General features: G+C 39.4%; 6 protein-coding genes across 8 annotated transcripts; 3 read left to right on the plus strand and 3 right to left on the minus strand.

The window, feature by feature from the left end:
- The first annotated feature begins 87,872 nt into the window (after positions 1-87,872).
- grik4 (glutamate receptor, ionotropic, kainate 4) lies at positions 87,873-388,856 on the plus strand. The gene is made up of 19 exons (XM_036560909.1): positions 87,873-87,992; positions 163,292-163,456; positions 176,757-176,854; positions 214,245-214,410; positions 236,385-236,563; positions 253,398-253,451; positions 311,950-312,111; positions 318,768-318,920; positions 320,892-320,996; positions 343,082-343,189; positions 356,600-356,803; positions 366,325-366,438; positions 378,045-378,154; positions 379,163-379,336; positions 380,324-380,489; positions 380,965-381,190; positions 382,672-382,800; positions 382,898-383,016; positions 388,449-388,856. Exons 1-19 carry the CDS (start codon positions 87,911-87,913, stop codon positions 388,833-388,835), a joined length of 2,901 nt encoding a protein of 966 aa, XP_036416802.1. The 5' UTR covers positions 87,873-87,910; the 3' UTR covers positions 388,836-388,856.
- A 16,981-nt stretch (positions 388,857-405,837) lies between these two features.
- Positions 405,838-413,355, minus strand: ccdc153 (coiled-coil domain containing 153). The gene is made up of 6 exons (XM_036598681.1): positions 413,259-413,355; positions 412,978-413,043; positions 409,082-409,201; positions 408,822-408,914; positions 406,478-406,608; positions 405,838-406,093 (listed from the first exon to the last, which is right to left on the minus strand). Exons 1-6 carry the CDS (start codon positions 413,317-413,319, stop codon positions 405,965-405,967), a joined length of 600 nt encoding a protein of 199 aa, XP_036454574.1. The 5' UTR covers positions 413,320-413,355; the 3' UTR covers positions 405,838-405,964.
- Positions 413,356-416,014: 2,659 nt separating this feature from the next.
- cbl (Cbl proto-oncogene, E3 ubiquitin protein ligase) lies at positions 416,015-464,549 on the plus strand. Its single transcript, XM_036560910.1, has 16 exons — positions 416,015-416,800; positions 423,040-423,287; positions 446,472-446,618; positions 446,718-446,874; positions 451,324-451,445; positions 452,065-452,202; positions 453,377-453,464; positions 453,557-453,688; positions 453,770-453,991; positions 455,009-455,140; positions 455,437-455,799; positions 455,923-456,014; positions 456,348-456,509; positions 457,182-457,291; positions 457,442-457,633; positions 459,268-464,549. Exons 1-16 carry the CDS (start codon positions 416,654-416,656, stop codon positions 459,537-459,539), a joined length of 2,724 nt encoding a protein of 907 aa, XP_036416803.1. The 5' UTR covers positions 416,015-416,653; the 3' UTR covers positions 459,540-464,549.
- A 1,336-nt stretch (positions 464,550-465,885) lies between these two features.
- Positions 465,886-513,300, minus strand: mcamb (melanoma cell adhesion molecule b). 2 transcript variants are annotated; one of them, XM_036560911.1, is made up of 17 exons: positions 513,150-513,300; positions 486,070-486,194; positions 482,806-483,040; positions 479,754-479,821; positions 478,605-478,692; positions 478,341-478,520; positions 477,310-477,437; positions 475,384-475,513; positions 475,174-475,289; positions 473,882-474,023; positions 473,196-473,320; positions 472,069-472,210; positions 471,744-471,800; positions 468,829-468,867; positions 468,026-468,152; positions 466,726-466,838; positions 465,886-466,527 (listed from the first exon to the last, which is right to left on the minus strand). In XM_036560911.1, exons 1-16 carry the CDS (start codon positions 513,286-513,288, stop codon positions 466,730-466,732), a joined length of 1,950 nt encoding a protein of 649 aa, XP_036416804.1. In that variant the 5' UTR covers positions 513,289-513,300; the 3' UTR covers positions 465,886-466,527; positions 466,726-466,729. The 2 variants fall into 2 exon arrangements, with proteins under 2 accessions (XP_036416804.1, XP_036416805.1); XM_036560912.1 differs by lacking the exon at positions 468,829-468,867.
- Positions 513,301-544,031: 30,731 nt separating this feature from the next.
- On the plus strand, positions 544,032-547,665 carry rnf26 (ring finger protein 26). Its single transcript, XM_036560913.1, has one exon. The coding sequence runs from the start codon at positions 544,704-544,706 to the stop codon at positions 546,018-546,020; it is 1,317 nt and encodes a 438-aa protein (XP_036416806.1). The 5' UTR covers positions 544,032-544,703; the 3' UTR covers positions 546,021-547,665.
- Positions 547,666-555,754: 8,089 nt separating this feature from the next.
- c1qtnf5 (C1q and TNF related 5) lies at positions 555,755-560,925 on the minus strand. Of its 2 annotated transcripts, none has more exons than XM_036560928.1 (3): positions 560,676-560,925; positions 558,006-558,241; positions 555,755-556,691 (listed from the first exon to the last, which is right to left on the minus strand). In XM_036560928.1, exons 2-3 carry the CDS (start codon positions 558,229-558,231, stop codon positions 556,171-556,173), a joined length of 747 nt encoding a protein of 248 aa, XP_036416821.1. In that variant the 5' UTR covers positions 558,232-558,241; positions 560,676-560,925; the 3' UTR covers positions 555,755-556,170. The 2 variants fall into 2 exon arrangements, with proteins under 2 accessions (XP_036416821.1, XP_036416810.1); XM_036560917.1 differs by having other exon boundaries at positions 558,006-558,258.
- Between the last annotated feature and the right edge of the window lie 3,514 nt (positions 560,926-564,439).

Raw genomic sequence — 564,439 nt, forward strand, 5'->3', positions numbered from 1 at the left:
AGCATCTTCTTAGAAAACATAGAACACAAGCTTTGATTTGCCTACTATGCTATTTATCCATGAGCTAATTGATTATCTTTCTTTTTTTTTGGCATGACAGGTTTATTTTAGTTGATGTAATTAATTGATTGGCATCAGTGACTTAGCTCGTAATTGATTACTATAGCACCTCTGTAATGGAGCTTGTAGTTCTTATGTATTCATTTAATATTAAAGTGACATTTGATCTTTCTTTTTCTCATTACAGAAGTTACTTCATTCTTGTGTTCTGAATCTCAGTCACCAGTGGTGTTATTTCTCTCAGGTTTACAGTTATATTGAACGCTTGATAATAGTTTCATTACTGGCTTAATTTAATTGATATAATAAATGATGCCATCAATCAATCTGTATGTCATTTATTGTAATAACATTTGCTGATTGGAGTTTGTTGTCATTACATCTTAATGTGGATTTGTTGTGTCGTCTTATTTCATGCTGTATGAAGTTACATCATTTACAAGTGTTCTGATTCTCACCTACCTATGACTTTGCATTTAATCTTGGTATACACTAGTGGTGTAAGTACGGGGGAGGGCATGGGGGTCCTGGGCAATCTCACTTGGAGGCCAAACCCCCAAGATTGCTGACTGCTTAAAGAAAGCCCTCTGATGCCATTGAAACCATTCACCCCAGACCTCCAGCAATGCTGTAAATGGTAGGACCCTGCTTGATTAGCCTTTACCTGCTCTGATATGCTGTCAGCTCTTACACAGTTAAATGGGAAATCCTGTGTTGAATTTAAAATCTCTGTGTTTTTCCCCATTCTTGTTTTGGTAGCTACAATGAAGTAGGGTAGTTGGCTAGTTGGTGGTTGTCCTCATTGTAGTCTCAGGGACATCTCGAACCTCTAACTAGGCCCCCCCCTAAAGAAATCCTGGCTTTGTCACTGGTGTCCACAATAGGAAGTAAAACTTTGTATTGTCTTATGAGAAGACAGTTTCTAACAGTGCTAGTCTCAGACATGGTAATTGTACCCCACTATCAGGAAAGACGCTGGAGGCAGGATTGACAGTGGCAGCAAGCATTTTCCCTTCATTTTCTCTCACAAAACCCAAACAAAATCACACCAAACCAAAAGCTGGCCACACTGCCGTGGCTCCTACACTACACTTTTCAGTCCTTTTCTCAAAACTGGGCTTTTCAGCTTGTCAGTCGGTTTCATGTTGCTCCTCATCCCTCTCCCTCTCCGTTCCTTGTATGCTCCTTTTAAAAGGTGCCAACCCTGATCAGCATCAGCTGGCTCTCTTGAAGGGCAGCATGAGCTCCTGAGCCGAGAGGAAAAGAGAGCTTGTTGCTCCGCCTCCCCGTCACCACCCCAGCTCCACGGCTCGGCCACCAGGATACCAAGGGTACCCAGGAGGCAGGGTTCAGCACTTGTGTGCCGTCCACCAATCCTTCACGGTTATCATCCTCTATGCTCAGGGTTCAGGTCCCGCATTCCTGCCAGCTCCCGTGGCCATCATCACGGCCCGGGGGATGGACATGTGGCACACTAATTTACAGAGTTGGGCTCTGTAAGCTAAGTTTAATTATTGGAGTGAAAGCTTTGTTCAGATTGGCAGTTCGTGTCTTGTCTTTTAGCGTTTCTGATTTGGGCACGAAAGGTTTTCTGTGGTCTCAATTGCATAAAGTCCCATTGAAATCTAACTGTTTCTGATCAAATTCAAGCCACATTTGTGTGTGGTTTCAAATCCAATTCTACTCAGATGACATGCGCCAGTTTGTCCAGTCCCCTTCGATTTCATGTGTTGTTTTGTCCTCTTAGTATTCTTTCGTTTCGTTTCGTAACATTTCCTTGTTACTGTGACAACCAAGGGGGATATGCAGACTGCAGATTTGTTTCAGTCTCATCATACAAATTGTATTTGGTCACTTGTAATTTGCGATGTGGACGATCCATCAAAACAAAACAAAAAAAAATAATTTAACAGAATGCTTTATTCAAAATGAAAGTGTAACTATCAGTAGATCCGTTGTAAATATGCTTACTCACCCCTTGCAGTGCTGCCACAGTGGCCTCTAAAGAGAGATTTCTTAGTTTAAAACCCCCCTTCTGAGGATGTGTCTTGAAGGTGGATGTAAATTTTGAAAGATTACAACTGCTTTGTGGTGGATACTTGGGGGGCAGGTAAGTCTCTCTACAATGAATCATTTCACACCAAAACAGTCTGAATGACTTGGTTTACATCTTAATTAAATTATGCAGAGCGTTTGAAAAATTGAGAAGCGGGTGGAAATCGGCTTTAAGTTTCAGGAGTGTGGAATGGAAGCCTGGACTCTCTGGTGGCTCCTGGGCATTTAAAGGGTTAATCTTATCACATTAATAAGTGTGACTGATCAAATCACCTTAGAACACAGTGTGGGCATGTTGGTGCAGGGGTGTAGTTGAGTGAGTGGATTGGTCCTAGTTAAAGGGAATGCTTTTACTGAAATTAAGTCTCTTGGGGCAGCAAAGAGGGTCATCCTGTTCATCCTAGTGTGAAGCCAAGCCCTGTATGCATGCCAGCCTGCTTTACTCCAGCACCCTCAACTTGTTCTCATCTGTTAGATGAGTCGTTTTTCTTCAATAGTCCTATTTCTCCTGGGTCTGGGCCTGGAAGACTGCTAGGCCGCCTTTGTCTGCAGCACACTGCCACAACCACAACTCTGCTGCCAAATGGAGATTATGCTTTGCTTCTGGATTGAGAAAGTAGTAGCATAGCCACTGGAGCTGTCAGATGGAATCAGAAATCAAATTTAAATTGTCCCCTGGTTTGATTGTGCAATATTCAAATCTATTCAAATGTATTTAAATTTTTATTAATTTTCACAAAAAAAAATCACACATTATTTTGCAAAGAAAATAAGAAGATATTTAACTGCAGTAAATGTCAGATTTCTAAGTCAGTGTTATTTCTCCTGAATCCACCAGGGGACGCTCAGCAAAAATTACCAAGCGGTCCCAAAAGCACACAATGTTTAAACTAGTGATTCTCGGCCTGGGGGTCGTGACTCGCGAGATGGTCGTTAAAAATGATACACAGACCTAAGCTGATGAAGTTAACTGACGGATTGTAGTGAAAGCCTGTAACTGGAGTGGGCAGCTGCCGTAACTATGTAGCGGCTAAGCCACACAGCTAAACTAGGAACTTCACTACCTTATAAATATTATGTGATTATGAGATTACTGCACTACAACACATCCGCGTTCGTAGGGTTGGTTTTAAAGGAAAGTCAGCCATCTAAAGCAGTTCATTCGGGAACCTTACACAAGAATGTATGTTTGCCCATTAGCATTGTTCAGTTTATATAGTAAATAGAGATGAGCACAGGTACTTGAGTAGTCTGTTAACCATGCGAGGTGCCAGTATTCAAATACTGAAATCACAATTCAAGGTTTAGTTCTGTTTCATCACAAGAAGACAGAGAAACTAACAATTCAATAAAACGCTGATTTTATGTTGTAACACTGCTGTAAATGTTACAGTTTTGCTCATATTTGTGAGTAAGTATGCATCACAATAAATGTGACCATGTTTCCAAGGATGTTTAAGGGTGTGACTAAGAAAGCAGGTGTGGTGTGGCTTTATTGCTAATTAGGCTATGGTAGCTAGGTCTAGAAACAATGGACCTCACAAACTAACGTTAGGTAGTAATTAAAAAAAACATTACTGATTAATATATATATATATATATATATATATATATATATATATATATATATAAAGTAGCACAAAATGCTATTCTGTATTGGGTATTGTCCAGTCTGGCAACACTGAACATGTCGTTGCACTATTTTAATGTGATGAGGTGCAGAAGAGCAGAGCAAACAACGTTTTTTCAGCTGGTGACTTAAAAAATAAAAACAACAGTCTTGGTCATTTTTTCTCAGTGAGCAGCTAAGTGACTATATTTGTACATAATGAAGCTTTATGTGCCACACAAATGCTGCTTTCTACCATGCATGAAACTCAGCATGAAGTTTGACTGAGTTAATATCCTACTGCTCTGGACCGCTCACCAGTGTCCACGCTCTCATCTATTCTTGGAAATAAATGTAGCTGAGAGTGTGCTAACTAGGTAGCATTCTGGGGCAGTAATAAACATGTTTGAACTGCACCTGGCAAGTAATATTTTCACCTCATATTAGAGCTCTCATTTAGGAATTAAGGCCCTATTTCAGTTTATCATCAGAGTATTGTGGGTTTTGTTGCTTAAAACAGATTGTTGTTTTGCTTGAAAGGATCATTGTTTCATGGTATGAAGACAGTCCTGGCAACTGCTTGATACTGGTGACTAGCTAGTCTTTAGCCCCAAACCCTGTGCTACAATGTTTATTTTACAAACCTCAAATTCTGTTTCTAGAATTTCTAAGAAGTTGGGACAGGAGCTTGTTTACTACTTTAAGTTTCACTTTAAGTTTCAGGAGTGTGGAATGTGTTACATCAACTTTCTTTTTAACAACACTTTATAATCATTTAGGGACTGACACACAAACTAATCATGTTTTGAAAGCAGAACTTTCTGTCATTCTTTCATTATACCAGTCTTCAGTTGTGCAACCATCTGTTGCACTAAAATTAGTATGTCTTTCAACATCAGTGGCATTATTATAACCCAGTGCTATGACAGACCCTGGCTTTTGTACTTTGCGCTAAACAATTTGAAAGTTTGATGCATCAGATCATAGAACATGTTTCCACTGTGCATCTGTCCATTTCAGGTGAGCTCAAACCCAGAGAAGTTGGCAGTGTTTCTATATGTTGTAGGCATATGTCTTCCACTGGGTATAATACAGTCTTAACTTGCGTTTGTGGATGTAGTGATGAGCAGTGTTTATTGAAAATGGTTTTCTTGAGCACATGTGGTGAAAGCCTTTACAAAAGGCTGCTGGTTTTTAATGCAGTGCCATCTGAGGAACTGAAGGTCACAAGTTTATTTTCTCCAGATTCCTGGAATCTATTGATGACATTATGCACTATAGAGGGTGAGATACCTAAAATCCTTGCTGTCACTCATTTTTTTAAACTGGGGGATTTTTTACTGATGCATTTTTTGTGAAGATTGACTCATCCTCACTCCTTTTCTAGAAGCTCCTTTTATATTCAAGCATGATTGCCTCACCTGTTTAAGATGTTTTTTTTTTTAAACTTTCACAGTGTTCTCAGTCTTAAATTGCTCCTGTCCAGGCTTCTTTGAAATGTGTTGCAGATATCAATATCAGAATGATTGATATTTAATAAAACAGTCATGTTTATAAGGTAAAACATAACATTTCATACATTGTCTTTGTACTGTTTCCGTTTAAATACAGGCCAATGTGGATTTACCATATACTACTTTCCTTTGCATTGTATTTCACATTCTGTCCCAGCTTTTTTGGAATTGAAATTTGTAGATTATGTGAGTTTCTGATGTTGTCTGTGCTGACTGACAGTCATAGCAGTCAGTAGAGCTCTGTTTAGCAACAAAATATTGGAGCATAAATGTAAAATAATCAATATTATTAATTGTTATGCATTTTTAGCTCCTTAAAATGTGTGTTTGCTATAAAATAGTTTTATAGTTCAGGCTGTAATCTAGAGTGCTTGTTGTTGCCTATACATGCAGCACACTGCACTAAAAGTTAAGTGCTGTGGTGCCGCTTTGAATCGCACCGCCTCTTTCTTAACAAGAATTAATTGGTTTTCGGATCCTGGGGACCCTCTTCCATGCTCAGTTTCATGTTTTCCTCTAGCACACCTGTTTCAACTCATCAGCTAATTACCAGGCCCTTCATGAATTCAGTGAGGTGTGTTAGAGCAGGAAAAACATGAAACAGCACAGGATGGAGGACCTCAGGACAAGACTGACAAAAATCTGCTTTAAACCATTAATTTATGGAAGGTTTGTTTAGACCAGCTCTGCAGCGACTCATCAAAAGCCCATGTTTGACTGGGCCAAGTGCATCAGAATAAAGAGTTAACAATAAAACCGTCATTTGCATTTCTGAGAGCCGGGTCCACGTGTGTAACGTTCAGCAGTTCTGCTTTGCCTTTGATTCTGATCAAAAGATGTGACAAGCAGCAAACCAACTGCAGACAGACTGAAAAATATACAATTATAGCAGTACCATTGGCTGATGACTTTCTGATCTGAGTTGGGCCTTACAAAGCTCAGTGCTAGAGGCTATACTCGTACGAGACCTTAATTGGCTAGCTAGCCATCAGACATTTGTCTGATTATAGCACATCTTTGTTCATAGACCAGTAGCTGTTTGTTTTTTATTACTGAAAGGACTGGCTGATGGAATCCTTAGGCCAGGCAAGACTGCTGTTGGTGTGGTGATAATGGGGGTGGGCGATATGACAAAAATATATCACAGTACTTCAATTTATATTTATATAATATTTATTTATAATAAACATTTCACACACTGAGCTGCACTAATTCCGATTAAACAGGACTAATTATGTTGTCTTTGCAATCGAACATGCAGTTGGGAAGAGTTTTTTAACTACTGACGATATCCATGAAAAGCATACTGTGACGTATTGTGAAGTAATTTATCACAATAAACGATAAATATTATCACATTCCCATAATGTGAACCCAAGCCGGATTCGAAATCCCAATTAGACTGATGCAGGGCTCGTATGTGAACAGAAGCCGATACATTACTGGATAAGAAAGTGAAGTCTTACGACGGCATCATGCGTTCTGTTTTCACAAATGAAAATGTAATAGCATACCATGTGAGAAAAGCAGCAAAAAACTGCTCCTTGTGCTTCTGTGGTTGGTTGCTCCGTGCAAATGCGATGCAGAATATTTCTCTGATGTTTATGTTTTTACAGGTGAGATTTCAGTATTCACCTTGATCAGATAATTGCCGGACTGTATTTTGGGAAAAGTAATCAAAGCACAAAGCCAAACAGGCTACAAAATGAAAGCTTAAATCTTCAGAGCAGAGATGTCAGAAGTTTGTCTTTATAAGCCAGACATGCTCAAATAAAAGGTGCAAAGCTGAAGTAAAAACAGGGCAGCAAACATTTCAGTCAACAGACTGTCATCCGTGCTACACTAAGACAACATCAGAAGCAAATAAACACAAGAATTCTAGGCTTAGTCAGACCCGGATCCAATCACAGAGGTGTGGCCTGTCCTACTAACTACGCTGTTTGGCCCTTAGTTTTAGTGGCTGAGTCTGTTTGTTACTTTTGCCCTGTTGAGTTTTCTGTGACTATTTTATAGATGATTTAGATATAAAAGGGCTGTTAGCCTTTCGTTCTGAGGACATCACATCCTGTTTAACAGAGCTTGCGTCATGGTAAAATAGCATTTAAGGGCAGCAAGTGTGATTGAAAGCCCAAACACTAGTGGTAAAGGTGTGCCAGTAATGCACTGTGTTCTTACTGTGAAAATGCCACATGTCTTGTTTACTATCTTGTCTGGTACTGTGTAAACACAGTAAACACAGGCTTCCAAATCCCTGGAGGAACGTTGTTTAGTTCCACTACACACTTCTTAATGGTTGGGATGACTGAATGTGGGTGTACACTACATATTTGTAAATAGGAGAGCATTGTGCGTTTAACAACAGCCTTTTGCAGAATTTCTTGTTTTTTTGTGCGCACTAGGCAAAGAGAAGGTGTCACACGCAACAAGTTTCCACAAGAAAGCACTCAAAACCTTAAATCTCACTGTTACTGTGTGACACAAATGTGACGCTAAACTGAAACTGACTTGTTTGTGCTGTTGTGCACATACAAGAAGTGTGGCAGAAATGCAAGCTGTGAATGGATACAGGGATGTGGTAAGTGAGGGTGCTGAGGGGGCTGCAGCTTCCCCATATTTCAGAACTGATTAATTGCAGCTGGTAAAAACAATGAAAAACAAAACAAAAGGAGAGAACTTAAAAATATTTTGAGCACAGCAAAGACCCATGTGTGCTTTTTTGTAGGGTACAGTTTGAATTTTTATTTTATTTATATATGTTCCAAATCTGGTGTAGCCACACACTGTTAACTCTGCATTTTAGACTGAAGAGAATCGCTTCCCTTGCCAACTGTTGGCCACTTTGCTTATGTAGCTTAAGCAGGAGTTGTAGGTTAGTTCTGTGCCTCTCTGTTATTTTTTCAAAACTAAAATATTTCAACCGATATAATTGTCTCCCTCTCTCTTCCATTTATTTCAAACATGGAAATAATCTCACTCTAGATGTGCACATGTATCTTGACTATGACTGTGACACGAGCAGTTTCCTGCCTTATATCAACAATCTGATTGGTCAGCGCTCAGGTAATTTGCAAGTTTGTCTAGCATTAGAGAGCAGAGACAGCCCAGTGTGCTTCCGCTGTGGTTGCTATCAGTTATATGTGTATCTTGTTGTATCTCTCCAAACAATTAAAATGAAAAAGAGTAAAAAAGACACTTTATTTAGGATAACATGATGGTGCTCGTCACATATATGCCACTAAAAGTGTCAGCAACCCTAACTTAAAACACCTTCCTGTGTCCATGAATGAATATGTGTTTGCTAAATGTGGTAATTGTGCTATTTTGCAGTGAGAGCTGGAGAAACACTTTACTACAGACTAGCACACTGACTTGACATTGTAAAATCAGTTAGTTACCTTGAAGGGCTGCTGATACAGTATATACACTATAAAGGCACTCACGCATTCGCCAGTTCAACGAGCTGCTCCTCAGTCTACATGGCTGGCTGCATATGCAGTGTGCATACACATCTCTAGGCCTTGTTTTCTCTCTCTTAGCTCTCTGATTGGCTGTTGTCTGAATTACCTTTTCAGTTTCATTACTGACTGTCTCTGAACATTTTCAACCGTGAAAGTCAAACATGAAAACATCGGAAGGTCTCCGATCACTCCGGAGCTAGACCGGAAGGCCAAAGACTGACTGGTATACACTCTGACATTACCAGATCATCCCCCCGTCAAGTGCTTCTGATCGTGGTCCCAGTGTGGAAATTCCGACTGGGAACATTCGCTGGAAGGGGGCCAAATCAGAAAGAAAATCGGGCAAAAAACTGTGTAGTATTCGCCCAGATTAAGTTCTTCTTTATCTCGTCCCTTTACGGGTCCTAACGCTGACATAATTATGCAGTATTATGGCATGCAGATCCTGATATTTATACCTTATATCACCTGATATTTATACCGCAGCTTCTTTAATTACTATTTTACTTTGCTAAAAGTTGTGTTCTGTTTTACAAATAGAAAAGGATTACATGTGAATGATACTTGATAAGGTTTTTGCTGGTGATCCACTTCATGTATAAATGGTTTCAAAGGCAATAAAAAAGTAATGACAATAATTGCTACATAATAGAAACCAAGAAATGGTTTTGCATGCACTGTTAAATGTAAAACTAGTATAATTAAAACTAGTGTAATTATCTATTATTGGCACCCAATATTGGGCCTCTGAATATGTGTAAATGCATTGTTTTTTTTTTTTTTTTTTGACATCATAGAAACTGAAGTGTCATGATATGTTGTGAATCTTTATCAGCATCAAACTCTTTTATTAACATTTTGGAAACTAGAATGGGGCATTTCTTTCCATTCTATGGGCCCTGTAATCATACCAACTTCTGCATATTGTTTTTGTATAGACACTCCAGGTGCTGTTTAGCTACAGATTCTTATAAGTGATGGACTGACTACATGACTCTCATTGTCATATTTAAGCTCAACAGTAGGTAATAAAGGGTAACCCTGTTTAAGTAGGCACAGCAGTCAAACTTACAGTTCTCTAATTTCTCACCTGTTTTGCAGGAATGGTGCAGATCAGAGCTGAAAAACTGCACCAAGGAGGAATGAAAGGAGGTCTTATATGATTTATAATGTATCAGCATAGCAGAAGCACACGCGCTCTCTGCTGGCAGGAGTAGATGTCAGTAACGCTAATCCGGTGTAATAATTTGATGATCCAGGCTGTTATGCCGCTGTCAAAGAAAAAAGGTATTAAGCAGCTTTATTACACTATCATTAGCTGTCGTAATCCTGCCTGTTGGGCTGAAAAGAGACCAAACTGGCACATTTCTCCAGGGTATTACTCACTGACTCACTTTATAGTTATGATCAGCATGGTGGTGGTATACATCTGATTGTGGGGCATTCTTTATATTTCATAATCGCGCACAGTTGATATTTATACATACACACACACACACACACATGCTGAGGGTAAGTTTGATAGTTCAGGCACAATATAAGCCAGTCAGAACAGAGGTCATTTACACATAAAAGTCTTAAAGGAACAATAACAAAAACAGCCCGTTTTATTCTAAGGGATAAAAAGAGGTTAGAAAATTGTGTTATAAACAATTATGACTGATTTTAGTACATAAAACCACACAAACGTTATAAGTGAAAAAAAAAATAAAAATACCAGAAAAATTGCATATGGATTAATATTAACCTACTCTCAAAATACAGGTGCGCTCAGTTCAGTTTTTGGCCACTCGGTGTTGATGAGGATAATGTGTACCATTTAGGAACAAATCAAACAGTGCTTTATCATCTTAATGAGGTATGAGTGAACATGTCTTTGTAGTAGTTATTTATAATCCCTCCTTGAGGAAAATGTGTAAATGGACATCTGTTATAAGCATAAGCGTTAAACCACAGCATGTTTATTTATTAAAAGTATGTAGATGACGAGAGCTCATTAAAACAGCCTTAATCTCTCTATCAGTGTCTCTTCCTCACTGTTTTTACAGCAGACTGATGACGTGAGACCAAGGATGCAGTTTTTATTCAGAAATGTGAAGGTAGTAGTAGGATGACCTGACTGATGTCTGATTTAATAGCATGGTTTCCACAGAGGTTGGATACACGTGGCAGTGAGCTGTGTTTACTTGAAGTTTTCTGATTGATGTGCCATTTCAATTTCTTTGAACTGTGAAGTTATTATTTATTTATGTTTGTGCGTAATGTTATGGTAACTGATATTAAAGATTGGCAAGTGCAGTATAAAGCACTCTTCTGGTGGGCTGCCTCTGAATGTGCTGATATCATAAAAAAGACTTGATAGAAGAGGAAATGCTACAGCTGCATTTTCCCCTTTGAACAGAGTGAGGAAAATATTCAGGGTATCTCTCTCTCTATCTCTCTCTCTCGGATGTCTTTCTTTCTTTCTTTCTTTCTTTCTTTCTTTCTGTCTATCTGCTAGTCTTTATCTTTCTTTCTTTCTTTCTTTCTTTTTTTCTTTCTTTCTTTCTATCTATCTGCTAGTCTTTATCTTTCTTTCTTTCTTTCTTTCTTTCTTTCTTTCTTTCTTTCTTTCTTTCTCAATCTCTCTTTATCTTTCTTTCTATCTTTCTTTCTATCTGCTAGTCTGTTTCTCTCTTTCTTTTTTCTTTCTTTTTCTATCTGCCAGTCTATTCTTTCTTTCTTTCTTTCTCTTTCTTTCTTTCACAGTCTCCTTTTTCTCTTTCTTTCTTTATTTCTTTCTTTGCCTCCTCTCTCTAACTCTCGCTGTCTCTCCCTCTATTTGGCTTTCTCCCTTGTTTTTTAATTCTTTCTTTTTTCTCTCTCCCATTTCTCTCTCCTTCTCGCTCTTTTCTTCTTTCCACATTTACTTTCTCCTTCCCTCTCTCCCTCTGTCTGTCTGTCTTTGCTACTTTCTCTCTCTCTCTCTCTCTCTCTCTCTCTCTCTCTCTCTGATTTTCATATTGACTCAGATGGCACAGATGTTTTTTTTCTCCACATATTCTAATGCCTAAGCTTAAAGATCAGTCCAAACATTGAAGGCTGCCAGACATGTACCCGGTGGGCCAGCAGACCCTCAAATATTGAGCCCCCTCTGAATATCTCACGGTTTCTCAAATGCGCTGAAATGACTCTGAGATTTTGTGCGTGTTCGGCTAAGATTTCCCAATCCGTTCAGTAAATAAGAAGGAAAACAGACAAACAGACTGGAGGAGGCGGGTGTGTTTGGGTACTTTCTCAGTGAGGAATGGAGGCAGACAGGGTCATCTGGGTTGTAGATGTTTCAGGCAGCTTGGTGGAACGGGTGGTCTCTGTTGGAGCAGAGTGTGTGCAGAGTTATGAGGTAATCCCATCTTCAGCACCACAACCGGATCTAACATGACTTCTGGATATGGGCTACTGCATTCCCATCAAAACTGGATGTGTGCTTCTCTGTATGAGACCACCGCCTCCTTTATGCTGCAGAGAGCCCTGCAGTACTGAAGCTGGACTCCTTTTACTCTTAACATCAGACTTAAAAACACCATTTCCAACATTTTTCTTGTATTTTATTTATGTGCTTGATGTGCATTTTTGATTTTGTGTGTGTTTATGTACCAAAAACTCAATTTCTAAATGACCACTTTCCAACCTTTCTTTATCCATTGTTTTTATTCGTTTACAGAAATGTGTTTTCTGTGGATGATGTGTTAACTTATTTTCATGTGGAGTATCTACAGAACATGTCATTTGATCAGGGCCACCCAAACATTTGCATTGACTGTATGTAAATGATCTCTGCTCTGAGTGGCTGCCCTGCATTGTGCCTCTTTAAAAAAAAGCACTCCAGGCTAAAACACTTCTTGTAGCTTCAACATGAATAAACTAATTTAAAACTAAATAGATTACTATATGTAAGTTTGTTGATTTGTGTAACGTCTTTCAAACGGAGTTGTTTTTGCTTGGTTTCCATATACGGACTGTTTTGATTGAGGAGTGATTGCTAAAAAGGTTGTATTTATGTTCTTTCCCTAGTGCGTAGCATTAAGGGGCCTCAAGTACCAATATCTTCCTTAGATTTCCTTAAATGTGTTCTTGAGAAAGGTCCTAAGAAAAAATCTATGTCAGATTCATTCCACTTAAGAATGGTGCTCTACCATCATGTCTGTCACACTTTGCTTGCAGGTGAGGATAGAATATGCTCCTACAAGGTTGTGTGTTATAATAAAGAGCAATAGCAAACCACAGTAGCACATTCAGTGCAAGGGTGTTTATTTGGTGAAAGGTGTGGGAAAAAAACAAAATGTTGAAAAAAAGAAGAAAACAAAACAAAAAAAAAAACTATTTACAGAATATAGTTATGAACTGTAAGAAAGCAGCTTTTTGCCTTAAAATATATTGGCTCGTCAACAAATCAACCATCTCCTCTCTCTCACAGAAATGGGCTGAGCTCTTTAATAGACTGGTCTATCCAATCTAGCACATTCCAGTCCTTCTCCTCTGCAGAGGGACACAATAACGACCACAGACAATAACTGATAAAGTATATATAGACTGCAAGAAAAGTTTGTTCAAAAATGGATTGTTGATATAGCAATGAGAAGTAAACAGCAACGTTAGCTGATAAAATGGTGAGGGAAAGTGTAAAACTACAGCAGGGACAGAACGTGACTGAAATACGGGGCAATATGAAGGGGCATAGGTTTAACTAGGGAAGCTAGTTTGTTTGTTCTGTCACAACGTCCAGTCCTTGGTTACTAAAGTTTAGTCAGTGTTTGGTTGTTTTTTTCTATTCTGTCCATACCTCTATTTCTGTGCTGTCTTCAGAAACTAAGGGAGTCAAACTAAAATCCACCTCGTTTTTCTCATAACCACTGTGTTTTGAGATTATGGCTGAAATATCTGGTTGGAATATTTAATTTTTTTGGCAAAGTAAAAGAAATGTGTTTACTTAAGTTATCGTTTTATATCCCATTAAGTGGCTCTGAGTGCTGTTTGCAGTTGTCACTACAGCAGAGTGAAGCTGAAATATCAGAAAGAACAGGAATCTTATAAGCAAAAAGATTTCAAGAAAGTGCAGTACTTCCTAAGACAATGTAGCTTCATAGTAGCTCCTTGTTATTGTTGAAATCTATGCCCATAAAATCCAACTAGATGACGATTTGCCAGTTAAACATCACTGGTTGCTGCTAACAGACTGTCTGGGTGGCCCTTTTCTTTTTATAACTGGATATATTCTGCCCTCGCTAGAGTAAGCTGAGCAGGCCAGCTGAAAGCTAACAGCCTAATACTCCAATAATCAAATTGCTCCTTAATAGCCAAGCCAAAATTTATCTCACGCTGAGTGTGTTTACATGCACTCAATAATCCGATCATAATCGATTTCTGCAGTTATCTGATTATTCAAATGATCATGTAAACAGCATACTCTGGTTTCTAAGATCAGAGTAAGGTCTAGAAACCCAATTAAGAAATCTGATAAAGAGAGCTGGATTTAAGCCCAGTAATCAGATTTCTCAGCACATGTATACTCTTACTCTGATTTCTTTCAGATTTCTCAGTCTGTGAATGTGCGAAAACAGACAGCGGTACCAGAAATAAGCAAGCAGCATTACAGTGAGATGGCAGCAAAACACTTTTGCATTGACGCTGAAGCCAACTGCATGCTTGATGAAATGAAGGATTTAAATATTCTGCATCTTCTAGATGATGTATGTTCATATTTTCAGATGGCGCAATGTTTAAAAAAAAAAAGCCATGAAGTTTGAGTTTTACGTTCCGTTTGCATCATGTCTTCTTCTGTGAGTTTACTGGCTGTTTGCAAAGCAGACAGATTACTGTCTGACTCATGAAGACCTGTAGTTTCCCCATTATGTGATTACACAAGTGTAAATTTGTTGGTCAGATTACTGACAAAATCTGATTTTCTGCAGTTACCGGATTATTAAGTGCATGTAAACGCACTCACTGTGGTAATGGATAGGCTTCATGACAAAAAATCTACTAGCATATGAAGGAAAGTGTTGAAGACTTTGTTAACACAGTAATTGAGATTTTATTTAATCTGTTTTATGATCTCCAAGTTTTTTTCTCTTCGGAAACTTTTGTGAATCCATCTCCTCATCTGATTTATGTGCACTCTGTATCTCATTGCATACAGGCTCTCAGCTGAAATTAACTTTTTACAAATCACTTCATTTCTTCTGAAATTTGCAAATGATCTCATTTTTCTGCACTCTGTCTTACATAAGGTATCACAGACTCTGCAATAAGAATGCCCACAGTAACCCCCCCCACCCCACCTGTCAGAACTTTAGTCCAGGATTTTTCTTTCACCATCAGAGTGGCAGCTCTTTTCCCCGCTCTTCCCGTTCCCCGCACCCCCTGGAAAAGCCTCTTCATTCTCAGAGACTAAAGGGAGGCCTGCAGGGAGAACAGTGATAAAATCCTAACATTTACTCCGACTCTAGCAGGAGGCCCATCAATCCCCCACCATTCAGACTGCTTCAGATGATGAGCCGTTTGCTATCACTGCGGGTCAGCAGGACCTGCTTTAATAAAGCCGTGGCTCTGTTTGCTCCCTCAATTAAAATACAAAAGCTTTCCATTAAGGGAGTACTATTCTCTCCCGCTCTCTCCTTTTCTGTTCATCTTTAGATCAATAATATTAAAACACCCTCTATTGCCTGTTAAGGCCAGTAGATTAGAGCTGACTGTGCTCATTCACAGAGTCATTCTTTTTGTCATACATGAAAGTCTTATCTTAGCAGCAGACCTGAATGAACACAGCAACACGACTGGCTTTATGAGACTGTGGAAAATTTACCACTGTCCTGTTGTGCTTCTTAGCCATCATAGTCCCTGCTATATATTTAATAAATCACACTTTACTACCCTAGAAGTCACTTGTTAAAATAATACTACAGGCTACAGCTTACCATGCAAAGTTAGCCTGTACGCTACTCTTGTTTTGCTGGCTAGAGCATGGTTTGCAAGCCTAGTGATGTTTTGTTATCCTGTTCTGAAGACAGACAACGTACTGAGGTGGGTGTAGGCTCAAATATCAGGCAGTATCATATTTGCATAGCCAGGGCTGTTTCTGATCATTTGCAAGCCCTAAGCAAAATCCTACTTGCCTGACATTGACCTCAAACTTTGTGTTTTCTATTAAAAAAATCCCCGGCCCTATAACTAGATAGCTAAGCGTTAAGCATTAAGTCTTTGGTTTGCACTGAAGGTCTTTGCTAGTATCCACACTGAATGTTGAAGAAACTGCTGCACAAATTGTCCAAGGAGAACGTTTGAAATAAAAACTTGTTACAGTCAAAGTACAGTCATGTCATCCAAATGAAGAGTAGTTAATGTAGTAGGACTACACAGGACCTCCTGCAGGCTCGGAGGCCCCAAGAAACAGCCCTGCACATAGCCACTGATGTGCAATCTGCCCTCCTCCTTTCTTAGTAAATCACAGCCCTGAAGACAGAAATTCAAACGTAAACATGCAGGGTCTCGTTTGGAAATCAGCAGCTGTGATTAAAAGTACTGAATGCCTTATCAAATAAATACAGCATACCTCTGAAAAGATAACGCTTCACAGCAGCTGTTTGAGGGACGGACTTTCTGGATAGCTGGGACTTCATCCTGGGAGTGGAATCTAATAGCAGCCAATCAGATCCTCTCTATTCCTTTCCGAATGTAAAATTTCCTGGCACTAGACACTCTTGAAGGTGTATAGCTAGGGCTAGTTTAAGGTGTCTGGTTCTGAGACTAGGGCTGGTATAAGACATGGACTACAAAATGAAAACACTGATTATAAGAAGTAGTGGGTGATGGCCAACGACTTATATCATGACAATTTTTGGTGTATAAATATATTCTGCAAAAATATTAAAACCGGAACTAAATAATGTCTGGATTTGCCCCGATATGTGCATCTCATACACTCCTGCTTACATGTTGGTAAATTTTAGTCAGTCATGCTTTCAGTAGCAGATAGGATTAGGCGGCCCTGTCTAAAGCAGCTGAAAGGAAGCAGTGCTGCAGGTGGTGCTAGAGGGAACAGAAGTGTGGTAAGCAGGCTTTTGTTCATGATAGGCTAACCCCAAGAGACTGACCATTCCTTTTATGTGTCTCTTTAATGTCCTCTCCCTCAATAGCAAATTAGTCGAATGTTAACTCAGACTGCAACTGACTAAACAGCAGGAGATGAGCTGAAACATCCCTGACTCAGCCATTTCAGCTAAACAGGCTAGCTTTACCATGCTTTGCACTGTATGTATGTTGTGTTATCTCATGTATGGCATACTGATGCTGAGGTTATGACAAAACCAATACCTTAAGAAGAATTTTGGCCAGTATACTGGATGAACTGACATGTTGCTCACCACTGTTTATGAGACAAATGGTTTACTTTTGTACATACCTCATACTGTGATGATCTAAAGCCTGGATGGACTAAATGACTATTGTAGTTGGCAGCCTGTAAATTTAAGATTGCCTGCCATTAATTTTTCCCATTCCCACCTGTTCCCTAGTTAGAAATTGCTGCAGCTGGCGGGGAAGTCGTTGGTACTTTAATAGCAGAGATCTTTTGGGCTTTGCAGCCATGTACAGTACTTTTGGTCTGATTTTGTTAATAAGCTCTGAGCTAATCTTTGTTCAGCTAGTACTGACTGTAGTAATTGATGAAATTGGAACCAGAGTTAAAACTCCAGTCAAGATGTTTTGATGGTGGGTTCTCTTTTTGGGGTCTCTTCAAATTGCTGTTGATATGATGTTTTTATGTTTCTCAGTGTTTTGGCTTGATATGAAGCTCTGTTCAGTTTGGAGAATATAGATTTGTCTCGGGAGGCCTATTACCCTGATGTAAACTAGCTTTACATATCTTGATTGTGCCTTTAGTCGCCTTTCCAAATACTTTTTCTGCAGGCATGTTAGCACAACACGTTTCTGGATCTGAGCGCTTCTCGGCTAGTCTCTGTTTAAGTTACATAATAAGAAACCTGTTATTGAAACAGCCTTGAAAGCTCTGTATTTGGCATGCGGAACACAAAGCGGCACTGACTTTTTCAGCTTTTAAATTAAATTAAGGAGCTGATTAATATCTGCAGAGTGAAGGTGCTGTTTTTTTACCATTAGATTTTGAGTCAACAGCCAGTTGTGATGCAAACCCAACAGCGCTAACAAACAGTTTCTCTGCTCCTTCGCTGATACAGAATACTTTAAATTCCTCAGATTCATCACTATGCTCAGTGACATGTACACCAAATGCCCTGAAGCTGCTGCTTAAATCTGCTGCAATCAAATTGCATTAAACTTTAAATATTCTTGGATTGCAGTCTAATTAATCACTTGTTTGAGCGCCCTCAGATTGTGACTCATAATGAGGGCTGTTATGAATGAATGTCGATGGAGAATCCTCACACACTCATGGAGGAAAAACAGCTTTGCTACATAATCTCTCTCTCTCTCTCCCTCTCTCTCTCTCTCTCTCTCTCTCTCTCTCTCTCCCTCTCTCTCTCTCTCTCTCTCTCTCTCTCTCCCTCTCTCTCTATCATTCTTTCTCGTTCATTCTCACTCTCTTGATCTTTCACACAATCTATCTGTCGCTCACACTCTCTCTCTTTTCTCTCCTTTTTTCTATCATTTTGCCTCTTTCTTTTGCTCTCTTGCTGTTTTTCTCTCTTTCTCTGTTGCTCGGTCTCTCTCTGTGCTTCCCTTATCTTTATCTTTCTCTCTCTTTGTCTCTATCTCTCCTTCTCATTCTTTCTCACTCTCCCTTCATCTTTCATACACTCTCCTTTGCTCACTCTCTCTCATGCACACTCTGTCTGGCTTTTTCTCTGTCTAATATCCTGTCTTTCTCTCTTTGTCTCTTGCTCTCTCCCTTTCTTTATTTTTCTCAGTTTCTCCTGCTCTTGCACTCTCTTTGTCTCCTCTTTCTCACTTTTACTCACTGGGTCTCTCTATCTGTTCTCTTTTTATATCTCTTTCTTTCATTCCGTTACTCTCTTTTTGTCTCTTTTTCTTTTCCTCTTTCTTGCTTGTCTTTGTCTCTCTCTTTTGCTCAGTCTCTGTCTTTTTCTTGTATCTACCTCTCTTTCTCTTTTGCTCTCTCTCTCTTGTACATGGTGAGAGAATGAATAAACTGCTCGTGTTATGCTAGTCGTGCACTCTCAGTCACAGATGATGCATGAGTGAGAAAATTAAAAACAAGACTATGAGCCTCAGTGTGCAAAACAAGCCCTCTAAACATTCTGAACTGGTTTCTATAGGTTCGTTTGCTTGTCTGTATGTATTTTATCAGATTTAGAAAAAACATCTGAAAGAGCTGGAGCTGAAAGGGCAGTGTGAGTGGGCAGCGCTGAGTGAATAGTGCGTTCTGTTGTAAAAGTGGTGTGACATTACTATGGCGGTGGGGTTCGCTATGCTCTGTTTGCATTGTGTGGGGCCACACACGCAGAGGATCCTGCAGACTGCAAGGGCAGGGAATGACCATAGCCTTCAGCTGCTTGTGTGTGTGTGTGTGTGTGTGTGTGTGTGTGTGTGTGTGTGTGTGTGCGCGCGTGTGCGCACGTTTCATATATTTTCTGGACCATGGGTGCCTGATTTTAAATGAAAGTGGGGGAGCAATTTATTTGGGGGTATGAGGGTCAGTGAGGGTGTGATCTGATTCCAGAATCTGTTGGCTATCAAACACTGATCAGCTACAATCATGTCTACATGCATGTGTTTAATGATTTAGGGTGTAATAAGACCTGTGTTATATTTATTGTTCATAACATTGTGGAAGTGTCCTGTCACAAATAAGACGTTATTTCAATGAGATCAGTTAAGATCTCGAGAAAATAAGATTATTCCAACATAATCAGCCAAAATCAAGAAAAAATAAGACATTATTTTGACAAAATTAGTCAAAATTCTGAGAAAACTAGACATTGTTTCAACATAATCAGTCGACATCTCGAGCAAATATACCATTATTTTGACATAATCGGTCAAAACCTCGAAAGAATAAGACATTATTTTGACGAAATCAGTCAAAATCTTGAGAAAATAAGACATTATTTTGACAAAACCAATCAAAATCTTGAGAAAATATGACCAATAAAATAAATAATAAATGATAAATAAAACCTTGGGTCATAGTTCTGAGGTAAAAAGACAGGCTATATTTTTCTCCTCTTACTGGCAGGAATGGGTTTCCAAATTGTGCCGTGCCTTGTTCCTGCTTAAATATCTCACAGAAATTGATTTTCTCATGTGACAGTTTGTTTTACAGGAGGCAAATAAATAAATAATAAAATTATATGAAAAATAAAAACATGTTCTTCTGCACACGCAGTTTCTTTGATACAAAATCAAATTTTTGTTCTACTAAAGGTGGGAGTGCATGTGCTCCCCTTGTTCCATTGCTCAGGCACCATGTCCTGTACAAGGACCCTAGCCTGAGGTTAAGGTGAGGCTTAAAAATTTAATTACACATAGTAGTTACTCACATCACAGTCATAACAAAATCTCATATCTCCAAGATAATAACTCAGGGGTTCCCAACATTTTTCAACTTGCAGCCCATACAAACAACCACAAAAGCTTCTGTGCCCACTGGAACATTTAACCGACCAGAGATGAGAGTGAGTGAGATGACTGGTTTGTTTGGCAGCTGCTGGATGTCAGGCAGAAGAGAGGAAAGTTGTGAATGGAGTTCTGGCACAATTCAACAAGTTAAGATACATATTCGATATGTTTAGTCTCTGAGTGATGGTGTAAATTGCTGGGTTTCAAAGCTTTTGAAAAGACCTCTGAGCGAACAGCACAGAGTGATAGTTACTTTTTCATTTTTCACACATGTGAAGCCCAGCGCCGGGTTCTTCATGCTGTATTCTCTTTTTCTGTTTGGCTTGTTTTTCTTGGTTTTCTCAGTCTGAGATACGGTGAACGCTTCACTTGTAGGTGGCCCAGCCTCAGTGTCTTTCCTTTGGAAACACCCTTTTACCCATGATGATTGATAACATTATAGTGAAAAATCATATTTATACAATCAACAATGTACCCAATTAGCAAAGAGATGTTTAATGGAGATTAAATGTAGCTTCTTTAGGTTAGCGATGGAGCTGTTAGGCTATACTGCTATCAAACACTAGAAGTGGGGCTGAGTGAAGTTTTGGGGATGGATTTACTGAAAGCATTTAGGTGACTATTGACTTCTAGTGTTTTTCAGCGTTGTTAGGCTTTCAGTTGATCCATTTGTTGTTGAAATGTTCACACAATGTAAAGATCAGCTGGCATTTCCAAATGTGTTAAAAATAAACATGCATATATGTATATTAATTTTGTCAAACTTGTGTATTAACTTATTAACACTACAGTTTTTTACAGCGTTAATGCATGGAAGAATATCTTTCTCTAGGTTCCAATTTGAGCATATGAGGCAAATATGATTAGTTATTTTAATTGATCAACACCCAAATATATAAAGGCCATTCAATAAAATTCACAGTGGGGGAAAAAAAGAGTTTTCAGGCCTTTACAGATATTTACAAGATTGTCATAATTATTCAAACCCAAGGCATTAATAGAGATAGTTACAAGCTAAATAACTGCAAAATCAACCCCTAAATTTCTAATAATAAAATACTACTTACATTTTGTTTGGATTTTTCTCCATGTTGTTTTTTTTCTAAAGATCTTTTAAATGAAAAACCTCCCACACTATCCTACGTTTTCATGTCACTACCGATGCACAAAGACTTTTAGTCCGTAGGCGGAGCCTTTTTTTGCCACACCCCTGCATTTTAGAGCAGGAAAGTGAGAGTGCATCCCTGTCCCTCATGGCCACACGATGAGCAGTTAGATCCCGTTGTTGTGAACTAAATGTGTGTCAAGTCTGAAAATCAGTGTGTAACATTAAGAATTATCACTACAGAAACATGTTTTCTGCATTTAAGTAAACCTTTGTGTGTCTTAATCAATAAAAATGATCCTTTTCTCTGTGAACAACTGTTCAAAGCTGTGTTCACTGGTCATGTACTGGCTAGCATTTTTGAGTTCTGCTGAAAATTAGCTAAAATTGTCACTACTGAAACATTTGGTAACGTTTGTGAGGCATCATTATTGTTTTGGTAGTGAAAAATGGAATTTTCAAACATTTAATGTAATAAATTAAACACAGTCAAGGTGTAGAGTCACTCAAAGCAAAAAGATTTTAATCTAAAGTGCAAATATATGACACCACGTCCTGACAAGGTATAAAAACATACCTGCGTGTGTGTGTGTGTGAGTGTGGCCTTATTTGTCTGAAGACTCTTGGTCTGCAGGGGACAGATCAAAGGCAGAGCAGGGGGCAGTGTGCATCAGCTCCAGCATTTTCTGATGCGCAGCCTCATCCCTCTCTGTGTGCCCATATTGATCTGAATCTATATTACTGCCACAGAGACCCTTCATCATGAAAAAGAGATTTCTTTCTGTCTCTCCCTCTATCTCTCTCTCTCTCTCTCTCTCTCTCTCTCTCTCTCTCTCTCTCTCTCTCTCTCTCTCTCCCTCTCCCCCCTCAGCACTGCTAGAGAAGGTCTAGACTTATTTTCGAGAGCTGCCAAGCATATCTCTGATAATGTGTTTATGAAAATCCATATTAGTATCATGCCCGATCTTGTGTTGGTTCTCCAATGTAATTTGTCAGCTGCCATCGTAGCATGGCCCCTCTGATTTGCTTGGAGATGAAAACATATGACATAATCCAGAACGTCAAAACAAATCCCCCTCCATTCCCCGCCTGCTTTAAAGTGTACATGGCTTTCTCATTAAGCAAAAGTGTGAGTCAATAAAACCGAGGCTGCATCTGAACTCATGTGTGCTTTCTGTAGTTTTTGCTCTAGACCTAAAAGCCAGTGCTGTTAGAAGCCTCCACTTAGTACCATACGGATGGAAATCACAACACTGTTCTCTCCAAAACACACCGCTTTGTAGCACTATTTAAAGATAAATGAGCCGACGGCGGACACAATCAGTTAACAAAATCTTTGGCAGGGAGCTCCAAGAGCCGATTTCCACTCAGCTTGGACACCTCGAACGGAACAGATCGGATAAACGCTAAGAAGACCACAAAGCGCTCTGAGAAGAAAGAGGATCGCTCAGAAAAGCATTTGCTTGAGAAGAACTGTTGAAGCACATTGCTCAAGTAGGTGCTAAAAGAAGGATAAATACAGCAGCAGGACAACAGTTTTTGGCATTTTTGCAGTGTGTCATTCACAGAATTTGGCTGCCTGTCCAATGTTTTGCAGTTCTGAAATGAATAAAGAAAAATCCGGAGATCAGAGCGAGCTGCAGGATAAGACGTATCCGTAACTGCTCACACTTTCTATATGCGATTTCTCGTTGAGGATATGATCTGAGGCAAGTGCATGATGGCTTATACTCCTAATTTGCTTCATGCTTTTGGAAAACGTTTGCTTTTCGCTTCTTATTATTGCCTTAAGCGCAAAGTTCTGATGCAAACCTGCTGAACTGGAGTATGAACCCAAGATCCGTCTCAGTTAATTGAGCAGATTTGGGTTAAATGGAAAATCGAGTAAATTGGATTTTCTTTTTTGCTTCAAAGGATTTCATATACAATTTACAGTTTCGCGTATTTTATGTTTTGTCCCCAGAGGACCACTTAATGAGTTTGTGTGGGTTTATGGACCAAAAACAGACATTCAGTTCATTTCTATATGAACATTTTCCAACCTTTTTTATCCCTTGACATTAAACAGGCTGTTGTTATTACTGTGCCTTTAAGACATATATGTAAATGACCTCTGTTTTGACTGGCAAAAAAGGGCAGCCAGTCAAAACAGAGGTCATTTACATATATGTCCATATGTAAATGACCTCTGTTTTGACTGGCTGCCCTTTTTTGTGCCTCATTCAAAAAGCAGTCCAGGCTGAAACACTCCTTATAACTTTAGCATAAATGGTTGGGGCTTAAACTGTGTAGGCTGAATAGGGCAGACATAATGGATTTTGTGACATCACAAAAGCAGATGGGAATTTTTTGCAGCTTAACTTTCATGTATGGACTTAGTTTCAGGCTTAGTTTTATCAAAAGTTTTTAACATATGCTCTGAAAAGTTCTTCTTCTGATGACTACTGTAAATGACAACTTGGATATGAATATGAGTGTGTGTGTGTGTGTGTGTGTGTGTGTTTGGCATGTATGTGTGTGAAGGCTCTGAAGGGACCAGCAGAAGCATTTGGCCTATTTTCTGTGCATCCACAGCCTTCAAATGCATTCCCATGTCATGTCGTCTGCACATTAGCCAGACAGATGGTGGCAAATATGCCATTTGAAAATGATGGATCCTCTCACTGTTTATCGCTGTGTGTGTGTCCATCGCTTTAATGAGTCTCCCTGCAGTGGGTGGAGCAGCTGGCACTGCGACCTGTCCCTGAGACCCTCCAACTGACCATTACTCAAAAACACAGGATGGAGTGGACTCTAATGGTACAATCACATCTAAGCACTAGGAGCACACCAGTCCTGAATTTGAAATCAGCCAGAGACAGTTATTTTTGGGCCGATTTTTATGACATGAAGTTTTTTCTTAAAACAACACATTTTTGCCCTCACAACAAAACTTGATCGCTATTTTTGTCATTCTCTATTTTTTTTACATAATTTGAAAAAACTTGCTATGTGCAAATTGTGACAATCAAAATAACTGTAAAATCTTATTACATTAACTTGTATTGAGAGTTAAAACTGTTCTGTAAAATTACCTTTTTTGGAGATACGAGGTTTTGTTCTGACAGCAGTGATTATATAAGTAGTGCCAAAATGAATGTGTTAACACATTTTTATATATATATATATATATATATATATATATATATATATATATATATATGTATGTATATATATATATATATGTATGTATATATATATAATGAGATTATGTGATAATGTATTAATGCCACAACTTTTTTGGCAGCAATAACACATTTTCCTAGTTTGGCCCTTCAAAACCATCTGTGTTTTCAGCTTGAAGCCTAGCTGCCCAGTGTTTGGGTAACTTTCTGGTGGGCAGCACTTTGGGCAGTCATCCTTTACATTATCTGGGTTCTCTTTAAGCTTTAAAATCATTCTTCACACTTGCAAATGTTAGTTACATAGAACCATCTTTTGAAAGGTTCTTTAGGGAACCAAATGTGGCTCCTCTGTGACATGATTCCAAAAAACCTTTGATTTTTGTTTTGAAGAGTAGATCTAACACATGTGCAGATACACAGACTTTTCACAGATTTCAGTCTTGACATCCACTTCACACACTTAGCAACAAGATAGCAACATTCAAATGCAGCATACCTGTACAAACAAACCTCAATTCCAAAAAGTTGAGACAGTAAGTGAAATGCAAATAGAAGGCAGTGATTTGTAAATCTGCTTTGCCTGTATTTAAATGGAAACATTACAAAGACACTAAAGGTAATGTTTTACCATATCAGCTTTATTCTAAGACGTTAGGAAAGGGGCAATTTTAGACTTGGAACATTGTGAAATGTTCAAAAAACGTGATAAACAGGAGACGCAATCATGCTTAAGTATAAAATGAGCATCCGGGAAAGGCCTAGTCCTTTATGAGCAAGGATGGGTTGAGACTCACCACTTTGACAAAAATATATCAGCAAATAATACAACAGCTTCAATGAACATTTCCAAGGATTTTAGGAATTGAATCCAGGACAATCTCTGTGCAAGAAGGTCAAGGCCATAAACCTCAGCTGAATACCCATGACCCTCAATCCCTCAGATGGCACTGCACTAAAAACCAACATGCTTCTATATTGGATATCACCACATGGGCTTAGGAATACTTTGACAAACTGTTGTCAATAAACACCATTTATACTGCATCAACAAAAGCAAGTCAAGACTGTACTATGCACACAATTGTCACAACAATGTCCAGAAAGAATGCTCATTTGAAAGTTGCACAGTGGAAATGTGTGATTGCACAATAGTGGATATTGTGTTCTCCAAGCCAGAGAATAAAATGACCATCCAGATTGTTACCAGCATAAAGTTTAAAAATCAGGGTCTGTCATGGTATAGGGGGTGTATTAGTGCCACCTGTGACAGCACCATTAACGTTAAAGATTTACACATTTTGGTGTGACACACGCTGCCTTCTAGACAATTTCATTTTCAGGTAAATCCATGCTTATTTCAAAATGACCCCAGGTGGCTCTGTAATCAGAGAGTGTGAGTGCTGGACTGGCCTGCCTGCTGTACAGAAAATATTTTACTGAAAAAGTGTGATGCTTTATGAAGCACAGCTGAAGACTTGTCTAACAGAAGAATGGGAAAAAATCCACTCTCAAACCTGGATTAGTTGGTCTGATTACTATCATTGTTATCAGTTGGTCTCGTTTGATAAAGTGTTGTTCAAATGAAATGTAATGTAACACAATGGTATTTATGCTCCTGTCCTAGCTCTATTGGAAAGTGTTGCAGGCATCCAGTTTGAAAAAACAATATCAAGTTTATAAGGTAAAACATAAAATACTGTGTTTTTGTTGTCAATATAATGCAGGTCAAACAGAATTTACTAATTACTGCTTTCTGTTTTCTTTTTTTTTTCTTTTTTTTTCCTAGCCTTTTATGTACTGTCCCAACCTTTTTGGAACGTTTTTTTGTAGATTGCTGACTCACATCATTTGCATCATGAACTTGCAACACAGATCAACCAAATAAAAATAACTCGGCATACTGTCGATCACATGTTAGGAGTGAATATCAGCTGATTCCAATCTTGGCCAGTTCCAGTCGTGAACCTTTAGCAAGCACACATGACACAACTGAAATATTTTAAGTATCATGATAGAAGTTTAATGTCATACGTATTCTTCCACCTCTGCTTACAGCAAATGAGTCATTAAATTACCATGATTGTATCTAGAACGTAGGTGTCGAGTGCATTTGCTATTCATTTTAAAAGATTTTGGGCTCCTTTTATGAAAAAAAAGGATAATAGTAGAATAAAATAGATTGATTTAATTCCAGTGCTGAACATAACCTTGCAAAGTCTCTCTGATATTCTCTCTGTGTCCCTGCTGAAGGTTAGCAAAAAATCAGCGGAAAAAGCCAGAAACGCTCAACCACTTACTCAAAAATCCTTACCAAATAATTTATGGTTCTAACGCTGGTTCTCTCTGTTAATGTGCTCACTGTTTATTCTATGACTGATCTTGTCCGGATGAGATATAGACATTCTTACAGTTGCATTTTCATACAGTTGTATGCAAAGGTTTGGGTGCTCTGGTCAAATTCCATGTTGTTTTGATTTTCTAAGTGAAAACAGTTATGCATCCTCTACAGAGAACACACTTCTGCACATTTTAATGCACAATTAATGTTTATTTGCAGAAAATTAACATATTGGAAATAAAATAGAAGGCAAAATGTGACCTGTGCAAAAGTTATGGCATTTTATATTTCACATTATTTTTTCCCAATATGTCAACCTCAAATAGCAAATGGATAGAAATAGTGCACTAAAATTTGCAGAAAAATATTATATTTAAGTTATTAAGTTATATTTAAGTTATATTATATTCCGTAACATTTTACTGTTCATAAGGCTACATAAGCTTGTCATGACACATGACATAACCCAACATAACCCTAGTGCTTATTCCATTAGGCGTCCTTCACTATAAAGATTACATTTGGCAATATTGATCAAAGTTAGCTAAAGTAGCCTTTATGACATATGATGCCTATTGGAAAAAAGCATTTATAAACATTTATGTAAGGTAATGTCAGGTGTCATGACAAGCTTATGTGTCATGTAGCCATTTAAACGGTACCCTACAGTAAAGTGTTACAGTTTGGAATGTGTTAACATATTTTCACGTTGACCAGGGCTGTTGAAACCTTTGCATAGAACTGTATATGTCTGTCCTGCACTAATGACCATTTATATTTCATTCCATACTGGAAGCGAGCGAGTTAGGAGTTGCCAAGCAACAGGTGTTTGTTCCATCATGAAATGACATCTACGCTCCAAGTACTGTAATGACTGGACTTTTCCCTCAGCTTCTGCGTCTGTAGATTTCTTACAGATTCATCTCCAGTGAAATAAATTGTCAGTAGAGCGTTTTTCTGGTGTGGTAGGAATGGACGTGTGAAAACAGAGGAACGGAGATTCCAGTAGAGGAGGTGCAGCAGTCCTGCTGGACAGCAGACAGGCTAGGAGCATGAGACAGAAATGATATTTGAGAACTTGTTTGCAGGACACAGTAGCGTTGGCGGCTCTGTGGAATTACGTCCGGCTGTGATATTTCGGTCCGAATGCTTTCATTACTTCATGCTGAACATGAAGCCAGGGATCAGTGTCTTGTCGGACTATAAAAACATGAGTCACTGTCACTCCCACTCAAAGTTGTATGCTCCTTCTTCTCTTTTTTCTCTACTGCTTATGCTCTGTTATTGGAAGTATACTTAGAGCTTTATAACATACAGTTTTCTCAGGTTGGTGTTTACATTCTAAGGCACTTGTGTGCACAGTGTTATCATGAAGGTATCTAAGCACTAATTTCATTTCATTGTTTTAGTCCTCTGTTCTTTGCCTTATATAGTGTTGTCCCTCTTGCAACTGTATATAATTCCCTCACTTTTTAAGCAAATGAAGAGGTCCATGTAGTATGTAAACACTTTCGAAATCAGTATTTTTGTGGTGTCACAAACACCATCGTATTTCTGTACAGTCGTATGCAAGAATTTAGGTGCCCCTGGACAATGTACTTTTTTTTGGTGATTTTCTAAGTGATTTTAATACACAATTACTGTATGTTTGCTAAATGTAGCATACTATTTTATGTTGTAGCAAGTAAATAAATATTGTGCACTACAATTTGCACAGAAAGGCCATATTTAAGTTTGCTCCCTATATAGGATGTGTTAACTTATTTTCACTTAGAAAATCAATGTTATTTGACCAGAGGTGTTTTTGCACATGACTATAAATCCTCCCATTCATCCTACAGCCGTTTAGCTCCACCTATTCACATTTAAGCTATGAAAGCCTTGACTGCTTTTGAATGAGGCACAATAGAGGGCAGCCAATCAGAAGAGAAGTCATTTACATGTTGCTTTTGGAACAAAACCTTGCATCTCCAAAACGGTATGTTTGCAGGAGAAAGAAAAATGTTCTTAACTTTTAATGAGAGGTTTTTGTCCAAGTTATTTTGGACCATTTCTATTCATTCACTCTTCATTAAATTTTCACACAGTATAAAGGACAGCTGATGCAAGGTTTTGTTCAAGTAGCAACAATGTTTCAGTCAAGGCACAGTAATAGAAACAGCCTATTTAATTCTATGATACAAAAAGAGGCTGTAAAATGGTAAAAATGAATTATTAGTTTTCAGTACATAAACTCCATAAGGGAGTGTAAATAGAAAATAAATAAAATGCATTAAAAATGAAGTAAATGAAGTAACCATAGGTCTCTTTCAAGCTGGGGAGGGTGCAAAGGAAATGAGTGGAAGTGAGTTGTGGCAGGACTGGATCTACTTTGCCATCTTCGTTTTTTCCACCATTGTTTGGGCGAATAGAATGTTTGCCTGTGAGGCAGCCGAACAGTGTGCTATGTAATGAAAGATTTAACCGCATGCTTGCTTACTGTGTTATTCTAATCATGACTGATGCGCCTACTCCTAGTGGAATGTCTATTCATATTGTAGTGTATGCTCACTAAAAGGAGCACAATGACATGTATTTGCCCAAATTCTGTGCTTAAATTGTCACTGCAATGTAAAAAATGTGCTTTGTTAAAGCAATTTAAGCAATAAAGCTTTGTCAGCTGGGCATGAATTTGTCATTTTGAATGCCTTGCATACCTGGTTTTGAAAAAAACAACATTTTGCTTACAATGTGAGGGTTGAAAAATGTTATGTACAGTTTTGAGAAAGAAGCTGGCATTTCAGAGTCTCATAAATGGTATGTAAGCAAATGGGAAATTACATGAGCTGTAAGTAGCATTTACCAATATGGCTGATGAAAAAGCAATCAAAATGAGTGTCGCTTAGTGAAGTAAAGCCATTCAAATTTATTTAACAGATTTAAGTAGTGTGCATCCAGTGTCAAAGCTGATTATTTCTGGTGAATGCCAATTTGAAACCTCATCTTAATTTAAGTGGAGCTGTTTAGCCCTGACTCATAGCCAAATTTTGCATTTTACACCGTCTTGGTTATTTATGTATGTGTCCAATTAAGCTGATCCCACTCAGTGGCTGTGACACAGGATGGTTCATTTTGCATACCAGAATTATAGAAAGGGTAATGCTTTTCTATTCCTGCTGTAATGTGGGCTATTTAAATAAAATGCAAAACATAAGCAAGACTAGCGAGATGGAAACAAACAAAAAACTTTCTTAGGCGACCAGAGACTTATCACTAAAAAGACATAGAAAACCTAAAAGTAAAGCAACAGATACACAACCTGAAACAGACTTGTCCTTTTCCAGGCATACAGTCATCCACACAGGGCTTGAGATTGTGCTGTTTTGCGACAGTTTAAAACATTCATCCCTGTTAGCCCACACTTCACTGTGTGAAGAGTGAGAGATACATAGAAAACAGAAAAACAAGGAATAAGTGTAGCACATCAGCCAATTAACAACACTCTAAAGAAGTGCTGGATTAAACACAACCCAACCACACAGCTGGGTCACTATTGGACAGGACACACGCTGGGTTAATCTGACCCAACAAGATGGGTTTGTCAACTGACAGACTGGATCAACCATTCAACCCATGTTTTGGTTAATGCTGACTAGAATGCTGGGTTAATTTTGCAGCATAAATTTCAATAATCCTTCTTTAAAGTAATTCCTGTAAAGAATCAATTACATGAACTATGAATGATTAGGCTAACAGAAATAACTATGCCTGGTCCTAAATACACTGTATGGCCAAAAGTATGTGAAGGCCCCTCCTAATTTTGGAGTTCAGGTGATTCAGCCACACTCATTGCTAAAAAAAAATCAAACACATAACCATGAAATCTCCTTAGACAAATACTGGCCATGGAGTGGGTTGTACTAAAGAGCCCTGTGACTTTAAAAGTGCTACTGTCATAGGATGCCACCTTTGTCACAAATCAGTTTGTGAAATTTCTGTCCTGCTAGATCAGCCCCGGTCAACTGTAAGTGCTGTTATTGTGAAATGGAAGCATCAACAGCTGAGCCACAAAGTAGTGAACCACACAAACTCACAGAGCGGTCCTGTCATATGCTGAAGCACATAGAGTGTAAAAATTGCGTATCCTCTGTTGCATCACTCCAAACATTTCAAACTGTCTGTATAAGCAATATCAACACAATAACTATGCATCAGGGGACTCATGGATTGGGTTTCTCTGGTCAAGCAGCTGCACACAAGCCTAAAATCATTATAAGCAATAACAAGCATCAGCTGGATTGGTGTAAAGGTCTGTGAGTACAAGGTTTGATGAGTTTGGTATGGAGGGACTTCAGTGGTCTGCACCACTGAAGATAGTCCTTCTCGGCCAACATCAGTGTCTGACCACGCAAATGCTCTTTTGACAAAATGGGCAAATTCCCACAAAACACTGCAAAATCTTGTGGAACACAAAGGAGGGCCAACTCTATATTAATTCCAATGGTTTTGGACTAAGATGTCCAACAAGCACATATAGGCATGATAGTCAGGTGTCCACAAACTTTTAGCCATATAGTGTATATTTAAGAAGTGGCAATGCAAATGAAAAATATATGCAGTAATAAACATATTTAAATACATTTTAGGCAAAACGCTTTACCTCTTTGGTTTTTCATTTGTCAAAAAATTCAGCCTAAAGAATGTGTTCATTAAGCAGTGCTTTCAAACATCTCAAATTCTTTTAGTTCAGATGAGCTTTTCATAATGCACTGCCTTCAGACTGTGTAGTGCTGATACAGCAAGATAAGCTTTCACTTGTTTAATCTTGTGACATATTGAACATACAAAAATATTTTTGACCAAACAAAACATATCCTCCTGGCTGCACTCAACTGTACTCTCCTGAATTCAGTGGGTTATTTTTTATGTTTTTTCACGCATCTATTTGCTCACAAGTGTAGACCTTGATCTTAAATTCTGTCAGGGGAGTGGGTGAATCCAGCACAGTAGATTAAAAATAAATTTAAGATATAGAAAGTAAAAATGAAGTAAGGAGAAGAAGTACAACAGGGAAATGCAGTAAAGTACAGCAGTAAAATTTGAACCCAACCTGAGCTCCACACATATCTGCAAATGATGTCTGATCCCAAGCTGAGCTCGGCGAAGATTTTGCAATTTATGTCTGAATCTGGCCTGAACCCGACAAATATTTGGGAAAATGCATTCAAACATGAACAATATTTGGCAAATGACATCTGAATCTGACCCGAACCTGACAAATAGTTAGGCAGTGATGTACTAACACAACCTGAGCCTGACAAATATTTGGGAAGTGATGTTCTAACTCAGCCCTAACCCAGCAGATATTTGGGAGGTAATGTCAGAACCTGAGCCAAGTCCAGCAAGTGTTTGAGAAATGACATTCAAACTCAACCCGAACTCAATAAAATTCAGGAAATGACGTTTGAACCCAACCTGAGCTCAGCAGGTATTTGTGAAATGATGTCTGAACTCGATTTGAGCTCGGCACATATTTGGAAAATGACGTCTGAACCCAACTCAAGCTTGGCAGATATTTGGGAAATGACGTCTGAACCCAGCTCAAGCTTGGCAGATATTTGGGAAATGACGTCTGAACCCAACTCAAGCTTGGCAGATATTTGGGAAATAGTGTCTGAACCCAACCTGAGCTTGACAGATAATTAGGTAATGATGTCTGAATCCAACCCAGACTTGGCAGATATTTAGGAAATAATATCTGAAGCTGAACCGAACCCAACAAATAGTTGGGAAGTGATGTCCTAACATGACCCAAGCCTGACAAATATTCGGGAAGTGATGTTCTAACTCATCCCCAGCAAATCCCATTTTGGGAAATGACATCTGAACTCAACTCAAACCTGACAAATAGTTGGGAATTGATGTTCTAACACAACCTAAGCCTGACAAATATTTGGGAAGTCATATTCTAACCTGACCTGAACCCAACAAATATTTGGCAAATGATGTTTAAACCCAGAGCAACCTGACTCTCCGTATTGGGTTTGCTATTTAATTTGGACACATAATTCAAGCTCTAGTCTGAGCAAAAAATCTGAATGGAGCATAAGCTCAGCAAAATGTTTTAGCACTGCTTCTTAGGGAAATCCTTATGAAGCAGATGTTACTTTAGATCTAGGTAGCACACAACATATGGCAGAGTGAATCAAGTTAACTCAGAACGAAGTTAACTGAGAATGATCAAAGAAACATGCGACGTTCTTGATGTAATTAGATTTTTATCATCTAAGATCTGTGATAATTCCTCTTTATGTTATGTTTCCTCTCCGATGTGGAAAGCAGATCTTCTGCATCTGCCTCTATTTTCAGCTTCTGACTCGCTGATATCTGGATTTCAGTGCTGCAGCTAGACAGGCCTGCACCTCGTCGCCTAGCTGTGAGGTTGTCATATGGATATTGGCACACGGTTGAGCTTCTTGTTTGTCTGGCAGTGGCTCCAGAGTGACAGTGGTGGAGAGAAGCGGTCGGGTGCAAGTTTTTAATTTCTCCCTGGCACCTGGCCAACCCAAACACGTATTGCTGTTACAGTTTGCCTGCTTGATTTGATCCAAGCTACAGTAATAGTAATTCAATCAGAGAAATTTCCACATAGCTGAGCTGCAAAGTTTTTTTTTTAATCTCACTTCTGCTTATGTGTGTCTGTCTGAGACTGATTCTGACTCATGTTTATTTGCATTCCTGTGATAATGGTATACCTGCTTAAACATAGATAAATGGAACTCATTAAATTTATTTAAAGAAACCCTGAAGCCTTTGAAGAGTTTGGAACTCCTGCTCAAGACTTTTTCCATTTGCATCCATTAACCTCTGCTTGAAGGCAGCTCTACCTGAGAGCAAAGTGCGTCTTGCGTGCCAGACATTTGCAGCACAGCTGGGGCTAATGATGAAGGTCAAGCTGACCTCTCCTGCAAACCCCTTTAAGAAGTCATTGTACAGCAATAAAACTCCACAGGACACCCTTTAGAGCTTTTAGATAGTGACCGTTAGATGTATCTATACATGTTGAAGGCCTTTACATTCCGGAGACTACAGATATTATAAAGGAATTAATTACGACTGGCAATCTACAGTGTTTCATTAACTTTTGATGGCCTGATCTCTGTAAATCCCTCATTGGAATGTACTGCATATCTCGTCTTTACGGCCAGATTCCACTTTTTAACAACTGTTGATGGTGCTTCAATTACGAGCTTCTTTGATTGCTTTCTGATGGAGTCAGCCCTTTGTTACCACATTTATTCACAGCGCATAGCCGACCAAAGGCAAGGATGAAGTAGTCAAGTGCACTGATTTACAGAGATGCTTTTAACCCATTAATATCCAAATCTGAAATTTTCAGTCCATATATTCTCAGAGCTTGCCTAAGCATTAATCTTTTAAATCAAATAAACTATATGGCTAATGTTTTTATTGCTTAATTTATGATATTAAATCTAGCCTTTTGATCACTACTAATTTTAAAAATTAGAAAATGGTAAAAAAATAAATAAATAAATAAGATGCCCTCTTAGTGAATCTAACATTACATGCAGGCAAATTGTGGCTTCATATTGCCGTCTCATCAAGGCACGTTTTGCTATATATATATATATATATAGAGAGAGGGTACATTAGGGCAATTAGGGCTTCCTGAATGAGCAGAAACAGTGTTTCCTGTTAAATAGAACATATATACACCCTATATACACTGACTGGCCACTTCATTAAGTACACCTACCTTGTATGTACACTCATTGTCCATTTTATCAGCTCCACCTACCATATAGGTGCACTTTGTAGTTCCACAATTACAGACCGTAGTCCATCTGTTTCTCTGCATACTTTCTTAGTCCTCTTTCACCCTGTTCTTCAATGGACAGGACTCCCATAATACCACCACATGTGAGGTATATCATTCTCAGCACTGCAGTGGTGTGTCAGTGGATCAGACACTGCAGTGCTACTGGAGTCTTTAAACCCTATGTCCACTCACTGACCACTCTGTTAGACACTGCTATCTTGTTGGTCCACCTTGTAGATGTAAAGTCAGAGACGATTCTGTTGCTGCAGATCTGTTGGTCATCCTCTAGTCCTTCATCAGTGGTCCCAGGACGCTGCTCACAGGACGCTGTCGGTGGACTATTCTCAGTCCAGCAGTGACACTGAGGTGCCAACACAACACACACTAACGCACCACCACCATGTCAGCGTCAATGCAGTGCTGAGAATGATCCACCACTCCACTCTAATAGTACCTGTTCTGTTATGGTCTTGTGAGGGTCCTGACCATTGAAGAACAGGGTGAAAGGGGGTAACAATGTATGCTGAGAAACAGATGAACTACAGTCTGTAATTGTAGAACCACAAAGTGCACCTATATAGTAAGTGGAGCTAATAAAATGGACAATAAATGTAGATACAAGGAGGTGGTCATAATGAAGTGGCAGGTTGATATATTTTTGTAGATGTTTTGTGATACAAATAATACAAACCTACAAAGAGTGTCATATTTTGGTTGTTGATAGAATATTGGTGCCATCAGATGTCCCTCCCGACCATTTCTGCTTCATATATGCTCTGTCAGTGACATCAGCTCCACTGTTTGACATTTTGATTGGTTGGAGGTGTAATGGGTGAATGTTTGGCTTTAATAATCTAGTCATTAAACGGACAGTGACCTATTCTACGTATTATACTTTCAGACAGCTTTTAACGTGATGCAGTTTAATGCTCTGGAACATTCACATCAAGTCCAATGAGCTTTTTTATTAAACACTTGGTGAACGAGGCATAGAGGAAGAAGAAATGGATTCATTGCATAGTAGCAATGACGATAGTTCTGAAGGTATGTTCAGATGGCAGTGGAGGAGTTTGAGGCAGTGCTTCAATTTGGAGCACCAAGCATTAAAAACATGAATAAACTACAGAAATAACCCTGACAACATAACTATGATTGGTCAACCTACTAATTAATGCATCTGCAAAACAGAAAATCCAGCTGACACTGTTTAAAGTCTTAGGTAGTGTGGTGTGCTCATTAGTAAGATGGCATTACTATTTTGAAAAGGCCTTAAACTCACCACACAACTCACATTCTTGCAGTCATACTGACGCATATTCCTCATCATGTGACAGTCCAGCACAAATGCATCAGTGACCCAACTGAGGTCTCGACCCATAGTTTCAGAAACACTGATCTAGACCATCTGAGGCATTTCTTCTTTTCAGACTAAACATAGTTTTTTAGACATGAATGGGTTAAAATATATGAAAACACCAGTTTGGGGGAGATAGTTGCTAAGCCTTTATGCAGCCTTCACCTCAGAGGTCTCAGCTAACAGGGCTGTGCTTCTGGACAAAGTGTCTACTTGCTTATTGTAATGGTATGTTATGTTATCAAGGGCTTCTGGGTATGCTTTTACCATGAGAAAGCTCACGGAGAAACCATCAATTTCCCTGGAGAGTATTCAGCTTCACAGAAAGGCTTTGACCTTTGATAATATACGGCCGTGCTGTACTGTGATACCGAGGGGCAGATGGAGAACTGCAAGCCTGCGTTGTTGAGAAACTCAGACGTATGCAATTAGCGAACAAACAACTGCACATGTGCCACAATAATGCGATATGCCATTTCCATGCTCATTGACATCTTCCGGGATTCCTAACTCTCCAGTCGCTGTCATGTGTAGATCCTTGCTGTTAATGTGGTGAGACAGATTATGTTATGCTCCCTCTCTCCGGTGGTTTAGCAATTAACGTACACAGATTGATGGATTCACATGGCAGCGGTGAAAAAAATGAACCAGAGCTTACTAGAGGTTTAATGATGCACACAGCTCACCCTTCGATTTGATTCACAATACTGGGTTCATGATATAATATTCGCCTGATATCCTGGACAAAATCTTGATGAGAAAAAAATTAAATAATAACTGTATTCATGTTGTTGCACAACCTACTAGTGAGACTGAAGCTTGGAGTGCGACGTTACGTTGAACGTGGTGGTGGAGGTTAAGCTAGAAGCATGGCGAATTAATGTGCTGATGTTAGGGCTGTCACAATTACCCAATTAAAATTGATTCCAACTAAAAAATGAATCAATTAAAATTTATATTTACTTTGCATCGACTTATTGGGTACAATTTGCATGATAAACAGGTATAAATTTGTGTTTGGCAGACTGAAGATTCTCCACAAAGGAGAACTATTTGCACGTAAATTGCTTTTGTTAGCATCTCTGAAAAAGAGGATATCCATTTTGCAGGATCTCATAAATGTATGTATGTTTGTAATTACATAGCTTGTGTATAAAGTGAAATTAAATGTTTGCTCATACAGATTGCATGTATATGAAGTAAGCGTGTTTGAAGTAAAATGTTTTATTTAAGTAGATATGGTTGAACAGTTCAGCAGACAGCGAACAGGCTCCTCCAATAATATTCAGTCAGTCTTTACTGAAACATTCAACAATGCTGAAGCATTCAACATTCACCATGCTAGCGTTAGCTTAATTACACTACAAAAAATAGTACAACCAGTCCATCTTAACATTGTGACTCACACATGCACTACCATTCAAAAGTTTGAAATCATTATTCAGAAGTTTTAAATAGTTTTTTTAAAAAATCCCTTTTGGTTGCAGATACATGTACAAATTGATTCTAATATGCTAATATGCACCTTCATAGGTTTCAGATCATTTGTAGGAAACTCGGAATATGGGGAATAAATTTATGAAGAAATTTTACATTGTTTTTTCTTAAGTAAGACGACTAAGATGACTACTGTATAACATCAAGAATGAAGTTGTAATTAAATTGTGCAGAATGCCTCGTTTCAGAAGTGGTGTCAAATTTTAAGGCCAAAACTTGACAGAAAATTATTCTAAATAAATAATTACATGATAAATTATGACTTTGTAATTTTATCATTGTGTAATTTCATTTACAGACTTTTGAAATTATTTAGCAATTTCTTGTTACTGTAACACTTAAAATACTGACTAAATCATATAAAAAGTACCTTTTGGTGTCGTTCTTTCTTTCTTTCTTTCTTTCTTTCTTTCTTTCTTTGTGACAGTTTTCTCATGAGGTCCAGTCATGTTGGTTGTGTGGTTTTATGCACAAAAAATTGTCACAATTAATTTTTACATGATATGTTCCAAAATCTTTTCATCTCTGACTGACTGTTTTCATTACTGTGACTGAAAGACTGACATGTAAATGAGCTGAGTTTTGATTGGCTTCCCTGTGTTGTGCATTATTCAAAAAGCAGTCCAGGTTGAAACACTGCTTATAACGTCAGTGTGAGTGGGTGGGCTCACACTGCTGGAGGCGGATTTATGTAAATGCTTTTTTTTTCATGACATCACTCAAACAATGAATTCTTATTGGCTGTTTTTGCAGCTTAGTTTCCATACATAGACTGTATGGACTGGAGTGAATGATATATGTTGAAATTTGAACAAAGTTTACATACTATATCAAACTGTTTTATTCCAAAAAGGCAAGGAACAATTTTCTGCATTCAAATCTACATCATCTAAGTTGTTACGAAATATAAAATAAACAGAATGATTAAAACAAAAATGTGACAAATGATTTATATGGTTGTGTATACAAAATAATGATCAGTTTAAATGACTAGTGTGCTCTAAATTGCAGTATGTTGAGAAAAACAGAGTTTGCCAACATTCTGTAAAGCTTCTCCAACCTGGCAACAGTAGTATGAAAGAAGAGATTTGTGGCTGCAGCATGGATAGGTCGGTGTTCCTTTCCTTGGTCTGTGTTGTTTCACCGATAATGTTACAAGTAACATGATATCCCTCATCTCCACAATGCGCAGCTTATTTTGTCGCAGTGTATTGTTCCACCTGTAGCTCTTATCCACAGTCAGTTCATTCCCACTCATTCCTTCTCTTGGTCACAGATGCTGTGGAAAATCCAAGCCACACTCTGCTGGAAACTAGATACTCTTAAGATGTTTTTGTTGTCTTCTTTCCTGTGATCATTCTCAGCTCAGAAGTGCATTGCGATACCATTCTCACTGCACAATGGGTGCCTGATCACTGCTTTCTTTTGTGATAAAGAACCCACTTGTGTCTGGGCAGGTGAGATTGCTTACCATCAGCAGTTGATTCCCTCCCTCTATCCCAGCCGCATGCACTGGTGCAGTAGTGACTGTTAGGCTGGCAACCATAAACATTTTCTCAGGGCCTCTCGGCGCTCATTGGCGTGTATCACAAGCTTCTCTCTGAGATCTATCCAGAGTTTTACTGGAATTATGGGACTGTAGAGTTGTAGGGAGAATGACTGAGCTGTCTTTTTCAAGACATAACAGACAGTAATGCAGTTGTAAGCAAAACTTTGGCTGCTCATGGTCAAATTGTTTGTTTTTGCTGATTTTCTAAGTGAAAATAAGCACAAACTCTAAAGAGAACTATTGCACATTTTAATATATGGTTACTGTTTATTTGTTGAATTTAGCATATTGGGGAAAAATAAAGCATGACCTGTGTAAAAGTCATGGCACATTTAATATTTTAAATGTTTTTCCAATATGTTAAACTCAGCAAATAAATAGAAATTGTGCACTAAAATGTACAGTAAAAGTTTTTAGTTTAGGTTGTTTCCTGTGGTGGATGTAAAAATGTATTTTTGTTTAGAAAAATCAACGAAACATGGAGTTATTCACACTTTTGCATGCGACTGTAAGGGTTTGGCTAAGGCCCTGTTCACACTTGGTATTAACATCCAGCTCAGTTGGTTACGTCATAAGATGTAAAGGCTGTTAGTCCAAGTATATCCTAGCATATATTTTGATTGATGGTCTCCAGTGACTGCATTTGTTCTCAGCACTTACACTACAAATGTAATGGGGTCATGTGCATCTCTGATCCTCTGTGAAGGTGCTTTGAGTGATCAGCTCAAAATTCACAGCATAGCTGGTCCGTATATTTGCTCTAACTCGGCTTCAAACACACTTGAATCAAACCATTAAGAATATTGAAAACCTGGTACAGCTCTTGCAGGCTGGCTTAGAGCAAAATGCATTTTGAGGCAGCTGTTACTGAACTGTTTCTTCTAGATAATTTCAAACAGCATTAGTCATTAATAATTTTAATAAAATATGACTTGTAGTCTTGTTCAGAGCGAAGAGCAGGAAACTGACAGGCATTTTGAACTAAGCCTGTTTCTTTCTAAATTAAATACTAAAATTAATTTTCCATTGTGTTTTCCAACTTTCCAAAAATGACTTTTAGAGAGTACCATAGAACTAAAGTAATGAGTAGTGATGGTACTTTTTCTAGGAAATAATCAGTAAAATATTCCCTGTACAGTTTGAGAGAAGTCATTTGTAATGGGTTACTTTTTTGAGTAACTACCTCAGCATTGTTGGCGGGAGATAATGTTAACAGGAACTTGGCCTTGAGTGCTTCTGTATCTCAGCTGAGGAATGTATGATGCTGAGATGGGAGTGGAAGCAAAGCGATCTTAGAGTTTCTTCATGGAAAAAAAGGTCATGCACAAATGTTTATAGGCTGGTCCTGTTTAGCAACTGATTGGCTTCCAGAAGTATGAAGTGTGTGTTTTCAGCAAACATTGTGATAGACCTGGTTCATCAATAATCGACATCAAATTTTTTTACATGGAAGCGGATCAGTTCTCTTATTTCTCCAATTATTCCTTATTCTCTCGGGTCTTCTGCTTTCTTCTATGTAGGAGAAGAGCAGTAGCAAAGGAGGTGGAGGACAGAAGCAGTAGAATCAGTTTCTGAATGCAGTGCTTGGAACAGGGCCTAAAACTCTGGAGCAACAATATAACAGTTTTCATGCTCAAGCTCCGCCCCTGTCAATGTCAAATACAACCTTCAGAGGTTGTAAGCAGAATGTGATATGCGATTAAAAAAGTGGTTTTGTTGGAGACGCACACACTAAGAACTTACTTTTGTTTTTCTGTTGCCAAAGAAGGTACATTTATTTTACATTAGTGTAGCATAATAAAGAGCATAAGACACATTAGTGGTGTGATATGTTTATTTGGTTAGAAGCATCTCATAGCCTATGCTCATCTCCATTTTTTCATGTGTGGATGAGAGCAAGACATTACAAGAAAATTTTAGCCTGCAGTGCTCATGTTTGCAACTAAAATACACCCAATTATCAGTGGCTATCATTGCTTTTTTGTTGAAATGCCCCAAATATCCGACTTTCCCATTCGTAATTATAACACTGTGGTGCTGTTTGTGCGCACTCCTGTTTGTCTTGTCACCCTAGCTCCACCCCCTACTCTTTGTTCCTAGCTGTTCCTTGTTCCCTGTCAGTGTACATATATAGCCTTTTCCTTGGCCTCTTACCCGGTCATGCATTGCAGTTTGGACATCTGTTCTTGTGGTTTTAGCATTTGTTTAGTCAGTTTTCTCTGTGCCTTTTAATGTCTAGCATTGGTTCTGGTTCTGTGTCTGGGTTTTCAGTTTTATAGACACATTTTTGTCCTCCAGTTCACTGACTCTGTGAACTCAGATTCAAATAGAATATACTCGCATCTGCATCGTGCTTCCTTGCCTGCCGTGTTACAACAACTAACTGCTTCTTAATTTGTTTTGCTCCTGGTGATTATCCAGCTGAGTTTTATTGCAACTTCTGTCATATAAACCTGTTTCTCACATTCAGAAGCTCCTTAAGGCTTGATTTACTTAATCAGGTGTGTTAAATTAGGTGTTTGTAAGGAAGTTACAACAAAAAAGACTCTAAGCTTTTCTCATATAATCATTTAAGAGTATGTTGCTGTAAGAGTACATCAGTGCACACTAATGGAATGTTTTCTTTGTTTGTTACGTCAGTAAACATCTCGCACTTTGTTGTTTATTGGAAAATTGAACTGAAAAACTCTTCTTGTTCAGTTACTAATCTTAAGAATTATCACACCTGTTAGATCATTAATTTTCAGCTGCTGATTAATTATCATCCAGGTAACCAAGATTAATGATTTAATAGTCCTTCTGATCATTTTCTGCCACTTATTGTACCAACATGAAATGATATCCTGCACTCATCTGCATGCAAACACTCACACAGAATTGTGTGGATCAGCAGATCTTTCATTTGGTCTACTGAGAATGTGATTTGGCTGATTAAATTACACACTAAATTGATCTGACATGAAATGATATATTGTGCTGTTCTACACACATTCACACAAATTTGGAACAAAGTGTTAATTGAACATGTTTGTGTGAATGTCTGCATGCAGAACAGCACAATATATCATTTAATGTCAAAACAATGTAGTGTGTTTAAATGTTTGTTTTTTCACAATAGAGGTATCTTTCCACTGAGCACTGGTTTCTAAGTAACTGTGTACTTTAAGTTACAGCTAACCATTACAAAGTGTCTGGGTTAGTACATACACATTGGCAGCTGTGATGACAGAGCTAAACAGAAATAAACAAACTGGAACTGGCCAGATACAATACAATTCTATGATTGCTTTAGAACAAATCCACATTCAGGTTAAATAGGCAAACACTGAAAAACTGAGCTGAACCTGATATTGCAACGGTTGTATGGCTCTATTTGTAACTCATAAGGCTACTACATTTTTTGCAAGAAGGAATTGCATATATTAAGTAGGGCTGGGCAGTATGTTAGTATATATTGTTATGGTGATAAATTATATCACAAAACAATACAGTATGCTTTTGAACATATCATGCAAATCATGATAGTACCTGCAAAACACTCACTAACTTCATGTTTCATTATAAAGAGAGTAAAAGTGGTCCTGTATAACTGGATTTAGTGCCAAATACTGAATAAAAATCATCGTGTTCACAGTTTTTGATAGTATTTTTAATGTAGCAAAACCGGTTGCTGTAGAACACACATGTGGTATGTAATTGTGAATAACATCATAGCTGTGACAATCTGTACTTACTTTCGGGTTGTGCCAGCAACCAAATCACAGCTGTGAAGTTATTTACAATAACTCACTCCCTCTCTTATATATTGTCAAGCAGAGCTTATGTTTTTTTTCCTTTTCTGGCTACTTGCATGAATGCTAATTAGTTAATTAGCTAACGTCAACTTTCCCAGCTCCTCACAGTGTGAGAGTTCTAAAAAGAGCACTCGACTCATCATCGTACAATTCTAGCTTCAGCTGCAGGTATTACCAAAGACAGAGGAGAACTTTGAACAGGCTTTTTTGCTTTCTTTGTTGTTTATTTGTGTTTGTGTAAAGACCCAAAATAAAAAGTGACCGTGAAAAATGTTGAACTGCTTTGTCTCACTTGAATATTTGTACTGCCATATTACAGATTCCCAAAAACGACAAATGTTTTTGTGCAAAAAAACTTTTCTCACGAAAAATCAACAAAACTTGTAATTTGACCAGAGATGTTCAAACTGTCCCACACAACTGTATGTAAAACCATGACAATCCTATTTATTACTCAGTAATTATTGCTATGAATTATTTAGCAACTACTCTGAAACAGGATATATGAGATGACATGAGTCACTGCTTGCTTCAGTGCTTTTGGCCTGTACTGTAGGTGATGCAACACTGAAAAAAATGCAAAGTGCATGAGCTGGAGTGACGGACGCTGTCCCAGTTCTACAGTGAGGAGTGGGTGACGGCAGCTCTTGTCTGTGCTGAGAAGCCATGAGCGAAAGCCCCTGAGGGCTTGTGTGGGGGTGGCTACCGTGGCCTCATTAATGGACAGAAGGCCTGTGCTGCAGCATCTCAGACCCCTTTTCCCCCGTTTCCTCCATAGCTCTCTCTGGTCACCTCACGCTTCACTCTTCTCCACCTGCTTGAAACCACCATTACTCCCTCGCCCTAGGTGAACTCTGACCTCTAGGCTAACTGCCCTGAGGCTGCTGTCTCTGTAAGACATGCTTGGCTTGCTTTATCAACCTTAGCTGTCTGCTCTCCGATTAGAAACAAGGCTCCATCTGCAAAATATTCCATTGGTTTGCAGTGATGTACTCTTACTGTAACGCAGGGGTGTTCAGCCCTGGTCCTGGAGGGCAGTACAGTTTGGTCATTTCCCGTTCAAACACACCCACTAATCCTGCCAATTAACCGAGGAGTTAAATAGAGGTGTGATTGAACTGAAAAGAAATGATTTGACCACTGATTCAGTCTAGTTCATGAAACTTTGGTATGATCTGGAAACAAGTGGAGATTTGAGCACAAATGATGAGTCAGCTTCAGTGTGTGAAATCATTTCCATATCATTTACATTAAGCACGCCTTAATTCATGCAGATGTTTTGTAGGGAGCCAATAAAATGACAGCATCCAGTGGCTCGTGAACCAGTGGCTGTGCTCGTAGGTGGAGTTTGAGGTTGAGTAGTGACTGCACTGCTCACCTTACTGAACAAACTTTATAGTATTAAAATTAAAATGATAATTATTTTTTTCTGAAAGAACAGTTTGTTCATAAGGCTACGTGATACCTACATAAGCTTGTCATAGCAACTGACATTACCCTTCATAAATGTTTATACATGCTTATTTGAATAGGCATCATCTGTTATAAAGGCTACTTTAGCTAATTAATCAAAAAAGCACTTATGAACAGTAATGTGAGGTAGTGTCAGATGTCATGACAAGCTAATGTATGTGTCATTTAGCCATGTGAACAGTACCCTACTGCAGCTTGATGAATAAAGGCCAATATGGAATGTATTAATCAGGGCTGTGAAAAGATTAAAACAATCATGATTTATCACACTTATTTGCATTTGTCTCATTTACCCACATTTTATGTGAATCCCAACATTTTAGGTTCACATAAACCTGAACATAATTGCATATTTTCCATAGAGTGAACAAGGTTCCAGATTTCATCACTGATGTCCAGTGAGAGCAGCAGTGGCTGCATGGTCTATCTTCCCTGTTATTGCAGTTTGTTGCTATCATACTGATACTTTACTGAAACATTAGTTTTTCACTTTGCTGTAGCTCCTGTTAGATTCCTTCTGGTTGATTTATCCCTAGTTGTCCTGTGGGCGTACTCTGCTGAAGGCCTCCACTTTTATCGTTACTGGTATTATTGATATTGCATCAGCATGTTTTGCTTATTTAAGACTCAACGTCCTTCAGTGATAAACAAATTCATGACACCTCACTGAGTCATAACAGTGCAGAAGCAGCTGAGCCTTAAGCTGGAACTACAGATGGTTTGAAAGGTCAAACTGGGAAAATGCTTTAACAGTGTCAATGACTGGCAGTAACACAATCATTTTAAAAACTTTGCACATTAATATATATATATATATATATATGGGGGAAAAATAAAAACATAATGAGGCTTGTGCCAAAATTATGGCACTTTTTTATTTTCTGGGTTTTGCAGAAAATACAGAAAAATATGTATGTGTTCTCTGCAGAAGATGCGTTAACAAAACGCAATCTGAATGGGGATGTTCAAACTTTTGACTGTATGTATGTTGATTATTTATAGTGCCTTTGCTAATCAGATTTTACAGCCAGAACTATCTGGTTTAGAGGTGCATAGAGTAGCTTAAACCAATACACAAGTATTGTTACTTCAGTGAAATAATGTAAAAGAAAAAATACCTTTCAAGAAGTACTGTGTAACTACTAGAAATGCAGTGAAACATTTTATCATATTCAATCCATTAGCATATCGTTCTCGTTTTGATGGACACTTGGTCTAAAAACATGATGAAACATTAAAAAATAAACCTATTAAACCTCTTGTGTATGACAGAGCACATACTGTGTGTTGATAATGTAGAATAGGTATATTACATATATTACATTACTTTTGCTATATAGCATATGTGCCCTGACTGTTATTTCACATTCCGTTTTATACCTGTGCTGACCTGTACGTATGGACTGAACTGGTTGGTTGTTTGTCTGTTGGCCACTTTATTTTGTGTGTTTGCCTGGTGGCTAAATCAAAGCCTAATAAAAAACAAATAAATAATTTTATTTAATAAAAGTAAATATGAAAGGTCTTTTCAATTGCAAAGCACTACAGATTCTATTAAATGATGATATTAAAGCTGCATTTTTTTTGTTAAATAGAAGTAGTTTAGTAATAGTTGTCAGGAAAAAAAAAAACATGCTAAAATATCATATGATAATTCACTTTCATCCTCAGTAGACACGGTCTTCACCAAATTTTGTCTATGTTCTCTCTGGATGCTCTTTCAGCATTCAATCATCAGATTTGTCCACTCGAGGAAGGGGTCTGAAGCACCACCAACATTACAAAATGATCTTGTGTGCAATTACACATTTCTACCAGAGAGGTCTCCAATCCCCAAAATGTCTACATGGTACATGAAGGAATTAGTAAGTGAATGTGAATGAAATGTAAGAAGTAGATTTCTTTTTTCACAAAAAATGAGTAGTAAGTAAATGTAGAATCATTTGAGATGTTCAAATCTATCACAATTTCATGTGCATGTTACTGTGTAAATAGAACAAATTAAATCAGGTTTAAATGATTATGGGTACAATAAAACCATAGAAAACTGCAGAAAGATATGTGTTTTGTCCCAGCATTGTACTTCTCTCTGCGCTCTCTGCTGCAGGAGAGGCCTTATAACCTTGCATAATCAGCGTGCACTGGCCACGAACCCTGACTGAGCCGCCAGTGCGAGGCTGCAGTTCAACAAAGCAGCAACATGAAGGCACTGTTAGTCTAGATCTGTTCTGCTCCGCTTCCAGTCTTTCATGTATTCACCCAGTCAAAGCATGTAAAATAGTCTTTGATATGAAGAAACTTGGGTGTCTCCTTTGGTCAACTGCACAAGAAAGGTGTTTCTTTGATGTCGTATTTACTTTAATGTTTGCAGCCTTTCGCCATGAAATGATTTAGGCGTAGTCTTTTCAAGGTGCAAAGGTGTGTATATCAGGGTTGTTCATAAACCTTTTAGATATTTATTCGTAATTTATTGAATGCAATGCTGATGACCGTAGAAACTGGCAGGACTTCTGATTGAATTCCCAGATTTTGCTTGCTTTAAACATTTGCATTCCAATTACATTCCGTTCTAATTTTTTTCTCTCCTGGAAGCAAGTCACAAAGCCTTCCCTAATCTCACTTTCTCACCTTTGTGCACTTTGCATATATTACCTTTAACACTCGTTGAAGAAGGCAAGGCTCAGCCAGTCTCTGCAGCACCTGTTGGATTTTGATGTGTGATATCTGAAGCCCGCTGTGCTCTTTTAATGTGCGCCACGACACATCAGCCTGGGCCCTAATGATATCACCTCAGACTTGTGTTCCACTTTAATTAGGCTTCAAGCTCCCATCAGCGCCTGTGACATCCAGAGTCAAATCAGGACAGCCTGGCTTCGAGTGGGTGATATGGCAAACATCTAACATCATGATACTTGAAGGCATTTTGACGATACATGATATTTATCACTGTATTTTGTTTTTCTGAGGTTTGCATGTTGTAATTAACAGAATACAACAGTTTAAAACATTTTAAAAAGGCTATGAAAAACCTACCGTGATTAAAGTGATTACAAAGATCCATAAGATTTATCTTTAAAATAAGACATTACATTTATAAATTTATAAATGTACTGTTTGTGCCACAGTCCATACATGGAAATTAACCTGCAAATTAGCCAAAATTGGTGTGGACACCCCTCCTAATTATTGAATTCAGCCACACTCATTGCTAAAAGGTGTATAAAATCAAGTGCATAGCCATGAAATCTCCATGAACTAACACTGGCATTGGAATGGGTTGTACTAAAGAGCTCAGTGACTTTAAACATGGCACTGTCATATATGGCATATTATGACAGTGTTGTAATAATATGGCTTTTCCACAAGTCATTTTGTGAAATTTCTGCACTGCTGGATCTGCCCTGGTCAACTGTAAGTGGAACTAGAGGTGTATAGGAGCAGAGACTACAGAAACTCACAGAGGACTCAGTGGCCTGCACAGAGCCCTGACGTCAACCCCACTTAACACCTTTGGGATGAATTAGAACGTCGGTTGCGAGCCAGGCCTTCTCATCCAACATCAGTGCTCGACTTCACAAGTGCTCTTTTGACTGAATGCACACAAATTCCCACAGACACACTCCAATATTGTGCAAAGCCTTACCAGAAGAGCAGAAACTGTAATATCTGCAAAGGGGGCACCAACTCCATGTTATGTCCATGGTTTTGGAATGGGATGTCTAACAAGCTCATACAGGTATGTTTGTCACGTGTCCACATACTTTTGGCCATATAACGTACTCAGCTACAGCAGTTTAGCCCCGTCCATTCACACTGAAGTTATAAGGAGTGATGCAGCCCAGACTGCCTCATGAATGAGGCACAATACAAGATAGCCAGTCAGAACAGAAGCCATATACATATATCAGTCTTAAGTACTATTTGAATGTTATTAGTTTTACAACTAATAAGTGGGGTAATGTGATTGTTACTAGAGTATCTCCATGATTTCACTGTCATCCAAGTCCATAATGGCAATAATTTGAATGGACCCACCCAAATAGCACTTCAATAGCACAAAGTAACAAACACCGCCTATTTAATTCTAGGGGATAAAGAGAGTCGGAATGGTTATGTAAAAATGAATTATGGCTGTTTTCGTTACATAAACCCACACAAACTTTAAAAGGCCAGAGTCCTACATTTTTGTTGGAATTTATTTTCCCCCCCACAGGTCCACTTATAATGTTTGTGAGGTTTTATGTACCAAAATGGCTGTAATTCATATTTACCTGACCATTTTCCAACCTCTAAATTAAACACAGTGTTTCTGTTACTGTGTCTTTAAGACTAATGTATGTAAACTCTGTTCTTATTGGCTGCCATGTATTGTACATCATTCAAAAGTGAGTATAAGCTAAAACACTCCTTATAACCTCAGTGCAAATGGGCAGAGTTAAACTACTGTAAGCTAAATCGGTGGATATATGTCAATAGGCTGGTTGTCATGACATCATGTGAACAATGAACTCAAAATGGTCTATTTTGCCACATATTTAAATTGCCACATATTTATATTAGGCGTGTGAAGTAGAGTGAACAGTACATTTTGAAACGTTAAAAAATGTTTACATCTACAACACTCTTATTTAAAAAAGAGAGATAAAAAATCATTTTTCTACAATACAGGCCTTTTAAAAGTTGTTACGAAATTACCAGCAGTTTGTGCAGGTGCTATAATCTAGTTGTTGTTTACAGTCATGCTATAACTAATAATTTTTTTTTATCGTTCAGTGTAGTAGACGTACTTTGAATACTCATGATATACGCAAACAATGTATTGTTAAATTCTTTATCATGATAACGATAGCATATCGTCATGTTGTACACCCGTATTGCAACGAATGCGAGGCTGAGATAGAAAGTGGCGTCTGGTCACCGAGGACCAAAAAACAAGCCAAAGCTTTGATGAAAACGCTCCTGGAGACCACTCTAGCTGGTGTGCACATCAGCCGTAAAAACAACAGGAGAAGACGGAGAGTGGTGTCGAGAAAGCTGCTTAAACTCCAGCTCGAGCAGCGGAGGAAGAGTTGTGGCGCGGCGGGTGTGCAATCCATCATGTTCTCAGTCAACTCCCTGGAGTGGTAGGTGGCGCGCTACAGGAGAGCGCTTGGGTCTCATAGGGAAACGACCAGGACTGAGGAGCTTTAAAAGAACAGTTTCTTGAAAAATCAGTTTTACATAGTTGACTTCTTTAGTTTTGCACTGGAGCTACAAGTAATTGAAGCTGACATTGCACCAGTTAGCACTGTGCAAACTGCATGCGTGAATCATCTCATGCTTGCCTCAAACTGTGTCATGTTGTTAATCTTTATAGGTAATTGAAATATTACTTTCATTTTGCTGTTCAAGTTTATTAATATAGTTACATGTTTCATTAGATAGCAGGTAATATAGTGGTTTTGACATTAGCTCATCTGAAGGGGCAGCAGTTTTATCCTCCTCTTTTTTTAGACATTAAAACCTGCTGCTTTATTATCCAGTGGATAAACAATTCCTCTGGTTTGATTAATGCTTACATAGTTTCTAGAATTCTTTTGTTGGTTGAAATGGAAACATTCACATTTCGTCAGTTCCCAAATGTGTATTTGCACCGAACATCTTGTAAAGCCAGATTGTTTTTGAATGAAAACTCTTCAGATGTATTCCTTTGTGTGCTTCTACATTTTCCTTTGTGCTATTGTTCATTTTAGTCTTTTTGCGCAAGTGCTATGACTGCAAAACACATTGGGTAGCTATTTAGTTCTGCCACTGTAAGGGATAGTATTGTCTGTATAAATTGACAAAACAGTGCTGAAAATTCTTTTTTCTACTACTGTTTTCAGTTATGTCCAGTATGTAATACATTCACCATCAATCAGCATAGCAGTTGAAGTCTGATGGGTACTGTTCTTCTCATTTTCATGCATTTCTGATGAAAAATAAATCAAGCACCTTAAGTCAGATGTGACCAGTCACAAAGCAAGTACCATCACCAACATTACATGATATTAAACAGAAAAAAGTGGAAGAAGCAGAACTGATTAATAGATTCATTTCGTCATGAATGTACTTAATTAGAAGTAAAAAATGTAGGAGCATTTAAAAAAACTGAGTACAAATCCATTCATTTTAGTTAAGTACATAATACTGAGTAAATGGAACTGATTCCTGCCCACTTCTAGTGGTAATTATAAAACTAAAAACTTGTAATTATGAAACTCTTAATGTAACACCTGATTTAATTCATCAAGATCTCATGAGCATCTGAATGTAAGAAACCTGTAGATATAATAAAACTGCATATGGAGAAGCTTTATAATTTTGCACAATTAGCATAGGCACTGACCAGTGCTGCTGACTAGGAGAGAGGCGCTTTAGGTTTAGGTTAGCATTAGCTTAGCTGGCATGATAACAGCTCTGCTCACTACAGAACATGTTTGAATCTGGCTAACTAAAACGTCACAACTTTAGATGATAATACTTCAAATCTGAAGGGACAGGAAGGCAACATGAAACCTGTTCTGTGGTGTTTGGTTGGCAAACTTAACATCAGGTTAACAAGCAGGCTACACAAACTGAAGTGCCACACACCACAGTACAGGATTGACTCTGTCTAAGTGGTGTTCTGCTGAAACAAGTGTAGATAATAAGAACTAACGTCTATCAGAGCAAAAGTCGAGTGACTGGTGTTGGAGTGCCGAAGCTGAAATCAAACCTGTTTTGTGGTGTTCAGGACTGTAGCGTTTTGGCTAGGCTAACAATAGCTGAGTTAGCAAGCCAAACTTGCCGTACACCACTGTACAGGCCTGGTTCCAGCTAACTAATGCTAAAATCGCATTTGTTTAGTGGATGTCCAGGAGCGCAAAATGATGTGTTAAAGTAAAAGCTAAACTCAAACATGCTCTGTGGTGTGTGTAGCTCTTAGCCCTTGCTGAGCCACTATTATTGGTTTTTCTAAGGTTTTTCCAGGCTCTGATTTTTGCAATGAATTTCTATCAGCACCACCTATCGATGAGCCCCCATATTACCAATCAGTGAGCCCCTACAAAATATAAATGGGTGGAAGGTGTTTATTTGGCCTCCAGATTTGGAATAGAAATCTGACATGTTGTCATCATCATCATTATCATTTTAAACACTGGCAACAGTTTTTAAATACTGCAGTATTTTTAAACCTTTATTACCTCTGTACCACCCAAACGTAATGCACTATTGGGCTGTGTAAATTAGACTTTTCACCGAAGTATTCGTTCCCAAATGCCTTTGAATGAATTGAAATCCCAAACTTTTTTGTTATTGCATACCAGAAAATAGCAGCTCAGCTAAGGCCAGTGGCTAGGACTCGCATATATGTAGCTAAAATGAGATTATGTGGGGTGTAAACTGACAAAAACCGTCCATGGGCACCCATGTGTCTCTTAATTCCCAGCTGTGCTGCTCTCTTGCCTTAGAAATGTGGCGCATTCCCCTGGCAGTAAATAAAATGGCTGGTTTTCAGCTCCACTGACAGCAGCTTATGCATGGGACAAAGGCCATTAAGCCTTAATCGTACTGCTGCATCTTTAAAATACCACTTTTACATATAAAACCCAGAATATAGGTTGTTCCTGCAACCTTGTGGGCATAAAGTCACTAGGCTGTTATTAAGACCATTTTTCAGGCTCAGGCTGCTGTAAGATATCATCCACAAATACTGTCAAGTTAGAAGCTGTGGCCTGTGAATACTCCCGTGGCTCTTTTATGGATCTGAACCCAACACCTTAAGGAGTAAACTAATTAAAGTGAAAGAAGTTAAGTGAGTAGGCAGTAATACAGCAGGTTAATGAATTGGTGCCGTACTTCTTTTGGAGGTTATTGAAATCAATGCACAGTGTTTCTTCAATATCGTCTTTTCTTTCCATCTGTAGTGTCCCGCTCCCAAGCTGCTCTTGTACCCAGAAATGCTACATGATGGAATGAATTGTAAACGTGTGGAATAATGCATGAAACGCTGAAGCTGGCTTGTAAGCTAATTTCACTGTCTCAGTCACAAAGCTCCAACAGACAGCTGAACCTTTGAACGCGTCACTTCTGTCAGGCTGTCGTACAGCAAGACTGCGACTCATCTCTGGATTAGTGAGAAAGAACAGGCAAACGCACAAAAAGCTGGCACGTTTAATCTCCACGCTCATTTCCTGTATGACGCTGCTGCTTAATTAGTATGCTGAGTAGTCGGCTCGGCGAGCAGCAGCACAATACCTGTAAAATTCAATTTCACTGCAGATGGGGACTTCAGCTTATTTTAGCTTCTTCTTTGTCTCGGTTAGTGTTCTCTGCACTCCTTTCCCTTTGTGTAGACAATTTATGATAATTACTGTACCTTGATGAAGTTGCCACCCCTTTCCAGACCTTTCTGCCATCTTAGGGCATTTTTTAATATATTGTAATGCTGTTTGGTGTATAGAGTGCAGCACTTCTCACAAGCGCCCCCTTTAGAGTGATTTTGCCAGTGAGTTTTGATCCAAGACATTCGCTTTCTTTCTTTCATTCATTCATTCGTTCAATTTCTCCAATTTTAGAGCAAGCAGGTGAGAACCATAGACAGCATGGATGCATCTCAAAGGAAATGTCCCCCTTGCTTGCTTGGAAACAGTCGGGGAAAAGGGAGCCAAAGGCATTTCCCTCCTTTATGTTTCTGGGGCTTTTGGATAAAAGTGAGAAATGACATGACTTGGAATGCCCACTGACTTGCAGTCTCTGGAAGTGGCTATACCTCCTCTAGCTGCATGTGCAGTTATCACTATGGAAACAATATATATTTTCCAGCAGTCCTTAGTGATGAATGAGTGGTTTTGTGCTTGGAAGCCAGCGCTGCCTGCAGGTGGAGAGAATACTTTTGTGTACTGCTTTTGGTTACTTGGTTGTACATTCAGTTGCCTTTGAATTACCGAGTAAAATGATGCATTACATATTTTGCAATTTGAAGTTCAAGAAAGGCTCAGACTTCAGTCTAGGGGGACATTAGAATGCCCTTTATAACTTAGCCAGTAGCCTGTAATTAACTGGCTGATTATTACTACATTATTAAGCATTACCTACATTGAAATAAACAATTTTAAGAGCACGTATAATGCTCTTATTAAGCCATAGAAAGCCAGTAGTTGGTAATTAACAGCCTTCCTTTTACTACAGTAGGAAGCAGTAAATAGGATCAGTTGAACGTTTTCCAAAGCACTTTTGTTTGTGTATTATACATCATAATCTTTTGCACAATGTTTTAGGTGTATTATTATGCCCTTATTACAAGTGCTCTGGAAATGCATTATTCACTCTAGTTACTGCTTAATAATGTAGTAATAAGCAGCTAGTTATTAGCAACTCCTGATTTTTTTTAGGCTTAATAAGTGCAATATTGTTCCATCATAGTGAAGAGTTACCAAAAAAGTCAGAAAACACCATAATAATAAAGTGGCATTTTAAGTGTTTTCAATTATTACTTCTCTAACAATAAAAGAAGGGCTTTACATTTTTTATATGCGATAGATGTTTTTGGTTTGTGCTTCACAACTTGAACAGTTATATAAACAAGAAAATTCTGCAGCATTTCATTTTACAGATCAGCGATAAGTAGGTAATGGTAATACTATTTTAAAAAGTGGTTCTTCCATAAAAATTCCATGCTAATTTTCTAGTTGTTAATAAATAATAAGTTAAGATAAAGAAATATAAACATGCTATATAAAGATATGTGTGATGTGATTTGTGTTTAAACATAACAGGTAACGCAAAAGAAATGTGATGCTGCATTTGCCAGCACTGATTCTGTGTAATATCTGTATATTTACCTAATCTGTTTCTAACATCTCACAGCTCCAATACCATTTAGTTTCACTGTAATTACAGCCTGTAGCTGTCTGTACATCGTACTGCTACCAAAAATAAAGACATAAAAGGTAAAAAAAAGCAAAGTAGAAGCAAGTGAGTTAGTATTTTACAGAACTGATACCACATCAGTTCAGCAGAATTACGCCATTGTTTTGGGGGTGATAACCCTAACGCTGTAATTATTTAAAGAAATTGGAGTGATATGTGTATTTAGCAGATCATATGCTGTAACAGCTGGATACCTTATCCCTGTAAATGAAGAGGAGTATGACCTGGCAATAACATTCATCTTGGGTGATCCAATCATAAGTGGGCAACGCAAAGTAGAAGTGTGAATAGCCTCCAGTTCACCTTGGAGACACATTGTGATCTGATCACTCTCACTACCTGCAGAGGTGGTCAGGGACACATATAACTGCATGACAATTGTAGTGTGAAACAGCAACGAAGCAGCGAAGGACCATGTAATGAACCGCTTCATCAAAATAGAGACAAAAGGAGCTGCATAGTTTCTTTTTTCGTCTCCTCTTCCATTCGCTTAGCAGTTATTCATGAACGTAAACCAACAAAAAAAGCAGACAGATATAGTAAATATGCAGTGCACCCCTCCTCCAGTTACGAAATCTGGAATCTGATAAGCAGTCACTGGAGACACATGGAAACTCTACATTATACATTTCACTGCTCACTTGAGATCAGATCAGTCAAGACGGATGTTAATACCAGGTCTGAACACGGCCTTCCTTTTAGCCAGCAGTGTACGTCAGCAATATGCTTCAAAACAGTGTCTTTTTGGTTTGAGTTTGCATGGTGTGGTGTGTGCTGCTTACTGAACAGGGCTTCCCGAAAGCATCTTAGCAGAAGGATGATTGGTAAATGGTAGAGTGAGTATCACACTGAACTCTTTCTCTACCAGTTAAGATGATCTTAAGACTAAGCCTGTGCACATCTTGCATTAACATCCTTTTTTGGTAATGAGATCATGTTTGGATTTCACTTGACCGCGTGATAAGCAGGTGTAAACACCCCCACGATGCATTGAGATTGGAATACGTGATCATTCAAACCACATTCGGAGGTGGTCAGAGACCGATCTTGACCACATTAAACCCAAGTGTAAACGGAATGCGTTTTCATTTTCTGTATACAATTATGTGAGCGGAAATGCATCTGCTGAGCGCTGACTAGCAGGTGAGAGAATAAACAAGGAATCAAAAGATGGAGAGAACGGGAGGCTGAAGTTAGCCCCAAACCAAGAACCTGCATGCTCTCCAGGCTGTTGAAAATGTCCAGGCCAAGCTTATCCACTCTTAAAATAATGGAAAAAGAGTAAACAGAAGTAAAATGGAAACAACGTATGTGTCGACATGCTTTTTACGCGAGAAAGTAAAATGGCATCTCATCTGAGGGACACATTTTAGTGAAAAATGTAAGTGGAATCTGGCCAAAGACTGTCCATGTATTATCTAGACATGAAACACATGCTAATGCAAGAAAATTCATCTTGCTTTACACTCTGGGATGTGCTCTTTAGAGTGCTGTTTACTTCATCCATGCTAATACGGTGGTCTTCATGTGATCTGTTGTGAAACATCAGGTCTACATTATTAATTTGTGGTCAAGGGCGTTTCTTTGAAAGGTTGTTGCAGTGCATTTGCTAAACGTCATCACACTACTGCGTGGCCTTCTCTTGAGAAAGAAGGGAAAAAAGTCTTTTTTTTCCTTTTCAATGCCTAGCACATTTCCTGCAAGGTCCTGAGGTCAATATGACTTCTTCTGTAGATGCTATCTGCAAATGGCATGTCATTCTCAGTATATAGACAGGCTGTAAGAAGTCATTCGTGTGCTCTATAGGTCCAGTACTTTCATAACCTTTTTACTCTCATAAACCTTTTTTTTTTTTTAAGAAATCGTTGCACCATCTGAAAACATCACCTGTTCTTTACATTGTATGTACAATTCAGTACAAATGGACCAACAAAAATGGTCCAGAATAACTTGAGATAAAATCTTGTTACACTGTTGTATATTATGATAGTTTACATTTAACTGTTTTGCAAAAGAAAATGAAAATCAATCACTTGAGGCCAGGGATAGGGCAGGTAGTGGCCTATTTAATAACGCCTGAAGTCACTAAGTAGTAGCCAAAAATTTATATCATGGTGTTATTTTATTTTTTTTTTGCAAATAATTTCACATGCTTAAGTAAACCTATTTTTGTAGGTTAACGGTGGTTTATTATTCTGGGATGTCCCTTCAAATGTGAATCATAAATATTGTTTCATGCCTTAATTTCTACAAGGCTGAAGATGGCTTCTTATTTGCTAGCTTAGTTCTAATTTTTTGTTCCAGCTTGAAAGGAGCAGCAGTTACATTCTGGTAGCTCTACAGGCACCTAAATGTAATTAATGCACTGCCTAAGGTGGAACAGGAAATTTGAATAAGATGCTAGACTTAAAGAGTACTCAAATTGTGTTGAATTTCTAAGTCATTCGTCTCATAGCGTGCAATCCATATACTTGTGCCTCCGACTGTCAGACACTGCTGTAATTTATAAAATATCACATTAATTGTTGCAATATTACATTATATTGTTGCACACACAAATCCTGAAAATGTTGTTTGATGCAGTTGGTCGAGTCAGGCGGCTTCTCAGCTTGTACGCAAGGAATCAGAAGTGTTCTGGTGTCCGTGTTAGGCTAAGACTAACCCCAAAAGACCAGTCATTCTGTGTGTCCGCTGCCTCATAAACAAAGTTGACTACTTCAGATGCAATGAACTAGACAGTAGGAGGTGGTTTAGGGTCTGCTGCGGTTTCATTTTCATTTGAAACGTGACTGAAACATCCCTGACTCAGCCGCTCAACTAAAGAGGCTAACGTTAGCGTGGTTTGCACTGTTTGTAAGTTGCATTATGTGGACATTTCATCATTTATGGCATGTCAATATAAGGGTTATGACAAAACTCATCCCAGAGGAAGGAATTCAACTGGTATATTGAATGAACTGGTATACTGCCCCCACTTCACTATCGCCCACCGAACCCCTGGTGATGTCAGTCTGGACAGTGTTGATGATTTGCAGTGTCACTATGTTGCTATGTTGGTTATAGTCAGATGGAGCGGAAACACATTTTTTTACATTTGTCGTTTATCAATAAACATCATCTCATCCAAGTGTAAAAGCTTTTTTGCGATTTTTAGGTATTTTTTTGAGTTTCTGGCTTTTCCCTCCAGTATTTTTAACCATATATGAATGGAAAATACTCTGTTGAAGTTCTTTCTGTAAAGTTATTATTATAACTTTATGGGTAAGCGAGGTTAAGACAGCGACAGTTTGCGAGTTAAATAAAACAAGGCATGTTTGGTAAACTCTAAAAATTGCATCCATAGAAATTGCTGCAGGGTTGCATAGTGTCATTTGATCAGTGGCTGATTATACTTTAATGCCCTCCGCTCGCTGCATGTGTGTAGAATGAAAGGCTAATGCCTTCACTGCGGAGGGCCAGAGGAGCAGGGGGCTGCGCCTGTCCGCCAGCGGATATTAATGAGCTCAATTTGGCCGCGTGCAGCACGGGAGAGCGCTGGGTGAAGAAAAGTTGTTTTTATGATGCGGGCTTTTGCTCAGCGCAAGCAAACACCCCAAGGGCCGACAGGCACGGCGCATAATTGCGGCATTAGGAGCCAGTCAGGCCGGCGGCTCATTAGGCCTGCTGTGGAGACAGCAGCGAGGCCTCGAGGAGGGAGAGGGAGCCAGTATGAGCTGTGTGGCAGATGTGAGGAAGACACTGCAGCGTGGGGCTGCACAATTAATCATGTTACAAACGCAACCTTGATTTGCTTATCGATGCAGTTTGAATCACAGTCATTTTAGCACTGCATAAAACCAACTAATCCATTCCCATATTCCTTATTCACTGAGACCAATGACGATACATTGTGTCATTTTGCCTTGAACAGGCTGTGATATGTGTGCATTTGGAGGTCCTGCTAGTGTTGCCACTGTAGTTAACAAGCACTCGCCACATATGTTAAGGTATTTTATCACTCTGGCCTACAAACAGCTTTGTCCTTCACATTTTTCTGTCTGTTTGAAAACAATGTTGTGTCAGATAAAGTCTAAAATTATGTTCAATCCCTTCAAGGAACCATCTAATGAACTTCACCTAATACAGTAATGGAACAGCCCTTAACCGCTTAAAATCCCAGGCTTATTACATCCTGAGAGTTATTATTCAGTAACTACACGGGCTACAACACAAAATATGTTCTTTTTAGGTAGGCGTAAGGAATGGAAACTCAGGTCCTGGCCAGGAGTTAAATGTTGCCAGGAATTTCCAATGGTGAGTGCAGGTTGAAAACAGTATTGAAGTGGAGGCCAAGTTCATACCGGCTTTCATCCTTTTCAATCATGAACAGAAAACCTACCTGAATGCTTTTAGCTCCCTGTTCAGCTCTTCATCCTGCAAAAAATTTAGTACACCACAGTCAAGTGCTAGACTATTTTATTTTTGCTATGTTTCTGTTTGTATTTTATTTTGTTTTTGTTTTTTCATGGTTTTATTGTATTTTTGTTGTACAGAGTTGGTTGCAAAAGTTTGGTTGACCTTGCCAAATTATATTTTGTTGGTTTTTGTAAGTGAATATGAGCTACACATCCTCTCCAGAGAATACACTGCTGCACATTTTCATATGCAATTGCTGTTTATTTGTTGAATTAAACATAATGTGGAAACAGTGTTTCCTCTAGGATTTCAGCAGCGGTGGCAGGCCAGAAGCCCCAAGCCTACCCCCCAAGACTAGGTTGAGACCGCCTGCCCTCCATTCCCCTGCCGCGCCGCTGCAACATATACTGAGAAATACACTGGGAAAGCATTAAACAGAACACAACAGATTTCATATATATATATATATATATATATATATATATATATACACACAATTGAATACATTTGAAAATATGCACTTTTATATATATATGTAATAGTGCATATTTTCAAATGTATTAAATTTAGCAATTAAACAGCAATTGTGCAAAGTTTATTATTTTAGTTGTTTGCACAATTTGTGTATCATCATGAATGAGAATTGTGATCTCAAGTCAAAAAATTTTATTAAAGATCATGAATCACACTGCCGTAGTGCAGTGTGAACAGGACCCTTTTATTTGCTGTTTCTTTGCTCTGTTCTGTCGGAGCATCTCCTCAGCACTCATTACCCACACAGGCTCAGAGGCTCAGGGCTAATGCTAATGCAACCAAACACCATCTACCATCGTCTGCTATCGAAAAGCATTGAAAAGTGATTTACTTTGTCCAGTCACATGAGCCTAGTGCTGTAGAAGCTCTGCATGCAAGTGCTTGTTCTGTGGAGAGTGGTCTGCTCTACTAGCAGAGGCAGTATTTTCTCCGCAGACACAGCTGTATCTGTTCTGAGGTAATTAGGAGTAGTGGGGAATAGCACCATTCCAGTCAGCTGTAGGGGTAATGCAGCTAATGAATCTACATAGGCACCAGAGGCAGTCCTTTTTCTGACAGCTCTGAGCGTTCATCAAGAAGCTGAGAAGCGCACAGTGTTGTGCAATATTAATTGGAGCAGGTGGAATCTTTCCCTACATTACCATCTTCTAGATAATAGGAATACGTTTGAAAAGAATATCATTTAGATGGAGCCACTTGACACAGTCTCCTTTGCACTTGTCTGTTCTGGTTTTCTTCACTTTCCTGAATCGCCACTGATTATTTTGCTGTAGCTGTACCCTGAGCAGCAAAGCATCTCAAAACTACAAACAATATACTAGGAATCAGCCTATATTGAGTTCAATCCCAGTCTTTCATTTGTGTAGATAATGCAGCCTGAAACTAGTAAAAGCAGTACTCTTTATACTATTTATTTATACATATATATATATATATATATATATATATATATATATATACATACATACACACACACACACACACACACACACACACACATATATATATATATATATATATATGTATATACACCGATCAGGCATAACATTATGACCACCTCCTTGTTTCTACGCTCATTGTCCATTTTATCAGCTCCACTTACTATATAGGTGCACTTTGTAGTTCTACAATTACAGACTGTAGTCCATCTGTTTCTCTGCATACTTTGTTAGCCCCCTTTTACCCTGTTCTTCAGTGGTCAGGACCCCCATGGACCCTCACAGAGGAGGTACTGTTTGGGTGGTGGATCATTCTCAGCACTGCAGTAACACTGACGTGGTGGTGGTGTGTTAGTGTGTGTTGTGCTGGTACGAGTGGATCAGACACAGCAATGCTGCTGGAGTTTTTAAACACTGTGTCCACTCACTGTCCACTCTATTAGACACTCCTACCTTGTCAGTCCACCTTGTAGATGTAAAGTCAGAGACGACAGCTCATCTGCCGCTGAACAGTTTGTGTTGGTCATCCTGAGGTCCTTCATCAGTGGTCACAGGACGCTGCCCACAGGACGCTGTTGGCTGGATATTTTATTAACATTGGTTAATGGACTATTCTTAGTCCAGCAGTGACACTGAGGTGTTTAAAAAGTCCAGCAGCACTGCTGTGTCTGATCCACTCAGACCAGTGGAACACACACACATCAGTGTTGCTGCAGAGCTGAGAATGATCCACCACCCAAATAGTACCTGCTCTGTGAGGGTCCATGGGGGTCCTGACCACTGAACATGAAGAGGGTGTATATATATATATACACATACTGCTCAAAAAAATTAAAGGGGGGGGGGGTTGGGGGGGTGCAGTCAGGCAGTCAATGGTATCAATTCCTTCATCCTCTAAGAACTGCCTGCATACTCTCGCCACATGAGGCCGGGCATTGTCGTGCACCAGGAGGAACCCAGGACCCACTGCACAAGCGTAGTGTCTGACAATGGGTCCAAGGATTTCATCCCAATACCTAATAGCAGTCAGGGTGCCATTGTCTAGCCTGTAGAGGTCTGTGCGTCCTTCCAGGGATATGCCTCCCCAGACCGTCACTGACCTACCACCAAACCGGTCATGCTGAATGATGTTGCAGGCGGTATAACATTCTCCATGGTGTCTCCAGACCCTGTCACGTCTGTCACATGTGCTCAGGTGAAACCTGCTCTCATCTGTGAAAAGCGCAGGGCGCCAGTGGCGGATCTGCCAATTCCAGTGTCCTATGGCAAATGCCAATTGAGCTCTACGGTGCTGGGCAGTCAGCACAGGGCCCACTACAGGACGTCGGGCCCTCAGGCCACCCTCATGATGCCTGTTTCTGATTGTTTGGTCAGACACATTCACACCAGTGGCCTGCTGGACTTCATTTTGTAGGGCTCTGGCAGTGCTTTTCCTGTTCCTCCTTGCACAAAGGAGCAGATACCAGTCCTGCTGAGGGGTTAAGGACTTTCTATAGCCTTGTCCAGCTCTCCTAGAGTAACTGCCTGTCTCCTAGAATCTCCTCCATACTCTTAAGACTGTGCTGGGAGACACAGCAAACCTTCTGGCAATGGCATGTATTGATGTGCCATCCTGCAGGAGTTGGACTACAGAGGTTGCACAGGTAGGGTCCAGGTACTGCACCATGGTACTAGTAGTGACGCTGACCCAAGCCAACTGCAAAACTAGTGAAAAATCAGTCAGAAAAGATGAGGAGGGACAAAATGTCTGTGGCCTCCACCTATTAAACCATTCCTGTTTTGGGGGTCGTCTCATTTTTGCTCCTCTAGTGCACCTGTTGAAAATTTCATTAACACCAAAGCCGCTGAAACTGATTAACAACCCCCCCTGCTACTTAACTGACCAGATCAATATCCCAGAAGTTGAATTGAGTTGATGCTATACTCTGATTAAAAAGTGTTCCTGTAATTTTTTTGAGTGTATATACACACATACACACATACATGTACATACACACACACACTGACCAACCACTTAATTAAGTACACATCCTTGTATCCACATTCATTGTCCGTTTTATCAGCTCCACCCCATATAAATGCACTTCTAGTTCTACAATTACAGACTATGGTCCATCTGTTTCTCTGCATACTTTGTTAACCCCCTTTCACCCTGTTTTTCCATGATCAGAACCCCACAGGACCACCACAGAGCAGGTTTTATAAGTTAGAGACAGTAGCTCATCTGTTGCTGCACATCCTCTAGTCCAGGGTTCTCTAGTAGATGGCCCGCGGACCTAATGCGGCCTACATAAGTTAAACCATTGGCTCGCCACCAAGACACAGGCACACATATGTACGTTACTGGCGAGAAAAAGGGCAAAACAAACAAGAACGTCATTGCGATCTGTCGTGCTTGTACAAAAACGATGGCCAGTGCTAAAAACCGAAAGGTTTATAACAAAAATAGACAATTCAGTTCTGTTTGGACCCACAAATTTCATTTTAATTTACTGAACTATACTAATGCTAAGCCAACTTGTTTGCTATGCTTTTAAACTGTAGCCATCTGCATGGTGGCGAATATTAAGTGGCACTTCGAAACACGCCATAGCAGCTTCAGTGATAACTTCCCTGCATCTGAGAGTCGAAAGCAAAAGATTGCAAATTTGATTGCCTCCTGCAATCATTGTTACCACCATCCACAAAACTACATCTGCACAAGAGCATGCAAAGGCAGCATCTCTACGTGTGCAAGTAATATGGTGGGAGAAGTCACAACAAAAAAACAAAGAAAACGGTCATAGACTTGTTAAAGCAAGTGCCACTGCCTGTCTGCTCTGCTCTCTGATTTAAAGAAAGCTGATTTCATGTCACTCACCATTGATACCTTGCAACAAAACTGATATAGAACAGCTATAGAGATTTTTTTAATGGGAGAGCTTTTCTAAGGAAGAACTGCTTTGTTTGTTCCCCATTCAAGGAAGCAGAACCAGCAAAATCATTTTTAATGAACTGACCCAGTTCTTTACAAAAAATGGCTTGAATTTGGACAAAGTCATGTCTGTTGTCACTGATGGCACTTCATCCATGGTTGGGCAGCACAAAGACCTGGTAAGCAGGTTAGCTGCTGTTAACCCTGCACTGGCAACATTTCACTGCACCATTCACAAAACAGTGTTGTGAGCCAAACTGTGTGGGAAAATGAAAGACACCACGGATACAGTGATGAAGCCTGTAAACTTCATACATAAGGGTTCAAGTTTGCTGGATCGCCTTTTCAGAGCTCTGCTGGAGGAAACGTTAGCAGAGCATCATGATCTGTTGCTGCATAACAACGTACGCTGACTTACCAAGGGCTGAGTGTTGGAGAAAGTCACATCATGTCTCACCTTATCAGCTGAATTTGCAATTGCAAGGCAGAAACCTTAACGTTGCAGACAAGTATGAAGCAGTTGAAGTTTGCATTGTTTGAACAAGATGTACAGGGAAGAAAACTGCACTTTGCAAAACTGTGGCAACACTGCGAGAAAAACAAAATGCATGAAGACTCCATGATGTGCACGGTCATGGCGAGACTGCTGGAGAATTTCAAGGAGCGATTTGAGAGCTTCAAGCTCTCAAGTGAAATCCTCCAGTTTTTGCGACTGCCGTTCTCTGTTTCTGCAGATGGCCAGTGGACTGCTGAGGCCAAAAGGCTACTTCCAACTCTGGACGAAGCATCTCTTCAACTGGAGATCTTGGAAATGTCAGAATCAGATTTGCTCAAAGACAAGCATGATCATGTGAGTGAGTTTGGGATTAACATGGTTCCCCAATTCAGACAAGCAAGAATGATTGCAGTGCTGCTTCTTACAGTATTTCCCTCCACCTATATCTGTGAATCATAGTTTTCTTCAATAAACATTATCAAAAGCCGGGACAGGAGCAGACACCCCAGTGCATACCTAGATTATTGTCATCGTATCGCTACAACAGAGCACCGTCCCAACTTCAGGTCTCTTGTTTCAGTCTGTAACGTGACAGAACCAGACACTCGCGGATAAAAAGAACAAGGGCTTTGCTGTTAGAATCGTCATCAAAGTCGACGTCAGGAAACAGGCACAGGTCAAATCCAGAAAGGGCAGCAAGTAGACACACAGACATAACAACAGGCAAAAACAATCCAAAAGGGGTCAGGCAAAAACGGGTGAGTCAAAATACAGAAGATAAGTCAAAACTGGAAAACACAACACAGGAAATAAACGCTCAGTAGCTCAAGAAAGAAGCAATACCTCGCACTGAACTGTTCTAAAAGCCCGGGCTTTATACTACAGGGGTGGTATACTACTAGAGGGGTCAACTGGTGTAACAGATCAGTATTCAGGAGAGAGAGATCTGTGATAGGAGCGTGCTGGAGAGTCAGGAGTCATGTGATCTCCCAGAGGATTCTGGGAGATGGAGTCCAGGGAAACCTCTGAGCCATAGGGATGTGGGACACAACCCTTTATTACAGCTTACGTTTTTTTTGCTTTCAGTTTTCAGTTCAGTTCTTATTCAGTTCTTATTTTTTTTCTTATGTCCTTTTCTCAGTAAGGGCTTCTAAACAGCTATACATCCTTTCATAGTGTTAGACTCATAGACTCATAGTGTTGAGTTGTCTTTTCAAAGTGGAAGGATGAACGTAAACCTGTGGATTTTTTTCATATCTAAAGCAAGAGTGGAGCTTGATTTTTCTCCTCTATCTCAAAGATGAAGTACTGTTTATCTGATGGTGAAAGTTTTGGTGGTCTACCAGGTTTGTTTCACTGATTTTCCTGTGACTTTCCCTTTCTTTATGCAAGTGAATTATTATATATCTAATCTCCTCATAAATATCTCTTAAAAAACAAGTAATTTGTATGTAATGACTGTGTAAATAAGAGAAGGGTGATCTCTGACTTTTGCATGGTACTGTAGTTCTTCCTTTGTTAACTTTGGAAAATGCACTTCACTGCTACAGGTTGTGGAGAACATCTGTTTATGGCACTTCTATGACAGTGATTTAAATAGAGTGCAAAAAATGAAAGCATCAGAACTGATTCCCAGTCATGGCTGATACCCAGTCTATTAAATGATGCCTGGATCAGCTCCAATCTTCATCCTACAGATTGATTTGGAACATCTCTACAATACAACAGAACTTACACAAGCTCATGAATTCATTACCACAGCTGTGAAATCATGCTCTTAACCCAGTGTTCTTTCTGAATGTTGGTTTCTAGTGTGTTAGGACCCACAACAGCACCCAGTTTCTAATGAGCAATCAGAAGAAAACGATAATGGACAATTTACACCCTAACTTCAGTTGAAGTGGAACTTTTTAATGAATTATTGAGGTTGGATTAATTGAGGTCATATTCTCATGTTCTCACTTATTAACTTCATTTGGGCTACATAAAATATGAATTATAGCCACTCTGAAACCAAGAGCAACCATTATAACCCTTTTTTGTGTGTTTTAAGTGTTTTCGAGACCACACATCCCCACACGGATAAAAAGAAAAGTGTTGCTTATGCAGAAAATGCATGGCTGTTTGAAAAACATACAGAAGCAAAAGATTTAATTTTGTTTACTGATGATTTGTGTTATGTATATGTGTAGCCTTATGTGCTTATGGAAGTCATAATAGTAACATTTAGTAAAATGTTATAGCAGTAATAGACTGTTCAATTGAAAATCCCATAGTTATGCATGTGTATGAATTTGTGTTTATAGTTGTGTTTTGTGTATGTCTCTCCTCTTTTCAGTGGATTTTAAGTAATTGGACTAACCTGTTTGTGTTACAAATACACACTAAAAGTCTGGTGCTGTTCAAGGTTATGTTTTTCATCAAACTATAACAGTATTTGATGTAAGTTGTAAGTCAGGATGTAAGGCCACTGCTGTAAAAACAAACAAAAAGTGTGTGTGGTTGTGTGTGTGTGGTTGTGTGTGTGTGTGTGTGTGTGTGTGTGTGTAAAGTAAATGGTCAAGCCATTAAACCAAACTGCATAATGCCCCACTATAAAGAAAAACCTTATTGCAGTGTTTACAGTTCTGTATCTGCATTTGAAACAAATAGGGAACTTGCAGAGAGCACATTTCAGTTATTTTCACCAAACGACAAATAGTGGAATCCAACTTAAATGACTAATAGTTAATGTATTCTTTTTTTCTTGGGTATACAAACAACAATTAGTTAAATGATTAAAAATAAGCCTGATAGATGTAAAAAAATATTTTTTTTACATATTAACATATTCAAATTTAATATGCAACATGTTCAAATTTAAATGTCTAAATTCTCATTAACGCAACATTGTAAGATTACCTCACACCAGTGGCCTGATAAATACTGTATTTTTTTCTTTTCATAATCAAATATTATCATGTGTAAGTGTGAAAATATGTATAGCTTCTTTACTAGCTTATCACACCTTTGTAGAAAGCAATAATTCTTAAAAATATCTGTTGTTACATTAAAATGCCAAAAACTGGAACCATGGCCAATGGGAAAAGCACAAGCTCAGTTTACTGGTGCCAAAGGTTCTGATGCTTCATGTAATTGAAAAAAATAACATGCTTGGTTTGAGCCACAGCGAAATCTATTTAAATGATGCGTAGTGGTGAAATACAATTCATTATTGGGGGGTTCACTGTTAAGCTTAGCTTTGTAGAAATATCTTAAATAAATTGAAAAGTATCAGCTGTTAGTGTTTTAGCTTTGATTTAGATGTATTACTTAATAAGCTGTGTAAGTAAGTGTAAGTAATAATTCAGGATATACAGACTGATTTGTGGAAGTAAATGAGTTCCTTTGACCTGAGTAATATTGAAATACTTGAATTTTGAGCTGTACCCTCAATATAGTGCAGCACACAACTTGTCACCTTCTAAATTTTTAAAGTTTGTGTTGTGCTGTACACCCAGTGTAATTTAACACAGGCTGCATGATTTTACAGTGTAATGAAACATGCAGTGGGACAGAGAGCTTTTATTGTAGTGGTGATCATTAAGTGTGGGGATGTAGTGGAGCTTGGGAAAACCCATAAGACACAGTGCTATAGTTAAGTGCTGTTAAAAAGCCTGTTATTACAGGGTCTGCTCCGGGTCTGGCCAGGTTTAAATCAAAGCTGTGGCCTGCAGAGTAGTGCAGGAGAGCCAGGCAGAGGGGGATGAAACAGAGGGGGCTGTGGTCATGCGTCTCTCCTCGGGGAGATGGCTATCGATTAGCCATTTGTTTCCTGCCGGTGCCTGCTGTCAGTCGCCGCTACTCTCTCAGAAAGGCGGGTAATGGCAAAGCAATGGAGAGGATGAACACAGCCTGCCCTCTGTGATATCGCCTTCATCTGCCTCATTCTCCTCGCTCTCACTCTACCTCTCACTCACACGCTTTACCCACTCACACACTCACTCACTCTAACTCACTTTACCCACTCACTCACTCACTCACTTTACCCACTCACTCACTCTACCCACTCTAACTCACTTTACCCACTCACTCACTCACTCACTCAATTTACCCACTCACTCACTCTACCCACTCTAACTCACTTTACCCACTCACACACTCACTCACACACTCACTCACTCACTCACATTACCCACTCACTCACTCTACCCACTCTAACTCACTTTACCCACTCACTCACTCACTCACTCACTCACTCACTCACTCACTCACACACTCACTCACTCACTCACTTTACCCACCCACTCACTCACTCTACCCATTTTAACACACTTTACCCCCCACTCACTCACTCACATTACATACTCACTCACTCACTCACTCACTTTACCCACTTACTCACTCACTCACTTTACCTACTCACTCACTCACTCACTTTATCCACTCACTCACTCTACTCACTTTAACACACTTTACCCACTCACTCACTCACTCACATTACCTACTCACTCACTCACTCACTCACTTTACCCACTTACTCACTCACTTTACCTACTCACTCACTCATTCACTTACAATAACTAATTTAGCAGATTCACTTACTTAGATTAATGGGGGCTTCTGCACAGACAGAAAATTCTGCTTCCTGCTGCCATAGCCTGTTGGTCTATTACAGCAAAAACACCAGAAAACGACAGTAGACAACGACAGTCTCCTTTCAGTTAATTTATAATAGATATTTCTCATTTTCTGATTGGTGCTGCTTAGTGGTTTTTAAATTCCATGGCTACATTCTTACTGCAGACATATTTATGCTCACCATAGCCATCCTTAAAGCCGTCAATGCCTAACGTTCCTGAGAAAAGGCCCTGTGATTCTCAGAACATGGAGAAAGGACCTTGACTTCAAGTGAAAACTTCCTGCATTGATTCATATATTAATTGAATTCAAGTTTAACTTAATAAGAGCAATAAAAACGTTTAAACTTCTTTGAGCAAAGTTTGCAAAAGAACTTGTTTGTATAATCAAGAGTAAGCTAGTGATTGCTTAAATGTGTACACGTGAAGAACAGTAATGAGTTCCCATACTCAAAGCACACATAAAACATCCATTTAAATTGTCAAAATACATATATTAAAATGCATTGATGCATATTAGCTTAAGTATTGTCTGAAGAGAGTGGTGGAAGGAAGTCTAGACAGGAGATAAAAGAGGCAATAAGAGGGAATAATGACAGATTGAAATTCTTATTGAAAAACATCCACACATAAAAACATTTCACTATCTGTCGTTCACTTTGAAACCACTGCTAAATGTGCTTTTGGTAAATGAGGCTTGTTTTTCCAACCATTCAATTCTGCACTAATTGCTTTTAAATCTTTATAGGCCTGTGATATCAGTGATGGATGCCTTGGTTTTTATTTTAACTCCTGTTAACTGCAGGCTTTTTGTTCAGTAGTCGGGCAAGCCAGACTGCTGCCAGAGAGTGTGGTAGGTTTAGTTGCTAATAGAGGTTGTATAAACTTGTTGACTAGTTTAATAATAAATCCATTAGTTGGCTCTGTGGGCAGCAGTGGCTAGTTGAGGACAGTGTCTGATGTACAGCAGTGGTAAAAGCTGCAGTGAACAGGCTGGAGGAGAGAACAGTCATCTAATAAAAATTACTAGCCATGCAAGCCCTCGCTGATAAGATGGTCAAGAACTGCCTACTTTGAGTGAAAAGACTGAGGGGTAGTCGTGGGCTTGAGGTTAGGGAACCAGCCTTGCTCCTTGTTCGATCCTCTGAGCCAACAGTCTGTGACTGAGGTGCGCATGGCACCTGAGCAAGGCATCTAACCCCCAGCTGCTCCCCGGGCGCTGCGGATAGGGCTGCCCATCGCTCTGGGCAAGTGTGCTCACTGCCCCCTAGTGTGTGTCTTCACTAGTGTGTATGTGGTGTTTCACTGCACGGATGGGTTCGATTGCGGAGGTGAAATTTCCCCACTGTGGGACTAATAAGGGTCACTTAGTTTAATCTTAATATGACTGCATGAAGAATGACCAATCACAGGCTGTTGTTTTTGCATGATATGGGTATTTGTCAAAAAAGTGCTGCAATGAAAACAGGCCAGCATGAAACAAAGTGGTATGCCTGTTAACCAAGATGCAAGGATGTCTCATTTACTAGCTACTTAATGCTTCAAAGAAATCTTTTGAAGTAACTTTTAAAGTGTCGATTGCCCTTATCATCAGGAATCCCTGGCCAGGAGTCCAGCAGAGCATTATTGGTTTAGCTTTTTCTGGGTGAGTAGGATGGCCCTAATTCTTTGCTAGCCATAGGTGTCTGTTAGTAAATATAATAGAATAGACAGTTAGCTGTGTCTTGAGTGTCTTGAGCTGTCCAATGACGTTGCGTTAGCGGCAGTTCACATTTCAGAGGAAGCATGTGCTAGCCTTCACCTTCCCAGCTTGGTAGCATTGTGAAAAGGAGAGACCAAGCTAGTGGGTGCAATTGGTTGTATAGAAACATGAATAAGAACCACCCCTCCCCCCAACAAAATACTGATAAAGGCATAGTATTATGGTGTGCAAAGCAAGAAACTAACTTGCTATCATTTAGCTTGATAAACAAGTTTGTTTCCCATTGAACTGATAAAAAAAATGGACAGAAGTGTAAAAGTGTGGATAATCTATCAGAATGGAACTGACAAACTTCTGATAGTTGTAGCATACAGTATAAAATGAATGTCCCATCTAACTGTATGGGTGGAACAGCTGAGCCCAAAGATTTTCTAGGAACTGCTATACATTATTTGGCAACCAGTAAGAAACTAACATGTAAGTAATGTAGTTGTGAGAGTGGGAAACTAAAGTGTGGGCCCACATACAGTTAATACTTCTGGAGTCACCATGAGTTTTTACCATAAATGGATCTGTGGATCCAATTATACAGAGACCAGAAAGCATCTTTTTGAAAACAACTTCCATTCGCTTACCCTTAAACTGGCCTCTGTAAAATCTAGGACAGCCATTTCTGATTTTGCAGGTTTAGAAAACACTTTCACAGCAGCAGAATGTTAATACAAATGCGCTGGGCTGCAGTAGGGTTTATGTGAGGTTACGGTGGGGCGTCCTCAGCGACTGCAGATAAAGGTTTTCTTTGCTTTGCTTCCTCCAGTGGCTCACTGACTGTGTATCAGGACCATGTTAGCATTCCACTTTGATCAGAGCCCTTTAGAAACCTGGACAGAGAACATTTTTCCGAACGTTCTCAAGAGATCTCTCTTTTGTCATTCTTGTTAGCATTGCTGTCGATTCCTACTTAGCCACTCTGGCGGGAGATATTTGGAAGGTGGTTGTTTTTGCAGTGTCAGCACCAGCAAGTTGCTGCCAGTTCAGCTGAATGTTTCAGCTGCTGCACAGAGCTGTACAGATGCTTTAACGCAGGCAAATCAGCATAACATTCTTTCAGAGATGTAGATGTTAAGAACGCCTTTAGAGCTCCAGCCAGGAATTGGCAGACGATGCTGCAGTCAGCCTGGGATTAAGTCTGAGGTAAAATAAAAGCAGTGTTTAACAATTCGGCTAAGACAAAAGTATCTGCTTGTGTGTTATACATGATCAGAGTCAGCCAAGATCAGAACAGGCCAATAATCACTCCTAATGTGCTCGACAGTCAGCTTCTTTAATTTTGTTTATGCCATTACATGACAATTTCATAACGTAATGTGAGCTAGCCAATTTGAATGCAGTGCTTGTTTAGCCATGCATGTGTTGGCGCTATCCAAGCGGCTATGCTTTTCATATTGGTGCGTTCGTTTAGCCCACACATAAACAACATTATCGTCTTCATTACCTGTTGCTTAAAAAAACATTGTTTAATAAAAATTTACCAAACATTAACAGTCAGAATAGGCCATGAAGACTCATGAGTGATGTGGCTGTATATTAAAAAAAAAAATGTTTTATGTACTTAATTCAGTCGTTCAGTCACACATTTCAATTCAGTCAAATATATATATATATATATATATATATATATATATATATATATATATATTTATTTGAGTTACATAGGAATTGAATTCATTGACATTTCATTTAATTTTTCATGGATTTGCGGTTATTTTATATGATCCAGTTACATAAAGACAACATTTAATTTTAATTTATTTTCTCTTTGTAAATCAACCAACCCTGCTGGTTAATTTTTTCAGTGTAGCATCTGAGACATTTCTCACCACCTTTATTGGCCTAGAAATGGTAGGCTAATTTGCATATCCATTATTGAGTGTGTTTGCGTGAACTTAATGATCCAATAACTGCAGAGAATCTGATTTTGTCAGTAATCCAGTCAATGCATTTACATGCACTTGAGTAATCAGATAATGGGGAAAGTCTGCATGAGTCAGAAAATAATCGGATTTCTGCTTTGCCACCAGCCAATAAACTCACAGAAGACGATGTGACTTAAATGCAACATAAAGCTCAAACTTCATGTTGCAGCTTTTTTTTTTTAACATCACACCACTTCACCTGAAAATATGAAAGCACATCATCTAGAAGATGAAGAATATTTAAATCCTTCATTTCGACAATCATGTATTTGGTTTCAGCCAAAAGTGTTTTGCTGCCGTCTTGCGGCAACACTGCTTGCCTGTTTCCTGTATCTTGGTCTGTTTCGCACATGTACAGACTGAGAAATTGAAAGAAATCCGAGTAAGAGTATACATGCACTGAGAAATCTGTTTACTCTCTGTTTATCAGATTTCTTAGTCTGATTTCTAGACCTTACAAAGATCTAAGAAATTGGAGTATACTGTTCACATGACCATTTGAATAATCCGATAACTGCAGAAATCCGATTATGATCGGATTGTTGAGTGCATGTAAACACACTCATTGTTGAATATTCAGCACTTTAGATCTTATTTTAGATCTAAGCCACGTTAGCCCCACTACCCATAAGCTAACGCACTAGTGGTGATACAGCTATACAATATAATATGACACACTGTGATATAATTTGTTACAGTATATGTTGTATTGTTACATCCCTGTTAGGACTGTAGAGCAAAACGAAAATCATTCCTCTCAGCATCTAAGGGTTAAATTGGTCTCTCACAGGAGCACATACTCTGCTCTCGGTCTGCTTGATTTCTGCTGGTATCTTGTGTTCCAGACTGTGGGAGTGCAGAGGTCAGCTGTGTAGTGTAGAGTAGCCCTGCAGTGTAGTGTAGCTGCTGTACACTCTAGGAAAGAAACACCTAAAACATTTACGCCGGGCTAGCCGAAGGGGTCATCGGAATTTAATATCTCTCCCGTAGAAGGAGGGTTGTCCTACCTTCATCTGTATTTCTCCTTCAGGTGCTGTTTTCTTCTTCTTAATTGCTTTCAAAAAGAATTTTTGATCCTTTCACCATTCAGCTTTCTCTTTGATTGGCAGGAGAGTGAGAGCAACATGCAAATGCCATATTATTCCCTCCTTTCTGTCATTTTTGAAATGAGGGTTTGATGGGCACATCTGAGTATTCTGAAGGAGTGTGAGGATTTCTGATGAATCCTGCCTTTGAGTGACAGCTTTGCTCTTTGCGTTTATTCTACGAGCTGTGATTGGATTCCTTTAGCTGCTGATTTTGACTGGCAGTCTTAATACTAATCATTGTATTGATGAATATTCGTACTGGACATCATACTTTCATCATACCTTTACCTAATTAAGGATGGTCTACATGCCAGATTTAACCATTCCACAGGGTTTCATTGAACCTGATGTAACCTATAAACAGACTAAAGCAAAAATTGTAGTCTTTAAAAGGGTAAATAAATTTACAAGTACACTTTTTGTGATCAGTTTTTATGTTCTGTTATTATGTTTTGTTTACATCTAGAAATGGTTGACAGCCGACAGTCTGGCCAGAAGGGGGTTCGTGATGCACAGATACAGTATATAGATGTATACTGAAGCCTTTTCAGTACTGTGATGTTAGTACAATGATGTTATCCAGGCAAAATCTCCAATTACAGATGTCATTTCAGTCCATTCCAGCCTTGCAGTCATGCCTTCAAGTGTCACAATTCAATTAAGTATCAGAATCCAAAACCTCTGTGTATTAAAATTACACTCTTAAAAAAGTATTTTTTAGGCGTGATACCATAGAAGAACAAAAATATTAAACATTAAAGTCAAAAACACTTTAGAATCCTTTATTTCAAAGAATGTAGACAAAATACATTCAAGGTGTTACGCATTTGGAACTATGGTACAAGTGATCTGCAGTATTTATTTTATTTATCTGGGTTGTTCTCATTGGACCTGGCTTGGTTGACCTTGTTGAAAAGTGCTGTTTAAAGGTTTCTAAACAAATTCTCCACACTGACGAGATGACAGATAAAACCCCAAAGAACCCTGAGGTGTTCATTTTTATTTAAGGCAAGACACTGTAGGTGAAAAAGTTTCTATTTTTATTTATTTATTTTTTTTGAAACAGGTGAAGGTGAAATGCTCTATTCTAGGGAAATATACAGAATTTGATTTCCTTACTGTGGTGGTGAAACGATGGGTTGTGATGTCTACAACACAAATGCAGCCATTTTGTTTACTATCAAAAACCACTTACATGAGTTTTACACGTGTCTTCAGGGTTTTATATGTAATAAGGGTAAAATAGTGGTAAATGTGAAAAAAATAGTTTTCTATGGGAACTAATTTGCCTTACAAGGCCCTGCATTTCCATCATGAATATACAATACAAAACATAAATACATAATAAAACATTAAAAATTCAGATATTCTAGACCAACTTTATCTCAGAGCTATCATAAAACAAAGCCAGAAAACAAAGAGGCATTAAACTTTGGATGTCCGGTTCCCGTCACCACCTCTGTGAACAATTCTGACTTTTTCCAGAATGGAGCATTTCACACCAAACCACTCTGAATGACTTCTTAATGGTTTAATTATGAAGAATTATGGAAAATTGGTGGAATTCACCTTTAATAACACATCAGCAATGTGTCTAAGCAGGAATCAGAAACGGAAAAAACCCAAAAGCTGTGGAATTCGTATTCTTTTTGAATAAGGTTTAATTGCTCCAGCATATAGCTATGAAGTAGATCATAAAAATAAACTGGGGGTTGTTATAATCAAAATAAGTCAAAATGAGATGTTACATGTTGCCGATTATAACTGTTAGATGGGAAATGAGGCTATTCTCCTTATGTGCCCTCTTGAGATGCCTGTTTGCTTACTTTGCTCTGTTTCATTTTTTTCTCTTGTGCACTGCTTCACAGCACTCTCATGGCCAACCGCCAACGCTGATTCAACATGCTCAATCGGCCAAAATAGCGCTGACATGGACCGGCTAGAGCCAACCTAGAACACACAAACTATAAGCGACAGTCTGCCACTGACACTCACCAATGGCCTGGTGCTCACCAACGCCCACTGTGCTCACCAAAGTGAGAGCACCCCGGTTGTAGTGAAAGTAAAAGTCTGTATATGTTATGAGTGGCTTAGCTGCATGCATTCACTCTTATTTGTACCTTGTTCTTTGTTTCCATTTTTCTATTTTGTATGTGCTTTGAAAATGTTTCACTTTCTCAGCCATACAGCTGCTTGAGCTGCATAGAAACCTGTGAAAATTATCATCATGATCATTATTACTATCATTATCTACTGACAGCCTACATGCACTTGGCATAAATAGAAGTGTGCTCTCTTCATTTGATGCCTTCACAGCGGGCGACTGTCTCAAGCCTTGTCCAAGGTTAATTCATGTTTAGACTAAATTATATGATAGTGTCTACAGTAAGTCACTGGGCCTGTCTGCACACTGATGACTTTAATAAAGAGGATTTTTACAGCATTATAGATAAAAAGCTGACCGTTTTGTATGCTCTGCCTCATCCTGAAAGCTAAACTCAAACTTTGTCTACAGAATAAGAGAGAAATAGTGTGGCTGCCATTGAGCAATCACTGGGCTCTTTATTATTAACCCTTAGAAGTCTAGAGTCAGTTTCCTGTGCCATGTAAATGTAATTGTGTAATTTCTCAATAATGACGTTTACATGTTTAAATCTGCACTTTCACCTGTAAGGCCCTGACATAGCAAGCCAATTGTCGGCTGTTGGATGGCTTCAGGCTGTCGATGAGCATCAGGCCATCAGTGAGGTTTAGACCGTCAGTGAGGGTCAGGCTGTTGATAAGCATCAGGTTGTCAGTGAGTGTCAGGCCTTTGGTGATCGCCAGGGCATTGATATGGGCATCAGGTTGTTGGTGAGTTTCAGGCCATTGGTGAGTATCAAGGCGCTGGTAGGGGCATTGGGCAGTCGGTGAGCACCAGGACGTTGGTGAGGGCGTCAGGCTGTCAGTGGGCATCAGGCCTTTGGTGAGCACCAGGGCATTAATGAAGGCATTAGGCTGTCTGTGAGCATCAGGCCTTTAGTCAACACGAGCACTTTGTTGAGAGCTAGGACGTTAGTGAGGGCATCAAGGTGTCTGTGAGCATCAGACCTTTGGTGAGCACCAGGACAGTGGTGAGGGTGTCAGGCTGTTGGTGAGCATCAGGCCTTTGGTCAGTGCCAGGGCGTTGGTGAGAGCTTCAGGCTGTTGGTGAGCATCAGGCCTTTGATGAGCGTCAGGCTATTGTTGAGTGTCAGTGGCTGACTGCCGCTCCTAGTTTGTGCAGTGTGTACGGCACTATTGGCTCTAGCCAGTTCTTGTCGGCGCTGTTTTGGCCGTTCGAGCATGTTGAATCAGTGTTGGCGGTCAGCCATGAAAGAACTGTGAAACAGGGCACAAGAAGAGAAACGAAACAGAGGAACGGCACTCTCAAGAGGACACATAAGGAGAATAGCCTCGTTTTTCAACACCAGTGCAAGTAGTAAAAAGTTATTGCTACCACATAAGCATTTTAACTATTTTTGCCATTCGATTGTCTGAATTTTTAAATAAGCAGTGTTTATATATTATATTGCCAACTACATATTTGATATTGTTATAATAAAACAAGGACACATGAATGCTCTGAATGTCCTCTGATAACACGTTACCATAAAAGAAAGTATGAGATTCTCAGTCTTTTCAAGGACTTTTTAACTTTTGTCACATAATTAAACTGTAAACTGTACAAACATTTAATGTACAAACACTTTTAAGTTGCCTTTTTACCCACCCAGTGCCAAGCTAATGATGGTTTACTTTCACAGTCTAAGTTTATCTTAAACATGGACATTTGAAGCTTGTAAGTAGGGTTCAAAAAAAACAAATTCATGTGAATTAATCGACTCATAATCGATTAATTGGCTTAAAAGTGACCTGTAAATGCAAGATCTGTAACAATGAAATAAATGTCTTTGCAATGATCTGATGAGCTAAGGTACTGTTCACCAACAGCTGAATAAACACCACAGAAAAAATGTGCTTTGTTTATGCCTGCACATAATTTTGAGCTATAGTAAGTAATAAGCCATAGCTAAAATTGATATTACTAAATAGACAAGATGTTTGTGAATAGGTTTCCAGGATGAGTGAATGGCATTTATTTTATGTGAGAACTGTGTTTGCAAAATGAGTTGTATTTTAATCTAATTACTGAGTTGTACCTTGTAAGCTAGCTAATTCTGCGGCAGGACGAGCTGCCGAATGTTCAAACGTTTTGAAGTAGCTGCTAAGTACTTCTATTTATCAGAAACCAATGCAGCTTAGAATATTCCTGTGAGTGTTTTCTTAATGTAACATGAGCTTTAGTGATTTTTATGAGGATAATGTTAGTTCATTTTGGCAAGTTACTTACAGTGAGAACTGCGAGTCTTCAGGGAACAGTTCAGTTTGTCAGAACACCAGCATTGATGGAAAGCTAACAGTTCACTGACTGTTCTGCTTCTTCAGAATCAACACCAGCTTATTTCCTTTTATGGAGTATGAAGGTAACTTTGTGCTTCTGTGGAAAGCTAAGTCAAATGTTCGTATGTTGCATGTGACTACTGTATCCTTCATTTTCAGAAAATGCTCCTAGACTTCTTTCAGCTATGACTGCTCTTTTTCTTTCGCTATCTGCTCATATATGTAAGACACTGCAAGTGAAATGCGGCCCTTTTCAGGTTAAATTGTTCACTCAGTCTAGGTTTTAGATCACTTTGAAAATGTAAACGGAAAATCGGCAAGGCTAACTTGTAAGACATTCAAACAATATATTCTTTACCCTGCTTTTTCTTTCTGCCAAACAAGCTCATACACACAACAGTCATTATTCAAATTCAAATCTTAATGAAGAACTTGCTTCTACTTACAAAGAGAAATTTGGTAGTGATTAAAGTTTAGAATCTTCGGGCTCCCGAGTGGCACAACCGTCTAAGCATTGGCCCTATCGTCAGGAGATCACGAGTTCGATCCCTGGTGATGCTACAGCCATCCGTAGCCAGGAGTCCATGAGAGCACAATTGGCCTCGCTCTCTCCGGGTGGGTGGGATGGCTGCCCTACTCCCCCGATCACTCACTCAGCACGATGCTAGTCAGCGCAGGCGTCTGTTAGCTGATGTAACAGATCTGGCGGTTGGCGCTTTCCTCCGAACGCGTTCAACTGTCCAATGACGTTGCGTGAGCGGCAGTTTCGAAAAGAAGCGGTGGCTGGTTTCACAGATCTCGGAGGAAGCCTGTGTTAGCCTTCACCCTCCTAGCGTTGATGGTATCGTGTGTGATTGGGGGGAGTCCTAACTAGCGGGTGGAATTGGAGACGACTAAATTGGGGAGATAAATCGGGTAAAAATTGAAAATTAGAATCTTCAGTTTCATCAGAATTTTACCACTTTCAAATTACGGCATGCGTTTGTTATTATGTACGAGAACTGAAACCTCAAAGAATTAAAGTGGGTTTACTTTTGCATTTCTCAATCCAGATCCTGACAGTATTATGTGTTTTATTTAAACACACACAGACATAAGGAAAAGTGCTTAGAGAATTCCAGATTGAGACTAAAAAAGAAAAAAGCCATTGCCTCTGCTTACTCAGATAGCAAAATCCATGTCCATTTGTCAAGTATGACACAGTCTGATGATCAGAGTTTTTTTTCCCCCCCCCAAGAACATCTGTGCTCCCCTCTGGCCCTCTGGATGAACATGGGAAAAAGTGTTCTGTGCATGTGTATGAGTTTTCATACTTTTTCGGGATAAAAATGTCCAGCTTTGTACACAATCCAGAGATAACACGGTCAATCTACCATGCTCAAATAAACAAAAGTGGTCCTTATACAGTTATTCTTTTCCATGTGAATATTCTTTTACATATAGTTATGTCTATATATATCACGCTTGTTGCATTATAAGCTTTGCAAGTATTGCAAGTGAAATTGTTAATTGTTGGGTGGAAACAGGCTGACTAAATTCTTGAAACAGCCAAGAGACAATTGTGCAGTCAGGACTTTTTTCGCATCATACCTAGGTAGATACTTACTGTCACACTATTAGACATTCCTACCTTGTCAGTCCACCTTGTAGATGTAAAGTCAGAGACGATAGCTCATCTGCTGCTGCACAGTTTGTGTCGGTCATCCTCTAGTCCTTCATCAGTGGTCACAGGACGCTGTTGGCTGGATGTTTTTGGTTGGTGGACTATTCTCAGTCCAGCAGTGACACTGAGGTGTTTAAAAACTCCAGCAGCACTGCTGTCTGATCCACTCAGACCAGCGCAACACACACTAACACACCAACATCCATCAGTGTCACTGCAGTGCTGAGAAAGATCCACCACCAAAATAATATGTGCTTTGTGGTGGTCCTGTGGGGGTCCTGATTATTGAAGGACAGAGTGAAAGGGGTTTAACAAAATATGCAGAGAAACGAATGGTCTACAGTCTGTAATTGTGGAGCTGCAAGGTGCACCTATATGGTAAGTGGAACTGATAATATGGACAGTGTAGAAACTTGGAGGTGGTTTTAATGAAGCGGCCAGCCGGTGTAGGGTGTGTGTGAGAGAGTGTGTGTGTGTGTGTGTGTGTGTGTGTGTGTGAAAGTGTGAAGAGAAGCTCTGCTGTCTATACAAAACTACATATGTAAATGCCAATATCTAATTAAAGATGAGGAAGCGGAATTGACCTTGAAGTGATAACAATCTAAAAGCAGTTAGTCATATTTTAAGGACATTGCGCACTGATTTCTATGTGTATGCTAGCTGACATCCAGTCATTCTTGTTCCTGCCACTGACAGTTCTTTCACACTCGTGGCTCTGAAGACACAGAGTTTACGGTATGTTTTGACAGAGGCGGAGAGCACAGATGCTCCGCCTTCGTCCCCTTTTCAGAACCATGACATTTTCATAAATGGCAGAGAGAAGAAACAATCCCTTGTCATTCCTCTATTCATAGCCTCCATCAGACGCACTGCATTGTCTGCAGACTCTCTATCGTGATTTTAATTACCTGTCAGCTATTAAATAGAGAACTGCATAAACCCCGCTCAACTGGGAAGCTACGGTTTCAAAGTAAACCTCGATGCATTCTTTAAACAAATCTTATGTCAGACACGGTGTCACAACCTGAAGAATGTTCCAGGCCAGGCCATGAGCTGCTTACAGTTTGGTCTTGATGGTGATGATGGTGGAAAACTAACTGAATTGACAGAGGTAGCTAAGGAAAATATGACCAAGATAGGGCTCATCGAGAACTTCATATAAAACGTTTCTAAACTGGCCCTTGCATTAAAGTGGCTCAATATGGTGCTCAGTTTTGTGTTTAATTATACATCACGTGATGTATAATCTCATACATGTATTTCACAAGATTGGATGTTTTCTGATTTATTCTCATCACCATTGTAGAAAAGCTGCATATGCTATACATATTAGGGGTGGGGGGAAAAATTGATTCTTAGATGCATCGCGATGCGGACGTGAACGATTCTGAATCGATTCACAAATGTCAAAAATCGATTTTCTAAATATTTAATTTATAACGTAATGTTGACGGAACGCAAAAGGCGGAACTTGGAAGTGGATAAGTGCAGCGCCCGGACAGTCTGTGGCGGCACATAACAAAAACACTACTGGAGGAGCGAGAAATTTGACCGGCTCCCTCTGCATTAACAGCTGGGTTAGGTCAGGAGTCACAACCCAAATGTTAAGAATAGACAGTTTGTCCTTTCAACAAAAATCAAACCACCTTGGGAGCCGCAACACTTAATGTCCAATATGTCTCAGTATGTGCTAATGTCATAGTATAGGCTAAAAAATGCAAACAAAAACACAGACTTACTTTGCTCTGCTTTAAGCTTTAGCTATAGCCACTTTCCTCCCATCTTCCTCAAAAGTTGAATAGTTTCTTGTAAAATGTCTCTCGACGTTCGACTGTTTTACGAGGCTGAAGTCGTTTCTTATTCGCCAGCTTCTTGTTCGAATTTTCCCGTTCCACCTTAAATTCTGACTAAGGCACCGAATATAAATGAAACACCATTTAAGGTGGAACGGGAAAATTTTGGAAGAGAAGCGACTTCATCTTCACAACTTTTTAGTGTTTAACAGTCTCTTGTTGCAGATTTAACGTACTAGGAAACCAGCTGCAGTGCTTATAAATGTAAATAGGTCCATTCATCTTAAATCTCTCTTTGAATTTTGTTAGCTACTAGCCTGGCGAGACTGCGTTGCTATGTGACCTGCAGTCTGCACGCCAGTTCTCAGTCGTCGAGAACCAGTGCTTTCGCGCTACGTTGCACACATCCAGTCAGTGAAAGATATTTTACTGACACAGCGACCCCCCAACTCTCTACCACAAGACCAAAACCGAAGTTATAAAATCACTAAAGAAAACGGGTAGGACGGCTGTAACGTGCTGTGTGGACATCCATTGTTACTGGATCTTATTTCACTGTAACTGCACGTTTTATCACAGCCTGCATCTCATGTGCTCCAAACAAGAGCAGTGAATGAGAGCCTTCTAGTTCACTTGCCACATAACTTCTGTTTGTTTTATTAATAAAAGATATTGGAAGTAAATTCATTATGGATCATTACAGATACTTTGCTTTAAAAGTACCAAGTCATCACACAATAAGAAAAAAGAAATCCTGTATAGAAAAAAAAGATGCATCGATAATCATTTTATAATCGCATCACAGCCCTCTAATCGCAATCAGATCGAATTGAATCGTGAGGTGCCTAGAGATTCCCACCCCTAATACATACATGTATAATACATACAGGGTTTGTCCCTCTTTGTTGCAGTAACAGCCTCTGCTCTTCTGGAAAGGCTTTACATTAGATATTGTAAAATTGTTGTGAGGATTTGATTGCGTTCAGACACAAGAGCATTAGTGAGGTTAGGTGCTGATGTTGGATGATGAGTTCTGGATCAGTCCAGTTCATTCCAAAGGTACTGTTTGGAGCTCCTTCATTGTAGAGAACACTGTTCCACTGCTGCACAGCCCAATGCTGAGGGGCTTTATACGCCTCTACTCGACGTTTGGTGTTGGGCATATTGACGCAGCTGATATGCAGCTGCTCCAGAGTGTCACATTCTCTAGAAAGTACTTTTCACTAACATTAACATTTTTGGAATTGATTTTGAAAATGTTATTTTTTTTATGAATAATAATTAGTGGATAAAATAGAATCATTAACAGCATGTTTAAGAGGAGTATTAGAATTTGTGTAGAAACAAAAGCTATCTTTCATAGTAAAGCTGTAACATAATCATAAAACAAGTGTACCAATGATGCAATTTCCTCCTTACAAAACTTACACAAGTCATCTGTGTCTGTAAATTTTGGCAAAAGAGAATTACAGGGTTATATTTTCTGAAGAATCTTGAATTTTGTCTTGTTGGGAATACAAAACTTGTAATTAAGTAGCCAAGACCTTTTCCAATCAATGTCTTAGAATTTCGCTCTTGGGTTAATTTTATGTCTGGACTAAATTAGGATCCTAATTTAATTATTATGTCACATTTAGTCAAAGATGGAGAGTCGTTTAAGGACCCAGGCAGAGTCTTTTATACACTTGTCTGCAAAGCAAAGATAACTTTTTATCAGTAGTAACAAGCCAGTTGTGATTGCTTTGCAGACAGAGCTAAACTCCTTAAAAACGATGGGAAAAGTATATTTTTTTCATAAATTGTTCATAGGAGAGTAAGCTGCTGTCATCATAAAACCAATCCATCATATGAGAAATACCCTTGTCATGCCAGTGTGACAGAAATAATGATTTTCCTTTGATGACAATGTCTTTATTATTCCATAGTAATATTTTATGAGGAGAAAAATTGTGCATGTAGCACAGCTGCCACGTTAACAGAGCCTGCTGGTGAAAATTAGAAAGCTTTATGGGTATTTGAGAGGGTAAATAATTACATCTCAGGACTAGATCTAGACCACCAGTTTTCCTAAAGATATGCTGGGGGATGAAGTTCCACGTAGAATCTGCATTCTCCAAAAAACTTCTCAACCAGTTCAATCAATTCCCTGAAGGAATTATTGAGTCCACGCTTTCCATCCCACCTTCCAGTCTTTTGCAGGATAGTACTGAGCTTTTCAGTTCATGTTGCTTGTTCTTACGTACAACATTTAGAAAGCATCTATTGATTTCTTTACATTTTTTTTCTCAGAAACTCATAGAGCAGATAGACACACTGTGAAAGACCTTCTAGTTTTGACACAAGTATTGTGCCAAAAACTGAACAATCTCTATGAAGCTAGTTGTTAAAAATTGATGTAGTTTCTTCTTAGTCTATAAAAAATTGAGATGCTGCCTGACAATGAGATTCTTGCCAACATGTACACAGTTATTTAAAACGATGCTTAATTTGTACCTTGGAGGTTTTTGTCCTGAGTGTCAAACAAGCTCAAACACTCTCGGTTGTTTAGGTTTAAAGGCAAGCCAGAGGCAGGAGAAAAAAAATGTAATAATCTCGAGAGCAGTTGATATTTAGTCCTTTTTCTAAAATCCAATCTGCGTAGAGATTCTAATTTCCCTTTCAAAATTTGAAATACTTTTCAATAGAGGATGCTTGGGAGCACTCATAGCGAGTAAGTTGACAGCTAAAATGAAGAGAAAACATAAAACTGAAGTTGAAATCTCCTAGAAGTATCCTTATTAATAATTAAAGAGCTATTGTATGTCATTTCATATTATTATTATTATTATGTTTAATTTATCATTGTTTATTAAATATCATTATAAAACATGTTAATGATAGACAGGAAGTTATCACCAAAACCAAATAACAAAGGATGTAAATAAAAAGTCACATTCAGCTGTGTCAAATGACGTACCAAAGTTTAGCAAAACAATGAGAAAGTCTGAATCCATAAAATTTGAGTCATCAACTAAATCAAGTACTAAACGTATATTATTGCTTATATGATGCCCATTGATAAAGCCAGTTTGAGGCTCATGAACAATAATATATAGGCCTTTTTTTTTAAAGTCTGTTAGCGTATGTGTTAGCGAACATGAGTAGCTTGTAATTAATACTTAATTGGTCTCCAGTTATCAGGTCTTGGAATCAAGGAGCTAACGTCCGGCTTAAATCATGTGATTCCTTGCAGGTAGATGAGTGCGTGATGTCACTAACTGTCCCCAGTCTGTCTAAATTGGATGTTTCATATGGCTGTTTGCCTGATGAAGACTGTGTTGCACCAACAAATAATTTGGAAGCTTGAATAATCAAGCTGGGTGGACAGTTCCTGTTGTGTTTAGTTTTTTCAAGTGTATAACTTCAATCAAATTTATGATATGATATAGCAGGGGTCCTGGAGGGTCTTAGTCCAGCACAGTTTGGTTACCCTCCAAAACTACCAGTGCACCCACACATGTCTTCTCAGTTTTTATATGTCATGTTGATGTGAGTTTTTTTTTTTGCTCACAGTGCCCTTCATGTACCTCTTCTCCCTTAATGGCTTTTAAAAACATATTTTGGGCCTCTCAAAAAACATTATAAAAACATAAAATATAATGTGCTGTAACTTTTGCACGGGCCACATCTCATGTTTTTTCCCCCTAACACATTAAATTCAGCAAATAAACAGTAATTGTTCAGTAAAATGTGCAGAAGTGTGTTCTCTGTAGAGGATGTCTATTTATTTTCATTTAGACAGTCAACACAACAAGCAAACAAACAAGCAAACAAAAAAAGACCAGGGGCTTCCAAGCTTTGGCAAAACCTTTTATAGACATTAAACATTTCCGATGTGTGGATATACTGAATTACAGAGTCAGAATAAAAATCTGTCATAAATTGGTGGGATTCCCCTTTAACGTTCAGGTGTGATTGTGTTAAAGCAGGGAACTACAGCCCTGCAGGAGCAGAGTTGAGTACCCTGGTTATAGAGAGTGATAGTGAGGGTCACTAATGTGACCACAGATAGGAAGGTTAAAATATAAAGAGCTTATTTGATGCTTTATTTTATGTACAGCCACCAACTGTGAACGTTCACTGACATCTGTTGGCTGTTGTACAGGACTTGTCAAGTTCAGGCTCGAGTGTCTCAGTATTCCACTGTGCAGCCCACTGAGCACAGACCATGCAGCGATTTGCTATAATTGCATTTGAGTGAATTGAATTGGGCCTGTGTATATTTTTAATTGCCATTTTCCTGCTGTGATAATGTAGCTACAGGTTTGTGGAAGCTCGTCCTGTAATGAATGGCAGCGCGGCCGCGTCTGACTGCTTGATGCTTGACACACATTGTTTTTCACACTTAATGCGATGATATGAAGAGATTAGGTTCAGTGAACAGGAGAGCGTGAATGAGGAGGGGGTGCACATTCAAATGAAATATATGAACGCACTGGATGCTTTGTCTCGCTTAGGTTTAAATTTGACAAACTCTCTGTTTCACTCTTCACTGGCCACTGCATGCTCCGGGGACAAGGTGACATTACTTTAAGGGTTCTGAGTTTAAATCAGTCTCAGGTTAAAACCTAATACCTGTTATTTGAGGGCAGGAGTTAAGATCTTAGACCAGGGCTGCTCAAAGTGGGGCCCGCAGGCCAGAGTTACTCTAACCTCACCCCCTCGCTCAATGAGAGACATAGTATGAGAGTACCAGCTGCCCTTTACATTCAGTCAAAATTTCATGACAAAAGGACCAACAAAAATGGTCCAAAATGACAGAATAAAAATAAAAAAGTGAAAGTTAAGCATAGCATCACCCCATAAACATCAGATTTCAAGGTAACATTCAGTAACAATTTATAATAACAGATCCTAATATAATGGAACCTAATCACCATCTGTTTTTATGTTGACTTTTAATAATTATTTAATTGCTATGTTATGCGTTAACACAATAATGCATTAATACATGATACCATTTGAATTATCAACCATTTACTCTACATGTAATTGATAATATTTGTAAATTACAGAAACCTAAACATTAATAGAAGTCATTATTTTGTTCTCACAACCCAGAGCTAATAAATTATAACTTGATTCTTATCAGTCATACACTTATTCTTGTTTGTGAATAACAAACTAACACCAACATAACACCTTAAAGTAATCATCTACATCCTGTTTTAAATGATGGAGTCGTTATTTGTTATTGTGGTATTTGTGATGCATAAACCTCTCCTTAATGCATAGTTAATCAAAAGTGTTTATACTTTTTAAAACACTAAAAGTCATTGATATAAACCACTATATTCACTATATAAATAATTAAATATATTCACTGAAAAAATGTATATACACTAAAAATTGTGCCTAAGCTTTATAGCATGATTATAAATGTATAATAATATAATTTCATGCATAACACTCATGTTTGTTAACAAACTGTCAGTAATGATTAGACTTCTATGAATAATTAAAGAAGTAATTGGTTAATAACTAAATAGTATGATTTATTAGTGCATATTTTGTTGCTGTCTTGCCAAAAAACTTGTATCTGCATTTTTGAATGTTGTCTGCATAACTTACACTTTGCCTTGTTTCAGGGTGAACATATACGTCACGTGAAGTGTGAAAAAAAGTGTTTTATTCATGTGTAAAATTAATGTGACTTTTCTGTAAGGGGACCAATAGAAATGGGCTAAAATCACATTAACTGGTCCAAAACTACATTAACTTTCGTAAAAGTTAAGAAGGTTTTATTTTTTTCCCTTCTCTGTTAAAGTTACCATTTTAGAGATATGATGTTTTGATCCAACAGTGACAAATGAATTCTAAAACTAATAACAATTATTAATCATGTGTTATCAAATATTCTAATATATGTCAGTATGTCTCATACCAAAAATGTTTTAGCATTTTGCAGTAGAGAAAAAAATTCGGTTATTATAAAAAGTTATTTTTGAGAAAATATTATTATTATTATTATTATTATTATTATTATTATTATAGCATATTATAACACCTTTTTAGAGATATTTATTCCACAGCCATAAGCCTGTCCTTCGTGACTGATATCTGATATGATCTGTTTTACAGTTTAGTTTATGACCTTCCACTATAATACAGCACCAAATACAGTGTCAGTGTCTTAGCAGCCTTCATTCATAGCTAGCCAAAGATTGTAATAGCAAACATAACCACTGCTCTTATATTCACATGGCACATTATATTATCATATTGTCATATTGTCTTTGTCTCAAGAGGCAGGCACACAGAGAAAGTTTAACATGGTATATATTTAGACAAAGACATACACCCACCAGTTTGGCTGGTGTCTGTTTGTTTTAATTAATGCCCTCTAGAAGGCAAGGAGGATATTTCTGTGAACTCTAAACAAAGAAGAGCTAAAAACAAAAGCACTTTCTCTACAAATGACTGCAGCAAACTGTTTTAATTAATATAAAGTAACTGAGACATTATTCCACTTAATTGGAGTGAAATTACACCTCGGAAACTTGTAGGAGGCCAACCTCCTGCTGTAACCATGACAGTGTATATCTGTTAGGGGCACAGGTCAATCTGAAGGGCCTTGGGATGTTAGAATTGATTTGAATCAATTATAATAATATTTAGTAAAGTCTGTGCTCTTTTTTTGGACCAAAATAAAATGTTCAGGCTGTTATTTTCTCAATGTAAAAATTCAATAAATCTATTTTAATGAATATGCTGTGAACATAATGTGTGGTGTTTTTACTGTCTGTAATCATCTATTGTGTGAATAGTTCCACCTGTCTGGGAGGATGTGGGCTGTCCCACTATGCAAATAATCCGGTTGAATCAAATTATAGTGAAATTTGAGATTTTATGAGGCACTGAATCATACATAATTGCTCTGAGATCAGAGACTTGCTCCCCCGTGAAGTGTTATGGTACATTTGTAAGTTGCTGTAATTGATGTGTGTATGTGTGGTTGCAGGTGGCTGTGCGCAGGGGGACCCCCGGGGCAGGACCCATGAGGAGGTATAGAAGATGCTCGCAGCCTGGGCGCCTCTGCTCTTCTTAGCAATGTGGGTGAGAAGCACCGCCAGTGGGCCGCTCTCCTTCAGAATAGGTACGTTTAGTTTCTCTCACGCTACGGCTACGCAGTATATTGTTCACTAATCGTTATTGTGCATCGAATCGTTTGTTGGATCAGTACTTGTTATCAACCGATCATTTTTGAGTTCAGGGATTAGAATCATGTCATCATAGTAAACTATTTTGGTCCTGTAGTCATGAATTTTTATCACTGATTCCGATTCCTTTACAATCAAATTGGATGAATTTTATCAGCCTGTTTAATTTTAATCCTGAAGCTCACACTGTGTGGGCTAAGTGAATACATAGAATACACATGCACAAGCACGTCCTGTTGACATAGTTGCAACATAAATAACATTGTATGCTTTTTAACGGCTGCCAGTTTTACCTTCTTAAAAAAACCCTTTTTAAATAACATAAGATGAAATAAAAGGTACATTAAAAGTAAGAGGCAGCTTATTATTTAGCCCAATGGGTCATGAAGAATTATGCTGCAACATTTTGTTATAGGGATCACTGACAAATACGACTTGCCAATTTTTTTCAATATTTGTGAAAGGGACTTTTGCATTGCACCATGGAGATTGCACTCCCTCATAAAAACATGTCAGAATAAAAGTCCTTTGTTGTTAGTTGTGCCGCATGACATTTGAGAAAATCTGAATTTTAGTTTATTTATGTTTTTTCAGTGAGTGAATGCATGTCAGATATAAAATCACGTCAAACCATTTTGGTTAGAACTTTTAATAGCTTCTAATATATTACTTAATCTGCATATATGGTTGGACGGTCATACCAGATGACATTTTAAGACTTAGGCAGGCATAGATCTCTGCAAGTAACTCTGTTTAGAAGCTGCAAAGTAATGTGAGATGCATACACTGTTATTCAGTTATTTGAATGGAAAAATAATAAAATGCTCCTCATCATTGGCGCATGGGTGTAGCAGCATTTATATACAACATGAGTTTCCTTGCTTACATTAATTTCATCATAAAAGCACAACACAAAATAAATTGCTGATTGTTTGAAGCAAAGATCCAGTGATTCCGATTCTGATGACTTTTTCATATATTTTTTTTCGTTTCACAATTGCAGTTCACAATCACAATACTGGACTTTTGTCCATATCATGCAGCCGTAACTTCTGCATTCAAACAGATGAGGAGGTTGAAATATTTCAGCAGTGAGTGAGTGAGCTTGTGATATAATCTTGTAATTGTTGTTAATGGAATTCATAGGGTTGCACACCAGCCTCGCTGCCTTACGGCATCTTCAGAACCCGCAATTAACTCTCTACATTTCGCTTGTCGGAAAGTGGATGAGAAATGTGCCTTTTCTTTTTTTTGATGTTTCTGTAACTAAACACAAATGAAAGTAATGCATTTAATTAGGCCTAATGCACTGACTCAATTACTGGTCCTCAGTCTCTGCGCAGGTAGTAACACTTTAGTGCATGCACAGAAAAGCTTGATAGCTCAGTAGCCTGCATGTGCATAATTACACTGCTTTTTATGATTCAACACTTTGATTCTATGTTAAATGCACCCCATATGTTAGCTTAGAGTAATTAGACTTTTCAAGACTTTGAGGCTTCATGGTGTCTGATAAGGTCTCATGACTCTGAGTCAGTGTTGTGTGGAGTGAGTTTATTTTTTACAGTAATATGGATGTTAAATGCCCTGTGTGGGTTATGTTTTAATTTACACAGTGGCACACTCTGCTGTACAGTTTCATTACCATGCGAACTGCCAATGCAAGCGCTATTCGTTCCACAAGAGCCCTCGAGTTTCAGCATTAATCCAAAACCACCAACGTCAATTACGTTCTTCCACAGAGCACTAATAACAACAGCCTGAGTGAGTCATGATACTGTAGACACCTTAATTGAATGTTCAGTTCTGAACACTGATACTCTGTTCAAGAATGTGTGTGTGTGTGTGCGTGTATTGCACTCCATACATATTCTTATTAAAGGCATCATTTCAGCCATTTGAACTGACTTCATTACTGTGTGGAACTCAGTGAGAGAGTGAGTGAGTGAGAGAGTGAGTGAGTGACAGAGTGACAAAGACAGAAAGAATATATGAGAGAGAGCAGAGAGAGAGAGAGAGAGAGAGAGAGACCCTGAGAGAGGGGGAGAGTGAGGGAGAGAGAGGAGTGATGGAGAAAGAGTGAGTGAGTGAGGAAGAAAGTGAGAGGGATGGAGTGAAAGAGAGACAGTGAGAGAGAAACTGTGTGAGAGAGAGACATAATATGAGAGAAAGAGAAGGAGAGAGAGAGAGACAGACAGTGAGAGAGTAAGAAAGAGAGAAAAAGTGAGAGAAACAGTGTGTGAGAGAAACAGAGAGTAAGGGAGAGAGAGACAGTGTGAGAATGTGAAGAGTGAGGGAGAGAGAAAGAGAGACAGAAAGTGAGGGAGAAAGTAAGAGAGAGTGAGGGAGAAAATCAGTGAGAGAGAGAGCGAGGGAGAAAGAGAGAGAGTGAGGGAGAAAGTGAGAGGGACAGAGAGAGAGAGTGAGGGAGAAAATGAGAGGGACAGAGTGAGAGAGAGAGTGAGGGAGAAAGTGAGAGGGACAGAGAGAGTGAGGGAGAAAGTGAGAGGGACAGAGAGAGTGAGGAAGAAAGTGAGAGGGTTAGAGTGAGGGAGAAAGTGAGAGAGGCAAAGTGAGAGAGAGTGAGGAAGAAATTGAGAGGGATAAAATGAGTAGGACAGAGTGATAGAGAGAGAGAGTGAGAGAGAAAGTGAGAGGGACAGAGAGAGAGTGAGGGACAGAGAGAGTGAGGGAAAAAGTGAGAGGGACAGAGTGAGAGAGAGAGAGAGTGAGGGAGAAAGTGAGAGGGACAGAGAGGGAGGGAGAAAGAGAGAGAGTGAGGAAGAAAGTGAGAGGGACAGAGAGAGGGAGAGTGAGGGAGAAAGTGAGAGGGACAGAGAGAGAGAGCGAGAGGGAGAAAGTGAGAGGGACAGAGTGAGAGAGAGTGAGGAAGAAAGTGAGAGGGACAGAGAGAGAGAGAGAGGGAGAAAGTGAGAGGGACAGAGAGGGAGGGAGAAAGTGAGAGAGAGTGAGGAAGAAAGTGAGAGGGTCAGAGTGAGGAAAAAAGTGAGAGAGGCAAAATGAGAGAGTGTAAGTGAGGTAGAAAGTGAGAGAGAGTGAGGAAGAAATTGAGAGGGACAGAGTGAGAGAGAGAGTGAGAGTGACAGAGAGAGAGAGTGAGGGAGAAAGTGAGAGGGACAGAGAGAGAGAGGGAGAAAGTGAGAGGGACAGAGTGAGAGAGAGAGTGAGGGAGAAAGTGAGAGGGACAGAGAGAGAGAGTGAGGGAGAAAGTGAGAGGGACAGAGAGGGAGGGAGAAAGTGAGGAAGAAAGTGAGAGGGTCAGAGTGAGGGACAGAGTGAGAGAGAGAGTGAGGGAGAAAGTTAGAGGGACAGAGAGAGAGAGGGAGAAAGTGAGAGGGACAGTGAGAGAGAGAGTGAGGGAGAAAGTGAGAGGAACAGAGTGAGAGAGGGAGAAAATGAGTAGGACAGAGTGAGAGAGAGTGAGGAAGAAAGTGAGAGGGTCAGAGTGAGAGAGAAAGTGAGAGGGACAGAGTGAGAGAGAGAGAGAGAGAGAGAGAGTGACAGAGAGAGAGAGTGAGGGAGAAAGTGAGAGGGACAGAGAGAGTGAGGGAGAAAGTGAGAGGGACAGAGTGAGAGAGAGAGAGTGAGGGAGAGTTCAGTAGTGCTTTATTGGCATGAATGTAATGAAATTCATTATTGATTTTTATAATGATTTATTTATTTATTTATAATTTTATAATTCCTTATCATTCATTACATTCATGCCAATAAAGCACTATTGAACTTGAACTTGAGTGAGGGAGAAAGTGAGAGGGACAGAGAGGGAGGGAGAAAGTGAGAGAAAGTGAGGAAGAAAGTGAGAGGGTCAGAGTGAGGGACAGAGTGAGAGAGAGAGTGAGGGAGAAAGTGAGAGGGACAGAGAGAGAGAGGGAGAAAGTGAGAGGGACAGTGAGAGAGAGAGAGTGAGGGAGAAAGTGAGAGGAACAGAGTGAGAGGAGGGAGAAAGTGAGAGAGAGTGAGGAAGAAAGTGAGAGGGTCAGAGTGAGAGAGAAAGTGAGAGGGACAGAGTGAGAGAGAAAGTGAGAGGGACAGAGTGAGAGAGAAAGTGAGAGGGACAGAGTGAGGGAGAAAGTGAGAGGGACAGTGAGTGAGAGCGAGAGGGAGTGAGGGAGAACATGAGAGGGACAGAGTGAGAGAGAGAAAAAGACAGATAGTGAGAAGGACAGTGTAAGGGAAAGGGAGAGTGAGTGAGTAAGAGAGAAATAGTGTGAGAGAGACAATGAGTGAGTGACTGAGTGACAAACAAAGCAAGTGAGAGTGATAGTGTGATAGAAATAAAGAGGGCGAGAGAGAGAATATAAGTATGAGAGCCATAGTGATAGAGAGTGCAAAAAAGAGAAGAGAGTGAGAAACAGTGTGTTAGAGAGAGGAAAGAAGAGCGTGAGAGAGAGAGAGAGAGCTTGGCTAACTTTGCTGGTTTTTCACAGGCTGGAACTGGAGCTGGAATGACTCTCCCTCTCTAATCTCACACACTGGCACCACAGTGAGCAGTGCAAACTTAGTTCCAGATGATTTAACAGTTGGGGAAGGGGGGGTTATATTTGTGTGTGTGTTTGTGTGTTTGTGTGTGTTTCTGTGGGTGTGTGTGAGGTTACTGTGCTGTTGTGGGGCGCTGGGCTTTGAAACGATTGTGCTCAGATCAGCAGCGGCCATATTGATCGCTTTATTCAGTGGCATATTAGGAAAACAATGCGTTTCTCTGCAGCCGCTCAGAGAGCAGATGAGGCTGCGCGCTCATTTGCACCAAACAAGCTCCTGAGCTCGCAGATCAATTATTAAGCAGCCTCGGCTCTCAGCCATTCCCGCTGCGCCGCTTTCCCCGTCACTCCCCGCGACCGCACACGCGAAACAAACAGCTCCCGAGTCGCCGGTACAGTAGCGGTTAATTAGACCAACATGGTTTTCCTCCACCTCCACCATTCCTCATCCCTTCACCTCGCATCCCTGCAGAAACAGCACCTTCAGAGAGCAAGCCCTGTGTTCAGGCCGCCTTTGTGCACTGGTTTAATTAGGCTAACCATGCTAACAGTGCTAACTATCCTTCGCTGAAGCCTGTCTAGAGGAGGCTTCTGTTAAGCAGTGCAGGTGGTGTGGGCAATATCGCAATTTATTTCCAAATATATCTATATAAAATCTCATTTTTAAATGAAGAAGTTTGATGTAGCGTATAAACACTGTTAAAGTTACTGAACATACTATTAACTCTTGTTTTGAATTCATTATTTTTGTGATTTCACATTTAAACATAAAAGCTTGCAGCAGTTCATTCCCATTCATAGTAAAGCGGAGTGTCTCAGCCCTGACTGCTGTACGAATGTGTACAAAACAGGGCAGCCAATCACAACAGATATCATTTGCATACATCTTTACAATGTCTAAACCCCTTTTCACATTATCCATGAAATGCAGTTTTTCCTTGTGTTGGAAGTCCCGTCAGTTGAACTTTGGATTTTTTCTTCAGTAGAGATGAAATATACAATCATAAGCAAAGGTTTGGGCACCTCTGGTCAAATTACATGTTTTGTTGACTTTCTAAGTGAAAAAGAGTTAACACATCTTTTACAGAGAGCACACTTCTGCACATTTTAAAACCATTTTAATATGCAATCACTGTTTAGTTGCTGAATTTAACATACTGGCGGGCCTGTGCAAATGATATGGCACATTTTATATTTTATGTTTTGTATTTTATACATAAATAGAAACTGTGTGCTAAAATTAGGCTTGTATGTTTAAGTATGTTCTCTGTGGAGTATTTGTTTTTAATTATTTCCACTTAGAAAGACAACAAAACATGCAATTTGACCTGGAGTTCAGATTTTTTTAAATGCATTGTTTTTTTGTTTTTTTTTATTATGACAGTTGTACATGAATTTTTAATATAAAGAAAGCTGCAGTTGTGCTGTCTACGGTTGTCTTTGTGGAAAGGTATGAATTGGTTTCACAACAGGAGGTTCTCACCCCTCCCATTTCACCCATCATTGCTCACCAGCAGCTCAACCCAGAGTTACAACACTTCGCTCGCAGAAAGCCAGCAGTGTCCTAGTTAATCTGATAAGAGTTACAGGGAAAAATATACTTTTTGTTTGCATTAATAGAAAAATGAATAAATAAAACGCTACTAGGGGACCTGCAGAACGAGGCTACACATATATTAGAAAAACAGATTATGTAGTTGTAAGGGATAAAGAAAGGTTTGAAAATAGCCTTGCAAAAAAATATGACTCTCTGGTACATAAACCCACAGAAAAGTGCTGTAAGTGTAAATTAGGGAGAACATAAAATATGAGAAAAATGTTTGGCCACTTTGAGTTTGCATTAATAAAGTTAATGAACCCTTGCTTCCTGAGCACCAAGGACTTTATGCTAAAACATTGTCTTACAGACCTCACAGAGCTTCACAGCACTACCTCATACAATATTGTAAACCTCAGGCAGATCGATGTAGACTTGAAGAACCAAGGGCTTGATCTCTACCAGGCAAGAACATGGAGAAACATTGTCGATCAAGTTCGGAATCCTGCGGCACCCACAGCAGCGTACTGGTTACGAGATCGCCCTCATCCAGACGCTAGTGACTGAGGATGATGATGATGATGATTGTAAACCTTAAACAGATAAAAACAACAGTCTGTAGCATTCAGCTTATGACATGCATTGCAGTTGAATAAGTGATTATGTATCATTACCACTAAAACTAAAACGCAGTATTGTTTTACATTGTGGTGACACCAATCCCAGTGTATTGGTGTAGATGGTGTATCACAGAGCACTAGATCAGGCTGTTATTTCCTCCAGTGTGGCTCTGCAGGAGCTGATATTTAACGTCCTCACCCCTCCAGCCCCGCCACCGCCGGAATGTCACTGTCTGGCCTTCACACGGAATACATCAGGGCCAAAATAGCATCACACTGGCAGGCAAAACGCAGGTGCATTCAGGACCCCCACCCTCCCGCTCCTCTGTTCCTTTTCCCTCAGGAGACGGCTAATAATGCAGGGTTCACAGATAAATCAGAATAAATAAGCATTTGGCTGGGGTTTGTTATGAGAAACGCCCTCAGATTGTTGCCAACTTTTGATGCGTTTTTACTGAGAGGAGCAAAATTTTCCTTTCAAGCTACACTGTGCTTGTACAGACTGTAAGGTTTTAGCATTCAGCTGTAAAACTGTCCAGTTAATGGCTTATGAATTGATTGTAAACTCTGTTGCACTCATTCATTTTACTCATGTTTATTGAATAATTGACAGCATGCCAGCTTACCTTAATGCAATAAAATTAACTCGGAACATTGTGCAGAAATCAGTGCCTTCCTTCACTCCTTCATTTCGAAAGCTAACTGTAAGCAGTACTTATGACAGTAATTTTAGGCCAGATATTGTCTTGTATCACCTCATGTAGGGTTATTACACCGATGACCTGGCGGAGCAGTCTGATAACCTGCTGATGAGTCTGATCACAGAGCACAGTGAACAGAACTGTGCCGTGAATAATTCAATGCTATGTCATAGTCATACACAACATAGAGACAAACACTCAGATGTGCTGGATGGCACTTGCTCATTTGTCTAGAGGGAGTTTGTATACATCTCAGTGGGCTACCTTCAGGGGATTGGGGCCATTCTCTGAAAAGCCTGACGCAAGTCTGAATTTATCATAATCTAATAAGAGACATGCATGGCCTGAGCCAGTGACAGTGGAAATACATCTTAAATATATGAATAGATCATGCCTCCTACCAATGTTCAGAGCCTACAGGGAATTCTGCATGCTTCTGTTTGTGTTTGCTGCTGTTTTTGTTGTTTTACTGTCTTCTTGGGCATCTGTGGCCTTGTCGGGACGGATCCCTATGATGAAAAAAATCAAATAAAACATTTCTTAACCATAAAAATTAAATTATAACTCAACAAAGTCTTTTTAAAGGTACTTAGGTCCTTACAAGTGTGATTTATATTTGTAGTTCAGTTCTCCTGCTCCAGACTAAAGCAGAAAATACAGTGGTAGACTTGGTTCACATAGAGTTCAGACTGACATATTTGACACCGACATCGAAAAGATGGAAAACAGAAGTCATACAGGTAAAAATCTCAACTTGACTGCACATATTTTTATGATGTACTGTACATTTGGTGACAATAACAGGGATAGTATTCACTAAACTTTGTGAACCACGGTTCTCATGGACTAACTGAGCTTGTGGGTTTTATGTATGTCTTGTTTTATTGATGTGATATTCTAAAGTAATCTGCCTCTGCATTACTGTGGTTTTCCTACGATGTGAAGCAAAGTGTCTTACTGCTTTTGTAACATGTCAGAAACTTGGTGCATTAATATATAATGTAATGTGTGTGCATATTGAGTATTTTATAAGGCTTCTAATGTGCCTCAGCCAATTCATTCTATATTTCTGAGCTTTTAATGAGATGATAAAACACATCAGAAACTGGTCCATTACACATACCAGAGAAGTATGCATAGAGGAGTTGATGGTTCATTTTGTATGTGGTAAACGTGGATGTCTTGTATGTTTTGTGTTTAAACAAATCGCACCACGGTCCACTTGGAATGGACGAGACTGACCTCCTCAAGGAGAGTTCAGACCTGTTCTAAAGAACAGCACTAACAAAGGAATCATAGATTTAATTTTATTTTTAAACAAAACCTGCTAACATAATGGTTTAGGAGGGTTACTTTAAGGCTAGTTAGCTATCGAGCTTCAGTTTATTCATACATTTTTGTTACCGAAATTGTTACAATGGTTGTAAAACATATTGTCTCTATCATAACAAAACCTCACATCTTTATAATGGCAATTTTATAAATGAAGGAAAAACATTATATGTTCGTGTAAAGAGACTTATTTTATATGTGTGTGGGTCGGGGGTGGGGGTGGGGGGGTTTAAGCCCTCCCCCAAATTATAGTCGTGGCCAGTTCTCACCATCTATACTGTAAAAATTATCCATCTTTTTATAGCTTGTTCCTCCGTATAATTAAAACTGAGTTCCTTCATTTTTGAAATTTCTCTTCGTATTTCTAATTTTTTCGTATTTCTAAGCACACATTGCATGCTGAGTAGTTTACCTGTCACTGTCCTGCTTACAGCTGCAGCAAGGATACACCATTAAAATAAGGAGGAGAAAACTGCATCTTCATCATAAGAGCGAGTACCTAGCTACTGATTCTCCATGGTGAAAAATTCAAATGTGTTGTTAATAACATTACTATATGATAAAGTAAAGAATAATATTAGCTTAGACATGGTGTTACAGTAACTAGACATGAAAGTTCAAGTGTATGAAAGCCAGCTAGCTACGTTAGCTAATGTTAATTAACAGTGGCTACTTAGCCTAACTGATATAATTATTTCTTGTTAAAAGAGTAGAATGCTTTCTAATACATAACAGATATATAGGGACAAATGCTGAAATGAGAAAATAAAGAAACATTTAATTGTAATGAATTTGTGTAGCTTTCGGTTGTAACAGTGAACATTTTACTTCAAAATCTGTTTTTTATTTTACCACTGAGGGTACTCGTCTTATTTTCTTATTTTTTATTGGTTCTACTCAAAGAAAATGTCTATTGTTACAGCATCCCCATGCTAAAGCATAGATTTGGATACATTTAACATTTTTTGTTTTGTTCATCATGATGTTTTTTTTTGAGATTAACTAGTACAGCTTGTCTTGTTGAGATAAACATACACAAATGGTGACTTTAGCAGTCACTAACTGGGCTTTCAGTAGACCACCTTGTAAGGTTTATCTCTATTTTTAAGATACTATATTTGATATGTTGTCAGGACATGTTTGAATCATGGTGATGCCACAGCCCCAAGAAGTCAATAATTATTGGTACATTATCAACGACTTTATGCCACTAAATCTGTTGGTCATCAATAAAGAGCCATCACATCTTTTCAAACTAATGCAACGTAAATGGACAGCTCAACACACTCGGAGGAGAACACTAACCACCAGTTCTTCTAATAGACACCTGCATTGACTAGCATTGTGCTGAGTGATGGGGGAGGGAGGGCCATCCTACCTACCTAGAGAGATCTTGGATTACCCAGCTGCAGATGGCTGTGGACTCTCCTGATATAGGGCCAACACACAGACATTTGCGTCCTTCAGGAGCCAACATGACACTGTTTTTATTCCAAGTAATTTTAAACCGATTTCTGTCAGCCCAATCATTAAAAGTTCACACAGTGTGAATGCCAGCGTTTTAAATGGTGTAAATAAATAAAACCCCCCAAAAATGAAGTTATGAGGTTTTTATATGACAGCGACAGTACGCTTATGTGTGTGGGCTGGTCTAATTAAAATGATATTAAACTACTGGTCAGTTCCATATGCTTTCCATGTTGTTTTGTAGGAAGAGCCAATGACCCTGCGACATGATTTTCTCTTGCCTCAAATACTCTGCCAAGCCTTCCTACATCTGTTCTGCTTTCTTACTTGTATTATGGATTTTTAGTTCCCTCTTCTTTTCAGCTAGTGAAATGCATGTCTTTTTGGATATAAATTGCTTTGGTCTGTCCAAAAATCATCCACTTTTAGCTTTTGATGAGCTCTTTTCATGACATCCTTACTGAAGAATCCTTTATATCTGGCAACACTTTCCTACAAATTGGCAGCCAGTAATATTCTAATAATGCTGTCAGAAAGGGTTCATTGGAGTGTCGCCAGAGAAGAATGGTTCTACTTTTGGTTCCCTAAAGAACATTTCAGTTCTGTGGTTCTTTGAAGAAGACCAAGTAAGAAAACCTGCATTTTCCTTGCCAGTTCACTTATGCATTACTTGTTACTGTGTATTCTATTCAAGAAACCCTTCACTGGAACTAAAAAGGCTGAGCCCAAACCCTGAAAAACAGCACCATGCCATTATCCTTCCTCCACCAAACTAGTGTTAGCAGTATAAGTTCCGGAAGGTAGTGTTCTCCTGGCATCCACCAAACCCAGATTCCTCTATGAGACTGCCAGATAGTGAAGCATGATTTATCACAGCAGAGAACACTGCTCCAGAATCCAATGCTGGTGTGCTTTACACCACTCCAGCCGACGCCTGGCATGGTGCATGGTGATCTTCAGCTTGTGTGCAGCTGTTCAGCCATTGAAACCCATTTCATTAATCTTTCTATCCACTGTTCTTGTGCTGATGTTTCTTGTAGAGGTAGTATTCAACTTTGTTGCAACAGACGATTTTTACGTGCTTCAGCACTCGACAGCCCCACTCTGTGAGTTTGCGTGATCAACCACTTCATAGCTGAACTGTTGTTGTTCCTATATGCTTCCTTTTTACAGTGATAGCACTTACAGTTGACCAGGGCAGGTCTAGCAGGGTAGAAATGTCACAAACTGGCTTGCGGCAAAGGTGGCATCCAATGACAGTGCCATGTTTAAAGTCACTGAGCTCTTCAGTGCAACCCATTCTACTGCCATTGTGTGGCCAATTGGACATGCTAAAATTGCCCCTAGGTGTGTGTGAGTGTGTATGTCTGTCTGTCTGTCTGCCCTGCGATGGATTGGCGACCTGTCCAGGGTGTATCCTGCCTTCCGCCCAATGACAGCTGGGATAGGGGTGCAGTCATGTCACATCTTCCATTATCATGGGGGAAGTTTGATTTGGTTTTCCCCACACTTTAACATTTCTGAAGATGTTCAGGGCCTCTACAGACTCAATTCTGCAAGTTTTTTTCTTTCTGTAATCTGGCCTTTCTGTTTTTGTTGACGATGAGAGGGTAACATCTTGCATTGTAGCCTTTATAATTCCACTGCTGAAGCCGTCTGTGAACAGTAGGTTGTTTCTTCATTGGGAGGTTGCTGGTGGTTTTAGTGACAGCTGGTGGAGGGTTTTCCTTCACAGATCGCTTGATTTTCTAAACATGACTGCTGTTGTTTTTCTCAACTAACCTGGTGGTTGCCAACTGTTAAGTACACCAGTGACGTTTTTTTTTTTTTCTCCACTGTTTTTTCCTCTGCTGTGGTTCTAATTTGAATTTGTTTCTTTCTGCCCCAAAATTGCTAACTTTATTTGATGGCTTTCAAGTCAGTTTGCTTGTCAAGACAAAGGCCGAAGGCAGAAGGTTGGTGATGTCAGTAAGTTGTAGGCTTGATAGTATTATTCTGCACGGGATCTGAAACTTTTTACTACACTTTAGAGAGCCTATATCTTGCACTTTTCCTTTATTTTTTGCCCTGAGGTCCACATTTATGTGTTTTATGTACCAAAACAGTTGTAGTGTATTTCTTGCTTGGCCTTTTTTCTAACTTTGCTTTTTCCCAAAGAATTAAACAGGTCACTTTCGTTACCGTGCCTTTAATATATGTAAATGACCTCTGGGGCATTCATGGGAACCAGCCTTGTGCCCGGAAGGTTGCCGGTTCGATCCCCTGAGCCGACAGTACGTGACTGAGGTGCCCTTGAGCAAGGCACCTAACCCCCAAATGCTCCCCGGCGCTGTGGATAGGGCTGCCCCCACACTGCCCAGTGTGCTCACTGCCCTCTAGCACGGATGGGTTCGATTGCGGAGGTGAAATTTCCCTGTTGTGGGACTTATAAGGGTCTCTTAATCGTAATCTGTTCTGATTGGAGTTATGGTGGAGTTATTATGGAGTGAAGGGTATGTTTTGAAACTTTGTGTTTAGATACTACAGTGTTAAAAATAAAGGGGGCAAAGGAGGTTCTTTGCATGATGCCATAAAAGAACCACTTTAGGTTCTCTGAACAACCTTTCAGTAGATGATTCTTTAGAGAACCATTTTTGTAAATCAGATGTGTGAGTGTGGACAGGCTTTGTAACACCTTTGAAACTTTGTTCTAGGCAAAACCCTTAATTTGATATAGAACCTTTACATTCAGTGAAGCTTATTTAGACCCCTAAAGAGTCTTCACACTAGTTCACACAAGTGAATACCTCTTATAATAAGGTGGAGTTTGATAGTGTTTTACTCTTACCCTTGTAAGAGGGTGAGCTATGTCAAATCTAGACTTAGTAGCTGTGATGAGTTGTAGTGAAAGAATGAGTTGTAGTGTCTTTTCTTGCCGTCAATGACTAGAAACTCTCAAAGTGGGACTGAACGAGTGAGCTGTGAACACAGGAATTAGTATTTTATTCCGTCTCTGAGGAGCGTTCTTTTCTTCCAGAACATTCTCCTTCCTTCAGCATCCTTTTAGCTTCACGCAGAAAGCCTAAGGGCTTGTATACATCAGCAGATGTTTTCTGGGTCATGCTAGTGCCAGTGTAACTGATCCCTGCTGGAAGTTGTTTAAAGAAATGATGATGGTCTTTGCAGAAGATTGTGGAACTGCAGCATCAGAAGGCTTCCTCCCCCACTTGCTGATTAAAGGCTCGCTGGGCAAGGTGTGGGAGTGAGTTGGCCCGAGCGTTCTGATGCCTGCTGGGATTGCTGCGGTTCTTCTTGTTGGAGGCTGGTGATGAAACCTCCACAGACCTTTGTTATTGAGTTTCATCTGATTGGTGAGATGGAACCAACTCGGAATTAGACAACAATAGCCAAACAGCAGTAAATGAACTGTGACCGAGTTACACTGAGAGTGTCACTCTCTCTTTATTTTACTCTCTTCCTTTTTTGCTGTATGTCAGCCTCCTTTCTCCTTCTTTTCTCTCTCTCTCTCTCTCTCTCTCTCTCTCTCTCTCATATGTGTACTGGCCACTTCATTCATTATTTCTACACACAGATTGTAGTCCATCTGTTTCTCTACATACTTTGTTAGCCCCCTTTAACCCTGTTCTTCAGTGATCAGGACCCCTACAGGTATTATTTGGGTGGTGGGATCATTCTCAGCACTGCAGTGGCACTGACGTGTTGGTCATCCTCTAGTCATCTTCTAGTCCTTCATCAGTGGTCACAGGATGCTACCCACAGGACACTGTTGACTGGATATGTTTGATTGGTGGACTATTCTCAGTCCAGACACTGAGGTGTTTAAAAACTCTAGCAGCACTGATGTGTCTGATCCACTCGTACCAGCGCAACACACACTAACACACCACCACCACCACATCAGTGTTACTGCAGTGCTGAGAATGATCCACCACCCAAATAATACCTGCTCTGTGGGGTCCTGATTATTGAAGAACACGGGTAAAAGGGTTCTAACAAAGTATGCAGAGAAACAGATGGACTACAGTCTGTAACTGTAGAACTACAAAGTGCACCTATATGGTAAGTGGAGCTGATAAAATGGACAGTGATTGTACACGCAAGGAGGTGTGATTCATGAAGTGAATAGTCTGTGTACCTGAGCTCTTCTATATCAAGAGTTTTTAGATGTTATTGTCTTTGTTTATTTTTACAGTATCTGTGGTGAAGGTTAAAGGTTCAGTGCTAATGAGCTGGACTACTGTTAATAGCACTGTTCACTGTTTACATTTATTGCATTTTAGTGGAAGATTTGAAGTGTTTATGCTCTTCTCTACCATAATAATGATCATCAGCGGAGTGCAGCAACTGTGTTTATTGTGTTCTATTTAGCGGCAGAGGAGAATCACTCCTGCAAACGTGATGTTTTATGGGTCTTGTTTGATATAATTAAGCAGTAGAACTTGAGAGGAAGTGCATCACTGTAAGTAACATCATGGCTGTAATTTAGTCACAGGCATGAGCTGAAAACAAGCACAGTAGATGAACACAGCTGTGATGTTATGAAAATACACTTGACTTTGAGTGTTGTGTTGATTTCATACAACAGTTCTGCGAAATACAGAAAAAATCATATCTATCATTGTGATTTAGTACTAGAGGTTTCTTCCACCACAATAAGTAGTATCCTCTTACATTACAGATAGAACTACAACAATGTTGCAATACCCAATTCAGTTTAGCTTTTTCAGTGATTGCCAGATTATCTTGAATGTTGTTTAGTGCCAGCCAGTCTGTAAATTGTTTCACAACACATCTTATTTGCCAAATTGTTTTCAGTTTGTTTCTGGCTAGTTTTAGTTTTTTAGTTTTTCTGCTGTCACAGCTGCCGACCAAAGAGCTTGCTTAGATACAACAAGAAGTTTGAAATTTGGTGTACGATTTTGATAACTGCAGGTCAGATATTGAATTAGAAGTTATCAAATGTATCCTTTTTCTTTTTTGGTACATACTGATACAGAAACTTAAGGTACATTCAACTCGGCTCAAAAGTTGGAAGTTGGAGATTAGAACTATAGCTGCGTTCCAAAGCCTAGGCTGCAGCCTAGGTAGGCTGCATTTCTCGGCTGCTACGTTATAGAAGGCTTTTCTGAAGTAAAGGATCCCTCATATACAGCCTAGAAATGTAGCCTACATTCTGAGTGATTTTGAGGATGCAACCTAAGTATCCTTCCCAGCCTACCCACAGTTCTCTGCGCACAAATGGCGCCAAGGCGTTTCTCGGTGTCCGAATCATGGAAAGGAACTCCAGGGTGATTCTGGGGGCACTGCAATCTCGCACAATGCCCTAGTGATTTATAGCACTGTAGATTACTACATCAGCTGAATGTATACCAAAGTGCATTATGCCTCTCTTGTTACTAAGCAACAGACAGAGGAACGATACATTAACGGTGGCTGCCGAGCCACTGAAAACCAAACTTGTCAGACTCTCTTGACTCCCCAAAGAGTCACTACAAAAACACAGCGGCTCTACACAGTTGAAAGGAGTTCCACTATTTTTTCAGAATTTCCCCATAGTTCAGTGCTTGAAATGTAAATAGTCATTCAGAGTGGTTTGATGTAAAATGCTTTGTCATAGAAAAACTGTCTGTATATGGTGGATGTCTGCAGTGTAAATATAGCCATTTTATTTACTGTCCAAAACCACCAGTGAACCTACACCAGTGAACCTGAGTTTGAATATGCAGTGTTGATGATGATAAAATAGTGTTAGATCTGAAAAAAAAGTAATATTTGTGGACTATTTTGCCTTACATATTCATAATTATTTCATGTAGTATCTTCCTGTGAGGGAGCTTTCAGAGGCAGATGCCTGGTTTCTGTCACCCCCACTGTCAACAGTTATGACTCAATAGGTTTCTCTAGAAAGGGATGTTTTGCATCAAACCACTCTAATGATTGAGTACGGATCCATTTCAGCAGAGACAACCAGTTATTGTGAAACAGTGCTGTTTTCACAAATAACAACAGAGGTAGAACGTTTCTCGACCAATCAGACTGCATCATTGGAACTGTTTTACAATGAGATTCATGTGATATAATGTTGTTTCCTTTAATTCCAGCATTATACAGAACTGTCAGTTGGCAGAGCAGTTCTGAACTGAGCCCAGTGTTGATATGTGTCTTTTGCAGAAAGAGACAGAAAAACACATACACAAACATTATTACCCATTTCTTGACAGTGATGACTAAGAGCTGGAGTCATTGTTTGGATAAATGATGCGTATTCAGGCCATGCAGGTGAAACACCTCAGGTCACCAGGCTGAATAAAACCAGACTTCTGCCACTTTTATAGGGCAAAATGAGGCTTGGCCATGGCAGTGTTCCATAACTTCCTGATTTTATAACTTCTCCCTCAAGAGAGATGCACATAAACAGTCTTCTGTAAGCCAGTTAAGCACTGAATTAACCTCCTGTGCTAAAAAGCTTTAATTTGTGAAATATGGCAGTTGCATTTTAAGGCTCAGGAGCGCTGACTAACTAGTGTAGAGTTCTATGCTGTGAATATAAGAAAAATTAAAGGTAAAAGATAACAGGGTACTGTCTACAGTTGGAGCTTAAGAACATAACACAGTAAAACAGAAGTGTCAGTAGTCAGTTTGCCCACCCTTTGCCTTTATTACAGCTTCTATTCTTTTCAGGAGACTTGCTTAAAGTTTTATTAAGAAATCTGCAGGGATATTTTTCCACACCTCGAAGTTCAGTCTTAGCAATTGGTTGGATTTTCTGCTTGTCACAATCAAAGTAATCACAAACACAGTAATGGCTGTGTTGACAGCCTTTCATAGCTTTGATTTGTCTTCTCACAGTGGAAGGATGGACAGAAGTATCTGAGGATTTTTTCATATCTAAAGCAAGAGGGGAGCTTGATTTTCTCCTCTGTCTCAAAGATGAAAGCTTTAAGCACTATTTATCTGATGATGACAGTTTTGCTGGACTACCAGGTTGTACAGTTGTTAGGAGTCCCGTTTTCTTTACACTGTTTAATACTTTTCCAAAGTTTTGGAAACTCCTGTTTTTTCACTTATTTTTCTTTGACTTCCCTCTTTCTTATGTAAGTGGTTTATCTAATAATATCTAATCTCCTCAGAAATATCAGAAAAATGAATAACTTGTACTTAATACTTAATTTTGCACAGTACTGTACATCTGCTAATTTACACTAAAGATATATAGAGTTTTTCAGCTTAGTTTGCTTTTTGAATGAGGCACAATACAGGGTGGCCAATAACAACAGAGATCATTTACATATGTCGGTCTTAAAGGCACAGTAACAAAAACAGCCTGTTTGTAAGGGATAAGGCGAGGTTGGAAAATAATCATGTGAAAATGAATGACTATTTTTGATACATAAAACCACACAATACCAGAAAATTGTAGGATTTTCTCAGAGACTTGGAAATACTGAGACGATGCCCCTGTTAAGTCATGTAAGTTGTAAGCTTCCCAATATTCCAGCATTGTGACAGTAATACAGTGTCCTCCAAAAGACAATGAAAACAAAATTGGTATTTCTGTTGTATACCCATGCAGTTTCAATAAAAGTCAATAAAACTAATATAAGACAGCAGCACAGACACAGACTGTCACTCTGAGAATATGTGCTCTGTTATTTGGAATAGCAGCACTTTTTGTTTTGTCACTTTTTAGATGATAAATCGAGTTAAATAAAGGTGGTGTACAAGTTACTGCTGATTTCATATCCCTTACACACAGGATCTGCTGCTGCCTGCAACCCACTGGCATCACCAAGCCTCTCTGCCTTTGATATCTATCTTTGGAATCAGTATGCATAAACCATTATGAAGGCTTGAGATCTGTCTGTGAATGAAAAGTAGGCTTTTGGAGGAGAGAATTCAAATCAGATCCGTAATGCAGCCACTGGCCATGGCAGAATTAGCTATTTGGAATTTTATACGAATGCTGACACTGTTAATAATCAGTAGTATTGTTATTAATCAGCAATAATCAATCACCAATGGAAGTTGGAAACACATCTAAAGATAGAACAATTGCCAGGGCTGAAGAGAAGAAGAAAAAATACCCTAAAATAACTTTGATGGGTGTTTGTGCACCTTAATTAATCTGGACATTCTAGATTCCTTTAAAATAGTTGGACAGATATGTGGAGGAGATCACAGAGAATAAGAAGTTAATCCATGGTTGAACATTCATCATAATTGATATTCCTCCATGCAAAGATGAGCTAAGAGTCAGCCAAGTCGCCAAAGGGGATTCAATCACTATGAGAGTGTCACAGAAGTCTGCCTTCCTCATCTCAGAAAATGATGACCTAATTTTCATACTGAGATATGTGAAGCCTTCCTTTGTGGAAATGATAGAAGAGTTTGCATATAAAGTTGTTGTAGCAGCATTAAAAATAGATCCATTCCAATTCATCGTGTTATTAATCTGAACATGCTGAGGACCAGATGTACTAAGGCATTTGCTACAGTTTCAGGCGTAAATAGAATGCGTTCTGCCTAAGGCTGCAACACATACTTGATACATTTGACAATCAAAATGTTCAAAAGTGGAAAAGCCATTCTAATAACTGACATGTTTACCACTTTTATGAACTCAAGCATTTTTGTGTGGAAACAAATGCTTTTCAAGCCAAATACTAGCTTCTCACTTTAAACTCAACGCAGACTCTGTGATTCAGCACGGCTGGCGAGACTCTCACAATCCCAGGCAACACAATCGGTTTTAAATCCAAGTGCTGTATATATTTAGTATCCTACTTATCCAGATTGCTAGCTTGCTAGCAGTCTGTCAAGTCTGTTAATTACTGAGAATACATGAGAGCATGGTAGGTAGCTAGCTGTCCTGAGCTGTAGGAACATCATTCAGACTGCACCAGTCATTAAAGCCAACATGGCTGAGTCTAGTGCTGCAGTATAAAGTGGTTCTGAGCAAGTTAAAAACCTTTAGCACTATGTTTTTAATTTGAAAAATAAAATATGTTATATGTATGTTAACATCACACATTACAGGCTTAAAACTGAGCTCTGGCTTGATGTTCAAGTCTCAAATGCAAATGAACATTATGTTTTGTCTGAGTGCACTTTGACTTCTCTTATAATGCACTATAACCAGATTCATCCACTTGGGGAAGGGGTCTGAAGCACAATTGACGTTACAAAATGTTCTTCCACAAGTTGCATGCAATTACATAGTGCAGTTACACATGTTAGTTGACCTGGGGTGCCCAAACTTTTGCATACAACTGTACATGCAAATCTAAATGCATTTCTCTCATACATATGCATTTGAGGAAGGATTGTGCAATAGTAAGAGGATCATACGAAAAAAGATGAGTAGAGATCAGCTGATTACATATTCTGTTCCACCTCTTAAAACCAGGCAGATACTAGCAGTTGTTTCTCAAATGCAAGTTGTTATGAGACTTATGAGACTATGGCAGCAGCTGTAGAAGTTGACTTAAGGTTATGGTTTGAATGAGATGAGATGCAGGAAGAACACTAAAAGCTACAGTACTGAGGATGTCTGGGATTTGCAGCAGAGATATTTTGGGATGTAATGATAGTTTTAATTAAAGATGGATCAAAGTCAAATCTTTAAGATCAACAATAAAAAACCTTAATCATGACGGAATTATCTCTGGACTCTGCCTGATTAACAATACAGATTCAGCCTTGTACAGTTTATGCCATTAATCTAACATCATTCAATCCAGTTGACGTTAAGGGAACGTCTACGAGGGTAGAGGGCAGGGCAGGAGGTACCATATTTTTAAGAGCCAGTTTTTGCCCTCATTGACATTGTATATGCAAATGAGGATACTTTGTAAAATATACTGAATGACATTTAAACTGAATCACAATAATGTTCATTCATGTTGACCACATTTTTGTTTTCTTATACTGATTTATTACATGTACTGTAATTCATTACTGTAATTCATTACTCATTCCTACAAGTTATTCATTTCTCAGCATCTGGAAAAAAGTAGAAAGCATATTTAACAGACATACACAGAAGTGTAAACAGCTTAGTATGATATGTTTTTCAGTATTTAGTGTGTTCACTCTTTTCCTTTATTACAGCATCCATTCTTTTTGGGAGACTTCTGCAGGGATATTTTTCCACACCTCCAAACTTCAGTTCTAGAAGTTGGTTGTATTTTCTGCTTCCCACAATCCAATAATTCCAAACACTTTCAGTGATGTTGAGGTCTGGACTCTGGGTTGGTCAGTGCGTTGTTCTGAGAACCTGAGCAGCTTCTTGGTTTGATTTGCAAATGTTCTTCTTTTTTGTCTAGAGAGCAAGAGTGGAGCTTGATTTTCTCCTCTCTCTCAAAGATGAAAGCTTTTAGTACTGTTTATTTAATAGCAACAGTTCTGGTGTCTTGTGTGGTTTTTAGAGTCTATATATCTATATCTTTTCATTTTTTGAAAACATATTTTCTTTTGACTTTCCTCTTTCTTTTGCAAGTGAATTATCTAGACTTTTCAGAAATATCTCCTGAAAAATGAATAACTTGTACTTAATGGCCGTTTTGACAAGAAATTTAATAAATGAAGGGTGTTCTCTGATTTTGGACAGTACTGTATATAATATTATTTTGGCAGTATTGGGACAAAAGTTTCATAAAAGACATGAACATGAGGGCAGTTTTACCTTTTGTCTCTGAATATTTCAGACGCTGACTTTTACCCTCAAAGTCTTTGTGAGTAATTTTTCCATCCTTGTACTTTTCAGGATCTCAGTTTCGTGATTGGCAGGTCAGATGTATATGAACTGCAGTAAAATTCTTGTTAATCTCCTTAGGTTCTGTTGTAACACAGCTCCGCTTATCTATAATTACATTAATAGGCAACTCTCACAGTTCTCCCATCTGAAGTTGAGAAGCCTGCTGGGAAGGTCTGCACTGTTGTACTACAGATGTCTTATTTTGTGTAGCTGAAATTTATCTCTGGATGGCGATAAGCCACCATGCTTACTTTAGGCAATGGCTAATTCCTTTGGTTAATATTATTTTTAGCTTATCAGTCACTGAAATCTCTTTTTCTAATTATTCTACAATTTTGCTGCAGGGGGAGTTTAACATAGATATGAAAAAATATACAAATGCTCCAAAGGTAACATTTAATCACATCTCTTAATATCTGAGGATTATCATTCAAATTTAAATTCATAAGTAAAAACTCCACAAATCTTAGCTGAGTTCTAAAACTCTCACTTACCAGTCACCCAGACCCTGAAGCAGCAAAGCACCCCCACACCATCACACTACCAGCACCATGTTTGACTGTCGATATGGTGTTCTTGTTGTCGAATACTGTTACCATTATGCCAGACGTAATGGGATCCCTGTCTTTCAAAAAAGTTGCACTTTGGACTCACCAATCAACAGAACATTATTCCAAAAGGTCATGTAGGTGTTTTTGAAGGAAATATGGTTAACAGTGGTTTTTGCCTTGTGACTCTCCTATGGATACTGTTTTTACCCAGTCTGTTTCAAATGGTGGTATCATGAATGCTGAACATCATGTCTGAGGTGAGCAAGGCCTGGAGTTCCAGATGTTTGTCCAGATTTTTTGGAGACTTCCTGGATTAGTTGATGCTGTGTGCTTATAGAGGAATTTTGGTAGGCTGGTCACTTCTGGGAAGATTAGCCACTGTTTCAGGATGTCTCCATTTGGAGATAATGATCCAGAGCCTCAGAACTGGCTCTGTAATCCTGTCCAGACTGATATATTTCAATAACTTTCTTTCTCATCTCTTCTGGACACAGTGTGCTGCTTGTTGAGCTCTTTTAGCCTGGTTCACATCGCTGGGAAGGTTCTATTTAAGTGATGTTTAGATTCAACAGGGTTGATGGAAATACAGCCTGGGTGGGTCTAGTAAGCAACTACATTTGGTTGATTGGCCAATTGAGAATCTAGGGGGGCGATTGCTTTTTTTCACACAGGGCCAGTTGCAGTTGAATAACTGTTTTTTCCTTCAGTGAATAAAATGATCATTTAAAAAAACTGTAGTGTTTGTTTACTCGGGTTGTCCTTGTCTCATGATTTGTCTTATAAATAATTATGAAATATGCAAAACAATATAAAATCAGGAGCAGCACCTAATTTTACATGGCACTGTATATGTTCTCCTGGATGGACTCATCAACATATATTTCTTTAAGATGCATAATAAGCTAAGCGTTTGCAGCCGTTACTGAGCATCAGCATGTTTGAGATCTTGGAGTAGGTCTGAATCTCTCAGCAGTGAAGTAAATCCAGACGTGGTTAGAAAGTCAATTCTCGCACGTTCCAAGACAAACGCAATATGAATCGAGTTAGCAACCTTGCTTTCTGCTTTCCGTTTCTCCTAGTTAGAAATGCTAAATATTCCCAAGTTCCTCTTGCATCTGTAAGGAAATTTTGTTAGAAAGCAGCTGATATCTAAATGAAAGTGATATGTCATCACTGTCATCACAAAAATGAGAACTCAGCGTGTCGGCTGTCCCGAATGTTAGAACAATCACCATAACAGAAAAAGAGCTAAGTTAACAGCTGGGGAAAGTGCAAGCCACCACTTATCCCCAATTGCTGAATTGCTGATGAGAATACACACATTTTCAGAGTGCTCATGGTGATAAAAACCAAGACATGTGTCCCCTGGAGTACAAGTACAAAAATATTAAAATTAGTCTGTCAGTGCTGTATGTATCCCAAGCCTGCAGCCAAACAATTTGTTGAGAAAAGGGAAAAAAATATCTCGACTAGACTTGTCAAAAGAGCACTAGACTACAAAATGAGGGAACATAACACAACAAAAAAAAACAAACCCAAATGGCCTACATTACCCATCATCACACAAGGCTCTCATTCATAGTGTGAACAAAGACATGCACTTCTACAAAGACATGCTTTCCATCCTTCTGTTATCTTCAGGGTAGTGAGGAAAGGCCTACAATTAGAGATGGAGAATTTGAGGTGTCAGCACATGGATCGGAATGATGTCCATGACTGTGTCATTACCCTGGGGAAATTCTAAAGAATCTGGAGCATGCCTGTAGTGTGGACCAATGGAATTCCAGCCTGCTCCCTGGAGAGCCTGTTTGTTTTGTAGTTCAGAATATAGCAGTCTTTGGCTTCTTATCCTTTGGTCTTCTATCTCATGGGTTCCCAACATTTTTAGCAGTGTGGACCGATGTGCAGCCCACAGCAGTTTTCATGGACCAGTTGAAGAGCAGAAGGAGGGATGAAGTGGTGTCGATGCCATAACACACAAATAATTAGCCTATGCAAGGCCACCAATCATGCCCCACTAAACCCCCTACTCTGATTCTGTGGTGGTATGCAGCATAAAATAAAGTGAAACTGAACTTTGAGCTGCTGCTCCTCAGTAAACCTCGATAAACGTGGAAAGTTTATCTATAAACATTCCCTATAAACATGAATCACTTTTTACTGGCTGCATTTTACGAATCTTGGTATCATTTTTATTTTTTATATTTGATGAGTTTTTCTGTGTTTGCAGCCCAAATAAGATGTTTGTTAACATTGTCAGTTTATTGAGTATTTAATGTGCCCACCTTTGTCAGTTTTTGATTTCACTTACGTTAGCCTTCAGCTGAAAGCTTCCTATAGCTTTCTACACGCATGCAAGGCCATACAGAGATGTGATGTATGATGGTGTGTTTAACATTCTGCAAAATGTACTGCAAAGAATTAAACCTTAAATAAAAGGACTTTTATGATAAGATTAATTACATTAATGATAATGATAAAATAGTATATTAAAGCAGTTAGGCTGCTAATGTCTCTTACTTACTGGTGCTTTTTTGTGGCCCTGAATTAAACACCCCATGGCCCAGTTCCAGTCCACGCTCAGTGGTTGGGAAACGCTGTTGTATCTGACATGCCACATCTCAAAGAGTTAGCCAGCAAATGTTAATAGCTAGTATTCTTAAAATCTGATTTGAGTGTAAATGTAATGTTCTTATGTAATCAACTATGTAATTAATGTTTATTACCATGTAATTAGATTTAAATAGTATAGCAAATTCAGTCACGGTTCAAGACTAGTGTTTCTGTGAGTGTTCTGATGAGTCAAATGCTTATATAATACAACAGAAGAACATCATTTTGGTCAGGACAGTCTTTAAGCATGCAACATTGTTGATTCAATGTACTTTATTATTGATTGCATTTTTAATATATTTCAAGGTGTATTGCAGTTGCAGTATTTAGCAATATGATCTCAACAGTGGTGATTTGTTCATCTAGTGCAGCAACTCCATCAGTTAGAGCAACAGAACAGTTCATCCACTGTATTTCTACAGTGGGCATCCCAGACCTTGGACCTTTTGGATAATTTTTTCATGTTTTTGGATGATTTGAAAATTCTGAAATCTGGTCTTTAAGGTTCCACTTGGATCCCCATATTAATCATCCTACTAGTTCATCCTCCTCAGCACAGTACTTCCATATATTGTCAAGTGGCTTTTTTTTTAAGATGGGAGGTTTTCTTCCCACAGTCACTAAAGTCAAATGCCAAAGTTTGAACACCCTCAGTTAAATGATATGTTTTGTTACAGAGAACACACTTAAATATGGCATTTTTCTGAATACTTAAGTGTGCAGTTTCTATTTATTTGCTGAGTTTAACAAAAAAAGAAGACATCAAAACATTTAATGTACCATAATTTTTGCACAGGCCATTTTTTTTGTATTTTTGCCTATTATGTTAACTACAGCAAATAAAAAGTAATTACGCACTGAAATGTGCAGAAATGTGTTCTTATTTTCTTTAAGAAAATCAATCAGTAAAATGTCCTTGACTGGGGCACACATACTTTTGCCTATGGCTGTGTGTAGTCCTTGTCATTAGGCTGCACTGATCAAGATTAAATTTACATGTGAATTTCATACAAATTAACCTGCATCACTAAAGGTATAGATGGATATAGATTGTTATGAGCACATAACTGTTTTAAATCGCCAAAATTGGAACTGGTGCAGTATCAAGAGTGTATTGCCAATATGATAATGTCTTTATATTCCCAGTGTGTACTGTGTGTACTGATTTTTTGGAGCTATTGCTCTCAAGTACTCTTCTGTCTTCTATTATTGGTTTGTTACTGAGTCTTTTTCAGAAGTCCTGTACCATATAATATTAATATTAGGGGACGGTTAGATTTTGATGAGAAATAGCTGATGAATAGAAAGAAACCATTTTGCTACCATCCTGGTCTTGCAACCACCAGGCGGGCAGGTTTTTTACATTATGGTGAGAAAACGCTAGATGTTTTCTCATGTTTGTCACCACATTTATAATGCATTAAACAAGGCAGTGCAGTTTGCTGTATTTGTATGAGGGAAAATAGTCCACTGGAGAGGTTGATTGAGCACTATGAAGCAGGCCGGCACAGAGGCAGTCAGAAGAGGAAAGAAATGACCTCATAGCCTGGTGTGGTGCACCATTTGACTCTTTTCATCTCCAGCCATTTACCAACCTTTACGTGACAGTTGCAGCTATTCAGCGCTCCATGTAGCTTTGAATGTGATTTCTCTATGAAGGCTGGGAATGGAAAGTGACCCTGACTACTCCTCCATCAGAAACCTTAGCAGAACACCGTGTGCATGTTTCTGCTGCACAACTTCATCATTATTTGAATGATGCTAGGAGAGATGTTGGCTGTTTGATAGTACACACTCTGCTACAAGTAAATGCAGTTGCTAGTGATTCTGTGGTCGAGTTAAAAGGAAAAGCCGAAAATGAGGTATTTTTGTGGTATTCTTAGTGGGGATGAGAAATAATGGTCTTGTGAGGTTGCTAAATCGTAGCATGTGGTGGCAGTGGATGACAGCATAGTGTTGGAGGTGCTGTCACTGTGCTGTGAGGAGGTGGCACATGACTAGCATGGTTTTCATTCTGTTTTCGTGTGTGGGTTTTGGACCCTGTAGTGTCAGTGCTCCTACAAGCCCCGGACAATTGCCTAGTGCTCCCTTTGTGTGATGTGTGCAGGTTGTACAGATTTGTGGTCAGCTGCAGAAGAAAGTTTGAGAAAGCCTCTAGTCCACTGTAAGAAACGTGCCAGATATGACTTTGAGCATTTCAACTGAAACTCTGAAAGTGGCTTTATATGCTGAAGTTGCATGCAACTTAATTTCTGTGCAACTTGCATTTACATGCAATATATTCGTTTACTTCCTTAGTTATCCAAATTAGCAGCTCATATTTTTTTAATGCATATGTGTTATTCTTACTGTATAAAGACATCTGTGATGAGTCACCTGCTTTTGCATATTTGCAGCATTTTTATCATCTTTGGATCATTTTTCTGTCGTTGCTGTTCTTTTTCTAAACTATATATTTGTGTTTTTAATCTGTTCTGTGTATGTTAAGTGTTTGAAAATTAATGTTTAATTAGTCATTACAGTTGTACTTGATGTCTCGCTCATGCTGCTCTAGAAGCACTGCGTATTCATTTGAGGAGCGTGTATCTGTCTCCCCTTCAGGAATAGATTTCTTTCTTTGATTCCCAAAGGAATCTCAGCTCTGTAAAAAATCAGGGGGCATAGAGAGAGAATGAAAAGAATCTAGCTATATAGATCACAATGACAGCAGGCTAAAGAAGAATAAACGCTGCACAAGTATCCGTTTAAACAAAGCTGTTAGCGTTAGCTGGATAATTAATGCAGCTCGTCACAGAAACATTAGGTTTGCGAAACTCACATTTTCTGTCATAACTTAGGAAACCTACAAAATAAAAAAGGACCAACCTTGTGTCAGTCATGGAGGTCTCCTTTTCAACCACCATATAAGCCATTTTCTGTTTTATTTTCTTGCTTACTGATCTGTTGGTTTGAAAGTATGCTGTTTGATATGATCATGTGATGCGTTATTGGTGTTTTGATTGCCTATGCCATGAAATTTGTCCCACAAAGTTTGTTGAAAGTTGCAGTACTTGCAACTGTTGTGGCTGAGTTTCAGATGAGTTGCAGGACACTTTATATAATCCAACCCAAGCACAATACAGTTTCAAGCAACTAAAGTTGCATGGAAGTTTCACAGTGTAAAGATAGCCTGTGTTTATGCAGTGTAGTGTTTTTTTTTTTTCATTTTGTCAGTTATTGAGCCAGAACAACAAACAAACAAGTTTCTCAATGCAAATGTTTCTGTAATCAGCTGTGTTAACTAGCAGGCTAATGCTAACAGCTATTTAAAGGCTGTGCAACAGTTTATTCTTCTTTGTTAACCTGCTGTTATCCTGATCTACATAGCTAGATTGTTCATTTTCTCTTTCTTTTGATGCCCCCTAATTTTACACAGTGCTGCAATTCGCTTAGGATCCAAAGGATGAAAATTATTGCAGAAAGGAAGACCGAGACGCAGCCTGTTATACAATGACATCAAGTAGGATATAACCATAGTAGCTAAATTTTCAAAGGCTGAACATATACACAACAAGCAAAAACCCTCAGATATATAGTAACAACCCTAAATAGATAGATAAATACCACATATGTAGATATTGGAAAAAAAGAACAGCAACGAATACGAAGATGATAAAAAGTGCTGCATGTATGTAAATTACACCTCGTGGATGAAAAAGCCAAGTTAACAACTGGAAAGATTCTAAAACTTTCAGTTGATATCTTGTTTGTGTTTGTAAGTAGAAGAAGAGATTTACTGTGAATTTAATTTGATAAGTTATTATTGTGTGTGCAGTCTAATTTTGCAGAAAGGGGGGATGAATCGTTTCCATGTATCATTTTTTTGTCATCAAAACTAAAGAAAAAAAGTTCAGACTCAAATCAGCTGATACAGAATGTAACTCAAATGTGAATGTAATACTTAATGTAATTAACTATGTAATTAGTGTTAATAATTGTGTAATTACTTTTTAATCGTATACCAAAACAACAGTATTAACTCTTGACTATTGCAAAGAATTCATTTTAGCATCATCACTATTACTACTACTACTATTAATATTAGTAGTATAATAATTTTGTAGGTAGTTTGACCAGAGGAGGATGGGTCCCCCCTTGTGAGCCTTTGGTTCCTCCCAAGGTTTCTTCCTCAGCTCTGAGGGAGTTTTTCCTTGCCACTGTCACCACTGGCTTGCTCACCTGGAGGATTTACATTTCATGTTGAAACTTTGTCCTAAATGGATTTCTGTGAAGCTGCTTTGTGACAACATCAGTTGTAAAAAGCGCTATACAAATAAATTTGACTTGACTTGACTTGACTATTGGTTGAACATTACTAATTAGTGTGTTGCTTTTCAGTTCGAATTACGAATCAGTTATAGTGATTATTTTATTGAAATGTATGCTGAGGACTATGAGAGTGTGGGCGTAAACTATGAAATTATGTTTAAAACTTTGTAATAGAGTGACTCTTTTTAGTGTTTTTTGTTGGATAAATGTTGAAAGAACTACAGTTTGTTCATAGTGTGGAATGTCCACTTCGGTCACTGTTCCCAGGACAGCTTGTTTGTCTTTGTAGTTCAGTGGCTTGAAGGTAACAGTCCTTGGCTTCTTGTCCTTTGTTTTTCTTCCCCGATGCGCCAGAAAGCATTAGCCATTGAACACACGTAGCTAGGCAAGGCAGTCCATGTCCCTAACTTTGTGATAACAAGTGTAAATAATAACTGTTATCTATAATAACTTCTAGTTGTTGGTTCATTTATACAGTTCAGTGCAGTTTTCACCTCCAGTCAAACTGTCTGGGCATCTCATATTCTTTAATGGTGTGAAAATTGCACATGGCTTTATCTGCTCCCATATGCTCCAATTCACAACACTCAGATCATAGATTTCATTAAGCCTGGTCTCCTGCTCTACTTCCATATGCTAACATGATACACTGTAACCTCCTTTATATTAAGCTGCGCTAATCGGGATTCGTAGCTGTTTTAACACTTGTTCTGTTGATGTTGCGAGCAATAATTGAGAGCCACAAACTAGCATATGTCACATTTCTGTTCATTTCACTGTTCATCAACACTTGCTAAAAAGACATAACAGATGAACAGAACATGGATTACCATGTGACCTTGAATCTGACTTCTCTTTGGAGTGCAAAGTAGTTTCAGCAGGTTAGTGTGTTCGTGTGTAAATGTTATTTTTCCCTACATGGAATGAGATGGAATTATATGGAATTGTTTTAATTATTTTTGTTTTGTTGTTGTATATTCTGTATTTTCTATACAGTACTATGCAAAAAGTCTGTGTAACATATTGTGAGCTGGTTACAAGAACACAGGTTTGGTTTCAGATTTCTCTGGGATGCCCCTATTATCTCATGGACCTGTTAAATTCAGCACTCCTGAATTAACTTAAAGAAGGATTGATTAGCGAAACCGTATGTTGGACAAACAAAATCAGAATTTTTTATTACTCAATTCTGATGTGGATGACTGCTCTCCATCAAAACATACTGGAGTATATAAAAGAGAATGTGTGTATGTGTGTCTGTACACTTTTTTTTTGGAATATGTTGTCTCCGAAAAAACAACTAATCTCTTATAGAACATGAACAAAAATGCAAAAATAAACAAACAAACTATATGGTGACATTTCAAAATGAAATCAACTTGGCTGTACAAGTATATTTACAATCTGATCTTGTGTTTCTAAAAATAGTAAGCTCAGTTATTCCCAGCAAACTGTGGAATCCACAACTGAATAGAGGTGGACTCTACAACTGAGTAGAAGGGGCTCCATAACTGAATAGAGCCTCTTGAGTGGAGGGGGACTTCGTATCTGAGTAGAAGTGGACTCTACAATCAAATAGAGGTGGACTCTACAACCGAATAAAGGTGGACTCTGGACAACCCCAATATCCCTACAGAGCAAGCTATTTGTTTAGAATAAGAAGCTGGCTAACTAGCTTCTTGTGTTTTCGTCGCTCCAGCAACTGATGATTTCTTACTGAGAAACCTTGCCATTACAAACAGCTTGGCTAATCAACCATCCAAGGTGTCTGTGTGTATGTGTATATATATATATATATATATATATATATATATATATATATATATATACACATATATATACACATATATAGGTTCATTCATCCTGTAATGTTCACACAGTGTAAAGAGCAGCTTGTGTTTTAAATTTATGTAAAAAAGTAAAAAATAAATGCTAAAATGGAGATACAAGGTTTTGTCCCAACAGCGACATACATACATATTCTATTATTACTGTGTATTTCATCATTATTATTCTCAGCTGGAATCCAAACAGAGCCAAAATGTATTCAATATATCAGCTAAATTTAGAGCAGCTAGTGCAGTTGGAATTCACTGAATGTGTCTTCTTTCTCTGTGGGTGCAAATACATTTACATAATGTTCTTGCTTTTCCATCTCTATTGTGCGTAAGTATTAACACTAGTGTGGTTCTAGGATTAGACTGTATTATACCCATATACATTCGTTAATCCAGGCACTTAGTCACTACAGACTCTGTAGTGAAGCCCAGTGTATTGTACTGGATGACTGTAAGACTCCAGTGTTGAATTGCTGGTGGTTGAGGATTTATGGACTGGCCTTCTCTCAGTGATTGCGGCAGCTGTTGCTCAGCCTGTGGTCTTACTTTTCATCACATCACAGAGCGCTTGGCAGGATTGATACTGACATTGTCAAACAGCCCTGAGTCTGGTCAGTTTTTTTTTATTTTTCTTAAATCAGACCGCAATCTGCCGTTCCCATGGAAGCTCTGGGACGGGCGCTCAATATAGTGTGGAAAGGAGGCAGAGGGCGGTAAATGAGAGATAGAGAGGGAGAAAAAGAGAAGGAGAGAGAGAGAGAGAAAAAGAGAGAGAGAGAGAGACATCTTCTCCTGGCAGAGCAATGATGCAGCCATCCTAGTGTGGACGATGGTGTACCCAGGGAAAAGGCAATCTCTCGGCGGGTGTCATTACCTGTCATTCAGACTAACTATGTCCAGCGGGCGCCCTCAGTCAGGCCTGGTGTAATTGTCTGAGATAGAGAGAATGAGAGAGAAAGGGAGAGTGAAAGGTTGAGGAGATGGGTGGATGACGAGCAGGAAGAAGCAGATAGACATCAGCGAGTCCGGCTGACAAACAACCTCTCGGAGAGCCAGATAGAAAACAGCTCAGTGGCCAGCAAACCAGTGAAACTGCAGAAGGCCAAGAATCAAGAATGTTTAATGTTTGTACATCGTGGTTCATAATGACACCAACTATGCAAAATATAGATTCTGTAGTAAAATCACTTTGATTCTAGCTTAAAGTGATGTGGTACTGTGCAAAAGTCAGAGACTCTCCTTTCTTGAAATATCCAATTAAAACGACCAATAATTAGAAGTTATTCATTTTTCAGGAACTGGGAAAAAGCAAAAAATTTATATATTTCACAGAAAATTATAATAAAGCCTTAACACCTAAATATAATATCAAATACCACTCCTCAAAAGTTCAGTCTTAGAAGTTGGTAGTGATGTTAATCTTTTCTTTTGCCAAGGAAGAGAGCAGGAGATTTTATTTATTGTCCATGTGTGCTGAACATCAGGTCTGAAAACAGTAGCTTAAAACAGAGTCACTGGCCACTCCAACCCCCAGGCCCTAGTTTCAGTCGTAAAAGGCCAAAGACAGTGTTCTCATCCTGTCCCGGATCCTGTTGTAAAACAAACTGAGATGCTTTCTCAAGGACTCAGATACTGTTGGAAATACTTTAGTGTGGCACACTTTGTGTACTGTCCCGGGAAAGCCTAAATCCTGTCCTTAGGTGGGGTCATAAAATGCAATTTGGACTATCATAAATGAATCTTAAGGAAAAGGAGTAACACTTATAACCATAGAAACAACAAAGTAAAACAAAAAATAAAACAAATAAAGAAATTAAAATAAAATCCAACAGTAGCATGTTATACTATCCCAATTACTAGTTTAGACTCATCAGTCGAATATCTTACTTCACGTCTCAGATTTCCAGTTTTGGTGCTCTAGTGCAAATGCTCTTTTTTGTCTATTTCCTTTTCCCAATAAGGGCTTATTGGCAACTACACATCCTTTCACATTCATAGTGTTGAGTTGTCTTTTCAGAGTGGAAGGATGGACAGAAACACCTGTGGATGTTTTCAGATCTGAAGCCAGAGTGCAGCTCGATTTTCTGCTCTCTCTCAAAGATGAAAGTATTGTTTATCTGATAGGGCACAGTTTTGCTGGTCTATGAGGTCTGCAAGGGTGTTAGGAGTCCCTTTTTGTCAGTATCTTTTAATCGTTTTTTGAACATTTTTGGAAGCTGTTTTTTGAACATTTTTGGAAGCTCCTGTTTTTTCACTTGTTTTCCTTTAACTTTCCCCTTCATTATGCAAATGGATTATCTTATATCTAATCACGACCTGAAAAATGAATAACATGTACTTAATAGACATTTTGAGTAGAAACTAAATAAATGAAACGTGGCCTCTGATTTTTGTGCAGTACTGTACATCCAGCACTAAAGTGCATAAGAACTCTACCGTCTTTAAGGCCTTTAAAGCTGGATGATGTTTTAGTGATGTAGAGCCTGTTTCCCTGACCTCTCTTCAGCTTTAGTGGTGTAAGCTGAGAGTTTGGGACTGAGCGATGTCAATCAACCCTGCTCATTAGAATGCAAGGCCACACCCAGATAGTTCGCTGATAAATTGTTTTTAAAAAGCATATATTTTAACGTATTTCTGTCTCATTTTTTCATGCAAACTTTGTTAGATATGTAATATAACACTCAATTTTAGTATCAAACAAGCATTTTTTACACTGTGTTCTCAGGGACCTTAACAACTTGAGTTTGAGGCACAGTTTGAGGCAAGTGTGTTGAGATTTGTGTGCACAATGCTAATTAGTGTACTTAAGCTTCTCTTAATTGTTAGAAACACTGGCTTCATGACTCCAGTGCAGAACCAAAGAAGCAAACTTTAGACGCAAAACATGTCTTAGCTGATCGACTTGATTTGTAAGAAATGTTTTTTCACTTTGAACAGAATTTAGATATGAATATTTAGATATGAGACTGATTCTGAATGAGAATGAGAACATGGCTAGTATGTAAAACCTTATCTGTGGTTTTCAGTTTTCGTTTTTCTGTTTTTTTTGGCTTCCTAGCAAGGAGGACAGAAAAATTCGTACATTATTTTGGGACCAGCTTTTGGGGCGCTTATCTCATTTAATCAAATAGCTTGATTTGTTCACAACTTAAATACAGCGTAGATGTGTGGTTGCCAGCCAGGTCCAGGATATCTACCTTCCTCCAGAGTTCAGTTCCATTCCAAATCTTCTGCACCTAATCCCTCCTATCAGCGTCTGCAGAAGACCTTGAAAACCTGGATCAGGTGTGTTACAATCTGCAGGGAATTATAAATTATGTACTATATTAGAAGCTGGATAGTGCTGAGGTATGGGTTGATATAGATTGATGTCAGGGTTTTTAAAAAGATGTGAACTTTCTATGACATGAGTTGCTTTAAAAAGTGCGCCGCAGCATCAGCAACTCTATCGGTCATGGCTGGACCTTTGATTTCTCCAGACCATAGTATGGATCGGTCTGTGTCGGATCCAGCCCCTTGGCTGCTATCGACTTTGCTGTGATCTGGTAGATCCTACATGTTCTGACATGTATTCCACCTTGTGGTATATTTGTTTTCATTATTCATGAGAACACCTCAGAGCGAAGCGTGCGCTGTGAAGCTTTAATGTGACAGGCCGTGAGCAGCTCTTTTAGTGCATGTGCAGGGTGAGATAATGTCACAGAGGTCCCGCTTTCCTTCGACTCCTTCAGGACAGCTTAGTCCCTGCAGAGCTTTATTAGTCTGCTGTCAATATCAGTCAGTTAGTATTGAGCACTAGTGAAAATGGGGCAGAGTGAGTTGGGGTGTCTAATCTTCCCTCCTATTCTTTCCTGGTGTTCTGTGCTCCAAATATTGATGATTTAAGGCTGATTTAGCTGAATGTACCTGATGACCCAAACTGGTTGTTGGACACTTTTTCAAGTCTAGGCTTATTATTCAGTTATTCCTATTAAAGCTTCTTAAGGTGTTGGTATTGTTGATCTGCAGAAATCCTTTATGTATTTTTTTTTAGATATAGTTCATTAGTTTTGTTTTTATCTTTGTTTTTTTTTTTTACTTCTTTCAGACAGGCGAATAACCAAGCAAAGTGCTAGTAAGCAGAAGACACTTTAGCATCTACATTATTATTGTTTTTCTTACAGTTTCACCAAAATGGACAAGACAAAAAAAACATTAGGATATCAATTAAAAAAAAAAAAATCAGTGTGCAAATGTAACTAGCTAAATGTGTTGGGAAGACAGGTGGTATGTGCGCCCCACCATCGTCTGACCCGCTTCAGTAACTGCAAAGATTGCCAGATGCTTAAATGATCTGAACAGACTTAAATATCTTATAATAAAAATAATAATAATAAATAAAGTGATTATTTTTGAAAAAGTCCAAAAAACTGAAAGTGAAGTGTGTAGAAAGGTTATCTGTAGTAGTTACTGCTGTAGTTGAGATAATATCACAATAATATTATTTCTTATAATTTTTTATGTAAGAGTAACAGTGTCATTTATGTGGCAAAATGTCCATCAGTGTTGAAAGTGTTCATAAATACAATGAGATTTTTTAAAATCTTTTAAATTGTGCCCTGCTCACTCCTGAGAAAGTGATCGAATGCGGTGAAATCTTTAAAGCCCTGCTTTATGACTTATTTGTTCAATCTAAAAGAAGCAGTGGACTTTAAAACACGGTAAAGTAGTTTCTGACAGAGTCTGTGTACACCGTGCATCAACCTGCGTTTCCAGTGATCGGATCCTGTTCGACTTTCACTTGACCACATGGAAAGGTGTAAACAACCTCTCCTTCAATGTTAGCAAAACCAAAGTGTTGATTGTTGACTTCAGGAGAAGCATCGCAGTCTGGTATGGTAGCACCACTGCTGCTGAACATCATGATCAAAACTTCCCAGCACATCACCACAGCTGCCCTCCCAGCCATACAGGTCATCTACAATTAGAGATGTCTGGGGAAAGCCATCAACATCTCATCTGAACCCACACAGCCCAGCAACTCTGTTTGAACCTCTGCCATCCAGGAAGAGATGCCGGAATATCCGAGCCAGTACCACCAGATTCAAGAACAGTTTTTGCCTGTGAGGCTTTAAACTGGTCACACCAGCAACACCAACCAGAACATGAGCACTCACACTACTGTTACCGATCCAAACCCTGATCCCCCCCCAGTTTACTAAGCATAACTACACACTGAGCTCCACTCGCTCATGGGACTGTATGCACATTGCTGTTTTAACTGGAACTCTCTATACTTGAACACTAACTTGCTAATGCTCATTAAACTGCACTGTACACCTTCTGAATAAAACATCTGTGATGCTGTTTACAAACACTTGCTATAATTTGCATACCTGACCTGGTTTAACCTCACCATACTGTACACTTGCAATTAAATAGACAAGATAAATGCCTAAGCTGTAAATAGCTCAAAGACTACATATTTAATATAGTTTATTTATTAAAGTATAGTAACTACAGTTTCCACTTTAAATTACATTATTTAAAGCCGTTTAAGCAAAACCACCAGTAAAAACACAAAAAAGTATTATTTTATTCAATGCAAATAAACACAATACAGTGAAAAGTAACCAAAATTTTCTTGTTAAAAAAAAAGTAATTGATATTTTGTGAGCTACTTTGAAGACTAAAAATTGATTCCAGATTTCTCTTGTCATCACATGTGCAAGCTACATTTCATCACCAGCACACTTGATTTAACATAATCACATGTTGATTAGCCAAACCTGGTCTTGTATGATAACTACAATTAATACTGAGCTTTCTCTAGGAGAGGTTTGAAAATGGTTAAGCAAACACATTGACATTGTAACAGGACAGAACATGCCAGACCCCGCGGTAAAAAAAACAAGAAATGAGTCTTTACTTGTAAAGGGTGTGACAATACTTGTAGGCTGTGGTCAAATCCAAAAAGGCCAAAATACAGAGAATGACGAACATAACAAACAATATCAGGCAACCAGATCCAAAAGGGCAAAGACAAAAAGGCAAAGTCCAAAAACACGGTCAGGAAAACATGAAGGCAATATAACAGAAACACTCAGTACCTCTACAGAGAGAAGAACCTCACAAAGAACCTATTCTAAAGCCTTGGCTTAAATACTAAACTAGATCTAGTCATAAGATGAACATAACAGATTAGTATTCAGGTGAACTGGATTGGTGATTGGTCAATTGTGGAGGTTCATCAGTCATGTGATCTCCCAGAGAAATGAGAAATGGGAATACTTACCAATGTCTGAGCCAGAAGGATGCATGACAGGCACACATAAACTCACTACTTGTTGCATTTATTGTAATATTTGGGTTTTCTGAGCAAATAAATGCTGACTGCCCAATTACTAGCTTCTTAAATGTGATGGAACATTTGCACAGTACTGCAAGTTTGCATTAATGAAGTTAATAAACTCATGAGTACCGTTACTGGAATGTCTTATACTGTAACTTGACACAAAGAGAAACCTTACATACAATTGTATGTAATACCATTGTATCATTCTATCAGATCAGTATAGACCACATATCACTGCCACTAAAATGGTATTTATTCATAGTAACTCACAGTAATTACTATCTGAGGTATGTAGTTACAAGAGTGGAGAATGAACGCCTGGGTGCGACGAGGTCCTTAGAGTGTAAAGGGTTAACAGTGATTCACCGGTGGCCTCTGGAAGATCCGTGTTAGCCTTTTCTCCATTGACATTTCCTCGAACTTGCCCCACCACCATCACCCTCGTGCCTCTCTCCACATGACACATGGAAAATTGCGTGTCAGTCGCCGCTGATGTCCGTCCGCTTGACTGAGTGCGCAGGAGCTTGGGATCCATTCTGCAGGCTTAGCCCATAACCTAACGGTTGAAATGCACATTAGCGTGCTCACTCACAAACACAATAAAAGGAAGGATCGCTCATGAAATATCGACTGTTTTAGCTCAAAGGCAATAGGGCAGGCGAGGACACTCTGCCGCAAAGTCACCGCCCTTGCCACTATCTATCACATGTAGAGACTACGGCAATGCTCCTTTGACATTTCAGGCTCTGCAGAAGAGCTGCTTCTTTTATCATATCCAGTATGATTAAGTACATCTCCTCTAGCTGCTTAAAAGTTGCAGTAATAGAAAATCTCACAGCTGAGCTGCGTTTCGGGGCATCAGATAATACGGTGTTTGACCATTATCTTGTTTGAGACACTGCAAGAAGAGAGGAGGCCAAGCCTTTCAATTCTCAAAGAAGCAAACTGTCTTACAAAGAAGGTTTTCAATAGCGGTTACAGTACAATCATGAGTAATATATTCTGAATCCAGACTATTACTTAATCTTTTTTACCTCCCTGGAGCTGCCTGATTCTCTTTTGCTTTCCATTTAAGTTTCTTCCCTGTGATTATGACAGGACTTTGTTTAAGTTCCTCACAGGGCTTGTCCCATTAGTGAGATATATGATTATCCACCTGAAAATATGGCACTTGTTGTCAAAGCCTCATAAATAAGCTTGCAAATTATGTGTTGCCACCAAATTTTACAAGCTTATTTATGAGGCTTTGACAGACTGGGAGATTAAACATTTTTCTCAGCAATAAACTGTGCCATTAAGGTTAGAGCGGCCAGGAGAGTTTCTTCAGGAAAGGTTTCTGGGAGAATGCCACCAGTATGTTTTAGAGGACTTGCGGTTTGTCACCCTTATTGCCCATCAGCTGTGGAGCCTCTCCTGCAGGAGCTAATGAAGCTCCTGGGATCGGTGAGGGTAGGGGGTGTTGATAGTGAGTCATCCGCAATACCGGTGCACCAGGAGAGCGCCCGTGTGCCTGTGACCGGCGCCTGGCCTGCTGTGCCCTCATTACCAAGCGGATTCGAGAGCATGGGTCTGATCGAGGTGATTGGGCCCAGCAAGCCTGAAGCTGCTCCATTCCCTCCACCTGCCTCTAATGCCGAGTGCACACTACACCATTTAACCCAATTTTCCCGTCATTGTCAGACTTTTGGAACTGCGACAAACCTGCCCACATCAGAGATAAATTGCCTCATTAAGTGTGAGCAGTTCAGAGAGAAAATTTATCCAGTCTTTGATTTACTCAGTCTGCGTGCTGTTTCCAACACCCTGATATTTTACAGTGGGGTTTGAAATTATTGCTGATAAATCTTGTAGTGTGTTCACAGTGGTGGACAACGTGTACTTGAGTGAAAGTACAGATACGCTTTGTAAAATATTACTCGAGTAAAACTAGAAGTGTTTGATCTGTGTATCTGCTTCTGCATAATTCAGTCATTGAGATATAAATGAAGTCATTCAGAGTGGTTTGGTGTGACTTTGTTAATTGTAGAGAAACATACAGACTCCGATTTCTTAGTGGTCTTCATAGGAACCAAGGGGCACTATGATGACTACAGTGCAAATATAGCCATTTTAATTACAATCCTGAATGACCTGTATGTGTCTTAAGAGTTTTTATATGTAATGTTGAAAATGGTAAAACAGTGGTAAAACTGAAAAAACAAGTTTTCTTTTTGGGGACTATTTCCTTCTTCTTCTCCATCATGAATGTATTTAAAATAATATGTTCTAGGCCAAAACTTTATCTTAGAACTATCATAAAACAAGGGGTCAGACATTAGGCAGTGCATTCATTACCGATTTGAGAAATAAGCTGCAGCGAAGTAGCATTTATAGGCATTAAACATCTTATGCCTTTGGTTCCTATCACCACCACTGTGGACAATCCTGACTCAGTAAGTTTCTCTAGAACAGAAAATTTCACACCAAACCTCTCTGAATGACTGAGTTTACATCTTAAGCATTTAACTCTGCAAAAATGTAGAAAATTTGATGGAATTCCCAAGTACATAAGTAATTTAGAGTTTAAAAACAGGCAGACTTCTTTGATCATCAAAAATAGTCATTATTCAGAAAGAGGTTCAAACAAGTTCCATTTGCATATTTCAGAATAACTCAGCACTGCTTCTGTTGCTTTTGCATGTTGAAAAAAAAAATGAATCAGTCAACTGACCCTTCACTAAGTTCTGTCACACCCTTTGTTTACAGTCCGAAGTTGGCCTGTAAAATTCTTACCGCTTTAGATCAGTACATTCAAAATTTCAGAAAGGAGTAGACACAAATATCTCCAGTCTGCATTTGAAGGCTACATACATAACACAATCTCTCAGCAGGCTGAAAGTGCTAAGAATGTTAAGATGCTACACACACAGATCACAGACAAAAGGGAGAAGGACCAGAAATTGGATTCAAGGTCCAGATTTGACCTCTGTCTTGGAATATTGCCGGGTTTCTGATTTACACATAACATTACTGCATATTATTAAATTCTGAAAGATCACAGGTGCTAGGGCTTAGTTACAGTTGCTAAGCTACAGTTGGACAATCAGTATTTAGCAGATGGTATAGCAAGAGGTGCGATGATTGATTTGTTTATGTCAATTTCAAAATACATCTTTTTTGATATTTAAAAAAAATCTGATTTCTCTCACTTCAAACAAAAAAGTCTCAAAAGTGGAATAAAATACACTCAAATGTTCAACATTATAATTAGCAATGTGTTCTGTATTAGAAGTATAATGCTGTGTATGGTTAGTGTTAAGAAAAAGGTACAGTAAAGTACAGTAAAGAAGTGCATATACTAGCTAACCTTTACTAGTCAGACAGCTGAAAGTTGTCTCTTTAGCACCTTGAACACATTTAGCAGCTAAGGTTTAAAATGTTATATTGTGACAACACTTGCAAAGATCACGTTTTAAAGGGCCAGTTAATAAAAATGGGAGAAACACAAAATACCTGCTCTCATTTACTACATTCATACTGGGATTCTTGGAAATTAATGCATATGAAAGAGACCGTTGCAGCTGTAGGGCCTAATATTGATTAAGTGTGGTCATTATTGCTCCTGTGCAAAGCAAAAGATGGGAGTCATTTTTTCTATTGTGAGAGTGTTGTATGTTCTGGTTAACCAGCAAGCCAGAGTCTCCTGCTGCAGTTTTTTTTTTTTCCCACTGAAGTGAACGATCTTGGCAAACACCTTAGTTTCAAGCCTGAAATTCAAAGTTTGGCCCATCCCTGAATTTGTCGTACCCATTCAAAACGATAACCCTGGCACTGTACGACAAAAAGAAAACATTATAACCAAGTTGTAGCTTTGCAGAACTTGCTTTTGTTTCGCTCTGCTGGTGGTCATAAGCTGAGCTACTTTCTCAGTTCAGTGGACAGAATCATTTCAATAGCCAGTTACATGAAAGAAAGTTGTGGGGTGGCACCCAGGGAAGCCAGTCAGATCAGTGCCAAACTGGCCATCCCTCTGGCTTCACTACTGATCACAGAAAGATAGAGGAAGATAAAAGGTGAGATTCATTACCAAATGAGTACAGACACAACTTACTCAGCAGCAAGTTACTCAGGCAAATGATCATATGATACACGTTTATTTTTGTGGGATTTGGGGATTTGTTGGGGATCCCTGCAGGTGTAAGATCTTGTACTTTGTGAGCTTTGTCTAGGCTTGATCCTGTAGTTGTTCACAGGAATTTATTACAGCTCATAAGTGATAAATGTCATGTAGTGTGAGCAGTACAGCAATTTTAGGATTTTGAAGGTTGCAAAGTGTTTGCTTGGCCTTAATAAGCCTGGGTGCCTAGCACAGCAGCACCTGCTTGGCAGTGTAAGATAGTCGCTGGAACATCCAGTCTGACGTGGGAGTATGATGGCAATAGGATGGAGCAGAGGAGCAGACAAAGCTGAAGCACCTGCCCCAGTGTGCTCTCAGCGAGGTTAACGACAACGGTTTCGATTGGACCTCTCTAGAGGGTAGAAAGCTCGTTCCAGGTCACCCGCGGCTGACCTCCCGCTGCTGGTTATTGCAAGGGAATACAGGAAGCAGCTCACCCTGAAGATTTAATTGGACAGCTGTATTCCCCTCGGTGATTGCTTTTGTTACACTGTTAGCATGAGTGCCTGCTCACATACATGAGGGCTTGCTGTGGTCCTGTAGGCTCCCTGGCTTCCTCCAACAGTGAGCTGAGAGCACAAACCAGTGGGACATCACCAACACCAGGGAGGTGCTGACCTTCACATTTGTCTTATAAAGCCAATAAAGTCCTGTCACTGACGTCAGATGTTCAAGGCATTATATGACCAGCATGTGCACTGCCTACGCAAACTGCCACAGTGCTCTGGGTTATGTGATTGAACCCAGTGTTTGTTATGTGCTCAGCAGGTAGAGAAGACCTCTTTCTTCTGGCCAGATCAGCTAATTGGTCTAGGGCTTACAGGAACGTGTGCATATTTCCATGTACATGCAAGGTGAAGACACGACATTCAGGATTTTTTGTCTTTGGGGGGTATGTAAAGGCTCAACCTTGGTGTTCTGTAATTGGGCGGCCTGGCTTTGGCTGTGTAGGCATGATAAGACACACAAGTGCAAGTGTGCTCTTACCTCGCTGGAAGTCATTAACCGCTGGCCTTTCTGCATTCCCTACTGGGTTTAATAGTGCAAAGTAAAATCTCCCTGTCAGAAAAGGGAGAACCCATATCCGATAGATCATCCGGCTTCTCTGACCAACTTAATGTGTGGCGGCAGGTGGCTACACGAGGTGTGAGGTGCCGGCAGAGCCCCAGGCTGGGGATGTCATGACCGGGCACAGCTGGAGGGGGGCTGAGACCTGGAACTCGTACGGCTCTCCACAGGAAGTCATGTCTAATCCCAGATCAAAGAGTCTTCGGAACAAGTGAGGAAGGCAGACATGCACTTCTCCTGTATCTTAAATAGCTGCAGCACAAAGTGACACCTAGGGGCGTGCCTTGCTGTTAACACTTCTTAACTCCTGACCCCAGCATCATGGGGTAATGCTCTGGTACAGCTGCGCCTGACAGCTGCACGGCAACAGGCAGACAACAGTCAAGCAAGATCTAACAAAATTTATCCCTTATTCCAAATGTAGTCAAGAGGTTTGGTGTACAAAATCTACTTTTTTGGTTTTGCACTGGAGCTAAGAGGCTAATTTAGCTAACAAGTAGTAGCTTGTGCACCACCAATTAGCGTAGTGCAAACTCACTCATTACAAGCTTGCCTTAAAACTGTTAGGCTGTTAAGACTTGCTTATGTTATTTCTGATACTGTATGACCAGAGTTCTCATGAGAATTTTTTAGTGCTTTAGACCAAATTCTGGTCAAATATTCCTGCCAACATTGTGTCTTATCACAAGATGCTAATCCAAATTTTACCCACCACATATTCTCTAACAGCCTTAAAGAAAACTCTCAAGAATATTTGTTGGCATGGCTTCTAACAGCTATTATTTCTCAGAGTTTCATGGCTGCTGCTGATATAAATTCCAAAGTGTCTAATGTTTCTCAGCATGTTGAGACTCTTCTCTAGTACTCCCATAGTTGTAAACCAGACGCTGCAGCTCAAATGGGCGCATTTCTGTCTTTTATTGTAATGGATATTAACAAAGTGTGTTATTCACCACCAGATCACTATAAATATGTGTTGCCACTCATAAATGATCAAATAAAGATTTTGAGCAAAGATGTTAATGACTGTTTGACAGGCATTTGTCCATATTCCCTTCTTGTTGGCCCTCCCTGTTTCTTAGCCATATGCTGTTTCTTTTCCTCCTCCTCTCTTGCACCTTTTTGTCGTGCCCCTCACTTGTGTCTTATCTTTTATCCTGCTCTGTAATTATGCTCAGGTGCTGCTTTTCCCTGTATTTATACACCTGGGTTTTGTATTTTGCTTGATGCATCACTACAGGATTTTATTTACATAACATTTTAGATGGATTATAGGTCACTTTGGATTATAGGTCACATTGTGTCCAGGTGTATGATTTACCAGTCTTGTAGAGTTTTTACCCATCAAATGAAAGTCTTTACCAGTTAACAGAAAACCTGTGGTATGTAACTATTAATGTAAAACTTAAACACTGTTACATAAGCAAACAAGAAATAGGTAGACGATTAGAAAAGTGTCATAAGCTTGTTTTGAATTATTGTTATTGGCCTTTTAAGAGCAAGAACCGCCAGAGCCGTTTTATGGCAGCCACTTGTTTGTCCATGTCGTTCGTATCTTTTTCTGCTGAGACATTATGTGATCGACGTTGCAAATTGAAAGTGCCATAAAACCATGAAAAACTATCTTCTTGCCCTCAAGAGGTTTTGTCTATCAGCCTAGTTTGATTATGTACCTAATTGCCTCATAAATCATGCTGCATAAACCTATAAATCAGCATAGTTTGTAAGGGCTGGGAGCAAATGTTGAACATCAAGTTCATATCGGACATCGCCACCTCATGATTTAACACAGAAAATGGATCAGACCCTCACTTTGGGGTCTATGGAAAATTGGAACCCGTCCATTTTCTTGTCCCAGAACGATTGAGGAAAAATGAGCTGCTCATGACTTACTTTTTTCTAATTCCCTATCATCAGTGAAGTCATGCACTTGGTGGCAGATAGCGCTGGCTGCAGGCCCCTTGCTCTGGCCTAGCACACCCACTGTAGCAGATTGGAAGCAGAGAAAATCAGAATCTGTCTCTGGCATTGAGTTTAGGTGACAGGATCTGACATTGAAGATCACATTGTGCTACTTTTCCCTCAAAGAAGAACTCACCTGTCAAAGTCTGCTTTATGTAGAGTAAGACTTGGCAGGCAATAGGAGCAGGAGCTTCCAGCAAATATATATTTCAATGTGAATTTCCTTGATAATATTTGACGCAATAACACACGCTTTGCATTGCTAAGATGCAGGGAATATCTAGATCCAACAAAGTTGTAATGTTAGCGACTGGTTGAGGCTTCCATAAACAATAAATAATCTGCTGAGGGATTGGACTCCAGCTCAGGCTGTGTATATTTTTCATTCTCTGATGGTTTTCACATCATAACACATCAGCAAGCATCTTCTTTTGAAATGGCTTTACAAATATGTAATGTCTTCACAGGAATCTGTTCACTGCATAATGTTTATACCACCTCCTGCAGTCTTCCAGCAATGTGTGAACCCCCCTGATAAATCAGTAACAGTCACACTTCTTATTTCAACTGGGAATATGTTGGAACTGCCAGTGAGAACACATAGTCATGGTCAGTTTGACCAGCGAAGGGTTTCCGGCTGTTTGTTTCCATGCTGTGATAATCACTGGGTACTACTTTACATAAAGTAGAGGCTTTGAATAAATTTAGCATGTATGAACAAAATGAGAGAGAAAATCCTGGACGTCATGTTTGGAATATCATTAGATGCGTTATCCTTAAAGTCTGTACTTCTAAACTGTACTTCCACTTTCCATTACTCGTTCTGCTGTGCTCAGCCTTAAGCTGGCCTTTTCATACAAGCTTCATCTGTTCACGTTAACCAGTATTATATTTCCTTTAGGTGAAAATAATTTCAGCCTAGCCTCTCTTACTGTTCACTGTAACATATAATGCTAAGACTGTGGAGTTGTATGGAAAGTTCCGAGATTGAATGGAGGAGTGCCATTATTCTAAATGTACAGACGGAGTGGAGACCTTTCTCTGGACCCCACCTACAGCACCCCGTGTTTAATCCAAACCCAACCTCGCCCTGCCTCCAACCTCAAGAAGGAGTTCACTAGTTGAAAAATGAATGGGAAAACTTGTAACACTCAGCATGGTATCTGTTTATGGGGAAAGTCCTGCCCTTTAATAAAAAGAACCAGCTGACTTGCTGGTAAAGCTGCAAGCAGGAAAAGCCCTCTCTTGTTTCGGAGATATGTGCATGTGCAGATGCCAGAACAAGCCGACAAACACAATTTCGTGACTTTTTTGAGCCAAACGCTATTAAATATTTATAAGATATTTTTCAGATTTTATGAGTGATTTCAAATCTATTTTTTAAACCTTTATGTGGCTTTCAGTTTCAGGTTTACAGGCCTCTCCCTATTCAAAGAGATCAGAGCCTGGTCTTGTATGAGTGGAAATAACTGCCCAGGGGCTTTGCCAAGATGACTGTAGAGTGGAGAGACTTTACTGTATGGACTTTGGCTCATCTTAAACAGGGTTTCTGACTAAGTTGCTACAAATGGAAATGTAGTTAATTCATTTTGCATAGGTAGTTAATAACTTCCTCTGTTCAGCTAGGTTCAGACCATAGATATACATACCTAAATGCCGCATTGTCTGTTATTCTCTATGTGAGGCGATACGTCTGCACATCCACCAAGTTGGAGCCGTCAAGATCCGCTTGCAAACAAATTCACTTGTATTGAGAGATGATGAGTTCTCAGGATTAAATCAGCCACAACCTCCTTATTTTCACCAAATTTACTTTGTTACAATCCAGAGACTGAGATTAATCTAGTTTGCATGGACTGCTCTTGGTAGCTTTTATTTCTTTAAGAAGTGATTGTGCTAATTAGCCATCCAGACCAGCAGAAAAGTATTCTGTCTGCACCTGATGTTAAAATAGAGTTTAGGCGTAGCTCCGGTAGCAAATCCATCAATTTGTGAATCACTTCTAATATTAATACACATAAAAATAAAATAAACCCCCAAAACACAGTAAGGAAGACGAAGCTAAAGTTGGCTTCCTATTCGCCAGCTTCTTGTTTGAGTTTTCCCGTTCCACCTTAAATAGCGCAGCAGTTACTTTCTGGTGCCTGAAGCTGCACCATTTAAGGTGGAATGGGAAAATTTGAACCAGAAGCTGGCAAATAAGAAGCTAACATAAAGTTTGTGTAAGAAGGTGCTAACGTTAATCTATTATGAATATCTACATGGATTAAGGAATACTAAAACTTACCTAACTACAAAGCATTAACCATTATTGTAAATAAATAACTACTACATAAAGTTAAGATCCCCTGAATAGACTACTGAATGAAATAAGCTTAATATAAAACCAGAGGAAAAACAATCACATCAACAGGTTCTCTGTGCAACACCAGCCACACAACTATATCTACACATAAACATCACACAAACATGAGCGTTGGTCTCTGCGTTCCCTCTGTAATAATATTATCACACTTTCTGAGTACAATACTCTTGAAATAGTATAATTTTAGACAGTATCTTTCTTAAACTGACGCTCTGTAATGGTACTAAATGCAGTCCAGCAGCGATGTTGACTGCCCCAAAATGGCAGTGCCAATGACGTGCCTGGCTGGACCCAAAGCGGCATCTAGGTATGTATATCTATGGTTCAGACTAATCACTGTGTGTGCACATGAAAGTGTGAAATGAGGAGGAGTTGAGCAGCTTCTTTTTAAGATGGAAAAAATTTGTGCAAATATGAACAAAGTAAAATATTTATAACGGTAAAAAGCAGGTTTGTCACCACTGCCACCATGTGTTTATGGAGTAATAATTGCTTTCTGTTCTTGATATCTATGTGGCATGATTTGTTTCCTTCACTTTAAAGCAATATTTTTCACACCGGGATTGACACCACAAACCGGAAAGAAAGAGGCTTGAAAATAATCTGAGCGGTTCACCTCCATCAGTATGCTGTCCCTGATTGGTCCAAGAGCTGTTTATGGTCGGAAATCCCAAACTTGACCGGCCTAGTGGCCTGTCTCACAAAGCAAGTTCAACATAGACAGAGTTCCTGACTAAGTGTCAGCTTCAGAAAACATAACAAATTGAATAATGGTGAAGACTATTAACAACTTTGTCTGTTAATCCAGGTTAATCCAAGACCTGATTGTCATCTTTCATACAATTGGCTGTTTGTTATAAATGTCACGCTTTCATGTGCAGCTTGAGTATGTAAACCTGAGTTAACAGAGAAAGTTGTTAACCGCCTTCATAAAACGAGTTAACCATGGTTCATTTGTAGTGAAGTCAAAACTTAGTGAGGTACACTGGTTAAAATTGAAATTGCTTTATAAGACGGGCTTAGCAAAAAATCCTGTTTTGTGAAAGAAAATGCTGTCTGAGCCCAACCCAAACTGAACCAGCTGCTTTAGTTGTTTTCAGCTTTACACACACTCTGTAAGAGGCTTTTCAGGCTTTTTCCCAAGTACATGTGGGTACACACCACCTACACTATGAGTGAAGTATGTTTTATGTAGAGTAAAGCTTGGCAGGCAATAGAAGCAGGAGCTTCCAGCAAGTATACTTCAACATGAATTTCCTTGATAGTATTTGACACAATAGCACACACTTTGCATTAATAACATGCAGGGAATATCTAAATCCATCGAAGTTGTAAAGTTAGTGACGTGTTGAGGCTTCATAAACAATAAGTAATCTGCTGAGGGATTGGACTTCAGCTCAGGCTGTATATTTTTAATTTTATGCTGATTTTCACATCATAATAGATCTGCGATGTGTGATAAATCAGTCACACTTGTGATTTCAACTCTAAATATGTTGGAACTGTCAGTAAGAACACATAGTCTTGGTCAGTTTGACTAGCAAAGGATTTCTGCCTGTTAGTTTGCATGTCATGACAATGAGCAGGGTACTAATGTTAGACAACTTTGCATATATTTTGTATGTACAGAGAAGGAGAAAATCTAGGGCGTCATGCTTGGAATATCATCAGATGTATTATCCTTGGAGTGTTTAAGGGTTTACACAGCATACTAAAGCAGATTCTCTCTGAAATAGCTGCTCCACTTGAGTGGAAACTTTCATTCTTCGTTCCGCCACTGCCTCGGTGTTCAGTAAGTGTTACGATACACATGTTAATATTCATTTTTTCTATAAGGGGGTTGCAGGAGGATACGCACAGCATGTCAAATACAGTTAGGTTTCATGCTATGAACTGCTATGCAGCATACACAGTCCACCCTTGATATTCCTAAAATGATAACCACAGATGTAAAAAGCTCTTGGAACTGGAGAAAACTGGTTTAGTTAGATTAACATGGATATTTGATTAGCCAAGCTGTTTGAAATGGCAAGCAGAGAGAACATGCTTGAGCTAGAACGAGCAAAATCAATCTCACAATCATCTCCTATCTTGAAAACTCCAGTTTCCTTGTTAAGTACAAAAATGATGAGCAAAGAGTGGTAAACTGAACAGTCACAGTGTGCTGACATTGCTCACTGCAAGGATCATGCTAATTCCTCAGATATCCTAACTCATTTGTAAAGACATCACTCAAATGTGTATGTAACCAGAGGGAGGAGAAAATGCAAAATGAAAGTTAGTCAGCTTCTTGTTCGAATGTTCAGTTCCATCTTAAACAAAGCAGCCTTTACATGTTTACAGCTTCCAATTTGCACCACTACTCAGTTGTAGAGAGTTCTGGGTTCCGCAGTTTGCAAGGAGTGATTGAGACACATTAGAAAATCCTCTCTCACACTCATTTCAGAATTTATTTTCAGAATTACCAATAAATAAATAAGATAATGTATATGTATAATGTATCGTATCATGATACAAAAAAAAACAGGATGTATTGTGACATGAAATGTACGTATCGGTACTCCCCTAGCGCTCAGCCATAAGTTGGCCTTTTCAGACAAGCTGTGCATGTTTGCCTTTACCTGTATTGTTCTCCCTTTAAATGAAAGTACTTTTAGTATCTTTCAAGGCAGTCCAGCAGCTCTTTTATTCACCACATGGTAATTACTGTAATATATAATGCAGAGTGTGGATTTCTGAGATTAAACTCCAGATATTAAATAGGATGTGAGAGAACTTCGCTAGGAGTGGAGGCCTTCATTCATTCAAAAACTATGAACTACAGTTGAATGCACTGTGCTACTCACAGGGGAGACCCACGTTAAAGGACACTGAAAAGCCAGCAAGTGTTTTCATCCTCTTTCGCAGGCGAACACTGGCATTGTTTCAACGTTGAAAAAGCTACACAGATGCTCTCTCTGTCAAAGCCACCTTAAAACACGTCGCTCGCCTGTCGCCTGAGCCATTCAGGGCAGAGGGACGTGAATTTTAAAGAAGGCTGGCAAGATTGTTTAAAAATATCCTCCGCCTGCCTGTGACTTCCCCGAGTCGTCCGCTTTGCTGATTACAAAAAAAAGAAAGGAAAAAAAGAGGTGAGGTGAGAAACACAGAGAAGCAAAGCTATTTTCTTCCTTGTCAAGATGAATGGCCATCCGCAGGGGGCCAGGTGCACCAGCCTAGTAGTCTCTGAAGCAGCTGTTTAAATACAGCTAATCTGGTGCCATCTCCTTCTGTTTATTGTTCATGCGCTGACCCAGTCTGGCAGGTTGGGGGTGCAGGCAGGAGCCAACGTTATCCCAACTCAGCTTGGCTTTCACAGTTTCTCAGCCCTCCACCGTCCCCTTCAGCACCACGGTAATTACCAAACTTCCCAACACTGGAACTGTGCTGAAACCATTAATTACTCATACCTAGGGAAAGTAAGGGGGTGTTTGATTATATTTATTTCTTTCTTTTTTGACTGGACAATATGGACAAAACTTTTATCTCAATATGTTTTTCCATATTACGCAACATTTTTAAATTTTCTTGCCTATTGAGACAAAAATATTCATTCTTCATTCTCAGCCGTACTTTGAACACTCAAGAAAACAAAAGGCATCGGACTGAAAGGCCTATATCTTGGAAAAGCCAAGTTCTCCTCACTATTTTAAACATTGATAAAGCTGCACAATGTAAGATTGTTTTGTTAAAATTGAAAGAATTAGCATTATAGAAAACTTGCTCTGCTGTTAGTCAACCTGTGAATGTAAGGTACTGAATTGAATACCATGTGACTTTTTTGGACCATATAATATGTTTTTATATAGTAACGTCACACGGACAGGCTCAGAAAGTAAGTCTGGCTTGATGTTTATGTCTCAAGTGCAAAATCAACATGATACTGATAAAGATGTGATAACAGTAGTAGATAATTCACTTCCATCCTCAGAAGACACGTCTTTCACTAGGTGAGAGCTCTTTTTGAATGCTCGTTCAACCCTTTTCCACTCATCAGATTCGTCTCCTCGGGGGAGGGGTCCGAAGCAAAATCGAATTTACAAAACATTCTTCTGCACATTGCGTGCAGTTACAGATTTCCATCACAGAGGTCTCCAAATTCCCAAACCTTATATAATACAGCTTCAAAATGGACCATTCACTATCCAGTCCATTCAGTCCACATATGGAAACCAACCTTTTTCGCATTTGCTGTTTTTGTGATTTCACAGGAACCAAGATATTTATATTTATCCACCTATTCAGCCTGCAGCAGGTCAGCCTTGGCTATTCACACTGAAGGTTTAAGGAGAATTTTAGCCTGGACTGCTTTTTGAATAAGGCACACCACAGGACAGTCTGTTGGTCTGAAAGACACAGCAACAAAAACAGCCTTTTTAGTTGTAAGAGACAAAGAGAGGCCAGTAAATGGTTATGCAAAAATTAATTATGCCTGCTTTTGGTACATGAAGCCACACAAACACTTTAAATGTAAATAAAATGCTATGAAGAAGGCAAAAAATATCTTATTTAAGAAAAAAGTTACTTTTGATTTTAACGGACTGAACCAAACTAAACTGAATAACAAACTACAAAGAATGTGTTGCCACAATCTCCCAAGACATTTTCCTCAAACTCATAATCATTTTATGTTGTCCAACACTGAAAATTTTAACAATGAAAATATCTATCTAGCTAACTTTCCTAACTGTCCGGCTGGTTTGTGCTGTCAGAAGTGAATGACTAGACTTGACCCTCCCTGTCTTGTTAAAATAAGATGTACACAGCACCACCCACTCTTTTGGAGGAGCAAAGGTTCAAGCCATGACTGTTCAAGATCATCATCATTTTAGTTAAATTACACTATCAAAAAAATTTAGAATTTAATAGTTATCATTATCATTTTATCCACATATTTGATGTATATGTTTTAGTGTACAGAAAAACATTCTGTTATGTCCACCAGAAACGCTGTGTCTTAGTGGCAAGCCATGTGCACTGGCTAGCCTAGGCCTTCTTGCACTCTTAAAAGGGGTTCTGTGGGAAAAGCCTTTTTAAAGAACCTGTGCTTAATGCAAAGGTGCATACCAGTTACAACCTTATGTGCAAGCCATGAACCATTTTTCCTTTTTTGAACAGTGTATATGCTGGTGCTAAGCACAGAAGTGACATACTGTTAGTACATTCTCATTGTGGTCAGTGTATCTGGACTGCTAACAGTGCACCTCACCAACCTCCAGGTGCTTGGAGCACTGAATGGTAAGGCTTGTATTGCCCCTTTTAATCATTCTGTTGTCTTCAACAGTCGAGGTGAGCATCAATTCCCAAACCACCAACCCACATCTGCAGACCGATTTGAACGCTTACACCGCAAAAGTGCCATCAGTGCAAACATCTGTCTGCTCCTAATGTGCCGTGTGCTCTCACTGGGAGACAGAAAGGTGAGAAGTGGCATATGAAAGCGTTGCGAATGGCTGAGGGTGATGTGGAGTTTACTATTTGTGTGTGCTAAGTGAGTGCATCAGAGAGAGGGCTCTTATGGAGGAAGAGCTCTCGTCTCTTGACTCAGAGGCTGGAGAGGGTGTGGAGGTTTTGGGTTCTTGTAAGGGCTCTAGCACATTACATAGACTGCAGGGCTGGATGATATAAGAATACTGGTCTTACAAGAATATTGTGATGTAGACTAAATATCGATTTCAATAATATGTTGCATCATATTCAGTGGCAATGTTAATCACCCACCGCTGGCCAAAAGCATTAGTTTTTTGACACATTAGAGATAGCTACCTTGACTCCTTAGCTAACTTATCAGAGTGTTTTGTCTTAGCTGAACTTCTTCTATCCCAGCAGCAGCCAAAACAGAAAGAAAATCAAAATTGCATTCTGGCCATTCTGTAGCTAGTATAATATATAAGTACTGAGAATCCCTGTGGTGTTAACCAATTGTGACTGCTAGCCTAGCAACTGATCAATCAGCTAAAAAATCCATGCGAGTTAGTGTTAACTCTTGGTTGTTGATTCTGTCTGTATGCAGCACAAAATGGATGCCAGAGACCTGATCCTTTACCCTTCCAACCAGAAAAAAGGAGCCAAACAGAGTTAGTGAATCTAACGGGTATCTTAAGAGGAAACGCCTTTGACTGGGACCTTGGAAATAACAAATCCATGCCTGACATACTGGTTTATACTCATTATTAGCCAGATCCTCAGGGAAGTGGCAGCAAACTCTCAGTAAATCTTGTCAATAGAATTCTAAGGTATAGTATCCTCATACAGTTCACTTCAAAAAGTTTATAGAATAGCTATAACCCTCTATCTGTTAACCTCTGGCCAGCCACACAGTATCAGCCCTGTGCTTCGTCTTGAGCAGGTGCACCTGAGGCTCTGCTGAAGTCTTGATATGGTTGCGGTATGCGATTGCAATTTGTCTGAAATTAATGTTTGATTTGCTAAGACAGTAGCTAATCAAGCAAACTGCACAATGGACTGCCTACCGATTGTTCTACAGAGGCTTTGTTCTACGCCAGCTCAAAATGTAGAATTTGGAAAACAGTAATGTAAAGTGAATGTCACAGAAGTCACTAGGCAAACTCCAGAGCGCTCAGAGTTGAAATTCTGTGATGATTGCCACCATCGTTAAAGGAAGTCTCCCAATAACATGCCTTCAAGACAGTACAGCTACTTCATACCTGTTTTGGAAGGGGCTGGCAAATCAGTGATGATTGATCCTAGAGCATGATTCAAATGAAGAAACTGAACTTCTTTTCCTGATTGGGACTGTGTGGGCATTCTGGAACACACAGTGATAAACAGTGGCATAACCACAGCAATGTAAACAACCCAAGGGTGATGTTATCTGCCCTAATTCTGATTGGTTCAAGGGATCACTTCACTTCAGTGAAACACTTAAGTATCAAGAGTGTGGTGTGGCCCAGTGCAACTAGACAACAGTACATAACACTGGTAAGAGCATAAACTAAAATGGCTATTGACAAAACTGCGTTGCATAATGTTTATTTATGCATATTGTGCTGAATCAAAGCAAACAGATCACTTGATAATAGTGTGATATATATACAAATTACATTTAGTTGATTTTCTAAGTGAAAATAAGTACACATCCTCTGCAGAGAACACAGTATGTGAAATTTTCTACATTTTCTATTATTATTAGCCTTTTTTACCCTGAGATGCACTTCAGTCCCCAGCATGCACTGCAACATATAGTGTGCATTCTGACCCCCTTCCCCCAACGACAATCTGTGTCCAAGCAGTTACACAAACAGAAAAGATTCCTGGTGTCTAGTTCAAGCAAATAGGCATTTTTTTAAACTACCTAAAACAATTTATTTTTATTTAGAGTAATGTTTTAATATGTATTCAATGCCTATTTTGCTGTTGCAGTTTTGGCATATTTTAAAATAAATGATAGTCCATTCGGGTCATGGCAAAATGTTAAGTAAAAATGCTGAGATTTTTTAATATGGCTCTTTTAGTGGTTGGGTTTGACACCCCTGCTCTAGAGGATGTGTTAACTTACTTTCACTTTGGAAAGTGTGGAGGAAAGCATTAGCAAATGAGTCACGCTACCAATATCTCTGCATGTTTTTTATGCAGACCTTTTAACATTTTGTGAGATCGTCCCTCAAATGCATATGTATGAGCGAGAGATATGCATTTTTGCATGCCGATGCTGTTTATGCGTTTCATACATAACATGCAGGCTTTTTCACCTAGCGCAAAAGCTTTAGTCCATGTGCCCATTGTATCAGCCAGATCATCAGATGAGTGAAGAAACCACTTTCAATAAAGTCTGCATGTACTTCAGTGCAACAGTGTTCTCATAGAGTTAAAAAAGGGTTGTATAATATCTAGGCCGTACAACCCACCCTCTATCAACACCTGGCCAGAATCGTGCGCTATCCTCTCTGCGCTTCGTGCTGAGAAGGTGCACCCGAGGCTCCTGCTGAAGTCTGTTTTCAGCTGCCATTTTGACCGCTGCCTTATTTGCTGTGAACGGCTGATAGGTAATGCACTAGTTCCGTGCTCCTGCTGTTGTTTTATGTTGGGCTTAACGTGCCATGTCTTGTTTGTTCACCGCTGCTCTCCCTTTTCCCTCTATCTCTGTGTGAGATGAAATTTACGCTCCGTGCCTCCACTGTAAATACAGCCACCGGGTAGCAAGGTGCCATTTGTCTGTTGTTTCATACTGATTTGGAATCATCAGCCTGAACCATTGGTGTATAGGGGTGTGCGTATGTAGGGACAGGGAGGGATATTGCACTAAACAGGGCTGTCTTCCTCATAATGATGCAGCACAGGCTTGTTTTCATGGTGCTGCAGTGAGCTCTGTGTGAGGTGGCAGACTGAATAACAAATCCCCAGGTCCAAACTAGACTCAGGGGAGGCCATTACAGCAAGTGGCACTCGGGTGGAAGTGAAACCAATTGAATTTAGTCCACCGCAATTCTCCATCATGGTCCCCACGTGGAAAAAAAAGGATGGGGAGTAAGAAGAAAGACAAAAAAAGGGAGAGATTTGGTGCTTTGCTTTGATAAAGTTAACGCGGGAGGCGCTCTCTGTGCTGTAACAGGGATTTGTGTGCTTAGCTCACTGTTTACTGGAAGCAAGATAAGAAGAGAGAGAGGCAGAGAGAGACAGACTCTCCTGCTGATTTCCATAGACAGTGGCCTCCTTCTGACACATTTGAAACACTTCCTCTGAAAAAGGAAACGTCATGTGTGGAATAGCATAGTAATAAGAAGCTGTGTTTTTCTCTCTGATTCTTTATTCCCTATTCCCCAGGTGCTGCCATTTCCTGTTGGAGGCGAAGCAGCTAAGCGTGTGTGTTCTTATCTGAATGCCTAATAGCCATCAACAACAGCACCTGCATAACTTCAACTGCCTGTTGAACTGACATGGTTAGCATAGCTAGCCGACAGGATTTTTCCTCAACTGTGGTTTGGTAGTTAAAATGATAGTGTAGCGAAAAATCAGATGTACGCTATTTTCACCGTAGCCCAAATTTAATGTGAAGTTTTGCTTGCTTAGGGTTGTGCTGGAGCTGTGAGGCTAAGCTAACTCCAAGAAGCTGTGCAGACTGCATGCCTATATCTTCCCACACTTTCCTCAGACCACATTTAGGCTGGGTCCAAGACTGAAGGCAGCTGTCCTGATGCCTTGCTGTTCATGCTGTCTCATAAGTCAGTGCCTTAAGGCAGCCTTGTGATAAAGTTACCTGCAACCAGATCACATTCGAGACACGCTGTGAAGGCAGTGATTCGTCACAATGTAGCCAAGATAGCTCACTGCTAGATGTTTGGTGTCTAGCTCTGTTAGCAGTAGCGTCTTTTGCACATGAAAAAAGTCTTTTTAGAAGGCTGTGTATACTGAAAATTTATAACTAGGGTGATGTATTTAAATCAATCAGTATTTACCATAATCCAAACATTCGCCTCAGAGAAAGGGGCTCTAATGCTGAAAAAGCACCTAGTTTCACTGGGTTAATGGCTCAGCTGCTTAAGCATTAGCTTACCTTGAACATTTACTTACATTAGCTAAATTAGCAGTGCTGAGAATGATCCACCACCCAAATGATACCTGCTCTGTGGTGGTCCTGTGGGGGTCCTGACCACTGAAGAACAGGGTGAAAGTGGGTTAACAAAGTATGCAGAGAAACAGATGGACTACAGTCTGTAATTGTAGAACTACAAAGCGCATCTGTATGGTAAATGGAGCTGATAAAATGGGCGATGATCATTTACACCAGACAGAATGTTCGTAACGTACCGTAATGAGGCGAGAGACAACAAAATATACATCTTACTGAAACATCACACCGCTCATGCACATCCTCACTCTGCTTCCTCTTATTGTGGATGATCTCTATGCAAATGAACTGAGCAGCGACCAACCAGAATGTTGATATGTGGTGGCAACCGACTGTATCGCTTTAACAGTCTCACAGTGAGATTTAACACTGGAAGGCACACTGAGCTGGAGATATAACGGTTCATGAAAACATCATTACAGTAGATCATTTTTTTTACATTTAAAAACAATACTTAGTACAATATTAGGCTGCTTTGGGGCTCAGAACTGGTCTATAACTGCATATGCTTTCCCTCTTTACATATGCCTGTGATTTAGCGACACGCCCCCAGAGTAGCGAACAGCTGTCAAGGAGAGCAATTCGGCTTGCTGTAATGAAAATACAGCCTTGATTTAAACAGTGTATGGCTACTAAATACAATAAAATGCTCAAATTATTATAAAGCCCAGAACTTTTATTATTATTATCATTATTATTATTATTATTAGCAGTTGTAGCCCTGAAATCTGGAGGTGCACCCCGAATTCCTACATCCCTGCCTGTGTGTGTGAGGTGAAGCAGAGGAAGAATCTGAAGAAGCCCCGCTGTCTCTCCTCCTCTTCCTCCACCTCCCCGCCCCTGCGCTGGTGCACATGTGTGTGTGCCAGGTGATAAAGTGTGCAAAGCAGGGGATTAAAACAGGGAGCTGGAGATGTAAACAATTATCCGCAGCACACACACATCCCAGGGGCTGCACACCAGTGGCAGACTCGATGAGCAATTGCCACCGTTAATGCTATCATTATTCCCCTGCTCCTAATGGCTTCCCTCAGTGTGCCCCCACACACACACTCATACACTCACACACACACCCACTCAGACAGAGTCATCACAACCTTACACACACCCATATACACATATATACACCTCCAGAGTCTCCTCCTCACCCCCACACACACTCACATACACATATGCATGCACAGCACACAAACACATATATCACAGAGTCATGATCAATTGGAGACAAATTCCACTTTTGCTGTCATTTCTTATTTTTTAAAGAAAATCTTTTTTTTCCCCAGGGGTAATCATTCCGCAGCCCTGCTGGGTGCCAAGTGTTACATTTATAGAAGGAAGCAGAAATCCATACATTGCAGATTCACTGGCAGACTGAAGCTTCCGTCTTGTACTGTTTTTTAATCTACCTACAGCAAAAACAGAAAATGTTTTAATCTCTATTTAAAACAGCCGTTAAATACACATTATTCATTTTCAGGAGATTTTTTTGACAAGATTCAGTCATAATAGATAGATATAGATATAAATAATCCACATAGATAATCCACTTACATAAAGAAGGGGAAGTCTATAGAAAATAAGTGAAAAAATAGAAGTTAAAATTAAGTCCCAAGAGTTATTAAAAGACACAGAGAAAATGAGACTCCTAACAACCGTGCAAGACCTGGTAGAGCATCAAAACAAAAAAATCCACAGGTGTTTCTGTCCATCCTTCCACTGTGAGAAGACACCTCAACACTGAGTCTGAAAGGATGTGTAGCTGTCAAGAAGCCCTTACTGAGAAAATCAAATAGAAAGGCAAATTGGATTGTAAGAAGCAGAAAATGCAACCAACTTCTAAGACTGAACTTTGGAGGTGTGGAAAAACATCCTTGCAGATTTCTTTGCAAAACTGAATGCAAGTCTCCCAAGAAGAATGGGAGCTGCAGTAACGAATGAACAAAGTAATGCATGCGAAAAGTTTTTATATTAGATTTAGTTGTGGATATTTCATTGTAATAGATGTTTTCTGCTTTTTTGACCCTGAAAAAACTAACTTTTGTACTTAATGGCCGTTTGACTGGAAATTATGTAAATAAGGGGAGAGGCTCTCACTTTTGCACAGTGCTATATATATATATTTTTAAATTGATGGCATATATCGAGGTGCCTGGATCTCTCATTAATTGTTTTCAAGACTCCTTATTACTCCCTCTTTGCTCATTCAATTAATAACATCTTGCTAGTGTAGTTTCAGATTGTAGCTCATCAACTATCGGGCACAATTTGTCAGCCACCCTCTACTCCATTCATCAAAACTCCAGCAATGCTTCTGGGCTTCTGCCATGTCAGTGTCACTGCTGTGTTGAGAATGATGCACCATTTGGATCAACAGCAGTCCTGTGGTCAGGAACAGACCAATGATGTGGCTAATTGTGCATGACAACGGATGGCCTCCTGTCTGTAATTGTACATCTAAAGTCAGCTCCATCATTATTGGCACCCTTGGTTAAGGTGGGTAAAGATGAAGGTAATAAAAAAAGTCTTGGTAATTAGCTCACACTAGAAATATAATCTAATAAGAAAAATAATCTAGAAAGAAAATCTAACCTTTAATTGAAGTACATTTAGTTCATGTAAGCAAAAACCCACACTCATCCAAATATATATTTTCCTAAGCAAAAATATAGGTGTCATAATTATTGTTATGCCTAGCATTGATCAAAAAGCGAAGCATGTTCTCATTTTAATGTCACTTTTTAAAAGTCCACCTGAGTGTTCAGAAACTCTAAGCAGTCATTACTAGGGAATAAACATGAGGTGATGCTGAGGCCAAATTTTCTTACTCATCAACATTAGGCAAGATTATACAATAAAATAATAAAAATAAAATCAGACTAAAATCTGGACTTTCATAAAACAGGAAAAGCCTATAATGACAGCTAAACGTCAAAAATGTCCACTGTTGGAACAATAATTAAGGAGTTTCAGACAATGCAAGCTATATTGAACCTGCCTGGAGGAGTATGGAAGTGTGAATTGCCCCATGGAACAGTAAGAAAGATTGTTAGAGAGAGAAAAAACTCTTAGAGATCCAGTTAGATATTTACAGACGATGGTAGCATTTGGAGTTACCAGGTCTCCAAACCTACAGTGAGACAGCACCCACATTGTCAACAGACTATTTTTAAGGCATGCTAGAAGAAATCGTTTTCTTGCATCTAACCACAAACTTGAGCACCTTAAATTCGCTAGGCACTACTGGAAATTTGACTCTGACCAGAATTGGTGTCCAAGACAGGCAAAGAGTTTTAAAATTAAACAATGGAACAATCAACGTGAGTTTGATGCAAAAAAGTAGGATGGCTATACATACAATAACCTAATCCCCACTGTTAAGTGTGTTGAAGGGTCTGTGAAGTTTTGGGGCTGTTCTTGCTTGTATGCCACTTACGCATGCATGTTTCAGTAATGGGCATCAGTCAGTCAATTAGTGACTCGGTAAGAGACAGCAACTCTCCTAGATCCTAGAACATTTTCAGTGCTGTAGGCCTCAGACGTCTGAGCTAAATGAGACGTTCCACTACACTGAGGTCTAGTGGCTGAGGTATTGCAGTATAGTTCTTTCATTTGACACCTTTTATACAAGCAGTTCTTTGACTAAACGCCTTCGTACTCACATTCTGTGTACAAGCTCTTTCCGTATGTTCTGTTTATAGCTCTACTCCATTTTCTATGCATGAGTAGGGACACCATCCACCTACATTCTTACAAATAAAGGTGCCAAAAAGGGTTCTTTGGAGTTGTGCTATAGAAGAACTACTTTAGGTTTCCTAAAAACCTGTAACTGAGATGTGTGATTATGAAGAACCTTTTTAAAGTTTAAAGAACTACAGCAAATAATTGTTTTTACTAGAACTTTAAGCATTTATTTTTAAAAATGTAGCATCATTGCTATGAGTGTCAGTTACATCTCCATTCCTTCTTAAGGTCATAGCACTGAGGAGCTGCTCTGTACAGTTCACACTCTGAAGAAGGTTCCTGAAATTACGGCTGCTGTTTTCAGTTCTTTTCGCAAGTGGTTTGGAATTTTCTCCACTGCATATATGCAGTAAATACTCTTCTGTCATCCTGAACACTCTCGGTACAGGAGATAGAGGGAAACAATGTGCTTTGAACCTCCAGAGGGTCGTTGCTGGTGAAATATCATCAAAGATATGTAAACGACACGTTCATTGCATGTTCTCTCCAGCGTGTTGATTTTATCTCCTTTGTGGTGGGAATGGTAAGCGCAGATGTTTTCTATTTACCCTGTTATAGTCCTCACCTTTCTCTTCTGTTGTAATGCATGAGGCTCTACATCAACCAGTGTAGAAAATCATTTTTAACCTTTTTTCACAGTGGCCAAAAATTGCAGTTGTCGCTACTTTTTGGGGTCCCTCATTTGAACTATGTGTTTCTTTAAAGCCGTTGATGAAATATATATTTATGATTTACAAACTATATTTCTTTGTAAGTGAAAATTTCGTTGTGGAAGTTGTGCATGGTGTTCAGTTATCTAAAAAGCTGCAGTTGTACTGTCTGTTTTATCTTCGTTTGTCTTTGTCGAGAGATGTGAATTGTTTTCACAGCAGGGGGTTCTCACGCCTCCACTTTCACCCCTCATTGCTTACTAGCAGCTCAACCCAGAGTCAGAACATTTCGCTCATAGAGAGCCAACAGAGTCCTAGTTAATCTGATAACAGAATTTTGGAGGAATATTTTATTTGATTGTAATGGTTAGAAATATCTGAGTCAATTTCCATTCTGCCTGGCCAGCAGAAAGAGGTCAAAGCACAATATTTGCCCTCACTGACTGGAATTAGGGGCATTTTGTCTAGTACTTCTACAGTTACACTAGTCTTGTTGTTCTGTTATTATTTCTGCTACAACAATATATAAGTATTCTGTGTAATAAACGTGCACATTTAAAAAGCTCATCATATACTATGTAAATATTCACCTGCATTTGTTAACTATAAGGATCAGGTGCACAAGGTGTCCAAAAGTTTGTAGACACCTGCTTATCCAGAATTTCTTCTGAAATCAAGGGTGTTAATAGGGAGTTTATCCGCTCTTTGCTGCAGTAACAGCCTCTACTCTTATTGGAAGCCTTTACGCTACATGTTTGAACAGTGTTGTGAGGATTATGATTGCATTCAGCCACAAGAACATTAGTGAGGTCAGGTACTGATGTTGAAAGAAAGCTATTGGATGGAGCTCCATTACTGCAATAAGCGCAGTTCCACTGCTCCACAGCCCAATGCTGGGGGGCTTTACACCGCTCTATATGGCGCTTGGCATTTGGCATTGTGACCTTAGGCTTATGTGGAGCTGCTCCAGAATGTGCCATTCAATTAGCAATGTTTTTCTGTGGAGATATGGAATTGAAATAACAGAAACAGTTGTTGTTAATTTGAATCAATGAGGATTAAAAAGCTGGCTTGTCGGAGGGAAAAATTGGGGGAAAAAGTCACTAGCATGTTTGAGGCAATATCAGACTTTGTTTGGCTGGCTAGTCATCCTAGCTATCTAGCTAACATTTTAATTAACAATGTTGTTAGCTAGCTAAATTAACCCATCCATAATTAACAGACTAATACTATAAGTATATTTGAGGTATTTTATTCACACCAACGTCAGTGTAATTTCCATTTCTCAGTGGTAGTTAGACTGACTCAGTTAACGTTGGTAATTTTGAGTTGCACTGGTGGTGAATGCTCATAAAAGACAGTTACTGTCTTGTTAAGCAGGGTAAGTTCAGACGGCAAAGAGACGGGAATTAATGATAAATTACGTTTACATTGATTATTTACATTTAAATGTATTTCATGTATATATAACAAAGTTTTTGTGGCCATTTTTCCTTGTAGTTCTTTAAGGGTAAAAGTGACCCCACCTATTCAACACTGTTGCCCTTTGCCCTCTGGCTATTTCTGATGCTGATATTACCTGCACAAAATCTAAAAGGAATCAAGGATGACACTTTTTTCTGCATTTTCCAAAAGGGCTAGATGAGTTGAACAGAACTTCGGTTGTTTGGGGTCTGCATAACGTTGCAGTGAGACCAACAAAGCAAACAGTGCTGCGCTTTGCTCAGTCTCGCTGACCTTCAGCTCTACAATCCGCCTTCAAATGCTTGTCCATGAGCTTTGCTAATTAATGTCATTCTTGGAATTGCACTAGACTTGTATTCCTGTGGTCTTAATAGCAGTTTAATTAAAAGCTGTAATTAAGCAGTTCATTTACAAGGCTAATTATTCCCCTCAAATAAAGATAAGAAATCTGCATTTGAAAAGTACCAAATAGCCATGTGAGCCAAACGAATGTCTAGTTTGACTTTTAGTTGTGCTCTGAGCTTTTGGTTGCTTGCTGTGTGAGTGTTTGTCCTACATATGTCTGAGAATAAGACTTGTCACTAGGCTTTAGATATAGCAAGGAAACAGCAGGTCTTTTAGGTGTAATACACTCCGTTAGACATTATTGCTAACCTTGAAATCACTTTTGGCTCAGCTTGTATTTTACTCAGCTGGTAAAATGAATTTTAATCAGCATTAAAAACATCCTGCTGGCCTTTCTCAAAGAGGCAGGTGAGGAGCAGAATACTAATTAAATAGTCCATTCACGATTGCAACAGAGGTAAAAGATTTAGGCTTTACACAGTCAAGCAAGCTTCAAACGCACTTCAGAACATTTCCAATTCATTATCCCTAAAGCCTGTGTCATTCCCACAGCAGGGCTGTGATTTCAGATGGCTGGATGGGTGTGAGGGGGGGGTCTTTGGAGAAGTCTCTCCAGGCCTTTGGTGAACTAGGCTCAATTAGATCCTCTATTATCCCCTACGGAGTGTAGAAAATTGGAAGTAGCTGAAATCCAACATGTGCATGGCCACTGATCTTTGTGTTATTGAAACACTGAACATCTAACGGTACTATAATAAGAATTATTATTATTATTATTATTATTATTATTATTATTGCACTTGTTGTTTTATTCAGGTCTCAAAACTCAGGTCTCAGATCTATCTCTCTCTCATGAATGCTGTCCAATGTATTCTTACGAATTACTGAAATTGTGTGCGTCAGTGGTGGGTTTTTCTTGGACAGTAAGGGGAAAACACAGTGTTTTGACTTCGTATTTATAACTATGAACAAAAAAGTATGCATTAATACTAACTGTATTAATATAAATGTGTAAATGTTACATAAAAAAAAGTTCTAGATATTAATGCTGAAAAAAAAACTTTATAAAAGATGTTGCGGTTGGTCGAGAAGATTTCATGTAACAAGTAGTGGTCATGGTGAAGGTAAAAGAGCTTCATAAAGTTATCATATAAAATTAAAGTAAAGATGCAGGTGGAAAGTTCATGGGACCATAAATAGTCAGTCCCAGACAGGTGCGCAAGGCATGATTTCACAATGTGCTCACTGACTGATGATACAGAAGGTGAGAAAGAAGCTCACAGTCACTCAAAAAGAGTTGCAGAACAACCTGAAAGCAGCAGGAACAACATTTACACAAAGAACAATAAACAATGAGCTGCACTGCGATCATTTCTGTTCCACCTGAGCATTTAGACAAGTCCGAACTCTTAATTAAATGCTTCATGTTTGGAGAAAAGAAGGGCTGCAAGTGTGATCGCAAGATCACCATACCTACAGTGAAGTATGGAGGTGGGAGTATCATGATATGGGGCTGCAGCTTTGCAAACGTCCTGTGGCATTACACATCTTTGAAACATGAATTGAGCTATGGACCGCGACACATTAGGGGAAAATTTAATGTCATTGGCCAAGAAATGGAATCTGTGGAAGAGATGGATGTTTTAACAAGACAACAACTCCAAACATACTGCCAAAATAACTGCTGTTTTCTTAAAAAGAAGGTGAAAATGTTTGCATGATGGCCAATCTACTAACTTTAATCCCTTTGAAAATGTATGGAGGATTCCAAAATTGTGAGTCCAGCAGTGGGACCCTCATAACCTTAGGTAACTGAAGGTGGTTTGCCAAGAGGAAGAGGTCAAAATGAAACCACAATTCTGCAAAGAAGCTAACAAGTTAACAGTGATAAGCTAGGCTTATATGCAGTAACTGGAAATAAGAGAGCCATCTTTCAAACTTGTCATTTTAAGCTGTATTTGACCAAGACGGTTACAGTTGTGGGGTCATAGCTACACAGCTCGTAAGCAGCTGGGCTTCAGGATGCATCTATGGATGATGCCAAGGGTCAAAGTACAAAAATATGTTAACAGTGCTAAAACATTTGTGGTTTTAATCATTCATTGTGTTAGCATGTTAGTAGTTGTAGTTACATTAGGATAAGCATAGCGAAACAACAGCAAAAACCCTAGAATAGACTTCTTTGGCAATGATTCAGCTCGTCATGTTTGGAGAAAGAAGGCATGTGCGTGTGGTCCTAAGAACAACATACACAGTGAAGTATGGAGGTGGTAGATGGTTCTCTGCAAACAGTACTGGGGCATTGCACATCGTCAAAGGAAACATGAATGGAGCAAAGTGCTGGGCAATATTAAAGGAGAAACTCATCTCATCAGCAAAGAAACTGAATGTGGAGATGATACATGTTTCTACAGGACAGTGACCCCAAACATACAGCCAAAATAACTGGACTGCTTTCTGAAAAAGAAGGTAAGGGGGTGCTTGCATGGCGTAGCCAATCTCCTGACTTGGATCCCATCTAAATTTTACAGAGGATTTTGAAATTGTGAGTCCATCAGCAGAACCCCTCAGGGGCTTCTGCGTGGAACTATGGATGGTTTGAAGGGTCAAACTAGGAAAGTGAGTTAACAGCATACAAAAGCTCTTAAATGGCCAGGGCCCATTGGCAGGCCCAAGGTTTTATCACACACTTCTATAACCTAAGAATAGCTCAGCCAGTTTGCCTTGAAGTCCCTTTAGTTACTGAATAATAAGCCTTGGTATGTAATATGCCTGGGATTTTAAGGGATTAATCATTTTTCATGTTAATGTGTTATTAACAGCAGTTGTAGTTACGTTAAGCAACATTAAATAGCTAGACTTCTGAAGGTTAATGAATGTATTAATTCATTTATTTATTTATTTATTTATTTAAATTGAGTAGTTGCAAAAAAAGATGCACTTTAATCTCTTTTTCAACTAAGCCCTGGCACTAACTATAAAGACAGAAACTCCCTCATGACTGGCAGATGTTTCTCTGCAATGTCCACTGGTGCCTTACCAGCTGTGTGTAGAAAATTTAGGTCAGATAGAATCCGTCCCATTTGCAGTCGAAGGCAAAAGACGCAGCACTGTTTCAGTCTTTACATTAGAAAGTGGAGGTGTTTTCCTCTACTTGTAAAAAATGGGGAATAAACAAAGCAGGCCTGGTGCGTGAAGCCTCTTCACCAGTGTCTCCTGAGCTGCCTGAGGACTGAATTAGGGTTGTTTTATAGTGCGTTGCTTCGAGTGCCCATCGCCAGGCAGAGAGACAAAAACAAGGCATCGCTGAGCTCTTCCCTCCAGCTCTCTGTGCTTCTACCCACTGTTGAATCACTGCGAGGAAAAGGGAACTGCCACAAGTGTCGATGCCTGAGGCCTGTACGTACAGAGCAGCATTGTTTTATGTTAGCAAATACTTGTCTGTGTTTATGAGCAACTAATTAAAGAATAATGTTGCCATAATTGCTCATATTGCCAGGATTGTTTGCCATGTTGTTGTGGCGACCACGTTTGTCCATATCATCACCGACATAATGCCTGTGAGTGTTATGGGACCGCCCCAACTCCCACCTAGAGCTGCTCTCATGCGCTTCATGGTTCATTTACATCTAACAGCCTAAATCACAAAGCATATTATGTTGCAGTTAATGCGGTTATAGGTGGCGAAGTAGTCCATTTGATAAGCATTCATGCACTCAGCTTGATTAAATGTGAGATGGTGCTTAGTTAATAGACAAACAGACCTCTCTCCTGTGAAGCATAAGGCTGCACAATATGGCATAACTGTATTGCAATAATACAATACATATAATACATAGTGCTATACTTGTTATTAGTACATCCCACAGCAGCCATCTTAAAATTTCATTAGTGCCTTCTCACTGTGTTGCATTCACTCTCTTGATGATGGATAGCTGTTTTGTGGAGCATATATAGTGCAGAGGATGTGTAGAATGAACAGCACTGCACAGTGCAAGGCATTTCACAGTTTACTACGTTGTAAACCTACTCCGAATAGGTCACAGAGGAATGCTTTAAACTTCACCTTCAAGTGGATATATTCAAATGGCACCATTAAACTGTATCTTACACTCCGAGGCTTTGGCTTTTGTCTCATTTAAAGGGGTCAGGACCTTCATGTCTCTAATGTTTTTCTTTTAAATTCCACATAAGACGTTTAAGTTTATGGACCAAAAACAGACATAATCAATTTTTGCATGATCATTTTTCATCCTCTCTCCATCTCTTAGACCTAAACGAGCTGTTTTTTTATGTGCCTTTAAGACTGACATGTAAATGACCTCTGTCCTGATTGGCTGCTCTGTATTGTGCCTAATTCAAAAAGCAGTCTGGGCTGAAACACTCCTTATAACTTCAGGGTGAGTGGCTGAAGCTAAACTGCTGTAGGCTGAAAAGGTAGATATACAGTACTATGTAAAAGTTTTAGGTACCTGAGAAATTTAGATATAAAAAGCCACTTATCTGTGCAGTACGTGTTTATTTACTCAGATACAATAAGTAGTGATTTTATTTGTTTGTTTAACCATTTCCAAAGTTCTTCTCCTGGAAGCCCAATATTAGTTACCTGGTTAAGCCCTTGAAATCCCAGGCTTATTACATACTAAGGCTCATTATTCATTAACTACAGGGGACTTAAGTGCCAATTGGTTGAGCTATTCTTAGGTTATAGAAGTGTGTAATAAAACTGGCCATGTAAGGGGTTAATGCCTTTTTTGGTGGGCCCATATCCTGCAGTTTTCTTGTATTTTATTTTTGGCACTGGAGATCCATCCACATTTATGTGGGTTTATGAATAGTCATAAGGGATGCGGGAAAAAATCGATTTTTAGATGCATCTCGATGCAGACGTGAACGATTCTGAATCGATTCACAAATGTCAAAAATCGATTTTCTAAATATTTAATTTATAACGTAATGTTGACGGAACGCAAAAGGCAGAACTTGGAAATGTGGAAGTGCAGCGCCAGGACAGCCTGTGGTGGCACATAACAAAAACACCACTGGCGAGAAATCCGACCGACTCCCTCTGCCTTAAAGCCAGGTCAGGTCAGGAGTCACAACACAGATGTTAACATTTTGTCCTTTCAACAAAAATCAAACCACCTTGGTATCCGCAACATTTAATGTCCCAGTATGTCTCAGTATGTGCTGATGTCCTAGTATAGGCTAAACAATATAAACGAAAACGCAGATATACTTTGCTGTGCTTTAAGCTTTAGCTCAGCTATAGCCGCTTTCCTCCCATCTCCGCCAGAAACCTTTTCCTCAAAAGTAGATCAGTTAAATGTCCCTCAACGTTCGACTGTTTTACAAGGCTGAAGTCGCTTCTTATTCTCCAGCTTCTTGTTCGAATTTACCCGTTCCACCTTAAATTCTAACTGAGGCGCCGAATGTAAATGCGTCACCATTTAAGGTGGAACGGGAGAATTCGAAAGAGAAGCTGACTTCAGCTTCGCCACTTTTTAGTGTTTGACAGTCTCTCGTTGCAGATTTAATGTACCAGGAAACCAACTGCGCTGCTTATAAATGCAAATAACGCATCGCTGCTATGCGACCTGCAGTCTGCACGCCGGTTCTCAGTTGTTGCGAAACAGGGCTTTTGCGCTATGTTGCACACGTCCCATCTCAAAGATACTTTACTGACACAGCGATCCCCCCTGTCTCTACAACGAGACCAAAACCGAAGTTATAAAATCACTAAAGAAAACGGGTAGAATAGCTGTAACATGTGCTGTGTGGACATCCATCACCACTGGATCTTATTTCACCGTAACTGCGCATCCAAACAAGAGCACTGAATGAGAGCCTTCTAGTTCACTTGCCACATCACTTCCATTTGTTTTATTAAAAAAGATATTGGAAGTAAATTCATTATGGATCATTACAAATACTTTGCTTTAAAAGTACCAAGTCACTTTAAATAACAATAACACTGAGTCACTTAGTCACTTTAAAATGTATGTTGTCTCTACATTCTGTATATATTTTGTGTATATTTAATATATTTCAGTTGGTTTTTCTTGTATTTTTTGTTTTACTTATTTACTTTCTGTAGAGTGATTAGCTGAGCCTCACCACAAGCATTTCAATGCATAAATGTCCTGACATGTTGTGCAAATGACAAATAAACTTAAAACTTGAACTCGAAACTTGAGCTCACACAGTGAGAAAATATAAACGCTATATAGAAAAAAAAGATGCATCGATAATTGTTTTATAATCGCATCGCAGCCCTCTGAATCGTAATCGAATCGTGAGGTGCCTAGAGATTCCCACCCCTAATAGTCATAATTTATTTTTACATGACTAGTTTCCAGTCTGTCAGGCTGTTGTTACTACGCCATTAAGACTGTATTTTAATGAGCTATACAGTCTGATTGGCTGCCCTGTATTGTGCTTCATTCAAAAAACAGTCCAGGCTAGAAACAAATTTTATTCCCTTGGTTTTCTCATTTCTATAGGTTTCCTCACTTTGCTTGTCTAAGCTACCAAGTTCATTGGCTCTATGAACCTGGACTTTAATAAAACAATGCCTCCTCTCCTTCTTTGTCACATTAAGAGGATAGTTTGGTAAAAAAAAAAAATTTCCACTCATAGTCGATTAGCCAAGATGTGTTTGTTTTCCAAAATTTGCTTCATTAGTTTAGTGCTGAAGCTACAAGGCTAACATTGCTAACTTCACTCAACCTGCTCAAACTGCATCTAGGTTATCATTAAGGTCCTGCTGTAACGTTAAGGGAGATGAAAAGGTAGGATGCAAGTGCAAGTTCTCAGTTTTATTAAAAATCAATGACAAAAAGGTGTCCCTAAAGGTGACATAACAAAGACAGAACACCACTGAACAAAATACTGAAACAGAAGGGAAGCCAGAGACAGAGAGGCAAATGAGAGATAACCAAAACAGGGCCTGTGAGAACAAAACACCAAGCAAACACAAAGCACACAACCAGGGGTATAAATACAGATAAAACAAACCGGAAACAACTAGGATTCATGCAAGGGCAGGGCTACAGACAACAGACAGGTGAAACAGATGACAAGAAGGCGGGACCGGGGGGAGACAAAGACCAAAGGCCTACGTAAACAAAATCACATGAATCTGACTCCCTTTAATGTTAATGCACGTAACATGGGAATATGGATGCTGGATTAGATTTGCAATTTCTGTCATTTCTATTAATAAACATACATTTAAAATTTAAGATTAACAGTTATTTATAAATAAAAACAACAGAAACTGTGAACATAATCTGTAGTGGCCATATGCCTGCGTGACGTGTATGCGGAGGGCAGTTAGAATTTGGCACATCTGATGTTTACAGTGGCTTCACACTGCGTTGAGCTAAATGGTGAAGTTTTATTCATTGTTATAGTTCATGTTAAGCCATACTGTGCACTCAACAACAGTGACAAGTCTACACAACCTTAAGCTGGATACAGAGCTGGATGCAGTTTGAGCAGGGTGAGAGACGCTTTGGGAATGCATTTATTGAAAAGATTGTTGACTTCTAGTGATTGTCAGCATGGTTAGCCTCAAGCAAAAACTGGTCACCAAAAATGTCTTTACTGATTGACTACTGTGTGTAATTTTTGTCGAAACATTCCTTTAGATAGCAGAAGCAGACAATTTTTGCCTTGGTCTTATTGGTTAATCTTATGGGCTCCATCACTGTGGTTATATTTATGTTAATAATACTAGTGTTCTGCGATGGACTGGCGACCTGTCCAGGGTTTATCCTGCCTTCCGCCCAATGACAGCTGGGATAGGCTCCAGCACCCCACCGCGACCCAGAAGGATAAGCGGTTTAGATGATGTATGTATATGTATGCTAGTGTTTGTTTTATTTTTTGCAGTTTTCTCAAAAACCAACCATCTTATTTTGAGGGAAATTAATAATAATAATAAAAAAGGAAAACAGGAAGTGTACAGAATCAGCCGGTGAAGTGAGGGACCTGTTAACATAAAGAGAAGGGTTAAAGTCAGTGTGTGTTAGCATAAGGACATGTCCTGTAAGCGAGTCCTCCCATGCATGGCTATTACACATTGCGCGTCGCGCCTCGGCACACACCGCTGCTCACTATTGATTCCCCTAAAAGGGTCAGCGGCCGAACCGTGTTAGCAAGATTGAATGCATACCTCCCATACCACCCAGCCAGCTGCAGCATCTTTTAAAAAATGCCTTTGTCTCACAGCATATCCCCCCCCACCCCCTTTAGTAATTCTCTCCAGTCGTGGGATTTTGCTCAGCTCTGGCAATCCCAACGTGTTGGTTTGATGTCTGCATTTGCGCTGCTGGATTGGCGACGGGAGCGCTAGCCCAGGACTCAGCAGAGGGCCAATGTTTCCATTTGGCACTCTTTGTTGAGAACGCTGGGGGGGTGCAGAGGCTGGGAAAATTGCCGAGCTCCAGCATCCCCTCCCATGCTGGAGAAACAGAAAGCAATTTGCCCAGGGCTGCAGGAGAGTGCGGAGGAGGCAGGGAGCTTTTTACCAACAAGCTAAGGTGGACAGACATGTCTGAGCGAGGTGGCCTTACAAGTGCCTTTAGTGGTCAGGCTTATTGCTTCCCTTGTCGCACTTGTTCATTTCAATGCAAATGCTTCAGTGCTGGGGCAATTAAACATCGACCCTGCAAACTATAGCAGGAAAAGTTATTAGTGATGGCGAACTCTTTAATGAATGGGGCACTACTCCAGATATGACTGTACCTTAAGCGATAACACCTCTTTAAAATACTGTTTTAATTATTCCCTGGTGAATTAAGTTCATGGGGGAGACAGAAATCTATGTTTCTCCCACTAAGTGCATTAGCCCTCATTTAACTTCTGTATATTGTAATTTAATTACTTTCTCCCAAAAGCGTATTAAGGATGCTAGATGTGGCTAGCTGCGCTAATTGCTCCGCAAAGATTAAGTGCATTCACCCTGACTTATAGCATTAAGGCAAACTGTAATTTATTATCTTTAAATAAACCTCAGGATACATATGGTCATCGCTAATGGGTCTCAATTTTATCTTTCTCTTTTATTCAGCTCAAAAGTTGTAGCACTGTTTGATTTAAGTCACTTGCCTGGAGGTGTTCTGGAGGTAAGGCTAAGCTGACCCATTTATATAACAGAGTCCTTTTTCTCACTTAGATGATATGCTTCCTTAGTCTTTGTAATCTTTGCTCACGGTAAGTGCAGTTTGTAGTGTGTGAGGTGAGTACTTAACACGGGTCTCATTCGTTCAAGAGTAAAGTCGATCAGCACTGGAACCCCAGAGTTTTAGATGTGGGTTCAGCCACTAGCCAAAACAAGCTTTTGACTGTAATACTGTAACACTTAAGTGTCCTTCTCTTGGTTCCAGGTCCTCAGGGACCCTCAGCCCTCCACATTGCTGAGCCATTCCAGCTTCACACCTGCCTGAGTCAGGTAATCAGGACCTGTGGAGTGCAGATCACTTGGCTCAGGCATTAATGGAGCTGGAACACAACTGGCTGAGGGTGCTTAAGGACTGGATTGGGACACTCTGCTGATGCTTATTTCCAGAGGTACGCTGGACACTTTCCAATGGTTATGGGAACTGTGAAATTTCCAGGCCTGTTTCAACTGAAGCCCCACTCAAGCTTGATTAGTTTGACCTGGAGATGAACCGTGACTATTAAAGCTAGGCCTTCAGTGCAGACCATAAATGTCAAAGCTTGGACAAAATGAGGTAAAAACATCCCAACGAAAGCGTGAGGGTCTGCTGGCATCCCCATGGGATTCTAGAGTTATGTTAGTGCGAAGCCAGTGAACATGTCTGGCCACTCTAGCTTAAATGTGAATGTTTGAAGGAAAAAGTATAGAAGCTTTTTCCTTCAAAAAGCTTTTATTATAAAAAAAGCTTTTATTATAAAAGCTTTTATTATAACATGGCCAAGGACATAAATATCTCTCAATGTGTTTTGGCTGGTGCCTTCATCAGGAAGAGTCACAATACAAACCCTACATAGTGGCTCTAAATACCTTCAGTTGATTAGTCACATGACTTTGGATGTCCAAGTGATTCACAAATATCAAAACAAACCTTAGACCTTAGATCTTACATATAAATTTCATGTTGATATGAGTGGTTGTTTTTGTATAGTTTTGTTTTGTTTTGTTTTTTCTTTTGGTATTTTGTTTGTTGTAATGTTGTATGCAACTTATTGATGTGAATTACTTGGATGTCCAAAGTCAATGAAATAAGTAGTATTACAGTACTTAGAGTTTAAATATAACAAACATGGTGATTCTATGAATTAAAAATGAACTAAATATTCCAAACTTATTTTTTTTATTTCACAATTGCTCCTCACTAAAAGAGCAAAATGGTCACTTTGAGCAGGCCACTATCCATTTGGAAAGGCAAAAGGAGAACAGCGAGTTTTACTCCCTTGTTCAGGAGCTGAAACTGGATATCTGTGACTTTAAGCTTCCCTTGCAGAAGCAGCACCACACATGACTTAGCAGAGGACTAATCCATCAACTTGGTTGTCACCATGCCAACAGCAGTGACAAGTGATTGCTCGAGTGAGTTCGTGTCACGGATGACAGTTTGCAAAATCACACATTTTATGTTGCTTGGCGACCGTACTCCACTGTTAACAACATACATTGCTTGGCAGAAGAATCGTTTACTGCAATTATTACCATTCAGTAATACATTTCTTGAACACTGTTTGATTGCATCATATTGTATTTCCTTACCATTTTATGAAAGCAGTGGGCCTCAAGGCTGTGTTAAAGTGGTTTTACCACGCTTAAGGTGGCTTTAGGCACTTCACTAAGCTGATTAGTTAGTAAGCTGATCACCGTATGCTGTGGTGAATGCATTTACAATTGTAGCATTGAACTCCTTTGGATTATTAGGAGTCTGTATTGCTGGATATTATAAAGTAGCAAGTTTGTATTACACAGAATCTGATCATTTCTTACATTTATGCAGTGTTTCATCTCACACTGAGCACTCAAAACAAAACCAGTACAGGCAGATTTTCTATCCCAATCATATGGCTGCATCCACAACAAAATAATTACAAGCTCTGATGAGCCACAGTTCTTTCTGTAACAATGTTGTCATTCTATAATGTGAATAATGTGCTGTTTGACGGCACGAGAAAGAGTAGCTCGCAGTCGTGCTGCTGGTTTGCCAAACTGTCAAAGAGTAGTCAGCCTGGAACTACATGAGCAAAGCAAATGAAAATGGTTTGTTATTGTCTTGCTGCCTCCAAACAGGCTACATTACTAATGAATTACTCAGAAATGTCATAATGTAACATTGCTGTGGCTGATGTCAATTACTTATGCTTTACATCAAATGATTATGAACAACAGCACTTTTTTAAGCAACAGAGCCACTAGCACACATTGTGCCTGCACATTGATGGATCATACCAAAAACAAACAGTGCCAAGAGCTGGAGTTTGAATGACATATTTCACGTTTAATGGTGCCACAGATTTAGTTTTGGGATAAAACTGCTTGGAATCAAAAGCAGGACTGGGGAAATCGCTCCGTCTAGACATTGTGCTGGATTGTGTCAGCTCTTTATTACATGATGTCAATGTCTCGATATAAAGCTTGCTCTTTCAGAGTGCTATATGAAAGAAAGATTACGTTTCAGCTATTGAAATAAAAACAAAAGCCATCACCCCCGTTCATGTGTAGAATAAACATTTCAGTGATAATTCTGTTTCCCTGCTATGCAATGGAGAGATTTATTATGGCTGAAGGAGATATATGTGTGTGTGTGTGTGTGTATGTGTGTGTGTATGTATATGTATATATGTATATATATATATATATATATATATATATATATATATACACATACACACACAAACACACACACACAGTGTATGTAGTCCATGTTTGGTAATCCTTGTATCAGTTCGCTACAGATGTGTGCTATTAGCTGCTGGAACATTAACCAAACAATACATGAATCATACATGAATAGTAGCAAGAAATGAGGTGCTGTAACAAGAAGACCATGGAATAGTCCCTCAACTATCGCGCACCTTTCACGCAGCCTATAAAAAAAATGTACCCACTAGAGCCTATAGGTCTGTGGCAGGGATTTGTTGTATTGATTGTTGTATATACTAGTATTAAAACATTTAGAATCACTTGTCATATTAATAATTGCTGTTTTTTATTTCACATTCTTTTATACAGTACACATAAAAATACTATAAGCTAAATACCACAAGGTATTTCAAGACTTTTTTTTAATATATTTTAAGCTTTTTGGGAACACCAAAAAGTTTTTAGATGATAGATTATATGCTGTTATTGTTTACTATTAGTAATTTATCAGTAAGTTAAAGAGATTTGATCACCATGCTTTAAATACGAAGTATTGTGGATGTTCATTTTATTATAACTTCGTTCTCAATGTTATCTTGATTATTATCCATGAGGTGCTGTGAGTGTTTGACGGCTAAATCCTTTTCCATTTTCTGCTGTTTAATCTGCTCTTCTAAGGCACTATAAGGCGCTAATAAGGTGCTAATTTATATTACTCATATATCGGACCCATAAAATTGATTCATTTTTTGGCAAATATACAGTAGCATTCAAAAGTTTGCAATCACATTTAAAAAATCCATATGTTCCTGCTAATGAGTTGAAATCTATGAAGGTGTAGAGTAAAGGCACCTTAATAGAATCATTGTATATATATTTATCTGCAATGTGATCCCAAACTTTTGAATGCTACTGTGTATTTGCTGGGATCAATTTTATGGGTCTGGTATTTGAAATATATCTGATTGCAACAGGAACTTAGCACCTTATCAGTGCCTTATTAGCACCTTAGAAGAGCAGATTAAACAGCAGAAAATAGCCACGTTTTTGCAACGGCCTTAAAGGATTGAGCACCTCACGTATAGATAATAGTGTGAATTTGTTTTAAAATACAGAAAATGTTAATTATCCATTATTATCATCAGGATCATGGAGAAGGTCTAAATTATCAGTAATTGTTATCAACGCTTCCTTACATAGTGATTAGGCTTGCGCTGCACTGTCCAAACCCAGCAGTGCATAGACTTTGACAGTGAATGTGTAGAAAGTAGAACCTCTCTCATACTTGCCCATGCCTCTGCACCATGTTAAGATATTTTTATGACTAGTTGAAGGCTGTTTGAGTTTCGGCTGTCGTTATGGCTCTTCTGTCCTGAATATATTTTACAGGAGATGTATGACATATTCCCTCTCTCTCTCCCTCTCTTTCTCTCTCTCTCTCAGCTGCAATCCTCGATGACCCAATGGAGTGCAGCCGGGGGGAGCGCTTAGCCATCACTCTGGCGAAGGACAACATCAACCGCTCCAGCAACCGCTCCACCACAGGCAAGCTGGAGGTGGACATCTTTGAGCTGCTGAGAGACAGTGAATATGAGACAGGAGAGACCAGTAAGTAGCAGCCTGAGGGGTGAGCGAGAGCACTGGGCCTGTACAAATTAGAGTTTGACAGATATGAAAATTTTGCTACCTATACTGATTTTAGCCAAACTTAAACAGACTCCAGTAGTTTTAATTAAACCCTACTTTACTGACTGATATGATTATGAGTTGTTAATTATGATGTCAGTTCTCAGTAGTCAGATAAACAGCAGAAACCTATGATTTACTAAGCGACCTATATACTACATTTTTCTTGTTTATTTTGGTTTATGTACCAAAAACAGCCATATTTCATTTTTGCTTAACCATTTTTCAGACTCTCTTTATTGCTTGGAGTTAAACAGGGTGTTTTTGTTATTGTGCCTTTAAGACTGGTAAATGGAAATGAGCTCTGTTCTGATTGGCTGACCTGTATTGTGCTTTACTCAGTCCAGGCGTGAACATTCCTTATAACTTCAATGTGAATGCAGGCAGAGAACTAAACTGCTGTAGGCTGAATAGGTGGATATATGTAAATGAGATAATTCAGAATACATTTAAGGATCTCATGGACTGAGGAGTGAATGGCACATTTTGTAAGTTTATTTTATGACATTGTCTACATACTATGTTACTTGCATACTATCTTATTTCAGAGAAGTATGAAATTTTCAGTTTTCCAGTATAAAAGACTTTTAACTCTTTTAAATCTGCCCTCAGAGTGTGTCCATTTTGTGCATAATAAAATAAATCAACATGTGGAAGTTTTACAAATTACATCAAAGCAAATAAAAAATATTTGCTTGTATATGATATGGGCCCTTTAAATACTACAAATATAAAACAAGCCACTTATTCACACAGTGAGTAATCAGTGGGCAGCAGTATGTTCAAAATAGCATCATGTTCCTGAACGTGACTCTTTATGTAACCTTTAAAGAGACATTATTGGTGCGACTGGATTAACGCCAATGCTGATAAATGGAACCTTTGTATCAGCTGATTTATTATATAAACAGTATATCTGTCAGGCCCTAATACAAATATAACCCAATAAAATACTTTCACTTAGCACTAAATTAGGTTGCCTTGTGAGTCCTGCCTTATTCCTTTCACACCTTTTTCGTTTTGTGGGGAAGTATGACAGCAGAATTCCAATCAGATCACGGAAAGGGCTCTTACATAATGGCGAATGAATGTGTAGTAAACAGTGAAGTCACGGCAGCTGAGAATAGAAAGCATTACTGTCTTTTGATGTCTCAGGAGTCGGTGTGTATGTGGGCACTGAGTCTCAGGGCCTGTTTTGTTGCCTTGGTTACTGCTGGTCCTTTCTGAGACCGGCTACTTCTGCAGACACGCATTAACACGGTTAAAAGGTGCTTTATTAGTTCCTTGGTCTTAATGAGATGAGCAGAGATTTAATTATATGGTGACATTTGTAGCTAAGAGTCGGCCTGAAATTTTGCATTGTTGTTGGGTTGGATTTAGGCAGATAGTGATCTGTTTTAGCACTCAGCAGAGAAACTACTAATCCTAGCCCTTAGAAATCTAGAGTTACTGTTGTTGTTCTGCAATATAATTTAGATACCGTTACATTATTTCATAATTAAGTACACAGCTCATGACATTTGTGTTCTGTTTACATTCTGTATTGACAGGTTAGCTCGAGACGTAAGTACAGATAAACTCCACTGACAAATTTCAGGTATAATGCATTGGCACTAAACAGGCATAAACAGGCATTTAAAAAAATACTGCACATTTATGCCTGATTTCCAAAGGCATAAGATGTCCACACTGAAATATATAATTAGCCACACTTTCAATATCTCCACCAACTTTTACATGATGCTGCCAACACATTTTGAGTTTGTCTATGCCAGTGGTTCTCAGATCGGTCCTCAGGGACCTCCAGACAGTCCAGATTTTTGCTCCAACCTTGTAACACGTAGGGCTAGAGTAAAAACGTGGACCATTTGCGGGTCCAGGAGGACTGGTTTGAGAACCACTGGTCTATGCACTTGGCCCAAAAACTGTGTATTTAGGCTGATGTGCCAGTTTTGTACATAACAAATGAGTGCAATGCATTACAAACTGGTGCAAAAGGCTTAGTTTGGCTCTGAGTTCACTGCTGTAATAATATGTCATAATATTGAAATTAGCATCTATTAGCTAACTAGCCTGTACGATTTTGTTACATCCATGCTATCATGGCATAGAGTCTAGCATTTATGGCATAGTAACACTGCTAACTCTGCGACATTCTTGCATCCACAGTATGTTTAAGATCTACCCACAAGTTTTCAACTATGTTCAAGTCAAAGTGAGGGCCATTCCGAAACTTCAGCTTGTTTTTCTTGAAGTAGTTCATTGTGGATTTTGAGGGATGTTTTGGATCATTGTCCTGTTGTAGAAGCCAGCTTTAATTCGTTGACTGACTGCGTCACATTTGCTTCCAGAATTTGCTGATATTCGGTGAAATCCATTCTTTCATCTACCCATGCAGTGTTTCCTGTGTCACTGGCTGCAATACAACCCCAATAGCATAATGGATTTACCTCTGTGTTTAACAGTTGGCAAGGTGTTCTTTTCATCACATATTGCTTCTTCTTCTTCTATCCAAAAATGCCATTTGTGACTGTGGCCAGAGATTTCTGTTTGTACTCCATCATCTGATCTAGATTTTGTTTTGCATACTTCAGCTGTTGACTTTCGTGTTGAGATCACAGACATGGTTTCTTCCTGATGACTCTTCCTATGCAGATCATGTTTGTGTAAGCAATGCTGCACAGTAGAATGATGTACCACCACTCCTGTGTCCTCTGTCATATGGGTGTTTTGCTTTGCCTTTTTGGCAGCTTACAAGCAGTTCTAGCTGAGTTTTATTGGTGTTCCAGATCTTGCTTTGAATTTCACCTTTCCCATTTCTTAATGAAATTTCACTGTAAATTGAACAGAATTTCAGTGGAAATTGCAAGCTGGATGCAATTTGGTATCTTTTTATAGCCTTGCCCTTTCTTAGGCACCAATTTGGTTTAATTTTCAGATCCTTAGCCAGTTGCTTAGAGCTAGTGGTTGTGGAGTGTTAGCAAAAGGTGTGAAGAGAATTTTATTGAAGAGAATTCTTGACCTGCCTAATTAGTCCTAATGGGTCAATTTAGGCCTCATATGTTATTTAATTTTTGAGACTTTACAAGAGAAAGGGTGTTCAAACTTTTACACAAACATAAGTTAATCAAATATAAAGTAACTTTAGGCCAGACCCCACAAAAATTGAAATTTCAAATGATGACAGATGTCTTCTGGCTCTGGAGTTCATCTTTATATACAACTTTACAGTATACTTTTTCATTGCTGGCTGTATCTGTGACATCTGAGGGTGAAATGATGTTTCTATGACTTTTTTATCAAAGCCTAACATGTTTTTCACAGCTGCCAGTCAACCTGTTCTATCTCATCCCTCACGTAGTGCCCCTAACAGCCATAATGCTTCTGTATAGATGCGGAAATCAAAGAAAGCAGGGCTAAACAAAGAGGCAGAATGGCTCACTCAGACAGAGAAATCAAACCTGAGTAAAACTCATTGCTGTGAATGAGTGGAGACAGCGGCAGAATCAGGACAAGAATGAGCTCTCATTTACAGCAATCAGAGCTGTTGAGGCTGATGGCGATTTAGAGCCCAGAGCCTCCCCTTCCATTCACTCAGCCATAGAGAGACCAGCCTGTTTACATCATTCCTCTCCTACACTATCTCTCTCTCTTTTCTCTCTCTCTCTCTCTCTCTCTCTCTCTCGTTCTCCTTGTTTACTGCGCAGAAGTCAGTGACCACCCTTTCATTGATGTACTTTCCAGCCATTTAGTACACATTATTCAGCATTTCAGCATCAAGAAATAGCAGATGAAAACACATGTAACAGAAATCACACAAATGCCTCAGCAGCTATATAAAATTGTACTATTTAGTGTGTCCACCTTTTCTTTTTTACAGCTTCCATTCTTTTTGAGAGACTTGCTTTCAGATTCCTTGACGAATTCTACAGGGATATTCTTCAGCATCTCCAAAGTTCAGTCTTAGAAGTTGGTTGCATTTTCTGCTTCTCTCAATCCAAGTAATCCCAAACACATTCAGTGACGTTGAGCTCTGGACTCTGGGGTAGTCAGTCCATTGTTCTGAGAACACCAGCAGCTTCTTTGTTTAATTTGCTCATTTTTTATTTTATTTTTTTGTCTATTTTCTTCTCTCAGTTAGGGCTTTTTGACCGCTACACATCCTTTCAGACTCATAGTGTGGAGTTGTCTTCAGATCTGAATCAAGAGTGGAGCTTGATTTTCTCCTCTCTCTCAAAGATGAAAGCTTTAAGTACTGTTTATCTTTTGGGGATAGTTTTGGTGGTCTACCAGGTCTTGCATGGCTGTTAGGAGTCCCATTTCTGTACATTTTGATAACTTTTAACAACTGCTGTTTTGGCAACTCCTGTTTTTCATGTATTTCCATTTGACCTTCCCCTTATTTATGCAAGTAGATTATCTAATATCAAATTTCCTCATAAATATCTCCTGAGAAATGAATAATTTGTAGTTAATGGCTGTTTTGACTGGAAATTAAATATGTGAAGCACAGTACTATAGGTAGATGGAAAAAATAGTACAAGACTGAAGCTTCAGTGTCCTGTCTGTCTGTCTGTCTGTCTGTCTCTCTCTCTCTCTCTGCACAGTCATGTCTGGTGTAATTCAGAGTTGTAATGGTTTACTGCAGGGAGGAATTGGATTAGAAATGGATCAGTGCCACAGCCAGACAGAGAGAAATACCAGCTACCTGTCCTCTCATACACACTCTGAACCCCCTGCACAGCTGTGTGTGTGTGTGTGTGTGTGAACAAGTCTTTGTTTTGATGCATTCTCAGGGCAAAAATGTTCTGATGAAGAGAAAAACAAGAGAAAAACAGGGTTAGCCAACCTTTTCACCTTTTCAGGACAGGACAACAAAATGGACTTTATTTTGTAAAGGCTGTTTCTGTTTTTACAGAAAGTTACTATGAAGGGTTACTGAGGTCAAGGAAGGTAAGGGTTAGGTTTAGGGTTAGGCTTAAATCATTCTTAGATAATAATCAATTCTGAAATATTCACACAATCTGAAGAGCTGCTGGTGTTTTAAATGGCTTAATGCATTTGGGACATGAGACCTTAAGTCCTCACAAGGTATAAAAACAATTATCCGTGTGAGAGAGAAGCGCTTTCTTTCTTCAGCCTTAGCTGTTGCCTCGCTTGACTGTAAATACTTCTTACATTTTTTCTCAGTACATGTTTTCTTTCTGTCGTATGTTTATTTTCACCCTTTCTTTATTCATCATTTGTGTTCTCTGTGCTTTCTCTTACCGTGGAAATGTTTGTCTATTTTGGTCACGCACGTACTACACAAGTTCTTCTTGAAACATGCAAGATGAAACATTTCTTGGTGGTATTGTTTCATTATCTGGTTTATATGGCTCTGTATACACTTGGCACTAACATAGCTCCAGTAATTATGATGGCACATTTGCATTTGCAAGACATTATATATATAAATCATTACAGTAGATAAAGAGAGCCCAATAAAACAAATAACACACAATTATGTAGTTTTTTGTTAATTTATTGAACAAAGTGAACCAACTGACCAACAGTTTGGTATTGGGGAAGATTAAGGTCAGGAGTTTCAATCAACTGGATGAAGTGTGAGTGTGGGTGACACTGCCCTATTTTTAATATCAGTTTAACACACACTAACACACCTCCACCACGTCAGTGTCACTGCATTGCTGAGAATGATCCACCACCCAAATAATACCTGTGGGGGTCCTGTCCATTGAAGAACAGGGTGAAAGTGGGTAACAAAGTAGGCAGAGAAACAGATGCAGTCTGTAATTGTAGATCTACACAGTGCTCCTATATGGTAAATAGAGGTGATATAATGAACAATGAGTGTACAAACAAGGAAGTGGTTTCACTGAAGTGGCCGGTCAATGTTTAGTACTGTGCAAAAGCCTTATATACCTAAGCACGTTGTTTAAAAACATTTATCATAGCAGTGAGTGTGTGTTTATTTGTAAAGTCCCCAAATGTCTTCAGAATGAATTCAAATAAATATATATACAGTAAAAAGTAACAAGAATTTTCATGTTTTGAAAAGCAGTTAGTTTAAACCTTTTTTTTTTGTTTGTTTGTTTATTCTAATATTAATGTTTCTCTGAGCAAATAAATGCTTACTTACCAGATAATCATCTTAAATCCAATTTTACTTTTGAACAGTACTATATATCAGTCGTAAAGGCACAGTAACAAAAAACAGCCTTGGAAAATTGTTAGCAAAAATGAATTATGATTGGTTTTTGGTTCAGAAAACCACATAAATGTTAACCTCAGCGGGAAAGTGAAATCCAAGATATTTTATGATTTTGTAAAATCCAGGACATTTTACAGAATATTGGCCTTTTTTTTCCAGCATTTGCCAGTTATAACAAGTCAGAAACCATGTTTACATGTGTTTTTATAAAGGAAGGCAAAATCTGGTTACACTGGAAATTAATTTTACTGAAAAATGTAAATGAATTCTGATGTATATCCAGACACAATTCACACCTGAAACACTATGTTAATGCAAGGTGTAAACAAACATTTAGATCAGAAACACAGTTAGGTTTGTCTGTCAAATGCATCCAGATACAGGACAGTGTAAATGATTTACTCGTTGTTTAAACCATGCCAGCTTATTTTATTGTGCCTGCCTGCAGTTTGTTTATGATAAACAAGATGAGTAAGTCTGGCCTGCGTGAAGCCATCACACGAAAAACAAAAGTGACATATCTGTGGGCTTGTTGTGGTAGTATAATTGCAGTGGCATCTGCAGAGTGGAAATGATGTGAGAGGACGTCCTGCTGACTGAACTGCGGTATGCACACCTGTAAGCAGAACCTCTTGCTTGCCAACAAAAAGTGGGTAACCAGTGAAACTTATGGGTTACTGGTTATCCAGTTACTGTAGATCTGCTGCAAATCTGCTGGTGCAACACTCCCTGCATTGTATCCTGATAAGATTTTAACCACTTGCATTTACATTTGGTAATCAAATGTGTCTCTAGTTAGTTGGATTTAGCAGCACTGAAATTTGGTTGGCGTATATTTAGACTCCCCTAAACCAAAAAGGGTATAAATATAAAATGGGCTAAATGGAAACTAATGCACAAGCTCTCCATGCAGGAACCAAAAATACACAATGATTATGTTCCTCATTAATAAAAATAATGTATTAACTACCCAGATAGAGAATGGTGCAATCAAACTTTCCAAGAAGACTGGTGTTCAGCCTAACTTCGGTTTACACCTGGTCACTTCACGTGATTTGGATCTGGATGGTTTCCTTTATAAGATTTTAACTGTTTACATGTATTTACATTAGGAAGTAAAAAGTGCCTCTGGTTAATTGAAATTAAATCTGATTACTGTATAACGTGTAATATACAAATCAACTCATAACACAATAGAATAGTGTAGATTGTTTATTTAAGGTGGAAAAGGCAGGAGCGCTCAGTAATGTTTAATTTTTGTTGTGCACTGCTGAGTTCTTCTGGAGTGCAACAAGGCATGTGGCGTCCATGGCTCCCAAAAAATCAACATCCGGTTTATTCCGCCACTGCAGTTGACTGCAAAAGTTGAGGAAATTGAACTCTTGACGGAGTGTTCTGCTCACCACTGCGGTCTGTGGACCATAGCCAGTAGCAGAGGCAGAACTTTCCAGCTCTATTGAAAACAATGGAATATCTGGTTTGCCATCGTCCATCTGCCGCCAACGTGAATGCAATAAGTTATATCATGAAATTACACATCAGAGGTGTAAAAGGGATTGATTCACTTTGTGAGAAAGTCACATAAAAATGTTCACATGTGAAAAAAAGGAATGTGGGCTCCTGAGTGGTGTGAGTGTCTAAGCGCTGGACCTGGCACAAGTTTGACCTCTGATGATGCCACAACCATCTGTGGTATTCAATACATTTGATAATTAACTCATCTGGAGAGGAAAAGTCATTCAAATAATGACACATTTATCACGTTTATGAACTCATATTTATGTGAGGAAACAGTCGCTTGTTTATTTAGCCTAATAGCTCATCCCAGAGGCAGACAGTTGCCAGCTGTGCACACCAGACTCAGTAGAAATTGTGGTTTTGGAGTCTCCACAGTTTGAAGCAACAGTTTCAGTTTTAATTCTGGGTGCAGTTCAGATACATTTCTTACTGCTCTGGATTGCTAGCTAGCTAGCCTGTTCTCTGTAGCCTATGTTACTAGGACTAAAGGAGAGTGTGCATTCTGTCATTTTGTTTCATATCACATTTCATATTTGAATTGCTGATAAAGGAGAAATGCAAAAAATGGTGATGGAAAATAAGCTATGATATAGCAGGAACTAAAGTCATGTGTTCAGCCCTGAGTCCTATCAGATCAGTTTGCTGTGGTGGTGTTCACTGGAATTCAGTGGGCGATAGAGAAGTGGAGATGACTTCAGCCCTCTTTAAATGAGCCAGTAACCGGCCTGTCCAGCGTTTCTGAACTACAGCCATGTACAGTGAACAGAGGGCTGTAAAAAGAGAGCTGTAATATCAAGGTTTGAATCTGTCCATGTGTGGTGAGCAAGACTCTTGTCTCACTCTGTGCAGCATGAGAATGTGACATCATCTTCAGGTATTTGAGCAGAAAGTAGTTGAGAAAACACTAATTAATTAATTTTCTTTTACTGACTTTTTGGATATTTGCTTAAAATATGCAAAACATTTGAATGGAAACCCAGCTCTCAAAGTATTACATTTTATTAAAAAGATGAATAAATACATATTTATTGTACTAATACATATACAAATAAGAATGCATTCAGTTATTAAAAGGAAACATGTCTTGAGCTTTTTCAAATATTTGAGAGAATTTTCAATGGATTCTTCAAAAACGAAAGTATTTGATAGTTGCAGCCTCACTAATGACATATTTGTTAGAATAGATGGTCTTAGAGGAAGCACGTTCCAGCCTTCACCCTCCAAGGTTAGTACCATTGTCTGGTAAATTGGGTGCAATTGGCCATGACTAAATCGGAGGGACAAATCCCAATGAATGTATTTTAAAAAGTAAGAAAATAAAATGAAAAACTTGTGAACATTTTAAAAATAAAGGTTAAACTGGAAATTTTAGGTAAACCTTTAATTAGTGGAGGTTCTTTAAACTTTAAAAAGGTTCTTCACACTCATTTGTTTCATTTACTAAAATGGTGTATTAAAGAACCATCCATTGAAAGATTCTACAGGGAACCAAAAGTGGTTCTTTTAGTTCCTCACTCCAAAGAACCCTTTTGGTTCCATTGGCGCTTTTATTTTTAACAGTGTCTAAACTGCGTGTGATTAAAGAACGTGATTATTCCGCTGTGGGAGTGATGTGCTGGTTCTGTCAGGGATAGTCAGGATGTGTGAGAGGATCAGGTGTAAACAGGGTTTTAATGGTCTTCTGTAATGCTGGGACTCTGCACTGTGTGGCTCAGTAGAGTGTCGCTCCTGTGGAGTGAGATAAGGGCAGCAGAGTGTGTGCAGAAGCAGGTTACGGCTGAAGCCTCGCTCAGACTGAGGCGCTGTTACACCAGCAGGAGAGACACAGCAAACCACGAACGAATGAACGAATGAATGGACGAACGAGCGCTCTTTCATTGGTGATTAAAGGATTATTTATTAATCATTTGATTCACTGCTCCTCTAATTTCCCGTCTTAGACTGTGTGAATTCCACGCTGTGCTCTGCTGCCTTCACCCTCTTTCAGCTGCTTCTCTCGCTGCTTCTCTCTCTCTTTCACTCCCTCTTTCTCTTTCAGCTGCATCTCTCTCTCTTTCACTCCCTCTCTCTCTTTCAGCTGCTTCTCTCTCTCTTTCAGCTGCTTCTCTCTCTCTCTCTTTCAGCTGCTTTTCTCTCTCTCTCTTTCAGCTGCTTCTCTCTCTCTCTCTTTCAGCTGCTTTTCTCTCTCTCTCTTCCAGCTGCTTCTCTCTCTCTCTCTTTCAGCTGCTTCTCTCTCTCTCTCTTTCAGCTGCTTTTCTCTCTCTCTCTTCCAGCTGCTTCTCTCTCTCTCTCTCTCAGTCTCTTTCAGCTGCTTCTCTCTCTCTCTTCCAGCTGCTTCTCTCTCTCTCGGTCTCTTTCAGCTGCTTCTCTCTCTCTCTCTTTTTGCTGCATCTTTCTCTCTTTCACTCCCTGTCTCTCTCTTTCAGCATCTTCTCTCTCTCTCACTCCCTTTTCCCGCTTCTACTTTCCTCTCACACAATCTCTCACTTCCTCTCTCTTTCAGCTGCTTCTGTCTCTCTCTCTCTCTCTCTCTCTCTCATTTTCACTCCCTCTCTCCATTTCTCTCTCTCTTTTAGCTGCTTCTCTCTCTCTCATTCTCTCACTCCCTCTCCCTCTTTCAGCTGATTCTCTCTTTCTCACTCTCTTTCTGTCTGTTTCTCCCTCTTACTCTCTCTCTCTCTCTCTCTCTCTCTCTCTCTCTCCTTCTCGCCCCTCTCTTACTCTGTCTCTCATTGACCTGCCTTTTCTCTTCCAATCTCTCTCTCTCTGTCTCTCTCTCTCTCTCTCTCTGACTCTGAGGGTCTTTCTACTCTGCCCATACAATCTTAATTAAAATAGGGGGATTATAACCCCACCTGAAATGACATTCTGTTGCAGTGCTAAGGAAGATTAGAGGCAAACTCGTGTGCAGGAAGGAGAAACAAACTGTTTCTGTTTTTGTGCTCTTCCCCTCCTCCTGACTGCCAGAGTAATTTGGGATGCACTTTTTTCCACGGGTCAGTTACTGCTGCAGCACAGCCGTGTGTATGTGTGTGTGTGTGTACTGGGGATGTGTTTGTGTGTGAGAGAGCAGATCAGACTCACACTGATGGGTGGGATGTTGTTATTGGCTGCTATTTGAAACTCACTGCTTCTATATTTGGAATCATTTGGGTTTCATGTGAAATGTTGTGTAATTATGTGTTGTCTTCACTGGTTTTGGCTGATTATTTCTGAGCCTGGACTAATAAGGAGTACAGATAGCAGCATCCCATCTGCAGGGTCTTCTCTAGCCTTGTGGGGGCCTTAACCAGGACCCCCAAACACACACACACACACACACACACACACATCCGCCCAGGCACTCCCTCAGACCTACACATTGTAAATAGTTTAAAAGTAAACAGAGAGAATTATTTTCAAACAGCTATTTTAATGCCAAAATCTTCAATAATAATATAACTCAAATCAATCAATTTATCAAATAAATGATATTGACATATTAAATATAAATAAAAGATAAACCATGAAAAAATCAAATGATAAAAATAATATTCAAATCTTATTATAAATCTAATCAAAAATAATCAGAAATCTAATCAAAATAGCTAGGGCCAAGTAATATCATTATTTAGTAGGATCTAATGCACTGAAGCTGAAGTTCACAAACTTTCTGTGCAGCTCTGTAACCTGATACCATCCTTCCCTCTACCCCCTAGGAGTGCTAATGTGAAATGCTAATAAAAACTTAAAGCAGTGATTAATACATTTTGTTTGACCTGTATTAAATTGACAATGATACAAAAACACAGTATTTAATGATTTACCCTATGAACGTCACTGTTGTATATATAGGCTTATTCCAAATTTGATGTCTACAACAGGTTCCAAAAAATTTGGACGAGATTATGTTTACCACTGTGTTACATCACCTTTCCTCTTAACAACACTTAATAAATGTGTGTTGACTGAAGACACCAACTGAATCAGTTTTGAAAGCATTTTTACTTGCTGTTTTTGTTTTACTATGTTCAGCTGTGCAGCAATCTTGGGCCTTTGTTGTTGTTTTTAGAACTTAATAAGACACACTTTTTCAGTGGAAAGTCTAGACTGCGGGATGGCCAGTCTAGCACCTGCACTCTCTGAGGAACATGAGCCCAGAGAAGTCAGTGGTGTTTCTGAGCACTGGATGCAGCAACAAACAGTCTTTATTTACAGTGGTTTTCAAAGTAGTCCTTCCTTTGTGGTTATATCCGTCACAAAAACATGCTGGTTTTTATTGCTGTGCTCTCTGAGGGGTCAAAGGTCACAGGCATTCATTTGTGGTTTTTCCCTTTTTCTTTATGCACAGAGATTTCTCTGGATGCACTGCATTGCAGTCCCTCACTGAGGAACAGTATTTAAATGTTGGATTTTTTGCTGATGCTTTTTTGGATTAGACTGTACTGGATGCTACATTTATACTTAAACATCACCTGTTTGGAGCATTTCACAACTTTCCTAGTCTTAAATTGGTTCTCTTTCAACTTTTTGGAAACATGTTGCAGACATCAATTTCAGAATGATCATATATTTATAACAAATAATTAATTTAATAAGACATTATAAATCTTGTCCTTGTACTGTTTTTGTTTAAATACACTTCAAAATTTTTAAAACACTACTTCTTTGGAATTAACTTTGTGGAGCCACCTCTGCCTAGCTGATACCCCGTATCAGTATCAGGCTGATAGGAGCTGTATCAGATAAATATCAGAGGAGAAAAAGAACGGTTATATAACACTTGCAGCTGATTTTATTTGATATTTGGGTAATTGTGTAATTTTACTCACATTTGATTTTTATATAAATCCTGCTCTATATTTTGTCCAGTAGGTCAGTAGAGTGGTCGGGCAGTTTTGAGGAGTGCATCTTTTAGATTACTATCTTAAGTGCAGTATTTGAATAAAAATAACTCAGTTTAAAGCTTAATAGTTTAGAATAAAGTATCAGATCTGCAAGGGTGGGCAATATGCCAGAATATAACATGACAATACTTTGTTTGAAAACAAGTTGGAATGGACAAAATGCATCAGCAAAACAGAACTGCACGTTTAAACAGGGCTCTGAAAAACTATGATTAAACTGATGTTTTTTATTTGACATTTTCAGAAGGAAGAACAGGAGGAAAAAACATACAGTTGATAAAGGCGTAATGGATCATGCTACTCGTTGTTGTTGTTGTTTACAGGCTCTCTATAATTACACCAAATCACTTTTAGCTGATATGCTGTTGTTGAGTGTTTTAGTACTGGCAACACCCACAATACATTCAAAAAAAAGTAATATATTGTCACATTACCCATTTTGGTATCGGTATCAGACGATACTGAAAGGTTTGAGTATCAGTATCATAGAAGAAACAGTGGTAACCATATCTACCACTGTGGATCTGAGCTTGTGTTAATGCTGCCAAATTGTGGAGTCTGGCTGAAGTATGTGACTGCTGCTCTTTCTGCTGTTCACTGACAGTGTGCCAGATCATGTCTAAGGGGGTGGTGGCGGTCCTCGGCCCCTCTGCCAGCCCGGCGTCCAACTCTATCATCAGCAATATCTGTGGAGAGAAAGAGGTGAGTGCTGGCTCTCTTCTGCTTCTCTATTGTAGCCCAGATCATATTACCCAACAATCATTCATATCATTACCATCATTACTACAAAACACTGAGCTGTAGCCTGAGGCCTTCCAAACCTGAAAAACTGGGGCAAGCAGGAAAATTGCATGCATAAACTATAATAGCTGCCTGATACATGTAATCAATATGAAAATGACACTTGATATCTGTTCTTTCTGTCTTTTCATGCTTAGATGCCTTCTTTAAGGCCCAAAAGCACATCATCTCGAAATCATCTTCTCCAAATTTGCCTGTTTGATTAATGTCCAGCTTGAATTACCATATAAGTGTAGTTATTACTGTTGTTTTGCATACTATTTAAATGTAATTTCTTATATACCTAATTACATGGTTATTTACGTAATTAATGATATTTTCATTCTATTTACATCCTGTTATCAAGAATAGTCAGAACTTCAGCATTTTTCCATTTGGCCCTCTTTATTTTGTGCATAAACTAGAAAAACCATCTGAGTTTTCTCTAAAACACCTGTGTAATTGCAAAAAAACAGTACATGCATCAATAAAGTAATTACTGCCGATGTATGCGCTCCTACTAGAGGTCTGCACGGGCATGAAATCAAATCTCGAGCCCGACCTGTCTCCACTATCTGACCTGAACCTACCTGCACTTTCTAAACAGATTGATTATCACAGACACTGTTCTACAGTGCTTTGCTACAAAACTCTACGTACTTATTTGAAAAGTGACTGTTTGCTGTAGTTGACACTGAAGGGGAATTCCACTGATTTTTCTACTTAATTCAGTTGTTGAGATGTAATTAATGTAATTCAGAATGGTCTGCGGTGAAACAAAGCATTGTAGAAAAAATTACAGTCTCAAATTTGTTTACAGTGGTGGTGATGGGAACCAGGGGTCACAACGTCTACAAATCAAATATAGCCATTTTATTTACAGTCGGTGAACCCACACGTTTTCTGGGTTTCTTTATGTAATGTTAATAGTGATTAACGCTGAGTAAAAAAGAATGGCTTATAAAAAATATGTCTCACAAAACTACTGTTTGTAGTTTCATATGTCTCAATGTCTCAGACATCAGGCAACATATATATGTATTACCAATATATGTAACAACTTTCTGTGAAGGATGTATTAAAAGTGTTTCTGTCACCACCAGTGTGAACAACTGTGGCTCTGTAAATTTCTCTTGAATGGTGCACATCAAACCACTCTGAATGACTATGAAATTTTAAAATATGTGGTTCCCATGTAGCTGGTGTGAGGAAGGACTCTGACACTGACATCATTTCTGGCTAATAGCTGCTGCAGTACAACAGCATCCACAGTCAATGAGTCGCTGAAGAGATGACGTAACAGTCCGGCTATCATAGTATAAAATACTGTCACAACCTCTACACTGTATGAGACCAGTGTGCTTTTCGTCTGATATAACACCCAGGTCATAATGTTCCTACAGAGACAATGTCCCTGACTCATTTGGAATAACAGTTCCCCTTCAGCAAGCTTTCTTTCTCTTTTGTCCATGGCGAACAGTTAGCAAGACCTTAGCCAGGCTTTGTTCTACACATAAAGTGCTGTGAAAAAGTATTTGCCACTCACCTGATTCTTTCTATTTTTACAAATTTGTCACATTTAAATGCGACTAATTCCAAACAATCCCAATTCCAAAAAAGTAATGATGTGCAAAATGTAAATGAAAACAAAATGCAGTAATGTGCAAATCATTAAAACCCTATATTTATTTGAAAATAGTACAAAGACAACATATCAAATGCTAAAACTAAGAAAATCTATTGTTTTTTGAAAAATATATGCCCATTTTGAATTTGATGGCAGCAACACGTTTCAAAAAAGTTGGGATGGGGCATTTTTACCACTGTGTTTCATCACCTCTTCTTTTAACAAAACTCTGTAAGCATTTGGGAACTGAGGAGACACTGCTGTAGTTTTGAAAGTGAGATGATTTCCCGTTCTTACTTGACACAGAATTTCAGCTCAACAGTTCAGGGTCTCTTTTGTTGTATTTGTTTCATAAAGTGCGACATGTTTTCAGTAGGTTGCTCTTTGCATGATACTGCTTTAACTTGCATTTGTGGATGCAGCGACGAACTGTTTTCACAGATAATGATTTATACCCAGTCATGTGAGTTAGTTGCAAATTGCTCCTCCAGCTATTTTTTATTAATACCACTTACTTTTCAAGCCTTTTGTTGCCCCGTCCCAACTTTCTTGAGATGCGTTGCTGCCATCAAGTTATAAATGAGTTAATGTTTTTCATGAAATGGCAAAATGTCTCACTTTCAACATCTGATATGTGTTGTGTTCTATTGTGAATAAAATATGGGTCTATTCTGTTTTTTATTTACATTCATTTACATTTTACACAATGTCCCAACTTTTTTGGAATTGGGGTTGTAAGATAAAGACAACACCGTTAACACAAAATGCAGCTTTTAAATGATCATTCCATTTATTGCATAGAAAGATTTATTCAAAACCTATATCAGCCATGCAAAAAAATAATCGCCCCCCCTAAACCTAATAACTGGTTGTGCCACCCTTGGCAGTAACAACTGCAATCAAACGTTTGCGATAACTTACCATTAGTCTTTCACATCGCGGTGAAGTTATTTTGTCCCACTCTTCTCTGCAGAATTGTTTAATTTGACTACATTGAAGGGTTTTCAAGCATGAACTGCCTGTTTAAGGTTATGTCACAGCATCTCAGTGGGATTCAGGTCAGGACTTTGGCTACGTTTACACAGCAGGTAAAAGTGGCCCAAATCAGATTTTCTCACCAAATCCGATTTTTTGTTTGGCTGTTCACATTATCTTTTAAATGTGACCTGTATGCGACATCAGTCTGAACAGATCAGCTCCTAAACCGACCTGCATGCGCAAAAGAACAGTGCTTCACGTGGCGGCTCGCCCAGAGGTAAACAGTCATGACGCCCAGTGAACGCCAGTCGCTCCCGCAGCTTTCAGTTTCGTCTTTGCCAGCATCACAGGAGCGATTCTAAAATTCCAGTGGTTGACAGCTGGACTCATCACCCACAATGTGTTCGAGTTTGCTGTAAAAAGAGCTCGTTATTCGTCCACTTCTTTGGTTCGTGTCCTCGGATTCTTTAAACTGTTCTCTGACACTGCAGCCTCGGGCTCCTCCGGCCGTGTTCGGCCGTTCCGTTTGAACACGGAGTGGTTGCGATGAGTCTCTTATAATTTTTTAGTACAGAAACATCAGACTAAATATTTATTATCCAGTCTCAGCAGCGCGAAATTATGATGAATGTCGAGTTGTACTGACGTAAAAGTCGCATGAATTCCGATCTGGCTGTTCAGACTTGACATTTGAGGAAAAAGATCGGATTTGGGCCACTTTTACCTGCTGTGTAAACATAGCCTTTGACTCGGCCACTCCAGAACCTTAATTTTGTTTCTTTTGGGCCTTTCAGATGTGGACTTGCTTGTGTGTGTCATATCCTTGTCCTGCTGCATAACCCAACTGCGCTTGAGCTTTAGGTCACAAACTGATAGGTGGATATTCTCCTTCAGCAATTTCTGATAAAGAGCAGAATTCATGGTTCCATTAATAACAAGAAGTTGTCCAGGTCTTGCAGAAGCAAAGCAGCCCCAGACCATCACACTACCACCACCATGTTTGACTGTCGGTCTTAGAGTGGAATTCTGTGTTAGCTTCAGCCAGATGTTACGAGACTCATGTCTTCTAAAAAGGTCTACCTCTGACACATCAGTCCACAGAATATTACCCTAAAATTCTTGGGGATCATCTAGATGTTTTTGGCAAATGTGAGATGAGCCTTTGTGTTCTTTTTTAGCCGGCAGTAGTTTGAGCCTTGCAACTCTCAAATGGATGCAGTTTTTGCCCAAAGTCTTTCTTGTTGTTCAGTCATGTACTTTGACCTTAAGTGAGGCAAGTGAGGCCTGCAGTTCTTTAGATGTTCGTCTAGGTTATTTTTTGACCTCCTGGATGAGTCATTGTTGTGCTCAGCCACTCCTGGGGAGTTTCACCGCTGTTCCACGTTTTATCCATTTGTGGGTAATGGTTCTCACTGTGGTGCACTGGAGTCACAGAGCATTAGCAATGGCTTTGTAACCCTTTCCAGATGGGCGACTTTGTTTTGCATTTATTTTTAAATCTCTTTAGAATGTGGCATCATGTGCTGCTTTTTAAGACCTTCTAGTCTGCTTCACATTGCCAGACAGGTGCTATTTAAGTGATGTTTAGATTAACCAGGTCTGGCAGTAATCATGCCTGGGTGTGTCTGGTGAAATTGAACCCAGTTGTCAATTGAATTTGGTTAACTGGTTAATTTAGTAGCTGAGGGGGCAGGTAGGGCTGAACAGCATGTTTCCTTCAATAAATGAGATCATCATTTAAAAACAGCATTTTGTGTTTAGTTATCTTTGTATAATATTAAAAGTAGTTTGATGATCTGAAACATTCACGTGTGACAGGTATGCAAAAATATAGAAGTAATTGAGAAGGGCCAAATACTTTTTCACAGCACTGTACATTATGTTTGTAATGGTTCATTGATTTCTTCAAATGAAAACAAATCTAGAACATAAAAAAATCATTCATTAGATAACAAACCCAACCCCAACATTTGCTGTGAAAAATTGTCTCAAACCCAGCTCAAAAGCCGATATTTTGTCAGGCTCTGTTGTGCCTGAGTCAGGTAGCAGGCGTCTAACTGTTACAGATAGATTACAGCAGTGCAACTTCTGTAAACACACTGTCAATTTGAGCGTTCTCAGTATCAAATAATAGAGGCACACAAGGCTATTCTGAGGATGAGGGTCATTACATTTTTATGAGTTGCTGCTTTTTCAATAAGACTTCTCTTTCTGATTATACCAGGGTGTGTAATGACCTACAATATGTGGGCACTTATGCAACTACCCAGGAAATGTCACCGATCCTAACGTTTATCCTCTTGGAGTAGGTGTTTGCACTGTGAACATGGTAGCCTAGCGTCCAGACTTCAAACCAGGCTTTAATTTGACAGCACTTACAGCTACAGCACAGTGCAACAAATGTACGTGTGGTCAAAAGTAACTTTCATGTAATTGCTGTGGAATGTTTTGGGTACTACTTTGACAGGGCCTACATTTTGCGCCGCTGCATATCCAACTAGTATTTTACATTTTTTTATTTAGCCCTCGTTTCATATCACTAACATTAATCAAACGTAGGATTTGATGCACTTTAACCCATTTATGTCAAACAATTAAGTTTATCTGATGCCATAATAGAATAGAAATGTTCATTATTTGTTATGTTTTTATTATATGTTTATTGTTTTCATGCTTTTATTTAGAATCAATTTCTCACTTTTTAGACATATGGTTTGTTTGACTGGTGCTCAGGAAAGTTTACATAACATACAAACCAGGGGTGGAAAACACTTAAGTAATTGTACTTGATTATTTTTCTTAGGTATTATTTTGAAATATTTATACTTTGCTTGAGTATTATAACAATTCAGTACTTGGACTTTTACTCAATTACATTTCCAGGAGAAGAACATGATACTTCTTACATTTTCATTTAGGTCTTCAAGTACAGTGTAAAATGTTCAGTCGCTGTGAGATTTTTTTCTTTTTTTCTTGCCAGTCAGTTGAGTTGCTGCACATTTTAATGTATTGTTTTATTAAAACATCTAACCAAATGCATATCAGTATAACAGCCCACAGCTGCATTAATTCGTCTTTGTACTAGGGCCATTAAAGCACATTAGTCTCCACACCACTGACAAAGAAAACGTCTAATTTATTTATTAAAGCGTTTACTTTTTACATACTTGAATATGTTTAAATGTCAATACTTTTCACTTAAACTCAAGTATATTTTTGGCTCCATACTTCCACGAGAAATACTGCACCCATACGTTCACTCGAGGGTAGTATTTTCTGTGTTTTTTCCATATCTGATGTTTTTTTCCTCTTGCAAAATAAGGCATCTTTTTATCAAATTTAACTTACAAACACAAATGTGTTATATTTGAATCTGCTCTTGCAACTGAATTCCTCTACTGGCTTCAGTGCTCTCAATATCAAATTGCATCATGTCTCTGATATCACCGAGGATAACTGCAACATCTAAGGTCTGTTTCACACTTACTACCTCTGCATAGTGTGAGCGATGTGGAACATCTTCCTTTTTACAGTGTTTACACAGCCTGAGAAGTGCAGCAATGCATCCCAGAAGTGCCTCAGAGGCGGTGTGACACCCAGAATTCCAGCATCAAGCCTGTTTTTTCTGCATACTGCACACAGCACTCAGCAAAATACAGTGAAATCAACCATGAAAATCAATTCAAAGTTTTGTGCTACACATTTTCTGAAATTCAAATTACAACAAACTCAAATTAACTGGGGACCCCTAGCCAAGTGGCTTCTTTTAAAGGGGGGCAGGTGCCATTTTTGATTGAATTTTAACAACATAAAGTTTTTCATCAAATTTAACAAAAATTTGGGGAAAGGTATCATTTTTTCCCAAGTATAAACTTTACCTACAGTACACACACCGATCAGACATAACATTATGACCACCTCCTTGTTTCTACGCTCATTGTCCATTTTATCAGCTCCACTTACTATATAGGTACACTTTGTAGTTCTACAATTACAGACTGTAGTCCATCTGTTTCTCTGCATACTTTGTTAGCCCCCTTTTACCCTGTTCTTCAGTGGTCAGGACCCCCATGGACCCTCACAGAGCAGGTACTATTTGGGTGGTGGATCATTCTCAGCACTGCAGTAACACTGACGTGGTGGTGTGTGTTAGTGTGTGTTGTGCTGGTGTGAGTGGATCAGACACAGCAGTGCTGCTGGAGTTTTTAAACACTGTGTCCACTCACTGTCCACTATTAGACACTCCTACCTTGTCAGTCCACCTTGTAGATGTAAATTCAGAGACGATAGCTCATCTGCTGCACAGTTTGTGTTGGTCATCCTCTCGTCCTTCATCAGTGGTCACAGGACGCTGCCCACAAGACGCTGTTGGCTGGATATTTTTGGTTGGTGGACTGCTCTCAGTCCAGCAGTGACACTGAGATGTATAAAAACTCTGGCAGCACTGCTGTGTCTGGTCCACTCATACCAGCACAACACACACTAACACACCACCACCACGTCAGTGTTGCTGCAGTGCTGAGAATGATCCACCATCCAAATAGTAACCTGCTCTGTAAGGGTCCATGGGGGTCCTGACGACCGAAGAACAGGGTAAAAGGGTTCTAACAAAGTATGCAGAGAAACAGATGGACTACAGTCTGTAACTGTAGAACTACAAAGTGCTCCTATATAGTAAGTGGAGCTGATAAAATGGACAATGAGCATAGAAACAAGGAGGTGGTCATAATGTTATACCTGATCGGTATATACACTCATTTTACACCTTCATTTCTTAATCCTGATAAGCTGTATCTCCCACATGTAATGAATGAATCCATAAAGGCAGATTGATGAGTATAAATTAGCTGTAACTAACTTAGCTATGATTCTAATTCAGACACAGCTAGTTTACAGTCATGCTCGCTCAGTGTGCAGCATTCATACTGGATGAGGCTTTTGTTTGAATGGTTCCTCTTGCATGCAGTTCTTAATTTTTGCTTTTAATAATGATCTTTAATAAAGCATCAGTTTAGGCTGTTTTTAAATAGCTTATGTCAGGTAACCAGCCACAGTATTTGGTGGGTAAAGAAAATGTGCCCATCAGATTTAAATATTTAGCTGCAAAAAGGTGAAAAAAAAAGATTTACGAGCCAGAGTTAAGTAAAAATTAAAAATATGTAATGGGCCATGTGAAGCTGTGGTACTTTGCAACCCCCGGTCTATATACATGAAATGACTGCCCAATCACAAGGCAGAAAACTGCTGTGGATAAACAAATGCAACAACCTTATTTATTAAGCAAAGAAAATATTTGACTATTTATCCAATTGGAAAAAAAGATAATGTAGAACTTTCAGGAGGATCATTTCCAGCACTATTCTATACGTATCAACAACCAATGCATGCAGTCAGGCTGCTAATGTCGCTAATATCAAGCAGAGTAGCACGTGTGAAAACGGCCTAATGGTTAAACTGATTGCACTGGCTGCCTGCATAGTGCTGTGAATCCTGTTTCAGTGCAGTATCTGTCTCTGCACTACTGTATATTTGTGAGGTGTCAATAAACACAGCGCACTCATCCTAATTAGTCTTTAATTATGCATGCGCTCTCTCCTGTGTTCTGCTGTGTGATATCTCGTGCTGGTCCTGCTCTCAAAAACTGAGCTCCACTCTTAGCACTCTGCCCAAGAATACATTACCCAGCTGATGAATAATGCGGCTTCAAACAAGTTTACTCCTCGTGCTCCACTGACAAAGCATCAGTCCTTAATGTCCTCATAATTCATAATCAACTAGCGCTTGCCCCGCAAAGTGGACATTGGGCATAAATATTCATGGCCACGATCTACAAATGACTGCTCGGGTCACGGATCAAGCTGGGACTGATACGAGCGTTAATGTTTACATCAGCTATAACACCCCGTCATGAATATTTATCCAGATGGAGATGTTGTGTTTGTTTTTTCGGAACAGGCTGAACTCGTCCCGCCACTGGCTGAAGGGCTGTAATGGGTGGGGTCGTTAGGCGGAGTGGTATGTGATGGAGGAAGGGCAGGGTGTGTGTTAGCAGGGTGGCATAATGGATGCTCATGTGTCTTTGGGGAAAGGGCACCGCGCTCACCTTCGTTATCCTGAAGGTGGCCCAGAGCACAAAGGGTTCTTGTAGTGTTTTAACACCAGTCAGCCTCATACAATATACACAGCTGTTTTGCTAAGTGGACACATCAGTGGTCAGTCTCAGTAGAGGATACTTTGTGTGAGTGTGTACAGTACTCTGCAAAACTCAGAGACCCTTTGTTTGTTTAATTTTCAGTCAAATAAGTACAATAATTATTTTTTAGCTTTGGGAAAAACAGAAAAAAACATATATTTACCTGTGAATTACACAAAAGCCTCAATAGCTAAATATAAAATCGGATTTTTCAGTATTTACTGTGTCCACTCTTCACCTTTATTACAGCTTCCATTCTTTTTAGGAGGCTTACTTTCAGTTCTTTAAAGAAATCTTGAGATATTTTCCACACTCAAAAAAGTTCAGTCTTAGAAGTTTTTTGCTTCTCACAACTCAAGCGTTCCCAAACGCATTCACTGATGTTGAGGTCCAGGCTTTCGGGTGGTCAGTCCATCAGCAGCATCTTTGTTTAATTAGCAAATTTTCTTCTATTCTATTCTATCTTTTTTTGTTTCTCAGTAAGGGCTTCTTGACGGCTACGCATCCTTTCAGATTCATAGTATTGAGTTGAATTCTCACAGTGGAAGGATGGACAGAAACACCTGGATGTTTTCAGATGTGAAGCAAGAACAGTGGCGTCTCTGCCACAGAAAGCCTGGTGGGGCACAATAAACTGTAGGAGCAGCAGCTGACTTGCAGTGAGACTACACACAAACCTAATCCAAACACAAACGCACTCCATCAGTGAAGTCACAAATTAACATAATGTGGTGCAGGAGTTGGTGGAAGTGGAGACAGGAATTTGAGTGATATGATAACGACATCAGATCTCACAAAACCTTGTTATACAGCATCACATTACAAATTCTAAGTTATCTAGCAGTATACGATCACTGTGGTCTGCAACTACATGTCCAAAGCAACATATCAGAGCAGGGAAACACATTGCTTTATGGGTATTAGGAATAACACACCTTGTAATAATGCAGAATGACTCACCAGTGACAGTCACTGCTCGAAAGGAAAAGATGCACAACGGTCTTTCATCCAATCCATGAATTAATTCAACTGATAGCATAGCAAGGGCAGGCAAGGATAGCAGACAAGTGTATTTAGCTACATTCACAGTTAGCCATGTTTTTCTCTTGAACCTCTTCGGTTTGAAGGAGAAGTTTTTGACCTTTCCAGACTGAATGATGTTGAAATCCTCTGGCTGGTGTGTCCCAAACGTTTAATGTCTAATTTCTGCTCTAATGGCAGGGCACCAAATTTAACTTTTATTATGTTTTTAACTTATTCATCATTATAATGCCTTGCTATTATGAGTGGCTACCACAACTGAAGAGGAACCACGGCTAGCTGCATAGCAACGCCCATACCATCAATGACGTTTACTAAACGTCTGGACGTTTGTAACTTTATTATTTTCTACTGGCTGCTCTCAGCATGGGGCCAATGTTCACCAAACCAAGACTGCTAGGAGAAATAGGTAGCATACTGGCATTTACACAACACGTACAGGAAGATATTTGAAATGTATCAGACAGCCCTATCCTTGTCATATGTAATAAACGCACAACAATGTTAGTTACGAAGGAAATTCTCCCGTTTGCATCAGTGTCAATAAGTGACTAAACATGACTGTATGCACAAGAGCAACTTTTCATTCAAATCATAATGAAATATCTCCTCTTCTCTTTACTAACACAAACGCTGTGTTGATTGACAGTTTAGATCTTTAGAACACGTTTCTACATAATTTCTTTGCTTGAGGTTCGAACAAGAAATAATCGAACAGGAAAGGAAAATTTGTGTTCTGAAGAGTAGAGGTGTGGGAGAGAGAGCAGGGCACAAACTAAATGTAACATTGTTATTTAATGTAGTTGAACAGGGTCAAGTTGAATGTCCTTTTACGCCTGTTCTCATATTCCCATAGCAACGTCTTCTACAGATTTTGAAAGTAATAGTACTCTTTCTTCTTACACTGAAGACTGTTTTTCATCTTAAGTGCTTTATGATTACAGGTCCTATATAATCGTGTCATGTTATTTGCTTGCAAAAATCAAGTGAACGTGTGGTTTTTGCACACTTTAGATGAGAAATATTTTCTGTAAGGCAACATTTATTCATCTATACCTTGTTTTTGATGAACCTGTGTTCACATGTTTTAAAAAATGATCACATGCCATTTCGTGTCACATGTGATTACAAGAAAACACAGGTGAATGACGTGTTATCATGTGAAGTCTGCAAAAACCACGTGTCTATGTGAAATTCCACATGTAAAATCCAAGTGTTTTTCTGTAAGGGCTGATATTTGATATTTGGCTTTAGTTGTAACATTTGTTCATAAATATCTGGGGCTAGAAACAAAGCTTGTGTTTTCTTGTGTAGCAGAGATGTGTAGGTTTATTGTATAAAAATAATAATCTCACTCAAATACATTTAAAATGATTTAAATTCTGGTCTGGTCTCAAGGCCCTAAATTAACAGTCTCTGTCTTATCTTGTTCTCAACATCAGTTGGACGCTCTTGTCTTGCTCTTGGTGTAGGGTGGACTCTTGGACTCTTGGAAATTGTTCTTGAGGGCAGCCGAGTGCAATTCCTCCATCTGATGAAAGTGGAAACTGAACTTTTTTATCATCATTGAATATCAACTAAACCTTCAAACAGAATAAAACAGTCCTTACTCTACATGTTTGAACAAAATCTGTTGGCCGCCGGTTGAGGATCTAATTGATCTTTGCATGATGCTTCACTGAGTATTATTTGTTTTTTGATGTTCATCCAAAATTCAGACCTCCTCTGAGGGCAGATCAGAATGTTATTATTGCTGTGTTTTTATTTCATGATAAAGATGAATGTTGTTTTGTTGTTGTTTGGTTTGTATTCAGTTGATTTTAGGAGGTCATTTTGATTGAGTTTTAGAGAAGAAGGGCCAGAGATTAACCTCACCATCATTTACTTCCAAAAGTTGCAGTGCAAAGTTGGCCTGTAATCTGATATTTTTAGGCTATATATAAATGAATGTGATATTTTACAAAATATATTATGTATATTATACATTATAAATAAATATATTAAATATTATATAATATAATTGTGTTCCTTAATATATGTAATGTATAATAAATTATATCTAGAAACATGTGTTTTCTGAAGAAAATGCAGAGTGATTGCGCAGCTTAAACAGTTGCTAGGTGGTTGCTAGGGTGTTTTAGGTGGTTGCAAAAAGGTTGATAAATGGTTGTGTTAGCCGGACAAAAATCTGGCAGAAAAATAAGGAAAAGAAGAAGAAGAAAAAGAAGAATATACTGATACAGTAGTGTTGTGCAATCGTTAAATAAATAAATAAATGAAATAAATAAATGTACAAGAAAAAACAACAAAAGAATTTCAGTTTTTCCCCTTTTTTCTTTATATCTTTATATGATATATAATATATAACATCATCTGGTCTTGGTCTCGAATAACTCAGCCAGTTTGCATTGAAGTCCCTGTAGTTACTGAATAATAAGCCTTAGTATGTAATAAGCCTGGGATTTTAAGGGGTTAAGCAAGAACCATAATGTGTAAGGTTGTGCCCTGTTCTCCTCTACTGCATGAAGAACATACAAAGTGCATGCTTGTCTGCTTAGTTGTGTGTTTATTACTGTGTGTGCTGTCTTTTCTTCGCCATGTTCTACGTGATTGCGTCCATAACTCTAATCTGTGAGTACCCAGCTGCCCGCTAGCTGACAGTCTGCAGATAGAGGACAATATGAAAATACAGCCCACTATGGCAATAGCAATGATCAAACCATTACCTGGCCTCCATCTATCACCCTGAGTGCTAGTGAAGGCTTTTTCCTCTCCTCTCCACATAATGCAGTGCTGTTTCATCCCATCTGGCCCTGAACAAGAGAAAAAGACAACTCTCAGTGATCAGTGTGTGCCGTTTGAACGCTCTCATTATCGGCCGGAGTGTGTGTTTCCCTTGTCAGCCTGTCTGATTTACTCAGCTCAATGCTTAAGCGGCTATTTTCACTTACAGATAACGTACATTAAGGCAGAATGTTTTCTTTGTTAGAGCTGCCCATGGGTCATCGCTCTGAGTATAGAACATGAAATATTATGTGCCTAATGCAGGAGCTGCTGAGCTCATATATGTAACACCGCTTGTGCTTCTCAGGCTGATTGAAGAAGAGTTCCCTGTTATATTCTTTGTGATAAGTAAGATTACAGCTAATGCTAATTGATTCAGGAGTAGAGCTGTGTTCAAAAAATCAATGTCTCAATATATCATGAATAAAATCTGTGATATGCCAGTCGATATGGCCTGCGTCCTGATCTGAGAGTGCAATGATTATAACGTACAAGCATGAGTTTAACATGTTACTTGTCATGTTACTGCAGTGACCTTTAGGGCAGCGTTGTATCCCTCAGTGTTCTCCGTTTGACGGGATTCATACTTTTCATTTTGTTTCGTTATGATCGTTTCTCGATGTTTTCATTCGTCAGTGTTCATTCACTACAGTACCCAACATGCATTATGCAAATACATTATACAGCCATTGGGAATCTCTGTGGTGTCCACCAGTCTTGACTATTAGCCTAGTCACTCATGTAGGCAAATGAATACAACCAAGATAGCATTAGTGTAACTGTTACCATACAACTGTTGCCACATAAAACAATCCAAACTGAAGTGAAGTGTGTAGATACCCAAGCAGCTGCCTTTCTAACTTTAGCTTTTAGCTTGTTGTTTTATCTGCTGAGGCTTTTTTGTCATTTAGACAAACCATTTTCTTCAGCCCATCCCCTAAAAGCACCCCCAAAGCAGCTGAGGTTTTTCAAAAATTCCCCCAGCTTTCAAGGTACATCATCTTGGGAGGGGGGTGGCACGTCTGTGGGAGGTGAGTAGACATGTTTACAATAGATATAACGATTGCTACATTTTTCATTGTGACTGGATTGACCCCTTTAACATAGTGGAGCAGCTTCCATTGCTACAAAAACCCAGCCCTGTTCTGTAGAGTGAGCTGTGATATGTGAGACCTCCTGGTAGGAACGCTCTAATCGTATAATTTATTACAGTATAAAGATGGAATGGTTGCTTCTCAGTAACATCCATCCATTATGTAGGTTTTATCTCACCGCAGTCCCAGTTGTGTTTCTCGTACTGGATACGGTACTGTGTGTCTTTTCAGGTGTGTCCTTTTGAAAGGCACTGTAAACATGGATATCATTTTGTAGTTAATATATACAGTTAAAACCATCTAATTTATTCTTGACTACCTTGTGCCCAGCTGTAGTTTCCCTGTGTTCCTGTTGACGTCTCAGTGTTGGCCCTCTGTTGGTCACTGACTATAAGAGCTCAACTCACCACAGCAAACTGTACTTGTAGTACAAAAAGTGGAGAAAGAAGGTTTATCTTGTGCTTATTTCTCATAAATATTAATTAGGTTTGAAGTGCAGAGGGGGAGCAGATAAGAGAGGCAGCAGGTTGTGAGGAACAAACATTAACAAACCTACAGCTGATCAGCACTGTGCTCAGGACTGCCCTCTGAACCTGACACACAGAGAGAGAGAGAGAGAGAGAGAGAGAGAGAAATGGAGGGACAAGGGGGACGAAGGGGGAGATAAGAGAGAGGAAGTTAGAATAAAGAAGGAGAGTGAGAGAGAGAAAGAGAGAGAGGGAGGGAAACAGAAGAAGAAATAAAGAAATGAGGGAATGAGAAGCAGAAAAGACAGGAGAGAAAAAAGAGAGTGAGAAAGATGGGGAAAAGAGGGAAAGCGAGAGAGGGAGGGGGAAAGAAAGAGGAAGGTGAGAGATGTAAGAAGAGATGGAGAGAGAAATAAAAAGAGGGACTGAAAGAAGAAGGAAGGAGAGAGACAGATCGAGAGAGATAAAGAGAGAGGGAACGAGGGAGGGAAGGACATGAAAGAAGGAGAGAGTGAGATGGAAGAAAGAGGGGGACAAGAGATGGCAGAGCAAGAGACATGTAGAAAAGAGGGAGAGAGAGAGAAAGAGGTAGAGGTATAAAAGAAGAAGAAAGGAGAGAGACAGATTGGGAGAGATATAGAGAGATAAAAGAGAGGGAGGGAGGGAGGGAGGAGCAAAAGAGATGTAGAAAAGAAGCAAAGACAGAGGGAGGAAGGAAGGAAGGAGTGAAGGAGAAAAGTGGCAGGAGAGGAAGGAGCAAAAGAGAGGGAGGTAGAGGAAGGACTGAGAGGTAGAGGTATAAAGAAAGAGTGGGGAAGGAAAGAGAGAGAGAGAGAGAGAGAGAGAGGGAAAGAGAGATTCTCCTGAGGACACAACACTAGTTAGAACCCTGGAGAGTCATGTGAAAATACAGCAGCTCTCACATAGCCTTGGCTTTCTGCGCATTAATATGAAAATTGCTTGTATTCCAAATGTCATTCATGTGCAGATATTCAAATCTCTCTTCTTTCTCTAAAGCCTCCCTCCCAGGCTTCACTCTCCGCTGTGGTGGCAGTTCGAAAAGGAAAAAAAAAATCTTTTTTTTTCTTGTTTGAATAAAAATAAGTATGATTTTCCCTCTTTGGCGGCTGTTCGAGGTGGGATTTAATCGAATTACGGCATGGAGCCACCCTAATTCACTCACGAGCAGGCCAGGTTATCTATGATATTGCATATTAATTTAGGATTACTCCAGTTGGACAAGCCTGAATAATAAACTGCGTCCAGTAGCCCTGGATGGGGAAATGGATGCGAGCGCTGGCGAATTCTAATAGGCCTCCCCTCACGCAAGGGTTGTTTATATTTATTCAGTGTGAGGGTGATTCAGCTAGCGTTACTGCCAGGGTTTCGTCATCTAAAGACTGACGCGCTCACTCAGAGCAGCTTGGAGCGGCCTGTCCAGCGTGAGGGTGGATGCTGGGTTAGAGCCACTGAACTGTAATTGTAATGGACAGCAGCAGCCCAGCGGGAGCTTTCATTCACTTCTCTCCAAAAGGAGCTGATCCCCCAAACCCCTCCTTTCCTTCTTCTCCACAAGCAAATATCCACTTGCATAACGTCTCTCTTTGAGATGCTAGTAAAAACACCCACTGCTGCTTAGCCTGCGTGGATGTACGACAGCTCCAACACGACCTGTCCAGCACGGACAGGTCAGTCGAGGGGTTGATAGCTGTGTAAACTGAACTGGACAGTAGCAGGAGATGAAAGGACTTTTATCCATGAATACTTCAGACTTTATTCATTTAAGTGATACATAACTAGGGTGGCTCTGAACACAGTGCACGCAGTGCCAAAAACACACTGCTGACCGAGAAGTCTATAAAAAGGAGGCTGTTATGAGAAGATGAAAGTCAAAGGCCTTTGGAGTTTAACACAGTACATTCACTCGTGCTAAAAACATGACAGAATAGCGGTAGCACTCGTTTGAAAATAGTGGTGCCAAAAAGGTTTTTTTGGAGCGATGCCTTAGAAGAGGCACTTTTGGTTCCCTGAAGCAGGGGTTCTCAGACTGCTCCTCAAAGCCCCCGAATGGTCCACATTTTTGCTCCCAGCACATAGAAATAGACATACATGCAAGCTCATCTCATTTTGGTGAAATTTGACATTTTGAATGATGCCATTCACATGAATCTTGTAGATTCTATGACTCTTTAGTTGCCTTCAGTAAAGAATTCTGAATCTCCCCAAACACAGTGCAGCAGGTCGTTTTTTAGCCAACCCGCATATATACACTGTAAAAATGGCTCATCAGTTCAACCTAAAACAAAATACTTCATGTGGTAACAAGTAAATTAACTAGTTTTATTCAACCTAGATAAATTTCAATTCATAATTCTTTTAATCATTTTAATTTTTGAGTTGAATAAAACTAATTCAATTGCTTGTTACGACATTTTTATAGGTTCATCTGATGAGCCATTTTTTTACTGTGTGGTATTTACATTTTATAGGCCAGTCAGAAGTAAGATAGCGGTACAGGAAGATAAACCGAAAGGCACATTTTATGAGCAGATACATTTCATTTTCACATATTCTGATTTCTTTCATTAACAGCTTTGGAACAATGGATGAAAAATGGTTAATTAAATTATCAGTATCTGTGTTTCCATCTACTTCCTGTGCATGTTGTATGTTGCAACTTGCATTGCTATGGCTTCTTATAACTTATTGATTAGGAGAAGAGTTTTGTTGACTTTTTAAAGTGTTTTTGGCAAAAAAAAATACTCTTTGGATAAAAAACATAGCTATTGTTAGCAACCATAACAATCAGCTTCCATTTAGTTTGCGCCTGAAATTGATGTAGAATGTATTTATTTCTGGATGTATTGTAACAGCTATGAGAGCGGCGGTCTACAAGTTGCATTGAAAGTGGCGCTGATCAGGCTATTGGGATGATGTACCTTATGAAGCCAGTAGAACACAAATGATGGGCAGCGTTTCTGGAATAATCTTGCTTTATAGTAGATACGGGGCCCACAAAAGACGAGGTCAAGTCTTGAACATATTGCAATTGTTAGCAAGAAAGTTTTAACAAAAAACTCAAAATACCTAGAAAACAGTACAGTATTTGTATTTGCATAGTTGTTGAACTCCATGAACTAAATCATTATACAGGAATTGTTTCTGTATTTTAGTTTGAGTGCACCAGAATGCACTAGAATTTTCATTTTTAAAACCACTAAAAGCGATGCCAAAGGTTCCCGCTGCAGGGGATTGGTTTCTGAATTTGTCACCTTTTCTCTGCTCATGAGATTTCATGTGTGGATAGAGCAAAGTGTGGGGAGGTGGGGGTTGGGCACTTGGGGTGCTTTTCCAACAGGCTTTTTTTTTTACATTAAAATGTGAACATTACCAAGTATTTGTTTGCTTTTAGCCGCATGAGTGATGTCAGGTACTGTTGTTGGATGATTAACTCTGGACAACAAACAACACTTCATTTAATCCTAAAGGTATTCCATGGAGCTGTGTTACCACAGAGAACATAGTTCCACTGCTCCACAGCCCAATGCTGGGGCACTTTATTCCTCTCTAGTTAACACTTGGCTTTAGGAATAGTGACCTTAGGCTCATGTGCCGCTGCTGTAGAGCATCCCATTTTTTGTAGACAGTAAGTAATAGATTATATCATGAATGAAGACTATCAAATTTAATCTTGACTGGCTCAATTTTAGTTCCTCTGGGATCCTATTACTACCTCAGTATAGGCCCTCTGCTGGCCACTGCAATAAGAACTGCTCATTTCTCATAAATATTAATTACATGTTTGTAGTGCAGAGGAGGAGAAGATGAAAGAGTCAGCAGGTTGTGAGGAGCAAACATTAACAAACCTACAGCTGATTAGCACTGTGCTCAAGACTGCCCTCTGAACCTGACTGAGAGAAAAATGGCAGGAGAAAAAGAGAAAGGGCTGGTTTGAGAACCTCGACCCTGAGAAACCTTTGAACTGTGTGGTTTCAACTGAGTTTCTTTGAAGAACCGTTTATTGAAAGGTTCTTTAATGGAACCAAAAGTGGTTCTTCTGTGGTGTCACTCCAAAAAACACTTCCAAGTATAAATACTATGGGGGATGCTCAGTGTTATAGAGGTGAAGTATGACATTATTAGTCTTCTGACATTATTAGTAGTCTGAAGAGAAAGTTCAGGGCACAGTGCAGGAAGGTGGAGTTGAAAGCTCAGCAGCTTGGTTTGGAAGGAAGCTGCTTGTGGTTTTGAGTCAAGAAGGTTGTTTTGTTGACTGATGTAATCTCGCTGAGGATAATTGATAGAAGACTGATGACTGAGGTTACAGCGAAGGTCTAATTCATGTTAGAAGCATGTAAAAATAAAAATGTCATTCAACAAGCCTTGGTCAGAGTTTAAGAAAGCAAGTCCCTGCATGTTCCTTTCTGGTCTTTCCAGTCAGTGGAGATGTTTTAGAAGTGTTTTACTTGTTGTTAAAGTATTTTTCTACATTTTAGAATAGTATTGATGGCATCGCATCTAAGAACTAACACACATAGAGAAATGCAGTAACCTAAAAGTGTTAGCTGTCTGATATACTTGCACAGTCTTGGCAATTCTCTCAAGCAGCTTCATGAACAGCCACCTGGTATGCTGTTTATACTTGCCTTAGAATCTTCTGTTCGTCAGCCATAAGTTTTCAAACCGAAAATATCTTTAAGCCTGTGGAAAACAAACATTCAGTAAGGTGTGCCCAAACTTTGGGCTGGCACTGTAAGCTCAACAGATGGATTCCAGCAGCTCCACCGGCTTTGACGATTTGGGATTTCTTTTCGTGTGTTGCACCAGGCTGGTGCAACCGAGGCACGGAAGACGGCGAGTTAAAGCTACCGTGCCATTACTTTTTAAACAAACCCTGAGTTTCTCCTGTTGTTGCAGAAACAAAGTGCCTGGCTGAGCCTTTGAAACGGCAGTGTCTCGGGGAGTGTTTTGGAGAGGTGAAGTTGCCTCCGTGTAGCGCAGGTGAGGTTCTTGTTTTTTTCTTGCGGGAAGCGCGTCGGAAGTGGATGCCGGCGTCACAGTACGCCTGCTGTTGTTCATCCGCCTGCATGCAAACAAAACACAGGTGCAGCCTCCTCGTCCGTGTGTTCGTAATTAGAGGCGCACAGCTGTCGCTAGCGCTGCTCCTGACCCCTCCTTTTCACTCTGCAATTGATCTGTTTCTGGATACTCACGCGCCCACGTCTGCACCCACGGGCCCACCATGGCCCTCTTTATCCGATGCAAATGCACAGGTCCGTGAGTGCTCCTCCACTCAAGACCCCATAACACAGGAGAGTCCCTTTCATATGCAATCGGGCTGTTTGTTTTCCACACAATCGAGGCGTAAGAAGCGCAGTCTATATTCCATTTTCTCTCTGTTCCCTGAGTGTCGGCGCCGCAGCGCTGTCCTTTTGTGGAGATGTGTGTATGTGTAGTATATCAGGCCTCGACTCCCTAGCTGAGCCTTGCAGCACCGGAGAGTGGAATTATTCATACGCTTCATCAGGGCTAGCAAACAAACCCCAGGCACAGGCAAACTGCTCCCAGTGTAATGTCTGAATCACACCGTGGAAAGACCTTGTAGATTAAAGTCGATATCCAGGGTAAGTAGGCTGGGCGTTGGCACCCATCCCTAGAACTGGATCCTGATCTCGTGCCTGGTCAGCAGTTCAGCAGTTTTCCAGTTAACGAGTGTAAAGAAGATGGACACAGCAGTAGAAGTATTGGCCCTATCATAGGGAGATTGCGAGTTCACTCCCTGGAAATGCCACAGCCATTCGTGCCCCAGATTTCAAATGAGCATGAGCTTGACCCTGCCCCTCCATTATTCTGCACGATGGTAGCCAATGTAGGCCTTTGTTACCTGAATTGGCAGTTATGGTTTTCTTCAGCCTGTTGAGCTGTCGTCCACTGATGTTGCGTTTGCAGCAGTTCAAGAAGACTTCAGCATCCCAGCTTTGTAGAACTGTGTGAGAGGGAGGCAACTAGCTAACAGCTGGAATTGGTTATGACTAAATTGGGAAAAAATTGGGCAAAAACTGTAACACAAACATGTAAAATGCACTCAAACCTTTAGCATGAGGATGTCATATTTTAAAACTCTTCTACACTGTAAAAGAAACATTTTGTTTCAACTTAAAAAAGTTACTTACTAGGCTGGCATAAAGTGTTGAGTTTATTGAACTTCAAATGGTAAGTCAACACAGCTTATAACAGACTTTGTTTTTCTACATTTTAAGGCAGTCTGTGTATAAAGAGAACTAGCAAAAAAAGACAAAAGAAAGACATCACAAGTTTGATCCTGGTGATGCTACAGCCCCATGGCAGTCCAAGAGAGCACAACTGGCCTTGCTCTCTTGGACTCCTGGCCACAGATGGCTGTTATTACAGTGTATAAAGAGAACTCGTGGAAAAAAAAACAAAAACAAACATGCACACTTGGCCTCGCTCTCTCTGGGTGGGTGGGATGGCTCCCCGTCTCCCCCCATCACTCAGTGATGAAACAGAGCTGGCGCTCAGCTATCCTAAGACGTTGCATTGGCAGCTACCCTGTATATGCACGCACTGGCCATTTTATCAGAAACATATACCCTATAGGTGCACTGTCGGTTTCAGTTACTGATTGTAGCTCATCTTTTGTTGCACAAACATCAAAACATCTTGTCAGATTTTTTTAACTGTCCTGTGACTTTATTAAACACTTTTTTATCCAGTGTATAAAGTTAGATGTAAAGTCAGAGACTACAGCTCATTATTTCCATGCATACCTTGTGTTAGTCATCTTCTTATCCTTCATCAGTGGTCAGTTTTTGACCACAGAACGCTGTTGGCTTTATATTTTTGGTCGTTGGACTATTCTCAATCCACCAGTCACACTGAGTGCTGTAAAAACTCCATGAACACCACTGTCCCGATTCCTAAAAGTGCTGTTACTGTTAGTGCTGCGCTGAGAATGGGGACCACCCAAATAAGTGACAGATGGGGGTAGCATTTCTCCACTTTTTTCGAGTGATGTGTTAAACAATTATAAATAAAAGCAATAAAACAATAAAAGCTTTTATCATCAGTGATAACTGCGACTTCTGAGGCTGAAACAGTCTGAGTCTTGTTTTTTTTGTGTGAGCTGAGGGACTGGAGGAGATCTGTGAAGCAGAAGACAAGACAGAGGAGAACTTATCATTGATCTCTTTCCACAGTCTCAGTGGGATTCACCCCCCGCATCTTTATCAGTTGCTCCCTGCAGCTCACTTAATAGTTTGTATGAGCGTGTCTCTCGCTCGGAAGGCCATAAATGAGGCGGCACATATGTGCACATGTGTGCATTTCCCCTGGCAGCTGATATCTTATGGCTTATTACCCAACATTAGCCTAAAATGTACGTTTAAAAATATAGGTGCCAGAAGGGTTTGTTCAAGTGGAGCCACTTCAGGTTCTTTAAAGAACCTTTCAGTGGATGGTTCTTTAAAGGAATACTTGAGTTTTTTCGGTTGAATCTCTATGTGCTGCATCTGTTGCTGACCACAGGCAATACTTTAGATGTTCTTCCTTGTCTTTAAAAAGAATAAAACTCTACAAAAAAGCATATTTGTAATAGAAGCTAAAGGGCATGGTGTTTTGAGTCAGCGAGTTTTCTGTTTTGATTAGGTTGATAAAAACTCGATTATTTCTTTAAAGCAGGGATTCCCAGCCTTTTTAACAGCGTGGACTGTTTTGCCATTGTCAGGGAACATTTTCTCTCTCAAATGGTGAAGTAACTTAAAGCTTCATAGCCTCATTAGCTGCTACACAGTGTTTTTGAAGCATTAGCATCCCCAGTAGGGATGTTCATCTGACTAATCTTGATATTCGAGTATCTAAGAGTTAATGAACGGCCATCCTCTTAACTGCAGGGAAGGAAAAAACAACAAGAAGAAGAGAAAAGCACAGACTTCAGCCGAAATTAGCGTAGAGCTGTGGTTTACTTTTTAGATGACAGTAGTGGAGTTTAAAAATTGAAAACTTGTTTTATTATTCAAATGGGAAATCATGTTTTCATGTTGGATGAGTAACGGAAGCTGCCTCTTCAGAGGAGCTAATGAGCTGACACTAACTGCTACAGTGTTGGATGATGATGAGGACCTGCGGCCTTCTATGCAAGATATTTACTCCTCATTGGACAAAGTATGAACATGTTAGTTTCTATGAGAAAATATATTGTGACTGTTTGTGGACATAGCTGACATCAGCTAGGGTAGTTAGCCTAGTTTGTGAAAAAAAAAAAACTGTGCTAGAGCATCAGCCATGCTATCACTGCCTTCTCAGTTATGTCCTTAACAACTTGTCCTTGACATCACGCTCATATTCAGCAAACTATAATACACACGTACTCAGAAAACTCACATTTCGCAGTGCTGTTAAAATATAAATTCAGTGTCTCCCTGAATTGTTAGCCTGTTTATTTCCTCTGTCTTCCATTGATGCTACATAACAAACGCCTGAATGGTGATTTCAGTATCCAAATGGTAGTACTCTAGTACCTGAGCACAGTAGTAGTAATGAATCTTTTATGTGTAACTGTCATCGGATTTGATTGAATCATGTCTTTTTTTCTCTGTATGTTCTTGTCTTCACTGGGTTTTTTTTCCTGGATTTACAGCCCCTGTTAATAGTTTGTTGATGTCATCAGATTCTTCTCTGTTTTATGAGCAGTTTTTTCATTTTCAGTACTTTTTTGAAGTGCAAAATAATAGCAGATACAATAGCAGATAGTAATAGTAAGTGGTTTTTCTATGAAATCACTCCAAATAACCTTTTTGGCACCTTTATTTTTAAGAGTGGGGTGCAATAGTGTTCAGAATGCCCTTTACTATAATTGCAGTCTTCTCCAGCAGTGTAATATCCTGTTTATCTAACTCATGGAACTAGTGTTTGTTTGCATCAGTGTACAACAGTAACAATTATAGTGGCCAGCTTGGTCTTCTAGTTTCAGATCAAGGCCCTCTACACTTTTTTCCTCACCTGCCATGAGTGCAAACACAGCCAGCTTTATTCTGCTAGACTGTCCAGCTGCAGCGTTTGACACCGTGGCCTCAGTTAAAGGCAGTGTGATCTTTTATTAAACATGAGTTTTGTTCTTCTGGCACACAAGGTGCAAGTAGCAGATGTAAGATCTCATTATACTCTGCTTTGCCATATGGCCTGAAATTTCCATAGTTCCCCTGGGACGGGGAAAGCTCAGGAATGGGTGTTTGTTCACATCGCAGAACTACAATTGAGTTGGACACTTGTCAGACTCCCACTGGGAGAGCAGGTTTAACCTTCAGACCAAGTGGAGTCCTTATCGGCACCTAGCCAGCACTTTCATGCTTCATTTGTGTTACCTGCCAAGCCAAAAACCAGAGTTTATGCCAAATTGGTCTAAATCTAAATCACTAGGAAATGTTTCACCTTTAAAGTGTGAATAGATCACACTCTTCAGAGTAGAGGTTCCAAAATGGCCCTTGGATGTACAGCTCTAGGAAAAACTTTGCATTGGTATAGAAACTTCTTCACACTCCGGTATCTCATTTACAGAAATAGTTCTTTAAAGAACCATCCTTTGAAAGGTTTTTTTTAGGAAATCAAAGGTGGTTCTTCTATGGCGTCACTCCAAAGAATGTGTTTTGGCTCCTTTAAGAGTGAAGACATTTAATGAGTTAAAACCTTAATTTGCAAGAGCCTGTTTGAGGGGTTATACTTCTATTCCTGTGTCTTATAACTACACACGTACAGTACTGCGCAAAAGTCAGAAACCAGAAATATACGCAATTTCCAGTCAAAACAACCATGAAATACAAGTTATTCATTTTGGAGATATTTCTGAGGAGATTACATATAAGATCTGAAAGGATGTACAGCTGTCAAGAAGCTGATACTGAGAAAAGGAAATATACAATAAAAAAGCAGAAAAATTGCAAATCAAGCAAAGAAGCTGCTCTCAGAACAATGGACTGACCACACCTCCGTCCAGACCTCAACATCACAAAATGTGTTTAGGATTACTTCGATTGTGAGAAGCAAAAAATGCAACCAACTTCTAAGACTGAACATTATTTTGAAATCTGAAATCTCCCGTAATAAAGGTAAAGAGTGGAAACACTAAATGGTGAAAAAAAAATTAATTGTATCTGTTTAGGCTTCTGTTAAATATGTCTTCTGTTTGTTTTTCTTAATGCTGCAAAATGAATTATTCACTAATACACTTAAGGGCCATTTTGATTGGAAATGAAATAAATGAGGGTTGGTCTTGGACCCATGCACAGTACTGTATAAATTTCACATAGTATTTACTGACTATAAAGTCTTAATAGTAAACTAATGTCTTCCACTATGTAGCAGTGAGTTGTAAACTTTATATTTAGGCCATATAAAAAAGTGAATCCAGTATCCGGTAACTCAGGTCTGATCTGGGTGAGTGCCATTCAAAATCATTTATTCTCCATGAATGCAAAAGTGCAAAAGTCCGCAAGTCGACTGAACTGGCTCACACTGAACAGTTCCCAAACCGCGCTGCACAAATCCTTTTAAATAGTGTCGGAAATGTCAGAGATATGTCATGGGAAATGTCATGGGATTTTAGACATCATCATGAGTGTTGCCTCGTGTCTTTTCTCAAAGCTTTTGAACAGTGAGAGTGAATACGCTGCAGTGATGAGGACAGGAGTAATGGTTATGAAAGCACTGGGAGCACCTGGAGCACAGGAGAGAAGCATCGGAGCAAGTGAAGAACTCAAGCTGAAGAATGCTTGGGTTCTGGAATTTAACATCTGAATTTTGAGCTTGTTTAACAGTAATGATTAAACGCTGTCTAAGAAGTCATCAGTGCCAAACGTATGTGCAGTCAGCTCTGTAATTATTGGCACTCTTGGTAAAGATGGGTAAAATTAAGAATCTTGGAAAAATCTATGCCGTTAATTATCACATTTTCATATGAAAATCTAACCTTAAATTAAAGGAAATTTAGTCTAAGTAAACAATACCCCTTATAGAAAATGAACAAAATTATGTGTGTCATAATTTTTGGCACACGTGCATTTAGCCAACATAAAAGCAGTTTTCTCCTACACTCTCAGAAATAAAAGGTACCACATTTTGCAGTGCACGTCTTCAGTACCTTTAGTTAGGGGTCGTGATTCTACTATAAACCATTGCAATTAGAAATATAAAATTTTATTCTAAATTAATTTTATTCCTGTCATGTCTCCAGCCTTTTTATTTAATTGTTGTGTTTTGAAACATTAGGTTATGAAAAGATACAAATACACACCCTCCCCTTAAAACCCTTGTTGTACTTTTGAGGGTGCATTTGCATTTGTACCTTGATGAATGAAACCTGCACAGTACCTTTTTTTCTAACTGTGCCTGATGAGATGAGAATATAGAGCAAGCAATTTCCCTAAGACCATTCCTAAGTAAAGAAACTCTCCAGATCCTCTAGGGTCCTAGATCCTCTCTTTTGGACTCTCTTGTTTAGCTCAGAGGCTGCAGAGGCAGACACAGTTTTCATTTAAATTCTTCTGGTACTTCATGGGGCCCACAATGCTGTGTACTTTAACAAGGTTCCCAGGGTGTTTGGAGGAAAAACAGCCCCAAAACATCACAAATACTCCACCATGCTTAGACAGTGAGGATGGAGTTCTTTTCTGTATTATCATCCTTCTTTTTACACAAACGCTTGAGTGTTTGTAACCCAAAAGCTCTATTTTGTCTCATCTGAACTTAGAACCCGGTTCCAGTCAATTTACCTTTAGTGTCTAGAGAACTCTAGGTGTTGTTGTTTGGGGTAAGATGAAAGAAAAGGCTTGCTTTTGTCATGCCTTCCAAATGAACGTGGCATCTTATTATAGTTTTGGAGATCCCAACACGCTACCACCTTCTATAGACCTCCATTATGATCTTTGAAGGAAGTTTTGTTGCTCTAACCATTTTCCTTACTGTACACAAGCGTAAAATAAACATACGTCCTCTCTCAGGCAGATTCACTACAGCTCTGGTTGTTTTAAACATCTTATGTATTGGCCTAACAGTTATCAACACAAGTTTGTCCTATTTTTTCAGTGTGAGTTAATTACAAAAAGACATTTTTTACCTTTCGCCCCATCTTTTCCAAGGGTGCCAATAATTACAGAAATGGCTATGTCTGAAAGGCCACAGCACAAATTTTCATGCGGTTCCAATATGGGTTCACAATGTGTCTAAAATGACTTCAGTGCACAAAGGCTGTAGCTAGTCACGCAAACTGCCCGGCATGGCATCAGTATTGTTTTTTGATGACGCCACTATAGAAGATAAATATACAGGATTAACAAGATGAGCCTATGAAGACAAGCACTATAGGAGAGTTCAGTAGAATACTGTTAGACACTGTTAGCTACAGTCAAAGAAACCTTGCTAACGTTAGCTTAGTCGATTAATGTTAAGCTATTTGAAGTTAGCTAACGTTAAGCCTCTGGTAGGGAACAAATGGCCGAGCTACCAATGTTAGTTAGATTAATACTTTATTATCTATGACAGAGTATTACTGATAAATCGTTTCATTCATTTGCTTCGAGAAAGCTATAAACCATCTATCTAATGTCGAGGCTACAAGCACACTAGCCGACTCAATACCACAGCCACAAACGTACCTTGACCAATTGGCATAAAGCTGCTTAAGAAAAGACGCCATGATTGGTGCGCTGACAGGAACCGCCCCTCGGCAGCTCTTGATTGGCTGGAGTTTTGGCACAAACGTTCAGACATTTTACAGCGAGCAGATGTGAAAGTTGAGAAAGGAGCTGAGAGCAGAAATGATTTGCGCGCATGTGTGAGTTTTGAAGGTGAAGAGTGATTGAGCAGGTTTTCCAGTTTTGAGTGAAAACCGGAGTGTTTTGTTGAGCAAATCTGAAGGTGTTTATCTGCCGCACTTCGTGCTGACAAGTGCGTTCAAGTTCATTAGCTGCGCGCTCAGAGCGCCGCTGTCCTCTCAAACTGGACCATTCCTCTCTCAAACATCAGAATCTTCTCTCAAACATTTTGGCACAAAACTAACTCCATAGAAGGGCATGCTGAGTGATGAAGAGATAGTAGTGCTATTAAATGCATTTTTCTTACCAAAGCATTCTGCAGGGTGTAATCCTACTCCAGTTAAAAACATCACATTTGAGAAGCAGGACCACAAAGCGAATTCTGTCTGTTTTCTGAGAGTTCTGGGAGTTGAAACATTGTTTTTTTGGTGGTAAATATTCTTTCAGCTCTTCTTTGAGACCTTCACCTCAATCTGGCCACTAGGAGTGCTGCCATTGTTAAAGGAAGTCTGCCAATAACATGCCTCTGAGACACCACTGCTAATTTACACTTAGTTTTAGAGGCAGGTTTCACACAAACTGCCTGCCAAAGCTGAGCTGAGGTAACAGACACTGAGCATTTGTCTGTTTGTCTTAAATAACAAAACACAGACTTGTATGCAAGTGCATACCCTGACACTACACCGCTGGTGGAGATGCAATAGAAATGGATTGAAAAGTTGAAATGTAGACAGAGTAATAGACCGTATATCTTTAACTGTAAGCTGTTGAATGCAATGGAAGAAGCTGAGACTCAGCAGAGAGGCTTACTGTCCGAAGTGGTTGTGCTGGGGTCTCTCCAGGTCCCCCTGGTTCACTGTGTGGCTGCCTGTGTGGCGTCAGTATGCTCCTTTGGCCTTTGCTAAGTCTCTCATTAAAAGGCTGTCAGCGGCGCATCTGCAGTCTCTGACAGCCACTCTGTCACCCCGCAGGAGCAGACACTGCTCAGACAGACAGAAATTACCCTCATACTCAGCTCTCCCTCCGGCCCACCACTCAAATACTGCAGCCAGGATAGCTCAGGCCTTCTGCTCACTCTGTTCACTCTACAGTCCTGCAAGTAGATCTGATGCAAAAAGCGTGTTGCGAGTGTAAGAAAATACAATATATCAATCCCCCCTGCCTTTTGAATGACCTTCTATTTCCCTGGTGTATGAAGATTCAATATGTATTCCAGTGAATGCAGCAGGCGGTTAGAAACAGTACCGGGAATGGAAACCAAAACTGAAAAATAAGGTTTTTCACAGAACATAATTTAAAATAGGAGCAAAACTGTGTGAAAACCTTAGCCATTTTGCATTTAACTGGATAATAACAATATTGCGTTCTAGTTAATTTACTTAGAATCAGGGATTAGGAAGAAAAGATTTTCTGAATATTATTTTGGCTTGATCTGAACTGAAACATTTTTTTTTTTGTTTCTGCACCAGCACCCCACACCTCCTTTCTCATTGGTTGCTGTTTAGAATGCTCTTAAATAATTAACTCTTTAAGGTTGATGCAAAAAGGTGGCTATTTTGCTGTTTAATCTACTCTTCTCTGTTAGTCACAAGACGTCTGTTGTTTCATTTCGATGTGAAAAGAACATGATCTGACGAAGCTGAAAATTCATAGATTCTTATGTAGTCTGTATCACAAACTACTATTTTAAACAAGAAACCACATAAATAGAAATATGAGTCACACATCAGGAGCATTATATCATTATTGTGATCAGACTAAACAATAACAAGCACTTACCGATCCGAATTGTCTAAATGAGCTTGAGCGTTTTTAGAAAAGATCACAGTGCATCCAGTAATAAACGTAGCCTTTATGAAAAGGTAGCAGACAGCAAGCTCCAATGCCACATAGGCTACATTCACACAGCAGGTAAAAGTGGCCCAAATCTGATTTTTTTTGTTTTGCTGTTCACAATATCTTTTAAATGTGACCTGTAGGTGACATCAGTCTGAACAGATCACGCTCCAAAACCGACCCGCATGCGCAAAAGAATGATCACGTGGCGCGCTCGTCCAGAGGTAAACAATCATGACTGCCAACAAACACCACTCGCTCCTGGAGCTTTCAGTTTCATCTTCGCCAGCGTCACAGGAGCGATCAAGAAGCTTTGTTGACTGACAGCTGGGCTCATCACCCAAAATGTGTTCGAGCTTGCTGTAAAAAGGGCGTGGTCACTTCTTTGTGTCCTGGGATTCTTTAAACTTTGCTTTCAGACTTTCAGCTTTTCTTTGACACTGCAGCCTCGCTCTTCTACGGCCGTGTCTGGCCATTTCAAAATCTCTTTGAACAAGGAGGGTTTTGGATAAATCTCTTGTAATGTTTTGGTACAGGAACATCAGCCTAAATGTTTATGAGTCTCAGCAGTGCAAAATTATGACAAATGTCGAGCTGGACTGACGTAAAAGTTGTATGAATTTTGATCCAGCTGTTCACACTGAGACGCATTGCTGCAGATCGGATACACATCGGATTTCAGTACCACGTAAGAAAGCGTCTCAAATTGGAATTGAAAATGTCAGATTCATTGTGTTTTTTGCTGATCACACTGACACACAGACAACACATCTGTGTCACATATGAAGAAAAAGATTGGATTTGGGCCACTTTCACCTGCTGTGTGAACATAGCCAGAGTTATGCATTGTACTATGGTTAATGTAAAATGTGTCAGCATGTAGAATCTGGGCTTTCTATGAACTACTGTGTTCTCTATCACTATATAAAAGATGCCCAAGGCCACTGTAAGATGTAGAGCAGATTACCGCTCACACACAGCACAAGCAAAATGTATTCCTCTCCTTTTGAGGGTGGCTGTTCAAAATGTGGGTGGAGATATATATATATCCAATTTTCTAGATTTTCTGTTTCCTTCAGTAAAGTCTTGGCCGGCAGTTTGTGTGAAACTTGCCTCTGAAACTAAGTGTAAATTAGCAGTGGTGTCTCAGAGGCATATTATTGGCAGACTTTCTTCAACAATGGGAGTACTCATAGTGGCCAGATCGATGTGAAGCCTGTAAAGAAGAGCTGAAAGAATATTTACCACCAACAGAATAATAATATTTCAACTCTCTGAACTCTCAGAAAACAGACAGAATTCACTTTATATTATTGCTTCTCCAGTTTGATGTTTTTAACTGGAGTGGGATTACACGCTGCAGAAAGGAATTTCATTTATTAACACTACTGTGTCTTCATCGCTCAACCTGCTCTTCTCCACTGTTTCCCTGCACCTTTTACATGGTGCACCAATTCTCCAAGCTCCAATTCTACACGCTGATATGCTTCACTGTGGCCAAAGCGGACATGACACTATGTATCTCATGGCTGCCGAGACAACATGGGGGTATCGGGTGGACATTTGACCCACCTCTTTTCAAAGTACTGGGAGGACGAATTTTAAAATAAAAAACAAGACTCTCTGCCTGACCACATGACCTATGGGCATGATCAGATGGACAGTCAAACTCAGTCACAACAACAAAATCTCCTCATATCTCAGTTAAAATCATGAACTAACGCACTAACGAACTAGCGATTATGTATTTGTGTTACAGCATTGGGCCAGACTGTTAGCTGAGCTCTACAGTAACTTGATGAAAATCTAAATTGTTTCCAGTAGATTTTTTTTTATCCATTCAACTATTGTGTGTGATAAACCACGCTAACATATAACAGACACGTCCTTCTCTTATCATTCCACTGATTTTTCACAGTCATCCATCCTGCTTCGTTATGTTTTAACTTGCTAAATAAATGTGTTCATCATGCGGTTAAATCTAAAGCCATTTTAAATATGGAAATAGCTAAGCAATTTCATCCAGTCGTGTAGGTATCTAGCAGTGGCTGTATAGCAAGTCAAGTTTTCGTGAATGAGGTGCCAAAATCAAACTTTCACTCATACAGTAGATCTACATGCAATTTTTTTTCAATATTTTACAGCCATGCATAACTATGATACATTTGCACCCAGTTAGCTATTCATAGATTTTGCAAATTAGCAAGTTAAATCGGTCAGTGATGTTGGGTAGAAATGCAGAGGCTTAGTTTTTTGAGAAGCATGGTTCTGATTGGATGGCACTGAACACCTGGCAGTAATTTCTTTTTTGTATGAACTGTATTGTCTCTACCGCCAGTCTTTTAAAAACAGGAGGCAGCTGCTCCAAATATTCAGTTGAACAGGACAGTGTGGATTTCTGATGTCAAACGGATGGGATCATTGTTTGTAACAGTTTGTTTCACTAGTTTAAAGGCTTTAACGTACCAAAACTGACAAATGGCGAACACTAGAAACAGACAAATAAATTCATTGAATTAATTTAGCCCTTAGCACAGAAAGGCTATTAGTTTTAATATGATATCAGTGCTGAAAACTCAATATAATACTCCATAAACTGGATTATATTGTTCCTACATTGTTAACACTCTGAAAAAATTAGGGCTCCTCCACATCCAAATCCCAAATCCAGTTTAACCCACAGTTTCCACACTGTGAAATTTACTAAATACAGGTGCAATATTACTTAGTTGAATATGATGTTGTTCTGAGATCTCAGCTGGCAATGTTAACTCTCTGAGCACTGCCCAGTGAAGGGTGTGGGGTCAAAACAAACACTGTTCATGAAACATTCATTTGGACGTTGTGTTACTGCCATGACAGACTATATTTAGTGCTGAAAGTTAGCTTGGCCGGCTCACATTGGAGACACCTGCTGTGTCTCCTTTAGTTGCGGTGTTAAGAGTTTTAAGGTGCTATCAGTAATTTCTCAGAAGTGTTTGCTGGCAAGACATTTGGTTCTGTAGTGTTAATTATAAGGTTGAATGAAGTACTTTGGAATTGCAAAAAAGTGTGTTTGTTCTAGTTTTTGAGTACATTCTGTGAAAATAATGTTCATTTTCAGTTTCCACCTGTTTCTAATCCCTACTATGTTGGAGTTGTTTATATTGACAGCGTAGTCTCTCTCTCTCTCTCTCTCTCTCTCTCTCTCTCTCTCTCTCACTATCACAAACCTACAAAGGCATTTGCTGAGAGAAGCCATAATAAGCAAATTAGCTCTTCAAAGCTTGCTTCCTTAAATGAGCTCCTCTTTCCCACTTCCAGCGTAAAAAGACCCTTGACCCAAACATCAACAGGTGCCCCGCACCCTGTCTCTGTGTGGTGTGTGAGAAGTGTCAGCTCGTTAAAGCTCTCCCACGTTCATTACTCTGCGCTGCGCTGTTCTCCAGGAGCCGTGCTGGCCACCGTTTGAACCGTTAATTAGTTCAAGGACTCCAATCACATTCTCTCTGATCTGTGTAAACCTGAAGGAGATTCTTCTCGCGTAGCTATTCATCAGCATGTTTCTCTGCACTCTCAGACCGCCTTCAGCCTCCAGAGACGATCATCCCGAGAGTAATGAGCGTGAGGCGCCTGAGACGGTAAGGGTGAAGTTACTGTCTCTGCGGTTGTAGATGAGAAACAGTGAGTGGATGAGCGCTGGTGTGACACTGACTCGGATGCAGAAAGGAATGACGGGGAGATAGACAGAATGACAAAAAGAAAGAGAAAGAAAGAGTACTACAGGGAAGATGTGTGAAGAGAAAAAAACAGACAAAAGAGAAAGAAAGACACAGATAGACACAGAGAGGAGAGACGAAGACAAAGAAAGAGAGACAGGAAGACGGGAGAGAGAAGGATAGAGAGATACAGAGAATGACAGAGAGACACATGGGGTAAAAGAGAAAGAAAGGGAGAGAGAAAGGGAAACATGGAAAGAGAGAGAGAGAAACGGGGTGGCAAATGTGAAGTTTAAAAACGTATTACTTACTTTTAACACCATATTCATGCATTTAGGTAGAAATTAATGTAAAAAGGAATTTCAGTGTGATGTCACATGTATGTTGCTGCTGTCGACCTCATATCTCCATTTTTGTCGTTTTTCAGGTTTTGACATAATTTGAAGATGCCTCATTTACATTATGGGTGTAGTTTATGATGAATGGACTAAAAGAAACGGCCCAAAATTACTCTGAAAAAATTCTGGTTCCATTGACTTACATTTAAAGTAAAGCAGGTTTTTCCCTTCTCCTGTAAAGTTACCATTTTGGTGATACAAGGTTTTGTTCCGCAATATGTAAATAGTATGTTTGTATGTAATTAGCAAAAATAAATGTTTAATATACATATAAAATATAGGATTTGACATCTACACGTTCAAAAAAAAATTGTCTTTTGCGTAGAAAGAGCTGATGGAGCTTCTACACGACTCCTTGTTCTTCTAACACTGACAGCTGGAAAATGTTGATTTTGAGAAATGCAAATGTGACCTTATCTGACATTGCAGGCATCACACCACTGATGGGGGCGACATCAGCTTCCATAATAATATTAAGTAAATATTATTAAATATATTAAGTTAATATTAAGTTTTGAATGTATTTTGAAAGAGCTGAAAGATTGTGTTTATACTGAAATATCAATTCCGATTGCTAACTGTTACTTTTAGAGGAACCAGGAACCTTAAAGCTCCATCTCCCGCCCTGAGCTCCAATTCCAGAAAAAAAGCACAACCAGACTCCCACGTCTCACTGCCCGCAGGGAATCCCTCTGCCTTTCTGAAGGGCATTCTGATTCTCAAAAGGTCGAAGGAAGTTTCTGCTGGCAGCCCCTCAAATCCTCAGTTTGACTCGAGTCTACAAAACTGTACACCTCAGGCAGTGCCACATCCCAGCATGCCTTTTGATTCTTCATTGCAACTTATGACAAAGGGCTAAAACTTTCTAATTACATATTAGAGAGATGTCAGAAAGCCACTTGTGATTATTTTATCATTATGATCATATGTGTGGTGACTACAGATGATCTGAGTGAACCACCTCATCTCTTAATGTACACATTAACTGTTATATTTACAAACTCTAACTAATGTTAGTTTATCTCACTCTGATAACAGAGCAGTCTGACAGTCATTGTTTGAGGTGGATCATCTGTTCCATTTTTGAATTTACCACACCTAACACTTCCTTCAGCAAGTGAGCACTTAGGTGCCTATGATGCAGATACAGTGTTCTGGAGGGTGGAAGGAAAAGTCAGAGAAAATGTGTTTTTGTATTTTCTAATTTCTTAACAAAAAGTCAAACATAAAACTTGCATGCTTTATAATTTACATATTTCACCTTTTACACTTACATTTAACATTTTCATTGCTTTTTAAACAAATATATTGTTTATTATTATATACAGAATAACAAATGATAAGGAATAAGAAATATGTATGTTCTGTAATTTTCGGTCATGTTTAGCAAAAATTACGTTGAATCTAACTGAAAATTGTTGTCTTACATGAATTTCTGCATAAATGTATAGAAGTGGTTCATGAAGTGTTAAAAATCAGCTACGAAAAGTGATAAACTTTTCACTTTTGATTCCCTTTACAAAGAGACACACATGGAGAGGCAGGGCTACACAATGAAAAAGACAGAACAGGGGTGGCAGACTGTCCAGCACAGTTTGTCTGCTCCTAACCCACCTACTAAACCTGATAATCAGCTTTTGAGTTGATTCAGGTGTGTTTGAGTAGAAAAACCACCAAACTGTGCTGGACTCTGGCCACCAGGACTGGAGTTCACCACCTCTGATTTAGAGAGACACATAAGGACAGAGAGAGAGAGGGAGAGGGAGAGAGAGTGACCGAGAGGGGTGGGAGACTGCAGAGAGTGAGACAATAAGAAAAGACATAGAAAGACACATAAGGAGAGAGAGCGATTAAGAGTAAGTAGAGAGAGAGAGAGAGAGAGAGATAATAACAACCTTTTCTTTTGTTCACTGTTATATACATGTAATATAGGTATCCTTTTTTCCTTTTCTCTTTTCCCTTCTCAATTACATAAATATATTCAATAATTAACTTATTTTCTCTCATTATATGTTGCATACACATCAAATAGGTTTTGTTTTATTATTGTATATACTTTTATATTATTATTTGATAACACTTTCTCTTCTTAATTGTTGTATTATTGTAATTGTATAATAATTTGTCATGTCAATAAAGTAAACTTGAACTGAACTGATCTGAAAGACAAAAGGAGAGAGAGATACAGGAATATTGAGAGAGAGAGAGAGAGAGAGAGAGAATGAGAAAGACATGGAAAGACACAAAAGGAGAGAGAAACAGGGATATTGAGAGAGAGAGAATAAGAAAGATGTAGAAAGACACAAAAGGTGAGAAAGATACAGGGATATTGAGAGAGAGAGAATGAGAAAGATGTAGAAAGACACAAAAGGAGAGAGAGATATAGGGATATTGAGAGAGAGAGAGAGAATGAGAAAGACAGACACATAAGGAGAGAGAGGGATGCAGGGGTATTGAGAGAGAGAGAGAGAGAGAGAGATTTGTAAGATATTTTATTCCCTCTCTAAAATTACAATTCTGCCATTACATTTCTAATTTTGCAGTGTTTAATGTTTTAAGCTCTATGGTTATTTGCATTTGTTAACTGTTCTAAACTCTAATATGTTCATCTTTGTAGAAGTTGGTTTCTGTTTAAAACTCTCAAACTCTGCAAGCCACGCTTTAGCAATACAAATGTAGCATTATTTCTCATGTCAATATAGGACCTTGAATTGAATTGAGAGAGAGATGCAGGGGCAGAAAGAGAGAGAGACATAGGGAGTGAGACACAATGAGAAAGACATAGAAAGACACATAAGGAGGAGAGAGAGAGAGAGAGAGATACAGGGGAGAAGTGAGAGGTAGAGCACAGTGTGGGGCGGCTGGAGGCTGAGTGTGTGTCCCCGGTGTCTGCATGGCCATTACCCGCTCCTCACAGGCCGGTCCTCAGAGTCTCTCAGCGAGCAGGCCAGCGCGCTCCATCCATCCATGCTGCTGGAGACTCCATTACAGCCTGATGGAAAGCGATGGGAAACCAATCGGGGATACAGGGCCCAGCGAGCGCGCCGTACGCTCACACAGGGCTGCGCAGACAGGCAATCTGCCGTGATGAAGAGGCCTGCACTCCTCCTCCTCTCTCTCTCTCTCTCTCTCTGGGCTTCCTGCGTCCTCCAGGATCCCCTTCAAGGCCCGCTGAGCCCTGCTGCACCCACACATCAGCACATATCAAATTAGAGAGCGGCACACAGCACGGCCTCTGGGGAACACAAAGTTGGATGTGTTTCTGATGCAATAGTTTCGTCCCCCAGCGCACTGTGCTGGACTGTAGGAAATTCAGTTCGTGCCACTGACTCCTTCCAGTCAGACTTTAGAGGGGAAAAGCTCTGTGTATGCATGTGTGTGTCTGTGTATATGTGTGTTTTTTTCCTTTGATGGCGTTTTGCCTTTTTCAAAAGTGTTCAGGCTCCAGGGAACATTTTAGAACTCTGCATTTCAGACCTGTGTATCTATGAGTTTTGTATATTACACTGTATTACAGTGTCATGACTTTGAGTCACACAGGAAATGTGCTGCATACTCTTTATTCTTTGATCTCATTGCTTTGTCTCCAGAACAAGCTTGATGTTGTCTGTAAACATTGTATAAGTCTCTAAATGTACCATTCACTCCCCGTATAGTCCACGTATGGAAACTAACGTCTTTGTAAAAAAAAATATGTAAACATGTTGGTTTTTGTGGCATTGCAAAAACAAAACATTTACATATATCTGTGCATTTATCCAACAGCAGTTTAGCTCTGCCCATTACCACTGAAGTGGCCCATTGGAGAGGTTCAGCCTGGACTGCTTTTTGATTGAGGCACAATACAGGACAGCCAATCAGAACAGAGCTTGTTTAAATATATCAGTCTTGTAACACAGTGTCAAAAACAGGCCGTTTAATTATTAGAGATCAAGAGAGGTTGGAAAACGGTCATGTAAAAGTATATTTTTGTTCTCTTTTTGGTCAATAAAATCCATAACATGTCATGTAAGTCAAGCACAGGGAAAAAATAAGAGCAAAGGAGATTGTAGGATATGGGCCTTTTAAGCCAGCTAAAGTTGTGCTTTTAATTTGGACACTATCTGAGAGGGAGTTGTTGAATTATTTAAATGAGTTCTTATTAGTTTTAGTGGTAAAGTGGATATAATTAGCCTGATGAGAATATAATGGTCTGTGCTGTACTTCTGCCATGGAGCTTTTGCATTTTGCAGTGGAGCACGGGCGCAGTAAACAAAGCACAGCGCTCCCTCCCGTAATGAACTTTCATCCAATTTAACTTCAGCAGAGGTTTTAACGAGAACAAGTTTGCCAAGTTGATTTCCTTAACGTGGTGTTTTGTGTCCCTGTGCAGGTGCCGTACGTGAAGGTGGCTCCAGAGGACATCCTGAAGGTGCAGTTCCCCCGCTTCACCACACTGGACCTCAGGCCCACCAACACAGACGTCAGCCTGGCTGTAGCTGGCCTCCTCACCTTCTTCAACAGCACCACGTCCTGCCTCATCTGCGTCCAGGCCAACTGTGAGTAACACAGAAACAGTGTGTATAGATCAGATAGCAGATGTTCCACTTCAATGGCTCTAAACTAGTCTGTGTCTGACATTTTCTTTGGCTAAGACCTTCAGTTTAGGCCATAAATCTCAAAACACCTCTATGATAATGCTTCTTCTGCTAGCACTTCTATGGGATTTTAGTGGTATGTTAGCATTAGTCCAACAGTGATTCATATGAACATTTTTTGGCTGTTTAAAATTAATTGCCAATATTTGGAGCTTATAAAAGATGTCCCATGTTTCATTATAAGCTATTAACAGACATTATGTTTAACATATATTTACCTTCTAGCAGTTGTCCAGAGAGGCCTTCAGTGAACAGCCCTGACAGAGACTTGCCACTGTTTTCTATTTCTGACAACTGACTGAAACATATTGATCAGGCTACCACTCATATTCACAGTCAGTGATGTATCTGATGTAAGACTTCCAGTAGGCCACTCACTGTAAATCGAAATATGATTGTTGATTTCACTGTCAATTCCTAATTCTGTTAGTGGTTAGTCTGACATGTTAGGCCTTCAGTTCAGCTCCTGAACTCCTAACCAGTGGGAGAGCTTACTTGGCCATATCTATCTAGATACTGCAGAGAAAAATATCTCGATTAGACCAGTTTCCTTTGTATGTTTAAAAAATGTAACCCTTTTGTTTCCAAGTAAACTATACAATTTATCTAAATACATTTATAGTGGAGAAGTACATGCAGGGTGTTGTAAGGCAAAATAGCACCCAAAGAAAACTTGTTTATCTCAGATTGGCCACTGTTTTCCCATTATTAACATTACATATAAAAACTCTGAATACATGTATATGTTTACTGATCATGTTGGATATTAAAAAATGGCTATATTTACATTGTAGACCTCTTAACACCTGGTCCCATCACCACTACTATAAAGAAATTCCTCTGTAATTCACCTTCTCATATTACACCTCACTCATTTAATTATACAGGATTCTTTGGAAAAATGGTAGAATTCCTGTTAATTACCTTTTAGCAACAATGACATGCTGTCATCAATAAATGAAAAATAAATAAAAAAAAAAATCATAAATTAACAATTAAAGCCTTCCGACAACAACCCAGACATTTTAGTCCTGATAAACCTCACCTAATAATTCTCATTCTCATTACATTTACATTTAAGATGTGTTTTGTGGCCTTACGGACCTCAGTGCCAACAACATAATTGACTTCAGCAAACCAGATAAAAACAAGTAGGGGGTACGACTTGGGAATACAAATAAGAAGAGGTAGAAAACTAAAGCAGGAGTTAAATGCATGCCACAATCCATCAAAGTTGGGAAAGTGTGAGTGGGGGCTATAAGAAAGCTGAACATGGAATCTAAACCCCAAGTCTGACAAATAGTTGAGAATTGATGTATGAACCTGACATAAATAGCTGGGTCTCATTGGGTTTTAACAAATATTCGAGCTTTGCTGTGTACAGTACATCATTGCTTCTTGAAAATCTTCTGGCACACTTGTATAGCAGTGGGAACTTTGTACACTGCCCTCAGCTCAGAAAGGTTTTAGAATTGCCTGATGAGTTGAATCAGACTGGTTAGACACAGAAATAAGCCTGATGTTGGGACACCATACTGGGAATGAGAAGCACTGATGTATAGTCTGTTGAATTGCTTGTACTGTGCAACTGATAGAGGGTTACATAAACATACAAAGTGTCTTTTAAGAAAGAGTAAACAAAAAGCAGCAAATAAGTAAATAATACAAAATCAAATTAACCAATTACAGACCATATCTGGCAACCCTGTATTACTGTATTGTCTCTTTAGAAAGAGCTAAACCCCACTATGGCATTATAATATTACAAAAGATGCCAATACTGGAGAAAAGGACATAAAGTCTGGAAGATCAAGACTTATTGGGACATGAAAGGTTGATATACTTCATAAAGCATATAGAGATGCCCCATCTTTATAGAACTTGTTGTGGCTAAATAAATCCCTCTGATGTGTGCTGTGCTGCAACAGTCTTGCTGTGTACAAAGACACTACCAAAGTTGCTCAAAGCACATAGTGCTCTTCTGTAGCTCCATACTGTTTTCCTCCACAGTCCTCCACTGTGAGCAAGTACCTTCAAAGACACAGAGACACATGATGATTATTCTATTAGATCCAGTCTGGAATTATAACCTCATACCTCAACACTCATATAATGGTATTGATTACTACACGCCTGTCCCATTATTCATGTTGTGGTAATGTGGGATGGTTTCAGCATGTTCCTGCTCCTGCTATCACTGTCCTTCAGGCTGTCATCACATTTGCTGTCCCACTCGTTTACCATCAAAGCACACCCCCCATTGCTGACAGCAACCTCTCTGCTGACAGAACATCTACACTACCAGGGGTGGAAAGAGTACTGAAAAATGGCAGTTTAAGGAAGAGTACTGTTACTGTACTGATAATTTACTTGAGCACAAATGTAAATGAAGGAAATCACTCAAGAAAGAGTAAATAAGTAGTTTAGTGGAAAACTACGTGAGTAGTCAAGTTATTTTTTATATATATCCGCAATCAGTCTGAAAAAATCATGAGTCGACTTGGCGATATCATTATACATAATCAGTACAAACAAAAAAAAGCCAAACCTGATATTACAGGAGAAAGAGGTTTTGAGTGCTGAGACTGATCACAGTATGCTCTGCTAGTTCATGGTTAGATGATTATATATGGCTTCCTTAATTAAAAGTTTACAATAAAGTAGATTTGAATCCCTGAAAGGCTGTTCAGAGATTCTGTTTAATTAAGTCTATTTTTGATTACCTGTGAAAATAACAGGTGCATTACTCAATTATTAATGTAATTTTTGTGACAGGCATACTGCCCATGAGCTCCCAGAACGTTAGCTTACATTACCTCATAGGTGTCACCCTCTAGAGACAGTATGTATTACACAGGATTCAAACTGTATAAATTCACCGGTACCTGTACATCACATTTTTACCATTAAAATTATTCGCACCGTCTAAGCATTGATCCTATCCTCACAAGATCGCGAGGTCGATCTCTGGTGATGCTACAGCCATTCAGCCAGGCTGTGCTCTCCTAGAGCTGGGGGCATCGTGTAATTAGGGGAGTCCTAACTAGTGGGTGGAATTGGATATGACTAAACTGGGGAGTGCATCTTAGAGAATCAGAAATTTATGTAACTTTATTTGACAGTTAAAGTTAAACAGCTAAAGAGCCTCTCACACAGTTAAAGACAAACACAAAGGCAGAGAGAGAGAGAGAGAGAGAGAGATGATGTGAATATTACAGCACAATGTTGTTTAAACTCTGCTGGAGTGATGCCCTAATGTCTCTAATGGCCCCTTCTTGATGTGAGGAGATGTTTTATCTGTGTTCAGCATGCATGCAAAAGCCCTTCAAACTCCATTGCAGACTGTTCAAATTATAGACGGAATTATTATCCAGAGCTTATGATGTACCTAAGTTAGACTAGATTTCCTGTATCAAACCCTTTTATGGCTGTTTACCTCCAACACTGTGACAGAACCACTTTTTCTGTGGGTAAACTGTATGGGTAGACATCAATGTGAAATAAAGTAGCTAGCTAACGAAACACTTACAATAAAACATACATTACAGGTTATAGGTAAATAGCTGCCATTTTATTCCATAAACAGCAAAGTAAGGAGAAACTCTCTCAGGCTGAAGATGAGTGGAGATCTTGGCAGGTTTCACGAGGAATATTTGGCAACTGATAATAACAGCCTTTTTTATCATTTGGAAATTAGTGAAGATAACTGTTTGGATAGAGTATCTTCCCATGTGTGCTGGTAACATTCTTCTCTTTCTGTCTCCACTAAACTTGACGTCTCTGAACTCATCAGGGCGGAAGTGTTTTTGGGGGCTGCTTTGTTTCCATTGGTTTTAAGTACTTTTTTAAATGTAATCTGGCTTTCTTCTAATTGGCTGATTGCTGATACACTTATAATTTATTTTTACTCTGTAGTGTTATTGAAAGTTAAAATAGCGAAGTTTAAGTACTTTCTTAAAAATGTATTGAGTAGTAAAAGTACTATGATTTAATTCTACTCTGAAAAGCACTGTTACACAGAAAAATACACTGAAGCACTGTAACAAGAGTGAATGCAGTTTGTTACTTTCCACCTCTTTACGCCATTCAAAAGTGTGGAATTATTTATCATATTAATAATTTCTCAGACATACATTGTACAGTGTAGATAAAAAGCATTATAGACTAGACGTTAGAAGGTGTTTTTAGATCTTTTATTCAGTATTTCACATTCTATTGTTATTACATGACAAATAACAAAATAGAAATTTGTTGGTAAGCTATCTGCTTTCAGATTTGACCTCCCTGTTTGAAATGCAGGCCGAGGTAATGTAATAATTTCATTCTCATTCATCTCTCACTCCATTCGTTTTCAGTTTCAGTTCTAGTATCATATTAAAATCAAGTAGTGTCTGTCTGCATGCACTAGTGGCCACCAGCAGAAAGGAAGTTGACTATTTTTCATTAATACCATCAAATACAATATTTTATAATTCTGTTATCAGATTAACTAGGACTCTGCTGGCTCTCTGTGAGTGAAATGCTGTGACTCTGTTTTGAACTGCTAGTGAGCAATGAGGAGTGAAAGTGGAGGAGTGAGAACCCCCTGCTGTGAAAACAATTCACACCTCTGCACAAAAACAGATAAAACAGACAGCACAACTGAGCTTTCTTTATATTAAAAATGATGTACAAATGCCATTTTAAAAAAAGCAAGGAAAAGAATACATTGAAAACATTAAAAACACTTTTATAAATGTTCCCTTGCGTGCTCATGTACAAAGATGGAAATCCAGTTCTCTTCCGGTTTTATAAATCATACACATTTCTGTCATTTAAATATACATATGCAAAAGTTTTTTATTCCACATTTTGTTGATTTTCTAAGCAAAAATAAATTACACATCCTCTGCAAAGAACACACTTCTGCACATTTTAATGCACAGTTACTGCTGAATTTAACATATTGGCAAAATAAAAGATAAAATGTGGCCTGTGCGAAAGTTATGGCACCTTTTTTGTTTTGTGCTTTATGTAGTTTTTCAATATGTTAAACTGGTAAATAGCAAATTCATTGAAACTGTGCCCTGAAATTTGCAAATGCCATATTTATGTTTGTTTCCTGTGGAGGATGTGTTAACACAACATAACATGTAATTTGATTGGGGATGTTCAAACTTTGCATTTGACAATGCATTTTATTTTTTAATTGCCTTTATGTTTTCTGTGAAAAAGGGTTAAATACCCTCACTGTATTAACAACACCTCATATCTTTATAGATAAAGTGACAAAAATTGTCTTCGACTTCTAATTTATGTTGTAACAAGACTTTATTAAGTATTTTGAGAACATTTCTACTGGTCCATTCCTCATGAAGGGCAGGTTTTGATGTGACAGCAACAACATGGTTAATGGTTTTATATCATTAATAACGTTGATTCCAAAGATGTAAGCAGAGATCGCAGTAACCTTTTTATCGGTAATGTACATAAATGCATGAACAGAAGCCTAAAAAGTGAAAGAAATGACAGGTGACAAATAAAGCATTGAAATATCTTCTTATTAGGCACTCATTTATGCACATTTGGTGGTTGATTAATGTCCAGTCCTCTCTCGTCGCTCTCTGAACAGAGCTGCAATTACCAGCACCCCAACAAAGTCACACTGACCCCTCTGGTAGAGGCTACACCCCAACCCACACCCCCTCCCACCGGTTAATCAGCTTAAGGCTTTGAAGTGGAGGGACCACGAATTCCCACAGAGATTTCACAGAGGTGAAGTGAAGTTAGCACAAACCTTCTCCACACTCCAATAAAGACACTCTAGAGGAGAACTGTACTGAGCCACTATATACTCTCATGACAGGAAGGAATTATTTTCTTCAGCCACTGCAGTGTGGACTCTTATTATTATTATTAGCAGTGGAGGAAAAACTGTTCTGTGACTGTGAAAGCCAGGGTGATTGGCATGTCCAGACCTCCGGATCTCCACCAGAAGCTCTTCACCTGATGCTTATCCATCTGATGTGAAAAAGTGGAAACTTGACCTTCATTTCTTTGTAGCTGCTGTGTTGTCTCTCCTACAGTACCTACACTACTTTGGATCAATAGAAGACTAACTTTTGGGTCTCTAAAGACATTCTGGTAGATGATTCTTTAAAAACAACAGATGAGGTGAATGAGTTTCAAGAACCTTGTAAAGCAGGGGTCTTTAATTCAAATTCACTTAGGTCCCGTTAGAGAAAATGTCCTCAAGCAAATGTCCGGAACATCATAATGTCTAACTTGCAACATGATTCAGTGCCATGTACTGTATACTGAAGCAGCCTAGTAGGTATATCAACATCTTATGTAGTCGACAACTGAATGTCAAATCAAATAAAGTACAATTCAGTAATATTTCAACAACATTTATTGTCATTTTTCTCTTTTCAGAGCATGTTATGTGAATTAACTTTCCTCTGGCTCACTTTCTTCTCCGACTGCTGTTTCTCGCCTCGTCCCTCCCCTGTGTGTGCGTCACTCACTTGAGTCTCAGTGCTCATCGTAATGCACAGATCTGATTGGCTGAGTGATATTTACAACACACGTGATTGGTCTGTGAGTTTCCCGGGCCACTAAAGTGGTACCGTAAAGGCTAGAAAAGTTATCCAGATTAAAATAGGATCACCCCATCAAAATTAAATAATTCTCCATAGTTGACCAGTTATAGGTCCAGATCTGCATAGGACAGCATCTGGGTCCGGACTCGGATCGGGGTCCACCTGTTAGTGACCTCTGTTGTAAAGTTTTAAAACCCTTAAAGATTCTGTACCATGGTTTCTTCTAGAACCATACATCCTATCCAAGATCCATCCAGGAACTGCATCATCTAGGAACAGGCAGACCTGGAGGGCACACTTTTTTGGGTATCTTTTTATGTGGATTTGCAGTTTTACTGTTTAAATGTTAACCACGTTTTAGCGCCACGCTTGCACCATTACTCAAACGCTTCCCTACTTATTCTGGGAGTAAGATCCCCAATGTTTTCGCAGAAAAGCTGTTTTATCTGCAGAGAGGCTGGTGCAACACAGATAGCACATTGTTTTTGCATCTTACTCCGTTCACTCCCGACGGAATTCCACAAGGAAATAAAGTGCATTTCCGAGCAGTGCAAGGCAAACCGTCTAACATGTATCAAGGCAAAACTTCCTGCAAACTGCCGAGGCTCCCCAGACATCTCCGTAATGACTTTACACTCAGTACTGTTAGAATGGCAGAACTGGATAAGTCTAGGTATTTTTACGATTCCGTTTACTTCCATTAAACTCTTTGTAAGGTGATCATAGATGCTGTGCTGGGACACATCACAAGCTTCATTTCTCTATCCTGATTTTTTGCTCTTGTTCTGACTTCACAGTTGACATTCTTGTTGCTAATTGACCAATCACTTGTTGTTAGCGTGTGTCACACACCTCAGCCCTGAAAGCACCATGTTTTCCTTTTATTTAAACCTGAAATCAAAATGGATTTTTTACCTTATTAGTTCATGTTCTTGATCACATTAAGCATGATTTATGATATCATATCATTTAGAAGACACAATTTTGTTTTTTTCATCATACATCACTGTCACCAGTGGGTGGGGAAAAATATTAACTAATAATATCAGAACCCCTCCCTAATACCATATTTCAATGGGAAATAAGTCAAATAAGGCATGTTATAAAAGGAAAAGTGATTTCAAATTCACTTTGAGCTAGCAAATTCTGATCTGCCCATTGTCATCATGGTCAAATGGCCACATATCAGTTATGTAGTCACCCATGGACTAAATAGAAATATGGCTCAAAACATCCGATCAGCTCTGAAAAATACTGATTTTTGTCACATTTAGGCAAAAATAAAAATATTATGTCATGTATTTAATACATTTTTATCTCTGTGTTGTGGTTACAATCTCTACTACCTCCTCAGCTGCTACAATAGTCATTCTGAGTTGTACCCTGATTGGCCATTTGTATGACTGGCTATTTGCATCTTTTGGAGCTATACAAAGTTAGATTGAAACACAGTCTGTGCAGCTCTTGGCATTACATTTTTAAACATTATTTAATTATATATTCCAGCATGTTTTCTGACACAATCCAGTTTGTTGTGTTTTGGTTGTAGCTCCGTTTCAAGAATGGCCTGCCCCCTACGAGCCAATCAAAAACAGCGGTCTGTGATTGGCTAATTTGCATCTCAGTCAAAGAGCCATTTCCTATCAATCTCATCTAGGACTACATATGTAAGAGGCTTAAATCTGATTTATTAAGAGGATCAGAAGTTTGAAAAACAAATTTGTGTCACATTTAGACAAAATACATGGCTTAAATCGCATGAAATCTGAATTTTACTGCAGCAAATTTCTTTTAAGCTAGTTTGTTCATTACAACCCTGGTGTTGCATCATGTATGGTTTGTGGATCTGGGACAAAACAATACGTAATGACTGGTGCAGACACTGACCTCAGGCTGGACTTTCATTTCGGCCTTTTGCCTGGTGTAAGGGCTGGTATTCAGTATGACTGAAGGAGGTCAGTGTGACCATTGGGCAGAATTGCAGCGTGGGTGGGGGAGGCTGGTAGGAAATGACACAGGATGCAGTGATTGCAGTGCACCTTCACCCTTTCAGCACTGTGCTGTGGACAGCGCCTGATGGCTCCCTCTGCATGCTCTCTCCCTCTCTCTCTCTGTCCTTCTCTCTCTCTCTCTCTCTCTCTCACTGGGCCCATTAATCACCCTGGCTGGCGACAGCCTAATAGAGCGTGGCCCACTCATGAATATTTCTCCTCTCTGGCCTCTGATGGTGGAGCTGAAATGCAGCTATTCTTCCTGCTGGCCTATAGCACCGCTAGCCTCACAGCCACAGCAGCAATCATACAGTCATGTGTTCAACTCTGTGGACTGTACTAGACTACACTCTTAAAAATAAAGGTACCAGAAAGGGTTATTTTGGACAACGCCATAGAAGAACCACTTTTGCTTCCCTAAAGAACTGAAAGGTTCTTTAGGGAAGCAAAAGTGGTTCTTCTACCACTTTTGAAAATGAGTTGTGTGAATGTAAGAGAACACGTGTAAAGGTTCTATACCATTTGACCTATCCATACTCTGGCCACAGATGCGTGCTTTTGTGGCAGCCATTGCTAAGTTGGTCAAGCTTTGTGGGTGGAGTTTGGATGGGTCATTTAAAGTATTTTTTCCCCCTAGAACTGTATGTCCAAGCCAGGAACCATTTAGGAGTCTTTATTTTTAGGAGTGTGGGCTAGCTGGCCTGCTACCTTTATGGTGGAGCAGGGTCAGCTTTGGCCTTAGCAATAGTGACTCATTAGCATAGGATATTAGCCCTGCTGAGGTCAGCCAGCAGAAGGCCCAGGGGATCACTCGGCCGCACACTTCCACAGGTATTACCCAAACAAGCTTCCAGTGGGTCAGCCAGGTGAGCAGCAAAAATGCTTTCATGTTTGTGCTCTTGAACTCTTAGCGACCCTGCTTTTAATTGAAGCGAACTGAGCTTTGGTTTCCTGTTACAACCCTCTGACACACACATACATACAGATACACAGCAGCGCAAATGTTTCCCGCCAGTCTGGCAAAGCAAGTGACTTTCTTTGGAGAACAATTATAGGAGGTGTTTGCTCGACACTTTCCTTGGTGCTTTGAAATGCCACAACTGATGTGTAATTATGGTTGATCAAGTAAAATACTTCAATCCCACGGCCCCCGGAGAGCAGAGCACAGAGGCACGGGTAGAAACAGCTGCTGTACAGCCTTCTGCCTATGATGTTTCAACTGCAGATATTGACTGCAACATGTACGGAATATAATACAAAAATAATAAAAAAGCTTTTCTTCTACTTAGAATTACAAATGTGGTGTGGGATGAAATTTTATACTGCACACTTTTGACAGTGCTTCTCCACTTCTCCTACTATGAGTTACAAGTGAGGAGTAATAAATTCAGAGATTCTACAAGTCCTTAAAAATCCTAATGATTAATTTTGTTATTGTGCCTTTAAGACATATGAAATATGTTGTCTGTGTTTTTATTGGCTAACCTGCATTATGCCTCATTCAAAAAGCAATCTGAGCTAAAACACTCTTTATAACTTCAGTATGAATGGGCGGGGCTGAACTGCAGTAGGCTGAGTAGATGGCTTTGCTGTATGTACAGTGGTGCTTGAAAGTTTGTGAATCCTTTGCTAAAACTTCACCAGATTTTCACAAGTCCTAATAGTAGATAAAGAGAACCAAATTAGACAAATGAGACAAAAATATTAGAATTGGTCTTAGACTTGGTCCATTTATTTATTGTGGAAAATGATCCAATATTACATATCTGTGAGTGGCTAAAGTATGTGAACCTTTGCTTTCAGTATCTGGTGTGACCCCCTTGTGCAGCCATAACTACAACTAAATGTTTCTAGTAACCATTGATTAGTTGTGCACATCGGCTTGGTGGAATTTTAGCCCGTTCCTCCGTACAAAACAGCTTCAACTCCATTATGCTGATGAGTTTCCACCCACAAACTGCTTGCTTCAGGTCCTTCCACAACCTTTTTAAAGGATTAAGCTCAGGACTGTGACTTGGCCATTCCAGAACATTAACTTTATTCTTCTTTAACCAATATTTGGTAGAATGACTTGTGTGTTCATTGTCTTGCTGCACGACCCACATTCTCTTAAGTTTGGTTTTGTTACATCGCAGAAACAGTGAATTGAAAAAAAGCTGTTTTTGCAACTTACTTTCCATTCATTGACTGACTTTTGAAAGGTTCTTCACACTCTCAAATCTCTTTTTCAAACATGTTTCTTTAGGGAACTAAAAGTGGTCTATGACATATTTCTGAGTGAAACACAGCATCAGAGAGGGTCCCTGAGTGTTTATGTTCAATGACAGTGGGGAGTTGGAGTGGGAGGGGCAAGGGAAACCATATTACTGGTTAATATAATAATAATAATAATAATAATAATAATAATAATAATATTTTTGGCACCTGCTGGTGCATGATGACATAATCAAAATTTAGAAGATGTTTTAGAGATGGGTAAAAGTCATTACAACTAGATGGAAAAACAAGAATTTTGTTGTTTAAATGGTATGATATGATGAATTGTGCTTAATATAAGTAGGGACATAAACTTACAAGATAAATTCCTTTTGAAGTGACATCAAAAAGTCTTCGTTTTAACTTAACAGTTACAACATGCTTTTATTATTTACAGTGATAACTGTGACTTCTAAGGCTCAAAGACAAGGTGAGCATCTATGAAGCAGTGAACCATCAGCTGAAAGTGTTGCTGTTTTTTCATTAATGTTGTTGTTCTGTTGTTCTGCACACTCTTCTCTTATCCTTATCGTGATAGAGAGATCGAATCAGCTCCTGAATCATGATGAAGCATTTCTAGGCCGCCCAGAGCCCTGCTCTCTTTGCTTTAAGAGGAGGCTACGGCACTGAAAGAAGAGACAGTGGGCTTTCTGCTTTGTCTTGCTCTGTTTATTTCTAAAGCTCTCTCTCATTTGACAGCAGGCATTAATTTGACTTGATAAGGGGCGTAATGGGATTTTGACGTGCGCTGTTATTAAGGGCATGAAGACAAAAGGCACCCCCCACTTTTCAGCATACCTTTTTTGCGTGTAATGAGAAGAGAGGGAGTGAGGGATGAAGGAGTGGATGGGGAGAGGAGATGAGTGTGTGTGCCTCTGGCAGATGGAAAGCTGACTGCAGCGGCTTTCATCGGGAGCTGATGTGGAGGCTTCGCTCAGTTCTCCTCAGCGCAGTCCCCAGAGCACTAATGGGCACAAATGAAGTGACCTGCCTGAAACAGAGCACTCATTAACAGAGCACTTTTAAGTCTTTATTTTGATATTACTCTAATGAGGGTACAACTAAAACAGCGTGGGAAAAGGCGGTTTTAACTGCAGGCTCTTTTTTTTTTCAAGATAACTATGAGTATTAGATATGGACTAGTGTTTGGCTTCTTTTTTATTTTTCAGTGCTTTCACTCATTTCATCAGCTTATCTCGGATTGAACCAGTACAGACCGCTGAGGCGTCACCGTGTGTGGGATATGGAGCACTGTGCTGAAAGTTGGAGAACGGTTTTGGAAGGAGTGCTTTCAGCCGCCTGCCGAAAACTTGCATTTGGATGTTAAAAACGATACTTTGGCAAAAAAACTAATTTCCATGATTTTCTCCTTTACCCCAAGTGTAGTCAATCAGCCAAGACATGCTGTCTACAGCTAAGAAGTTCTGAAGGCTTAATCCTAGGCAGTCAGCATTGTGCAGTATTTACACATTGCCTCAAACTGTGTGTTAGGTAAGTAATGTAAATAGACTTGTTTAAATCAGAATCAGAATCTTTATTTGCCAAGCAAAATTAAATCCAATAAAATAAATATAGACCAAGATATACTATATACACATAAAATAGACCATACACAACAATGTATGTAAAGGATGTAAAATGATAAATAAATCCACTTACTGAAGTGTGTGTGTGTGTGTGTGTGTGTATATATATATATATATATATATATATATATATATATATATATATATATACACCGATCAGGCATAACATTGTGACCACCTCCTTGTTTCTACGCTCATTGTCCATTATATCAGCTCCACTTACTGTATAGGTGCACTTTGTAGTTCTACAATTACAGACTGTAGTCCATCTGTTTCTCTGCATACTTTGTTATCCCCCTTTTACCCTGTTCTTCAGTGGTCAGGACCCCCATGGACCCTCACAGAGCAGGTATTATTTGGGTGGTGGATCATTCTCAGCACTGCAGTAACACTGACATGGTGGTGGTGTGTTAGTGTGTGTTGTGCTGGTACGAGTGGATCAGACACAGCAATGCTGCTGGAGTTTTTAAACACTGTGTCCGCTCAATGTCCACTCTATTAGACACTCTTACCTTGTCAGTCCACCTTGTAGATGTAAAGTCAGAGACAATAGCTCATCTGCTGCTGCACAGTTTGTGTTGGTCATCCTCTCGTCCTTCATCAGTGGTCACAGGACGCTGTTGGCTGGATATTTTTGCTTAGTGGACTATTCTCAGTCCAGCAGTGACACTGAGGTATTTAAAAACTCCAGCAGCACTGCTGTGTCTGATCCAAGTAATTCACTACAAATTACTAATTACTTCTCTCAAATGGGGTTGTATTGGGGCCACTTATAACCTCATTAAACTCATTACTTCTAAGTTACTCTCTAAAACTCATACATATCTGTAGTATTTTGAAGCCTCAAGTGAAAACCGTAATAGTCCGTTATTTAGAATGATAAGACCAATCACAGTAAATATCATTTAAAAGGTCCCTATACCTGCATTTACTCTGAACCAGACAGCCATTTATGCTTGGTTAAAATTCTGATTGGATGATTCTCTTTGAGCCAGTACAAACATTTGAAAAAACAGCTGCCTCGTAATGAAATCTATGTGAATAAAATATAAACCTTACAGAACTGTCTGGCCTGTTTAGGTGACTTAGAGGTTCTGCAGTACAGGGAACTTTATCAGTTTCATATTAGCACGATTAGATGCTTTGTGACAATGCCCGTGCTTGCTCTGCGCTGATCATATTCAAAATCAAAGTTTCACAGTCAGCTGTTGAAGGTAGTGAACGTATGCAAGTTGTATAGCACAGACACAGACAATACATAGAAATGAAATATATGTTTTAAATGCATTGTGCAAAATGAATAGTGCAATAACAGTACAAGCACATTTTTCTTATTAAATCACTGTAATGTAATTATAACCGTATTTCCCAAAAAGTTGGGATGCTGTGCAAAATGTGAATTCAAACAGAATGCAATAATGTGGTAATCATTTAACCTTATATTTAATTGAGAATAGTACAAAGACGACATATCAAATGTTGACACTGACAATTTTTTTGTTTTTTGAAAAATATATGCTCATTTTTAATTTGATGCCAGCAGCATGATTCAGAAAATTTGGGACAGGGACATGTTTACCACTGTGTTGCATCACTTCTTTTTCAAGAACACTCTACAAGTGTTTGGGAACTGAGGAGACCAATTGGTGTAGTTTTGAAAGTGAAATGTTTTCCCATTCTTGCTTGATACAGAATTTCAGCTGTTGAACAGTTCAGGGTCTCCTTTTTCGTATTTTCATTTCATAATGCACCAAATCTTTTCAGTGGTGACAGGTCTGGACTGCAGGCAGGCCAGTTTAGCACCCGGACTCTTTTACTGCAGAGCCATGCTGTTGTAATACGTTAAGAATGTGGTTTGACATTGTCTTGCTGAAATAAGCAAGGCCTTCCCTGAAAAAGACGCAGTCTGGATGGCAGCATATGTTGCTCCAAAACCTGTATATATTATACAGCATTTACTAGTGCCTTCAAGTCATCCATGCCATGTGTGCTAATGCACCTCCATACCATCACGGATGCTTACTTTGAACTAACTGTGTGCTGACAACAAGCTGGATGGTCCCTCTCCTCTTTAGTCCAGAGGATGCGATGTCCAAGATTTCCAAAAAGAATTCCAAATTTTGATTTGTCGGACCACAGAACATTTTTATATTTTGCATCAGTCCCTCTTAAATGAACTTGGGCCCAGAGATGATGGCAGTGTTTCTGGATCCTGTTTTTATATGGTTTCTCCTTTGTATGTAGAGTTTTAACTTGCATTTCACTGTTGTCGGAACAAAACCTCATATTTCCAAGATGAGAACTTTACAGGAGAAGGAAAAAACATACTTTACTTTTAATGTAAGTCAATGGAACCAAAATTTTTTCCAAGTTATTTTGGATCATTTCTTTTGGTCCATTCGTCATTAAATTTAAGCAAAGTATGAAGGGCAACAGACATTTTCAATCAATGTCAAAAACTGAAAATGACAAAAATGGAAATATGAGGTTTTGTTAGTACAGCAGCGATTTGTGGATGCACTGATGATCTGTGTTCACAGACAGTGGTTTTCAGAACTGTTCCTGAGCCCATGCAATGATTTCCACTACAGAATCTTGTCTGTTCTTAAAGCAGTGCTTCCTGAGAGCCCGAAGATCCTGGCCATCCAGTATTGGTATTTTGGCCTTGTTCCTTGCATACAGAGATTTCTCCAGATTCTCTGAATCTTTCATTGATATTGTAAACATTGTTCTTGAATTGTTGCACTATTTGCCTGTTAAGTCTTTCACACAGTGATGAACCTCTCCCCAGCTTCTCTTCCGAAAGACTCAGCCTCTCTGTGGTGATCTTTTTTTTATCTTTTTAACCTAATTAGCTGTGCGATAGATAGTAGCTTATTTGCATTATTTAACTTTAGCAGTCTTTTGTTCCAACGTTTTTGCAACGTGTTGCTGGCATCAAATTCAGAATGGGCGTATATCTTTCTTCAGATATTTCAGAATTTTTCAGTTTCAGCATTTAATATTTTGTCTTTGTACTATTGTCAAATAAAAATATAGGGTTTAAATGATTTGCACATGATTGCACTTTGTTTTTATTTACATTTTGCGCAGCATCCCAACTTTTTTTTTTGAAGCAGGGTTATACAAGAATTTATACTGTAATTTGTTACACTATCCCAGTAAATAGCAATTACTCCCCACACTGGGTTCCTGGCACTGTATAACACACTGTTATCTACAACAATTAGTGAAACTTTGTCACCTGCTTAAAAACAATAGTAACAGCCATTTTGAAGACTGCCCATGCTTTGGTCCATTTTTTAGGTTATACATTTAATTGACAATATTTTCCACTATTTGCAAAATGATACAAATTAACAAAAGTTTGTCATATGACTTCTGAGTGGCATGAATTCAGTCATTGGTGATGCTGTAGCCATCCGGGAATCCAAGGCTGTGTTCGGACTGCATGTAAAAGTAGCCCAAATCTGGCATTCACTAACAAAATGCTAATCTTCCTCTGTATTACCTTAAGATTTCACACAACATTAAAATGCACAGTGTAAACTGCTACTTTAAACTTGAAGGACAGACAGTAGGCACTAAAATGATCATGTTTCAAGAAACAGTAAGACATTGTGAATTTCTGTGCTTGTTTTAATTATGTAAGCTGATGAAACGGAGAGAGGAAGCACATTTTTGTTCTGTTTACCTGTAGTGAAGAAGAAAGCTAGCAAATGGATGCCAACTCTGCCAAAATGGCGAAATATACTGGATAAAGACACTTGATTTGTGTGAATCCTCTTTCTTTTTTTTTAATATCCTTGAACAAAAGGTTGAATTTAATTTCTCTTCATAGTAACAGCCGTTTTGATATCATAAGGTGTCTGCTCCTGCATGAAATTCTGATGAGAATTAAGTGGGATGGACATAAAAGACACATGAATTCTGATCTGTAAGCTGATGTAACAGAATTGTCAGTTAGTGTTCTCCTACTAGTGTGATTAACTGTGCAGTGACCAATGCAGTTTGATGTGGTGGAAGCACGTGCGAGCCTTCGCCATCCCAGCTTCATAGCATCATGTGATAAGAGACCGAGCTAGAGGGTAGAATTGGAGATGACTACAGAACTTGGTGTAATTTCCTCTTTTACAGATGCTCCTCTATGGTCTTATTTTGGTCTGGATCGGCAATGTTGGTGTTTTGGATTTTAACCCAATTTAGTCATCGCCAATTCCACCCGCTAGTTAGGACTCCCCCAATCACACGATACTATCAACGCTAGGAGGGTGAAGGCTAACAACGCGCTCGGAGGAAAGCGCCAACTGCCAGACCTGTTACGTCAGCTAACAGACGCCTGCGCTGACTAGCATCGCGTTAAGTGATGGGGGGAGAGGGAGGGGCCATCGTACCCACCCAGAGACTGGGCCAATTGTGCTCTCTTGGACTCCCGGCTACGAACTCGCGATCTCCTGATGATAGGGCCAACACTTAGATGGTTGCGCCACTCTGAAGCCCCTATGTTGGTGTTTTTTCTCCGTCCTCTGAGTAAATTACAGGCTGAACTACCTACTGTTTTTCACCAAACTCTGAGGTCATCTGCTAAATTTATTTCTGTCTAGATACAAATCTGTGATCTGTGAATTTTCCCGGCAGATGTTTTATCACATTGTTGACTGTTGGTACACATGCTGCTACTTCATCCATTTACTTGGTCTGAGTGGTGAAAGTTCGTCTCCATCCTCTCTACCCCAGGAGAGCGTTAGCAGGAGGAGAAACAAAATCAGGATAGAGAAGCGAGATCTCAGCTGATCAAAGGAGTGATGAAAATATCAGCTACATGTTAGATTTACATACAGATGTACAATGTCATCAAAGATTTATATCCACAATATTATCAACCTTTCATGCGAATAGTGTGATATCTCTGACGAGACATGCATTCTTTTACAGACACTCCCCTGATTAACTAATCCAACAGGGCTAAGTTACAGAGAAAATCTGTCTGAAAAAAATGTTTTAGGACATCAGATCCTAAAAACTGTGGTAACAGCCATCTTGGAGGGTGAATTTTGTCTGTTTTTTTGTCAATTTTTATAGATGACAGTAACTGAACAACTTCACACCTCAGGCAGATGTATAAGTTTAATTGTTAGCTCTATTAGCCTTATAATCCCTGTGCAAAACTACAGAAGAAAACCTGTCCTGTAAATATGTTTGGGGAAAAGGGGTATTTTTCACTGAACTATCACTTTAACTCTTTGTCAGTGTTCCTAGGTGTAGATGTGGATGTGCAAGGGGTGTATGTGTACATGTTCCTGTGGGGATGTGAGTGTGTGTGTATATAAATGAGTGCAGTGCTCTATAAAGGCCTATTGTAAGTTTGCAGGCTGTCAGAATAGGGCAGATGACTGGCTGCTGGAGCTGAATAGCGGTGGAGCTTTTATCAGAGTTCCAGTGTGATAGAGGTTTTGTGTGTCTTCCATCTCAATGAGCTCGCTCTCTACATCCAACTCACATCCACCTCGCGCACTTTACTATAACAGGCCCTGTAGCGCACAGCTCTCACTCCTCCAACCACACAGCCTGACTCTCTGCTTTACTGCAGTATGGTCAGGGGTGTCACAGGAGCCCACCTACCAGTCCAGGTAGGAGCAGAGTGCAGCAACTCAAATTATGTAAACATAATAAAAAGATATTATGATACAGAAAATACTGCTACTACTGAAGGTACTACTGATTTTACTTCTTCTACTACTGCTTCTGAACCTACTACTACTATGACTACTTCTACTGCTACTACTAATACTACTACTACTGATACTGCTACTACTGCTGCTACTACTTCTACTACTACTACTGATACTACTACTGCTGATTCTACTTTTTCTATTACTACTGCTGATACTACTACTACTCCTCCTCCTACTACTACTGATACTACTACTACTACTACTACTGATACTACTACTACTACTACTGATACTACTGTTAATACTATTACTACTGATACTATTACTACTACTACTATTACTACCAAAACTACTACTACTACTACTACTACTATTACTATTGATACTACTACTACTATTACTACGGGTACTACTACTGATACTACTGTTAATACTATTACTACTGATACTATTACTACTACTATTACTACTGATACTATTACTATTGATACTACTACTACTTTTAATACTATTACTACTGATACTACTGCTAACATTACTATTGATACTACTATTACTATTGATACTACTACTACTATTATTGCTACTGATATTTCTATGACTACTACTAGAAATAATAATAACAAACAACCATAACAACAAAAGAGAGCAAACTTTCAATAATATTAACAGCAACAACAGTAATAACAATAGTAATAGCAATAATCTACTTTATACATATGAACTTTATTTTTAATCTTTCTTCTTCTTCTTCTTCTTCTTATTATTATTATTATTCGTTGTAATATGAGTAATATTTTTTAAAACCATTCAAATGAAGTAATTATAAAGTGTTATTAATAATATTATTACACATTTGTGAACTTGACCACTCTTCTACTAATCTCTAGTGCATAATTTAACATTTTTCGAAGTGCAACTGGGAAAAAAACCAAGAGATGTTTTCCTGTTTTCCATTCTCATGAGTCCAGGCCAGCCTGGCAGTCTGCCTGCATGCCTTCCTTCATCTGCTTGGCTGGAGAGCAATGAGCGGAGCTGCTCAGGCTAGCAGTATAACCATGTGCTGGCTAATGTAGTGCATGCAATGTGAAATTGCATGTGTTGCCATGCAAGGCATAATAGACAGAGAACTAAAGGAAGTCCAGCCTCATCAAAGATCTGCCAAAGAGCTCGACAAGTGAAATAGATAACAATTTGGAAGCTTTAGCTGTAGCACTGTTGCTGGTGCTGGTACTGTTTGAAATCACTCGCTAAAGCATTAGAATCCATTGAGTCAGAGCACAAAGGACCACAGCAACAGCTGCTACTGGTGCCTCAGCTCGCCAAAAAACACATGCGGGTAATTCCATCCTCTGCAGTAAACAACGCTGCTGTTTTCATATTGCATTTAGTGTGTTTTTTAAGGATTTGATTGCCTTCTGTATTTTTCAGGCGTAATAAATTGAGTAAATTGTGTGCGCATACTGTATCTCCGGCTTTTGCTAAATGTCCACAGTTGCTAAAAATTGTGCATAAATATTGAAATTGATATTTAAATATTCAAAATACTCATGCAAACAAACACAGCATAACACTGGAGCATTCCGCAGAAAGGTATGTAGTGTTCTTTCTCGTCAGTCTTCCATAGCCTGAAAATTCTTTGCAAGCCTTCATGCGCAGTGACCTGCAGTTGACAATTGCCAAAATGTACCATTCAGTTTGTGTTCTCAGTGGATTTGTTTGATGATTCCATTCATTCCTGTATTCTAACACATGTATCTAACGTGTCATGAATGAATCCACGAAGGCCGTTTTAACTAACTGTATAGCTAAGTTGGTTATAGCTAATTTTCAGTCATGTGCAGCATTGCTGCGCCCTGGTTCCTCTCGCATACAGTGCTTTATTTTTGCTTTAACTTTGTTCTTGTTTACAGCTCATGCTGGGTAACCAGCCACAGTGTCTGGTCAGGAAATCAAATCTTTAGATTAAACCCGTCAGATATCTACATAGCTGTAACATTTAACATTGTGGGCCAGACTTAAGAATAAATTAGAAATATGTGAGAGGTCATGTGCCCCCAGGTAGGTATTTTGAGACCCCTGATTTAGACATAACATATTGGATAGCATGTTATACATTGTCACTGTCAGATCAAGCCTTCTAACTCTTGTTTTTGTTCTCATTTTTTACAACATTTGAAAACACCAGCTACTCTTGAACATTACATTTGTATTAATATATGACCTGCAATAAGATCTCATCAAATATATAAATGTACACATTAGTGTTTCCTTCTGCTATTAAAATAAAATGATTATTACCACTTCAGAGATACAAGGTTTACTTTCGACAGTAACAATATGACCTAATTACAATAAGTATTTACAGTACAGTGAATCAAATTATTTCACATCATTGATCAGTATTGGGGCCACACTTTCTTTTCTCTTACTGCATTCCTCTATGAAGGTTTTTGGTCATTTAGGTCATTAACTGTCTAGTAGTAGTAATTATGAGAATATGAAGCACTTCAAACTTGAAGTATTGAAACGTCTTCACAATGTTACCGCAAGTAGAGTCACGTTCACTTACTGTTACTAGACTACTGCAGTTTAGGAGTGCCTATGTGTGTCTGCCCACCACCACTACAGAAATCCTAATTTCAGCTCACATATGGGAGTTGTAATGTTATGTCGAAGTCAATGTAGCAGTAGTACACATGAGCATTTTATGGCAGCTATAAATTAAACACAGAAATTTAAAGCTTGTAATAGACATTAACGTATCTTTGTTCTTGCATGTTGCAGTTTTACAGCATTTTTTTGCAGTAAAGAGCCCTAGTTTAGAGCTGCCTCTTGTATTTCCAGGCAGTTATGTATCTAGGACTTGCAAAAGGCCTAAAATGATGTTCACAAAATTGGAAATCTAAACACCATTTCTTGATTCAACTCTGGACGCAGAGGGTCTTCTGTCCAGCTCCTGAAGGCCTAACCAGTGGGAAAGCTAGCTTGGCTGAATCTTCCTAGACAAAAAAAATCATAATTGGATACTTTTCAAGATTTTATCCGTCATTTCCGAGCATGATGATTCTGTGAAATTAAAAATGAACTAAAATTTACAGACAAGTATTTTTAATTTCCCAGAAATTATTAGGCCTAGAAGGCTCTTAAGGGTTCTCTTCTGCTGAATTCCTCCTACAGTGTTCTCTAAGGCTTTGTGCCTTAGACTACTGTTTTATAAATGCTTTTTTCAAAATTGTGAAGCAATACAAAATGTCCTTCATCTTGGATCTTTTAACCCAAAAGTGGCGCCAGTTGGGAAAAATGACAATGCATTCGTCAAGTCATTGCTAAAAGAAATCATTTTAAGAACTAAAGTAAACCACTGTAAGTGGCAGTCTGGTCTTGGTATAAGAAAAAGTTTTCAAATGACAGCAACCCCTTACACCCCCCCCAAAAAAGTCCAATATGTATGTCTACCATATTTCTCTTTTAGTAAACATGGAGCCAGACCTGGGGTGGCTGTTTCAGCAAATCCTGATAGAGAGACATCAAGCGAATTATCCTGGGACATATTGAACAAAAATGACTTTGGAATTACTGTTTGTTTGGACTATGAATGGCGTGTGAATTACAGCCCATATAATAATGACATTGTAAACCAGAAACACATTTTTAGTCCCCTGAAAGGTGGAAAAAGAGAGAGTTGAGATATTGCTTGTTGTAACAAAAACAGCCTTAAGCTTCACATTTGTTGGTTTACTGTGTGTTTGTGTGTGTGTGTGTGTGTGTGTCCCTGCTCAACAGGCCTATTAAACCTGGAGGTGTTACTGCGACAGTTTCTCATCTCCAAGGAAACCCTCTCGGTTCGCATGCTGGATGACAGCCAAGACCCGACCCCCCTCCTCAAAGAGATCCGAGACGACAAGACCGCCACCATCATCGTCGATGCCAATGCCACCATGTCCCATATCATCCTGGAGAGGGTAAGTAGGAGCTACACAAGGAGTTCTTTTTTAGATTTCGTGTGTTGTGTTTACTTGAATTATATCCATCATTTGTTCCAGAAAGATGCTGGTTCAAAACCAACAAACACACATAAGTCTAACATGCTTGAGTTTGGTGTGAACAGCCCTCTGCACTAGTAACTGCTCTAAAATGCAGATTTTTTTTTCCTTTTCAAAAGTTTGTACAGTCACATATAATGAACTGATGCTCCACTATTAATAGTAATGACATCAATAGGTTAGTAATAATTATAATAATAATAACTAACATAGCCAGAGGATCACGTGTAAGATGGAATTATGTAATAAGACATTTAGTTGAAATAGTGTAAACACTATACAGTATGCAAAAGTTTGGGCACCCCAGTGAGGTTAATGTTTTGTTGATTTTCTAAATATAAAAATCTAACGCATCCTCTGCAGACAATGTATTTACTTATTACTATGTAATATATTGAAAAAAAAAAACATAAAATGTGGCCTATGCAAAAGTTAGAGAACTTTCAGTGTTATGTTTTATTTTTTTAAATATTCTAAATTCAAAAATAAATAGAAATTGTGCACAAAATATCAGAAAAATGCCATATTTGTGTATGTTTAACATAGAGGAATCTTATTTTCACTTAGGAAATTAACAAACCAGGGATGTTCAAACTTTTGTATTCAGTTTTCCATTGCAAGTTATGTTTTCACTAACAATATAAGTGAAAAGTAGAATCTTTGAAATATGGACATCAATTTTAAAATTTCATGTTATTTTTTTTTAGTCGCCTTTTTGCTTTAATGACAGTGTGCACTTGAGCTGGGATGTACTTCATAAGTGTAAAGGCCTCTAATAATAGATCAGATCCACTTGAGAGCCTAAACCTGAGCTTCAATGAAAGGATTAAGACTAACAAGTATCTCTTACAAACAAATTTACTTCCATTTGAATAGTGACAAATTTCATTTTACTTGTCAAAAAATTAAAAAATTCTAAAATCTTTTGTTGTTTTTCCTCATTTAAATGAAAAAAGTCCATATTTTTAAAGTTGTCTCAGACTTTTGAACTCCACTGTATATAAATATATAAACTTAAAAATGCATGCAAAAGAGAAACAACTGGAATGGTCATAGCGACAACATTAAAAGCTGCTTGTGTGATGTGGTATGCTTAACCAATCAGGCTTGTATCTTGAGCAGGTACCAAATACCCAAACCTCTGACACTGGGCCAGTGGCCATTGTAAAAAGCAGAGTTTTCAGGTTTTCAGTGCCAAAAGTTGTGGAACCTTGTTCAGTTGAAAAACAACTGGATCCTACAGGATACAATCCTAAAAATAAAGGTACAAAAAGGGATTCTTCAGAGCAATGCCATAGAAGAAGCCCTTTTGGTTCCCTAAAGAACCAATGAGATGTATGAGGAACCTTTTTAATGGTTAAAAAACTTCCACATAATGTTTACGCTTTTTTTCTAGAGCCAGACAACCATTCAGGAACCTTTATTTTAAAGATTAGGCCTTTCCTTCCAAATTATGGAGGAGGCCTCCCCAAATGTATTGGTTGGGTGTTAAATTTCAGACTCTAATAGAAGGAGATTAGATGTTTGTGTCAGTTGCAGAGATTGTTAAAGGCGTGCAACTGGGCACAGCATGAAGAAAACTGCTGCCAAGGTCTTATCTGGAAGTCATGATTAGAATTCAGACTTGAATGGATGATGAACTAGTTTTGTGTGCAGGTTGAAAAGAATAACAAGCACGGTATGATTGGGAGTCCAAGTGTGCGGAAGTGGCCTGTTGAGATCAGTGCAGATGAGCTTTAGCCTTGGGACAGGTTTCAGATTAGCCATTGTTAAAAGCAACAGTTTGGAGAAGTGAAAAGCTATTTATAGCAGCATTTCTCTCCAGTATAAAGCACCTTTCAAGTTTCAGCTTTCTCTCCCACTGTGAGGTGTTCGGATGCATTTACGGCCATCTTTTTATTCGCCTGGTGCTTTCAGGCTTTCTTCAAGCACCGCCGCCTCTGCAAATCCTCATTAGGAAAGTTCCCTAATAAAGCGTCAGCCGCTGATTGAGGTGATGGGACATGGCTATGGTGATCCGTTTTAAGAAGGGCCGATTAGATTAGAAAGTGACAGAGCTCATACATGCATGGGCTCTCAGCAGCATATGGCTGTATCATAATTAAAACATAGCCCATTATTTCAGGCACAGGCAGATTAATAGCTGCTAGAGGAGAAGCTGAAGGCAGGATCTAGATTAGAAAGAGTCCGTCTGTAGCGTCTCGCTTTTTTTTTTAATCTGTGGCTACTCACCAGGCATCAGCTTCAGTTTCCTGGCCAAAGTATCACAGTAGCACTTTTAGGGAGGGGCACCAGTAGCGCTGAAAAATGAATGATAGTGCTGGGTGATCCTAATAGAATTCAATATCATGATATTTTCCAAATATATCAAGGTATCATAATATCAGATGATATTAAAGTTTGCATTAATAAAGTAAATGAACCCATGCTTCCTGAACACTGCTAGGTTAAAAGAACCTTTAATAAACCTGACCATTTGTTTTAAAGACCTTATTTTAAACCAAAATGTATGCATTATTACACAAAATTATAAACTTTAACCCAACAGAAACTAGATTTATAGAAACTTACCATTTATTTAGTGTTTGTTTATTTGAACTGTTCTTTCAACACAATCTGAAGTATTCCAGAAATAACATACATTTAGGCCTGAGCCAGTGATTCAGTCCTATTTGGATAACGATGTGGACAATAACTGTGATAAACACTTAAGTGGCTTTGAGATGTGGGGGGGATGGTTTTCATTTGCTTAGTATTTTTTAAGGTTTCAGCTCACATACTGATAAGTGTTGTTATTATTATTTTTTGATTGTCTGCTGAGCATTAGCAGCTGTACTTCAAAAATAAAATAATAACAATAATAATAAAACTAGCAACACACTGAACATCAGACATCAGAGCAAACACAGTGATAGCGTGTAAGCTGAAGCTTGTTCTTTGTCAAACAAAAGAACATAATTCCATCATGGTTCAGTAACAGGTGGTCATAGTTTATCATCTTTAATTTGGCCACAAAACTGTAATTAATCTAGCAAGAAACAACAAATTGTGAAGGTCATACAGACTTTAGCTTCCAGTGCCATTGTGTCTATGGCTGATTAGATTGGCCTGGCTGTGCAAGAGCTGAGACATGAGTGTTTTGAATCCTGACGCTGTGGTGTGAGGATGTCTTAAGATGAACATCACACCACAGGCAGCTTTTTGTTGGTGAATAATTCTACTGAATTGGTTCAAAGTCAGAGTTGAAAACACAATTTTGGTGTTTTAGCTAATGTAGAGTTTAGACTAAAATACTTTGACTAATCCTATTTCTTAATTATATTTGTTTAATTTAAAAAAAGAAAAAATCCATTTTAACTCCACCAATACAGTAATTATGCATCCAAAGCTTTTTCACTACTGTTTGGGTAATGACAGTTTTAGCTGATTTTGAGCATTTGAGTGTTTTCACATTGAAATTGCTTTGAAATTAACGAGTGAGGGTTTAGGCTTCTCCCAATGGAAGGTACCCTATAAAGGTTATTTTGTATTTATTTATTTAGCTTATTACTACCTCAATCATGCCTTGGGCTTAAACAGTTTATACTATAGAACCACAGTTCTCATTTGGTAGAATGGTCCAGATGTGATATCAGCCCACAGTATTGAGTGCATTTAACCAGCCCAGCACTGTGTTTCTACAACAATCTCGTCAATTCTGAGAAATCTCATCTATACGAGGTACAGTAAATGTTGTAATATAACAGGAGTTCACATTACCCAACATCCAGTACTGTCTGTCAAAAATATTGATTATGGAAAAAGTTGATATATCAACTCATACTTGCTCTATACAGCTCTATTTGTAAGACACACATGGTCATTCCGACTGATTTCAAGTCTTGGATGGCGGTGCTGTGACAGGGTAAAGTAAGAGGAAACTGCAGAATGCATAGGCTAACAGTAGTTATATTTGGTGGTATGGCTCTGTTCTGGGACCTCTCTGCCCTTCCATGGGCACACATGGATAGTCTAAGGCAGGTAGAGAAGCAGAAGGACCCTCAAAATGACCATACCAGGCAAACCCCCAACCAGCAGGAGATTGCAAAGTGGCTTGCAGGCTAAATAAGCACTGTAGTAAATTTAGCCAATTGTATGCATAGCAGGTGATCAGGTGATCTCAATCAGCTGATGACAGCTGGTGATTTGAGATTGGAGCCTTTGTGATCTGCCTTAACTAATGCTAATGGTCAGTTTGCATAAGCTCAGAAGTATGGAGGCCCTTAAAAGTTATTTCTGTCAGTGGTTCTCAAGCTGGCCATGAAGAACCACAAGGCATTCCACATTTTTGCTCCAGTCCGATTCAGAACACATAGAGCGAAAATGTGGACCGTTTGGAGGACCCTGAGGACCAGTTTGAGAACCACTGGTTTATGTGATTGTCAGAACAGAACAAATGTTGTTTTCCCAAGATACTGAAATCATTTTCTCAAGATAGTGACATAATTAATTTGAGATTTCTAGAAAACAAAACGTTTTCCACAGATGTGAGAACAAACAGAAAGCTTGTTTCACACAAAGCTGGCACATGGCAAACACTGGGCTCAGCTCCTTACTGCACCACCAGTGCTACTGACCAATACAGCCCCTCAAATTAGAGCCTGCAGACAAATAAATGGGCTACACAAAAGCAACCAGTGGCTAAACAGCCCTGAAAGCATGCATTTTCTCCTCAGCTGAGCACTTGTTCAGTCTGATTACTCTGAATAACTCTGAAAAAGCTATAGGGGCAACATAAATGTGTATAGACGTGCAGTAAATGTCACCATTCAGGGCTGTATGAAAGCAGACTGTACACTCATATGCAGATCACAGAAATAATTGATTTCTGATCTTTTGAGATTGTTGTTGAGATTATTGTATGATACATGGTGGCTACCACATGCTCTGTGTTTCAAGAAGGGGCTTTGTAGGCATGGTATGTGGAGCTGCACTGCACCCCCCACCCCCCCTCCAGAAAAAGGAAGTTAAATGTTGTTATTTCATGTTGTTAATGCTGTTGTTCCTTAGTTTTAGTCGGAGCAGGTTAAGTGTCTGCCATGGACTGGAGATACAGGGCTAGAAGTGACCTTAACAAAGTGCTTTGTCACTATACTTAGGTAGAAATGAAGTGTCTGTAATTTACTTGAGTACCTCTGTCACTTTATACCTTTTCTTTTTACTCACTACATTTTAAAACAAAAATCTGTACTTCCTATTTGTTTTCAAACCAGGCTCATTACTGGTTTCATCAGGCACCAATTGAAATCCTACTGGATGTGAAACAAACTCAGGGGGCAGATGAACCCTTGAGATATAAATCTACACTTTTCTACAACCAGCCCTGACTGACTGTTTCCAAAGCTACCAAGAATACAGAAAAAAGGCAAAAACAGGAGCCATGGAATCCAAAGATAGTGATAGTGATGAGCCAGGGCATATTCTGGATGCAAATATGTGCAGAAACATTGGAAATAAATCCCCATTCATGGCTTTACTTACAAGAACTATTTGACCTGTTGGTTCAAAATAGAGTTTTTGCTATACAGAAAATAAAACTAAAAAATAAAAGCTGATATTAAATGCTGTCATTTGTGAGGTTGTGCAGATGATGCGTGCAAATAGCATGATTTTTTTTCACACTCACTGCCTGTTTCAAAAATAGAATTAGGAGGGTGTTTTAAATAAGTACTTTTTTTTCTTTGATGTACAACACGGGTCAAAAGTGACCCAACTGAGGTTTAATTTTTCATATCGTTGGAATAAATTAATTCCATCAATCAGGATTCCACGAATTCCTCAATTAACTTGTTTTTTATCATCATAAATCCTTATTTTGATAAACAAAACAACATTCAGTCATGCATGAAAAAATATAGGAAATGAATGCGGGTCCTTTTTGACCCATGTTGTGTATTATAAGGAGTTTGCAAGGCTTGTGCTTCAAGGGTTAAGTGCACATAGGAGCATGTTCTTTCAAACTTTTACTTTACTAAAAATAAAAGTAACCCATGTATTTTTATCAGAGTGCTTGTACTTTTATTTGAGTAAGGGACCTGTTTGCTTCTGCCATCTCAAGATGTCTGGGTTTTCTCCAGATCTGGGGAAAATTATTCTGTTATCTTGGGAAAATGGCATTTGTCATGTTGTGATAATGACTTAAGTAATAACTTAACTCTTAAGATCTTAAGAAATGAACTCTAATAGGAATATTCTAGGAATAAATAAAGTCTGTGAATCCATGGCCTTTCAGGGCTCCATACTAGAAGCTAGTCATCTTTCTGCATTAAATCATAAGACACAGGGCTGTGCCAAGATGGAATTTACTGCCTTCTTCCTCCTTCATGCCAAATCCACACCTCATTGAGGAACATATGAAGCCTGGGCTTATTTAAGACTACTCTAGTCTTTGTGGAAGAAGGTCCACTGTTGAAATGAATCCCTTGATGACTCCCTTTGCAGATTCCGCATTTTACAGCTACAGAATCTAAGGGCTCCTTCAGCCTCCCTTCTTGGCATTTTAAGGTATGCCGATTACATTTACCGCTCCGCATCTTCTTTCTTTTTTACTCCGTCGGCTCTGTTTTGCCTTAATCAAAGAATCTGACAGCGATTGCAGGTCATTCCTTGGCTTTTCCTGTTGCCATGGTGACGGCAGTTGCTCTGCTGTGCCAGTGAGTTGTGCGGTTCACAGCGGGCGGCTTTGTTAGTCTCTCACCCTCACTGTTACACCACAGCTCCCCACCCCTCCAGGCGGCTTCCCTCGCTCGCTCCCTCTCTCCCTCTTTCTCTCTCTGTGAGGAGTGAACGTGCGGCAGAACAGAGGAAATTTGGCCTGGGTTCAGCCGATGAGGAGCGGGTGTTGGCCAAGCGTGGCGAAGCTGTTTGCCAACCGTTCGCGCCGCCACGCTCGTGCACCAGCTTGAGTCACAGGATTCAATTACATGGTCAATTGCAGGGGCAAATCTTACATTATAAAATACTTACACAAGGACAAAATTATCATAAGTTGGAAAAACACTTGGCTACTGTAGCTAGTTTCCCTGACTCTTGCTTGAGATGAGATAAGGAGCAGATGAGCGGGGGGGGGAAGATGTGGGAACTGAATACACCAGGGAATACACAGACACTCAGTCTGTCCCGCTGCAACCTCGCAATGCAAACGGCACATTTATAAAGGCCCAATCATTCACTTCTGAAATTCTGTCTGTTAATGTAATTGATCATGATAAACAGGGAGAATTTAAAGTCAAGAACCTCATCAAGATGCTCATTGTTAGACTGTGAGATGGTGCCTTTCAAAATGGCAGAGTGGTTGGGCGACAGTACTGTGCAATATTAAAAGGCCACTGTTCGTTTATTTGATTTCCAGTCAAAACTGTCATTAAGTAGAAGTTATTTATTTTACGGAGATTTCTGAGATTAGATACAAAATAATCCACTTGGATTAGGAAGAGGAAACTCAAAGCAAGACGAGTGGGAAAAAAACAGGAGTTTCCAAAACTGGAGTTCGGAAAATGATTAGAAGATCTAATCAGCAAGACCTTTGAGAGAGAGGATAAAATTAAGTTCCACTGTTGCTTTAGATCTGAAAAAAAATCCACAGATGTTGTTGTCCATCCTTCCACTGTGAGAAGACTACGAGTCTGAAGGGATGTGTAGCTGTCAAGAAGCTGTTACTGAGAAAAATAAAAAGGAAAAATAGACAAAAAGGAACATCTGCAAATCAAACAAAGAAGTTGATACTGTTCTCAGAACAATGGCATGACCATCCCAGATCTTAACATCATTGAATGTGTTTGGGATTACTTTGATTGTGAGCATGCAACCAACTACTAAGACTAAACTTTGGAGATGTGGAAAATATAAAAGAAATATGAAAAATAAAAGAATGGAAGGTGTAATAAAGGCAAAGTGTGGACACACTATATACTGAAAATCTAATATTATATTTAGTTGTTGAGGCTTGTGTGTAATATTGTGTTAAATATATGTTTCTGCTTTTGTCCTGATGCTGAAAAATGAGTAACTTGTATTGACTGGCCATTTCGACTAGAAATTAAAAGTGCAGTGTGCAAAATTTAGTGGAATATAGTGGAATATAGTGTACAAAACAATGTTTTCAATAGTGTATAATTACTTGTAACAATGATTTGGTGTGTTTTCATAAACTTAGAATAAGCCTTTCATATATACATAAGGAGCGGGTCCTCACAACAGAGGCTGCCATGTTGCACCACCATGTTTCTACAGTAGTCCAGAATGGACAAACCAAACACTGGCTCTAGAGTGGGCCTTTTCATGTTTTTACATTGAAGCAGCACCTTGAATTTGGTGGCACTGTAGCACCTGTTGGAAGATGCAGAGAGAAGAACAATAGAAATGGAGCATACTTATTATTTAGTATAAGAAAAAGGCACAGGAGGCTGAATCCTCAATAGTCAAAGAAGAAAAACATGAAGAAGCAAAATGAAATCGGGGCAGACGATGGCAGAAAACCTGATGACCACTGTAGGTTCTGCTACATGCTTGGAAAGGGAGGGGTGAGGGAGGGGGACTTCAGTTGGCTGCAATCTGCAACCTCACCACTAGATGCCACTAAATCTTACACACTGCACCTTTAAATGAATGAATAGGTGGTTTCTGACTTTTGCACAGAACTGTAGGTGCTCTCTTTGGTCTAATACATAAAGTATTGATGAGATCAATCTAAAATGAAGCATCTTGCACATAATCAGGTTTTCCTGACTTTTGACTCACCCTGTGTTTTGTATGTTACTCTTTCACTATTAAACAGCACTGGCTACTTCATCAACTTTTTCAATTTGTGCTCAATTTAAATGGCAATTCAAAAGTTACCTTTCAATTCTCTTACTTTATTAAGGATTAACTAGTTTGGGGGTTAACACTGGGGGAGGGGGCTAATATTTCAAAGCTGGATCCTTTTGACTTCTAATCCAATTCCCATTTTTTTAGCAAGCTATACGTAGGCAGAGTGCCCAATCCTCACCTAATTAAGCTTAGTGGGCTTGTTTTTTCTGGCAAAAAACTATTAGTCATTGTCTGATTGCCATGATACTTGGCTCACAGGTCCATTACTCTGAAGCTGAAGCACTTTTGGCTGATTTAGTAGGAGGGCTTTAATGGCTCCAGCTCCTGGGCCTGAGGTTTTCAAACTCTAGCCCTCAGGACATACTGTGCTGCCCAGTTTCATATTTACTCCAGCACAAACACTGATTCATGAAGGGCTTGATAATTAGATGATGGCTTGAATTTGTTCTGATTGCAGGGTGAAGAGTTTCTCAAGTAGTGTTTAAAGCCTATGAGGGCACACAGTGAAGAGAGGCATTCTGGATAGCCATTCTTGCCATGGGATCATAAGAGATGATCTTCATCTTCAGTGAAATGCTGTGTAACTGAAACACATTGTGATTGGACTTTTTGACTTTAGAAGGTTTTTTTGAGTAGCAGTTGTCCTTGTTGGTGTAGCTGCTGTAACTTTAGATATATAACCTCAAATTCTTGGAGTTTATGTATCAAATGTCAGGAAATTGAGATGATGAAGAGTGTGCTTCACGACTGAAATTAGAGCTGTAAATGAACCTGACTAAACTATCCACTTTATTATTAACATCTCCTTCCACTCACTGGCCACATTATTACAACCCCCTACCATTTTTCGTAATATGCCAGTCTTGCAGACCTTTGAATAATTAATACTAAGCTATAAAGCTACAAAAACATTTAGGCATTTTAGATTTGAGTGTCTAGAACGTATAAGATACTCTGATAAAGTTGGATAGGATTGAATTGAATGAAGTTATAATAGATTTATTTTCAGAACGCCTCACTTTGCAAAAGTGATTAATTCTGGACACACATGACTTAAAGATATTATTGTAAATGGATAAGTATATTACTCATAATTTAACCTCTTATCCTAAAGATTATTACTTAGTAATTACAAGGCCACCATGGGTTAATAACATGAAATATTGAATACAACATCTAAAAATACCTTTTAGGGTCTTGTTTGTATATTTAATTCTACAGTGAATAAGTTATTATTATATATAAAATAGAAACAAGTATTAATATGACAAGTGGTTTGAGTGCTTGTGTAGGTGTGCGGTTGCTGACTCTTACAGTTACTGAGCAAATTATCAGCAACACACTACCTCATTCATCACTGGTCAGTTTCTGACCGCAGGACCACTGTTGACCAGATATTAAATTGTGGTGGACCATTCTCAGCGCGGCAGTGACACTGACATGGTGGATAGTGCTGGTACAGGTGTATGAAGCACAGTGGTATTGCAGAGTGGTGCATGTTGCATGTTCAGAGTGGTCTATCACCCAAATGTCCATCCAAAATTGGTCATTTGATCAGAAACTGACCACTGATGAAAGCCTAGAGTACAGCTGACACACTGTAATTGGATAAAGAGGAGCTACAGTCTATTACCGTACACCTAGTTGGACTTTGAAGGTATGTGTTATATTAAATTGGCTAATAAATTGGTCAGTAAGTGTATGATGTGGTGTTTGATAGTTCTATTTAAGACAGATACAAGGTCTCGTTTGCTTTTGAGGCCGAATGAATGGCTCTGCAAGAAAATGTCATAGTATTTTTCAGATTGAGCTATTTTGAAAATGTTTCAGGGGCGACACTGACTGTGAAATCATCCAAAGAAAATGAGATTTTACTGAATCTTGTAAGTTATTCCAAGACCTGAGTGACAGATGGCTGATGATTAAAGGCTGTCCAAGTTTAGTCCTAACCCTGGGAACTAGCACAGCTTAGGCTGTGAGGGGAGGTTGTATGAGTTGTAATTTACTGAAACCAGGGTGGAAAGATAATGAGAGACTTTAGCAGTAATTGCTTTATAAATGAAGATGTACCATCGTGCTAGGCTCAGGGGGGCAGCCTTGCTGCAGATAAAGAGACCATTGATGAGGGAGAGGTTTCAAACCACTTATAAATCTCAGAGCTCCACAATATAATAGGTGTAGGAGCTGTGAGGGGGCCAGGAGCTTTCACACACTGATAACTTCTGCAAAATCAGGAGAGGAAAGCAGCAGGGATAAGCTTCTTCTTAGCATTCCAAAAAAGCATGAGCTGACTCTCAAAGAGAAACAAAACTCACCTGTCTGTTATTTGACCTGGCTATGTGAGTTTTAAAGCTAGAAGCCTTGAGGTCTAAGAATTGAGAATAGGTGTGAAATAAACATGTACTCTTTGTAATGTAAGCAAGGAATGAGGAAGACCAGCAGCAAAATAGAAGCAGAATTGCTTCATTTCTGTATTCTTGCGTTTTTAAAAATAAGAGAATCTTAATGCAACAGGCCATTTCGAGGCAGTGGGCCTCCAGGACCAGGGTTGACAAATACTGCCCTTCTGTGACATTCTTGGTGTTAACCAGGTAATGATGAGGTACAAGCTCCAAAGTACAAGATTTTTGCATAACAAATGTACAGTAATGTATGTTAACAGCCAAAAATTTACTGTAAATTTACATATAACAAATACATTTTAATTGAATGTTAATTTTTAAAAAATACACATTTATTTGATGTTTTGCACTGAAAATGCACAGAATATCTCAGATATGTCTTATTAATATGCAATTTTAATGCCTAAAAAACAGCAGTCTGACAATATCAATAAACAATTTTTTGGTCGTTATCTCAGTGTCCCAGCAGTTAAACAAACCAAAAAAAAAATCCAGCATTAAACTTGTTCATAAAAAGTTGTGATCATCAGAATTACACTTGTTACAATGTTATTTTGAAAATATTTATTGCCTTTTAACTGTCCTATCCCGTAACGAGCGGTACAGCTTAACACCCACTTTACAGTAATTTGCTGTGTTATTACAGAAAATGTCTTAAGATGAGTTGATTTCACAACACAATACTGTGAAAAGTTACTGCTAAGTATTGTGAGAGTCTGGCAAAAATTCACAGTGTATGTCAAGCAGTTATGCCTATAGAACTGAACAGTACAAAATACAAATTTAAACAAACAGGAGAAAGAAAAAAAGTTCTTTACTATAATGTACGTTAATGTAACAAGATTTTATTCCATTCGTGATGAAATATTCACACAAAGAAGCAGCAGCCTTTTAAAGAAAATTTAAAATATAAAAAGAGAAATCCCCTTATATCAGATTATTTCCTCTGGAAGCAGCTGATTGTATGATATCTCAAACACTGTCCTTCTGGGTTAAGTTTTATTTGTGGTGCATGTGGAGAAATATGACTGTTACATGACGCATCAGAGCATGTGAGATGGGGCGTCTTGTTCTCTAAACTGAGCTGAATGAATTCAGCCTTGGCAGCCTTTGGCTGAATCTCTATGTAAAGATGTTGGCTGTTTTTGCAGTGGCACCAGTGCATTATCTGTTCCAATAAGCTACTCCCTCTCTCTCTGTAGTGTAATTGATATGGTTATCGATCGTCATTTTCAGGACTGCAAGATTAATGAACAAGATCCAAGGGAGCATTTCTGAAAAAGAAAATCATTTGTGAAGCCAGTTGAAACCACTGAGTAGACTTTACTTTTGTTTTTGAATATGGGAGAAGCAGTTAAGTTTTCTTATCGACATCCTTTTACTTATGTAATTATACTCAGCTCCGCTGTGGCCACTCACTGAGCTGCATCTTACATGCTGTAGAGGGATGTTATAAACAGCCATAATGATATGCACACTTGGACAGGGGTTCTCGACCTTTTCCACCTCAAGCTCCACCTTTTTATCACTAAAATGCGTGAAGGACCACAGGAAAAAAAACAACTTTGAAATGAATTAAATAAATGAAAGCTTTTACATGCAGCAGTGTTTGGGTGCCACAATATGTGATGTGTATCATTGAACATAAATTACCAATTGATTAGGCCAATATAAGCTTGTTTAATACCTGAAATCAGGCAGAATGCTGGCAAATTAAGTAGAAGTTTTCACTCATGAGTGAATGATTGAAAATTGGAGTAGTGCATTTTTTTTTAGAGACAAGGGGCAAAAAATAAATAAAGCTGCTTTGTGTGCCATTGTTGCATGGCTTGTATTACTGTTATTAGTAGTGTTTACTGTTTGAAAGCATTTAATACTTCTTTCTCTTTATTAAGTAAATTATTCTTTCACAGATTTTTATAACAAAGTGGCATCACTGGCACACTAGACCACTGGCTCCTTTTTAGCATTGGCCCAAGGACCACCAGAGGGTGGTTCATGGCCCACTTTTGGTCCGTGACCCAGTGGTTGAGAAACCCTGCACTAGGACACATTGGCTGATAATACTATCTGATGTAGACGTTCCACTATTTATCAATATGAGCAAAAATCCCACTAATAAAGAAATCCTAATTTGGGGAAAAATGAACCTTTAGCATGAGATTAACACAAAATCTTTCTTTGAAGAGAATTGAGAACTGACTTGGACTTTTGACTAAAGTCCTGTTGCTTTGAGTGTTTGAATTTGAACATTCTATTTTGTGACTCACAAAACCATCATGACTCTACTGAAATTTTATCACGTTTTGGTAGTGACTTTTTCAGCAGGGATGATTGTAGCTAATTTTGCACAGAACTCAAAAACACCAGCCATTACATGTCTGGCAAACATAGCTTTGAACAGTTCACAAATAATAATAATATTTTTATTCAAAAAAAAAGATTATTACTTGATTGCAGAAAATATGTGTTTCTGTAGCGACAATTCTTAATGTTACACACTGATTTTCAGACTTTGGGACACATTTACTTCAAAACAATGGGATCTAACTGCTCACCATGTGGCCACGAGGGACAAGGATGCACTCTCACTTCCTGCTCTAAAATGCTGGGGTGTGGCTAAAATAAGCCTCCGTCTATGACCTAAAACTCTGCGTGTTTCAGTTGTGAGACAGCATATATATATATATATATGTATATATATATATATATATATATATATATATCAATTTTTCACTTCAGAAAGAGAGAAATCAAAAAGATCTTTTAAAAAACAAACATTGAAAACAGTGCAAACAGATGTATTATTTAGGGCTTAGGGTTTGGGACAGCCACCTCCCGATAGAAAGTACACTATAATACTATCTCTGTTGATGCCTTGAATTTAAATAGATCATTAAATGTTTATTGTAAATGTCTAAGGTCTGAATACTTTTTAAATAGTTTTGTTTGTTTTTTTCATGTAGAACCACAGAACCTATTCAATAGAACTGCCCACATAAGACTTTCTTATAAGAGTTTCTGCTGTTTATTGATGTATTAGCAGTTTCACAGTTAAGAACTGACAATCAAATTTGACAATTCTGTCACAGTTTTCATGTCATGGCCGAGCCCTCTCCAGTCTCTAATTTCCAGACTGTCTTTATCTCTCAGAATTAAACAGCCACTGTGCAAGACTGATATGTAAATTAACTCTGTTCTGATTGGCTGCCCTGTCTAGCCCTGGGCAATAGAGTAATGGTCATATATTGTAGATGATTGACGAGTAGCCTGACAATGACGCTTAAAAGATGATAATCACCATGTTGAGAAACTGACAGAGAACTAAAGAGGACTGATTTACCTTTAAAGAGCTTGTTAAATAATATTAAATAATATGTACATATAATGCTTATTTACTTTTACTGCTAAAAGATTGGCTTTTATTATGTGGTGTTTGCAGTAACTGTTAAAGGACAGGTGAAGTAGTTTTCAAAACATGTTGGGTTACTCAGTATTGTATTATTTAGTATGTGATTTTTTATGAAGGATGTTCATTAAAACAGGTAATGTGCAAAAAAGCATATAAACTAAAAACCATGTGGGGTGATCAATTATTGCTATTTTGTTAAATAGAAAATATTGTGCTAATTGTAACTTGTTAGGCCTAATTGTTACTTGTTCAAAAAGTAGTCCATCTGAAACACTCCTTATAAGATCAGTGAGTGGGCGGGGCTAACTGCTGTGGGCTGAGTAGGTGGACATACGTGCATGAGCTGGTTTTCATGACATCACAGAATTAAGGAGTTTAAAAAACGGACTGTTTTGCACCTTAGTTTCATATATAGATTGTATGGACTGGGGAGTGAGTGGAGTGTTTGAAACATTAGCAGTGTTTACAAAGTACAACAAATCAAAAAAAAAAAGTAGTTTTCCATGATATGGATTTTTCACGTTAAATTATATCTGCTAATTTTATCGATTATAGGAATTTTTAGCTCCTTTAAATTGATATCAGTCACAAAATTTTCATATCAGTCGGGCCTTAATGTACACACATGAGCACACTTGTGTGCAAACACACACATTTTCACAGAAGCACACACACACACACACACACACACACACACAGACAGTGCCTACTGTCTGCCTTTCATAGAGTGCCAAGTTTTGAACTGTTTTCACTCCGTGACACTTGATTGAAATGCTTAGTTTTCTGCTGCCGTTTCCTAGGCAACCATAGAGAATTGATGAATAGAGCAGTGCTGATGGATCAGGAGTGGCGTCCTCCTTTTGTCAATTTTGATCTGGGCTCAAAAACCAGTACACCTCACTGTACCTTCTGCACTGCTTCATGTTCTAGTGGAATCAAATGTAGTGCATTAGTACCTTAAAACATCTGTTGTCTTGCTATACATTCAGTTTACACTGCATACTTATTTAATTTTGCCAGCACAATTACACAGTTCTATATAACAACCACATTGTTATATAATTCATTACATTTGATTTACATTGTATATAAACAGATTAAGTGAAATTGGCCCTAAGACATCAGTTCTTATTGTTGATTTGCTGTACATTTGAATAACATTGCATAGTTATTTAAATATAATTAGATAATTGTGTTATGAATGGCATAATTATGTAGCAAATTAATTTACATTCATTGTACATTCTGTACCAACAGATTCAACTCGCAATGACCTACAGTATAAGTGTGAAATAATGGTCTATATCAAGGGTGTCAAACTCAACCCACTAAAAGGGCCATATAAAAAAAGAAACAACAACAAATCTGTGGACCAGAGAACACCTGAATGTTTTTATTTCATTTTTAATTAACATTTCTCTATGATTTGAACTGGCCCTTGTTTATATTGAATATTGTTTATTGTATATAGGCACTTGCATTGCAGGCTGGGGATTGTAATGCAGTGCATTTTTAAATAGGCTAATGTTAATAGAAAATGAAGATCACCAGTCATAATTAGGTACTAGTCATAATTCATTTTTACATCATCATTTCCAGTCTTTCTTTATACTTTCGAATCAGGCTGTTTTTTTTTGCTGTTCCTTTAATACTGATATATGTAAATGAGCTCTGTTCTGATTGGCTATCCTAGATTGTGCCTCATCTGAAAAGCAGCACAGGTCTTAACACTCCTTATAACTTCACTGTGAATGGGCAGATTGCTGTAGGATGAATAAGTGGTAAATGGGTTGGGTTTTGTGACATCACAAAAACAATAAATTAATAATGGACTGTTTTTTAGCTTAATTTCCATATATGAACCGTATGGACTGTAGAGTGAATGGTATGTTTTTAAACTTTAACAGTGTTTACTTGCTACGTCTCTTTTATTTAAAAAAAAGAGGAAAAGACATTTCAAGGCGTTGATGCTATAGAGGACCTAGGAGGGCTAACATTTCATTAGAAGGCCATGTATCAAATAGAACAATGATGAAACAATGTTCAGTGTGCTTCTCTCTCTCTCTCTCTCTCTCTCTCTCTCTCACAGGCATCAGAGTTGGGCATGCTCTCTGTCTACTACACCTACATCTTCACCTCTCTGGTAAGAGCCTTTGGCCTACTGCTTTCTCCTGAGCATTAATGATGTTGTGCAGTGACGCTGATGTGGAGATGATTCATATCTGCCTTTTAGATGCAGCTCATTAATAGGCAGCAGTTTTTTCTGGGAGCATTCTGTTGTTCTGCCCAGTGAAAGTGCATGTATAAGGGCATTATTAAAAGCACTAAAACTCATGCAATAGCTGTTTACATTACCACTCAGCATAGCCATTATGGAAAAACCCCAAAAGTCTGTGCTGAAATATTAAATGCTTTAAAGGGAAGAAATTGAACGTTGAGTGCTTTTATTTAGGAGAATTTTTAGAGAGACGTTCTTTTTGCTTTGGTATATGCTGCCTTTTGATTATTGTGGTATTTGCTAGGCACATCCAGACAAAGTGGCCTTTTTTCCCACCTTGCCTTTCATGCCAATTGAACTCAAAAGCATTCAAAGGGCAGCCACTCAGTGTGGCCTATGAGCTGTAGTTCCATGGTGATGTACTTCTGCCATTTCTCTAGTAACAGTCTCCCTCCATTCACTTAAGACCCTCCTGCTTTCCCTGTTTCAGTTATCTCTCTTCTCTGTATCTTCCTAAAAAACTACAGCAGCGATCCATCCTCCCACCAAAGCACCGGTTTCATTATGCCATTATCAGTACGTGAAAACGGCCTGTCAAAGATGCGCCACGGCCTGCACGTCAGCAGAGGAGGCAGACGGAGCTCCTCTTTATTCCAGCCATGCTGCGGTGTGCGGTAATGAAGCACTTTGTAAGCCAGGTAGCAGCAGTGATTACTAACACATTCATATGGGGAGCTGGAGATCCTCCATTACAGCTGAAGGCCCGTCCAGCCTTGACTAAAGCGCTTTTGGCATGTTATGGACACCAAGACGTCATTACCATACTTTAGTGCAGCATTAGCACCAACGTTGCTCTTCACTTAGTTGGTTCTTTGGAGTGATGTCATAGAAAAACACTTTAGGTTCCCTAAAGAACCTTTGTATGGATGGTTCTTGAAAGACAGTGTGAATTGGAAATCATAAAGCATTTTTCTTCCTTAACGTGACGTATTTCCTTGAGAAACCAGGCAAAAAATAAATGTGAGCAGGACATGATTTTATTCTTTAGGATTTGATTGGATTATGAAAGGCAGAAAAGTTGTAATATTTCAAGAAAAAAGTTGTAATGTTTTGAGAAAATGTCTTACAGTATGATATTTCAAGAATAAAGTCGTAATATTTTGAGAATAAAGTCATAATATTTAGAGAAAAAAGTTGTACTATTTCGAGAAAAAAATCGTAGAATTATGACATTAAAGTGGCATTAATACCAGGAAAGGTTGCAATAAAATGAGGGGCTGTGAGGAGGTGGTGGAGTTACACTTTCATATCGATTTCACCCATAAAGAAATACTCAGTCTCCCTGTCTCTCCTGACACATCAGCACCAGCCTGTTATTAGTATAAGAAACAGCTGAAACGTCTGTGCAGGAAACTGTGTTTATTTAGAATAAAGAACCAGACAGCCTCGCAGGAAACTGTCTGTCTGTTTTGTTGAAGGAGAATTGTGGGCAGGGTTGTCTACACGGTTATCGGGGCTACATCTCCGTGCTGTTCAAAGAGGGCATGAAGTTTCACAGACAATGAGAATGATAATCAAAATGATCGATCCACAAAGAGACAAGAGTGAGTGGAACTCCAGCGCCAGTACAGTAACCGAGACCCCAACGCGTTATGGCAGCCCCCCTATAGTTAGCCTACTTTATCTTCAAAATATTACAACTTTTTTCTCGAAATATTACGACTTTATTCTCAAAGTCTACTGTTTTTTTTTATTAACAGTGGCTCTAAAACGCCGTCGTAGCGGACAGACTCTGATGGTGAGCAGAAATAACATTACTGTTCATATGACAGCTGGGTAGCATGTGTCCATGTTAGCCTCCACTCAGTCAAATATCTACTTAGGCAATGTTAGCCAAGTATATTTTATATTGTTGTGTTTCTGAAAGGAGATAAGCGGTAGCACTGGAAAGTATCTGAAAATAATGGCTAGCTTGATTTATCAAACAATAGAGGACAAACTCTGAAGCAAAACAAGACTGTTAGCGAAGTAGAGAAGAAAGCGAATTACCTAAAATTACAGCTAAAACAACTTCACAATTACAAGTGTACATGGCATTACATTACACACGTAACATTACCATCCACAGCAGTAATAATCTGGCTGGCTATTTTATATATTTTACACTTTCAGGAAAGATGGTTCTTCAAGGGTTCTTTAGTAAAGTAAATGGTTTTATATAGAACCATGAACACTCAAAAAAACCTTTGCATCATGAAAGGGTTCTCCATCAATTTGAAGAACAATTTCATGTTACAAAGAACCTTTAATAATGCAAAGGGGTTTTGGAGTGTTCAGAACCATTTTCCTTACTAAAGAACTCTTGAAGGACCGTCTTTTATAAGAGTGTAGCTAGCAAACAACCAACATAACTTACCTGTCCAGCAAGAAAAAAGCCAATTCAGCTTTCCTTTTGAGTCCTTTCAGGTCACAGAGCCGTCGCCACCTCTGAAAAGCCAAGCCAGTGTTGATTCTGGTCTAAGTTTGAGCTCTGTCATTCTCCCTTTTTAGCTTGCTGGCTTTTAGTTCTATGTTTCTTTGCTTTGACCCTCGGGAGATGCCACAGAGGACAACTGAGTTTGCAATTCCGATATCTCCATATTCATCTCTCTTCTTCCTTTCACTAATTTTCAGCACTGTACAGATCAGCACTGTGAGCAATGCCCCCACCAGCGTTGCTCAGGTAACTAGCTCATATCAAGCTGGACCTTCTTTTTGAGTCTGTGTTTGTGACCTCAATACGTAAAGTCATCTGACGTGCTCTGAAAAACTCCAGCCAAATCCCACCTGATGGCTCTGACTTTTGAATGAATATTTCAGGCTTTACAGAGAGACTCAGTAAAAATACATGCTCTCTTTCAATTTTAACAATCAAATCTTACATAGTGCAGCTTTCATTAACTCATAGACAAGGTTAGTGATGGTTAACAGTAGGGTGACCAGACGTCCCCTTTTCTCAATGACGGTCCAAGTTTTTGGTGGCCTGTCTCAGCCTGGAGCTGTCCCCAGAAATGTCCCCATTTTTAACTTTGAATTAAGAACACACTGGAAAGTCCTAAGAAAGACCTGGCAGCCGAACAGATGGACAGATGTCTCATGTTATGCTCATTTTGGCCAACAGAGGGGGCTGGCTGCTGCTATCTACTGACCACTTCTACCACTCACTCACCTAGCCTTGGAGAATACTGCTGTGTAAAACTCGACTAGAAGCTAGCAAGTGTCAAGTGAGTCCAAAATGTCACCTCAAATGTCTTTTCAGAACACAAGGTGACCCAGGGATTAAAAGCAGGGGTGGGCTACGGGGCTTAAATTGTGCTACCAGGTGATAGACCTGATTCGTATAGACATACAGTCTAATTGAATGCAGGCTACCATGCCATCTACAAATAGTGTGCTGTTTTTTTAAACTGCATGGCACATGTTGTTGGTAGCCGCCTCTGTCTCTGAGCTAGATTAGGGGTGTGTTTAGGGTCTGGCTATTGGGCTGTAGCCACGGGTCTTTACTCTGTAGCCATGGGTCTCTTTTTTACTGCCAAAACATTTAAAATGCACATGAATTATGGGCTCACACAGCCACTGACTCTTTTGTGGTAAACGTATCCCTGCCTCATTCCTTTTTTATCAGTCGGCCTTCATCATAGTTTAATGCAGTACAACAGTTACCATGGTCAAAATACATGAAACTGGAACTGTCTTCTCTTTTTTATTTCATAGATAAAAACATTGGATATTTTAATGATATATTGACTGCTGAACTGGAAATGTCCCCACTTTTAATTTCAGAAATCTGGTCTCCTTAGTTAACGGGCTAGCCTTTTAGCATTGCTTTCTCTTTTCTTGCATTTTCATGGCAAAACAAATGGAAAAAGACTTCAGGAGAAAAAAGTCAAGTTACAGTGTATCCATGTATGAGTTTAAGTACCCAAAGTGTGGGTTGGAGATGGACTGTGTGTGTGTGTATGTGTATGTATGTGTGTATGGGTATCATAAGTGATTATTTTACAAGCAGTCTAAAAACTGAAAGTTAAAGTCGAGAGAGTAAAGTCAGGAGAAGAAAGGAGGCTGCCAACGTTCATGTATGTGCATCTGGGAATGACAGGTGTTCTTGCTCTATAGAGGGTCAGGGTGATGGGAGGGGGAGGGCAAACATACCAAGATTATTATCGAAAAAGTTATTTTTTTTTAATAACCAAACTGACAATTTAGGATGAACAAAAGTCACTACACTTCAAAGACTATATGTAAACCATATTCGTGAATTAACAAGGTGAAAAAGGTCCATTTTGATTTGAGGTTGGCTTACTGGAATACTCCAGCATTTTTCAACCCAGCCTCTAATGTGCTGCGTCTGCACTGTAAGGTTCATTACCACAGACAATGATGTCTACAGAACAGAAAACCTGTTGACTCAAAACACAACAGGGATAGCCAGTGAGCAGTGTGTTTTGAGTCAACAGATTTGTTCTTATGTAAGTGCAGGGAAATGTGTTTTTACAAAGTATTGTCCATGGTAAAAATTTTATTGATACCAGAAATTTTTCAGGAAGTTTCAGGAATTTTTTCTTTTTCAGGACAAATAATGCATTTAAGCATAAGGAGTTATACAAGTTGTGACATATATGACATTAGAGATGGAAACAAAACATTTTCAAACAAAACTTTTGATAAACCAAAAATCATGTTACAACAGGAAATGATCATTTCGTAAATTATTTTTATTGCTAAAAGTCAGTTTGATGGAAACAAACCATATTAAGTAAATTTTTATTTATTATGCAGAAATTCTGACTTATTGTATTGATATTTTGACTTAGCATGCCAAAATGACATATCTCAGAATAATTATACTTTCTCAAAGAGTAATAAGTCTTTTGATATTTTCTAAGTCAACATCTCAAGAAAATGAGTCATTATTTCACCTAAATAAGTTTTGTTGGACTTATGTAGAAAACAAGGCATTATTTTCAGAAAAACATGTTTTGCATAGGTCACAACATGGAAATACTACTGCTAGAAATAGAGAGGGAAAGACCTACCTGGCCAAAACAGGTTTCTATGCGAAAGGACTGAGAATAAAACAGTTGTGTATATTGTGCTGGCCATATGTTAATAACAAAGTAGTGTCTTTGTTTATTTGCATGACATTTCTTGGTAGGTATCCAGTTAAATTGGCCACCCCCCCAGTGCAAAGTGTCGGTAGACACTCCAGATCCTGATACAATGCTGATCACCACCACAATGTGTCACAATTTGATATTCCACAATCCATTACAGTATCACAATTGGATCAGCATGAATGAATGCTCAAAACAAATTCTGAAAAAAATGTGTCTATTAAACTGTAAAAATTTAATTAAATGCACATTAACATCACAGCATGAGCAAGTGACTTGAATATGCAGAACATGAATTTTTAATATTGACTTTTCCAACACAGTTGAGATTATAATGAAACTGTGCCTATTTTCAAATGTTTCCATTATATTTTTCTGTTGTGGCATGGCTTACTGCATTACTCATCCAATTAACCCCTTAAACCCTTTAAATCCCAGGCTTATTTCATCCTAAGGCTGATTATTCATTAACTTCTTGGAAAACAATGAACACTGACTGAGTTATTCATAGGATGTAGATGTATAGAAGTGTGTAATACAAGTTTGGACCAGCTGGCAGGTCCTGGCATTTTAAAGGGTTAATGAATGAATGAATAAATGAAGCTGTAGAAGATGCCTCAGGAGATGTAATGGTTTTTTTGTGGCTATGGCCGTTTGTAGATGTTAAGTAGGTGCTTCATCAACACTGAGTGAATTATAGAAATATGGATGAACTGATAGATAAATGCATAGATAGACAGATATAGTACAGTGAAAAACTATGTACCCCTCCTGATTTCTTCTATATTTATTCTATATTTGTCACAGTTAGTTGATTCAGATCTTAAAAAAACATATATATATATATATTAGAGGTGGGAATCTCTAGGCACCTCATAATTCGATTCGATTACGATTCAGAGGGCTGCGATGCGATTATAAAACGATTATCGATGCATCTCGATGCATCTTTTTTTTCTACTTCTATATAGCATTTATATTTTCTCACTGTGTGAGCTCAAGTTTCGAGTTCAAGTTTCAAGTTTCTTTGTCATTTGCACAACATGTCAGGACATTTATGCACTGAAAGGCTTGTGGTGAGGCTCAGGTACTCACTCTACAGAAAGTAAATAATAAAAATAAAAATACAAGAAAAACCAACGGAAATATATTAAATATACACAAAATATACACAGAATATAGAGACAATATACATTTTAAAGTGACTAAGTGACTCAGTGTTGCTATTTAAAGTGACTTGGTACTTTTAAAGCAAAGTATCTGTAATGATCCATAATGAATTTACTTCCAATATCTTTTATTAATAAATCAAATGGAAGTGATGTGGCAAGTGAACTACAAGGCTCTCATTCAGTGCTCTTGTTTGGAGCACGAGACGCTGCTGCCACTCATCTGTGATAAAAGATCCAGTGGTGATGGATGTCCACGCAGCGCGTTACAGCCGTCCTACCCGTTTTCTTTAGTGATTTTATAACTTTGGTTTGGTCTCGTTGTAGTGACGGGGGGATCGCTGTGTCAGTAAAGTATCTTTGTGATGGGACGTGTGAAACGTAGTGCGAAAGCCCTGTTTCGCAACAACTGAGAACTGGCGTGCAGACTGCAGGTCACATAGCAACGATGCGTTATTCGCATTTATAAGCAGCGCAGTTGGTTTCCTGGTACGTTAAATCTGCAACGAGACTGTGAAACACTAAAAAGTGGCAAAGCTGAAGTCAGCTTCTCTTTCGAATTCTCCCGTTCCACCTTAAACGGTGCCGCATTTACATTCGGCGCCTCAGTTAGAATTTAAGGTGGAACGGGTAAATTCGAACAAGAAGCTGGAGAATAAGAAGCGACTTCAGCCTTGTATAAACAGTCAAACGTTGAGAGACATTTAACTGATCTACTTTTGAGGAAAAGTTTTCTGGCAGAGATGGGAGGAAAGCGGCTATAGGCGAAGCTTAAAGCAGAGCGAAGTAAATCTGCGTTTTCGTTTACATTGTTTAGCCTATACTAGGACGTTATCACATACTGAGACATACTGGACATTAAATGTTGCGTCTCCCAAGGTGGTTTGATTTCTGTTGAAAGGACTACATGTCTCTTCTTAACATTTGTGTTGTGACTCCTCATCTAACCTGGCTTTTAATGCAGAGGAAGCCGGTCGGATTTCTTGCTCTTCCACTTGTGTTTTTGTTATGTGCCGCCACAGACTGTCCGGGCGCTGCACTTCTGCACTTCCAAGTTCCGCCTTTTGCGTTCCGTCAACATTACGTTATAAATTAAATATTTAGAAAATCGATTTTTGACATTGGTGAATCAATTCAGAATCATTCACGTTCCCTGTCGCGTTAATTAATTGTTTCATTTATTAAAAGAATAAAGTTATCCCACACCAGCTGGCCCCATGTGAAAATGTAATTGCACCCTTAGTTATTCACTCAATCAATTAACCTACTTTAGATTGGGATCAATTAAACTAGACACATCCATGCTTGGTTACTGTCAGCCCTGTTGAATTTAAACCACACTTTTTATTCCAGCATGTCAGGCAGGCTAAAACATCTCAACAAGCAGCACACTGTGCCACAATCAAAAGAAACTCTAGAAGAGATGAGAAATAAATATATCAGTGTGGAAAGGGTTACAAAGCCATTTAAGGCTGAGGGACTCCAGTGAACCACAGCAAGAGCTATTTTCTCCAAAAGGAGACATTCTGGAGCAGTGTTAAATCTTCCCAGTAGTGGGAAGATTCAAGTGCATGGTGAGAACTCACCCAGGAAGTCCGAAAAGAACCCAGACGAACGTCTAAAGAACTGCAGGCCACTTGAGTGGCAGGGAAATTTTGAGGGGACTTCATGTTCTTCATCTTAATGTCAGAAGCCTTTGCTCCAAGACTGATGAGATGTGACTTCTTTAGAAGAACAATAAGGCAGCTCTTCCATGTATCGCAGAATCTTGGCTCGATTTGATCAAAGACGCTGAAATATATATTGAGAACTATGTTATTGTGCACATAGACCGAAACCGTAAAGGCTTTGGCTTTAACCAAAAGGAGGATTTAAATCATGATCAAAATGAAGCTGTATGGGTAGTTGTTTTGTTAGTAAAGTGTAAGCCGATTTTAATGGGAACATGCTTTGTTAAAATGGAAGTGATTGTTGTTGGGGATTTTAACTGATTCAACTAACATCAACTGATTAATGCACCAACACAAGTTTGTCTCTATTCTCAGACTATAATTGACCTTGTTTTAGTGTCAGATAACATTATAACTATGAGGTCTTTAAAAAGGTATACGGAGGAAGCATTAGTGGAATGTCTGAGTAAAATGAATTGGTGGGTACAGAGGTGGGTAAAGCCTTGCTAGTTTTTAATAGTATGCTCTTAGAAGTGGTAGATAAGCTGGCTCTGTTAAAAAATGTGAGAATAAAGAACAGAAGTATGGATGAATAGTGAATCTTTGGAAGGAATTAAGAGGAGGAATAGACAGTATTCAGTTTGTATGAAAAACAAGGATGATGAGAGTTGGGCAGACTTTAAAAAATGAAGGACTGAGCTTAGTAGATTAATTAATAGGAATAAAAAGGCTTTTGATTTTAAAGAAAAGATAGCAGAATATAGAAATGACACAGGCAAACTATGGAAGTACCTTTAACAACTTGGTTATAGTAAAAGGCTGAGAAGTGAAAGGAGTAATATTAGTTTACAGGCTGAAAATAAGGTTACATCAGAAAAAAAGAGGTGGCAGAGATGTTACATACATTTTTACATCAGTTGCAAGTAGGCTGGTGGATAAGCTGCCTGGTCAGACTGGGCTTTTTGGGGAGTGATATGTCCATGACTGTTATAAACAAGATGGTGTTACAGCAGATAGCTTCTCTGAGGAAGTGGTGCTTGAGGGACTCAAGAGCATTTATTGTTTTAAAGCATCTGGTCTTGACAAAATTCTAGCTAGATTTTCAGAAGATGCTGCAGAGGTAATTTTTCCATGCGTTATGCATGTTTTAAATTTGTCAGTTCAGCATGGATATTTTTCCAAATAAGTTTAAAGTGGCAAAGGTGATTCCTCTTTATAAGAAAGGTAGTGAATTGAATGAAGGAAACCATAGGTCTGTATCTATTTTGAGTACCTTATCAAAGATAATGTAAAAATAATCTTTGAACAGATTAGTTGTCATTTGACTGACCAAAATCTTAATTATGAATTCCAATCTGGTTTTAGAAAATCTCACTGTACTGATACATGTTGACTTAATTTAACTGCTTTTATTAGGGGTGAAATAGATAAAGGGAATTGTGTGCCATGTTAATGCTGGATCTCCAGAAGGTTTTTCATACTGTTGACCACAATTTTTTTTGACTATGTTAAAAGCTATATGTTTACAAGATATTGCTGTTAACTAGGTTGTCTCATATTAAAAAGGACAGAAACAACAGGTGGATGTAGGAGGTACTCTGTCTTTGCTTAAATGTGTTAGTTGTGGGGTTCCCCAAAGACACACTTTAGGGCCACTGTTTTTTTTTCTTTTATGTATTAATGATTTAAAACCTGTATTTTCATGATTCTGCAATTTTGTTTTTTTCTCAAAAAGACAACTGTATTATAGAACGTACATTGAGTGAAGAACTTTTGAAAGTTAGTTGGTGAATGTCTGAGAATAGGTTGTCATGTCATTTGAGGAGAACAGAATCTATTCTGTTTGGTACAACAAGAAAATTACAAAATTACATCTTTGGGTTTCAAGGTAGTTGTTGGGGAAAACTGTAATAGAAGCTAAGGATTCAGTTAGTTATGTAGGCTGTATGTTGGATAGTTAAATGTCAGGAGAGGGTCAGGCAGATAAGTTTTTGACAAAGGTTAATTAAGGGATTTGTTTTCTTGCAAGAATTTCAAAGTTTTTGATAGACAGTGGTTACCTTAGGGGGGGTTTTGGTTCAAGCTTATTTCGATTATCCTTCTTGTTCATGGTATGATGGTACTTCCAAGTGCACTAAAAATAGGCTTTAAACTTCTCAGAACAAATTAGTTAAGGTTATTTTAAACATTTCTGTGAGAACTCACCTGGAATTGTCTGAGTATGAAATGCTTGAATGGTTAAAATGTCAGGATAGAGTCACCTTGAATGGGTTGTGTAATGCATATAAGACTGTACTTGTGGTTCCTCAGTATCTTAAAAATGATTTTATTCAGGTGAAAGATGTTCAGTGATTCTACTAGAAGATGGTTCACAGATTTGGTTCCTCCTTGTTTTAAAAGTAAAGTGAGTAGGGACACTTTACTGATTACCAGGAAGTGGTAAAATGGTTGACAGCTTGCAAGGGTTTGGACATGCTATTAGGAAATGGTTAAGTAAAGTAAGAAAATTAGGTATTTAATAGTTTTAAAATGTTTAAAGATGTTGTGTATTTTTATCATTCATTTAAAGTGATTGTATTGATATGGATAGTGATTTTGTATTATCGCGCGTTTGCCATGTTACATCTGCCACCTACTTTTGAATTTGTTTAGCTCATGGACCACAACGGAAATAAGGCTTCAGACTTTTTTGCATTATCCCTGCCTGTTTCTGTTTTTATTATATGCATTGACTCTTTTGAAGTGTGGTGAATGCTGTTTATTTTAAAATATGAAATGGTCTAATAAACAATCAATCAGTCAATCAATCAATCAGGCCTTGTTTGGCTTAGATAAGGTCAGCTTTCATAATACCACTAATATGGTGTGGGAATACAGTGCTGCCTAAGGGCTTGGACAAGCAAGACAACAATCCAAAGCACAAGTGCAAGGCCACTTCTGAAGGGCTCAGAAGAAACAAAAAAGTTTTGCCAACTTGAACTCCATCAAGATGCTGTAGCAGGACCTTGAACAAGTAGTTCATGCTTGAAAAGCCCTCCAATGTGGCTGAATCAAAGCAATTCTGCAAAGAAGAATGTGCTGAAATTCCTCCACAGCACTGTGAAAGACTGATCTCCAATTATAGGAAGTGTTTGGTTGCAGTTGTTGCTGATAAATGTGGCACAGCCAGTCAATAAGTTTAAGGAGGCAGTTATTTTCACATGGCTCTTAACGGTGTTGCAAAGTTTTTTTTTTCTTCAATAAATGAAATGGTCATCAATTATCATTTGTGTTTGCTCATATTCTTGTCTTAGATCACATTTATTATGAGGATCCATTTAGTGTGACAAATATGCACAAACAGAGGAAATCAATAGAGTGCAAATACTTTTTCATGGCATTATATATAGACATATAGATAGATAGAGTCCAAAATATTGATTAAAAATCATGAAAAATAGAGTCGTGAATCAGTAATGAGCCATAGTGTTGGCACAGGTCACTTTGAGAAATGAAGTAGCCGTGCCGATCACATGGCCCTGTCGGCAAGCGTGCTGAGGGGACAGGCATTTGTCATGGCTGTCAGATGTGGTGAAAAGACAATTTTTTTTGTTGTTGTTGTCACACCCCTGTGCCTCTGTTTTATAACCCCGTCATCTCACCTGAATCGATCTGGCCGTGGAATTATTCAAATCCCATGCGAGTCTGTCTGAGATATATTGTTTCAGCACATTTAGGCGATTATGGCATTTTTCTCCCATCCGATTTAAGTCAGATTGGTATCAGGGAATCAAAGAAAGCCATGAATCACGCTGGGCCGCTGCTCATGAGCTCTACAAATGAATCAGTAATTCACTTTTATAGTGCCAGCGTGTGAATCAGGCTTGGTTACCTAACACTTTTTCTATTTATAGCTTCCACACACATACACTCACACTATATGAATCCCATGTAGGCTGGTTTCTTTCTGTTGCTCACTTTGCTTTCTCTTTTATTCATTAGTCTTCGCTCATCAGGCACAATCTCACAGTCATTATCAGCGAGGAGAGAGTGCTCCCTCCCCACCTTCCAGGATGGGTTCAATAGGCTAATTGTATTAATGAAAGGAAAGGAACAAAAGCATTTTGCTCTAATTATGGGATATCTTCTCTCTGTGTATGTGGTTGCCATACAGGTGAGCCATAAGGGGATTGCTGCCACTGATTTGTGCAGGCAATAACGGCTCGGTTAGTGAAATAGCATTTTCATTGCTTGTTTGACTGGTGCCGAGGGACTTGGCCTTTACACAGCTTTTACATGGGAAACTGTCTATAGCAGTGGCAAGTGCTGAAGATTACTTACAACGTAGATTATGTTGTAAAAACCAGGAATGTTACTGCATAGAACAGTTTTGCAAAGAAACTGCATTTCTTTCAGGATAGTAATCCCTAAAAGCCCAGTGTTTGAGAACTTCCATAGTGAACTAGCTGCTTTTAGTGCAAGTGTTATGTTCACTATGGGAGGTGAAATAGGATGTAGAGTACTGTTAATATGCAGATAATACACTAGAACTGCCAAAAATGAAGCAGTCACAGTCTTTTATAGACCTCTGTGTCATACTGTAGTTGGCGTCATGTTCAAATACGGAACACCAGGTCTGAGCTCTTTTTCTCAGTGGGGGAAAAATGAATGACATCCTCGCACCTTATGGTAAACAGAAATGTTCCAAAGCTGATACATTTCATTATATGTAAATTTTTCCTTGAATGTCACTGGATCCTTTGAATTAAGAGGCCATTGAGAAGTCAGAATATTGCAGCAGCCCGCTATGGTTCACATTGCCGTGGGCGAATTGGAGGCATGGCCATATAGAGCGGCATGCGAAGAGGCTCATTGGAGGCGCCATGGTCACGATAGGAGAGATGTTCCTTGTAAATAAGCTGTTGTGGTTCAGTTAAAGATGTGCTCATGTGTTGTTTGTGCTATTCTGGGCTGTGGGATAGTTGGTGTCTATTGTCAGGTAACAGTGTATAGCTGGAAGCGACCTACTGGCTATCTCAGCCATGTCAGCTAGCGCTGAGCAGCGGTTCTCCCCTGCTGCTGTGTTCAACAGAAGATCATTTGCTTGAAGCGCTATGTTTCCCGCATCCTATTCTTTGCCAAATCCACAATATGAATAATGCTGTACCCAAGCTAACACTGCTGTGCATTGAGCTGACATCACATGCTTTGTGAAGTGTGGTAGTTAAGCTGTGTTGGCAGTAGTAGAATGCAGTTTGAGTAGCTTGTGTTGTTATATAGTAGTACTAGACTTATTTTCATGCATGTAGCATAGATGCAGCAATTTTGTACACAGGACAAAAGATACTGGGTTTGGATAATCTGTCTTTTCCGCAGGGTGCAATAGTGGTGATTTTCAAAAGCACCGTTCTTTTTTCACATAAAGGAGAAAAAAACTTAGACCTGGAGAAAAAAGAAACAAACAAAAGTTTAAGACTGTAGGTGTTGCTTTTTTATTTTATTCAATTTTAAAAACATATCACTGCTCTCTGAACAAAACCTTGTATCTCCTTTTTTTGTCGTTTGTCGTGAAAGTACATGTTTCCCTTTACATTGTGTGTAAATTTCCTGATGAAGGACCAAAAAGAAACGGCCCAGAATTCCTTGGAAAAATGTCTGCTTCCATTGACTTGCATTCAAAGTAAAGTATGTTTTTTCCTTCTTCTAAAAGGTCATCATTTTAGAGATACGAGGCTTTGTTCCGACAGCAGCGATAAGCTTTTTAGCACTGTTCTGTGCAAATCTCAGATCTCTGTTCAAATCTATCCATGGCCTGCACAAGTGACCTGCTGAATTGTTTGGAATTTGTCATGTTAAGGCAGTACTATTGTTGCTGTTTGTGCATTAGTTAGTTGTTGTTAGATAAGATGTTATGTACAGATTGATGATGCTAATGGAATTAGTAAAATTGTAATTTGACTCAGTTACACATAACCGATTCAACATATCTCTGACTTTTATTGTAATGAAATGCATTTACAGGCTCTGTCTAGAACCAAACACTACCAGGTCCAGCACACGAAAGCAGAGAGACATATAGATCCCAGTGGTTCCTCCACACAAATCATCAAGCTGTTATGGCTGTTTGCTAACCTTTTCATTATCAAGACAAGTGGTATTATTCACTCCTGACAAGACAAGTGCAGTCTGTGTGAGTTAACTGTGCCCTTTGAACTTTGAACCATTAGTACATGTATCCCTCAAGGCTGTGTGAGCTTTATTGACTTGGACTGCAAATGAATGCACCCGCAGAAGCCAGTACAACTGCTTCATTACATTTCCTATTTATAACCTATCCAAGATTGACAGCTGTGTGTAAGGGGGCAGGAAACATTCCGCACTTCTTAGCGTGAAAGAAACTAAAGCAGTGGCGTTCCACCCTGAAGCTATAGGGGTTCATGCATAAGTCGTGATCTATAATGACCACATTACTCTATTCAGTACTTAAGCACAGACATGCTGAGAAAATGCTTAGCTTGACTGATTAGTGCTCCAGTATCCAGTAGTGATTGCAGAGTCTCAATACAGAGACTAGGGCTGAACAGAATTGACCTTTCCAGGCTATACTCACAAATGCATTGTTTCATAGCGGCTATTGCAAAGCTGGACAGGTTTTACAGAACAATGGGGAAAAATCCCTTTCAAACTAAAAAGAAGCGAAATTATGTTTTTTGCAATGTGTGAAAGATCACACTGTTAGCATAGATTGGGTGTTGTGTTGTTTTTGGCATGTAATCAAGCTAATGATTGCAAATATGTCGTTTTCAGTGTACTTAGTTTCAGTAAGACACATACTGCAGCTCAGTAGCATAACATTTTAAACTGGAAACTCACTATGTATGCTGGTTTTGTTGGTCTGTGCTGGTTTTTCTATCAGGGTGCTGAAGGAGGGCAGGAATTTACAGTTGACTATCATAGCATATTGCAGTAATTTCATGAGCTATTGCATTTTTTGTCATATAGGCATCAAAGTATCATAATATATCAGTGTTTTTTGCAGAAATTTTTAAGTTGTCGTTTCTTGTTAATGTACCTCTAACTCTGCAATTTCCTGTGTTAATAGTGTCACATTTGCTTTTCCACACTAGGTTTAATGCTATTTATGCCATATCCAATAAAAATATGCTTATTTGAAGCTTGCAAGACATTAAAATAACAAATTCTTTACTTTGTATGTTGCAGTTTTACAATAAAATATTCAGAAAATATGTAAAATCAAAGCCTAACACCAAATTTGAACAGAGGAGCCTGCAAGCCTGTTAGCTGTCTGCTGAGCTGATCAGCCTACTTCAATACCACTTCAGGCCATTTGCTTCATATGCACACTAATACCTGGTCCCTCCTATCAATATGCTCAGTGGGCCATACCAGAAACATAATGGAATAATAATACAGAATTCAGTTGTTCTGTTGGTTGAGAAGTGTTCTGTCCATGTGTTTTTTACAAAAATATAAGCATCAAATTCTGAACACAGCAACTAAACAAACCAGAAAATAACAGTGTATGATTTAACAATGTAAATGGACTGTAAAATGCTTTACAAACTGACTGGAACAAGATATTCTGGTTAATTCTGCAAATATCGACAAAGCTGAGCTGAAACTGATACTGCAACAGTTTTTTGGCTCTGTCCATAACAAATTATTTTTTGGTGGAGGGCATTGTTAAAGCATTTTGGATACAATGTTCAGGGCTTCTTTGCTTGATTTTCTTTATTTTGCAGAACTGCTGCAAATAACATCATGTCTGTGATGATCTACTGTATTCACCTTCAACTCATGCCTATAAGCCAAATCATTGTTGCTCACTCTCTCATGCTCATTTGCTTAATTATACATCTTCCAATGCAGCTCAGTGTATCAGACTTTAGGACAGGAACTCTTCCTTTTATAATGGGGTTTTTCACTCTTCTGTAAAGCTTGTCCAATCATATTGCAATATTTGCTACAGAGGAACACTTTTGTTGACAGATAGGTCAATCTCACAGGGAATAATGCTCGACTCCTGCCATTCTGTAATTGAGACTGTCAATAGATGAGGCATATCAATGTGCTTTAGTAATTTCTCAGTTTGGCATGGCTCAAAAATCAATCACCTTGTTAAGACAGCTGTGAAGGTTGTGTTAGAGAAGCAAGCGCTCCTGCCTGCAGGCAGTGTTCAAACAATCCATAATTAAAAGGGCTGATGAAATCATAAAAGATTCCTCACACATTCATGAAGGATACCAGCTTCTCTCACCTGAAAGGTGTTCCGGGCTTCCCGAGTTCAGTTTCAGCACATTCAAACAGGCCAGGGAAAGTGGTGGATTCCAGCTAGAGTGAGCTGATAAGTGCTTGTGTCGGTGTTATTGTCTGTTTAATGTGACTTCTGCCACAGCCGTGTTGTGCAGCGTATGTGGTGGATTATGTTCTGTATGTTCATGAAAGGCTTGTATTTGCTGCTTGGGGTTGTGGATAATAGCATCGCCTAGAAAAAAGAAAGCAAAGAAAAGTTGTGGTAAAGAGCCTGAATGAAGGTCATGATGTCTCCAGTGGAAGGAGTAATTAAACAGTTGTGTGTCTAAGTGAACCCAGTGAACCACTTCAGTGTTAGAGGAGCCATGTTAATGAGAGCCAGTAAGACATACGGTACTCAACTTTGGACATCGTCCATGGAGAACATGAGACAGAGATTCAGGAGCACAGTTGCAGGCATTGACTTTAACGTATAGAGTGTGACTCCAGCTTAGACTGCACTGTAAATCTCAAATTGTGGGATTCCATGCAGTGTCCATATAAGCCATTTGAGACTGCACTGTATACACAGTATATACTATGGCTTGTTTGGAATCACTTCATATTAATATAATTTTTGTGTGCAATGTTTGTATATAAAATGTATTTTTTTCATAAAAATATTTGTGCGCCTTACTACCTTTGAAATGCAAGCCATTCATATTAATTTCATTACAACTTCAATTTTTTGATGCCATACAGCTTTCTCAGTCATTTTAGAATCATCTACTGCTATGTTCATCATTCTGAACACATTAAAAGTTTCTTTTTATTTCATTTGAAATCTGTAAGATTAAACAGCGTGTTAGACTAGCGTATTAGAATAATTTTGTACATTTATCCATCAAGCTGCTTTATATTATTGAAAGCATTGATATCAAACTTTTGAACAGCAGTATATTAAATCCAGCAGATTTAATAAAAGCACTGGATGTTTTGCACATTGATTTGTACCCTGTTCTCATCTTTAATATTGAATATTTAAGTTCAATGACAGGCATTACTGAAAGCTGAATTTGTGTTCACTCTGAGGACAAAGATCCCTTGAGGATAGTGCAATATTTTGCCAAGTTACTGTCAAAAATAAATAAATATATATATATATAGTCTTGAAGTCTTGAAGGCCTAGCCTAAAATCTATAAAACCTGTATGCACTACAGAGAAGAACATGTATAGATGTTTGAGTCACTTAAAAGCTTGTATACAGCATGATGACATCACAGGCTTGTTGAAGCAAGATTTCTGGCTTAGCCTGCTGACATAGTTTAGCTTGATTCAGTGGCGTTACAAGAATCTCATTTTAATGGGCAGCTGATTATGGATTGACAAATGACAGGATGACAGCCTCCAACTGGTCTACTGCACTGTAGCTAAACTAATGAAAATGACCCCCTGACAACACAAGATTGCTTACCTTACATTTAAGTGGCTAACTATAGTTACTGTGATAACTGACAACACATCACAGATGAAGCTGAAGTTGGCTTCTTGCCTAAACTTTCCATTCCAGAGGCCTACCTATTACAGCACTGGGAGTCGATGTTTAAAGCTAATAGTTGAAGTTCTTTGCCAGCTCCTATTACTCAGTAGCTAGCTGAATAGCAGATAGCAACTAGGCTGGCTCAGCTAAGCTGCCAATGTCAGGAGAAAAAGTGGAGCAAACTGATAATGCGTTTGCATGTAAAAAAAAATTAACTGTATTATACAGCCATTTAAATGTTGCCATGGTGATAGACTCTGCTGAAAAATTGTGTTTATCTGAGGAGAGATTTATAGATCTCCTTTATTTATTTAGGGAAAAGGCATGAGCTTGCAAGAACTCAGAACTTTTGTCCATGACAGCCTTACATTTTGTAATATTTTCATTGGCATTGGAGAACCTTTTTTAATCTGCGTGACTGGATTCTAAGTAGGGGGCCCAAGCCTTTGCAGGCTCTTATGTACCAATGGCCCAGGTTTGATCTAACCTTGAATTTTCAGTCTCATGATAGTGGTTTACTTGGTAAGACAGGCCCCAGAACCCTGTGTTTTAAATGAGATTCAGAAAACTGTCTTCCTTTCACAGTGTTGTCCTTTCATTGCCTTTCATTCCGTCTGAGAATAGTTTAAAACTGCAGTGTAACTGTAATCAGCAGGTGGACATGACATAAGAGGCTTTCTCGCCTTTTCGTGCAAGTCTCTTCACGGTTTGTAAACAGCAGAGCCCATTAGAGCGAGGCAATTGAAGCTGTAAACAAGCAGGCCAAACAGCGGCTGGTGTTTGGAGGTAAAGCAGGGGACGAGGGGTAATGGGGGGCCGCGGCAGGACTCAGGGGGGACAGGCTGTGATGAGAGTGACGGAGCATTAATGAGGAGAACCAAATACAAGGAGAAAGAAAGAGATTGGGAAGTGAGGGGAGAGAAAAAGGAGAATGAGATACAGATTATGTTTGTGTGAGAGAGTGAGAGCGCGAGAAGCGCGAGAGGTGTGACTGAGGTTAAAGGAATAGTTTGAAAAATCAAATCTGCGCAATTTTCCTTACTTAAACTGCAGTCGCTCAGTCACGACATGCAGTCTGAAGTTTGCCTCTTTGGTTTTGTACCTGCTACAAGGCTATTGTAGCTAACAAATAATGGAAGTCCATATCACCTGAATTAGCACTGTGTAAACTGCATACCTAAATCATCACACACTTGATTTGAACTGTGTTGAGTTATAAAACAATAATAAGTGGTTTGTGACCCTGTATGACATACTGTTATCTGTAACAACAGAAAAATGTAAGTTGCATAGCCGGACATGTGTACAGATAGAACCCAGGAGGCTTTAGCTCCTGACCATGTGTCCTCTTGGTCAGAGTGTTTAACAATTGTATTTTACATGGCTATTATTCAAGATGAGCTGAGCAGGGTGGGATTCAGAGTCACCCCAGAAACAGAGCATGTGTGTCGGCTCGGGTTCGACAAGCTTCATCGTTCTTGAGCACCCCTGTGGTGTACCAGCCATCTATGGAGATTTCTCCTCAGTAACTGCAACCTGTCATAGATGTGCACATCACCACAATCCCACAAATAAAGCATTACCATCTCTTTAAGAAAGTGTCACATCACATTATGAAGTTATTTTAAACAACAAGTAAACACACAATAAGTAGAGGTGCTAATAACTTGCTAAACCAAAAAAGGGGGCTTTATGCCATGCTCTGTGGAGCTCTTAAACAGAGTTGCAACTCCAGAATACATAGCCTTTGGACAGCATAGTGGGTAACTTTACATTCTTACATTCTTATTCTGATGCAAATTGGGCTTCAAATCCCTGCTAAATTTGAAAGCCAAACCCACTCACTCACACTAACAGATGCATTACTGCGCACATGCTTTTACAGTGCTTTTCTTTGTTACCAAGCACTTGAGTTGATTAACAGAAATGAACTATTTAAAACATTTAAAACCTATACTGTTAGAACTAAAGGTTCTGTGCACCACTGCTTTTGTCCATTTTTTGTCCAACTACTACATGGTTTGAGACAAGTATGTGATTTTTCATGCATAGTGTGCACAATGCTAATTGATGTACATAATCCTCTATCACTTATTAAGTACATTAGCCTTGTGACTCCAGTACAACACTGAAGAAGCAAACTTCTGACACCTAAGAGGTCTCAGCTGATTATATTCAAGGTAAATAAATGTTTTTTGATCAAACTGTACATTTAAAGCAGTGGTGGCTGATCCTAACAGCACTGTCCATGTTTTGTCCTACTGTCCTGCTGCTTGTTGCCTCTCCTCCCCCCCTCCCATCTCTCTCCGTGGCTAAAGCCCAGCCTCAGACACTGATGAATGAGCTGCCAGGCCGTTAGCTGAAGTAATTTGTGAATGTAGCAGAGTGCCATTAAATGTGATGTGGTAGTGGTAACCCCGCGCTGAGAAATCTGCATGTTTGTTTTGCTGTGTTTACCGAGCTGTTTGTTTGCTCGGGCTTGTTGTGGTGTAGGATGATGCAGGGATGCACAGGCCAAGTGATTTAGAGGCTTATATGCAGGAAGCGGAAGCCATTTCTCTTATCTTGTCAGAGTAATGCTATTTCAGAGGAGGGCTTCGGAGAGCCTGAGAGTGCTGCTGCTGCTGGTTGAGTGTGTGTGTGTGTGTGTGTGTGTGCACTGGGTGTGCAGGCATGCATGCATGCATGTGTCACATTGCAAGGACACTCACTGCCCACTTTATTAGATGCATCTACCTTGTATTTACACATATCGGTGTACTGTGTTCTACAATCACAGGCTGTAGTCCATCATCTTTCATCATCTTTCATCTTTCTTTACCCCATTCATTAATCGTCAGGACCCCCCACTGGACCACCACTGAGCAGGTATTATTTGGGTGGTCGTTCTCAGCATTGCAGTGACACTGATGTGGTGGTGGTATGTTAATGTGGTAGAAGTGGATCAAACCCAACAGTATTGCTGGCAGTTTTAAACAGCTCAGTAGCTAGGTTTCTATCCACATATATATCTCAAATAAAAAAGACTTAATGAAAATGACAAACATCAGAGAAAATCTCCATAGATGCTGGTCATGCTCACCTGAGGTGGATACATTTTGCCACTAAAAAAAGGAAAAAGGTAATATATTACAATGGAAACATGTTTTCTGGTTAAATAACAAATGCTAAGAGAGTAAAGTCATGTGACTCATCAGGTGGTGCCCAACAGTTGCTAGGAAACATTACAGAAGGCAGGTACTAGTGGACTAATGAAGAAAATAAGGTGATTTTAGACAGTAAACAGATATATGGTGTCTGCAGCTGATCTTGAGCTATATTATTATGTTGCTCTCTCATGATGTGAAGTACAGGCTATAAAGTTAAACGAAACAGCAAAGAGAAGTGGCACAACATTGAAGATTTCTCTGTAAACTCCTGCCGTGCTTCATGTCTTTTACAAATGTGATGTAGGGAGCTGTGTTCTGCTGTGCAGAGCTGATGGAAACTTGCATCATTCACATACATTTTTGCAACATTTCAGTTATTTGCTTGCATTTCATTCGAGAGTTGAATGTAAACTACTGTCACTACTGGACTGAGAGTAGTCCACCAGCGTCCTATGGCCAGAAACTGACCACTGCTGAAGAACTAAAGGATGACTAACACAAACTGTGCAGCAACAGATGAGCTACTGTCTCTGACTTTGCATCTGGACCAACAAGGTAGACGTGTCTAATAGAGTGGATGGTAAGTGTATCTCCCAAATATTACCTGCTCACTGATGGTCCTGTGGGGGTCCTGACCATTGATAAACTAGTGTAAAGGGAGGCTAACGAGTTATGCAGACAAACAGATGGACTACAGTCTGTAAAAATTTTGAACTACAATGTGCACCTGTATGATGAATGCATGTGATTCAGTGAGCAATGAGTGCAGATACCTGTATCTAATATCTAAGATGTATCTAATTAAGTGGCCAGTGTGTGTGAGTCTGTGTGTGTGTGTGCTGCATCACACTAAGTCCTTTTGCTGCTTAAAGGAGCTTTACTGACATCCTGTGTGTTCAGTTCAGAATGCTGAGTGCTGTGTGTGTGTTGGGGCGGGGGGTGAGTGTCACTGTGTGTTTCTGTTGGCATGTCTATGATTATCTATGTCTTGCTATTGCATCACACTAGTGTACTTACTTTACATAAAGCCTTCTCTGCACTCTGTCAATGTAACTACTGTTGTGTGTGTCTGAGCAAATGTACACTCTACAAAATAAAGGTGCCCTAAAGAACCTTTCAGTGGATCACTTTTGGAAAAGAGCCTGAATGTAAAGGTACTATATCAATTAAATGTTTTTCCTAGAACATCTCATCCGAGCCAAGAACCATTTAGGAACCTCTGTTTTGAAGAGTATATGCGTAGTAGGGCTGCACAATATATTAGTTTTGATGATATTGACCTTTGCAATATTGCTATCACGTGGCAGGTGGCAGCATGCAAATGAGTTTTCTTATCAGTCACATCCTGAGCATCCTGACCAATCATGCTTCCAAATTTACACCAAAAGTATATTGTGTGCTTGGTTGAGACAAAATGACAAGATGAACAGTTAAAATGTTACATTCATGCTGATCACCTGACATTATACGAGGACGACTATAATGATTGTGTTCATACTTCAGGGGCAGAGCAAAAATCTGGGATGTCAATGTCCACCTCAGCCCCTGCTGGGTGTTTTGATGCATCACGATATAAATGTAATCCAACAAACGTCATTCATTTTGGTAAGGATGCATGATGATACTGGAATCTTATCAGTATTGACAGATATTTGCTTATAGTATTGGCATTGCACATTAATATTTCATTCCAACATACTCATCTCTTTGTCTACTAGGCGACCGCTCTACAGTTCCTACTGCAAATCAATACATCCATACTACACTCATTGCCATTATCATAGCAAAACCGTTCTCCTGAACTGGAAAACTAGAAAAAATAAGCACGACACAGTAGGACACATTACTCACAGTATACTTCATCTTAGAAAAAAACGTCTGTCTTATCTCACAAACATCACCCGACAGTTTGATCAAATCTGGACCCCATTTATTAATTCACTCTTCCTTCAAATTCAGTTACCATCTCATCGATTTCTTAACCACATACATGTGCATGTGTTTACACTCAATCCAATCGGGATTTCCAGCTTGATCATCTTTCTTTACTCTTCCTTTGTTTTCTCCTTTCTCTATTTGCTGCTCTCTCTATTTTAGACAGAATGTACACAGAATTACTGAACACATGCACACTTCCATTTTGTTTACCCACAGACTGCGAAGTAAGGGAAAAGTGAAAACAATTAGCAATGTGCATACACACATACACACTCTCACAGTCTTGCCCCCTTTTTTCCTCCTCTTTTCTTTTCTTCTTTATATATTAATTTGACACCTATTGTATTATTTTGTCTTTTTTTTGTCTTCACTTCTGTCTCTGTATGGGGTGGACATCTAATACATAGTAGATATCTAGCTCTGAGTTCTAAAAGACTACATATACTAGCTGTATATACATGTGCTGTTGCCTGCAGATGTTTATATATTTAAGCAAATACTGAACTCCCAATTGTTAAAATAATCCCCCAGAGTTGGGGGGGGGTGATTTATTATACTCCAGAAGAGCAGAATGTTCAAGTGACACTGGGCTACTGTGATAAACTGTTTCTATTTTATTCATTTTACTGCATTTATAACACTACAGAAATAAATGTTATGTTTCATTGTAATGTTAATCCTGGTGGATCTAGTTCCAGTTTTCTGTAAATTGATTTTCCTTATTATTGCCCCCCTTTTGGTCAAAGGAATGCTGGACAGTCCTTAACCAGGTCACGTCAAGAGTTCACTAATGTGTTTTCATGTAACACTTTACTCAAACCCTGCTGCGTAATATAAACCAAACCATGTCATAAACATGTCATGCCAGGTGTCATAATATAAGGTAAAGGTAATTAGATAACCAGAGGTTGTTATGACAGATGCCATAATGTTTGATGTCAATACACACATGAACATTTTACTCATTGGCCATCATGACATCAATCTTTATGACAGCTGTCATGACAGTTAACAGTAAAGCTAACAGTAAACATAACACTGTTAATGGACATAATCTGTTGACTCATGACAGCATATGATATCTACCATTACATGCTTATGGCATGGTTATGTCAGTGTTGTATAGCAGTGTTTAAGTTATCTGTTTTTGATACTGTGCTCACAGTTTTAATCAGAATATAGAATTTCATCATGCAGCTCTAATGTGTGTGTTCATACAGCAGCTCTGAGCAGTGTCATGATGATGAGCTGAGTAGAGGTCAGGGTGGATGTACAGCGTCAGTGCGGGGTCAGTTCTCCACCCGTCTACTGATGTGATGGAAATGAAGAAAGGCAGACTCAAATTGAGCAGCAAAGAACAGAGCAACCTTAAACTCACTGCAGGAGAGAGGAGGAGCAGAGACGCAGTTCAATAACCTCACAACGGAAGTCAATCAGCGCTCAATCTCTCGCCCTCCCCTATCTGCCGCTCTCTCTCTTTCTGCACCCCTTTTCTTTTCCCCCAGTGAGCACTGTCAGACTCGCTTCCTCTAATCTCTAATTCTCTAATCTCTAATACTGTAGTTCTAATTCTCTAATCTCTAATACTGTAGTTCACTACCTTGCTCTACTTCTCTTGGTTTAGTATGTAGCCATGTGTGTGTTGAATGGCTGTGTTTGTGTTAGAAGTGAAAAATTAGAAACGAAGGTAAAAATCAGGCAACACGTATGTTCGATTTTGGCCTCTGGTGATTTTGACTACATGCTTTTTCCCCCCATATCAAAGGAAATAATGTCGTTTCAGTGTTAGCAGGCATGGTCTGTCTGGCTGTTGGGATTACTGGTAGACTAAGCACCTCCCCCACTGCCAAAATCCAGTGAGGGGAGAGAAAACTGACCAGAGATAGAGAAAAGGGAACATGTTGTAAATCAGAATGTGGAGGCTGAAAAAAATCATGACAGAAAATTAGACATCTTGAGCATGAGACAGCTAAAATATACTGTTTTAACATCATCAGTGTGAGAGACTTGAGCATCAGAGTGAAGAAAGCACAGCAGCCTGTTTATGATGACCAATGTTAGAATGTTTACTAACTAGCAGCCACATTGATAATATAGACAGCTTAGCAGCTACATTGGCCATCATGAATTCTGCTGATCCACCTTCCTTGCAACCCACTTATCCTAGAATATGTTTGTGGTCCCTACTTAATGCTAAATTGCCCACAGCTTGTTTATATCTCTCCTTTTCCTACAGAGGATGTGTTGTAGGCTTTTAACTGTAAGTGTACTGTAGTCAGTTATGAGCCATGAGTATTAGAGGTAGGCCTTCAGTTTGGGCCATAAATGCCAAAACTCATTCAAAGAAACATCTCTATGGTAATGCTAATCTCTGTTAGCACCTGTACACAATTCACCTCGAGATTTTTTGGCTGTTCTATATCAATCACAAACATTTGATGCTTGACAAAGACATTCCATGCTTCATTTGAAACTTGTAACAGACATATGAGCATATAGTGTACCTGTATTTACAGTTTACAGTGACTCTTTTAGTAAAGAGCCCTGACATAGAGCTGCTGCTGTTTTCCATTTCTGACAACTGGCTGAAACGGTCAGGCTACTACTCGTACTCGCAGTCAGAGACGTGTCTAGGACTTCAAGGCGGTTTAGAGTGACGTTTTTCTCACAAAATTGGTCCCAAAATTAGTTGATTGCACTGTTCCTGATGATGTTAGTGGCTAAACTGACACATTAGGCCTTTAGAAAAAAAAAATATCCTAATTATATAACTTTCTGCTGGGTGTTGTGAGAATTGTAACCCCTTTGTTTCCAATCTAACTTAAACATGAAATAAGAATATCACTACAGTACTTGCAGAGTGTCAATACAACAAGCATAATGATTTTATTTAATTGTGAATGAACTAAAACATGTACATTTCTTTTTTTATTATTTCACAGAAATCATTAGCTCTAGAGGGCCCTAAGGGGTCTCTACTCCTCCATGCCAACCCCCTACCCCATCCTGCACCTGAATAGTTTCTCTCTAAATCACCATTTAGTTTTGAGGGAGATATACTTCTTCTTCAAATTATTCAACTTGCACCTCGTTGAGATCGGAACTTGCAACGACCATTGAGAACATTGAGCACATGCAAAATCTCAGTTCAGATACTGTTTTCTTCACCTTTTTGCACATCATCATCTTCACTATTATCCTTCGTAAATCGAAACAACCACTTGTTATCTTGGATTTTAGTAAATCAGGGCCCCAGTGTACAGTGCACTACTTTATTATATAAGAATTACTCTTTGGGATGTGAGCAAATTAAAAATAAACGAATATTGAAAATCAAATCAAACTGTGACAACACAGTTGAAAGGAAAATCCAGTTGACTTCTTATCATTACACGTGCATACATGTTTTTGCTTCTGTATGTACAGTCATATGCAGCAGTTGTGACGTCCTTGTTAAAATAAATAAAATAATGTTTTATTTATTCTCTAAGTGAAGAAATGTTAACACATCATCTACAGAGATCACACTTCTGCACATTTTCATGCACAATTGCTGTTTATTTGTGGATTTTAAAATATTGGGGGGGGCATCAGATGTGGCCTGTTTAATTTTTTACAATATGTTAAACTACATATAAATAGAAATTTTTCACTGACGTATGAAGAAAAATATCATATTTAAGTGTGTTCTCAGTAGAGGCTGTGCTAACTTATTAAGTAGTTATCATTTAGTAGTATTAATTAGATAATCTACTGATTATTTTTATAATAAATTAAGTAGTCTTTAAGTAGTTTTTTAAAAAAGAAATAAAATAGACTTATCTGAACAATACCCATGGATATGCTTTCAAATAATCCAAAATACAACAATGGAAAATGGTAAACAAAAAAACTTAAAACCAAAAAATATAAACTCACTATGTAGGACTAATAAGAGAACTTACAATATGCATTATCATCACACAAAACATTATCATTGCACAAAAATGATGTAAGTTTTTTTTGTTTATTTTGAAGTAATCAGTTATCTGAGTGCTTGTGACAGCTATAATGTAAATCAGTGGCTGTTAATATGTGTCTATGTGTTTGTGAGTTTCTCTCTCAGAGGCTTATTGATGAGGCGGCCGTGTCAGCGGCTGCAGGAGCCGATGAGTAATTACGGCCATCAATTGGCCATCATTAGAGCGCGTGGTGAAACGCTCACTGCCCCCCAGAGACAAATGAATTGCTTCCCAGCGAATCTGTCATTAACAAATGAGTCTGATAGGGCCTTATGAGATAGAGCATGTGCTGTGCGCAACATTAATTCAGTAAGCTGGCTGCAGGGCAGACCTGGCAGAGTGAGAAGGTCGCCTATAATCAAGAGACAGTCGCTCTAGCCTGATGAGGGGGCCACCTGAATCTGCCCTTTTACTACAGTCGCAGGCTTTGCACTGACTGCAGATTGTCATGGAGAAGATTGTGACCTGAGCTTTATTCTTAGCTGTTCCCAGTTCTTCCCTTAAAGTGATAACTCAGCCAAATCCTATATTTAAAGTTTTCCCCCAAATGTAGTCTATCAGCCAAGAAGATGTCTGACGTTTGTTTCTTTAGCTTTGCACTGGTGCTATGAGGATAATGTAGCTAACAAATAGTGGAAGTTTATACCCCACTGATTTGCATTGTGCCAATTGCATGTCTAAATCAGCACGCATTCACTTAAAGCCAAATCAAGTAGATTTAGTAATCTTTCAAGACGATGGCTGTGACTGCCTTACAGATGAGGGGAGAAACAATTTTGTGTGGCATGTATAAAAATGCTGAGAAGGTCCAGTTGACCTTGATTTTGGTTTATGATGGCAGGAGGAAAAGATCTAAGTGACTTTGAAAGAGGGTTCATTATTGGAGTATGGATGGCTGAAGCTTCAGTCACAAAGACCGATCAAGAGGGTTTCAGCTCGTTTTTCAGTAGGAGCAGTGACTGAGGTTACCTCTACACTTAGATCTATGGGAAAGAAATCAATGAATAGGACTGGAAAGTATGGCTGAAAGCTCACAATCATTGGCTGTAATGTGAAAAGCAGAAGAGCAGTTGTTCTTCAGGTGACTGAGAATGTCAATGCAGAAGGTTATGAGTGTATTTGCAAGAACGGTCCATCCACAAGTGCATAGAGAGGGATTGTACAGTTGGGTTGCAGTTCATAAACCCCTCATTATGAAAGCACATTTAAGAGTTCAGTGGTGTAAAATACACAGGGACTGCTCTACAGGACTGTGGAAAACAGTGAGTTAATCAAATCATCATCGTGTCCTCCACAAGTGGGAGAGTGCATGTGCAGTGTAGTCCTTGTTAGACAGCGTTCTCCACTACAATCAACAAAACATCATTTGAGGGAATATCTGTTGGAAGAATGGTGTTCTATCCCTCCAGTGCAGTTCTAGAGACTTGTAGAATCTTTGCCAAGGAGGATTCAAGCTGTTCTAGGGCAGTTGTGGTGGCCTAGTACCTTCCTGCAAACAACCAGTGTGTAGTAATTGTATGAACTGCTCACAGTATAGAATGTCAACCCACTAACTTATACATGTATTTTTACCAGTTGTCTGATTCTTCCTCCTGTTCGTTGTTAACATTAGAAACATTTAGTAGATTTTTTTATGATTTGATAATTCTGATAAAATAAATTTCCACATCTACTGTTCCCTGACTTTTACTAAGATAGTGTATATTTTAGTTTTAGTTATGAGATCATCTGTTTCTACCTTGAAAGCCCCTGGTGGTCTTTTTAACCATACATATTAGAATATGTTTCATATATATGGGGTCTTTTTTTCCTGCTGTTCCAGCAAGTTAGATGTTTTCAGTGGTTAGTCTCCTCATCTCATTTGCCTCACGGATTATCTGGAACGAAATGGCAAATAATTTACAAAGTACAATTCAGAATAGAATAAAACAATAGCAATAGAATGACACGGGTCAGACAATACAAGATATGGAATAAAAACCCAAAAATATGTCATAAAATTTCAATTGGCTTCAAGCATGTGGTAAACACAATGCTATATAATCGAATGCAGAAGTTTTGGCAGCCTGCTCAAATTCCAGTGGAAATACATAAGATACAAAATACATCCTCTACAGATAACATACTTCTGCACATTTTAATGCACAATTACTGTCTTTTTACGCACAGGTATGGCACATTTCGTATTTTATGTTTTATTTTTTCCCAATCTATTAAACTCAAATAAATAGAAAATAAATAGAAATTATGCACTAAAGTTTTCATAAAAATGCCTCATTTAAGTTTGTTTATGCTCTCTGTAGAGGGTGTGTTAACTTATTTTTCAGAAATTCAATAGAACATGTCATTTGGCTAGGGATGTTCAAACTTTTGCATATGACTGTATCTTGAAAAGATGCAGTGACTGTCTCCAGACTCACTGGCCCTAGTAAGCTCTGATTGGCCCCTTAAATGCCCATTAAATGCCCTTCTGCTATGACTAACTACCTCCAACATGTCAGTAGTTTTAAATACTTGACATGTAAAAAGCTATAAGAGCAGTGAGGACAGAGCACAGCAGAGCACATAGATTTCCTTCTTCAACAGTTTTTCAGTGGCAGCGCAAAAATGTATACATTATTAATATTTGCAACCAAGTAAAGCAGCTAGCACTTAGATGTTTTTATGAAATTGATGTAAAACACGTTAATTAATGTGGACAGTCTGCTGAGAGCTAAACAACCATCTACAAATTGCATTGCAAGTGGCAATCATTGGGGTCCAAGCACGGCACACCTTATGCAGTTGGTTTAGGCCTGTTAGCAGATGGAACGCAAATGATGGGCAGAGTTTTTAGAATGGCCTCTATTTATAATGATTGTAGAAGGCAAAGCACATGTCTGCTAAATTGTGAAACCCTTGACCTTTTGACCTTTGACCTTGGTATGGTAAGGGGTAGGTTTTTGACAAATAAGTCTAAATAATTGGAAAAGTAGTACAATATTTGACATGAATTATACTGGCAGAGTTGTTGAACTCATTGAACAATATAGCAATTGTTTCTTTCCATGTGTTTTATTCTCAGAGTGCCTCAGGATGCTTAATTTTGTGTTAAAATCACTAAAATGTTCTCCCAGTGACCACGTCTTTGAATCCTTTACAGAGAGTTTGGTTTCTGACCTCATCATTATTTCAGAATATAGTCAGTTTCAAAATTATTAGCCTTATGATTAGATGTTTTACCATGTCTGCTAGTGAATGTAAAACACACAGAGTAATACATGGAATGAGCTGTATCAGCAGTGTGGTTGATGCTTGATAAAGTATTTTCTTTATAATAAATGCATTTAGGGCCATTAAAAGATAATTATGGACCTCTTTGAATTGAAGAACAAAAACGATGGCCCCTCATGGCCCTACCTAAATAAAATCCTAGAATTGCCACTAAACTTGTGTAACCCAGTTTTAGCTGATGTGGGCACAATCTGTATGTAATAGTCAAAGTTAGTTGAAATTTAGGCAGTGTATTAAAAGTAATGGGTCTGAATGCATCCTAGAAGGTTTGCTGGCTGCCTAAAGGCAATAGTGTAGGGTTCCCTGTTTAAAGAGTTACTCTTTTACTTAAAGATTTATGTAAAGGAGACCTAATACTACTAAGCTTTGATTCTGGCAACTAGGCAGTCCCTCACTCTCTCTTTCCTGTCATACTAACTCTTACTCACCCCTCTCCCACCACCCCCTCTGTTATGGCTGCCATCAAAGTGATTTGTGCTTGTTCAGATCCGAACACTTGGCTGGGTTTAATGACTCGTCAGCTGTGTGGTTTGAGCTGGTGAGGAGGTCTAATGTCATTTGAAGGTTAGGTGAGCAGCAGATCGCTGCTGATGCTCCGCTCGGGCTGCCACATGACATATTATAGCCGTCACCACCACCCTTCTCTCTCCCACTCTGCTGTTTGTTTTGTTCTTCATGTTTCATTTCCTCCCCCTGCTCGCCCGACGCGCTCTGTCACACGCATCATCTTCTTATGGATCAGAGTTTAAAGGAGGTGCTGCCATTCACCGTCTAACACACTCATACATTCATGCTCACTTGTCTTTCTACAATGCCAGGACATGGGGTCATATACATGTCCCATATGTTTAATAGATATTGCTGCTGTTGGAACAGGCCGTACATCTCCAAAATGGAGAGAGTAAAGGAGGAATAAAACATTCTTGAGTATTAATGGAAGTCTGTTATGGATTTTTCATACAAGGGCAGTAAAGGGCAGCTGCTGTTTTCAAGAGATGCAAAAATGTAGGGCTGTTAAATTATTAAAACAATGAATCACAATTTATTGGGTTAAATTTATTTTGTGGAGTTCATTGCATATGCTTATCTGCTTACATTTGACCCTAATAAAAAGATTTTATGTACTTAAAAAGCAGTGCATTTTGTTTGCTATATGAATGAACAGAAAAGTTTCATCTCAGAATGTATCTGTCACTTTTAGTAATTCAGTAACATTATTTTCATCATGTAAACATTTACGTGAACGTGATATATATATATATATATATATATATATATTATATATATATATATATATATATATATATATATATACTCTTGTTACAGTGGAGACTCTCCATAGGAACTGTAGCTTCACCCTTTACTATTGCTTTTGTGAGCTTGCTTAGGTCACCTGCACTGTCCAGTGTTGTCTGCTGGAGATGTTGAAGGCTTTGCAATGTTAAAAGCTGTATTTGAATGAAAGGACTACAATCTCAGATTTTGTATAACATACAGAGTGCAAGCAGCCGGGATTGTCACACTAGAAAAATACATTAACGATGTGGAGAATTAGTGCCATCAATAATTATTATTGCAGTGACAGAGTATAGGTACCATGTTTTAAGAATTTTGCCATATCCTAAACCTAACTCTAACCTTAAGGCTTTTTTCCTTCAAAACGTCTGCATAACTCACTTGTTGAGGCAGAAATGGCAGACTCAATAACTTAGTAAGAACAGAGCATTTCACAGCAAGCCATTCTGAATGGCATTGTTTACATCTTGCCATTTAAATTTAGAAAAATTGGTAACCAAGATAGTAATGCTTTTGCTTTTTCAGGTGTGAAAAATGAAAAATGTATGAAAAAAATGGAACAAGTACTTTTTTGAAGTCAGGATTTGCCATCTTGTTCGACCCTGACTGTGTAGGTTAGCGTTTTTTCTATAGTTTTCCTACAAAGTCAGGACATTTTTATCCTGACAGTACACAAAAACAATTACACACGCTCACTTGCAGGGTCATCTCTTGCTGACTGTTGACGTTGTCATTGGCGACTCAGCCGATGACCTTAACACTCAAACTTGCGCTTACACCCTCACACTCTCGCCTGAGGAAGGGAACTATTTTTTGCTTATTATTTTGGGCCTTTCCAAATTTCCGTCCCATGTCCTTAATTCTTCCCTGAACCCCTCAATTACTGTCATGCACTGTCAAGTTTGTTCATTCACCAAGCCTTGAGTTGAAGCCTCTCTGATCCCTATAGATGAGGAGAATCTCAGCCTGTGGAACTTAACCTCACATGACCACCACACACACATACACACACCTCACAAGGTGACCTCTACTATTGTAATGGTGCTTATTTTAGTATGTCCGCACAGTGGTGACTTTAGTTTTGGCCCTCTAGTTGTTTTGCTATTCGTATATGGTTAGCCCATGGAGGTAGTGGAGAGCCTAAAGAGAGTTATTAGTATTAGCACCTATTCATTTCAATGGAATTTGCTCAGTGGGGCATGTACTGCTGGAAGTGTGTTTTTGGAACCTGCCACCTTTATTTCATGAGGGCTTTCTTAGGGCACCAAAATTTCATGTAAATTTCATGTGACTGACCACACCTCAAATACAGAGAAATAGACATAAAGATATATAGGTATAGAAATACACCATAGATATACAAATATAGATGGTGTATGTGGTACATTGCAGTTTAAGAAAGATACTGTGCAAACCTGTACTATTTAAAGGATGTAGCACTGAGGATGGGATCATTGGATAAGATTAGAGATGCAGTAGAATGTAGCAGTCAACATTTATATTTGTGCAAATTTCTTTTTCATTTTTATCTTTGAGTCTAGATCATAAACAGGCTGGCAATATGTATGTTGTTTATAGTGTTAGAGCCAGTCGGGCATACTTAACCAGCCAAAGCCTGCATCCCTGGATTAGCCACCATCTTTGAAGAGTGTAAACTGTGTACAAGTATGTTATACTGCATATTGTATAATATTAATAATTTTTTTCTCTTAGGGTCAAAAAAATCTTATTAAAAGATAGGGTGTGCATTTTTGTATCTATTTAATGATATGATATTTGTTTCAGTTTTTCTAATGGTATAAATTCAAACAAGATAATCTATTTTACCACCCAGGAAATGTCATTTGGCGCAACTGCATATTATTAAAAAATGTTATATTTTAAAGTTATTTACCACTACTGAAATTGTGTATAAACTAGTCTTTGTACTTGGACACCTGTATAAACCTGTTCCCTTAAACTCAAGGTTGTACTGTTTTTTCAAATTAAATTATCATAATAACACATTTTCATGCTTTTCCTGGGTCACACCACCTGACCTGGAAAACTGATCTAGCTTAACCGTGACTGAAAAAGAACATGTTTTTTTGCAACATTTGTGAAAGAGTTACTGACCTTGGCTTTGCCCTTTGATGGTCACTTGGGTTCTTCTTTATGATGCAATGCCGAGTCCACCATTTCTCAGAAGCATGTCAGAATAAAAGTACTTTTTTGTGAGTTGTGCCACATGACATTTGAGGAAATCAGAATACAAGTTTTATTTTATTTCAGTTTTTCAGCTTCTCTGTTTTGCAACGTGTTATGATTCGGATGGTTCTAACATAAAACCATTACAAAGTGATTTATTCAGAATTTTATTTAACTATATTAACCTTTTCAGAGTTAATCAGAGCTAATCTGTATATGTGGTTGGACGGATGCACCCCCTGACATATTTAGACTTGAGAGTCATGAATGACTGGAATTCATTTTTATTTTGATGCACTGAAAATATGTTCACCCAAAGGAGGTATTGTAGAGTAATGTGACGTCATGTATTTATTAAATTGTTTAATAAGGAAAATGGACCCAAAAATGCACTTCGTCATTGACCCAATAGTGATTGCCAAGATATGGTGTTGTACAAAAACTTCTGTGACCTCCACTGGCCTCACTGACCCTCACACCCTCAAACACAGCATTAACTGATCCGCGCTGGGCTCAGAATTTACCATCAATTGCTCCAGCGGCGAGGCATCCGGGCTGAGCCTAAGCGGGAAGAGAAGTGATACATATATTTATGAGGATCTGTGGGAAAGCCTAGCATCTTCCATCCTTGTTCCTGCGTCGATACTGACTGAGTTATTATGACAGAAGTGAGCAATCGCTTATTTGTGTGCTGCACACTTACAGAGCTCATGTTCCTCTGCATGGATGTAGTGCAGCGATCAATAGAGTATGTAATGAAAGATGTACTGCAATAGATGACATGAGAATATGAGGAGAAAGGCTGCGTTACGTGACTGTTATTTGTGGCTTGTACATTTAATGCTTTTCCATTTAAGCGGTAATGAAAGCTCGCAGGCGATGCTATCTTATTATTCGAGGGGTGATTACGCCTTTCCCTGCCTTTTGCGCATGTGAATGCAATCAGCCGCAAATGGATATTTACAGCATCCGACCGACGCAAACGGGTGTTGTGTAAAAGGATGCAGAAACTCCATTTAGCGATGGACTTTATTGCTTCCGCCCCAACTTTATGGCATATGTCTGAAGTCTGGTTGCATATCGATTAGTCCCCGTCAGCTTGATTGCAGTCTTACTGGCTCCAAGGCCTTGATTACACCCTGTTGACAATCGTATTATCTCCGATTACTCCCCGCGTGCGCTTGTCTTTTTATGCTGATCACAACAGACAAGTGTGGACTGTATTTTCTCTTAACCACAAACAGCACGCGTACAGCCGCAGGCGACATTCGTGAGAAGATGAATATTACAGTTTTCGTACTCAGCAGAGTCTGCTGTGTACAAGACCTCCTGCTTACCCAGACGCTCTGCTTAATTACGCATTAATTGAGCATTATGGCTCAGCACTGAAAGCTTTTTTCTTCCCTTTTTTTCTCGCTTGTCTTCCTGACATGAATAGCACCCCCGTGCAGTGGGGGCTGCCTTTTGTTCGCTGACCTTTGCTCTTGCTATGCCAGTGGAGGGGCTTCCCATTCATGTGTCTATCAGTGCCAGCAGCCTCTCTGTTCCGTTCACCCCTCGTCAGCGTAGCCTTTGAAAAAGCACTATTCTTTTCATGCGTGCTCCACCCTGCGCAGGATGATTTATATAATAGATCTTTTGTTTTGACATTCTATTCCATTGCATTAAGATTATCAATTTACTCGCCTGAGGCTCCTGTCGCTGCAAATTGTCTTTTGTACTTGCCAAGTCATGATTGGTCTTGGCTTTTATTAACATTTTTCTGATCTCTGATGTGCTCTTTCGCTTTTTAGCAAGCGGTATATAAGGAGTCTTTCAATGGGCACAAATGAGGCTCCTAAAAAGGCTAAAGGTTAAAGTGGTCAAGTTGCCAATAAAAAACATAGAAATAGCAGTATGTGCAACCACAGTTGATCCATAATCAGCTCCTAGAGGTACAGGGTGATTACACAATTTTGTTTGTTCGTAACTGTGTAATTACATAGTTAATTACTTGGTTATAAATGAATTATTTGATTTACGTTCTGTATCAACAGATATGACTTTGTTTTATTGTCAAAAAATGGCAAAAACCTAAGGCTGTTTCCTTTTGCAAAACAAGCCTGTAAGCACACCATTAACTTTCCTTCAAAGTCAAATCTCCATAAAACACGTTTTCTACTTGTGAACATAAATGTGGTATCAATTAAAGATTTAGAATCCATACTTTCAGCAGCCGTTCTCTTCCAAGCGTTAAGAGTTTTAAATGGGCTGGATTCAGCAGTTTGAACTTCTAGAAATCTGAACTTTTCGCCTCCCGAGTAGTTTCGCAGAGCTCTTTGCTGTCGGCAGAGCTCTGCCAGCGTAGTAATGATCACAGTACTTTTCTTGCAAAAGAATTCTGGAAACTATGGGAGGAAATCTGACAGTGATGCCACAGCAAATTGTCTCAAATCCATATCCACAAAGCCCTTCATGCTACACCAAAGAAATAGGATTAAATGTCAGAGATATGCAGGTTCTAGGATCTCTATCCTTTTTGCTGTATTCTGTCACTGTACCCTTGAATAAGGCTTGTCTCCAAGTTACGATAAAAGATATGTGACAAAAATGTGCATGTTGGAACCATTCTTGGTGGTTCTTTGTAAAATCTCTGTCATAAAAGGTTCTGTGTTATGGAAGAGAAAAAGAATGCAGTACAGTAAATTCTATGGCTTTTTCTTTTAAAGGAGTACTCTGGTCTTTTTCAGCCTAATTTCAATATGTCTCATTTGTTGCATACAGTCAATTAGAATGGACAATCATTTTGATGCGTTTCCCCAGAAAATCTGTTAATTCAGTTGTCACTTAAAATGAAAGGTAATGGGAAGATGCCCTAGCATAATAAACAACAACAAGGGGCAAATGACTGAGCCCTGAGCAACCCCACTAGTGGCCTTGTCCAGGAAAGGAAATCTGTCCTGCTATAGGGTAGACAGACTTTGCAGAGCTCACTACGATATGGTACTTAAAGATAACATAATCTGTGAATATGTTGATATTTCGAAAAAATTAGATTGACACATCTCTTCATTATTTATAACACATGTAACGTGTTTTCCATTGTAATTGATCATGGGGTAAAGATGCAGCAGAGATTAGGATGGAAAATGCTGGCATGTGCCTTTAAGAATGTGTAAATAAGGGGTGTCCAAATTACGTAGTGACACGAGGGACAAATTAGTGGGGAAACCAACATAATTTTGTTTATGATGGCACTAATTGTCTCAATTGCAGTCACTATTACAGTAGATGTTGTCTAACACACATGAAATGTATGGTATGTATGTAATCCCCATTATACACATGGGATTATAACTTGAGCCCTAAACCAAAAAACAACTCCCCAGAGCCCTGCAAAAGATGGATCATGTCTCACTGTCATTCTGACGGCGAGATGGGAGCAGCTCAGTCCAGTCCTGGTTCAATCTCAGGTGTCGGACAGCACGCCAGACAGGCCATTATATCTGATGAAAGGCCAGCTAGAGGTGGACAAGCTGCATTGAGAAACACCCTGAATGGTGTGATTGTAAGATAACAACAAAGGATGAATTACTAAGCCTTGAGGGACGCCGCTAGTGGGTTAGTCCCAGAAAGGGAATAAGATATCCGCCCTGTTGTGTGGTATGGTAGACAGACTTTGCAGCTCTTACTGTGATGTGGCACTTGAATATGGCATAATCTGCAAATGTGTTGATGTTTGGATAAATTAGATATGCATAATTTGACACATCTCACCACCATTTGTAACACCTATATAGGTATAGCAGTCTGGTTTTTCTTCAATTTCCACTCAGAACATCTGTCAACAGATTAACTTTCGTTGGATTGCACCATGGAAATGTGTGAGTCAGCCAGCTTTTGCAATAGGGAGCTGTCCGTGGTGCTGAACCAGTAGCATTACTGTAATTAGAGCTCTGTTTCAGTTGGGTCATGTGTGTCACTTTCTCATGTTGTTGCCCAGCGGCACAGTATATTATTATGAGGTGACACATATCAAGTGATTAATTATAAAAGACAGCTGTTCTGAACTGCAGTTTGATGTTAATTGGTCAGTTCTGAGGAAGGAGGAAGGTACAGGGCTGGAGGAAAGCTGGCATTAAGAGGTGCGCACGGAGAACGATTAATGTTACTGAGTTTCATCTATTGACCTGCTGTGCCCAAGGAGATTAAACCACCACAGAGAAGAAATAGAGAGGTGAATAAAGGCAAGGTTGGAGCTTGCAGCCTTAGTAAAACTCAAAAAAGCACCTACTTCTCCTCCTTGCCAGGCGAAAAGCATCCCAGAGCAACAGAGACTATTTTTCCTAGTGCATGGGTTCGGATCAAAACAGGTACAGAGCAGCTTGTCTGGCCCAGAGCAGATCAGATGGCATGAGGGCAGGCGAGCGACTGACAGCAGAGTTGCATAGCCTCTGGAGATGGCTACAGAAATGCCCCAGGGCTGGGAGAAATGAGGCCATTCTAATGCCAGTCTCATTTCTATCAGCTAACAGAGATAAAGCCTAAGCTCGATTTCTTCTGCCCTCCGAGACTGGGCTCTGTCCCCTTGAACTACCTCAAACACATCCTCCTGCTTGAGGTTTAAAATAAAACATCCCACACATACCAGAGCATTAAAGTCAATGTGGGACAGAAATCATAACACTTTCATAACATTTTCATAGCATTGTCCTTCCATACCATCATGTGTTTGAGTTGAGTGTTTGAGTCTGAACTAGAATTTCATGTAGGGGGGACCTGGTTACTGCTTGGGAGCAGGGGTCAGCTGGGGAACATTGCGAGTATGTGCTGTCCCTCAGTCTGCAATAGCCTAGTCTGATAACAAGTCCTAGCCTGCAGGCTTTTGTATTTGGTGTGAACCTAAATGTTGCCCCGCAAATTGTGACCCTGTCTAATCTCAACCCAACCACCGCCAAAGGGAGGCTGAATAAAACTCCACATTCCTAATGATAGCAGGGGTTAAGTCAAGGGTCGGCAAACGAAATGTTAAGAAGAGCCATTTTGTCCTTTCAACAGAAATCAAGCCACCTTGGGAGCCACAACATTTTATGTCCATTTTACCATCTAGGCTGTAAATATGTCTCAGTATGTGCTGATGTCCCTAGTACTTTTTAGTGTTTGACAGTTTCTCGCTGCAGCTTGAACGTATCAGGAAACCAGCTGAGTGCTTATAAACACAGTTAAGTTCATTTGTCTCTGAATTATGGATGTTCATCTTAAATCTTTCTCTTTGCCTTTTCGTATGCTATGGTGACCAACAGTCTGCGCGCCAATCTTCAGGGTTAAAGGGTGAATTAGCAGATATAGGCTACGTTAACTCCAGCGTTTAAGATAATTTATTGTCAAAGCTGTGTTAGAATGATCAGCAGAGCTTTATTTTACTGCACAGCAGGGTTATTTTATTTTTTACCTAAAAATCTAACTCTGCTGTGGAGCCGCAACAGGGCAGTAAAAGAACTGCATGCGGCTCGTAGCGTAGTCAACTCGTGGCGTAGCGACAGTGCCTTTAAAATGAAAAAATGGATAGCCTAATTATCAGCAGTCCAAAATGAAGTTAAAATTCCACTGTATCAAATTCAGTCATCAATCACTGCCTTCCAACAACATCACAAACGTTTTTTGCCTGCAGTGGAAAGACCTTGATAATTCACATTTACAGCATTTGTCAGACGCTCTTATCCAGAGCAACTTACAGTTGAGTCATATTACAGAGTTGGTGTAATGGGGAGCAGTTACATTTTGCGACCTGTACAGTAATAAGAACAAGGAGCAGTATATCTGCCACACCATTTAAAGTGGAACTGAAAATTATAGCAAGAGAGCAACTTTTGCCTCCTCACAGTCTTACATGCACTCACTCACAAATGTACTGTCTTTTTCACATACAGTGTACACAGCTATAAGATAAATAGAGTGTAAGTTATTTCTGGTGAGCATTTGCAAAATGTTTGACAAACTCCACTATATTTGAGGGGTAGCCAGGGCTACTCCAGCCACCCCTCTGGCAACTTTTGCCTATGAACTCTAACTGTTACAGCATGGCATGCTAGCCCAGACAGGGATTCGAACCCCAGCCAGCCATGGCAAGGGCAGCAGTGTTATCCACTATGTTATACCAGCTGCTAGACTCTGCTACAACATGTACTTCTCCTGAGTGCAAGACAAAAAGTTGTTTAATGTAATAAAAGTAGGGAAGAAGAATAAAGTAGAGAGAAAAACTAAAGCAGGGGTAAATGTAGGCCAAATTGAAGGTGGAAAGCCTGAATATAAAACATGAGCCTGACAAATGTTTGAGAAATAATGTCTGAACCCAATGTGACTAGTCCGGTCTCTTAACGGGATCAGACAAATATTTCAAGCACTAACACACACACACATACACACACACACACACACACACACACACACACACACACACACACACAGAGACAAGTGCATATTGCAGAATACTTTCTTACAACAAATTGCCTGTGTCCTGTTCCTGCACCTTGGAGCTCTTTTCCACTCAAAGAGGTCATTAATTTGTAATTTGTGCAGAATTTAAGCTCTGCAATGTCATATTAGTACTGCATGGTTTTTCCAATTCAGGCAAAGTGCTCAGGGATATGAGTGACTGCAGAGGAGATAGCAGCAGTTCTGTCTTTTAATGTGCGAAGACGGCTTCAATATTTATGAAGGCCGTGGACCTGTCCAGGCGGGCTTATTCAGACGAGGGCATAATGTGAATGGGCTGAATGGACTATTATGGTTGCCGTAATTCAATGATGGATGGATCAAAACGAGGTCATTTGCCTGAATATGAGCCGAAAACATCTTAATGGGTGAAGGCGCCGTGCTTGAATCCTCAAAATAAAGAGAAGCTGTTCAGCTTTGATCTTCCGCGATGACTCTTTTGATATTAAGGCCTAGTTATCGATGAAGTACGTATAGGCAGAATGTGATGTTCGGTTCCCTATTAGCAGCTACATTCACAACTTTTGGTTTTGGCCATGATTGAAGGTCACTTCCCTCCATGATAATAAAATAATAAAGAAAGTGATGTTTTCTTGAATGTTAGACATAATCAAAGTCCTTTTGCAATACCCTCTGAACAGGAAAATAATATCTGAAATAATATATATATGCATGCATGCTATTATTCCAGTCTGAAAATGACACAGCTGTAAAGGTAGAAATCCAATCTCATAGCCGAGGCATTGAGGCGGGTGTATAATATTGCACTCCATGCACAGTAATCCAATTGTAGCGTTCCGTCTGTTGGAGAGAGAGAACGGCCGTGTCAGAAATGCTGTACAGCTACACTGCGGCGCTCTCTTACTCGCTCACCACAGCTCGCTCCAAATATAATCATTAACAGTCCGCAGGAGCCTTTTGCACCCAAAGTGAATTTACATGCCAATTGATATGAGCATGAAATGACTTATTGCCCAAAACACTGCATGAACATTTCAGCTATTAGGATAATCACTCTGTCGTGACAATTGGATTTCAATATTGCTTAGGCTCGACTGGGCCACGATGTATGGCTGCTTTATTTTACAACAATAAAAAGGAAGCTTTTAATTGATGCCCTATCACTGTGAAATTCAATATGTAAACCAAAGTTGCTGGATTGAATCAAAAAGTGCAGCTTTCAGTTACTGCAATTTACATGCATTGCTTTCTGCTCTATTTAATTAATTAATGTATTTATTTAGCTGTTGAAAGCTTATATAGGTAAGTTACATTCTTAACTTTTAATGCAGTTTAATATAAAGAGAGCATTTCTATTGGTCAGTTCGTCATGAAATGTTCACACAGTATAAAGGACAGCTGCCATGTTCAAATGATGGTGAAAAAAGCCTTTGTTTCAAAAAGGCTTTGTTTCTTTAGATAATCATCTTAAAGGAATTGCTGTATGTCAGTGCTGTCAGATCAAAACCTTGTAACTTGTTTACAATTACTTACTACAGCTCATCTGTTGCTGCACAGTTTATCAGCCATCCTACCTCTCTCTGCTTCATTCATCAGTGGAAAGGGGCGACAACAAGACTGCCACTGACCACATGTTGTTTGAGCAGTGGACCATTCTCAGCACAGCAGTGACACTGCTAGTGTGTGCAGTGCTGGTGCGAGTGTGTCAGGTACAGCGGTGTGGCTGAGGCTTTTAAACAGTGGGGTGGGGGGCATATAGCCAACATACTACAATCTTAACAAAAATCAAGGTAAACAAGTTAGAATTACTAACATGAATAGCAGTGATGTGAATGTTGTGATCCTCATTCAGTATAAAGATTCAGTTTTATTACAGTGGAGGTTTTTCCAATAAATATCATTGAAATTCTTAGTCCAGTTTGCATACTGCTATAAATAGGTTAGCAAAATACTTCAATAATAATGAACATGAGCTAAAAGAGGAAGCACTATTAATAACTGTTGTGGCATAAACCAGCAAATGATTATATAGCAAAAAAAATGTTGAAAACATACAGACAGGACAGTTTGATGCTCCTTTATTTTGTAGCATAATAAAACATTTTCGTGATGAGCTTACTGAATTACTAAGTAACTAAACTGACTAACTAGACTAACTCACAAAATGTAATATGTACTATACTATTTATTATAACAATTTGTTCTATAATCTATATACAATCTAGGGCTGAATGATTAAGGCAAAATGTCTAGTTGGTCTAAGTCTGGTTTTTTGGTAATGAACACCAACATATCCCCTTTTTTCTGGCTTGAGACTTGAAAACTGAATGTAGTTTTCCAGACTTTCAGGTATGTGTACATCATGTGGATGTTTGGTTGCTTCTCATTGGTCTCATCTACAGGCAGGTCACCAGCTTTGTGTTATTGAAGTTCCCCACTTGGAACTTGTAGGTGGTAAATAAAATTGTAGCTCAAGAACTGTGACTTGTAAAATTGTGATCTTTCAAATTTAATAAAAAAAACAGCCATAAACTATCAATATAAAAAGACCACTCAGCCTTCCTGAGTCGATCTGTTTTCATTTTTGAAATGCCTGGAAATATTTGTAAACATAATACGCAGAGATATGCAACACCAACATTTGTATCACAACAAATGTTGGTGTTGCAGTGTGGATAGACAGTCACATAATATTTAGACAGATGAACTATAGTGAAGTTAGCTGCTAGAGGCCAGCTGCTTTGCACTGATTCACACTGTTAGATACTTTTAGCCAAAACATCACTCATGTGGTCACTGTGTTTAAGCTCCCAAAGACAGTGCAGTATCACTGATGTGGGAGGTTTTGTGGAAAGTTCATTCCCAAAACCCAAGAAAATGTCATTAGTAATATAAGCTATGTATTTTTATTGACGACTATCCCATGAACCCCCCAAAATTATCTTGCATAATTTCAATAAGTGGCAGAAACACAGTGAAGTGGTGCAGATGACACAACTAAGTTCAAATTGGACAGCTGAATGGTGAGGAAATACAGCACAGCAACTTATTGACCCATCAAGCATCCTAGGCTAAAGCGTACTGCCACAGCAGGCATAAAAAAATATTTAGACTATTATTTTTTTCTTATTATTTTCTTTGATGTTTTACCTTATGAACTTTTTTATTTTTTGTAAATATATACTCATTCCAAACATGATGCCTACAACATGTTCCAAAAAAGTTGGCACAGGAGCATGTTTACCACTGTAATTGTTTGGGGACTGATGACAACAACTAAATTAGTTTTGAAAGCAATTTTCAGCCATGCAACTGTACAGGGCCTTTGCTGTCGCATCATAATGAACTTCACAATGCAGCACTCATTTTCAATAGGAGATGGACACGCCAGCCGAGCACCCACACTCTCTGCTTGACGCTGTTGTAACACATGACGAATATTTCTTGGCATTATCATTTTGAAATAAGCATAGAAAAAGACGGCGTCTGTAAGGCAGAATATGTTGATTCAAAATGTATATATATCTCTCAGTGCTAATGGTGCTTTCACAGATGTGCAAGTTGTGCACTAATACCCTCCATTCTATGACAGATTCTGGCTTTTGAACTTTCTGCTAGTAACAATCTGGAAGGTGCTTTTCTGTTTTGGCCCAGATAATACTACCTCCACTCTTTCTGCAAACAGTCTGAAAGGTTGACTCGTCAGACCACAACACACATTTCCACTGTCCATCAGAGTGTGCATCATGTCAGAAGTTGAGGCCAGAGAAGTTGTCTGTGATTCTGGAAGTTGTTAATGTATGGCTTCCAATGTACATAGTACAGCCTTAACGTGCATTTGTGAATGCAGTGACAGACAGTGGCTTGTCAGAGTACTCCTGAGCCTGTGTAGTGATATCCATTACAGAAGCATACCCGTTTTTAATGCAGCGCCATATGAGAGATCGAAGATCACAGCCATTCAGCTGTGGGTTTTGGCCTTGCTTTCTGCACACAGAGATTTCTCTGGATTTCCTGAATCTTTTGATGATATTGTGCACCGTAGAGGGTGAAGTCCTTGCAAACGCTCGTTGAGGAACGTTCTCAAACATTTTGACTGTGTACTGATGCACTTTTTGTTGGCTAAGAGGCGAGCCTCAACCTGTCCTTGCTCATGAAAGACTCAGTCTTTCCTGGATGCTCCTTTTATACCCAAGCGTGATTACATAACCCCTTTTCAAATGTTTTTTCTGAACATTTTTAATCATTGAACGATGTTGCTAGTCTTAAATTACCCCTATCCCATCTTTATTGGAATGTTTTAAAGATGTAGTTTATTTGTCATCAAGGAGGAGATTCTTTTCCACGATAGGTGGAATACAAACACGGTAGGTGCATACATAACATCAACATGCAAAGTACAATATCGTACACAAACATACAAACATGATTGCAGGAGTCACAAAAAAAAAAAAACCAAGACGTTCGTTAACACTCAATTCATGCCCGAATGGCTGTAGGGAAAATGAACCTTCCTACACAAAGGTAATTTGTACCTATGACCTAAAGAAGGTGGATAAAGTACTGATGGAGTGTGTGGTCTGGATTATGTGAGATTATAAGCACCTTGCGGATCAGGGATGAGATGACCCATTTGGATAGTTGAGGGGTGAGAATACCAATGGTTTTGTTGGCCAGATTAGTTATCTTTAAGAATGTATTCTTTTGATGATACTATGACACAGGAGAAGAAGGAGATAGGATTTGAACAGACAGGTGTTTCAATTTACAGATGGCTGCAGATCTCTTTTGGCAATGTTAATAAATGTCCATGGTATGCTGATTGAAGCTGAGGTTATTGTCCAGTATGCCATGGTATCTGAGAGACCCAACCTCCTCTACCTTCTCTCCTTTGATGGTGAGACTCTGGACTGTCTCTGACTGATGAGCAGTTCTTTAGTTTTTGAGATGTTGGAGGTGGAGAAAGTTATTGTCGCACCATGTACTGAAGTAGGATATGGAATGTTGATATGCCGAGAAAGACTCGTTAGTGTCATTGAGCAGTGCAAGGATAGCCAAGTTGTCTGCATATTTGAAGTATAAGGTAGGGGTGGATGGACTTCAACTGTCATTTATGTAGAGAGTGTAAAGGAATGGGCTGAGTACATACCCCTGTGGCACGCCAGTATTAAGAATGATGGTGGCTGACAGTAAATTGTCAACTCTTACTGCTTGTGGTCTGTTGGAGAGAAAGTTATAGATCCAGTGGATTAGAGATGATGGAACTTGGAGGTGTGGTAGTGTATCAGTTACCCAAATTAATTTATATTTATGTAATTTATATCAAAAAACAATGAAGTTGATCAGATAAAACATCAAGTATCTTGGTTTTGTACTGTTTTTGTTCAAATACAGGTCAAAAAGGATTTACAAGTCACTGCTTTCTGTTTTTATTTGCATTTCACATACTGCCCCAACTTTTTTTGGAGTTGAGTTTGTAAGTGTAGCTATTATGTGCCTATCAAATAAAAATAAATAAATAAATTCAAATACATGGTGCGCTGCTAAAGAACTGAAAACCTTTATGTTCTTGTATTTTTCTATTGTATATCTGTTTTTCATGACAACAGACAGTCATGTAAGCATTTCACTGCATGTTATGCTGTGTACGGCTGTGTGAGACCAACAAAGCTTGATTTGATTTGATTTGATTTTAATACTCCTGAACTGCTGTGCATGTTGTAGAGCTATAGATATCAATGTGGAATTCAATCCTGTATACATTAATTACTCACTTTTTTCAGGTGAAACATCACATAGAAGAGCTACTGTTTCCATCTGTGCTCACTCTCCTCCGACTTCTCTGAAGCGAGGCCTTATTTAGAGCTGGAAAGTGGCTCCTGCGCACACAGAGGGGTTTTTGTTTTTGCACCTGATTTACCATATGAATGAGCAGTATGGTGCTTAAATAATATGCTTTTTTCACACAACATTCTTGGCAGTTTTAAGAGTTTTGAAAATATATGTTGTGCTCAATACAATTCACATCATGTTTTAGGGGCTGCAAAATTGGGGTGGCAAGTGAGATGGCAAGCACTATGAATGTGTTGGCAGCTGCTACCCTTTACCACCCTGCAGATCCGCCCCCAGTGGAGGGAGGTAAAGGAGGGCTGATAAATTGTTTGGCAACAGATGAGCTACAATCAGTAACTGCATATTGGCAGTGCACCTTTATGGTATTTCTGGTAAAATGGCCAATTCCTGTGGTGTTTGTTATTTTCTATGCCCTGTATTTCTGCATATGGACTTTCAAACACTGTATTTTTTACAACCATCTTTTTGTAGATGTTAACGGTGTGAGCTGTGGTGTGCCTGGCGAAACACACCTGAAAGTGGGCCGTCATTTTCTGTTTTTCCCAAAAACCATGTTTGACCCTTTTTTATATCAAAGCAGCAGCAGAAATCATTTTGTTGTTTGGGGAGCGGAATTGCCCAGAGAGTCATCCTACCAAAGTGGGTTGGAAATGCTCTGAATAAGCACTAGAGTGGGACAGTGACTGTGTGTGTGTGTGTGTGTATGTGTGTGCATGTGTGTGTCTCCACCTCTCCACCAGTACTCTAATGGATTCTCTCTCTGGCTTTAGCCCAAATGTTGGAGCACCAGCTTCTCTACAGAATCATGATGTTTTGCTCTGAGAATCAATTAACGTTTGCATTTGAGTTCTCAAATCACTCTTTATATTGAGTTCAGTTCAGCTCAGTTCAGTTTTATTTGCTCAGTGCTTCTTACAGCAGTCATTATTAGAACACAGCTTTACAGAAATTCAGTTAGCATGAGCTAATAAAGGCTGAGAGCAAGAGGAGGAGAGGTACTGAGAAGAACCGGGGCTCATCCTGCTGTGGTGCACTGGGTTGCGGAACAGTGGAGTGGTGACTTTTTGCAGTAGGACTTGATCGATATACATATTTGGTTGATATTTAGTTCCCACAAAATTATTGGTATTGACAAAACCCCTATCCGTATCGCCAGTTAGGCTGAGGTTGAGTTGAGGATGTAATGGTGTCGTGCTTGTATGTCAGTCTTCAAAGAGGTTGCTAGTCATCCGTTTCCTTCACAGCACTAAAGACTGAACTGGTAAATTAAGTAAAAAAACAAGTGAAATCCATCCAAATCTAACCTTTAGGATAAAGATAATGTGTTGGAGCACAAGAATCCTTCTGTGAATAAAGCTGATGAAATATGAGAAAAATAAAATTTAAAAATTATATTGGTCAGATCCCAGTTTACAAACAAACACTGAGAACATCAGTGAATCATCAAAATGAAACAGAGATGTGTCTCCTGCTGAAATTAACACAGTTCCTTAGTTAATGCTGGATTAATGTGTGTGTCTGTGTGTGTTTGTGTGTGTGTCTATATGTGTGTGTGTGTGTGTGTGTGTGTGTGTGTGTGTGTTTGTGTGTGTGTTTGTGTGTGTGTGTGTGTGTGTATAGGTACTAACATATTGTCACAGATGGAACAAAATCTCCATTTTTCTTTTTTACACTGTGTCAAAATGTCATGATGAAAGGCCAAATAGAAATGCTCCAAAATGACTATGATTTTGTTCTGTTAACTTCTGTTCGTAGTTAATGATGTTTTTTCACTTCCCTGGTAAATATGCATATCACTGCTGCCGGAAGAAAAACCTCATATCTCCAAAATGAGAACTTTAAAGGAGAAGGAAAAAACCTACTTTACTTTTAATGTAAGTTACTTTTAGTCCATTCTTCATGAAATTTACACGCAATGTAAAGAACAACAGGCATTTTTTTTTCAAATTAAGTAAAAAACTAAAAAACATCAAATGTTCTTCTGACAGCAGCAATATATATATATATATAGGTACAAATCCTGACATTCTATAAAATATAAGTGTGTGTGTGTGTGCCTGTGTGAAAGTGTGGGCACCCTTCTGTTATATCATATGAAGGATCAGTATGTTCTCTGGGGGCCTCATTATTTCATGCCTGCTTTGGCTGCATCACAACAAACAAACAATATGCATGCATGTGGGTGGGTGTGAGCGATGTGTGTGCGCGCGCGTGTGTGTGTGTGCGTGCCAGCATTGAGGCAGTATTCTGGCCTGACTCCTAGTGCTCTGACTGATCTGTAGGTGACAGCCTGTGTCAGGGGGCTCATCGCCAACCTGTCACTATCTCACCTCTCTCTCTCTCTCTCTTTTCGCTCTCTATCTCTCTCCTGCCATCCTGCCAGAGATCAGGACTCGCCTGCCCTCCCCTGGGTCCTGCTGTCTCCCATACTTTTCATCTTCACTTTGTATTCTCGAGCCAAACAATCCATGCTCTCTATGCAGGTGTGTGTTTGCGCACTCAAGTGTGTGAAAAGTGTGAGCAAGTTTGCTGGTCTGCATGTGTGGCAAGTGTATGCAGTTCTGGTCTTTGTTTGACTATTTTCCTCATTTTTTCCTTAACAGAGAACATCAGAGTGATGAAATAACACTTAATAAGATTATACAGTGACCAAAAAGTTCAACAAAACTATAGAGACTGCAGTTTCATGGCTGTTGTGAAGTTGCCACTCTGAAAAGGCTTATAGTTATACTTTCCAAAACAGATTATATCAGTCAAATAACAAACGTAGATATGAGCTTGTCTTTGACTTCGTTTTTAACACTGAATGTCATGACATTTGTGGAGAAGCAGTCATATGAGATCTCATGTGTAGATATTATTTCTGATAACATTTTAGGTGGCTAAATGTGAACTTAGCTGGTGAAATCAACATGGCTCACTGCAAATGCTTACAGGTGTGTTCTCCATTCTTATCTTTTTATCAGTTTGTTTGTCAAGAATGTTCTTTCCAAGGATACAAGCATGTTCCCCATGTTCTAAATAGTGAGAAACAGCCCATATTGTTTTTACATCACAGTTTACAGTGCATATCAGTGAAGGCATTGTACTGCTGACTTGAGCTGAGGTGTGTTAATGCTAATGACAGATCTGAGCAGAGGAGGTAATTAGTTACATTTAGTCACATGTAAAATTTTGATGGATTTGAACATGTCTGATGTTATTTAGAGGGTTTGAGTAGAGCGCTGGCCTGAGCATGTTCAACCAACAATACTTTGACTTCTTCTCTGGAGTTTGTGTGAAGAAAGGAATCTACTTTTTAGGTTACATTTTAGCCAATAACATTTAGTTAAGAGTGGTGAAAAAAATGGTGCTTCATTATTGTACTTAAGTATTACTTTGAATGATTTGTACTTTCTCAAGTATTAATTAAAAATGATGCTGATATTTTTACCCAGTTACATGTCCAAGAGAAAAAAGTGTACTTTTACTCCTTACATTTTCATTTGTGCTCATAACAAGTCAGGTTCAAAGGCCAGGAGATTTTTCTCTTTTTCTCTTGGTGATCAGTTGAGTTTCTTCACATTTTCATTGATTATTTTCATTAATTCATATCATTGTTATATGGAAATGCCCATAATTATGCAAGTTCATCTTTGTCCAGTCACCTCACCCCACACCACCTAAAAAGGAAAACTTTATATGTTACAGTGTTTACTTTTTACTGTTATATACTGTAGCGACTTGGCGAAGAAGGATACATGTGAGAGGCCGTGATTCTGATATAAGAAGTGCTCTTTATTTACACCAGCAGAAGAGACACACACCAACAGCCAAGAAAAGCGGGCAGGTCATTTCTAGCTATACAGTTTCTCTTAAAGGTAAACGCACAAACCTCCCCACTATCTCACCACAGCCCAGCACAAAATAGTACAATAAGCACAAAACACATTTTAGAGTAGTAAACAATGATGTTAAGAACACAAAACAAGTGCCTCTGACAGAGGGGGGCGGGGCCTGCAGTGCTCTGCATGCCACGCCTCTAGAGCCCATTTTGTGAACCAAAGAAGAGAACTGCCACAATGCTATGTTTAAATGATACTTTTTACTTTCACTCAAGTATATTTTTGGCTCAATACTTCTACTTATCATTTTGATACAGTACCCATAATTTCAGTGTACTTTCTCTGTACTTTTCCTCTACTGTTAGTTACTGATTCCTTCTTTGAGTTTAATTTCATTTTATGATAGCATTTATGCTGCTTTGCGGTTGTTCACACATTCTCTACCCTTCTCTTTAGTAGAATCATAACTTCAGCATGATGCTGATAGATGCTGGACGTTCTAAGAACTTCCAATGCAGTCTGTAAGTTACATAGTACTGTGTAATATCTTTTGTTAACATTGTAAGTAGTGTTACTGAGTCAGAAAAAACACTAAAATATGGTGCACACATGTTGCTACCAGTCACCCTGTAAAGCCTGAAGTAAGCATTTAAAGTCGATCGGGTCAGATTTCACTGGGGTTTTCCGGGCCATGTCATACGTCTTTATGTCTTAACGGCACAAGCACAGGCTCAAGAAAAAGGTCCAACTGGATGTTTAGGTCTAAAATGCAAAATCAACATTATACTGATGAAGATATGATAACAATAGTAGATAATTCACTCACATCCTCAGAAGACATGTCCTTCATCAAGTTTTACTGAGTTCTCTATGAATACTCTTTTAACACACTCAAAATCATCAGATTCATCCACTCAGGAAAGGGGTCTGAAGCACAACGGACATTACAAAATGTTCTTCTGCACGTTGGATGCAATTACACATTTTCACCAAAGAGGTCTTCAAATCCCCAAACATACATAGTGCAGCTTTAAGTACTTAAAGTAGGTAAGCTAGGTAAAACTTCCTATGAATCCTGTATTCATAATGCATTATAAATGCATTGGAAAGGTGTTATAAGGCATACATATATTATAATACCAGGTATAAGCTTGTATAATTACTCTTAAGTAGTTATAATTAAATATGTTACACTTTATAAAGCAAAAATATGTCTTTATAAAGTCAGGTTTTATAATGCATTATAATATCTGTTCATAAGAAGCTTGTAGACACTAATAAATATAACTACATGTAACACTTTGTAAATCTTTATTACAGGCTTTAAGTGAAGTGAGTTTTTTGAATGTCATTGAAATGTTAAGGAAATGTCATGTCAGTACATAATATAGAGCATTATAAGTGCTCTTTACATGCTTAGTGAAGTTATATATTCATGTGTAAAATGTGTTGTTTGGGAATGTCAGTCTGCAGTTAATTCCATCTTGAGGTCTGTCTAACACACTGAGCATCAGATGTGGATGTATAACTCTGCTCCATCTGTCAGTGCAGGAATTGTTTAAGGCCTGAATTAGCAAAGCTACTTTAAAGCTGTTGCTACATTTAGCTATGTTCCCAAAGAATGCAGCTGTCGTTTAGTGTCTTTATCCACTGGCCAACATAAAGCAGCTCTCTGTGCTGCTAGCAATTTAGCTTTGGTTGCTAACTGCTAACAGTCTAGCACCAGTAGTCAGCTAGCTCAGCATTACAGTTTCTAGTTATCTAAAAATAAATGAATTTTATCAAATTCACACTTAGAAAAAGAGCTTATGAACAGATATTATAATGCGTATAATAAAACATTATGTTATATGCACTTATTTTCAAAAGTGTTATACATAACTATAACTGCTTATAAGCAATTATACAAGCTCATGCCAGGCATTATAAAGTATAATGTATGTCATATAACACTTATTAATGCATTATGAATACAGGATTCATTGAACGTGTTACTGTAAGCTACTTTTTGTACTTCTACTCAAGATGTGACCCATGACAAGGATCGGATCTGAATTCATCAATAATAATTGTAAAGTTAATGCAACCAAAATGACTATAAGACTAAGAAAAGCATACATTCAATCAGGTGTGTCCAAACTTTTGATTGGTACAGTATGTTGTGTTCTGGTATTCAAATGACCTTTGGTTCCGTATGTTTGACTGTGCCCACAAGGGTTGTGCTTAATGACTGGCTCGCTTAGCCCGGCTCCTCTGGTAGTAATGTATTAAGTTGCACTATGGGAGTAATTACAGGACCACTCCCTACAGACCTGTCAGAGCGCTGCTCACAGCACCTGTTTGAGAAGGGTTGACCGCTCTCTCTCTCATATGCTAATCAATAAGGTGTGTGCTGGGACCCCGTTTAACCCACACACTAGCCTGAATGCTTCACATACACACACAGCCACCATCCACCTGCCACTCTGGATTTTATATGCTGCAGTCTTCACCACTCTGTTCTATACATCTCATAAAGGCTCTGTACATTAGAATATTTACCTATTAATATAGCTGGATAATTACATGTTAATGAGATGTATAATTAGAAATGTTGAGATTGTAGCTTTTACATCTGTAAAAATGGACTTGCATTTAATGACTGTAATTATGTTTTACGTACCATATGTCTTTCCCTTTTTTCCCCTTTTATCTTTTGGCATTTTGGCTTCAACTTCGTCAAGCTCCGAATTATACTTGGAGTGGTTTTCCTCTGCTAAGCCTGCACGCATTAGACATCTGCAGTTTCCATAGGCGTCTCCATGCAACATAGTGAAGATAGTAAAGTAAGATTGCCAACAAATTTTGGCGCATTGGTTAGCGATTCAGCACTGTTAGCTTAGCACTAGCATACTACTAGAATCCCATAGGGGTGCAAGCAGTGCTACCTAGGTAGAAAAAATACCATAAACAGTAACAAAACCCAAAAATAAAGACAGTTGAACTATCTAATGCAGCCTCCTGATTGACTGCCATCTCTTGCATGTGTTCATTTTAGGATTTTCATATAATTCAAATAATTAATTTTGATTTATTGCATTATTTTATGTAGTTAATTATGAATAATTTGTCTCATTTGCTTCAGTTTAACCTTAAAGAAATGTTTTTACATGTAAAAAGCAGTGTTTTGTTATGGCTAGCTTCAGCAGAATGTATGTATTGAAGTGCTGCTGGAGTGATTAAACACTGTGTCCACTCACTGTCCACTCTATTAGACACACCTACCTTGTTGATCCACCTTGTAGATGTAAAGTCAAGAGATGATAGCTCATCTGCTGCTGCACAGTTTATGTTGGTCATCCTCTAGTGACGCTGCCCACAGGACGCTGTTGGCTAGATTTTTTCGGTTGGTGGACTATTCTCAGTCTTTTTGAGGGGAACTGTAGCTTTCCACAGTGCTGTTGCTTCTGCTGGTTTGCTGTTTGTTGATTTATTCATTGGTCTCTCGTGAGCACTGTCCAGTGTAGTCTGGCGAAGGTGCTAAAGGTGCTGCTTCAAAAGCCATTTAGAAGTTGTGAATGAAAGGGCTTCATTCATATTTTACCATAGCGGTATACAGCATGTGAGCAGCTGGGTTTGTGGCCTAGAACCACAGACAGTCTGAAAGGTCAAATGGGAAAAACACATTAACACTTCAACTTTGACAGTTTTAACTCGTTTATAAGCGGAATGGGGCGGATTCTACAAAATGCACTACCTAGACACTGCTAAAATGCTAGAGTGTCCTCCATTTAAGAACTTCAGTGCTGCTATACGAAGGGCCCTCCCTTCAGAGGTCAAAGCAAACTAGGCAGTTGAGCTCTTGTTCAATATTGCAAATTGGTGTTTTAGAGTTCAGCATGGCTGAACATGAAGGAGAGTTTTGCAGGTGACAACAATAGAAGTGTTATGGGGCCTTAACACATCTACATCTCAGGAAGAGCTTGTTAATTAGCTAATTAGTTGGACTAATAAGCATGTTACTGATGTCCAGAGGTTTACCTGGCTGATTTCAGCTAAGCAATTCGCTGCTGTCGGGACAAAACCTTGTATCTCCATTTTTGGCGTTGTTCAGTTTTTGACATAATTTGAAAGTACCTGTTGGCCTTTATATCGTCTATAAATTTCATGATGAATGGACCAAAAGAAATGGCCAAAAATGTAGAAAAAAGTCTGGTTCCACTGACTTGCATTGAAAGTAAAGAAGGTTTTTTCCTTCTCCTGTAAAGTTGTAATTTTGGAGATACAAGGTTTTGTTCTGACAACAACGAATTTCACCTCACAAGACAAACTTCAGACAGTCGTCAGAGGGTCTGGTGGGTTTTGTCGCTCAAAGTGGCCAATGACCATCCCACTTTGACAGGATGGGGGTTATGTGAATGACATCCAAAATACCATCATTATAAAATAATGTGTAGCGATGTGTAGGGGCAGACCATCATCATAATGATGCTGCAACAAAAACAGACTTGCATAAGACAAAATGTCCATCAGCAAACATAGTAAAAGTCATTTATTGCTACTAACTACTTTAACTGCATTTTTTTCAACCCTGCATCTACATAAAGGCTCATTGTTGTCACAGTGTGGAAAGCAGGCAACTGCTTACTACTGTCTAGCAATTAGCTTGCTAAAAAGTTTCCTGTCAGACTGATAAAAACCAGTGCACAGAAGCACACACAGTACTAAAAGTCCAAAAGATGTGATCTTAGCTTACAGTAAGTAACAAATTGTCTGTGGGAGCATCTGAGGCTGAAACTAAGAAACACTACTCTAGCAGGATTCTGAGAAACAGTCCTAACGTCGAGAAAAACAGCTCTGACAAACAGAGCAGTCGGCGCATTTACCGAGAACGCATCAGGAGATTACACAGTAGGTTCAGCAGGCTGCTGTAACATTCTGAGTCTAAATTGCTTGTCATCAGGAGTGGCAGACGGGCCTCTGTTTAAATCAGACGTGGAGATGGCTGTCCCTGAGTGACACGGGGAGGCTGTGTCACCTCCAAACATATCCAAGAGGAATCTCTGTAGTGTGAGCAGGAGGAGAGAGAGAGAAATTCAGCTGAGGCTCTGCTCCTCTCTCTCTCTCTTTATCTCTATCTATCTATCTATCTATCTATCTATCTATCTATTTATCTCGTCTGTACTGAATACTGAAACAAGCTTGTCTCCTGAATGCCCTGCAGTACATTCCTCTTCTCCGCTCCCACGACACCTCCCTCCCTCTTTCTCCTTCCCTCGATCCTCCTCTCTCAGTGCAGTCTTTCATCCTGTACGGTGTGTGTGTGTGTGTGTGCTGGCTGTGGCCTGGTCTTGGCTTTGTATTGGTAATGAGAGGGCCGCAGTGTTCCTGCTTTGATCTAGGCTTCTCCAGCCTTGCTCCATGCTACCGCATCTAAGACAAGGGATTTGCCTCTGTGTGTCTCGCTAGGTCTCTGTGGAAATTCACACAACTGCAGCAGTCCCTATACAGCCCACCCCCTTCTCTCTCTATCTATTCATCTATCTCTTTTTCCACTTTGTTTCATTATCTCTCTCTCTCTATTCCTGTCTCTCTGCCGTGCTGTCTCTCTTGTTCTCTCTCTATCTTTCCTTTGGATATATATATGTATATATATATGTATATATATAATGTTAGATTCTCACATTATATGATTATATATCACAGTACTGTACAAAAGTCAGAGACCACACTTAATTTATTTCATTCCCGGTCAAAATGGCCATTTAGTTATTCATTTTTCCATGTCAGAGTATAAAAGCAGAAAACATATTTAACAGAAAATTACACAGAACCTTCAGCACCTAAATGTAGTGTCACATATTTTCAGTTTTTTAAAGAAATCAGCAGGGATATTTTTCCATACCTCCAAAGATCAGTCTTCAAAGTTGGTTGCATTTTCTGCTTATATTCCAAATAATAATTACAAATTTAGACTTATCAGTCCATAAAACCATACTCCACATGTCAGATGTCCGGTTTCACCATCTAATCAACATTGACTTCTTCTTCTTCTTCTTCTTTCTTTCTTTTTCTCAGTAATGGGCCTTCAGACCTATAGCTAGTACAGTTGCGATGTCTCAGAGATGAGACTTCTCACAGTGGAAGGATGTACAGAACCAGCCCACATTAACTAAACACAAGCCCAAACACAAACAACACATACACACGCTTCAAACTGAAGAACAGTATTAACAACATTAAAGCAGAACATTTAGCGTCATTTTCAGTGGGGGAAATGTAACAGCTTTACATACCACACCTCTGAAGTCCCTTCTGCAACACAGAGGAAGTGGCAGCCACCACAATATTAAATACTGTATGGTTTTCCTACTTCCTTTTTCCTGATGCTGAAAAACAGATAACTTGTACTTAATGGTCATTTTGACTGGAAAGTAAGAGATGAAAGCTTTTTTTTTGCATATAACTGTAGGAATTATAATTATAATATTATTCCTGTATATTTAATTTGATTTAAAATTAGGATTCTCTTGTAAATTGAAGGATAACTAGTAATCAATACAGAAACAGAAATGTTGGAATACTCTCTCTCTCCTCCTGTCTCGTCCCCTGCTCTCTGTACTTCTCTGTATGATGTATTTGCCGCGTGGTCCTGGCTTTATAACTTGTCATCAGCGTCTCTAGAGTCAGTGATGGTGTCAGAGTGGTGGGCTGTAATAGTGTCAGCCTCCGGACTGCAGGGACATCTCTATTAACCTTCTGCTGAGATATTGCCCGTGTTGAGGATGCAGGCCGACAACACAGCAGACATCACTTTCTCATCATCTCAATAGACTTTCCCACAGGACTCGCACCACAATGCCTTTTGGCTTTGCTTATTTCTTTATGGCAACCCAACCATCTGGAGCTATGAATTACTAAAGGTAGAGATGACAGAGTGGTGGGTGTGATGGCATCTGAAATGATTTGTCATTTGGGGACTGCAGAGTTATTTAGACTTGTGGTTTCCATTCCTGGTCCTGGTGTACCCTTAGCCCTGCAAGTTTTAGTGTTTTCTCTGCTCTAAAACACCCACATCAACTCAGGAAGGGCCTGTAGACCACTTCAAACATAAGAAAGCTTTACATGAGCCCACATTTAGATAAAACTTAACTTGCGTATTAGTTTTGTAGTTGTTTTCAAATTATTCGTACTACATTCCGAAAAATAGAGCTGTCTTATAGAGGTGCATGATGATGTCAGTCATATCATCACATCAATATCAACAGATAATTCCTTTAAAAATTTCAGTGTCAGACAGATGTTTAGATTTGAAAGACATTTTAAATCAGTATTTGCTGATATATTTATTGTTCTTGGAAAAGCAGGACAATTTGGAGACAGTGGGCTACTGTGATAAAATATCTGTTTTTTATTCATTTTATTCATTTGTATTTATAACCCTACAATGATAGTCCTGATTTCTACACTTTACAAATGTTTATGTATAGGCTTAATGGTGATTCCCCCAAAATTTCTTAGGAGAAATAGCATTAGACAAAAAGGAGATACAATTACATGAGATAAAAATTACTTTAGTTACTCAAACTGAACAGGGTCTTAGTCTTTAATGAGAAATGATTGAGTCGTATTGGGATTCCTTACTGAGTCAGATGTCTTTACAGTGGTGGTGATGTGAACCAGGGGTCTCTGACGTCTGCAACACAAAAATAGCCATTTAATTTACTATCCAAAACCACCAGTGAATTTACACATACATGAGTTTATATATTGTTGCTGTCCAAAGAAAAACATGTATCTCCAAATTATAACTTTACAGGAGAAGGCAAAATCATTTTAGTCAAGTCAATAGAGATAGAACTTCTATTCCAAGTCATTTTGGGGAATTTCTGTTGGTCCAATCATCATAAAAAATTTACAAAATGTAAAAGACTGTGTTGAAATTATGTAGAAGTAAAATTGAAATGGAGATACATATTTTTGTTTGGACAGCAACGATATGTGTTGTTGATAATGGTAAAATAATTCTACATCAGAAAAAAATGTTTTTTTATGTACCATTTTGCCTTACAACACCCTGCATGTACCCTTCTGTCATTAATGAATTAAAAGAATGTGTCAGGCCAAAATCATATACAAAAACTGTCATAAAACAATGTCTTGGGCATCAGACAGAGTATTCATAAATATGTTATGTAGCAGCTCTCTGTGACTGTGGTTTTTAAGACATTAAACCCATCAGACGTCTGGTTCCTATCACCACCACTGTGATTAATTCTGACTCTGTTAGTTTCTCTAGAATTCCCTTTAAATGTGGCATTTTTCTGCAAATTTTACTGCACAATTTGTATTTATTTGCCAAGTTTAACATACTGGAAAAAATTAAATATAAAATATAAAAGCCCATAACTTTTTATGAACATTTTATGTTCTATTTTTGTCAATTAGTTAAATCCAACAAATAAACAGTAATTGTGCAGGCAACACGTACTCAGGATGTCTTTAACCAACATTCAGTTATTAATTAATGATTCATTGTTAACTAGCCATTTAGAATTGGGTGTTACAGCAGGGAAAATATCAAAATATGCAAGACCAGACTTGGACCTGGATTTGGAGCCACTTCTTTAGCCTCACTGAGGGACCTATCATGTCAGGTTATTGACCTCCGGAAGTTTAACCCATTTTGATCATTTAAAACTTTCTTCTCTCTCCCACCACAGGAATTCTCTCTGCTGCGACTGGACGATGTAGCCGACCAGCGGGTGAACATCGTTGGCTTTTCCGTCTTCAACAAGACACACCCTTTCTTCCAGGACTTCCTCCTCAGCCTCAACCGCTCCTGGCAGGAGAACTGTGACCACGCCCCTTTTGCAGGGACGCCGGTATTTAATGTTTAATCAGTGATGACATTCTTCTGTACTTTCTTTTGAATTTCACCATCCTCTTAAAAATATATGTTGCTAAATGGTTCTTGACTTGCACATACGGTTCAAGGAAAACTTGTAATTGGTATAGAACGATTAAATAATGTGGCTTAGCTTCTTCTTCACATCTCCTGTACAGAAACAGCTCTTTGAAAAGATTCTGTAGGGAATCAGAAGCGTCTCTTCTATGTCATCACATCACTTCAAAAGAATGTTTTAATAGCTCTATTTTTATAAGTAAACTGGCCGTCAAAAATAATGTTTGATCACTACTTGTCAGTATTTTGTAGGACCTCCTTTGGCCTTAAAGAATTTCTTAAATAATTATATTTGGGAGGCCATAATTGTGCCTCCCTGTGTTTTTACTGCTGTCCACAAACCATCCATAGTGGTTAGATTCTTCTTCTCCGCACATTTTCAAAAGTAGCCCCTAAAGATCTCACTTGGATTTAAATTTGGTGGTTGTCTTAACTGTCCTGACCTCAAACCACTTTTTCATTTTAAGAGCAGTGTTGCATTTTGCAGTCTTGTTGAGTTATGCAGTCATTTTTTTGCTCCTTTAAGTGAGCAGAAGGGATAGAGCACCTTCAAGTACATAAAAATCAATGTATGACATACAGTTTGCTCATTTGCAGCTGCTGCAGTATGTCCCATTCTATTAGCAGTGCTTTCTATGGTGATTATACAAGCTGTGTTTGCAGAACTGAACATCTCTGTCAGCAGTAGGAGCTCCTCAAAGGAGCTGAATTCACACACAGTGTACAGTCATGTGCAAAAGTGTAGGCACTTATGATCAATTTTCTAAGTGAAAACAAGTTATACATCCTCTAGGGAACAAACTTAAATATGGCTTTTTTTTATTTTAGTGCACAATTTATATTCATTTGCTGAGTTCAAAAGTTAGAGAAAAATAAAACCTAAAATATAAAATGTGCCACCACTTTTGCACAGACCACATTTTATATTTAATTTTTCATTCCAATGTGTTAAATTCAGCAAATAAACACTAATTGTGTATTAAAATGTGCAGATATGTTCTCTATAGAGGATGTGTTAACTTCAACAAAATCAACAAAACGTCATTTGATCAGGGGTGACCAAACTTTTGCACATGACTGTACGTTATGTGTGAATTCAGCTCATTTGAGGAGTTCTTACTGCTGACAGAGGTGTTCAGTTCTTCAAACACAACTATAATTGCCATAGAAAGCAGTGCCAAGAGAATGGGACACTCTGCAGCAGCGGCACATGAGCCTAAGGCCTGTTTCACTCAGACTGCCTTTCCGTTACACGAGTGACGCAGCAGTCATACAGAGTTAGCACTGTGCAGCACTGCAGCAAGCAAGTTCTATAGACCTACTCTTTTTACAAATGGTTAAATAGTCTAATCATTTACATTGCTAAATAAAATATTTATAAAAGGATAATTAGTAAAAGAGCATAGTACATTTATTTACCCTCGGCAGCTTTGTGACTTGTGATTGTGATTCCAAGCTTGGTAGACCTACCAGAAAATGTGTATGTGTAAAGCTACTTGTTTTTCTGTTACATTTTCGTTGGTTTCTATAGTTTATTTCCCTATATGTGGCACACATGCTGCATGCCACATGTTCAGTGCCAGTTTTCTAGATACTAGGAGTTGTGAGCCTTCAACCAGAAGGTTGCAGATTCAAATGTCAGGACTGACTGTGTATACCTGCTCATGATCTTGGGCAAGACACTAAACCCCCCCAGTTGACGCTGCTCTGCTGGCAAGGCTCTGCTGCTCCCAGACTAGACATAGTCAAGAAGCAACAGGACAAATTTCCCTTGTAGGATCAATGAAGTACAGCACATTACATACCTCTTCTAGAATGCATCTCAGGTGCACTGTCATGCTGTTCATGCAGCCAGTATGAACCCAGTAGAAAACTGTATTGCTCAAATTTTGCTCTTAGGATGACTCAGGGGACTTAATGGTGATTCCCCCAAAATGTCTTAGGTGAAATAGCATCAGACAAAAAGGAGCCATGAGATAAAAATGACATTAGTTACTCAAACTGAAATGAGAAATGATTGAGTTTGTATTGAAATTCCTGTCTTTTGTTCAGTTGCAGATAAACGTGACTGTTATTATCTTTGCAAATTTCAGCACAGTGCTTGACTGTATTGACATATCTGAAAACTCAAGAGGAGACACTTTAGATTACAGGCCTCTTTTGCTCAGCTGAATCATCTGCGCAGCTGGACAGCAAATGTTTTTTCCAAAAGTTTGTCTTTCCATCTGATCTCAATGTTGTCTAGGACAGCGGTTTTCAACCAGAGTTTGTTTCAACCAAATTTGTTACAATGTAGACATTTAGCCAAACCTAATTTAAAATGAGACAGATATTGTTGTTATTTGTTGTAAAACATCATAATTGTATCAAGCTCATTGATTGGTCTGACGGAATGCTACCTAGTTATCTTTAGATTTTCAGTGCAGGCCAATGTAAAACATTTCACTTCTTGATTGTATGGAGGTCTTTAAGCTTGGCCGTCTACAAGTGAAGTGACCACCGTATCTCACACAAAGAAAAGAAAAACAAGCATACAGAAAAAATGTGCTAAATCGTCTCTGGAGTGGTGCCCTCAAGGGTGCATCTTCCGTCCCTTCGGTTAGTAAATATAATTGTACCATAATCCACTGCAAATATGATTTTTAACTTTTTTCACTCCATACACCTTGTCCTGTCTCCAGGCTTTTCATTTTATTGTTCTCTTTTACAACATTAGGTTGTGAAAAGGTACTAATATATACTTTCCCACTGGGAAAACTTAGAAACACAGTTGGACCTTAAAACCACTGCTGTACCTTTAAGGGTGCATTTATCTTGTTTGTACCTTGATGAATGAAAAATGTACCTGCACAGTACTTTTTTCTGACAGTGCAAAGAAAACAAAGAGAAGACAGCAGTGAGTACGTAGCATTTGGCTTTGCATGGAATGGCTCCCTCTGCTAGTTATACAAATGAAATGTGATTGGATTGTTGTTTTCCACTCTTCTGTGTCTTCCTCCAGTATTTCAGCGTAGACATTAGATGAGGAAACCACTTGGCATCTTCACAGTTTGGTAACGTTGTTGGTGTTGTGTTACGTCTTTGCTAGTTCTGCTAGACTTGTGCCTGCCTTAAGCTGAATTTTCCCTTAAGATCACCCTTAAGTCTGTCGCACAAATAAAATCCTTAAGTCATCCTGAAGTGAAATTGTCATCCACCCTTACATTTCCCCTGTAGAACTGCCCTTAAATTATCTCTCAGCCATTGCATAAACGTTCTTAACTGTCATTTTCCTTAGGATAGTTTAACCGCAGTCTTATTATTCATCAACTACAGGGACTACAGTGCAAACAGGCTGAGCTATTCTTAGGTTATAGAAGTGTGTAATAAACCTTTGGGGTTAAGGTAAGAAAAACGCTCCCGTAAGATTATTGGCCAACGTTTCGGAGGTGTTTAAATATTTTAGGAGAGTTGGCCGATTTCCATCTCTAGTCTACTAACTTTTGGACAGACAGTAAATGTCATTAGATCTTTTCTCTTTGACTGCCAGCATATACTTATTAGTTTAAACACTGCACCATTTCAGGTTTGCATTTCAGTGGAATAGACTGTGTTGGGAAAACTGTTTGCACACATGGCTCTCACTAGTACTCTCGCTAACCCCAGAACTGAGAAACTGAGCTTTCATAATTTATCACATGCAGACTCACACACACACACACACAGACGTGCGAACGTGAACATCTGTGTTACTCCCTGTTACTCCCTCTCCCTCTCGTGAGGAGTGCTTAAACTCCTTCAAGTCATGAAAAATGGAAAGCTTAAAAGCTAATGAAAAATGTAGAAGTGGTCTTTGTTTCATGTTGTCTGATCTCACATAAGCAGAGAAAAAGTTACTATTCATTCGAAGGTTTAACACTATTTCTCCATTCTAATTAAAGCCGCGAGGTGGAATTTTTTTTAAATCCGTGGTCGCAGTTTTTAGAAGCTGGCTGGGTTTCTCTAGCCGTGTTTCCCCTGCTAATTAAGGCTTATCTTTAATTAATCATTAGAAGGATTGGTTTTGTAGTGTAGCAGACAGATGAGAGGGAGAGGAGCATGTCTTACCCTACAGTGACAGTCAACACTGTTACTTTACACTGGCCCAGAAATCCACACTCTTCAGAATGCAGTGTGACAGCCAGGCTGTGCTGTGATGTCTGACGGTGATGGAAACGTGGGAGCACAGTTAAGCCCTGAACTTCAGCTCTTTCATTTATCAGCATGGGGTTAAGCAGGTGGGCCAGTGCAGAGATTAACCAGAAGACCTATATCTCACTACAGTGCAGTAATGCCCTCCTACTCAGAGCAGGTGACACTTCCACACTCACTCAGCCTTCACCTAATATGGTTGTAACAGTGGCTGTACATGCATTCTGCTTTCTGACTGATATATTAGCTGATATTGAGGTCCTGCAGATTTATCGGTATTAGTGACAATCTCACAAATAAAGCACCAATATTTAATAGCTTCTTTAGAGTCATACAAAGAATCACCTCTGACATGAAGAATCTCTTCAATCTTGAGAATTTAATGTCCTTTTTTTATAAAGACTCCTAAGCTGACAGTCTCACTTTCACTACATCAGAACTGGCTAATGGAAGTTTCACACTGATTATCAGTATGTGTTTTTTTTGTGGATGAGATTCCTACTTTGTAGTTTTCAATCAGAGAGTCATGTTTTGCTTGCTGGGCACCTCGTGTTTTATGCACTCTTTATAAACTACTTTATGCCAGGTAATAGTACTAAACTATTTTATGCCAGTTAACTAAAATCTCAGTCTGCTCATTTTAATACAAAGCACCATCAACACCAATAACAATAACATATTAAATGCACCTTGATCTAGGCTGAGCATGATGATAACATGTCATAAGCAAAATAAAAACCTTCCTACAAGCAAACTGATGAAAAAAAAAGCAAATATAAGGGATATTTAACACCCTTACAGAAAAACTCATGAATTTTATGTGAATAACACAAACATTATTTTTCTAATGCATGTGAAAAAATGTCTGAAAAAGGTGTGATCACACGTGAAAAAATGTGATCACTTGTGAAAACATGCAGTCGTGTGGAAAAATGCCTGATCACATGGAAAAAAAAATTTACAAGAAAACAATCAACCACATAAAAAACATGATACTTGAAAAATGTGTGGTAACGTAAAACGTACTCATGTGATAGAAACGTGTGATCACATGAAAAAGTGTAATCACATGTTAAACCATGCAATCGTGAAAGAAAATGATATCACGTTATCACATATTATTCCCATGATGTTACATGTGTTTATTTGTGAACATGTGGTTTTTTGACACCTCACCTGTGAAATATATGCATCCTTTTTGCAAAGAGCAGAAATTTACAGCCTGCTATGAATTCTGTGAAGCTTTTGACCCCAACCACCCACTCTAAAGTTTTCATATTATTTAAGACTATTTAAGGGTTTCTGCCCTTCATTTAAGTTTGAGAAATGTGACAACTGACAATTAGCAGTTATAATGAACAATAATTAGTATACTGATAACAATTGATTATTATTAATAATAATCATATTTGCACATTTCCATATTGGATCTGTAAGAGTTAATAAATGAATATTTAGTTAACTGTGGAGAAAGAACTTCAGACTCTAAACATTTCATATTTTGAGTTGAGACAGTGAAACCCACTATTGACATTTACTTAAGCCTGTGTTCTGCTGCTGCTGGATCAAGCGATTTTACAGAAAGCTCCAGTAAGTGATTCAACATTGAACCTGCTGAACTGTTATAAAATCTATTTTATAACTTTAGAACAACACGGTTTTGTCTGCGTTAACATTTTGCCAGACATGTCTTTTCTTATTAGACTGCATATTTTCTTAACAGCGCACAATATTTCATCATTTTTTCTCCCTCATTTTAAACTCCAGTAACTCTGCTACAGACTACCTGCTGCAAATTGCAAGTCTTTGCAGCTTAGTTTACATACATGAACTGAAAAATGATTGGGACATGAAACTTGTTAACTGTGTTTATGTAGCACAGCAGGCTTTTATTTAAAAAAGTTAGGAAATATGGTATTTCACAACGTGACCCAGCTTACTAAGTATTTGATTACCTGTGAACAGTGGCCAGCCTGATAGTCACTGGCAGCAGTAGTTGTTTTCCATTTCGCCTCCCTGGCTGCCCAAAAATAGCATGAAATATAGTGTTTACATTTCGGAGTTTGTCCAGCCAGCCATGCTTTTTTAAAAACCCGCCCACACTAACCCCCTAGACTAAGTTGTGGTGCTGTCTAGTAATGCAGTGCAAAGCAAGGCCATAACAGTCTCTGTTAGCATCGGTGCGGTAATGGGAGTGAGTGGAGAGGAAAAGTCCCCGTCCTGCTCTTTAGCACCGTACGGTCAGATGTAATTGGAATGGTCAGTGTTACCAGCTGTGCAGAGGGAGAGTTTGTTGGGCTTTTCACACTATCAGCACACAAAGCCTTCTTCATGATCTAATGGAATATCAAACTCGGCTGGGAGTTTAACCACTAGCTCTCTGCTCTATGTGTGTGTGTGTTCCAGCTGTCGTCGGCACTGCTGTTTGATGCGGTACACACGGTGGTGGCGGCTGTGCAGGAGCTGAATCGTAGCCAGAACGTGGGGGCCACTCAGCTATCCTGCAAGTCATCCAAAATATGGGAGCATGGGACCAGCCTGATGAACTACCTGAGGATGGTAAGAGGCCCAGGCCTGCAGGGAGAGGCCACAAGCTGTCAATCACCAGCTCTATTACAGCTGCATACACATTCATCATTTCCTGCAATGCTTCTGCAGGATATGTTTAGAAAGGACACAACCCCAGCTTTGACCTTGTCTGTCAGGAAATGGGCTTTTTGTGATTAACTGATATCATGTTTAATGGCCTATAGCCTTAATACAAGCTTTACTGTCACACGACCGGGGTCCACAGCCAAATTGTGTATTCCAAAGACCCCACATTTCAGACACATTCATATGGATCAGTATCCCTCCTTTACATCCAATATTCCGGGAAGCTTAGCCTAAGTAATTGTTTAAAGTACAGGTACCCTGGTCCTGGAGTATCCCTGCCCTGCACATTTTTCCTGGAAGCAAGGAAAACCCTAATGTGTACAGAGCAAGGGGTCTTCCAGGACTAAGTTTGGGAACTGTTGGTTCAAAGGATCCCTTTTTCCTTATTGCACAGGATACTGGAATTATGATTTTATATAATATATAATAATTTTATACAGCAGGTTTTACAGTGGCTACGTGAAAAGTTAAGGCCACACATGAGAACTCGTAGTTGTTTGTTGTCGTCTAACTGGAGTGTTTGCCAGGTGTTTTCAGCCATAACCATTGAACATTGCATGTTTATGAGGCATGTTGAACATAGCATTTTTATTAGCCGTATTGCCAATGTTAGCAACTTTCAGCTATGGGTTAAGGCTGCTATAACTAAAATAACTTCCTTAATGCTAAAGCTTCAGCCTCAGCGTTTGCAAGGAAGCCCTATGTAAAGGTCATTGTCATCACAAAGTTTTGCATTTCAAAATTGTTTTTATTTAAGTCTTAACAAGGGCAGCATTTTGCAGGCATTTAAAAGCTCATTGGTATTTCTGAATGAACACCTGAATATTCATTCTCAAAATGAGTGATATTTATGTTCACAATGAATTATTTATGTATGTTTGTTACTGCAGCAACAATGTATAAACAGTGTATACCAGTGAGTATAAATCAATGGTTCTCAAACCAGTGCTTAAGGACCCCCAGATTTTTGATGTAGTTATTTTATAACTGAAGTTTGAGGGGAGGAACATGCCTGAAACCCCTCCTTCTTCCAATCTAACGCCCTATAAATACACATCCTCACCTTCCATTCCTGTGATGAAGGGTTCACAATCCCCACCGCCACCCCATCCATCTCCTCTCTGTTCCTCAGTCCAACATCAGTCCTACTACAGCTATGGGGGGGGGTTCTCAGAGTTCCCTCAATCAGCCTTTCCTCATAATACCAACATGTTGAAGGCACAGTCTGAACTCACAAACTCTTACTTAACTGAAGTTAACTGAAGAGCAGAAATGCGGTTTGAGAATCACTGGTGTAAGTGAGGTGAAATCAGACGAATTGTGTGGCACAAAGCTTTCTGAGCACTACTCGGATAAGAATCACTGTACTTACACATTTAAGATGATTCAGCTTGAAGTGTCTTCATGGTATACCAGCCTCTTACTGCAAATTCTGATCCTGGCACTCTGACCATATGTTACAGGCAACAACATGCCGTGCTTGCCATGTACTTGCAGACCACTGAACTCCTGTTTCACAGTGCACTGCAGTTGTTTTAGTCAGAAGTGTGTTCATCCTAAGCAACAGAGATATCTTCTTTAGCCCTTCAACACTGATGAATATCGGTTTCTCATTAGTAAACTTCATGCAGCTGTAGTCTATACTCTTCTTCCTAGAAAAGCTTTCATTCCTAGAAAGCTTAGATGTGGGTTCACTGCCCTCTTTATTGCTAAATCGCTAACTAATTTTCAGCTAACAGTGAAGCGGGGAGTTTTTCTTTGAACACAATCCCATTAATTACCGTAGCGCTGAAGCTTGATGTGTATAAAGCAGTAGAGCCTGCAGTGTTTGACCCCAGGTCTGAACATGCCTGTCTTTGCCTCTCTCCTGGATAGGTAGAATTGGAAGGTCTAACGGGCCACATCGAGTTCAACAGCAGGGGCCAACGCTCCAACTATGCCCTCCGTATCATGCAGAACAGCAGGGATGGCCTAAGGCAGGTAAAGGACCTCTTCACTTACTGCATCTCTCCCAGTATCAGGTAAACGATGCTGTGCTTTTCCTGGCGGTGGCTCAGCAGGCCTTGGTGTGTTCCATCACTACCATCTTCTCGCTGCAGTGCGAAGCAGAAACCATATGGTGCTGCTGAACCCGTTTCATCTGTCTGTGGTGTACACATTATTTTTGCAATGGTTGCAACCTCAGCCTCATCTTTGAAAGGCAGTAAGAGGTTCAGATGTTTTTCAGACATGATCATTGAACGTGATTGAGGTGTTTTTATGCGCCTACATAGCTAATTTTAGCATTTAGCACTAGCAACTATCACTCTACTAGTCTACAACAGCTGACTAGGCTAACGGCTGTGTTCTAACTATACAGAAATGCCAGTTAGACACTGTGCATATGTAAGCGCCTCGGGTTTTGGGGTCCATATTTTGTTTTTATTTAAAATATGAATAATGGAGTTCCTGAGTGGCGTCACTGTGTTGAGTCTATCATCAAGAGATTGTCAGCTTGGTCCCCAGAGATGCCATGGCTGTCTGTGGCTAGGAGTCAACAACAGCTTTATTGGCTTCAATCTTAGCCAACATGGGCATCTAAATTGGAAAGACAATTGGGTAAAAATCCAATATAAAAGCAAAGGTAGAACAGTACTGTGCAAATGTCAGAGACCAACCTTTATTTATTTTTTTTTCTTTATATCTTATATATATAAGAAGGTGAAATATAAGATAATCTACTTGCATAAGGAAGGGGAAAGTCAAAGGTAAGTAAGTGAAAAAATAGGAGATTCCTAAACTCAAGTTCAAAACATTGCTAAAAGATACAGAGAAAATGGGACTGTGCAAGACCTGGTACACCATCATCACTATCGGATAAACAGCACTTAAAGCTTTCATCTTTGAGAGAGAGGAGAAGATCAAGCTCCACTACTGCTTCAGACCTGGAAACATCCACAGTCTTTCCACTGTGAGAAGACAGCTCAATGCTATAGGTCTGAAAGCATGTGTAGCATGTTTGAGATTACTTAGATTGTCAGAAGCAAAAAAAATGCACCAAAGACTTTCCAACTTTGGTGTGGAACAATATCACTGATTTCTTTAAAAAACTGAAAGCAAGTCTCCTTTTAAAAATTAAAGGGTGGAAACACTAAATATATAAATACATAAATACTTTTGCACAGTGCTATATAAATATGAATCTGTTGTTTAGTAGAAAATAAAGTTTTCTGTAAAAAAAAGTTTATAAACTGGCACCAAACGGGCATTAAAATGCTTTCGTGCATACTTGCGGACCACTGCCTTTACTCCCCAAGACTGGTGCATCCCTCGCAGCATGGCTGGATGTGAATGTCAGGTTTGAGTGGCCTGTGGGGACAGCGGAGGTGAAGGCACTGAAATCTTTCTCTGCAATTATCCCAACGGCGGGTAATTATCGCTCTCTGGGCCTCTGGGATTTTTTCTTTGTCCGTTGTGACAATAATGGTGCTGTCATGTTGACCCCCAGATGGAGGGTGAGAGCCAGACAGCATGTATTCGGCGATGCTGTGACAGGGTCAGTGAAGTCACAGCCTTTGTTGGGGAATGGAGAGAGGAGTATTTTGGGGAGAAAAAAGCTTTAATAGTTGCCACTCTGGGATAAAAGTCGTATCAATACAATAGAGCTTCATACCAGGTTTAAGCAAGAGCCTTTGGGGCAGGTTTAATGCTTTGAGAGCTGTAGTAGCGTGCATTAATAAAGAAGCTTTTTGACTCAGCCCCAAGCTGTGTTCGTCCGCTCTGCGAGAGTGCTTCACCGAAAGAAATCGGCCATTTAAGATAAACAGTGTTGACGTGACTGCCTGTTACGTCCGCTGTCTCATCCTTTCTGCTCATTGACAAGCAAGCAGAGGCTACAGCTGTCACGGAGCAGGCTTCAGTGTGATTGACAGGTTAGTCCTAGGCCCTAAGTGACTCCATCACCTTTGATGTCCAAAAACACACACACTCACACATACACAAAACCACTGGCGCCGTATTCTGTTCCACCTTTAACCTTCAACCTTTTCGTTTTATGCACAAACCCACTGACGTCTCTGTTTGATAGCTTTGTCAGTGATTGATTGACTGATGGCTAGTGAAGGGAAAAGGCCGTTTGCGCAATTTTAGACATGGAGCAGACAAATCAGACTGGCAGCTTGTTTTCACACCTCTCTTTATTAGCCTCGCTCTGATGTCTCAATTTTGCCCGTTAAGCGATTCATATCTGACGCCTCATTTTGATAGAGTCTGTCTATCCCTGCACCCAGCCTGTGTCCCTTAAGGCCAAACCAGCCTTGCAGGACTGTAAAAGCTAATCTGAATGTCAGTCCACCATTACACACACAGCCATTCCTCCGCAGGTCATTGTCAATCTCATAGCGAATTTGGCGAACTGAATGTGACCGCAGAGTTTTCTGGAGTTTACTTCTTTACTGAGTGATTGCAAGCATTTGTGGGACCTGGTAGTAAAGCTTGATCAGGCCTGAAATTGATGTAGACATATGTAGACCTAATGTGTTATCCTTCACCTCTTTAATCGTAAAGCTATATTTCTTTAATTTTTCAAAAATATTTTGAACATATCGTTGCTGTCCAAAAAAAATCTCAATATTTTACTTGTTATTTTTCTACACCATTTAAACATAGGAGCTGCCCTTTACATGTGTGAAAAGTTCGTTGTGAGTTGATCAGTAGAAATGCTCCAGGATTACTGACCAATTATGGAATCCATAATCTTTCATTATTATCGATTTGCTCTGTATTATTATTATTATTATTATTATTATTATTAATAATAATAATAATAATAATAATAATTTTTTTATGCTTGTTATTTATTTAGTTTACTGTTTATGTTAAGTATTATGTTGACTCTTTTTTCAGTGTGAATGTGTTGTGTGAATGATATATTCATACAGGAAAACAGAATAAAATAAGAAAATTGGAATAAGATTTCTTTACAGTAACTAACATTCAAAATAAATAGCATTTTCCCTCTCCAGTAAAGTTACCATTGTTTAGATGCATGTTTTTATATTACAGCAATGATATGTAAAAAGTATATACATATACATAGGTTAAATTTAATGTAAACCGTGTGCTTTGGCTGCAATAATTTTGCTCACTGTTTTATTTTACGTATATTCATTCCCTCACAAGCATGGACCTAAAAATTAAAACTAAATCAAAACTATTATGTTTGCATGAAAACTCAAATAAAAGAAAAAAACTTCAGTTTTTGTTTTTTTTCAGTATGAATGAAAGTTTAAACGTGGAAATCTTCTGAGTTTGGCCTTCTTTAAGGAAAGCTGGAGCCAAGCTGAGCTAATCTTAGGTAGATTGTCGTCATTTCAGGCACAGAACCTAATCGTCTCAGTTATTGCTTTGCAGTGCTGCCTAGTGCCTAAAGATATCACCAGCAGTGCACCTTTCCCAAATAATTACCCCCACATTTAGGGTAATGTGAACTAATTAAACCCATTCTTTGTATACGAGTGGTTTAATTGGATAAAAAGTAGTTTAAACTTCACAAGAAATCCTAAAATATGAAAATGGAGTTCATTGTTCCTAAACAGTGAATTAAAATCCAGGATGATCTGGGAAAAACTTGGACGTCTGTCAACCCTAAACTAGAGGCTTATTGAAAAAAACAGTGGTGACTTGTCAGTGTAGTTGTGTGTTTGGGGAAAGTGTTTGGGGTTGTTTGGGGTTTGTTATGCCTGTGGACTCTAATTGTGAAGAACCGCATTGGGAGCCGACATTTTGGAGGGGTTTGTGCTTCCACATGGGAAGGACTGTGAGTTTGGAGAGCTAGGAGCGCAACGGTGCAGACATGCCACACTCCCCACCCCCTCTGGAGGGAAGGCCTAGGCCCTAGCTATGCAGGATTTAGCTGTTAGCCTGAAGCTTGGCTTGTTATACGGCATGGCTGTGGCCAACGTGTAAATATTCCTCTCCTTTGATTGTAGCTCCTTCCTTGAGCCTACAGTAGTGTAGCTCCACCCTTTCCCACTGAAGTTATAAGGAGTGTTTCAGTCTGGACTCATTTTTCAGCAAATCAGAAGAGAGACTGTTTACATATATGAACCATTCTACCAAATTAGTTCAAACCGCAGTCCCATAGTAAAAAAATAAATAAAAAATTAAATATTCAGACGTTAGATATTTACAAGATAATGTTTTGATTTATTTAAACCCAAGGCATTAATTGAGATAGTACTGAGTTAAATATTTACAAAAATCATCATTTATGGAGTGCTTTTTATTAGGAAGTGTCTGTCCCAAACCCTAACCCCTAAATTTCCACTTGTGAAAATAATACTTAGATTTTTGGGCTTTTTTTTCCAATGTTTTTTAAAGATCTTTTTGTTTTGTTCATTTAAATTTAAGATTTTGATTTATCATGAGTTTAATTTACTTTATTCAAAAAATGCCGTCCCACATTTTCTTGTTATTACCGAAACAAAAAGAGTTTTAGTCCGTAGGCGGAGCTTTGTGTTAGCCACGCCCCTGCATTTTAGAGCAGGAAGTAAAACTGCATGACTGTTTCTCATGGCCACATGGTGAGCAGTTAGATCAGTGTGTGTCACACTAACATGAGGTAAATCAGTGTGTAATATTAAGAATTGTCACTCGTCAAATGCATGTTTTCTGCAATTAAATAAACTTTGATTTTTATAATGATGTACAGTTGTTCAAAGCTGTGTTTGCTAGTCATGCACTGGCTAGCATTTTTAAGTTATGCTCAAAATGAGCTAAAATTGTCACTACCGAAACAGCTGCTACCAATACATTTGGTAAAGTTTTAGTAGCACATTGATTGTTTTGGTAGTGAAAATATTAAATCACTTATAATAAAATAAACATAAGTGATAGGGTCACTCAGAGCAAAAGGATTTCAGTCTAAAGTTTAAAGTCCATTAAAGGCTAGAAGTCTGAAATGTGTTTTGAACTCTTTGAACCAAACTGTACAATGATCCGTATCAGTCTTAAAGGCATGGTAGCAAAAGCTGTCTGTTTTTAGGGGATACAGACAGAAAATGCTTGTGTACCAATAAAATGGTCTGTTTTTGGTACATAGACATGTCATAAGACGACAAACGCAAGAAAAATATAGGATATTGGCCCTTTAATAAACATAATTTTAGACAGGGTGAAAACTTCTCAGCCACCATAACCAATTATCACTGTCGCACTGGAGACAGACACCGAGCTGGTGAATAGAGCAAAGGGAATGTAGAAGCTAATGTTGCATGATTGCAATCACAGGTATTATGAACAGTTTCCTGCCTGTAATGATAATGACACCAGAGTGTAGCGTGTGTGTGTGTGTGTGTGTGTGTGTTTGTGTGTGTGTGTGTGTGTGTGCGTGTGTGTGTGTGTGTGTGAGTGTGCATACGCGGTTTACTTTGTAATTAGACCGAGGTAGTGGGAAAAAAACACTTCCTCATTGCTATTGTGATGGCTCTGTCTGAAACTGGCAGCCATTGGAGATATGTGGCTGCCTTGGCAACAGCCCTCTGAGCTCACAGGATGCAAACACACACGCTAACAAATACACACACACATCCCCCCTTCCACATCATATGTTGACACAGATGCTAGAGGCTAAAGGCAGTTTGGTGAGCTACATCCTCACCCACACTGCTGCCAGTCCCCAGGCCTGCATGGATCTTGGACAAACAGACTGAAGGAACTTTGTAGCTAACAACAGGAGCAAGTGGGAGAGAGAGAGAGAGAGCAAGAGGGATAGGGAGAGATGTAGTGTTGAGTCTGGTTGGCTCTTTCAAGCCTTGAGGCTATTGGCAGCTTCGTTCCTGCCCACTGGCTCCTCCACAGATCAGCCCACATGTGTGCACACACACCCCCCCTGGGGAGGCCCCCATGAGCCCGGCCGGCCCTCTCCACCAGCTCGGCCAAATTGAATTTCACTGGCAGGCATTTCGCATGTCTGAACTGCACGTCAGTCAGCGAGAGCCGCAATTTCACTTCAGTTACTGCTCTTGTCAAAAGCTGTTTGTCAAACCCAACTGGGCTGACGAGGCGACGCGCATAGGCTTCCCGAGATCCTGAGACATTTTTCTTTCCTCCCTCTTTGCATGTGTCATTAGCCTCAGCGCGAGATGATTTAGAAAGATGATTTATGCTGGGCCTATTTGTGTGCAATTATGTCAGAGTGGCGACAGTTAAAGATGTTATGTAAGGTTTTTTTTTTTACATTCGGTGTTCAGGACTGTCAAAGCCCGAAAGCAAAGCCAAACTTGTATGGTTTGAGGCTAACTCATGAATATTATATGTGAAAGAGCTGAAAGAGACAAGTCGCTCTTTTTCAGGGGCTAATTAGTGATAGATCTTAACACTTCATGAAATTTAGAGTGGTCCACGTGATAGTTGGAGTTCCATAATTTACTTCTATTCAAAAAAAGTTTAGACCAGTTTCTGCAAGTTTCTGCAAGTGTGTACATGTAAGTTGCAGACACTTGCACTTACTAACAGACCACTGATTTACATGCTTAGTATAGCTCAGCTAACTTGGCATCGTCCCTGCTAGCCTGATCTTTGTGTGTCCAGAAATGGGAAATAATTTTTTTGTGGTAGGACAACCAAATTCCAGGATGATCCAGGAAAATCCTGGATGTGTGTCAGCCCAAAATTAGGGGAATAACAATTCAAAAATTCATTTTTTAATTCATAGAATATAGTGGTGTCTCGATTTGATGCGTTTTTCAACACAACAGAAATAAGGAGTGTCTGACAATATGACTTATGGTGAGTATTCAACATTATTAAAGTACATTATTTGAAACAAAAGTTGTATTTTATAGTGTCCTAATCTAATGCTCTAGCCACATGCTAATATGCTAGTCACAACACAGAATATTACAATACAATATGCTGCGACACAATTCTTTACATCACAATATGTAGTACTGTTACATCCCTACCCTAAACATAAGTCCTGCATTCCTAATGTTAAATATCAGTTAAGGGTACCACAACTAAATAGGCTAATTTGGTGACCATTTTGTAGCTAGGATAAAACTTTAGCCGTAAGGCTGTCATTGGGTGAATTTAATTGAGTGTTTTACAATTGTCATACAAATCCAATTAAGTGATCCATTATTTGCTTTTATTTTTAAACGTTTTTACCAGTTTCTATGAGCATGAAGAGCATGTAAATGTACAGGCACATACTAGCTGACCACTGCTTTACAGTGTACATTTCCTTACTTAGTCTAATTGTTTAGCAGAAGTCACTTTGCTTGGCATCATCCCTGCTAGCCTGAACTGACAACCCAATTTAGGTCACTTCATCATAATCCATTAGTTGTAATGGTTTGCTCTGAGTATTTGCAGGTATTTTCAGACATAACTGTTGAACATGGCCAGGGTTGCCACGTCAGCCCTGAAAAATTCTTCAGCACTTGATCAGTGGTTTGATTTTTTTTGCTAAATTCAGTGAATGGGTAGCCATGCTTACGATGCTGTCTAAAGGCCTCAGCATACTTCTTTCAGAGAAAACGTTCGCCATGTCGAGCACATGGCAGCTGGGTGAACTCTTTGGACGAAGACGCTACGCGACAAAGCGTGTGATTGGTCAGTAAAAAGGAGGCATGCCATGAAACAAAGATGGACGAGTTTGATGAGCTTCGTTCCGCAAGAAGTATGCTAAGCACTTTGGCAAAGACACCAGTATTTCACCGTGAAATGCGCATCTGTTAAATAAACAATAAATACCTCCTAAATGTGAGATGTTAAGTCTATTATTCAGTAGTACCAACTAGTAGTAAGCCCCAAAACATATAGCATATCTTATATTTAGGTTCACAAGAAGACGAGGCTGAAGTTGGCTTTCTGTTTGCCAGCTTCTTGTTCGAATTTTCCCATTCCACCTTAAATGGTGGCAACATTCTGGACTCGCACGTCGCCATAGCTAGAACTGTGATAGAATTGTTTTCCACTAGTCATGGAACTTACAATAAAATGTCATAGCCTTACCTGCGTTAGTGGAGCATCCACAACAGGCAAAACAAAACCACAGAAGGTAAAGGTGCTTTCAGCTTGGCGCACACCTCGAGAATTTGTTTCACAAGATGTGTTTCACATGTGTTACGCTGCTGGTTAGTGCCTAAACATCTCATGAGCAGTACACCTTTCTCAAACAGTTGGCCCACACTGAGATAATCTGAACCAACCAAACCAATTCTTTGTATACAAATTATGTGATTGGATAAAAAGAAAGACTAACATATGAAAATGCTTGGATTCCAGGTTATCGTGTCCAGGAATGGAATTCAACAACCCACATTCCAAACAATCCAGGAAAATCCTGGACATGTACCTTGAACTGGAGGTGTAACAGTTCACAAAATTTGGTATTCACCTTGATATGATACAGTGGTGTCTTGATTCGATACAGTACAAACATAAGCTGTGTCTGAATATATGACTTCAAGCCTTCAGCCTTGAGGCTCTCAGGGACGTTATGGGGTGTGTTACATTGCTGTGGCAAATCCAATTAAGTTTTTGACCAGACTCTGTGAGTGTGCAAGTCAGGGGCACCAGGCCTCCCACTTGCACATACTAGTGCACCTCTGCTTTACAGTGTATGTTTACTGTCTTAGTCTAATTGCTTAGCATAGGTCAGTTTACTTGGCATCATCCCTGCCTAGCCTAAACTTTGATAACCCAACTGCCTCTTGCCAGAAGGTGTTTATTAAGGTCACTTCACAGCCAGATTGTAGTTTCACGCTGCTTGTTGTTTCTTATGGCCGTGGCGAGCACTGTATAGCCCCAAACTGTGCCCGCTCCCCTGCTATCTCCTAAAGAGCTCCAATACAGAAAGACACAGTAGCCACCTCTGCTCATCAGTCTTGCTCTCCCCATCGCGTGCTAACGAACAGAGTAGGGAATGGCTGGAACCAGTAAATATTTCCTGCGGCGTGTGCTTTAATTTAGGACAGGCTGTGTTTTATTCATTAATGAGATAGGTAATGAGCGATATAAAGAGACCTAATAAGCGTCAGCATTCTGCCCCCTGCGGCAGATGGTGTTCTGCACTGGCCCGTGCTGGAGACAGAGGGAGGGAGAGAGGGAGTGCTCCTATGAATGCATGGGAATAAATGGACAATATAACACAACCTGTTGTAGTTGTCTGGTGTATTAATTTAAGCTCCACAAGGGGGGGGGTGGTATATAAACACTGTTAAAAAATTACAAGCAGCCCGTTGTTGTTGCTTAACAGGCCTGTTGCTGGTGTGTGTGTGTGAAAACGAATGGGAATGTGGGTTGGTGTGCGAGGTGATGCCATTTCGATGTTGCGGATTTGACGCGGGGTGACCACACTGACCTTGGTGCAGGATGCTTGGCCCTGAAAGATCCCTCGGGGTCCAGGCTGAGTGGATATGCCCTTCAGGAAGTGTGAGAAATGAGGCGGACTGCTTTTGGGCACACTGCCAACCCTGGAGCCCCCCAGTGCAGTGGTGCAGAAAGGGCTCCTCACACACAAACAGGCCTTTATACAAGCGTAATTCCACCTACACACATATCTACACTGCTCCACACACACAAACAGTAGCTCCAGCCTGTCTTCTTAGTACGGCTCCACACAAACACACCTCGCGCTCGTCTTGCCCTCTCTCTTTGCCGAGCCCAGCCCTGGAGCTTTCAGGCCAGGCTCCGGAGAGGCAGCTGAATTGTCTTTATTTCCCCCATCGATAGCATCGCAAGCTATTAATTAGGCCTGGCGCTGTGGCCGCTAATTGCAGTCAGAAGCTGGCTGTCGGAGCTCAGCCTCTGTTTATTTGTTTGCTTCTCTTGCTGCAGGGGGGCTGCTGCTCGCCTCACGCCGGCCGTGGGCTGCTCCTGGCGAGAGGCGATTTAGTAATTAAGTTTGGTAATGGAGGCAGTTTATCAAGGGCCACGAGCACGCCACCTGTCGCGGAGGCTGGATGGCGAGGCGAAGAGGGAGCGAGGCTACAGACACAGAGGACCTCCTGTGGAGAGTCTGTCCAGCTCTGCTGCTGATGCTAGCTTGATTCCATTCCTATCTCCAGTAGAGCTATAATCTCATCTGAAATTTTGGTCCAAACTCTAACATCGCTCAGCAGAATTCTGTCCAAAGCTGACCCGACCCACAGCACCAAGTTTTGAATCTTAACCTGACTGTAGCCCAATGAAATTCTGTCCAGACTTGATCCCCACTACCAACTGGATGCTGAATAAAGCAGCAGATTCCTTATGACAGTCACTGTAAAGTCTCTATTTAGCTACAAGGTCAGCTGTTCATCAATAAACAAAATCAATTTATAACCTGCCTGTCAGCAATTTTGAAAAGTGAGACACCCAGACATGAAATGTGAATCCAAGCCCAACAGATATTTGAGAAATAATGCTCAAAATGTTTGGAAAAATATGTTTGAATAATAATATATATCTATAGTACTGTGCTTCTACTGTCCAGTATATCCAGCCTCCTACAAGGATAGGTGCGCAGCCCTCAGTGATAAAGCTCTAACTAGTAAAATGAGGCAGCATTTAACAAACCTGACTTTACTGAGAGGGACAAACATGCAAACATGACAGTGTACAAAGACAAGCACATGATTCTTGGTAAACACAGGCAGTTTTAAGCTATTAAAGTGCATCAATCAGTAAAATCAGTTCAGCCATTTTCTTTGTTAATATCATGGTTTTGAGATCAGGATACTGGAACACTTTGTGGTTGGAATGCAGAAATACCAAATATCAGCTATATCTGGCTTTGTTTGGAAACTGCATTAGGCCAGCCATGAAAATTATTTTAATCTATCTGCATGAGAGTGATTTTACTTCTAAAAAACAATACATTGTATTATCTATATCCAGAGGATAGATATAAATGAACATTTAAAAAGCAAAGAAAACTAATACAAATGGTTCTTCACTTTTCAGCGCACTCCAGTCATTGCATGAATTCCATCAGCAGCACACCTGCTTTGATATAATGAAGGACTGATAAGCTGAAGCAAATATTGCATGGTAACTGTAAATACTGAGCTTATACTGAGAATACTGATCTGTTAATAATGAGTTTTGCAAATGACCAAATTAATACATAAAAGCACGATTTATTGTATCGATGTTTACTTGTGTTTAATGTTACAATTGTGTTTTCCAAGATAACAAAGGCTTATAGCCCATATAAATAGCTTTAAATGTCATTTTATCACAGTAATGTAGAATAGTCCGGGAAAGTACAGTTCCTACTCCCACTCTCTGTATCACTGTGCACACACAAATAACAAATTCTATGAACTATAAAAAACTGCGATTGTATATCCTCCAACTCCTCATCAGTGGGGTAAATATTAGTGTCCTCTACTGCTACAAACAGACAGTACACTCCAGTTAAAAGTTCAGACACACCTTCATGAATGTATGTATTCTTTTATATTTTTTTATGTTTCCCCCCAACAAGTAGTTTTAGCAGCCAACAGGTTCTTTGTATACATTCTCAGTAAATGGTTCCTTATGAAGCTGCTTGAGAGAGTGGCAAGAGACTTTGACAAATCCAGACTATGAGACTTTAATTTGTATGAAACTTTATGGTCACTTTACAATGTCATGTGTGTTATTTGATAGTTTCAATGTCTTCACTATTATTCTAGAATGTATAAAATAGTTACCGAAAGGAAAAACCTTCTATGAGTAAGTGTTCCACACTTTTGACTGCTACTGTATATATTAATCAGTGTAAGGCTCAGTTCTGAATGACGGTTCTTTATGAAGCATTATTAGGGACTGGCTCAACTCTGCTAGTCTCTGTTCTAGTGTGCCAGAAGAGCGCTCCACATAGCACTCTGACAGTTAAAAAGCCAGCCTAGAAAAAGACATAATCATAGTTGGTGATTGTTGGCAGCAGTACCTGCTTGAGGTGGGCATGCTGAGGGAGTCAGACACCTAGAGTAGGCAGCTTAGATCTGGCTTATTCCTTCTCATGTCTCTAAAGCTCCAAATGAGCTTCTCCCAGTGATGTCTACCCTGTCTCTTCGCTCTCCCACTACCATTTGATGTCTCCTGGCTGGGGAACATCTCTGCGGAGTGTAACAGAATCTTCAGGAATCATTCCTTTTCGCATTCCCTCTTTGGTCTTATCACTGAAAGATGTCACCAAAGTCCTGGTTTATGCCCCCGTTGAGCCGTCAATGAAACCATCATGGAAGCCATAACTGTCTGCTGTAACATCCACAGTTTGTGTCAGCTCATACGTCCACCCGCGGACCGTGTTAAGAGGTGTGTCGTGAATTATAGAGGACAGAGCCTGTAGCTGGTGCTTGCAAAAGGTGAGTGATGAAGGCTTCAGTCCTGTGGGTAATGGGAAACGATGGGGAAGAGTGTATGTGTCTATGTGACGAATAGCACTCCCTGACGGTCAGGTCAGGGGAAAAAAAGTGCGACTTTCCTCAGGCTCTTCCCCCGAAGCTTTTAACAGGGCCAGCTCCCAGTCCGCGTGTCATCATCTGATGAGGTCTTTACAGCTAATTGGGCAGTGCTGGCTCAACCTTTACACTCCTCTAGAAAAACTGTCTCTGAATCCCAGGGAAACGAAGAGGGAGAGAATGTGAGAGGGAGAGAGAAGCGAGTGACTGTCCCGGGGGGTCACCCGAGCTCATTTGCAGGATGCGTCTCGCTTTAACTGAGGAGGTTAAAGCCAGTATATGTGCTTTTTGGTGTATGTTTTGACTCTCTAATTGCAGTGCATAAGTGTAACTCAAATTGCATTGGGCAAATTAGATTCTGCGAATGCTGAACATGCTGGAGGGTGACTTGTCATTGTCTCCATTCCTTTCTTCTCCTCTATCTCTTCTCCTCTGCACTTTGACTGAGTGGAATATCAGGCTCTTCCTCTTTTGTTTTGGCAGTGCGCATGCTGTCTGGAGATGGGGAATAGATCAAACAGCAAATGGATGAGCTACTTTATGTGGTCCCCCAGCCTGAACGGATTTCAAGGATGACTTGGTTCTTAGGAGTGGTTTGTGTGTGTCTGTCTGTGTACATTGTTGCCTCTTGCTGCTCAACTATTAGGATCTTGAGCTTAGCTGCAGAGCCATAACAGCTCAGTGGTCTCACTGGCATGTTGAGTGCATTCGCTGGTGGTGGTGTCCCCTGTTCCCAGACTGGAGAGGAAGAAAGAGTGAGGGAGAGAGAGGGCACCCTTGGCACTGCTTTAATCCCTTTTGTCTTTCACATCTCTTCAGAACTTTCTGTAACAGAAACCCATCCCTGGCCTCTGCCAGAGAACAACCCCAGAGAGCGCCAGGAAGATAGAGATGGATGAGAAAGAAAGAGAGAGAGCTAGCCAGCCAGCGAGGGAGGCAAAAGAAAAGTACGGAGAGAGACAGGGAGATAGAGAGGGAGAAAGTAAGGGAGTGGATGAATGAGAGAGATAGAGAGGGGACAGTGAGAGATTTGGCTTCAGCTAATCTCCCATCCCAGCTCATAGCGTTAACGGCAGGACAATAGATCAGCAGAGTGAACTGGTGAGTGTATGTGTGGGGGTGGTTGCGTCCACTCTTTGATGCGCCTCTCGTTATGGGAGCAGCTGTGTGGCATGGCGCCGATGGATAATGGCAAATAATAAATGCCCAGATTGGCTCAGGGAACAGCATGGGATGCTTTTGTGTGGATTTTTTTTTGGAAGGGGGCCATATGCGTGTGTGTGTTGGCGGTTATGTTGCCACAAATTGAAATTTCGATTGTGACAAAAGGTCGCCTCTTGAAAGGAAGTAAACTGTCCTGACCTTTCTCTCCTGGCCTTTCCCTCACCCGTACAGTCATTACCCAGCCGACAAAACCTGCTGCAACACCAAAAGCTCCACAAGATCTTTATTCTGCGGCTAATGGCCGCGGGAATGCCATTCTGATAGCAAACATCAGAGACGAAATCCTCTCTTCTGAAAAACAGCGACGCAGAAAATTCACACATAAAGATTTGCTTTGAGACCATTCAGTGGGGTATATTATTATGGGATTGTGATCGTCTATTTTAAATCAGTCCAGTGGTCTTGGTCTTGTGCAAGTCAGGCCTGACTGCACTTTGCTGGAGGAGGGACCCCACCCTCAATCCCTTGACTCGTCACTCAAACATGCTGTAAATGTTCTCAGATCTGGGTACAAGAATTAATGGCACTGCAGAAGCAAACTGGAGGCTCTGTTTTGCTTACTTTCTTTTTAGCTCTTTAAGAACAGTAGGGTCACTAAGCAGTCCTTGCTCTTTTCTGTGGTCCTGGGGTTAAGTGCTTTGCTTAAGTGCCTTGGGGTTAAGTGTCTTCCCAACCCTGGTCCTTGAGTAACCCTGCCCTTCACACTTTAATGTTTTCTCTGCTCTAACTTATCTCTATTGCAGATGCATTCACATTTATCTTCTCTTACAGTGGTCCATGGGATGTTTTTATTATAGGCACACAACAACCTTGACTTTGTCTGGTTGTCAAACAGATATCATTACATTATATTGTGTTTTATAGCCTATAGTTTTAATTAAGCTTCATCTTAAGCAGCCGACAGCATGCATTTGAAAGAGAAGCTCATCCTAAGGTATTGTTCAAGGCACATGTGGAGTACCCCTGCGCTGCTCATTTTGATAGTTTCCCTGCTAACATACCCACTTCAACTCAGGATGGGCTTTTCAATGAGCTGATTAGTTGGGTCAGGTATGTTGGGGCTTATTTCAGGACCCAGGTTGGGAAGCAGGGTTGCAATGGCAATAGCCAGAGGAAGGACACTTCCGCCTTTAGTGCTACATCGACATCCCTTGTGAACTGAACCAGGTGCCCTCCACCTTCACCTCTTACTCTAAATCTCTGCCCTATTGAGCCACCACTACCTGACCATGTTCTTTTTATTTCCGTTCAGTGTTATTACCAAAACTGCTTTTTCTCCCACCATTGTGCTCAATTCTTGAATGGTGTCTGCGTGATCTCCCAGAGAGCAGTAATTTCTGGGGCCATAGTGGCTCTAAGCCTGTTCCTTGCCCCCTGCGTTTGCTCCTCAGGTCCTCCCATTGATTCCTGGTCCCGCCTTCAGCCCTTCATCCCCAGTCAGTCTTCTGCTATCCTGCTGGCCTCCATTAACTGCAAGATTTGCTGGCTGGAGAGCAGCCATGGCCGAGGAGATAATTACATAAGGCACATCGCAGAACTCGCCACATTTGAGGTGGTTAGAAACCTCTAATCAGGCTCCTTGGGTACATCCAGAACAACATGTCTGCAATGTGCATTAACCAAAATGCTTTAGTCTCACTGGCAGGCTTCTTGATCCTCTGAAAGACCCTTAGGGAGGCATACAAATTTTGCTACTTATTAGTTGCACGTAATGGGCGATGTCAAACGGTGTAGATGACTGCTGAAAAAGGCTCTTTGGAGGCATTATGGGTATAATTTAATGGCTGTGAAGGAAATGCCGTTGAACTGCATTGATTTTGCTGTAGGTGTAGCCCCCCTACTGAGAGCATTACCATCTCTTAAACAGGTCTGAAGTGGACTAGAGAACATACAAGGAAAGAAACCAGGCGAAAACATTGTGTCCGTCTATGGAAGTGAATGACAAATATTTCTAGTTCTTGATTAATCATAGCTCGCTTTAATTAGCAGGATGTGGACTTGAAGCCAATTATCCCCATTTACCTTGGCTTGTTTCATCCTTTTTATACCTTGACTCTAATTGGCAAAACTGCCTTCTTAGTGCGTAGTGTGAGCTTAGCATGGACAGCAAGTCCATTTTCAACCTATTTGTTTCGATCATTTTCTTCCTGGGATACAAAATGGTCTAAAGATTTTTCACAGTGTTAAATTAGCCAAACCTGTTAACTTACATTTAATTTAGCTTGCACAAATTCTTATTCACGGCAACCTGTTCATTCCTAGCCTAGGGCATGAAATTGTCTGAAGGTTTTTGATAGTATTAAAGTAGCCAAATCTGTTAACCTACATTTGTTTTTGACAAATATGAGGCATAGTACACCCAACTTGCATCCACATTTTTATTATAAAACATTTATTTATGAAATTAGCTCCACTAGCGCATTGTGCATGACTGTATTAATTAGAAAGGTTGTAGTGTCGGTCAGTAATTCATGTAGAATTGTTTCAGACCTATTTAGCTCATGCTTAGTGTAGTGTAAGCCCACGTAACAAGTGGAGTCATCGTTTTATCACTTTCTGTGCTGTTTGGTTAATGAATCCATGTGTACAGTTTGCATACATGCGTGGTGTGTGGGGGAGTGCATGATAAGCCAGTTCTCCTCTGCTGAACCCACTCATTTAACCGTGTGTTTCTTCTTCTGAGTGTGTGTGCTGCTCTGAGCATGTTTTGTTCTCTACGCTTGTCAGAACTGTGCTGAGTAGAGGGCCACTCTGGGTGCAGTTCCTCCCCGTTGGCAGGCGGCCAGATTCCCTTCCTGCACTCAGCTCCTCTCTGTTCCTGCCGCTGTGCCTGCGGTGTCTGAACTAACTCCTTCCTACACCTCCTGCTTCTCTACTTAACCCCTACAAGTCATTTTGCTATCATTCTGCTATGCATTCCACATTATTGTTCTTTGTGTAATTAGGAAAAATTACAGAAACATTAGAGATGCACTAATTATGAATTTTTAGGGCAGTGGCTCATTTTTATTAGCCTTTATTTTTTTTTTCACTGAAGTTCACACTGTGTGGGCTAAATTAATACACAAATCACACTAGCACATCTCCAGTACTTTCAATTAGCCAAAGTTGCAATAAAAACACCATTATTTTTAGTTTAATGGGCCAAACTACCATTTTAGATTCTTAGAAATCAGTTGCCTGTTTATATAACACGAATCAGATAACATTGCTGTTTGCTATCCGGTGTCAACCAGAGGAGGATGGGTTCCCCTTTTGGGTCTTGGTTCCTCTCAAGGTTTCTTCCTCTTGCTTTTAGGGAGTTTTTCCTTGCCACTGTCACCACTGGCTTGCTTAGGGGGGCTTGGACCCGGATTTTTCTGTAAAGCTGCTTTGTGACAACACCTGTTGTAAAAAGCGCTATATAAATAAACTTTGACTGACTTTGACATTGTTACATAGAAAGTAAGAGGCAGTTGGCTATTTAGCCCAATGAATCATGCATAATTATACTATGATTTTTTTATTAATGGGGTAGCAGCAGCTTTCCAATATAGCACAAGTGCACTTCATCATGAAATTGGAACTTAAATAAGTAATAATGAAAATAATAAACTGTCCAACTACTGACTGCATGTTTGAAGCAAAAATCTTCCATTTCCATTTGTGCAAAAAGTTGGCACTTTTTCCCCAGTTTCAGAATCAAAAATGAGAAACATTTTCTTCTTTCTGCAAAACAAGATTGTATTCACAGCAATAACTTTTAAACAAGTTCAATTCACACTAAAAATACTATACATACAAACACTAATATGGGATCGATTAGCAGTTTAGAATTCAGTGAGCTATGAGAGAGACAACTACAACATACTTCTATCACCAGTGATCACTACAACTTGTAATGGTTAACTTTCTCTCTCTTTCTCTCTGTGTTGCTCTATCCTTTTCTGTCCGCACTCTCCCCACTTTCACACCCTCCCCTCTAATATCTCACCTTTTCTTCAGCCCCTCACCCACCCCCACAGCACCTCCTCTGGAGCAGTCTGATTGCAGTGGCTGATTGCATAGCTCCATGTTCCTCAGTGCTGTGCATCTCCTGCATCCCTGCAGGCAGCAGCGCAGCTCTGGGTGATCTGCTGTTTGGATGTCATTCGCTAGAGCAGGGTGGCTTTTTCAGGCTGAGGAGGGGAAGGAAAGGAATGGAAGGCCTGGTCTTTAGATCACATTCTCAAAGGAAATCTTTGATTCTGGGATACACACATTCTGTCTGTCTCTCTTTCTCTCTCTCGCTCTCTCTCACTCTCTCTCTCGCTCTCTCTCTCTTTCCACAGTTCTTTTTCTCTCTTATTCCTCTCTCCGTTCACTCTCTCTCATGTTCTCTCTCCCCGTTCTGTCTATCTTTGTCTCTCTCTTCTTCTATCTACATTTTTTCTGTCTTATTCCTCTGTCCATTCACTCTCCTTACTCCCCCTCTCTCTTTCTTTTAATCCTGTTTTTCTCTCCTATTTCAATTCTCTTTATCTCTCGCCCACTTTTTCTTTCACTCCTCTTTCTCTCTCTCCTCTTTCTTTCCCTCCTCTTTCTCTTTCTTTTTCCCTCCTCTTCATCTATCTCCCTCTTTTTCTTTCAATCCACTTTCTCTCTTTCCCTTTTTCTTTCACTTCTTTCTCTCTTCTCCCTCTCTCTTTCACTCCTCTCTCGCCCTCTCCCTTTCACTCCTCTCTCTCTTTTTCTCTCATTCCTTATTCCTTCAGTTCTTTTTTCTCCTCATTCCTCTCTCCATTCACTCTCTCTTATCCCCCTCTCTCTTTCTCTCTAACAGTCTCTTTCAGACTACTTTCTAAAATACTCTTTCTCTCCTCTATCTTGTCTCCCTTTATTCATTCTCTGTCTCTCTTTCCTTCTTTCTGCAGTTCTTTTTTCTCTCTCCATCCCTCTTACTAGACATTCTCTCTCCTCACTTCTGTCTATGTCTTTTCCTCTTTCTCCATCCATTTTATTCTTTTCTTATTTCTTGAATTCTTACTTTCTGCTTTCTTGTCTCCCTTACTCCTCCCTCTTTTTCTTTTACCCCCTCTCTCTCCGTCTCTTTATTCCAGTCCTCTTTTATCTCTCTCCCTCTCTTCATCTTTCACTCCCCTTTCTCTCTCTCTTCCTCTCCCTCCTTCCCTTCTTTCTTTCTTTTCATAATCTGCCACTCTCTTTCCATATGCTCTTTCTCCACTCCATCTTTCTGTCTTTGCCCTCTCTCTCTCTCTCTCTCTCTCTCTCGTTTTGCTGTGAACATTATAAGTTCTTAGATAAAGGAAAGAAAGCCAACTTTCCTATAGAGGCCCTTGTTTAACTGTCACACGTCACAGTCTGAACAGCATTAGCGGAAACCTGCAAAGGCAGCGCGCCAAAAAAGGGTTAAAACCTCATTGTTTTTTTTTCTTTAGTTCCTTTTTTGTTGGCTACAGTGGCACCGTGACATTCCAGGGAAAAGAAAATTACAGTGTGTGCTGCACTGGTCATCTCCACGCCATCAGAAGCCTACCTGTTGCTCCAGCACCTGACATTTCTGCTTGCTAAGTCGTCACCACCCACAGCCACACCGCCTGACTTTATGATGGACGTAATCAAGAGCCGTCTTTGGCACTGTGGCTGTCATGCACACAGCACTCGTCCCTTCAGCTGACACCTCTAGATTATGAAAATAGCAGGATATGGAAATGTGCCTCTGTTTCTCCATGTTGTGTCACCACCCAGCTAAATAAACCAGTCTGTCTATAGAAAATGAAGTTTATTTTTACAGTGCCCATTAAAAGTTTGGGACGTCTAGAGCTTTTCAGTATGTTTTTAATTAATATTTTTATTGTTGGTTTATAATAGCTAAATATATCAAACAGGGAGCAATTTAGATCTCACTATTTTGTTTAAAAAAAACTTCAAAACATATGGAAGAACTGACATAAGTGCTACCTTGAGAATAATGTAGCTGCACATCCATTTTTATAATGTTGTTATATTAGTATCTCAAATCTTTGATTAAACTAGCACATTTTCAGTATGTGCTCTTAACAATAGTTTGGAAAAGAAAACTCAGATAATTTAGGCCAGTGGTGGGTTGTAGGCCAGTAGTGGGTCATGACCTCACTGGTGGATCACAGTGTGGGGACAAGTGGGTTGCAGGGAACCTGGTTCAGGCTATGTTTTTTTTTTTTCCGTGAGAGCACAGTTAACAGGTGCAAACCAGGGTTATTATAGGTTTGATATTTTCTTTTTTTTTTTGTTTTTGATTTCAGTTTAGCTTCACTTAGTTTTAAAGGTGCATTAATAATTCTAATCTGTTTTTTCTGAGAACAAATAGTTTTTAGTGTTTATTTAGTTTCAGTTTTTCTTATTATGATGAACACTGTGATAGTAGGTATCTGATAAGAGTAGAATAAAATTAAAACAACAGTAGGATGAGCTCAGCTCTTCTCCAGCTTTCCTCAAGGATGGCCAAACTCAGAAGAGTTCTACTTCTAAACTCTAAAATTCTATTTTGTTGAAATTAGTTTTGCAGTGGACATATTAGGTTTAATTTAGTTTGCCTGTTGTATTTCTATTAGAGCTAACAAGCACCTTTTTCACTGCTAGTTTCATTTTAGTAATAGTTTTCCTTAACTATAATAACCTTGGTCAGAACCACTGTTTCTACAATGCACTGCTCCACTGGCATGTCCAGGGCACTCTGTGTGATTATACCAGTCTCACGTGTCAAGCAAAAAGTGCAGTTGTTGTCAAGTGAATGATGACAGAAGCAATGCATTGTCGATGTGCTCAAAGCTTTCACTCAGCCGCTTATCCTCCTGGGTTGCAGGGGGTGCTGGAGCCTATCCCAACAGTCGTTTGGATGGAAGGCAGGAAACACCCTGGACAGGTCTCCAGTCAATCACAGGCCAGACAGACACATTCACACATACTCACACCTAGGTGCAAGTTAGCATCTGAGGTTCGCCCAACTGCATGTCTTTAGACTTCTCCACTCAGAAAGGAAATCAAACCCAGGCCCTTCTTGCTGTGAGGTGAAAGCACTACCCACTGCACCACTGTGCTGCCCTGCGCTCTGTTTTAGGCTCCTGACTGGTTATTTTCTGGTGACACACAAGTGATTGTAATGCCAAAAGTTACGGTGATTAGACTTTCTAAGAACAGAGTTTCTAAGGTAGCTGACAACATGGATCAGTACAACATTAAATAAGATTTGTAATGTTCAAAAATGTTTAGAAAATGTGTTAATGTGTTCATAATGCACATACGATCTAAATGTATTACATCTAATTAAAGTGTTTTATTTTGTCATTTTTTCATTTTTTTTTTTTATCTTTTATTTTTATCCCACAGTCTCAGTAAATGTGTAATAGTATAGGCTTGTGTATATTTCAGTCTTTTATCATAGTATGCTGATGTGTTGTGGGCTGTTTGATGAGTTTATGTCTTATTTCATATAAAATATTCAGTGGCTGTCAGGATAAACGCTACATCTCATTGTGGGCCCTGTAATGAAATCTGGCCTGATTTAGGCCAAACGTTTTCATAACTAATTTAGCCACTTTGATGAATGACGTTAAATGTGGCAAAACAAAGTATTAGGACAAACAACACCTCTACGTTGGCATATGCTGTGGAGCAGCTTATGAAACAAAGCAGCAGAAATGTTGGTGAATGCGGGGGTCTAGCGGATGTGCCGTCACTATTTTGTGCATCTTTTGTAGCATATTTTTCCTCTATGAAGAGTGTATGACTGAGCTGCAGTGTTGTTGTTTGCCTGCCCTTCTCCGCCGTTTTGGTTTGGAGCACACGCTGGGGATCGATTTGTTGGAGAAGATAAATTGAGCAGTAACTCCGCAAAAGACATCAAGCAGGAGGCCTGCTGAACCATGCCAGTCTGTAATTACGCTGAAAAATAAAAAATAATGGGTGATTGAGGAGCACCATGTGTGCTGGGTGGGGTTTTTAGCCACCTGTAAAAAGACAGTGTGAGGCCTGGCGGACTGGAGCCAGTGGAGCCGGAATGATAATGAGGACATCCGCTCGCCTCGGAGGATAGGGGTGTGATTTGAGTTAATGAAAGCTTTCTGTTGTGCTTCTGATTGAACGCCCGCCCTGACACGGATCCTTCCGAGGTGCTCTGCTCTTTTGCGTGTTTCTGTGCAGAAACCTGCTGGGGGAGTTAATGACAGTCCTTTTTTCATGTTTAGTTTTGAATAGTGGATGTTCTGAGAGACGCTGCTCAGAGGCTTATATAACCCTCTCTCTCTCTCTCTCTCTCTCTCTCTCTCCCTACCTCTCTCTTTCTTTCTCTCTTCCTCTCTCTCTCTTTCTCTCTCTCTGTCTTTCTCTCTTTCTCTCTCTCTCTCGCTCTCTCTCGCACTCTTTCTCACACTATTTCTGTGTGCATGTGTGTTCCACCTGCAGATTGGCCAGTGGCACTCAGAACAGGGGCTGTCCATGGAGAGAAAGCTTCCCTCACTCAATGTGACAGACACGCTCTTCAACACTACGCTCATCATCACCACCATCCTGGTGAGTCCTGCAGCTCCCCCACCAGCCCTGACATTTCCACTCTCATCCGGCCTGCTGCAGACTTTTAGCCAAGTGTGTTCTAGCCTGGGTCCTGGATAACTACCTCTCTTCACATTTTAGTGTATGGCCTGGGCTTAGGAAGGGCTTGTTAACTTTTTAAAATCCTAAGGAATTGGGCCTCAACTCCAGTTCCTCACTCTATAACGTATTTTATGTCTTAGATTCATAGATTTATAGATATATTATTCACTGACCCAGATAGCATGTGGGCCATTCCTGGCAAACATATGGCACTGCTGGCCTGCTGTCGGCACTAGCAAACCGTGAGTGAGCCAAAAGTGGCCCACATTTAAACACACTCATTTGGCTCTTGCAGGGTTGAAATTGAGGCAGAGGTCTTGTGGGTCCCCTGGTGGAAATTGTGACTATAAAGTGGACTATGTATTGATGAATCCTATTTTCACAGTATGTTTTTGTGAGGTTTACCCCTGCTGTCTTTTCACAAGTGTTACTAGGCAGGATTATCTGTATCAGTAAAATGTCTATTAGCCTACCTTTTCTCAGTTAATTATTAAAATATAGGATTTAGGTAGTAAAACAATGGATTCACTTGTCAGCAGGCAGGTTTGGTGGGTCCCGCAGGAAGTGAAACCAAATTACTCTTCAGTTTGCCAGACTAATGCATATAATTCTGGTCATGGTGGGTTTTCAGTTCTTCCAGGGGAGGAATCTAATTTTGAACACAATGCAAATGAAGTTGGTAACCTCATGTGAATGTGTTCATTAAATGTGCTCATTCAAATTTTGTTTAAGGAAATACGTAGAACCCACAAAAGTTCAATTTTGGCTCTCTCATGCTCTCCCTTTGCTCTTATTGGAGCCCTCAATTCAAATAGATCTGGGTCACTTTTGGTAGAGATGTGGCAGTATGTTGGCTTATACAACAATTTTTTGTTAACTGAAAAAAATGAGGTCGTCCAATACAATCTGGCTTAATACTAGGAATGACCAAATATCCTAATTTAAATCAAATTTGGCTTAAATGCATTCCCGGCACCCTGATGCCGTCATTCCATGGCAATATTTGGGCTGGATGAAAGTTGTGAGTGTGGGCCAGTTATTGGACTACCAAAAAAAACAAATGATCAGTTATTCAGTTATTCCAGATCAGTGCATTCCATAACAAAGCCAAAAATTTCTAGTTTTGTTTTATTTTGTTTGTCTAAAGCCAACTTTTTAAACAAGAAAACACTTTGACCTATTGACCTTTCTCTGATGAAACAAATTAGCAATCACAGTAAACGCTTACTGATCTGAACTGCACTCTGAATGTGTTAATGTGCTCAATCTTACTCTATCACAGTGCATCCAACAATTAAATGCGGCAAGATGCTGTATTTACATGGTGATAGAAAACACAGAAATATGCAGATATCTCCAATTCCACACACTGATATATTTTGCTATGGCTAACGTGGGCGTGCACTTGTCTCAATGGGGGCCGAGACAAAGCTGAAGTCTGAGTGTACTGCTGGCGGGATGTTAGTTCTGACGAGGTTAATTAGCTGAATAGCTGGATCTGGTCTATTATACCAGGTAAAATATCAAAACATGTATGTCTTCTATCTGCTTAGGAGCTAGTAGAGTAGGTAGAGTAAAGTGCTTAACTGGATTAAGCAGTGCTGTGGTCCCTACTGTTCCAGAATCACTGAGGAACCTCCTCACACACCTCAAACCTTCTGTTAGAAAATGTCCTGTGGTCTTTCAGAGCACTTTCAGAAAGAGCAGTCTTTTTCTGAGGCCTCAAACAGCTCAGCGTCTGCAGTCTGGACTCACTGCTGATCTAAATAAGGATTCATCCTCCTCTATTGTGGAGAGCGGCGACCTGCTTAGCCAACGAGTGGGAGCGAGATATCTCCAGGAGCCATGGCCGGCAATTGAAGATGTAATCCTGGGCCGTTATTTGGCAGCAATTTTTGCCCTGCGTCTCCTGTGCCCTATCGCTGTGGGGAGATGGAACTCTCCCTCCATCCGCAACAGCCTGAGGACTGATCTTATTCCGCTGCAGTGGGTCATGCCTCTCTGCACCTGCCAGAGAGAAAGAGAGAGAGAGAGAGAGAGAGAGAGAGAGAGACAACAGGAGGGAGAGGGAGAGACAGACAGAGAAAGAGAGAGAAAGAGGGAGAAAGAGAGAGAGAGAACAGGAGGGAGAGGGAGAGACGGACAGAGAAAGAGAGAGAGAAGGGAGAGGGAGAGACAGACCGAGAGAGAGGGAGAACAGGAGGGAGAGGGAGAGACAGACAGAGAAAGAGACAGAGAGAGAGAGAGAGAGAGGGAGAGACAGACAGAGAAAGACAGCAGGAGAGAGAGATTAAAAGAAAGAGAAAGAGGGGGAAAGAGAGTGATGAAAAGAGAGAGGAGAAAAGAGAGAATAAAAGAAAGAGAGAGATAGAATAGGAGAAAGGGAGAGTGAGAGAATGGAAGAGAGAGAGAAAAAGAGGAAGGGTAATAACAGAGGGGAGAGGGAAATGGAGAAGGAGAAAAAGAGCAAGAAAGAAGGATGGATTGTGAGAGAGAGAGGTACAGGGAGGGGAGAGAAAGGAAGAGAGAAAAGGAGAAAAAGAAAGAACAGTAGGGAATGAAAGTGAGCGAGAGAGTTGAGTCTTAATCAAACTTTATTCACACCATTGGGTCAAAGGTAACAGCAAAGCCACATTAAAAAAAAATAAGATAACAAAAGTAAAACTAAAAAACACACCCTGACAGCATCATAAAACATAAAATCCACCTTGATCCTGGCCTGTGTCAACCTTTTAAAGAGCAAACAAACGTCACAGTCATGAGTCCATTTTTTTCTTTCAGCTAAAATAAATTGCCATCTTGGCTTGACCCAAAATAAAATTGATCAAATGACACTTTTTCTTCTTCTTCTGACAGTATGGAAAACCCAAAATGAAGACTTGAGTAGTAAAACAGTCATCAAAACAAGTAAAAAGTGAAGTTAAAATATCAAACAACGCTTTCAATCTTTTACATTACATGGTCAATAGTGGTTTGTAAAGTGTTCTCCATGCTGGTTTGACCTAACTGTCAAGGCCAAATTGTGCCCTCCAGGGAGTGTCCACTCGGCCAGACAGATTGTCCTGGTTTAGCACCTTCACACACCCCCTGTACAAGGCCTTGGCATGAAAACAGTCAAACTTCATGTCTTTCAGTCCATCCAGTGCTAAAAGAGGGCCCTGAGTGCCAAAAATGGTAAATTTGGGGCTGACCCAAAGACACAGATTCGCCGTCCTGCCAGTGTCCATCCCCTCAGCAGAGTCTGGTCTTCATCAGTCAATAGTTCTTGAAGCCTGTGGAGCAACTGGCCAGCAACCCTGACCAACCTCATGCCCAGTCTTTGGGCCAACAACAGATGCCCCACAGTGACCAGACCCGCTTCCTTCAATCTGACGATTCTTTGCATTTTAGAGTGAGAGAGAAACAGAAAGTGAGAGAGGGAAAGAGACAGTGGAAGAAAGAGAAGAAAAAGAAAGAAGAGCAGAGAATGAATGTGAGTGAAAGAGATTGAGACAGATTGAGAAAAGGAGGGCAGAAGAAGAGAGACAGAGAAGGAGGGAGACAAAGTGAGAGTGAGAAAGAGGGTGAAGGGAAAGAAAAAAATACAGACAGTGAGAGAGTGAATGAAAGAGGGGGTGAAAAGAAACAGTGGGAGAAAGAGGGAGCAAAATAGGGTAATGAAAAAGAGAGAAAGAGAAAGAAGGAGGGAAAGAGACAGAGAGATGAAAAGAGAGCAGAAGAGAGGGGAAAAGAGAATAAAAGAAAGAGAGAGATAGAATGGGAGAAAGGGAGAGCGAGAGAAAGGAAGAGAGAGAGAGGAAGGGGAAAGAAAAAGGGAGGAGAGAGAGAGAACAAAGGAAGAGAAAAAGAGGGATAAGAGAAAAAGAAAGAAGGATAGAGAGTGTGAGAGAAAAGAGGGAGGGGATAGGAAGAGAGAAAAAGAGGGAAAGAAAGAAGAATAGAGGATGAAAGAGTGAAAGAGAGAAAGACCGTGAAAGTCTTCTCTTTCTTCCACAAGAAGGAGGAAGGGAGAGAGAGAGAGAGAGAGAGAGAGAGAGAGAGAGAGAGAGAGGGTTAGAAAGGATAGAGGGAGAGAAAATGAGTGAGGGAGTGAATGAAAAAAGAGCGGGGTGAGACGATAGAGAGTCAGAGAAAGATGGACTGAAATAGGGGTGGTAAAAAAGAGAGAGAGTAAGAGGGAGAGAGATAGAGAGACAAAAAGAGAGAAAAGGATAAAAGAGTGGAGAGAAAGTGGTGGTGAGGGGAAGGAGGGAGGGAGAGAGAAAGAGAGCCAGGGTGAGAAAGGATAGAGGGAGAGAAAGAGAGTGAGGGAGTGAGTGAAAGAGAAGAGTGGGGGAGGAAAGACAGAGTCGGAGAAAAAGGGGAGAGAAATAGGGGTAGTGAAAAAAAGGGAGAGAGACAGAGAGACAAAAAGAGAAAGCAGACGAGTGAGAGAGGGGAAAGAGTGGGGAAGAAAAGGATGGAGAGAGGAGAGAAAGTGAGGGTGAGGTAGACAGAGGAGATAGAGAGAGAGAGTGAGAGATCCACAAATCATGGAGTAAGAGTGAACTGAGGCTCTTATTTATGAGGGGCTGTATGTGTTAGATGAGGCATTTTAATGGCTAATAAAGAGACGTTACAGCTGTTCAAATCAGATGCTTATAGACTGAGTGCAGAACAGTGAGAAGTCCTTTCTCATTCTCCTCAAGAAACGCCTGATGAATGAACAGATCAGGGTTCCCCACACAGCACAGTGCTGTTTCTTATTTAGAAAAATAATGCGTGTGTATTTGAGAGAAGATTAGAGGAGGAATTCTTGGTTTCCGTTCAGCCGTTTTATTACAAATGAGGAAATGTTGGTGCTTCCTGAAGGGAGCTCCAGGTGTTGATTTGCCTTTAAAGATGTGCGAATGCTTGGGCTGGATTTAAAAAGCCACCAAGGAGCAATTTCGCCGCTATCTCAGCTCATTCATCACAGCCTGATTGCCGTGTCTGCTTTATCTCACCACGCTCTCCACACACAGCCGAGAACATCCTGCAAGACTCGGCACCTGCTCGACTCCCACTCCGCCGGCCTTTTTCCGCACACGTGTGTTTCTGTTCTGAAGGCCTGTCATCAGGAGTGAACACACACATACACACATCGCGAAGGGATTGATTTCCACCTCTGCTTCTGGGCCAGATTACACATTTTCTTGCAGCTCAGGTCAGTTTGTCGTAGACGGTTGTTGCTTTCTGGGGTAAACCAGACTAAACAGCAATAGCTGCTCTGCAGGAGCTTGTGTACTTTCTTAATAGCTCTGAGGAGACTGTATTGTTTACAGAAAGTGCTCGCTTGGGACGTGGTTCTGCTGGCTAAACATAGTGTGAGGGTGTGTGTACCATTACACTGAGTGGTCTGCAGTGTAGGTGGGTGATAGGGCAAAATGATATAAGGAGGAAAGATCAGTCTATAAAATGACATGAATAAAATTAGATGTCATAATGGGCTTCTTGTTACTGTAATTAGTCTCTATCCACCTTATTCTTATGCCCAAAGATGCTTTAAGTGACGTCTGGCAAAATGTAAACAGACAAAATAAATAAATGTTAACAGCGTCCTAACATGATAGAAATGTATAGATCATTTTGTCAAATTGTGTCAAAGCTAGAGTTGAGAAAACATTTAAAACTTTTAACTGATTTGGACTTCAGGCTAACATCCTTTTGCCCTTAATGACCCTATACCTTAATTATTTTATTTTATTAAACCAAATGACTGAATATTCCATTTTGTCACTCACAAAAGAATCATAACACTACCAGATGTTTGGGTAGTGACTGTTTTGGTAGTGACAGTTGTACCTCTAGCCATTACATGCCTCGCAAACATAGCTTTAAACAGTTATACACACATAAAATCATAACATTTTTCATTAAAACACAAAAAAAGTTTACTTAATTGCAGAAAATGTGTTTTTCGGTAAGGACAATTCTTAACGTTACCCACTGATTTTCAGACTTTGGGACACACATACACCTCAAAATAATGGGATCTAACTGGTCATGGGATCTAACTGGTCATGAGGGACAGGGATACAGTCTCACTTCCTGGTCTAAAATGCAATGGGTGTGGCTAAAATAAGGCTCCGCCTATGGACTAAAACTGTGTTTTGGTAATGACATGAAAACGTGGGACAGCATTTTTTGGAAAAAGTTTTTTTTTTTTATTTAAAAATTAAACTAATGATAAATCTAAATCTTTCAAGTTCACTTTAAAAGAAAGCAAAAAATCCTTTTAAAAAACTTTTTTAAAAAGTACAAAATATTAAGCGTTTTTTCATGAGTTGAAATTTAGGTGTTGTGCCTTATGTGGTTACAGTTGTGTGCAAATGTTTGGATGCCCCTGGTCAAATTTCATATTTTGTTGATTTTATCAGTGGATTTTAATCTGCTGAATTTAGCATGTTGATTTAAAAAAATCACACAAAACATGGCCTGTGCAAAAGTTAGGGCACATTTTAGGTTTGATTTTTTTCCAGTATGTTAAATTCAGCAACTCAACAGTAACTGCGCATTAAAATGTGCAGAAGTGTGTTCTCTGTAGAGGATTCATTCGTTTTTTTTTTTTCACTTAGAAAATCAAGAATCATTTGACCAGGGGCACACAAAACTTTGCATACACTGTATATGCAAAAGCATGAACAAAGTTTCAGCTCCTGAACGAGGGGATGAAACTCTTTGTGCCTCTTTCACTTTTACCAAAATGGAAATTAGCCTACCCAGTGGTACCGTTTGCCCTTTCTGTAAGGAGCAAAGGATAACTTTGTAACTTACTGACATTCTGCTCAAAAACATGTACAGGATGTGAAATAATATTCCGCATTTTTGTGTCGTTCAGTGTGTAACAGCCTTCAGTCCGTCGTCTGTGTGACAGATGAGTGAATCGGTGTTCTGACCCAGCAAATGGAAAGCAGACCTCTCAGACTGTTCTGGTCTCACCTGTCCGTCAACACAAGCAGCGAAGACTCCTTTTACTGGACTGTGGTCTGAACTGTAAATGCAAACCCCGCCAACCTGAACAGAAGCAATACATTTTTAATCTCTCGTGGTATGAAGCTGCTATGGAAACCTATAAAGCTGCGGGGATTATGAGAATTTACTGGATTTTCTGAGGAAGCCAATATTGTGGCACTAAGCAAAAGCATTTGAAAGTATAACCAAGGTGAAGACGATGAAGGTTGATGATAAAGTCTGCTCCCCTAAAAACTCTGGAAATCAGAATGCAGTGCCAATTTCTTGTTGCCCCCTCGCTCTTCCTGCCTGTACCGTAAGGAAAGCAGCAGTGAGCACACCATTATGTTCCAGGAGAGAAGTGTAGTTCTGCTTTTTTTAAGGCAGATATCTGACAGGCAACACCAATTTAAGATACACAATTTACCTTTATGCCACATGCTGCTACTGTAACCACTTCTGGTGTTGGAAACTGTCTGACCCTCAGCTAAGTGGGTCGTTAAATGTTTTTTGGCCCAAAAATACTTTTTTTTAAATTACCCTTAAATATATAAGTATATCGTCTCTGTCCAAAGAAAACCATTTACATTGGTTTTTGCTTTCTCCTGTAAAGTTACTATTTTGGAGATACATGCTTTTCATTGGACAGCAACGATATTCAAAAAGGTAGACATGTTAACATAAAAATAAGAATTTCTCTTTGTTTTTTATTTTATTTACTTTCATTTGTTTGGATATTTTGATACCAATAATAAATTCAGATGTGCAGGAACTTGACTTACTGGTGATCAACAATCTCAAGGCCTTTGAGGCCTGTACTTCAGAGTATTTCAAAGGTTTAAATGAAAATGTAAGAACTAAAGTATGTTTTCTCTCTTGCAAATGTAGTTGATTAGATGTACAAGACATGTATTCATTAGACATACTGTCCATTTGTATTGATTGCAGCAGTGGTCATCAACCTTGCTCCTGTAGGTGAACCTTCCTGCAGACCCTTGCTTCAATATTAATTAATTTCACCTGATCCATCTAATTACTGATTTATCTGCTTACTCCATGCAGAAGTCTGTGATTAGCAGAATGCAGTGTGCTTGATTTGGGTTGGAGATGAAAGGCAGGAAAGGTAGATCTCCAGGTGGAAGGTTGGTGACCAGTGGATTACAGTATATCATACAGCAGAGGTGCTCAGTACTGGAGATCTGCCACCCTGGAGACTTCAGATCCAACACACCTGGCTCTAACTGTCAGATACTCCTGAAGGCCTTCATTACCTGGATCAGGTGCAATAGATTAGAGGTGGAGCTAAACTCTACAGGGTGGTAGATCTCCAGGCCCAGGATTGAGCACCCCTGCCATACACTCACTGTCAGACAGCACATAGGCAAGTCTATAGTATTATTTGTGTGGGATGAGTTGTCCATGGGGAAATCTCAGTAAATCTCACAGCCTTTACTCCAGAAAAGAGTAGAAAACATGTCAAAACATTTCATTTAGCCTGTATTCTGTTTATCCTAACTATCTGTCTAGCTGTCTTTAAGTGAATGCACTGTCATTAGCATCGTCATTAGCATGGAAATCACAGCCAACAGTGAGCGTCACATAAAATCAATTTTTATTCTGAGTTCAGTTGAACTTAACCTATGAGTATATATTAGCTTGATTTTAGCCACAAAGAGCACAAGTAAACACTAATTTGGTGTTTTTATACTTAAGAAACTCCTTTTCCACAGAATATGGTAGCATTTTACCAGTATGTCAGTTCAATCAGGATTAATACTACCTGGGGTTACTTCTGTGCCTCGATTTATAGGAGGTTAAGGGGGTGTAATCTTTATTGATGCAAGAACATGGATTTGTAAAAAGGCTGACATAGCACATTCAAATGGAACCTAAATATCTAAGAAACACCAGTAAAAATTACATTACACCACCTCGTCATGTAAAACTAATCCCAACCTGACACAGTTTGAAGCAAGTGTGTGATGATTCAGACAGGCGTGTTGCGTGATGCCAGTTGGAGCGTATATGCTTCCATTACTAGTGAACTACAAATAGCATTGAAGGCAAAACTAAAGAAGCAAACATGCCTTCGCAGATTGATTACGTTTGTTTTTTTGGACAAGCTACCAGTTCTAGTAACTGAAAGTGGTGTTATCTGCATAGCTGATGCCTTTCCAGTCTGAGGTCAATGACAAAGTATACACCCACAGACTCACAGACTGCTGACGGGGGGAGCATGTTTCTACATTTTGGGGAATCTCAAGGACCAGTGAATGAACTTTACTTTGTGAATTCCATTTCCCCTTCCACTCTGTCATTTGATGCGAACAAAGATTTCTTTTCATTTATTTCTTCGCTTCCTTCGCTTTCTTACACACCTAACTGGACTGTGCCATCATGCTGCATTTGTAAAATTGATTTCATCAGTTGACAGCCTTCCAGGAAAACAAATAGAATCAAATCAGCCTCAGATCCCGACGCAGTGAGGGATGTTAGCTTTGGCAGACTTGACGCTCAAAGTGCCTTTAATCTTCCTGTCGGCGCTATTAATCTGAAAAGTTTCCCTCGCCAGTGTGACCCGCAGCTTTTATGGAAGCGCTCGTGCCTAGCAGAGAGGATTGCTTGGCCTGATGGCCGCTCCACTCCGCTGATTGACGCTGGAGCTCTACTGCTCAGATTGATGGGCCCATGCCAGGCCTGATCCTGTTTGTCCACTGCTATTGACCCTTTCTCCACACTCTCCACTAATCATGGGTTATTACAGTTATTACATGTAAATATATAATCGTCTGCCCCGCCTTTCACTCACATAAATCAGCCGAGGGTTCCAGTCAGCCATTATGGTCAGTGCTTAATGAGCTAGGGCAGCCCACTCCTCTCTCAGAGCGTGCAGACCTATTAATTGAATCCAGAAGGTTTGTTTATTAGCGTCTTCCTTCCCTCCCTCCCCGGCCCCAACCCGCTGCTTAATGTGCAACCAGCCCATGAAATGCTGCTTTTTTAATAAGCCTGGGTTTGGAGGATGACTGCGGCCGCCACGCTCGAGTGCTTCCAGCAGGCTGGGAGCGACAAAAATTTGCATTTATATTGTGCCGCACGCGTGGCATGGAGGAAGCACAGCAGCCGCGTTGGTGTGGAGCAAAAAGGTAACGCGCATAGCCGACTTAATGATTTAATGAACAAAATGGAAGGATTTGCATTTATCGAGCACTCTGTGCTCTGGACCCATGATTTGTCCTTTTGTGAGATTTCTGTAGTTCACCTGGTCAGGTCTAAGGTGTCTGTCAATAGCCGTTCATCGCGACCTAGCAAATAACGCCTGTCTGTGTGAATTCTCTGTGCTATCCTGAGATGAGTCGCTTTCACGTTCATAAGCTTACTCGAGTACTTTCAGAAATCTGAAACTGTACTGCTCACACTAGACATTTATTACTTGTTGATATAGCAATGCAGATGCTACACAGTCAAGCACAGACAAAGCTTATTTACTGAACCAACTTTCATTTTGAGGGACCCCAAACAAAAAGTGCCTGATTCCCAAAATAAATCACTTCTTCGCTCATGTGATCTGGCTGTGATCATTTTCAGATATCAAACAAGCATTATTTTTTTGCCAGTGCTCTTTGAGCCTCCCTTCTGTTTCCTGGGTGCAGAACAGTTGTTTTTACCTTGATTGTTGTTTTTGTTGTTCCCACTTTGTCCTTTGAGAGTTTCCTCTTGTGCAGTTGTTGACTATTGCTAATCGCTGTTCCACGCTAGATCAAGCTGATTAACTGATAATTAAGCCCTTTGCAAGCTGGATCAGATGTGTTGGGGCAGTTGAAACCATGCAGTGCTGTATGTTGCCAGGAGGGGCAAATCGCAGACTAAGTCAATCACAGACTGGAAAACTGCAGACTGATAAATAGCATACTAGATCTTTCGCAGGATGAGCCAACCACAGACTGGGCAAATCACAGAATGAGTAAGTCGCAAACTAGGTAAATCGCAGACTGGGTAAATCACAGACTAGGTCAGTCACAGACTGGGCAAAATGCAGACTGATGAATAACAGACTAGATCATTTGCAGAATGGGCAAATCGCAGACTAGGTCAATCACAGACCGGGTAAATCACAGACTAGCACAGTCACAGTATGGGCAAATCGCAGAGTGGGTAAATGAGATTGGGTAAATCACAGACTGTGCAAATCATAGACTTGATAAACTGCAAACTGGGTAAGTGACAGACTGGGCAAATCACAGACTGACTAAATCATTGACTAGGTAAGTCACAGATCAGGCAAAACACAGACTAGGTTAATCACAGACTGAGCAAATCACTGACTAGGTTAGTCACAGATCAGGCAATCACAGGATAGGTTAATCACAGACTGGCCGAATCACAGACTGAGTAAATCACAGATTAGGTCAACCACGGACTGAACAAATCACAGATTGGGTAAATCACAGACAGACTAAATCACAGACTAGGACAATCACATTATGGGCAAGTCGCAGACCGTGTAAATTTCAGACAAGGTCAATCACAGACTGGGCAAATCGCAGAGTGGATAAATCAGATTGGGTAAATCACAGACTGTGTACATCATAGACTTGGTACACTGCAGGAGGGGCAAATTACAGACTGGGTAAATGACAGACTGGGCAAATGACAGATTGGGCAAATCACAGACTGACTAAATCACTGACTAGGTAAGTCACAGATGAATCACAGACTCGCTGAATCACTGACTGGGTTAGTCACCGATCAGGCAAATCACAGACTGGGTAAATCACAGGATATCTTAATCACAGACTAGGTCAGAGCAGATCACAGAATGAGCAAATTGCTGATTGGGTAAATCACAGACTAGATAGATGGGCAAAGCTCAGACTAGATAATTTGCAGTCTGGTCAATCCACACACTGGGCAGTAGATTGGACAAATTGCAGACTAAGTCAGTCATAGACTGGGCAAATCACAGACTGGGAAAATCACAGGCTGGGCAAATTGCAGAACTTGTTAATTCCACATTGGATGAATAAAATCTCTGAACGTCTCTCTTAAGGAGCGGTCATGATCTGGAGGCATTTGTTGCAGATCCATAAAATTTGTCTGAGACAGGAAAATCAAGGCTAAAATCATATATTGCATGCTTGGCCATAGAGTTTTGGCTTATTTGATGTGTGCAAACTCTTAAGTAAGCAGCCCTTTAGACTGTGGAGGGACAGGAGAGGTGGTGCGCTAGACTTGGATTAGTTGGAGCATAGCCACAGGGCAAATCAAATGTCAAAGATGCAGGAGCAGGCAGACGGGGCATAAGAGTGTTGCCATGGCGATGGGAAGGGCCAAAACGTCTCCTTGCCTCATTCAAATTGGTGCTCGAAGCATCTGAGTTGAACAGCTCAGATTTACCGGCGAAAATGAAAATCTTTCGACAGCTGGTTTCCGCCAAGCCAGCCACCAGCACGACGGAGCCATTTTCATGTGTGTCTTACAAGAGCATATCAGACACACCGTTTCTACCTTCACTTTCTCAAAGAGCATTATAACCAAAAAAAAAGTCATTTTCAAAAGCTTTTACATGGCTGGCTTCACTCAGCAAAGCCTGTTTATCTCCAAGGTGACAATGTTCCGCGATTTATGTAGTGTTCCCTGTAAATGACTTCACCCGCCCCCGCATACAAACTCGATACACTCTTTTATTAAGGCACTCGCTATAAAACAGGGTGCGCCATGTGTTTGCAGAGAGGTGGCAGAATGAAATATTGGCAGCTTCTTTCTTTTGATTCAGGATTGTTTAATAAATCTGTGCACACTTAGCCTAAATCAAACCCTCTCTCGCCAGTGTGAGCAAACAACATACATCATAAATTAGAAACAAACTTTGGAGAGGCTGCGTTAGTCATTAAAAGGTAATTCCACCCATTTTTAAAATTTTTGCATAATTCAATTGTTGAGATGTTAAGTCATTCAGAGTGGTATGCTGTGTGGGGGTTTATTGTAGAGCAACTTAGTGACTCTTTACAGTGGTGGTGATAGGAATCAGGGCTCGCAGTGTCTACAACACAAATATAGCCATTTTGTCCACTATCAAAAATGACCAGTTGTGACTACAAATGTCTTCTGAGTTTTATATGTAATGTTGAAGTGAAGTAGCTTTTAGAGGCATTAAACACTTCTGGTTTTGTCACCACTGTTTTGAACAATTCTGACTCTGAATGCCACACCAATCTTAATTACTTTGTTTACATCTTTAAAAAATGCAGAAATGTTGATAAATCAATGGAATTCCACATTGAGCTCCTCTTAAGCTTCCAGACTGTCAGCAGGGTGGGAAGGTATGGGATAATGGCTTACTCTGTGTCTTTACAGGAGAATCCCTACGTGATGCTAAAATCCAACTACCAGGACCTGGAGGGCAATGACCGCTATGAGGGCTTCTGCGTGGACATGCTGAAGGAGCTGGCCGACATCCTGAAGTTCAAGTACCGCATTAAGCTGGTGAGCGACGGCGTGTATGGAGTGTCTGGAACCAATGGAACCTGGACGGGCATGGTGGGAGAACTCATCGCCCGGGTGAGTGCACAATACATTTACACTGTGTTAGCATAAATGTGCTCAACATCCACTTTATTAGCAACACCTACCTTGTACTTTCCCTCTATGGACAATTTGTGAGCTCCATTTACGTTATTAGTCTACTATATGCACAATACACGATTACAAAATGTAGCCCATCTGTTGTCTTGCACAGTTTATCAGCTCTTCTCTACCCCATTTATCACCAGTCAGTTTCTGTTGACCAGATATTATTTAGACCATTCTCGCTATCTGTGAACACAGCTGTGCCTGATACTCTCATTCCAGTGCCAGGCACAGCTGCTTTTACGGTCACGACTAGGTTGACGGTGGTCCACCACTCTGAAACTGACCACAGAAGGGATGAAGGATGGCTAATACAAATTATACATGACAGATTTATTGTGTTTCTTATAAAGTGGCCAGTGAAGGTAGACTTTATCGAGTGACTGTGTAGGCAACCACAAGTAGTATAGATAACTACAGACCAGAGGTTCACCGATCATTAACTTTTATGGCTGATTCTAATTTAATTACATCTAAATAAGGCAGTGGGTTAGGAACTAATTCTGAAACTAGTGTGGGCTAGGTGAGCACATGCAACACACTCATATTAGTACTTTCTACTAGCCAAAGATGCAACGTTTGCTCATACAACACAGCGCAACGTCCAGGACATTAATATTCACACATAGGTTTCTGATCATTTGAAATTGAGTTCAATGATCAATATCTATATCTGCTGACTGAGCAAATAGATAAACACAGTACTTCAAACTTTATTTAAATAGGGCCTAAATAAAAGAGAAGAGTTCAGATCAGAGGGTTCGGGGTTGGGAGGGCCAATTGGCCCACAGTTTAAATTCTGCAAGTTTTCCATCACCCACTTTCATATTTCTAATAGAATCAAGTTGTCAGGTATACAAAATCAAAATAATAAATGAACTGACTGTTGATTACTTGTTTGGAGCAAAATGTGTCCATTGTGATCTTGGCCCTCTGGTATTTCAAAATTATGACGTGTCGAGTTTCTAGTCCATGTCTGAACAGCTGAAAAACACATTGTATCCAATTATTTTTTAAGGGGCTCATACACACCACAGATCATGTATGAATTCAGTTTAACAAGTCACTTTGCACTCTTGGATGTCCACTAAACAGGTGCCATTTTAGCATCAGTTAGCTGGAATCAAGTCTGCACTGTGGTGTGTGGCTTGCTAACTAAGATATTGTTAGCTTAGCCAAAATGCTACAGTCCCAAACAGCTTCAATTTCGGCTTTCTGTTACTCCAACACCAGTTACTCTTAGACATTACTTTCTATTAGTTTTTATTATCTACACTTGTTTCAGCAGAGTGCCAGTTAGTCATAATCAGTCCTGTACTTTGGTGTGTGGCACTGTTTGAGTTTAAGCTAGCGTTAAGCTAGCTGATTAAGCTATAGACACAAACATCACCGACCAGGTTTAATTTTTCCATTCTGCCTTATACCAGCCGGCTGCTTGAATTCACTCCCTCATATTTTAATCATTATCATCTAAACTTCTGTTGATGCTTTAAATACACTGCTAGAAAAACCAGCATAGACCAGCATAGCTGGTCACCAGCAAAACCAGAATATGTTGTGTTTTGGATGCTGGTATGTTGGTGTTTAACGACTAATTATTGTTTTTGCTTTGATTCTTTAACTTTGCCATATACTTAGTCGAAACCCCTAACCTAAGAGCGTGCAGGTAACATGTTTATCAGTATGTACAAACCTAAGGTGAATGAGTGTTACAGGAGGAAAACCAGCTTACCTCCACTATGCCAGGCCAGCCCAAGCGCTGTCCCTCGAGGACGGAGAGCACAAGCCTGTAGATTCTGTTCAGAAGTTTAAAAGTGGCAAGCTGGGACAAATTCCCCAACCCAGCAGAGGAGGATGCAGGTCGGCTTCCACCTTCAAGTTCAGCACCACCACGCTTTCCGTCATGCCAACTCTCTCCCACATGAATCGCTAATTCTGAGGCTTTTATTACTCCACAAAGTATCTGGAGGAAAGTTAGTGCCCCCCAAATGAACTGTGTAATTGACAGTGTACTGTCTAACTAACTAACTAAGTGCACCCTACCTATCCTAACACTGGTCAACCAGCATGACCGTGCAGGGTGACCAGCTAAACCAGCAATAGACGAGACAATGAGCAGAGCTCTTTTCATGCTAGCTAAGCTAATGCTAACCAGCTCCTGTTTCATAGTTAGCAGCACTGTTTAACATTTAGCAGTAGGTAGGTACATGGCTTGACAGTTTTTACTGGTGGCAAAATCGTGCACTGCGTTCACTTATTCAGTAACCATAAAAGTGAACCAAGCTTTTGATTATTTTCAGTTTTGAAATAACACAGGTTAGCACAAAAAAAGATGGCTTCAAGTTACTTACAATGCCCACATCACCAACCCCACCACCACCACCACCACCACCACCACCAATGCCAGCCCCTAGTAATAGTATTTATGATTAGGAAATGGTTTAAAGGATTGAAAAAAGTGAAGACTGATAAAACCAAACAGTGTTTTACCTGCAGTTGTGGGCATCAGATTCTTTGAAAGCCCAGTTCAAGCGAGTTCTATTACGTTATGAATTTGAACAAAGTAAGCATCTGAGGTCAAGTAAAGTGCTGCATTTCATCACTCTCTCTACTTTCATCCCTCTAACTTTCACAACAGTCTGCCAAATCAAGCGAGGTTACCGCAATTAAAGGCTGCTAACTGTCCTCATAGCAGGCCCTGATGAAGCAAGCGATAGGCGTGTTTACTCTTCTCTCTCGGACGCAGGTCGCTCGTCCTAATGAATTTCAATTAGCCCTCCCAGCCCTTAACAGACACACACAGATGTGTTTAAAAAGGCTCAGCTGAGCGTGAAGGGTATTAATCCTGTTCTGACACCCACTAACACTCACTTGACGGGACAGAAATTTCATATGCTGTAAATTTCATTCAGCGCCGAGCCGCTGCCCTTTTCAGCTGCTGTATTATTTATTTAAAAACAGTTATGGTGGGTTGGTGATTCATTCGACTTCTCTGCAGGGTGCCAGATAATCTTAACAGGATTTGTTTACCAATGAAAGGACATTGCGGCATTCTTGCATGTTCCGGGGACGGGGTCGTAAAGTGAAGTTTTTTGTAGTTCCCGCTCGTGGTTGGCAGCGGCGGAATGAGCTTTGAGAAGTTATCTGTCTTAATTCGGCAGGCTAATGGAGGGCAAAGCCATTAAGGAAATAAAGAAAGGAGTGCCTGCTCTTATTATTGTCTCAATTTGTTCCCTCAAAGTATGCTGTATGCAAGTGACCTTGAGGACGCCCACTGATTTTAATTCTATCCCGCATGTGCACCAAAGGACAGAGGTCAAAGGGAAAAGGTGAAGTGCTATGTTCAGCTACTCGCTCGCCCCAGTCAGATGGTGTAAATTTCTGAAGGGACATACTTCGTGTTGATGGCGACCTCCTAGTAACCATCCAAAGATGAAAGGCGGTACCATTTATATTGGGCTGGATCTTTAGTTCCCACACGGATACAGATGGCTCTCCTCTCTAGTCCCCCAGCTTAGCCTGCTTTCTTTTTCTGCTGTTTGGGGATTTCTTTGGCAGCCGCAGAGAAGGAGAATGTGCCTCAGAGGGAATCTGAAATGCCACATCGGGAACTTAAGTCCATGCATTATTCAGCAGTGATAGGGCTGACTTTGATTTTTTTTTTTTCTTCTTCTTCTTTCTTTTTGGGCATCAACCCATGATTGAGTCAAAGTTGTAAAAGCGTGGAGAGGTGAAGAAAGAGTAACGTGTTGCATTATTTAAAGGAGCGCTCTCCATCAATGTAATTCCCTTTGCTTTGAACACTGGCTTAGTCCACTAATCACTATTAATATACAACAGGAGGATGAATATTTTACTGGAGTTATTGTTTCTTATTTAATTTACTGTGCACAGGACTGGTTTGCATTTTTTGTCTTTCTTCTTTTTGTCCCCTTCCTTTCAGTAGGACTGTGTTTCTTGGTATGAAGCTCCATCTGACATACAGTGTTAATCAGCCAGAGAGAAACCTTCAGGCTAGAGTTACCTCAGTTAGAAGTCTAGGAGACTTTAAGGTCAGCTTTTTTCCTAAAGTGGAGTTATTCTGGACAAGACATATCAAGGCCCTCAGGGACAGAGAGCGTGTACAGAAAGATTTTTTTTTCCTCCTGTACCTCTGAATGTGGCTATAGCAAGACTGGACTCTGTATAGCGAAGCTAATGACTTAACAGGCTACATGACAGCGCAAGCTGAGAATGAGTCATTGCAGACTTTGAACAAGAATCGGGCTTTTACGCACCAAATGTGATGCGAATAAATGGCACAAAATTGTGAAATTTTATAAAAAGAGAAATTATGAACACTAGATGCAGTGATTTTTTTGCATGTTGTCAAAAGTCACCTTTTCATTCATGTGATTCAAAATGGCCATTAAGTACAAGTTACATTTTTCATCATTAGGAAAAAAACTGACATCTTGAAAAACTGCTCCCGAAAGGCTTGAGAGCTGTAATGAGGGCAAAGAGGGGCTACATTAAATACTAAATTTAATATTTAGTTGTTAAGGCTTCTTTGTAATGTTCTGTTAAGTATATAGCGTTGAGTTGTCTTCTCACAGTGGAAGGATGGACAGAAACAGATTTTTTCAGATCTGAAGCAACAGTGGACTGATTTTCTCCTCTCTCTCAAAGATGAAAGCTTTTAGTACTGTTTATCTGATGGGGTTTTGGTGGTCTACCAGGTCTTGTGTGGTTGTTAGGAGTCGTATTTACACTGTATCTTTTAATCATTTTTGGAACTCCAGTTTTTTCCATTTTTTTTCTTTGACTTTCCTCTTCCCTTTGAAAGTAGATTATTTTATATCTAATCTCATCAGAAATATCTCCTAATTGAAATGAATAACTTGTGCTTAAGGGCAGATATGAAAATAAATAAATGAGGTGTGTGACTTTTGTACAGTACTCTAGAAGAATGTCTTCCTCAAATGATGCAGATATCCTTTTTTGCTGATTTAGAGTACCATTTTGAAAAAGCAAAAGGTGTGAAGAGTTTCAGCAGCTTGTTGAGAAGCTGAAACTTTATAATGAGCTTTCAGCTGTCCGTAACCTAGTTTGAGTCATTTTTGCAGATGCTAGCCCCACACCTGACGAAGTAGAAGAACCTACAGGGAACCAGTAGAGCCAGAGTAGTGACGAGCCATGTTGCCATGCCAGCGCCGGGAACAACAGTGATTGGTTGAATGTGTCCATTTTACCTGCATAAGTTTGACAATATTGAATAGGCAAACAAATAAAATCCTTAAAAATACATACAGTACTGTGCAAAAGTCTAAAGCCGTGGTCACACTGGATGGTCACCTCACTATTTACTTCACCAGAGTGGAGCAAAAATCTGGCGAATATGTTCAGTCCTGATGTGATGTACTTTTAGAGGGAACAAATAGTTCAGTGAACGCCTAATTCTAGCTAGTAAACTAGTTAAATAACAAATGTGAGTGACAAGCGACATTATGTTGACTGAGTTGACCACGTTGATTACGTTTTTTAAAAACCTATCTTGGTTAGAAGAAGTTAGAAGTTAGTTAGAAGAGCACATTGAATTTAAACCTACACTATGTAAGTTTCAGGGATTTGGAGACCTCTCTGGTGGAAATGTGTAATTGCATGCAATGTGTAGAAGAACATTTACTAACACTGTGTTGAAAGAGAATTCAAAGAGAACTCCTGAGGACATAAATGAATGATCTGCTATTGTCATCCTATCTATATTAGTATAATGTTGATTTACATTTGAGACATACACATCGAGCCTGACCTTCTGTTTAATAAAGACTTTAATTTATTTCAAAAAACTCTTTCAAAAAACTTCTCCTGACTTAATAAAGCTACTTCTTTCGATTTAAAAAAACAATCTTACATAGTTCAGCTATACTGTGGTATTCTATAGTATACTATAGTAACTGTAAATACTGGACTAAGACACATCAATTCAATGTATTGTTTATTTGTTTATTTGTATTTATTCTAAGGTTACTGTTCAAATAAATGTATTGACCTCCAAATAAATTACGTTTGGTGTAGAAAAGCCTTTAGTTGGTCAGAGGAGATTGATTTCTGGTCTTTTCTTTCTATCCTTCAGCTAAGTCTCAAGCCCAGTCTATATACATGCCCATTTGCTTACGATCAAACCACTGCTTGGTTCTCCTACAATGAGTAGCTCTCCAAGCCGACGAGGGCCATCTTTCTCCTCCTGTCCAATCCACAGGCTAGGAGGCTGAAACAATAAATGCTATCTGTAGTGCAGATGCTGCCTTTCATTTACAAGCTCCACAATCCGCTTATACCTGCAGCGGAGGCTTGCGGCCGCTCCCCCGGGAGTGGAAAATCCCTCACAGATGCACTTTTCAGTGCTGTTTGATTAGTCGGACCCAGCCAGCGCTCCATGCCCGCCAGGCCTGGACACTGTGTCAAGTGATTTGTCATGACAACCTGCCCTTCGCCCCAAACACACCTCTCTCTCCGTCTTCTCTCTCCGCTCCACTCCACACCGTCTGCAGTGCTCAGTCGCCAAAGTAATACAGGTGGTTATAGCCAGCTAGGTTTTTATCCCTCTCAGGCTGTGTTCATATACCAGGCTGAAATGGTACAAATCCGATTTTGTGCATTAATGTGGCACACATCTGAGCAGTGTGGGCACACAAGTCTGATCTTTTCAAATCAGGTCTGAGCTACTTCCATGTGTGGTGCTTGATCAGATACATGTATGGTTCATCTGATTTGTGGCCATGCAAAGTGAGAATGGTCAGATTGGAATTCACGTGTTTTTTATTCATGGCACACACACCATCATTCAGTGTTAATGTGGCAGCAGTGCCTAACCTGAAGTTAGTGCGTCTGACTCTTTTTCGCCTTCATCTTGCCCTAATAATGAATAGCTGAGAGCTATTCAGAGCAAATCATCTTCATGGTAAATTCTTGCACTGCTGGTTAGTTTGTTTGTTGTTCATGACAAACATGGTTCATTCATGTGACGTCATTGGTTAGGATGTGTGCATGCGGATCGTTTCAGGACATAGATTCGTTCACATTAATGACAGATTTGGTTCACCTACCTACACTGTTAGAAATAAAGATTGTGTGCAGGTACATTTTTTGTTTATAAGGTACTAACAATGTAAATGTTCCCATAAAGGTACAACAGTGGTTTTAAAGTCAAACTGTGTACCTTAAATAAGTTTTTCTCAGTGGAAAAGTATATATTTGTAGTTTTTTTCAGAACCTAATGTTTTAAAACAGAACGATAGAATAAGAGGTCTGGAGATGAGACGGGGTGTGTGGAGTCAATACAATGTCAATACAGATATAATTTTAATAGATTATGGTACAATTATGTTCCCTGACTAAAGGTCCTGAGATGTACCCTTGAGGGTCCCACCCCAGTGACAAGAGGGGTACTTCCCCAGTGACAGTTTCATAACTTTATTTCTGAGAGTGTACACGAATGTGAACCATCAAGCTGGAAAGATCAGATCTGAGCAATTGACCAATGAGGCTTGAAACGTAGACTTAGCCATAGGTTCTCAAAGAAAGTACAGATTCTAAATGTTCAGTTGAGACTTTGTTTTTTGTTTTTTTTTGTTTTTTTTTGGTAGAAAAGCAGATACACTGGTAGGTGCCCGTGCCTTGTTTCTCAGGGGTGGGGAACTCCAGTCCTGGAGGGCCAAATTTTTGCACAATTTGGTGATTTTCTTGCTCAAGCACACCTTATTAAACACATCAGTTAATTACCAGGCTTGGTTGGAGTGCAAGAGCAGGACAATCACCACACTGTGTTGTACTCCAACCCTCAGTTCCTTACCCCTGTTGCATCTACACTTGTTGGCCATTTTAACAGAAACACCTGCCATATACATAGGTGAACTCTGTAGATTTACAGTTACTGACTATTCCCTATCTGTTGCTACACAAGCTTCACCCTCCATCAATCGAAAGGGACGACCAAATGACCCCCACTAACTAGGGCTATAAAAATTTGAATGTCAGACAAGCCAATGTGACAAATATGGTTGCTTTGTAGTGTAGTAAGCCAACAGTCACGTAATATTTATCGGACAGTGATATAAGCAAGTTTAGTTGCTGCTACATGGCTACTGCAGACAGCCACTGCCAGTTACAGGCTGTTTTTACACTTTCACTGATACAGACACTCTGTTTTAGCATGTAATGACGACAAGATTTCGTTGGTGTGGGTTATTTAATGGGAAGGTGCTTTTAAAGAGGCCCATATACCTTTTTTCGACAACCATCTTGTGACCCCCAGTTTGAGAATCACTGGTTTCTAACAGTGTGAGCTTTTGGTGTTTACACAAACATTGTCAATCTACAATCTATTGCACATGCTATGAAGAAGTGCTTCAGTCTGTTGAACCTGGCCCTAGGGACTGCTACCTTCTGCCTAGCAGCTGAAATCTATCATAGAGAGGATGGGAGGGATTGCTAATGATCCTTACTTGTCCATCAAAAATGTCTGAAAGTAATCTTACTGGCAACAATAACAACTTTTCCTTTTTTTTCCCTTTTGTCAAATTGCCATACCAGGCTGTAAGACCAAAACAGACTAAGTAGCGCTATAAAAGAATGTCAGGAGTTTTTGTCAACATTAAAAACATTTAGCTGCCTTAAAAATACAATCTCTGAATGCATTTTACTGATTGCCTCCGGGTTGTTGTCAAAACTGATGTTCTTATCTGTCACAGTTCCCAAATAGAATAGAGGTTGACCAACACTTTGATAGTTGTGCATGGAAAAAAGATGAACAATAGTGTGCACATCTTCAAAATGTACCAACAAGGTGTTTCTAATATAGTGGGCAATAAAAGTACCACATGGCACTACTGTGTCAATGTCACTGAGAATGGTGAACTTTGTGGTCATTTTACATTAATGGATGGAGTAGAGGGTCTGACAAATTCTGCAGCAACAGATGGGCTGCAGTCAGCAATTGTACACCTACAAAGTGCACCTATAATGTAGGGCTTTCTGATATAATTGCTGATGAATGTAGGCACAAGGTATTGGTGTCTTAATAATATAATATAATAACATAATTTCAAAAGTATAAAAGTCACAAGTACAGACTTGAACCTTTTGATACAGAATGTAAATGTAACTTATGTATAATAAACATATAGCATTGTGTAATTAACATGTTAATTAAATGTACGTAATTACATTATGTAATTGATGTACATTAGTTTTTTAAATACTATAGCAAAATGTAACTCTAGACTCGTGTTAAATAAACAGCTTTCTGACACCAAAATTTTGACACTCATGACCTTTTTTTCTCCACTTAACGGCTGTTGTTCTGTATTTCACTGGTGTGACCCAAGTGTCACGTCTCTGCTAACAGCTGTTGTTTGTGTGTGCACATGTGAATGTGTCTGCATGTGTGAATGTGTGTTTTTGTGTTACAGAAGGCTGACCTGGCTGTAGCTGGCCTGACCATCACGGCCGAGAGGGAGAAGGTCATTGATTTCTCCAAGCCCTTCATGACTCTGGGGATTAGCATCATGTACCGTGTGCACTTGGTGAGGATAAGTCGCTGACTCTGCTACACAGATACTGCCCTCACCTCACACACCACTACCTCTACAGAGCTCTGCTGCCAGCCACATGGTCAGCAGCTTCTAAAAAGAGAGAGAGACAGTACCAGTCAACAGTTGGGACACACTTGATTGAATGCATGTTTTTCATACTCCTAAAGTGAAATTCACTGTAGAGAAACTTACTAAAGATATTTCTTTACAGTAGTGGTGAAAGGAACCAGGGGTCGTTATGTCTGCAACACAAATATAGACATTTTATCTACTGTCCAAAGTCCATCTCCACACTTTGTATATGTAGTGTTGATAACGGGAATGTATAGTGCAATCCATGACTCAGACACTTCAGGAGGTGGTTTGGGACACGTTAGAGATGCAGTTCAGTGTAAATCTGTTTTTTTTTAAGCTGCATATGTAGTATTGACTTCTCCCAAATGGAGCTACATTGTGAGAATTAAACTGCACACAACAGCATAAAGCTGCCTACAACAGCTCCTGTCGCCTCACACCATAAGTGTCATAAAAATGAAAGGTTTTTATGACTACAGGGTTTCTCCCTTTAGTTCTTATAAAACACATAACCGCATAGAACGACATTTCTGCCATGGCATCATCTCAGAAGATTCCAGAAGAGAGTTCTGCAGGAGAAGCATGAACTATGGGAATTCTGCAGCAAAGGCAAATTGAATTTGTATCTGTCTATCAGAGACGCGTTTATGTGGCCGTATGTAAATGGAATGTGGATAAATCTAAACATTATCCAGATATGAGATGCATGAAATGACAAGTGTTAATAGGTTTCTTGATCTAAAGGCTTGTGCTTAAATGTTTGCGTAAGTGAAGGGAAAGCCTATTTATGAAAATATTTCCAAAAATTAGTACATCGATCAGGCATAACATTATGACCACCTCCTTGTTTCTACGCTCATTGTCCATTTTATCAGCTCCACTTACTATATAGGTGCACTTTGTAGTTCTACAGTTACAGACTGTAGTCCATCTGTTTCTCTGCATACTTTGTTATCCCCCTTTTACCCTGTTCTTCAGTGGTCAGGACCCCCATGGACCCTCCCAGATCAGGTACTATTTGGGTGGTGGATCATTCTCAGCACTGCAGTAACACTGATGTGGTGGTGGTATGTTAGTGTGTTGTGCTGGTCTGAGTGGATCAGACACAGCAGTGCTGCTGGAGTTTTTAAACACCTCAGTGTCACTGCTGGACTGAGAATAGTCCACCAACCAAAAATATCCAGCCAACAGCGTCCTGTGGGCAGCGTCCTGTGACCACTGATGAAGGACTAGAGGATGACCAACAAAAACTGTGCAGCAACAGACAAGCTACTGTCTCTGACTTTACATCTACAAGATGGACTGACAAGGTAGGAGTGTCCAATAGAGTGGACAGTGAGTGGACACAGTGTTTAAAAACTCCAGCAGCACTGCTGTGTCCAATCCACTCAGACCAGCACAACACACACTAACATACCACCACCACATCAGTGTTGCTGCAGTGCTGAGAATGATCCACCACCCAAATAGTACCTACTCTGTGAGGGTCCATGGGGGTCCTGACCACTGAAGAACAGGGTAAAAGGGTTCTAACAAAGTATGCAGAGAAACAGATGGACTACAGTCTGTAACTGTAGAACTACAAAGTGCTCCTATATAGTAAGTGGAGCTGATAAAATGGACAATGAGCACAGAAACAAGGTGGTCATAATGTTATGCCTCATTGGTGTGTATATATATGTCATAGACAAAGCCTGTGTTATTTTGTAGTTTTGATGTTTTTACTTCTAAAATCTGGAAAATAGTAAAAATAAGAAAACATTCCGCGAGTAGGTGTGTCCACACTTTTGTCTGGTATTGCAGATGGAGACAGAGACAGATTAAGGGGATCCATACAGGGACAGGGATGTAGGGGTAACAGTAACAGAAAATATCATCACCACAGACTCTTTTATGCATAATTATTGTTTGTTGTGTATATATGTTCAAAATATGCAGTAGACATGCACTGGTAAAGTTTACTGCATTTTGAGGTGAAGTAAATCGCTTCCCTCCACAGTTGTTGGTCATTTTGGGGACATGTCACTGAAAGAAAAAAAGCAGGATTTGTTGGTTAGTTCTGTGCCCCAGTACGGCCTAATGTTGACTCAACTGCTTAAAATTTTCAGCCAACATAATTATCTCCCACTCCCATCCATGTTTTTGTCAACCACTGTAATAATCTCTCACTAGATATGTGTGTGTAGCTTGATGCAGTGGCGGGTCTCGAAAATACTACCAAGGGTGGCAAAGGGCTGGCAGGGAGTTTCAGCAGGGTGGCAATATCATTGTGTGAGTGGGGGTGGAGGGATGGCGGGGTGGAGTGGCTGATAAAGAGAGGTTGGACAATTGTTCTGCAGATCACCGATAGCGAACCCACTTTCCTCTTAACCCCTTAAAATCCCAGGCTTATTACATACTAAGTCTTATTATTCAGTAACTACAGGGGCTCCAATGCAAACTAGTTGAGCTATTCTTCGGTTATAGAAGTGTGTAATAAAACTTTGGGAATACCAGTGGGGCCCTGGCCATTCAAGGGGTAACACAAACAAATCAAATTTCAGGGACCACCCCTTTTAAACCTCACATGGCATAACACTAGAGAGCAGAGACCGTAGGGTGTCCATCAGTGGTTTCTGTGTTGGTTAAATCTCAGCATATCGATGCTGTCAGAACATTTACATTTTTTTTTGCGAATTTGAAAATGCCAGCTGTTCCTTACTTACATTCCTTACATTTAGCGCCAAATAGATTAATATAAATATTCTACAGAAATGGCTTAGAATAAATCTTGTTACTTTATTTTACATTAAAAAGGAACAGTGTTTTTTCTATTGCTTGTAAAATTGCTTTTTGAGAGAGAAAAGGTTTTGTTCTAACAGCGACAATATATGTATTGATGTCTTTTACCACAATCTAGCATGTTGCATTGCGATCTTTTTCAATTATTATCCAAAAATTATAGTATTTCGCATCACATCAAAGACCAGTGGCGAACCGTGACTATTAAAACTAGGCCTTCACTTTGGGCCGTACATGTCAAAACTCAAAACTTGATTAGGCTGCCACTCTTGTTCACAGTCAGAGACCCATCTGGGACTTCCAGAAAGCCTACAGTGACTTTTTTCTCATGTTATTAGTTGATTCCTCTGTCACTTTTTTGTAATTATGCTAAAAGCTCACCTTTGCATTAGGACTTCTCTTCAGCTGTTAAAGGAGAGCTCACTTGATTATAGCTGTCTTGATGCCACAGAGAAAAACAGTTCCTGATTTGCCAGTTTTCCGCTCTGTGTTTGCAGAATTGAATGCTTTTGTTTCCATCCAAACTTAACAATGAAACAGTAGTAATGTTGTAATACTTGCAGAGTTTAAATACAAATATGATTCTATTTAAAAATGAAAATGTATTTTTAGTTTTCAGAAATCATTCAGCCTTCTCTGAAAGCCTAGGAGGCCCTGAAGGTTCACCTCTGTGGTGTACATCATATACAGTATATATATACTGCTAAAGATTTCAACATCCACCACTTAAAACACCCCGGATCTGTAGGATCCTCTCGCTCTGGAGCAGATGGTGTGCCAGAGTGTGAAGCAGCTGATAAATGTGATGCTTTCCTTCCCAATCCCGCGCTCCCACTGATTGTGACTTCTATCTAATTCACACCAATAACACCCTGAGTTAAAGTACGCAGCGGCACTGGAAATCCAATAGCTCTTTTATTTTTTAAAGGCCTGCGCGCCATTAATCAAAGCCTTCCCCGAACCCAAGGTGACACACTGATCTCTGCATTGGCCACAGGCCGGATGGAGCTGCTTTGGCACGATCTGAGCAAACATTAATGTGGTGTCCCAGTAGGGTATTCACACACGCTTCCACACACACACATAAACACCGCAAACCTCCTTCCCCTGCTCACATCGCTAATAGGTGCGGCTGTTCTGTTTGGCCGAACAGTTGGAAGAATCGATAGCAGCAGGTGCGCTATTAGCCTAGATGCTGCAACACCTCTGTGAAAGCTTCTAGCATTCAAAACAGCACTCATCTGTATTCCTGCATGCTGATGCAAACAGGATACAAACACACATGTACACGTTTGTTTTCATAACCGGTCAGGACATGGGGACATATACATTATAACATTATACATATATATGAATCATACTTAGTGCTCATTCATCCAGTAAAGCAATTAACATCCTACCATGTTCTGTGGCATGTTTAAAAATGATGAGCAGGCCCAGTTGACAGTGAATTTGGATGGAGAAGGGAAGAGGAAAAGATCTAAGTGACTTTGAAAGAGCGTTTGTTATTAGAGCACGGATGACAGGAGCTTCAGTCACAAAGACTGCTCAACTGGCTAGTGTTTCAATAGGGACAGTGACTAAAGTGACATCTGCATTTAAGTCTTTGGGAAAGACATCAGTAAATAGAGTTGGGAATTACGGTCGAGTGCACATATTCAGTGACTGTGATGCAAAGAACAGAAGAGCAAGTGAGAATGTCGGTGCAGGACGTGATCGGACTGCGTCAGCAAGGACAGTCCATCCACAACTACTTAGAGAAGGATGTTATAGAGGGGCTTCAGTGCATAAACCTCTTATTACAAAGATGAGTGCACATTTGGGAGTTCAGCAGTATAAAGGTCATAGTCACTGCTCTACAGAGATGAGGAAACAATGATATGGTCAGAAGAGTCACCATATTCTCCACAAGTTGGCGAATGCATGTGGGGATGACACCTAGAGAACGATACAGGAAGGCTTGACCCTTACAGTGACGGGGTGGGGTGGCTCTGTCATGCTTTGGAGGCATTTTACTGGCATGAATTGGATCCACTTGTCCCCTTAGAAGAAAGGGTCACTTCAAATCAATACAGTCTGTAACCTAGTGACTGATCACTTTTATCCTGTGATGAAACATTTCTAGAAACATTTCAGAATGATAGTACCCCCATTCACAGGGCTCAAGGGGCCACTGAATGGTTTGATGAGTATGAAAATCATATGCTATGGCCTTCGCAGTCACCAGATCTCAACTCAGTTGAGCACCTGTTGGACTGACATATTAGTGCTCTCCACCATCGTCATTAAAACGCCAATCGAAGGAATATCTTTTGGAAAAAAGGTGTTCCATACTTCCAGTACAGTTCCATAGGGTTGGAGAGTCTATGCCAAGGTGTTTTGGCAGCTTGTGGTGGCTTTTGGCAGGTTTTTGTTGTTTAGTCACCCATCTGTATATGACTGTCTATATGTAATAGAAATTAAGACTAACCCTAAACCTAACCCCAACCTTATAGGAATACTCCAGTGTTTTTCAGCATAATCTCTGTCTGGCATATCTAGAGCCCATATGTTGAAATCAAGACCTGCGGGCCAGATCAGGCCCATGACATAATACCTTCCAGTCCACAAAATTATTTTAGTTTTCTATTAATGTAAGCTGATTTCACATTGTGCTGCACTACAGTCCCCAGCATGCACTGCAACATCATAATCAACAATCTATGGGACACCAGTCATATCAACCACTCTAGCTGTGTTTCAGCTGCAGTTCAACCAATATAAACACTTAGCAGCTCAGAAATTGATTCTAAGAATTAATGAAATTATAGGAAAGAAAAGATGGACCTACATCCTGAGGACATTTATTGAGATTTAATCATTATTTGTAGCTTAGAACCCAATGGGCAGATGTTTTAGTGCTTTACAGTGTTTTTTTTTGCTCTTTTTTGAGTAAAATGGAAAATGTTGAAAGTATTGTCTGTGTTAATCAGCTGTATGCTAGATGCAGACATCAGGTTAAAAAGAACATTCCTTTAACTTTATTCCTTTATCTTCAGTAATCAAAAGAAATGGTTTTGCTCATTCAGTTTTAAGCAAATGAAACATGTAGCTTTTTTAAAAAGCACATTACAAAGTTAAAACCATTTTGTTCATCCTGACAGTTTTTTTCTGGTTTTCCTACAAAGCCAGGACTTGTATAAAAACAAACACCCACCCACACACGTTCAGATACTCCACCACGCTGCTCCCTAAATCAGAGCTGGAGAGCAGGAGGGAGGAAAAAGAGGGTGATTATAAGAGACAGGCTGCTTGTGTGTAAGAGAGAGAGAGAAAATGTGATGGAAAACAATGGCGAAAGACAGACGCAGACAAAGAGGAGGGGAGAGAGACAGAGTCAAGCAGGAGAAAAAAAAGAAGCAAAAGAACAGGAGTAGAAGTAGAGAAGACAGAAGGCGAATGCCATGCGGTTCTGACATAAGTAAATCAGGGCGAGATGAAGTGATGAAATGCGCTTGTACGGCTCTGTGGAGCAACTGTAGCGCAGCATAGAGTCTCTCCACAGCAGAGCTGTGTTCCACTCTGGCCCTTGGCAACCTCTCAGCTCCTCTCTTATCCAGCACCCTTAGCCTTAGCCCGGTCGTTCCATTCAATATCTGAATAGCTTGCGCTTGTTTAGATCTAATCCACTGGCTATTGATCTTGCGCACCACCGATCCTTACAAGAAATCCCTTTTTGCTTATTCCGAGCTTTAAATGAAATTTTGCAGCTGATCAATAATGATAGAAAATGGAATAAAGCGCGGCCTCCAGCCTTGTCATCATTACATGTTGGAGAATGCTGTTTTTATCCATCGCAGCGCGCAATGTGCCGTGTTATTGTGTGAGGCGACACACAGTGGACCATGACCAGTGTGTGATTGAGTGCACTCCATGAATGTGGTATTTATTATAGATGCAGCAGAAGTGAAGAAAGTCACTGCTTTAAATTCCCTAGCTGCTGCCGCTAGCCGCCACTCGTCCGATGTAAACTGAGCGAGTGGCCTATGTGAAATGACGTCTGTCTGTAAAAGTGAGAGAGTGAGGATAGAGATAAAATGACTAATTAGTTAGATTAGCTAATTGAGGGGGCTGGGCACGGGGAGCAATGGCAGATTCATGAGTTACCCTCAGAGGAGTTAGGCCCAGTCGCCATAATGGGGTGTGTGTTTGTGTTTGTTTTTGTACATTTTCAGAACAAAAATGTCCTGACTTTGTAGGAAATCCAAAGTAAACTAATCTGCTTGGTCAGGAGCTGTACAATTTGTACTTGTAACTTTGTAAAGTGCTTATTACAAAAACCTGTATGGTTTTCTTTAAACTAAAAGGACAACACTGTTTTTAGTTACTGAGGTTAAGGTTATAGTTTGGCTTGAAATTCCTATTACATGTACAGGAATATTGAAAAAATGTCAGAGACCACCATTTAATTTATTCAGCTTTCAATCAATACAAGTCATTCATAACATATTAATAAAATACATTAACACATTGCACAAATTACACAAAAACATCCAACACTGAGTGTAATATCAAATGTCAGTATTTAATTTGTTTTTGTGCACCTACTGTCGCTTTAACTCTTCCATCTTTACAAACTTACAGACACCATTTCCAAGAGACACTAATATTCACACTCAAGCAACTACCCAAACACACCTTAGCTGTCTTGCAAATTTGTGAGTCTGCAATAACAAATGTAAAATGGTGAAAAATAAGTGAAAATTGTGTTTCCAAACCTGGAATTCAAATGTGGGACATAGTATAATCCTCTATCATGATGCTGTATATTAAAAAAGGATTTTGTGTGTGTTTGAGTGTTTGAGGGGGAGAAGCAGAAAAAGAATAACAGAAAGAGAGAGAGAGAGAGAAAGAGAGAGGCCCTCTGGCCTGCAGCCCATAAAGCAGGACACTCGCTCTAGGCCTTTTCTCATCCTGGAGCCACTCTAGCCATGACGGGTGTTATGTTCCCATTGGCCACACGTTTTTCAAGGTGTCAAGCATGGAGAAAGGGATTCTATCCCTCCAGCCTGCTCTCCTGTACCACAAAGCCTTCACTCCTGCTGGCTGACCTGAAGCACAGTCAGCAGGACAGCGAAACTGCAGAAGCATTTCACACATGTTCGTGTCTACTGAGGCCTAGACTGAGAGGTTTTTGTCATTTTATAAAAAAGTAATGGCTCTGGAAACCAAACGGCCCCCAAAGCCTGGCTGTAGATGGTGATGAAGGGCCAGATTGCTGTTTACTTCCTGTTCCTTCATCAGCTCCTTCCCTGCCTCCTGCGGCTGACACCAGTGCAGGCGTTTATTTTGACATTCTCAGGCAGCGTTACTCCCGGAGAAGACATTTCCTGTCGTTGTCGCGGAGAGAAACTTTTTGCTGCACACCTCCAGCACACACAGCCAAAGAAAAACATGTTACGTAAGAGCCTGGAGATATCTGAGAGCCCGTGCTGGACTGGACAGAGTGGAGGCAGATTTGCCCTCAAGTTACTGTTCCTTTGGCCGGCGTTTGATTTTACAGCTGAAAAAGTCTGTATGATGAATATTCTGAAAAGGCAGGTTCGGCTCTCTGACATCTTGCACATCCAGTAACTCTCTGATACCACACACACACGTTTTCTAAGCTGCTTATCCTCCTGGGTCAGGTCGCCAGTCCATCATCAGGCAGACACACAGACGTACGCATTCAGTCTCTAGTTCGCCTGATAGCACATCTTTGGTCTGTGGGGAAAAAAACAGAGCACGAGGAGGGTCACACACACAGACACGTGGAGAAAATGCAAACTCAGAACACAGAAAGTACCCCGGGTTGCCCAGCTGGGGAATCGAACCCAGGCCCTTCTTGCTGTGAGGCGCTAGCGCTATCCCCACCATGCTGCCATGCCACTGTGATGCCCACCCTGTGATCCTGGCTGACACATTCATTATATATTCACTTATGGTCTTTATGAACATAATTGATATCACAGAGTCTGCCACAGAATGTGGTCGAGATTTTATCTCCATGTGGCATAAATAAACATGAAAGACTGCTGTTATCGAGCAGTTCACAGTGGGCTTAAAGCCCCAGGGAAGCTGTGTTTCCATTTTAAATAGGTTGATCTACTTCTTGTGGGCACACAATATATATAACCTTCCGATGTCAACTAAATGGGTGCAAAATTCTCCTAATCTTGGGTCATGCATAAGTAAGCAGTATCCCTACCATTCAAAAGGCTGTGTGTTATAAGTTAAAAATTACATATGCAGTGCCCCCCGAAAGTATTTGGACATACTTAAAAATGTAGTAAGTTCATTGTGTGAGGAAACAAAATGTCAACCCAACTGGTACTAATTTTAAATAGACCATTCAAGTCATTTTCTTTTATTAGTATTCTTTTCAAAAAGGCATCATTGTTTGAGGGGTTTCTTTGCAGACCTCTACACGTTTCTATCTAAAATGCCTTTGTATACTTCAGAGATCACGATCCCATCAGTGAACACAAGCTCCCCAACACCACTGCAAGAAAAACAGCCCCAGACTTTAGTAGCCTGGTTGGAATTCTCCACACAAAGTCTTATGTAAAAGTATTTTTCCCTGGAAAACACATTTTATGAAGTACCCCAAAGAACCAATCATTAAAGTGTCTGAATACTTTTGGGGGCCACTGTATTTGGAAACTATTCCAATATTGAATTGTATCAGTACCACCCAGCACTATGCTTTGCTGCACAAAGTGCTTTCAGTCTTCATGTTGTGGTTCTGCATTGCTCGGCACTGAACGCTGAGTAAACGCGAGTATCACAGCACACATTAATGAACAGCGTGGGGCACTCTCACTCTCTGTGTTCTGCTGCTCATTCCAGCTGGCTTCTGCTGCGCTGCTGCTCTACTACTTGCTGCACTTTGTTGATTGCGCCTTTGTGTAAACTAAAAAGTGAGTTTAGAGAAGGGCTGTAAACAAAGCGCTTGCTTCAGCTCGCAGCAGATTGCCGTAGTGCTGAACTTGAGTCAACAAACCCTGTGAGCTCCATATGCGAGCCTCCGTCAGTGCCGCTTGACAATACAATTAGGGTTCCGGCTCACGTACAGAACCGCACTTGCACGCTCGTATGTACAGTATACTCGCCCAGATCTCTCCTTCTGTCGCTTAATGCAGTTGCTTAACGCTGTTGGTGCGAGTGATCGTTGACAGCTCTGATGCTGCTCCTCAAACGGCTCGTTCTCGTGGAGTGCCTGAGCATCCTCTGCAGACAGGCCTGCTTTAATTCACAGCTGTAATTACAGCTCTCCCGATCTCCAGCTCAATTCTTATGTCGCTCAATTACACTAATATGGGGGGTAATTACAGGCACATTAATGAATTTTTGCCTTGGTGCAGGCCCAATTGCAGAATATTTAATCATCTCAGCAGTATTAGAAACCTCATTTTTGTGCTTGAGGTTTCTATGTAATAGTTACAAATTGTTAATTATGTCATAAGATATAATATTCTAATTTTAAAACTGCTTATGCCGATTGTAATTAAAGGGCCCCTATACTTTCTTGTATTTGCGTTTTTTCCTTGATGTCCACTTATGACATTTGTGTGGTTTTATGTAAACAGTCATAAATCATTTTTAAATGACCATTTTCCAGCCTCTCTTTATCCCTTAGAGTTAAACAGGCTGTTTTTGTTATTGTGCCTCATTCAAAAAGAAGTCTAGGCTGAAACACTTCTTATAACTTCAGCATGAATAGGCAGAGCTAAACTGCTGTAGGCTGAATAGGCAGATGTATGTGAATGCAGTACGTTTTAAAACTTTAGACAGTGTTTACAGACTATATCACTATATAACTTTCATTTAAAATGGATGAGAAATATTCAGTCATGGTATGGGTCCTTTAAAGCTCCACCTCTCTAAGGTATCTGCAATGTATATAGTATAGAACCCCGCTGGTGCTGTATAAAAAAAAATAAGGTGTGGGAACAAGATAATCAAGTCGTGGCCACGACTTAGTAAGGTGTAGGAACGAGATCCTAATGCGTTGCCATGACTTAGTAAGGCTAATGCGTGAGCACGCATTAGGATCTCTTTTTTTGGGAATAAGATCTTACACTCATTATAACTTCAGTGTAGATGGGTGGAACTAAATTGCTGTAGGCTGAATAGGCAGATGTATGAAAATGTATTGGCTTTCAATGACATCACAAAACCAGTGAATTCACAATGGACTACTTTTGCAGCTTAGTTTCCATATATTCACTGGGGAGTGATTGGTATGTTGTAAGACTTTAGCAATGTTAACATCCTATATCAAACTCTTTCTTTCAAATAGATGAGGAAAATTCAGTTTTCCATGATATAGGCCCTTTAAAGCTCCATCTTTCCAAGCTATCTGTAATGTATATAGATTCAACTCTTTCACAGCAGCTGCCTCACCAATAAGAGACTGTTAAGTTATTGCCAACCACTAGTTGTACATGTAACTGCAGAAGGACCAGGCTAATTGGTTATGACTATTGTGCAGAGGCTGTTTTCCTGTTCTGTTTCTACAGTAATTGGCCTTCCCATGCTCACCAAAGAACAGGCGGCAGATAGCTAAGTGTTTTCTTTTAGCCATGCAAGCAAGTGCAATTAAAAAAAAAGCCCATTATCCCCCTGGATGTCTTGGCAGTTGAAATAAAACAATACAAAAAAGGTCACCTGCCTTGGGAACCTGCCTTGAGTGTTCCAACACTCCTTTTGTCTATTTCTAGGGAAGAAGACCGGGGTATTTCTCCTTCCTGGACCCATTCTCTCCAGGGGTCTGGCTCTTCATGTTGCTGGCGTATCTGGCAGTTAGCTGCGTGCTCTTTCTGGTAGCCAGGTAACTATCCAGCTCCATGCTGACACCTGCTGACCCAAAGAGGAACCGGTGCAATTTTACTACACTGTTAAAAATAAACAGCATCAGGGGTGCCAAATCTATAAAATAACAGTCATTTATTTCTTATAAATACTGTCTTTTACTGTAATTCACCAGTTTCCCTATTTCAACTAGTTCTGATATACAGTATTCTAACAGAAATACAATATAAGAACAGAAACAACCATTAAAATAAATGCAAATACCTGTTAAATAAAGATGATTACTTGTTTTTGTAAATTTGCATTCTATTTCTGTAAATTAACAGCAGCAGTGTTAAAATACATTGTGTTTTGCATTTACATGCAATTAACATTAAAAAAAAACAGATTAACCATTTAATTAGCATTAGCAGTACTTTGACAGTGAAAATATTTATTATTTAGTTATTTTTACAGTGTACGTAAAGAAAATCAAGAAGGAATACTATACATCATGATTTCTATTTTTTGTGGCCCTTCAAGCTACAATAAAAGAAACTGCTGCACTTTTGTCTTTGATACATGTTTTATCAGTCCATGGCTGAACGGTGAGGAAATTTTAGTCATTTCTACCCAGCTGAACAAACTCATGGCTGTGCATGCTGACCTATGGCTCATTCCTTCTCTTTAAAACACTGTGTATGTACATACACATATAGATGTGGAAATATTTGCTCTTCAAAATTGAGCTTGTGATGCTTTCCTTGTCATGCAAATATCGGACATAGAGCGCAGTAATGCTAGGCTGTCATACTGCTGAGGGAGACTCTGTTCTACACTCTGCAGCACACTCTGCAGAGTGTCATTATAGTGCCATCAGTCACAGGCAGGCCCATGCACTCCACACTCCTCCTCTGGGACTGAAAAACAGGTTACACAGCCACCAGGGACTGCAGGTGACTTCATGCTTTGTCAACTGTTAAAGTTGTTCCTGACTAGCCCGTGTTTGCCTTTTCTCTTGTCTTTCTTTTTTTCCCTCCTTCCACAGGCTCACTCCCTACGAGTGGTACAATCCACACCCCTGCCTGAAGGGACGCTGTAGTCTGCTTATTAATCAGTACTCTTTGGGGAACAGCTTCTGGTTTCCTGTTGGGGGGTTCATGCAGCAAGGCTCCACTATTGCCCCCAGAGCGCTCTCCACACGCTGCGTCAGTGGAGTATGGTGAGAGTGCACACACACACAATCGCTCTCTTGCTATCTCTCTTTCTCTAAATACAGCTTCTTTCTCTGCTCTAACGCCAGTGGCCAGTGGTCTGTAAGTAATAGACATGGTAGATGTGAGCAGTAAAGCTGCACTTTCGCTCGGCCTGTCTGTTTTCCTAACATGTTATTGTGCTGTCGGTTATATGGATCGTTCAAACCACTGCGCGCCAAGGTCAGTGGAGAATGATAAGATGTGGTTCTCATTCAGGTTCCGATCTCACAATAGCATAAAGGGTCCTTGTATCCCTCCAGCACTAAATTAAACTGAAATACATTATAGGACAAATTTTATCACAAAACTACCATAAAACAATGTCTCAGACTTCAGGTATCGCATATATAACGATTTCACGTAATAACTTTCTGTGAGGGAACTTCCAGAGGCATTAAACTCTTCAGACGTCTGGTTCCTATCACCACCACTGTGAACAAATTCTGACTTGCTAAGTGTCCCTAGAAGCATTTTAGACCAAACCACACTGAATTACTTTATTTACATCTTAACCATTTAATTATGCAGAAATTGTGCAAAATCGGTGGAGTTGCGTTTTTTATAATAACAAAAACAGGTCGTGACAGGTCGAAGTAACTCAGGGGAAATCTCCATAGGAGGCTGTTACTGCACCAGAGTAGGCACATGAGCAGTGAAGCTCATTGAACTCAAGTTGACTACCGAGCTCTGTTCCTGGAGCGAAGCTGAGCTAAGTCTCACTGAAATATGTTCTGAAGAGTGGCCATATAAAACACAGTTATTCTACACTTGACCAAGAGGGCACTTGGACAGTCTGAGGACAAAAGGACAGGGGCCTGTGATATAACTGTGTCCATGCCTAATTAAGTTTAATCTGGGGCTGGGAGACTAGACTCCAGAGTTCTTTGCTGGATCTATGTCTTGGTCTGATCTGCAGTTGTTTTCCATTCAGTTTTCTCTTTGTCGATGTCCAGGTGGGCCTTCACCCTCATCATCATCTCTTCCTACACGGCCAACCTGGCCGCCTTCCTCACTGTGCAGAGGATGGAGGTGCCCATCGAGTCCGTAGACGACCTGGCAGACCAGACGGCCATTGAGTATGGCACCATGCACGGAGGCTCCACCATGACCTTCTTCCAGGTAAGTCGTCTTTCCAAGGGCACAAGCACGACTGCTACAGCAGTCCTCGCAGAATCAATGCCATGTCAGCAGGCTTATCAGACATGTCACCACTGCTCTTACCTGCTCAGGCTTTATCTGTTCTCTGGCTTAATGTCATTGCCATTCAATATCTTTGCCCTCTTCAGAGAGCTCCTCAGCCTCTCACTGTGATTTTTTTGTGTGTTTTAAGTCTGTGTGGCTTCACCTGCTTCCTAGTGGAGCCCTGCCTGTTTGACAGATTCACAGCAGCCCTGCTCCATCACGCCCACTCCAAACTGTCAGCATATCATCAAGTCTTTGATTAGTTACATCAGTCATGCTGCCTGAATGTACAAGCTTCGGTGAATGTACAAGCTTGTTGGTCCCTGAAGGGGAGGCCGCAGAAACAGCAGAATTTCTCATGTATGTAACCAGGCGTGAAGAGATGCTAACTTGTTCTGTTTTCTCTGGTCAGAACTCCCGTTACCAGACGTACCAGCGCATGTGGAACTTCATGCACTCCAAGCAGCCCAGTGTGTTTGTGAAGAGCACTGAGGAGGGCATTGCCAGGGTGCTGAACTCCAACTACGCCTACCTGCTGGAGAGCACCATGAATGAATACTACCGGCAGCGCAACTGCAATCTCACACAGATAGGGGGCCTGCTGGACACCAAGGGCTATGGCATTGGCATGCCTCTGGGTGAGGTCCCTAGGTTTAACGAGATCTTAGCTGGTCACCTCATGTTTGCTGCAGTGTTGTGAGGTCAAGAGACAGTAGATTTTGCAGGCACACACAAACTGACTGAACTCTTTAGCTAATTGAGAGGATTTTGGAAAGGAGTTGGAAAACACTTCCTGGAAAAGGAAATCTCATTGCTTGTTGCTTTACTTCTACGATACTCTCTAAAACCCACACCGTCTTTAGAAACTGAGAAGTGCAAGGAAAATCCAGTAGTCCTCTCACTGCTTTATTTGGAACGAAATAGCCAGTCACAATAAATCAGTTACAAAGCGTGTCACTAGTCCATTCTTGGAGCAAAATGGCCTGTTATGCTGATTAACATAATGAATGGCTGATGCTATGTAAAATTGAAGGAACTAGCCAGTAGAAGCGGTCAAAAAAGAGCTGCTTCTAAATAAAATCTTTATAAATAAAATGTAAATCACACAAAGCTGTTTCTGAGCGGCCTGTGTAAGAGAGGTTGGTGAGGAGAGGTCTTTCTTCTTCAGCATGGGGATCTTTATCCCTCAGTTTCACGTTAGGATAATTAGATGCTTGCACAGATTACATAAGACGTTTATGGTGATGTTTTTGCCCACATTGCACTGCTCACATTCGCTGTCATGGTTTCTCTGGTTGGTCTGTGCCCTTTTCTGTTTACGCAGGTTCAAAGGTAAGCTAAACCTTGTCTGGGTTACATTATTTGCTAAAAATCACTTTAATATGATATCAAAGGATAAATAACATTACAGAAAAAATATTAAGATCTGTCAGATTAAACAGGACTGTTCAGTGCTCACATTTGTGATTAAAACATGATGTGCAAATATCAATATTAATGCCCTCGTATATCTGCCATTCTTTGTAAGGTTTCGCTAAACTTTGCTGAAAGACATTGTGTAAAATACAGTGAGTCCTCCTAAGCCTCTAACATTGCTCTGACTAGCTCCAGCGTTAGCTTTAGCATTAGCTCATCTGTTGCTAAAACTTCCACTTTATTAGAGATGAAAACTTCTTTAAAATCAAATGACTAAATGAATTCACTGATTTGATTAATGTAAATATGATTTCCGAAATGCGTTTTTGTTTGCATTAAATTGGTGTACAAGAACATTTAGTCAGTTCTCAAATAATCTGCGTTTAACATCTTGCAAAGCTGGTTTATTTTTGAGTTAAATGTTTCTAATGTTGCTCCTCTGTGTGCTGTATTTCTCTTTGCACTGCAGAAGGTCTTTCTCTATTAGTACAAGTGTTAGAGATGCTACTAGGTGGCCTGCTTTGCTATAGGAAAAAGTATTCACATTACGTTGTGCTACATTGCCCCCAACACTGGTATTGGGAACCATTGCATTAACAGAAACAGTCATGAGTTGATGTTTCAGAATGAAGTGAATGTGAGATAATTGAGGTGTACTTTGTGATTAGCACTGCTTTCTTTCTGATTCCTTGTGTTTGCGCAGGCTCAGTGTACCGGGATGAGTTTGACCTGGCCATCCTCAAACTGCAAGAGGAGAACCGGCTGGAGATCCTCAAGAGGAAATGGTGGGACGGCGGCAAATGTCCTAAAGAGGAGGACCATAGAGCCAAAGGTCTCAAAGTCTTCCTGCTAACTGTTACACCACCGGCATCTTGTTTGCCGTGCTCTGAGTGGATAACTTTGTGCGTTTGTATGTGTCTGTTGTGTAGGCCTTGGCATGGAGAACATTGGTGGGATCTTTGTGGTGCTGGTGTGTGGTCTATTAGTAGCTATCTTCATGGCGGTGCTGGAGTTTGTATGGATGCTGCGTCAGACTCCAGGAACAGAGGTGAGAGAGGGCTATTTTACCTGCCTCTGCTTTGTGTCCTTCTCCCCACCCACGCGCCTCCCCTCCTGAGCCTTTCCCCCCGTTCAGCCCCACCCAGCCCTCCACCTTACAGCACAAACACCAAAGAGTATACCTCACACAGGTCCATTGGTCTCCACTGGCCTGTACCAGCTCTACAGGTATTCCCCAGAGGGTGATTATCACCTCTTAACTTTTTAAAGAGCAAATTTTAAACTTAATATCTGACATATAATCAATGTATAACTCCTGTCTTCTTGTGTCTTTCATAAGCAACATGTGTCAGATTGGACTGTTTTCAAGAAAACACTGTGATTGTTTCAAAGAGAACACATTTTTTTTGCTAAATAAAACTTAAGAATGTCTCAGTAGAACCCCAAGACATGTGACTTCTTTGTGGGGGGTGTACATGCATGGAAGGGACTGATTACATGTTATCAAGTCAAACATTTAAAAAAATTGTGCGTGTTGGGTGTAGACACCATATGCTGTTGTTACCATATGTTTGAGCATATGTGAACGGAAAACATAGGACTAAGTGTCAAACTCCTGCCGCTCCATCCTGAAACCATCTGTCTACTGCATCTGAACTAATTGAGTTAATTGTGGTTAGGAGCTTTTCATTTACCCTTTTGATAAGGTTTAGGTCTTTTTTTCCTGTGATTCCTTTCTGTTCTAGTTACACTATCATTACTCAGCATACCAAGCAATACTTGAAAACACAGAAGTCACATTTTTTTCTCTGTTATTTTTCAAGCCACTCTATTTTTAAAAGCTTACAATTAGATTTTCTATGCTTCCAAGCAGACATTCAGTTCATTCATATTGCTAAAATTAGCAGTAACAAGCAATCAGCAGCCTTCAGGGCAGCTTACGCTGGAAATGATAAACACAGATGCCGAAATTGAGGTTTGTATCTCTGCAAGAGTCAGAAACACAGCCACATTGATGTTAGTCTCACGGGGACAGAGGTGATCTTATAATGAGCACGTCTGAAGACAGTCTTGAGAATTTTTGAGCTAAGTGTGGGTGGGAAGGTAGACTTATTAAGGTGGGAACAGACTAAACATGAAATTTGTAAATGTATCCATGTCAGCAATGTCTTACGGACAGCAGACAGCAAGCCTGTCACTAGCCCATCGATGTAATGTAAGTTAGCATGGCTTAAATGTCCATGGCCTAAAAATTCCAGTTAAGCGTGTAGAATATGTAAAAATAAACATTACCTCTTACAAGGGAAGAACAGCTCCATGAGCCATCAGTAGTGCTTCACTAGCTAGTTTGTTTTTTCTAGTGTTATCAGTTATACTCTGGACATTAAAAGAGCACAGACTAGAGAAACTTAGAGCTGGTTTACCCATGCATATCCTTGATTATGGGGGATTTAACCGCAGTGCAGCGCCAAAAGTTTAACAAGTTGTCCACAGACGTGTATTCTTGTTCCGTGAGACTTCATCGCCGCATGATTCCAAGGCTGAATGTCAGTGTTTTCAGTCTGTTAGGGCAGAAGCAGATCAAGTGGTCTGATCCACAGGCTGGGTAAACATTGATGAAAGTTTATGTTGGTGATGTGTGTTTTCATAGTCTGTGCACCATGTTTGCTTCCAGGTTCTTTGTTAAGGTGTGTGTTGAGTGTGTGTGGGTGAGAGGGGAGAGTGTATATGTGGTCGTTCAGTATTCAAGGTCTGCCTTCAAGCTAGCATGGCTGAAAAAGCAGGCAGCGTGTCCGTGACATTGGTGTTACAAGCTACTGCAAGTGTGGAGCAATTAGCTCTCAGTGTGAAGTGTGATTGGCCCACAGCTCTCTGTATTAACTGCCACCTCCCACCACCTTTAACTGTGTTTAAACTGATAGGTCAGCAAAAAATCTAATTTACACAATTGTATACTGATCCCAAATATAGTTGAGAGGTTTAGTGTCTGAAGTTTGCTTCTTTTGTTTTGCTCTGCAACTACAACGCTAATATACACTACAAGTCAAAAGTTTGGATACCTTCCCATAAAACAAACCTTGTTTTTACTATTTTCCACATTTTATAATAATAATTGCAATATCAGAACTGTGCAATAGATCATGTAGAAATACTCCAGTCAGACAAGTTGGCGTTACACCAAGTAGGGCTATTTAGACCCCGCCCTCATTCCTCACAACACGACTGATTGGCTGAAATGCTTGAACGAGAACAGACATTACACTAATTAAGCTTTAACTAGAAAGACTTACACACATACACACACAGACACACACACACACACAGACACATATATATATATATATATATATATATATATATATATATATATATATATATATATATATATATATATATACATATATATATATATATATATATATATATATATATACAAAAAGTGTTTTTCATAATCTTAAACATATGACTGCTAATGTAGGTAACAAATAATGAAGTTTATGGCTGTCAGGTGACATTGTGGAAGCTGCATACCTAAATCATCAGACACTTGCCTCCCCATTCAATTGTTAAATGATCTCAAACAGACTAGTTTATGAGCTTTGGAAAAAGTGGAAAAAGTTTTGGAAAAAGTACAGACAAAGGTTTCGTCTTGGTTGCTAGTGCTGTTATTTGCTAACCAACTGACCATTTTTATAGACCACATGAGATCACATGAGCAACTCATGACCATGTGAGGTTTTCAACAGCTTGACGTGGTTTGAGGTGAGTGTCCGACGATTTAGGCAGTTTGCACAGTCTAAATTGGTGGATATCAGCCTTCATTACTTGTTAGCTATGTTAGCTCTGTATGTATTGGATGCCACCCATGCTTATACTCAAACACATACCAGGCTAATCAACTTTTTTGGAATGAGGAGAAAATTGTGTAGATTTGATTTTTAAACAGTCATCTGAGTCCATCTGAGTCTAAGCCTGTCGCTGGTTTCTGCTCCCAGAGAACCGCAAACAGCTGAACTTTTGATATAGTTTTGAATCACCCACAGACTACTATGATATTAAAAGTTAAAGGAATGGTTTGACGAAAAGTCAAATGTACATGATTATTTGTTTTCCCTAGTTTAACTGGCAAACTGAGCCCGGTTTTGTATAAAACACTTCTGTAACTTTGCAGAAGGCTAATAGTGCTAACAAGATGTGAAAGGCTGTAGGCTTCCATTAGTATGACGGAAATTGCCCAGTGAAATTAAACACTTGTTCAATAAACATCATTTAATGTTTCAAACAGAAATGCAGCTGAAGAATAGCAGAATAAATGGAGTTATTAAATAACTGATATCTGGGGGAAGATTATGCCTGCAGCTTCTCCTCCAACACCATTCCATTCCTGTTGTCCCAAGTTCCCCACTGCCAGAACCTTATGGCCTTGTCCCATTGACTATCACTCTTTCTACCACCCCTTGGTCATCCCACCTACCAGCACCTGCCTCTTCAACCTTACTCTGTACTTTGGTGGTATGGGTTTCCACAAACACTGCCACTTTTTTTCAGCCCACGCAGCAACCTGACTCTCATTTTTATCCCAACCACTCGTTCTTTCCTGCCCTATTCTTCCCAACTCTTCCCCTCTTCATTCTACTCTTTGCTCAGCCTCCTATTGCATTTTAACAGCTCTGGTCCTGCCAGTCACATATTAGACTTAAACTTCACTGTCTGCTGGCCCTCCTGCCATGCTACTTATCAGTGTCCACCTCTTCAGCCTTCCTTAAGAGCTCCAACCCACATGCTTCTAAGGTTCTTAATGTCCTTGAGTTTGCCCTTGCATCACACCACAGAAGTCTGCCTTCATCTCCTATCTTCAGTTCTGCTTCACATTTGTCCATCCAGAAAATATCTGCCTTAAATCCTTCTGTTTCGGCTTTACCTACCTTGAGTCTGGTTCTTGCACTGATTTATTTTATGAAGATGCTGTCCTCCCCCCCGAGGATACCTTACTGATTGACCCCTGCGGAACTGTATCCCTTGATCGTAATTGGTCTTCTTTGGGGGGCTTGAACGGACAAAGTGATTCTCATCCACTGTGATAGCTAATAAGAATACTCTAAAGTCATCTTGCTGTGAAGAAAGCATCGACTAGATGCCTCAGCCAATCAACCTTCGCAAACTCCTGAGGTGCTGTTGCTCTTGCTTCTAACAGCCAATGCCTTCATGATATCCTTCATGATATCCTAAACTTCCTTCCGGAAGTAATAATCCGCCTCACAAGTCGTCCAGCGCTTTATCTACCATGTCCCCATATCTAACATCATGTCTGTGTCTAACGTAATTGTTCGTTTCACAATCTGATGTTGACCTTGTTTTTCTCTCTCAAGGTTTTGTCCTTAGAGAGGTTGTTCTTGACAACTTGAGAAGGTCACCTACTTACCTGTTTAGGATAATTCTTTCACCAACCAATCAGAATCCTTAAATTAGCACCTCCAGCTCAGACACTCGATGCAGTACCCTCTGACTTACTTTTCATTTCCGAAATCAACTCCTTTGCTTTCCATTACTGGCCCATAGTCTTTGCACAACATTCTCATTCTATGTTACATTTATCATGATACCAGTTCAGCATCTTCCTAAGACTTCTGTTTCACCGTCAATCTCTTGCATCATCTCTCCTCAAAGTGTGGTCTGGACCCACCAAATGTAAGTTTTGGCAAAGACCATGTCAGAAATTCTTCCTTTCTCCTGTCTACCTTCCTATACATTTTCATCTACAGCTTCAATTTTCTGTGGAAACCCCCACCACTCCCTTTCTTCTACCTATTCCTCAATTCTATCTCACAGTTCTTCAAGGAGGGGTCTGATTTTCTAGCACAAAGTTGAAGATGCCCCCAGTCAAGCAATCCCCTTTTAATACACTAAATATTGAAGAAACTGTCTGAGTTCTCAGATGATGTTTGGGCATTCTTAAAATTAAGAATTTGACTGCTTCCCACCTTGATAATTATAAAATACAAGGTCAAATCGGAAGACCACCAAGCAATATAGATCAAGAGCCAATGCTATATGTGATCATTTGATCAGAAAACAAAGGTTTTGTTCACCTGTGTAATGGTTTAGATTGTAGTTTGCATCATGGAATTTGAAAGCTGTCCTCTCCCTTGTTGTAAGAAATGCTTAGCCTACTAGCCTTGGTGCTAAACTGTTAACCCTTAATTGGTTGTCAGCAAGACTGTAAAAGAGGATCGTGTATGTTTGAGTTTCGTTCTAACTGTTCCTCTAGTTGAACTGTTGACATTTCAAATGCACAGCCTTTCTGTGCAGGTTCACTTAGCTTTCTGGGCAGCATGTCATTCCTGGTAGCTGGGCTGTTATTTTGATCATTGTGCTGGCTGTGCTGCCTGCAGCGTGCAGTGTGTCAGTGAGACCCCCTGGCCTCTCTCTTTCTCTCTCTCTCTCTCCCTGTCTGTGTCCTCATGTGTGTACATCTCCTAGCTGTCGGTGTGTGAGGAGATGCTGCGGGAGCTGCAGGGCATCGTGCTGTGTCGGGACAGCCTGCAGCTGCGGCGGCGTCGCGGAGGTTCCTCAGCTTTGCGACCGCGCCCCCTGGCCCTGGAGGAACGGCGGCAACGAGCCACAGCCGCCAGCCTCAGTAACGGCAAGTTGTGCACAGGCACTGGCCTGCCCGAGCCCCTCCCCCACAGACTGGCTCAGGAGGCAGCCCTGGCGGCACGTGGTTGCAGCCACATCCGCATCTGCCCTGAGTGCCGACGCTTTCAGGGGCTGCGTGTGCGTCCGGCCGGCCCACCGGGGGCCTCGCCCACACACAGCGAGGACAGCATGGAGTGGGAGAAGACCACCAACAGCAGTGAACCTGAATAACCAGCCTCCGGACCCCGCTGTCCATGTTCTGGATTGGAACTTGAGCAGACCTGGGGCATTGGCGCCTCTGAAAGGCAGGACGCTACGCTCACACTGCGGCAATTCAGAGCACGGACTGAGGAGCCTAGGATAGACTCAACCCATCTGAACTCCCATGTGCGGATGTGTTTGTATTTCACGGCCCTTCTCCGGAGGGGCTCTGGTCTCTGTATACACTGCCCCCTCTGTCATCTGCCCCGAATGGAGTTTTTGGAGCAAACAGCAGAGGGGCTTTGTCCTATGCAGTATTTTTTTTTTCTTTTTTTGTCTTACCGTGCTGTTGATTTTCATTTTTAAATTATTCCTCCTTTGGTTGTGATATCAATCTATTACAATGGCTATTATCTTGTTCTCACAACTATTCATAAATCCTCCTTTTAGTTTCTACAGCCAGTGGAGAGAGACTTCCTCACAGTAGACAGCTGCAGAGAACAAGTTGCAAAGACTTTTCACACCATCATGTTCTAGAACCATTTTTTTAAAGTGCCAAATAAACTTTGTATTGATTTTGTGCTGTTTCAGCATCATGGCCTTGAGGATATGACGACAAAGAGAACTGAAACACAAAACCACAACGGTCTGTTTTTAATTATAGTGATATTCTATTATAAAAGATTTTAAAAGATGTTTCTGGAGGTTTGATGTGCATGTCAGAAGGTTTTTGATGTTGGTAAATGGAAAGTATGAGAGAATTTTGTTTTTCCTAGTCTGATATTTTGCCCAGCAATTTTAAAACCCTTATCAAAGATATTTATTATGGATTTAGCTTGTACTGAAGGGGCTTTGTTGATCATCAAGCATGACTTGAGACTGCAGAATGATACAGTTCTAGCTGGCAGAAGTGTTCTGAGAATATTTGCCTCATATTGTAGCATTTTCATAGGGCTGTTAAGTGGAAACTGTTTCCATTTTCATATTTATTACCATCTGTCAACAACATAATTTCAACTACTAATGCTAGTTAGAACCTTTGGTAACACTTTTTTATGCATTCATAATCCTGTATTTATGAGCCATTATAAATGCACTTATAACTCTTTGTAACTTGACAACAATTGTGTGTAAGCATATTTATAAACTCTCATAAGGCTTCATAAGGCTGTAACAATGGACTCTAAATTATTTTGTGACTTTGTGACATGTAGAAATACAGGTGTTACTACTCATTATAATGCCTTTTTAATTGATAATGACCTGTGCATAATTATAAAGCCCCTATAATACATATTAACAACTATATATAAAAAAATATAAACATGTAAAATACCATCACTGAGTGCTTTAAGTGACATGATTGATTTTTTTGTTATTCTTTGTTATATGTGAAGTATAAGGTACTCATTATTTTTCTCATAACTACAAAAGCACAGGCACATTATTGCAGATAATTGCAGTTAAAATTTCTTGCATTCTAAAAAAAAACACTAAACACAATTATTTTGTAGAGTAAGAACAACTGTTTTAAACATTGTTTGTTCTACAATGTCCAGATATGACCAGAATGCCTAATGACTTATGATATTATAGGGGCACACAGCAAACACAACATTGAAATGTGAATTCCCTAAAGTATCAGTTGTATATACACATGAAGCACTCAGTTATAACATTTTAAATGTTCATAATGTTTTCATTATTATTAAGAAGTATTATAAATGCTTTATAACTAGGTGCAGGTCATTATGTACTTAAAAGGCATTAGAATGAATAATGACACGTGTTACAACATGCTTATGAGTCATTCGAGAGGCATTATTACAGTTTATAAGTATGCTTAGAAAGCATTGTTACCAAGTTACAAAGAGTTATAAACACATTTATAACACTGTCAATACAGGCTTCATAGAAAGTGTTACTGAACCTTTTAATTTCACAGTCTCTAAGTCTTACGTTCAGCTATGAGTTTGCTCTCATTTGCTGAAGCACACATAACAAGGGAGATGACATGTTTCTCAACTAACTGCACGGTTTCAGCAGGAGTCTTTGGCCACGCAGTGAAGACTTGCGCTTGAGAGTATACAGTACACACAGTGTCAAGGGAACAATGTTATTTTAAGTAGCACAAAACTCTAAAGAGGTGTCATAAGGAGAGGACATGTCATCTCTCAAAGATCTCGGCAAGTTTGTCATGCTGCTCAGTCCAGGTATTTTTTTAATAAAGGGTGACAAATTAAGATTTATTCATTTCCTAAACACCCATGTTCATGTATTTTGAACAAAGGACACGTCTTTATATAAACTCTTGGTAAGGTATTAAAGGGAAATTATACTGTTTTTCAAAATTTCTGCATAATTAATAATAGTTAAGATGTAAACAGTCATTCAGGTGCTTCAGCATGAAATGGTTTATTGTAGAGAAACTTACTGACGCTGATTTCTTACTTTTGGTGGTAAGAACCAGGGGTCATGATGTCTACAACACAAATAACTTTTTATTTCCTATCAAAAACAGTCAGTGAACATTTTGGGTTTTCGTAAGTCATTGTAAAACAATGTCTCCAACATGAGGCAGTGTATTCAAAACCTTTACTTGTAATAACTTTCTGTGAGGGAGCCTTTGAAGATGGACATCACCACCACTGTGAACAATTTTGACATTTCTCTAAAATGGAGCATTTCACACCAAACCACTCTGAATGACTTTGTTTATATCTTAAAGTAACCACATGGAAGTTTTTAAAAATTGGTGCAATTCCCCTGTATGATGTAGGAGCCCTTTTACTAACTGTCCCAACTGGCAAAACGGTAATGCCATATGTCAAAATGACCTCTGTTGTCAAATTTAGATTTTATTAATACAAATGATCTTCAACATCCATTTCATATTGCACTTGCTGCAGTTCACACATTTTAAGAGTTCTACAGCTGAGTTTCTTACATGTCTCTTGTGTTTTTTTATTTTATTTTATTGTGTTTTTTTAAAGAAGTGTTCAGTCTGGTATTTCACAACAGTGTGAATGCCCGTAAATCAATAATAAATGGCACTGCGTTTTGTTCTTTGAGAGATTGACCTTGTTTTTGAAGATTATTGAAGATTTAAAGAATTGGAAAGGCTTTATATGTTGGCTGGAGTGTCTCTCTTTCTCTCTCTCTCATGATGCTGGGATTCTGTTCGATGGGATAAGCAGAGAGATTGTAATATTAAGCTGTACAGTTCAAAATTTTGTCACAGATCATGTGAAGACTATAGTGTATGTGCACTTAGTCCTCTCTGTAAACATTCTACTTCTAGGTGTGTAAATAGAGTTGGCGCTGACAAGGTTTCCCAGTGCTGGTGTGGGAACTTCCATGTGCCGTGGCAACTGTGAGCAGCGAAGCAGCGTGTGCAGGTGTGCCCTCATTGCATGAACGGCCGTGCACAAGCACAGAGACGTGCACGAGGAGATAAGCCCCGTGCTTGGCGTATTTATTATACGGTTAATGGAATATAATTGAGTTTGCTCCTAGGAATCAAAAGGAGTCAGAGTAAGCGTCTTAACAGAAGCAACAAGAAAAGACGTGTTAGATGCTACTCGACTGCTGTGCGTAGCAGGGTTTTGACCAGCGAATGCTCACCCAGGAATGTTCAATCAACCATGCCTGAAATATGAGTGCCAGTTAATCTAAGAGTGAAATGAAGGGAGCATGGAGAGTGGGATAAACGCACACAGGAATTCCGAAACCATCACTGGGAAAGCTTGTGTCGAATGGCAGGATTTGGCTGCTATGTTTTATATGCTTTATTTTCTTATGTTGTCATTTTTATTCCACTATAAATACATTTTTTAAAAACATCTAGTCCATTATTGGGTTTCCAATGAAGACTTTTTTAAAGCAAAATGTCTTTTAACATTGCTTCTAAAGTTATATGTGAAAGTTTGAACACTTCCCATCAAATGACATGTTTTGGTGATTTTCTAGGTAAAAATAAGTTCACACATTCTCTACAGATATCAAACTTAAATATGGCATTTTTCTGCATTTTAGTACACACTTTTTATTTATTTATTAAGTTTAACCCTTTAAAATCCCAGTCTTATATACTAAGGCTTATTGTTCAGTAACTACAGGGACTTCAGTGCAAATTGGTTGAACTTTGGGCCCGCCGGCAGGCCCTGGCCATGTAAGGGGTTAATATACTGGCAAAAAATAATAATAATAAAATATACACTGTATGGCCAAAAGTATGTGGTCACTTGACCATCATACCCATATGAGCTTGTTGGACATCCCATTCCAAAACCTTGGGCATTAATGGAGAGTTGCCTTCCCTTTGTGGCATTAACAGTCTCCACATCCACAACAGCATTTGTGAGGTGAGGTACTGATGTTGGACAAGAAGGCCTGGTTTGTAATCAATGGATGCACCTCCACATCAAACTGGTCAAACTATGTCTTTATGGAGCTCACTTTGTGCACAGGGGCACAGTCATGCTGAAACAGGAAGGGTCTTCCCCAAACAGAATGTGATTGTCTAAAATGTCTTTGTATGCTGTAGCATTAATATTAACCTTCACTGAAACGAAGGGGCCCAAATCCAAAAACAGCCCTAGCCCATCATCCTTCCTCCACCAAACTTTATTGTTGCTACTGTGCATTCTAGTAGGTAGCGTTCTCCTGGCATTCACCAAACCCCAATTTGTCCATCAGACTGCCAGATAGTGAAGTGTGATTGATCACTCCACAGAACATGTTTCCACTGCTATGGAGTTGAGCAGCGATGAGCTTTCCACTACTCCAGTTGATGCTTGGCATTGTGTACAGTGATCTTAGACTTGTATGCAGCTGCTTGGCCATAAAAAAACATTTCATGAAGCTCCTCACACACAGTTGTGCTGATGTTGCTTCTAGAGACAGCTTGGAACTCTGTAGAAAGTGACACAACGGAGGACAAGCAATTTTTACCTGCTCTGTGAGTTTGTGTGGTCTACTACTTTGTGGCTCAGCTGTTTTTGCTCCTAGACACTTCCATTTCACAATAATAGCACTGACAGTTGACCGGTCCAATTCTAGGGGCAGAAATTTTCCAAACTGACTTGTGGCAGGGGTAGCATCCTATGACGGTGCCTCATTTGAAGTTACTGAGCTCTTCAATATGGTCCATTCTACAGTCAGTGTTTGTCTATAGAGAGTGCAAGGCTATGTGCTTGATCCAACTATTAGCAGTGGGTGTGGCTAAAACACCTGAACTCCATCTTTAGGATGGGTGTCTTCATCCTAAAGTCCTACCTTTGGCCATATAGTGTAAAATGTGGCATAACTTTTGCACAGGCCATGTTTTAAAATCAGCAATTAAACATAAATTGTGTATTTAAATGTGTAGAAGTGTGTTCTCTGTAGAGGATGTGTGCTTGTTTTCACTTAGAAAATCATTTGACCAGCATTCCCAAACTTCTGCATACGTCTGTAGCATGGAGCTCTTTGGTGGTTTGACAGTATTGAGTGTGAACTGTCTGGATCCGGAGTGTAATCACAAAAGATGGAGTTGATTTGGTGACGCGTCTCTGTGGACGAGGCCATGAATCATCAAACTTACAATCCAATCATCTCTTAAATTAGCTGGCGCTTTCTCCCACAAGAAGGCCTTCAGTCTCCCACTTCAATTCTGATTAGTTTCAGGGTTGATTCCATTTGTCCTGCAACTTCCGTGCGTTTCTCTGTGCACACATATTTGTCATAATATCAGACATCTCAATATGGCCTCCTTTCACTTTCTCTGACTACTAATCAGACCTTGAACTTTGTAAAAACTTCAGACCTAAGAGGGAGGAGGTGTTCCAAAAAACTCCTATTGCATCATTAAAGGAACGCTTTGCTTGAAATGAGAATTGTGGCAGATGTGAAGACTTGTGTCTTCGTTATTTGAAGTTTGGACTTTTTAGTATAAAAGATCACTTCAAATGCAAAGTCGGTTAAGATTTGCCATCAAAAAGAAAACGTCCTGTCAGAACAAAATCTTAAGGAAGAGGAACTAGAAGGACCATCTAATTGTTTTTAACCACTCAATATACCACGGCCTCCAAGCCTGTCAAGCAGGTGTTAAGTTGACTGTAATGGCTCTAGAGTGGAGAAACTGAGAGATACTAAAGTGCTGACTTGCTCTTAGTCTCAAGAGGGTTTCCTGTGTGAAACAGTGACACTCACATAGTCACACATTTTTACTGTGAGGGTAAAGCGTGGAGTATACTACTGAACACACAGAAAAACATTACTCACTTACAGGATACTACTGAATGCTCATTTACATTCTTCATAATACACTTTAACAGGGAATAAACCACCAGTGTTCACTTGTTAAATATGTTATCACTCTACCTTTGGGGAGCTTTGATAGGGATAGTCTCAAAGCAATACAGTACTGTTCAAAAGCTTGGAATCACTTCCAAATGAACAATAGTTATTAAATAATAAGTAAAACAGTGTAGATTGAAATAAGACATTGAAATGTAAACTGATGGTTTATTCACCATTTAAAACACTTTAGGAACATTGGGTCTCATTCACCAACTATTCTTAAGAAGAAATTTGTTCCTAAAACCCACTCATGCTGTTTTCACAAAGATTCTGACATTCACCAACGTTTTCTTATTTGGGCATTTGTTCTTAGGTAAGAACAGAATCTACACACACTCAAGAGCACAAAGGTGTGAACAATTCTGTGGTTTAAGAACACACCAAGAACCAGATGTAGACTTCTTCTTAGGACCTTTCTCAAGAGCACATGTAAGAAAAAACTCACTAGGCCTCATATATTGGTAAATGAGGCCTAGTGAGAAGTTACATACATCTTCTAAGCTATCCTTCTCGATCACAGGGGAAACTGGAACCTATCCCAGCAGTCATTGGGTGGAAGGCAGGAAACACCCAATGACCAGTCCATTGCAGGCAAGACAGACATATTCACACACACAGGCCTAGGGGCAATTTAGCATGTCCAGGTGGCCTGACTGCATGTCTTTGGACTGGGGGAGGAAACCCACACAGACACAGGGAGAACATGCAAACTCCACACAGAAAGGACCCTGGTCACCCAGGCCTTTCTTCCCGTAAGGTGACAGCGCTACCCACTGCGCCACCATTCCGCCCAGTGAGAAGTTTTAAATGTTAATAAACAAACATTGTGATTATGTATTTGTCGCTCCATTTATAATCAGGATTTGAACAGTGATTCCAAACATTTGATTGATGATTCTGGAGTTGTTTGAGTGGTAGTGTACATTATGTGTATCCACAGCTGCGTCATCAGCCCTTCTTCTTGAAGGACACATCATTTGAAAGCGAGGACTCAAACATAAGTTCATGTGTGTTCATTAATGGCTGCCCAATGGACAACTAATTGATCATAACACATGGGTCATGGGTCAAACTTTCATCAGGATGTGTTGCTAAACATGCCAAGTACAGCTTAAATGAAAAAATGCTGAATTGCTTTTATTGAGTCCATTAAAACAGCAAACACTCAAGTAAGGACAAGATTTAAATTCATTCTTTAATATTAATAGTCATTAAGATGTTTGTTGTGACTGGTAAATGCCTAGCTAACACTGCTTAGTACAGGACCTTATTTGAGGTGGGTGGGGCTAAGGGCCAGTTTTCTAGACCTAGATAAGGCTGAGCTACAAAGAATTTTCAGTGTTTTCGATTGCAATGTAGTCCAAGACTTTTATATAGTGACAACAGAATGTTAACAGGCAGAGGTCTTTACTAATACACAAGCAGAGGGCCCCATCACAGACAGTCAGAATAGCAGCAGGCTAGGGGTAATAGCACAGTGCAGACCTATGTTAACCAGCGCTTCACTGAGGTGGTCTAACTTGAGGTACGAAGGGCATACATTGAAGCCCTAGTAAGGGTCGAGTATGTTGGGTCTCTGTTTGCAGCCATGCTAGGAGTATATGGTTAGTGTCACGCTCACTTCTGTAAGTGAGGGGGATGTCAGGCACCCAAGCTGAGATATTCATATTTTAACAGTGCAATTAAAAAATATAGTACAAGAATGCACTGACAAATATAGTGTGACATCGCCATGTTGCACTGTAAATAGTTCAGCTCTTTAAAAGAGAAGAAATGTTGATGTTGGCCTGTTTTAGGTTAATTCATACAATGACTTTTATGTTGAAGAGCCTGAATATGGGTGGAGTGGTGGGTTTTCTAGAGTAGAGCAGAGGGCTGAGGTTCTTCTTGCCGTGCTTGGCGCTCTGAGTCAACTAAGTTTCTCCCGAGAACCCTGAACATTACAGTATTTTGCAGTTCGCCTTTATTGATAGCCTACATCAAAAAAAATGAATCCCCAAATTAAAAACTGAATAGCTACTTAATGAACAAATATCCAAATATTTAAAAATTTGAGTCCAGCCCTACTTAAATGATGTAATATTCAAAAAGTAATTTAGGGCCAGTTCTATTAGTCAGACAATGGAAATATTTTCAAATGGTGGGAAAAAAAAATCATAAAACAAAAATAGAGGTAGGAGGTTTTGACTTGACAGTGACAATATTCAGATATTCCTCTTTAAAAATAAGATAAAATAACACGTTTCTTGATTTACATAGCTTTAGTTTGCAAATGTGACTTGAATCGGTGCAGTTTGTGGAACTACCTGAAGTGACTCTGGTTGGCTGTACATTCTACATGAGAAGAAAAACAGTGGTAAAACCTGCCTTTTCAAAATTCTGTATTTGATTCAGTGGGGAAACAATACTGTCTTGCTAGATTTGAAATGTGTTCCCACTAGCTGTGTCCTCATTGCATTTGCAATCTCAGTGTCCATCAAGGCGAGATGGAGGCCTGGTGGCTGAGGGTGTATTAGCACTGGTGGGTGCCTTCAGTCTGCTTTTACAATGATTGTGGGGTCTGCATGTCCAAGGGTGCATGGTAAGACACTGTCACGTTTAGTATTCTGCCTCTTGTGTTCGACCCGACTGGACAAAAAATAGCTTGACATCATGTCCATCGCAGAAAAAAAAAGTTATTTGTTTGCTTTGTTTGGTGTCTTCTCTTCGGTCTTGCTCTGATCGATAGCCCTCAGATGGGGAAACATTGATTGCCCACAAGCCAGACGAACAGACGAACGAAGAGACATTGGCCTTTACATGACTGGCACTGCAGTGACAATCTCCAGAAAGCTGTCAAACAAGATGTGGAAGGAAAACAAAAATAGTTGTTTTGTAAAAGATGGACAGGTCAGAGTAACCGAATTTGGTCAGTTTTGTGATTCTATGCCCCAAAGTAAAAATCAATTGTATCTAGTGTTCATGTGTGAATTACCAGACATGAAAACTCATGAACAGTGAAAAAGGGGTAAGTTCAAGAAGTTCAGAAACCAATCCCCTGTAGGGTGTCCAATGGCAACACTGCTAGGAGAAAACTGTAGTGATTTTAAGTTGAAAATTCTTGTGCACTCTTAGACTAAAATACAGATGTAATTGCTGTGGAATTATTTAGTTTACTGAGTTCAACCAATGTCCAAAACTTTTAGTTTTTTAGGTATTTTCATTTTTTTTTATTTGTTGCTTAGCATACCAAGGTCAAGAGGCCAATGTCTATGAAATATGGTACACATCTCACTTCTATTATAAATCAAGGCCAATCAAAATATTTGCATTCTATTAGTTCCATAATGGACCTGTCCAGGGTGTATCCTGCCTTACACCCAATGACTGCTGGGATAGGCTCCAGCTCCCCTGTGACCCAGAAGGATAAGTGGCTTGGAAAATGTGCACGTGTGTGTGGTTCCATAATGGCGCATAATGGCTTGGACCCCGATGATTGCCACTTGCAATGTAATTTGTAGATAGTTGCTGAGCTCTCCTTACATGTTGTACATCAGTTTCAGACAAAAACTAAATGAAAGCTGATTGTTTTGCTTGCAATGATTGCAGTAAGCTTCTGGAGGGTCAAATGTCCAGCAGAATTTTGTAATTTTCCTGATCAAACACACCTACCTGGATCAACTCGTCAAAGCAGGGAATATCTCTTAACTCTGCAGGACTCCTGCCCTCCAGGAGCTTGAGTTGGGATCCCTTGTCACTCTTCAGTAACTCTCTGATAGTTCCTCTTCAATAACTGTATTTAAACCCTGTTCAGAAGCAGTGCTCTATCACTGTGACAGCATCAAAAAAGCTGTCTCTTCAACTTCACGCTTAAAATAAATGTGCCAAAAAGTGTCCTTCCTGAAAAAAGTGTCCTCTCTAAAAAAAAAGGAGTTTGATTTTTCACTACATGGGTGCAAGCCTTTTACATTTTAATGTAATCACATTGGTATTACAGTGATATGCTATCCTTACTGACTGCAGAGGCTGCTGAAGTTCTTGTTCAAGCTCCAGACTTGACCATTGCAATTCCCTTCTTGTAGGCCTTCCATCATAAGCCATCTCTCCTCTACAGATCATTCAGAATGCTGCAGCTTATCTGGTCCACAAACTCTGAAAGTTGACTCCTCTGCTGAGGTCACTCCACCGGCTTCCCAGATACCAGTCTCTGGTTCTCAGATTCCAGGCTTCAAAGGGCTCAGCTCACCACTACTTCTGCATCAGAACTGCTCACCTGCACACCAGCTTAGGTCTTCGATTTTTGGGCTCTTGACATGTTGTTTCTTAAAATCTAAACATACCCGTAAGATTAGGTCTCTCTGCTGTAGTGTTCTACCTCCTGAACTCCCTGCACTGCACAGTCACTCAGTTCTTTCTGCTGTGGTCTTCTTAAGGCAAATACCTAGGAGAACACCTCAGTGCACTCATTCACATTTTATTTCTAAATCACTATGTTTTCTTTAATCCTCTGCACTTCACTTTCTGATTTGTTACTTTATATTAAAATGCACCTAATTAATTCTCCCCAGTGTCTATTGGTCTATTTATTTATTTAACTACATAATACTGTGATATATCTCTATAGATACAGATACAGTTTATTGCAGTATCTCTAGGTACTTTGCATTGATTTGGCTTCTACCGTCTGCTGTCGCTCTGGATAAGAGTGCATTTTAAATGACTAAATGTTGAGGTAAATGTACAGTACAAATATATACACCAATCAGACATAACATTATGACCACCTCCTTGTTTCTACGCTCATTGTCCATTTTATCAGCTCCACTTACTGTATAGGTGACACTGTAGTTACAGACTGTAGTCCATCTGTTTCTCTGCATACTTTGTTAGAACCCTTTTACCCTGTTCTTCAGTGGTCAGGACCCCCAATGGGCTCCTGCTTTGGTGGATCATTCTCAGCACTGCAGTAACACTGATGTAGTGGTGGTGTGTTAGTGTGTGTTGCACTGGTCTGAGTGGATCAGACACAGCAGTGCTGCTGGAGTTTTTAAACACCTCAGTGTCACTGCTGGACTGAGAATAGTCCACCAACCAAAAATATCCACCCAACAGTGTCCTGTGGCCACTGATGAAGGATGAGAGGATGACCAACACAAACTGTTTAGCAGCAGATGAGCTATCGTCTCTGACTTTACATCTACAAGGTGGACTGACAAGGTAGGAGTGTGTAATAGAGTGGACAGTGAGTGGACACAGTGTTTAAAAACTCCAGCAGCACTGCTGTGTCTGATCCACTCGTACCAGCACAACACACACTAACACACCACCACCATGTCAGTGTTGCTGCAGTGCTGAGAATGATAGCACTGTATGATGTCATAGAAACAGGCCCTTAGAATTAGGAGGAGGCCACGTTTGCTGCTGTCCCTTCTTTTGAAGAGTAATTTGATGAAACATGCTACTATATTACAAATAATTTGTTCTCAAGGCCTACCTGTATAGCTGGTCATCTGCTACATCTAAAGAACCTTTCAGTGGATGGTTCTTGAAATAATCACTTCTGTAAATGAGATGTGTTAGCATGAAGAACCTCTTTGAGCTTTAAAGAACATGCACATCATGTAAAGATTCTACACCAAGAGTCACCAGTCTTATCCACCAAGGACTGCTGCAGCTGCAGGTTTTCATTTCAAGCAAGCAGGAGCTCACCTCCTGAAGCTCACCTCATATAACTAGTCTGCATATTTGAAGACAGAACAACTGATTAGGCAAGTGGAATAGGGTGAGCTCCTGCTTGATTGGACTGAAACGTCCACTTAGGAACCCTTATTTTTATCAGTGTTCTTAAACTAAATTTTCAAAGAGGTGTGCTGGAGTTAGAGTCCATGTCCTCTGCCTGTACTGTCTGAAAAACGTCCAGTCCAGGGGTGTCACAGCACTGCAGAGTTTAGCATTCTACATTTTTAAACACACCTGATTCTGCTCATCAGGTAATTACAAAGCTCTTCATGAGCTGCATGTAAGCTGTGTATCAAAAGCTAGGCTGTAGCTGAGAGAGGTAGGTCCTCAGTAGCACTGTACTATGGAGGCTCCTGTTTTGTATTATATAATGCAAAACTAAATGGTCTACTCTGTCATGTCGTCGGAAAGCAGTCGGCTCGCAAACTGAAATTATAACTGAGAAAATAGTGTTGATGTAAATAATAGTGAGCTGGCAAGCAAAAGATTCATTTGTTTGTAATTAAATGCTAACTAAATGCTGCATTCAATTTACGCCCTCTTAAACAGAAAACCTAAGAAACAGCGTACTGCGTATTTTATGTACATAAACAGAATGAATACATGCCACACACTGTTTATATTTTACTGTATAGTTTACTGGCCTTTTTTTAAACATGTGGTACAGTCTGCATAGCACTTTAATCATTATCATTTGACTCTAATGGGCTCAGTATTGTTAGCCCTTCATGCGAAAATGAAGCTAAACTAACTTCAAAATGTACATGCTGTTGGATTATGCCAGTGTTCCTCAGCCCTTGTCCTGTAGGCCCACTGCCCTACACTTATTATTGTTTTACCTGTTTACAACACACCTGATCTATTTTATGAGCTCTTTAACAACCCATCATTGGGTCAAAGTGGGTGTGTTGAAGCAGGAAAGGTACAAACTGTGCAGGGCAGCAGGCCTCCAGGACCAAGGTTGAGAAACACTGGCTTATACAGATTTACATTTGAACATGAATTCTGGGGATGCAGTGACAATTCTCTTGAACATGATCTTCAGCTCAGCATAGGCAAAGTAAAATTGTCTGAATGTAGACTGGATTTCTCGGTTTTACTTAAAGGATCCTTCTGATTGGAACAGCTTTCGATGATGCAGGCATCTAGTAATGCAACCCACCTGGACTGCAGCTTAGGTTTTGTCTGTAGTTTTAGAGTTAGAGGTTGTTAGAAGTTGATCCATAGGCAAAATGAAATGTACTGTATTCCACCGTGTGTGTGAGGAGCATGTGTTTCTTTTTTCTCATCCAGACAGCTGGCACTCTTTAGAAATTAGTAAATTACATTTCACTAGTGCCTTAACAAGTGTGAAAACTGGCACATGAACATTTGTGAGCTTTTTGCATGTCTTTAAATGTGCTGACAATAAACAACAACGAAAGGAGGGTTCAGCTTTTTATGTAACTTTTTATTAGCAGTTATTCAAAATAATGGAACAAAGATATGGGAAATAAAAGTAAACCAACAGAGACACCTACAGGCTTCGAACTGATCTGCACTTCCAAGAGGCAGAACATTCTGGACTGGAGATTAAGGCTAAGCATCAACATTACTCATTCCAATTTTTACAACCCCATTTCCAAAAAAGTTAGGATGCTGTGCAGAATGTAAATAAAAATAGAATGCAATGATGTGCAGCTCATGTAAACCATATTTTTGAAGGAAAATACTACAAAGACAACATATCAAATGTGGAAACTGGGAAATTTTATTGTTTTTTGAAAAATATATGCCCATTTTGAATTTGATGGCAACAACACGTTCCAAAAAAGTTGGGATGGGGGCCTGTTTACCACTGTGTTTCATCACCTCTTCTTTTAACAACACTCTTTAACCATTTGGAAACTGAGGAGACCAACTGCTGTAGTTTTAAAGTGAAATGTTTTTCCATTCTTGATTGATTTCAGCTGCTCATCAGTTCAGGGTCTCCTTTGTCGTATTTTTCATTTTATAATGGAGCCATGCTGCTGTAATACATGCAGAATGTGGTTTGACATTGTCTTGCTGAAATAAACAAGGCCTTCCCTTTAAAGGCATCGTCTGGATGGCAGCATATGTTGCCAAAACATGTATATATCATTCAGCATTAATAGTGCCTTTACAGATGTGCACGTCACCCATGCTATGTGCACTAATGCACCCCTATACCATCATGAATACTGGCTTTTGAACTGTGCGGTAATAACACACTTCTCCACTTCCCCTCAGTCTATTTTAAATGAGCTCGGGCCCAGAAAAGGCGGCGGCGTGTCTGGATCCTGTTTATATACGTTTTCTTCTTTGCATGGTAGAGTTTTAACTAGGATTTGTGGATGCAGCAACTAACTGTTTTCATAGACAGTGGTTTTCAGAAGTTTTTCTGAGCCCATGCAGTGATTTCCACTACAAAATCATTTCTGTTCTTAATGCAGTGCTGTCAGAGGGCCCAAAGATCACAGCCAGCAAATGCTGTTTTTTGGCCTTGTACCTTACATACAGAGATTTTGCCAGATGCTCTGAATCTTTTAATGTTATTATGTACTGTAGATGATGAAAAGCAAAGGTTCTTTGCTATTTTATGTTGAGAAATGTTATTCTTGAATTGCTGCGCTATTTGATCATGCAGTCTTTCACAGAGTGGTGAACTCGTCCCCATCTTTCCTTCTAAAAGACTCAGCCTCTCTGAGATGCTTTTTTATACCCAATCATGTTACTGACCTGTTGCCAATCAGCAACCAGGTGTTTTTTTTTATTTTAGCATTACACAACTTTACCAGCCTTTTGTTGCCCCTGTACCAACTTTTTTGGAACGTGTTGATGGCATCAAATTCAAAATGGGCATATATTGTTCAAAAAACAATACATTTCTCAGTTTCAACATTTGATATATTGTCTTTTTACTATTTTTTAATGAAATATAGGGGTTAAATGATCTGCACCAGGGTTAGTGTGTCATTGCATTTTGTTTTTATTTACATTTTGCACAGCGTTTTTTGGAAATTGGGGCATACTTATGATGCCTGTTCGGAGGCCCATGTAGTTTAGTTTAGTTTAGTTTATTTACAAAACATCCTGACTTGCAATCCAAAGATTGAATTTTGCAGAACATACAAAATATACTACAAAACATTTAAAATAATGAATATATAAAAATATATACACAGATACATATACATCACACTACAATGAATTAAACAGGCTGATAAAGCTAAACATCACCTGCCCATACTATGTACTGATCATCTTTTTAATCGCCGGACAGTTTTACTTAAACTCTGCTGCTTTTCACCAGTCACATCCATCTAAAATAGCTACTTAAGCCGGCATTACTAATCTACTGATCAAACATGACATTTCTAAAGGTTGCATAAGATAAAATTAATAAAACATCACCAATGATTATACCATACAGCTTTCTCATGATGGTGCTGTCTGCCAGTTAATATATATTTAACAGACTGTTTCTTCAACTTTGCGTCACAGCACTGGTGTCAACAATAACCACACTGCAGATATTCTGTATCATACTTTCGTGTCAGAGTTGCCTGACATTGAAACTCTTAAGGCACTGAAGTTACTGGCCTGGATGACGAGCGCACCAAAGATGCTAGAAAGGATGTTAAACTGTTGTGACAATATTAATATCATAATTACAGATTATGAGTAACTGTACTTGAGCACTTGCAGTACCTCCTAACAATACAAATGGGCTTTTTAATGATTCCAAAAGCCTTTTAATGATTCCAAAATACTTTATTTTGGAAAGGTAAACATGGAAGCCTATTAGAAGACTTAAAAAAAAAAATACATATAAATGGCGTGTCTATCAGGTTCTATTTAAAAAAAAAACTCCATAGATTTTTCAAAATTGCTGTCTAATTCAATCATCAAGATGAACACAAAGTCATTAAAGATGAATTCCACTGATTTTAAAGTCATAAAGAGGTATTTGCTGTGAAATGGTTCATGGTAGAGAAACTTACAGACTCTGATTTCTTTACAGTGGTAGTGATAGTAACCAGAGGTCTACAACACACATATAGCCATTTTAATTGCTTTCCAGAACCACAGATGGACCTGCACACGTCTTTGAGCTGCCACCAATATGGAAAGTGCTCTGTAACTAAAAGATATTACTATTATTAAGTAAAGAAAGAAAAAGTTGTTATTATTTACATGTACAGTTGATGATGGTAAAATAATGGTAAAACTTTAAAAAATAAGTTTTCTCTGGGGACTATTTTGCCTCAAAAGCCCTAAAAGTACCTCTCCATCATACACGTGTTTAAAAAAAATGTTTTAGGCTGAAGCCTTTTTACAAAAGTATCATAACACAATGTCAAAGGTATCAAGCAGAGTATTCATTAACATTTCATAGAGTAACCTTCTGTGATGTAGCTATTAAAGGCATTTCTTTACAGTGGTCATAACAGGAACCAGTGGTCTCAATGTCTACAACACAAATACAGGCATTTTATTAACTATCAAACTTCACCAGTGAACCTACACGTGTGTTCTGAGTTTTATGTGCAGTGTTTTTGTGTTGTAGACATTGAGACCCCTGGTTCCTATCGCCACCACTGTAAAGAGTCCATAAGTTTCTCTAAAATGCACCATTTCACATCAAAGCACTCTGATGACTTTCTTTACATCTCAACCATTAATTTAAGCTGAAATAAAGGTACTAAACTGTCACTGGGGCAGTACCCCTCTTGTCACTGGGGTGGTAACCTCAAGGGTACATATCAGTACCTTTAGTCAGGGAACATAACTGTACCATAATCCACTGAAATGATATTTTCTAAGTTGTACTGACTCCACACACCCCGTCTCATCTCCAGTTTATTTCATTGTTCTGTTTTAAAACATTAGATTATGAAAAGGTACAAATATACACTTTTTTACCTGGAAAAACTTATTTAAGGTGCACAGTTGGACCTTAAAACCACTGTTGTACCTTTGAGGGAACATTTACATTGTTTGTACCCTGATGAATGAAAAATGTACCTGCACAGAAACTTTATTTCTAACAGTGTAGTGTTATTTTCAATTCTGACATTTTTCCAACATTGTCTGCCTCATATGTATAGTGGGTTTAACCCAAGCTCAGTGAGCATGTCCTTGAACTCTTGATGAATAACCAAGCTCTCATCCTCCCACTGCCTCCGAGCCTCAGCTAAATGTGAGAGCAAACTGTCCAAACAGCCCTGTAAAAGTCAATGAAAATAATTGGTAGGTGCTCATAAAAGAGAACAGTGCTTTTTCGTATGTCTTCGTTTCAATACCAAGTACAACAAAAGATGCATAAAACTGTGCTTCTGGACCGCTAAGATGAATAATGTGGCTGTCAATCATTTTGACAATGTCATACCATTATGTCAGTTATATGTTATGTCAGTGGGGGAGATCATTATTTCTTTGAGTTTGACATTCCACTGAGTAACAGTGGAAGGTGTGCTGTAGGAAAATAATAGATTTAAAATACATCATCCATCAAGACTTTCAAACAGAAGCTCAGAATACAGTAATTCTTCAGTGATTCCGCTCTTTACCCTGCGTTGGTGCTCTGATGTTTGCCCGTGTTAACTTACATGTAGGATTTTCTCATATTCCGTCTCCATACTGTCCAGCTTGCTTTGCAGGTCAGCGATCTGGGCCTCTTTTTCCTCCTCCATTTGCTCTCGCCGCTCTCTTTCTGTCTTTAAATCACCTTGACACTGATCTAATCAAACACAGTACAGTTAGAGCACTAGCTGTTTGGAACAGAGGATTATTTAATGGACTGTGCTGTACAGGACATGTACTGAACAGTCAAGAAGGGTCTTAAAGGAGCACTAAGTACCTTTTCATGTCTCCCTTAATCACTAGCTTGTTAAGGGCTACCACAAGGCCTGCTGCTGACCATAGCCCATAAACTGAAGTAGCCTGGTGACCTAACCATCTGATACTGTACTTCTTACAGTTTTTGCAGACTTAAAGTGCCCACATTGTGAAAATGATGTAAAACATACCATTCACACCCCAGTCCTAATCATCCACGTGTGTAAACAAAGCTGCAAAAACAGCTTGTTTTGTGAATTAATTGTTTTTTTTTTTTGATGTCACAAAAATGAACAGGTCTACTCTGCCTGCAGCAGTTTGGCCTCTGCCATTTATGGTCAAATTATAAGCACTGTTTCAGCCGGGACTGCTTTTTGAATAAGGCACAATACAAGACAGCCAATCAAAACAGAGATCATGAACTTATGTCCGACTTAAAGGCACAGTAATAAAAACAAGCTGGTTAAAAGAATAGTTTAGCAAAAAATCAAATTTGAATGATTTTCCACTTCCCCTGAACATCGTCAATCAACCAAAACAGTTTAGAATTAGAGCTACACAGCTAACATTGCTAACAAATACTACATGTCAATAGTCACCCTAATTGTTTCCATAAATACATGCCCAAAACTTCTGTCAGTGTGCTTAAACTGGATAGTTTTGGTGATTATTTACTTCCAGTGTTAGCACCATTAGCCTATCAGCCCAGTTCTAAACTAAAGAAGCAAAACTAAAGAAGCAAAACACTTGGATGCCAAATATGTCTTGGCTCATTGACTGCATGGCAAATTATGTATTTTTAATTTGTCTAACTGTCTAACTGAACTATTCCTTTAAATGTAAGGAACAATCAGAGGTTGGAAGATGGTCATGTAAAAATAAATTATGGCTGTTTCTGGTACATAAACCCACACAAACATCGGATATCAGCCCTTTAAGGGTGTCTTCATTAAAGTCACATTCACATACTTTGAGGGATTAACATTTGAGGGCTGTGGTATAGCTCTGGTATGATACTGTAGAACAGACAGTATAACGATGACTCACTGTTTTAATTGCATTTACTCTTATGTGCCTTTGGTAATAAGACATATCATATTAGTTCCACATTCTACATCTGCGCCCTTAAAAAGGGGATCTTCAAGGGTTCTTTAGTAAAGGCAACAGTTATATATAGGACCATGACAGTGATAGGAAAACTGTTGTAAGTGGTTCTTTAAAGAACTTTGTTTCTTGTTGTTTCAAGTCGAAGAGCTTTTTTGTTACTATATATAACCCTTTTTTTCAAGGGTAGTAGTAAAAACAGAATTGTACCATAATCCATTGCAGTTTTTTTATGTTGCACTGACTCTATACACCCTGTCTTGACTTCAAGCTTTTTATTATTCAAGTATTTATTTTAATACCTAAAATGTTACATCACCAAAAGCTATATGCTTTGTCCCCTGGGAAAGTGAATGTAGTGTACCTTTAAAACTCCATTAAGGTACACTATTGGACCTTAAAGGGGAATTTCACCAAATTTACAAAAGTTCTCCATAATATAGTGGCGAAGATGTAAACAATTTAATGATTTCCTCACAGAATTAAATGCTTATCAATATGCTGCCTGAACTCTGAGACATTGTTTTATGATAGTTTTGACATAAGCTTTTGGGTTACAATGTATTTCTTTAAATCCATTAATGGTCTACAGATAGATGCAGGGTGTTGTAAGGAAAAATAGTGGCCAAAAAAAACGATTTTACCATTGTCAACAATACATAAAAAACATTGAAGACACATGTAAGTTCACTGGTCATTTTGTATAGTAAAATAAAATGGCTACCCCTATCGCAACCCCTATCACCAACACCGTAACTGTCTCTACAAATAAACTATTTCACATCAAACCACTCTCAATGACTCAGTATATGCATTATGCAGAAATTGTGAAAAATGGGTGGAATTCCCCCATAAGGACCATGTTGTATCTTTGAAGGTGCATTTACATTGCTTGTAGTTTGGGGGACATTAAGTTTTCCTCGACAATACATTTTTTTCCGACAGCATAAGAGTGATATAAAAAGAGGATTCATTGTTTAGAATATTGTTTGTGTCAATAGCTGGACTCACCAAGCTGTTTCTGAAGCACTGACACACTGGATTCTAGCTGTTTCACTTTAGCTTCCAGGTCCATTTGTAAGGATTTATACTGACGGTTGAGATCTGATGAGAAAGGCAAAGAAGAAAAAAAGAAAAAAATACCTTAAATGGTGTACAAAAAGATTATTTAGGCATAGCCAGGCTACAGTCTGATTCGCTAATCCATACAGGCCAGAAGCAGATAGATAAGTATTTAGAAAAACAATATTTGAAGGATAAAAGTTACAGACCTGCAGTGATATCCTTGGTGTCTAGTTTCTCTTGAGAAAGCACCTGCTTCAAGTCTCTTATCTGGCACTTCAAATCATCTCTCACTGACATTGCCTGCCGTGCCGCTTCCGTCTTCAGAGCTAAGCGATAAGCATTGAGCGCTTATGAGAATAGCAATACCGCATATGATTCTGTTCATTTTATGAGCTTCAAAAGTAGTAGCCTGTTTTGTCCTGTTATTACAGCACACTGTGTGTGAGGCATGCTGAATGCTGTACCAAACAGATGATACTAGACTGCAGGGCTAGTTCATGGGGCCTGTTACCTGGGTACTTAGGTCACTGTCCACTGCATGATGAAGAACCACAAAAAACCTTTGAAGTGTTTGAGACTTTTCACATGACCCATGTAGCCACTATCACCCTCCTTGCCCAGTTAATATTCTATAAACAATCATACGGCCTTCAGATCGTACATGAGCAAAGGTTTTCCCATTAGGTTTTAAATCACTTAATATCCTCAGGCAATTTAGACGTTTCCCAACTTTGCCCATCTAAACTATTTTACTGCTAAATGCCAAATCAATTCCAACTCCTGACGACCATATGGCTAGTGTTTCTCCATCCTGTCTTCTGTTTGGGTCGTTAAGCTTTTTAATGGCTTGTTCATGATTCCTCTGTTTGTCTCCATCAATCTTGTTGCTGGCCGTCCTTTTTCTCTTTTACCTTCAGCTGCTCCAAGCATGAATGGCATTTCCAATGAATTGGTTCTTCTCCTAAAATGTCCAAAATAGAAGCACTTCAGTTTGGTTAAGTGGGTTTCGAATGAGGGGTGAGGCTTGATTTGGTGAAGGATCACAAAAACCACAGCCTGGATCACTCTGGTCTTTGTTTCTAGAGACATGTCATTACATTTAAAGATATTTTCAAGCTTCTTCATCCTGGTTCTGCCAAGTAGAGATCCTTTGTGTTTAATAATTGATCCAAGCAGGGAAAAGCTGTCTATCACATCTACATCTTCACTGTAAATTGTAAAGCTAGCAGTGGTTCCCATTTTTATAATCTCTGTTTTCTTCATAGTCAGCTTTTAAACTCTGTTTAAGGTTACTGATGTTTCTTCCACCAATCTTGAATCCTCAGTCATCACCCTTCACTCTTGTTTCTCTCAATATATGTCCAGTACATAGGTTAAAAATATATGGTAATAGTATGCACCCTTGTTGTATTCCATTACCAATGTGGTACCAGTCTGTTCGTCCATTTTCTGTCATGACTGTGGCTTGTTGCTCAGTGCAGAGGTTCCTCTTTAGAACAATGAGATGCTAATGCTCTGGTGGAGTCATTTTCCTGAGGACGTTCTATAATTTTACATAAGACAGTCAGAGGCTTTGCTGTAGTCAATGAAACACATGTTGATTTCTTTTTTGAATTCCTTGGCCTTTTCAATTATCCAGCGTACATCAGCAATGGAATCTCATTTCTCTGCTTTTCCTGAATTCCATTTACACATCTAGTAGTTCTCATTTTCTGCGTAAGGCTCTGGTTTGTGGTGAATGCTCTTGAGCGTAATTTTACGTATGTGTGATAATAGAGAAATTGTGCAACTGGAAATTGTGCCCACTCTTTCATGTCTCCTTTCTTTGGAATTGGCATATAAACTGACCTCTTCCACTCTGCTGGCCATTGAGCGGTTTTCCAGATTTGTTGGCATAATTTGGACAGCACATTAACCAAATCTTCTCCAGAATCTTGAAATATTTTCATTACAATGTTGTCAAATCCTGTGCTTTTCTTTATTGAGCAGTGATCTCAGAGCCTGTCTGACATAATCTTCTAGCACTTAAAGGGGAATTCCACCTATTTTTTTTCAAAGCGTCTGCATAATTCAGTGGTTGAGATATAAATAGTTATTCAGAGTGGTTTCATGTGAAATGGTTCATTTGTAGAGAAATTTAGCTAATTCTGATTTATTTACAGTGGTAATGATAAGAACCAGGTATCCCGATGTCTTTTACACAAACATAGCCATTTTATTCACTATCCAAAACCACCAGTGGACCTACATGTGTCTTCTGAGTTTTTTATATGTAATGTTGATGATAGTAAAATAGTGGTAGATCTGACAAAAAAAAAGACTTCTTTTTTTTGGGGACTGTTTAGCCTTAGAACACCCTTGATGTATCCCTCCATGATGAATAGATTAAAATACATTGATTACAGTACATTTTAGGTCAAAACTTTATCAAAAACTACCGTTAAACAATGTCTCATACATCACGCACAAACATTCAAAACCAACAGCTTTTAGAGGTGGACGTCTGGTTCCTGTCATCTCCACTGTGAACAATTCTGACTCAGTTAGTTTCTCTAGAACAAAGTTTGTTTACATTTTAATTATTCAATTATGCAGAAATTTTGAAAAATCGATGTTCCCCTTTCAGGTTCTTCTTTGTAGCTTACATCAGCAAAAGTCTTGCAAATTTACTTTTATGTAGAGGTCTGCTGCACTCTAAATAGTGAGGTGTTAAATAACAACACACTGACTTCCCCAATTTAACATTTTTTGTGTCATATTGTTTTCTGATTTAACACATTCTGTGTTAAAAGTAACACAAAATGTGTCGTCTTTAACCAAATACACTGATGTGTCTAGTCAGAGGCAGAATGTGTTGTTTTTAACACGTCTGTTTTTAGAGTGTGTATTTTCCTTTCGTCTGTTCTGACTTGTCCATTTACATCTCTTAGCAAAGCAACTCTATTTATCCATTTAAACTGGACAAAGATCATTTATCCCACATCCCAGGAAGTCAAAGATACTCAGGACATCCTAGCATCTTGTACAGAGATAAAGAGAACAGGCAGTTTAGTCTAAGGCTGAACCACAGCTGTTCTGAGGTCAGCTGAGAACCTTTCACTGCTCACTGTGGTTTCATCGCTTTTTCCTCATTGAGTCTCGTAAAACCCTTCAGAATCTTCTGAGGATCTTGGTGTCCTAACGCTAGTCATGAACATGACAGACGCTGCTAACATACTGAAGTAATTGCGGACAGCAATGGTTGCTAAGCAGTTATTAGAGGGTTGAGGAAAGTAAGTCGAGGGCTTGGAAGATTTTGATTGGCCGTAATACAGTGACAGCACTCACAGAAAATCAAATTTCCTTAATCTCAGAAATGCAGAATAATGAATATTCTGTCCCCGTTTGAGTGGGTAGGCCTGTGATACCGTGGCTGCACCTCTGAGTGGACTACCGCATTATTATAATGGTGCTTTTTCTATATTTAATCTCAAACCTCCTGAAACTACCGAGGTCCAGATCTTGGTGTCCTCATAGCTAATTACAGCTATGCTGCATTTGTAGTTAAATTATAATCTGTAAATGTATAGAAATGTGTGTTTCTCTGCCCCCTTTTGCCCTCTAACATGTCACTACCCTCAGCAAAGCTGAGAATGACCCACTACTCAAATAATACCTGCTCAGTGGTGATCCTGTAGAGATCCTGACCTCTGATGGAGCAGGGGAAAGGGGGGCTCCAAAGACACTACAAAGACACTACAACAGGGATGGGGAACTCCAGTCCTGGAGGGCCAGATTCCTGTTTCTCAAGCACACTTGATTGAGCTCATCAGCTAATTGCCAGGTTTGGTTGGTGTGCTAGACATCAAACAGCTCAGTTCCCACCCTCAGTTCCCCACCCCTGCACTACAAAGTCACTATGGTAAGTGTACCTGATAAAATGAGTGAAGATACCTTCTAAAATGGCCAATGAGTGTATATAATTATATATTATTGTATAGAATATAATTACAGATAAACATTGTTAAAAGACTCATGTAACTTAAGTCTTTGTAGTTCTGATACTGTTATTTTTAAGTAAGTCAAGTGTTATACCCCAACGGTGGTGGGTGGGTTTCCTTACCAAGGTGGTCTTTCAAGACAGCCACGTCCAAAACACTTCTCCGATACATCTCAGCAAGTTCATTGCCTACATGTAAGAAAAAGGGGAAACGAGAACCGGTTGCCACGCCATCAGACACAAAACTAGCTCACATCACACTCACTGCCGTTAACACATTCAGTTAAACATTCTGGTCATTTTGTACAGTTGAGCTACATTTAGGCTACAGTGCTGTCATATCTCCAAACTAGAGTACTGTATGATGTTAACTGGGTATAATAATACAGAATGAAGTAAAACACCTTGATCAGGTTTGCTCTTTTTGGCCTTTTTGGCTTTTCCTTTCCGCTTCTTTGGTGGCATGTTGTGGTAAAGTGGACTGTCGCCTGACACGAACGCACGAAAAGCTCGTTGAAAGTGAGCAGAGCGCTCCGGTTGCTAGGTTACGCTGGGTGCGACGCGTTAGCCAATCACGCTCCTGCCAGCCAAGTTCCCCGTGCTACGCCACCTCTAAGGAATCATCTTACTGGCTGGGGGCGGTTTGTGGGCGGGTACCAGCGTTGCTAAGCGCTTCACATCGCGTGAAAAGCAGACAGTAAAGAAGTCTGTTGACTAAAGCTCACATTCTTGAAGCTGCGCTCTAGATCAGCTCTAAAACAGCACGACTTCTAGAAAGGGATGAGGCTTCTCTGACTCTTCTCTGCGCTTCTGCTCAGGTCAACCGACCTGTAGCTTAGCCAGTCCTTTCTTCGTTTTCTCTTCTTTATTTGTGGAAAGTGATGAAGCTTCCCTGATTGTTTTTTAGATTAGATTACACACTTAAAAAGATGGTTCTTAAATAAAGGCAATGGTTCTACTTAGAAAAATTAGTTCTATATTCTTTTCATGTTTAAATGGTCCTTTGCATGGCGAAATGGTTCTTCAGATTGATGGAGAATGTGTTGTATATGGTTCTATATAGAAGCTTGTTGAAAATGGTTCTATGTAGCACCAAAAAGGGTTCTGTTATTGTTACATGCTTGATATCATAACAACAGCAGAACCCTTTTTGGTGCTACATAGAACCATTTTCCAAAATATATACCATATACAACACAGTCTCCATCAATCTGAAAACCCATTTCACCATGCAAATAACCATTTAAGCATGAAATAGCTCCATAGAGAACACATGGTTCAAAACAGAACCACTGGCTTCACTAAAGAACCCTTGAAGAACCATCTTTAAAGTTTTTTCTTCTTTACACCTTTTATTATAGTGGAATACAAACATAAAGACTGGTGTTTTGTATGTGTGTAATGTGTAGTTCTATAATAATACAGGGCACGTGTTTTTCTCTCTCAGGCTACAAGAACTACATTGAACTACATTTAGTTTTAGGGTCAAACTGGTCAACTGAAACAATTCGGCAACATCATTCCCTCAACTTACTGTGATAATCATGAATTTTAAAATTAATTTTAATGTATTCCAAAATCTTTGGACCTAAAACTGTAATTTACATAGCTAGTATTCTGGTTGTACTATCTTCAGTTACCTGTGTGAAGGAGATGGCTGAAGATCATGATGTTCAGCTGGAGTGGAAACTAAAGATATATAGAAATGCATCACTACCCTCAACATTCAAATGAGTGCAGAAGAGTAAATCACATGTTCATAATCACATCTTACCATGAGATGAAAATAACAGCAGTGTTACAGGAATATTGCGTCACTGCATTCGTTTTATTTTTGAATTTCTAAAAAAAAACAAACAGTTCTGCTGTTTTGAGCTATGATCCACTGATGTTTACGGGAAGTAAAGTTTACATTAGCATTTGTTTTGCACAAAAACAAGAAATTATTATTAGTAGTAGTATTATAAGCCATACTGATAACTACTAATGTCACGTGAAAGGGCAGTGGAATACAAATTAAATGAAATTGACACAGCAAGCTTTTTTTGCCTGGTCAATTTACAAATAAAAATATATTTTATCTCAATTTTATATTAAGCCTTTTTTTCAGGCCCCCTGTTTTTTGTAGGCTGTCTCAGAGCAGCAGTTAGTTAACCTGACTTTAAAAATAAAAAAATATCATCCATTTTACCTTTATCAACATTACATTATCACACATAAGAACTTGGCAGGTTCACTGGTCGTTTTGGAGAGTAAATAATATGACTCTATGTGTGTTGTTGACTTCAGACCCCCCGGTTCTATTAACAAACACCACTGTAAAGAAATCTGAGTTGATAAGTTTCTCTACAGTGAACGTTTCACATCAAACCTTCTCAAACTTGACGAGAAACTCCACCAATTTTTCAAAATTTCTGAATACTTGAACCTATGAGATACAAACACAGTCATTCAGAGTGGTTTGGTGTGAAATGGTTCATTGTAGAGAATCTTACACACTGATTTTTTTACAGTGGTGGTGATATGAACCAGGGGTCACAATGGCTACAACACAAATATAGCCATTTTATTTACTCTACAAAACTTCCAGTGAACCTACAGGTGTCTTCTGAGTTTTTATATGTAATGTTGATGATGGTAAAATAGTCATAAATCTGAAAAAAGTTTTCTTTTGGGGACTATTTTTCCTTACAATGCCCTACATGTACCCCTCCGCCATGAACAGATTTAAACACAGTTTAAGCCAAAATTTTATCACAAAATTACAGTAAAACAATGCCTCGGACATTAGGCGGTGTATTCACAACCATTCCATGTAATACCTTTTTGTGAGGGAGGTATAAGGAATATTAAACTCCTCAGACGTCTGGTTCCTATCACCACCACTGTGAACAAATCGGACTCGATTAGTTTCTCTATAACAAAGCGTTTCACACCAAACCTCTCTGAATGACTTTGTTTACATTTCAACCATTTAATTATGCAGATTTTTGGAAAAATAGGTTCTCCTCTAATACTTTGCTTTGTTTGTAGTGAAGGCAGTGAGCTGGCTGGCTCCTGAAGGCCTCCTCTCCTCTATGAGCGGAGGGCGTGTTCTGGGTGGGCGGAGACGAGTCCGCTCCTCACCGAGTGGAGAGCGAGCGCAGGCGGAAGGGGCTGAACAGGAACAATACTGCTACCAACGCGGGAGGGGGGCACACAGAAGGCGGCGTTTATTTCCCCTAATAGATTTATTTATCTCTGATTTTTTCGTTTCCCCTCGTTGTCTGTCTTCTCGATTGTTTACACTGTGTGCAGTAAACACAGACGCGCCGTGCAGCTCTGCAGCGTCTCTGCTCCGCTTTGGCCTCAACTTCCCTCCGCGAGCAGCGCAGTGGAGCAGAGGAGAGTCGAGGGGAGGAAGAAAGGGAACGGTGCTCGCAGGGTGTCGGTGAAAAAGGCAGTTGTTTCTGCTTTGACGAGAAGTCGTGACGTTCCCGACCAAGCCGATAACTGTAAAAGTCTGCGGTCATTTGTGTGTGTGTTGTCCTCGTTTCCTCCGCGTTAAAGAGCGATGACGGCGCGGTCCGCAGCAGCTGGCGCGGGGATTTAATGGGAGCCTCTCGGCGGTAGAGCCTTTCTCTCCCGCCTCCAACACCCCCGACCACGGGCTCGACTCGGGCGCTGTCTTCACCGGGGGGTGTTTTAGGCAGAGCAACGTTAGCCCCTTGACCACGGAAGGAGGGAGGGTGGTCGGTCCCCCCCGCCTCGCCACCAGGGTCTCGAGCTGTCGCTCTGTCCGACTTCGTGGAGCCAAAACATGGCAGGGAACCTGAAGAAAGGCGGTGGGCTCATCGGCATGATGAAGGACGCCTTCCAGCCTCACCACCATCTCCACCACTCCCATCACCAACCCGGCGCCGTGGACAAAAAGACCGTGGAAAAATGTTGGAAACTTATGGACAAGGTAAGCTGAAGGCCGTAACGTTACCTGATGGGTTTCGGGGTTTTAAATGCTGCAAGTCAGCCGTTCCTGTTAGCTGAGCTAAGTTAGCGACGAAGCTGAAGTCAGCTTCTTATTCGAATTTCCCCGTTCCACCTTAAATGGTGCAGCTTCGGGCGCCTGGAAGTAACTGCTGCACCATTTAAGGTGGAACGGGGAAATTCGAACAAGAAGCTGGCAAAGAGGAAGCCGACTACAGCCTCGTGAGCTAGCGGCCGTTAGCCGAGTTAGCTTTAGCCCTGTGGCCTGCCTCCGTGATGGGCTTCTGACTTGATGCAATATGGCAGAGTTGCTAAGACAATTAGCTAGTTCAACTGCTAACATGTTAGCTCGTAAAGTAGTGCGTTACTAGCTAGCTTAGCTGCCTTCCTCGACTTAGAGCATGTTATTTTCGAGAAAGTTCCGTGTAATGTACAAAGTTCTCACCCCCACAGGAAATATTTTTTTTTGTGTCGAGCAAGATGTCAGGCTGCTCAGCTGACTGAAAAGCTAGCTAGCTGGCTACTTTGCATAGAAATGTTGGTTACTTGCTAAAAAAAGCGTTTAGAGAGAAAATGAGGGTTGTCTTTTTGCCATACTCGGGGGGTTTCAGCTGCACGACGTGTGTAGGTATCAATTTGCCAGCTCTCCCTGACTAAGGTTACATTTTTACCTTGATAGGCAGCAAAACGACTGGTTAACTTAATTTACCACAGACAGCTCAGACGTGGATGGGGAGCAAATGGAGCTGCTAGACTGTCAGTAGTCGATGAAGCCCCAGTCTGAGTTCTTCAACCTAAAAAGCAAACTAGGTCTGTCTGATGTTAAGCTTCTGATGATGTACACCCCCTGAGCAAATAAGAGAAACACACAAAACAAAAAAAAGTGCAGAGCACAGCCACAAGATTACGTGCAGATGCTTTGTTGCTCCAGATGCAGTGTTTTGGCTAGGGCTAATGATCAGGTAGGGTCTACTGCGTTCATGGCACACCTGTAACAGTTAAACAAAGACTTGCTTGCCTGCCAGCAAACCCTACTGTTACAGTAACATTTGAGCAAGTAGCTTAACCAGAATTGCTTGAGGTTTCATGGGTTTTGGAACATCCATCTCATGATTTGTTTTCGATACAGTTCAGTTTTATTTTCCTGTGTTCTTTTTGCAGCGTTTCACCTCGGCTCAAAACTGCAGTTCATGGAGGGAAAAAATTGTGGTTACTTGCTGACCTCATGTTTCCTGTGAGATTCTCACTGATACATGAGTAAAGAAAACAAGTGCCATCAAGGTCTGACAGAGCTCGTAGTTAGGTTTGCTGATGGCACCGAAGGCAAATCCACCATCTGCCTCTGTTATTACTCTTTTGCATGTTTCTCTCACGGGAAGAAGTAAAATCAACTTTTTGTCCTCTCTCAAAATAAATACTAGGCCGCATGTTTTCTTGAGGCCTTATTAAAAGCAGAAGTAACTGGTGGGTTAAAAACCAGCCTGAGCTGCTCAGAACTTAAGTTAAGTTACTCAGTCATATTTCTTCCACTTTCACACAGAACAGTTACCTGTGGTGTTGGATTATAAATTAAAGTCTTTGTAATCAGGCACTTCCCACATAAGTACAATGTTCTGGGTGTTGATGACTGTGTGGCTGACGTCATTTGGAATAACCTAGAATTGTTTTGTGTGGGGAATTTTCAGTGGCTGATTAAAATGTGCAAATCTTGGCACAATTTGCAACCAGTAGTTGATTTTGCATTCAAATTCCATTATAAACTTCTAAACACAATGTGGCAGGACAGTCTTGTTGTGATGTTTTCCCCCAGTCAAAGGAAGTAGCTGAACTAGTTCACTACAGACAAGATGCACTGGTAGAACGTATAGTCAGACCTAATTTTTTTCTTCCTATGTAGCTTTTTTGACTTTAAAAAATCTGAAAAGGATCAAAAAGTGACCTTGATTTGTGCTGCTGGCTATTGTTGTAGTTGCTGTGATTTTTAACAGTAGTCCAGTTAGGCCTCCTTAATTTCTCAGCTGTTATTTATTTAGTGATTTCTGGTCTTTCTGTGAGATTTTATGTTTCCTCTTACTTGTATTCAGTCGGTAGTGAATGGCAGCTCTATGATTTCTTCAGCATTCTGCTAATCATTGTTGATTGAGCCATACAGTAGGGTTGTTCATTACTTTGTGAGCAGGTTGGATTTGTATTTTTCCCAGCTTTGCAGACATGCAAAATTTTGGTGTGCAGTACTTCTGCAACAAAAATAAAATCTTCTTTTTATTAATATTAAACTTTATATTGAAAGAAACAAATGACATTTAGCCTAATGCAAGTGTCTGCATAATGCATCAGTTGATAATTTGTACAGTAACACTATTTTATGGAATAAATCACCATTTGCAGCATTTCTATTTATAGCTTCAAATGCTGCATTCATCAGCCCGAGCAAGCCAAGTCTTTCGTGCTTATTTCAGTTGAAGCTGGCCAAAAATAGGAGATGAGATCAAACTAAACCTTGTAACTAATATGGCAAAACATGGGATACGTGCAGTGCTGAGACAAGTTGTCCAGTCCAGCACAGAGTGGCTTCCTATTTCCATTATCCCATTTCAAAAGTGGAGAGATGTCCTGTAGGGTGTTTGAATCAATATCCAGCTGAACTGTAAAGAGTTATGTACAGAATAGGGATGTACAACTGTTAACTAAAAATTAATGTTGGGCTGTAGGCTTAGTTTTTTTTTAGGTGACAATACTGGTGATAGCACTTAGCCTACCTTTCTTATCTTAAAAGTGATAAATGAAATGTTAAATTCACAGATGATGTTATGGGCATATGATTTTCTACTTTAAGCTGTTTTAATTACATTAAATATACATGTTACCATTAACCTCTTGTAATGTTTTGCCCCACTCTTCACTTCCCGTATACGTCCCTAGTACAGCTTTAAATGCACAATGTGCATAATTTTAACTGTTTAAACATAAATGGTATTAGGTTGTGTACTTATTTGTAAAACATGCAAAATGCCTAGTGCTCACTGGCTCTATGCACAGTGTACTGAGCTAAAAGTTGGGCTGCTTTGAATGGTAAGACATTTGAAATTGAAATAATTTGATGTTTGCAAGTTGTATCACTAGATCTTTCATCATTTGGCAGATCTGACAATGTTACTCAAATTTTATTGCAATTTTTAAATACTGACTGCTGGGTTCCCATCACCGGTCCTAAGGAAGAGACTGTAGGGCGAAAAAGCCTTAATGCTTCCACTTCCAGCCAGTGCCTGAAGGCCACAGTGCGAGTGCGCATGCATGCATCTATGCATGAGGGAGATAGTGTGTCTGCGTCTCTATGTAGCTGTACGCTTCCTGATAATTCTGAGGACGTCCATGACAGCGGACTCTTATCTCCAGCTTGTCAGGGCTGCAGTAACTGATGTTTTGGGTCTACGAATTAGAAGCAGGATGAGCATGAGAAAAGTGGTCTACTGTGACCTCATGATGACATCATTTGTTCCCCACCCCCCCAATCACAGCTGGTACTGGGCTGAAGACGAAGGTTCCTCGGCTCCTTACCCCGCTCAGATAAGGAGCAGTCAAAGGCCCCACTGAGCAGCTGCAGGCACCAGCAGCTTCCTCCTGACAGCCACAGTCTCACAGTGTAGCGCTTCTCAGAGTGCTGGGCCTGTGACATTTGAGCAGATACCAGTTTCCTCAAATTTCCCACCCACGTCTTCTGATCAATAGTTCAGAAGGTGACTATGCTTAGCTCCTGTGCAGACAATAGATGAGAGAGAGCCAGTATGCTTAAGCAAATGGCACTGTGAGGGCTAAACATTAAAAGCGACCGGAGTTTGGTTTATAACTTGGGGTTAGTTGTTCTAAATGGACAAATGTAAGCTGTGGTAGTTCATGCTTGTAGCATGCTGCTTGCAGAAAGCATATTCGGTCTTCAGTGTGTTATAGACGCCCACTCTCAGCAGATTACCTACAAATACTCAAATCTGGTACGCATTCAAGGGTAGAAGCTGGTTTTCTCAAGACCAGAGAAGAGATTTACTGTGAACATATTTCCTAATCAGGCCTGTATAGTGCAGTATTGTCACGTGCCAGAAGAACGTAATTCTGTGTGAAGCATGCAGATTAACTTTATTGTGTACATATCACTGTCCATAGTGCTCTTGGTAACTGTAGTCATTTATCATTTGTGGCTGTTCTCACTACATGAATGTGCAGCTGCTCAAGCCATGTCTTTGGCATAGTCATGCTGTGTAGTCAAGTTCTAGTGTTTGTTGGAGTTGTAGTATATCAGGTAATTTAAAATCTATACAATGAATACGTTACAGTTTGGAGCTGTAATATCGTCATATGCAAAGCCAGCTATGATTTTTGTTTTATTTTTTTTATTGGCCTGCTGGAACAAAATCCCAAAGTCATTGCAAAGTTTATGGATTTGAAAGCTGAGGCACCCTCTGCAGTGCTGTCTTTAGCTTATTTTCATCTTTTAATTAATAACTGATTTACGGCTCTCGTATTAAATAACATCAAGCCTTTCTTTCAAAGTAACACATTGTTTTATTTCCAGGGTTGAATTCTGTGACGGCAACCATGTGCAAAGATATTTCAGTGTGGGTTTAGTCTCTTTTAATTACACACAACAGCACTTGAAGTATCAGCCATTATGAGGAATCTGCATAATTGTGGAGAAAATTAATTCTGTTTTTCACAAAATTAATTGGATTTTTGTCACTAGATCTTTCCAGACTCAAATCTTTGTATTTGCTGCTTCTGTATTTTGTAATGCTGTTCCACTAATTGAGATTAATACTTTTTTAGGAGAAATTTATTTCAGTACTGCACTATTTTAATTTACTACTTCACTTGCAGCTTTACTAGCAGCAGTGCTAAATCCTCAAAAAATTCATGCACAGCCCTGCCGTTACGTGCTTTCTTAAAACCTTTGTCCTTATTAGACGTTGAGAGGAACATATTTTGTACTGATAACTAACCAGAAGAAAAGTCTTAACAAGGATGTGGGTATGATCTTTATATTCACAACCTTAAAATAGACTGAGTGTTGACAGTATGTGAAACCACTAGATCTTACGGGACAGCCCTGCTTAGCAGTGAGACATCTTAATTCTTAGTAAGGAGTAAAAGTGATGCCGTTTTCAGACAATTCAGAATGGCTTTTAAATGCTTTGTTTTTATGTTAGATTTTAGGCAGTCTGTTTGTAGACTGGGACTGTCTTTATGTTCTGTGTCCTCTGGAAGTCGACGGCAGTTTTTTTTTTTTAATGCTGTAGTCTGCCCCATAGTTAAACTGCACACTTAGAAGTTATCATAATCCTCTGGTTGCATGTGTTCTTTTTAAAAAGAAGAGGAGTTATAGCAGCTGCTTAATGCTTAACTGTGCTTTAAAACAAAAGTGAAAGGTTGTCATGTCAGGATTCCATTTTGTGAACAGGAGTCTTGTGTAAATTGTGTGCATTAGTACAACCGTGGTTGAGCTTCACAGACAGAGCTCTTTGCTGAAGGGTAGGTCAGGTCGTGGTGTCACTTCTGTTTTCCGGTCTGTGCGGTTCCCCTTTTAGACTCGCCAGCTAAAGTGTTTAGTGTAGTTGATCGGGGGTGTTCATGGCTACACATTAAAATCTGTGAGCAAATTGCATGACAGTGGTGTCCTCTTCACACATAGGGTCATTTTATAGAACATTTGTGACATGATTATTGCATATAGCACTCATTTCAAACTCTTAAACCGTCCAGATTTTTTTATTGTCTAACTGCCATTTGTGGTGTATTAATTCAGTTTCATACAGTTATTCCATTTCATCCATTTGTCAAGTCTAAGTTTGAAGTTGTCTTAAACATACAGAACCAGTGCATCAACCATGTTTTTTTTCTTATTTCAGAATTAATAATCGAAAGTCTGAAATCAGACACAACCCATCAAAATAACCATTATAAAACAGAAACGTACAGATCTAAAAGGTGACTGCCTGAACACTATTTTTAGCCGCATACTTCGTCGTTTAACGGGTCTATGTAGTGGAACCAGTTGCCTGCTGTACCTTCATGCATAAAGTTTAAAAACAACTGGAATGGTGAACCCACCTGTACGGATAGAAACTATTTAAAATCAAAGTAATTTCATCATCAAAATTAAATCATATGAATGATTTGTCTTCCTGTCTTTTATATTGGTTTAACTTGCTGGTTTTATTATCCTCTATTTAGGTGGTGCGATTATGTCAGAACCCCAAGCTGGCACTCAAGAACAGCCCCCCATACATCTTAGACCTGCTTCCTGACACCTATCAGCATCTTCGTACCATCCTTTCCCGCTATGAGGGCAAGATGGAGACCCTGGGCGACAACGAATATTTCCGTGTCTTCATGGAGAACTTGACGAAGAAGACCAAGCAGACCATCAGCTTGTTCAAGGAAGGCAAAGAACGCATGTATGAGGAGAACTCTCAGCCAAGGTGAGTCCATTTTATGGTCTGATTTTTACTGAATTCTAACATGAGCAACAGTAATACCCCAGGGGTGAAAGGGTCCTGAGGTTTAGTGCCAAACCTGTGGATGCTTTCACTCAGGACTACCAGTGCAAGCCATAATGGCACCAAGAAGGCTTTAGTAAATGCTTTGCTTTAGTTCAGTCATGGCGAATCATTATACAATGTTTTATACAATTGTGTTTTTCAGTCTTCTTACATCATTGCAGTTGTGTTGAGTTGCTACACATTTACCATCATGCATGTCTACTTTCTCAAAGAAACGATGCTGCGAAAAATCAAATGTACAATTTCCCCTGATGTAGTCGATTAGCCAAGACACTAGGAATCAATGATCACACAAATCTTTTCCATAAATACATCGCAAAAACTTCTCTGCGTACGCAGAAAAGGTGTTGTGGCTATTTCTGACCCCTTCTGCAGAATCTGACTCTCCTGTATGTTCACGCATATCATGCAGATATCTTCAGATTAAATATTTGAGGTTAAGTTACTTACGTAGAGGAAACTGTGATGTCCTTTTGCCTATGTGTCATGCGTGCATGCTAAAGGGGCCTGAATTTGGCACAGCAGCTGCCGTTTAAAATGGCTGCCCACTGGATTTAGCTACTTAGTGAAGTTTTGTTCAGTTTGATTGTTCCCAGTAAGTTATACTGTGCTTCAAAGCACCTTAAGGTTTGCGCAACCTTAATGAAGACCTGGATGCAGATTGAGTGAATTGAGAGAAGTTGTGATGATGTATTTGCAGATTTGAGTGACTACCGATTTCTAGTGTCAGCAGTGTTGTCCTTGTAGCTCCAGCGCAAAACTAAAAAAAGTTGGGCAGCAAACATGTCTTGGCTGATGGAGTACATTTAGGATAAGTGGAAAGCTGTGCAAATTTTTCTGCCAAACCATTTTTTAATATGTTTGAGAAAACGTGAGGAAAGAGTGAATGGCTCAATCACAACCAGTGCAACCTTTTTGCATCTTTACTGTGGCTTAATGCGCACTTTTACAGGCTACATACAGTAGATCTTTATGCAGAATGTCAGTTATAGTAGAAAAAGTGAAAAACAGTCTAGCTATGCGAATGGTTATGATACGTGTGACTGTGCACTGTGGCTTTTGTTGGTCATTGTTTTTAGAAATGGGTCTTGGTCATGAGAAAACCCTTACTGACTTGAAGTCCAGTATGTGGGAGGTCGATCTAAAAGCAGAAGCAGTCATCAGTTGTGAAACCGTGTTTGTCAAGTCTTGAATCATGTGAAAAGCTTCTTGTGTCGTTAACCGTTAAGGATGCCTCTTTTACATTCAAACACAGCAAAGTGCCTGTGTTAGGAGGCAAATGTCATAGATCAGCTGCTTAACCCTGATGGATTTTATAGTGCTGTGAGATCCTATCTTCCCCACACCTTCTGTTTGCGACACTGGCCCTGTATTAGTGGACAAAGAGCCATGTTCAATGCAAATAGGGAGAAAGAGGAAGTGCTCTGCCAGGGACAATCCCTGATAGATAGCAGGCTTGCTTAAAGGCAACTCAAAATAGGTTGGCTTTCACTGTTCGTTCCCATTCTTTCTTGTTCATTTCTCTCTAATTTCTAGTGGAGTTAGTGATATATGTAGATGATGGCTTGATTTGGCTTTCAACACTGCAAGTTGTTACAATTTGAAAGAAGCAACCTGTCATCATTTCTCTTTTCTAATTTAAATTAACGTCATGCAGTCTGTCTGTGGTCACAGATTCTTTGTGTTTGTAACTGCACAAACGAAAGATAAGATGATGAAGCCTAAAAGGGTTGTACTTATACTTTTTATAGTGCTTATTTTCAAGGTATACTATTTTATGAGTAGATGCAATAATACAGTTGTACATGTTTACCTTAAAAGAGTGTTAAAATTGAATTGTAGTGTTAGAAAACGTAATATTTCATATGAGCAATGTTAGTACAAGCTCTCTCTTGCGGTTTGCAAAGTTTGTAAAAGGTGGGTCTTACCACCCTCGTTGTTCCTTCACTGACACCCTGCCAGCTGTATTTATTTTCCTGAGAAATAACTTAGCTTCATGGTGTGATCAGTGTGTCTGCACACACAATGCAACTGTGTTTTTGTTGCTTATTGATTTGTAAACTGTAATAATCAAAGCAATATTCACTACTAGGGCTGCATTGTAGATTGTTCCTTGCTGTTATCATGACTTTGGCCTTTGCTAAACTGATATTGCAGAAGTGTGCATAATGCAAACGAGCCTCTGAACTATCACAGAAGGTTTTATAGTGAGCTGTGGGCGTCCTGAATAATCACAGATGTTCTTTGGCTGTTGGGATGAATCAGGGCTTTCACATGATCCAACCAACAAGTCATCGGAAACGAGGCTAATCCTTATTCATGTCACTTCATGGATTCAGTAATGTGTTTTTAATAAACTAGAAAGTATATTGAAAGCGGAATTTATGGTATGGTATGATATTTTGTCTATCATGCAGCCCTAACCTGGATGTTGAACTGCGTTAATTGCTCTTAAAAATATAATAAGCTCCATTTGTAAATAATTTATCTGGGTAATTTATAAATGTATGTACATTTTTGTGTCTTAATATTTGTTACAAAAATCTAAAATATCACAGTGCAACTTTTTCCGGTGTCATCCAGCCCTACTTGCTTCTAAGGAGTGCTTTAAAAATTACACATTTAAATAGTGTGTTTAGTAAGAGTGGGCAATATGACAGTATTTTATCAAAGTAATGATAAAAAACATCACACTGTGCTTTTTTTTGAGCATATTGTGGATGTCGCCAGTACTTAAAGAATACTGACCAACTGCATATTTCATTACAGAAAGACCATAATTAGTCCTGTTTAACTGGAATGAAATCCACTGCAGTATGGACACTCACTTTCTGTACACATGATCTCAAATAGTATTGTTTAAATGTGGCACCATTGGTGTTTTTCCGTTCTGTTCCAGCTTACCAGACCTAAAAAAAAAAAATAAAAAAAAGAAATATTGAGATCTGTATCATAACAATGTCTTCAGGTATTGTGATTGTTACATTTTTTGCCATATTGGCCACTCCTAGTGATGAGCAGAAACAAAGGAGATAATAATTTCCATTGAAAGTACGTTTTTATTTTAGTAAATAAGAAATAAGATAATGAAAAAGTATAATAAATTTGTAATTTTGAAGAAAGTTTTTGGCCTACCAAATGTTTGTCATTTAATTGGCTGCAAAGCAAGTTACTTTAGCATAACTTTTAATACTAAAACTGAAGCTAAATGTTATTATTTAGACTTATTTTTAAATCAAAAAATAACAAATTTAAAAAAGTCCTTCCTGAAACCTAAGTGAAAATATGCTGAATTTCATACTGAAGAGGAAAGTGCATTGCAGCCCATAAGTAATTGGACAAATTTAATTTTTAAGGTTAAAGAGCAGAATTTTAGCTTTAATTTGAGCATGTTTATGTATATTATGAGTGAACCATGTAGGAATCGAGCCATTTATTCCTTGTCCTCTGTTTCAGGGAACCGTAGGCTTTTGGCCAGCTCAGTTGTTGCTTGAGCTGGTAGTTCCTGCATAAAATAGCTAAAAAAGTTTATGTTCTGGACCTGGCGTTTCCATCTAAAGTTTATTGCTGTTGTCTTTCACCGTGATGACTGAAGTTGTGTTGTGATTTTGAAAAATCAGAAAAATTCAAACTTAACCAGACACAAAGACAAAACATCTGACACGTCAAGATCAGCCGCTTGGTATGTGATTAGAAAGCCAGGACATGCTGTTGAGATAAGTAATAGAGCAATGTGACTGAAGAATATTTTAGGTCAAGAAGGAAAACAGTTGAAGAGAAGCATGCCTAAAAGAGTGCTATAAAGGGAAGAATACATCAGCTTACTTCATATAGTTGTATGTTTCACACCCACCCAGCATGATCTAATGAAATTGTGTAGATTTTTATCTGTAAGTACTAGTATGCTTAATGGGACTTGGTCAAGAATCACTTTCTCATCTTTGCTGTATAGTCACTTCAGTGTCACGCTGACTGATCCAATATTTAAATACATAAACTTTCAGTAGTAGCTCAGGACAGATAAATGTAGTCAATATTACTTAGGTTTAATAAATGAAACAATGATTTAAGTAGAGCCCAGAAAAAAGAAGCAAAAATAGAGTGCAAAATTACTCGAAGTAATGTCAGTGTTTCCACAAGTCCAGGTGACAGCCGGACAGAGCTGGTAGTAGGTAACCTTCTACATTGCTTGCAGGTCTGCAGGCTTATGTTGTATTATACTCTTTTTCGAACAGTGGGACAAAACATGTAGGCCTATATATGTTATAAATCACATGTAAAAAAATATGTAGGTTTTTTGAAAGTCTGTATAGAACCAGTCGTCTTTAGTTGTTCTCAAAACCACAAACTTTTGGGCCTTGTGTTTCTTTTCTCTTTTCTCTACTCTCTTCTGCACCACTGCTTCTGAAGACAAGCAGTAAGTCAAATAAGTGGTAGGGGTGATCTGCTTGGTCTGTGAGAGCGCCATGTTGCTACTGAGACTCCTCCCTTCTACAGTCTAGGTTTTTTAGGCTTTTTAGCATGCACGTGAAATAGAAAAAGAACAGAGAAATTCGGTTTTTTTTTCTACCTTGGCTTCAGAGCGGAGGAAAGATCCTGTCTGAGAAAATACACCCCCCTCAGCAGCTTTTCTTCAGCAATGTGGTGGAAAGCCAGCACACCAACTGATTTGAAGGCAGCACTTTAGATAAACTTCAACAGCCTCTTCACAGGTGAAGGAAGTGTTGAAGTTGTATAATTATCACATAGTGTGCTGTTCCATCTTCTGGTTAGATCTCGATCAGAGTATCAGAGTTTGCATGTGTATTTGTTGTTTGTCTCTCAGTTTGTAGGCTACCCTTTGTTTTTAACATCCTACAAGGCGCTTAGCAGCCCCAATAGCTTTTTTTAATGCTCTGGACTTCTTTGTAAATTGATCATAACCGGCAAGTGAACAGGGAGGGTACTGTTTCTCCTAGGGTTCTAGTGAAGACTGCCAGTCCAAGACCTTGAGTAGTCAAGATTGAGTCAAGTCCGAGTCTAAAGGGGGGGCAAGACTAATTCAGGTTCAAATGAGAGTGAAGCCCAAACAAATCAAGTCCTTTTTGAGGCCTAAAAAGCAAAACTGTATGTACAAAAGTAACTCCATCAAATTCAAATAACAACCTCCTTCTGCTTATGAACACAAATGTGGGATGGGTTGTAAGTCTAGAATATGGCTCGAACTGATTCATTTCTAAATTTAGTCAGATGTGGGGAGGATTTCTCAGTTTTTTGGAAGACAATTGTGCATCAGCAGACAGAGTTTCTTGGTGTTCCAGCTGGGTGAATCAAACATGAACAGATGCTCTTAATAAAAAATATTTATTTATTTATTTATTTGTTTGTTTATTTATTTATTTCTTTCAAGTGGTAGTTAGCTCTGGTTGCCACCGGAGACTAAACTTGGTGAGTCCAGTGGCTGAGACCAAGACAACTTTGAGTACAAATACAATGAAGTCCAAGACAAGATAAAGACCTTAGAAACAAGAGACTGGGTCCAAGACAGCCTTGGTTTCTCCCCTAGTAGTTTAGCACCATTAACCATACTGGCACCATGCATAGCACCAGTGGTGTTGCTGAGAGGAATTTCAACATCTCTGCAAATGTTGGATACTCCTCAGTAGCATGGTGCTGAATTGACCTCATTTCTCACTCGCATTCAGTGCAGCTGGGAGTGATCTTTGCTGTTGATGTTTTTGATGGCACTTTGCACCTCCTCAAATGTCTCCTAGTACTTTCAACAATTTGGTAAATGTGTCCTTAAAGGGAAGTGTATAGTCATAACTGAAGCTGTGAATTATTCCCTAGAACCCTTTATTCTCCACCACCACATCTGGCTTTCTGTCAATCACCAGCATATTCAGGATACTGTCATGTTCAGGATATTGCTTGATGTGGTTTGCATCCAGCTTGTTTCCTTAGAATATGAGCTCTTTTGAAAAAGTGTTCTTTTTTTTTTTCCTGAAATAAGAAATATGAGTGTGTGTTGGTACATACTATGTTTACATATTGAGCAGGTCTTGCCTTGTTGAAGTCTGCTGTGCGGTCAGTACAACAGATATACCACTTAAATGCAACTGGAGGGCAACGTAGCAGTAAATTGGGTGTGTTACATACAGAAGGAGCTGTAATTCCTACTTGGTTCTTCAGAAATGCTCACTGTGACTATAAGTGTGCTTACTCTTAGTCATTGTTCAATGTGGGAGCCAGCAGAGTCTAAACAGTTGATCTAACTGCATAATTAAATCTTATTACATGCATACTTCACTATGACTGAGTCACAAATCACTTTTCTCACACACCACACTCTGTGTGTGTGTGTGTGTATATTGTGTGTGTGTGTGTGTGTGTGTGTGTGTGTGTGTGTGTGTGTGTATATATATATATACATATATATTTGTTAATCGAGGTATAATATTTTGTCCTACAACATTGTTAAAACATTGACTCGTTGCCAAATTTGGTATTATTGCAAAAGAGTTTGCTAGAAAACTTTCGGGTTCAGTTATTAAAGGTCTTGATTTTCGGTTCCTCAAAGTATGCTCAAGTTCTGTGTTTCCATAGTAACACATGACTTTGCTCTAGTTGACTTCTCTGTGTGCCAACAAAGAAGGCTAGGTCTGCGCACATTCCTACTGTGTCCTAATAGTTTATCTTGTATCGGTTTGTATTTATATCTTTGTTTTATATCTTACATTTTTTTAGAAAAACAAATAGCATTTAGAAATGACAGTATGATGGTTGGACTAGTTTATCCTTTGTTTGCTGTTACGTTAAGAAAGCTGATTGTACGTTTGTTCCAGTACATTGACTTCGCAATCTTTAGCCCAAGAGCTGATAGGTTTTTTTGAATAGGACACGCTGATGACTAAAACTTTACGTTATAATTACATCAATAAACATTTTCTCTACTTCTCGAATAGACTACCTAGCGCAAAACCACGAGAGCCCATAAACACCCTCTTTGACATCTGTTTAAGCACAGTTACATGCAAAAGCTTAGATGAATGTGGTTGAGGGGGCGGCGTGCTTGTGTAGTGTGTGAATCTGTGACTAACGCTTGATATACTAGTCACACTGTCTTACACGGACACTGCACTTCCTGTTAACAGCTTCACTTCAAGTTCCTTTTAAACAGGCCATCCAGAACTGGTCTTGATCAGACTAGCTGTGTCTGCAGTCTCCCAGTATATGGCAGTTCTGTTGTTTCATCATTAGGTTGCGCAGAAGTTAACCAGTTTGTTCCTGTGTTCAGCCCATACTCAAAATTGTGTTCAGCTTTTTCCAAGCCTTATCATCCAGTCCTGGAATGTCGTGGTATGTGTTGCATTCCAAGCTAAAGGATTATACCACTTTGGCTTTACTCTTGCCCTGGCACATAAACAAAGAGTGATGCAATAAAACAATGTACAGAACTGTGCGAAAGTCAGAGACCGTTTGTTTGTTTAATATACAGTCAAAATGGTCATTTTTAGGAGATATTTTTGAGAAGGTCAAATATAATACACTTGCATAAGGAGGCGAAATGTCAAAGGAAAATAAAAGGAAAAAATCAGAGTTTTCCAAATTGGTGTTCATAAATTTATTAAAAGGGATTGAAATGGAATATGTGACTCCCTGCTGTGCAAAATCTGGTAGGCTAAGTTTAAAACAGTCCATCAAGATTTTGTCTTTGACAGACAGGAAAAAGTCAAGCTCCACTCTTGATTCATATCTAAAAAAAAAAAAATCCACAAGTGTTTCTGCCCATCCTTCCACTGTGAGAAGACAACTAAACACTGAGTCTGAAAGGATGTGTAGTTGTCAAAAAGCCGTTTCTGAGAAAAGGGAGTAGACAAAACAGAACAAAAAACTGCAAATCAAACATTACAATGCGCTGACCTCCCCAGAGTCCAGACCTCAGCATCACTGAATTTGTTGGGGATTACTTGGATTGCGAGAAGCAAAAAGCATCAGCCTCTGAGACTGAAGATGTGTTTAAAAAACTAATTTGATATATTTTGCTGTTGAGGGTTCTGTGTAATTTTCTTTCATGTGTGAATATTTTTTCTGCTTTTTTCTGACACTGGCAAATTAATAACTTGTACATAATTGTCTGGAAATTTGAATAAATGAAGAGTAACTGCTATACCATTTAAGGTGGAACTGGAAAATTCAACCATGACGTTAGCAAATAAGACGCTCACTTCAGCTTTGTGTGATTTAGCTGATCAGTATATTCTATCTACAGTTTTATGTAGAGCTCTACCTATAAATATTCGCCACGGTAAGACTTGTCTGTTTAACTTCAGCTAGTTACGTAATGAGTAGGGTTAGGTAATGAAACTTAGCCAGGCATTCATAGACCTGCTGCCTAGCAGTTACTGATAGTCAACTATTGTTAGCTAATATTTTACACAGTATTATTTTAATATACAAATGAAAGACAGTCAACTATGAAATGGCATTTTATTATTGAGTCAACAAGAATTTACAAACAGTATGAAATATACGTTGAACACAGCTGTTGACTAGCGTTACAATCTTGTGACGGCTAACTTACCAAAATGGTTTTGGAAACCCATCTATATAAGACAAGCTGTCTTATCATTTACACGCTGTCTGTGAATGTACAATAACGAAAAGGCCAACGCGGATGTTCATAGTTAACCTGCCTCTATAGTTACTTCTGTTTCACTGTTCTCTCTTAACAAATCAATCATTCTTGCAACAAAGTCATCTCACCCCTCTTTTCCATGATCTTACTTTAGTACTGCTGAGAACAGAGGTGACTTCCACTCTGTCCAGTCTTAGGAGCACAGAACCAGTGGCCCACCCTGCTACGTTGCCCTCCAGCATTATGCAGATTATGCTGCATACGTACCAAGAACCTGTGGGGGATTTGCGGTAGTTTGATTGTTCTCTCTCAGTCCATTATATACCCAAGGAATTGACTCTCAGTTCTCTGAGGCTCTTTTGTTTTTTGTTCAGAGGTTTGTCGCCGACAGCTGTCCTCTTGAAGTTGCAAATGATCATTTGTGTTTTGCACCGGACTAAATTCCTTTGAAACATGCCATATTTAGTGCATGCCTGTGTCCTGGTTTTGTGCATTTAGACTCTATTTCAAGAGGGCCATTGTGCCAGGTGCTAAATTTAGAGCACAATGGTCTTGACCATGTGTGACTAGTTTCCTATAAATGCACACAGGGTGCCACAAATCTGTCCCTAGCAATCTCTCCATTAAGTTTGACTATCAGCTCATTTTATCTTGTACGTCATAGCTCTGTATGAATGGATCAGTTGCAGTGATACGGAAACGAACCACCAGATAGCAAAATGTAGATGTTGTACTGTCCTGTGGTGTAACTGACTTTTCAGTGCTCCTTTGTGTGGCAAACTTGATATTGTGGTTTCCTTCAGTTTAGACTCCAGCTTAATTGTCATAAATGTTTGTTGTGGTGAAGGTGCAGCACTTGTACTGCGCATGCGTTCTCAACATCCTGTTACATGGCACATTCTGTGAATTTACCTTTGAGTTTACTGAAAGAGGTAATGAGACTTCTGACACATGCTGAAGATTTCAGATTAAAAAGCACCCATTTCAGGCTGAGCTTCTTCTCTTATCATGTGGCATTACCACAGACAATGCAAAAAAGAAGATGCAGATGGCAGTCACATTTTTTAAATAAAAATAATAATAATAATAAGTTACATTTATATAGCGCCTTTCACAAAGCCAAGGTCGCTTCACATAGCATGGGCAAACAAACAACCCCCCCAAAAGCAGTTGCAGTATTTTAGATGTTGGGGAACATGGTGGGAATGGTTGGATAAGTCGTTAGAGATCTGTGAATGCAGTTTCGATTGCAATACATACTTACAAGCGATGTTTGAGTCTGGGAAGGACCAGAACACACTAACGTGACAAGGTTGACAACCGCACCAACTGTTGATTTGCTTTTTGTCACCATCAACTCTCATCTTCTATGAAAATTTGCACTCAGCCATCACGTGTACTTACTGCACCTGCACGACATGTCTCTATATAGTGGGAACTGGCACTGATCTGTAAAACTGACTGCAACATACAAAGCAAAAAAAAATAATATTTGAATATCTTAGAAGCGTCTTCTTTTTTTAATTAAGTCTATTAAAAGGTGACAAAGAATGGAAAACTGAATAGTTGAATAACATAGTGTGAACCTGAAACACTGTCTCCTCCTTCACATACAAGTTCTGCATTTGCAAAGAGGGCAAATTCCAAAATCCTAAACCATTACATACAAGTCTTAACTCATTAATATTTACAGCTCATGTTCCAGCCCAGCAGGAGACTGCAACAGTGGAGCGACAGCAATAGAAATGCCAAACTCTTTGCTGAAATTGTGGTCTACAAGGCTGTGAAGGGGTGTCGGCACTTTTCATACCTTTCCCAAGGAACCAAACTGTCTGCAGGTGTGGATGATGTTCATCTTCAAACAAGGCTGAAGTTGGCTTCCTGTTCACCAGCTTAATCGAATGTTCCATTCCACCTTAAATGCTGCAGCTTGTACAGGCACCAGCTTGTAACTGCGGCACAGTTTAAGGTGGAATGGAAAATTTGCAAAACAAACCAGTGAATAGGAAGCCAACTTCAATTCAAAGGTGTTAAATTTGCTCTGCATATTTTACTCTGGACAGTTTCTCAAACATTGGACAATATTGAACAGGCTTCACTCAGTGTTTGAAGAGAGTGACAGTAGCTTGAATTGAGATCATCCTAAATTGAAGATTTGGTAGTGAACTAACAACTTTAACTTACTTTGTGTTGTTGTCGAGATTGAAAGCAAGTAGCTAGTATAGGTAACGTTAGCTACTAGCGAGCTCCAAGTAACTAGCGTAGCTAACCAAGTAGTATGCTGGTCTAGATTACATACACAGAGGTTCATTTTATTTTCCTGCCTGTGTCTATTTCGACATCTTGCTTCTCTGCGTGAGCCATCACGGTGCCTCACTGTAAACTAGCAAATCAGAGCAGAACTTGCCAAATTATTCATGAGCAAGGGAAAATGGCTTGTTTCAACCTAGGGCCTAATCATATGGTTGAAAAATAGGTGTGTAAAACCTCACATTTTCTCTTTAGCATAAGAGTATTCAAGTACCTAGAACAGCAAAAACAGTTAAATGGCCTATCCATATTTATCAAGCTTTGCTATTCGTACTGTTGTTGAAAATTGAAGCTGTTCTCCTTAAAGGTTCTCTTGAGAGTGCCATTTGCTCACTTTTGTTGTCTTTCATTTCTCTCCTTGTGAGCTGATTCTCAGCTCTCCAATGACCAACAGCTGACATTTATGATGTTTAATTATACTGTATGGTACTGTCAAGGGCCAACTAAAACCACCGCACAAACTATGGGTGACTCTTGGCCACCAACACCCTGACCCCATCTGAAGGTCGATGGTCAGCTTGGTATATCTGTTCCTAAGTGAAATACTAGTGTAGTCGGCTCACAAGCATTACGTTGTCATGTTTTTGAGTTAACTACACTAGCAAAGTATGTTTGTTTGCCATGTGAAGTGCTTCAGAAGAATACTGCAGCACTTGTTACAACATCAAATCTAGGCATAAAAAAACACAGTGCCAACCCAGCTGCCACACAGTGTTTCTTTTGACAAGAATTTTAAATTTAGTTTAGTCTTAGTCGTTTACTGAAAAGTTGTCATTGATTTAAAGTCAGATTTTAGTAACTGTTTTGTTTTGTTTTTTGTTTTAGCCAAATTTAGACAGTGGAACTCAGTTTTAATTAGAGTCTAATTTTACACAGTGTTTTAATTTCAGACAGTTTCATGATACTGTAATTGATTTTGCAGAAGCATGTTTCTCCTGGCTATAAATTCCATGAACACTAAGCATACCTTCAACTGTGTGTTTAGTTATCTACGCTGAAATTGTTATTGGCATATGTCTTTCATATATCTTATAAAAATGAATGCTTAAGGTTTAATAGAAGTGCAGTACAATCATATTTCCTTCACAGGTTATGTTTATTATCTGCATATATCTACAACACACATTTATACTTTTTCCCACCATTTCATTTTTTTTATTAGGGCATTGAAATACCCATCAAATTTAACTGCCTGCCCATTTTAATTACATTATTGTTAATAGGGCATCAAAACACCTATCAAACACCAGTTTAACTGTGCAAAACCTGTTTTTGTCAGTTTACAGTAATTCTACTTCAAAAATATAAAGTAAATTTTAGCCCCAGTTCTCCACTTAAACAGTACATGTGCTGTCCTACACAAATACCATGATGGCAGTCGCTGATGTTATCTGTGAGTAGCTTATGAAATCTGGCTAAACGGAGTGAGAAAGTTAGCACCACTCTGAGGTGAGTGTCACCGCTTTTAAAGCCAGAGCAGTCACTATGACATGTAACGTTACATTTCCATAATGTCATCAAATCAGTCAACATACATTTATATTTACCTTGGCAGACGCTGCGAGAGGGCATGTAACGTATGTCTTTTCAAATTGATTATTTTTCCTGCCCATCTTAAATCCACATGACGCTCCATTCTCTTTGGCAATGAAACGCTCAATCTTTCTTTCAGTTTGAATATAAGAGAAATGTGCTCACAGATCATCTCTTTTTTTCCACCGAATGGGTCACTGGTGAGGATGAGGCACTCATCATTTTTGAGGCCAGCTAAAAGTTTTGTTCAGCTTTTTAAGCTGGCTAGATTTATTAGTAGGCTCTGACAAGGTTAACGTGCTCACAGTTGTGTGTACATGCACCAAGCAGGAAAAACTGAATGATCTGAAATGTCATTCAGATCATTCAATGAGACAGATGCATGGTGGCAGTTAGAATTTGTACTTGCACTTGCAAATTTATGTAAATGTTTGGCTAAAAAGGAAAACAATCAGTGCTTTGAGATGGCTACTGTGATCTAGGTTGTCTGCCCAAACAGAGGCAGCTATTTTGTCTAGTCTTTAGTCGCCAGGGCATAATGAATAACGAGATTTCCTCATAATTTTTGTTGTCAGTGTTTTTTCTTTAACGTTATGTATCACACTGTGTGCTACCCCAATAGGAGGAAGGATGCTTGAGGCCAGAGACACAGTCGCAACAAGCATTTTACTTTAATTTTCGTTCACAAAGCAGAAACAAAAACCCACAAACAAAACTCACCACTTTTCAGTGGCTTCTGCGCTAGACTGAGTCCTTCTTCTCATGTATGAGCTTTTCAGCAGAGTCCTTTTCTGCTCTTGCTGCTGCTCTGTCCCTCTCGCTCTCCCTCCTGGGGTTCGGGACTCAGGCGCCATCTTCATGCCTCACGTCGCTGTCGTCGTTTTCCCACCCTCTCTCGCGGCTGACATCCTCCTCTTGCTGTCACTTGCAGCTTTTGGTGGTGTGTGAGGGTCAGGAACCGCCTTCCCACCCTCTCTCGCAGCAGTCGGGCAACTGGCACACGTTGTCGTTACAGTTTAGTCATAAAATAAAAGGTTGGCAGCAAATTCTTATGGTCAGAATTTTCATTGACAAACTAACACTGCCACCAGAGCTAAAAATCTGTATACAAAAGCTCAAGGGGGACACTTACCCCATACATGTGGAATTTACATTGCTTTCTTTATTAGTCTCATCATCTATCATGAAGCTAAAACACAACATGAGCTGTCTGCACTCTGAGGACTCTGTTTGGTCTGGTCGGTGGACAGAGGGGCAAATGGCACAGGTGCGCAAGTGGAGCAGCCAACATCTCCATGCTGTTCTCTTGCTCCTCAAATAGTGGCACAACCCCAGCTGCAGCCAGTCAGATGTTACCAGAATAGCGCCCTATAATAGAACAAAAAGACAAAGACAGTACAGACCCATGCACACACATGCATCCTGCACATCATAACACCACTAGTTAAGCCTGTTTTAAATAGTCCACTTTGTTCAGACAGACAGCAGGTGCAAAAGACTAGACTGTTATTTTAAAGTACCTTTTTAAGACTTTACCACACAGTAGGACCACCCTTCATTAGGTTGCATCTAGAATTTGATGCCTAATAAGCCACGTTGTTCTTAAGATCACATATAACCAAAATAATTGAGCTACTTACAGGAATAGTTTGGCAAAAAATCATAATAACGTGATTAATCACCCTCCCCCAGCTGCAGTCAAAAAGCCAAGACGTTTCTGATATCTGACGTGTGTTTTCCTAGTTTACAGCGAGAGATTGTCGGCTACTATAAACAGCTGCTAATTCGAATTTTCTGTTTCACCTCAAGTGGTGCTCCAGTTACATCCTAGTGCCTGTAGAGATGAGAATGTAACCGCTGCACCTTCTAAGGCAGAGCAGAAATTTAGAATAAGATGCCGGTGAATAAAAATCCAGCTTCACCCTAATCAAAAACTCTGTGTGTGCAGTAATTGTTTTTCACCTGATATGTGTTTGAGTGGATTACTTTTTCTCTGGGTTCATTTTCTATTTTGTGCTCACTTGTCATACTCCTGTCATACAATATGCAGCCAACATGCTTGAATAGCACTGCTTTACATAGATTGAAAAAATGTTGAATGAATGAATGAATAAATAAATAAATAAATAATCTCTCTTTTAGCCATCTTCAGTGATTTGTTTAAGCGCTGAAATTTATAGCTCCAATTTCCTCACAGCAGAGACATTCCACCTCTGTTAGAATCACCTGGCACTTTCCACAGTTAAGCACACTTTCTGCTGCAGGTATGTCCAGTGAGTGAATAGTGAGTCCAGCATCCAGCTGACGAGTTTCCTCAGGCATATACACAAGTTCAGACATATATGGCTGAAATGTGGTCGTCGAAATTGTAATCACACGTTGTTTTGATCTTCCCAGAACAAAAATGTAGCTTCTCTGCCAAGTTGCTATTCGTGCTGTCGGTTTTTATAGGAATAAATGTAGCCCCGCCTTTGGTTGAATGATACCACGTAGTGTACTGAGATATAAGTGGTTCTGCTTACTTACGGTAACCGTCCCACCATTCATTTATGCGGAGAAGCTTAATTTTGTTTTTATAGACTAAAATTGGTCATCATATGTCCTAAACGTCATCTGTGGGTTTTGAGCGGATTAAGAGATGTTTGTGGCCGTGAGTTTGGTGACAGTCCAAGTGTTTGTTAGCCACATTAGCGTAGCATATCACCTAGTGAACTAAAGAAGCACGTATCAGACACCAAACAAGTCTTGACTGATCGACTGCATCTGAGATAAACGATAAATGATGTTAATTAGGTTTTTAGTCAAACTATTCCTTTAATGACTCAGTTTCTCACTGTGCTTTAAGGCCGTTCATACCCATGCTGCTACTAGTCAGCTGTATGTTTTTTGGATGGAACCCTGTATTCACACTGGATGTAACGCATCAACACCACATCAAGTGAATGTGAGCTTGTGTAAAATGGAATCATATCTGTTCTGTCAGATGAGCTATTAAAAAACGCACTAGAAACACTTTCTGTGTGACTGGGCCTCAACACTTCCAAGGGCTCAGTTTCAGCTTAAGTTACACTGCCCTGCACGTTGCCCTGCAGTGAGCCTGGCCCGGCCCAGAGGAGAGTTGCATGCACACTTAGAGTGCAACATCATGTTTATTTATGGCCTCTTGAGTGCACTTGCAGACAAAACTACAGCACAGTTGTGCACTTCCTTGTTTGCCCTGAAGACATGGCAAAAATACATGGTTTGTTCAAGTTTCCATTTGTGTTTTCCTCTGAAACTGGGCTTTTGTGGTCTGAGTTTTGAGGATTAAGCAAAAATGGAAGTTGACCAAAATATTCATTTCCTTTTGAAGATTACTGCAAGTTTTTCATGATGAAATAACCTAAAGAATGCACACCTGCAGCGAATGGAGGGTATATTTTGGTGCAAGGGGGGGAAATAAAAAGACATAGATGCAAGGTGGTGGACCCAAGACGACTCAGATACTTCATTATGGTGTGAACGTGTGTGTGCACTAGACTGTGCGGCTGCTGCCACTGCTGTTTCCTGACAGAGATCTGGTGTGAAGCCAGTTCCGGAGAGTTAAATTTGTATAGTGATGACTGTGTTGAAAAAGAAGCCCAGGAAACTTAGCTGATGACTTGGGTGCATTTTCATAAAAGGAAGAGCTTTTCTGTATGAGCATTGTAAGGCGAAGGGAATGTAGCTGCTGCACATCAGCCAGACTCTGTGTTACTGAATAGCCTACAATGGCCTCCCTAATTAAACATACTGTAATCATATTGGTGGTGATAGACTCTGCAGTTAGCTCTGTGCATAAGTCTGTAATTAATTTAGTGCTAGCAGCTTTCACAGTTAGACCAACCACCGAACACAAAGTGGGCAGTTTGATGAATCCACAAAAATTTCCACTTGAGCTCATTAGAGGCACGACGGTGAAATGCAAATGGGTTGTGTTTGTTAATTGTTATTGTGATACTGGCCTTTGAAACCCGTTTTATTTTTTATTTTTTGCATTCATTGCATGTTATCCAACAGACATTCATATGCTTAAAATAATGGAGTAAGATCTTTATCAAGGTTACTTTAAGGGTTCTTCAGTGTATTGCAGTTGCTGTATCTACCATAGACACAAATACGATTGCAAATATGATTGCAGTATGTTTAATTGGGCAGACCATTGTAGGCTGTTCAATAACATCTTGTCCAGCTTATGTGCAGCAGCTACATCCCCTATACTTGCAATACTCCTACAGAAAAGCTTTCCCTTTTGTATATATGTAATGACGGTATGGAGTAGTTCCATGTTGTGTAGGCCTAATTTTCATTTTAATTTAGTTCCTCCAGGAATTTGCAACCAAAAATTCACGCAGGTTCAACTAAAACCCTTGTAATATTTGCAAGGGCTCACAGTTTTGTCCCATCACAGCATTGTTTCCGCATTAAACATGCAAATCATGTAAGTGGGTTCAGTTATTGTAAGTCTGCTATTTTTGTGCAGCACATTGTGTGCCTGGTGGTCAGCGCAGACGTGAAATTTCACAATAAGACAGTTTCACGATGATCATTTTTAGCTATCGCCTATGCCCAGTTCAGTTCAGTGCTATTGGAGGTTTTACCAAAAGTTTGAGAGCATGTTAATTTACTTTTTTTCCATGTTTCTTGAATACTTGTTTGATGTACAAGTAGTTTCAGTACCTCATTGCAGTAAATAAGACTGATAATTTAAAACGTTAAAATATTTAAATCTCGAGCCTGTATGTTCTCATTTGTCACACTTAATTTTCAATTTGTTCCTTTCTTGTTTTTATTAGGAACTAACTAGGCTGCCTTTAAAACAATTTGAAGAAATATCAGGCTTACAGTCATCATAAATTTCTTGAGTTTAATTGAAACCTCCCCCTTGCCTCCTCCCCTAAATAAAGTGCGAATACTGTTGTAAATACGGAGAAAAACAGCTGCAGAATCAAGTATTTTGGCCTACAACAATCACAAAATAAGGCCTGCGGAGTCCTAGTGGGACTGAAAATTGTGCAGCCCTCAAATTATCTGCTGTCACCCACTGAGCATTTCTGTCCTTGTAGGATTCATTCACCGAGTCACCTTCATGTAGAGAACGCCTTGGTTGTCCAATGTTGGGAAATGCTGAATGTCAAAACGGAAATTTGAGGTTTTTGGCCGATTGTACACGGTTGCACAACTATTGAAATGCAACATTAGAAAGTGACCCTTTCATTTTTGTGAATTTTGTTTAGGTTTCATAGAAATAGGCGGGGTGTTCCTAGGCTAAAGGGCTCTTTGATTGTCTGCCATCTCTCTCTCTCTCTCTCTCTTTTTCTCTTTTTCTTTCTCTCTCTCTCGCTCTCTCGTTGGCCTGGCTGTTTTATCATGGAAAACAGGAAACAGGAAGGGAGCAGCCAGCTGCAGGTCAAAGGTCGGGCCAAAAGAGGAGGGAAGCTTACAAAAGCGCAGTATCTAGGGAAGACTTGGCCCATAAGCAGGGTAATGATGAGGAAAGGCTGACTAGCCAAGGGACTAGCGTGGAGAAAAGGAGGAGGGACAATGGCTTGTGTGTTAATACTTAGTCATAAAAACAATAGTGTGGGGGCCACAAGTACACCAGAAACATGCTAGTCTCGCATGACTGTACCTCAGTATGGAGTCTAAAGAATGTCTTTTGATTTTTGTGGGTGAAGCAGTGATTTGATTGGAGTTGTTGAGGGATATGAATCATAAAAAAAAGGCCAACACATTTAACTTCCTGCTGTGTCTGAATGGATAGAATTTCTAGCCAAAATAGGTTTTACAGATTTTCTTAGAGAAATAAAGGTTACTTTATGTTATGATGATCTTTATTTAGTAAATTCAACTAAACTTAAATTCAGGACTCACTTGGCCATTGGTTCATAGATTTATAAATAATTTACTGTTAAAAAAGTCAAACATGCCAGGTATGTATACATGATTCTGTGAGTTTCTCACCTTCATCCTTAAATTTCTCTTTTCTGTGGTGCAGTAGTCCATGCTACAGTCTAAGCAGTATTTGTACTAAAACTATGAAATGCTCTGAAGCTTCATTAGAAACTCCAAGTTACAACTTGGTAGTTTAAAAGTGGAAACAATTAATATCCTTAATACTCAATTGTATATACTAGTATAGCAATGTATGCCTTTACAAAACATCCAATCATCAAAAAATTCCTGTGCATATTTCACATAACATGTTAGGTTATCCTTTAGATATCAGTAGCAGGTTACATTATGATCAGAGTGGGGGCATAATCGGCATTTAGGTTGTGACGCCACTCCAAGAATGCTGTAATTCATTGCAAAGTACCGTTTTGGCTTTAAATGAAAGCTGATAAATTGTAATAGTTATAGTCTGTAGTTGATAAGGCTGCTGTTTTCACCCCAGAACAATATAAACAAAGACAGACCTCCTCTTCTGTGGCTAAGGAGGAAACCATCACCATACACCACAAATGTAACAAGCTTTGCCAAAAAAAAAAAACTTTCAAACATGCCCCTCCTAACTGGCATGGAGTGTTAAAATTAAACATAGTGTTGTAGTCTATGTTCTAAAACTGTCCAGCTTTCAGCTACATCTTTATGGCAAACCAGAGGAGGCTATATACATATGCTATATAGGTCACATATGCAGCAAAGGAAAATGCAGAAAAGGAGTTTCACTGTGGAGAGTGTTGGCAGGAATCCCAGAGGATGGAAGGAGCTCTGTATATCGTTAGCTGTGCTAGCTTAGCAGCTAAGCTAACGACTTCTGCCAGAGTCCCACTTTCAGGGGGTGTATGTTTATAGATCCAGGAAACTAGACCATGACAAAAGTAACTCTAGTCAGATACATCAGTAGAAGTTCTGAGAGAGATCTGTGTAAGTACTAGCTGACTGCAGTGGAACTGTGCACTGCTTTGACATCTCCATGCTGTAGAGGACTTCCTGGATGCTGATTCAGGGCTGGTTTGGTTGGCTAAGAATAGTTGAAGATATTATGAAACTTTTACACATTAGGTGTATTCATGATATCTGTCTGCTGGTTGAATTTGGAGCTAAAGTTCTGGATTCAGGTCTGTTTGCGTGTGGTTGTCTTCTTACAGTTTCCGCTACTTGCGAATTTGCTGTCTGAAATTTTGTCCCCATTCATTTTCAGCTGGGAGTAGCAAAAAATGTGCGTGGGATTGTAGGATAGTGAGAGGCGCGGGCATGCATGGTGCAGCAAGGAAAGTTAAGCTGGCACTTGACGTGGTTACAGGGGGCGGCCTTGCCGCGCTCATTGTGATACATGTGGATGTAAAGGTTTTTATTTTTATACAACCATTATGGTCACGATAATACATTCAGTTATCAAGAAAATATTTGTGGGATGAATCTGTATTTTATGCTGTGATAAGCTGGTGGAAAGATTGTTTGGTGCCATGGCAATGTCAACCCAACCAAACCCAATGAAAGATGCAGTGTCACAATAACCCAAACTCTGGTGCGGACTTTAGCAAATAAACTTGGTGTGAAAACAGCCTTTGGCATTGAAACACTCTGTTAGGGCCTGTATAAAGGTAAGTAGTGAAGATTACATGGATTTATGTATCAGCAAAAATACTGGTGATAAAACACTGATATTTAAGTGGACTTGGTGTAATGAGCAAACTTCTGTAATATGAAGAGAGTGGCTTGTTTGTGAGGATTTGAAAGCTTTGGTGCACTTACACCAGTCTTCAGTCTTTTAAAGTGGCAGTAATGAGTAACTCACTTTTACTACAATACAGGTTGAACTGATAATCTTTAAAAAATGTGAAATGCATCCAACCCTAACCTAATATTACACCAATACCAAAAACGTATGTATCAGAAGTTCCCTTTAAATACAGAGCTAATTCACTGAAATGACAAAACAATTAAGAATGCTAGGATTATTTATATTATTTAGATTTTGTAAGACTTTTAAAAATGTAACAACTGACATTTGTATAATTTAGTAAAACACTGAAAGCTGTCATTTGTGACCATAAGGAATTATATTACCAATATTCTGAAAATTTTAGCATGTTAAAATCCACATTGATGAAACAGGTTTTCGAATTGGTTGGACCTCACTGTGCAAATTAGCAGCCTTTGTACTGCAGATCATCTAGAACTTTGCATCTGTGCTGTACTTACTGTGCAATCTTTCTTCCACTGTATCATATACTAATGTCTCTGCCATGCATGCTGTCTTGCACAGCTGGCCTCTTCTGAGGGCATGTTGCCACCTTTCTGCACCAAGCTTTCACAAACAACAAATGTGTGCTGCAAATGGGCTCTTGCTCCCTCCTCTCACGGTTCTAGATGAATGACTTACTAAGCATAGGCTTTGAGAGCGCCATTTTTTTTTATCTTTTTTTTTCTCTTGCAAGGAGCTCCGGCTGCAATTTCGGCGACTCTGATAAAGGGGATGCTCTTTTGCACTTTCATTTCACATTCATCAGGCAGAGTGGGAAGGGGATTAGTAGGCCTTGAGAGAGGCTCTGAATTGCATGAGGATGGGGGGGAGGTGAAAGATGGAGGCCTTCCAAGAGTAGCGAAGCAAAAGATGACACATCCTTACTTTAGGACTTATCTGTAAAGCCATTTGCAAAGAGAGCCATTTCTCTCCTAATTTGGCATGACAGCCTGTGAGAACTTTTTTACCCACGCTGTTTTCTGATTTCTCTTGCTCACGTGTGCCTTCTTGCCAATACTCAGAGAGAGAGAGAGAGAGAGAGAGAGAGGCAAAGGCAAAGAGTGTGCAAGTAAGAGCGAGGAGTTTCGTTTGGAGGCAACTGCGGTGCTGCCACACTCGCACTCTCTCTTGTGCATGTCAATTTTCCAGGCCGGAGAGCTCGCACAATCCCCCACTGTGCTGCCCTGTAAATCATGGCTTTCTTTCCCCTTCCTCCGCCTGCCGGGCTCCCTGCCTTGCCTGGGCTCATGTGCCCAGGGCCAGTGGAATCAGAAAAATGCAGCAGGCATGCAGTAGCCTCCACCTCCCTCCCTGCTCGTACAGGCTTAGCATGCTCCTTCCTTGCTTCCGTGCCCTTTTCCATGAGTACCTTCACCTCCACAGAGGGAGTGGCTACATCACCATCTCATCATTGCAAAAACCTTGTATCTCAAAATGGAAATTTTATAGGATGGAGGGAAGAAAAAACATGCTTGACTTCTGGTGTTTCCCCTAGGATTTTTTTGTCAGTGCTGTGTGGTAAATCCTTCAAAGCTACTGCTGCTGTCCTTTTAATGTGGTGGCAGCAAAATTCTCTGTGCATTGTGCAGTTGGCTCATAGCACAAGTTGGTGCAAATTAACTTCCGTTAAAGGCATTGTGTGACATCCACCAGTGTTTCAGTCAGTACTACACAATGAGTTTCTACTTTAGATTTTTGCAGAATTTTCCAAAGATCACAATCAGTTATGTAAATCGCACCATTCAGATCCTCATCAGCACTGAGGAGTAAAAGACAGAATCATGCGTCATCCAAACTTTCAGCACTTCACACAGTGGTAAAGTGATATACATGTTCCCTAATCATGCTGCATCATTTTGCACATCTTGATCGGTTTGATCTTGATTGGCTGGCAAAGCTGAAAGTTTCTGTGAAACTTTGTTTTATCAGTGAGTTTTACATTTTTGCATATGACAAACGAGCTGTGGGTGCATTTTGAACCCAATTTACGTACTGTTCAAAAGAATTGGCAAAATCTGCCACTCATTCATGTGTGCATGCTGCTACTGCGCAGAAATAACACAGTATGGCCAGGAAAAAAAAACAAACTGTGGTATTTACCCTGGAGATGTAGGTCTTTGTGAAAGAAAGATGGTATGGGAGTGGATTGTGCACATGCTGAGGACGTTGCATGCTGTTAATGAAATTTTTACAGTAAATGTGAACACAGGCATCCAGGTAAAATACATTTTAAAGGCTTCAAATTAGAATAGACACAAAGCCCAAACATTACTGGTATGCTGGAAATAACCACATTTGAGAGTGAAAATGCTGTAGTCTGCTACTTTTAACTTTCCTGGATAGCAGGAAACTAACAATACATATCACTGATATAGCCTCATCATGTATATTTTGAAGGCCTTGTCTCTTTTATTCCTCAGTGTTTACTAGGATGTCCAAATGAGTGTTCAAGTAATATATGGAACTGATCATGGCATTTGGTAGATCTTGCTAAAATGTTGTGTAGAAGGTCAATATGTGGTACTTGCTGAGCAGCCAGCTGATGTTAGGAATAATTAATACTTTTTTGCCTGTCAAGTCTTTAAGAAAGCCCAAATAGATCTGCTCTGGTTTGTCATTTCTTTCATCATGACATGTTCACACAATGTAAAGAGCTGCTGGAGGAAGAGGTAAAAGTGGTGTGAAGAGGTTGTGATATGAACAGCATTATCTACTCTTCTCCAGCACCCAAACCAACATGGAGGAACCAATTGTTGAAAAACCTTTTGTTGTTGTGTTTTCACCCCCTTTGTCAAACAGCCTCTAGAACATGTGACAAGAAGTGTCACTTCCTTAATCTTTCCATTCCGCAGATAAATGTTTAATATCATGTTCTTATTGTAACTGACTTTTGATTGTTGACTCTCTCTTCTTTTGCGTGCCTTTCTTTCAGACGGAACCTGACCAAACTGTCTCTGATATTCAGCCATATGCTGGCAGAGCTCAAAGCCATCTTCCCCAATGGCCTGTTCCAAGGGGATAACTTCAGAATCACCAAGGCAGATGCAGCAGAGTTCTGGAGAAGATCATTTGGGGACAAGTGAGTAGTGTGTTCAAACTTTCAGCTGATTAGTATAATATGAGTAATTGTTGAAGATTTTGAACTTCTGCTTTCTTTGTGACCTGCTTTTCTGTGCAGGACCATTGTGCAGTGGAAGCTCTTTCGACAGGCACTGCATGAATTCCACCCTATCAGCTCAGGCTTAGAGGCCATGGCCCTGAAGTCCACCATTGACCTTACCTGCAATGACTACATCTCTGTCTTTGAGTTTGACATCTTCACCAGGCTCTTTCAGGTGCAGTCTCTCAGCTCTAAGCATAGACTTCCTCCATTGTGTCTGCTCTCTGTGGAAGTAAATGTTCAACATTGACCATTTTTTTGACTGCAGGACAGTCTTGACATTGTGTGGTGCTGCCATCACATTCTAATTCTAGCTTCTTTGAGCAAGTGCACTTTTCTGGTAATCTAGTTACACAAAGATTTCTGTGAAATTTCATCGCACTGAATGAGTGGATCTGATTGATAGCCATCACTGTAAGCACTGATAAAAGATCAGAGTGACAGCAAAAACCTAAAGATGCAGAGTAAACCTTAATCTATGCTGGGGTTTCCATTCAACCATTTCTGAAATTTCAAGTGAATTTCTAAAAAGTTGGCACAAGAAAATGTGATATGTTAATCTTTATGTTAATCTTTTAGTGTTTCCATTAAGTAGTCTATTGTGCAAAATTCCAAAGATAACATTGCACGATTGCCACCTTAAGGCATGAGACAAGAGCCCACATTTCTGGTCTTTTCCATCCAGGCTTTTTATGCACATCATTTAAATTCGCATAAAAGGGATGAAAAACCCTTTTATAGGACTCCCTGGAAAATAACCAATGTCATTGTATTGTAAAACAGGATGAGGCTTAATCCATGTGTGGAACACTAGTGATGAAAGTCTTTCTAGCCTGCGCTTTTCTTTCTAGCACTGGTCACAGTCTACTGGTGTGTCATTTCAGTGATTTTAAAGTGAACAGACGAAGCATCTACAAAGTGCAGTAATTTGAAACAAAAGTCCCTCAATAAGGCTGCCTGACATTCTCTGCCTTTGCAAGCTTTCAGTACTGTCACAATAAAATGAACCAATATATAAACCACTACATGCAATAAAATTGCTTCCTATTTGATAAGTTATTTGCTGGTTTCATAGTGCATCCTCTGTAACATACAGTTGCCAGACCTTCAGATCTATTAATACTGCTACAGTTGCAGCAGTTCAGGGATTTGCTCCATTATTCTGTCTCACTGCTCAGGAGCATCTTTCTCTCTCGATCTGTCTCTCTCTGCTGCCTCATGAAGCAGTGTAACTGCTCAGAGAGGAGCATTTGGAGGCACATGTTCCTGTGTAAGTAATTGGCTCATTATGCTGAGTGCTCTAAAAGAGACATCACAGAGGCAGGCTAACATTACATATCATATCTGCCCTTTAATTAAGCAGCTTTCTTCAAATCCATGTGCAGCAAGGCTAATTTGGGAAGAAGGAGGGGCTCTTTCTGAAGCTGCTATGATTCAGATTGGTGCCTCATCTCCGGCTTGCAGAAATCTCAGACCTACCTTGGTATTTTGTAATATACAGCAAATGACTGTAGTTGATGTGTTTTGTTATTACTCTCAGTTAGTAAAGGAGTAATCTACTGATCTACCGGTGCATTGTGTAATCAATTTTTTAAAAAAGGCAACAGTAGCAAACCATGCATCAAAGATTTCAAAGATTTAGGCCAGAACATTATCTCAGAAATGTCAGGCATTAGGCAGTGTATTTGTTAGCATTTAAAGTATTAACTGTCTGTGAGGTATTTTTAAAGACCTGAAACAGGCACGAAACATCAGAAATCTGTTTCCTGTCACCACTGTGAACAATTCTCATTCAGTAGCTTTCTCCAGAGTGGTGCATTTCATAATAAACCACTGTGAATTACTTTGTTTACATGTTAATGACTTAAATAAAAGGTAAATTTTACTAATATTAGCAATTGTGACAGCCCTAGAAATCAGTGTCTAACTTGATTGAGATCTTCATATCAAGGGCTGCAGTACACCTAGGTTAGTCTAGTCCTCTGGTCCAAAGTTCTACCCTAATTGCCACACAGTTCGTTACTGATACCGTACCAACATCCTAGTGCATCCTCAATTTGAGCATTAGATCGGTTAACGTGTGGTGCAGCCGACGGTGTGTGGCTGGCCCTGAGTCGTGCCTTGGAGCACTGCACCGCCTCTTTATTTGGCCTCACCATCAGCCAGAAATAGTCAGGCTGTTTACAGAGAGCCTGTGTGCTCTTTGATGAAGCTCCGCACAGCAAGGTCATGCTTCTCATCTGCATCTGAATGAACCTGCCTGTTGGGACAGCGAGCGTGCTTCTCTGTGCCAGTGACCTGCCTCCACTTCGTTTTTATTCAACTCAAGTTTCCTTTGATTCGTCCTCCTTTTGCCCACGTCTGCGTTGCATCAGAATGCACTTGGTGGGGGCAGCCCTTTTGGATGATTCAGTCCATAGATCCATACAATATTTTACCTAAACTGACCTATAAGTTTATATCTGTTTTGGAACAGGGATTTTGCATTAAGGTAAATCTAAATTAGGATAAAGGACAGCAGGACACTCTGCTCTTCTATCTGTGAAGAACTGTTGGGTTTAGGTGTTCTTGGATTTGTTTGTTTTGGATTTGAATTCTTGGTAACATCTGTTCTATGATCCAGATGATCAACTGTTACGTCTGTGTAGAGTTGAGGTGCTAAATTAACTCATTTGCTTAAAGAAAACGCGAGACTTTTGAAGGACCTAAAAAAAAAAAAGCTAACTGATTAGGTCTGATTAAATGTCAGAAGCGTGCCATCTACGACTTAGACCTACTCTAATATATTGTCTGACTTCAGAACAGGGCAACAAAACATCATTTTATTGCAGCACAAGGCTGCACATCTCACCGTGGTTGAGCTGTAGTCTTCTCTCATAAACCATGCATGTGCATGCAAATGATTTTGAAGCTGAGCTTATAGCAGCGCTGTTAGATAAGACTGATAACAATAATAGGCTGCAGTAACATTAGTTTGTAGGCATACGTAATGCAGTAAGCTATTTATACCTATAGCAAGAACTACCAAACCAAAGGAAGTTACCTTACATGTTTCTGACCAGCGTGTTTGTTTTCTTTCTGACTTCAGCAGGCTCCTCTTTTGTGATACAGCATTACCTGCCATGCTGAAAACATGCTAATGCCTATTAAGTCCCTCTCCCAGTTTGACTGATGTCTAGGGGCATAATCAATGGTACATTTGGTGTATTTGGTACATAATATCAAATATACTAGTATATTTCACACAGTCTCACAAGCCTATTGCAGCTGATTACATCAGTACAGAGAGGGCTTAATAAGAAAGTCTTTGATTAATGTTTCAGGACTTCAGAAGTTAACATGTTTCAAAGATGTCAGATATTTGTAGTTACATTCCAGTGACAAGAAATTGTTTTTCTTGGCATCATTGAGCTTGTTGTATATTAAACATATGTTTACAAAGAACCCTGAAAAGCTAAAGCTTTCGAGGATTTAGGAACAGTGGTAAGAAGTGCAATGACATTTTTTATGAATTCTCATTTAGCCTAATGTTTGACACAATGAACAGCTTATGAATATTAACATCCTGTCATAGTTTTCCTGTAGGCGTCCGTTCTGAGAAGTGATTGGGTAAAAATAGCTGTTGATGTGCATGTGGCAACCTGCGGTGACAAAAGTAACAAGACAGCTGAAAGTCATTCATTTCGAATGAGAGGCAGTGAAAATCAATGGCAAGAAGCATAGCAACATTGGTGAGCGTGATGTAAATGATCTGACCAACGCAGTGAAGTTCAGTTCTGCTCAACTTTTAACTTGAAAAAAAAAAACTAATCATGGCAGTGTTGATAGCAGAGTTCACTGTGCTATTCTTATTCTGTTTATATACTGGCAACAAAAATGAGGTGTGTTAGAAGAAAGTGTCTTCTAATATTATAATCATGACCATGACAATGAAATCCTAGTGAAGTGATGTCACTCAAGTGGATGTCTGGTCAATTAGAATTTAAATTGGAAGAGAAAAATTCTTAACCGCTTATGTTTTTCTTTGAAATTTCTTTGACACACTGAAGGGGAGTGTGTTCGAAACCGTTCTTGTAGTATTTGGATGTACCTCAGAACTGCGTGATGTCTGATTCATCGTTATACTTATGGCTTAATTGTCTATTTCCCTGGCTCTTCAAAATCAGCTATTATGAAATGAAAACAGGACTGCAATTCATTTTAAAAAGGGATTGAGCCCTTCTGTTTGTCTGTGCCACAGCCAGTAAATACAACTCTGTAATTTTAGAAGAGATCGAAGTATAAAAGCTCATTGTTTTGGCACACCTGTTGTGGGTTTATTGGGAAATGATTCAGTCTGTTTGACTTTTTACCTGTGCTTTCACATTCATAAAATAGCCTCATCTTCCAATTACACGTCCACCTGTTCCAGTCTGTAGCACTGTATTTTTAAACACAGGCTTGAGGGTTTCATCAGGCTAACTGGCAGAAGTACTGTACGGTGTGATTCATTCACACTCCAGGCTCTGCTTATGGGCATCGATATGGATATTACAGCCCAGTTCACTGGAGAATATGCTTTTATTTGTATTTATTTCTTTTTCTTTCAACTGACTGTATGTGTATGTTTGTCTGTGCTATGCAGCCGTGGTCATCCCTGCTGCGGAACTGGAACAGCCTGGCAGTGACTCATCCAGGATACATGGCCTTTCTCACCTATGATGAGGTCAAGGCTCGCCTACAGAAGTTCATCCACAAGCCTGGCAGGTAAAACACCCACTACACACCTACGTGTGTACAGGCACACAGAGAATTACATACAGCTACTTTATAATCAAAGCTGTCAAGGCTCTTTGGCCTCTCTCCTACACAAGGGCTATGCATAACAATAGGGCCTACATTCATTGTCCTTTTGGATAAGATGCCTACTATATATTCGCACGCAACCACGGCCCCATCCGAATGGCCATTCATGACACAAGCACACTTAGATAATCGTTAGTAGCTATTTCCAAACAAGCAGTGACAGAGGCACACAGGGGCGATTCACGGTCAGTCAGAAAAGCCTCATGCTCCAAGTGGATCGCAGAACAGCTTGGTACCTACCATCAATAGTTGTATTGTAGAACACCCATGATGTCACAACCATTCCGGCAAGTAGAAGCCATCATAAGACGACCTGTAATGCAGCCAGACACTTACATATTCATTAGAGCGTGCTGTATTAGTCGTCGTAGGTTGAGGCAGTCGTTCCGTGACAGACATCTGTACCGTAAAAAGAAACAGCAGATACCAGTATTGTCTGTGCCTCTGTTATTTGTGGATGCAGAAACACTGATGTTTTGTTCAGTACTGCAAAGTAACATTGCTTTGTTCTGCACTGTAGCTACATTTTCAGACTGAGCTGTACACGACTGGGCCAGTGGGCTATCGGCTATGTTACTGCTGATGGAAATATCCTACAGACCATTCCCCACAACAAGCCCCTCTTCCAGGCTCTCATCGACGGCTTCCGGGAAGGATTGTAAGTTTGTTCAGACACAGTTACGATTGTCACCACCAACAAGCTGAGAAGTTTAGTATATAGTCCCGGTTATCACGTTTAGGCAGTCGACTAATCATGGTGTAATCCCCTTACAGTAATCCTCCAAATACAATAAATATCCTAATACATAGTCTGTCTCATCTAAATCTTGGGATTTAAACTGACTTTTGTTTGCATCTTTCATAGCACGGTCAAAACACTCACATTTGTGGAATATTCACACAAACGTTCTGATATGTCAGTTACTCTTTCCTGTTGAACATGAGACATTAGTTTGTTTGAGTGCAGTATGATTTCCAGTGTATTTCCAAATGAAGCCAAATGTGGCAATACTTTGGTCTCAGTGAAGATGGAGAGAATATTTGGTGCAGGCTTTGTCAAATGAAGGTAATTTGCAACACAGCCCAGCACTGTTTCTGTTAATAAATGTGCTGTGATTAAAGCGCAGTATAAATTTCATGCATGCTTGAAGTGCATTATAGATTCGAAGCAGCGTGCCGCTTGTAATATGCTTCTTTCCTCAATCAATGTAGACTTTTATACCAGCCTCACACGAAAAGCCGCTAGAGAGTTGTGCATTATGCTCTTGCAATGTTTTAAGATCTCTTTGGTGCACACACAAAAGACTTTAAATGTTTCAATTTAGTACTGCAATACTTCTGATATCAAACCAGCTTCAGATGGTTGGGTTTTAATTCAAAATGCCCATCACTACTTACTTACTTGCTTATATGAAGCATTGCTAATTATCTTAATTTGTTTAGAGGAGAGCTTAGAACAGAGGTGCCCAGTCCTGGTCCTGGAGATCTACCACCCTAGAGAGTTCAGATCCAACACACCTGCCTCTAACGTTTAGATGTCCCTGAAGCCTTCATTACCAGGATCACGTGTATTAGATTTGGGTTGGAGCTAAACTCTGCAGAGTGGTAGAGCTCCAGGACCAGGATTGAGAACCCCTGGCTTAAAGGTTCTTGTTCAGTGGTTAGGGTGTACACATCCACTCCAGGTACTACCATTGTCTCTTATTCTGCGGCAAGATCTTGAATCTTGAGTAGTTCACTGTCAGTTTTTATTATAAATATCCATTTGAGTGGTATTAGCTGCCTTGCACTAGAAATACCTCAGTTCTAAGAACAGCATCTCTGTCGTACAGCTATTTGTTCCCAGATGGCCGGACTCAGAACCCCGACCTCACAGGGCTCTGTGAGCCTTCACCGCAAGACCATATCAAAGTCACACAGGTCAGTGGCACTCTACCTTCAGCTTGCTTTGATATTACTGCTGTGCAATTGTGTGAAATTACGTGTGCTCACTCTCTCATTATCTTCTTCAGGAGCAATATGAGCTGTACTGCGAAATGGGCTCCACCTTCCAGCTGTGCAAGATCTGTGCAGAGAATGACAAAGACGTGAAGATTGAGCCGTGTGGCCACCTCATGTGCACGTCCTGCCTCACTGCATGGCAGGTGAGCCAGTACCACATGAAAAGCTGAAGTTACGTCTTCATCCTGCCTCATTCGCTCACAGTCTCTCACCTCTGTCCACAGGAGTCAGAAGGTCAGGGCTGCCCTTTCTGCCGCTGTGAGATCAAGGGCACCGAACCCATCGTGGTCGACCCTTTTGACCCAAAAGACAACAGCGGGGGTTCGTATGGGGGCTGCAGGGGCATGTCTGGAGCAGAGGGGGCACCCTCTCCTAGCTATGATGACGACGATGATGACCGTCTAGAAGACCCGCACCTCATGATGAGCAAGCTGGCTTGTAGTAAAGTAAGTGAAGTGCAGTCTGACCCCTGCAGGGGAGCTATTTTATCTTTATCAGTGATGTCCTCAGTCTGGTTTAGGCTCGAGCTGATTCACCATGATGTCCCTGTGGCTGGACGATTTATAGAGGAATTCCACCTGTTTTTCAAAATGTATGCATAATTCAGTCAGAGTCAGATTGGTTTGTGGTGGTTTGCGTTTCTCTATACTGAAGCATTTCACATGATGCCACTCTGAATGACTGTGTGTGCATCTCATTTATTTATGCACTATTTAAAAAAAAAAAATTGTTGCAATTCCAGTTTAAGTGTCAAAAAGCTGTTGTCCATGAAATTCAAAGTGTGCACAAATAAATCAGATTTGTCTTACATTCAGTGCTTTCTCTTATTTTGTTGTACATGTCCTAATAGCTGCATTCAAATAGATAAATAGTTAAAGAATTTAAAGTACAGGTGTGCAGTGATGGTAAAGGGGTGTGTAATCAGCCTATGGTGGATGTTGGAAAGGGTCTAGATTAGGCCACAGTAACAATGGCCTAAAGGCTAACGTAACACACTAAGCTTTAGTTAAGAAGAGATTTATACACAGTTAAAGTGTGATTTATTGAATTTATGATTTATTTAGGCTTCCATACAAGAACTACCAGACCCTACCAAGAACAAAGTTAGCCTGCAAGTTTCTGGCCAGAAATACACAAGTCCTGGTTGCCTGGTTTGCTCTATGTATTATGATGCATTTCAGATGCTGTGGCTGCTCCTTCTTGTCTGGTTTTACATGAGATATTGATCTAATTTTCATCTATTCTCTGTCAAAGTTAAAATATCTTTTTTACATATTTGATGTTCAGCATTCTGGCTTTGAATCTGGATATTTTAATCTGTCAAATGCTAGAGGGAAGAAAAAATGTGTTTGAATAAACTTGCAAATATCCTCTTATACATTTTCATGTTGAGACCTGTTCTACTACTTTATGGCCAATTTTTCAAAGAACAGAAGTTGAGAAAGTTGTTTGGTTTTTCACAGGTCGAGAGACCACCTTCCCCACTGTCAATGGCTCCTCAAGCTTCTTTGCCCCCAGTGCCCCCACGTCTAGACCTGCTGCAGCACAGACCACCAAACCCTCCAGGGGCCTCTAGTCCAGGTGCCACATCCAAGGTAAAACCACCAACACTGTCTTATTGTAGTGGTTTGTATGCAGTTTTAGGGGTCAGGTATTTCAATGTTATTGTCCTGTTTTCCATCTTGGACTGTCTGTAAAGCTGTGAGTCTTGGAGCAATATGATTTAGCATTTCAGTTAGCAGCGTAAATCTCTAACCTCACAACAGATTAATTCTAAATGAAACAATTTTATGCCTCTAATTGCTTTTAATCTTGGTAAAGTAACAGCAGAATGTTTATAATGCGGGTTTTTTCTAACTTGTCTACCTTTTGTATACCTTCCTAACCTTAGGCCCCCTCTCATCACAAAGACAAGCCATTACCGTTACCCCCAGCTCTACGAGACCTCCCACCTCCTCCTCCTCCAGACCGCCCTCACTCAGCTGGGACTGACAACAGACTCCCGAGACGCCCCCTGCCCTGCACACCCGGCGACCCAACTCGGGACAAACTGCCTCCTGCTCCGCCAAACCGCAACATGGTGGACTGGAACCCGCGGCCGGTGCCCAAAGCGCCCTCCCAGCAGCCCGCTGTAGGAGGGGGAGACTCCCGTGCGTCACGAGAGCTGTCCAACCGTCACTCACTTCCACTGGCGCTGCCCTCAGCCATGGATGCACAGAGGAACAGCAGTTCTGCCAGTTTGGACCACCAGCTTGTAAGTTTTTGGGGCCTTCAGCCTTTTTGGTGTATTAGTGTTTTGTATCATAGAACAGTCATTAGCTAATTATCAGCTAGTTTTATTAATGTGATGTGGTTTGCATTTCTGTCACTGCTGCAGAGTTTTGGTGCAACGGCCTCTGGAGGGTCTGAATACGACAACCCAAAAGTGAAGCCTTCTGCATCGGCTAATGCTATCTACTCCCTGGCCAGGTGGGTGCATCAGATGTCCATCCGCTTAAGCTACTGCGTTAGGGGCATCAGTAAACTGTGTGTGTTTGTCAGATTCTGTGTCTGTATGTTTCCTGTTGTGTGCAACTAGTCAAAAAGTCATTAATTTTTTTAAACATGCTGTCGCTATGTCTATTTTACCTTTTGTAGCTGTGTATCTATTTGTATTACTTGATTTCCGTTATTTGTATTCTGTATTGTGCCTTTATGTATGCATACATTCCACCAAGACAAATTCCTAGCCCATGCGAGCATGCTTGCCTAATAAAGTGATTCTAATTCTGATGTGTGTTGACTTCTGTGTGGTGTCAACAGGCCTCTTCCTGCAGTGAAGCAGCTGACTGGAGAAGATGGCTTTGAAAGTGAGGAAGATTCTGACTACATGACTCCTAGTTCTCGTCCTGCTTTATCCACTATATCTCCTGCCCTGGGGGAGGCAGTGCCCAGACCCCCGCAACCTAACTCTCTCAACTCCAGGTAAATGGAACCTCAGGCCTTACACCTACATACCAAACCTGCTGGTCTGAACTGAAGTGCTTTAAAAGACAAAACTCTGTAACCTTTCATTTAGGTGGTAGACATGATGAATAATATGCTTCTTAGGTCTGTTTAAAGTTGACATTCTCACTGCTACATGCAGTAGTATATGTTGGCTACACTTACATTTATCTTGCTTGACAAATGCATGTTATACAGATGTTAGTCATGTCTTGATTGACTTTTTGCCCCGATCCGATTAATATCCATTATGTGCCAGTACTTAGTACTAAGCCTTTTCAGGTTAGGCAGGATTTACAATGTTACTAGTTTCTTTAAAATGCTGTCATGTGTTGACTTTATTTTTAGTATGTGTAATTGTGAACTTTCATACACACAGTTCCACACTGCCACTTCTAAACTACTTGTTAAAAGTAGTTGCCTCAATGCTGCAAGGTGTGAATGATGTCAACTGTTGCACGTAGAGCTGTGTGGAGTAAAGTAGCCTTAACCAAAGATTGAATCTGGCTTTTACCATAGCTGTTACAGGTTAATTCAAATAGTTGACTCTTATGATATTTTTAAGATGAGATTGCTACGTCCCTAATTAATCCCAACATGTCAAATACTCACTCAGGATATCCTTGTCTAAAATCTGTAATAACTCTCCAGGCCTTTGCTCAGTGACATGGACTCTGAGGGCCCACAGATGTACGAAGCTATGTACAACATTCAAGCACAGGCCCTCACGGCCTCTCTGCCTCATCAAGCCAGAGACTCAGGTACACCAACACTCGCCATGCTCTTACAGGTCCTTCAGCCTGTACGTTCCACTGAATTATCCACATAGTAGATGAGCTCCGGTCAGCCATAATTGCTGCCACGTGTGCACTGAGGTGAGCTTTTAATGCTTTATTTTCTTCCATGTCCAGACTACTCAGAATTGCCTCCATTTGCAAGCTCTAATGGGCCACGGGACACAGAGTGTGAGGAGGAAGAGGAGAACGGCTATGACATCCCAAAGCCCCCTCTACCTGTAGCCCGACGCACACTCTCAGAGGTCAGCAACGTGTCTGCTACTTTCAGCCGTCTCTCTGGGGAAAGTGAGCCAGGAGGACCAGTCTGTGAGTACATCCCTATATTAGAAATATCTGTTCATCACACCCTAATGCAAAGCACTTTTTAGTTTTTTTTTGGCAAAGATTTTATTGGTGAGATTTTTACCAATAAGCGTGGAATCTAAATGTCTATTTATTTATTTATTCATTTATTTTTCGGTGGGGGCCCCAGTGCATAACTTGCATAGTAGTTTCATGAATAATTCATAGAGTTATTGAGTAATTCATAGTGGTTACTGGATAATAAACCTGCAGTTTAAAAGGTTAACAGTTAAATCTGTTGGCATGTAATACTTCCACAGAAGTATGACATGCATATGTCATCATCGCTGTGTTTTTAACTGTATCTGTACATACAAAATGCTGACAGATTAAAGGACAAATCTACATATAGTCTCTTAGTAAGTTTGCAGAAGTGTCCATAACAGCTTTAGTGCACCTTGGCATAGTCTCTGAAGCTGTACTGGAGGAATAAATCATGATTCTTCCCAAGAGATATTCCCTGAATTGGTGTTTTGATGTTGGTGAAGAGTGCTGTCTAACATGTCAGTTCAAAAGCTCTCATTAGTGTTGAATTGGTTTCAGATCTGGTGACTGTGAAGGCCACAGCATATGACTTACATGATTTTCATTAACTTCAAACTATTCTGTGGCCCCTCATGCCCTGGAAGAGACCACTTCCATTGTCTGAGTTGTTTCATCGTAGGATAAAGGTGATCGGTCAGAAAAACTTCAATGATTTTCCTGAGACCCTTCCCTCTAAGGGAACAAGTGGACCCAAACTGTCCCAACAAAATGCCCCCCCACAGAGTAACTGAGCCACTACACCCCTTCACTATGAGGGTCAAGCATTCAGCTCTTGCTCTCGGTGTACACCACACATGCACTCGCCCACTTATGGCGAATATGGTGACTCTTCTGATCATATCACTTTCCTCGTATCTTTAGAGCAGTGACTATGACTTTACACCACTGAATTCTCAAACATGAATTTGTCTTGTGTTTGTAATAAGGGTTTTTTGCACTGCAACCCTTCTATAATGTCCCTCTCTGTGTGGTTGTGGCTGGACTATTCTTGCTGACACAGTCTGATCATGTCCCACTTTGACACTTTCAGTCATCTGAGGAACACTTGCTCTTCTGGTTTTTCTTACATATCACACCAACACATGAGTGTCACACTCATGGAATATGCGCTTTTGACCACAGTATTTACTGATGTCTTTCCCATAGATCTAAATGTGATTTTAGTCACTGTTCCTATTGAAACAGTAGCCAGTTGAGCAGTCTTTGTGATCAAGTCTGTTCCATCTTGCTACAAGAATCAAACAAAACAAACAAAATCAAAGTGAACTGGGCCTTCTTAGCATTTTTATACATGGCATAGAGCCCTGTAGGGTGTTCATTTCTTAATTTTATCATGCAGTACACAGTTCCACTCACTTATTTAGTTTTTCATTCTTTTTTTGTCTCTCTATATTGCAAATATTTAATTTTATATTTACATATACGTTGTTTATGTAGCTCAGGGACCTCTCCTGCCTATATATTACAGATGTCATGCTTTTTTTTTTTTGGTCCTTTTTTATTATTATTTTTTTAAATAACAAGTGCACATGTTCATGCCATTTTTCTTTCAGCATTCGACTCAGGGGAAGCTCCAGAGCGGCCTCCCAAGCCTCTGCCCCGCCGCATTAACTCCGAGCGCAGACCCAGTCCGGTCCCTCCCGGAGCCGCGGCGGGGCCCAGCAACCCGCAGATCAGCAGCGAGATCGAGCTGCTCATGAGCCAGGGCTACTCCTACCAGGACATCCAGAAAGCTCTGATGATTGCACAGAACAATATCGAGATGGCCAAGAACATCCTGCGGGAGTTTGTGTCCGTGCCCTCCACGGCACACATCTTCACATAGCGACCCCCAGCCACAGACGCCAGACCAGAGAGCACGTTCTTAACTCTCGCCCGCTTTTAGCTCTAGCGCCAGGGAGCCTCTCTCCTTCCGGCACGCGTCCTGACTGTCCATCGTTCATGTGTGCAGCACAGGCCTGCTCCAGCTCCAGCGTGTTTGCCAGCAGGACCTCTGCTGTTGGTCAGTCTCATGGCATTGCATGTCCCCTGAGGCTTTTGGTCAAGCTCAAGCAAGGACAGGAAAATTACAAATATTGTGTGTGTGTTTTATATGATAATTTAATATATAAGTCCATATATTGAATATAGTTAATATATACACATGTAGGCTGGAGAGGGGCAGCTGTGAGGGCTCATATGTGAAAGGCCTCAGGATGAGGCCGGAGAAAGGAAGGAACTCTTCAGCTTAGCCTGCTGTTCTCAGCCACCAGTCTTGACATGTGGGGAAAAAAAAAACTGCAGCTGAACTTTTGCTGATGTCAAAAATGGCCTTTAATCGTGTTGCTTTGGTACTTTCTTGAGATACGTGTGTGTGCGTGCTTTTGTTGTTTTCTAAAGTAGCATGGCATGGGTGATATCCCCAGACCACGGTCTGCTATCGCAGAGTCCTACGTTAGAGCTGATCTGAAGTTGTATACCAGTGATCCGTAGTCACTTCTGGAGTTTTCTCTCTGTGTCTCTGTAGAATCTCGGGGCTGTTTGAACGTCTCTGGATGGTGACTGCTGAATTTGGCTTTGACCAGCACCGAACGGGCGTATCGCACGTGCTGTTGTGTAGCATTACAGTAACCGAAATACTTACAGCTTCAATGATGTTTCAAGAAAATACAGGGTTAGATAGTGCAACCTCTCCTTTTGACTCCAGTAAAAGATATGACATGGTGACAGACTGTAAAACCTGCACTAGCGATGAGCGTAATGATAGGTTCCAAGTGGAAATTGGGCACCTTTCTCTATTAACAGTGGTCCAGTCAAAATCAACAGTACAGCGAATGCAGTGAATGAAAGCAAATAGGCACCGATTAGCATTATCAATGTGAAATCAAGTGACTTCTAGCCTGTATTCATAGAATGTTTGGCTGAGCTGTTCTTTTAAATGAGTTCTGAACCAGGCAGGGCCTCGCATTTGTGTTGTAACCTTCATCTTGTGTGTGTCATGAGTACGGCGGAGAATGATGGGCTTACGTAAGTGTGCTTTTTATTTTTTATTTTTTTTCCTCTCTTCCCCCCTTTTACTCTCCACAGGCAGTGTTCTCTAACACATTAAGGGGGGAGGGCGGTCATTGGGACACAAAGTGATATTTGCTTTGTGAGAAGGAAGTATTTGCTTATACAGTCCAGCAGCCTGGCCAAACTTCTGTCAAATCAGGACTGAAATCGCTCAGATTTTTGGCAAGGTGTCTGCTTGTGTCTGAAGCTGTTCATCTAAGTGAAATAGTCATTGATCATTGATCACTTTAATATATTATTATTATTATTATTATTATTGTATTAATGTTGTTCTTTTTTGTTATTAATTCAGAAGTGCTTTACTGCTGCTACTATTGTTAGTGCTAAACAATTAAGCCTTAAATGTATATTTGTGAATATTGTGTTTAACCTGTTTTAAAGTGACAGTATCTGTTCAGTTGAATTTGTTGATGTAGCATACTTGAAATTCCAAGCAGCTTGTGCAGGCTGGCTCGAGATAATTCTCCCTTTGGGATTTTGGTTGGTTGGTTGGAGAGTCCGGAGACATCACCCAGCAAACTGCTCTGTCATCATCAGAGTACATGCAGAAACGGACACGTGACCACATGGTCAAACGCATCATGGCACTCATTGCGGAAAGCCTTATTTTTCTGCCCTTGTTTTGTTACTCGGGTTACGTTTTGACCTTGTTCTTTTTTCAGCCCCCTCAGACAGTGGATGAACGTTCAGTGGCAGCCCATTTACAGCCATGATGGCAGCGCTGATGGCCTGCCTACTCTCCAGGGTAAAGGAATGGTTATGTGGTGATGCTTTCAGTCAGGTCCTCTCCACTCTCCCTCTGTTCTCAGGAATACCGTACATCTAAACATAGACTTATCAGTATTGAACGGGCAATGAAACGTTGTACTAGTACATATACTCTCTTGTTCAGGGCAGGAGCACTGAATGACTGGTTTTGAAGTCTTTGACGTTGGAGTAATTAGGAAGTAGCTTCTGATGACTGATGTCTTCGTTTCTTAAACCAGTCCTCACATGTACTCAGACATTGGTTTGGGGTATGTGGATGGAGCGTCTATGCCAGGGGGGTCTCATTTTATTCTCAAAGGGCCAGTGTGGCTACAGCTTTTTCAGCATCGGGTGGGCTCCTGCTTTATAAAATGAAAGCCCGCAGCCACACTGGCTATTTACAGATAAGATTGGACATCCTTATGCTGTACTAGAAATGGTTTTGGCGGGTTCCACCCTGCGTTATTCCGAAGAGGGAAAAACACAGCGTTTTACAAAGCTGCAGCGACAGCTTTGTAACAGTCGATCCGCTGTGCTAGCTGGCAGGTGTGTCAATTTCCAATTGCGATCACAGTTATTTCGATGGCATTTATTTGATCTGATGGCAGTTAGTTAGGCTGACAAAATTATTAGCTTCCACAGTTCTGTCGCAACAGAATGTGAATGGGTTTTCATCAGCTGAGTTGAGGCAAGTTCATGTAAACAGGAGAAAGTAGAGAATGCATTTATTGAGAAACCTCATGGTATTACGAAAAAACAGAAGTCCTGACTTCTGACTTGGTGCTGTAACACATTTAGCATTGAGTAAAGTTTCTTTATTTGAGCGTGAGCTGTTTCTGTCGTCATGACTGGCTGTTTGGCCGCTTTGAGGTGAACTCCCGGGGCATAGAGCGCCATGCAAAGAAGACACGAGCCCAGGGAGCATAAAACGGGAGACACTCAGCGTGTAAATGCAGTGCACTCCCATTGAACCCCCCCCCCGCCTTACGCTTATAGGACTGGCTTAAGAAGCGCTGACTGACATAACTGAAACTGTTATATATACTATTGTTCACCATTACATGCTCCTTTGTGTTGTGTGTTTGTGTGTGTGTGTTTGGTTTGTTTTTTTTTTCTTCTATCTGAAATATTGCACTGGCATTGCAGGTACTTCCACAATATGAAGCTTGTAGGTACATTAGCCCTTTTGAACTGAATGGGGAAAAAATATCTCCCGTATTTCCTTGATGACATACAAGCTTGTTGGTCATTTTGTTGGATTTTTTTTACTCCATTTTGCCTTGAAATCAGCTGTCGACAGGTTTAGCATGTAGTTCAGTATTCTGATTGCACCATGTGAAGTAGGGATGCTTTGTTTTCTGACCAGGACTGTTGAATTTTTTTTTTCATAATTTCATTCTGATTACTGTATTTCTTGTCAATATTATGTATGTTGTGTGTGTCCGGGCGTGTGTGTGTGTGTGTGTGTGTCCTTGTGTGCCTGTGTGTCGTGTGTTACAAGATGTCGCACAGTATACCAGTTTGTGCTACGATACTGTCACTTTAAAATCAAGTGTGTAAAGTTACATATATATAGAGTATGTGGAAATGGCAATGTTTAATTTCATTTTGCATTCCTGTAAATGTCAGAATTTTATTTTTTTCTCTTTTTTTGCGTTTACTGATGTGAATAATACTGTGAGCAGTGCCATGTTTAGAAATATCTGTAATTTTGTTGCCCAGAATAAGGCCTTGTTCCTGTAAAGAGTGAATGATATCCTGGCGTAAGTTAGCCATTTAATTTTTTTACACAGCCCCTTTTGCTTCTTTTTGCTTTTTTTTCCCTCTGGAATAGCTGTGGTTGACTGGAATGTCTCCATTCAGACCACAAGAGGGAGCTCTTTCCTCACGTTGCCATAAATTCCTTTAGTATTTCAGGATTTTCTTTCTTTTATGCTGTTTCTCATATCACTTTGGACGTATGCACAGTGCTATACTGTTGAATTAAATGAATAGAAGAGGAAAAAAAGAGAGAATGTCCTCAGTCTCTGCTTATAGGTACTGCATCCTCTATGGTACAGAGGCTGGTAGAGTCATCAGTCTGGTGCTGTCCACAGAGAACATCTCTGCAGCTAAACGGAAAAAGGTTTCAGGTGATCTGTTGCATTAGAGGACATTTACAGAAGTCAGTGTTAAGAAGGTGTATGTACTTTGTACTCCATGTATGCATGTAAATGTTATTTAACAATGTTGGATACTCATGAATGTTTCTTGCCACCATCAGTAGTAGCCTTAACTCATGGAACATGGCTCGCTACAGGTTGGAAACAGGGGTTCCAGCCTTTAAACCCTCTATGAGAAAGAGAGCGAGAGAGCACACCTTGCCCTGCCAGTACGGCTCTGAGATTTGCTTTGCCTTACTGATAGTCATGCTCATGATCCAAACTGCCATTCTCCCTCAGTGCCATGATTATTTTTTTTATTCTAATTTTGTTATTGTATCAGTCTGTCTCCACCTGTCTGTAAGTGAGCGTTTCAGAATGGCTTCTCTGTTTTGAACTGACTACTCACAGCGGGTCACACCTGAGTAATCGGTTCATTTAGGCTTGACCTTTTCTGTTGTGATGAAGGGCATGTTAAAAGCCAAATAAGTTGGATATACTGTATGAAATGCAGACCTTTCAGTATGCGCAAACATATATGAAGTAATGCCAACCAATTTACACTCTGAATGCGTAATGTTTAGTTATTAAAAGTAGCGTGTTGGAGCAGGTCTGTACGATTCAAAGCCTTGCTGTAACAGCCCAGCAGTTTGTAGAAACTGGAAACCAGAGTTAGAGTGCAAAGCAATGGGAAACATTCCCTCTCCCTGAAGTCGTTTATACGTGGAGAGGAGGATGTTTGTGTGTGTTGTTTCCTTTTGTCAAGAAATAAAGACTAATGTTATTTATTAATGTTGATGTACTCCAACCCAGAGATCCCTCCTTCATAAAGTCATTTTCATTTTGGAATTTATACATGTTATTAAAGCAATTTTGAATAAATGTACAGTAGTTGAGCTTATGTTTTGTTATATATTGTATTTTAACACTTTTGTTGTTCTTAGTAGAAATACTTTGCTCTACAATTAGCAAGTGTATTACTTGATTTATTCTTATGTGGTTTTTGAATTTCCACTTGTTATAAGTACTCAACAGGACCAGCCATTTTCAATCAATGGAGAACACTCGTGTTTTGCAGGAAAATCTTTTAATCAGCTTGAAAGGGGAAAAAAAGATTTTTCAGTCTTTTGGCTTGAATGAATGTCACATGACTGTGAGTTAAAAAAAAATTAGCAATGGTTGACTAGCATACATTTCCAAACATCAGATCCACAACAGTGTGCCTGTCATTATGCTTTTGCTTTGGTATTTATTGTTGTGTAGACTATGTGCTGAATAATGCAGTAGTGCTCCTCGCTCTTTTGTTCAGTTTCATCCCTAAATACGTTTGCGGTGTTTTTTTTTGGTTTTTTTTTGTTTTTGTTTTTTTTATTTAGAAGTAAAAAAAAGAGAATATCCACATAATGAAAATTATGTATTCATCCTAAGAAATAATAAGAAAAATCTGGAAAATTAAACTAAAACACCTAAAAACGGCAGCTGTACAGAATTTACTAACATCCACAAATTTTCTTTGTTTACTGACCAACACTTGCACAGCTGAGTTAATTTCACACAGAAAGGCAGAAAGTTTTGAAACCCAGATTATAATTCATTATTTACATACAGTGCAAGATGAAGACAGCAGGCCATGATCACCAGCAAAATATACTTTTTTTTTCTTTTTCTTTCTTTTTTAAAAAAAACAGTCCTAATATTCAGTGGGGTCCAATTGTCTGAGCCCATATTAAAAAAATCAGTTTTCAAATTAAAGTTGATAAATAAAAAGATTCTGCACTGTTTCTGGGTCACTATTCAAATGTAAGCAAATTTGTTAAATTAATCATGTAAAGGCCTTTATACAAAAAGGTCAATTTATTCATTTATTTAGAGTCTTCACTGATTCTGACCCAGAACGATAAGCGGCTTAGAGAGAGAGAGAGATAGAGAGTGTGTGTGTGTGTGTGTGTGTGTGTGTGTGTGTGTGTGTGTGTGTGTGAGTGTGAGAGAGAGAGAGAGAGTGTGAGTCTTCATTGAAACTCAGACTCAGTGGATTTGAACTAGTCATCAGAGACTTTCGCACACTTAAAAACGTCTGGAGTTGCTGTCACTAAAGCAAAAGGGGAGCATACCAAACGCTAAGAAAGTGATGTAAATATTTTGAAGATTTTTCACTCAAATTATGCTGACATTTTGATTTGTAATGAAAAAAAAGTGTTTTAAGTAAAAAAAAACAAAAAAAAAAATGTCAGCATTTTTATTTGTAGTCTCAGACTTTCAGACCCCACTGTGTTTTTTATATATATCTTCAATCTTCAAAAGCAAATTTAAGGAATATAATGTCAGATGTGATTGGTTGCCTTTAGCATGTTTTAGAGTGAAAGTGTTTACAGTGTTTAAAAGCACAGCAGTGTGAGACGGCTTAGTACTTCAGTGCAAGGACTATATGATGGAGGCAGAAGGGAGAGCAATTTTGAACTGGCAGAACAACAGCAAGCAAGACAGCCTTCAACAAAGATCTCTCCTCCAAATCATCAGTGGGATATAGAGCACCCTTCAGATGTTCTCTGTCTAAAGCATTTTAAATAACTACATATGTACAGTAGCTCATATATACATCATATAGAGAGCACAGATTGTTGTTCATGGACAATCCATCCTATCAAGGCCTTTGGGTTAACATACTAGGAAAAAAAATAAAAACTGAAAGAATGAGGCCTGTGCAGTGGGGCAGAGGTTCTCTGTCCCAGTTCATAGGGGAAGAGTAAATATGGCGATCCTGTGGGAAAAGAGGCTCAAGGCCTCTCACTGCGAGGGTCCCACCCTGAGAGAGAGAGTAGCATGGAGGCAGCTCTTCGGCACCTCTTCTCTGTGCATCCGTGCATCCTTCATTCACTTTAGCATTCATGAAAAACAAAAGATAAGTGTTTTTGTCATATTTTGCAAACCTGTTGATAAATTAAATTAGGGGACTTCACTGGAACATTTTCCAAGGCAAGCTGCCATCCCATACAGCCGCCTGTCATTCTAAATACAGCACATCCCTTAAGGTGAAGTTCATTAGCTACAGCTGGTGTTGTTGGGATTACAAACCTGGTCATTGGGAAACTTTATCACCATTCACTCCTTGCAGAAGCACAGCCTCCGCAGACTTGCCGCTCTTCATCTCCACAACAATGTCGTCTTTACTGGCGCTCTCCTTTGTACTGATGACAAATCACATTTAAAGGAAATCACTCTTATTATAAGTACTGGGTTGAGATACATGAAGTGAAGGAAACTGTATTAAATACAAAGTTTCCTTTCTGAAACTTGATATTCAGAAGAAATGCTGCTTTTCATGTATGAGAAGCCAAAATGGACACCTGACCATCACACCTATATGAGCTTGTTGGACATCCCATTCCAAAGCTATGGGCATTAAAATGGACTTGGACCCTCTTTGCAGCTAAAACAAACTCCACTCTTTTGGGAAGGCTTTCCATAAGATTTTGGAGTGTGTCTGTGAAAATTTTTGTCCATTCTGACAAAAGAGCATTCGTGAGGTCAGACACTGATGTTGGTGATAAGGCCTGGCTCGCAATCTACATTCCAATTCAACCTAAAGCTGTACAGTGGAGTTGAGGTCAGGGCTCTGTGTGGGCCAATGGAGATGTCACACTTTTTTTATGTACCTCGCTTTAGGCACAGGGGCTCCGTCATGCTGGAACAGGAAAGGCCCTTCCCCAGCCTGCTGCCACAAAGTTGGAATCATATAATTCTAGATATTCTATATAAGTCTAAAATGTCTTGCTGTAGCATTAACATTACCAGCCCAAGCCCTGAAAAACAGCCCCCACCATTATCCCTCCTCCACCAAACTTTTCTGTTGGCACTATGCATCCTAGTAGGTACTGGCATCTGCAAACCCCAGATTCGTCCATCAGACTCCCAGATAGTGATTTAACACTCCAGAGAACACATTTCCCTTGCTGTGGAGTCCAATAATTAGGAGGTGTGTCCACATACTTTTGGCCATATAGTGTACTTTTTCTGCGAGCCCATAAAATGTCACTGATATGTATTTCTTGTATATTTTGTATTTTTGTAGCCTGAAACACACACTTTTCATTACTGAGTTGACTTACAAAATAAATAATTTAGCAAACATAGGCATGAATACACATCATCTATTAAAATGTTAGTTACAGGCAACTCCTCCAAAACTGTGTCAGAAAACTCACTCAAATGTTTGAGATGTTTGGGAAAACACTGCGCTGATATGTAATGTGTCAAATAATACCTTATGTAAATTTCTTTTTGACGTATAGAAACCAAAAGATACACAGATCAGCAAGCAGACAGACAGATAATCAATTAAATGAATTAACAAAAAAAATGTAAAAACACATACAGGTCCTGCTTCCCTGAGCGTCCACATGGGATCTTTCCCTTCTTGTACAGGAAGTAGAGCACACTGCCCAAGATGGCTAGCAGTAAGATGAGGATGATGATGACAGCAATGATGACTCCACTGCCCTCTGGTGATACATACAAGAAAGCGCAGGCACATCTTACAATCTTCACACAATCTTCGCATGATAAAAAAGAAAAGTCCTCTCCAAGACCAAACAGCTTCAGAACACGCTGGAAGCAGTTTGGTGTTGGCAAGAACTTTTCTAAAGACTAAAAAAACTGGCTTTACTGTAACAAGCACAAAACAGCTACAGTGATGCACGCTGGAGTTCGGTGGGTGAAAGCAGTCTGTAGTCTGTGACAAAGCTAACAATTCTTATTAAAACAAAATGTCCACAGGTGTGTAGAAGTTGTCAATCAGAGCTCTGTCACAGAACAGAGCGGCGAAAGTATGGAGGAGGACAGTGAGGGAGATGAAGCATTCTCTGTATCATTCAATCAGCAGTTTGAGTATGACTGTCCTATATTAAGCGTTCATTCCAGAACAGTTCCAGAGGCATAAGCAAAGCGGTGAAAGAAATATGACTTATTTAATCAAAAGTGAATTTAGAACCTGCAATACATTGAATCAATCTACTGTATATAGCATGAGAGCTTCTGCCTCTCTAAAACTGTACATATGGTATCTGTAGGTTGGAATAGCAGTGCTGTGGGTGTAGGATGTCCAAGCAGGCACAGCAGTGAAGAGTGAAATGGCATGCTAATGGTGGTCTCTATTCAATCCACATGAACTGGACAAACCTTTTCTTACTCTTTTCGAAGTGTTGATTGTTTCTGGCGCTGAGGTGACAAAGTTTTCTTGTTTTAAAATTAAACAACTCTAAATTGTTCAACTTTACATTAAAAATAATCAAAAAGATAAAAAAATAACATATAAATAACATCATAAAAATAATATTTTTACAAGTTAGGGGCTAGAGTTTTGGACTGACACCTCCCAACATAAAAGTCCCTATAAATGATGATTATTTATATTATTGGGCTTTTTGCTTTCTCTATTAATGGCTTGGGTTTTTAATAGATCATAATCATAACATAGATCATAATATAATCTTCACAAGTAACTAATACTTAAACAGTATTACTAGTACTTAATAGTTTTTATTTATTTATTTACTTACTGTGGGACCACAGTTAGAACTAATTCAGTAGAATGGTCCATATATCACTGCTGCCGGGAGAAAATTTCAATGTTCATGTAGCAGCATTTTTCCAAGTAATTTTGGACTATTTGTGTTGTTCTGTTCATAATGAAATTTATGTACATATGTATGTATGTATGTAGGTATGTATGTATATATCAGCTCACATGTCTATGCAAATTTCGAAGCTCTGCTACCCAAAAGATTCTATATTGCATGTTAAACAGAATTTAGCTGCTTACAGAACTTAAATTCCCATTAAATAACCATGGAAATTACTATCATAAAAAGTAGATTTAAAGTGAAATCATACAGGGTGAGTCAAAAAGATTAATCTGATTTATTTCACTTGTAAATCATTACAGAACAATGCAGTAAACTGTAAATGGTTTAGGTGAGCATAAAGTTAATTATGTAGTGTTACAAGTGCTCAATATGACCTCCTCCAGCTGTACGGACAACATCAACGCCATAGTCAAATTCATTCCATACTCGATTGAGCATGTCAGGTGTCACTGTACTCACAGCTCTTTCAATGTGATTTCGGAGATCATCCAGTGTTGTTGGGAGTGGTGGCACATAAACAGAATCCTTAACGTAGCCCCACAAAAAAAGTCATACGGCATGAGATCTGGTAATGATAGTGACCTTATTCTTGGAACTGTTGGTAACAATGACGAATGTTCTGAGCTGTTGGAGGTTCACTGCCTGTTCATATGGACAGTCAGAAACTCTATGACCCCCTCTTTCAATTGGTATGTGATTGGTTCCTAGGCGCCACACAGTTGTCAAAATATGGTGCTTTGAAATCGGATTAATCTCTTTAAATCTCCCTGTATTCTTGAAGCATTATTTGTTTTGTATTCGTGCCCACTTAATGTTTCAGCGCAGTTCGGTCTTTGAGCCTGCTTACACCTTGCATTAAGATATGTCTCGTGCCCATATCGTATCTGGATAAACTCTGGCCGGATTCCATTTACACTTTTCACTAAAATGCGTCCCCAGTGTGACCAGATGAGATACGATTTTACTTCCTCCATGTGAAAAAGCACATCAGCACATAACATCATTTCCATTTTACTTTTGTTTACTTTCTTCCTGTTATAATGTGAGTCAACAAGCTTGGCTTGGACACCTTCATCGGCCCAGAGTGCAAGAAGGCTCTTGGTTTGGGGATAAAGCTAACCTTGTGTATCCTCCGTCTTTCATTTAATTGTTTATCCTCTCACTCGCTCGTCAGCGCTCGGCAGACACATTTCCACTCATGTAATTTATATTTGGATTACAAAAACCCATTCCGTTTTTATTTGTGTTCAATGTGGTCAAGATCCATCTTCAAAATATATATTGACACAAGGTGTAAACAGGCCTATTATGTAAGCAGTTAAACTCAATATTTAAGATGCATTTTACAACCTGAAGGGCAAACTTTAAAGATCTTTTTGCATGGTTCCATAAATGTAATGATTTTTCAGATTTTTCAGAAACGGCCCTAGGGGAGTTGGCCTGGAATATAATATGTATTGTATGCAGTATTGTTGGTGTTCCTTGTCAAATTGCATGTTTTGTTAATTTTCTAAGTGAAAATAAGCTAACATATCCTCTACAGACAACACACCACCTCACATTTTAAGACACAGTTACTGTCTTTTTGCTGAATTTAACATATTGAAAATACAACAAAATCTAACATGTGGCCTCTGCAAAAGTTATGGCACATTTTACTATTTTTTCAATATGATAAACTCAGCAAATAAATAAAAGTTCTGTGCTAACATTTGCAGAAAAAATTCCACATTTAACTGTGTCCTCTGTAGACGACGAGTTATTTTCACTTAGAAAATCAGCGTAATTGGAATGTAATTTAACATTCAGTTTTACCCCTTTGAATCAGTGTTGTATTTAACAGAAGCTAAACCGGAAGGCTCTGAGTGGCAGACAGCCCTGCAGAGCCAGTGGCTGGTTAATCTTATTTTCACTCATGCACAGCTGCAGTTCTCCATTCTCCCGCAGGGCAGAGAGCATGAGCTCTGCCGGGCGGAGATCAAGCTGCACTGTGAGCTAATGGGAGTCAGGAGACTGCGTGAAAGCTCTCTGGCCATCAGCTGCCTTCTTCTGTTACACTAAAACCCATCTGTGTGCAAACATACGCTCTGAATGCACCGGCTGACTCAAAAAGCACCAGTAAACATCAAATGCACACAAAGGCTGCTGTATCAAGTGTCAATTTATAATATAAACTGCTGGAAATATTGTGCATATTGTTTATATCTCTTATTCTTTAACTCGTTAACCCCTAAAGATTTGTACATGAGCCCACAGTTCGATTAAAGTAAGTTAATGTAAGTAAATTAATGAATAATTCGTGGTAGTTACTATATAATAAGCCCAGGGTTCCAGAGACTGACATTCTGGATCAGAACTAGAGTAAATAATCATCATGCAAATTTGCAAATCAAATCATCACATAACAACATACTGTGCTGCAATACTAAGAAACATTGAGATACTTACCCTTTGTACTGGTGGAAGTAGTGCTTGTTATTGAAGTTGTTGGTGTTTTCAGTTCAGCTGAAAAAATAAAGAATCAACTCAGTCTCCAACAAAATGTATAATATGGAAGAAAAAAGAATATACATATTATTATATATATATATATATATATATATATATATAAATATATATATATATATATATAATCATGGTACTTTAAATAACTAAACATTACCTATTCAAAGTGTAAAACTGGTTGGCATTACCTCATATATGTTTGTGTATACTGAAAGGTCTGTATTTCATACAGAAAGAGAACATGAGAAATATGAGAACAGAAACTCACTGGCTTCAATGTCACGAGATGCTTTGACTGTGCCCATCTTGTTGGCGGCTTCGCAGGATGCTGTGATGTCAGATGTTGTGCTGATGCTAATAAAACTGAGAACCTCGTCTTCTTTCTTAGTGATCCACTTACTCACACGAGCCTAAGAGGCACGCAGAAGGAAAAGCAGAGTTCATTTTCAAATCCCTGCAGTTAGAACATGAGTTTTTGACAATTAATGATTGGGGCAAAAATACGGAGCCCCGCTTGTGATCCTGTATAAATAAAAATAATGCGTGGCCACGACTTAGTAAGGTGTGGGAACAAGATAACTAAGTCGTGGCCACGACTAAGTAAGGCATGATGTCGTTCCTATGCCTTACTTAGTCGTTCCTATGCCTTACTAAGTCATGATCATGACTTATTTCATTTCCACACCTTACTAACCCATTATTTTTATTTATATGGGATGATTTATATGGAAGTTAAAAAATGAAAAACTGATACAAATATTGCTTATTAAACAATAGTCAGGCTCCACAGTGCCATTGTGTTGTTCCCAGCCTTATACAGCAAATAACAGGACAGAATTTGTATACAAACTACAGTCAATGTTGTTAAGGGGAAAAGTAGACCCAAACCACGACAGCAAAATGTCCTCAACATCATAACAGAGCCGCCAGACTCCCTCACTGTAGGGGTAAGTCATTCAGGCCTGTCATTCTCTTGTAGCAAGTTGAGCAGTCTTTGTGACTAAAGCTTCGGCTGTCTGTGCTCCTATTATGAACCATCTGTTAAAGTCACTTTTCCTCTGGCCATCTTGATACAAAATCAAGTTCAACTGGGCATGCTCAGCATTTTTATACATGCCACAGAGCATAGTACGATGTTCTGTATCTTGCAGTATACCTGTCTGGAAACAACTGCGCTCGTTTCTCCACTCATTTATTCAGATTTTTCCTTTCATTTCACCCATCTATATTGGAAATTAAATTCTTCTGCATATCAATTACACAGCTGAGGGAACTGGTTTGTGAACTGTAATTATTTACTGAAATAATAAGATATCAAACTTTGAGTTTTAGAGAAGTGAGCTTCAGGGTGGGCCCCTGTTGGTAACTAGGCTGAATGCTTTGTGTGTACAGTACTTGTTCGTCAGAGAGTGCCCAGATGATGGTGGGTGCTGGGTGTCCTGTTGCGGTGCAGCTCAGATTAACCAACTTTTCGCTGTCCAATGGAATTACTTCCACTCCTGCTATAATAACAGGCTTACCTGGAGACGAGAGATAAAGCTTTTAGCATTTAGTGCGGTCTAAAAGGGTCCACATCTGACCATTTTCTTGCATTTTACTTTTCCTCTCACTGTAAACAAAAATGCTTTTTTAACTTAAAACCTGGTTAGTTACTGGGCTGCCTTAAATGAACTTCTAATAGTAAGTTAACAAAACGAAACAATCTTCATCTTAGGTTGGGCTAACTCTTTTTGAAGTTCAATAAACACAAAATTTGAAACGCTAACTTTTTTTAACAGTGCTGAAGTCCACTTATGATGTTTGTGTTAGAATTTAAATGGCTGTTTTTGTTACTGTGCCTTTAAGATTGATATACTGTTCTGACTGACCACCCTGCATTATGCTTGATTCAACAGGCAGATCAGTCTGAAACGCTAAAATATGAATGGGAGGGGCTAAATTACAGCTTTTACTTTTAAAAGAGTAAGGACATCTCAGTTTTCCATTAGGGTCGCTTTATGGGCCTTTTAAACCTTTCCCACCTCCGCACACCCACCGCACACCCCCCCCACAGACACACACACACTTCTCCAGCCATTTACCGATCACAGTGACAAGCACAGAGTTGTTTCTCCGTAGTTCAGGCAGGTCGGGTGCCTCTATCACACAGACATACATCCCAGCCATGTCATAGGAGGCGTTCTGTAAATTCAGCACATGTCCCTCTGTGAGATAAGCGCTGTCCTGCACACAGAGACACAGAAGAGGAATAACTGCCTGCTGTACTGTTTACATATATTTCATATACAGCACAGACCACAAACCACAGATAATTTATACATAGACTGCAGGAGAGTGCACAGTGTCTCTCTGACACGTAGGGGCCGATTTGCCAAAAGAGGTGCTAATTACCCAGTCTATCAACACGGGGTGGGGGTGGGCAATTTAGCAGCTTATCTATTAATAACTTCCAGGAAAACAAACACAAGAGCAACTTCACGTTGTGACTCTTTAGGCTGAAATAATGAATCTTAAATGTTCAAAGTGGAAAAAATATATTACATCAAGAAAGTATTATTATGGGTATTTCAAAGTACTTAATTTGAGAAAATAAGCCATAAGTTTGACATAATATATCAGAAATTCAAGAAAATATTTAGAAAAATGTCAAATCACTATTTAGTTGAAACCTGCTCTTACTCTCTGATGAGTGTAAAATATACTTAAAGCGTTAGGATACAGCAGTAAAACATCATTTTACTAAAAAGATTATTGGTTTTATGTTTTTTATTTCCTTCATCAAATTAAGATTTTGTTAAATTTTAGTGCTTTTAAAACTTATTTGCTGAGTTGAAACTGTCATAAAATAAAACATAAATCATAAAGTGTGCAATGTTAAATTCTGTAAATAGACAGCAACTGTCCACTAAAATGTGCAGAAGTGTGTTCTTTGTAGAGGATGTATTAACTTATTTTCTCTCAGGAATTCAACAAAACATAGTTTTTGACAGGGGCACCTAAATTGTCACATACATATACTGACTTGACAGTTACGCTAAAACTGCCTACTCCTGGCTGTGTTTACTTACTTCAAGTGAATCTTGTTAAATAACATACATTCCAGCCAGTTAAACTCTTCTGTCATCATTCAAACTCATTACTGTGAGAGTGAAGGTATGGAGGTGCTCAAATTTACCAAATTAGCAAACCAGCTTGTTTAATAGCATAACTTGTAGTTTTATAATTCATGGATGAAAAATGTACATCCAGTCACAAGTAAAGGTAAGTAAAATTTGCTTGCATTTTATTTCATTTTACTGCATACATTGTATTTTACTGCACACTCCAAAATGGATTTTTATCACCACCAAGTCACATTTTCTTTTTTTTTTACCTTGTACCACACTGCACGGGTGGACAGAGATGAGACGGCATTACAGGTCAGAGACAGATCCTTCCCTTCCTCCAAATGAACTGGTTTCTCTGGAGTGATCACAACAGAATCCAGATCTGCAAAAACAACATAGGACACTGTGAAAACAATGCACTGCAAAATCTAAGCAGTGTTTCTGCTGCAGTAGCTAGGGCCACTACTCTTACTCACAGTGTACAGTGATGCTCAGGTTTGCAGAGCTCTCCTCAAATGACTGGTCCAGCGCACTGCACAAGTATGTGCCACTGTTTCTTCGAGTCACATTATTCAGAACCAGAAGATTATTGTCTGACAGCAAATCCTCCAGTATTGAAAAAAAACAAGGATACAACAACAAAGTGTCACTGATATGAAGTGCCAGTGAACATTACATATACAGCACAGCTGACTTATGTAGGATGGGGTAGAATAATGTGAGAAGGTGAAATTTTTCCCAAACAACATTCATGCTTGTGATGTCAGACGATATACATTGCATTTTTTAAAAAAGTGCTTACTATGTTAAAAAGAACATTTATTAAAGTTCGAAAAATATAAACGTATTAGTCCAACAATAAAAAGTATGTTTTTAACATTTTACTATTGAACTGTTAAAGAGAAGACTGACACTTTTTTGGTAGCTGTGGTTTTCATATGACTAGAGGAGCTGTGCACATCTAAAACACACACTGCAGCTACATCACCGTTACATCAATGCACCCTTGAGTATGCACATGTGGAGAAGTTTTAATATTGAGTTAAAGACTAAGCGTTTTGTTAAACGCTTTCATATAACTTATCAAGCAGGGCTGGACTAGGAAATAAATCCAGCCCTGGACTTTTGTCTAGACCAGCCCACTACTCCTTCAGTGACCTCCACGCCCACCTGGGACTACTGCTACCTTCAAGTCCTCGGAAATTCCTACTTAACGAATTTGGAGGTCGTAAGTATGACTTGATTTGTGTTCAAGTGGTTTTGGTTGGAAACAAAGATGCAACAGATATAATGTCTTTTCTGTCATTAAAGAGAGTCAGTTTATTTTGCCTTACTGCAACAAAGTGGAGAGCAGAGGATGCTTATGAGATGAGTAATGTTTTTATCCAGTTAGAAGCATCACATAACATACTTATATTTGTATTTTCATGTGTGGAAGATTTTAGCCTGCAGTGCTCACACATACTACTGAATAACTGAAATACAACCAGTTTATCAGCAGCTATCGCTGCTTTTTTGCTGACAGGCCTCAGAAACTCAAGGCCCACTGAAATATCCAAGATTCCCACTAGTAATTACGAGGTTGTGGTGGCGTTGATGTGCGCTCATCTCGTAAATACAGTATTTCTGACACGATTTGAAGCCTGCTATCATATTTCGAGTAAGTGGGCGTATATTTTCAAACACAATAAACACAATTTATCTCTTTAAAATATATAAATGTGAACATATGCTGTAGCTTGGCTGAGAACTGGAGTGACTGCTAGTTAGCTAATTAATTATCCAGTGTGTGACAGTACTTTAACATTAAGCTAGTGTTCTGCAGCCTTAGTGTACAAGCAGACTAAATGAACTGGCTAACTTACCCTCCTGCAGTTTGACCCTGTGGTTCTTTACTCTGATATGTAGACAAATCCTGTACTTTCATTTCTTCATATCTTCACATTTTGGGTTTGTTTTTTTTTTTTTTTTTCATGCAACCCCCTGGCGTGTTAGCCATAGGCTTTTTAGAGGCTTTCTCCCTATCTCTAGCTATTTCTCATGGATTAACTTTCCCAGTTGTGCTTTCTTCTGGGGGCTGCAGCAGTGGACCACTAACATGTTTAGATATGTGCACTCCAGTATTCACCCGGCAAACGCTGTTTGTCCTGGGCAGTCTTCATTCATTTTATACAATGCATGTTAGAAACTATCACGTATTTCTCTTTTTCTTACTCTCTCCGTGGCCCACCCGAAATTCTCCCCGTCATTCCCCATTGCGGACAAACTTGTTAAACATGAGTGAGTATTTGAGTGAGTGAGTTACAAGCCAGGACCATGAGGTGCTTTGCATGTAAACATTCATTAATTATCAACTGCAATATTACCACTTTAAAAATTAATGATGACAACAGACTCCTTACATCATTATATGAGAAAGTTATGAATGGCTCAGGGTTTCCATTTCCCTGGCATCTGATCTCCACTCTATCGCCTTCCTTGATGAGACCTTTAGGGGACTCCTGTTTCATTGTAGCTTCTGTTGTTGGATCTAAGGGTAATAAAAAACCAAACAAATTCAAGAAACAGGCATGGTTATGGTTTTCTGATTGGTCCTCAAAGCTGCAATATGTACACCAGTGAGACCAATGATGGCTGTGCTCTCAATAAACTGTCTAATAAACTGGCCTTATCTGGGTGACAGAGAATTTACAATTTGCTACAGATTTATTCAGATTTGCTGCAAATGACACAGCATTCAATATAATCACAGTTCAAAGTGTGTCACTTAAACTCTACATGTGAAAAAATTATATTTAATGCCAAACCATAAACAATAAATAAAATCACAGCCCAGCAATTGGCCAATTAAAATCTGAGATATGTGGAAAAATAAGTGCTGTGTTAAAGTTCATGAAAGTCAAAATAATTCATATCTAATGCACACAGCACACTAATTATAATAATAAATAATAGGATCTCAGCTGTAATACAGTGAACTAAGTGTTAGAAGCAGGTTTCATATGCAATTAAGACACATTCTGTCCGAAAAAGCGTGCATGTTATGTATGAAACATTACTTGAGAGGATCTCATGAAAAGTAGGAGGATACTAGACGTGCAGCTAATTACATATTGACATATTACATACTGACTTTAAATACAACAACCGTGATGATATTAAACAAATAATTACAGACATGTCATTAAACCTCCTCTGAACTGCTAGAAAGCCCTGAGGGTTCCCCACTGGTGGAACCTGGGCTGCCCCACTGGCTTGGATCGTCAATAATAACATATAAAACACAGTTACTACATGCCGACCAAGAGGGCACAGTCTGCAGACTACAGTGTGAGGGCAAAAGGGCAGGGGCTCAAGTACCCCCTGGGGTCTGTGCATGCGCTTGCAGAGGGTGTAATATGTCTGACAGTTTAAGAGGTTTAGGACAACTCACAATAGACTGTGATGTTGATGTGGTCAGACTCCATCATCTCCTGTGTTCCAGGGGTAAAGTAGTTGACCTCGCAGTAGAACTTTGCATCCTTGTCCTGTTTCTCTACTTCAAGCTGCAAATCACTCTTCACTGTAAACAGCCCGCTGGGATTGACTGTCCTGGTGGTCTTCACCTTCACCTCTGGGATAGAAAGATAAGGTTCATCACCAGTTTTTGAATGATAAAAGCACAATTATGGCTTGATGTGTGCTCCTGCATACTTACTACTGTCTGAGTGCTGCAAGGGGGTCCTGTCTTTGTACCATGTGATGTTAGGAGCAGGGTACGCATTTCTGACCTCGCAAGATGCAATCTGAAATGCAATATGTTGTTTGTTGTAGCTTGGGAGCAGGGTTTGCTCTTGCTTTAAACATTTAAAACCAACTTCCCAGACACTGGAAGCCTAGTCTTACACTACATCTGAAATACTGGGAAACTGGCCACCTTAACATAGAAAACCTTGTATCTCCAAAATGGTAACTTTACAGGAGAAGGACAAAACCTACCTTACTTTTAATGTAAGTCAATGGAACCAGACTTTTTTCCAAGTCATTTTGGGTTGTTTCTTTAACTCCACTTATCATGAAAACTTTACATACAACGTGAAGGACAACAGGTATTTTCAAATTATGTCAAGAACTGAAAAATGTCAAAAATGGAGATAAGAGATTTTCTTCTGACAACAGCATTATATATATATATATATATGTCTATGCCCACAGGATGCTACTCAGTCCAGCAGTGACACAGAGGTGTTTAAAATTCAGTCTGTAATTGTAGAGCTACAAAGTGCACCTACATAGTAAGTGGGCTGATAAAATGTTATGCCTGATCGGTGTACATATATATATATATACACACATATATATATATATATATATATATATATATATATATATATATATATGTACACACACACACACCACATAACACTTATCAATCAACAGAAATCTGTATTTTCATTCATGATGTATAAAAGAATTGAGCAAGGTCTTAACATACGTTGTCAGTTGTGTTGCTGATTAAAACGAGTCCACTCTCCCAACAGCTGTACTATTATACTGTTTTGGCCACTGTTATGCTAGGTTACAGTTTGCATGTAAAAATTCTGAGTGTGCAGTGCGCAGTGTGCAGTTGTTGCATATTTTGGGCTGCTGTAATGTAGGGTTCTTGCATTGTATACACTGCACGTGTAAGCATGTAAGCTTTATATTCTCTAGTCAGGTCAGTGTATAAGCAGAACTTCCCTCAAGCTGGACCAAAATGGAATTTTTATCCATGTTCTGTCACATAGCCACACGGAGCCTATTTCTGTTATGGTCATGATATTATTCATTTAATTACAGCAAACAGCAAAGAGTTCTAGTACACTACCTTTTCCAGCTGCTGTGTTCCTGCAGAGACATAAGGTACTACGTTAATGGTGGGATGAGTTGGGACATCTGCAGGGCAAAAAAAAGAAGGAGATAATGTGTTAGGATGGAGGCATATAAGCACTGGAACAGTGACTAGATCCAAAATTAAAATAAAAAGCATATAAAGAAATTATCTAAGACTATCAAAACTAAATCAAACTGATTTAGATAAATAAGAACTTGCATTCTGGTCAAGGCAGCACAACTGTATGCATATGCCATGATTTCAATCACGTCATATTGTGTGACTGTCTGGGGCCAGTTTTCTTAATCAGTATCTAAAACTGTAATGACATTATATAAACAGGCATTGAAAAAGATGGACAGAAACCAATGAGACAGCATTTCTGTGCCATCAAAAAATGTTAAATTGATGGAGCTTTGACAATTTTATACATTTTTCATTCTTTTTTAAGTGTAGTAATTGCCTTGCCCCAGTAACACTTTGCCAGTTCATCACAAAGCAGAGCAACAACAGGTTTACAACAAGTGAGTGGCAACTGAAAATGTCAGTGCACAGCCTTTGATATTCACATTTGTATTTGCGTGCCCATACAGGTGACCAAATACTTGCATGTATACATACTTACAAATAAATATGCAGGTTTTAAACATCTTATGTTGCATCTTTTACTTTTTCTTACTTTTTTTTTTGTTTATTTAACAAGGACAATATAACATCAACAACATTTTCTCATAATGTGAATGTGCCACATTTAGCCAAATGGTAATTTTTTAATTGTAATTGCTGATTGTGTTATTTCCTTTTAAACATCTTACAGGGGCTGCAAATTAGTTGCACTTTCTGTAACCATGTTTATCTCTATTGTCTGAGGCAATTCATTTTAAATAAAGTAAAATCATGTTTTCTGTATGTCGTCACTGTCGGAACAAATCCTTCTTTCTCCACTTTTGTTTTGTCCATGCATTGTTCGTGCATATTTCATGATTGATGGACAACTAGGACTTGAAATAAAAATGTTTTTTCACTTAAAAAGATGAGAAAGTGTTTCCTTCTCCTGCCAAGTTACCATGTTGGAGATAACAGGGTTTTGTTTAGAACAGCAACAATATACTCAAGCTCTCTGAATTAAAGGGGAATTTACAGATTTTTTAAATTTTCTACATAATTCAATCTTTGAGATAAAGAAAGTCACTCAGAGAGGTATGAGGTGAAATGCTGAACTGTAGAGAGATTCACTGACTTGGATTTCTTTGCAACGGTGGTGATAGGAACCAGAAGCAGCACATATTCAGTTATTTTATTTACTATCCAAAATGATTAGCAAGCCTGTACATGTGTTCTGAGTTTTATATATAGCATGAGTGTAATGCGTATTGTTGATAAAAGTAAAATAGAGGTAAATCCTAAATGTTTTATAATAATTTCAATAATTTCAGTGTGACTGGGCAGAGCTAAACTGCTGTAGAATAAATGTTTTGGTTTTCGTGATGTCACAAAAACACTGAATTCAAAATGGAATGTTTTTGCGGCTTGGTTTCCATAAACGGACTGTATGGCCTGTAGAGTGAACGGTACATTTTAAACTTTAGCAATATTTCCACACTACTTTAAACTCTTCTATTTAAAAAAAGAGCATGGAAAAATCACGTTTGAATGATATAGGCCCTTCAGTGACCTCTATGTATCATGTAGAATTATGCAGAAACTTTGAAAATTCTATGGAATTCCCCTTTAAAGGTAAAAGATTAACACAAAGCCGCATGGTTTTCCAAACACCATGTTAACAAGAAATATTTCCAAGTGCTTATACAGAATGTTCATTATATATTTTAAGCAGAGGTGCGTAGTTATATTTATTTATAGATTTTGATGGATTTGTACTTTGAGTATTTCCAAACGACAATACGTTTTTTTCTACTCAAGTATATTTGTGAGCAGGTTTATAAAAGTATTTTAGGCCAAAAGAACATAACAGACTTTCCTGTGCCAATAGTTCCTGGATGCTGGATGCAGCTTCACTGCGATTCTTGTTACTCAGTATTTAAGTGATTTTTGTCCTGGTACTTTTGTAGTGGTCTCACCTGGCCACCCCATTCTAAAAATTCTAGCTATGCTCCTGATCTCCGCACCTCCAATAATGAGAGCACACTGCAAAGAAGACCATTATGGTTGTCTGTCTGTAATTCATATTAAATGCCCACAATCCCTGGGCACTGAGAACTTCGTGAGGAAGACCATTCCATGCTTGTTATGTGATTATGATCATGTCCTTCCTAACTATCCAAATCCCTTATGGAATACTGTTGAATCTCCCATATTTGTTTATGCCTACTGAGACCAAAGGCAGGCGCCAATAAAATACACAGGAATATCCTGTTATGAACTCTTAGCCAACAGAACTGCAAATATCTTACCAAATAAAAAAACTGACTTAAGTCAATTTTCATGCTGGAATCTGGACCTAAAATGTTCTTTTTCAAAAGTCCTCTCATTTCCAAATACCACTAAATAATTCTTGATTCTGTCTCACTTTATTTGGATAGTCCACTATAGTCCCCTATAGATTATCTACAGCTGTTCAAATTGTTAACAAACTAAACAATGGAAGGGTTAGGGTTAGGATTTGGACTAGGGCTAGGGCTAGGACCAGGACCAGGGTGAGGGTTGGGATTAGATTTTGGGTTCAGGTTAAGGTTAGGGTTAGGATTAGAGCCAGTCATTTCCATTTTTCAGCTTTAATTCAAAGAGCTTGTGTACACAGAAAAAGCATGATTTCAACATATATCACATATAACATCAATACTGGTCACGAGCCCCGTGTAAGTGTCGTTAGTCTAGATCTATAAGAGTCAGTTCTGGTTCTGCAGGGTCCGGCACAGTTTGGGGCTTTCCTTGCTCAAACCCACCTGAATCATCTCAACAGTTGCCACGTTTAATTGGTGTGTTAGAACAGTAAAATGACCAAACTGAAAAGGCCTCAAGGGAACAGAACTGATGACGCCTGGTCTAGAGAGAAGGACAGTTGTAAAGCCAAGCTTTATCTTACTGAACACAAGGAGTTGAGTGCGTCCTTCCTCGCTGGCATCCACGCTCACTCGGCAGAAGAACTCCAGCTCATCGCTGAGCCGTGTATTACTGATGGTCAGAATGCTGTTCTTCTGTGTGGTCTCCAGAGAGTTAGAAACACTAATCCGGCCAGTGAACTTAGTGCCCTGCACCTCAAACTCCGAATTGCCATCTTTGTAGTAGATTTGCTCCTTGTTGCTGACCCCTGGTGCCCTCTAAAGGGAGTAAAAAGAAATATGATAATCGGCATCACTTTAATGGTCAGGTACACTTGTATACACTAGGAATTTGAATCAGTGGAACTGGTGTAAACAGAAATGGACAATACAGAATAAAATGGTAAACAAATAATACAATAAATACAAAAACAGGACTGCAAAAGAGCCTTACAAAATGTACAAAATATATCTATAGTATTTAGCATACTGTGCAAAGTACTATTTTTTTTCCAGTCAAAACAAGGATATTAAAAAATAATTAAATTAAATATGTTTTCTGTTTTTCGAAAATGTTTAACAGAAAAGTACACTAAAGCCTCAAAAACTAAACATAACTGTTTTCAGTGAGTATCTAAAGTCTCCACTCTTTGACTTTATTACAGCTTCCATTCCTTTCAGGAGACCTGCTCTCAGTTTTTCAAAAGAAATCTGCAGGGAAATTTTTCCACACCTCCAAAGTTCAGTCTTTCTGCTTCTCACAATCCAAATAATCCCGAACACATTGAGTGATGTTGAGGTCTTGCCTCCGGGGTGGTCAGTCCATTGTTCTGAGAACACCAGCAGCTTCATTGTTTAATTTGTAAATTTTCTTCTATTTTGTCTATTTGTGTTTCCTTTTCTCAGTAACAGCTTCTTGACAGCTACACATCCTTTCAGACTCATAGTGTTGACTAGTCCTCTCACAGTGGAAGGGTTTTTTCAGATCAGAAGCAAGAGTGGAGCTTAATTTTCTTCTCTCTCTCAAAGATGAAAGCTTTAAGCACTGTTTATCTGATTGTGACAGTTTAGGTGGTCTACCAGGTTTTGTACAGTTGTCAGGAGTTCCATTTTCTCTATATCTTTTGATTATTTCTGAATTCCAATTTGGAAAACTCCTCAGAAATATCTTATAAAAAAAATAAAGAACTAAATTGTACTTAATGGCTATTTTGACTGGAATTAAATATATTTAAAGAATAATTTTAAAAAAAAGCTGAATTAAAACTGTCTTAACGCGACATGAGGTTTTTACTGGCAAGGTCTGTTTTTTAGTATAAATGGAGAATAGTATAGCTTGTTATATTAGATTATATTAGCTTCTTAACAAGATTAATAAACAGTTTGTGCTCTAACTTCCTATCAAAGTATTTTAAGAAACATTTAATGAAAATATATAAATCATTGATCAACAATAGCATTTATTTAAATATATTTTGATTTACCATTTATACAATGCAGCTTCAACTGAAAAGATGAAATTGTGTTTCACCAACTTCTCTTTATGCATTTGACTTAAGGCTGAAGATGACAGATGTGGTACATAAAACTGGTATTTGCTTCATTAATTACATTAGCTCTTTACATTTAGCAACAGTTGTTAACATTTGTTGTGACATTAATAAAATAGTTTCTATTCTTTATACTAAAAATGTCAATCAAATGTTAATCTAAAAATCCGCTGTCAGGACCTAAAACTGCCTTTAGTTGCAGAAATATGCAAAAATGGAGAGAGACCTGTAAACTGGAAACTGAAGCCAGAATTTCAAAGATATATTTGTAATCACTGTTGATATATGATAAAAGTAACAAGTAATTTAAGATCTTTGACTTAAAAAACATTTAACTTTAAAAAACATTTGTCAGGTCGATCCAGCTACTACAAATGCACATACCTCCACAGCGAGGGGCTTTTTACTGGTTAGATTTTTACCAATAAGGCTGGTGTCTTTTGCCGAGCGAGATTTCCCACAATACACTCTCAGTGATTAGGCCTGTGCCCGGTACGGAATAACTGAGGCAACTGTTTGTTCCTGTGTCAGAGTTAGGAACCATCTCAAAATTACCAGAAGAAAAATGTTGCTATTATTAGTAGCAGTTAGGGATGCACTGATACCACTTTTTCCCTTCAACAGTGATACTGATACCTGATACTTTACTATTGGCCGATACAGAGTACTAATACTGATAATAACTCTATCCAACCAAACTAGCTTATAAGTGCTGACATTTATACAATTCCAATTTTTATTTTGGTAAAAAAGCTTTGTTCTGTGTCTCATAGCATACTCTGATCTATATTTTAGATCATGTACATCAGGAAACCTGTTCTATATGTTAGACACTTAAGATACTTAAGCAAACTACTTTTGTTTATTTACTATATAAATAGTAAAAATAGAGAGCCATTTTTTAACAAGTGAAGCACATGTAAAATATTTTTATTGCACAAAAAATAGTCAAACCTATGTTGTGTCTATGTAAAAATGCAGCAGCTTCTCCACATCTGAATGTCGTTTGTGTCATATTTGTATCCCATTTAATCGCACTTACATTTCCAAGCATCAGACACTGCTGGAGTTTAGCAAATATAAGTCATTCATGCTGTCAATAGCAGCGACTTTCACTACTAAACCAAAAGTACTAACCACCTAAATGCTGTCATCACACCACTGTAACTGACTACAAAGCGGAAGATGAGTGATTACTGAAAGGACCATAGCTCAGCCATTCAGGTAAGGGTGTTTAGCGAGTTTTGTACTTACTGTTTGTATGCTGTTAACTGGCTTATTTGCATTCTTATGAAATATTGGCAGTACAGATTTTGCCATGAGCATTTTTACTGCTGCTTATCAACCCACTCTGCTGATGTGTTGTTAAGTTTAGTCCATTGGCATGTGTGAACATTCAGAAGCTCACCTGCTTCATGGTATTGGTCATAGGTATTGTATCCCCTTCGCATCCCCATTGTATCCCCTGCTTTTTGTGCCAGTATCAGCGCTGATACGATATAGTATCAAAGATGAGGAAAAAAAAAACAATAAATAAAGAAATGCAACACTTTAATAAAAGTACTTTTGAGACAGGGCGCTAACACCTGGTTTAACAGTTTACCCACAGTTATTTCCCCTCACAGTAATCCAAATAAGGGGATTCTGTTACTAGCACAGGTATATTCATGATGTGTGGTTTAAGCTAACCCAATCATATTTCTACCAGTGAAGTCTCTCCTCAAGTGATGATGTCTCTGGGAGAACTTTCTGACTCACCACAAACCATTGTATCGTCAATGAACTGGCAGGTGCAGCCGAGCTGTACATGCAGCGGATGTTTGCCTCCTCGTCCATAAAGACCTCCACCCTGTCCTCCATGTTGACCTCCAGACTGGCCCATCCTATGCAAACACACACAAACACACATGCACTGTCAATATAAGAAGTCATAAACAGCTTCATTAACTGCATCTCAGATTAAGTATTCCAGTACTTGCACTGAAGCAAAAAAAGGATTATGTTGCCTAATCAAAGCAGAAATGACAAATGTCCTTAGATAAATGGCTCAGTTAGCGTATCCAAAGCATGTGCACATTGTTTTAGCAGCAGACCAGACAACATACCCATAACAAATGCCTGATATGGTGGGAACACTGTAAAAAGTGATAAGTGGCAGAGAAGGGGGGGGTGCTATGAGTGGAATCCAGTGAGCCCACCCATGTCTGTATCAGTGTGCAGCATTCCAATGTGTCACTCCTCTGGAAGAATAAAGACTCAATTTACATCTAGAATAGTGACCCAGTGTTCGCCTCCGGCAGCTGGAAATTTCCTGCTTTTTCCCCTAAAGTACCCTATAGCTCTCTAAATCATGAGAACAAATCCTGCTCCACTAATGCAATCACTTCACTTCATTCAAACCTCAAACACTAGACTTCAGCACAACATTCAGTCTGATGCAGTGGTCATGAACTCTGGGTCTATTCGCTACTAAGTGCAAAGTGCAATTTCCTTTAGTCAGAATATAGACTTTCTCAAAAATCAAACTATGGCAGTATTTTTTGGTCCAGATGGCCTCCCAAATGGAACAAAATGTAATAATTACTGTAATTAACTACATCTCTTTACAGTACTAGAAGAACACAAATTAAACTTATCCTGAAGAGTGAGGATGCACCGATATGGAAATTGTGGGCAAATCTGATATTTTACATGTACATGCAGAAGTCAAAGACCACCCTTAATTGATTTATTTCTGGTCAAAATGTGCAATGCTGTTCATTTTTATATTGATATTACTGAGGAGATCAACATCACTGAATGTGTTTGGGATTACTTAGATTGCAAGAAGCAGAAAATGCAACCAAAAGGCAGAGTCACAAACATCTGTGTAATTAGGGCAAAGGCTTCTGTGTAATTTTATGTTAAATATACACTCACTGAGCACTATATTTGGTACACCTACCTTGTGTCTACACTCACTGTCCATTTTATCAGCTTCACTTACTATATAGGTGCACTTTGTAGTTCTACAGTTACAGACTGTAGTCCATCTGTTTCTTTGCATACTTCGTTACCACCTTTTACCCTGTTCTTCAATGATCAGGGCCCCCACAAGACCACTATTATTCGGGTGGTGGATCATTCTCAGCACTGCAGTAACACTGACGTGGTGGTGGTGTGTTAGTGTGTGTTGTGCTGGTCTGAGTGGATCAGACACAGCAGTGCTGCTGGAGTATGTAAACACCTCAGTGTCACTGCTGGACTGAGAATAGTCCACCAACCAAAAATATCCACCCAACAGCGTCCTGTGACCACTGATGAAGGACAAGAGGATGACCAGTACAAACTGTGCAACAACAGACGAGCTATTGTCTCTGACTTTACACCTACAAGGTGGACCAACAAGGCAGGAGTGTCTATTAGAGTGGACAGTGAGTGGACACTGTTTAAAAACTCCAGCAGCACTGCTGATTCTGATCCACTCGAACCAGTGCAACACACACTAACATGCAGTGATCAGTGTCACTGCAGTGCTGAGAATGGTCCACAGACCAAATAGTACCTGCTCTGTGGTGGTCCTGTGAGGGTCCTGACCATTCAAGAACAGGGGGAAAGGGTAACGGTTCATTTTTAATAACGTAATATTTGCTAATATAGTGCAACCAATGTTTTGAAACTTCTACCTTGACAAAAACACACCTTCCTAGTCTAAATGGACTAGTGAGAATAGGGCTGTACAATCTTTCTTTTGTTAATCAGTATTGTGACACCTGATTTTGCAGTAGTGCCACTGCAGAAAGCTGCAATGTGCAAATGTGCTCTCTAAATAATAACAGTGTGCTCTACTGGGTGCTCTAAGTATCTTGACCAACAGTTCCAGAGAAGTGTTTCTGTGGGTGTCTTGATAGATCAATGCATTCATTTAATCAAAAAAAGGAAATTGTTTTGGTTAAAACAACACAGATCAGTTTAATATGAATATTGGAGGAACACTGTTGCTAAATTAATGATTCACTCATACTTACGTAAATATGTTGCAAGGTATATAAATCACAATATGTAGCAATATAATCACAAAACTAGTTCTTTGTCCATGTCACGTATCCTTAATTGAGACACTCTGAAGTTCTTATTGTAGTCATATTACTGCTGTAGTCCACAAAGTCAGCAATGAACATGCAGCTCTTCACCCCTCCACGTGCTTTGGCTGGTGCTGCACGAGGGAAAGTGAGCATGAAGGATGCATTCCCATTACAGAAATTCGATTAGTTTTTCCCAACAAAAGCATTTCCTGTGCATTAGTGACGATAGCTCAGGACTGACTCACTTTGTTGTTGCTATCAGACCTTCTCTACCTCCAGTGAGGAGACACATATTGACAAGGCAGCACTGAGCATTCCTACAGAGCGCACCTGAGCAAAAGGCTCTGAATGCACACTAATTCATGCATTACACAGGCCTTCTCTGTGCCAAATCAATTCTCTCTGACAGCGCACTCACTATAAAAGCACTAACAGTCACTATACGACAAGAGACATCCTACAGCTGTTTTGGCGATGGCTAAATTGGGGATAAAAGTGGAAAAAAAGACATTTGAAAATGTCCAAAAGTATATTTTTAACTGTGTCTAAGGCCTTGCATATAAAATACACTGAAGTGTGAATAAAGGCCCTTTTCATGCCTCCGCCACTTAAAGCTGCCATAACACAAGAGTGACGCAAGTGCTGCAGACCTTTTCCTTCTGAACGTTTAACCCCAAAACTCGCTCTGCAGAGAGAAAGGCTGCATAGTGCTTTGTGCAGAAAGCAAGAGAGCAGACCTCTTATTCCTTCTGTACTGGCTGAAGCAGAGAGGGCAAAGGAGCTTAATTGGCAACAGCTGGTAATGTGGTGCTGGCTTGCAGAGTTAGAAAGTGCAGTCATTCATGGAACCCCACGTGGCTGCGTGGCTGCCAGAGAGCCAGTATGATGATGCACAGAATAGAAGCTGTTTTTTACAGCTTACTTGTTAAATGTTCACTGTTTATGTCATCAGTCAAATCTTTCCAAAACTGCCTTTAATGTTGTACAAAAGTCAATGACATTTGATTAATTCTATTTAAAGAAACTGGTAAAAAGAAAAAAGAGAGGAAAAAAAGATTTAGATGGAAAAAGTTACAGGGTGCTCCAGCTGAAGTCATGGTAACGGACGGAATAACTACTGATTTTTGCCAACATCTGAGCAGCAGCCAGACTGAACATCTTAATGAGCTCCAATTACAGTTAAGAGGCCGAGAGCAGAATCATTACTTATGCTGGCAATTCTGAGCACTGGCTAACTCTGAGTGTATATTTTGTTGTTGCATTACTAAGTTACCATTCAAAAGTTTGGAATTACCTCCAGTATTCACAGTTAATTATTCAGTAATAACTAATATACAATAGTTATTCGATAATAACTAATATAGTGTAGACTGAAATGTTAAAAACTAGATATCAAAATGTAAATCCATGGTTCATTCACAATTTAAAGTATTTTGGGAACAAAATGAAATTACAGCATGGCAAAAATAGCAAATGTTATTAAATAATACATTATAATTATGTATTTATAGTAATGTCTATAACTTATTATTAGCCCAGCAAGACACCAGTCACTGGTCACCAGTTTTCAAATAAGAAAAAATCTGGATGATTTTATTTTAAGTTCATTCTCAATGTTACATAGCTTTTGCAATTAATATAGAATCATCTACAAAACTATGTTCTTCAACAGCAATTAATTTCTACAATTTTTAGGCATCCTCCCATTATGGATACTGCTGGCATGAGCTGTGTATTTTGTTTGTAAATGATAATTACAAACTAAAAGTCGACATAGTTTAGTGACAAACAAATACACAGAATGGTAGTAGCTGAAAACTTTTTTTGTACTTTTTCAATGGAAATATTTAAAAGCTGAATTTAAATGAGAGGATAACAGATTGCAGAGTCTTCGCCACAGTGTCCAATTATCTGGGCTTCAAGTTCGAACTATGGGTCAACTAGAGGGTCAAACTAAAAAAAAAATGTATCAGGTTAATGCATTATTAATGTGTTCATTTTGACACCACTGTTTGGAATCATTATCTTTTGTACATACTGATGTATCTGCAAGACATCATCAGTTTTATGTTATTGAAAACAGTGATTCCAATTTTCCAATACATATATTTAATCAAATAATACAATATCTTGAAAAGAGGACCAGTGGCTATGCTATACAATTTAAAACACACTAAAGAGTACCTCTCTGCAGAGGTTTGAAGGGCAGACACCTTCAAACAGCTTTGATGATAGATATGGCAACCACAGCTCACAGACATTCGCCCCTCCCAATAAAGCATACACAGTGAGCCAATTACACCTCCCGCAGCTCAGGATTCTCTTCAGTTCCATGAAGCTGTTGACTGTAAAGGTAGGAGGTTTTGACTCTGATGGTGGAAGGCATCTGGCACCTCCTGCCCAGCCTGCCTCCCAAAGGCCTGACCACACGCCATGGCAACAACTGCTGAAGAGAGGACACAGGTGCAAACGCACCCACACACACTTAAGCGCTTAGATCTTACTATGACAAAGCCTGTTTCTCATAAATGTTCATTTTCTATGCTGTTGGCACCTGTGGGTTCTGCTGGGACATAAACTGAACAGACGCCAGTGCTCAGTATGACCTCTGACCCGAGCCGAAACCCTCTGATGTCTCTGGCCTTCAGCATGATCACACACACTCACTGAGCTCCACTTACACGAGTGCTCTACTGTTATGCGCTCATTCTAGTCTTTGAACTCTGAATTAGAAATTTAATTGGGCCAGGAATTTTGATCCAAACTCAAATGTAACCCAAGAACATTCTGCCTGTCCGTCCCACAGCACCCAATTTTGCCTGAATCTGACCAACAACTACTGGAGCCCCATTTAAAAATGACAATCCTCATTGCTAAAGTCGTAAAAATTAGAGGTGCACAATCAGAATCATTATATTTCTGCTCCAAACACAAAATAGTCAATTAGCCAACTTATTAGTTCGATTTTTGTCAATCTACGTTGCAGTTTTATGACTTAAATAACATGAGAGATTGTAGCATAATCATGTATAACTATTGGTAAATGCCAGTCACCTTTTACTTTCTATGTAGCACTTTCTTTAATTCATGTTATTTAAATAGGCAACTGATTTTTCATTTAAGAATGTAAAATGCCAGTTTGGCCCATTAAAAAGCAAATAATGTTGTGGTGCGGCTTTATAGAAAGCACTGGAAATGTGCTAGTGTGTTTTATGTGTTCATTTAGCCCACACATTGTGAGCTTTGGTGTTTCAAAAACAAAAAGGCTAATAAAAAATTGCCAAAAATCTGCCATCAGCCAATTCAGCTATAAAGAAATCAGAATCTTGTTACAATAATCTAAAGGGGCAATTCAACTGCATCAGTTTTTGACATTTAACAATCCATAAAAATCCCTAAAAAAAATTATTATAATCTGTAGTCCACTTTTGCGTAAATGGTTCATTCACACTTGTGTATTCAGTGTACTTTCAAAAATAACTCTTAAATAATCTAATAACATGATGGTAACATCTGAAATTTCAGGATTAGATTAGGGACCAATTCAATATTGGGTGTCAGTATTGGGCCAATGAATCTGTTCCAATCCTGTAATTCACATTGTCTGCTCTGTTGTAACTTTATGTTTCTTCCTGTGGGAAGAAGAGCATTTAAGTAGTTTAACAGACCTCAAGTGAGATATAAAATAGCTCATTTTAAAGCGTATTATTTTTTAAAGAAAACGCAATGGATTAGTATCATTCAGTACTCAAGGTTTCACTCAGCTTCAAAAAAAGAACAAGTGCTATCATGCCATCTCTATTCATGGTGCAATCTCCTTAAGTATGCGAATCAAATTAAAGTGAGGTCAGAGATTTACACCCCCAATAGTGTGCCTAAAAATTACATAGTTGTTCATGGATGATGGTGCCAAGAACAGGAGTCACTACAGCGTGCCAGAATACTAACTGAGGTAATAAAAGCAGGGAGGAAGAATAAAGCAGAGGGAAGAACTGAAGCTGGGAAAATGCAGGCCGAAATCCATTAAAGGTGAAATCTGACCCTGACCCTAGCTACACAGATTTTTGAGCGTTGATGTCCGAACCCAACAAAACAGGCGTGAATAGTCGGGTACTGTTGCGCTCAGACAAATATTTCAAACTCGGGCATAAATTCCTTTGTAGACCATTATGTCTGGCCACTGGAACTGTCCCAGCCAAAGGAATAAAGAGGCACCCCCACCGCCCAGACATGCAACTCTTAACTCTTAACATGCACAATGTGCCTCAGGCTCCACAGCTTGACCTGAGGATGTGACTCCACCACTCTGCGGATTACACGCTTTCAAAACGACCCACACAAAAAAGGCAGCGTTCTCAGCATGCCCTTACAGAATCCAGACAAACATCCACAGTTAGTGGAGTGTTCAGAGGTGGGATTCTGCACCTGTTTGTGATTGTTTCATACAATGCAGTAAATATTTCACATTCTAGGTAATGCACGAAAAATGAATTGTTAGTATGCTTTTCTAGCATTAGATGGATGGTACATAAATAACTGTCTAGAGTTAAACTTATTATTAAACTTCTCTCATGATGGATATAATTTTATTATATTAAAGAATGCCAGTGTACTAGTAGGGCATAGTCTACCATGAACAGACCATGGGAGAATGCCACAGCTCTGCTTGATAAGCTACCATTTCCTGTGATTGCTTCTGTTTACAATAAAATGAAAAATAGCAGACCCCTTTGAGATAATCAAACATATCTTTTGTTGTTTATCTGCCTCTACTGACCAACGGTATGTAAGATGGCTGCTGCTAAGGGAGATGACTTGTGTTTTGAGACAGCATGAAGAAACATTTCTGTGCTTCATGTCTTAAACATGACCTCAAGAGTCAACCCTGTTACTGCTGCTATGGTAAACCTCATCAGCTAATGGGGAGTTTGATTAAAATTAGATTGTAACTGTAACATCCAGCCTATGACAATGTTTAGTTTAGACGAGGTATGTCACAGAAAAAGTCTCAAAAACAATACTAGATTGAATTTATTCTACTTTATTCACATGACTAACTCCAGCGCAATTTATCAGCAAATCTGTCCCAAATCCAAATCCATCCGCCAGATGGCTTCATCAGTCCCAAAAGGATACAAGCATAATTCGTATGGCAATAAAACCAGTTCATTTCCTATGGCAAATGAATTTCATTTGGATGTGCCATCAATACAAGACTGCCATGCCCTCCATGTCTGACATTAAGAGTCTAAGAATAACACTGTGTCAGGTGTGGTTGACATTAGCATGAAATAGCTGCATACAGAAGGGTGATGGAAATACATCTACTTAAGTACTATAAATAGAACTCCTCTTTTAGAACAAAGAGAGGATTAAACCAACATATTAAATGCATTCCTGATTGACTATAATCCTACATTCCATCAAGCTGTTATAAACCCTGAGACATTCTTGCTAAGACTTAGTGAAGTATTTCTTTTGTTGAGATTATTTTAATGAAATAACACAGAGGATCTGTGAAAAAATAAGCAAATCTTTAGAAAAGGTTTACATACAAGTAACTGTAAAGGGACTCTTTAATTATGACTCCAGCAGTGCCACAAACCTTGACCATTATTAACATCAAAGGCATGTTACTGTCACAAATTCAAAGTCTGACCCCATTACCAAATACACGTCTACACATCTCTACACGCTTGAGCCCGCTAAACAATCCTCTGGCAGGCCTCAAAGGCCAAAGCAAATAGAAAGTAGTTCTACTCTGAGGAGCAGGGCTCACCATACACGAGCGTTTTCTGAAGTCTGACGTCATAAACTGATGCCCTAAACTGATGAACTTGCTTGCTTTGGCCCCTCTCATTTGATGGCCTTTTTTAATGAGCTTTAAGTGTAGATGGGCCTCCAGTCCAGACAGGAAACTGAATTATTCCAGCAGCTGAGGAAAGGCATAATAAGTGCAGCTGGGGGAGCTAGTTCAGCGCATCAAGGCCAAAAGCATTACAAGGCAAGGCACTTTTGATTATAAGACAGGGCATAGCATAGGCTGAACCACTTAAGTCATTAGACTAAACATATATACAGCATATGTTTTTTCTAATTAGTGTTAGAGGAACGTAAGGAACATAAATGCTGTTAAGACTTCATCGCTGGTGTGACCTTAAGATTTCCTTTGAAGGCTGAGGCTGGAGTTTGGGTTACTTTTCCTTTCCACCTAAATGCAGCAGAACAATCAGTACACAGTGAGAAACTACTGACACAGGCATCTGTAAAGGATAAGACAAGCATCAGTGACCTACAGTCCCGTGCAGGCCAATCATATAGGGGTGACTCTGGAATGGAAAAGTGGGTGAAACATACAATAGCTTGGGTCAATCCATGTGAAATCACAGATACCCACCTGACTGTCTCAGATTTGCTTAGTTCTTTCAGCAAGCAATGTCACGATGCCCATTTAGGCTTGCCTCCTATCTATTGTCCAAGATATAAAGGGTTTTATGAGTTGCTTTAAAATGAAAGGATTAAAAAAACAGTAACACTGTACTGTAGAGCAGTGTTCGTAAAGCTACATGACACCTACATAAGCTCTGTATGACAAGTTACCTACATTTATAAACACTTATTTCAATAGGCGTAACTGGTCGTAAATGTTGCATTTGCTAACTCTGATATCAGGTTGACATAACACCTATGTCAGGTGAAATCACATTGTCATTGATATGCACCAAGCCACACAGTCAGCTGTTATAATGAGTTGTCATTTCACCCAAAAGTGTCATAACAACCATAAGTCAGAAAAAAATTGTGACCTGACATGAGAGTTGACAAAAGCAGCCTAATGACAGACAACTCCTATAAGTGTTTATAAATGTTTATGTAGAGTGATGTCAGTTGTCGTTACAGGCTTATATGGTTTCAAAAATCTAAGATGGCCACTTGTGAACTTTTTTCTGGAATCTGGTAAGTTGAGGCAGATATACCCTAAATGAAAATTCATCTTTTTCTTAACTCAGAGAATCACTCACTCTGTCAGGCATTTTACCTGTTTGGTTGTAGAACAAGTCCCCTTACCCAAGACAGCTTCACTGACCAGAAAGACTAATTTCAAGCTCTTCTAATGTGGATGAAGATGCCTGAGAATCAGGACAAGTGATTTAAACGAAGAATGCAAGCTGTCACATGCTTTGCTTTGTTTGAATGGGGTATGTTTAGCTGTAAATGACTTTTGACTTCATGTGGAATGCGGTCAGCTTCTCATGTACAGCTTGCACACAAAAAGCACTGAAAAAAAGGACGCAGTGACCATAACTGATGGACGGCCACTCATGTGCACTTAACAGTGGTCTCTGTGGGCTTTCCCCCCATGGCTTGTCCCATGCTCCTCCATTTCCCTTCCATTCCATTTCCCACGTTTAAAAAAAAAGCAAAAGCAAAAATAACTGCAGAAGTGGAGTATGGGAACAAACCAGTGGGCCAATATTTGTACTACGCCGATTATGATGTCAAAGAAGAGTCCCATGATTTGCCCTAAGAAGTATGAGATATGTGATGGAGATCTCTCGCTGACAGAGAGGGGGTCTTGGCTCTGAAGATAGCCAGCAGCTCTGGCAGCAATTGCTGCAGCCAACATGATGAAGCACAAGAGAGCAACTCACTCCTTTTTTGGTGGAGCAGACACTGGCATGATTCTGTGCTGTGCGTCTTAAAGCTCTGAGTGTGCCAAAGGAACCACGCTTCTACAGTGGCACAGTGATGTGTGCTAGAGCTTTTAAAGGCGCTGGAATCTATGGGTGTAAAAAAAACGAGCAAGTTCTGGGAGTGAAACATCCTGATATTCTCATAAATGGAATGCTTTGATGAAAGATAGAATGGAACCACACTGAGTATAGAGGACTGAATGACTAAAAGAGGAGACCGCAGTCTACAATGGTTTTATTTAAGATAAGATAATCCTTTATTAGTCCCACAGTGGGGACATTCACAGTGCTACAGCAACAAAGGGATAGAAAGGCAGTAACAAGTAGAGAAATAACAAATTTGTTACTTGTTACAGGGGAAACAACATCACCATGAATCAACACTCCTTCTTGAGCTGGTCAGGTTTTTGCAGTTAATCAGTCACTAAGGGCAGTACTAAAAAAAATGAGGTAGCGATTCAAACAAGGATTCATGTGCTTTTGAGAAATGGGTCTCCAGTGGACAAACTAGTTTATTATAACACAACCACAGTACAGCTGATGCCTGATAGATCAGACTTATACCAGAACCTGCTGGAAAACACGTCACTTACACCTTAATAAGTTGCTTTTTTAAAACATGCAGGTTTTTTGTCATCTCAGTTTAAGTATAGTTCCTATAGTTTTTGTCAATGGCATTTGCATAACTATAATGCTTGTACAACTATAATTGTTTGAAACCTTTCAGTTGCATTTGCAATAAAATTCTTTCAATTGTTTCACTAGGATGTGACGTTTTTCCATGTTGAATCTTTGCCCGTGTTTAAACAAAGGATATGCAGCATATTATTAGCCATGAAAACACTATTTGTATATCCTCTAAAACTAAACATAACTGACATTTTGCCACGTTATAATCAAGAGAATAGTGTCATCTAGTTCAAGAAGCCAAATAAGTATTTTAAAGGCACGTTAAACAAAGAATAAGAATCTCAGAATTTTAATGAAGCACACATATACACTAAATAGGTGCTCCTTCATAAGACTCCCTAAGACTTCAAAACAAGCCAAATCTCTTCAAGCTCTTTGGCGCACAAACATCTCACTGTTGGTCAGTTCCATGCTGGGTGCTGGTATGTGGACATTCTCTGAAGCAATGGAGTCATTCAGGAAGAAGCTCTGAGGGCCATGTTAGCTAAAAGGCTCCTTATATGTCTAGAATCAGCATAGACTGGTGTTTCAGGAAACATCAATTATTAAGCAGCACATAATGATTGGAAAGAAGTCTCCACTTCTGACGGAAGGCTAAGTAATCTGCCTTGCTCCTCTACAGTCAACATCCGCTCCCCAAAGACCACTCCATCAGCTGCTATAAGACAGCAACTTATGCCCAAGTCTTCTTACTGTCCTACTCGCTTTCTTCATGCAAATAGATTTTGCTGAAGCTTCAAAGGAATTCCTCAGAACGCAACACTGTCCTCTGGCTTCCTTCTGACTTATACAGAACTAATGTTTGAATCTCACTGAAGTTTTCTTTTCTTTAAAGGAGTAGATAACAGGTTTTGTACTTTAGGTGTGAATCTAAGGTCTTACTATGTTTAGCCTACAATCTGTTTCAATGAAAAGCAAACTAACCCTAGTACTCCAGCAAGTCAGCAACAGAAACCGAAGCTGACGAAAGATGCTGAATGGAGAAAACAGTACACTGAGGACGTCAGCTACCACTACAAGGATTATGGAGTTACAAGGAGTAATGAGGAAACATTAGTGAATGAAAGGCAGAAGTGGCTGTTTAAAGAACCATTCAGTAGGATTTGCAGAGGCATTCAGTGCCTAGGCAGAACAAAACTTATGGCCTGGACCCAGAGAGGAAGGACAGAGGCCAGCGCAGAACAATCAGGAGGGAATCTAGATGGGGAGATGAAAAGTTCCAAGCCAAGAATGCCTGGCATCTCAGCATTCATAAGATGACTATTATTGATGTCTCTCCATCCCCACAAGCTGCAAAGGCATAACTCAGGCTCGGACACCAGCCGCCAGCCCCTCAAGAGTCCATCTGATTTACTTGAGTATGAGACAGAAAGCATCAGTCCTGCACAGATTAGGCACACTGTCTGCACTGGAGATCCTCTCAGTTCATCAATCTTCTCATGGAGGGACAAGCAAATGGTCTGTGTCATCCTGTCCTTAGAGCAAAGGCCAAGAGGTTGAGAGCAACATAAATTACTTATCCACGTCCAACAACTCAACCGCTCTCCAATGAGTGGACTGTGAGATGTAACTAGGGGTGTAAATCCCTAACAATGATTCAGTTCAGTTATGATTTGTTAGATTCATTATGCCATCTCAAATTTCAGCACTATTTTGGTACAATTCTGAATTACTTTAACAGGGCTGACCGAAATAATAATATTTACGTTTCATAATTAACCATAATTTTAAGTATGTTCATTACTTTATGTACATTATGTTCCTTACTGTCCAATAATCGAAACTGCTCCCATTCAGGGTGTAATGATTCAAAATTCATTGCTTGGTTTGAGAGGATACAGTGGATGCTACATTTTTCGATACAGCAAAGTGGCTGAAAATTTGAACTGAACATTAATGTTTTCATTTTCAGTTTACTACAGCATTCAACATTATAAGAGTACAATATTTAAAACCAAAGCTGTGCTTTATGATTTTCTAAACTAACACTATAGCCATAAGCTAATATGTTAGCCAAGACGCAACAATAGAGCATGATACAAGATAAAGTGGGATAGATTTCGATACAATATGATGCTCTGTCTTTTCTCAGGCGTCTTTGCTCTTTTACCCTCAGTGGCCATGTGGAAAAGGGTGCAGTTTGTTGCACTCTGAGGTGCGGTGCTATGGATGCCTGGCATGTATTATGCATTCAACTAAACCAGCAAGAATTTATTTTTTTTTAATATTTTTATTACCAATAACTGTTCCATTTGAAGGCTGATGAAATCTTTTAGAGTTTAGGCAGTTTGTGCCTTTAAAAACAATACGGTTTCTGAATACTATACATTGAAAAGGATACCAGGGTAATGAACTAATATCTGTGCATCACAAACAATGAATTCTAAAGAAGCTGTCCCTTGCTGTGAGGAATGGGCAGGATGGGCAATCTAACATGTGATGAAGCCCACCGACACATAGGAGCAGTTCTTCAATACTGCATGCCAGCTTGTATTCAGGCCTTCATTATTGGACTGTCACCACAGGATATTTTTCAAGCATTTCATGCTGCTTAACTTTCCATCTCACGGTTAGTCTATTGGTTACATCCAGATCCGCAGATCTCGATGGTCATCTGCAAGACAACAGTATGTAGTAAGGTAAAATTAATTTTCAATCTTTATTTTCAATTGTATGCCTGACTGACCGAAAAAAAAAAATTGTTTTCAATAAAGCTTTAGTCTGAGTAAAGATGCGCTTGGGTCTAACTCTTGCACTAATTTAATAAAATAATTCTGTGATTTCTGGAACAACTTGTACACAAACAAGCAGCAGAAGAAAGCGTTCTTACATAATTTATGCCTATGCCAAGGCATTAAAAGTATACTTTGATGTAGAATATGGGATAATGAGTGGGCAGAAAAGGGGCATCTTTTTTTTTTAAACACTCAAGCATCATGACAAGGCCTATTTCTGTGGATCTGGTCATGAGCTTGCTTGCAGACAACACACATCATGTGATGTGAAAGCAAACTATTCAGAGAAAATGCACTCTGTGCCCCCTTAGGTAGTGTCTTACATGCTGCTTTAATTCTAGGTTTTTACAGCAATGGAGAAAATGTATTATTGCATCACACACAACACTCTATAAAGTGGCACTTCCATCCTAACAAATACAAAGTGCAATATCATAGGAAACAAAATACTTAACTGAAATACAGTACTCCGCAAAAGTCAGAGACCTTCAAAACAGCCATTCAAGCTATTTATTTTACAATGTCAACATAACAGAAAATTACACAGAAGCCTCAAGAACTAAATATTATAACAAAATGTTTAGGATTTGCCTTTATTACAACCTTTTTGGGATTTTTTTTTGAAAGAAATCTGCAGAGATATTTTGCACACCTATAAAGTTCAGTTTTTTATCTATTTCCTTTTCTCATTGAAGGCTTCTTGACAACTACACATTCTTTTTCAGACTCATAGCACAGAGTTGTTTTCTCACAGTGGAAGGATGGACAGAAACACCTGTGGATTTTTTCAGATCTGAAGAGTGGAGCTTGATTTTCTCCTCTCTCTCAAAGATGAAAGCTCTGAAGGGCTCATATGACAGATGACATTTGGAGGTTTTCTCGCTTTTTTGAAATACAAGAGTTTGATGCAAGTTTCAAAACGTACCTGTCAGTCTACACAGTTCACATACAGAAATTAGGCTACAAAACACCCTGATTTTAAGTCAATGTTTCTGTGAAGTCACGAAAACCAATACGTTTACATTTCTACAGCAATTCAGCTGTGTCCATTCCCGCTGAAGTTATAAGGAGTGTTTTTCCAGCTCTGACTGCTTTTCGACTGACAGCACAAAGCAGACAATCAGAAAATACATTTACATATATATGTCTTTAAGTTGGAAAATGGTTATGTAAAAATGAATCGGCACATAAAACCACACATACGTATTAAGTGAACACAAGTGAACACAGTGAATACGTATTAAGTGAACACAAATACTAGAAAAATGAAGGGTGTGGGCCTGTTTACTACTGTTTATCTGACTGTCACAGTTTTGGTTTTGATTTTTTTTTAATCCAGTTTTGGAAACACTTTTTATTTTTACTTATTTTGCTTATATCCAATCTGCTCAGAAATATCTTCCAAAAACCACTTGTACTTCATGGCCATTTTGATCAGAAATTAAATAAATGTAGGGTGGTCTCTGGCCTTTGCACAGTACTGTACATGCCATAAAATGTTTTCCTATACACCTAGGGCTGTTAAGATTCCAACAATTCAATAGTCAACTCCGATTCTGACTCCAAATGATGGGAATTGATCCACACCAATTTTTAATAACCAATTTTTTGGTTCTCGATTCCAAAAGTCAAAATTTAGGCAAGAAAATATGGCCAACTAAATTGTACAACTAACAATTAATAACATTTAGAATATACTGTTATGATTACTCATCAACTTCACATTCTCCCATCTCAGCTGTTCCTCAGCGGCACAACATGTCAGGTTTAATTACATGATATATTAGATCTTAGCAAAGCAATATGGAGAGCTAACACAAGCTAGGTTAACTTTGCCAACTAACAATGGGCAGATATTCCAGTACGGGCAACATTGTCTGACTCCAAGCTATGTTTTTTGGTACAATTTTTACGTTTGACTTAATTTCCAATTTGTCCAAAGTAAAATACTACCAGAAAATTGATGTGTTTGTCATTAAAGGATGCCTTGACACACTCTGTGAGCTTGAACATCACTGTCCAAAGCTCTGGAATCGACTCTCGACTCACGATGCCTGAAATCAGAAAACAGATTCTTTTTGGGATCGACTCCCAGTCGACTCTCACTCTGTTGCTTTGGCTCACTATGCAGAACATGATATCACTATCCATGAAAGGGCACACATAGCTGAGCAAATCATGTTCATATAATCATGAGTGAGCGTGAGGTTTCCGAGGGTAATGTCCTCTGTCCAGCTGGTGAGGACAATCACTCATGTCAAACTGTATTTTCATTTCAAACTTTCACCCTCAGCTCCAGCTCTCAAGCACTGTTTTAGAAGCACATTAATTGTGTTACTAACCACAAAACTATGAAACACAAGACAGAGTGCTGAGCCAGGCTCTTTAACTGCCTCCAAGGAGCCTGCAACAGCATGATACAGCAAATCATAGCACACACTGCTCACTGTCATTATCTAAACAATGTGGTTTCCAAGTTCATAATCCAAACACAGTGACAGCTCTGAGGGGATGCGCCCTTTCAGGCTACTGTAAATGTGTGGTTCAATTACTCATAGTAGCTGTTTCTGCTGACAATGCTATAATATTCTAGCTCTAAAATAAAGCAATTAATATTCAATGAGTTTACCACAGTGAGGTATAAATAGAGCTTTATGACTGGCTGTGGTTGCTGCATTTGTTCTCTCACAAATCCATCTCAGATCTCAAACTATATCTCAAGTAGTGCGAGTTTGTAGACTTGTTGTTTAGATATGACGTTACAATGGTACACTCCTTCATTTCAAAAAAGTTGGAACAAAAATCCCCCCAAAAATTCAAGTTGCAAATCCACTTTGACCTGTATTTAAACAAAAACTGCAAAAATAGAAGACATTTAAATGTTGCACACTGTTAAAAAAGATGTAAAAGATGTCATTATAGGCCTAATAGAATTATTTGAAAATGCTGCCCAAATACTACTTGAGAGAGAGAGAGAGAGAGAGAGAGAGAGAGAGAGAGAGCAAGCATAGAGCCCCCAAGAGACACACTCTACAAAAGCTCTCTGAGAGAAAATGTCTTGCTGAGTAAGCATTCCTTTCAACATATCTTAGACTATCATTACTGATACATCAAACACTGTAACAGCAGCAGGGATCAGAGCTGTAGGAGCCCACACACACACACACACACACACACATACTGCAGAATGGGACTTGATGTGCAGATACTAATAACAGCTGTCCATTTGAGGAGAGTGCAGGGAAAGTTCACAGAACTATGTTCAACTTACACCTGGAAAAAGAACAATGGGGATCATATAGTATAACATCCACGAATTGTGTCATTGAAAAATGGTTGTGAACAACGAGGAAGCTCTGTCGAGCAGGATCAGTGGATAACTGAGGAAACAGAGGTTATGGGCAGATATATCCTCTGTAACAATTAGGTATATTACGTAGCACAGCTTCCGATATTATTAGCTACAGTATCCGTTATAACCTATACATTTCAATGGCAGGGTTTTACATACTGTTTTGTTCATTTTAAAGGCAAAACACTCAGGAGGATATCACAGTGTAGGATATCATAGTACATCCGCTACCAACAGACTTGTAGATTCATGCTGCTTTTGTACAGACCAAACTGCTGTACACTGTCACCACTGCACTGCTGCCTGTAATGTTACACAGCTACAGTATACTGAAGAGGAGTTAAGCCTGGGGTCATTTCTGAAGTGGCAGTGAATCCTGATCAGTTCCCTATGTAGTGCTCTAGACAGGACTCTATGTATCTTCCTTTTTTCTATAGCTATCTCATAGGGACAGGTGATTCTGATACCTGTTCGGGTTTACTGCCTTGCTGAACACTCATTTCCTTTACACTACAGCAAAAATGTCACTGGAGAAAAAATTTCAAGGGTTCCTCAGTTAACGTCTGTTCTGGTTGGCTGTCCTGTATTGCACTTCATCCATAGGTGGGGCTAAACAGCTGTAAGTTGAATGGAAGGATGTATGCAAATGTGTTGGCCTCACAAAATCAATGAAACAAAAACATGCTGTTTTTGGTCAGTTCTTAAGAATGTTGTCTGTTTATGTTCCCTTGATATTTTCATATTTCTAGGCCTGAGGTCCGCTGCCCCTTTCTGATTATTATCAAGGCCTAAATAATGCGAAACATTAAAATGTAAAAGAGTCTGGCCTGAAAGCTTAATTAGGCTCTGTTTTGTGTCTTAGTAGCAAATCATTTTTGCAGAAACACAGAAGCCAAGCTTATCAAAGGTAGTTGGAATTTTTCAAATGTGTTTGTCATCGCACTGGTGAGGGTCATGCTTAAAAACTGATGCATACTAAATTGCCCTTGTTTGGTCTGGCTGGAGGGTGAGTTTTCAGCCATCTGGGCTGTGTTCAAAATAGCATACCGTGTATGTATAATACATCAGTATATACACTGAATACTGCTAATTTTCATCAGTAGTACACTGAACAGTATCCAGTATATGACACATGCGCTGTATTACAGGGAAAGGGCGCAAACAGCCTGCCAACATCAGGCACTGTGCCAATCAGACTGATTTTAAAATCCACCCCCTTAGCAATCGTTTTTAGCCGCTTTTCAATGTATATATTTATATTTTGTGAAGAGATGTGCCTTTGTGACTTTTAAAGAACACCCATACAGCGACAGACAGCAGGACGTGGTTTTCTACCCATCTCCAAAGACACAAAGAAACTTTAAAAATGTCAGCTTCATCTGTGGTAAACCTGTGTGGTTTTCAAACACATTTTGTTTCATTTGCAAGTCATTTCATTTTCATTACATTCGGAGTTGGTAATACGAGCTAGTTTGACTGAATAATAAGCAGTGTGACTCCACACAGCAGCCTGAAAAGGGAACGCTGAGCAGATTGCTCGGCTGAGACCAACTTTATTAAGTTACTGTTTTAACCATGTTATCTATGCAGTAAGCTCCCTTTATTAAAATGACAAAGTAAGCGAACCAGTCTCAAAATAGAGAAAGCTGGTGTGGCTTTAGCATTGCAGCAGCATTTGAACAAATGTCTTTCATTTTGCCATTTTTAATGTACAGAAATTATAAATCAGGGCTATTACAAGTATCCAGTTACCTCAGTAGGTTATGTCCTCCTGCATTAACCGAGTTGCATTTTTGATGCAGTATATTGCGAAGACAGGTCTACCCGTGTACTGGGATATTTGGTCAGAGCAGTATGTCATCCTAGTGTCTTTGATGTACTGAGGAAATTTGTGTTGGTCACATACTGCATACTACTTGCTACTTTTGGGCACAATCTGTATGTAAGTTATATGAAGTAGACTATTTCAAACAGCCCTGGTGTTTCAATTTTAGTGCAAGCGATCCTGGCTAACTGTATCTTGGCCGTGCTAACTGTAACCCTGCTGTTTCACCTTGGCATTATGCTTAGTAATAACATGATTACTGAATGTCGCAGCCACAGAACCGTCACATATTTGAAAAATAAACCTCAGTGTACTCGTGCATTTTTTTAACATTTGTTTTGTTCAAATTCTCCAAGTCAGGCCAACTGCATCGCCTGTCTATAAAAGGCATATGACACAGCTGTGATCCAAATATAAACACTTTAACTCATGGTCACTGCAGAGAATGCTGTTGTAATTAACCTTGTAGATCTTGAACTTTTATCAGGGTCTCAGAATCATGTTTAGCTAGTTCTGCAGTGATGGAAAACACAAACATCAAGGAATTTCCCTTTCAGGCCAGGTGACTGCTGCATGGCTTTCAACCAGTGCTAACACAGAGCCTCTTCTGTAAGGGAATGTTGTAAGTGGGTCAACGCTCATTTTGTATGAAGTAGTGAGTTACCCCTCCGAACTGAAACTTATTTATTTCTACTGGACGTGAACATTTGTTTATTGCTGACTGAGATGATTTTGTTGGCCCTGAGGTCTAGGATTGCGTTAAACTAAAACACAACGTGATAAATATACAAAGCTGTGATAACAATTACTTAAATTGTATGCCATTTACAAAATTCTACAGAAGTCAGATTCATTGAAACCTTTTCACACACAACTTGTAGCAGCGTTTTTGACTGGGCAGCAGGGTTCAAACATTCAAAATGAAATATAAGCGGAACACAGTACGGTAGACATGGCATCTTAAGGCACTCACAACTGAAACTCTGTCACACCTGATATCAAGTTAACTGCATTGCTAACTCCACACAGCTGACATGATGGCCACGCTGCTGACAGGTCTCACTCATGCTCAAGCTATTGTTCACGTAACACATGCTGCTCATCTGTCTTGTGATTAAGGCTGTCAAAACTGGCCAAAAATGATGAACACATAAGTTCAAACCATTCGAATATCTATTTTTGCGCATTATGTCCATTAGAGGGCAAACCAATGCAACAAGTGCACTGCATTAGGTTCAGTTGCTCCTCAAATTCCAGTTTCCCTCCACGAATCACATCCTCAGGAGCCTGTCTGTTTTTTTTTAACAATTCAATTATATAGTCAATTTAGAATATTTGTTAATAGCCCTAGTTGTGACGCATCTCGCTCAAAGTTTAGTGAAGCATTTACACGATAGTTTAGGCCAACAGATCATATTGAATTATACTTTGCTTTTCATTCCAATATCCGATCCAGTGATTTTGGTGAGTATCGGGCTGATACCGATACAGAGTATTGGATCGGTGCAACCCTACCATTTATCACTTACAATTTCATCACAATATAAGCATCTATCTATCTATCTATCTATATATATATATATATTCATGAATAGTACTTACATACTTACATTAGTGTATATCTAAGTAAGCATGTCTTTATGATGACAACAATACCAAAAGTGTGGAAACATCCGATTGTATGTTGTTTATTTTTCTTACAGACATTTTTAGTTTCAAAAGTTCAAAGTTGTTTCTAAGATAAATATATATTTAAACTGATGCCTTTGTATAAACTGATGACTCTAAACAAGTGACATTTAGAGTTGGATTCCTTGCATCATCCTAATTACCATGTGCTTCTCATTAAAAGCAAATTAGTGAAATGTCTGTCCTCATTAATGCATGTCAGCCAATCAGTTGTGTTGTGATTGGGGGGAGGGGGTCTAAAAAGCCTTACCTGACAGAAGACCAATATTTCTGAATGGAGTAATTCCATATAAACTATTTAATTGCTTTGTTATTTAAATTCATTCTAAAATGTGGGAAATAGTACAAAGAAAACCTTTTCTATGAGTAGGTGTGTCCAAATTTTTGGCTTGTAGTGTTCATGCATCCACCATCACCCTACAGCCACCCTCTTTTCTGCCTCTAGATCATCTATGAGTCCTGGGCATGACATGAGCTAGTAGCCAACCAAACACTGTGCATGCCAGAAAAAGACAGCAACAGCATCTAAATAAAAAAGAAGGAAGAGAGCTCAGCATGGAGCATTATGGACAACAGAACTGGGGTAAACAGCTATAGTCAGCGGAAGAAGTGAGGGGAAGCGTGGGGTGTGTCTGTTGTTGAGCTTCAGCTGCTGCTGTGGGAGAGCCGTGCCAGGTGTGGGCAGCTGCTAGCTGGCCTCTGTAAAAGATCAGAATGAATGATGTAGAGTGTAGAGTTTCCAGGTCACGCATGACTACATCTCACGCAGTTCTCCATAGAGCAGTGCATGGTATATGAGAATGGAGCTCTTTCACCATGACTGAGATGAACGCTCCATCAGCATATCTCCTGAAGGGACATCCGGGCACCAGTTTGTCAGCTTCATCTGGAGTTTTAGTGTACCTTTTAGAGTCTGTTCCATTACAGTGCTGGCAGATTTCTGATAGGCATCTGCAGCTATATCTGCTTTTACAGCACTACACAGAGCTCCAAATATGTCTACTACAAATTAGCCCCTCACTGCGTTTAAAACAGATGCTCAAAAGACAAAGAGTGAGGAAGTTATTTGTCATAAATCTATTCTAAATAGAGCCATCTAAAACTGTAATTAATTTAGCTGCTGGTGCTGAATGTTGCTATGTCGCTGGAATTAACAGATGCTCAAAAGTCTTATATCTTTGCACACTTTTTTGCCTTGCAATGCTTTTGAGGTTTTTGGATCTCGGTAGCTGATTAGTAGGTGAATGTTGCTGGGGAAAAAGGTAAAAAAAATAGTGAAAAAATGGTTTTAAGAAAGCCACTAACATAAACCTTTAGTTCACGCAGCAGTTCACTCATCAGAGAACACATTTCCGGGTGTTTCCGAGATCTGGATACTGTCACGCTAATGTTAACAACAATGAATTATCCAGACACATATTTATACAATACCGATAGACGTACAATATCAAAAGCAGGCAAATGTCTCTTTCTTCTGTCACATGGACATGTTATGAGGTTGGATGTTGATACAAAGGGGAAAATAATGCAGATTTAGGCATTACACATGGCCCTCTTTTTCCTTGGAAACTGAAGAGGCAAAAGGCCATGAAGCAGGGCACTGAGAGAAAGCCATGCACAATGATTGCAAAGTAATCGAAGATCAGCTGCTATTCATCTAATTCAGAGCTCAGCCACTGAGGGTCTATTAAAAAGAACAGCCAGTACTAATTAAACTTCACCTAAGTCATTCTGACTGCTAGCTTTAAAAATATGCTGAGGTCAAGGCAATCCAATACTGGCACGATTGGGCCATTTACGGTATATTCAGTTCATTATTTTTGGTTTGTTTTCAGTATGTGGTGTCCATATAGGCCTATAGAAATTATTATATAATCACTTGATCAAAAATATTCAAACTGATTGCAATTATTTAATCTTATTTAAACACAAAAACAACAAAAGCTCTGACTTCTGCCTGGTGCTATAACACAGCGGTGAGTAATGTCTGTGTATTTGATAACATCAGTTGATAACACCTTTAGAGGACAGCAGTGAGTATGTTTGTTTATTTGAGCTCCTCAACTGATAGCATTTAAGTATCAACAGTTAGGAAGCAAGATAGCTAATGAGCTATTTGGCTTGTACTTCAATAGTTGCATAAAAAGGACAATTAGGTTGTTAATTGCAATCATCTATGTGGCAGTTAATCCTGAGCTAAAAATTTATGATCATTTCAGGCCTGTAAGATCAAATGAATTGACTTAGCCAAACAAAGTGAAAAGCACTGGCCTAGCAAAAAACAGACAAAACAAAATGACTAATCTTTTCACTAATGTCTGCTATTTTACTAGATCTACTAGTATTAACCAACTGCACACTTAAAAAAATAAAGCTGTTTTTGACTTGTACAGTAACTTAATAAGTACAGAACCTTTACATTATGTGGAGATAATTTAAACTTGCACATCTCATTTTAAAACGCTTTTTTAAACAAAAATTCATTGTATGATTCTCAAGGTAAACAAAAAGTCCTTATTCCATGGCATCGCCCTAAAGAACCCTTTATGGTTCTCTCTGGCATCTTTATTTCTTAGTAAGTATGCTCATTTTTGGAGAGTTGTACGCTGAAATATTTTTAGACATTCCAGACTCTTTCTCCCGCCAACGGGAAATATAATCACTTCTGTTTAAAGTAGCGTTCTGCTGATACACTGCCCAGATCTACAATGCCTTATCTCCCAGGAAGATTAGCCACAAAGCAGTTTACTGTTGTTCCACAGCTCTTTGTAAGAATGCTTTGTAATGGGACGTGAGGAAGGATGCTCCATATCAGATACACTGCAGTAGTATGGGATGGCAATTCACCCATAATTAGATGGTGTCATGGAGGAAGGCATATTTTCTCTTTGTGGCAAAAACTGCTGGGATCCCACTGTGTTACTCCTTTGATAAGTCAGGAAGTGGGGGCATCCTTTAGGAGACACAAACAATAGCAAGTCCATTCACAGAGTCTTTGTGCAATGAGACTATTTCAAATTGCTCTGGGAGTGGTCTGCATGTGTTCATACACACAGCACTACACTATCTCCTTTAACCCTGAGACACTGAGAGTTATTACTGTGCTTTTGCTGTACTATTCAAATGTAATTATGTTATTACATATTTAATTACACAGTGAGTTACGCCATAAATAAGGCTGATGTCTGATTCACAGTCTGTGTCTACATCTGCATTTCTGATTGTACGTTTAGTCAAGAAATTACAAAAATGTTAGAGGTTTTTAACTTTCTGCAAAACATGACTGCAAAACATGACTGCATACACTCGCGCAGTGGGTAGTGCTGTTGCCTCACAGCGAGAATGGCCGGGGTTCGATTCCCGGCCGGGCGACCAGGGTCGTTTCTGTGTGGAGTTTGCATGTTCTCCCTGTGTCTGCGTGGGTTTCCTGTGGGAGGAAACCAGAGAACCTGCTCTGGTTTCCTCCCACAGTCCAAAAACATGCAGTTAAGCTATTCGGACTCACTAAATTGCCCCTAGGTGTGAATGTGTATGTCTGTCTGTCTGCCCTGCGATAGACTGGCGACCTGTCCAGGGTGTATCCCGCCTTTCGCCCAATGACAGCTGGGATAGGCTCCAGCACCCCACCGCGACCCAGAAGGATAAGCGGTTTAGATGATGTATGTATGACTGCATACACAACAATAACTTAATTCAAATCATAATGCAATATCTCTCCATCTACTATTGAACAAAAATGGACTGAAAGTTTATAATCATTTTCAACATAATTTCCCTGCATGTTTCAATGAGCTGTGTGTGGGATGTGACTGATAGCAAATTATTATTATATGTCATAGATTTTGTTATCACTGGCGACTTACTGTGATTTCTAAGGGTTAAATATGGCAGCTGCTGATAACTACAGGTAGAAAGTTAATTTATTAGGTTTAGGCTGAGTTAGAAGCACCGATGTTGCTCTCATAAGGTAAAACTCAACTGCCTAAAGATTCTGTTCTCTATTTGCTGTACAGTCAATGTCACATTTAGCCAGCCAGACTTGACTGATACAGGCTCAGAGATACTGCAGCTATAAAATGTGCTTCCTATTATAGGTAGCCTAGATAGCAACAAGCAGCACGTTATGACCTAACCTCTGTCACAGACATTAGTTTAGACATTTGAATGAGTTCCAACTACAGAGAGACAGAGGGCTGAGCATGTGGCATACTTGGGACGAGTCTTCTTGTCAATCACTGTTTAAACATGGTGTGCTAAACGAACAAGACCAACTGTAGAGGACATGAAGTTACACTGTCATTTAGATATTAAAAAGTGATACCACATCCCCATATTTCTTTATGAAAAGTAAAAAAAGATTGGGGACACTACCAGTGTAATGTCAGCATCCATGGGCGTAGTTTTGAGTGAAGGACACCATGAATTTGAAGTGTAACCATGGGCCCATTGGTCCCATATACCGTCATGGTGATAAAAAGCTTGAAACATACTTTTCTGTTTTTTCTGTTTTTAAAACATTTGACAATGCCAGCTGCCTTTCACGTCATGTGAACTTTTCATGATGTTTAAACAGACAGAAATGGTCCAGAACTACCTGGATCAGACGCTCTTTACATTCACTAACGTTAAGAACTTTTTTGCTTCTCCTATAAAGTTACTGTTACAAAGATACAACGTTTTGATACAACAGTGATTTCAGATGATTTTAATCATTCAAACCATTCATTCATTCTTCGCAACAAGAGTAGACCTGCCCTATGTAGTGATCTCCAAAACCTCAGGCTAACTTTGAAAATGGGCAGATAAAAAATTAAGGCATGCCCCCAACTTCCTGTGTTCAAATGATGTAACAAAAAGTGGTAGGGGTGCAACAACGTTTGTTCAAGTTCTATACGAGTTCTATACGAACAATTTTGTGGTCAAAAATCAATAAATTTGTTTTTGGATATTCTATGTGTATTGATTCTACACTACATGTATGTGCTACACAGATTGGTTTGGCTCAGAAAATGTACTTTTATTTTGAAACACTAAAAATTAGCTTGTCTTTGTGCAAAACAGAGATTTTATAAAATCCACAAAACAGAAACACACAGGATGCATCCAAATGCCTAATTTTAATCTCTGACAGTGGTTTCCATGAAAGACATCAGATGAGAGACCCTTGTAGAGGGTAGAGGTGCGCATCGGCAATAGTTTAAAATTTCAAGCTTCATATGTTCATTTTTCATTTTTTTTGATACTGTACTGAAACAGCTCCACCCTTAGAAGGAGGGCAAATTAGATAAGGAGTATTGCAGAAAACCAAAGAAGGCATGTGATTAACTTAAGAGAAGTGTGAGACCACAGACAAAAGCGGAACATGAGCTCAAACAGGAGGTCTGCACAATAAGGAGAAGCACTTAGCAAGGGTTCAGCATACCAGGACATTCAGGGGATTAAGGATAAGGAAGTTAGAAAAAGAGGAGAGGGAGCGAAAGGAAATGGCATCACTGACGTAAAATATCAAACACCTTGAAATTGGAACAATGCTGCTGAGGATGCCACTGTCACTCAACATCCTTCCCTGCTACAAAAACACCTAACAAAGAACCTGTGATGAATGACATGATAAATGGGCTTGTTTAACAAACGGCAAACACAACCAAGCCTGGGGCAGTTCAGCAGTCAGCAGGGTATATGTTCATTAAACCTAGTTTAAAAGTGTTCTCTCTCTCCCACATCTTGATAATAACCCAGTTGATCATGATATTATCAAAGCAAGCCTCACAAGCAAGGCTCCATTTAGACGCAGTCTCGTGGTCTGTGAGGTGTGTGGAACAAGGCAAGACAGTTCTGTCACTGATTTCACTGCACACATCCTGACTCAAACTCAGATGTGTCCAGACAACAAACATGCACCAAATACACTCGTCATCTGTCATGCAGGACATTTGTTATGTTGCACAGTGGTTGTTAGAGAAGCATCGCCTTTTTATGTTCTATGTTCTCTAATGTTACACTTTATGTGATATTAAAAAGAAAAAAATATCAAATCAGAAAACATACTCATTTGTTTACATGCTGTATGTAAGTAAATATGTTCCACAATGTATATGAATAAATTATGAACACACAATGACATCTGGATAACATCAGTATGGGCTGATAATTGTTTAAAAACAATTACTAGCAACGGACAGATGTTTAGATGTGAGTGATATTTCAAACCGATATGGTATGATACTGTATATATAAAATATACGTTGTAATATAATATACATTACATTTCTCCATAATGCTGATCCAGGTAGATTTAGTCCCAATTTCTACATTTCTTCACCAGGTATCTGTATTGGCATCAGCAGATACATACATGTAAAATACTGGATATTGGCCCACTTCCCATGTCGGTGAATCCCTAAAATACAGTAATTATGCTTCCCAGTAATAAATTCAGTCATTCATATTTCTTGGCAGCCTTACTTCTTTAAGGGTCCCAATCTATCAAGCACGTGAGTTTACTTTGCTTCAAAATCATCCACCTCACATCAAACAAACGTGAAACTGAAATGCCAACATCTCACCAACAGGTGATCAGACATTTGCAAACCGTTACACAGTAAGAGCTTTACTTTGTAATATAACTGGATGCTCATTAGAATCACCGGCAGTCTATACACAACTCCAAATGTAATATCTGTTGCTCACTTTGGGCATCACTCGCAGCCAAAACTTTCCAGCTGTGTTTTTAAAACTACAAATGTGCTGTCAAGCAGAGGAATCCAGTAGGTTTTCTCTCTCACTTACCTCGCCAAACGAAGACGTAAAGAGCTGTAAGTGTGAGAGTAAGCCTCCACTGAGCCATGCTGCACAGTCCTCCTGCTGCTGTCCAGAGTGTCCAGAGAGCCAACTGGTCGATAGAAGTGAGGAAAGAGAAAAGACACATGCTGCAGAACACACCACAGGAGGGGGGCAACATTTGCATAGCGCGAGTGCGCGTGATAACGAGGGGAGGGAACGATGGGCTGGTCTGAACTCGTTATAAGCAAACGAGTCACTTTGCTGAGTCGACTCACTTTACTGACTCTGCGGACATTTTGAACAGCTTGCTGAAGTGAATCGAACACTCCCGAGTTTTGAATCATCTGACGGTTTACAGTGAGCACAGTAAAATACTGTGTACTGAGCTGGGCTACAATTTCGACAGAAACAGGTTCACAGGTTCATTCTGTCACCATGTCTATATGAAAGTCTCTGTTTGTGGTTCATAAATAAGTTTCAGTTGTGTGGAAAACAGCTCCAGCCTCGCTAACACGACATTTAGCCTGCAGTTCACAGCCCAGTTTAACTGATATAATATAAACTGCGTTCAGTCAGTGCCGAAAAGTGAAAAAAGAGAGGTAAATTAAGAAAAAGACGACTTTAACACCGTGAATTACATTTTTTCCTCACCTGACTAAGTACTATCTGTTGTTTTGGAGAAACATTCACAAATGGCGGCTAATTAATGGTTGTTGGCATTTTTGTTCACAAAGTACTGGAAACTCGCGGGTTTGAGTCTCTAAACAAGACCACATCACGCATGCGCAATCAAGGCAACTCTCGTAGGGCGCGGCCTGTAGCCTGAATGTCTAATTGATCACTCAAGCCTCAACTTTAGCTTGGTGGGGCTTAAGATTAGCTTCTTTCGTGGAGCCCAAATTGATGAAACTTAGCCAGGTTTATTGAAAAAAAAGCCTGACTTACTGAGTTAGCTCTCTGTACAAAACTTCATATTGTTAAAAATATAATTCCTTGCTCATTTTACATTTGCCAAATAAACACAATCAACCTACAACCAATACGGTGCCATTTATCATGGCTGAATGTTACATTTATTTACGGTGAGCATATCTTACGACCCTAAGCTAAACATTTCGCGACAGTACAACAGATTGAAATGATACTAAAGCATACATTGAAAGTATTCTGCATTTTTAAAATGTTATGAATATCAATAAGTCAACTTCATAAAACATATGAAACATATACCTTTTACTAATTGCTGTTTATTTGCAAATAGCTTTCAGTCATTTTATGCATTAAACAGCAATAGCACATGGTAAGCATTATCACAATTAACCTACATAACAACAAAATATGTAAATCATTTATAGAGTGCTCTTCAGTGCATTCTGAAGACATCCCATGCTACACACCACACTGCCATTCTTTCTTCACGACTTTTCTAAAAAATCAATTTGCCTGAACAGGAAAAAAGAGTTATTAACAACCACATTTTTTCCCAATAATTTTGACTTAAAAACAGAGAAGGAAAAAAAAGCAAAGGGAATGGAATGAGAAAGAAAAAGAAATAGAGAATACCCACACATGGTTGTGGTTCTCTTGTCAAACCCAGCAGAATTCAGTGCTATACTGGTCAAAGTGGTGAAGAAGTCCTCTCGTAAAACTTTTGTGAGCTTCAGAGTAGTCTGGAAGTATCTACCTGAACTGGCGGCACTGAAAAAACAATTCAATTCAACGTTATAGTTTCATTATACATATACAGGGGTAGAGTATAACAAAACATGTTTTAGCTACTTCTCTGGTGTATAAACATTAAGACAAGCAAAAAACAAGACAGTATTAAAATCAGGGTTTAAATCTGCAACCATACTTTGTATGGACTTTTAACCCAACATGAATATTTCCATTTTTCTTCAGAATATAGCAATTCATTTGTGACCTCCTGGATGAGTTGTCTATGCGCTCTTGGTGAAACTTTTGGCAGGCTGGCCACTCCTGGGAGTTATCTCCTTTTGTGGATAATGGCTCTCAATGTCTTTCGCTGGAGACCCATAGCCTTAGCAACAGCTTTGTTACCCATTCCAGAATAGTAGATTTCAATGATTTTGTTTCACATCTGTATTAAATCTCTTTAGAACGTGGCATCATGTGCTGCATTTTGAAACCTACTAGCCTGCTTCACATCACCAGACAGGAAGCTTCTGTGAATATAAATAGCCATATAAATAGCCATTAAAGCTCATTACAGGGGAATCCCACTTATATTTCTTAAATCTGCATAGTTAAAGTTTAAATGTTTAAAGCAATTCAGAGTGGTTTGGTGTGAAATGCTCCGTTCAAGAGAAACTTACTGTTTTCTGTGGTAATGACAGGAACCAGACAGCTGAAGCATTTAGTAGCTCTAAAAGCTGCATGACATAAAGTTTTTACATGAAATGGTTATGAATGCACTGTCTGAGACATAAAAAGAGTTTTGGTCTACAATGTACTTTCTTAACTTGAGTCATGGTGGAGAGACACTTGCAGGGCATAATAAAGCAAAAAGAAAACATTCAGATTAGCCTATTTTAACATGATCAACATTACATATAACAATATAAAAAGAAGATGTGTAGGTTCGCTGGTGGTGTTTGGATACAAAATAAAATGACTATATTTGTGCCGCAGGCATCCCTACCCCTGGTTCCTATCAGCACCACTGTAAAGAAATTAGTGTCTGTAGTGTCATATTTATGTCCATAAATATTTGAGGGTGAACAGTCTGAATGGGACAGGAGCAGCCCCTTACTGACTAGACCACAAATGTATGTGGCCCTCCCTCTCAAAGACTATGAAGCAGCTTGTGTCCAGCAGCTTAAGAGATGCTGAATTGGGAGTTAGCCAAGTATATCGTACTGGAAAGGTTATAGAGCCCCAAGATGGTGGATTAAAAATACACTACAGAAGTGGGTCAAAATATGGGAAAGAGGAGCAAAGATAATGTGTTAAATGTGCGTTTTAACACTTTTAAGGATACAAAATATGATTAAAATGCCCATTAAGGCTGGTGAGAACCTTCTTAAAAAAAAGGTTCAAAACGTGGTCCACACTTCAGGAGGTCCAAAAACAGATAACATTAACAAAGACATCCGATGCAAGACTGCTAGTAGAATTAATTTCTTTTTCCTTTAAATACATGTAAGCACAGTGTGTGCCTAAATACAGTACATTACATGTTGGAGATGAAGCCCCAGTCCCTTTGGAGCCAAAAACATTTTCCCCCATCCAATACACCATCTCTGGTTACAAGACCATGAGATAGCACAGCCAGTCCAGTAAGTGTCCATACATAAACTGAGGCCTTTCCCATCTAAGGGACATACTCACAAACACATAAACATACATAAATAAACAAGTAAACAAATAAATAAGGCAGGCAAGCAAGCAACACTTCTGTCCACTCAGCACAACATACAATTGTATATTTTCCTGTAAATCAACTCAACAATTAGTATAGTCTTAAAGCAATAATTAAGATTGGCAGCAACTGAAGGGCAGTGCTTGAATTACAAATGAGATGTTTTTTGAGATTCTGCCCCCTGAATTTATAAAATCTGCGTTTAGTAAACTTTTTTTTAGGATAGCTGTTGTATGTTGTGTGCAAAAGTTTAAACCCCCAGTCAAAGGGGAAATAAATTAACATCTCCTTCACAGGGAACTCAAATGTGGTGTTTCCTTTTAAAGGCTGATTTTTTGTCACAGTGTCCAGTGCAATTCACTATTGATAGTATTCCAATGACATCACAAATGCACTGCAACCATTTTGGTAGGCAACATCAAGTTCACTCAGCAGTGCTGTGGCTGTTTGTAATGAGATAACAAGCCATCACTGATCCAGCAAAGGCAGTAAAACACATTTTTTTTGGATCACTTATTTAAATCTCAGTTTTAAAGTGTATAAACTGATATATTTGAGTGTGTCCCATCCCAAACCGCATACTAGCACACTAAATAGTGTGTAAAAATAGTGCGTATACGATTAGAAGTGCACTCATTAGTGTAGCAGGTAATGTACAGAAGATCAGCTAGTGAGGCACGTACAACAGCTGCTCTGGTGTGTTGCTCGTTAGCTGCTCATTAAATATCTCTGAGCAAAAGTTTAAGGTATTTGTTGACTAAGGGTGCATTTATGTAGGTAGATTAATGCATTTCTCGATGTAAGCTGATGTTGGCTTCATATTTGCCAACTTTAGTAATTCGTTCTACATTTAAGCACTTCAGTGTAACTGTAATATCATTTAAGGTGGAACAGAAAATTCAAATGAGAAGCTGGCGAATAAGAAACTTCAGCTTAATAATGTATGTGTACTATGTTTACTATGCTTTGGTCATAAACAGTATACAGGCAAATAGTAGAACGCTCAGTAGATCACAAAAGATACAATACTTCGCAATTAGCTATGGCTAAAGCCCGGGCTTATAAACTAAACTAAGAAGGTCATATGACATGAGGCACAGGTGAAGAGAATCAGTATTCAGGAGATCTAGAACGCTGATTGGAGCGTAAGGAGAGGTCAGGAGTCATGTGATCTCCCAGAGAGTTCTGGGAGATTTAGTCTAAGTGAGACTCTGTGTGTGAGGGAAGCTCAAGAGTCATGTGATCTCCCTGAGGATTCTGGGAGATGTAGTCTGGGTTCGTCTTGGAGCTTGACAGATGCGTGACAGTACCCTCCCCGAAGAGTCCGGGGTGGTCTCGGAACGAGGCCGGTCAGGACGACCACCACGCCTACCACCGGACAACTGAACGGGGCAGACCCAGAGCTGCCGAGGTGCTGGACAGACGGGGTCTGCTCACAAGGATCCCGCTGACGGTCAGGGAGAGAGCTAGGGAGCCCCTTTCGTGGGCGACCCCTAGGGCAAAGAGCAGGCTTTTCAGGGTGTTCAGCATCCGAAATCCGCTATGAGACCCGGGTCCAAGATATCTCGTGCAGGAACCCAACACTGCTTTTTCACTCCTGTGTCAATCAGCTTGCTCCTTGTTCCTCTGCAGAACGGTTTCGATGTGTTGATGTGTGTCTTCCCAAACCTTTTCACTCCTCTGCATCCACGCATCAACTGCAGGAACATCAGAGGACGATCTTGTCCATGGTGCTAGGGGTGGTTGGTACCCAAGAACACATGAAAAGGAGTCATGCCAGTAGCTGAGCTGGTTAGTGAGTTTTGGGCTATCTCTGCCCAGGGCAATAAGCAGGACTAGTCAGTGGGGTTTTCATAACAAAAAATCCTCTCATAATCCTCTCAAATTGGCCGTTTGACTGTGGGTGATAACCAGAAATAAGACTGATGGAGACTCCAATATTTTCAAAAAATGCAGCCCAAACCTGTGATGTAAACTGGGGACCCCATCTGATACAATGTCCTCTGATATGCCAAACAATTGAAAGTCTTGATTAAATAAAGCTTCTGCTTTCTGAAATGCACTTGGAATTGATGCAAAGGGTATAAATCTAATCCCCCTGGAGAAGCGATCTAGGACTGTTAAAATGGTGGTGAATCCTTGTGAGTCAGGAAGGTCAGTTACGGCAGGTACTGGTAAAGGAACTATTTTACCTGCGGGTAATGTCTTGGGTGTCTTGATGCTGGTGTGTTCTCGTATCTCCCGGGTGACCAGAAGTAACTGAGGAGTGAACCTAAGTGATAAGCTGTGTGCGAAATTGATCTGGTACATACGTCTTCCCTGGGGGGCACTGGCTTGGTACAGTTACATTGGACAAGCCTTTTCAATGGCCTCATCTATCTCCCAGCGAATGGAAGAGACTGATACTTCAGGAGGGAGGATACGTTCAGGGGTATCTGGATAGTGACTGGTACTGTCATTTTGGTAGATCCTAGATAATGCATCTGCTTTGGTATTTCAGTAGCCTGGACGGTAGGTGATGCTAAAACTGAAACGTGAGAAAAACGAGAACCATCTGGCTTGACGGGCATTTAGTCTTTTTGCTTTGCGGAGATATTCTAAATTCTTGTGGTCAGTTAAAACTACAAAAGGATGATTGTCTCCTTCGAGCCAGTTCTGCCATTCTTCTAATGCTAGTTTTACAGCTAGCGGTTCTCTATCTCCAATGCCATAATCTCTTTCCGCTGGGGATAATTTATGAGAAAAAAGGCGACGGGATGTAATTTAGGAGGAGAACCTGAGCGTTGTGACAGCACTGCTCCTATTCCTGTTTCGGAAGCATCTACCTCAACGACAAAAGGCTCTGATGGGTCAGGGTGTTTAAGAATGGGGGCTGTGGTGAATGCTTCCTTTAGCTTTTGAAAAGCATTTTCTCCCTGCTCTGTCCAATTAAGTTTCTTGGGGCCACCTTTTAGTAGAGACGTGAGTGGGGCCGCAATACTGCTGAAATTTCTAATAAATCTATGGTAGAAGTTAGCGAAGCCTAGGAATCTCTGTAATTCTTTGACTGATGAGGGATTAGGCCACTGAACAACTGCCTCAACTTTCTGATCATCCATAATAACTCCCTGAGCACTAATAACATATCCTAAAAAGGAGACTGATTGGAGATGGAACTCACATTTCTCACCTTTTAGAAACAAATTGTTCTCTAGTAAGCATTTTAGTACAGCACGTACATGTTGGACATGGGAGTCCTTGTCAGGGGAGTAAACCAGAATGTCATCCAGGTAGGCGATCATGTATTTTCCTAGCATGTCTCTGAGAACTTCATTAATGAAAGCTTGAAAAACAGAGGGGGCGATAGAGAGGCCAAAAGGCATTACCAAGTATTCATAGTGCCCACTAGTGGTCATAAAAGCAGTCTTCCATTCATCCCCTTCCTTGATTCTAATTAGGTTATAGGCACTCCTGAGATCTAACTTGGTAAAATATTTGGCTCCTTTTAATTGTTCTAAGGCCACTGGGACTAGGGGAAGGGTAGGTCTTAGTGATCTGATTCAGTGCATGATAATCAATACACCATCTTTAGTGGTCTTAGTGATCTGATTCAGTGCATGATAATCAATACACCATCTTTGTTCTTTAAAAAAGAAACTCGATGCTATGGGAGAGGTTGAGGGTCGAATGAACCCGTGTTCTAGGGCTTCTTGTACATATGTGTCCATGGCCTTTTCTTCTTCCTGGGTTAAAGGATATATTCTAGCTTTCAGTAAAACAGGGTTTTCTACTAGCTCAATGCCACAATCGTATGATCTGTGTGGGGGCAGCTTAGTAGCATTGTTTTTGTTAAAGGCCTCTTTAAGGTCTGTGTATTCAGAGGGGATATTAACATTGCTATCCGCATTAGGGCTCTCTACTGAGGTTGACAGGACTGAGACTGAGGGCTGTGTAATGCACGATTGGAGGCAAAAGTCAGACCACTTGAGTATAGTCTGATCGGGCCAAGAAATGGAAGGATTGTGTTTCTCTAGCCAAGGGAGCCCTAGAATTAGTTCAAATTCTGAATGTTCAAGCACTAAAAAAGACAAAGTTTCTTTGTGGAGAGCGCTGGTTTTCAGAGGAATGGGTTTGGTCACTTTGGATATGGTTCCGACTCCAACTGGTCCTCCGTCCAAGGCTGCCACTCGTAATGAATCCTTCAGGGCCTGAATACTCCATGTGCTGTCCAGGGTTCGGCACCTTCTGTTTTTGTGGTCTGACTCGGCATTCATGAAGTTGATGCCCAGCATCACCACAGTACAAACACAGGTCTTTTCTCAGCCGACGCAGCCTCTCCTCCTGAGATAGACGGGATGAATCACACTGCATAGGTTCACTTCTCTCCACAGGTTCATTGGTTATTTTTACTCTTGTAAGTGTTCTTCTGGCGGTTTGTTTGTTCTTGGGTTTGTTGCGGTTATGTAGCAGATGATCCAATTGAATAGACAGATTGATAAGCTGATCCAGTTCCAGGTCATCATCTTTACATGCTAGCTTGCTTAATATGTCCGGATTTAACCCTTGGCGAAACATAACCAAAAGAGCTGCCTCATTCCACCCACTGCTAGCCGCTAGTGTATGGAACTCAAGTGAATACTCTACTACAGAGCGATTTCCCTGATGTAATTTAGCAAGTAACTTGCTTTAGCAACTAACCTTGCCCTCGTAAGGGTGATCGAAAACAGTCTTGAATTCATTAATAAACTGAGCGTAAGATAGGCGATGAATGTGAGTCCAGCTGGCGGTAGTCCATTCTAGTGCTCTATCAGCTAGGCGGGAAACAATGAAAGAGATCTTAACCTGATCCGAGCTGACACTAGGTACAAACATAGAATACACAGTTATGGACAGGTGGGTGTTGCTTTGGAGACAATCCTGGAAATAATTCCTATTACTTGCCTCCAAAAGTTCTGTATTGCTATACATTCCCATAAACAATGAAATAATGTTTCCTTTTGTCCTGTACATTTTATACATGTGTCTGGGATATCTGGGTTAATTTTGCACATTTTCTCTGGAGTAATATAAGTTCTCATCTACCAGTTATACTGAATTAATTTGAGATGTGTATTTATTGAAAGATTATGAGTATACAGGCAACTATAATTCCAATCTTCTTCACTAATAGCTTTGGTAGCTTTTATTAGTTTTTGTAAGATCTCACAGATTGGAATCTTCTGAACTCTGGAGACATACAGGCTTTGTGGATCCAGTCCACCAATCTAGCTAATCTTCCCCTCGTAGCATTTTTGTGGTCATTCTGATCTATTTTGCCTGGTTTTTATCCCCGAGCTCTATTAGAGCACAGCCAGAGTTACAGCTTGCCTACCAACTTGGCGACGTGGTCTTCTTAATGGTGCAAATACACAATTTTGGAAAATATTTGAATTTGAATTTGTATGTTTTTAATTTAAAATGTTCCAAAATTAACTACAATTATAAACAGAATGTGTAGAAATGACAGTTTTGACATTAGGTCAAAGATGTCTATCGTGTTGTAGAGATATCTACTGATGTTAGCAAGCTAACAAGTTAGCCCTGGGCCGTCACTTTGATAGTGACTGTACCATCGAGTCTGCCATCAGTTCAACATCAGTGGATGAAGAGGTAGCACTACCTCCAGGCTGTGTTCTCAAAGAATTTGTAGAGAGAAGAATTACCACTCTGTATTGTCTTCCAGGTTTCTTAAACACTAGAGGGAGCTCCAGAGCGAGTCCAAAATGAGTGGGTTAATATGGAGCCATTTGATCAAAATCATAGTTTATGCTTAAACATTTCTAATACAAAAGAGTGCATGTATATCCTCAATTAAAGGAAAGTTCTGGGCAAGTGATTTGAAACTATTTTAACTTTGTTTTTAGCCATTTAGCTCCTTTCACCTCCATTCATTGAGGACTCACTCACAGGCACCCTCTAGCATTCTGCAGTCATGTTCTTGATATAACAGGGGAAATAGAAAGTGGCCAGGCTCCCCTTAAACTGGCTCTGATATTCTATCCTCATGTCTAACCTCATTCACGTTGAAGGTACCTCCCCTAGCTAGACTATTTAAGGACAGATAGCCAATGGCAGGAACAGTAAACGCAACAATGTCTGAAGCTCTTGCCGAGCAACCATTATCACTGTCGCTGCAAGCTCCAAGGAAGAAACACATTCAGCAGCAAAGAGAAGCAGTGACATAAAAGGAAGCAAAACAAGAGTTAACATTGGCGTTGCTTTTCACCACTGGAGACAGCTCTTGGTGAGAACAGGTATGATGCTGAACTCGCAATGTTTCTTCTAGACTGGTAAGAAGGAGGGGAGGAATGTACAGGGAGGAGTGGCTGTGTATTTTCTTGTTTCTGATGATAGGGGTGAACACCACAACTTTCTGGTGATGTTGTCCCCTATTTATTTGGAGTGTGGAGTATGAATTGAACAGGTTGCGTCATCTTACATATTGCTCCTTTAAATACACATAGCCAATGAGGATAATGTTGCTGAAAACAGGTTTGTTAGCCTATCAAGATTGTGTTTGTTTTTTATTACATTTATAAAAAATGTGTTCAGTTAATTCATTAAGTAATTTGTTGTACTGCTAAAGAAAAAAATTATTTATTCAATTACTGGGTCACTCTTATGAAACATAACAAATACTAAGATCCAGCCTCAGAGAATTAGAACGATTAAAATTTAATGTTTCCGGGTCTACAAAGAGTGATAACTAGTTAAATAATCAAAACTGAACTCAAACCTGAATGAGGTAATTGATTTTAATAGATTTATTGTATCTATAATTATTTATAGGCAAATAACAAAACTAAGCAGGTATCAAAAAAGGTATTCTGGCATTAAAAAAGAACTTACAGTTACATGGAACTAACTCTGTCAACAAAGATATTCATTCTAGGCTCCTGTGCACATTAATGGGGTTTTAAACTGGGTTCTTGTTCTAAATCAACCCTTCTCTAACCTTCCACCCTAACAGATCCATTATACTCACTTATAATTCAGCTCTGGAGATTATTGAGGATCTTAGTCTAATAGCAGTGAATGCAATGCATTTATTTAGTTTCATGCATTTGATATGATGTGTCAAAATAATAATGTTATAAATAAAAAAAGTTTTTTTAACCCACTCTTATTCGTAATTACAATTATTACAAATGCTACTGCTCATTTGTAATCATGGTGTGTTCTGCTTTTGTGCAACTTCCTAAATTAGGCAATAACAAGGCCTGTCCATCATCTGGTAGACAAAGAACAGAACTGGCTCTGGCCTCCTTGGTCTGTAATTTGATCATATTTTGCATGGGATTCTGCTAAGATTTAACTAATGACCCAAGCAGGGACAAGATTGATTTGTATACAATGAAAAGAATCCTTTGAGACTACATATCCACTGCCAGATATGATGAGTAATATGTTATGGTTCTTGTGGTAAATTACATCGCAATATGCTTTTCTAAGGATATTGTGACTATTATTAGTACTTCTAGAACACTGAACAACTGCATGCATCATAAAAAGACGAATGCCGATTATAAAGGGCCTGTAAACAACAACAACCAGCGGATAGTAACTACACGTGGACAGTATTACCTTGTATCTACACTCATCGTTTATGTTATCAGCTCCACTTACCATATAGGTGCACTTTGTAGTTCTACAATTACGGACTGTTGTCCATCTGTGTCTCGGCATCCTTTTTTAGCCCCCTTTTACCCTTTTCTTCAATGGTCAGGACCCCCAAAGGACCACTACAGGGCAGGTATTATGTGGGTGGTGGATCATTCTCAATACTGCAGTGACACTGTGTGTGTGTGTGTGTGTGTGTGTGTGTGTGTGTGTGTGTGTGTGCGTGCTGGAACAGACAAGCTATTGTCTCTGACTTTACATCTGCAACTACAAAAGCTGACATAAGCTTTGTGAAAATGTCAAAGCAAACATCTAACATTACTTCAAAGCATCAAGCCACCACAGATATGACATAAATGGACCATAAACATTTTTCATGCCCACCATGAAAGTGTGGGATGATTAGGTTGAGGTTTTTTAAGTGTGCTGTTTTTTTCTCAGCCCTCTGATTTAACTTAATGACGTTGTCTTCATTAGGCAAACATGCCTGTGGTGAGCAGACACAATTTACTTTACAGTGAAGGGTGTTGGTGTGTTGGTTGTGTTTATGTGAATCCAGTGTTCTGGTTGATTGCTATTGTTTTGTATCACCATAGGGGCGAAAGTATTGGAATGTATAGGGTAATGACTGCACGGAGGTCAGGAATATGCTATAGCCTGATGTTATGACGTTGCGGGACATTAGCAGGTTTGGAAAATGGATCGATCAAGTTGGCCTGCCTACTTTTACAGGCCTACCCAAAAACACGCCTTTGGTGCATGTGCAGCTGAAGAAATACAGTTAGAGTTTGGGATGGACTGGTTTGCGTTATGTATCTCCCAGTCTGAAAACATGTCTGACTCCGGCCATGAAAGGTATCTAATAGAGTGGACAATGAGTGTATCACAGCTGCAAAAACTGCATAGTGAAAGTAGATGATTGGATGTCAACCCAGTATTCCATTTTCTTCTTTTATAATTTTTGTATTATTTTTTTATTTATTTTTTCAATAAACATATTGAAGTTTTCTTCCTGTTTTTTCTGAATTCATTTTGTTTTTATTTTTTAAATGTGCTAAACTGATGTCTGGTAAATTTTGTTCATAAAAATGAAAATATACACATTGTGTACTGTAAAAATGTCAGTACAGAAGTGTTGTGAAAATTATTGTGATGTCACTGATATTTGTTATGTCACCCACCTTTAACTGTTTGTTTTCAAAATATGTCTCCTGAGAGTAATTTAAGGGGTACACATCTGGTGCACATCTGGTGCAGGTAACAGGGAGGATGCTGGAAGCTGCAAAAGACTAAATGTGAAAACAGTCTGTGCTGTTGACAGAACATGTTTGCTCACCTGGAGAAGAACTGCTGTAGACTACAACATATAACACTGACGCTGTGTCTGTAAATACTGTGTGCCTCAGGCAACAGGTTTATTTCTAGAGTGGATCTGTGTCCTACTGCTCTGCTTTGAACTGTTGAACTGTACAACACTGGCCTCACTAACATGTTATTAACTTGAATTATTTGCTAAAAATAATACATGGTTTTGTTGTCCTCATCAGCCTCAGGATGTTCCAGGTCTTTAACCCCTTATATGACCAGGGCCCACCAGTGAGCCCAAAGTCTTATTACACACTTGTATAACTTAAAAATAATTCAGTCAGTTTGCATTGAAGTCCCTTTAGTTGCTGTATAAGTTACATTATAAGATATAAATTAAGTTATAAGTTACTAACAAGCACCTGTATTTGATAAGCCTGGGATTTTAAAAGGGTTAATAAAGGCATGCCTTTCTTAAATAGACAAGAGATGAGTGAGGCTAAGGAAGAAGTTCATAAGTGGAAACAGAAGCTTGGAGAGCTGTAATTTTCAGAATCTGAATATTAGTTCAGCAATAGGTGTAAGTGTATGCAATATCTGAAACTTACAGTGCTAGATTTCTTGCATTTCATTTTTTTCCCCTGAAGTTCATCTGTGAAGTTTATGTGGGTTTATTTATAGCACTGTGCAAAAGTCAGAGACAGCGCCTTTCATTTACTCGATTTACAGGCAAAATGGCCATTAAGTACAAGTTTCCTTTTTCAGTGTCTGTAAAAAAAACAGAAAACATATATTTAACAGAAAATTACACAAAAGCCTTCAACTCGAAATATAATATCAAATCTATAAGCATTAAACTTGTCCACTCTTTGCTTTTCTGTGCCTACTGCCACTTTAACTATTTCAATCTTTAATGTGCAGTGTGTAAGATTTAGTGGCATCTAGCAGTGAAGTTGCAGATTGCAACCAACTAAATCCCCCTCCCTCACCCCTCTCTTTCCAAGGATGTAGTAGAATCTACAGGGGTCATCAGGTTTTCTGTCCTGATTTTGTTTTGCTTCTTTGACGACGAGGATTCACCTCCTCTTGCTTTTTCTTGTACATAATAAGTATGATGCTCCATTTGTCAAAATTGGGGTTCTCAAACTTGTCACAACACAAAATGGTTCGCCATTACCAGCAGCCGCTTCAATGTAAAAACATGAAACACACTCTCTAGAGCCATGTTTGGTTTGTCCACCATGGGCTGCCTCTGTTGAAAGAGGACCCACTCTTATGTAGCTGTGAAAGGCTCATTCTAAGTTAACGAAAACACAACAATTTGTTGTTACAAGTGATTATACATGGTTTTGTATACTATATTCCATTTCAGCTAAAAGATCCCCCTAAATCTCACACTCTGCACCTTTAAAACCAGACATTTCCAGCTGAGTCATAACAGCAAAAGCTTTCCAAAGGAGTCACTGACAGTGTTCCCTCATAAAAAAGAATGTATTCCAAATGGGCTTTTTTGCCTCTTAGTTTCTAGATATTCAACAGTACATTTTGAAATGTTTACCTGCAGTTGCATGCAAAAGTTTGGACGAATGGTCAAATGACATTTTGTTGATTTTGTGATATTAACATCCTCTACAGAGAACACACTTCTGCGCATTTTAATACACAATTATTGTTTATTTGCTGAGTTTAACAAATTGGAAAAAACAGTAAAACAATAATTGTACAAACAATATGGCACATTTTTTATTTTTATGTTATATTTTTTCCAAGATGTTAAACTCTGCAAATAAATAGAACTTAAATAGAACTTAGTGCAAATAAATGCACTAAATGCATTAAAATTTGCAGAAACATGCTATATTGAAGTTTGTTCCCTGTAGAGGATGTAAAGGGATGTTTGCTTAGAAAATCAACAAAACTTCATTTGACTGAGGCTGTCCAAACTTTTGCATATGACTACTACAACGTACTACATTAAACGCTTATTTCAGAAAAATGTGACTTCGGCCTTTTAGTTCAGAATACTGAGCAACATGTCGTCCTCATTCTTTTACAATTACTGTAAGCAGAAGAGCTGTTATGGTTAGTGGGTTACTACCATTACTACCATCCCATACCTAAATCACAGTATCCTTAGAGGAAGAAGGAGATTTAGAGAGATTATTTCACATCACAGTAAAGTGGAACATTTTTAATGTACTTTCTGTGTAGTAATTGATTGCTGTCCTTAAGATGACAGTAATCCCACAGCAGTGGAAAATACCTAATTCAGGGGGCTATAGACAGTGAACCGGCTAAGGGTCCACAGTGGGAAATGAGAATAAATGGCTTTTTCCTCCTGCTTTGCACGCTTCAGCAGAGCTCCAAATGGGGTCACTAGGTCCTTCCTACGATGATTGCAAATCAGCCGTCCATGGTTTAAAAATATGAACTATTGTTTTAATTGCAAATCTTAAGAAATCAAATAGCAGTGATTTAATACAGTAACTCATCTGTAAATGAATAAATATCATCAGTATCTCCCACAGACTGTAGTCAGTTAAGACAGGAAAGTATGGAGTCACAGAGCCTGTACTGGAGGCTGAAGAAAAAAACAAGAAGGAAAGGAGCCTCCCTTTCCTTCTATACATCAGCTTCTCAAGGGCAGCAGAAATGGGGAATACCCTTCTGAATACATATGGATTTTACTGATGCACAGAGATGGACATGGAGGTTGTGTCTAGTAAAAGAACATTCCACAGATACACAAGTTTCTGTAAATGAAAAACTCAGAGAATATTTAATTTTGACACCAAGTTTGACATCAGAAGAAGAGGCTTCTTCTGGCTATCAAAGTCATTCACAGAGCAACACAGAGTAACACAAATATACTCAACTGTTGCATAAATTTCACTGCTACCTAAATTATAGATTGAAAGTATTGATTAAAAAATATTTAAGTCATTAGACTGTCCTTAATATCTTCATGCCATGATAGTTTTTTGATGTATGGGTTTGCTAATTCTACGCTAAGAAAAAAAATGTTGCTTCCTATTCTGTTACTCATTTAAGACATAGTCAGGAAAAACTGTAAAAAATGAGATTGTTTTTGAGGTTGAATGTCTGTCTTATTAGATTCAATGAAAAATGCTACACTGAAATGCTAAATGGTCCCCAATTGTGGAATCACCTAGCTAAGGTATTTAAGCACAATACAAAGTTAAAAAGTCCACAGAGTTTAAAGTTCAAAGTTTTTCTTTAGTTAGTTACACAGGGGCTACAAGGCTAATGTAGCTAATGGAAGCTAATACCTCACCAATTAGCATCATGCTAACTGCATACCTAGAACACCCCACTCTCGCCCCAGACTGTGTTGGGTTGTTAATTAGACTTGCTTATGTGATTTCTAAAACTGTGTAACTTGCTGTTTTCTGTAAAAATGGACAAAAGTACAGGTACAGTTAGCTGTGCGACTTAGCGAGTTAGCTATGTGATTTAGCCTCATAGCTTCAGAGCAAAGCTAACAAAGCAAACTTCAGACTCCAAACATGGCTACAGTTAGGATCAGTTAGATTTTTCACCAAACTCTTTCTTTACAAAAACAATAGGCGAATGTGGCTTTTTCCTCTGTATTCTCACTCCACACTTCACAGTCCGCAGGAGCAATTAGCTCTCTTCAGACTGATGTCTCTGAACATCTGGCCCATTATTGTTCCCTAATTAGCACTGTTGGAACCGTTTGTTTTTAGAGCAGCACTATAAAACCACGACTGTCTCCGTAGAACAGTTATCATCGTGAATTTAATGTTTTCATGTTTCTGCTTTTATTCGCCTTATTAAACAAGTCTCAAGATTATCTTGGAGTCATATCACTCAGAAACACACTGAGACAGATAAACTTGAATCTCCCCCTCCATTGCCTCCCACTCCATTTCTGCTAAATGCATCTTCATCCTGGATTAACCTTCTTGAGTGACTGATATGTGGCAACAGTGCATGTTTGTTATCTTGCCTTTCTTTTGCTGGTGGAAAGACCCTTCCCCATGTTCTAAGGACAGCCTAAAGGAAGGAAATGGGAACAAAGTCATTCTTTCCATTCTGGACCCCAGGCATGGAATGAGAAGAGGCCATTGTGTGTTAAGCACAAGGGAGGTGGCTGTGAGTGAGTGTGACAGTGAGGGGGCTCAGAGGGAGAAAAGCAAAGACATTTAGGCTCCCGTTTACACAAAGCGTCCTCACAAGAAGACCAGCGGAGGGACACTTTGCATCAACGCCCGACTCTTCATGAGACTGTTTCTATGGTGATTCTGTCGGGACATATTTATGAATGTCTCTGACATCACCCAAAGGATGCCTCAGGTTTAAACATGACTTTGGTAGAAATATGTTTTAGAAATCTTGAAAAAGTAAATGTTTTTTTCACTCAGGAATCGCAGGATATAAAACTAAATTCAACTTAAACTGAAGAAGGGTTGTCACTAGCCTCTATTAGCAAAAAAGTAATCTGGGCTCCATGTGCGCCTCGGACCCCAGGCGAATGTGGCAAGGAATCCAAGCTGTTACTGACTACAAGAGTCAAACTAACAGCTCTCCATTCACAGACGCATCCCTTCCCGCTGAACTCAACACCTTTTTTGCCCGCTTTGAGGACACTGCTCTGGAGCATCCAACCACCATTGCCCTGCCCTCCACCACCACAGATGAGCCACTAACCCTGGCTACAGAAGAGGTGTGGAGAGCACTGTCGCGGGTTCCTACCCGGAAGGCAGCTGGTCCAGACGGTATCCCAGGCAGAGTAATAAAAGCGTGTGCCAACCAACTCGCGACACCCTTCACAGACATTTATAATGTCTCACTGGCGCAGTCCATCGTCCCTGCCTGCTTTAAAACAACAACCATTGTCCCCATTCCAAAGAAAACCAACATCTCCTGCCTGAATGACTACCGTCCCATCGCTCTCACACCCATAGTGATAAAGTGTTTTGAGAGGCTGATCCTCCATCACATAAAGAACAGCCTCCCGAGCACCCTGGACCCACACCAGTTTGCATACCGGGCAAACAGATCTACGGACGATGCTGTCGCCTTGGCAATGCACACCGCACTCAACCATCTGGAGGGAACAAACACATACGTCAGAATGCTGTTTGTTGACTTCAGCTCCGCTTTCAACACCATCATCCCATCCAGACTGGTCTCCAAGCTCAACATCCTTGGAATAACTAACTCCCTCTGCAACTGGATCATGGACTTCCTCACTGGCAGACCACAGTCTGTCAGAATGGGTGACCACACCTCCCCCACCCTCACACTCAGCACCGGATGCCCACAAGGCTGCGTACTCTCACCCCTACTCTTCACCCTGTACACCCAAGACTGCTCTGCCAAGCACAGCACCAACACCATCATCAAGTTTGCTGACGACACTACAGTCATCGGCAACATCACCAACGATGATGAGGGAGCATACAGGGAAGAAGTGAAGCTCCTCGCTGAATGGTGCACTGCCAACAACCTCTCCCTCAACGTCAGCAAAACCAAGGAGCTGATTGTTGATTTCAGGCGGGGGAGCAGAGTGCATGCACCGCTGAGCATCGAGGGGACGACGGTGGAGAGAGTGAGCAGCTTCAAGTTCCTCGGGGTCCACATTTCTGAGGATCTCACCTGGTCACTGAACACATCCCACATCATCAGGAAAGCACAGCAACGGCTCCACTTCCTCTGACGGCTGAAGAGAGTCAACCTGCCACAACGGCTTCTCTGCAACTTCTACAGATCCACTGTGGAGAGCATTCTGAGCAGCTGCATCACAGTCTGGTACGGCAGTGCCACTGCTGCTGAACACAAGGCCCTGCAGAGAGTGGTGAAAACTGCCCAGCGCATCACCGCGGCTGCCCTCCCACCCATGCAGGACCTTTACAGCAAGAGATGTCTGAGGAAGGCCCTCTGCATCTCCTCCGACCCCACACACCCCAGCCACCCGCTGTTCCAGCCTCTGCCATCTGGAAGGAGGTACAGGAACATCAGAGCCAGAACCACCAGACTCAGAAACAGCTTTTTCCCCCGTGCTGTTAAACTGGTGTCACCAGCTACACTACCCTCAACCTGAACTCATACAGACTGACCTCTGTTCACACTACTTCACACCAACCTCAACCTGATTAACGGACTGACCTCTGTCCTCCCCCTACTATCCCTAAGATCGCCATCAGCTCAGAGACTGTATGCACCATGCACTTTAACCCATAGTTTGTTGCTCCCTGCCCTCTACGTACCCTATTGCACCTACTGTTATATTAACAGTGTTAACGTACCAGCACACCTACTGCAGTGTATATACTTGTATTTATTTTCTGTATTTATTGTTCTATGTCCCTGCACTATGTCCTGTCTTGCACTATGTCCTGTCCTGCACTATGTTGTCTGTAATTGCACTGGAGATCTAGCCTAAAAGTGTTTCGTTGTACTGTACAACCCTGTTTCAGTATAATGACAATAAAGTTGAATTGAATTGAATTGAATTGAATTGAATTGAATGTGCCTCAGAGACAAGGCCGTTTCTAAACATTTGGGGGCCCTCAGCAACATCCTGCTTGGGGGGCAGCCACCCACCCCAATCAATTCTTCATTTATTTTAATTAGGAAAAAGTGTAATAACTGCTGAGGCATAGACAATAAAGCAGTGAATAAGTTGCAACTTTAAAAAAAATAATGAATAAGAAATACACCACTCATAGCAAGAAACAGCTCTGCTCAGAGAAAGCATGTGCTAGCCTTTGCCTTTCCAGCTCGGTATCATCGGGTGATGGGGGGAGGGTACTTCCTATAGCGGGTGGAATGGCTATGACCCTGTAGGGGTGAAAAGTTGGGTCTAAATTACTGAGTGAAAGTCAGAGATCACAATTCATTCATTTCATTTCCTGTCAAAATGTCCATTGAGCCCTTAAATTACACAGAAGCCACTACAACTAAATATGATGTCTTTTTTTCAGTATTTAGTGTGTCTGCTATTTACCAGTGCTATTTACAGCTTTTATTCCATCCTAGAGATTTGCTTTCAGTTTTTCAAGGAAATCTGAAGGGATATTTTTTCAGTCTTAGAAATTGGTTGCATTTTCTGCTTCTTACGATCCAATAAATCCAAACACATTCGGTGGTATTGAGGTCTGGACAATGGGGTGGTCAATCGATTGTTCTGAGAAAATCATCTTCTTTGTTTGATTTAAAAATGTTCCTATTTTTAGTCTATTTCCATTTTTCAGTAACGGTGTCTTGACAGCTGCACATCCTTACAGACTCATAGTGTTGATCTTCTCACAGTGGAAGGATGGACAGAAACACCTGAATTTTTTTCAGATCTGAAGCAAGAGCCTGATTTTCTCCTCTCTCTTTAAGATCAAAACTAACTGGACATAAAATAAATTAAATGAAGGATGGTCTCTGACATTTGCACAATATATGTGGCAAAAATGCATCCAAAATCCATGTTAGACCAGTTAGAGAGACCAGTTAGAGAACTGACCTATGCATTATCACAATGCATACTGCTAATATTGTCAATTCACTGAGAATCTACATTTTATCTGAGTCATACTTTTCAACTGAGTAATCGAGACAGCCCTAGATTGTCCAGGTTCTAGACTCTCATGTATTCCACAACTAAGCAGCCTTTCCTTTCTATAGAGTATGAGCAGATGAGTTGTGGGTACTACGATAAAAGAAATATCCCTGGTAAGGAAAAATGTTCACAGACCAAGAATATCAGCCTGAGGGACTATCAGTTTCAACAAATCAATATTTTCTTTACTCTTTCTGGCTCTGTCCATATCAGGCTTTTCAAGTGCGCACATGTTGGACTTGGCCTGAACCCGTGGGCTGCTGTGGTATGTGAGGTCACAGCTTGGGTTGAGACCAGACTACACACCAGTGGCTTCTTATGTTGAAAGTTTGTGTTTTCCCATAGAAGCTTCTGGATAACTGATCCCCCCCCAACAGTTGCATTTGTCCCCCTTTTTTCACTCCATATTAATAGCTGTCCTCACATTGCTTTTGGCACACTGACAAAGCCAACACAGCTTTACTGGAGAACCTACAGCGAGCAGCGGTGAGATCTCACAAGCTCCTGCAGATTAAATGGGCTTGTTACTAAAATACAGCATCTTAAATATACACTACAGACTGTTGATCAACATGGGGTCAAAGATTAAGAATATTTACAGAGCGAAGGACAAGAAAAAGCCATTTTCAACAAAACTGTATACAATTTAACATGATAGAAACTACACATTTAAATCAAGTCAGTAGTCTCAAATGATGTGCCGCCTTTGTTGCTTTTACAAAATTTACAAAACCATTTAAGCTAAAAATATCTGAGTTGCTTTGTGATACCACAGCCTTACTAATGGTTTCAAGAACATCAGCAAATCTGCAAACCAACAATACGGAAACTGACCACTCAGCACTTCATTGTGTAGATGGAGGAAGTCAAACTGAAACAAATGGTTGTATAAATAGTGGACATTTTTCACAAAAATCTGCATTATGTGGATCCCTGAGTGGCACAACCTCAGCATCTAAGCATTGACCCTATTGGTTGAGAGAGCGTGAGTTTGATCCCAGTCCAAAAAAGCCCAGTTGGCCTTGCTCTCTCCACCCACCTACATTTTAGACCCATGAAGCTGTGTGTCTTTCTGTATCATGCCTATTTTGGGTAATCTAGGTCTAAACTGGTTTTTCTAGGGAAAAAAATATTTTTTTGAAAATTGCTGCTATCACATTTTTTAGTAAACAAGTGGATATGTTCTGTTTTCCTCAGAATGTCATTGGATCATGTGAATTATGAGGTCATTAAAGATTAAAAAAATAAACATCCTTACATACAGTCAAGTCCATAAATATTTGGATGTCAGCAAAGTTACTGTTATTTTAGCTGTCTACTTCAGCACATTGAAATTAAATGATGAATATGGGTTCAAAGTGCTGACTTTCAGTTTTAATTTGAAAAAGATCTTATCAACAGATGAGATAAAGATCAACCTGTCAGAGAATAATGGGAAGAGATGATTATGGAGAAGGAAAGGAACTGATCATTACCCAAAGCATTCCACCTCATCCGTCAAGCATGGTAGAGGTAGTGTTATGATTTGGCCATGTATGGCTGGCAGTGCAATAGATTTCTTTGAATTTAAGGATGATGTGACTGCTGACAAAAGCGGTAAGAGGAAATCTGAAGTGCACAGGGCTATATTATCTGCTCTGATTTGGCCAAATGCTTCAAAACTCATTGGACAGTGCTTCACAGTGCAGATGCACATTGACTCAAAGCATACTGCAAAAGCAGCCCAAGAGTTTAAGGCAAAGAAATACAGTGTTACACATTGGCCAAGTTGTTCACTTGATGTGAAACTAATTAAACTGAGTGGAGGCAAAACTGAAGGTAAAACACCCCAAGAGCAACCAGGAACTGACAGCTGACAGTTGCTGTAAAGGCACTGCAGAGCATCTCCAGGGAAGAAAGCCAGTGTTTGGTGATGTCTATGGGTTACAAACTTCAGGCAGTCATTTACTGCAAAGGATTTGCAAGCAAGTATTGAAAATGACAGTTTAATTTATGATTGTTAATTAGTCCAAATACTTTTGAGCCCTTAAAAATAGGAGGGGAGGGGGTTGTGTATTAAAATTGCTGTAATTCCTACACTGTTCACCAATTTGGATGTAAATATCTTCAAATGATTTGATTTCACCTCCAATGTAATGTGGAAGACAGCTAAAATAACAACACATTTGTTGGCGTCCAAATATTATTGGACCTGACTGCACATGCTACAAGCAAGCTAATATTTCTTTGCACCAAAATGCATGGAAGTGAATTTATTATTACACTTGTACAATATTATATAACACCAGCAATTCAAAACTGAGGCTGCTACTGCCAAAGCAACTTATGTACTACATTAGGCAAAGTTTAGTTGTTTATGTTATAAGGCATGATATGGCAGTTCAGTGTGTAGCATTGCAGTTTTAGCTTGCATGGAACAATGTTGTATTTTGACTCTTTAATGACCCAATAACTCAGAAGATCTGGCAACATTTGAGGAAAAATGTCCATATCCCAAAGCGTATTGGGTGTGAAACATTATTGTTCACATGATAGCAGAGATTTTTGAAAACACCATTAATTTTTTCCAAAGAGAAAAAGACCAGAGATCCTATTATGGGCTTGACTCTGACTAAAGCATGACGACACATCTTTAGAAGTCTTTTCAGCGCGATGCCACCCATTGTGGGAGACTGTTAGCTGACGTAATAGAATTGGCAGTTAATGCTTTCCTCCAAGTTCAGCTGTCCAATGATGTTGTGTTGCTGACTTGTCTTGGAGGAAGTGTATGCTGGACTTGACCCTGGGAGTGTTAAAAAAACCATAACCATCTCAGAGGAATAAAAGAATTCTCAAGACAAATTCATTTTTCCTTATAAAGACATGCACTACTATTACTTGTGCTCCTGAGTTTCATACCTTGATTTTTTCCCTAAAGCACTGAGGAGGAATCCAAGATTATTCCTCCATCCAGCATATCTTCAGCCTTCATGCTCCTCATTTGTGAACTTCAGCTCAAAAGGTTTTCAGGGAAGTTTAGGTCAGTGGACTGGAATGATCATTAAAAAAATTGGCTCTGTGAGGCATTTTAAGAAGAACTTTATCTTGCTGAAATATCTGATGGCCTACTTTGAGCTTACCCGTAGAGATATTTTAGCCCTTAGCCAATGTTCCCTTCTTAGTAAGGTTCCCTGGCCTTTAGAAGCAAACACATATCACATTTTCACTATGATACTTAAAAATATGAAAGGTTCTGACATGATTGTGGACTAAGGATTATCAATTAGTACCAAGGCTGGGATGTCAAGTTACCATTTTTAAATACCATCTTTAAAAGAAACACCATCCACGCTTGTTCATTAACTTTTTTCAAGTCAGTGCACAGCCTGTAGCAAACACACTCATTAGACGGACTCCAAATAGGAACTAGACAAACTGTTTCTTTACAAACACTGAAGTTCCTGCTAAAGTCTGAGTAGACTGATAAATCAATGTGATGATCAGTTATTAATCTCAGTGTTACCGAGCTCTCCTAAAGTCTGAGTAGACTGATAAATCAATGTGATGATCAGTTATTAATCTCAGTGTTACTGAGCTCTCCTAAAGTCTGAGTAGACTGATAAATCAATGTGATGATCAGTTATTAATCTCAGTGTTAATGAGCTCTGCTAAAGCCTGAGTAGACTGATAAATCAATGATAAATAGTTATTTTTAGTCTTCTTTACAGTATTTTTAGTTAATTTTAGCCTTACTGAGCTCTTTTGAGGGATATTCAAACTGAACAGTGTCCTCAGTAGTGGACATGTTTGTGAGTGATAAGTTTAGCATTAGTGTTGTACTGAACTCGTGCATGTGTTTCATGGCATGATTTTACATACATGTCAATAACTGAACAGCTCACAGCTTGCCAATTTAGTGTCAAATTTGCAAGATTTTGTTATAATGGAATGGCAAAGCATTTATTAATTTATTTTAAATTTCCACTATGGTGAGTTTAGCAAATGTGGGTATGTATTTGGCAATATACCTAAAAGTGTCTAACTGTTGCTTAGTTCATGAAACAGGTGGCAGCCCTGCAACTGAAGCAGACCTCCATTCAAATGATGATTTGATTTTTCATGAAAGATATTAACAGAAGAATTACATAAAGAAAGCTGCCAACCAGTAGGAGGAACAATGTGAACTAAAAATGATGACAGCAGAGTTTTTCCCATGTGCTCTACTATATTCTAGTAGTATTCTAAATGTATTCTGCAAAAGGTACTATTTCATATGTTGTAACAGAATATATTACTGAATACATTTAGGACAGTGTACTGTGAATTCAGCCTTCACTTTTTTCTCAAACCATTCTGCCCAACTCTGATCAGTATCATCTTAAAAAAGGTTTATAAGTAGTTCTTGGCTAAAATGTACAGTTTCAGGAAAAATTGGTACACAACCTTAACATGTGGAGATTCTTTAAAGTTTAAAAAGGTTGATCACCCACACATATTTTTACTTTTGCAAATATTGTTCTTAACCTTTTTTACACTCTGCCAAAAAACAATGAATCTGTATGGGAAACAAATGTTAAACACGTCATCAAACATAAGAGGAAATGTCTATCAAGAGTTTTGCATTTTAGTGTTTGTAAACACCACGAGTAAAATACCCATTGTTATAGTCTTATTACTCATACAAAGTGACGTCACTCCTTAAGTGTTTCCTTGCAAACAGGGGTTCACACACATTTCCTTCAACTCCAGTCAGTCAGGAGTTGAACTTTGAACTTCTTTAACCTTCTTTCTCAAAACACTACACGGTTCCTGCTTATTTGGAGTGAAAACTTACAGCCATGCCAGCAATTTGTGGGTAAGACTGGATACCCCTGTTAAGTTTACAGATCAGAGAAGAGCTCTTTTTTAAAAGTTTAAAGAAGTAGGAAGAACCCATAAACCGGTATAGAACCTGCACATTTAAAGGTTCTCCACACTCACAAATCTCTTGGTTCTTTAGGGAATCAAATGTGTTTCTTTTATGGTAGGAGTGCTCAATCCTAGTTCTGGAGAGTTCAGATCCAACACACCTGGCTCTAATATTCAGATTCTGTTAAAGGCCTTCATTACCTGGATCAGGTGTGTTAGATTAGGGGCGGAGCTAAACTCTGCAAGGTTGTAGATCTCCAGGACCAGGACTGAGCACCCCAATCTATGGCGTCACTCAAAGAACCTTTTTTGTAGGTGATATTCAGGTTTTTGTAAGCGATATTGAGGTGACTTTAACCCAGCTGTAATTGTTTGCTCTAAAAACGTTCTGAGTATATTACACACATGTTCTATTAATGTTTTCAGCTCAAATTTTTTTTTGTTCCCAAAATGTTCTTCTGGGAACGTTCCCTAAAAATGTCATCATGTAACATAATGACCTGACAACATCCTTAAAACATTGTCCAAATGTTGCAGTTAAAACAGTATATCTTAGTTAACATGTAACCTTATGGGATCATTATTCGAAATGCCAAACATCCTTAAAACATTCTGAACATTAGATTAAAAGGTTTAAACATTATTAGAACTTGTAGGTAATGTTAGCCAAAGTTAAAGTTCCCGGCTAGAGGAGAAATACTCTTTAAGTAAGTTTCTATAAAGAAAATAAAGTTATTAGAAAACAAATGTACACACTTTTCTCCTTTAAAATCTATTGTTTATAATCATGTTTTAAGCACTTTGAATGACAGCAGTGTATGAAAAGTGCTATATAAATAAACTTGCCTTGCCTTTACGACAAACATAGTTGATTAGCCAGGCTGGGTTTAGTGTCTGATGTTTGCTTCTTTAGTTTTGTGCTGGGACTACAGGGTTAATGTAAGCAGAGTTGAAATAACTAAAGGTTGGGAGGAGGACCTTCCATGCCTGAAGCTCCTCCTCCTGCCCATCTGACATACTATGCATTTCTATCTCTACCTTCTCTTTCTTGTGACAAAGTTTTCACCATCTATGTTCAGGGGGTCCTTCTTCGTAGCTCAAGCAGAAGCCCCCCAGAACTCCAGTTCTCAGACTTCCTATGTTTCAGTCATATATTGAAGGCCTGGGCTGAACTAGCATATACTATTTATGTAACCAAATGGACCAAGTTTTTGGGTGGCACATCTATTAATTGTTAGCCTTGTAGCTCTAGAAGCAAACTTTGGACACCAAAAATGTTTTGGGAAACTGTGTAAATTAGATTTTTTCAGTTAACTATTCCTTTAAGAATAAAATGTACAATGTTTTATTGTAACCGGTAACAGGTTTTAAGGGTTTATGAGGGTGCAAACATACACACACAGATTCACACAGATATACGCACACACACAGTGGCTTTGTCTGATTGAGAGCAGAGATCTGGTCTCTCAGACTTTGTTTAACAGTGAAAATCTCAGATCAGTGGAGTTTATTTATTGTCCCAAGAGCCTCAGAGCTGAGAGTTTGTGTTTGGCTTTAGACCAAGGTTAAAGATTGCATGCCCTGTCAGCTCTGAAAAACGTCAAACATGGAAACAATTGTGTTCCGTCCTGTCAGATTTGGAGTGTGTGTGTGAGAGAGCACGAGATAATATCACTGGGTCTGAATAATCCTTTGTAACTGTGCTACAAAAGACCAAACAAAACAATCCACTGGTGAAGATTAACATTTGCCTAATGCTCCATAAGTGCGCATTTTTCTTGTTGCTAATTTGCCTGTGTTTCTCTCCAAGGGTGTTTTTTTTCCACTGCTAACTTTTAGTACTGGATCCTTTGGCACCCGTAAACTGTAAATGTGCTTCTGCATTGGCCGTCAGTCCAGCAGTGAAGAATCCAGCTTTATGGTGTTTGGTACTTGATTAAGATCGGTACCAACAGAACCTAATGGTACACAAGGGTGTTCTCCTGTGTTTGGTAACACTTACAGCTAAGCCAATGACAATTCAGCAAATTCACTCTGTCAGGTGAAGATAAAGTCACACCGTTACACTAGAATGGTATTTTAATGTGACAATGGCTATTTTTAGATGTATTTCTGTGTTTGCGAAGGTGTCATAAGCCAGTTAAGAAGACATTGCTAATGTTTACATTTATGCTACCCTCCTCAAAAACTTTCAGAAGGAGTTCTTTGGAGCAACCTTATAGAAGAACCTCTTTTGGTTTCCTAAAAACCTTTCAGTGGATGGTTCTTTGAAAAACATTTTCAAAATGAGATGTAAGTGTAAAGAACCTCCATATAATGTAAAGGAACCTTTACTTTAGAATAGTGTGTGACATATGCATTCTGTATCTTAGGTGAGACGAGTAAAGCAGTATCTAAATGTCAATATTGACAGTTATTGAAAATTAAAATGAATCTTTTGGAATGAAACAGAAATTAAAAGTAAATTAATGAATTGTAATGGAAAAAAATGCTAGCTAGCTATATATAGCTTAGAAAGCTAACTCACTAAAATTTGCTAGCTAGCCACGTTTTAGCTCTAGTAGTTTGCTAGCTAGCTAATTTAGTATACCTGTTTCTGTCACCGAAGTGATGGCAGATAGTGGAACAGCTGCTAAGCAGTGACTGGAGGAGAAAATGAAGCAGATGTTCAGGAAAGACTTTGAGTGTGCAGTGTGTGTCAGGATTATGAACGTCTGTAACACAATGACACATTAGCTCATGTTTCCCATGGTGCCAAGTAGAGTTCCCACCATTAATCATAATTTTCTCATATTTGCCTATGGGGCCCCCTCGTGGCTTGGACCCCTGGACACCCATCCACATCCAAAGACCCATTTGATGATCCAGGCCTGCTTTGTGTAGCATTTGATGTAGACATTGATATTAGATGTTTTTTTGTGACAATTTCGCACAACAGTCAAGGACATTTTCAGTCAGTATTCCGTGATTTAATGTGCATATAATTTTAATGTGTATGTATTTAATGTATATGTTTTTTTTTAATTATTAGCATTGAACTACATTTGAGCTGGACTGCCCCACGACCCTCACTGACATACTATGACATGGTCATCATCTCTGCATCATCAATTCATCGCAATAGCGCCTCTTCAGCTCTCTGATACCCGCCATCTCCAGGATTAGGGACAGTTAATAGCATAGAAAGATAAACACATACTATCAAATACACACACATCAAATTATTTATAATTGTTGTCTTTTGTCATCCCTAAAATGGACAGGATATTTTCAGTGTCAGTCGGGTTGATTTAAATCAGTCAGTCTCCTTAAAGGACCTAGACTACAGATAATAGATTTAGATTGACCCAGTCCTCGTATTAACAGCACGCTGTTACTCACAGAATGTCAAATAAGTAAATATTCTTACTGACAAAATGTATTAAAAGACCACGGTGGTCAAAATTCCATAGGAATGCACAGGAGTCATTTTGACCCCTTTTATGAAGATTTGGATAGTGATAAAAAATGACCTGTGACCAAGAAATATGGAAATGACGTTTGTGAGCCATTTTTCTTGTTTGAGTTATACATGGAACATCAAGCAATTAAATATTAATATTGATAAAATATTCAGGAAAATCACACCCTGAGGTCAATTTGACCCACTTTGTACATTCTAGTGTTTCATAACACTTAAGTACTTTTATGAAACTTAACAATTTTAATAGATTCCTAAGACATCTGTACACATAATGGTGACCCCTGATGTTCATAGACCAGTGGTTATTAATCCTGATCTTGGAGCACCACTGCCCTGCACGTCTCAGAGCTGCTCCTAACACATCTGATGCAACAAATGAACTAATGAAAAAGCCCTTCCTGAGCTCAACCAGGTGTGTCGGAAGCAGAAAAAACACTACAGTGAAGAACCACTGGCTAGTCCTCTATATTTATCTGCAGTGTGTAACTGGTATTGTGTTCATTTGTTGGCTTGTGGTTGATATTTTGGTACAAGGTTTAATTCTAAAGAAAGATCAAATGGTTTGGAGAAGAATCTCATTAGAGAGAAGCTTCTAAAGCAGTGATTCCCAAACCGGAGTGCTGGAGAGACCCTGCCCTGCTCATTTCCCAATGTTTTCCCTTTTTCCCTACTGTAACACACCCGCTTCAACTCAGGAAGGGTTTGTTATTTAGCTGATTAGTTGTGTTAAAACAGGAAAAACACCAAAAGGCCAGGGCTTCTACAGGATCAGAGTTGGGAGCCACTAATATGGGGAAGATTTGTGATCGTTCAAAAACTCTAAACATGACAGAAACAAGATTCTGCAGAACAAATGTGAACAGTAAGTGAGGTCCGTTAGATCTGCACAGAGCAGCAGAAATTCTCACAAAACTGATTCCTGTTTCCAGACAATGTTTCTTCCCAGCATGTGTTCTAGATACTTGGAATGAGAAAGAATAAAAGTAGAGACAAAAGGAAATTCAGTCAATCAATAAATCAATCTTAACTCGGAGTAAGTTGAGGGCGACCCTCATTTACACTGTAGCCAAGCCTATACAGAAAAGAGGAATTGAAGAAATGGGAGTAGTGAAAGAAGAAAAAAATAGATTGTAAAAACATATCAAATACTAAAAATAATTCAAGCAAACAATAATTACAGTAAATTTTAAGAGTAAAGAAATAATCAAATAAAAGTAAACTAATAAAAATGTAAAGCTAAAATAACACAACAACAATAGCATAAGAAACGGCAAATCAATTAGGAATAAAATAATACAATTGTTATAAATAAAATAAAATAAAAACAAATAAAAAACGGACAACAACAACTAAACTACAATGAAAAAGTAAAAGCTGATAATAGAATAAATGAAAAGAATGGTAAATGTAGAATAATAACTAAAACATCCCAAAATCAAAGTGAGTGGATGTGGTTTGAGACTATAATGTAATGAATATATAATGTAAAAAAATTGTTAAAATCTCACAGAGCTGCTGGTTTTGATTAAAAGTCAAATCACTCTTCCCTCTGAGTTACTGTAAATCCTTTTTCACTGCACAGCATTCAGTAAATCTGTTGTGTTGTCTAAATGTGACTGTCATATTTTTCATCACCACATTTTCATCTTCAAAACTGGTAAAACAGCCTTTACAGAAAAGTCACAAACATTTAACATATGACTGCATGTGAAGTGCCTAAAAACCTGTTCACAAGTAAACATGTCACATAATATGAATAATATGGGATCCTATTGGATGTTATGAACTAAAACCTCACACTTTCACATCTTTCAGCCTTTGATCTAAAGTAGATCTGCAGTCATCAAATGTGATTACAGAGACGTCTATTCAACCCATTACACCATGAAATTACACACATAAAAAACACAAATGAAATGCAAAATGAAAATGTGTATCATGTAAACATTTTACGGGGGAAAAAGTGCAAAACATAATTTGTAATGTTGTTCACAAGTGCTATTCAAGTGAAAGTGATTTTTCTGAAAGTAACACTGTCCCATTGTTGAAAAAAAAAAAGTGCCCCCAGAATTTTTGGCATCCTTTACAATAAATGGGCAAAAAGGACATGAAAACATTTCTTTGCTGTTTATCAGCTTGATCTGCCACAATTTCCTAAAAATCTAATCAAAAGATCTAACCATACAAAAAACTATTAAATATATTCTTCTCAAAAACTTCACTATTAACTGCAAACTTAGAAATTCAATAAACTAAAAAAACAACATATATTCTTATTCATTATTTACCTTTTTAATACTATTAAGTCTTAAGGCACCGGTGCTCAGGACTTCCTGTTTAAATATGAGGTAGGCCTTAAACACAGTCCAGAGACGCTTAGTCACAAAACACACACACACACATACACACACACAGACAGACAGACAGACACACACACACACACACACACAAACAGAAAATCAGGCTGACATCACACCAAAAAAGACCAGGTTCAAGTTTAAGTAAAAATATTTTTATCCTTTTTTATTTTTACTTAAACTTGAACCTGGTCTTTTTTGGTGTGACGTCAGCCTGATTCGTTTTACAGAGATTACCCACAATCCCGCGCTTTGTTTACCTGGACGTCTGCGCAGTTTCTGCGCGGCATTGATCCGCTGTAAGGCTTGAAAACGACATGGCGTTCTGTGGTATGAAACAAATCACAGCTTAAAAAGTAAGGGAGTAATGGCAGCGGTTAGACTCGGCTGTCGTCTTTTCGACGCTTTGTTTGGCCGGTGGACGTTCGTGGGGTTTTCCTGCTGTGTGTGTAGTGCCTTCAGAGCCAGCCCGCGGGGACTGTTGTACGTTAACCTCGCTCGCTGACCGAGCCGTTCAAACATAAACATCCGCCGAGGAGGAGCGATAAGGAGCTTCTCTCAGAGCCGCTTACTTTTCCTACCACATTCACTCATTTGTATGCAGCATGAACAGTTAAGGAAGCTGTAATTCACCACCAGCACCTGACAGTCCAAGGACTGAGGATGTAAACTGTAAGCTAAGCTACTTCTTGAAAGCACGCAGAGTTCATTGGCCACAGCTGGCCATGTTACGCTAACTAGCTAGCATGCTAACCTAGCTAACTGCTGCTAGTTGTTCAGTACCTGGTCATGTTTAGGAGCAAGTGTACTGGTGTTGTTCACATAATTAGAGTCTTCTAAAGCTACATAACCTAAAACTGGGACCACAAATGACTGACAGCTGTCTACAGACATAAACTGACTTAAAAGTATCAGTGAGGAGATCCTTAATATGGGTTTGCTGCACTTTGTCTTCACCTCAATTGGAAAGTGCATTGACATCATTTGCCTCCTTCTAGACTTAAATTTCGTGATTGTCAACTCACTAGTTCGGTTGTTGGTGGCTGTAATCTCCCTCATTGGCAGTCTACCCATGCTGCTCACTAATTCTGTGGTGGAGTGCATGAATCTCACTCTGTTCTGCCTCATCACCATGATGGATGGGGTGACCGTCGTGACCCACAACATGATCGGGGGCTGGATGCAGCTGCTTGGTGGCGTGCTTGAAAGCTTCAAGATGGTGGGGTACCTGTCCTCGCATTTACTGCTGCGCACAAAAGAGCTCCTGCACCGTGGACTTTTGTCGGGACACGGTTTGCTGCGGCAGGCCTGCGAGGGCTGCAGCATTGTGTTTAGCCTGCTGCTGTACTTCATCAACACCATCATCAACCTTCTGCTCATAGGCACTCAGAACCTGTATGGCCTAATGGTCAGCATGGTGGAGGCTGTGTCTAGCCCTTTACAGAAAGCTCTTGAGCTGACTCTGACTGTCCTCACCTTCTTCTACAGTACAATAGTGGGCACCTCCATTCTACTCTGGACACCATGCAGACTGGCCATGGAGTTCCTAGGCTCTCTAGGACACATCTTCATCAGCGTCTTCTTGCTCAACTCATATGGGCTCTTGCTCACACTGGTCATAATCGCAAGTGCCACTGTCTACCTGAACCCTGCACTGTTTCAGCGAGGGCTTCAGCGAATAATCGACTACGTCAACACGGTGCCCACCCTGCAGCGGCTCCAGAGAACCCTACAGCGCCTCTACCTGCTGGAGAGGAACTTGTGGCAGAGGTTTTCCTGGCCCCGCAGCCGCCTTGGCCTTTGGACATCAGGCGAAGGGAGGGAAGCTCTGGCGACTGGAGATGGAGATGCTCCGCAAATCAACGCTGAGCAAGAAGCTGCTCGGGATGCCGTGGCTGGACAAGGAGAAGTGGGAGATGTTGATGATCCCATACACCAACCCCAGGCACTGCCGCTAGCACCCGATCCCCCACTCCCAGGCTCCAGCACTCAGAGACCGCTGCAGAAGATGCGATCAGAGGAAGGCTCCAAAAGCAACCCTGATCTTCTGACTCTCCTCCAGGAGCAGGAAGAGAGGAAGAAGTGCGTGATCTGCCAGGACAGCACCAAGACTGTGGTGCTTCTGCCCTGCCGTCACTTGTGTTTATGTCGAGACTGTACCAACATCTTGCTGCGCCAACCCATCTATCAGCACAACTGCCCGCTGTGCCGCCACATGATCCTGCAAACCATGGATGTGTATCTCTGAGAGACTCTGTAAACATCTGCAAGGATGGATGGATTGATTAATTCTGTGAATCTCAGGTTTAATGAAACACGACTGTTTCTTATCATGAGCTGTGTCGCCTCTCAGCCAATAAGGCTGTGTGGGTTGCAGATTCCCTGTAAATGTTTTGTCCATTCCACTGTGCTGAGTCTTTTGCTACTGTCAGTTGTAAATACATGTGGCCATGTCCTTTTATATTCCTAAGAGCTGTTCTCAGCTTGTTAAGTCAAGGCTTGCTACTACAGTATCTTTTCATATGTGTATTTTGTATTATAATTGAGCTTTTGTATTGAATTACACTAAATCTTTTATACCGCAGTGTTGACATGAATGTAAGCTTTACATGGAGTAATAACTGCAAAGATACATGCTTTCATTGCAATCCAAAACGTAGTATGCACTATAGGGCGGCCTAGCAGTGAGCCATTATTGGGCACATATTTGTGTGTGATGCAATACTCTAGCCTTACTATGTGAAAGATAAAAAATTGCCCAACAAATTCCTTAAAGGTTTAATGGGAACATTTTGTTGCAATGTTTTATCGATTTGTTCTTAGTGTTGGTGGTGTTTCGCTTTGCTGGCCTTAATTCTTTCCATCAGATATGCACATACGGTCCTATTTCTAGATTTTAGGGTCTCATAGCTGGTATTGTTAATCTGCTTTAGGCCGAACAATGATGTTCTGTAATGGCCCTCTCTAGTGTTTGTGTCCTAACATAAAAGGTATTGATCTGTGCTCCTTGAAATCTAAACATTAGGCCTCTGGTTCACATTTTTACAATGTGATGTCTGCACTGTCTCCTAATTTAATTGAGCAATGGGAAAAAGGTATTCTGAAACCCAGGTGGCACCATAGGAAAACCTTTTAGGATGCGCTCACAAAGATGTTTTACTTTTTTATGTGATGTCTTTTTTCAGATCATTTAAAACACTATATTAGAGCAGGAGGACTAGATCTAATTACAGTTGTATGTAAAGCTTTGAAAACCCCTGTCTTAATTACATGTTTTGTTGATTTTCTAAGGGAAAATAAGAAAATAAACAAATTCTCTACAAGGAAGAAGCTTAAATATGGTGTGTATTAGCAAATGCACAATATCTGCTTATTTACTGAGTTTAACATACTGGAAAAAATGAAATATATAACTTTTGCACAAGCAGTTCAGTAAATAAACAGTAATTTTTCATTAAAATGTGTAGAAGTGTGCTCTGTGTAGAGAATGTATAACTTATTTTCACATAGAAAAACAACAGAACATGTAATTTGACCAGGGTTGTCCAAACCTTTGCGTACGACTGTATATTCACTATCACAGTGTTGACTGTGAACTGTTCAACTATTGTTTAATCAAAATCTAGCATTCATAATTACACAATGGGCCAAATGAATGCTTTTTCAAATCAGTGCCAAATTAATGACGACACCAATGACACAATCCTGTTCTGTCTTTAAGTGGTGCAGTTTACATTTGTTTCAGCTGTTGATTTTACTACAAAAGACAATGTGTCACATTATCAGGGAAATAAAATCACAATCTTTAGCCAAAACCTGAATGTTATTCACTGTATTCCATTTTAAAATTTGCCAAATGCTGTTAACAGACAATTAAATCTTCTGCCATAAGGTAATGTTGTTCCGATTGTTTTAGTTGTAGTATTTTCCCAGATTTCATCTTTTTTTCCAGCTGTTAATGCAGGTTGTCTAAGGATGGTATTGATGGATGCTTGTGGTTTTTGTTATTATTATCTATATAACAGCCCAGCCTAGCAGAGAATGCAGTTTCAGTGCTCAGTAGGAAACCCAATAAAAGCACAAATGTGGCTGCCTGAATGTAATTACTTTGGGCTCAGACTGTGTCTGATACATAATAATAGCTCAAAGGAGAGATGGGCAATATGGCAAAGATGTAATATCTCAATCCACGATATGTCACAGTATTTATTCTTCCTGACATCTGATACAAAGTAGTGCCACATTTAAAAATACTATCAAAACTATAAATATAATAATTATATTTATTTTCACTGTGCTGCATTAAATCCAGTAAAAAGAGGCTAATTATGCTCTCTTTTTGATCAAACATTTGGAAAGTGTATGAAGTATTGTTGATCTCCACGATCTGCTCAGACAAGCATATTATCACAATAATAATAAATATTCTTATATTGCCCAGCGTTAGCTCAAAGTCTCATTTACCACTATGGTATTTACATTGTTACTGTTGTAAGAAAAGTTTTTTTTCCCCTTTTTCAGTTTAAATGTTTCACACAGTTTGAAAATGCTAGCTGCCATTTTCATTGTGTAAACATGATGACTGGACCAATAGGAACGATCCAGAATTTCTTGGGAGTAGAATTGTCACACTATGTATGTTCACTACTGTTCAAATGTTTGGGATAAGTTATTCAGTAATAACTTACACAGTGTAGATTTGAATTTTATAAACCAGGGACCAAAACGTAAACTGATTTATTTATTTAAAATTTAGAGTATTATAAAGTTATGACATGGTAGAAAATAGTAAATGTTTATAAATAATAAACTTCATATATATATATATATATATATATATATATATATATATATATATATATATATGAACACTTTCATTCTAAATTGCTACATATTTATTTGTAACAAAAAACAAAAAATTATAATTATATGATTATCACTGTAATAAAGGTGATATTAATCTTGAAAAAAGACAATTTGAGAAACTGTTTTTTAAGGCATTTAGGAATGAAACCTGCATATACCTTTCAACAGTAGTCTGTCTGAATATGAGCCGAACATTTGACCTACATGTAATATCCTGTCTTCAGTAGCAGCTGAGTGTGGGTGTGGGAGCAGATGATCAGGGGGGTGGAACGGAAGCTACTTCCTTCAGGAGCTGAATAGTCCTCAGAGAGATGTGTGCATGCTTTTCCAAAACCCGGATCTGGTGATACAGCTGAGTCAGTCTAGCTTTGCATTGCTGTCCTTCTGTTAACATGTCAGTAGTTCTTTTACTAGCATTACCTGCAAATAATAAGCGAGACATGACCAAATTAGTGAATACAAAAGGCCCGTTCAGCACTGTGGACAGCTCCTCATTATAAAATTACTAAAGAGCTTACTGGTTAAGTTCTAAAGCGTTAATGTGAAATGAAACAGTTTGCCAGTCATTAAAATATTGCAGCAAATATTGTGTCAAATAGACAAGCATTTCTCTTTTTGTATTAATATTTCTAACGTCATTATTTTCATAAACGAATGCGGCTTAAAGATCAACAGATGTAAAGTCTACCCGTATTGTGAGATTCACAGAGTCTTACCGTTTTGCACCTGCAGTGGAAGCGAATCATTGGAAACAATTGGTTAATAGTAACTGTCTTAAGTCAGGAAGAAAAACATCTTGAGGCTGAGAGAGGAAAGGCTTCCTGTGTGTCATGGGAGGACTGTAAGAATGAGATGAGGATCTTCCAGTCAATGCTACATAATAAGATTTTCCCTACACACCCATTACAATTATGTGGATTAAATGGATATTTATAACTACTGTTCTGTATGACTCATGAAATCCATATCGCCATGCTAAATGGTTTATCTGTTCGTAATAAATTTTAGTCCTGGGTTGAATCCATAAGCAAAGGCAGATAGTCTCCTCTCTGTGGACCCACAGCAGGAGCTCATTTTTAGAAGATTGAAAAGACATAAACTCTAGATTTAATGTATAAACTTTGTATTCATTAGAATATTTTTATTATCTTTTTTAGGTGGTGTAAATGAAGCAATATGTTTGAATTTTCAGCCTTAGTGGAGGTTTAAGACAGATCTGAGAGGAGCTTTAAAGTGATTCTTTATACATTCTTCCACAGGCATTACAACATTTCAATTTGCAGTTAAGATTTGACCAAAAAAATCAATATCTAAGTGATCTATTAGCTAAATAAAGACTTAAAGGGGCATTCCGACCTAAACTAGCATTTAGGCTCACTACAATACCCAGCATGCATTATACAATGCAATGCACCCACCACAGCAGTAAAGAAACCCTGACTGCTAGTACTGCTAGTGTAGCTACTGATGTACAGACTAATAAATGCAGATGAGATAGCAGAAATGTTAGCCAGCGTTTAATTTTTAAGTTTCTCCACCTTCAAGATACATAATCAGAAGGGGTTTTAGTCTTCAAACCATAAAATCTCACTCTAAAGACTACTGCAGCACTGCTGTAGCAGGCGAGTAAGCATGTTCACATGTTCATGGTTTAATTTTTCATTTTGGCCAGACTGTCCCTTTAATTAATATGTTTAATTATTATTCCCTTTTAATACCTGTTTTAATTAGAAAGCTGTTTGTCCTGCGCAACATCAGAAGTAAAGCGCTAAAAGCACTAAAATATCACTCGCTGTTCGCTGTTTGAACGATTATGAGATGATTGTAAAAGGCAATCCACTAAATATCCACCATGTGCAGGAATATTGCATATCTGAACTGGACTTGTAACCACATGTTTTATCTTCAGATGACTGAGTTATATTGTCTATTAAAATAACAGTAATGGAATGTTGAGGAGCATTCGGCTCCAAACGTGTCCTTGGAGTGAGGAGACGTCCCGATAAGGTGTGTGGAATTTAGAAACATTATATAAAACAGGCATTCTGAACAGACGTACAAGCAGTGGTGAATAGTGACTAGTAGTGCTAGGCCTTTGGTTTGGGCCAGAAAAGTCAAATGTCAGTCAAAAACGGGAAAAAACCTTCTACAACAATGGTGATTTCTGCTAGCGCTAAACTAACTGCAATTCAAACAAAACTTTGGCTGTTCTAGATTCAACTTGAGCATTCAAAGCTTGTAAAATACATTCTATATATTTTATTTGAACCTGTAACAGACAATCAAGTAGCAGTTTCACTGTGACTCAGCAAAGAGCTCTGGTAATGATTTGACTGTCTTGGGCTGTCTTCATCCTGACAAAGCATAGCACGTTTATTTAAACGGAAACGGTGGTGTGTTGAACACTCTTTTGTGTTATACAAGTGATGCAGCCATGGCAGCCATTCCTGGCATCCTTTTTGAAGACTTTCCAGAGCCTGATGAAATGGGTTTAAAATGACAAACACGCCTTCTAACGTCTTCAGTTATTGCGTACACCAAGCTGGCTAACACCTCTAACACAACCATCAAGCGAGAGAAAATGTATCTCAAAGCCCGTTGCACACCGTTTTGAACCATTAGAACTAAGTATCATTTAACCTGGAAACTGTAGCAAAACTGTGCACATTTTGAGACTGAACATGGCCCAGGTTAGGCTACCACTCGTATTCACAGTCAGTGACTTGTCAAGGTAGGCCTAGAGAGACATTTTTTTTCTCACAAAATTGGTTCCACCCTTTGGAAATCAAAATCTGATTGGTTGATTCCACTGTCACTTCTTGATTATCTAGTTCAGCTCCTAAAGTCCTAACCAATGGGAGCACTAGCTTGGCTACCATGAGAGGGAAAAAATCCAGATTGGACAGTTTTCCATTAGGCGTTCCGAGAATGTAACATGTTTCCAACTAAAACTTAACAGTGAAATAAGCAATTGACTACAATACTTTTTAAAATACAAAAGCATGACGATTCGATTAAATAAATAAAATTACAGACATGTATTTTTTTAATTTCACAGAAATCATTAGGGCTTCTATGAAGTTCCTCACTCTATACTACAAATAATACAATTATAAGTAAAGCTTCAATAAACACCATTTCCCTTAAGAATGACTGGGCCTTGTTTTTTTTCCTTTTCTAAAGCTGGATGGCAGGCAAAAGAATCTCCTGAATGTTTCTTTGTGTCAGCACATGTTTTTTTCTACCTAGGATTACCACAGACTATAATTTTGACACATTTCCATCAATCAATGGGCAGGTGTTGAAGCGAATATCCATTGGCTTTCTTTATAACTGTGCAGCAGATAGACGTTAGCCTATTCCTTAGAGGCTTTCAGGACCTTAGAGATAGACAACAATGTAATTCAGTACAGTGTGAGAAAGAAAATCCAATTAGTTCTGTTTGTATTACAGTGAATGAATGAAAATAAGACCATGTACAGGCTTCAGCTCTGTTTTATCACTAAAACAAAACTATTATTCTGCTTGGTCTTCTTTGAGGACAGTGTTTGAGTGATTAAATGATGCCCCCTGCTGGTATTTAACTAGAGTATCACAGCACAATATGTAGGCTATTATGCAAACTACTGCCTGTGTACATATAATAAAACCTAATGTAATACTTGATCAAGTCAAATTACAGTGACCTTTCAATTCTTCATTTAGGAAAAGGTCATCAGTGGACTTCGTCTTCTTTGGGAGTGGAGATGAAAATGTGGCTCTGTACATCCCTGTGGAACAAGTTATGAAACGGGAGGGCAGTAAGATTACGCTGCAAAGCCTTGTCTGTTTTACACTGCAGACATCTCCATGTTTGGCCTTGGCCTCAGTGCTGCTGCATAAGCAAACAAAGTATGAGTTTATTTTGCCATTAAAAAGAATGTTTGTGCTCTAGGGGAACAATGGCAAACTCCTTGTTATTCACGCCCACATACTGTTTAGGGAGGTCCCCAAGCAAACACAATCCGGCTCCATCTGAGATTACGCCATTTACAGGCAACGCAGTCTCTCAAGCATTCATATAAAACTAAGTCAGTTTCAGAAAGGGTAAACAGTTACTCAGTCTGTTTTATTGCTGTGCATAATGGTGTTCTTTTGCAGACATCTCTGGTTATTTTCCAATACCAAACCTCAACCAAACCTTCTTTCTTTAATATTTAGTGTACATGCCCCACTCACACCTCTGTGGGTAGAATACAAAAGTATTGGGACAATTGAATTCAGGTGTTTCATTAAGTTCCATTGCCAAAGGACCTAGCCATGCAGTCTGCCTTTACAAACATTTGTGAAGGAACAGGTCATTTTAAAAATCTCACAGAAATCGAGTGTGGTACTGTAATAGGATGCCACCGATGCAACAAGTCAGTTTGCCAAATTCTATGATCAACTGTGTGTGGTTTTATTGAAAAGTGGAAGTGTTTAGGAACCACAGCAACTCAGCCACATAGTGGCAGACCATGTAAAATTATAGAGCGGGGTCACTGAGTGCTGAGGCGCATGGTGCATAAAAGTTGCCAACACTCTGCTGAGTCAATAACTGCAGAGCTCCAAACCTCCTCCGGCATTAACTTCAGCACAAAAACTGTGCACTGGAAGTTTCATGGCATGGGTTTCCATGGCCGAGCAGCTGCATGCAAACCTTATTTTGCCAAGCACAATGCTAAGCATCAGATGGAATGGTGGAAAGCACGCCACCACTGGACTAAAGCAGTGGAAACATATTCTGTGGAGTGATGAATCACGCTTCTCTATCTGGCAATCTGATGGACGAGACTGGGTTCAGTGAATGCCCAAAGAACATTACCTGCCTGACTGCATTGTGCCAACTGTAAAGTTTGGTGGAGGAGGGATAATGCTATGGGGTTGTTTTTCAGGGGTTGGCCTTGGACACTTAGTTCCAGTAAAGGGAAATTTTACTGCTTCAGCAGACCAAAACATTTTGAACAATTGTATGCTTCCAACTTTGTGGGAACAGTTTGGGGAAGGTCCTTTTTCTGTTCCAGCATGACTGAGCCCCAGTGCACCAAGCAAAGTCCATAAAGGCATGGTTGGGTGAGTTTGGTGTGGAAGAACTTGACTGGCCCACACAGAGCCCTGACCTCAACCCCATCCATCACCTTTGGAATGAACTAGAACAGAGATTGAGAGCCAGGCTCTTGTCCAACATCAGTGTCTGACCTCACAAATGCTCTTCTGAACGAATGGGCAAAAACTCCCACAGAAACACTCTAGAATCTTCACAGAAGAGTGGAAGCTGTTATAGCTGCAAAGGGGGGCCAACTCCATATTAATGTTTATGGATTTAGAATGAGATGCCATAAACGCTCCTGTAGGTGTAATGTGTTGGTGTCCCAATTCTTTTGTTTATAAAGTTTAGATTTGTACTTCTTTGAGTAGCTCTATGTGATAACATTTACATATGCGTACTCAAGCATATTTCTGAGGACCAAAAGGATCACAAAAAAGTGCCTTCAGTTCCTGTGCTGACAGATGCTGGATGCACTAAGTTCCACTGCAGTTCTAAAAATGTACTCGGTACTTAAGTAGTTTTTTGAGCTGCTACTTTTGTACTTCTGCCCAAGTGATTTTCTGGAAAGGTACTTTTACTTCTACTACAGTCGTTATTTCACTGAAGTAACAATACTTTTACCTGAGTATGGGTTTAGGCTACTCTACCCACCTCTATCCTTATAAAAGAATTGAACTCTGTGGACGATTATTAGCTATTTTACAAAAGTTTGTCTTGTTTTTAAATAATTAAACCTGTACTTGATGTGGTATCATTACCACTTGATTGCAAACATTCTCCTCACCAATCAAGGTTAAGAATTCTGGGTTGTAAAATGTGTAGTGTATTTCTTCCTGTGGGGCAGTAGCAGTTGTGTCACTAGAATCTTATGGGCCCCACTAGCATCTAAAGGTTTATGTTAGACCACCTTTTCAAGACTTTACAATTATGAACAAAGAATATATTACTAGGTTGTGAGAATCTGTTTGAAAATATTTGTGATGGAGGGAGACAAAAAGTCCAGAAAAAATATCAGGCTTGTATCAGACTGATTGATCAACGTTCCAACATCAACAATCATATTAAAATCACACTTATGATCTTCAATATTAATATACTTGAGAAATATACTTCTTGTAATTCCGTCTTTCATCTGATGTTTCTGAGAGGAATAATGGACAGACAGATGGACAGATCAGGAAGCTGGTGTTGAGTATATGAGTTACAGAGTGTGCTCTCAGACGCCCTGGAGCCTGTTATGTCTGCTGTAGCTGATGAGCCATATTCTCCCAGGGTGGGAGCATTCAGCGGCCATGACCTCATGGAAAAGAGTGAGCGGCTCAAGGGGACGGGCGAGGCTCCCTCATTCCTCGCATCTTTTCAGCAGTTAAATAGTTAAATGTGTCAAGAACAACATTCCGTACGTGCCCTTGCCAGCAACCAGGGGAAAATTGGATTCGCTTGTCTCAGTGTAAACAGAAAGAGACAAAGAAAGATAAAAAGAAAGAGAGAGAAAGATGAGGGCAGGGGAGGAGAAGGAGATTTGGGGTCACATAATAATAAACAGAAACAAAGAGACAGACAATGTGTGAGAGAGTGTCAGGAGGACAGAGTGAGCACATGTGCAAAAGATGGAGAGAGAGAGAGAGAGAGAGAGAGAAATAGAGAGCGAACCGTATACCAGGTGTCCTGGCTGAGGAGTTTAAGTAGTAATGTTACAGATTGGAATCTGTAAATGTGCTTTAATAATGACCTTTTGAATACGGTGAAACCATTAGGCCAGGGGATGTCTGTGACTTGGCATAAATTGGTCTCCATTGCATAATCATGGTTTGGGCTCACAACAAGAACAATATGCAACCACCTTTAAAGTGGCAGCATGTTCCTTATATATATATATATATATATATATATATATATATTTCATCCTATATATATATATATATATATATATATATATATATATATATATATATATATATATATATAGGATGAAATATTGAATTCCACAAGTGATTTCTGAGCAAAAAACTAAAACTCAGTTCATTTCTCACCAATAACACAATATGTTCAACAGAGGTATCGTCATACTTTTATTAATGTGATCATTCAAAAGTGCTCTAATATTGCTGTTTCCAAGTTGTAAGTTGTAACAGAATAATGGACCCATATCTGTACCAAAATGTAAAAATCTTTATATTCCTCCTCATATGTTTTTTACTGTGGGGTACGTAATGCAAAAGCTGCTGGTCTGTTATCATTACTGACAGTGACAAAATGTTCTAGTGCTGCTGAGCATCCATGTGCAAAAGACATTAAAAGGATTCCTGTAGGCCGAACACTGATCGACATGGGCCTTTGTCCGTAACTGTGAGACTGCAATACATCAGTAAAAGAGAAAATGTGGTGAACGTTTCTGCCCTCAGTATGTTTTTGTTAGTTGGTGTGCATTAGCGCTGTGTTAAGTCGCATGTAGCTTGGCAATCTAGGCAAAAACAGCAGAGTTTTTCCAGTCTGAGTACACTAAGAAGCCAGTGAAGGTGCTGTCCGTCTTGGGGCTGGAGTAGAAGCCGGTGTACTCGCCCAGAGCCATCTGCACCCACACCTGATCCCCAGGAATGAGGTGCAGCAGGGTGCCGCCAGACAGTGAGGCTGGCTTGGACCAGTTTCCAAAAATCTGGAAGTAGGAAGCAACTGTGTGTCCGTTCTTCATCAGATCGAACTGCAGGCTAGAGCGATACACAGTAGCATGGACAGCGAAGTAGTAAACGCCCGGCACCCTGCAAGTGAAGCGTCCTGTCTCAGCGTTGTAATCCCCCTGCTCATTCAGGACAATCTTGTCAAAACGCACAGCATCCCCTACTACTAAGGGTGCGGTGCGGGCCTCGGATAGCTTGGCGCTAAATGCTGATTTGGGGGCTACAGCACACTCTCCGGGTGACCCCTTCTCACCCTTCTCTCCTGGATCACCTCTGTCCCCGCTCAAGCCCCTTATGCCTGGCTGACCTGCAAAATATTAGCAGAACCAGGAAGAGAACAGCCTCAGCCTTTTCTGATGAGTTAGCATATCATAAATATCACTCAAAACGTGTATGATAATGAACAACACATTTTTTGTGCCATCGCTGTTTCAGCACATATTGTGCCAGACCACAAGAACACAGCGTACCTCTAACCCAGAGTCTGTAATTAGGAACCCACTGCTTGTGTTAATAACAATGATTGTGTTAAAAAGTATCCCAAAATGTGTTGGTTTTGAAGGGCCCATATTTTACATTTTTCATGCATTTTCTTTGTGGCCCCATTTGTGTGGCTTTATAGGCATTTTCTCTCTGGACCCCATTAACATTTGTGTGGCTTTATGTAGCAAAAACAGCTGTAATTCATTTTTACATGACTATTTGTAGACCTCTATTTATCCCTTAGAAATAACCAGGCTATTTTTGTTGCTGTGCCTTTAAAATATTGCCGCTGTCTAAACAAACCCTTGTATCTCTAAAATGGTAGCTTTGCAGGAGAAGTAAGTTAATACAATACGATTTTAGTACAACTAATTTTGGGCCACTTCTGTCAGTCCATTCATCATAAAATATTCACACAATATAATTATGTAAAAAAAAAGTTGAAAAATACCAAAATGGAATCAGAAGGCTTTGTTCAGACATCAACAAAATGTTCATGACTTCTTTTCTGATTGGCTGCCCTGCACTGTGCTTAAAATTTTGCATCTTAACAGGCATTTATGAACTGTATGGACTGTGAAGTGAATGTTTGGAAACGTTCAATGTCTACTAGGTCTATCACGGTCATGAAATATGAGCTGATAATTTACTGCCACATAAATAATTGCGAAAAACAATGTAATTGTCTTTTTCTGTATGATCAACTATTAAAATATGGCTGATTAGCTATCTTGCTTCCTAACTGTTGATTCTGCATAGCTCCAAACTGACAAGATACACAGCTCGAGCTCAAAAACAGCACCAGTCAGAAGCTTTTGTTGTTTTCGTAAGACCCATAATGTGTCTCAATAAAACTGTTTTCTGCTTTCTTTTATTTACATGTATTTGCATCGACCCAACTGTTTCTGAATAATCAAATGATCTGATCTGATAAACACTTGTGGAAAATAACTGCAATCAGGCAATTATGTAATAGCTGTGACAGACCAAACATCTTCATATCCACCCAACTTGTTTAAAAAAGAAATGGCATATTGGTTTTCCATGATGTGGAGTTTTTAACATGTGAATCAAGTGTGTAGAATCATTCAACGAATCAAAAACCACCATGGCTTGCATGGGGCAAATATGTGCATACCTGGCTCTCCTCTGTCTCCCCTCTCCCCTTTCTCTCCTGGTTGTGCATCTCGTCCATCTCTTCCATCTCTGCCAGGCTGGCCTGGGTTGCCGTGCAACCCCGGGGAACCTGGGATACCCGGGCTGCCCGTACACAGACTGGGAATCTTGTTATCGTCGAGTGGATTTGAATAATGGACCAGCAAAACAAGGAAGAGGACAAGAGGCCAAGACTGGAGAGGGGTCATTGCTTTGAGTCTGTTGAGAGAGACCAACTGACAAAGCATAAGTTAAACTGCTTTTGCACATCAATCTTATATTGGTTGGTTTGGGTAAAATGGACTTAATGTTAGGTAGGTGTGAAAATAACACTGCTGTGTGTTTCACAGGTGATGTGAAAAGCATGCCATTGAGAAGTGAACTGCCAGTTCTAACTCGTTAGAGTGAGCACAACAGGAAATTCAATAATTCCCTGTAATGACTAAAGCATGAGATTAGCTGTGAAAGTATAACCACAGAAAGTGCATAAAAAATAAATAAATAAAAAGAGCTCAGTGTATTTTAACAGTCCATTAGCTTCTGATTGATTCTCCAAAAGGGTGAAGCCTCACATAAGCAGGGAAAAATGAAGAAGCACGCTACTTTTTGCCAGAGGCAAGTGTTTCTCCATTGACTGCAGTGCTTACACTGGGTGGTTTGATGTGAAATTGTTTATTGGAAGGAAAATTACAGAGGCTGCAATGTCTACAGTGCAAACATATCAATTTTATTTACTGTCCAAAATGATCAGTGAACCTACTTCTGACTTTTTATATGTAGTGTTGATAATTGAGAAATGGAGGTAAATAAGTTTTCTTGGGACTATTTTGCCTTATAACAACCTGCATGTACCTCTTCTCCATGAATGGATTTTAAAAAATACCTTTTATGCCAAAATCATATTTCAAAACAATAAAACAATGTCTCAGGCAACATGCCGCATATGCATTTCATGTCATAACTTTCGGTTGGGGAGCTGTTAGCGGCATTAATCTCTTCAGACATCTGGTTTGTATCACCACGACAGTGAACAACACTGCTTCAGTAAGTTTCTCTAAAACAGAGCTTTTCACAGCAAACTACTCTGAATGCCTCGGTTTACATCTTAACCATTTAAGTATGCAGCAATTTTGGAAATTCAGTGGAATTCCCCTTTAACTCTGACACTGTGAAGAGCACATGTTTGTAGTAGCCGTCCAGTCAGGCACTGAGAATGCATCGTCAGCGAAAGTAAGAAGTGTTCAGTGATTGGTGGGTTTTCATGATGCTGCCCGAGGCCAGACGTTTCTGAGACTTTACGCCTGACCGTAAATCAGTGGGTTTCTCTGCTCGTCTGCTACTTTTCAAACAGCTGGTTTAAATAAGAGTTAAAAAACCGCTGATGACTCACTTTGACACAACACAAACAGACCACCAAAGAATGCTGCAGTGTCATCAAAAGCCTGCAGAAAGCAGCCAGGACTGTACAGGCACAAATATCTTTAATTTAAGAGCGAGACAGACAGCACATCTGTCTCTAGATCTCAGGCTTCAACAAAAGCTAGCGTTAACTCTAGGGCCGGTGTTTGTGTGTCTTGGGTTGAGCTCTTTCTTAAGCCATGTCAAAACAGAACAGGAAGAGCACTCGTGCAAACACCATCATTCCAGAGCCTTTCTGCAAACAAACCTCATACCTGCATATCTCAGTTTCGTCTGTTTTATCTTCTAATGTCTGGCTTCACTTTAACCACATGAAGCCATATTTCTGTTCCTGCATTAAATGCCTGCACTGACTGCTAGGTTTGCTTCACAAGATCTGCAAGAGTTAATAAAGGGGTATGGAGGACCATTCAGACAGGCCTGCTTTTCTTTTTTTGACAATGTGAAAAAGCACAATGAATCTTAGAAAAGTTGTACAAACTTTTGTACAAACAACTCATAAGGTAAAGAAATGTTACATCTTCTGTGGAACAGCTGACAGCCAGGATCATAGTGAGTTCAGGTACTGTGTCCAGCTGTTGCCCTGTCAAATCATCAAAGTCTAAGACAGGCTTTTGATGACACTGGACATTTGACTTCTATAGTAAAAGCAAATGTAGTATCACAGTGCTTCATTCCATTGCTAACTACATAAACACATGTATCAATACAAAATTCTTCAAATGTTAAACAAATCGAATCTTTAACTTGATAATGTAAACAAAGCCTTTTGTTGACATGTTCTGTTGGAAAGATTAACAGTCAGACAAGGTCAGACAAACATATTATAACTTGTTGATTGTTTTAAGGTTACATACATCACCTGTATGATTTATGTATGCTAATAGGTATTCCCTTGTGCAGTTTGATCTGCTTACAGCAATGTAGTGTTAAATAAAGAACTGGAAAAAGAAAATACTGAAATCTAGAGTATTTAACTATTTATCCCACTGCAGTACTGAAAAAGCACTGAACTTTCTATGCACTGTTTAGAGCTTTCATGCAATTCCCCTTAATCAGATACAGCTGCACATTCCCAATCATCCTAAAATGGTGCCTTCTACAGTAATGTTAAGGTTAACCTAACACCTGGCCCACAAAGAAAAACAGCAAGTGCATATAGAACTGACCTCCTCCCTCCTCAAGGCTGAGCTACTATCAAATACAACAATCAATATAAGTTGGCTAAACTTACCATTTAGTTATTCAGAGCTTCACAGGAGTGATAGTGTCTGAACAGGGAAAAGTGAAAACAACAGAGACAGACTCCTCTTTTCCGTCCTAGAGCAGGGAGTCTGGGAAAAAGTGAGCACTCTGAGGCTTGAGAGGAAATGGCAATAGAAGCCAATTAGAGAGAGACAGAGAGAGTGAGAGAGGGAGAGAGAGAGAGCGAGAGAGAGAGAGAGGGAGAGAGAAAAAGAGAAAGAGAGGGAGAAAGAGAGAGAGGGTGGGTGGGAGTCACGGAGGGAAAGAGCAAGAGAGAGAGGGAGCGTCCAAGGGCTAGAGACAAAATGTTTGAAGCGAATCCAAGGGAATGGTGGAAAAAAGAACAATGATCTTTCTAAACATTGCGCGATAAAGTAGATGTGGATCAGAACAGTCTGGTGAACTCCAAAATGTGTAAGTAATTAGTCTGAGGTCTACAGTGATGGGCTGCTGGCTCCATTTGATTAAGGAGGGGATTTCACTAGAAATAAAACCACATATGAATCAGAAAATCTGTGGTCAGTCTGGAAATATAATCGCTCTACCTTTTCAATGACAAACCAACATCTAGCTTAAATAGAGGACATATCTGTAATAAAAACACTGCTCTGATTTGAACAAAATTAGTTTTTCATCTGCTGTGAATCATTATGTGGAGATTTCAGACTGTGCTGGTTTCTTCTAGCTCCACTATAACTAACTTAAATTGCCAAACAACATGACATCTGAAGCCTAACGTCCTCATAGATTTTTCTTGTCTGGAAAATATATTTTTAAAAACAAAACAAAAATGTTTGCTTGAAATGAGGCGATTATGATTATTGGTTAAACATGGTAAACACAAAAGGGTCAGTGAAACCAGCGTCCCTGAGGGGGACCTGGAACAAATTCAAAGTGCAATGTGTGCAATCTCTGCACTCTTTTAAGTCTTTTAAGTCAACCTCAGCATGCTGTTGTTAAAGCAGAGAAGAAAGCCTTAGTCTGCTGGCTTACAGCCACACTCAAAAGGAACCTCTGAGTTTTAGCTTTCACTATTCAGGAACACTACTGTACCACAAGACTCTGAAAGTTAATTTCATGGAAAATGAAAACAGATTCAGAGCTTCAAACATAAACACATGACTAGAAAATACAAGCAGTGAATAAAATAGCACAATACTCACAGACAAGCCTTCTGCCATAATGTGCACTGACAGCAGAAAAGGTGGTGTCTTGCAGCCTTACAGGCAGGTATATTTTATAATGAGCCTCGTGTCCATTAAAATAAGAAATTATATACATTCTTACTAAAAAAGAAAACTTTACATTAAAGCCCATTACCTTTGAAAACTAGTCTTCTATCTGAAGGATAAAGGAGTACAAAGTGGTAGGGATACAACGGCATCTTGGAAGTTTGCTAGTGATAACAGTCCACAGCTCTGGGATCATTCAGGATAATGCAGGCTTGGTAGGATGCCACAAAGGTACAAAAATGGAGTAAACACCTTCTGGAAAAGAAAACACAAGTGCATGAGATGCAACAGCCAGCTATACTGTCACTCAATTTGACAGGAAACTTAGTCATTCCACAGATTTAATTCTCACTGTGCACAAAGGTCAAACGCTTTACTCACATTAAACTCAAACTACAGCTGTTGTCATGTAGCAAATTAAATGTATAAACTGAGCAATGTGTACAAAATGTGCAGACACAAGTAGCTTTTATTTCATGTTTGAAAAATGTTGGACCTGTCTATTGAGGAAAAAGTTACTTGTCTAGTCTTTAACACATAGTAATGGATAGACAAGCATCAAAGCACTCTGGATGAAAATATTCCACCAGACCATTTCTCAGCTGCTTAAACTAATCTCCAGTTCTGTTCTCTTCTACAGCTGTAAGCCGAGGTAATACAGAAACTGAGGCCACAAACTGGATAATAACAGATATTTGGGCAATTTGACGCAGAATTTTATTTCTTGGTGGCAGAAGCAGACATGACGATGAAGATCATTTGATAGCTCCAGAGCTTTGCAGTATCTGAATTAAACCCCTGCTCCCATGTTGGTTTGCCAGGGGTAGGATGTGGTTGGTAGAGGTGCACACACTGTGCTGCCTCCATCAGCCAATCACAACAACCCATCCAACCACTCTCAGTAAAAAAGTATGGTTGTGGCCCACAGGCATCACTTTGTTTTGAGAAGTGGTGGGAACAAGAACACAAAAAGACATACACTGGAGCAAGAAAGGATTAGGTCAGGTCAACACTTGCATGGAGAATATCTGCATCTGAATACTGCAGTGTTTCCCAGCCTGAGTCCCGGAAACCCCTTACATTTCACAGTTTTGTTTACATATCCTAAGATATTTAGCCAATTTTCATGTCATTAGTTGTCTAATCACCAATCCCTTCTTGAGCTGAGGCATATGTTAGAACAAGGACAAACAAAACTCTGCAGTGCAAAAGGAAACTCCTTTGCATTTTCATGCACTTCAAAGAAGCAATAATAGCGAGTACTCAGCTTAACATTGCAATTTTATTGGTTTTATGTAAGACTAAGGGCCTCAGCCTAAAGTGGTTTCCTAGCAAAAAATAATATTCATTAACTCTGCCATGAGCCCAAAGCACCAGCGCCAGATATTTTATGTCCCTTGTGGGACCGAACAAGGCATTTTACTTGACATTAAACACTTTATTGTTTGAAACCACAGCTCGTAAATCTGTGACAACGGCAACGATTACACAGCAAAACACTGAACACTACGAAAAGCAGTAAGCGTTGATCTGGAATCAGGATTTATCACACTCATGCTGCCTTCAATCGTGTCGGAAATATCGTATTTACGAGATGGATGCACATGAACGGCACCACAATGTCATATTTACTAGTGGGAAACTCTGGAGTTTGGGGTGTGTCAAATTAACACTGCAGACTGAAACCATCCACACATGGAAATACAGATATGATGTGTGTGTGTGTGTGTATATATATACAGACTCTCTTTAATAACAGAAAAATAAAAGTAAACCAAAAACATTATTTCCACCTATTTCCAACCAAAACCACTTGAACACAAATCAAGTCGGACCTCCGAAGTCGTAAGTAGGAACTTCCGAGGGGGACCTGAAGGCAGCATCAGTACTAAAACAGACCCGTAACACTAGCACACTCGGTCTGGGGAGGGTGGCGAAGTTAGCTAGCTAGCTAACGTTACCGAGCAAAGATAAGGAAGGTAACTTAATCCAATGCCTGTCCACACTTTGAGTTTACTGGCTATAACACCAGTGCGTCCCACATAGGACAGTATGGGGCGCGACCTAACACAGGGTAAAATGTAGTTAGCTAACACGGATATTTTATGTAACGTTGGCTAGGTTAACAGGTTCATGTAGAATGTGACGAACGATAGGTGCTCGAAACAAAGCACGTTTCCTTTTGTAGCCGAAAAGTGTCGTTTGCTAGCTAGAATAAAATAATTCATTTTGATCAAATACTTTACATTTTATTAACAAAAATAATAATAATAATTGTGTTAGGTTATGCCTTCCGTTCCCCACTATTAAAGATAACTAACGTTACCAGCGTTAACCTAAGTTTCCTCATCAGAGAACTGTGCTAGGAAAGCTTGTTAGCGTTAACTAAGTTGGCTCGGCTGTCTCACCTGAGTTACGGTTAAGGATCCGTTAAATCCGTAAGTGACGGTTGGGTCGCTGATCCGCTGAGTTTTCCTTTGAATTTTGAATTTTAAATGTGAGTGATTGTGCGCGCGGGATC

The sequence above is a fragment of the Colossoma macropomum genome, unplaced genomic scaffold (assembly GCF_904425465.1).
Source record: "Colossoma macropomum unplaced genomic scaffold, Colossoma_macropomum, whole genome shotgun sequence".
NCBI classification, from domain to species: domain Eukaryota; kingdom Metazoa; phylum Chordata; class Actinopteri; order Characiformes; family Serrasalmidae; genus Colossoma; species Colossoma macropomum.

What these genes read in the sequence shown, in the direction of transcription:
- grik4 (XM_036560909.1), top strand. Translation starts at nt 87,911, where the DNA reads ATGCTCGCAGCCTGGGCGCCTCTGCTCTTCTTAGCAATGTGGGTGAGA. An exon ending in ATATCTGTGGAGAGAAAGAG is followed by an intron (nt 176,855 to 214,244) that starts GTGAGTGCTGGC and finishes GTCCCTGTGCAG; the next exon opens with GTGCCGTACGTGAAGGTGGC. An exon ending in CGCTGCGTCAGTGGAGTATG is followed by an intron (nt 379,337 to 380,323) that starts GTGAGAGTGCAC and finishes GTCGATGTCCAG; the next exon opens with GTGGGCCTTCACCCTCATCA.
- ccdc153 (XM_036598681.1), bottom strand. Translation starts at nt 413,319, where the DNA reads ATGCCACCAAAGAAGCGGAAAGGAAAAGCCAAAAAGGCCAAAAAGAGC. An exon ending in AAAGAGCAAACCTGATCAAG is followed by an intron (nt 413,044 to 413,258) that starts GTGTTTTACTTC and finishes TCTTACATGTAG; the next exon opens with GCAATGAACTTGCTGAGATG. An exon ending in TGTCTTGAAAGACCACCTTG is followed by an intron (nt 409,202 to 412,977) that starts GTAAGGAAACCC and finishes CTTATCGCTTAG; the next exon opens with CTCTGAAGACGGAAGCGGCA.
- cbl (XM_036560910.1), top strand. Translation starts at nt 416,654, where the DNA reads ATGGCAGGGAACCTGAAGAAAGGCGGTGGGCTCATCGGCATGATGAAG. An exon ending in CCAGTTTGGACCACCAGCTT is followed by an intron (nt 455,800 to 455,922) that starts GTAAGTTTTTGG and finishes TCACTGCTGCAG; the next exon opens with AGTTTTGGTGCAACGGCCTC. An exon ending in CCTAACTCTCTCAACTCCAG is followed by an intron (nt 456,510 to 457,181) that starts GTAAATGGAACC and finishes ATAACTCTCCAG; the next exon opens with GCCTTTGCTCAGTGACATGG.
- mcamb (XM_036560911.1), bottom strand. Translation starts at nt 513,288, where the DNA reads ATGTGTCTTTTCTCTTTCCTCACTTCTATCGACCAGTTGGCTCTCTGG. An exon ending in TGTGCTTGTCACTGTGATCG is followed by an intron (nt 473,321 to 473,881) that starts GTAAATGGCTGG and finishes TCTCGTCTCCAG; the next exon opens with GTAAGCCTGTTATTATAGCA. An exon ending in CGCTCAGGGAAGCAGGACCT is followed by an intron (nt 466,839 to 468,025) that starts GTATGTGTTTTT and finishes ATTTGTCATCAG; the next exon opens with TACAAAGGAGAGCGCCAGTA.
- rnf26 (XM_036560913.1), top strand. Translation starts at nt 544,704, where the DNA reads ATGGGTTTGCTGCACTTTGTCTTCACCTCAATTGGAAAGTGCATTGAC.
- c1qtnf5 (XM_036560917.1), bottom strand. An exon ending in GGGAGACAGAGGAGAGCCAG is followed by an intron (nt 556,692 to 558,005) that starts GTATGCACATAT and finishes AATATTTTGCAG; the next exon opens with GTCAGCCAGGCATAAGGGGC.